The sequence below is a fragment of the Pseudopodoces humilis genome, chromosome 15 (genome assembly GCF_049639895.1).
Source record: "Pseudopodoces humilis isolate 2021_Gansu_Grassland_sample_001 chromosome 15, ASM4963989v1, whole genome shotgun sequence".
NCBI classification, from domain to species: Eukaryota; Metazoa; Chordata; class Aves; order Passeriformes; family Paridae; genus Pseudopodoces; species Pseudopodoces humilis.
The window spans coordinates 15,614,890-16,146,768 of record NC_142214.1 but is presented as its reverse complement, the minus strand read 5'-3'; the positions used below and the strand labels follow the sequence as shown (position 1 = coordinate 16,146,768).

At 41.3% G+C, this 531,879-nt stretch overlaps 5 protein-coding genes and 1 long non-coding RNA gene across 30 annotated transcripts; 4 read left to right on the top strand and 2 right to left on the bottom strand.

Annotated features, from left to right (window-relative positions):
* Window positions 1-48,964: 48,964 nt before the first annotated feature.
* HTR2C (5-hydroxytryptamine receptor 2C) lies at window positions 48,965-265,534 on the top strand. Of its 5 annotated transcripts, none has more exons than XM_005527466.3 (5): window positions 48,965-49,338; window positions 189,438-189,856; window positions 222,468-223,110; window positions 250,379-250,579; window positions 262,081-265,534. In XM_005527466.3, exons 3-5 carry the CDS (start codon window positions 222,726-222,728, stop codon window positions 262,911-262,913), a joined length of 1,419 nt encoding a protein of 472 aa, XP_005527523.1. In that variant the 5' UTR covers window positions 48,965-49,338; window positions 189,438-189,856; window positions 222,468-222,725; the 3' UTR covers window positions 262,914-265,534. The 5 variants fall into 5 exon arrangements, with proteins under 5 accessions (XP_005527523.1, XP_005527524.1, XP_087918903.1 ...); XM_088062777.1 differs by lacking the exon at window positions 48,965-49,338 and adding an exon at window positions 102,644-102,737; XM_088062778.1 differs by lacking the exon at window positions 48,965-49,338 and adding an exon at window positions 132,059-132,165.
* Window positions 265,535-267,557: 2,023 nt separating this feature from the next.
* On the bottom strand, window positions 267,558-296,381 carry IL13RA2 (interleukin 13 receptor subunit alpha 2). 3 transcript variants are annotated; one of them, XM_088062808.1, is made up of 11 exons: window positions 296,177-296,381; window positions 288,956-289,125; window positions 287,094-287,221; window positions 284,183-284,337; window positions 282,009-282,162; window positions 281,401-281,521; window positions 279,444-279,628; window positions 278,302-278,459; window positions 277,371-277,515; window positions 276,625-276,727; window positions 275,362-275,710 (listed from the first exon to the last, which is right to left on the bottom strand). In XM_088062808.1, exons 3-11 carry the CDS (start codon window positions 287,170-287,172, stop codon window positions 275,668-275,670), a joined length of 1,143 nt encoding a protein of 380 aa, XP_087918934.1. In that variant the 5' UTR covers window positions 287,173-287,221; window positions 288,956-289,125; window positions 296,177-296,381; the 3' UTR covers window positions 275,362-275,667. The 3 variants fall into 3 exon arrangements, with proteins under 3 accessions (XP_014111881.1, XP_087918934.1, XP_014111880.1); XM_014256405.2 differs by lacking the exon at window positions 288,956-289,125; XM_014256406.2 differs by lacking the exons at window positions 275,362-275,710; window positions 288,956-289,125; window positions 296,177-296,381 and adding an exon at window positions 267,558-267,863 and having other exon boundaries at window positions 287,094-287,430.
* A 6,843-nt stretch (window positions 296,382-303,224) lies between these two features.
* LOC102101352 (leucine-rich repeat and calponin homology domain-containing protein 2) lies at window positions 303,225-344,044 on the bottom strand. 2 transcript variants are annotated; one of them, XM_005527469.3, is made up of 21 exons: window positions 343,754-344,044; window positions 330,617-330,761; window positions 328,399-328,525; window positions 327,459-327,564; window positions 327,212-327,348; window positions 326,835-326,968; window positions 326,623-326,710; window positions 326,230-326,341; window positions 325,825-325,922; window positions 325,649-325,716; window positions 325,314-325,418; window positions 320,123-320,191; window positions 318,744-318,792; window positions 317,525-317,641; window positions 315,513-315,557; window positions 315,055-315,105; window positions 313,932-313,989; window positions 313,161-313,273; window positions 311,857-311,994; window positions 311,481-311,558; window positions 303,225-310,262 (listed from the first exon to the last, which is right to left on the bottom strand). In XM_005527469.3, exons 1-21 carry the CDS (start codon window positions 344,037-344,039, stop codon window positions 310,143-310,145), a joined length of 2,244 nt encoding a protein of 747 aa, XP_005527526.1. In that variant the 5' UTR covers window positions 344,040-344,044; the 3' UTR covers window positions 303,225-310,142. The 2 variants fall into 2 exon arrangements, with proteins under 2 accessions (XP_005527526.1, XP_087918708.1); XM_088062582.1 differs by lacking the exon at window positions 315,055-315,105.
* An 8,379-nt stretch (window positions 344,045-352,423) lies between these two features.
* LOC102101543 (UAP56-interacting factor-like) lies at window positions 352,424-364,610 on the top strand. 4 transcript variants are annotated; one of them, XM_088062683.1, is made up of 9 exons: window positions 352,424-352,566; window positions 354,865-355,008; window positions 358,764-358,906; window positions 360,195-360,319; window positions 361,148-361,229; window positions 361,666-361,706; window positions 361,788-361,862; window positions 362,504-362,615; window positions 363,372-364,610. In XM_088062683.1, exons 1-9 carry the CDS (start codon window positions 352,485-352,487, stop codon window positions 363,465-363,467), a joined length of 900 nt encoding a protein of 299 aa, XP_087918809.1. In that variant the 5' UTR covers window positions 352,424-352,484; the 3' UTR covers window positions 363,468-364,610. The 4 variants fall into 4 exon arrangements, with proteins under 4 accessions (XP_087918809.1, XP_005527527.2, XP_014112015.2 ...); XM_005527470.3 differs by having other exon boundaries at window positions 361,663-361,706; XM_014256540.2 differs by lacking the exon at window positions 361,666-361,706 and having other exon boundaries at window positions 361,762-361,862.
* A 1,962-nt stretch (window positions 364,611-366,572) lies between these two features.
* On the top strand, window positions 366,573-402,076 carry LOC106628393 (leucine-rich repeat and calponin homology domain-containing protein 2-like). Of its 14 annotated transcripts, XM_088062832.1 has the most exons (7): window positions 366,573-366,863; window positions 367,667-367,704; window positions 367,836-367,920; window positions 368,183-368,625; window positions 368,844-369,958; window positions 370,862-370,969; window positions 371,736-373,053. In XM_088062832.1, exons 1-3 carry the CDS (start codon window positions 366,578-366,580, stop codon window positions 367,842-367,844), a joined length of 333 nt encoding a protein of 110 aa, XP_087918958.1. In that variant the 5' UTR covers window positions 366,573-366,577; the 3' UTR covers window positions 367,845-367,920; window positions 368,183-368,625; window positions 368,844-369,958; window positions 370,862-370,969; window positions 371,736-373,053. The 14 variants fall into 14 exon arrangements, with proteins under 14 accessions (XP_087918958.1, XP_087918954.1, XP_087918955.1 ...); XM_088062828.1 differs by lacking the exons at window positions 367,836-367,920; window positions 368,183-368,625 and having other exon boundaries at window positions 368,844-368,907; window positions 369,853-369,958; XM_088062829.1 differs by lacking the exon at window positions 367,836-367,920.
* Window positions 402,077-417,840: 15,764 nt separating this feature from the next.
* LOC148183088 (uncharacterized) lies at window positions 417,841-429,561 on the top strand. 2 transcript variants are annotated; one of them, XR_015773873.1, is made up of 6 exons: window positions 417,841-417,952; window positions 421,420-421,500; window positions 423,814-423,984; window positions 425,959-426,127; window positions 428,981-429,104; window positions 429,537-429,561. It is a non-coding gene; the product is annotated as an uncharacterized LOC148183088 (long non-coding RNA). The 2 variants fall into 2 exon arrangements; XR_015773872.1 differs by having other exon boundaries at window positions 429,249-429,558.
* The last annotated feature ends 102,318 nt before the right edge of the window (window positions 429,562-531,879 follow it).

The window sequence follows — 531,879 nt, the reverse complement described above, 5'->3', positions numbered from 1 at the left end:
GTAATAGGAAGAGCAGTCAATATTTTTGCTGTGCTTGTGCAATTTTGATTAGCTTTCAGATGTGGATTGCCTGGACTTGACAATAGTAGTTTCTGCCTCTTGCCAAATTTTTGCCCAGGTTAATTTGGCTCTACTTCTGTAACCCAAAGCAAATGGAAATTTTCAAATACAAAGCATGTCAGAGATCAAATCACTGGGAAATGTGTAATTTTGCATGAAGGAAAACCTGTTGTGACAAAAATCATCAATAAAATGATATAATATGGATAAAATGGTGTCAATATGTAAAATAACAGTATTTACTAAGATGTAATGAGTTGATATCCTTGGCTTGATTGCAAACATTTTTTATAATATTTCCCTTGATTCGTTGCAATGAGGGTACATTTGACTAGGGTATACGTATTTTTATCACATTTATTTACCACTTCTGGCAGCTGAAGATATCAGTGACATTTAACTCACATGGGTAAATCAACAAGAAATATATCCTGTTCCAAGCAAATGTACACTGTATTTAGCACAGATAAAATCCTCTGAAGTATGAGTTCTTAATTCACTGTATTTGCCCCACAGCTTTGCTGCAGTTCCAGGTAAATATAAAGGTATGACATGATGGACCACTGTATAATAATAATAATAATAATAATAATAATAATAATAACTCCATTAGTCTTTATTTACGGGTTATAATTTAATTATTCTTTAATTACAGGTTTAATTTTCTGATTTGTTGTTTTCTCACATTTCTCATTCTCTGGTGTGGAATTGAGCAAGTGGCTGTGTGGGGCTGAGTTTCAGAGTGGGATTAAACCATGACACCAGTGCACAGACATCCAGGAATTCTTGTCTCTCCCAGCACAGGGAGCAACTGGAGCCAGAGAACCCCTGCACTGCCTCCTGTGAGTCTCTCTTTGCCCGGAAGCACAGTGAGGAGAGGGGTGTGACCTCAACTTTGGGAAGGATCTCTCACCCCCTGTTTTAGCCACAGCCCATAATGCTACAGAACAAACGGCCCTTTAAACATTTTGGTTTCATTGGATTGACATTTTCTTCCAAAAACCAGAATATTTCTGACTCATTGTAGTCCCTACTACAAGCTCAGTTTGCTAACTTCGTGCAAAAGAAGTAGGAAACTTGATATCTACTGCAAATTACTTACCCTGGAATGTAATACAGTGTGTAGTGACATGAATTCATCTCTTAATATGCTCTGCAGTGCTGAAAAATGCTCCAGATGCCTGAATATAGCATTGCAGCAAGTTCTGATGACAAAAACATATTGCTCTTCTCATATTTAATCTAATACTTGCTCTGTGACAGAAGGTTGCTTTTTCAAGCTGTGAATCTTCCTGGTCTGGAAGATACAAAAATAATGCTTTTACTGGTCTCCAGGACTTGCCAATAAATCAATAATAATTTGATTTTTTTTTCCTGATACATTTGATCAATGAAGTAAAAAAATTCACAAAGTTTCTGTTTAGAATAAATATTCTTTTCAGAAGCCTGATAATTCACTAAGTTTCTGTTAAGAATAACCATCTTTCCAAAAGCCTGACCTTTCTGATGAGAAGATATTTTATCCTATGAGATTTTTCTGTGTAAGTGTAGTCCAAGTGTTCTCAATCAATTGCAGTAGTTTTCTAATTTAATAGATGATTGCTGGGTCAATGGCACATTTGTAACCATTGCCTGAAGTTGTTTTTTCCTCTTGTCATCAGAGGAAGACATTAACTTCATAATATTTACATGGTTTAGTATTTTAATTTTTGTTGTAGTAACGCTGGACATTTTACTGCAGAAGAAACTGGGAATGTTATTTTCACTTCTGAGTGTGGAGGTCAGGACTGGAGTTGATGAAGTGTTTGAAAATTCTGTGCCAGTTGCTACAATGCGCCTCGGGGCTTTTTGTTTGTTCCGGCAGTCTCTTAGTTTGAATAAATTGGATAAGATCTTTTAGAGGATGAGCTAGAGTAGCTCCATCTGCAGTGGATCTTGAAACCCCATTGCCCTGGGAATCCTGTGCCTCCTAAACAACTCCCTAGCAAGCACCCTGCCATGCAGCATTGCCAGCTGCTCTGGTTTTGCTCTCCTGATTATAGGTTTGTTACACCACAGATGTTTAGGGATACTCCAGGAATTTTGTGTAGCAGTGGGAAAATTTCGAGCACTGCCTAGTACAGATCACTCGTGTCTTGCTAATATCAAGCATTTGTCCTTGGAAACAGAAACTTAATATCTATCTTTAATTTATGCTTGTGTTACTCTTCCAAATCTTCTTTTTTCCTATTTATTTTTTATCTTATTTTCATTTTTATTAAAAAAAACCAAAACAAAACCAAACCCAAACACAGAATGTGTTTAACAATGCTTGGTGTGTTTTGTGCTGTTAATTATCAGAAAAGCAATGGTTTTGCACGAGTCTCTGGAATGTTTGATTGTATTTTGTGGTTTTGCTGAGAAGGGCCCAACAAAGCATGGCCCCAGATCTCCGTGGGCATTCCTTGTGCCACAAAGCCCTGTGAACGTGGTGTTCTGACAGGAAATACTGTGGGGGTCACCAGGCAGGTTAGCTCGGGTTAGTGGGACAAAAACATCTTCTAGCTTGGGGCAGGCTCTTGTCCTGCTGACTCAGAGGATGGATGTGGCCTCAAATAACTTCAGTCTCTGTTTGCTGTCAAGAAATTTGATTGCAGATTTATCGTGGTCAGAAGATATGAGTGAAAAAGGAGGTAAAGATGTGAAACATGTAGGCAGAGGGTGTGTGAACTATTTCTACCCCAGGCAGGGCAAAGCCATATTTTGGAGCGCTTTATGGTGTAGAAGAAAATCATGGCTTTTCATTGCTACAAAAGCAGGCACTATTTGGAATTTAAACCATTTCTTCCCCTCTATTCCTCAGCCGTGCAAAAGCCACTGTCAGACGGAGACGCCTCAGGGATGTAGATGGAGAAATAAAACTGAATGAAGAGGAACAAATATTCATGTAGTTCAAGGATGTGGAGGGTCCTGACGTGTTAGAAGGAGGAGGTACATTGTGAGATAAAGTGAGGTTTGATCAATCCTTGCAGACAGAATCTGTTTAAGGCAGAGGAATCATCTGCAGCAAGCTGCCACCCAAGTAATTTGTTTCTAAAAGTCTTCCAGTTAATACAAGGTGCCAGAGTGCTTTACACTTTGGAAATGGAGAATCCTGGTTAATTTATGTTTTCTGTTTCTGAGGGCTGTGGGGTCAAAGTACATTATTTTCACAGAAGGAGAGAGGAAAAAATAGTAAAATTAATATTCAGCATGCATATCCACAGTATGTAAGAGCAGATGATAGATGCTATGCATATGTGTGAAAGCTGGTGTCAAGAACTTGTGAATTTAAACTTTAGGAGGACAAAGCTTCATTCTAGCACATGAGTTTGTTCAGCTTTTTCCTCTATACTGAAGTACTTGGGAGCAGACAACAATTACGATTAGTAAATCTCTCTTCTTACAAATTAACAAAAAGGGATGAGAGCAGCTTCCAGTGGCCACCTCTCAAGCTTGCACTGATAATTTAAATAATCTTGAAGCATTGTTGAGGAAGCACATTAAGGAAAAATGCTTTTTCCCATTGTTTTATTATTTGGCTTTACAACAGAGGGTGTTTGGTTTTGTTAGTAGTATGGATGGATTAGCTATTAATGCTAGAGTTGGATATTGTTTATAATTAATTCATAATGAATAGAGATATGAAAGTTTCAGCAGCTCTCAAAAAGAAGCAAATTGAATGCTAGGATCTATAATGAGAGAGAAAATAAAGCAGAAAGCCCTGCGGTCTTGGTGTCCCTGCATCCTGAATACTGTGCCTGGTACTGATCCCATTTCTGTAAAAAAGATATCAGAATCTTCAACAGAAATTTTTCTCTAAAGAAGGAACTAGATAATGCCTGTCAGGAATGTTATAGGCTTGGGAAATGACAGGGGAAGAGATATCATAATTAAATTTTCCCAAGGGTTTTTCTTCTACATGGATCCATAATTTATATTACCATTGCAGGGACTTCTCTTAGTCCCCTTAGTAACTGTGGGTTTGTTTACCAATTACAGAACGCAAGAATAAACCAGTTTGATTGCATTTTAAATCTTCCAGGTTTTCTTCCTACAGCAATTTACTCTGCTTCTGTTGTCCAGCCTCAGGATTCCCCTTAAAAATCTATTTCCTCTTTAGAATTTGTAATCCAATTCTGTGCTGCAGCATAAGCAAATCTCACCCAGGATCATGCCTAGAAAGAACTGAAAGGATACACCAGTGTTAAATTCAATGTCTCATGACTTGCTAATTAAGACTTCTTTCGAATTTGGTGTATTACTTTTGCCAAATGTTGAACTCTGAAACAAGTGCTTCCAAGGAAAAAATGTTACTTATTAGACACAGCATTTATTACTTTGCATCAAGTTTTGAATTTAATGTGATATGACACTAATGTTCAGAAAAGTGCTTTTATTTTATGGATTCCTTTCTTTGGATTGCTGTCCTGCATGTGAAAATTATCTGTGTATCTTTTTACTACCAAACACATAGTAAGAGCTCTATTGCCCATTTTATTGTTAGATCAATATAACCCCAAATATTGGTTTAAGGGCTTCTCCTACTGTAAAAAAGGGAGCTAAGGATATGGAAATATATGCAAGATATGCAAATACAGAGGAAGTGAAGAATGTTGGAGAGCTGTGCTAGCTCTGTGCTAGGCTATAGAATCTCGTGGAGTTGTCACTGCCAGGGAGCCCATCTTTGTTCCTGAGATCGTGTTGGCAGCTGCCTTATGGGCTGTGGCATCGGCACCTTGCAGTAACCTGAGCCTGTGTGAAGGAAGTTCTGTCTGTAAGAGCTCTGAGTAAAGTCTGGGAACTCTTTTGGGCATCTGATTTCTGAGCTGCAAACTGGGCTTCAAGGAACTGGCCAGCGCAACAAAGGCAGCGGGAGAGTTGCAGACCCTAAAATCTCTCAGCCTGGAGGCTGCAGATGTGTGATAAGCCATGTTCTGCTTCATGCACGCTGCAGTGAGGAACTGAGTGCTGTTGCTTCCGTGAAATGAAGCTGTGACACGTGTGTGATGGGAAACTTGTCCCCAGCCACTGCAGAATGCAGCCTCTCACCTCTGCCAGGTGTGCAGAGCTCTCTGCTGTCATGCTGCTTGCAGGGATGCTTCCCTCCCTTTTCTAGCCGCTGTTTTTGTGCCTGCCCCCCTATTTCTGCCTTTGATGAAGTCATTTCAGGCCTCCATTGTGTCATATTTTAGAGTAGATCCAACCACAAAGCCCTCCTAGCAACCTGGAGTTGAGGAAAGTCCATTTTCAAAGTTGTAGATACAGGGTTATTGAGTCATTTATGCTGGAAAAAACCTCCCATCTAATCAAGTCCAACCATTAACCTGGAACCACTAAACGATGAGTCTGAGTGCCACATCTACATCTCTTTTAAAGCCCTCCAGGGATGGTGACTCAACCATTTCCCTGGGCAGCCAGTGCCAGTGTTTGACAGCTCCTCTGCTGAATATGTGTGTTAGAGCAAACAAATTGCAATTTGTGATTCATTGGCAGCAGTGATAAGAAAGGAAGAAGGAGTAATAAATTGATAAAGCAGTTATAATCCTGGCTACCTCCAAAATAAGAAAAAGAAAAATGAGATTTTTTTTTCATTGTTTTATTTTGTTCCATTCTTGATGCTTTTGTGTCTGGCAGTAAATTGTCACTGCAGATCACACCTCTGACTGTATTTCAGTTGTAAGAAACCTGGAGCTGAAAGAAGTGCGATTATCCGGAGTACTGGAGTGACCTGACTGCAGAATGTGGCAGCACTCTGTTCTCACTTCTGCAGTCAGACATACTAGATTTGTGTGATGCCTTCAGCTATTACACGGACATTAAAGCCTTTTTCCACCATTTGATAACTTTCCTGATGGGCAACATAAAGGACAAGCAGAACTAGTTTTGCCTACAGGACTGCTATAAAATGTTTGGAACTTTTCTGTACTTATACTCTCTGTGCTTGAAAAATCTTGTTTGGAGACCCTTTTGCAAAATAAAGTTTCAGATTGGGCTCTGAATTCTGATTTACTTATTGTTCAGTATCCTTGCACTCACTCTTTCCTGTTAAAGGCACATGATTCATCTGCCTGGAAAAGATTTAGCCAAAATGGTTTTCTTGATTTCAAATTTTAATTAAAAATTAATTTTTTTCCAATCAGGAAAGAGCAGTTAATTTTGGTGGAAGGAATCTGGAGATGAATCTTGGATTGAATCAGAGAGGAAGAACAGAAAGGACTGGAAAGGAGCTACAACAAAAGACAAAAATCCATACAAAATGTTTGTGCTGGGGGTAGACCTGTCTGCATATATGCATATGTTATATATCTTATACAATATACATATTATATTATATCTATATATCTTATATATATGATATATAGTAGATATACACATATATAGTATATATACTATATATACTTATACTTAAAAGTAAATATATACTTTTATATAAGTAACAGTAATATACTATAAGGATAGTATTACTATACTATGCTGATAGTATAGTATGCTATACTTATAAGTATATATACTATAGTGTAAATAATAGTAATACTACATACTTATATATAAATATATACTTATATATAAATATATAGTAAGTATACTTATATAGTATTAGTATAGTATAAGTATATAGTATAAGTATACATTATACTATATATACACTTATATATGTGTTTATATATACTATATATCTTATCTGCTTATGAATATGCAGATATTTATATTTTCATAAATCCAAACAAATATCTCTTGCCTGGAAGGATTATCAGTTTCTTCAGTTAACTGTGGGGGAAAGCTGAGATGTTAGGTAAGAGCTTTTAAGTATAAGGCAGCTGAGCCTGAGAACACCTCATCTCAGGGACAAATAAAGAATATTTTCTGCTGTTCATAGAGGCCCATCCTGATAATGTGCCAGGGCTGCAAGAGGAACAACCTTATTGATTAAAGTGCAATTTTGTTGTAGTGAGTGCAAGCAAGAAGTGTCACTCTTGCAATAACAAGGTACAGAACACAAACACAGCCCTGTGGAGGAACACTGTGGACACACAGGGTAAATAGAGAGGTATTCAAGCATTGACACAAAGTGGAAAAGGGAATGAGGAATAGAAGATCACAGGGATATAGAAATGGGCTTAGTAACAGTAACAAGAAATATCCGGCTGTGCTTCTCTTCTGGACAAGAAGGGGAAGAAAGTGGAGGAAAAAGCCATTAACATTAAAAAGCTTTTAATGTTAGATTCTATTGTAGAGAGGATTGATTGCCTAGTCTTCCCAAATGGACACTGATAGATGAAAGTGTCTCTGGACAAACCTTAGAGGTTTTTGTGCAAAAAGGCACTCTGACATTCCTTGTCAGGACTGTAGCAAATGGATTTCAGTGGTAGTGGTTTGTATTTGAAAAGTTGGGATATATGCTTGGTTGGTGGCTTCCTTTAGAGAAGTTTTAGCTCTGCAGTATTTTAGAAAATCCAAAAACTTTTATTCATCAGATTTGAAAGCAAGTTTCAAATCTGAATTCTCATTAATTTCTCAAGAAAATGCTTTAAAACTTTCTTTTTCCATATTATTATTTTTATTTAAAGTTTATTCATCTCCAAAGGTCTTTTGCAAAAAAAGTCCTTTACTTACACAAGCTTCCCAAGAAACTCTGGCAGACTTATTTCAGCTTGTCTGGTGGAGCTGTGGGTCACTGTTGACACCACTCTGGTCAAGGTCCAGATCCAGTGAAATACACTCAGAGCTCTGGACACAGCAGAACTGGGAGATGAAGGATGCACCTGCTCCTGGGAGAGCAAAGTGTTTCATTTACTTGAAAAAGCACCTACAGCTTCCAGAAGATTATGACTCACAAGTTTGCTCCTGCAGGAAATAAGGCACCTTAAGGCTTTATTCTGATTTAGAAATCTTTTGAAATATCAGAATTGCTCTCAGAATAAAGGCACCAGCTTTGTCTGGAAGCCAGTGATATTTGTGTGTATGCTTTATCTCTCTGCATTTGGCACAGCTTTGAGCTGGATATATGACTTGATTTTTAATCTTACTATTATTATATACTAAACTATTGCCTTAAAAAATGGATAACTTTCCAGTAGTTCTTTCCAAGCAGTTTGCTTAGGCTGGCTTTGTGCTTGCCACAGGATAACAGCCTTGTACAAACTTATGTTGCCATAAAAAGCACGTTCCTGCTGTTTTGTCCTTGCAGAGGGAGACTGGTTAGGGTATGGTTTGTGGGAGAATCAGTGGAATAAAGGAATAGTTCAGTCTGATGTAAAATCCTTGAGAAAGGTTATAAGGGGTGATGGAAGCACAAGAGGGGCTCTGTCCTGAAAATTTTCCCTGATTTGCTTTTTAAAAGGAAAAGCTCTAAATGCAGAAAAATACAGTTCCTTGTTCTCACGAATATTTCCTTCCTTGGTAACTGTTTCCAAGCCAAATTGTTGACAAAAACCAAATCAAAACTCACTCTAGTCTTTGAAATCACTTGTCAGTTTTCCCTCTCCTGTTTTAAAGTCTGTATGGGTGGACGGGTCGGTCTGGTGAATGCTTTTTCTGGAGTGACTCCAGTGGCAAGAGGTCTCATGCTGGGGTTAGTGGCCTGAACCTGGAGGGGCTTCCAGAGCAGGGATAAACCTCTGTCAGAGACCAGGCTCCCAGGAAAATCAGGCTGTGCCCATTAATTCAAGTTTGCCTCTCGCTGCTCCCCTGTGCCGGTGTCAGCAGCCTGTGTGCAGCAGCACCACAGGAGGTGTTGCACAAATTCCCCAGCACTGAGTGCAGGGAGATTGTTTTATTTTTGCCTTGCCTGCTTCAGCTCCATCTGTGTTTCCTATTGGAGATCTGCAGCTGTATGGATGTTTGCAGAGAATTCCTTGGCAGCATGCAGTCAAACACCAGCCAGGGAAACACACTTTGGATGGAGGAATGATCCCATCTTTCTGAAATTACTTGTTTTCTTACTCTCATGGTACCGAGTCCAGAAGGACTCTCAGAAGGACAAAAATTGGAGGCTAGCAATGTTTCTGCTTTGGTTTAACTGAAGAGGTTACTAAAAAAAAATTTGTTTGGTTCTGGTGTTTTTTTTCAATTAAATATTTAAGTGCATCTTTTATTTTTCTTATTTCCCAAGCGCATGGAAAACATTTTAAATTTAGTAAGATTTTAGCAAAATTTTAATTAAATTTAGTAATTTTAGCAAAAACGTATCTTTTTTGCTAACATGCAGACATGCACCTGAAAGTGAGGTTTTTTTATATTCTGGATGGTAAGATGACAGAACATTAAACAAAGAGAAATTTGTGGATGAGTGAATTTGTCTCCAAGTTATTGTATTGTTTTTAAAACAAATTTCCCTTTACTTAAAGCTGTCTAGATTTTCAAAGGAACCTTTACCATCTTAGTCTTGTTAGCCACGTTTGCAGTCAACTCAAAATTATTCCCAAAATAGATACTGATAAAACAGTCCACAGACCTTTGCAAAAGGGAGTCAAGAACATGTTTCTGTCCAAATATTTGAATTTACTGTTATTAATGGCACAGATACGAAGTGCCAGGGTTATGCAGTAGCAGAAATCCCTGACAGTACCATGGCACAGCAGAAGTCATGAGCACCTGCTTCAAAGATGGCTTTTAACTTCTGACCAAGGGTTTCTGATGGACAGGGTGACCCCAAGTCTTGCATCTCTGGAAGTCTCCTGTAAGAAATATTTTTTTTGGAGAAATTAAATTTACAATGATGGAAAACTATAAATGATAATAAAAATAAATCTCAAACAGCAGAATTTGATTAAAAGTGAATGAGGCAAACATGTCTCAGTCTCTGTGTGCCCAGGGTCTCCTGGGTTATGTGAATTTTATTGCACACAGAGGGGAAGCTGCTGGTGTTTGAGTTGTGCTGTGACCTCAGCTTTCAAGGAATGTGGGAGCAGGACTCAGGACAAGCAGTGCCTGAGGCAGGGAATTCTGACTCTGCTCCACAAAAATTACCTGTTGCTGCTGCTGACTGCAAATTCCAGGCACTCACAATTCAAAATGCACATAAAACCCTGCAGCATGGCTGGTACCCACTCTGCAGCCCAAATGCATCCCAAACTCACTGGGAAGTGGGATGTTTGATGTGATGTTCTATTATCCCTGATAAAATCAAACATGTGGACTTCTGTATTTACTGACTGTCCAGATTCCCTGAGATTAAACAGCAGAGAAATCAGGCTTAAGAATTTGTCTCTAACTGTATTTGTCTGCTGTATAATTGTGGAGATTAATTGAGTCTTCTATAACATTGGGGACACTTCATCTGCTGCCTTTGAGCAGCAGGGATGGGTGATGGGTGCCCCCATGATTGTTTCCTATGGTAAGAGTGCATATGATGTCTGTTTTCATCTGTGAAAATCCAAAAGTCTTTGAAGTTGTAGAGAACAAAGTATTCTGGGATGTCAGCAGTGAATTCAGGACACCAGGGACATGGGGTAAATCTCTAACCAGACTGGAGTTTTGCTGAAAACTCCCCAGTGCTCCGAATTGAGGCTTAAACTAACACCAACATTTTATTGTGGTTATGCCATTTGTTTTCCTTGCTGTGGAAAATATATAAAACTGAGGAGGCAAAGCACAGAGAAACAAGTATGATACTAAATATATTAATACCTACTATAGAAACAGCTTTCCTTCTTCAGGATTAATTTTGCTGAGAAATGAATGTGAAACACTTGTGAAATGATTCATTCAATTTGTCAGTCCTAAATTATCTGGCTTAATTTAGGAAAGTACATTTTACGTTTACTAATGTAACTAGAGCTATGAAGAACGTGGCTAAAGAAGCCTCTGTGATGTTACTGATGGCTAATTTGGAAAACATTTCTACATGTGACTCCCATATGCATCTCTGCTGGGAGGGGAAGTGAAAGCCTGATCGTGCAAGCCCTTCATTGTTTTGGGACACTTTTGGATGGAATATTCTCAAGTTTGAGAGGAAAAATTTCCCAGCTGTACTGAGTAACCCATATATACTTTCAGTAGTCTTCCAAAGTGTTATTCATGGGGATTATTTAGAGGTACATCACTCATTCTTGCTTCCCAGGCACAAGGGGCTGCTTGCAGAGAAGCCAAACATAATTGTTATATATATGGTTTTATCTCTTCTGAGGTAATAATCAGTGTTGAAGAGGCCCTGGCAATAAATGCTGACCATTGCTGCAGAAGGCCAAGGTCTTCTTGCTTTTTGCGCTTTGGAACTGGAGAACTTGATAAAGAGGAAAGGGTGAAAGAGGGCAGTAATGCTGCTGTAGTTTTCTCTTTTTTCCTGCTCTGGAAGAAAGGGCATCCAGGGTGCTTTCCTTACGGCTTTGGAGTCACAGAGGAAAGGCAGTTTGAACTGGTAATTGATTTTTCTAGAGAACAGAAGGCCAAATAGTGACTCATGGGCTAAAACCTGTTTGCAAAGCAGTCTTCTGACCTGAGAAAATGACAAATGGCCAGTGGCTGTGTGACTTATAAGCTTCTGTGCACAGAGAAGTAGCACTGTTGCCAGTCCAGAGTGGTTTACAGTGCTTCTACTCCTGAAATAAGAAAGGTCCAGTCTTGGTTAAGGAACCAATCCCACTTTCTGGGATGATTGATAGCTACCATGACATGGAAATAAGCTGCTCTGGCATAATTTCAGCTTTTAGTGCAGGTCACAGGTCCTGTAAGGACCTTGTCAGTCATTGCACTCAATCGTGCAGTAAAGAACAGAATCAAAAAAAATCTATCAAAGTATTAGTATTTAAAATGGTTGCTCATAAAAATCACTTAAGCATTGAAACAGAAGCAACAAAGCTGCTTTGTTGTGGTTAAAATAAACCCCAAACCAACGTTCTGATAGCTGCAGGGATGGGCAGAGCAGGAAGCTGAAGGCTAAAAGAGGCTGCAGGCATTTCAGGTGCACCCAAAGCCAAGGAGCACGACACTGAGGGGAGGGGAATGTGCAGGCCCAGTATCAAAAGCTGCTTCAAATAAGTTGTCTGTGTGTGCCTGATTTTACAAGCTCAAGCTGTAAGTAACAAAACCAAAATAAGCTCTGTTTGTTATGAATCATTATTGACTAAATGATTTATAGTGTGAATAGCTTGTGCAAGTAACTGCAGATGCAGGTGGTTTTTATATTGCCTTTCTCGCTGATTGGAATAAGGTCACTTTGTCTCCATCTGACATTGGGTTGGATTAATTACAAATTTTCCATATAGTCCTCCATCCTTGAGATGCAGTGTGGTAAGACTTTTGGAGGTGGAATGATTGACACTAAGAATAGCAAAGTTAAAGGCAGCTTTTTAATTTCCATCGACAAAATCACACCCTTCCTTGTTCTTCTGCTTGGCTAGTGCATGTGGGTGGCCCAGAGTTTGAGAAAACAATTTTAGAATTGAACAACATCTCAAATATTGATTCTAAACCTGAGTACTGCTGTGGTTGTTGGGCAGGTGGCAGTGGCATTGCAGGGTGTAACAGGAAATGAGGGACCAGGGCAGTGGTGCACCAGGTTCCATTCCTTCTTCCATCCCAGTAGCTCCTCTTTTCTTCAGGCCATCTCATCTCCCTACCATGTCAGTATTTCAAGAGTAGTAGAACTTGTGTCCTTTTAATTTCTTTTCTTTTAAACAAGAAAGAAGGAACAGGTCCTTATTTCTATTCCTGCCAACAATAAAGAAAAACGGGAAGTTTTGAGATGACTGGAAAAATAAAACAATGCACTATCATAAAGCACTTCTTAGCAATGCTTCTGTCAAGTATTGTAGAATCACAGTATTTCATTATGTCATTTCCAAAATAAAATTGTTACTTTTTCAGATCGGGTTCATTGTTTGTTATATGAAAATTTTTTAGCATCAATGCACCAAAAAATCCTTGTAAGCCATTCAAGGTATCAGAACTTCTAGAAAGGAAAACTATTACTAATTGTGGACTTCTCCCAACCTACATAAATTCTATTTTTGAATATATTCAACATAATTGCTCATTATGTAAGTATGTTAAAATGTACAACACCCTTACCATGTCTTCCTTCATTGAATGTCATGCTGTGAATTACAAATCTGTTAATGTAGAAGTGTAACTTGCACATTCCAAATGCAAAGATCTATTTTCTGTTCCAAGTCTGTTATGAGACCATCTGTGATTGCCAGTTTGTAAGAAGTGGATAGGAGCAATACGAGCTTGCATGCAGGTTGTACATAAACTCTGTACTCTTTCTAACTACTGCAGCGTGCAGTTTGTCAGCTTTAGAGATCATCGACCAACTTTTTGTCTTAAGTTATGAAAATTTATGCAGTATTTATGTTCCAAAGCTTTTTCATAACTACTTTCTGACTAAGAAACCATTAAGAGCCAAAATTATAAAAATCATAATTAACTGGGTATGTGGTATTGCTGTCTAGCACTGATCTCTTTATGCAAGAGATGTGGTCTGCCTTACAAATGAGGATTTCTTCGTCATCTGTACCAGGTTAATACAGGGGAGGGAATCTATCACTGCAGGTTAATCAGGTGGGATGGGGTTTAGGCACTGCAGCAGTCTCAGAGGCTGCTCAGGGCTCTGCTGCTGCGAGGATCCAGCACAAACCCAGCTGTGAAGCCAAGGAGCCTTGGGGTGATGGGTCCTGTGTTCAGTCCCTTTTCTGGGTGTGCAAGGGATTTTTGGTTGTACTGGCACTGCAGCTTTCTGTAACCTATTTGTGCTGCAAGTGTAGCCAGCCAGGCACTGACATCAAACTGCTGAGCTAGCAGAACCTGCAGAGGAACTCTGGCATTTCTCCTCCTTTACAGGACAGAATTATTTTTTTCAGAGTGGTGATTCTGCAATGTATTCTCTGAGGTGATCTGTGGGTACAAATGTGTTGCTTCTTTCACCTGTTAATTTTTTTTTTTCCCCCTTTCACCAAATGACAAAGCATCAATGGTCCTATGGATTGGCTTGGATTTATGAAAGTCAAAATACACGACAAAATACGTATTTTAAAGCAAAGGATGGTGTAGGCTGGGTCACTGCTGTTGCCCAAAACCCAGCGTGTGTGTTTCTTGGGTTTAACCAATGAATTAACATCTCCAGTGCAGCTACATGGAAATATTTGAGTGAAAGTGTATTTTTGCAGAAGGATAAAGTCAGGTGACCACAGAACACTTGCCTGACCTGCCAGCTGGTAGAAGCGCTGTGTTTCTCTCCAGCATCTCCATTCAGCTGCAAGAGGTCTCTTGTTGCCTATCTGAGTTCTAATTTTGCTGGGGAAAAAAATGAAAAATGTGCGTCAGTGGTGCAATAGTCTAAACTATTATGAACTGGAGGGTTCTTTCAGCATTTCTTAGTCAGTGTGGGTTACCACAGATAATAATAGTATCCTCTGCGCTGTGCAAGATTGCTCTCAAATTTTAATGGCTGTTTTGAGCTTATTGGGGGTTAGCAAAGAATCTCAGTGTGGGCTGAGTGAAGTAAAAATGAGTTTAGGATGCATTTTATTTGAACATTTCATCAAACTTCCACTAAACTTTTTTAAGGAATAAGAAATCTGACCTACCACCCCCTAACTCATCTGTCCATCCAGCAGTAGCCCTTCTCATCTGTGGGAGAAGAATTTCCTCTGCCTGCATTTCAAAAATCCACAAATGTTTGAAATATTGCTACAGTTCCCCTGAGGTATTTATTTCTTTATTTTTTTAATAATCAAATCAACCTATGAGCTCTTCATTATAGCTTGACAGTGGCCCTATCTTCAGAAGCAACTATAAATTATGCATCTATTTTAGCCTTCTTTCCTGTGACAATTCCATTTTTTTTGGAGACATTGTCAGTCTGTCCCTCTGTGTTCACCCAATAACTTTTTAACCTGTTGTCAGATTACTGTAAAACCTGTCAGAGAGATGGATATTCAACTTACAATATCTGGAGGAATTCCATGAAAGCAGATGGCTAATTAAAGAAAAGCAACCCAGTTGGTGTCCGTTAGGGAAATGTTTCATCGTGTGCTTAGCACTTGAGTTCTTCTGGGAATTTACATGAAATATCCCAAATATAACAAAGCTTTCATTAGTGCCAGCAATGTGTTACACATTATGGAGTCACAAACCTACCAGTACTGTTAGTTCTGTAACTCATATTTTCTTTTTGCCATTAACTATTTGAAGGAAAGCAAAGAAAATTAGTTTGGAAGTTGATCCAAGATTTGTATTTCTAGACCAACTATTTATTTTATACCATTATTTCTGTATTATTATAGTAAAATATGAGGATCAGTGTGCCCTGGCAGTCAGAAGGGCCAACTGTGTCCAAGCCTATTTGTGATATGGATTATAATTTGAATATTTTAAAAACAAATCATAATTAGTATTTATAATTCCTCCCCTTTGGTTATATCTCGTTCTTTTTCTTTTCTTTTTCCCTCTCTCCTAACGAAATAAATCAGCTTGTGTTTTTATTCCACACTGCCCCAAACCAGCATCCTCCAGCACCTGTGCCTTTCCAGAACACTTCAGTGAAACTTGGGCAGCTAGGCCACTGCATTTTAAAGGCCTTTGAAGTGTCTGTAAAATGACATTTCTGATACAGCAGCAAAGATCCTTTTTGTCTGGCAGGTACTGGGTAGCAGAAAGGAGGAACACCTGTACTTGCAGTGTGTGGTTTCAGTGCTAGTGCTTGAAGAGAGTCTTGTTATGTTTCTGTGACTGCTCCCGTCCCCATCGAGCTGCCTTCAGCTGGGTCCCAGCTAAAGAAACATCAAAAATAAACCAGTTCCTGTAATTAGGATGCCCGACCTCGCTGGCAGAACGGCAGCTAATGCCTGAGGATTGTAAAAGCGTGTGCCAGTTCTAGAAACAAGTTTCTTGATAAAACTGCAAATTGTTCACGTGGCAGGGAGTGGAGCAGAGCACAGGGAGGGTGTCAGGGTGCATTTCTGGCGCAGTGCTCGCTGCTGGGATGTTTTGATGAGCCAACTACTGGAACAGGAGGAGCTTTGAAGATGCTCTGTGGTGCTGGGATTGCAGTTTTGCTGATCTGATTCATGTTTCCTTGACAATGGGTATAAAATGATACCAGAAGCCATAGTTTTCTTCAGTTGTGGAATATATAATGGTATAAGACCAAGATGATGTTCTTTATTGCCACAGAAACAAAATGAAGCCTTTTGCAGAATTTTGCTTAGCAATTAAATCTCTCCAAAGAGGTTCCAAAAACATTCACACGCATGCCATTAGTTTACTGGTGTGTTTCTTGTTGGGCAAAGGCAGTCTTCGCTTTCTGTAGAGAGCTACATCTTAGAATTATCTTTTCTTTTCAGAAGACAGAGTCCCAAAAGGTGAATTCTGGGTAGCATCAGTCCATATCTCCTGGAATTCACCTGATAAGAGTTTCTCTTTCTAGAACAACTGTAGGCAAAGAGGCCTTGAAGCCTGGGAGGTGATATTTTCCCGAATTTATCAACATTTGCTGTTTTAAATCTTGCTGTTCTGGTGATCCTTGCAGTGCCCTGTATCTCTGTTTATTTTTAAGCTTCTCATCTAAGTGCTATCTTGTGATAATGAGTTTCACAATTTAATTGCACTGTGTAAAGCCGGATTTTTGTTTATCAAGTTAATAATTCACTTTGAGTGAATGTCACATTTTTCTTGAGCCCTGGGACCTGAAGAACAGAAGATGGAAGTAAAAAAATACTTTAAATTGGCTAAGGTCATCTAGAAGTGGGGAGGGCAAATCTCCACAGGTGCAGGAATTAGTCACCTTCTGAAGTACTATTTAGGAAAATTTACTTTATTTGAAATTATGCAGCTAATGCTTTAGCCATCATCAGAATTCTTCTAATTATTTTGACTGATGGTAATCTAATGGTGCCTCTGGGATAGAATATGAAAGCATCTTCCAGCATCCGGTACCTGTCCCCAGCTTCAATAGCATCAATTGATCTTGACTCTTCTGGCATCTGTGGAATTGCAGTTTCTGTGTAAAATCAGAGAGTGGGAAGTTGAAACGCTTTGTCACCGCTTTTTTTTAAAAAATTTTCTTTTACCAGCCTGATTACTGAATGAAGCAGGGCCAGTTCTCTGCTGTTTTCATGTCCCTGTGCCAAAGGCAAAGAAAAAAAGTACGAAAGTGGAAGCTGTTCTCTTTCAATTTATAATCCCTTAATTTACACTCTTTGCTCAGTTTTGAAGACAAAAGACCTTAGTGCATGAAGTAAGTATCTTGTTGTAGGTTACTCTCCTTTTTTGGGTTTTATTAAGTATTTATGTTAATCATTGGTCTGCTGACTTCTGGTTCTGGTTCTTTCTCTTTTGCATCTAGGTAACAAGTGTGAAGGAACAAAAAATAAGCATAGATATAAATTTCTTATTCTCTTGACCCTTAACATGCCATAAATATGGGGAGATTTTTATGACAATTAGTTTTGAGTTTTTGTTTGGTGATTTTTGTTTAGGGCTTTTTTTAAGTGTCAGATATCTATTAGCACCCTTGAGTTTGATTATTTTCTAGATTTTACACTGCCTGTGAGAAGTTTTCATTCCCTTCTCTTCTGAAGTATGGTAGCATAGAAGAGTGGGTTAAACTTAATCTGAGTTATTTTTGTAGTTCGATGTGAACAGGGTCTCATGGAGCAGCAAACTGTTGGGATGCTGAGGTTCTTTCTATCAGGGTGATTACTTTAGCACAAACCATGGTGGCAGCTGGGTATCAAGCAGGTGGAGAAAGAATTTCCCATGAAGTTAAAATTGTTGTGTATTTTGCTCCTAACCTGCTGGCATAAAGTGCTTTTTTTTTGGTGATATCTGCAACATGAGCCTCATCAGCTCTGAAACTTCCTTCAGAAAGCTTGACAGACCATTTCTTCCCACCTAATTAACATTTCTATTACCTCAATCTGTGCATTTTGTTCCTAAAACTCATGTATGTTGAGAGCACACGTATGCAGAAACCAGTTTATTGTCATTGCTGTGCTGTGGCTCCCTGGAGGCACAGAGAGCTGACACCTGCACCAGAGTTCACACAACTTTAGAAGTGCAGTTCTAAGCTGTCACAGGCTGCAGTCATTGAGGGGACCCTAAAAGCAGCTTTACTGCAACTCCCCCTCCCCCAAATATACTGTGGTTAGGAGGTGTACAGAATAAGAGTTTTTAAGAAATAAGAATAATTAATAAGAATAATATGAAAAAAGAAATAAGAACTTTTGTTATGGGGGTCTATGATGGATTGTCTCTTTATGCATTTTTAAAGGTGCTTTTCTGAAGCAGTCTGGTTCTCGAGGGAGTTTGTTCAGGAGCATCATACTCTTTTTTTGCAGAGGCCAAGAGCAGGGGGTGGTTTCTGTCGGACGTGCCCTGTGAGGTGCACAGCAGCACCTGGAGCGATCCCTGAGCAGAGGCTGCTCACATGTGCTGCCATCAGGATGGGTTCAGTCCAGGGCACAGCAAATTCTGCCCTGCCTGGCTGTGCCGAGCCAGGGCTTTGGGAGTCTGGGTTTGGTTTTGGAGGTGGCTTGGCACAGCTCCTGAGCCATGTGAGACCCCGATGTGCTGCGCGCAGAGCACCGCAGTAAAGGACGAGCCTTAAGGGCCAATTCAAGCACATAAAATTTGGTCAATGCCTCCCCCTTGTGCATGTGCATTAGGATACAGCTCATGCTCTGTGGTCTCCTGCTGTGCCAGTCTCCATCCTTGATCAGGAGCGAGGAACTTCATCTGGGGCTGAACTGGGGTTTGCCAGCACCTGTGGCTCTCTCCTGTTGAGGGACTAGAAAAGTGTCAGTGACTGTGGAATTACAGAGGAAAAGGGAGAATCTTGAACACTTTAAATTGAGCTGCAATTCCACCCAATACCCCATGCTTGTGCTATTTAACTACATGTTTTCAGTGTACATGCACATGTGCCATCTGCTGTGAAGTGTCCTAAATAAACCAGAAAAGTATTTTGTGGTGTTTCTTCCACATCCTCATAAAAGCTGTTTCTCATGGTCTGCACACAGATTTTTATTCCTTACTCTTACTTAGCCTGCCACCATCACTGATTGCTGGCAACCAGTGTTTCAATGAAATGCTGAATCTCTACAGCAATTCAAAAATCCCATTGTCAATAATAACTGGCTGCATTCATGTAGCCATGTAGAAATGTGCATTGTCATTCTGACTAGCATAAAATAAGCTTATGAAACTTTAATGCAGACCTATTGCTCAGAGGAAAATCCCCCTACTTGTATCAGGATGCTGAAATGGCACAGCTGTTAGTTTATATAGTCACCTGCTCTCTCCTTTGCCTGATAGAATCGTTGAATTGTCATGGCTCTGCTCTTTATTCCCTATTTCTGCAAGTAAATCTTCTGTGACAGGGGAAAACCTAAATGTATTGTGCTGGTATAGGGAATTAGAATATTATTTTCTTTTTGTTATTGTTGTCTAGCTGGAGAAATGTCTTTCCTGTCACAGCTGTTTCCAAGGAAAAACACATTTCCATTATTTGGGTATAATTTCTATTACTATGATGTGAAATCTTTGCACTTCTAAATGCTTAAAGGACAGTTGGAGATATTTGGTCCATAATTTCTACATACCTGTCACACAAAATTTGAAACTCAGACCTGTTAATAGAAAAATATATTCTGAAATATAGATATATATTTTGCAGCAAGACTTTAATTCAAAGAGTATGCATTCAAGTGTTAAAGATACTTCATTTTAAAAATATATTTCATATACCTCTGAAACACATTTCTTTTATCTGAAACTGTCACCACATTCAAAATGAATACAATTTAAATTCCAGAGTACTTAATGTCATTCCATAAGTAGAAAGTTCCAAACATGATTGTGTTTATATTGATTCTGTTTTTCTGAGGATTGAATTCACTGCATTAAAACTTTACAGAAGAAATCAATCTTTTTTTTTTCCACTTAGAGAGTCTTTTCTAATGACTTTGGTTGGAATGAGACATTAAGAAAAGATGTACTGTCTTAGCTGCTTTGTAAAAGCTGGTTTGTTTTCTCCCTCTGATCTTTCCACAAATATCACTTTGGAAGGGCAAGAGTTAAGCTGAAGTACTGGATTTTCAGAAATACAGGGCAGACTGAACTCCATCCCTTTGAGCTGCCCCTATCCCTTGAGTGTACTGAACCCCTATTTCATGGAGTGCATAAATCCAGAAAAACACATTACTGATCCCATACTGGAGCACATGCGTGTTCTGCTGTCATTTCTAGTGATGTATCTCATAACTTAAACATGAATTTTAGCTTTATATCTAGCCCATTAAGGGGAAAATAGCATTTCATGTAGCTTCTCTAATGTGCGGTGGCACTGTGGAATTTGCAAGGCAAGATGATCAGGGGTGTTTTGCAATGGATTTTCTATTCCTATCCCCTCCACTGAACGTTTTGGGTTTTTGTTTGTTTGTTTTCGTTTTATTCTGTGGGGTATTTAGTCTGTTCAGAGGTAAAGAATTGCATAATTTAGGAAAAAGGAGGCTTGATGGGAAACTACATTTCTGAGGCAAATATCAGCTAAGATGTTGCTGTCAGGTCTTGTCATTAGATAGGAGGAACTTCAGCACAAAAAGAAATCTTTGTACCCCTTGACATCTATGTTAAGAAGTATTTACGCAAGAATTAAGTTTCTGCTGCAGTGACTGGAGCTGATGTTTGTGTTTCCATTTATTCAAAAGTGGACTTCTGGTGATGCTCAGATCCTTGAGGAGTGCAGGTGGGACTCACCAGCAGCTATTCTGTCTTTAGCATTGGATTATTGATATCCTGGGGGAAAAATGTAAATGTCATGTAAATCATTCCAGATGGAGTTCAGTCCAGTGGCAGCAAGAAGCCTGATTAGTTTGTTCTGACCTTTGGTAGTCTGAAATGTGTACATATTTCTAGTAAAATAAATGGATACCCATACAGGCTTTTGGCTGCTTAACATATATTTCCTACTTCAAAGGAACCGAAGCATTACAAGGACTCTACCCTATTTTTCAAATAAATAGAATTGTCCTTTATATTTTTTTTTGTCCTCTAGGCTGAAAACTCATTAATAAAAACCATCAGCACTGAGATTTCTTAATTCACCTTGACTGAGAACAAGAGACTCCACAGTTGTTAGAAGGTCTGTAGAAATGATGTGAGTTTACCAGAAAATTCTTTTTCTAAGTATTACAAAATTAGATTACTGTTCTCTTTGGATGAAATCTTTCAAACACATAAAATAATATCTCAGTGGTTCATGATGTAATTTGGTATCAAAATAGCAGAAATGAGTGAATGTCACTCTTCCTGGGAATTACTCTTCTAGAACTCAGTAACTCACAGCTAGAAGTACAGACTTTACAGTTTCTTTTTAATTATGGTCTACTGGCACCTTTAGCTTAGATGCTGAAAATATCTCTTTCTGCAACTAGTTCAGTGTATTTCTTAAACTGTTATCCTAAATTTTAGATGTTGTCTCTCTCTTATTTTCTCCTCATGTCTACAGCTTTATTTAGAATCACATTGTTTTCTGTGATTTTTAATGTGTTGTGGCTTCTGTCACTCATTTTGTCACTTCCAGTGTTCTGGTTCCAATATATGTGGTTTCCAGTGCTAAAATTATATGTCTTCAGCTGATTTGCATTCAACACTTGCCCACTTCCTAACTTTAATAATATCCCTGGCAGTGTTAGGTCTGCAGTTGGATTCCATGGCCTTAAGGTTTTTCCCAACCTAAATGATTCTATGATTAATTCTTCAATGTGAGTAAAACCTTGTTGCTACTATAGAAAAATGTAGTCTACAGAGTTGAAATAATTTAATTGCAGGCAAATTCTCTGATTGTTTGACCTTTTGAGTTTGCAGCTACTGTGCTTATTTAATGTTCATTGTGTAGTGCAGGACAATAAAATATCACATCTTCTTCCCTGGTATAGATACGTTATTTACCAAATAACTAGTTTTACCAAAAAAAATTTCTACAGAAATTTATGAGACTGAAATCACACAAGGAAGTCAGCAGCTACATTTTCAGCTTTTTAAAGTGAATTTTCATAATTAACTTCTAACCACATCTTTGAAGGACAGGAATTAAATAATCTTATCGTAACTGCTAGCATGTGCATTTTACCAATATTTCTGCCTTTTTGTCGACTCTCTTTGGAACAGATTCTCATTTTGGTTTCTCTGGCAGCTTCCAACACTGCAATTGTGGCAGTAACATTAGAAGTTCCCAGTGGTGTCTGTAGCACAGCTGAGCTCTGATAGCCAAGCCCTATAAGCCTCCTTGCAAGAGGCACAAACATCTTCAGGTGGGACCTGTGGAAATTAGAGGATGTTTCAGGTGAGCATCAGCTTTTCCTTGTGGAAAGCAGCTGGTGTGACCAGAAGCAGCTTGCAGAGCTTTCTGCTGTGCTTTACCAGACTGTCCAAGCTGGCATTGCTGGCAGCAGGGACAGCCTGCTTTATGTTCCCTGGGTAAGTGCTAGCAGAGATTCACTCTTTCAGACGTAACATATGTTTTGGGGGATTCAGAGGCAACCACCTGCATCCTCAGCATTGCAATGTGAGTCATAGTGTGCTAATACCTGCCTGTTGCTTGGGCATTATTAATATTTAGCTTCCTTATGTGTGGGGATTTAATTTCCTGACAAATATCCTAGTGGAGAGTGACTAAATGGGAGATCCTGCCACACTTCTCCCCAAAGCCTGACCCTTGGCAAAGCCCCTTTGCTAGCACAGTCCAGGGTCTTGTTGGGTGCCAGTCTGTGTTGGCAGATGCGAGGGCACTTGGTGGGGCTTTTTCCTTGTTTTCATTGACAGATACTACAGCTCCTGCCCTCCCTGCCCAGGGGCCTGGCCTGTCCCTGGGCATGCTGAGGTGGCTCTCTGACTGCTGACTTCCACAAGTGGGGAGCGTGCAGCCTCCAGCCCTGTGTCAGCAGAAGGTCTGCTCTGCCCCAGCCTTCCTGATGATCAGCCCATGCTGCTGAGCTTGGCCCTGCTGTGTGCTCCAGCATCTTCAGCAGCTGAGGAGAGGAAGTTATCATCAGTGCACATTAATGGTGCCATTAGCCCAGGCAGGTCTAGCCAGCATGGCCATTAAACAGCTCTGAGGTTTTCCAGGGAGCATGAGAATTTCTCCCTGATTCATAGTGGAAGTTAGAGCTTAAGGGGGGCTCCCCTAGAGAGCATGGTTTCTTTTCCTGAAGTACGTGAAGGTCATTTGGTTCCTGAGGTCTGACCCAGGTTTTCACAGAGTGGTAGGCTTGCAAATCCTGCAGTGTTTGGGGACAGACAGAGTATTTTTCATCAGAACAGTACATCCACTTTTAATGAAATTACTTTCATTTATGTGTGTGCGTAAGTGTCTGCAAGAACTGAAGGTCTTGGAGACTGCATGTGCTGCAGAATGCTTGCATCAGCATCTTGCATGTAGTCTCCATATAAAACTTGTGCCATAAAAACTGCCAAAAAAGATCTATAGTGTTTGCTTTGGGTGGGTTCCAGTTTCTGCTCTACCCTGAGAACAAAATTGCAAGAGAGGGAGGGGATTGCATAGCAAATTAGTCCTTGAAATGCAGTGAATTGTAGGTCACTTTACCACCAGGCCATTGCAATAAAAAACCAGTCCTTTTAAACTATTTGTACCAAGGGATCCAAATTGTGAGATGCATGTGATCTGCAGTACAGCTAACGAAACTGTGTTCAGTGTACTTGGCCTTTTCCATTAAAGAGTTCTCCATAGAGCATTTTGTTTTAATAATCGTCCAAGTCATAATAATAAGTAAGTAAACTTCATCTGCTTTCACTGACATTTCATTGTGGCACAAAAGAAGTGTTCAATGATAATTTATTTCTGGCTATGGACAGACAGAGATATTTAATATGTCTTGAAGAAGTTTTAAAAAAAAATCAGCTTAGATGGAAAATACAAATTTGTTAAGATACTCTTTTGGGTTTTAGATACATACCTACTGGGTATGATATTTTATTTAACTTATAAACCAGAGTAAATATTACAACTTGTTAATATTCTTACACTTCTGTTGAAACCAGCAGACTACCAGTTGTGCTTGGGGACAAGGGTGAAACTCATTTTGAGCAGCACAAAATGTTTTGTTCTGTGTGCAAATAACCCTGTACTACTTTTTGAGAAGTTTGTAGGTAGCAAAGGCCCACATCCAGGAAAACCAGAGGCAGAAACTGTCTAAGGGGACCTGGCAGTGCTCAGAGTTATACCACTGCATGGAAATCCAACCTTTAATTTTTCACCTCATTGCTGTGTTGGCTTGCTTTTATAATGTGCCATAAAAATCTCTTGGCATGTTGACTTCTCTTTTTGGTGCCCAGGACCTGTGAATCTCTGTTTTGTCTTTTCTCAGACTTCCACATATTGGATTTAGGGTGTATAGGGTTCTAAGTAATGTGACTCTGAGATGCTCAGAATTCAGACTGGCCACAGTCCATAAATGTGGTCAGACATTTCATTCCTGTGCTTAAAGCTAATCCATGGTTCTTTCCTTGCATCAGAAAGACAAATTACAGATATTTGGGAGTGCTGCAGAACAGACAGAACCTCCCCGCCTGTGTCAGAAGTGAAAGGATGTGATTTCACCACTTGCTGGTCTCAAAGGGAAGACCATCCTAGTTTTCCTTCAGATAGGGGGTTTTCAAACCTGTCAGGAGCTATAGGTTATTTGAAAATCTACATGCATATCCCAGAAAGTTGCAGTTTTTTGCCAGCACATGAAACTTCATAGAGCCAGGATGGCTGCTGCTGCCGCCAGTGCTTTTTTTTTTGTCAGCAAGGGCACCCAAGGAAGCTGAATTTGGGAATTAGTTCTGCAGAGATGTCTCCTCTGGTCCATGCCATAGCATGCTATGTCTTTGACATTGTCTTTTGACAATGGAAGTAAATTCTGACCTTATCTGTAAGTATTGCTCCTGCTGAGTGATTGAGATTGATAATAAGAGCCTGACATTTTTTCACGGTTAATTAGTTTAAAATGAGAATAGCTCTTGTATTCACTGCTGACTATCAGGGGCAATAATTACAAGAGTATTTTGTATGAACAATCCATATCCTGTTACCTTGGGCTGCTGCTGCTACCCAGCTAAATGGTTCAGGAAAGACGATTTGCTTTTCATGATGATCAGTAAAAATAGATTAATGGGAGAGTTCTTTTCAAAGGGTAAAAGGAGGGCAGGCTCCTCCATGCAGCACTTGTCATGTAAGTGCACGTGCTGAGTGGGGAACACAGACTGGGGCTCGATGCCTTTTTGGCTTTGTGATATGAAGGCTTCTTTTCCAGGAGTGTCTCAGCAATTCCTGGGTGAATCTCATGCTTGTAACTGATTAAGCCTTTTTGCTCTTAATAAGGTGAATATTAGACTTAGGGCTGCCAGATTTCAGAGTAGAAACAAACTTTATTAACTGGGCAAAATAACAGATATCAGACCCTTTACCTGCAAGGGAAAAGGAAATATACCACAAAATCTAAAACAGAGGGATGAAACTTTCTGTCCAGTCATATGTGCTTCCTGTTATTCCTAATAACTGTATAGTCCTAATTACTGAGATATTAAGGCATGCAAATTAAGTGATCTTCATTATGTACAATGATATTCTTGTGAAGGAATGCATGCCTTGGGAAGTTGCAATTAGGATCTGCATAGCAGTGTATTTTGGCCATTTAAGTGTCCCAGTATTTGCAAGAAATTAATGTAGAATTATTATTATTATTATTATTATTATTATTATTATTATTATTATTATTATTATTATTATTATTATTATTATTATTATTATTATATTTTTGGCTCCCTAAAATGCTTCCCATTTGGTTCCCGTGAGTGGTGGGTTTATATATGATGCTGTTAAAGGGCACTCTAAAATGAGGTGTTCTAGAAGAGCATGTTTTGGTGCCAAGAGTTCCTGGTCCTGGAAGTAACTTCTGATAGAAATGCCATTTTACACTGAAATAAGTCTCTTATGTAGACCAGAGAGGATCAGAAGTTTTAGTTGTATATATAATTAAAACAAAACTCATCAGCTGCTTTTTATAATAGGTATTTTTTCTTTTTTCTCTCCTAAATATCTCCTAAATGGATGAGGTGTTTTTATTGTTGAATCAGTTTCATACATCTTCTGGAATTCATGGAAGAAATGTTTCTTAAACTGCACTGTATCCTTAAAAAAACTCTGCATTTTGATTTAATCTAGCTTTGGAAAGTCTCTGAAAAAAAAGGATGACCTATTATATATCTGCATGAAATAAAGTGAGTTAGCTTGGAACCACTGACCCTTGAGAAAGGAAAAAATGGAAATATTTGCTTGTGGTTGTCTTCCATATATTGAGAGATCTGGGAAAGGGACTGAATTGTAGTCATCAGATGTGTTTTTCTCAGCACTTGTTGCCTCTCTGAAAACAGTGTCCATTTAATTAGAGTAACTTGAAAGGAGTCCAGGAGACATGAAATTGTTTTTCTCCAAATGTGAATTACATCCACTGGTTTCTCAGCTTCCCAGCTGCAGACCATTCTGGGATACAAGTTTGACATTGTTCTGTTCACAGTGATCCCATGGTTGAATTTGACCCACACTTCAGTTTTTAAAAATAAAAAAAAAAAGTTTTGACCCCATCACTGTAAACTGGTAGAGGGTGAATGAGCCTTTCAAATGTTAATAACCTAATAAATAAATATAGGAAAAATCAAGTGTTGGTGTTTGGTTTTTTGGGGGGTTTTTTTGTTGGTTTTTTCCCCTTAATCATAGTCTTAAGACAGTTCTCAATTTCTTAATATCAAGAGTTGTCAAACAGAAAATTTGTCAGAGGCATTTTTTGGAAGCGATATGAGAACACTTAAATCAGCTCGATGTATATTAAAATATACCTATTCACAGAGGGGTATCATCAAGAATGAAGGTTTATTGTAATCTTCATTTTCCAGAATTACATGTGCATTCTATGGAAGAAATGATTCAATGTGATATACCTGCTTTGGGAGGTAGGAATGGCTTAGAATTTGAACAGAACCTTGAAAAATGTGTTCTGAAAACCCATCCTCTGGTGCCCTTCCCACCTGCCAATCTTAGCTGCAGAGAGAAAGAGGAGAATCCTTTGAAAATATTTTATTTCTCAGACAGTGAAGCATCCTGTGTATATAATAAAAAAAATTCTTTAAGAGCTGAACTGCACTTCCAGATTGTGTCTCTGCTGATGAAGTTGGGATTTTTTTAAAGAAGGACAGCAGTTCATTGCATAAAGTAGCAATTTGTCCTTGTGGCCTTTTAATCAAGGTGTTTGATATCACTCCTGAAAGCCAGAGTTAAAGAACACTGACTGGTGGAGATAGGCAGTCCTTTTTCTGCACCTTCAGTTCCTTTTACACTGGGAACAGCCCAAGAATTCCTCTAAACTTTCAGTCTTGGTCATTTATATTTAGGTGTCCACTATTAGAGCTAGAAAAATTCTGATTTTATGCACCTTAGGTAGTGCTGTATTCACAGAGCAAATACCTTCAACTGGATGTGACATCACTGCTGATTCTGCTGTACTGGAGAGGAGCCTCAGTGTGCCTAACTAGGAGTAAAAGGTTAACATAAATTGCTCTTCACCTTATTGAATCCAAAATAATTATATGGCAAATCCTCTAGCCAGTGACACATCCTCTTTAAAGGCAGCTGGATGCTTGTCTTGAACACCAGGCTGCTTTCCTGGGACCTGGCTACTTTTTGAAAATGAGAACCTCCAGAATTTCTTACTCCCTTTCCTAGTGAAAAACAGAGATGACTGTAGGGAATGGGGTTTTAAAAAGCTCTTACAGTATCATCTACAGCTGTATCAACAAAAACTCATAATGTACAAATCACATGAGCCTCAGTGGAATCTGTTTATCACTCTTGGTTGTTCTGCTTCCCCTAAGCTAGCACCCTTCATAATCAGCTGCTGAGATTTCCATGGTGATTTGCATTCTGACTATCTATAAGTAGTGAGGTCACATCTTTCTCTTAGCTGTATTTTTTTAGCTGGATATATTATTGTTTCTTGACTGTAAATGCAAAACCACACAGGTGTGTCTCTGGAGGGCAAATTCAGAATTGAAGGACAGCTGTAGGGCAGTGTACATCTTTTGTAATCATTACTGGACATGGAAGGTTTTCAAGTGTGTTCTTTTTAATACAATTTAGAAATCAATAGAATGGAAAATCTCATTCCTTAGCTGGTGTCTGAAGAGGTAGGAATTTGTGGGCCATCTGATATTAGGCATGAGATGCAGAGATGGAAAGTTGTACTACATCTGCCTAATAGCACATTTTCAGGCAGGGAGAGCCAGCTCACTGTGTGTCCACTTTGGACAATGCTTTGGAAGCCACCTGGTGTGGAACTGCTCTCTGAGAAACCCCTTGGTGACACACAGTGAGCACAGAACACTTGAGCATTGCCTTAGGGCTAAGACCAACCCTTTATTTTTGCAAGCCCTTTGTTGGGAAGTCTCAAGAAGCATCACTATGTTTAGACTGGCAAATTCATCTCATGACTTTCCTTCATGCTGACCTGCTGTGTCAATGTTACTGAGGGGAACAAGGTGAGAGCCTTTGCTGCAGACACACATGGAACGAGATCATACAGCAGCTCCTTGGGTGTTGATCAGCCCCAGAGAGAGCAAGTGGGTCTGACACCTTCTGTGTTTGTGCTTGGCAAGTGTGTCCACACCTAAATGTTGCGGATGTTTACTTTTGTGGAGTTAAAACTTCCAAAATCAGAACTGCAGAGGGTTTTCCCATAGTTATTTTCAAGCTGATGCTTGTAGGGAAATATGTTGAAAATGTGGTATGACAAACAGCATTGCCTTCTAGCCACAATGTGCTTTGTGGGAATCTGAGCAACCTGGGGGACTATGGGAGATGAGATTTGGAATGGCTTTAGTGCAAAATTATTCTAATTGCTTAGTGTTTCTTAAACTAACTAATTATGAATCACTAGTAAGAAGTATTTTCACCTGCACTGAAACACTGCTGGCTTACAGAAAGACTGAAAGCACTCCCTCCATTTCTTGCATGCCTCTAGGTGTGGGAGGGTTTGGTGGTTCTGAGGAAGGTTGGCAGTCTTTCTGGCTGCAGTTCCCTGGTTCTTTGTGGCTTTGACATTCTCATGGCCTCTCCCTGAAGTGTCACTCTCAGATCTCCCAGTGCCACTTCTCACTGGGTGGACTCTTCAGCAGCACTTTCTGTCCCGTGCTTCCAGCTGGAGACTTGTGGTGTTCATTGCAGCCCTCTCTGGGAGGGTGGCTGTGCTCCTCATGTAGAGGCAAGGATGAAGTTAGGTGGGGAAAAGCCTGTCCTGGGAAAGCACTTCTCCTTATTTCAGCCACACCTGTTTAGAAGGAGCATATCTCAGAATCAATAAGCAGTGCACAGGTATATTTAGGTGCCAGACTGTCATCCTTACCATCACTGAGAATGGACAAATTTAATGTTTTTTGTTGCGGGTCTGCTTTGGAATATTGTTTGTCATTTCTCAGCCCAGACATGAGAGTATCACCTTCCCAAGTCCTGTCATTATCTCAGCCCTCTTGAATGAAGTCAGACTCAGCTTTCCTCCTTGAGGCAGAGAAGGGCATAAATGCCAGTCTTGCTCCTTTGCTTTCTGTCAGGATGTGGGATTAATGTTACCTCTCAGTGAGTATGGAACACAGACTGCTGTGCTCCAGCCATGATAGACAAGACCTTTCAAAAGTGAATATAGCCAATTCTTGATTCTTACACAGCTAAGAACATATTTGCCATGCTGGAAGTCCCTTGTCATTTTTAGCCAGCAGGTATATTAATGAATGACTGGAATAAGTATACTTACTGAGAATTCTTCTAGGGCTTTTATTTTTTTAATGGAGTAATTCTGCAAAGTCCAACCACCACTACACCACAAATATGATTGTGTTGGAGCCCAGTTTTGTACAGATTTGCAGTTTCTAGGTTGCTGTGTCCTAAAGTTGTGAGGAGTGCTCTATGCTGCCCTCCCCACAGTACTCATGTAAGACTTATGTCTGCATCTCCTGCCAATAAAAATACCTCAGCAACCTCTCTTGGCAGCTGCAGATCTGTACTTCCTCCATCACTCCTCACAAAGGCAAAGTCACTACTCATCCCCTTGGCAATAAAGGGAGTTAAGTAATGAGGTGATAAAAAGTGTTGCAAGGACTTGACTCCAGAGGCATGTCCAGACCAGGAGGGTTAACTGTGGACACTAATGCTTCAGGACAGGTTTGCATATAACACCTGCTAAGCAGTTTTAAAAATATGTATAGAAAGTTTTGTTGGTAGAATACTTTTCTAAAAGTTCTGGTTGCTCTGGAGGAAGATGACCCAGATGTTCAGCTGAGGACTCTCATTCAGGCTTTCATTCCTGGTACATGTCCTGGCTTCCTGCTGCTGCTTGGGCTGGCTGCAGATCTTCGGGAGGTTGTGTTTCCTGCAAGCCCTTTGCTGAGGTCTTGAACACTATAGGAAGTGTTCTTCAGCACTGGACAAGAGTTGACATTTGAATTTTTGCCCACAGTTTGATCCAAGCGTGTGGATCACGTTGCTGGACACCCTCAGTCCTATTTGCCAAAAAATGGCTGATGTTCTTTTATACCACTACCTGGATGATATTCTTGTAGTGGCAGAAAACCAGGCAGTGATGGAGGAAGCCTTAGCCTTTGTAATTGATGCTGTACCTCAAGCAGGACTTTGTGTTGCTCCTGAAGATATTAAGCATCAACCCCTTCGGAAATACCCTGGCTGGCACATTGGGATTCAGGCTTTCTCCTCAGCCTTTGCAAATTCAAACACATTTGTACGCTGCATGAAGCTCAGAAGCTTTTGGGGACAATTAATTGTGTTTGTCCTTTATTGTGAATTTCAAATGTAGATCTGAACCCATGGTTTGCTCAAAGGGGAAGCAGATCTTCTGTCACCTGGGCAGCTCGCATCAGAAGCTCGCCAGGCATTGCAACAAGTAGCTGATGCCATTTCAAATTGACAGGAAGCCAAATGCACTCCTGAGTTACCTTTTTTCTAATAATTCTGAGCCCAGCTAAACAGCCTCATGCTTTGATTTACCAACGGGATCCTAAAGTGCCTGTCCCTTTGTTGATTCCTGAATGGATTTTTTGCCACACCAGTGGAGCTGGTGGGCTCTGCCTTAGCTTTGGAAGCTGTTAGTGACACAGATTAGCCGGTATCAACATTGTCACCTGCTAAAAGGGCCTGGATTAAGATTGTTCCTAATACTCTTGGGTTAAATCCTGTCTAGATGATACTGCCAGGGTCTGAAATCTGCTCCCAGGCTGCACACGTTCTGCCTCTGTCACAACAAATTTTGCTTCTGCTCATCTCCTGTTCTTGTTTAACTGCACTGTGTCTCTTAAGATTTATTTGTGGTACCTTTTTTGTTCTAAGTGTGGGTGTTTTAAACCAGAATAAGTAGTTATTAAGTAGAAAAATATTTTTAACATTAGCTAGGGTAGGACTAGCACTTTCCTGTCCAGAATTTTGCAGAGCACCTATCTGCAAGGAAAGCAAGGAAAGCAGGGCCAGGGAGGTATCAGTGCCACCTGCCCAGCAACAAGGGGACAACCTTGACTGTCTCCTCCATCACCCCAGCTCTGTGGCCCCCAACAAGTTTCCTGTTCACAGCATTCCTGGCATCGTCTCAGGAATAATGTAGGATTGAAAATCTGGGCAGATCAGTGTTGAAGATAATACACATTCCTCTGCAAAGGCAACAATTTTATATGAAACACAATTATGAATAAATCTGGAAATTGATTAACACAGAAATAACTGAAAGGAAAACAGCAAGTTGGTTCATTTCTTCATTAGGCTTTGTCAGATCATTTTCAGTAAGAAAGTGGAGGAAGATCTCCGAGAAGATTTAGAAAGATGATTTCAAATTTTAGCAACTATCTAGAAAGTTAGAAGATCAGGGCTGTTATTTGAACTGCATTTACAGTGACTATACTTGTGATATGGAAAATCTTTCAGTCTTATACATGTGTCTAGAATCCTGCTATCAATTTTCAAGATGAAAAATCCTTGAAATTCATATGTGTCAGAAAGATTAGATTTTAGTTCTGACTACTTCCTCACATCATTCTTTCTGTCAATATTTGTCTCTAAATTAGGTGCTGTAGCTCCTGTTGCTTTCAAATGTGAAGGATTATCAGATGGGACGTCCAGCGATTCTGTGCTGCACTACAAAAGTTCATGTACAAAATCTTAACACAATGTATTTCTGATTAGGAAAGTTACATATCCTTGTTATCTAATCCTTCAAACTAAATAGGTTCAGCTAAAACCTGTTCTTCAATACCAGGCAACAGGACGGTCTGAGCATAAATGAAATTAGAGTTGCCTACTGCATCAGTGTAAATTTGCCTACTATGCATCATGGATCAAGTGCTCTGAAATATCATCCCCGAGAATGAATGAGCTGAAGTCACTGAGCCAAATTCATTCTGGGTACAGTGTCACATTAGGTTATTCTCATTCCTAATGTAACTGTGAATTTGGCCCAAACCAAAATCCCTGTAAATCAGGAGGAACAGAAAGGACAGATGCTGTATCTTGAAAGATACACTCCTCTGGAAACTGTAGCTCCCTCTCTTGCCTTTTCATCCCAAGGAAGCAGATGGTTTCTCACTCACCCAGCTATGATGAAAGCACAACGGGTAAAAATAAAAGCAGAGGGTTGGATTCCTTCCTTGGCTGAGCTGCGTGAGGTTCCACGAACCCCGGTGGGAATGCAGAAAATGGAAATGAGTGTGAAGCACAACCCAGAGATCTACAAGAGAATTTGTATAAGTTTTACTCCTGGAAGAGTGAGGGAATATGAATGTGCTCAAAAAGAGAGATTAATGCACTCTACTCTTACATCTTCTGGCCCTGGGAGATTGCTGGCCATGATGAACAAACTTCAGGAAGCTGTGATTCTCCAAGTGCTGTTCTTACTCCTCCTCATGAGTAAGCAGGAAGCTCACTAGCTCAGATTTTAATTAACAAGAGATTTAATTAACTTTTTTGGCTCTTTGATTTAATATTCTGGTATCTGTGTACATTCAGTTTGTAGAACAATAGGGGGGGAAAGTTGGCTTAGTCAAAAACCAAGCAGCAAAGAAGTTCTCTTATTCCTCATGTCCTTTAGTTCTGAAAAGAAATATGAAAAGCATGTGGTAACTGATAGTTCAGTGCCAACCAACACTGAATTGACCCATTTAATTTTTGTAGAATTTGGAAATAAAGATCTATGGAAACTTTCCCAAATGCTTTTTGTAAGGAAATTATTTTCTTTTTAACTCAGGTTTTTTTTGCTACATTGCAGTGAGAAGGGAAGTAAACATAAGCATCATCATAATACTAGTAAAAGTAATAATAATAATAATAATAATAATCACAATAACAATGCTACAATGATTCAAGTAAACTGCTGCTCAGTACATTTGTGTTTCCCTGTTCTTCCCCAAAGCTAATCTAATGAATTTGTCCACATGGACATTATTTATGTCATCCTATGTCACATCCTATGTGTAATCAGGTGTGACAACTCAAGGTAACACATCCATTAGGACAAGGCAGGAGCAGAGATGTGTTGATGAAAGAGGGAACATACATCCAGCTTTGGCCATGGCTGTTTGGTACCTGGGGATGACAAGAAGGCTATTTTGAAACTTCAGAGTTGAATTTGGAGATCATGTGCTGTAATTTAGATTGTCTTTCAAAACCTTCTGTTTGTAAGTATGCTAATTGACATAGCCTAGTACTCAGGCACTCATGGATGTATGACTCAAAGCCTTTTAATTATGCCATCTGCCATTAGTCCTGTTCCGAGTGTGCTTGGTCACATGTAGGTGATGGAAAGATGTGATTTGAGCTTGTGCAAGCCTTCATGCTTCTGTTGATCCAAAAAGGACCCAATTTGTTCTGAGCTGCTGGTGACAATTTATGATATAGTGCCTTGCTTTCATCCTTTTATTAGTTGGTAGTAGTGAGCAAAATGTTAAATCAATAGGTTATTGCTTCCAGCAGGCTAAAGGTTTTTGTATGGCTTTTGTAAGTTGTTAATATATGGAGCCTTGCATTAAGAGTGAAGCATGACCCTTTGTTTGGAAGATAGGGTATAAGTCTGGAGAGATTAGGGATCAAGACAAAACCCATCAATCTGTAGGAATGAGGGTTTTCTAGGGAGAGAAGCTAAATTCTGGCTGAGACCTGGAGAAACAAGAGCAGGGTAAGGAGTGGGGAGCAAGTCATCGAATGATGCGGAAGCACGAGGGCTCTGCATCTGCAGAGATTGCTGAGTGCTCCCTGGGAACAGCACCCAACGCCTCACTCCCCCACTGTCCACTTTCTTGAGAACCCATGTCCCTTTCAGAGGAAGCTGGGGGGCTTTAGGGCATGAGAGCCAGGACTCTTGCTCATCCCCAAGTTCCCTGAAGCTCTGTTGGTGCTTGGAGTACTTGCTGTCACATTTGGGTACAGCACCCTGTCACTCAGACACACCAGCAGGTGTGAGAGGAACGTGTGAATGGATAGAGATTCCTGGCTTTCACATGCCCCCAGGTAAGTCCAAAAGACTCAGCAAGGCAGCACCTGAGCAGGGTCACATGTAATTCTTTCAAAACAGAAGTTTTGCTAGCCTAAGAACCTCCAGGGGAGAAGTTTCCACAGGGTGCCTAATGGTACTTAAATATTCCTTGTGACAAAGAAGATAGAGTTTAGGTACTGGGTGAAGCTAAGGAAAAGTAGTAAAGCATCAGAATTTATTGCTCAGGGAAATTTAGAGCCTTCACTGGTGAAGGTCAAGTTAAACACCTCTGAGAAGGCAAAGGATTGCTGGGGAAGGGAGCAGCCCTTGACCCTCTGAGCATTGCCTTCCAGCCAGAATACTGTGTGCTCTCTGCACCAAGCAAGGCCATTTTAGCACCTCCTCTTCCCAGCTGTCTTCTCTCCCAGTGCAGCAGCTCATGATTTTCATTCTTCCTAGTAAGATAAATATTTTATGTTTCTGGCTGTTTCCCCTGAATTCTTTTCCATTGGTTCTGGTTCTTTCCTGAGCAGGGCAGAATGAAAGGATTGCTCAGCAGACCTGGCTTCTCTGCACATTTGACATGCTTGTTTAGGTTTTTTTAAGCAGTATTGTAACACCACTTTGTGATCTTGTGTATGGTGATCTTGTGGTCTACACCTGCACAGTATAAAATACAAATTTCAGAAATAGCAAACAGTGTACAAAAAGAATCTAGTTTGGCTTTTGTGTTTGTGGGTTTTTTTTCCTTTTTATTTATTTATTTATTTAAATGTGGCAGATGGTTTCTATGCAGGATTAAGTCTAGATAGCAAAGCAATTATACTGTATATGTCAAAATTCCTCCTGGGTATATTTATAGAGGCATTTCTGGAGCAGAATGTCTCCAGTCAGATTATTTAAAACAAACCAAACATCTTCATTGAGAACTAGCAGTAGGATTTGTGGTCTCACACGTGTGCAAGAAAATACACACAGGCTATTTTGAGAATTGTTCATATCTCATTTAGGACTGTATTAACTTCCATGGAATATCCTCTTGTTTGGCAGTAGTCAGATAAACAAGAAGTTAAATAAAACTGCAGCGTATGAAATATTCTAGTACTGATATTGAGGGTTTTATTAGATTCATAGTGCATTTAAAGATCAGTAGAAAACCTCAGGCACTTGCCAATCAAATGAACTTGTGAGACTTCCATTGCTCTGCTTTTCTCCTTGGAAAACGATGGGGACAAGCAGAGGCAGGTGAATTACTAACTCTTAGGGACACCTAAATTGATATTGTAATTCAGAGTTTGGTGCCTGAGGAGAGAAGGTATAAAATTATTTTCTTCAGGCTGGAGGAAGACAGATACAGAAGAGCAATGAAAGACATGCTCCCAGACTTTCAGGAGACGTGGCATTTGAGAGTACTGTGAACATACTGATTGGTCAATTTTAATACCAGATTCAGTATTTTTTACTATATGGTGCTGGTTTTTTTTCCCCCCTTCTCTTACTGAGCTACAGAAGCTGCCTGTGTCAGTAGTTAGGCATATGCATATTTTCCAAGACACTTTTTTGTGCACTTCTACATGTCACTGTTTGGTATTCATTTTTCTGTAAGTTTTTCTTTAGGTGTCTTGCTGTGCAGCACAGTGTCTACCTCCCAAATGCTTCTTGGCTGCTTCCATATTGTTGTTGTGTTTTTTTTCCCTGTTCCATCTTTCTTTTAGAATTGTGAACTTCTGATATGTGTTCAGCATTCCAAAAGTAGTTCCACGAGCAGGAGCTGAATGTGTTCATGGGCTTCCTTTATAAGTTGTCTTTTTTCCTTGAGGAAGGAACTTGAGGCAGCCTATGAATTTGAAGCTGTAAGTGCTCTGCCAGCCTCTTGCCTGGTGTCCAGATACAGCCTCCAGCTGTCTGTCTTGGAGAGAGGCAATGTGCAGTGACAAGCAGATCTGCCTGGTGGGCGGTGCTAATGATTTCAGTGCAGTCTCATATTTGCTCATGATTTGGAAAGAAAGTAAGATGGCAAAAAGAAAACTTTCAGCACTGGTGACAGAAGTTATTGCTGGAAATGCTCTGGTAGTTGAGGTGCCCTCGAGATTCTGCTACAGCTTTAGCAGAGGTGTGTGCCTCTTTCAAATATTAAAAAGAAAAAAATCTTTTCAAAATACTGCAAATTACTTGGTTGTTATTGCAAGAGGAAAGCACTTTTCCCCCAAATGCCGTTGTAATTTTCAATTAATTGCATATGGTACTGTCTGAGTAATAAAGTTATTAAATATTGACTGATTCCTTACTCTCCCACTGCTCTCAGTATATCTATGAAGGGTTTCCCAGAGGAGCTTTTGACAGGCTTTAAACAATCAACCATGACAGCGTGGAGGAAAAAGTATTGTTTAGCTTGCTAATCTCCTAGCTCTTGTGTTTTCAAGGCGATTTTAGTGCTTTTATCAGTGTGTCCTAGTTCCTGTTTCCCTTTTATAATCATTGTGCTAGCCTTGGATGTTGACAGGCTGTGGTACCTCGTGGCTGGATGGTCTGACTTAAAAGCCCTGAGACATCTTTTTCCCCAGACACTACTCCTGCAGAGAGGTCCCTGCCAGTTTCCCAGGGCCATCCATATGTATGTATGTTTTTGGTTTTTTCCATGATTTTGGTTGGCTGATATTTTTCATGTTCTCATTCTCCTCCTCCCAACAAAAATCTGCCCACATTTCCTTGGAGGTTTGTGAGCCTTCTGTGGGAGGATTTGAATATTAGTTCTTCATCTTTTCTGTGTCCCTCTATTTTTATTGCTCTCTCCTTTTGCTGATTTATGGCATATATGGAAGCCAAGATGCAGTAAAGGACATAAGTCATATAAAAAGAATGCACGGAGTTAACCAAGTTATTTTTACCTGTCCCCTGTCTAATATCTTGATATAAATGCAGATATTGCATTGGGTGATTGAAAGAGGAAGTATCTGTCTTATCTTTGCAAAAGGTTGCCACATCTTAGCGGAAATAATTATCTTCTGCACAGCTGTGGTGATAATTATGGTGTTACAATGAGTGCAGTTTTCTTGAAGTTATTGTGCTTAGCAACAGACCTGTTTTCTCTGTTTTCCCAGTTTCAGCTGATTCACACTGATCTATTTTTCTTACAGGGATTAACTTTGGGTGGGGAAAAAAAGAAATCTAACTTGAGATGTTCTACAAATCATGCAGTCAACTTCCGTGTGTGTGGGAAAGCTGCAAGGTCAGAACAGCTAGAGTGTAAGGGTTTGTTCTCACCCTGGGAAAAACAACTTTCTGGGCATGATGTCTGCCCTGCCAGACTGCTGCTTGAGTCAAAAAAGCAGCCATGAAAAGATGTAATTCCAGCACTGCTTGTATGCAGTATGAATGCTTTATTTTCAGTGTCTTCACTTCTTTCTGTCTGGCTTTAACAGATAAAAGCCAAAGACAAACAAACGGCACTTTTCTGTTCTTTGTTAGCTATGGCAAAATACAAGAACTTTTTCTGTAGTAAACTTTTGAAGTAGAGTGAACAGAATAGAATGTATTTTGCAGTTATTTGCTAGTAAAATGTGCTGTCATCTTTACAATAGCAAGCCTTAGAAGAAAGCTAGAGGAAGGAGCAAGCCTTGGAAAAAAAGGAGTTCTGAAATATGAACTCTGAGAGTATTAAATAAAGCACTGTATGAATGACTGAACAGTCATGTGCTGTTCATGGTCAGCTGATCTCCATTCCATCCATGCTTTTATTAAATGCCTTTTACTTTGTGCTTCTTTTGACAGTAGATGTCTGTAGATGGGATTAGGTAATTGACTGGATGCTGTGTAAACCCAGGCAGTTTAAAGCAAGCGCTGTAGAAGGTCTCCAAAGTCTATTCTACCATTTCCATTAGCCTCTGTAAAGGGTTCTGATAAGATCAAGATGCATAAGATATTATATGTTAAATTATGCAGCCAGCTGGCTGACTGTGCTGCTGGAGCCTGGGGGACTGACAAAAGCTATTGTTAGGGCCAGCCAGAGGTGCTCCTTCCTTTTTGAACTTTGCATATTAAAAGTTTTTCTGTTCAGTCTCTCCCCAAAGGATGGAATTTAATTTTTTTATCTTTTTTTTTTTTCCACAGGATGATTACATTGACAGCACGAAACCAATTTAAAATAAAAGAAGCAGAGGACTGCATTTCCAGAGAATTTTTTTTTCTTGGGATTTATGCTTTTGTGGCATCAAACAAGCTGAATTTTGAAACTCAGTCAGAAGACAATAATTAACTGGGGCACTATATGATAGAATCTTGGAGGAAAAGAGAAAAGTGCTTATTTGAAATCTGGATGTTTTAGTAATTTAAGGATAATTGAGAATCTGTAATGAAAACACCCCTTATCACAGAGCTCCAAGTGGGTATTTAAAAAGAAATTGGCAGTGGAGGAAGAGTATATTAATATGAATGCAGCAAGAAGCAGGGGAATGAGGTGCACAGTAAGGGCAACCTAACACAAATCTGTACAAGCTTTATTTTGTTCTGTGCAAACTGAGTCCTGACTGCCCTAACATACAAAGTAAACTGACCAGCTGCATCTCTTGTTTGGTGCAAGGTTCTTTGCAGCCACAGGCCAGGTATGTAGCTTTTTTTTGGCACTGCCTCTGGAGAGGAAAGCTTTTTTGTCTGGAAGCCACAGTTCCCTTTTTGCCCCAATACTTTTTTCAGTATCCCACTTGAATGAACTAGTCTAGGAAAAATAAGATTCCTTTAATGTAATTTAGTAAAGAATGAGTTTCTAAAGCAGAGTGAGCAGAGGGTATATTCAAGAATGTGATGTGGAAAAGGAAGAGCTAAAATTCTTTGAATGAATCTTACTAGTCTGCTCTCTGTGCTAAACCCAGCTCTCTTTGAAACTTTACTGGGTTTATGTTTTCTGCTCTGCTGTTGCTCTACAGGAAGCAATGAAGGTCCATTGCTCTGGGTCTTACAGTTGCAGACTGGTACTTCTTTTCCTTGAAGATCAGTGCTGTTGTTTGATGCAAATTCCTTTGTGTCCTGCCTTGCAGCACACATTTTCCTTTGTTTACTGCCTACTGGCACCTGGAAAGCAATTATCTGTTCCTGTCCCCAGTGCCCACAAGATCCATGCTTCCCTGCCTCCCATGGCTGACTGCTTTTAAAAGGAGAGTGCTGTACCCATCAACAGGTGTTAGCAGCATCTGCCATCGACATGGCATCACCCCATCAGCCCAGCAGCCTCCTGCCAAGGAGCTGGCACTCATTTCATTACACACACTCCCCATCTGCACACAGAGTCACTCACCATCTTGTGCCCCGGTGGCTCTGGCACGTGTCTTGGTGTGGGCCCAAAGCCACCCAGGCAGATGGGCTCAGGCTGCCCCAGTGTGTGCAGCAGGGATGGTGCATCTGTAAAACAGCAGCAGGATTCCCACCTAGGAGAGGTAGTGCAGCTTTCAGGCATGGACTCACCTTTTGAATCCCCATGGGTAGAGTATACTCTGATCTGTGTTTCCCTGACTCTTTTTGCTGTTATTCAGTACTGTGACTAAGGTCTATATCAGCTCTTATTCTTATCTCTGCAGAAAGCCTAGTCTTCAAAATGTTTTTTCTATTTTGTTAGTTTTCTTTGAAAATGAAAGTCTATTACAAGTCTGATTGCCAGTGTATATACAGAGGAGCCTACTTCCTGTGGATAATACACTATACTGAGGATGTGTGATGGCTTTTGTTGTGTTTCTGCCATGTCTTTGTTGCTGTGCTGTCTCCTTGTGACTGTGTAATTGTAAAAGGCAATCTGCCTTTAGGTCTTCTTTTTTACAAACCCAAGTAACTTGTGCCCATCATTCTCCCTTTGCCTACAGGTTTCTTAACAAATTATGTGTTCCTAGAAGCTCAGTGGCCCCTAACCAGAAGTGTTTGAACCCAGAATTGGCCAGGTGGGTAGTGTGGGTTTGGAGACACTCGGGATGTTCTGTGAATGCCTCTGCTCTCTCTTGGAAAAGGCCATTCCAGTCCCATCTGAAGTGCCAGGGCTGAGAGTGTGTTTATCACTCAGTGCAGAAAAAGTGTAATGATCCTCTGATGACAATGCCCATGGACTTGACGTACAAATCACTTGAATGACACAGTCCTAATTCTATTGAAGGGGTGAACCCTAAACTTGAAGTGACACCTTAAAATCTTCCCAGCCTTTTCTGACTTCAGGGAGAAGCTAAAAAAGAATATGCCCCAGACAGCACAGTCTGGCTCATAGGACCAGCCATTTGAATGGCAGTAAAATTTCTCATTAAACTTGTGACCCAAACACTGGAAAATATCCCCTGAATGATTTATTTTTTGGTTACTCACATGGTTCAGAAGGGAAGTTGTCACATCAGATGGCACAGTAATGCCTCCTGGGTTTCTGTAGGGAAGTGCATGTCTTACTTCAGTGATTGTCCTTTCTCCAAAACCTTCCTATTTTCTAAATATTGTTTGCTGATTGCTGATTACTTTTGTTAAATTTAGTGGAGAGCCAATCACAAAAAACTAGGTGGAATGTAATAGTAGCATTATGTTTGATTGTCTTCCTTTGGAATTAATATTCCAGAAATCCTGTTTTAGTGGTTTAGTGCTTAGTGACTGAGCAGAAACTTGGAATGAGACAACACTGCTCCAGCTGGGACCAGCAGGGCTTGGAAGGTATGAGTCGTTGCAAGGGGTGGCCTGAACACCTTTATTGCCCAGGCAGTTTTGGATCAGTCATTTAGATTTCTCCATCAACTTATAAAGCTTTACTTGTATTAAATGCCCATCTGAGTTCTGGTAGCTTGATAAATCTGGATGACTCTAATGGACTTTTAAAATATATGTGATGCATAGCAAAGTGTTGCCTTCCCCCTCATTTATTTGTAAAATCTTTTGCATTCTTTGTAAATGTACCCTTGAGAGATTAGCTGAAGCCCATATTTTTCCTGTGGGAGATGGTGAAAAGAACTAAATGGAAGCATTAGTCTGAATTGTAAAAAATAACCAGTTGATCAAACTGAACTAAGGTAGCCATGCTTAATCCTGAATAATTCCCCAGTGCTAGTACAAGCATTCCGTGTGCTAGGTGGAGCTAGCATGACATTTTTAAGGCAGCAATAGAGAAACCCAGTCCTGCTATAAAAGGACAATGTGTTTATATATTTTAGATCATTCACTACTAAAATTAATGATAGGTTTCACCCTTCTGCCAAAGCTCCTTTGTAATTTTCTTTTTAGCCCCGTTTCAGAACCTTTTTAGTGCTCCTGGGTTAATGTGTTCAGGCTGAGCAAGCACAGCTCACCAGTGAGTGTCCAGCAAAGGGGCTGGGACAGAGTGCTGCTCTGGCCAGCTGGAAGGTGCTGAACTGACCCCTCAGCCAAGGCTGGAGCAGCTGTGGCACCCCAGCAGCCCAGGACAGGGGAGCAGAGACAGGACAGGACAGGACAGAGGCAGGACAGGAGCAGAGAGCTCGGGACACCACGTTCTGCAGCACTGCACTGACCACTGGGCTCCTCTGCAGTGTTTCCCCCACCTCTCTCTGTTCCCCACGGGCGAAGAGAGTGTGAAAGGGAGAACAAGGATGGCCAGGGGACCCACAAGGTACCATGGGTGCAGAAGGGGATGATGTTACCTCCCTGTATTCCAGGAGGGTCCCTGGGGGCACAGGAGCTCTTGGAATTCTTGGGGAAACTGAAGAGTGTGCAGAGCTGTCCCCAGCTGTCCAGCCTAGGACAAGGCTGAGATGAAGCTTGCTGAGCCATTTCAGAACAAGGTTTTGACAGCTGCTCTATGAGAAACCTCCTCTTCAGCCCAGCATGAGCAGATCTCCCCTCTCTGCTGTGGTGTGTCAGTCTTGATATCTCACTCCTCTCTCACTTTCTCAGCTGGGGATTTTGGACCTTGCAGGTTTAAATAACTTTTTCTGTGCTCTGACTCCATCAGGTGCTGCCCAAAGCACGGATAAGCTCATGCTGCAGCTGAGACACAGAGGGACACCCCCAGCATGCAGGTTCCCAATGCAGTTTTGTGGGAAGAGAAGGCTCACTGCTTCCACAGCCCCAGGAAAGGGATGCTGCATCTGGGAGCAGCAGGGCAGGCAACAGCAAGGCAAAGGAAAGGTGGGGATTGTCCTATGGCTGCATATCAGAAATATGGTCTCTAGAGGTGGAACAGGAAGTTGGAGGTGTGAGTCTGCTGGTTCCAGTGTGGGCTTGACAGGTTTGTTCTGTGTTACTTCCTGTGGACTTCTGAACAGAAACAATATTTGTCAAATTCTGGCAAATGTATGGGGTAGCATCCTTTCAGAATTCTTCCAAAACTACGTAGTATAAACTAAAACAGATATAAATAGAAAATTGAACTTTGCTATAAAGTTTTGTGAAATTTTTGATGTAAGGAAGAATTTAATTACAAATAAAATCCTCAGAAGGAAGATGAGGTGGGGAGGGTGCCAAAAGGTGTCCAATGACTTTGGTTTGTCTCCCTGTGCCACTGGGAGCTGGGTGCTCCTCTGGGTTTCTGGGGCTGAAGCTGATAGCACATGAGTTCCTCATTTGACATTAACTAGTACAGTGCTTCTTTAAGACCTCTTCTCACAAGATTTCTCTGGTCTTTGTGTATCCCAGTTGAACACAGAGCTTGCTCATCATGGTTGCCTGTTCAGATCATCCTGTTTTTGGGGTCTTCGCTGTTGCAGGCGGAAGCTGATGGGGACTAAGCTGCATTGGTGTTTTTCAAAGCACCTCCCAAACATGTATGGAATCTTGGGGTCATTTTAAAGAATGGGTTATGAACTTGGTTAGCCCAAAATAACTCATCAGCCAGCACCAGAGGTAGAGGAGAACCCATGTTTCCCAGCTTCCCAGTAGCAATAGGCATTAGCTCCCTGTTTGCTCAGCAGAGAGACAAGGACCCTGGTGCAGGAAAGTCAAGAGATCTAAAAGTAGCATGTTCTTCCTACGACTTATCAGCTGTTCACAGCACATATGGCCAGAAAGGAAGCTTAAATAATTCAGTCTCACTCCTTTTTATCCCAGCTCAATTTAACCTAGTTGTCCTACAGTAAAGCTATTACCAGCACTCACCTTCCTAAAATACTTCTAAGATCCTCTTTGCCTGCACCAAGAAACAGAGGATCTGCTTCCTGTAGTTTGGGATCTGTATCCATGTTTAATCATTCTTGCTGCATTTGAATCTCAGGAGAATTTGTCTTTCAATAGCCAGGTGGTGACTTTGGTACAGCTTGTTTTCTCTTTGGCACCTTTCTGGTTTTTTTATTCATAGCTGCTACCTTTCTTTTGTTACTGAATAAGAAAGAAGCAGCACTAATCAGAGCCATGCCCCCCCATTTCTCAATGATAATTTGTCTTTTTTGAGAGCTTCATTTTGAATAGGTTGATTTGCACTTGTAGATACCAGAGCTGATTTTGGCCATAGGGTTTGGCCCAGATGTCTCTGACTACAGAGGACATTCAGTAGATATAAGATTATTGTCTGATGATCTATTCCTGTGCTCCTATTTTAATGTTCAATTTCTCAAACACATCTGAAAATTTCAGAGAAATCAAGGTTGACCTCTCAAAAGTAGTTCAGGTAGGAAGCCTTGATAAAGGTGAAACCAGCTAGTTTGTAAAAGGCAGCTGTGGGGGGACCTTATAATCCCCAGGCTGTCCAAACATGCTCTTTTGAGTCTTTGCCAACACATTCATTGAATTCTACAGACCTTAGTCACAGTGCAAATACTTCAATTTCTAAATCACAGGTACAAGGGCTGTGGGATTCTAATGTCTAAATACAATAGAATATTTTCAAGCACAACATAAATACTGATTATAAACAAAACAAAACAAAACAAACCTCACAAAAATCACAATATGATGCTGATATCTTAAATATTCATGATCAGAAATATCTGCTTTTAAATAAGCCAGGTCAAAAGAGTAGTTATTTTCCTTGCAAATAGTGTGTTTGAAAGGATATTTAGTCTCTGATGTGCCTAGCTTTTTCCTGCAGTGAACTCCCATTCTAATCCCCATGCATCTCCTTGGGTAAACACTGCAGACTGGTCCTATGATGTTTCCCAGTGAGGTGCTGCAGCCTGGCAGTGTGGCTTGCTTGGATGCTAATGCCTTTTTTGAACTTCTGAATTTTTTGCAATAGAAATAAACCTCAGGATTGATGGCTCACCAGGCTAATGTGTGTGTGAGTGTTCAAAATCGTAAACACTTTAGTTGCTCCTTTTATTAGTTTGGCTGGGAGGTAGTTTCTGAGCAAGGTGGGTATTAAAGCTCAGTACTGTTGCTTCCCAAGCTCCATGCTCAGGAATTTGCTATTGCACTTCTCTTCTGGCCGATGACCCCTCACTCTCAATCCAGTGGTTCTGAACTCCAGACGTCCATGGGGTCATGGTAGGTGCTCAGTAGCTGGTTATTGGTAGAGACTGATAAGAAAAACTGAAGATTGATTGGTGATACAAAACATTGGGAGCTGCTCTGTTAGGCAGCCTGGAGAACAAGTTCAGAGAACCCTAGGGTGGAAGGCTTGGCATATGCCAGAGACTCTGTAATTAATTTGTAGCCAAGAGCTTGTGGGGAGTACAGAATTGGAGCTTTTAAGAGAAGCTTTCACTATTTGCCAGATTTCTTTTTCTTGGTCAAAATTTCCAGTTCATGGTTTGTAGAGGAGCTGTTCAGTGGACTGAGGATGGCTTTTACTGCATGTAACAAAAGTGGATGCAAGGCTCTGGAGGGACAATCTCCCTGCTTGTTGCTTACCCAGGGTGTCCTGGCTTCTTCCAGTGCTGCTCTTGCCATCGTTATCTGCAGGAGTTTGGGTGCTCGCCTGTATAGTTTGGCCAATGCAGTGCTTCAGTGCATGAAGCACACAAGTGAAACTCCAGCCATCACTCTCCAGAAGGCTGAAATGATTGTGCTGATATTGCCTTTCACACTGTATGAAGCCCTTTCCTCCCACTTGTAAGGATTTTTACATGTGACCTGAAGGATGAGCTGACAATAGACATATTAATGGTTTATGCGATGTATGAATTGTTTACTTACCTGCCACAAACCAACAATGATCTTTTGCAACTTGGTTAACAGCAGAGGACAAACCATTTCTTGGAAGATGGATTAGTCTTCATGTACTATATGAGTGCAGCAAAGAATAATTATAAAGAGAGGTCAGATGTTCAATGTCAGGAGTAGAGCACGAGGATTTTGTAACATGAAGGCCGAGGTCAGTATTCTGGGGTTTCTGAGCAGAGATAGCCACAATATTTACAGGACCCATGCAAGTGGGTACAGTTTCATCCTGCCAGGCCTCCATCTCTCCTGTTCAAGTCCAAAGTAGCCATTTAAACTAGTGCTGTTATTTTTATAAATCCCAGTAGGGTCAGCATGCTGGATGCTCTTGAATGTGCCTGCTGTCTCTTGGGTAGCTGCTTGTTTTGTGTGCATGGCCACCACCTGAGAGCTCTGAGTTTCGAAAGGTTTTAGAGTTGTTATTCCTCAGGTATCACGTAGCAATACACTTGAAAACATGTTTCTGAAAATTGGGAATAGTTAGAGTCAGGTTTCTGATTTCCAAGGTTATTTTTCTTTTCTTTTTTTTTTAAACCCCCTCTGTAGTGGTGGCTGTGTTTCTTGAAGTTTACATTTATTTATTATGCATTTAAAATCTTTGAGAAAGGTTGTTCTCCAGTGCTTTTCTTTTTGTGAAGACCTGTGTACTCTAATTAGAATACATAAATTTGGTGGAATGTGCAGTTTAGTACAATTATGATGTGAATTTTGGGTCTTACAGTTCTTTGCAGACATCTTTAATGATTCAGCTTTCTGCAGTATGACACTTCACGATATGATGGCTTCCTTACACTCAAATATCTTTTAGAATGAAGTCTCACATTACAACAAATCCAAAAAATTCTACCCTTGCAAACATGTGCATAATTTTTCGTGACAGACCTGGTATCTGACAGAAAGATATGACCCTGCTGACCCGAGTTTCTCACGCCAAAACACTCTGCTGTACAAGATGGAATAACTCAAATAAGCATTTGATCTTACGAACTTAATAGGGTCGGTCATTTTCCCTGAATTTAAAGTTGGGTGGTCCATCAGGCCTCGCAGTTTAAAAAAGTAATAGTGCCTGTAAACAGACTATTTCTATTGAGTGTGTTGCAGAGGAGTGCCTTTTTTCAGGACAGGTACTTGTAGTGATGTGCTGGTAGTCACTGCTGTGTTTGCATACTAATCAATAAGCTCAGGAAGCATTAAACTCGAGAAATCCTCAGCTGTCTTCTGGAGAACAGATTTGATCTTTGATACTCAGGGGAGAAACCTCAGGAGTATAAAGCCTTAAGTGTCTCTATCTAGCATTTTGATTATACATGTTTTGTCGGTCTGGTATTTAAAAGACTTTCTCTAAGATATGCAATGCTTAATAAATCCATTTTGGACTAATGCACTGTGGTATTTTGGCACAAAGCTGCATGGCCTGGAAGCAGTGAAACATGCATTGCACTTGTCTCATCAGGGGATCATATTTTAATAGCCCCTCTGTACTAGCACTGCAGGAAAGAAAGAATTTGTTTTGCTGTGATGCATTCTTGCATCAGTGGTAAGTATTTCCTGCTTTTGTGTTAATGGTACCTTCCCTTTCAGACTATTTTTCAGGAAAGCCTGAAGTTACAGGATCCTTAACTTACTTTTCACCATAGTAATTTATTTTGGCTTTGTGTGCCCAGGCTAAAATATCCACACCGCTAATAGCTTCCCTCACGGTGATGGAGGCAGGTATTGATCAGGCTAATTTTGGTGTCTCCATGGGCTTGGAGAATCAAAGGTGATAACGGGTTGCTGTGTGACGCAAAGCGGCTTACCAAGGTTCAGGGCTTCACACTAGCTCGTCCTGCTCAGAAAAGCATGTTATCTATGGTAACAACTGCTACTGAGGAAAAAGTGAAGATTTTTAATAGGGTAAATCACCTGGTTTGCAGACTTCTGAGTTTCAGATACCAGCTGTTAGGGGGCAAGGGAGGGGAAAGCTCGATGTGGGCTGGACTTACTGGCATTGTTATTGTTGTATCTGTGCTGTGACATGGTAAAGGACAAACCAGAGTATCCCAAGGCACTCAGGAGAGGGGATGAGGAGAAGCAAAGAGAGAACATGTGGCATTCAGCTGGTGCACAGCCTGCTGGCCCCAGCCCCGGGGCAGGAGGGAAGTGGCTGTGGCCCCAGATGCTACAGCCGGTCTAAGACCTGCTGAACTCATCACAGCTTGAGGACGTGTGACACGCTGGGTTTCAGTGCCTCAGCTTGTGCCTGTGCAGAAGGGATATCCTTGCTCTGTAACGCCGAGGTGCAAAACTGCACCTGCTGCTGCTGCGGTCCTGGCCAGTGTCCCCAGCGGGAGCAGTGCCACTAACCTGAGTCTCCTGCCAAGACCAGAGAGGGACACCATGCTCCTCGGGTGTACCAGGCCCTCCCTGCCTGCTGGAGACAATAGCTGGTGCTGTGTGGGATCCGGTGGGGCCAGCGTGCCCCCTGTCTGGCTGGGATGCTGATGGAGGTGCCAGTGACAGGGGTCAGCAGCCAGGCTGGGTCACAGGGGCTTGGTTGGACTCCCAGGACAGCTGTGAAAGTGTGTCAGGCCGCACTCCCAGCCCCTGATACAGGCACTCCTGCTAGCTGCCCCTTCACTTCCCGACTCCTGGGGTGCTCTCCCTCCCCACACCCGGACAGGGCTCCTGCCTGGGCTTCTTGGCTGCCTGCAGATGGGGGAGACGCCGGCACTGAAGCTGTGGGCGTTTGCATCCTCAACAGACACATGTGAGCAATGTGCCTTTAAGACTAGCAGGAGAGCAATAGTATCTCCCTCCCTCCTGTTAATTGTAGCATGTTTTCAGCCATGCTTTCCAGTCACATTCGCAGGCTGTGAGAGGGAGCAGCGCTGCCGCTGGCCAGCCGGGTGTCCCCCGGCCAGCCTGTGCCCGCCGCGTGGGTGCCCGCAGGTGCTGGGGCAGCGCCCGGCCCCGCAGAGCCCTGTGCCAGGAGCGGAGCCCTGCGTGCCTGACTTTGGGTGACTCTGCTGGGCTCGCCACATCACTTGTGCTCCTCTCGTGTCCCTCACCTCCTCGCCCGTCCGGCCGTGGCCTCCAGCCGCAGGCTCAGACCTCTGGCCACCCCACCCTCTCCGGGGCTCCCGCGTGGGCTACGAGCGGTGCTTTGCTGGAGCCCGGGGATCTGCAGCGGGTGATGCGGTGGGAAGCGTGTGGTGCCTGCCTGGGGATGCTGTGGGCTGCTGTGGGATCGCCTGGCTCCCTGAGCACAAAGTGACTGCAACTAACACGAGGTTGGGACTACTTCTCGGAAGATGCCCTGCGTGTCTCCGGTCATTCGTCTTCGGCCTCACCGCAGAATATTTGGAGTTGATAGCTTTCTTCTGCCGAGGGGGGACAAAGGCAGAGGCCTCCAGAGGGTTAAGAGCATCTGCTTTTACGCCAAGTGTTTGAGCAGGAAATAATCTGCAGAGATACATGTGCAGCAATTCAACGGCTGCTGCTCTCTCAGGCTGCTGCTGCTGCAGTTCGGTGTGTGACAGGAGCCGCGCCGCTCACAGAAGATGCTTTCTTGGTGTGTCCGAAGCTCCAGGCATGGCAGCAGAGCCCCGGCTGTCTGAGCTGGGGTAAATGTCTCCATCCAAGAGGAATTATGTTGACTTGCTGGCTCTGTCGGCTCACGGAGGTAGGTGCTGCTGCCTGTGCAATATGCCATGATCTTTGCCGGGGGGATACAGTCCTCAGTCTGGGGTATAAAATTTTTAAAAATTTTCCATGGGAACAGGGCTTAATTTGCAATCTATAATGCCAGACAGAAAATACGTGTGTGATTTCTTTGTGTGCAGCAGGGAGGAGAGGGCAAAGGATACCTGAGCGATACCTTTTTCTGCTTGGCAATAAAGTTGTTGCACTTAATTGAAACAAACTACCCTCTGTCTCAGCGAAATGCACCTGGGAGCTTTTACTTCTTCCTGCTGTATGACCTTTCGATGAGGTTGGCTGCAGTACGCTGGGTTATGCTTTGGTTCAGAAACTGGGACACAGTGCACTCTACAGGTCCCTTCATTCTGCTCCTGTGGACGTGGGGAGGACAGAGGGCACCCACACAGAGAGGGAAAATGCTGCTGACAGGGAGCTGGTGGGTTTTTTGAGCAGTGAAATTATAGTAAGAGGAAGAAAAAAGGTGATCTTCTTCCCTGAGGAAGAGGGAATGATGAGGTCCTTGGGGGTTGATTTTGGTGTTTGGAAGTAGAGAAGGAAATTTGCTTTAGAAGCAGCATTGTATGAGTCTGGGGTTCGTGTTTAGCTTTCCCAGCCCTGTGGAGAGGAGTTTTTTCAACTCTAACTACTTTACCACCCAGAATATTTGCTTGAGAATTTTTTGCTTGAGAATTTTTTGCACCAATACCTGAGAGAAAAAGACCTGTCAGTGCCATCAAATTTACTTAGGCTTGTTTTGAAAGTTGCCTTCTTGAGAAATCCCTAACAAAATCAACAGCAGCTAATACTATTACCTTCTCGCCATCAGGGCATGTTTTTTTGGTTTGTCTTGAGACCTCCAGCGGGAGCTTTATTCTGTAAAGATTAAGCTGAACGGAAACTTTCCAGTTTTCTGGAAAAGCAGAGTGTTGGGCATTGAATATCTTTGATTTTGTTGGGCCACACATGTGGGTTTGCCTGTTGGCTCCTGAGTGCAGACCCTGCCAAGGAAACCTGGCTGTGCAGAAGAGGAAGGTGCTGCTTGGATTCCGCACCTGCATCACATGGACATGGTTTGTGTTTGTTTCTGGCATTGCAGAGCTATTGATACAGCACAGCCAACAGTGCCATTGCTGTGTAACAGTTTCAGAAGTGTTTCTGTGGCATCCTGGCAGAACAAATGTGTCATTCATGACTGCACTCTTCAGGAAAAAGAACAGCACTGTCATCTGCACTGTAAATCTCTTTAGTCACTTTTGTTTTCTTTGCTCAGGTAACAACACATTCTTAACTGGAATGTGTTGCTACCTGAGCATTTTTGTCAGAGCATTTGTAATTGCCTCCTCAGTTTCCTTGTGGCTATTGTGCTGTGTTTGACTCAGCGCTGACATATCTCATAGGGAAGTCTGGAGTAGAATCCACCTCCCCCACCCCCTTTCTTAATTTTTTTTTTCCCCTGTAATGTGGGCCCTGATGCAGTCGAGAACATGTTTCCTTCTCTTTTGCAAGAACAGGACACCTGTGTGTGTCCTCCTCTGGGATCCTGTAGAGAAGACCTCTTCTGCTCTGCAAGACCTCTGTGTTGGAGGTGGTCTGGTGGATTTCTTGTTGTGCATGAATCAAGAAACCACAATCCCTGCCAGGGATGGAGGCTGTGATGATACCTGGGGAACAGGTGCTCTTTCTGTCCTGAGAAAGAGGATCCCTTCTTACCCACTTCTTACCTAGGTGATATCCAGTGCTCCATAGCAACACTTATTTCTCCCACAAAGAGGAGAAAAATCTCCTGGCTTCACTTGGAGCAGTGAAAACACAAATGTACAAACATTCAATGGAGTGTCATCAGTGTAGAAATGATATAAAGTCATCTGAATGACTTCTTTCTAGAACAGGACTTATAAAAGATGGGGAGCATTAAGTAATACCACTGCCTGTGCAGGAAACACTAGAAAAGACTATAGATTAGTCATCCCATTTACTGCTGTTTGCACACAGACAATGGTGATTAGAACTGGCTGAATCAAAGCAAAAAGGTTCTTAAGCAAAATTTCAAAATTCAGAATTGATTTGGCCACTTGCTGGCCAGTAACTATTTTGGTCATCTTTGTGCCTCCGTTCCAGCAAGTGTCTTTTTCAAAAGGTCCTTCTACAAGAACAGCAAGATGTTGGGGCGTATTTCCATGTGTTGTGTTCTGAAGAAGTTAATGAGAATATTTTCCTTATAGCCTTACTTGTATCTGCTCAGGAAATCAAACTGGTATATTTGAACCACTGATTATTTCTGAGCAGCCTTTCTGGTCATCCATAAAGTTCTGCATTAAACTCTAACTATGTGGAAGTTGAGAGCTATTTGTTAGAGTTAATAATGGTAATTTTAAAACTTGTAATTTATTAAATGGGGACTGGCCAGCATTCTGTGTCACACACACTGCATTGGTCACCTTCCTGTGCCTGGCAGTCACACTGTGCCCATGCTGCAGACAGGGCAGGGACTCCCCGCTGTGCCCCTCTGCAACAAGGGGCTAAACCTGATGTTCTTATGGGCCCAGTGGTGACCTGGCAGCAGAGATGCTGGGATCTCTGCAGGTTTGCCCTTCTGGAGACAATGCCTGTCCTTATCCATTAGGTGCTGTGCCTGCCCAGCCATGCTGGAATAGCTGGCGAGTCGTGTGCTGCTCATCAGTCACAGGTGGCGCAGGACACGGGAAACAGAGCAAAGAAATAACTGTTGGCTAGGAAGTGACTCCCCTGGCTTCTGTAGGGATTTAAACAAAGGCCTGTCTTTAGGTACCTGCACTCTTTGAGCAACCATTGCATTTTTATGGTTTGTATGCTGCTTGTAAACCACCTACAGGTGAGTAAAGTCCAGAAACTGTTGAGTCGGAGATAAAACTGTTCCTTTCTGAGAGTGCCTGGAGTGTCTTTAAGAGATTGTGCTACTGCATTTGAAATCTATCTGGCTTTGTACCACTTATAAAATGCATTCACGGTAGGTGGTGGCATCAGTCTCCTCTTAGTGAATGCAGATATTTATATTATGCAAAAGGTTTTCTCACTTTGCTGCATTCAGATGATGACTGGAGATACCATTCTTGTTAGATAAAAAACTGAGTCTGACTTTAGAGGTGAATTCAAAGAGCAATTTCTATTTAATATATATAGCAACAAATAGGAACAAAGCTGCTTAAGGAGTACTTTAATGATGAATCATTATATTGCTCTCACCAGTCTGAAAGGCAATAAAAGTAAAAATGGAGTGCCAGGATTTAGTCACTTAGAAAATGTACAGAAAGGGACCTGTATTGTAGAGAGGGTTTTACACCACATCAAAAAAATGTTTTGAGGTGCAAAATCATCAAGTGACTTTCCACCCCAAAGATGAGGCAGCTGCTATCTATTGTTTATTATTCCAGAAGGTCAATTTCTTTGGTTGTGACTAACCCAATTTAATAATTTATTGCTTTCTTTTAAAACCCTGATTCCCCCCACCCCCGGATCAGGACAGATGCTGTCATAATGCTTCTTCAATGCTATAATTTTTATTACCAACCCTAATTAAGCGCTGTAACTTCTGAAAATCAGATTAATTTGAACCATCAGCCCAGTGTAAATGCTGCTATCATCAGAGATCATAAAATGTTCAAGGCACCATAATTCTACTACATAGCTGCAGTGGCAAGTGTCCAAGGATCTGGCTACCTTTGTTCAGCTGACATGGACTGAAATGTGTGCACTTCTGAGCAGTGCAGCATGAATAGAAATGATACGTTCCTCAGCTGTTGAATTGCACATTCCAGCCATAAGTCAACAAACATGAGAGAAATGGCATCACCCCCCCCATCACTGTAATACCCCTTCTGTGCTAAAAATACTGTATGAATTCTGTGGTTTCTGCACAATTGATAAAGGGGAAAATAGAGGTGGGAGGTTGCTGCACAGAAAAGCTGGACTTTATTGGATATGATACAGGTGAGCCCCACTGCCAACCAAGATTTTTCCATCCTTGGGCCACGGTCCATGAATTGAAGTTGCACAGTAACTACTCCAGCTAATTTGCTTTACAGCCAGGACACAGTCTGATCATCACTTTGGTCTTCTGGACAGCAGAGCATGTTCTGGTAACTTGGTTCCTTTATGACCAATTTCTGTATTTTGAATTATTTTTTTCCTCCACAGATATTAGGTAGCAAGTAATAAATTCTGATTCCAACTCAAGCAGTGGCAAAGTTGGTCTCCCTGCTCTGTCCCAGCTTTATTTGTTAGGTGTGACAGTATGGAAGATCTCACTGGTCATTACAGATGTAATTACCTGCCTCTGACAGGCAGAAGGGCATTAATCTGACACAGCAAGCATTTGTGTTGGAGCTTCATGTTTAGATTTTCTTCACAGCTGAGAAAAAAGCACTCTGAGGGAACCATTACCCTTGTCTACAGCAAGATGAGATGAATTGCAGGCTAGAAATGCCCAGTTCTCTCCAGTCCTGTGGATGGAGCCTGTGTGACTGGCTCAGGGCTGGGTGTGGGGGTGGTGGCAGCAGCACTGGGTGAGATGAGCTCCCCCCACAGCAGCAGCTGGTCTCAGTCTACATTCAGCAAACCACCAGCCCCACCTGGGCTGCTCCAAGCTCCTTTGAAGGGTTTGGTGGAGGATCTGACCCTGCAGGTTTAACTGTGCCTCTCTGAACTGAGTGCTTTTGTGAGTCCCTGTGATGGAGTGGGGCTGTGAAGCGTGTGCTGCTGCTGCCTCTGAGCATCCCCAGAGCAGGAGTTATGTTTCTGCTCGCTGGGACCTGATATTGCTACCTGATTCCATAAAGCACCTCTTTGAAAGTCATGCTTCCCCCTCCTGTTCAACAGCAGTTTTATCTACCAGAATTCTATGTTCCAGGCTTTATAGTGAAACCAAAGTAGGAAAATCTGTGTCAGTTACAGACTGATGTGGATAAAACATGTTTGTGTCAGTGGGTGTTGTGGATCTTCTGCTCCTGCCCACTTCCCAACACCTTGATTGTATGCAGGCAGTTACTGCTGCAGAAAGACCAGCAGAGTGAGATTTGTGCCATAAAGAATTTTATATTTGAGATTTACCCAGCAGGCTTGTTTCAGCCAAAATGTGGAATTTTGAGCGTGTTTTTATGCCAAGAGTTGCAGCATTTGACCACAATTTTTCTTTTTTGGCATATGTGACATTTAGAAAGCTCTGGGCGGACATATATGATTTAGAACAGCTATTGCTTGCAGAAGAAAAAAATAATAAAATGCAGAAGCATATTAATTATCCACACTTAAATATATATAGTGGTTTGCACACAGTTATTGTGGAAATTGTTATCTGGAAGACTGTAATGTTAATGTTTCTAATGGGGTCTATTGTAAGTCTCCTGAAACTCTTACAGTTATGGATTAAATTTAATATACGCTTCCTTTGAAAAAGCCTGTATTTTTATATTTTATGGTACCCAGTGCTATGAACTTGGCTTACAACAATAAAATAGCAGAATGCTGGAATAAATGTACCAAACAGCTCTCTTGTCTTGATAACGTACCTGCTTTTAAATGTTAATCATCTCATTTTCTATTTTCTAAAACTGTGTGCAAATATAAAACCTCATATAAACAAGTAGGTTTGAGCACTGTCGTGTGAATTTGGCAAATATTCTCTAGCAGTCCTCAGTTCTGCAGTGCATATGTGATCCTTGGGATCATCCTGATGACACAGGCTGTAGAAAATTTCCCCCAGCAACCTCTCCCTGCCTTTCAGAAGAATATTCAGGCTTATTTAAAGAGTGCAGATAACTGGATCTCAAAGGTATCCTCAGGGTAGTTGTTTTGGTGAGTATTTTTGGTGATTTATAAAATAATAAATCCAGTCAGTTTATTTTCTTGTTCCATAAGTTGAATCATCTTCATCCTTTGTCTGCTTAATTAGGAGCCTGTTGGTAATGCAAATCATTTCCCGTGATGTAGACAAATCATTATTCAGCCTTCTTTTTGCTGAAGAGATCAAATACTTTGAACCCTTTCCACACAATCTGTTTGCAGGCACTTAAGTTCTATGCATTTCTCTGTGCTTATCAGCATCTTTTTGAGCAGTGGACATTAGAGGTGGCTTCTCTGGGACAGCAGAATACCAGATTGTACTAATATTCTCACTAGCACCATACTCAGAAACCACATGACATTTCTAACCTTGCCTTTCTTCAAACATCTAAATGTGTCATCAGATTTTGTAGCTCCAACATGGCCCTGGGACCTTGTGTCCCATTTATCTGCTCCGACTCCCATATATATTTTTAATCCTCCAACTTTCAATGTAACAGTTCCCCCTTCTGCAAGTGGAGTAGATTCTTTCCCACTGCATTCTTTGATCCTAGACAAGTGGACTTGTGTTTTCCTCTGTTACAGTGTCAGATCTCTGATAGGGCTGGGCACACGGAGAAGACTGAGTTGTTTGACTGTGCTTGTCGGAGTCTGGCAATATTTATCACTTAAGCCAGCTCTGAGTTGCATTGGGCTATGAAAGTTGTCTCTGTAGGCCCAGTTAAAAGCACTTCCATTCACTGATGGTTCCTCATTAAAATTACATCTTGTCAATTATCAGTGATTTTTAAAGTGTGCTGTAGTAATTTCAGGTAATGATATTCTTACAGTCAGTGTGTGGTGTGTCACTGAGCTGTTTGCAAAAAACAAGTTTGCAGTGCTGGCACAGCTGCTATTCCCACCCCCTCCCCCTCCCCCCCTTTATGAAGTAGATCAAAATATTCAGAATTATTCAAAAGGCTGATTGAGGTTCCCATCACATGCAGGTACAGGAGGCTCTGCAGTCACAATGATTTCTGTTGCTTTCAGGTTCAGCTTCCTCGTGGCCACTGGGTGATGTTTTCCAGGAGAGACTGAACAGGTTGTTGTCGAGGTATTCATAAAATCCATGACAAACATAAAGCAGATTACAAAATTGGTTTTTGAGCACTCTTGTTTTGCCATACTTTTTGTTGGTTCTGAGGTTTCAGCTGGTGTTTATATATACATTTTTTTGTTGTTCCTTAAGCATTCAGCCCTCTAGCAATTGCTCTGTGATGCTGCTTTGGGTCTCATGTCCAGGTGACCATTTACAATCGCTGGACTAATATTTGTGGCCCATCCAAAATGCCCCTGTCCAGTTTCTTACCTCATCTCTGTCTTTTCCTTAGCTTGATCATCTTTTTCCATTGTTCTGCCCTTGAAGTACTTCCCTTCTAGCAGGAATACGGAGTAAAATCTTTCCCTGTCCAATCACTGTGGTGTTGCTTTCTATTTCTTATCCCCTCAGTGCTCACCCTGGTATTTATCATTTATTTAGCACCCCTTGACCTCATCTCTGAGACTCTATGATTCCACTTTGATTACTTCTTCCTCTCTCTTTTTGCCACCTTCATTTTTTTCACAGTTTTTTCTTGAGCAGTCCATTTGTTTCCTTGACACTAACAATTACTGACAGCCTGGTATCCTGTCTCCAACAGTGGCAAATAGCAGATGCTTAGAGAATAATGTAAAAAGCAGGGTGAGAATATAATAATCCTAATATATCCTGGCAGCAGTGATCAACGTCATGTCTGCCTGACTGTTGTGAATGTGTTTAAGCCCCTAGTGGGGGTGAGAAAGGACAATTTTACAAGATGGCAAATTTTCTTGTGTAACTGCCTCTTTCCAAAAGTGCTGGCCTTTTCTCATGCCACTGCTTTGCTTGGCTTAGCACAACAGCCACATACTTGTTTCTAAGCCAGTCCTGAGGTTTTTTCACAAGGCTCCTAGTACCTGATTGAGTAGGAGCTTGTGTTCTCTCCCTTCTGTCTCCTTGAGATGGTTGCAGTCTGGCAAGATGAAGGGAAAAGTCCTTGTGTTTGGTTATGAGCCCTTATTTGATTGTGCTGCTTGACAGATTCCTCTGGTGTTCAAGCTCTGACTGGTTGCAATGCAATCTGATAAGTGTGATGATGAAAATCTATGAAAATCATAGGAAAGGGAGAGACCCAAAGCAGTTAGAGATTTAGGAGAAGTTATGTGGTGGGTCTGGGGGGCTTTTCTCTCTGCATCTTCATGGTTGCTTTGGGATTCATTCTTTATTTACAAATATTTGTTTTCTCCAGTATTCCTTCAAATATGAAACAAGGTCTGAACTGTGTGAAGGAGGTAGAAAAATGTACTTCAATTTTATAAGTGCTAGGTTTGAAGTTGCATTTAAAAATACCTCTGTTAAGATGTAGAATATATTATCCAGGGTACTGAGCAGCTAAATAAGATGACTGATGCTGCATGTGTTAGACCCTTAGCTCTTACTCCTTCATCTGATGCTTCCTCTGTTTCCATCACTGCTCCAGCATCCAACACCATAGTTTGATTTATCCTTACCTGATGGCCAGCTTGACTGATATAATAATTTTCAGAGTCTTATTTTCTTCGCATATTTTCTTTTGTGGTTATTACTTTGTACATTATCCACAAAATTTTTGGAGTCCTTGGAACTTCTTTAGGAAAACATGTAAAGGACCAAAGGGAAGACAGGAGCACTTTGTTGACACGACTGGCCATCAGCACCCAGCTTTTCACTGTTTGACCTCACCAGTAAGGAGAAGGGTCCTTCTGTTCAGGTAGGTGAATCCATAAGTCCCTCCAGCTCCAGCTGCTCCAATGCTTGCCGTGTGACTGCCAAGTAAGACTGGGCATGATCCTTCCTGTCGATTTCCTCCCCTCTCCTTGCAGAAGCAGAGGAGTGCCTCTGGTGAGCTGTGCCAAGTGATGCCTGCAGTGGCTGTAGAGGATGTTCAGAACAGGGTGAGGCACACAGTGTGCCTTTCCCAGATGGAGGTTTCCAACTTTGTGCAAAGTTGTGCATTTCCAGAGCTCAGGAGTGTGCACATATGCAAATTATCTTGTTAGAAATTCAGGGCAGAAAGGCACATAGCTCCTTTGCTGCCACAGGGAACTGTATCCGGAGACTCAGGGTGGAAATATGTCTCCTAATACATGTTTTAGTTCTGTATAAATCATCTGTAAGTATAGCTCACTCTATTCATTTAGCTGGTGACACTGTTATTTAGGGGTGATACGAAACAGTCTCAAAGTAATAAGGACTGCCTGAGAAGAAAATATGTGCTAAAGCTCTTAGGTGTAATGCTAATTTAAATAAAACATGGGTTCTGTTGGGGCTGAAGAATATTTCTCCTAGGAATCCTAATAACATTTAATCCATGGATGCTTAAAAGTTGTATTTTTTTTTCCAAAATGAAGATCCTGTGATTATTTAAGAATATTTTAGACTCTTTTTTAGATTGAGTTGATTCATTCTGTTCTTAAAAGGATGTTTTATTGGTATCTTGGCAGTAGGTACACCTGTGCTCATCTAATGTATGCAAATGCAGCCCAGCAGCCTATACCCCTAAAGAGGATGGAAAGCACAAGAAGGACTGCTCATCACGCTGCCAAGTCAGACCGTGCTTCAGGTTAGGCTGATGAGCAAGGACATGTTAAACAGATATTACTTTAATGATTGTTAATGCAGATAGGGTGCACAGGTAAAGAATGTGAGTCTTTGTAAAAGCTGAATAAAAAGAAATGTTGCAAAAAGAAATCTCCAAATTCTACATTAAGCCAAATTATAAATATGCTAAAGGTAATAGATATTTTACCTAGGAGGTGTTTATTGCCCCCACTCTTTATTTCTCTGAAGGTTATTCACTGTGGGGACATTATGCTGTAAAATCCTTTGCTGAAGTGATAACCTTGTGCTACTTGCAAACAAAATTTGGTTAAATCGGAGTTATTGCTGCTATCTCACAGTGCAGATGCTTTCTAGTTGTGTAAAATTAGAACAAACAAGTCTTACTATCTTGAAGTACTCATTTTTAAATATTAAAAGATAGGTGCACATTTTTTAATGTTAGACTATTGGAATTTGTGTTGGAGCATGGTTAAGAGGTTGCTGTGTTCACTGTTGAGGAACACTCCCTGTGAGGCTGCAGTGAGAGCTGCAGGCTGTGCCCTGCGTGGGGGAATGGCCGGAGCCCAGCGCTGACTCTTCACCTGACAAAGGACACGGGGACTCTGCTGCTGCCTGTGGGTGGCCAGGAACTCCAAAACTCTGCAGGAGCTGGTGAACAGCAGCAAGACCCCAGACTAAATGTCACCTTGGAATGGGTGAACAGAGTGTGAGGGCATAAAAACCCAGGGATTCCTTTGTTGGGGTCCCTCCCTGGGGGCACCAGTTCCAGCTGTTATCATGTCCTGTGCCACGATTAAATGGTTTAAAAGAACTGGGTATTTGGGACTCTTTTACAGGACACTTGGGGTGGAGCCAGTGAGGGAAACCTGTCTGTGTGTGCGGGGTGTGCAGGGAGACAAGCAGGGACCAAGTGGGTGACTGGGACTTTGCTCTCAGCAGTGACAGTCTGGGCTGGTGCCAGTGCGACCCCAGGAGTGGCATCTGAAGGGTCAGACAGGCCCTGACTTCTTCAGGCCGTGGGAGTGCTTGATAAAGTCTTCAGCCTGAGGAACTGTATTTTTTTCCAAAGTGAGATGAAATTCTTTAGTCTGTGGTAAGCCCTGAAAGTAATAGATGCTATTAACTGGAGATTTAAACTTTGTCCCTGGCTGCTTCTGGCTGCAGATTTTATGACAGTTCTCTTTTTATTTCTCCAATTTGTGTTGTATGGTCTGTGTTGCTTTAGTCTGTCAAAGTAGGCTGGAGAGAATAGAAATTCCAACTAATTTTCTGAAGAGTTGCAATGGATAAGGTATGGCTTCCCCCAGCTCTTTCATCTGTGGCAGGGCAAATATTATGTCTGCCTGCAGCACTTGAGTGAAATCTCCTGTGGGCTGGGAAACAGAAGGTGTGAATACTGTGTTAATGATGCTAATCTGGGAGAAGAGATACCCAGGAGGGCATGTTGTCTCCCTCCTGCTGAAGCAGTAGGCACCTGTGCTTACAGGGGTCTCTTCTGTTGTGGTTTGGGCTGCCTGGACTCATGTGACTCCTTTTCTATCTATCCTCACAGCTCAGAAATCATGGTTTTAAAATTCACAGTTTTAAAAAAAGTTTATCTTAGTAGGAGAAGATGACTTACAGTGATTGTTTTATTGTTCTGCCATGTAAACTCTTCAGTAAATACATATGATCACAGAACCACAGAATTATTTAGGTCAAAAAAGACCTCCAGGATCATCAAGTCCAGTCTTTGACTGATCACCACCTTGTTGACTAGACCATGGAACTAAGTGCCAAGTCCAGTCATTTCCTGAGCACCTTCAGGGTGCTCCACCACCTCCCTGGGCAGCCCCTTCCAACAACCCCTTCCACGAAGAAATTCTTCCTGATGTCCAACCTGAACATCCCCCGACACAGCTTGAGGTCACTTCCTCTTGTCCAGTTGCCTGGGAGAAGAGGCTGACCTTCACCTGGCTGCAACTTTCAGGGGGTGGTAAAGAATGAGAGGCTCACCCTGAGTCTCCTTTTGTCCAGGCCAACCCAGCTCCCTCAGCTGTTCCTCATCAGACTTGTGCCTCAAACCCATCCCCACCTCTGTTCCCTTTGCTGGACATGCTCCAGCCCCTCAGTGTCTTTCTTGTGGTGAGGGCCCAGAGCTGGACACAGGATTTGAGGAGTGGCCTCACCAGTGCCCAGTCAGGGGGACAGTCACTGTCCTGGTCCTGCTGGCCACACCATGGCTGGGACAGGCCAGGTTCCAGTGGCCTCTTGCCCACCTGGGCACACCTGGCTGATGTTCAGCTGCTGTTGACCAGCCCAGGGCCTTTCCCACCAGACACTTTTCAACCCCTCTGCTCCAGCCTGGAGCTGCAGGGGGTTGTTGTGAACCAAGGGCAGGACCTGGCTGACCCTCACACAGTTGGCCTCAGCCCATGGACCCAGCCTGTCCAGATCCCTCTGCAGAACCTTCCTGCCCTCCAGCCAAACTCCAGCCACAACACTCCCACCCAAACTGGTGTCATCTGACTGAGGGTGCCCTCGATACCCTCTTTAAGATCTCCAGTGAAGTTGGCCCCAGTGCTGAGCCCTGGGGTACCCCACGAGCGACTGGCTGCCAGCTGAATGATGGTGTGTGTGCAGCAGGGTGGGAGGCAATTCTGCTGTTGTCCCAGGCAATGAAAAGGTGCTGGGGCACAGATAAGCAGACTGAGGGAATTCCTATTTTTTCATAAGTGGAATCATATATTTTGGATTTATTTTTTAACCAGATGTTTTTAAACCTATCCAAATTTTAGGGTGTTGTTTCTATAGTGGACTGCTTAACATTGTCATTCTTCCTGAGGTACAAAGTGTTTAACTCCCTAGGTTTTATTAAATTTCCAATTACAAATCTCTACAGGCATTTTCACATTTTTTTTTAATATTATTAATTTTATAAAATATTAGGAAAGTTCCTATTTCACTAATCAATACAAAGTTCAGCATTGACATCTAACTTGTATAGTGGCTTGCAGAGCAGTGTAAAATGACTGCATTAATCTCACGGGGTGTTTGCTGCTTCCACAGTACTGACATTTTATAGAGAAAAAGAAAGAACTGTGTCTCATGCTATGCAGCCAAGCTCATTATTCTGGTGGCAGGTCTTGGGGATTCTCTGTATTTCCTTCAGGTCTGCTGCCTGTTGGATGGCACGGGGGCGCACGTTTTGCTGAATGAACTTTCCTGACCAGTAAAACCAGTGAGGTCCATCACAAGCATCCCTTGCCTGTAGCACTGGCACAATGGAAAACTGAGCTGGTATCTGCATGTGTTTCATTCTCCTGAGCTTTCACTTTTCCTGGATTTCACTTTCCTGAGATCCCCCTGATAGGAATAAAGCCAAAAGAAATGGCATCACCTGCCTGTAAGACAAATACTTAAATTTTTGTGGAATGCTTTTCAATGGATCTCTTTTTAAAACTTTATAAGCTTGGCTAGTCACGTAGCTTTAATGCTCTGTTTGTCATCTGACTATTAGCTGTGGTTGAAGGACAAACTAACTCCAGACTCTAAATGAAAGACTCTTAGTATATCTGTCATAAACAAGCAAAGAACCAATCTCCAATCTCTTCTTAGACTCTAAGAAGTGTTGCTCTACAGCTGCATCAGTGTTTTCTTGTATATTCTATGTCCTAAGCTATTCCAGAAGATAATTTTGATCAGGAAATGACTACCAGCCACATCACTGCCCCGAGCAATGATGAATTCACAACCCTTTATAGAGTTTGCAAGTGAGTTTGCCATGTCGTCTGACATTGATGCAGAACACTGCATCTCCCAGAGATGAGGAAAAAGCTTGCTGGAAACACTTTGTGAATAATAATTATAGAGCTATATTCACCTCTGATTTCTTTTTGAGATTTCTGTGAGAAAAGTGGATACTGAGATAGAATTTTCTCTTTTGCTCTGTGTCGCTCAGGGACTTCTTTTTTGCTTCTGGCTGATTGAGGAAAAATGAGAAAATGCTGAAATTGAACACTAGACTTCCTAATAGTATGAAAAGCAACCTAAGGGGCTTGGATGCATGTCATAATGGCAGTAGTTTCTTTGATGATGGGTAGCTAAGAGGTCAAGCTTGAAAATCTTGATATAATTTTCTAAGATAGTTCAGTTTTGTCAGGATGACAGATTTTTGATTTGAGACAAAATATAAGAAATGAGAGGTTTATCTTGTAAAGATGATAGGAACAGGTAGCTCTTTTTGTACAACAGACCCTGTTATCCTTTTCTTGTTTTGCACAAATGTGGATACTGACTCCTGAGAAGATGAAGATCCAAGGACAAAATATTGCCTGGAGCAGTTGATGCCATCTTTTATAATAGCTGTACTGCACTTCTGTATAAAAATGTGTTGCAATGGCAGTGTTGGGGCATGTGTAATTCTGGAAATGCATTCAGCTTTTAGTGTCTTCTAAGGCAAAATTACCTATTTGTTAACAATTGCTTCACTGTCAGGAAAGCTTTTGAGACTACCCTGTGTTTACAGATTTCATAATCTGGATGAGTTTTCTGGAGTTTGGGGCAGTTACTGCTCAGGGTAGAGTTCTGCATAGGCAAAGCGTAGACTTTTGGGGTGATATGGTTCATTTCTGTGCAATCTCTGAGGCTTGACATAGAATATAACAACTCTAGATTTAATATTTTCCCAATTTAGTGACTTTTATGTGGATGGTCATTGCAAGCAAACAGGGAAATATATTAAAAAGAGAAGTTTTATGAGGATATTGTGAATAAAAACTACATAATATTTACATAGCATCCTGTTAAATCCTTTGAATGTCATATAACAACATCTCTCCAAATACCAATTACTGTTTCACTGTAACTGCAGTGGTTGAGGTGGACTCTGAGTCTCAAACTGCTGGAAGGTTCCTTGAATCAAGACACTGGGTCTTTCAGAATAAATATTTTACTGCTCAGGTTTGCACCAAGTGATTAGCAACAGCACTGAATAAATGTGTGAAATCCCAGAAGCTGTGTGCAGTATCATACCCAGAAAGGTCCCTGGCAGCTGTGAGAACTCTGCTGGCAACCAGCAAGGGGTTACATCCTCAGGAGCCACAGTCTCCTACGCATTATGTGAAGAGGAGGAAGGAAAGAGAGGTGCTGACCCTCAGTGCAGGAACTTCTCAAGCTTGCAGCTGAATATCTGCCAGAACTGAATGGAGGAAAATCTCCTTTGTCTCAAATCTACTGAAAATGTCCCTCCAAACAACTTTAGCCCACACTGCTCTTCCTTCAAAAGAAAGATGATAACTTTGTTTTCTGTCTTCTCATTGCACTCAGTGAAACACACAAATGCTGCCAGAATGCGAGTGGGTATCATGTTCTGAATGTACAATAGTATTTTTTTTTTCCAAGAGGCTTTATTTTATGATTTAATTATTGCATGACAAGGGTTTGTTTGAAGAAGAAGAAGAAGGCAATTTAATTGGATTTTCTTTTTTGCAGGCAGGATCCAAAGAATTACTGGAAGGTGTTTCTCATAATGTTTACAACTCTCCTTTAATAACACGTATTTACATGCAATTCATGGCTGACACAGATGTACGTAGAGAAATAGTACACATTTATAGATGAAGTCTATAGTTTAAGGCAAATAAGCAGGCCTTGCCTTTAGTAGAATATTTTCCTGCATAAGGACTGATTTTAAATAGTGTGGATAATGGTGTCTTTGCTATCCGAGGAATGTATGGTTATGACTCATGGTGTCATAAATACTACGGCTATTACAGTGAACATCCAAGTGAAATTACACAAAATTATATATTTGCCAGGGTTCTTTTCTCTAACGGCCAAACTTCAAAATAGAAAGCTTTATTATTCATTTTGATGCGTCTGAACTACTGAATGTTCTTGCTGGCCCACTAGACAGTTTAATAGGGCTCCTGAACATCATCAATAATTCATGTGTCTCTTAAACAGGGATGTGGTACTTGTTGTTCAACTATAATCTGAGTGTATTAAATTGTGAGCTACTATAGGATGGTCAGGGACATGCTCAGTGCTGGGTCTAGACCTTACAGATGTGCCAAGCTTTTTGATTTGAAGAGTGTGGTGTGTGCTCCCAAACAGGAGCTCTCCTCTTTGCCCTCCCACAACTATTCTTTTACTGAAAGGGAGGCAACTGTTAGCCAAGGATGTAGTGAACGCCCTTCAGTGCAGTTTGGATGATGCAAATAGTGTAAATCATCCCCAGCATATGCCTCTCAGTGCTGGGTGAAAAGATGGGGAAACTGGTGGTTCAGGTGGAGGGGCAGGGAGAAAGCCTGGGTTTGGGTGCATGAAGGTTCAGGTGGCATTAGCAAAAGTGAAAGCTCAGCTGGAACGGATTGTTCCAGTTCAAGACAGAACTGAAAATCCAGTGATTATTGTAGGATGTATTAGTTGATATTTATGAAGAAACCTAGTGGGATGTGATTGTTATTTTTGAAGTATGTATTTGACTTCACTGTTTTTTTTCTTATAAGTCACACACACTGTGACATTCCTTGTTGTGCTAAATGCCACATCCAGACAGGTTTTACAATCAAAGAGGATAAGAAAGGCCAAGGGTGAGTACAAGCAAGGATGTCCCCAGGGGCCTGTCACCTTGCCATTCTCAGGGAGGTCTGCTGGTAACATTGCTGTCTTTGATCTCCTTTTGCCACTGCAGAACTGAGGCATGCACAGCAATGAGACACGTGACATGTCTGGGATGAGCACCTGGCAGAGCTGAGAAATCACCGAGTTCTCTGTGTAGCAATCCAGGCTTTTCTGCAAGAACCTTCCTTCTTCAGACTTGTCACACTTGAGCCATGCTCACGTCTCAACAGGAGCTGAGTAAGAAGTTACAAAGAGCTCAGAAATTAAGGGTGTATTGCCTTGTGCAGGTATTTCTTAGAAACTGTTGGCAGTGTTATTTTCAAATAAGAATTTGTTGCACAGAGAGGAGTAACTCATCAGAGAAGTGCAAGAAAACAGTACATATAACCATTCAGGAGAAAGTTTTACTGTAGGTGGAATGAGTCTAAAGTCAAGACCTTCTTCTTCTTCCCTTTTTGAACCTTTTGTCCTTTATCAGGCTCCTAAGAAAAATTTCACGCTGACTTGTTGAGTGTGGTGGGTTTAGTGGTGGCTAAAATCACCAGTGCACTTACTCATTTCTTGCTGTGAGATATGGATTAGGAGGAGGGCAAAAAAGGCTCTGTGTTGCAATCTGGATAAGAGTCAAAGTGTGCCCCTCTTTGTTCAGGATGCAGAAGACTGTGAAGAATTCCGTGGCCATACAGCTTTCAGGAGTGAAGCTACAAACCCCAGGCAAACATGAGCTGTGCTGGTTCAAAAATGGCTTTTTTGCAGCTATTGTAGAGGCTGGTAATGCAGCACAGGGTGGGACTCTGCCAGTGTGATGTCTGTGTTGAGCTGGGGAGCAGCAGGAGGCTGTTCAGCTCTGTCCCAGCCTGACATTGCTTAAGGCTGGGGGAGATGCAATTTCACTGCACGCTGGCTCAGTGTGCCTTCTGCATAGGGTTTCTAGCAAAAATGGGCTGGAGCTCCCATTTTTCTATCCAGACTGCAATGAGATTAATCCTAACAATGTGCAGCTCCTCCTGGAAATAGTTTTATGTGGTGGGGCTGTTTGAAAAGAAAGATGATGATTCTTCACTTACTTTTGGCCATAATGGAGGCATTTAGATAGCAACATTTCTCTCTGAACTGCTGCCTTTCAGTGAGCATTTTCCTCTGTCTGGGTGAAGTGTTTGGGTCAAATGAAAATTCTGGCTCTGTGGTGAAATAGAAGATGATGGCAGTGGTGACAGTGATCATCAGTCATCTTGCACCCATGCCTGGGAAGTGATGGCTGGTGGAAAAGGGGTGGTTGTTCCACACCAAGGCTTACTGTGCCTGCTCATCTGGGACACAGCCTGAGCAAACCCAGTTTCTCAATAGGCTGCCAGCAGGGCATCTGAGAGCACAGCTCCTGTGCCACACTGGATAAGGGAAGCTGGAACTACCAGCATTTGAACATGTTTCCAAGGTGTTTCATTCTGACCCATGAGGGCTGAGTCTTGCTGATCGTGACTGAGCTCTGGTGCCTCCTTTGCCTGTTGCATGCCTGGAGCTGCTGCAGTGGTACAGGTTGTCCTGCTTCTGCCCAAACTGCTCATCACCAATAAAATAGCTCTAAAATGTGAGGGGATGAAACCATTTCATAAGGAATTATTTTATTCCTATTTTCCTCTCTCATTGCTATGACAAGCGCTGGAGTTCCTCCAGATTGTCAGTGGGCTACAGCCTGGGACCCTCTTTCCAAATGTTTTCTGCTTTATTTCTTAGTGTCATGTTTTGTTTCCATGGAAACTCTCCAGCCTAACTCAAGTTATAATACTGTCAGGTGCATGAACAATGCTGTCATTAAAGAGCATCCTCAGCTCTGGATGTTTGCTCATCCTGAGTCCTATTAGACAGTCCATACAGTGTCAGGAGAGGCTATGTGGTCACCAAAACTTGATGGGAGCCTTAAGGCCTAGGAAGAGCTGGTGAAACCAGCTGTTGCACCCCTGGAGAGGAGTTTCCTTTGGCTGGTGTTCCTTAAAGCTGTTGTGCCCACAGCAATTCTATTCAGAGGAAAGAAGGGATATTTTGCCATTTTCAAAAGAATTAGCTTGGGCTACATGTAAAAGCCTGCTTGCAAAATTCATATTGAAAAGCATAGATTTACAATAGCAGCAAAAGAAGTTAAACAGAAAATATGTTGTTTCCAAGATCAGATTAACTACAAACTGTACCTTGGAGTGAAGGGCTGACTTCTATCACTGAGCATGGAAGTATGTGAGGCAATTTTGGTGTGCTGTCATGAATCAGAGTGGCTGATTAGCATCAATATTTCTCATTCTGTTTGCACCCTGGAATCTGCTCATGGCAATATCTTCCTTCTTTCAGCCCCATCCCTACTGTTTTCATTGAAGAAGATCAGTACGAAAAAAAAAACCCCTTACTTTCATACAGGCAAAAGTACAGTACCTAAAATAACAGTTTCTCCTTTCCCCTCTGAAATTTTACAGATGCTGTTATATTGGGAACCCCATTTTCTGAGTGCCACATTAGCAGGACAAAACACAGTGCACAAGAAAATTTGCAACCCTTTAAGGAAAAGCCATTAGACTGTGAGATAAAATGTGGCTCTGCATCTCTAAAAATAATATATTTGCATCTCTATAAGAACTTCAATTTTGGTAGCCAGGAATAGTCTAGGCATCTTCATTGTAATTATTAAGAATTACTAGCTTGCACAATTACTGCTTTGAGAGAGATGTGAATGTACATGGTATTTTAGAGGACAGGGAGAAGTGAAGAATTTATTGCTATTTAAAAAGCTGAAGTTTACTTGTTTGCTGGGAAACAATATAGGAACTTAAGAACTGTCAAGGTGGAGAAGGCTGTGGGTTCATCTTGTTTGGTGTCTCTGATGGATGCTAAGATGTTCAGAGGAAGGGGGAAACCTTGTCTTAGCAGAGGTGAGAGGAGTTCTCCATCCAGTGAAAACCAGGAGTTGAAGAGAGAAGAGAAAAGAAATGCAGAATGCTTTTTTTTGTTTGTTTTTGTTTTAAATAGCTGTTACTTTACATTTGAAAAACCCTAAAAGAAAATCACCAGTTTGGAAAGAGATCAGTGTCAGGAAGTTTTTTCACAAAAATCTGCAGCTACTCTGGTTTAGGAACACAACATTTTGATGCTCGGAAACTCCTTTTTACATTGTCAATCACACAGCCATAGCCTGAGAACGTCCAAGGAGCCCCCTGAAGTCAAGGGAAGGGACTCATCATTCATTGTATCTTGCATCATGTTCAGATAGCAGGATTGGCCTCCAAGGCCAGCAGCCTGGAAAGTGGGAGCACCAGGAGTTTCTGCAGTGTGGAGTGGGGTGATCAGGCCATGGATTTGCTGATTTTCTGCTTATATGATGCTAGAATAGCAATCTTTTCTGGAACTATTGAAAATGCCCACAGCTCTGTCTCTTCAAATGGGTTTCACATACCAACATAAAACTGTTTTCCATTTTCTGTTCTGTAAAACTGTATCTGTGCGCTGTCGTTCCATAACGGGATGGAATCTTTCCATTCAGCGGTGTAGATCAGCTCTGCTGGCTTTTTGTTTCTCGTTAGCTTATTGCAATGACTAAAATAGATGAGATAGGATGTACTTTTTGCATGAACACTGCCAAAACTGGCAGCCCTCCACAAGGCTGTACTAACAGGTGCAGATGCTCCTTGTCAGCACAAAGGTGTCAGCTCACCGTTCCTGACTGCCTCTCATGGCTGGGGTGTGAATGCTCCTACTGGCTCCTGGTGCACACCAGCATTTGGATATCATTTTGATCTCCATAAGTATCTCCTGCTGCAGAATCCTGCTGGAATAAGCTCTTAACATGCCTGTCTTCTGGTCCTCGAAAAGCCCCATTTTTCACAGCACATTTTCTTTTGAAGTCTGATTCAAAGCCCATTGTAATTGGTGCAGTATCCTATGCATTCTAATGCAGCCAAATCAATGGTCATGCATTTAGGAATGAAGAAAATTGCTCGCATCTGCAGGGTGGGAGGATTCAATCTTAGAGTGCCATAATGTTTGAAAGGGTCTTGGATGTCAGGCTGAAACCCAGCCACGTGTGAGCTCCAGCTTTGTGTGGCTGAATGTGGCCCTTGGCTGTACCTGTGGGGGAGGGATTGTTGCTCACATACACCCTGATGATGACACAACTGCTTAGACATTCAGCCCCTCTCTGATGTCAACACGTTTTAAAAAAGGATTATAGAAATTCATAAAGGGCTCAGGAAAGTTCTGCAAAAATGACTGGGTGTCTGTAAAACATTCATTTTTAACGAGAGGCTCGGTCTAGTTAAAATAAGAGGATACTTATCAGAACTGTATAAACACTGTGGCAGGAGATTTATGGTTGCAGGAGGCTTTTTAAACTAATAGGCAAAAGTGGAACTATATAAATCAGTGGATGGGAACTAAAATTAAGCTAATACATGTAGGAAGAAGTGTAACCCCCCAAAAAATACTACATAAGAACAGCGTGGGTCTTTTATCACTAGAAGTCCTTAGGAATATACCCATTTTGAAGGTCAGCACATTACTGACTTCCAGGATAGCTGCAGGAGACTCTGATTAAAGATTTCTGGGTTATACTATGTGTAAGACCTCATTAAATATTTAGACTCCCTATTCTTGGCCTTAAAACCTAAGCACTTGGCAGTCACTGATATGAGGGAGCTTTGGAGAAAATCCTTCCAAAGTTTTAGATTGAATATTAGGAAAAAAAATCTCTTCACAGAAAGAGTTTTCAAGCACTTGAAAAGTTTGTCTGGGGAAGTGGTAGTGATGCCTTGAGAAGGCTGACCTAGAACAGAGGCTGGACAGAGTTAAGAACAGAGCGGGGATTTATTGAAAGGCCTTGAAGGACACACCTTGGGTGCTACAAGAGCCTGGGCCACACCAGAGCTACCCCAAAATGGACCTAAAAATGGTCACAAAATGGATGAGTGGTCACAAGGTCTCACATTTTTATAGTTTTGGTCTGTTTTCATGTCAGGGTTAATTGTCCACTGACTGCTTCAGGGTATGAAGTCCCATCCTTTGTGTTTTCTCTCTTCAGCCCAGCGTTGTTTCTGCTTTTGGGCCTGGAACTTGTAATGATTGTTCTTGGTACCAAGCTGGAAAAAGAATTGTTTTGTCCACTACTCTGTGAAGAGAGCTCACTGACACTTCATCTGAAGCTCAAAACTACAGGGAGAAGTATGAAGGCCAAAACTGAAGGCATCAGTAGAGTCACTGTCCCTGGAAGTCCTTAGATATGGCACCTGGGGGTGTGGTTCAGTGGTGGGCGTGGCAATGTTGGATTTATGTTTGGACTCGTTGATTGCAGAGGGCTCATCACACTGTCAAGTGATAACTTCCATAAGGATCCAGACTCCACAGCCAGGATTTCTCCAGGATCCAATGATTTAAAGAAATAATTCTTTTTCTTTGCTGATCTGATTTATTGTTTTTTGTTAATAACTTTAAACTGATATTTCTTAGCATATATTTTTGCTGGAGAAGCTTTTAGATGTAATGTTTTTAACTATATATAAAATTATCTCACTGATGCTTATGAATGTTTTATCCCAAATGCAAAATCTGTAGCTAAATATTCTGGGCAAGTAATGAAACTGTCTTTAAAGAAACCCTTTGAAATGTACATATTAAGTAAGTGAAGAAAGGAAGAATTGATGATTTTTTTTTTTCGCAGCTCTCAGTTCTAGCTATCTTAAATGTTGCTCCCAGATTTAATAGGTATAAAATAACAGAGAGGGTTTCTTTTTCCCAGATTTTACTCTCCTTTAAACAACTGCCATCAGAGTTTCAGTTCACTGTGTGTTGCAAATAGGATTTTACACTAAGATCACAGTTTTGAGATTACAGCTACTTTGGGGTTTTCTTATATAGCATTTACTAAGGTGAAACTGAATAAATGTCCTGTACATCAATGCCCTTTGAGAAGCATTCTCCATTTCTGAGCTCTGTCAATACCATCCTCAGCTGAAAGCACCACCCATGTAAGGGTCTCATCCCAGCTCCTCACAGACAGATTTCTACCCATGACCATGTAGCATCAGTTTGTGTCCTGCATCTTCCTTAATTGCTTATAAATGACATGCTTTAGAAAGCAGAGTGATTTTGATTTTTGAAATGCAATACTCACAGGGCAGACTTGCCTTGGAGATGTGAAATTCACTAAAAATCTTAAGCTTAAACACAAGCAAAGGATGTGGGTCATTTCAGCAGCATCACAAAATCCAAATTGATGATATTTTAATGCCAAACAGAATTGTACTTCTGGAAAATAATAATAACACTGTTCTACCCTGCTTGGTCTGCTTTAAAATGTTTCATTTTCCTTAATAAATAGCCTTGGGATGCCCTGGTGTGGCTGATGATATTAATATTGAAGACCAGTGCTTTTAACAATAGTAATGGCTCTTGAAGTGCAGCATATGGGTATTATAAGAGTAAGACTAATATAAATTTAACTAAACTGGCTTAATGTGCCCCCTCCTGCTGGGAAAAAAGAACCCAACAAGCCAGAAATGAGAAGGAATGAAGAAGCAAAGCAGCTCATCAGATAAGAAAAACACAACGTGCAATCAGCTACACCGGTCCTTGCAAAGAAAATGCCCCAGAGATGCTTCCAGAGAATGAAGCAGGTGCAAGAAATAAAGGTAAAGGGGAATAAGGGAGTCTGTGCACTTGAGAGAATATGACAAGCAGAATTAAATGTTAGCAGGTGATGGTGCTGATGAAGCTGCCCACCACACAATGTAAATCTGAAGCAGAGCCATGGGTAATGAGAGCACCCAAGCTGTGGGAGTGAACGAACCAGTGAGCAGAACTTACTGCACTTCTGTTAAGGGTGTTTGGCTGTTTCCCTTTCCAGTTTCCACCCCTAAACTTTCCACTGTGTTTGGATAAAACCTGCTCTTTCCTTGACCAGGGTTTGTTCCTTATGTTTGTTTTGCAGTGTCACTCATGCTGTTCTTTTTCAAGTGTTTGTTGCAGGTGATCTTCAGGGATTGTGTTGCTTGGGAATTCTTTTGATGCTGAAAAATTCTTTCTAATGCTTGCTTGCTCTTAATGTGCTAAAATCTTGAGAGCTGTTTTTTTCCTGAGATTTTGGGAGGTAATGGTAGCTTCTGCAAATATCAACTGCCATTTATCAGGTTGTGTTTGAAATCTGACTTTTTCAAGATTTTTATAACTTAACATTTGAAGCATCTAAAATACAGAATTTTGGTGGCTTTTTCCTTCACAAAATTGTCTTTTTTTACTTTGCAAAGCCTTCTGGGAAGGTAATGTTGGTGTGCCTAGAACTGATAATATGTGACTCCTAGCAAATTTCAGCTCCACTTCAGAAATCCCTTTGATTTGGGGTGCCTCTGAAGGGATGTATTGGTGCCTAATCTCTAGGGTTATCTGTATTGCACACACTATGCAAACATTTATTTAGTTTAGTGCTAATGTGTATATTGTTCTTTTGATGAAATTTTTGCACACATCTTATAACCAAAGCATCTCTGTGAAGTCTTTGCTGCAGGAGAGAGCAGTGTGAGGGTTTGTGCAATATCCTTCTATCGTATGTTCTGTTCTTACTGAGTCCACAGCTTTTATTTGTCCTTCATGTTTTGTTTTTACCAAAGTATGGGGCATTTCATAGCCTGCAGACTTTGTGCAGCTGCTGTTCTGCGCCTGCTGTTTTGTCCAAGGGACTGGAAGACAGAGTGAATTTCTACTCTTAAAAAATAAGTCTTCCTGCCCTCAGTCACTGATATAGTTTGCCTTGTTCCTGGAAGTAAAAAATACAGCAATTGGAGCTGTCACTTTGGGGTGAAATTAGCTGTGCTGAGTGTGCTTTAACTTCAGGCAGTGTAGTTTGCAATTGAGGAAGGAAGAGCTTCTTGATTGTGAATGTTAATACTTAAAGATATAGGACACCGCTATTTTTGAAAGCCTTTTCCTTAGACAGAGAAGCTTTTCAGTTGACAAATCTATTATGTGTGGCATTATTATCATCATACTGGGTGCGACACTGTTGACTTGAGGGTTTCTAATATTTTTTGGAAGGGTATGAGAGTCAGTGTTCAAATGGCCATTTCCTATAAATACAAATTAATTACATCTGAAGAGGGCTGTTCTAGGCAGTACAGTCTGGGCCTTAACCTCAAGTCCTTGCAAAATGAAGAAAAATGTGATTTCCCAAACCATTACTGTCTTGCTTTACCTGATAATCTCTCAAATGATTCCTTATATCGATTTGAACAAATCACCTGCTGTTGTGGGACTTAATTGCTGGATAATCAATGTGTAATACTGCTACTTGTTTTTTGTTTTGTCTTTAAACAACATAAACCCCAGCTCCTTGTGAACAGCTGAATTTCTGGCTGTCCCTGCCAGCATGGCTGGGGCACAGGGGGTGTGGTGGCCACCCTGGGAACTGGGCACTTCCTCTTGGTGCTGCTGCACTCACTGGAAACAACTTGCCAAGGATGTGGAATAACGGAAATGATTTCCGAGGTTTTGAGTCTATTTATAACTAAGGGAAAAAAGTGCTTTTTAAAGGCAAAAATCGCATGAAATGTGTCCTGTCAAAATCTCACTCATCAATGTCAAATTCTCATGACATTGACAAAATAGCTATTTCTGCATGGAAAATATGACAAAACTGAGTTTTGAATTCGCTGCTGACTTTTGTGTTTGCTGCTTTCCTTGGAATTAGCTGGTTTCTTTGGGAAGGTGTTAATTTTAAGCTAGCAACTCTAAAAATGGGTGAATTTTCTGCTCAAAGTAGTCATGATGTTGAGTTTTTTATTAAAACTGTAGTTTACTCTTTATGAAATACATGTCTGGGGAGCTGGGAGAATTGTGCATGGCAAATTGTGAGGCAGATATGGAAGCACTGCGTTTTTGGCCTGGGCTGTGACTCTGAGCTGGAGCCCCTAAAGATGTTCTCACCCCACCATGCAGCAGGAGGGCAAAGCTGTTGCCAAATGCTCTTCTGAGGGGCAAGGCTGTCAGTTTGTCATCATAATGTTGCCAAACATATGAGATGCTTGCACTTAATTGACTTATTAATTATTAGACTTACTGGACTTACTATGTACTTAAAAGTCTTATGAAAATTTTCATTTGTCTTGCTCAATGGTAGGTCAGAATAAGTGTGAAGGGCAGTGAAAACCAAGTATGTATGAATGTTCTGTGGATGTGGCCTCACTCTGAGTTTCTATTGACAAAAGAATAAAAAGTGAGCTGATAATCCTGATAGACAGTAAATTACAGGCAGGCATTTGTTTCTGAGCCCCAGTGCTTTTGCATTTCTCTCCATAGCCTAGGGGAACATCTCTGCAGCAGATAAAAAACGTTTAGGAGTTAATGGCCCCTCGTCTGTAAGATCATTTGCCTTTTAAACACACACTGAAAGCTGCCCCTTTAGGATGTGACTTCCTCAGCTTCTGTTTCAGAAGTCACTAAGTTGAGGGATCCAGGTCCAGTTTTTTGGAAAAAAGAAATATCTCACGACTCACACAATTTTCTTCTCTGCTTCCCTCTCAGGTTTGCTGGAATCAGCTGCTCCTGGCTAGTGTTCCTCCCAGGAGAGGCAGGACCTGCCAGGAAGCTGTTTGGAGGCTTTCCCATGCTCTCCCTGAGGCTGACTTTTATCCTTCCTTTGCAGATGCCTGTCCTGCTTGCTCATCTCTCAGGTCCTATTCAGAAGCCTGATTTATTTGAGTATATCTTTGGGCTTTTTTCAATGCAGTCATTGCAACCTGTATTAGTGGTGTTCTGGGTCTCTGCTTTATGCTCTCCATCTCTTGGCAGCAAGCCCCTCCTTTTGGTGAAAAGAGTGCTTCATCAATATTTGTCATGTGGATTGAGCAGGCTGGGAGGTGACACAGGTGGCTAAACACACCCTCTTCTCCCCAGGAATTGTGCTGCTCTTGGCTTTGCAGACTCAGAGCTGTGGGCTGAGGTATGAGGCTGTAGATATGGCCCTGGACCACCAAAACCTACCAAGGATCACACTCTCAGTGTAGGCGTCATAATTTTAAAATCTGTGACCCTGAACATATTGTCAGGGTGTGGTGAAAGCCAAGGGAAGTCAAGTTTTGGTGCCAGCGTTGCCAAGGTGGCTTGTCTTGTCCTCCAGACTGTGAGCAGAGTAGGATGGAGTGGGAAGGTGGTGGAGGATCATTGAAAAGACTGCTGCTAGCTTGGCATTAGGTGGTTCCAGAAGGAGATACATGGAAATTAATTCCTGGAGAGTAGGTTTGATAAGCATCTTGAATTCTCCTGGGCTTGACTGGGAGCGGGTGATATTTAAGTATACAACTGAGAGGTTCAAATAAAGGTTTGTCCCTTCCACAGCCTTGCTGTTACTCAGATATCTGTGGTTTTTGGCTGTCAGTGGGAAGAAGCAAAGCAAGCAGATGATGCTGAATTATACAGGCAGTAATGCATTATCATATTTTTCATTCATGGCGGAGGTGGATGAAATGTCTGTAGAGATATATTTGAAGTTCTCCTTAAATAATTTTAATAAAATCATGATTTGCTGGTTTCAAAGCAACCAGTTCCTCAATCCATTTGGTTACTTGTGGAAACCAGGACATTTTCAACATAAAAGACTGCATACAAGTTTTGCATTTCCAAGGTTTGTTGTAAATGGCATAAAACACCCAGGCATCTTAGTATGGGGATTAAGTGGCAATCCTTCTTTGTGCATATTATCCACTACTTTTTAATTTCATTTATATAAAGAAATCCAATCTGCTGCAGAACACTGAACCCCAGTAGTAATAATTCTGGTACACATCTGTACATCCAGCATCAGCCACAGAGCAAGCTATAGATTTTTTGTTCTATAATAAAAACAACTTGAACAAAAAGAGGAAAAGCCAAATCCTGTAATCCTTGTTCATCTTGAAGTGAAATTCTTCTGTGCTCTGTGTGTGTGAGAGACAGCTGCTCCACAATACACTAAAGCTTCGCATGCTTCAGAGGAAGAAGCACAGAGTAAACATTTGTAGCTGTCAGTGGAGTCCTGTTGTCGGTGCGCAAACATTTGATCCTGGGCCTTCCCTGCTCATTTTGAAACTTTTGGGCTGTGTGGATCACATGTGCTTGGCTTAAATATTCCCTGAGGACAATATAAGCTAACCTCTCATTTTTGAGGTCCATGGTATTTGTTATCAATGAAAGGCATTGTATTTGTAACTGTTCTAAATCTATTTTTATTGTCATCTCCAAGATAACTGTTCTTTTTGTGCTATCACTTTGGATTGCTTTGCAATATAAAGTTGTCCCCTAATTAGGGGTAATGCAGCTTCCACAACAAAGTTATACTGATTTATAAAATATGCTTCACCCCTCAGTCCCTAAACCAATTTTGTACAACCAGGGCTCCAAAATAACTTCTCTGAATGTTGTGGACATAAGCCCGTATAAGCCAATATTTTATAACTGCTAGAGCAATAAAAAACACAGCTAAAAACCCATAATAGAAGTCATCTTCATGACAGAGTGGTAAAACTTGCTAGGACTTCTCCCACTGATGGCTATATTTATCTGGTGTGCCAGTGCTGGGCACTGAAGTGCTGCCTGGCCCTGTGTGCTGCCAGGGCTAGGAACGGAGGAGTTGAGCTCTAAGTATGAAGTTTTATCCACTCTGGTATTCATTTCTCTATTAAAAATCAGATTATAATTAATCTACATTGGAACTGATTTTTAGTTGGAGTTATGTTTTTAAGAAGGGAAATAATCACATCCAATATGTATCAGTGCAGTTCATCTGTTGCTGTTTCCATTTAAGCCCTAATCTTTTCAGCACAAAAATGTTTATATGCCTAAGAATATGTCCATGCCTCCAGCACCAAAATCCTTTATTTTCCCATACTTACAGAAGATAAACATTTATAGATCCTCCTGCAGGATATTTCCATGTTGCAGAATGCTTTGTTAATGTCTGTGAAAATGTGTGTTTGGATTCTTTGTGATGACCAGTTTGAAAATGAAATTACATACCTCTTTAGGGAAGAAGCCTTGATAAATTATTTAAACCTCTTAAAAAATAGTGTATAATAAATACTGGCATATCCTTGTATGAAGTTCATTCTCTTATCTAAGGTTAAACTATAAAAGGATATAAGCCTTGAACCCTAGTAGAACTGATGCATTCATAATATCCACTTCAAATGCTAGCTCAAATTTGTTCAAGCTATTGTGAAAAATATGTTAATTTCCCATGAAAGTTGCTCTGAATTGGTAGCAGCAGCATTACAAAAGCTTGCAGATGGATAGGATTAATACCACCAGGGTAAAATGTACATTTAGCAACCAGTTTATAAGGCTAAGAAGGGCCCACTCTCTCTGTTTGTATGGTTTCTTGGAGAATTGGAGGCATTCTGCCTTTGAGGCAGGAAGCCCTGTATTTGCAAACAGCGTTAAGAGAATTTGGTGTCTGTTTGGGAGTTGGTTTCAGCGACTGGTTATCAGGTTTGTGTGGAGGGAATTCCACCAGGCTGGAGGTACATGTTTAAATCCATGCACTTGTCAATGTGCTGAGCCAGGCTCGGACTGCCCAACAACAACGAAATGAGGTCAGCTTGGGCCAAAAAATGGAAATGAGGAAATGAACACAGGCACATGGAAGAATGGGGCAGGGTTCTTCCTTCTACAGCACGTGTGGAAAACCAGGTCTGTGCCAAATCTACATTTCCAGTTGTGGATAACCAGCAAATCTGCGTAGCTGCAGGACCAGCTGGGCATGGGAAAGATGAGCCTGGGAGCACCCAGGGGCTGGGGAATGGAGCACAGCCCTGCCTTTGTCCCATGCTGGCTCCAACCATTAGATTTCAGACTGAGCATCAGACTCCCAACATGGTAAACTCGAGACTGAGGAGTAAGAGACTGCTGATTCCAGTTCATTTATGTAACTCAAGGGTTTCATTCTCCACAGATCATGTTAAAGGTTTTCCCTCCTTAAATGTCTGTGGAATAATTGTGTGCCATTCTCTGTGTACTCTTCTGCCAGGATTTGTTTTGTTCAGATAGTCCTTGCACTTTTGCTCCATAATTAAAATCTGTGTGTGGAAAATTGAAAGAAACAGATTCCAGTATGAAGGATGTATAAGAGAAAGTCTTTGCAATGGTTATGGGACCTGAATTTTATTGGTATCCCCTTTCCATCCTTCCCTTTTCTTTGTTCAGATAACGTGTAAGTGGCCTGCCAGTCTTTGGGGCATACTTGCTCCCCATGCACAGTAAAAGGAGCTGCCAGTGTGGTTTAGAATATGAGCAGGTAACTTCAGTTTTCCTGCAGCCACAGGCAGGGTCCTGCCCTCATCACACTGGGGACACCTTTTGCTTTTGCCTTAGTAGCTGTGCTGTGCCACAGTGCTGACTCTTTCTGCTTCATGTGGATGTTCTGGCAGCCATGGCTCACCTGAGATCGATCTGACTGAAATAATGAAAATCCCTGATAATCTGGGGTTGCAGTGTTTTGAATGGTTTTTGCTCCACGACTGGTGGCACCCCAACCATCAGAAAGTACAGTACAGAATCTGTATGTATTTCACTCTATTATTTTTCAGATCATTACCTTCTTATTAAATTCCTTGGTGAGGAGTTTCCTCTTCTTGATATTAATATAAATTAGTACATTAATAAAAGAAAAAAAAAAACAGCTTGGAATGTCTACTGTCTATTTTAAATTGTATTTCATTCCTCCTTTCTCCTCCCAGCATTGTAATACATTGAGAAATGCAATGAATATAAGCAACTGCATCCAGCACTACAATGAATACATCCTGATCATAGGAATGCCATTTTTAGGTGAAAAATAAAACAGTAAGCCACGTTTTGTGAGGTCATAAATTCTTGAAATGCTTTATCTTTTCTTCGTTTAAAATGTGTCACTTTCTGTGGTGTGCTGAGGAATCTCTTTCCATCTCATTCTGCAAAAAGAACTTGGGGAATAAAGTTAGCTGTTTATCAAATACTGGTTTTTATTGTTTATGTCTTTTTTTTCTAGTCTGCTACAAAAGTGTTTTGCTTTGCTTGTAAGAAAACTACATTTTGGGGAAATTCTGTCAAGTTAAAGTGATGCTGAGGCATATACCTATGCACAGCAAAAAATATTAGCTGAAGAGCTGATGATATCTTTGAAGTGGTACAATAACTTTGAAATAACTATTAAGTTTGAGGGTTTTTTTGTTTGATAACGAGGGATATATTGACATGGCCTATAACTTATTAGCATTTTGTTTAGTTGTGGTGCATCTTGTTTACTAGACAAATTATTTTCATTTCAGATTGCTCAGCAATAACTGTTTCATATTTAATTAACCTGATTTTTTTCTTGTCTTTGCTTATTGTGTTCATCTGGAAAATAGAACTGCTGAAATGTGTTAATCAGATATTCTTTGAGAGCTGAAAATGTTTTTATTTTGTCTGAAAACAAGTTTTATAAAATCTCTTAGGACTTCCTCAGAGAAATATAGAAAGTGTTCACTTTCAATTTGTCCTCATTACTCCATTTTTGAGGGATAATATTAGCACAGGAATTTGTACTTTTTGTTTTTCCTTAAAACTTCTGGCATTTCCACTCCCATCTAGACCTCAAAGCTCAGAGGTTAGGGCTCATTAGATATCCTCAATCTCTATTGTTCCTTTATTTGCTGCTGAGTTTCCTTTTGATGTTTCTGATGTATTTAGGTGGTGACTGTGCAAAATTAAGCTTCAGACCCCAGGTAAGAGCAGCCTGTCTGGTGCTGCCAGTGTAGGTGGGATCTCCACTCTGCAAGGAACAATGAGGGACATGGTAATTCTGCATAAAAGGCTTTCCTCACTGCAATTTGAGATTATTTACTGAAATAGATGCTATGCATAGATGTGGTAGCATCAGTAACTTCATCCTAACAGGTTATAGCAACCAAGTCTGCCTGTAGCATCCTCATGTAAAATCAACTCACTCATCTTCACAGTCATAGTAGCTCTAGAGGAGCCTTACAGCTCTGTGGAGAAAGAAAGAAGGTAATGTGTCAGTGTCTGGAGAAGTGTGAGTGTTCCTGTAGTTTATTTCATGCTGGATCATTAGGAATCAGTTTATCTAGTGGAATAAATAGCCCCAGTGCTTCCTGGAGTATACCCAAGGCTCCTCTCCACAGGTTATTAAAAATAAAATGAAAGGTGGGAAAATCTATTAGTGCAGCATCTTGTTTGTGAAGGCAAAGGAATTCTTTAGAGGGACCTAAATCCTGTATTGATGTGGCAGCCTTGTGGAAGACCTGGTTAAATGCAAATAAAAGGGACAATTGCCAAAAAACTAAACAACTATTGAGAGACTGATGTTATGAGCTTGGGCATGTACTGCTTTGTATTGATATTTATATATATTATATTGATATATAGTTGATATATTTCCATAAAACCTGTTTTTCTCCTTTCTTACCAGCAAAGATCCGATACCATTATAGTTTTTGTATTGGGATCAGAGTGATTGGCTCTGGCTGGGGTCAGGAGCCCACCAAAGCTGCTCTGTCATTTCTTTCCTCATGCACAGGGGAGAGAAAATATAACAAAAGGCTTGTGGGTTGAGGTAAGGACAGGGAAATCATTTAGCAGTTGCTGTCATGTGCAAACACTCAACTTGGAGACATTAGTTTATTACCAATCAAATCAGACCAGGGTAAGGAGAAATAAAACCAAATGTTACAACACCTGCCCCCACAACCCCTCCCTTCCTCACGGACTCTGCATCATTCCCATTTTCCCCACCTCCTCCTCTCTAGTGATGCTGATGGGCACAGCCTTGGTCTGTTGGAGCAGGCTGGAGTTGGGTCTGCTGGACATGGGGGAAGAAGCTTCTGGCAGCTTTTCAGAGAAGCCGAATCTATGGTCTCCTCCTGCTACCAAAACCTGACCACACAAACCCAAAACATCCCACCCCTCCTAGTTTAGTGTTAGTTTATGTGAATAATGCACATTTTCTGACACAGGACCCTTGCTTATCCTTTAAATAATGTCCCTTACAGATACCTGGATGAAGTTCTACAGTAGCTCTTGAATATTCTGATGCCTTGAACGCTGTGAGAAGTATTCCCTGAGCATTGCTTGTATTTGGTAGAATTGTTCACCTCTGAATGCTTTGTCAACAGGCAATTGCCTTTCCTTAGTTTAGGGAGGTGGCTGAGCTGTGCCTGATCCTGAGGTTTATATGGGAACAAAGGCGTGGTGCAAATGTGTTCATTTGCACTCTGTGCATGTACAAATGAGAATGCACAGCCAGCATTCCCAGGGGCAGGCAAATAATCCAGCTCTGATTCATCATCTGCAACCAGGAGAATTCCCAGTGTGGTTTATTCTAAGGAAGATACATGAAAATAGTCCAGATATCCCCCCAGATAGGCTGTTATGGCCTCATCACAAGATCATTGTCTGTTTAAGGAACTTCTGGAGAAAATATTAACACAAAATAGAAAATTTCAATATGAGCTTCTATGTACCTGCAAAAATATGTAACTTTAATATATTGTATCCCTCATTTCAGTTTTCTAGGGGAAGTAACAAGTAGATCAGCTCCTATGCAGTACAAATTTGCTTTCCTTTTCACTGAGCCTGTTATTTATTTAGCAATTTACCAGTTTTTAATAACAATGAACTCATTCTATAGTATGGATAATTTTACTGTCATTGTATTAAGTTTTAATAATACTTTAAAATGAACAATTTTTATGACATATGTAATTTCAGTGTCCCTTAAAAACAGTCAGGAGAATAGAACAAATTAATGGTGCTTACCAATAATGGATCTTGTCAAAATTAATTTTAAAATAACAGTGATCATAGTAATTAGTTACAATGCGTTTCTTGAGTCAACCACTCTCTGTGCAATTTACATTTGATAAGAATGATGATTGTTCATCAGAACCTGTCTTGTGATCCTGACTAAATTTCAGCTTTATTTACCCAGATAAACATGAATGCAAGTCCACAAAACCAATGCATAGAGCTTGCAAAGTGCAGTAGCTGAAATGCTTGTTTAACAATTAAACACACTTATTAACAAGAATACTTTTTAAAAATCAACTAAACATCATCTCAGGAGCAAAAGGCTGAGATTTCCACTTTATCGATTACTGAGCTCAGCTGAGGTTTTTACATTGATTCTCAGACTTGCTTGCTTTGCCAAAAGCCCAGTTTATGAATGTAGTGTGTATGAAACCCAATGGATACCTGCTCTTACTGTGACTGCTGCAGACACCACGGTGGGCAGAGTGCAGGGGATGAAGGACACGGATGTGCAGGGAATTAAGGACATGGATGTGCAGGGAATGAAGGACACGGATGTGCAGGGGATGCAGGACACAGATGTGCAGGGAATGCAGGATACAGACGTGCAGGGAATGAAGGACACGGATGTGCAGGGAATGAAGGACACAGATGTGCAGGGAATGAAGGACACGGATGTGCAGGGGATGCAGGACACAGATGTGCAGGGAATGCAGGATACAGACGTGCAGGGAATGAAGGACACGGATGTGCAGGGAATGCAGGACACGGATGTGCAGGGGATGCAGGACACAGATGTGCAGGGAATGCAGGACACGGATGTGCAGGGGATGCAGGACACAGATGTGCAGGGAATGCAGGACACGGATGTGCAGGGAATGCAGGATACAGACGTGCAGGGAATGCAGGACATGGATGTGCAGGGAATGCAGGATACAGACGTGCAGGGAATGCAGGATACAGACGTGCAGGGAATGCAGGACACGGATGTGCAGGGAATGAAGGACACAGATGTGCAGGGAATGCAGGACACGGATGTGCAGGGAATGCAGGATACAGACGTGCAGGGAATGCAGGACACGGATGTGCAGGGAATGCAGGATACAGACGTGCAGGGAATGAAGGACACGGATGTGCAGGGAATGAAGGACACAGATGTGCAGGGAATGCAGGACACAGATGTGCAGGGGATGCAGGACACGGATGTGCAGGGAATGAAGGACACGGATGTGCAGGGGATGCAGGACACGGATGTGCAGGGAATGAAGGACACGGATGTGCAGGGAATGCAGGACACGGATGTGCAGGGGATGCAGGACACAGATGTGCAGGGAATGAAGGACACAGATGTGCAGGGGATGCAGGACACAGATGTGCAGGGGATGCAGGACACAGATGTGCAGGGGATGCAGGACACGGATGTGCAGGGAATGCAGGACACGGATGTGCAGGATGCTGCTCCTCAAATGCTCTCGGGGCTCAGCTGCTGCAAGGTGCAGCTGACCTGGTGTAAATCTGCAGCTTGCATTTTGTTGCACCCATTTTCCATGTGCTTGCTGACCGAGGCACAGATGAAATGCAGATTGTGTTGAGGCAGTCTACCAGCCAAGCTCAGAGTGTTACGTGCTCCCCATTGCTGGGCTCTGTTTCATTGTGTGTTATTGGGCAGGGTGATTCCCAGGCTGAAAACAGGGATTTGTAAACCGGCCTTCTGGATGTCTTCTCAAAGTTCTCTAGCATCTTTTTTTCTTTTTTCATTAGCTGCCTCTAAGAAGTAAATGCCAGAATCAAACTTGCTTCCCCTGAGTCATACAATCCCCACTTGCTTTGTATTAAGGACTCTTCACTTTTTAGGGAGGAAGAGCAGTTAATATCCAGCCCACCACAGGGGCAGCTGTGCCCCATGGCACTGGAGTCTTAAATGATGCTGTCATTTAAGGGTCCTGCCTGGCTCAGGGGATTGCTCACATTTCCTCCTCCTGGGTACAGCATTGGAAGCTCAGGAGAAATTCCTCCTTCCCAGGAAATTCCTTTTATGCCAGTCAAGCAATTGTACTTTGCTTTGTACTTTGTGCTTCCCATTGAAGAAAAAGGTGTTTAAATGTCATATCTCATACAACAACTGAGTAGTAGCAAATAAACTTGCAGCATTTTCCATGTGGCATTTTGCTGTAAATAGTGGGGAAACTTCTCTACTCTTGGACCTGGAAGAGAAAAGCCTCTTGAATTAGGAATTAGGAAATACAGAGTAGTTCTGAGGGGAAGGAACTTGAGTGCTGCTCCACAGCATCTGGCATCTCAGAGGATTGCTGGTCATGTCTCCAGAGCTGGAATAGGAAACTCAGAGAGTATCAAGCACGAGTGTGTTATTGAATCTTGGATATTTTTCACAACAGAGTTACCTGGATTGTGATTTTGATTTGTAATTTTGATATGTTGAGCAGATGCTGTTGCCACCAGCATGTAGGGACTGGGCCCAGAGCTCTGCTCCTCCTGGGCACTGTGGGGAGCTCCCCTCTGGGGAAAAGGATGTGATGGGAAGCTGGAGACAAGCACTGAGTAAGGCTTGCACCTGCTGAGACTCTCACTGCTGCTAATTAGTTGCAATTATTGGGGTATTTTGCTGCAAATTAAAAATGACAGTTTTGGGTAATAGGAAACTAAATTCTTAATGTGTTTGAGCCAGTGAGAACAAGCCAACTGTATCACCTTCCAGAAATGCAGATATTTGTCCAGATGTCACTCTTTAAGACATTTTAAACTCAATGCATTCTGTCTTAAAACTTCTGGAGAACTAATCCAACCACATCATCTATTTCATAAGGCCGGTGTTTAAACTTTAAATCACTGTTTTCAGGAGTTGTTTGTTTGGCCTTATAAATTCAATTACTTGTGAAACTTGTCATGCAAAATTCAAGTCAGAAAGCAGTTCTCTGCACTGAAGTCTCAAGAAAAAAATGAGGTAAGTAATTTTCTTGTGAGATGTTTACTATGAAGAGAACAGCCTGTTGCTATAGAATCAAAAATAAGTTTTTCAGATTTGATTTTTGAATGTCTTTAGCTATTGCACTTAAAACTGTGGAATGAAATTATATTTGAGATTGGAATATGCTGCAGGAGCAATGAATCTAAGCTACCTGTTTTATTAATGAACAGGTCCTGTATTAATGCACATATTAGGTCAATCTTGTGTTCTCTGTCACAGTAATTGACACCCATTAGCTCTCCCTGAACGACACAGTTGTTTTAGTGTGCTGTGTGACACCCAGCAGCAAAATGAGCCTTCTTGCAGAGAACTGGCACATCCTGGTTGCAGGCTTGCAGTGAAAAACGAGGCTTTGGGGAAGGCTGGAGGGGGATGGAGCTCGTGGCTCAGCCTGGAGGAGCTGGTGCCTGGACTGAACCCATGGTTTGGGGGAAGCAGCAAAAGCCCCCCTGGCACAGTGGTGTCACACTGGGGCTAGGGCTGTTTCTTCTGGAAGGCACCAAAACCTGAGACCCCAGCACGGGGTAGTTATTACAGCTTTTGTGGTATTCTCTGATGGTGTTAATCAAGCTATGATTTAAACCCTGATAGTAATGTGCTAATTTGAGTACTCTTGCTAAATTCTAGACTGCTTAATTATATTCTTCTTAGCTATCTTCCCATTGATGTAGTCTTATTCTGCATTTCTTACCTTATTTTGTTGTATTGCACGAGATCTTGTAGCAGACTCTGAGTATTCAGCTTCCTTTGAGAAATATCATTTGACTGGCATGTGAGATGAATAGGGATTCTTCTCCTGTAAGGAGATGCTGGACAGAAACATAAGGTTTTGCTGTAAGAAAATTCATGCAAATTTATGACAAAGCAACATTTTACCTCCTCTGATGCTGTGAAAATTCATTGCAGCAGATGGCCTCGTGCTCAGTGATTTCTACTGTTAGCCTTGATGCTGTCTACATATATAATTACACCATGCTCAGTGACTTCTACTTCGAGATTTGTTGCTGTTTACACATGTAATCTTTAACACCTAAAGAAAACAAAAGCCCATACCTTTCTGTGCTAAGATGTAGAAGAATGAGTGAAGTATACTTATAAATGAGTTATTGGTGTGCCTGCTGACCCTAAAAACATCATCACTTACATCTTCAAAATAAAAATCACAGTAAGAAAAGAGGTGAATACTTGAGGAAATACAAAAAAAAGAGCTTAGTGATCAATGAATGCTTCCAGAGCTCTTCAGAAGGTTAATAATTTATCAAAAACACCATAAAGGAAGTTCTTTTCTAAGGAAGACTCTTTTATATCTACGTCATAATAAATGAACAAGTGGTTCATGAAATAAGTCTACAATAGACTAGTTTGTCTAGCCCTGTATTTTTTGAAAAGGTGTGAATTGTCTTAGACATAAAGAACTCTTTTAGCCCTGTTTTTGGATATCCAGGTGCTTTTCCCACTGGCTTTGCTAGGAGAGTGTGGAGTTTATAATATTTGTATGGTTCTGCAAGGATAATATTGAGTTTTTTCACCAGTTCTCCACATCAGCATTTAGGTCCTCACAGCAGTGAGCCCCTGCTGCAGTTTTCTTTCTGTGAGAGGTGGGGCAGGAGCCAAGGGCTCTCTCTGCACAGTTCCTTGGCCAGCACTGAGGGCCTCAGGTTGCCCCCCAGTCTGTCACTGATGGGAAGAACAGGGTCACCACTGTCCTGGGTAATTCTCAGAGAGAAGTCCCATGCTATCTGCACTGGAATTTTCTTGCAGAAGTGTTTAATAGAGGAGAAATTAAATAAAATAGCACTCTCTAGGTGGATTTTGATATTATAGATGCTGTTCTTGATAGTGTTTCCAACTGTAAGTGTTGCTTTCCTGTAAGTATAATTATCTCATACTGGTAAAGCTGCAAACAAGGCAAATAACCCAGTGTAATTAAAGCACTGATGAGACCTGAAATTTTGGCTCTCTTTGCAGAATCATGTTATTTTTAGAATGAAACTTTTAGACTGATTGTCTGAAATTCAGGAGGAGTTTAGCATTCCTGTGCAGGATGTCAGGGACACAGTGATCCTTCCAAGGGCAAAAGCTGCTGAGGAGCTTCACAGCTGGGCAGCTGCAGCTCTGGCTGGAAGCAGCTGGCACCTGTGAGCAGATGTTCTGTGGAGTGAGTCCAGAGCAGCCCACGAAGCTGCTCAAGGGAGCTGGAGCCCCTCTCCTGTGAGGACAGGCTGAGAGAGTTGGGACTGCTCAGCCTGGAGAAGGGAAGGCTCCAGGGAGACCTCAGAGCCCCTTCAGTGCCTAATGGGTTCTGAGAGAACTGGAGAGGATCTTTTGAGAAGGGCATGCCACTGCAGGACAAGGGAGGATGGTTTTAAACTGAAAGAGTGTAGGTCTAGATCAGATATCAGGGAAAAAAACTCCTCACTGTGAGGATGGTGAGCACAGGGACAGGCTGATAAAAGAAAATGTGGATGCCCCACCTCTGGAAGTGTTCAAGGCCGGGTTGGATGGGCTTGGAGAAATCTGGTCTACAATTGCATCCCTGCCCACAGCAGGGAAGTGGGAACAAGATGATTTTTAAGGTCCCTGCCAACCCAAGCCATGCTGTGACTCTGTGGTTCTGAGGGTTTCTACTTTTAGCTATTTATTTATTTTAACAGCAGGCAGGAACTTGAATTATGAAGTAGCAAGCTGGATTTTGATAAGCAGAGGAAGACATTTAGTGGGGACTTTGGTGCACTTTGGGCCTTTGTGGGTTCCTGACCCACTGAATTTTTCATATAGCATATCCCTCAGCTCAAAGACTCCAGAATGTCTCTGCAGGGAGCAGGTTTTGCTGTTTAAAGGAGTGGATATGAAGCTCTGTTAAGCAGCTGGGTGTCCCACGCTGTAGTGCTCCATGCCCATTGCATGGTGAGGCTCATTTGGAGGTGAAATCTGTCTGCACAGACAGAGACTGCCCTGATGCCCTGCTGCTGGATCAGGAATTCATAGAATCCTTACAGAATCCTTAAGGTTGGAAAAGACCTGTAAGATCATCAGTTCCCACTGTTGGGGTAGCACATCCATGTCCACCACTAACCCATGTCTTCATCCACACAGTCTGGAACGCTTCCAGAGATGGGGACTGCACCCCTGGAGAGTGGTGCTGAGGAGATTACGTGGAAAACTGAAGTCCTGTATTCACAGAGGATGTAGCCCTGACAGGTATTTCTTTCCCTTCCTGTTTTGGCCCAGATTAGTGTGTAGGGGTGAGCCAGCATTTAATTTCTTTCTCTGTCTGCCTCTGGCCTCCTTCTCTGGCTGGTGTGGGGAGAGTTGGAATGTGCCTTTTACCTTCAGCTGTCAGCCTAAAGTCATCTCTGCTGTCTCTGGCCTGGAGTGGCCTGGAAACAATGGGAGGGAATCGGATGAGCCACCACTTCCACCTCTGGTTTGGAAAACCTGGAGTAAAATGCTGTCTGATCATCACTTCCTCACAGAAAGACAATGAGATCATGTGGTGCTGACACTCTGGGATAGGCTTTCAAAATGGAATGATGGCTACTAACTGTGAGCTATGCAGGTTTCTATTGAATTTATTAAATTTCTTAAGGTATGAATTCTCTAGGAAAGATTATGCATTACCACAGCAAATTATCCAAATGTACAAGAGTTATTGAGGAGTTAAATGCATCTGAGTTATGAAGTGCCAAACATCCTGGGAACAGACAACTCTGATTATGTCCTTTATTGTGTTAGAGCCCTTTTATGGGTAATATGTCTGAATAAATCTGAAAATGTCAAACCTATACATTAGCAAGAGATTTGTCTTGATGGTCCACACCACTGAACAGTGTACTGCACAAAAACTGGATTTGGCAGAGTGAAGGGCTGCGAATGAAAATGAGAGATCATTTGAAGGGACAGAACTTCTCTGCATCTATTATATTACGTAAAATATTCTGCTGAAATATAATATTGTAATTCTGATGAAAACTGCTCCAAACCACACCTGTGTGGCTGGGGGTAGCTGTTGTGATCCTACTGTTTTCTGGGGGATGTTCTAGAAATGTTCCTGTTAGTCTGAGGGACTGGCAAAGTGAGTAATGTGGTCAGTCGAAATTCTCCTCTGCATTGCCTTTAAATTCCAGCTCCACCTCTCGTGGGCTCCTGTCTTATTTCTGGTGATTGGAGCATCAGAATGCCATGGAAAACAAAGCAAATGCTTCATTCTCAGTACAGATTCCTTGACAAGTGAAGGCAACGTGGTTGCTATTCATCTCTTATTTGAATAGACGTGGTCACCCCAAATACTAGCACAACTTAAAAACAAAAAACATTTAATTAAAACAAAAGATCCTATTTTATTTTGGTGGGTGTCCAGTATTTTGGAATTCTTTGGTGCTCTTTTTATTTTTGGATTTTTTTGCGTTTTGCTGGTTTTCCTTGCTTTAGTTTAATTTCAATACTGCTATACCTGAAGGAAAAATTAACCAGCTGGACTGCCAAAGCTACCTGCACCAGCAGTAAGATAGTGTTGTGAGGGGGAAGCTGCTCATTGCCTGTGGGTGAGATCTGAGGAGCTCCCTGCTCTGTGGGAGTGCTCCACCAAAGACATTACCCTTCTGAGAGGAGTGGTGTGTGTGTGCATGTCTATGAATCACGGCAGCAGAAACACTGAAAACAAACACCTGTGGTAATAACACTGAACCATTAAATGTCCCTGCTGTTAGGAACAGGCAGCCAGGAGAAAAGCTGAATGGCCTTTCCCAGAGATGCAGGGCAGCTGAGGTGACTGGAGAGTGAAGCTGTAGCCTTGCTGTGGTGGGAAGGTGTGTGAGGTCTATCCCATGTGCAGAGCAGCTCTGGACACTCCTGAGGTGTTAAGAAACTTTGCAGCACAGAGACTCTGTGATACTGTAAATTAATCTGACCCTAGCAATTATGTAGATGGCTCCTTATGAGCAATGGCCTGCCTTCACATCCTACAACAGCTTCCCTCACAGGTAGGGGTGTGCAGAAATGCTGATGATAAGAAGGAGGTGCAGGAAATACATCTCAGCAGAACTGAGACAAACTGTGTTGTGGATTTGTTGTCTCCTCCCTTATGGTGGAGAACTTTTTAAAAGGAGGAGTTATGTCTTAGGCCATTAAATAAATGACACTGCAAATCTTGCCATACCATGCTATGCTGTAGTATCAAAGGCTTTTATTGAAGTTATTTGCCACATCAGGCCCCTATTTTTTCATCATTCTAATGGGATAGTGTAAACTAAGAAAATAAATGTAAGTACTTTATTGTGCAAAACTAATACACATAGCATCATCTACTTTTGCAGCAAATGAATGGCAGATCAAATCATCAAATTCAGCTGAGCTTGATTTGTTCTGTCTACCAGCACATATTTCCTTTTACTTCTCATCTGTATAATGCAGCCAAATGCTAAAATGTACACCATACACAATCTAAATAAGAAACAGGCACTTGTGAAATTATTTACAGAGTGGTCAGCCATGAATGGCTTTACAGACTTGCATTTTAGGGCTTGAGTAATTTAGCATCTTCTGATAATGTAACTCTAGTTTCTGGGTATAGGAAAACCCAGAAAGAGGCCATAAATTCAATTGTGGGTTTCATCTGAGGTTCTGAGGCTTTACTGGTTCCAGTAACAGGGAAAAGATACAAATTGCAGAATATTTGTATTTCAAGTCCTGTTTTCAGTGCTGTTAAAATATTTAATTTCCTGCCTGTAAAACTTGCCTCCAGATAATTTTTTTGTTTATTTAAATACTTGTATTAAAAATGGGTGCCTTCTTAAAGTGTATCTCCCATAGAAATAAATGCAGAAATTATGACAAGCGTCTGCTGGAAGCGCCCTCAAACACAGGTGCAACTGCAGAGTAATCCTTTTGCAGTGAAAATGGTGAGCTACTTGCCCAATGAATTTTCAAGGAACCTCCTGCCTCAGGCTGCAGAATTCCCTCTTACCCCAAGGCGAGGTGGACGGTGAGGATGAGAGTCTGAGTAAGTGATGACACCTTGTTCTGGGGTCAGAGTCAGAAATGCCTGGCTTGAGGAGCTGTGCCAAGGGGGTAAAGCCTGCCAGAAAGGAGCTTGTGATTAGTGAACTGCAAACTGGGAGCAAGGACAGTCACTGTGGCTTGTGTTTACAAAGTGCTTAGAGTTGGAGCCCTAGTACATGTTGGTGACTTGGAGGTGCTGTGGTAGTATAGAAACATACTGAGAAACATGATGAATGTGGGAGTTCATGATTATGACTAATTATGGCAATGTAACAGCATTTCCTATGACACTTTAAATGTTCTTGGATGAGTGTTTGGTTATGTATTTTAGTTTCTCCTTGGTTAAAGGGAGTCCTTGAATAAGTAGCGATATTTAAAGCATAATTTACAAGAAGTGAAAAAACCACCATCACTCTAGGGAATTTTACCCATTTAGCCCATTTACTGATTCAATTGTGCAGCAAAAGAAGTGCCCTAAAAGCTTCAAGGTGCTGAAATGTGTGAGGAAGCTTTGCCCCTCCACTTTGTGGAGTCACAATGTGCAGAGCTGTGATCTCTCACCCGCAGGGCACCCGGGGCAAACACAATTCCATTGGAGTGTGAGTAACTTTTCCTCTTCTGAGTGAAGCTGTTGCTGGTGTTGCAGTCCTTGGTGTTTCTGGTTTTCAGACTGACACAATTCAGGTGTTTTTTGTCTTTTGGGGGCTAGAAGAATTATCTTCAGTTAGAAGCCTATTTCTGATTGAGAATCAGTCAGGACTGTTGGAGAAATTAGAAAATGGTGGAGTATATAGATGTTTTTTTCCACTTGCTCCTTTTCTAAGCCTTTCTTTCCTGCTTGTCTCCTTCCATTTAAAGGCTGATGGCATGGGGAGCACCAGCCAGTTTTCTCTGAGCAACTGAGGGGCTCTGCTGAATTCCGCTCATGGAACTTCCAATGGTTCCAGCTGCTACTGTATCCAAAGTTTCCAGAGAGATACTGCATTTTTCTGGATACTGACAAAATTCTTTCATTTGTGGTTTTATCCCCTAATGGAAAAAAACATTAAATACCTCAGTGAGACTTCATTGCTTTTAATTTAAAAAACTTTTTTCAGTATGTTATATAGGAATAAAGAAAAAAAAAAAGCCATGGAAGTACCTCAGCAATTGCTCATGATGTGCAAATGTATTTGCATGCTCTTTTTTTAACCTTGTTTTTAAGCCTATTCTTAAAACATCTGATTTCCAACAGGAATGAAAGAAAAGTTTAAAAATATTGAGAGAGGAGGTAGAAATGCAGTTGCTTTTCTTTTTTGCCAAGGCAAGATTTCATTTCTCTGAAGACAGAGAGTAGGCGATGGTGAGGACAGCTGTGAATCATTCATCGTGTAGACCTTCAGTTTTCTGAGGAGATGCACATCTCAACTCATGGCTGATCTTGTGCCCCAAATCTCCACACTCTGGAGCAGTCTGTACCTTGGGAATATGAACAAGGAGTAGGTTCTGGAGGAAAAACAGCAAAAAAATGCATCTACTTCTGGTTATCTCTGTCTGCCCTATGCCACCAAGATCTCTGAGAGAAAGATAGCATCTAGCAGATTTCTTGTCTTAAAAGGTGGAAAAGTCAGGCCAAGAAATTTATTTTTTTTTATTTTTAAAAGAGAAATTATATGAGTTGGCAGAAACATGGAGTGTCTGCCAGTTTGCACATAGCACAGAGAGTTCAGTATTTGCCAAGGTTGTGTTTTTTTGGCAGTTTTCTGACACTGGATGATTTGTATCTGAGTCTGATGTCCCTTAGTGTCTGAAATGGCAAAAATGCATCTGACTAATCAGTGACATTGGGATAACCTTCTTGTGCTCATAAGCATACCAAGGGACTTCTTCCTGGCCTTGAGATCTGCTTGTTCTCCCTGTGCTGGGAGCCTCATTGTTTCACCATATTGTGGAGTCATTTCAGTGCCCACAGGAAGCATCAGAGCTGTAAATTCTTCAGCTAGAAAGGTATCTTAGAAAATGCCACAAACCAAAAAACACCAACCAACCAACTAACCAACCAATAAACCCACAAGTATAATGATGTGGTTTTTTTTTAATCAGGACAGAAGAAATTAAAACTCTTCTCAGACCCTGAATCGGACCCTCTGACTCATTTCTTTTGCTGTTTGTGCTCTCCCCTACCACTGTAATTATCTGGACAGCTGGTTTATCCCATCCTACACTGCTTATTTTATTTTATTAGGTGGGAGAGATTAGTCCTGAGCAACTTCCCAGACAGGGGGGCTCTGAATTGTGTGCTGCTCAGAAAGTCTCCTGGATATGCCCATGTGCATCCTCCAGCTCATCCTGTGGCCAGTTCTGAGTGTCCACACTCTCCTCTGCCTCTCTCTGTGCACTCCAAAGGGCTCCTGCATGTGCAGCTACAGAGGTTTTGTGCTGCCTCCTCACTCACTGGGCTGCCCTAACATTTTGGATGGTGCTGTGCACATCAAGGCATCCTTATGGATCACGCCAGGCATCTCAGAGTGTTATTTCCCAAAGTGTGATGGCAGCATCTCTGCCTGGATGGCCCCTGCTCCTGCAGCTGCTCATGCTGCTGAGGCAGTGGGGCACTCATTGATGCAAACTCTCTGCATCTCCAGTGTGGGAAATGGAAAAATAGAAACTTCCACAGATGCTGAAGGGTTCAATCTGCAGCCTTAGAAAGAGCTTGGGTTAATGTAATGATGAAGGTACACAGACATTGGGTAGAGAAATTATAAACTTATGTTCCTATAGTTATAAGTAAGAATATGCCTAGAGTAGGTAAGAAATTATATTAAGTAAAATAGTTTGAGGTTTGAGCTGTAATAGTGTGAGCTATAGAGTAAGGTAGGGATCTAGAACCTGTAATAAAGGTGTGTGTATGAGTACGTGACCTGTCAGCTTAGTGGCTAAGAGACAGACACAGTGCAGCAAACTTAAGCAAAGGTGATGGGTTAATGAGTGAAAACGAGTTTTGCATCAACTGTCTACTGGGATAAAATGTTATGTATTGCTGTGTGAAGAAGAAACCCGTGACTACCTTGAGCTATGGCCAACTTGTTGCTCCTCTAAATCTCACACCTTCAGACTGACATCTTATCTGGCTACTTGAGCAATAAATCATCTCAAAGCAAGGTGGTCCCTTCGTTCTTCATCTCAACACTCCTGAGCCCATAATCACACTTTAAAAGCCTGACCACCTTTGTGGGAAGCCCCCACCAAAGCCAGTGATCAGTGTGTGGAGTGGGCTGACAATGGTGAGGATTAATCCAGCGCAGTGCTCCCATTGCTCGCCCTTCATGGCCTGTCTCTGCAATGGCAGCAAGCTGCCAGCTCTGCTCCTGAGAAATTCCCAGGAAATATTTCCTCTCTGAGGCAGGAGGAACCATGCAGGCTCACACGACCTGCAGCATATTTTGGGCAAACAGATAAAAACTCCCAAGGGGTTCATTCATCCAATGTTAACATTTTCCTGAGGCTGGACTAACTTAAGTTATTGTGACCGTAAAGCAGCAAAACATTACAGTGCCCTAGAAATGTGACCCTGAACATGTATAAGATTGCTGTGTGCTTGTTTTTTTTACATTTGAAAAGTCCTGTCTGTGCCAAATATGGGTGCTACAGTGCTGAAATGAAGCTCAAATGTGGCCTGATGACAGCTGTAGTTAGCTTTAAAGTATAAACCATCTATATTTTACATATTTAAAAGAAATGTATCGCAGTGGTGTTTGTGTGTATGTGGTTAAAGGCAGATTCTGCTCACGTGGTGATGTGATTCCATTGACAGGTACAGAGTCACTGTTGCTGTAACTTCAAATGTAATGAGAGGAGGGCTGGGCTCCAAGTGTTCCAGTGACTGCACAAAAGCAGACAAGTTGTGTGTGCCTGAAGCGGCAGGGAGTGATCTTCTTTAATTAATGACTGTCTCTTGTAGGCTGTGTCACCTACTACTGTAATGTGGGACAAAGCACAGCTGCAAAGGCGTGAAAAAACATAAATCCTAGTTTGTACCTGTATGGTTACACACCAGAGCAGACAAGTTAAAATATTAGATATTACTGAGTGGAATATCTGCATGTCTATGAACGGATTGGTCTCCACCAGGCACTAGTGATATTATATAAAGGAGGATGTGCAGACATGGATATAAATATAATGTTAAAAGACACATAGCATGAACTAAACTCACAGCACTACTCACAATTTGAATTTTTATGCATAGTTACCATATGGATTAAACACTTCCAAATAACTGTATGATAGATACTTGATAAAAGAAATCATGAAAAGGAGTGCATCCTATCCTGTACAAACAGAACATTTAAATGTTATAGAGAGAAAGGCTTATTTGGGTAACAATCTCAGTGGTCTTGTCTTTTCATTAGGGCAGTGCAGTTTGATATTGCCCTAACAGGAAAGTTGAAATCTGCAATGAAGGCAGCTATATATGGTGATTCTAGAACCAGGATCTTATAGAATTTAGATGAGCCACTTAAAATGAAATATCAGCAGTCACTTTGCTTCCCATCACATGAAGGCATTGCATTCTGCTACACATCACCTTTCCAGAGACCTGGGTGGGAGAGGGAAGTGCCAGCAGTCTGCTGGGGCAGAAAATCCTGTGAGTGCTGGCTGGCAGAAATCAGGGCTGCACTGGTGGTACTCCATGGTTTTGTTGGTGTATGCCATCACAAATTAATCAATTTGTATTTGTTCTTCCCCCCCACACTCCCTTCCCTTTTAAGCTCTGCCCTCATACACAATTTAAGCACTTATGGATGACTGGAGTGTGTTCTGTAAAGCGTTTGTGTATCTCAATTACTTCAGCATTCAGGTCTAGTTTCTTTTTTCTTGCATAGATCTCCAGTACTTCCTCACTGGATGTTGTTGGTATGTTTTTCACTTGAGCTGACACTGGAGAGAAAAAGCAGTTCTGGATCTCACTTGTAGCCCAACAGTTTCTTGTCTGCTGTAACCACAAATGCAAATCAGATGGTTTATCAGTAGCTCACTTGCCATTCTTAATGTCATTGGGCAGATGGCTTCAGGAAAAGGGGGTTTGTATACAAGTGGTGCCTACATCTTGATTAATTCTAGATGAGCTCAAACAAAAGCTGCTCACCCTTTAATAATGCCATGTCTTTGAGCTCACTCAGCAGCACATGCATGGCTGGGGACTATGTGTGTGCCAGATCTGTGTGCAGCAAGGGGAGGAAATGTTTCTCTTCATGGTGGGAGCATATCTGTGTCCTGTAGGACTGTGTTCAAATGCTGAGTGATGAGATAGATGGAGAGGGTGTGGCACAGAAGTCCCTGGGATAGCTTCTCATTAAAGTGCATGGGGCAGGGTACAGCAAGGAGTGGAAAAGGGCAAGATAAATCCTGGTCCTGACCTTCACTTTGTATCTCCCATCCACCTATGGAATGATGTCCCACTCTGGCCTGAGCTCATCCCTGTTACCTCAGATGTGATAGGTTTGAAGAAGGAAGACATAAAAACATCCACAGTTATTTGAAGAAAAAATGCTACTAAGAAGTTAGATTATGGCCAAGGCAATATTATGCACTGAATCTGTTGCAATCCAGAGGAGTGGTTTGAATGCCAGAAGCAACCTGCAGTTATGTTTGAGACATTTCTGCAAAATCATAAGTAAAATATAAGGAGGTGAACTCAAAACAATGTCAACTGTATCTGTGAAAACAGGCTTAAAAGAGTGAAAACATTCAAAGGAAAACAAAAACAAGTCAAAGTGCTAGCCAGTCTGGTATGTTGTGATTGACAAGAGCAGGACAGAAAACCCTACAAACATTTTTTATTTGGGATTATGCTTCATGTGTCCTAGCTGTTGCAAAGAAGAATTATTACTGTTTGACAGACTTGCCATCTAGCAAAATATTTCCCAGCATATGAATAATAGCTTAGCAATATGTTTGTGAATGAACAAATCAAGGTTGATGTGGCGGTTGTTTTCCAGTGAAAGTAAAAGGAATGTTTCTGGAAAACCTATTGAGTTCAAAAAAGCATCTTTCTATGTTTTGATCTCTTAAAAAAGCTACCTTAGCAACATGGGTCCCTCTCCTAAACAGGAAAAATGGAAATAAAAACTCGATGGCTTAAAAGGAGGAGGCAGGTTTGCTCTCAAGCAGAGGATATACAAGGGAGGGCCATGGCTTTGTGCGCAGGGACACCTGGCCAGCTCCACTTGATTCTCTCATAGGATTTCAATTTATCTGTTGGGATTGTGCTCATGCTTCTTACAGCATAAATGTTCAGGTGCTAAATAATTTATGTAATTTGTATTTGTCATTAAAACTGGAGATGAGAAAAGACCTTTTGGTTTTTCTCCTGCTGCACAAAAGGCATATCTGCATGTCAGTGGGTTTTTTCCTTTTCTGATTAGAGAGATGATTTAATCATTTCCATTGAATGGCTTTTCCTGGAATGGGAAGAGATAAACCCCTGTAGCTTGCCCGACATTCATCCCTCTATTCTTCTTTGATTAATTTTCTCCATTTTTCCCATCTCTTATATATTCTAATTCCTTTCTGCAACCCCCTTAAAACATTTAGCATCCACTGCATGACTGCTGTGTCCACATGTGTGTGTTCTGCTCTCTTTGCACAGTAATCTCTACAGCCCTGTAATCTCTACGGATGCCTAAACTAAACAACTAATTGTGTTTATCTGCAAACTGCTCTGATGACTTGGTCCACTGAAAAAGAGCATTAAGAGCAGGTGGTGAGCTGTGATTGCTGTTTCTGATTGGAGAAGAATTATGCATGTCTTTATTTTTATTATCTCTTTCCTCTGTCTTCCCACCTGCTGTTGACTCTGGTTATAACCCTGCAGCAGGGCCTGCCTTTTTTCCTTTCCCTGCACTCAGACATGGAGTTAATGCTGCTGAGGGGCCCTGGTTCCCAGCTGCTGTACTAATAGCACAATTGACATTGAGGTACCAGGGCAAAACGTTTATTGAGAACCAGGGGAAGACATAATTGAATGAATTAATGATGGAGGGAAAGATTAAGATTATGCTTCTAGCTTCCAGACACACCAGATATTTTTAAAGCAGTATTTTAACAAGGAGAATGAGAAAAATGCTAAACAACTGAGATTCCTGAAGGACTTGGTGGTTGTCTCAAGACTGGGTATGTTCCTTCCCTATGGGGAAACTCAGCTTTTTTTGGCTGGATTTCTAACACCATGTGCCCCAGGACTTGAGCAGACAGGGCTCATTGGTTCAGAGATTACTTGCTGGGATACTCTAAATCCACAGCAGAGTGAAAGGCCAGTGTTTTCCATGCTGCTGAGGTCTGGCTCAGAGGAATCTGCCACACAGAGCTGTGACCTGGCTGTGCCTGCAGCTCAAGGAAATCACAGTTATCTGTGCACCACCTACAAAGAGCAAGCTGGAATCCTCCAGAAACAGAGTTGTTAAAAGCCAAAAGTTCCTGATGTGAGCGTAATAGCTAATTGTTGTTACATTTCCTTTCTTATGGAAGTACTGCCTTGTGATCTGGCTCAGTTGGTTGGAGGAAGAGGTCAGGGCTAGTGCAGAAGGCCCAAAACATAAAACCTTTGAAAGGCTTTGTAACCTTTGTAAAGGCATCTCATTGCCTTTAGACCTTGGTAATGCTCATGTCACTTTTCTAAAGGGTCTCACCTTGCTAGAGCAACACCTCTGAGGATGTTACACTGTGTAACTGCTGTCTCTTGCCAAGTCCCTGGAAAGCCATGAGCCCCAAAACAAAATGACATTTATGGGTTGAAATCGATCTGACTTTCCTTAGGGTGGAATGTACAACATCATGCTACAGTTTTAGCTAGACTTGGGTCACCAAAATTCAGGAACGCCCAAACAGGCTGCCCTGATGTGCACTGTGTATCCACCAAAGTTGTCTGGTGTTGCTAGCCTCAAAGTTTTTCTTTGCAAACAATCCAGCTCTGCCTCTGTTCACAGTCTGAATGCCAAGGACCTAATTCTGGGTTAGTTTCAAATTTTCTCTCTTGTCTGATTTGGATGTAAGTGGAACAGTTTGGTTTTGGGCAATGAAGCCAAAAACACAGGTGACTTGACTTCATTTTCTCTGCATTCTTTTTCTGAAGTACATTTTTATCTCCAGAAAGAGGGACACGCTGCTTTAACAGAAATGCAGAACATGGAATCCTATAATAGTTTAGGTTGAAAGGGACCTTTAAAGATCATCCTGTCCAACTGCCCTGCAATGAGCTGGGCCATCAGTCCTGTCTAGCTACAGAACAGATAGCAAGCATTTCAGAGCTGTTTCTTGATTTTATTTTTTTTTTCATACAAAAAAGAGGGTAGTGATGAGGATACTTTTTTAAAGTATAGAAAAGCATTCCTCTACTGTTTTAAGATCAGTTTTTAAACTATTCAGTGAGCCCTGGGGAGAGGGAGAGCTTTCCATTCACAACCTCCTACAGCTACCTTTGAGCTTTTTTCATGAATTCAGGCAGCTGACAAAAATGCTTCAGTCCTTTCAAAGGGTGAGACAGCATCCACTACATTTTGTTATAGTCTCAGCTTATTTTAGGCCTTTTTTTTTTTTTTTTTAATAAAGACAAATGTGTTCTAAACTAACAGCCACTGTAGTAGCTTTGTTCTTTTGATGAGGGAACAATCAGAAAATTGCAGATTAAGATAAAATAAAGTGTGCCTTACATACCTTGCAAATCTAATGAAATTAGTTTTACTGGTTTCAGTTTTAAAAGGCAGTGAAAGAATAGCTGCAGCAAGGCTATGCTGTGGTGATAAATCTGAGTTTCAGAAGGGATCTGCATGTGGAAAAGCATTGGCTTGAATAGACCAGATATTTTTTAAATAGCTGTTTCTGTCTTGTACAGCCACGATGGGTAGTGATGCCTGGGGGTTGTGCCACTGCAGTGGCCCAATAAATGTCAGCTGTGACTCTTTTGAGAACAACCCAGGTAAAGGTGAGCAGTGGCAGAAGGAGGGACTGACACACAGTGGTCAAGGGACTGGCAGGTAGATTGGGCACAGACTGGGAGATGCAGGATAGCTTCTCCAGGAACTGGAGAAGTCAAAATTGCCTAGGGTCCCACTGGAGAAAATGACCAAGTAAAAAGTTCCTGGACACATGCAGCTTTTGCTGCTGCTGTGGTTTGGTTTGGTTTGGTTTGGTTTGGTTTGGTTTGGTTTGGTTTGGTTTGGTTTGGTTTGGTTTGGTTTGGTTTGGGAAGCCAGATTTTGCCACTACATGCACAGCTACTTCATAGAGCTGGGAACCAGAGAAATGGAGGGTCCCTTGTCTGGGGTGATTGTTTCAGTCATTTTTCCCACTTGCTGCCTTTGTTTCCCTCCTGTTCCCAGCTGGAGAGTGCAGAGGATGATGGGTGGATGCAGAGCAGTGGATGTGTGAGCAGGGACACTGCAGTGCCCTGGGGACACCCGCAGCCCCGGCAGCCTGGGAGCATCCCACAGCCCCCCGAGGGGAAGCCAAGGGAGCCTGCAAGTATTCAGCAGGGGGCACTCACAGAACCCAGGAATAGCAGCAGTGAAGGGTTTTCTGAGTCAGAGGATTGTGTGTAATCCCAGCTGGGGACCAAGGGTTGACATGAGTGCTCTGGGACAGAGGGGGGCCACTTCTGGGGCATGGGAGCTGCTGAGCTGCTTCAGATCTCTGCTTGGACTGAGCCTGGTCCTGCTTAGTCTCAGGGACCTTTGCTTCAAGGGGAGCAGCAAGAATCTTCCTGCAGGGAAGGATAAAACAGGCCTGAGGCTGAGATAATGGTCCTCTGCAAGGAAATCAGGGACTTGCAGTCACTGGAGAGTCTTGTTCATTTTACTGAAACATAAATGTTCTTGTCAGGTGATACCAGTGTTCCATCCTCTTTTAACTCCTGCTTCAGTCTTAACCTCTTGTGTTGGTACAAAGTTCCAGTGGTTTTCATGTCCAGTTTTAAATTGGTGGCTCTTCATTCCTCTGTTCTCTCATTTCACAGCACAAGAAGGACAAGCCTAGACATTTATGGCTTAGTGTCTGTAGGTTCCTTGCTGCTTTTGTGTTTTTATCGCTATAATTTCTGTCATGAAAGTGTCAAAAATGAGATGAACAGCCTGTGCAGATGAGAACAAGCTGAGCATGAAACTGGGCTGAGCAGCAGAATGGAAAGCTGGCACCAGAGCTACCCCAGGAAACCTTCCCAGACCACTGCATTGAGTGAGCCTGGTCCAGCCTCTGGTGTTTGGAATTTTTTCTGTCTAGAATTGATGTGAGCACGGAGGATCAGGATTCAAATGCTTGTGGTACCACCTCTGTTTCCAGAAGGATTTTTAATAAAAGGTCAGTGATGCTGGCTGTCCCATAAGCTTTTTATTAGTGACTCATAACACTAGGAATAAACAGGGAATTGAATGAAGCTGGGCCTGTCTTGGACTTTTCCCCTGAATACTATTTTTATCCACAGAAATGCAAATCAGAAGTACTTTGCTGAAACTAGGGAGGTACTTTATAATTTATTTGTCAAATTGGTGGGAAATTTCTGAAACACATGGCTCCAAAAGTATCTGTTGCTGCTAAATATCCCCTCCCTCTGGACACAGAAGGCTATTCAGATGTGCCTGAGGATGTGATGAGCTGCTGGGAAGGGAATGTCAGTCAGTGAGGCAGGCATGAATGGTCTGGGCTTTCCATGAAATGTGAAGGCAGTAAATATTTAGTATCATTAAAAGAAGAAAGTTGACATATTAAATAATCAGTTTAGTAAAATCCATTTTGCAAAGGATGTTTCTGGAAATTAGGTGTTAGTATTTGGTAAAAGAAGGCTAAATCATAAAATATTGCTGAGAATTTGATGAAAGTAAATCAAGGAGTGTCTGTAAAGTCAGATGCAGGCTTTAAGTCTGCTCTGATGCTGAAATAAAATCTTGATATTCTTAAGTTTTCACTTGTGTCTGTGCTCTACTCCATCCTGTGTACTCACACAAGCAGCAAACTGAATTGACAAGCTGTTCAAAATCAAAAGTAACTTTTTTTTCCCATGGGGGGCTTGCTTGGTTTATAGCTTACTCCTAAGGCTCAGAATGAACCTCACACACTTGGCGCATAATGCTGAGTGTTTTGAGAATGCTGTTGGCTTTACACTTTCCTGTACAGGTGTACATAATTTTTCTTAGGTGTTTGGCAGATGCCTGGCACTTGCCAGCAGTGTTTGTACCCAGTGCCCTGTGCAGTGCCTGCCTCCCCAGCTGTGATTCAGAAGCTTTCTCTGAATCTCTGATAGCTTCTCCCCTGGTAGTGAAACGCAGCTTGCTCTGGAAAGCAAATTATTCCGTGAAATAATACTTCATAGCAGTGCTCAGTACTAAGCCTTTTACGAGCTGTCAATATTTAGGATTTGTCTCTATGTAGTGGCTTAGTTTTATCTGTGAGTGAAGCCAGATAAGAAGAGAATTTGTGAGCACAAGAGAATGAGTGGGCTGGCTCTTGTGCTCAGAAAGCTCCGCCGTGTCTGTCCCTGCTCCCGCTTGCAGCATGTCACCAGGTAAGGGATGAGGTTTTCCCCCTGTCCAAGGTGTTTGGAAAGATGTTTTGAGGTGGGAGTTGACTGAAAGAGGATGCAAAGCACAGGTTAGTGTAGTGCAGAGTAGCAATCACCTGCTCAGGATGTAAATCAGTCGGGGTGTTAGCTCTCTGCCTGTGCCTGAACAGTTTTAACATGGGGAATAATTGCTTTTTGGCCTACTGATTTATCTGGGATTTTTGTGGTACAAGGTTTGGATTAGGAATGGAGAAAAGAAGACTAGACTGACACATCTCTGTTAATAATTTCTTCTCTGCAACTGTTTTTGTCCGTCACTCTGGTCTTTGAGGTCTTCCATTTTGATGTGTAACCCATGATTACCTGGGTTGAAGGGATGTGTGTAGGAACGACACCATCCTGAATTCTGCTCTGTGCAGAAACTCTGTTTCTCTGTCTCCATCCCCTGCTCCTGCAGGCTGTGGTTTCACAGCCTTATCGTGCTGTGAGGACCCTGAGTGTCACTGGGCTCGTGGGGTGGCACACTGCAGCCAGAGTGTGTAGCAGCAGCATCAGTTCTGCTTCCTTCTAAATTAGAATAAGCCTGTGAAACAAATTCTCTGTGAAAGACTGTGCTCTTAATGTAACTGTCTGAGGGCTAACACCTCTCCTTCAAAAGATCTATTTCCTTACTCTGGGTTGAGCTTTTTGATCTCTTTAAGGTCAGCCATTGTTTACTGAAGCATATTTTCACTTCATTATCTTCCATCAATTGTTCTGTATCATTTCATTCAGGTGTGTTTCTGATAGTTATTGTGCTCAGCTGATGCCCTTGAAGTTATTGACTCTGTATCTTCCAGCATTTCCCTGTTTGCTGAAATGCTGGTAATTCCCACAGCCTGTCCTGTCCTCTCCTTGCTGCACACTCAACATTATTCTTTCTACCTTTTACAATATGTATGCCAGTGGCCTTTTGCCAGGCACTGGTACTGTTGCCTGGTGAAACAGGACAATATAATTACAGTTCTTTGAAGAAGAAATAGTAATAATAATAATAATAATAATAATAATAATAATAATGCCTCTTTTATAGTTCTGAATGTAAAATACTCTTATAGGCAAACATATTAACACTTTGCCCATTTATTATAGATAGCTATACCAATTTTGGCTGGTTTTCATGTGATAGGGAGAGGTTAATTTCCTGTTTACTTCTGCAGACAGTGGGAGTTACTGGGCTTTAGGGCAAAGCCCAAAGAGGATTAAATCATACAGGGTGAAAAGTTTCCTGAGAATCTATCAAGAAGAGTAAATATGGGGGTGGGAGGGGGTGGGGAAGAGTGGAAAGATGCATAAGAAGTTTCCTGTTGATTGGTCCCTTGCATGGGTGGCACCTGCACATATCCTGCCTCCCTTTTTGGTTTGTCTGAGCTGAGATGTGGGCTAAAGAAAGGAGGTGCTGTGGCAAAGAGCTGTGGTGCTGCATCTGTAAAACTCAGGGTGGAGAGAAATCCACTTAGAAGTGTAGAGGCATGGCTGTGTAGCGCACCTCGGGGAAAGGCTGTCAGTTTTGAGGTAAAGAATCTGTCAGAAGAAAAACTGAAGCAAAACTAGAAAACTGTCCAAGGTGTCTGGATGCAGCCCTACAGAAGAAAACAAGATAAGTGTGTACTGTTGTTAACAAACCCTTTTGTGACAGAAAGGGAAGGTTGATTAACAGCAGAACATCTAGACAAAGACCACAGACAGCAGTGCTGCTTCCCATGGTTTGCAGAGGATAATTGAGGCCTGCAAATGCTTACAGAGGTCTGGAGATATGCAACAAGCTTGGCATAGTGGAGATACAAAAACAGATTAATTAATTTTCATAGTAATAAGTCTTGCTTTATTTAAAAAAGTCTGAAATGTTGTTAATTGTAAAGTTCTGTGTTGTGAGACGTGCCAATGCTACATCAGGGGTGCAGCCTCTGCATTGACAGCTTTGACAGGTGACAAGGGCTGCCTGCACTGATCTCCTGTCTGAGCAGCTTGTGTTGGAATGGGTAAAGAAGCACTGAGTGAGCTCAGTTAATGAAAAGGATATGATCAGAGCTGAGCAGGCTCATTTTTGCTGGGACAGTTTAAGGGCTAATCATATAAACACCTCAAATGCCTGGAGAGGAATATAATCTCTGGTGGGAGATGTGGTGCCAAGCTGATGAGGCAGTGCTGGGCCATGGCTTCAGGTGGGAGAGGACAGCCCTGTACCACCAGAGAAACTGGATTATTGGCTGCCCTTTCTGTGTCCACACTGCTAACAGCAGCCCTGCTGCTGTTGAGATTCCTGTTTATCATAGTGGTGGCAGTCAGTCCTGGATGCAATTCTGGAGCTCCAACAGGGATTTGAGTCTTTCTTGTATTGCACTTTTAAGCAGATACCCCTTTTAAGCCATATAACCTCATGACATTAATTTCATTGTTTTGTTAATGCTCCTTGAGGGCAGTCACTTTAATTTTGCATCATACGTTGTAGTTGGAGTATAAATATCTACATCAGTCTATGTGGTTGCAGGAAAAATTGAGCTGTAGAACCTCTGGGGGAACACAACTCCATGGGGACTCAGAGTAAATATTTCTTGAAGCCCAGTGAAGTTATTTCACTGATTTTATGCTGGTTTGTGGAAGGAGCTAAGAGTCTGCTGGTGTTGCTTGGTGATTGCTTTCCTTTTGTACAAGGGAACCCACTTTTATTTCTGTGTTGAATGAGAAGATGCTGCTGAATGTGCACAGCTGAGGGTGGATACAGTGACACAGTTTTAGTTAAACCTGCAGGTGTAAACCGGGGGCAGGCAGTGAATATGGCCACTTGTTTCAGAGCTGCCACTGAAATAGGTTTCCTTCCTGGATTTCAGCTGGATTTGCCTGGCTGCCTGCAAGTGTGTCATGTTTGAACTGTGTGGGCTATGACCACAAAACTTCATAATGCAGCTCTGTATGATTGGCTGAACTTTACATGGTTAGGATTGGCTTAACTTTATGTAGGAGTGTTTCAGCGGTATCCAAGAGGTTACTACAGGGCACAGTCTGCTGTGGAAGCATCTCCAGGATGAAGTGCAGTGTTTGTCTGAGGTTTCTATGTTGTTTTGGAATGGAAAGACTCATGCTTTGGCTTACTGTACTGCATAAGCCACAAGGGGAAAGAAATAGAACAACATGTAGGGAGCTGCAGCAGAAAGTGAGAGAATCACATACTTGAGTAATTCATTAGGTGATTCATCCTGTGATAGTTCTTTGGATCTGTTATAAGAATTAGTACTTCTCCTTATGCAGTGGAGGAAGAAATTAATTCAAACTTTCTAGAACAGCATAAGAAATGACTTTGAAGCCCTGTCAAATGTTTCTATGATTTAGGAATCCAGTATATGGGGGCAGTTTATCAGTCTGGGCCAGCTGAGGGACTGCTTTGAATGAAATCATCTTGATCAACACTGAAATCTGCTGATGAAAAGTTGTGAACAAAGCCAAATATGTGCCTGCCTGTAGTCTCTCTTTGATACTGGCTTCAGTAAGATGCTCAAAAAATATAAAATACATTGGTCTTGTCTGAATTAAAGCAATCCAAGAATGCAGGTCAACTTCAGATGGCGACCTCTTTATCTGCTGGCAAAAGGTGTTGCATTTCTTTAGTAGAACAGGCAGAAAGGCAGATCAATTGGAACAGGACTCTCTACTTCTAAAAAAGCCAAAACTGTTTTGTGCATGAGAGAAAATCTTTCCAGTTCATGAACAAAGAAAGGGTTTCCTCTTGGTTAGACTGTTGGATGACTCCAGCTAATATTGACTCTCTCAGTGGTACGGATTTGGGTATGGTGTGCTTTCCTCCCTCTAACATCAGAGCTGTACCTTCCTCTTCCATCTGAAGCCATGGTTCTAATTTCTCTCACTTTCAGGAGGTCCCAGCATAATCCTCACCATCATTACAGATACTTTTCTGACTGTACTTCTTAAACTGTGCCTCTCCTCTGTGTACATGGGGCCTTACTTCTGAGGGTATCAGTGTTCAGCGTCTTAATTTCACAGTTTGGGACTATAAGGTTTGTAGTTTTTGGAAAACTGCAAAGTGAAATAATTGAAGTAACTGTGTGCTCAAACAATCATTTGAAAATATAAGTTGTCCTCAGTCAGTAACTGTGTGCAACTTTTTGTAATATATTTGCAAACCAACTTTAAATAATGTAGCTTTAACATACTCAGAATTTTGAGTACAATAATCCTCAGTGAGTTTTGGCAGTGGCTCTATAATTTTATAGACTATTTTTCAGTCTTTTCATTTGGTTGGGTTTTATTTGTTTGGTTTTTGTTTCATTTTGTTCCTTTGTCTTATTATTTTCCTCGTTTGTTTTTTGTCCATTTGGTGGTTTACCTTCCACTTTTACTCCTACAGAGTTTTATTCCCATCTGCAGCTTCTGTAGTTGTCTCTGTTCTGTGTCTCCTCTCCATGAGCCCTCTGACCACAGCAGCCATCCCCTGTCCCTCTGGCCAGGGCAGCCCTCCTGCCTCCTGCCCACACCTCTGCCAGGCTGCTGCCTCCAGCAGGTCCCGAACCAGTCCTCAGAAAAGAGGCATTCCTTGAATCCTCCTGCTTCTTCAGACACACCGAGACTTCTGCTTGTCCTGTGGCAGGATTTGTGCTTGCTGTAATCTGATTTACTGACAGCTGGCCTGCTCTTCATCTCTTCAGTCTCTGTCATTGTTCCTCGATGCCCCTTCTGCCTCTGTGCTCACCTCTCATGCCGAGTTCCTTCATCTCTTACGGATCTTGCTCAAGGACAGCAGTGAGTTGGGCTCCTCAAATATACTGTGATTTCCTCAAAGAGTGCTGTGATTTTTATTTATTTTTGGCCAAATTTTCACTCCTCATCCTCTTTTACTTTTCGCCTTCAGCATTCCTGCTGCTCTGTCCACACCTGGCCCTGGCTCAGAGAGTGTGTCAGAGGTATCCCAATTCTCTCTCAGCCTCCCTGCCTGGATCCCAGCATATCTGTTGCACTTCCTCCCTTCCCTCACAGCTGGGCTTGCTCAGACAGAGAGCTGTGGTGCTGTCTTGTGATAGCTCTCCTTGTGCCTTTCCACTCACATCTCCTCTGGAGAGATGCTGTCTCTCTGTTGGATGATGGTTTACAGTGCATTATGTGCACCATTATGGTTTTATAATGAAGATTTTGAGATATTTAACACATTAATACTTGAAATGTGTTGTACCTGTTCAGTTTGCAACCTCAGGGAAATTTTGTGAAGATGTTAAATGTTTGCATAATAAACTTATGATGACAACAATATTTTACCAAGGAAGGAACAGATCTAATATTCGCTGTCCAAGGTTGTAACTCTGAGTGTGACTTGCATTAGAGTTTCGTGCAATTTGACAAGTTTTATGCTGATTCACTTTGCATATGGGAGAGCTGAAAGCAATTCATGTCAACCTGAGTGTGCAGGATGTGAGTCATTGCCTGATGGTCAATGCCTGGTGTGGCTAAGAAGAATATTTTGTGTGAAATGAGTCTGTGAATCCTTGAAAATTACCTTTTTACATATTCATGAAAATTTACCTAAATTCATAGCAGCTTTGCACAGAAAGTGAATTGTGTTCTAGAAAGTGCCATATGGTCTGGGCTTTTATATTTGAACAATTAGTGCATCAGAAATGTAAACCCCCAAAACATGTTCTCAGACCATTGGAAGAAAGATCATTTCACTGCCATATAAGAGTTGTGTGTGATCCCCTTCAGGTTTCTTGACATCTCAGTTCAGGAGCACATCAGCACATAGCCCTTAGCTGCTGTCTTTTTATGGTTTTGTAACCCACCTCTGATGACCCTCCTGGAACACTGGTCTGGGTGTAAGAAACAGAGTGGGTCAGCTTGGTTGCTGTGGAGAGCCAAAAGTGGGGTGTGTGTGATATTTAATGATGGGCCAACCCTTGGGATGACCCACTCTGTGGTGCTGGAGCCGGTTATTGCCCTGGAAATGGCATCTAAATCTATCCTTTCTGCTTGCTCCACACAGTTCTGCTGTCAGGAAAAGATCAATTTTAGCATGCCCAAGCCATGGGCAAGAGCCTCTCTGTTTGTACACAGCCTGTGTACAGAGCTTCTTGGAGACACAGCTGTATTAACCCTCAGAGAATATTCTGCCTCAGGGATGAAGTTGGTCTCCTCCTGATAGGAAAGCAGCAGTATTTTATGGCAGTGTGACTATAAAACATATCAGTGCTTGGCTGAAAAATCACCGTGATAGATGCTGCTTGAATTTAATCTAGGCCTTGTGGGGAAGTAAGCATCATCATCCCTAACAAGGCTAGGAAACCAATTTCTCTGAATGGTTTTAAGGGAGCTAATTTCTTGTGGAATGTCTGCCCCTTTGGGGGGCTGGCAGTGGTTAGCCACGGTGCCTTGGTTTTCAGGGAATACTGTCTTCATAGGAAGCGTGGAGCTGGAGCAGACCTGCAGCATCAGGTTCTAAAGTAGCATTCCTGTTCTCTGGTAAATAAATGAATGCTTTGTAATTGCAGATCAGCATGAGATGGTGCACTTTTTGGGTTTTTTTAACATTAAGGAAAAAAAAAAAATCACATGCCTCTGTGTTAAGAAGATTAATTAGTCACTGGATGTAAGCCATTTGTGTAAAATGCTAAATATTGTTCTTCTGGAGAGTGTATCAGCTAGAACTGGCCAAGTATTGAAGTGTATGTTTGCCTTTTCTCCCATGGACTAATTCATTAGAGTAATTACGATTAGAAATCTCCTACAGAGATGTATATGGAGGAAAAAAAGAGAGCTTTGGCTAAATATTAGCTTTGTGGAAATCTTTTTTCCAGCTGGCTCTATTTTCAGTTCTTCCTTCCACTCAGACTTGCTTCTTCCCTTCCACTACTGATACTGGTAAATTGTTCAGTAAAAGCACTAATGTTCTGTCACAGTGCAGACAGAAGGTGAGAAAAATTATGTTTCTACCTCTCCCTGTTTATTTCTGCAGTTGTGAGCTCAACAGTTACTGCCTTGCAGGCATGCAGGGAGCAAGAAGAGCAAGAAGGGGAACCACCACCAGGCATTCCCACTGTGCCCACTCAGCACAGGGCAGGTGGTTTGCAGCTCTGAGCAGGGTGTCTTGGTAATTTCTGTTCTCTGCTCTTCTGGCTGGGATGACTCACAGTCACCTCTTGCATGGCTCTCCCACCCTTCTGGAAAGCTCTTTTCCTCACCCAGGTAGCTCTTTCTCCCCTTGAATTTTGGTGGCTACTTCCTTTCTCTCCTATCCCTGCTCAGCTGTTGGAGATGTCTCCCCAGCAGCCCACTTGCTTGGGGTGGAATCCTTCCATCCACTTTGAACTGCAGCTTAAAAGGTAGAATGACTTTACCATATCCTTTAAAAAAGATACAAGAAAACTTTGAGTCATTTTTAGAGTCTAAAAACTTGCCACAAAATGAGCCTGGATGTGACAGTTGTAGCTCTCCAGAGGATGGATGGGGTGAAGTGTTGTTGTGACACCGTGATCTCTGCCACGGGAGAGCTGCTGCTGTTTTCTCCCAGGAGTGTCTCCCTGTGTGCCACTCAAAGTGGTGCAGGGGCCATACCTGTGGCACAGGCTGCGCTTATATATATTTAATAGGATCTCAGGCACCAGTTTTTGATCTGTGCTATGTTGTAGGCTCAGCTTTTTCACCATTCCTTGTCACACTCCCACTACCCTCCCCTTGCCTGCAGGCCAAGGTAGAGCAGGATCTCTGGTCCCCTCTTCCATGTTCTGATTTCAAACCATGGTAAGGGCTGGCTTCTGTACTGCAGGCTTTGCTGTGTCTATGTCTGAACAGCTTTGTGCCTCTCACTTGTCTGCCTCCCTCATCATGCAGGCACATAGGAGGCTCTCTTGGAAGAATGCTAAAAGATTATTGTTGTTTCAGCTTAAAAAAGCCCCAACAATTATTTCCTTCCTGCTTTCATCAGACTGCATCTTCTGTGGGATGCTTAAGCTGCTGCCTAGAATGCAGTTCATGTCTAGATGTTCTCCCATCCCAGCAACAGCCCGTCCTGCTAGCAGGTCACTGTGCAGCTTGTTACTAAGGATGCTCGGGTGTAAATGTTGGGGTGTGATTGGGCAGGTAACTTGTATTGGTTCACTCAAACCAGCTGCAGTCGTGCTGGAAATGCCACCGGTGTGTGAGAGGGGTAACGATGAAAAACTGCCAAGGACACCCTCTGGTTCAGAGTGCTTTGTGCGTGAGGAGCTGTTAACAACAGGCAATTTAGGAAGAAGAGACTTGCATCGAAATACCCAGCAGCCAAGATAATGGAGCAGTAAAACGGTTTTCTGAGTTGTGCATTTTATTTTATTGTGTGTGTGCATCCTTGAATATCTCTTAGAGTTTAATGTTGAGGGCTGGGGGAGGGAGAGGTTTTGAGTCTAACGTGGGTTAGTAATGATAATTGTAGTTTCTGCTCCTGCTCCAGCATTGGGCAGACACCCTATGAGCAGAGCTATGAAATAGCTCTCTTCTGTGTGAGTCCAGCTCTGCACTGGGCTCCTCTGTAAATGGTTTTCTGTTCCAAAACCATCTTTTCATTTTTTTTTCCATCTCTGTGACCATTACTTTTTGAGACCATGCACCCTAAACAAGCAAAATCTATGTCCCACACTGAATTCAGAAAGTTTAGGGCTTAATGAACTGGAATAGTGCTAAGATTAGAAAAACATTCTATTCTGTACTATTCTAGTAGTTAAAAGTTTCAGTCCCTTCTCAGGTGAGGAATTTATGTGAGCATTGATGTGGCAGCACAGCAGGGGAACAGGAAAATACACAAAGTAAATTGTCAACTTTTGCAGCAAGCCCTGGGCAAGAAGTTTTGGTGGAGTGAGCTGCTGCTACTGTAGGCACAACAGGGAGCAGCTCCACCAGAATCTGCTGCAGAAATGACCTGCCATGAGGGTTTAGTGATGGACCTTCCTTGCTCCTGACTTCCGTGCTTGCAGATCCCACAGAGTTAAAAAACTTTAATCATGCAGCTATTTTGTACCCTAATCAACTTTTCCTTGCTGCTTGGAGAACAGCAGCTGTGGGGGTTACTCATTGAATGAATCATAGGAAAAATTAGTAGTTGTCTTTATGAATTACCCCTCACCCACTTACCAGATTTCTGATTGGGGTTTTCGTGTTTGGTGGTTTGGTTTTTTTCTTTTTAAATTGTGTTTAACATTAGATTTTAGCTTAATGTGAATGTCTGGGGAAGTCCTGGTGATTTAGATACTTGTATAAATTTGCCATCCTTTGTGGTACTTCAGCATTTTGTTGAGCTATTGCCCAGTGTTTAAATGAAATGTGTTTGGGGGTTTTATATGTACAATACTTTGTTCTGTTGAAAGAAACAAGAGCACTGCAAACCATTTTCCCTTGTAACACTATTTTTTGCCAAACTATGGCTGCATTTCTCCTTCAGCTTCACTTCCTACCTGGCAGAGTTGTATTTAGACCTGGAGGGGCAGACACCTCGCTCACCCTCAGAGAAGCATCTCCAGGTGCTTCTTGTTCTGGTTGCAGATGATGAAGGTGCCAGGAAAGGACATGCCTGACACTTGGTGTGACCATTCCAAGCAAGCACTGCTGTCAGAGGAGGATTCATGTGCTCAGAGAACTTCTCAAATCAACCTGTAACAATGTACCAGCTGAAAAATTTCAGTGGCTTGCTATTGGCCTGCTGCATTTTCAAAGAGCCACCAGCCTGTAGCTCATAGTTTCCAGACCTGAGGTCTAGTGCTTGAATAAATAGATATAAAAAGAAAATCAAAGACCAATCGTGAGCTTACTTGTGCTACATAAATGTTAAAAGCAAAAAAATCCCACAAAAACCAGACCCCTTTTATTTAATTGTAAAGAACTTTGAATTGCTACTGGGATATTTTTGTTCTTTTTCTTCCTTTACATTTTTTATAAAATTATTATTTTTTCATTTGTTTAATTTTTAAAGTACATTTCAAAGTCTTGGCCTTGCATTTTTACTTCCTGTGGGTTGCTGCCCTCCCTCCCTGGATCCATTAGAGCAGTGGCATTTCTGGGTTGAGCTGAGCTGCTGCCATCCCTGTCCTCTCTCCCTGCCTTCCCCTTGCTGCCTCTCTGTCCCCTGGGATGGCTCGGGCCCTGGCAGAGCTGGGAGCCTGGATGTGCTCCGTGCTCACTGCAAGAAGATGACCTGAGGAGACAGCACACACCAGTGGGATTTCCTGTTCACTACCCACACCTTCCCTGGGTCTTGCTGCTAGTGGTTTTATCTGCTGCTGAAATGTTTTAATTTTCCAATTCTGAGATTCAGGAGGAGGAAAGATGCCTCCTGGAAGAAGCTGGAGTGTGTGATGCCAAGTACTGTTCCTGGCTGTTTTCAAGGATCAGTTTTGGTTGACCACAATCTCTCTCAGAGCAAAAGGGATTAACAAAAACTAATTTTTATTTTTTTCCACAGGATTTCAGCCAGATAAATAAACAGTTAATGTAGCTTTTCTGAGAAGTGGAAGGGATGTATTTACCTTCCCTCGCAATTTTAAAATGTCTGGGATGTGGGGCAGCTCCTTTCACTGAACCCTGAAGCACTACAAGTGCTTCAAGAAGTGTTAAAACACAGCAGTTGTGGTGAGCTTTATGTTGCAATTATCCACTCCAGGGCTTTAAAAAACTGACTGTCAGAAGTGCTTGTCTTTATTGCCAGCTGGAAAGATAAATGTAACCTCTTAAATGTTTCTTGGTTTCTTTTGGGTTGATGGATTTTTTTTTTTTATTTGCTTGTTCCATCATTATTTATTTATTTTTAGCGATGGTGCTAAACTAACTGGTGGTAAACGAATTAGCTTTTCAGGAAGAAACTCCACTGCTTTGAATCTCATAATCTTGCAGCAGGACATGGGAGTTTTGTAGATTCTGTTTCACATTGAGCAGTATGAGACAACTGGATAAAAAAAATGCCCAACTGGGACCTAATACAACACAATAACAAAGAGGGCTCCCACAAACCTCAGTGCCAGCAATTCAGATTTCCTTTCCATTCTTATACATGGGCCTGCAAACTAGAGGAGCAGAACTGTAGTCTGGGAAACTTTCCAGAATAATTTGCAAGCAAATGAGGGATGCAGCCCTGTCTCCTCTGGAGAGGCTCTGCCTGCCTTTATCCTGCTTCCAGTTCCATGTGTGTCCCAGAAGATGGGCCAGGGGAGTGCCTCTGTGGGGTTTCTCACTGCCAGTAAAGCACCAGGTCCCGTGGCAGACCTGCTGTCCTTTTTTAGGAAGATACTTTCCCCATTTGTCCAGATATTGAATACATTTTTATAAACAATGCTTTTATATTAGGGCTTCTTTTTTTCATTCAGACAAAACAGTGAAAGGTGATTTGCTGCTTCTCAGTGTCCCAGCAGATGGGTGGAAGACAGCAGTGCCACAATATGTTTTCCTGGTCTCAGAAATTGTCCTGCCACTTCTATAGATGCCACTGTGATGCACAAACCACAGACACTTGTGATAATATTTATCTTTTCCCCTCTTGTCCTGGGCTTTAGTTGAACTAAGTATATGTGAGAAAGCACTGGAAAAAGGGATAATCATTGAATCTTAATTTTTCAGGTTAGATTTCCAGACTATGAGGTGAGCAGCTAGAATTTTCTGGTTACACCATTTTCTTCTTTTTTATTTTTGAGTGCCTGCAGGCATTAAGGAAGTGTTCACTGCCCTACAAAATCCTTCTTAAGTGTGAATCACAGTTATGATTTATTTTTAAATACACTGATATACAGGTTAAGACAGAAAGGGTCTGCTGCTTTTGCCTTTAATACAATTACTTCTATACTTTCTACAATTCACAATGAATTCTAGAGTAACTTCAAATCTTTGAATATGGAATGAAATCCCATTAAGGCTTTAAGAGAAAAAAAATGTTTGATCACTTAAGTTTCAATAAAATTCAGATATTCTAAAAGTTCAGATGTTTAAAAAAAGGCAGCAGAATGTAGAGATTTTAACACTGGCTTTTCTACATTTGGTCACACTTAACTTGCTGAATGCACAAAAAGCACAGGACACATCTGCAAAGCCTCCAGTCCCGGTGTGTCAGAGGATGTCCAGTAATCTGGGAATCAGCCCTTCCCTTGAAGAGACCAGATGCAGAGAGCTCTGGATGCCTGGACAGCCTTCCTTTTTTGGTGAAAACCTATGTGCATGACCTTGAACAAGAAGCTGAGTCACCTGGTAACTCATTTCCCATCTGGAAAATGGGAATGATAAAAGCTCTGGCCACTAAACTGGGACAGATTGTAGAAGGATGAAAGCTGTTGGAGAAGGCAGGAGATCAGTATGTTCCATCAGTTTGTGTCTTTGGGAAAATGTTACTAAACATCTTTTAAAACCCAGCTGAACAGAGCTGTTGCCTGGGGACAAACAAGAAGAAAGGCAGAGAACAGCGAGGGGGGAGTGGGGGTGGGAGCTACCTTGGTGTGCCTGGGTGCTTCAACTGAAGGAGGAGCAATAAGGAGCTACCTTGGCTTCCTTCCCAAAGCTCTGGAGATCCCAAATCCAGGCCATGCCCTGTTGGCTTTGCAAACTCGTGGGGAGGTCAGGGCTGTACCCTACGTGTTCTTGTCCACGCTGTGTTAGGGACACGGGGTTGTTGCTGCACTTTCTTATCCAATTTTGGTTTTCTTTGACTTCTGTTGTACTTTTTACCCATCCTCTGTTTTGTAATGCAGTACAAGTGTAACCACTCAAAATCCATACAGACATATTTTGCAGCAATATTGGTCTTTTCTAGTGAAAAACTGGAAATCATTATTCTTTTTGACAGCCAAACTTCTCCAGAGAGTGAATAGGAAGCATTATTCTGAAGTAATGAGGGGATTAAATTAAATTTCTCAAAGCAGTAATATATTCAGCTTCAGATTTGAAATGTTCAAAACATTACTCTGTGACTGCAAAAAATTACTTTGTCCAGTGTAAAATGCCAGGGAAATTCTAGCCTGGATGGTTTGTGATCTGGGGAAAGAACAACTCATCTTATATTGGTGGTGCTCTCTCATATTTCTATATCTACATTTTTATTTATTTATTTTTTTTACAAAAGTCAAATTCAACTACTTTCAGTAACTGGGAGAGAACTGCCTTGTGATCACTCTTTTTTTCTGCAAGTAGCAGAAAAAGCAAGCACTAGAGGTTGGTGTTAAAATAGTACCTCGCACCTCTCTTTAAGAATATCAGTCTTTTCTGCTGTTCAAAAGGGAAGCAGAACAAAAACATTGTGGGCAATATTTTATAATAGAACAATGAGCCTGAATAGCTAGATTTAAAACGCCCTGTTTCATAAATATTTCAAAGAATCTTCATAGATTTAAACTTTGTTTTTTTTATTGTGGCTTTCCTTATAATGCATTAGCTTTTAAGTTCCACTGTGAGAGAAAACTTCGGAGTGAAGGATGATATTATCAGTATGCAGTGGCACTTTTATACACTGATTATAATGAAGCCTCTCCACATCACTTTCCTTCATGACTTTCATTTCTACACCTAAAATGAAAAGGAATAAATGCACCTTTTACTTGGCAAATATTTTTATAAGGTCAGCAATTGATTGCTGAGTGTCAGAGTGCTTCAGGGTTTTTCTGGACATGCCCAGTGATGCTTGGTGACCAGTGGAGAGCCCCATCCCTCTTGTTTTAAGCACATCTGTTCTCATAAGGGCATCTCTAAGGGGCTGTTTGTGATCACAGGCACGTGCTGCAATGCATGGTGGTTTTCTGTGTCACAATATTCCTCATCCTTTCCCATTTGTCTTGTACCAGCATTTGTTTCAATGCATCTACAAACTCTGCTGATGGTCTGAGGCTGCAGTGATCCTGGGAGTTCTTGAGTAGCGACAACCTCTGGCATTTGTTTAGATAATGTTGAGCAATATTAAAAAAACAAATGGCAAGAGATGAATATACTGATGTATACATAGTATATATATATATAAAATTATAAATACTGTTGAATATCTTCAAAACAGCACACAATGATCTGCCACTGAATCTTTTATGCACATCTTCACAGAGGCAATACAGACTTCTGAGTGGTCGGGGAAGACTCTGCTGTGGAAAGCTTTCCTGGGTACCCCAGGGTTTGAATAATCCCCTTTGCCGACGTGCTGTTAAGGAATGGTCTAACTTGGTCTGCCTGCAGTCTGGTTATTTCCTGTTATTTACGATGTTTTTTAAATTGAATTTTCTTATTAGTAATAAATAACAGCCATATGCTGGCTTTCACAGTTTTATTGTACAATAAGTATTAATGCAGTGTAGCTGGTCAGTGCTTTCATGCCCCATGGAATGGAGTGTGAAGCTGGGAGAGTTAAAATAGTGATAGTCCAGCTCCTTGTGAAGTCTTCTATGTTATAGAAAGATCTCTTTAAAGTGGGGTATTTCTGCAGTTTTAAAACACACCAGGTATTTTCAGTCATCCATTTTTGGTATATTGCTAAGAAACAAACTTAATAAATATAAATGAAGTTGAGCTTCATGCTTTTAGCAGATATGCTCCCTCTATGACTAAAGCTGGTGCTGCCTTCCCATATACCCTCATTAGATGGACCAGAAAGGCTGCAGAGTCATCTAGCTTTCAGATTATGACATATTGTGCTTCCCTTTGGCAGGCTGGAAATGATAGTAAGATTTGTTATTTACAGTTTTTTTCCTTGGACAGGGCTGTCCACTTGCCATCAGAACAACCAGGAGCAGTAGGTGTACACTGATATAAAAAAAATCTTACTTTTTCTCCTTTGTATAGAATTTTAATACTAGGATTGTTGGGCTGATGTGTGATATTTATTTATCTGTCTATTTTTAATTCTCCTCCTGGCCTGTCTTCTGAGTGGAAAGTGCAGTCCATCAGGCTGGCATGGAGCATGCTCACAGCACGAGGCCCTGTACTAAAACACCCCATCGCTGGGAGAGCGGGGTTATCACCTCAATCCACCTTAGATGTGCTGCTTTCTTACAGCCACTATAAATACTGCTTTGATTGGCATGGTAAAGGATTGTATTTTTGGTACTGCAGGTACACAGAGGGCTGCAGTTTAACATAATCACGTGCTGCTGATTTCCAAGTGAGCGATCCTCACCTTGACATTTCAGTGCCTCCAGCGCGACTGCAGGGGCTGGCGGATGCTGGGCAGGTGACACCGGCACGCTGTCCCCACCTGCCTGGCCATGGGCACGGGCAGCACTGAAGGTGGGTAGGCTCCAGAGGAGGTATGAACATGAGAGAGGATGAAAACCAGGCTGTGTGAGAGGTGTGTGCTGCTCCTGTGGATGGCCGCTTTCCCCGCGCCGCCCGGCAGATGAGCTCTGGGAACAGGTTCAGAAATGCTGTTTGCTCAGCTTCATCTCTGTCTCACTCTGTGCCTCCATCTCCTCCCGTTTGGTTTGCTAATCTGATTTATCAGCTGCCTTCCTGTAAAGTACAGGATTAACTTTGGTGTGGTATTTTGAGCACTATACCCATATTGAGGATACTTTGTAAGGTAAATAAGGCATACTCCAGTATCAGGGATGCATTATTAGCCCCTGGTGCTTTCGCCTGACATCTTCTGTAAAGAATGCTTGCCACTGCAGTTTCAATAAGACCCTTTATTTTGTACAGCTTTTTACTGTGATGACTTTCAAGACCATCTCCACATAGTTCTGTTTTTTATTTGTGGTCAGCAAGCAAGTAAGTCTTTGATAAGTTTATTTTGCTTACAATGGGAATGTATTTCTCCACAGACTGAGCTGACTGAAACTGTTTCACGTTTCCAGTAGTGCAGACAAATAACAGTTTGCGGATTGCTTGATAATTCTCTGGTGGGCAAAATCAGAAAATAAAAAAATTGTGAAATTAAAAGATCATTTAAATTATAGACCTTTGTTCTACCTTGTTAGTTAACATTCCAAACAATGATGTACAAACTGCATAATTTGTTTTGTGAAAATGTACCCAGTGTGGAGCCATCTGTGTACCAGTTGACACTATTTATATCAAAAGGGACATTGCAGTAGCTGGAAGAGCCCCTATTCCCAGCTAACCATTTCCAGTGTGACTCTAAATTATTGATTTACATTCATTCTCTATTAACCTATTATGAGTTCATCTGCTGCTTTCAGCTCTCATATCATGTTGATGTACTTCTAATTTTCCAAACTGAATGGTGATTTATTTCAAAGATGCTGGGATGAATTGCTCTCCAGTGAATATCTGAAAGCCTCTTATGCCCCAGATAACCTCTTTGATTTGAAATCTTCATTGAGAGTTCTGGTGCATAACAAGCCCAGCAGCAATTCCTTGGTAATCCTGGAAATGTCCCTTTCCTTTCTGTCCTTCCCTATCTCCAGAGCAAATGTTTGCATTTCCAAAAAGAGCATTTATGAGATAATGTGCTCTGTGTCTTTGGATGGAATGACCATCCCTGTTTAGTAGGGATATCCCATCTGCAAAATACTTTGAATTTACTGGATACTGTATGTGATGTTATTGCATTTGGTGGCTCTTTTGGGCTTACTCTGCTTAAGTGTGCTTTGTTTTGTCCTAAAATATGTTTGCACATTGTGCAACCACCAGGGAAACCACAGAACCATACAGGAATGAAGTTATTTCAAAAAGTACATTTTTCCAGTTAACTTACATGGTAAAATAAATTTGGAGAATGTTTGAATTGGAAGCTGTGACTTAGAAATAATTTTCGAGAAAATTATAATGCAGTAGTAGAGAGAAAGGTAAAAACTTATACTAATACTATAATGGAGGGAAATTCTATGCTCTTATATTTGACTGATTTTAAAGACATCTAGTTTGATTAGTACTGTGATACAGTATTTCACTTTTTCTCTGGAATTATAAAAGCATCACTCTAATACTTTGTGTTGTTGACTCAGTGAAGATGGTTTTACCAGCATCCATGAAGAATGCAATTAGTAACTCACAGTTATCTTGTTTTGAACAACTCTGTGTTTCTTTTTCCTGTGTCTGTATAAGCCAGTGTGCCAAGTAATTCCTTCCTTCCTATGGGATGATACCCACAGGGCTCCTGGAGAGATCCAGAGGGCGATGTGGAAGGGCTCTGGTGGCATTAATGGTGACAGCTGCCTCTCACTGCACCCACAGGGGTGGCAGCTGTAAATGGTGACAGGGGACAGTTGTGCAGCGTGCTGTACTGGCACTGCAGAGGAGGGAGAGCCTGCACTGGCAACTCTGGAGGGAGTCTGGGATTGACTGATCCTGGTGAGTCCCTGCAAGCATGACAAAAGGTTGCCAAAGCTGCTGGCTCTGTGGGAGACAGGGATTTTGGGCCCGAGCCTCCCTCTTCACGGAGAGCTCAGCAGGAGCAGGGGACCCTGCAGTCACCAAGACAATCTCTCCTGCTGGCATATGGAGGCTCTCGGTGTTCAGCCAAGAGCTGCTGGGCTCACTGGGGCATCTGCCCATGGGGCAGGGCTCCCGATGAACCTAGCCTTGTAATCCCATGTTTCTCTTCATTTCTAGCCTTAGGGGACATATTTTCCCTCTTGTGTGCGCTCACCAAGAGTTCTTCACTGCTGCTACCACTGCAGAGGCAGTGCCACTCTGCATGAAATCCCTTTTGGATGCTGCCACTGCTGAGCTGAACTTGAGGCGGGTTTAACCTGCTGGTGGTGAGGAGACTGATTCAGATTCTACTGTGCAACTGAAGCAGAACAGAAAGTGTTCAAGATAAAATGTACTCATCCTTTCCTTCCCTACTCCCCAGTCTTCACCCTGATCTCCAGCAGCACCACCTGATGTCTAGATGGTTTTATGAGTTGTTAAATTGTGAGAAAAGGATTTCTTCAAAGTACTTTAGTACCATGTAACCTAACTCAAATATGTATTGTAGCTCAGAGGCAACATCTTGGTTTATTCTATTAAAGTATAATTAATTACCATTTCAATAGGGCTACTAGGTGTATGTATTTGCCCAGTGCATTGAAAAATAATAACAAAGCTTCTTATTATCCAATGGATGATGTTATACATTGTGGATGCAACCTATTAATATGGAAATACTGGCACATTCATCCAGGATAATTTGTATGGTGTGTTTCCTGACCTAATAATGAAAAAAGTAGGTTAGCTTCCAAGTTTTCTGAGATGGGAATTAAAGTTTTATAGCAAGAAAGTCTTTGATAGCTTTACACAAATGGCTGAAACTTGCAAACCTTGCATATTTAAAATAGTTTATTCCACAATGATGACTTGGAGATATTTCTAATTAATTAGAATAGTACATCACCGCTGAATTTCCTTGGCTTTCCCATTATCTCACTGTTGTTTGCAATTTAATGGAATTAAAGAGCATCGAAAGATACATCTTGCCAAACATGGTGTAATCTGAGAAAATATGGGCTTATAAAGAGATTTTATAAAATGTAGTTTACAGAAGATTATGCAAAGCAGTTTTCTTCTTCAGGAAGCATTAAATCAAGTATTGAGCATTTTAGGTGCTTTATTGCTGCTAGAGAGTGTATAGTGTGGGGTGCCTATAAATACTGAACTGTTAGGTCTAAGCGTGGCTAGCATTTTGCCGAAGGTGTATTTGTGAAGCAGCTGTTGTATTTATGACCATCTCTAAGATGGTTGCAGTGTTTAATCAATATCTGCTCTAGCCATCAAAATGATGACCTTCCTTTCGGAGCTTGGCTTCCCTGCCAGCATCAAAGTGAGATACTGAGCTGTGTTTCAGGCATACAAAGAGTGCTGTGTTGCATTGGAGCTGGCGTCTATCAAATGTCAGGCTCTCAAGCTGCACCTGTGCTGCAGGCAAAGCTGCAACTGCATCACAAGTGGCTCCATTCACCTCAGCCAAAGGCCCCGGCAGCCCCTCCATCCCTTCTTCCTTGGCGTGTTCCACCTCTTCCTCCTTGTTGGGGGTTGAGTTTCTTTCTTTTTTACCTAAGTTTTTTTCCCATAAGTTGCTAGGAAACTAACTTCTGACTACCTATGGGTACTTAAGAAAAACAAAGTAAGTGGTCAAGGTCGGGAGAGGAGTGTAGCATCTGGCTACACTTCTTTTTCTCAGGGATTTTCTCTCTGAGGGGAGAGATACGGCGAGTTTTGGGGCTGGGGGCAGCTGTTTTCTCTCTCTCTGCCCTTCGGAGGAGAACGTGCGGCTTGGGGAAAGGAATTCGCTGCCACCGCCGTAACCCAGCCGGGACCCGCCTTTCTTTGCTGCTGGGCCCCGCGCCCCTGCCCTGCCCTGCCGGGACCTCCAGAACGGAGCTTCTGATACCTCTCGTCCGCCACCCCCGGGATTCCTGCTCATTCCTGTCCCTCACAGTTCTGCCGGGACACCGGGACCGCCTGCCCCAGGGGGGGTTTGTGAAGCAAAGCCTCTCCGCCATCCCTTCCCGTGTGGGCCAAGCCGCCATTACCGCGTGCTCCCTCAGGCCGCGCTCCGCCGGGAGCAGCAGCGCCCCTGCGGGCCGTGCCCGGAACTGCGCCGGGGGAAGGCTCGCTGGGCCTGCTTCTGTTCGTGTAAGTTCTGGAGTTATTGTTGTTTGTTTGCTTTATTGTACATACTGGTAAAGAACTGTTATTCCTACCCTCAGATCGTTGCCTGAGAGCCCCTTAATTTCAAAATTATAATAATTCGGAGGGAAGGGGTTTACATTTTCCACTCCAAGGGAGGCTCTTGCCTTCCCTAGCAGACATCCATCTTTTCAAATCAAGACACTCCTCCATCCATTATTATTATTTCTCCTCCTCCATGTATTATAAGCTTGATACAGAAAATATACTTGGATAATTACGTATGTGTCCCAGTTCCACATTGCTCTGGCTGTAGTGTGGAGGCAGATACACACTGGCAATGAGGAGGCAGAATGAGAAGACCAAACTTGGTCAGTTTTGCAGGAGGTTTTTTGACTCTCTCCCCAGCCCTTGTGATGTTTGGGAAAAGGCAGTGAATATTTGAGCCTTCATCTCTGGGTGGTGCTTTGTGCTCTGAAGAAGTTAATTTTTGATGGACTTCTCTGTGCATTGCTTACTGTCATTTTATATTGTTCAGTGAAACAACATCCTTGAGCTCTCCTGCTATGCAGGAATAAATTCTTTTAAAGACTGTGCACTTCTCTGATGCTTTCAGTATCTCTTCAGCTAAATCTCGCAGCCATCATCTCTCATGCAGCAGATATCCTGCCCCCAGATGCTCAGATAGTCACTTTTAAAATATAACACAGCTTGGTAGTAGCTGGTTGTCAGAACAGTCATGTTCTGTAAAGTGTTTTCTGAAAGAGTGGTAATTGTACATATAAAGCTTTCTTTTAGGCTTTCTTCTGTTTTGCTTCACCCATTTAATATCTGACTGTCCTCCACCTGGTGGCACATAGGTGTTCTACTTGAAGAGGAGAGACTTTGCTTTTTCTGCTCTGATCTGTTAAAACTTTTTCTCCCGTGCTAAAAATGGAGAATGTTGTATATCCTGGACCTTTTTGCTTGCCTCGTGAACACCTGTGGTCCACAAGCTGTGCAGAAACTGTCACATTTATATTTTTTGAAAGCAGTAACCTCTGACAGAGCCACAAGACAAATTCAGAGAGGGGCTGAGCATGTTCTGGTTCTGTCCTTGTGCCTGGTTGTGAAGATGGGAGAAATGTTTTATTGTGGGCCTGTTTGTAGTCACTTTTTGCAAGAAGTTCTTGGTTTTATTTTAGAATCAGAAATGTGGTTGAAGAAAATGAAATCAGGGTGTGAAGAACATGCTGTTATTGGAAGGAGTGTCAGCTTGTATTTGCTTGGTGATTTTGCGAGACTTTATAATGGTAATAGAAATGTTGGAGACTGGATACGCCTGGTATTTGAGTGTTTAAATACTTATTTATTTTTAAAAGTGGACTCAAACAAATGCTTTGTAGTATGATAAATTATTTATCCAAAGGCTACTTTGGTTTTGGTCTGATGAAATCCCAGTAAGAAGACAAAAACTGTTAGGGACTTGGCTTCTGTAGAGTTTCTAACAAGGCTTGATAATACAGGAGTTTAGGGGGAAAAAAAAAGTTATCTGAAATCCTGTTTACTCATAGTAGACTGTTCAAATTCCACTGCAGAAATGAGAATGGTTTTAGCATTCCCAGTCCTTGTTTTTTTAATGTTTGTTTGCAGAAATAAAATTAGACTGATCTTAGAATAAACAGTTAAGAAAACTTTTTAATAGGACACTATTTTCTGTGTGAAATGACATGCTTTCATAAAACGTAAATGTTGGGCTACTCTGAGCCATCCCATCTCCTGGAGAGCAGGGAAACTTGGCAGGAGTATGAGCAGGTAAGAGAGCTGCAGAGGGTGGAAGGAGAAGAGAGTGCAGGTGTGCTCTTATCCCCACTCCCAGGTGAGGGATGGAGCACTGTGGGGTGGAAGGCCACAGTGCAGCTTCAGGACATGCTAAAACCCATCTTTTACGAGGACAGCTGGCTTGCACTCTGTCTCAAAGCAGATGCCATCCGAAGATGCCCTCCAAATAAGTCTTGCACTATTTCAAAGAGGAAAAAGATGCTCCCCGAAGCTTTGGAGATGAAGCGTGTCCATTGGAGTGAGTGACAGGCTGGGCATGACCTCCTCCTCAGAGCTTTGGATTTGGGGATTTCTGTTGCCAGCATGCTTTAAAGGATAAGGAGCATTGCTGCTCATTAATTAGTAAAATTTGAGCTGACTTCAAGTGGTGCTTGGAAACATTACCAGTCAGAGTTTGGATTCATGCCCTTGAAGAAAAACGAGTTTTATGTTAGCTTTCCAGTTTTCATGAATCATTCTCCTTCTCCTAAAATAATGCTTCACCTCAGGAAGTATGACCAGCTTTGGGCAGATGGACCACTCTGAAGGCCGGTGCTATAAACCAGGAGTCTTTTGGGGACACATGACCAGCTCTGGTGGAGGTGCTGGCTCTGGCATGGCCAGTGGTAAGGGAGGGTTTGGAAAGCCCTGGGGAGCCCATGTCGCTGTCATTGCTGCACTAGGCAGAGCATCAAAGTGACCAGCTCTTGGTGGATTTCTAAATGCTGTCCTCCAGCATCCACCTCACAGTGGCCATCCCCAGCTGTGATGGCAGCACCCTTTATCATCTTTCTCCCTGCATCTCCTCTTTCACCACAGTGGAAGCTCAGTCTTTTCCTGGCTTTCTGAACCCTCACACCACCACTACCTTTTTAGGGCTGCTGGAGCTTTGACTTTCAGCTCATTGTTGAGGTGTGGATCTGAGATAGCACTTTGGACCTGTCTGCAGCCCTCGGAGCCCTCTCCAGTTGCCCTGGGTACAAGCACTCCCTGCTGTTTGGAGTCTGAACACAGGACCCTGCCAATGTGCCTCACCTCCAGTTTTGGGCTGGGAAGTCTCTGGACACATAACATGTGTTGACAGACAGAGGGCTGGAAAGCTTCCAGGATTTCTCTTATTCTGTTGAAAATCTGGTCAGTGTCCCTGTACCGTTGCTGAAGCTGTCCAGAGAAGGAAATTGTGTCAGTGCCAAATGCTGCTGTTAATCTGATCCTGTGTGATTGATGAACAGGTCTGAGAGTAACCAAATGGTTAATCTGTCCTGTAGATAGATATGCTTTATAATAAGACCTGCCTCTTTTATAAAATTAGAACATGAATGTGCACAGGCATTATATAACTGAGAAGTGAATACTGTATATGGAAACATGATGGATTAATATATATTGAAGACTTTGATTGTTCTCCTTTCTGTCCTTCTGGAAGTTTATGGAAACATATGAAAAGTTTTCAAATGACCTTTGAAATTAGCTTGTAACCTATATAGTTGATCATAATTTTCTGTTCTCTGAGCCAGCAGTGTTTAAGGATTCATAATTCAGTATTTCAAAAAATCGTCAGTGGCTTCACTATATGAAATTTTAAATATTCTGAATGTACTTCTGGCATTCAGTGGTTGTATTTGTTCATTCAAATGTAATGGATATTCAATAGCACCTATTATAAGCTTGATACAGAAAATATACTTGGGTAATTACATATGCCTACACTTGATATAAATTTAAATCTTTTTCTGCCAAGAGGTCTGGTAAAAAAAAAAACAACACGATTTTTTCACATTTTATGAAGATTCAGTTCAGAATTTTTGAATTAATGAAAGAGAGGTTTGTGGGCGAAAGAAGGATCCACCTCCCTGGTGCACAAAGCAGGGCGTCAGTTCTCTACTTCTAGCAAACCTTTCTGTGCTCTTTGAATTATCTTCTGTACTTTACTCACTTGCAGAGATTGCAACCACTGTTCATCATAAGCATCTGAGTGCTTTTCTGAAGTGGAAACAGAAACGAATGATGTTGATAGCAACATATGGTTTTTTAAATTTTAAGAGTGTATATTTCACCTACTTAGGTGATGCAATATAAAAAATTGGGTACTATTTCCTACAGGCTGGCACGTGTATGTGGGACTTTGGCGCTCTGAAGGACAGGTGCTCCCTGGTGAAAGAGCTGTGCAGTGCTGAGTGTTCCTCTGGTTCTCTCACAATGCTGACCAGGCAGGTGACTGTAAGCATCAGGAGCTGCTCAAAGGAGGCTCTGTTTGGGTTTTTCATTTAATGCACCCCCAGCCTCTGAGCCAGGAACAAGCATGGTTCACTGAGCTGGTGAAGGATATCAGCGAAGGGAACAGTTTTGCTGAGCTCACAGTATGTTTGAGATTGGTTCAAACTCCAGTGAACTTTATTTTGACAATGGCCAAGCAGTTTCTTTAGGTCAAGAAAGAAAGGAAGTGTTTGGTGTGAAAGGAAGAATTTTAATCAGACTTTATTTATCATTCTATGAATTAATACCTGGAAAGAAGAATTGCATTTTGGAAACTGACTGCATTCATAGGAACTGCTATATATCTTATGCTGCCATAGCAACATAGGAGTGCAGTGAGTTAGAAATCTCCCAGTTATTAGAAAACCTGAATTAAACCAAATATTGAAAAAATTGTGTTTGCATAACAGCTAAGGTTCTGTCTTCTCTCATGAGGTTTTGACCTTGTTTCAGGTAAAGGGATATCCTTGATTCTCAAGAGTAAGGCTTGACTGAGAGAAACAGTTTATTTTATACTGAAGAGTATGAGAATAGCTGTGCTGTGGTACTGTATGGCAAGTCAGATATGTGAACATATATTTAGGCTGCTGACTATGCTTAAAGCTGTCTTGAAGAATATTTTAAAAGGTTGTGAAGAATGGTAAAAAAACCCTCAATTCTCTACCTTACGTTCCCTTTTTGTGAAACAAAGATGCTTATATTTATTTATTTCTGCGTAATGACAGATGAAACAAAACATTTTATGCAAAAGGAGTTTTTTGAAGGGCAAGAAAATAGCAAGAATGTAATGTTAGCAAAGACTCCAATGAATTATTTGGTTTCCACCTAATATTTGAGGAGAGTACTGAGGCCGGGTTTGAAAATATTGTGAGGTCAAGAATTCTATATTGCTTTCTGTATGAAATAACTCTCCATTAGGATAAAAAAAGAACACTTCCTATGATGTGTTAATGGGAAGAAATTTCTGGAAAATATTTATTGGGATAATTTCATTTGGAAAACACCCTGCTATTACCCTAATGCCATGAAGAACAATTCTGTGAGCTCTCAGGGCATGTGGAAAAATCTCATCTTTCTTGTGTTGTCAGTGACAAAGTGAGAGATGGAAGAAGGAAATGTGTTGTGGTATTGCTTTACTTTTAATCTTATTTTTCCTGATCTTTCTTATTTTAGACTTTAATAATGTATCTGTTGTAGTTTGATCTTTTGTCAGAGATTGCTAATACGTCTCCAGACCATCTTTTCTGCTGTGATTTTATAAATACCTAGTTGCAATATCCATTAAAAACATCTGTGGACTTTAATAAAGTTTTATTTGTTATGAACTTATTTGCCTGAAGCTCTGAGTTCTGAAAGTATACTTTTAGTGCTGCTTTTCAAAAGCTTTCAAAATACTTATGGTTGAGGGGATTAGGAATTTTTTTTCCTATTTTGCAGTGTTCCTAGCAGTTGTTAATAATGTGTTTTTAAAGATCCAGGTATAGTACAAGTGCTGAAAAAGAAAAGTGCAAATGCAGCCGTTTCTGAAACTTCTGCTAAAGCACTGATAAATCTATTGGCTTCCAGGAACACTGCAGTGCCATTACACTGAAATATTGATAATTGCAATTAAACTTAGATTATTTCCCGTACACTTTCTTCTTACAGTGCCTTTTGATGTACTCCCTTTTCTTTAACTCACTAGCTCTGAAGTAGTTTCTTCCTTTCTACAATTGACTCTTGGGCATTCCAGTTGGCTGCATCACCTCTTTTTCCAGCAGAGAACTTTTCCCAGTGCTGCTGCAGGGCTTGGGCCACCAGAGGCTGATTTTCCTCTCTGAAGCAACTCGTGACCTCTCCACCCTGGCTTTATGGTGTCCTCATTGTACATGCTGTGTGTATTTGCCACATACACAGCGCATGCAATGTGGACATAATGGAGCTCAATGGCCGCCTGAGAATAGAAAAAATACCTGCAAGACATGCTGTGGGCCTGGTTATGGTCTGAATTTCATTTTTTTTTTTATATTTTTAATTTTTTTTTTGTTTTTTTTTGTCATAGGATTTTAAAGCTTACTTGGTGTGCATGTATGCTGTTCTTCTGTATGACATGGGGTCCAAAAATTGTGTTGCAGACACAGGAAAATAAGGCATTAGACCTTACAGGGTCATTGCAGTTTTCCAGATCTCCACAAAAGAAATCTTTTTGCAGGACTTAAATAATAGCAGGGATCTAATTTTGGCTCCTAATAGCAAGGTGATTCACTTTGGGTACGTGTATTCTACTGGTGCTTTTTTGTGGTGTTTCATTTTTTTGCACATTCTGTGCTTTGTACTCTCACTGAGAGTTTGGGGAAAAAACCTCTGTTTCTCATCTAACAAGAAAATGTGCAAATCTTGTATCAACATTTAAGTTTGGGCTTTTTTGTTGTTGTTATTCGTTGTTTTGTTTTTATTTTTGTTTGGTTAGTTTCTTTCAAAAACCAAAAGAGCAAAACAAAACCAAATCTTTTGGTTTGTTTTAAATAAAAAAAATCCCCAAACCCTGTCATTTGTATCCTAGCTTTTTACAATGTTATTCCATGAGAAGTTTTTTAATGTTTCTCTTGTTTTCAGGCAGTTCTACTCACTCATCTACATTAGCAAACACAGAGCCACGGTCCATGTTTTCTCTGCCATGAATTAACACTTTTGAATGGTGGGGGTTTTTTTCTAGGTGATTTAGACAAACTGAACATTTGTGTGTATAGCAGTTATCCCTAGTAAGTGCTAAAATACAAGGAATTAGATATTTAAAAGTGAAAATTATTGCAGGGAATAATATTGCACCTAAAATTACTTGTGGAGACTGCAAAAAATGAAAGTTCATTCTCAACTGGATATAGCCTGAATCTGTAGGCCAAAATCTGCTCTCAGGAGCTGAAGCACTACAGAACAGGAACTGCTGTGCTCTTTTCATTCTGCTGAGATAAAATTTTAAAAGGAGGGGTGTGTGGTGGCATGGGACACATTTTCAGAGACACTGAGGATGTGCCAACAAACAGCTCTCTTGGGGGAGCTGCACTGTGGGAATATCATCTCAGCATCCTCATCTCATTGCCTGTCCTGAGCCTACATGAATACAAATAAAGACCTGACATGAGATGATGAAAATTAGTTTCTGATGTTTAAAATAAAAGTGTACCCAGTGCAGAGAGTACCAAAGCTGTGCTTTGCTTCCAGGTATTTTTCCAAGAGGAGCTGGGATGTAACCCCCCAAATCTCAGGTGTTGGTTGTGGCTGGTGGGAGCTGATGGAGCTCCTCTGACCTCGCCCTGTGTCCCACTTTAGGGAAGGACTCCTTGAAGGCTGGGACTCTCCTCTGCCAGGGTAGTTTTGCTCTCACTGGATTATTTTTCATTCCTCCCTATAAATCACTATTTTCATTAATCCAATTGCTGGAAAAGGATTATAGCCTCAGAATAAAATCCAGTCGTAATTAAAAATGTAAAAGCTGCTTATGTTTTTAGGCCAAAGTTATTAGGAGAAGGTATCAACCTACCAATATTAATACCCCAGTCTCAGTTGGGAGGCTGTTATCATGATGAAAGTGCCTGATAATGGCCTGGTTACTGAATATTTTATTGCAGATAACTTCTGCTTGTGTTTGCCTCTCATCTATATACACCATAAGCTATCTGCAGCAGTCTGCTTCTCACATGCTTTGTGGGCATTCTTGGATTTTTTCACATTTCAGGAAAACTCTTTTTTTTAAGAGCTAATCTAGAAATATTGTAACAGCAAAAATAGTTTGTGACAGACTGTTCAGGGCACAAGGGCTGTGGGAATCACCTCTGTAAGAGGATTGAGGCATATTCCAGTCTTCAACATCTGCATCTTAAGCCATCTTTTCATAATGAATACTCCCTTATCAAATATCCTCTCTGCATTTGTAGTTTCCATCAAACCCCTATCTGGACAAAGAAAAATGGCAAATTGGAACAGCTCTCAGCCATCCCATTATTCATGCCATGTGCTCAGCTTTCAGGCATGCAGTTGTCTGGGTATTCAGTTTGCAAGCTTTCTTTGTCACTCTTTGAGTAGAGCACATTTTAATTACCTCTTTATAATTAAATCAATTGAGGGGCTAGAGTTACCTATTATTATTTTTAATCCAAAGATTGAAACTTCCTTTGACCTTTGGTTTCTTCAAATGGGAGATGTTTTATTTTGTCTCCACTGTTTGGAATTAAATGAGTTTTCTGTGAAGGAAAGGATGCTGAAAGACTTATTCCCTGATGGAGGATTTAGATGAAAAATTACGGACCTGGATGATTCTCAAACTGCATTATTCAGAATCTCCTCCACCTAGACTGTGCTCAGCTTCGCAGACTCAAACATCCTTCACCTGACAGTCCGTGCTGTTTGGTCCTCTGATGGTAAATGAGCTTTGCATCTGAAGCAGTGAATGGAATAGTTTAGAGCATCAGTGCTAAACTGCAAAAGGGATGGAAACAAATTACCTCCCAAATGTCCATTTATCAGCCTCTGAGCTTACAGTGAGTTTTCAGTGAAGAAAGCTCTTTCTGATATTCCTTTCTGGTTTAGGTATGGGTTTTTTTTGATAGTTTTTTCTTTTTCTCCTTCCTTGGTTTGCTTTCCCAGTTCCTTTTCATGACGATCTTTTGATCTTTCCTTTCAGAAACGGCATATTTGTGATCTTTGTTCTCCTCCAAGTGGCCCCATGTGGCTTGTGCTTTGTTTTTTGGGGTCTCAGAAGCAATGCTGACATTCTTCTCCATCTGATTTAGGGAAGCTCTCTGCTCTCTGTCCAGTGTTGCTGGTGTCCCAGGCAGGTGCTGAGGTCCTGATTTCCTTGGCTCCTCTTTCTCTTGCTCTGTGCTGGGGTTTGGCTGCTCGTGTTCAGCCTGGCTGTGGTGGTTGTACTCTGGGGTGCCTGATGGCAGCACCAGCTGCTAGTCCAAGTTATTTCAAAATGTTTATTTACATAAAATAAATTTAGTCTCTAGGTTGCACTGAGGAATTCTCTGTATCTCTAGTCTGTTCTAGCAAGAAAGATGTTGTGCCAGAAAGAGAGATTTCATAAGAGGCAGCATTAAAGGACTGCATGTTTTTACTGCTGTGCACAGCTGAGAAATTCCAAATTTAGTATTGTCTGCATGTGGTGGAAAAATACAAACTCGGGGAAAAAAAGGCTAAAAAAAGAGAAATGTAAAGATTCAGCAGAGTGTTCCTTTATGTGTTTCCACTGTAGAAGTCTTGAACCTCAGTGAAGTGCTGATTTTTCCGCTGCTAACACACTTGCAGGTCTACTGGGTACAGTATGAAATTTGTTTCTTGCTGTCAACAGCCTTGCTCGACTCTTGTTTTTGGGAGCAGGAGCCTTTCACATGTGCAGGACTGGTGGAGGGGAATGAGTGATGGGGACTGAAGCCTGTAATACAGAGAGAACTTGAAACTTTGCCTGTTGCCCTAAATAACCAGCAAAGAACAGCACCGCAAATCCCTGCCTTCCACATGTTCTGGTCCCCTTGCCTAAAACTGGACGTGGAGCAGGAATCTGAGCTACCAAGCACCTTTTTCTGCATAAATCACTTTTGCCAGGGAGTGAGACGTGCTGCCCTGTGCCCTGGCTCCCGGGCAGCTGCTGGGGCAGGCACAGCTCAGCCACAGCAGCAGGGTCTCACTTTCTGCCTGTGCCCTGGCTGCTCTGCTGCTGCCAGCACACCCTCTGCAGCAGGGGCTGCTTAAACCTGACTGGTTTGTGAGTGTGCACTGGTGTTGGGAGTTCTTCATTCTGCATTCTTCTAATAGTTTTCTCTTGCTGGAGATCAGCTGGATCGGGAGCACTGAGCAGAGGAAGGTGGGTGTGTGTAAGAAGAGTTTGATGCTTGTGTGGTGCTGGTCCCTGCCCTGTTGGTTTGAGAGAAGAGCAGTGGGGTGGTGTGCTGGAGGAGAGGATTCTTTTCACCTTTATAATGCTGGACCTCTTTTTTTGGCAGAGCCAAGCTCTGGAGTAGACAGAGAATCATAGAAGCATTTAGGGTGGAAAACTGCCTTCAGATCATCAAGTCCACCCGTGTGCTGTAAACCTTCATTCTGCACCACTTCCTGAGCAGTAACTCCTACCTAAGGTGCTGCAAAGCCATGCTCTGCTGCTGAGTTCTGTCTGCAGCAAATGGAACACCTGCAGATCCAGGATGAGGCCAGGATGTGCACAGGGGAATGGCCCTGGCTCTAGTTCTGCTTCCATGGACTGCAGGCTGGAAGGGTTCAGGCTGCCTTTCAGTATGAAGGGTGGAAAGAAATGAGCTGTCTCTGGGCAGCTGCTGCAGCTGACTGACCTTGTCTAGAAATTCTCATCTCCCCAGGAGTGTCTCTGGGCAATGTTGTCTCTCCTCAAAGCAGTCCTTGCTGGCCCCTTTCCTGCCCTTGTGGATTAGGAGAGACTGGGCTGCTTGTGAATGCTGAGGGACAGGGTTCAGGGAGAAGGTGGCTTCCAGGGCACATTCCTACAGCACTATGGGGGCAGAGCTCTCTTAATTTGTTTAATTCTTGTTAAATGTTTTCAGATAGTTTGTCATTATTTTCTGTATTTTTCTTACAGTCCATTTTCTTTCCTCTCTTGTCCCCTTTCTCCATAATTTCCTTCTGACTCTATAGGATTATGCTTTGCATGAGAAATGTTGTGGTAGAGCTACAAGATGTTTTTGTTTTGAGCTTTTCCCTATCCATCAATTAGGAAAGCTGTAGGGCTTTTTAATTACTCTGACAATGAGGAACAAAGTTTCTTTTGTATTTTTTTTGTCATGCTTCCTTGAACAACTTTAAAATTGTAATATTCTAACTTTCTCTGTGGGCTTTTTTGCATTATGCTGATAACGTGGATTTGAAGTTGCATAGGTATACTCCCAAAGGCTGTGCGCAAATGAATTCACTGCTATTGATGAGCATTCAAATTGACAAAAACACTGACACCGAAAGTTACATGTTAAAAAAGGACAGAACACAAATAATTTAAATATTTTTCTCATGTTTGAGTATATTTGTGGTGTCTGATTGAGCTGGTTAGCAAAATAAAGACAGATGGCAATGAATTCATTCCAACACGTTTTCATCATGGTACAGCTATTCCGACTTCTCACAGCCGCTGTGAAAATTATTTTCTTGTTTAAATTTCCCTTGCTGCTGCTGTCCATACCCTGTCCAGGGAATTTAGAAGTAGTGTGATTAGAATATGCATGGAGAATGATTTTTATTTGCAAAATAAAAATTAAAATAACTGAATGAGGTGCTGCCTTTAAGCAGATGGTCAGTAGTGCCATGAGTAAGAATTTAACTCCTTTTCCTTTAAAGTTCATATCAAAACTTTAGCAGGATTAGAGCAGAGTTTATCATAATTGAACTTCAGTCAGGCACTTTTCAAATTTTGAAGATGACACAGTAATTTCTAGTCCTGCCTTCATTAGAAAGAGTGAGAACATTGCTGTTAACTTGAGAAATGAGCGGCAAGAGCTGGACCTGGCGTGCCTGTGCATCCCCAGCAGCTCACCTGTTTGTCTGGACACTGGCAGCATGATGGGACCATCATGTCTGTGTGTGGGAATGGGCAGCAAATATGTTCTAACAGTTTATAGCAGAAAATGGGGAGGAGAGGAAATGCCCTGCAAGGACTGTAACCACTTGTAATTCATACTTTGTCCAACAACTCTGGTGTTGTTGGAGCTTCTGCCCTAAATAAATATAATATTTAATGTTTTTATCTTAATGCAATAATTGTATTATTTAGTAATTTCATCTATGGCTTTGAAGGAATACTTGAATTTTCAAGGATTGCACTAACCAGTCAGCATCTTACCTCATTCCTTTGACATATTTCAAAAGTGCCCATTATCTTGGTACTTTCCATATGCAGAAGATTCTAAAATCAGTGTATATTGCTAGAAACACAGCACTCAAGGTCTGTATGAAAAAGTGCAGAAAACACAAGAGTAAAGAAGCATTCACTGTAGTATAAATTGCTGGGGGTGGTTTTGAGACATCTGCACAATATTTGCTGAACTGCTCAATTGGTTTGGTTCTTCTATGTCAGATTTACTACAGAATTTATAGATATGAGGAAACATATGTCTTGAATATAGATTATTTTTGTTTTCCTTTGCTGTTGAGCATCCCAGCAGTGACTGGAGTGTGGATGTGCTCTGTCATTATCCCTCCCAGGCCATTTCTCTGTTTGCCTCCCTGCCTGTCATGGGTGTGTGCATGGGCAGAGTGCAGAGGGGACAGGTCAAGCTCAGCACTCCTCACCTTTCCCTCCCTCCTGTGCTCCTGGAGAATGCTGTCCAGTCTCCTGCTGACAGGAACTGCCAGCCTCTGCAAGGGAAGAATGCCCACAGGGTATAGGAGTACTGCCTTAGAAGGGCTGCTCACAACCAGTGTAGTGCCCTGTGCTTTCCGTAAAGCTTTGGAGCTGTGAGTGAGGTGTTAAAGGAGGATATTTATCTGCCTGTCCTGTCCAGCAGCCTCCTGAAGCTCAGGGAGGCTGAAATCCTGGCAGCCACTGTTGGTTTTACCTCTCTTCTGTTACTGCTTGTTCCTCCCCTGGCGGGGCTCTGGGAGTGCCTGGGATTTCTGCAGCAGCTGCCCTGTGGCCAGGTCTGGCCTGGCCTGAGCCAAAGCAGTGCTCGGACTACTCTTGAGCAAAGCTGTCTGTGGGATTGTGGTCAGAAGGCTCCAACTGAGGTAGCTGCAAAATCTAACATTTTCTGACTCTGAATTGCCACCATGTCCATTAATGGAAATGTTTTCTCCCTAGATGTAATAGACCAAACAAAAAGAAAGGCACAAATAGTGAGGTTAAATACTGCATGCTAAAAATGTAGTGCTGTTCTGTGCTGGAGGTGGTGAGAAGACCAGAAGTACTTTGATAGAAGGAAAGAGGTGGAAATTTGAGGGAGGAAAAAAAAGTAAGGGCTTGTGCATATGCATCATTCTGGGGAGAAGAGGGTAGGAGGGAATATATTGACATCTGTAGATGCAAGCTAGGATTACAAAGAGCCAAGAGAATTATGCTTAAATTCCAGCAGGTATTTTGGGAGAGAGGAACAACGTAATAGCTGTTCAGGGTAAGGCCAGTCTGTCCAGCAGCCCTGTCCATGTGGATTTCCCCAGGGTTAGTGTAGGAAAAGCCTCTAGAGGCATCCTTGGGAACAGGGACTGCTGGAAGTTCCAGCCCCACTTCTATCTCCTTTTGGTAATCTGGAAATCAACCTGGTTCTCCAAATGAAATGTTCAGGGTGGCCAGGAGTTAGAAACCACCAAAAAACCCTCATCTAAGGGAATTCCAGCCCTTGGAGAGGTGGTGAGTTTGCCATCTCTAAACATATTTTAGAGGCAAGAGCTGTTTTTTGGGAATATGAGGGTTGTCTCAAGGGCTGGTTTGTTGGCTGTGCATGGGGTCTGTCCTGAGGGCAGTTTGTCCAGCTGTGTGGCTGCAGGCAGCTCCTGACCAGGCATCCCTCCTTACCATTCATAACCAGCACTGCCAGTTCAGTGTGCAGCTCTCCAGTGCTGTGTGCTGGGAAAAGGCAGCCATGGAAGAACCAGCACGATGATGGCAGGCTGGTAATGTGCTCCCTGTTTCTCTGGAGAGCACTGCCGTGGCTCAGGGGTGCCAACACTTTGAACTCTGACAAACCTAAGGACCTGACTTCTATTACAAGTCTAGTCTATGGAAGAAGTGAGTTTTTAATTTTTATTCTTTTTTTGACTGCCACCAAAATACCATGCAGTTGAGGGGAACATGCTGTATCCTTTGTGTCTGTCACATATTTTGGTATTTGCTGTGGAGCTGTAGCACGTTCAGCGTGTGGTGTAGGCTCATTCAGTCCCATCTCTGTTGCATCTCCTACAGTGAAATGCTATCGCTCCCTATTTCTTTCTCTTTTCTCTCCCTTCCTGTGTTCCCGACTTGCTTTCCATTCCAGATACCCATTCTTAGCCTTTGAGAAAAGGCTTTCACACAGGCATGTGTCCTGCATTTTGGTTGGAATTTACTTAGCTCATCACAGCCTGATTTGTTCATGGGAAGAGATTGTGTTGCCAGGTCCTAGCACTGACAGCATGAGAGAACATTTTCACAGGATAGAGATAGAAGTATGTCTATGGCAAATTAAGCCTACATTAGACTTGTTCATGTCTTGAACAGGGTAGCAGAGTCACATTTCACCATGTGAAGATAACCAAACCACCGTGCTCAGGCAATAACACCAGCCCAGGGGATCGAGCAGCTCCCATTGCACTCTGTCACTATGGTGCTGCTGTTACCCGACATTTGCCCTCTTAAAGCTCATCTGGGGCTGCCAAAATGTGTCACATCCGTGGTTTTCTTACTGCAGGTGGTTCTGATTCCTGTGTCTCTTTGCTAATGTCATTTTTGTAAATGGAGTGAAGGCTCTCGAGTCATTTAAGCGTGACCTTTGAAATGTCACTGCTAATTTATTCTCCCACCATCACTGATCTTGGAAAGACTTGGCCATGCGTTCTTTTAACCCACTTATTATATAAGTTCACAGATCATGACATTTCCAGCTTTTTTGGAACACCATCTGCTTTTAGGGCAGTTTAGTGTTAATGTAAAGCTCCAGAACTAGTATTGCCCTGGTTCACGTGACTCTGTTGTGATATTGAGTTCCTCTGAGAAATCTTCTTCTTACTGTTCCATCTGGGGAGAAACATCAGGAATTTCTAAGTCTCTTAGCTGTGCTGCATTATTTCCCTCACAAAGGTTATGTGTGTTAGCTCAGTAGAGTGTCTCAGTGTTTACTAGGAACATGTGAAAGATTTCAGAGAAGCACGACCTTGCTGTGCAGATTTCTCAGTGGAAGTTCTTTCACATTGAGCAGCAAAGAAAGACAAGAACTTTGTCTGAGGGCCAAATGTGTGATTCATACCATTAAGGTGAAGCTGGGCACTTCATATCATCATCTCATGTCTGAGGATGAGATTATGCTTGTGCTTTAGACACATGATTTACTCTTCTTTCCTGGCCTCTTCTTTGACCTGCTGGCCAAAGATTCCTGATGCTGCTGAGGGTTGATGGGTGTGCACAGAGAAAGAAGCTTCAGAGCTGTTGTGCCATCCTTGGGTGGCTGTGGCCTTTGAGGATGGTAAGAACTACAGCCAAAATTTGTGCCTGAGAAGGTTTGCTTTTGGCTTCATTTCTTCCTCTCCCAATCTTTCTATTTTGGATTGTTTGAGGGGGTGGGCTGGAGAATGAGGGGAATTGGGAAATTTCTGATTAGAAGTGTGATTTCAGAATATTATACATGGTAAAAGTAAAGGCTGGGGGATATAAATGTAAAGGGTGCAAAAGTATGTCCTACTGAGCTGCTTGTACAGGACAAAGCCTGGAAAGGGTTGTGCTCAAGACCTTGGGTCTTCAGTCGCTTTTGAAGACATGAAATCTTCTTAAGAAAGAAAAGCAAATATTCTTGTTAGTGCCCAATTATTGGAGCTGAGTGAAGCTGTACAAAATTTGCCATCACTGGCATGTTTTCAATGAAATTTCACATTTTCATAGGTGGATGTCTCTGAGAAATCTTATTTTTCTTCATATTAATGCAATTCTGAACTAGAACAGACAAAAGAGTATTTTTGTAGAAATGCTTACAAAAATACTGCTCTGTGTCTGGACCAGATCTATGTGACAGTTGCTAGGAGCAAAAAATGAGTGTGGCACTTCAGAATCTGACTTGATGTGTGGGAACTAATTTTTATTTAGCAAAAATAATATCACATGGATGCATGGCTATTTTCTTTGCTTTTTTCCCCCAGTTCACCTTGCCAGCTTGGGCTGAAATTAGAACCATGTAAGTCACTAAATAGCTTCAAGAAACCCTGTTTTTTAATAGCTTTGACTTAGCAACCTAGAATTAGAGTTCATGTGTATCAGACGGCATCTAAATTATTGAGGATACTTTTTTTTTTCTTCAGCAAAACTAAACTTCTAATTTTCAGGGCAGCTCCCACTTGTGTGTGGTATTTTTGCTGGCTGGTGCTTGACTGGTCTAGCAGACTTCAGCACTTTGCTTTCCTGCTTCCCTGTGAAGGTAACCAGTTACTTTTGCCCCGAAGTGTGTTCATCGACTGCTCTGAATTCCAAGATTAAAATTACAGAATGTGCAAACTGTTTATTCTTTATCACCAGATGTGGTATTGAGCGCTCACTCTTTCCTTGTGCATGTCAGAACATGTAATTTTTTTATTATGGATTGTTTAATTAACCACGGTAATTGTTTCTCTGTGTTGTAAGAGATGTTGTGTTTCAAATTCTTCTGGAGAAGAGATGCTGCTTGCTTGGAAAATCATATTTTTTATGGGGATTTGTAAAGAGTGTGACTGCATGGGGGAGGCCCTGCTTTCCCCTTGATTCAGTGGGTTTTTTGCTTCCTGCCATAATGTTCAGGCTTGCCAGAGGATGTGTGGAGAGGGTGCTGGGCACAGCAACACTGAGGAATAATGTGCTAGCAGGGTTATTTGGTCTGCTCTTTCTGGAGGTAGGGGGTGCAGATCCATGTGGCAGCAAAAGTGCAGAGGTTACTGTTGTCTTAAATCCCACAGATCCACCTGAAAATGGTCACAAAGGGCTTATGTCTTCTTCCCCCAGAAGGTGGCAGGATCTGTAGCCCAACTGAAGTGCACCTGCCCCAGTGCACACAGCATGGGCAGCAAAAGGAGGGTGTGAGAGCCACTGTGGAGCAGCAAAACCGTGGAACTCAGGATAAAAAGAGAATTTATGACTTTTGGAGGAAGAGCTGTGCAAATCAGGGGACTGCACTGAGTAATGAGTTCATGAAGGGAGAAAATTAGAAGGGCCAAAACCCAACTAGAACCTGTTTCTGGAATTACATCAGTGACAAAATGAGGGCTGTGGACAATCTCCATCTTTACTGGATGCAAGAGGAAAAGTGGCAAAGGATGAGGAAAAAGCTGAGGTACTTAATACCCTCTTTGCCTCAGTCTTTATTAGTTGTCCTGTGGGTGTCCAGCCCCCGAGATGGGGAGCAGAATGGATCCCCCGTGGTCTGAGGGGTCAGTGACATACTGCACCGCTTGGATAGGGCTGGGTGGGATCCACTGCTGGAAGAGCTCTCTGAGCCCTGCCCATCCCTCACCAGCAGTGCTGGCTAGCCAGGAAGGTGCCCCTTGACTGGAAGTAAGCAACTCTACTGCCCTTCTACAGGAAGGGCTGGAAGGGCAACGTGGAGAGCTACAAGCCCTTTGTAACAGGGATTTTCTATGAGATGGTAAAGATTTTCTGTGTGATCCCAGTTTTGGTTTTCCTTCAGTAGTCATTTCTAGGTGCTGATCTTTTAGCTCCACTACTTTCTGCCTCAAGGTTTGTATTAGGGGGCTTCTCACATCTGTGCATTAAACCTCAGAGCACCTGAGATAGTTTTGAGAACTGCAGCAGTGCAGTGGGGTCCCAGAGAGGAAATTCTGACCCATTAGGATTACACTGGGACTGTTTATCCCACTACAGGATACACTACAGGATACAGTCCACTACAGGAGTGAGTGCTGAGGGCTGCATGTGTTGAACTATGCCCAAATTACAACTTTTTGGCAGTGGATCTCCTCTAGCTGGCAGTGTTGCAAGTGCAGTGAGCCCATATCCCGTCAGGACTCATTCTTCCTTCTGGACCAAGCAAGCCAAGGGCCCACAGCCTCTTGTTAGACTCAGAGTAGCACCCTTCTCTACTTAGTTCAGACTCTGCAGGAGCTCCAGAATCTCTATCATTAAAAAGGTGCTTTGAAAGCTAAAGATTTTTAGAAATGGAAATCTTCTAATGTATCCACAGGACTGAAGGATTAGAGTTTACTTTTTTAAATCAAAGATGAAAATGCAATTTTCAGAATTTTGAGATGGATTCAGTGAGCCCTTGTGCAGAAGGATTCTCATGAGTAAGATGAGAAGCCTGGCTAGGGCACCAGTGGTAATTGAAAAAGTGATTCAGTGCTTATTTCCATAATGCTTTTTGTGTACAAGAGCTGAGCAGATTCTGTTTGGCCCAAGTGGGGTATGGAAAAACCCTGTTTTGTGCATTTTATTTCACTGTATCACTGAACCCACTGAGCAGGAGTAAGGGCACAAAACGAGGTTACAGGAGTGTGCTGCAGATGCAACGACAGCCTTTAAAATCCTTGTTCCCACAAGTCTTTGTTTGTTTTTCCTCATATTGGACCGTCTGGTGGTGTCTCCTGCTATGATGCCTCAATAAAATAAAATAACTTGCTTCTGTGTATTTCAGGCATGCTCAAATATTGTGGGTTTGTATTGAAATCCTTTATAAAGCTTTCAGTTCCACAGGGACTTACACTGGTGAGACCTGTATAAGCTCACAGCTTTTGTAGCTCTAATCTTGTTAGTTAAAAGGTGGCATGCTGATAGTTTCATTTCACAGTTGAATTTTTTTAATTATCTAAGATGGATTTTGGCCTCTCAATTTTTGCCATGAGGTAGCATAACCTACAACTCAGTATGGAGAAAGAAACCTCAAATTGAATGTGCTTCAAGTCATTTTTTAGCTCTGAATCTATATTCATCTGCACAAGAAAGTTTTAACTTGACCTAAGGAAAAAAGAACAAATCAATAAATCCAATGAGGGTTTGCAATGTAGCACTGATATAAAATATGATTTATTAAGTCTGTAATCGCAAAAATCTGTTATATACTGCTGCCACTGGGGGAATGTAAGAGCTGAATAGTTAAACACCACTTGGTTTAAATGTTTTGTGTTTTGGATCCACTATAAGTAAAGGATGATATTGAAATTGATAGTGAACTAAAATATCCAAGCAAAATCTTTTGTGGATTTTAAAAATATACATCCATCAATATGCATATATATTTTCATTTAAATATGTGAGGTATATTTTACCACCCTTATACAAGTATGTATTTATTAGGCCAGTATGTATCCAGTGTTCCCTTTAAATCTATCCCTGGAGAATTCCTTAAGGATAGACCTGATCTCCTGGATATTCAAGACTCCACTCACTTTATTTGATATACTCTTACCTTCAGCCAAATGCTTTCCATTCACAGGTTAGCCCTCAGCAGGACTAAAAGGCTTTTAATTTGACTAATTAATTTTGACATCTAAGAACTAGATCATCTTGCCACATTGGAAAATTTCTGTTCTGATTTGTGTCTTCCTTAGATAGAAAATTATGTTCTTTCTCAATCCTGTCTCTTAGCCAGTTTGGTCATTCTCCAGAAATTCCTTCTTGACCCTGAAATGACCCTGGAATTAAATGCTCCCCATGACTGAAAATGATTTCTTGTGTTTCTGGGCACAATAAATACGGTGTGTGAGTGTTCTGCCTGGGAATGATCTGTTGCCAGGCACATTAGGTTATCAGAAATCATAGAAGGGAGCGTGCTTTTGGATGGCAAGCTGTGTAGGAATTTTCCACCATGTCTGTATGCTTTGAACCAAGTTTTCAAATAGTTCAATAAATGGCTTGCCATGTCATATGTTAATTTAGAAGACCACAGATTTTCCAGAGTGTGCTATGTGCTCTCTTTAGTGTTTAATGGCTGTGCACTACATGCAGTGTTTAGGGTTGAGTGTAGAGTTCACGTTGTTGAGTAAATGAGGTATTGAGAGTGCATAAGAAGATTCTGTTTGCTTTTCTGGCTGATCTGAAATGCAGAAAATGCAATCTTGTGGCTTTACATATGCTTTTAAACTCCAGGACTGAAACCCTTGCAGCTCACCAAGCTGCTTTCCACCAATTTGCCAGCATTGGGCAGGTACTTGACACCTTATCAGACAAAGGCTGTGCCTGGGTGTTTGTGTGCAGCTTTACCCCTGCCTCTCTCACTTCACTTTCAGAAGGGGTTCAGTTAAAGTCCCAGCCAAGGGTTTCAAATGTTTGGCTAAAACTGAGTGAAGAAACACTGTCATTGTGTTTCCTCCAGGATGTAAGGAAGTCTTATCCTAGCTGTTTTATATATATATATATATATATATATATATATATATATATATATATATATATATAATTTTATTTTTTTTTATATTTCTTTCTAGCTAGCTAGCTAGCTAGCTAGCTAGCTAATATTTGTATATCTATATCTATATCTAGCTAGCTATCTATCTATCTATAAAAGAGCTGTTCATGGAGGTGGTACATGCCATTCCAGAAATGACAGATCAGGCTGTGATCCCTGGAAATGGCTGGTGCCCACAATTATAGAACCATCTAATCCTGAATTTTATGAAATTTTTGAAGACACAGATCATATGGGCTAGGTTGAATGTGTGGAAGAGAACATTGCTGAATACACAATGAGAGCAAGGCCATATTTCCAAACTGTTGGTGAGAATTTTGGTTTGGTTTGGTTTTTTTGCATTTTTTTTGCCAAATTCCGGGACACTGCAGGGTTTTTGGAATATCTTCACAGAACAGCAGTGTGACTTTACAGAGATAAATGTTACTTTTAGACTTCCTTGGAAGAAAAGCTGAATAAAAAAATCAGTAGTGAAATAACAGCTTGTTCTCTTTGCTGCTCTTCTGACTGCTCTTTGTCATGTTTTTTTTTCCCCTGACTTAATGTCCCACTTATGCAGTGTGCTGCAGTGGAAGTACTTGAGCAGCAAATGAACTGGGTAGGCAGAAGCTTGATTTTTCTAGATGTTTGTTGCCTTACACCCTACTGCCACTTGACAGCTTGGACTCTCCAAACTCATGAAAGCCATGGCAGTTGCATTTTCATATCTATTTTTATTGAAATGCTATTTTGCTCCTTATTGTCGGTGTCAAGCACGCTTAGGCAAAATAGGCTGAGACCTGTGCCTGCTCTGGTTTACAGTCTGCCAAGCTTGGTACAATGAGTCAGTAAATAACATTTTCACCTATTAGTTAAACAAGCTTTTGAAGAATTGTGACTCTGCTCTGATTGGTGGGGAAATAATGAGCTGTGTAAATAATACTGAGGAAAGGGTAATGATTTTAAGATGGCCAGTAATGAGGAGAAATGAAGTAAACACCAGCACTATGTAGTGCCTGTCATTTGGGATTATGATTAAAAGAATAGCTTACTATTCAGTAGAACTAAAATCCAAAATATTTTTTAGAAAATCTGGGGAAAATGGCTTTTTGGCACTTGTTCTTGTAAAAGATGGAAGGTGAACCATGCATTCTTCTATTCCTGGTACCTTGTCTGCTGACCGAGGTGTTTAGCTCTTACCTGGTTTGTCACCAGTTGTGAAATTTTGTTTTTAGTCTTTTCTCCAGTTTTGAGGAGAGAACATAAAAATTCTTTCACATTTAGTTTGCACAAATCTGGTGGTTTCTGGAGTAGCTAGGGGGATCTGAATTTGCAGGTTAGCAACATTCAGATGCAGTTTCATAATCTGTTAATCCTCATTCTGACCAGGTGAACAATTAATATTTTTTAAGTATTTTTGAGCCGCTGTCAGTTTTCTTAGATTATTTTATGATTTTTGTGTGTGTTTGCTCCTGCCTTGGTCTATCACTGAAAATAATTTATTATCTTGTCATTCTAATACTCAGAAAGAAGTGTTCTGTTCTGTCAGTTATCTTGGACGGTTTCTTGGCTTCGGTTTTAATTTATATATTGTTTAGAGTTGCAAGATATTTTCATCTTGGATTTTTTTCAGTTATCTCTGAAAAGACATGTTTTTTCCCATCTCCTGGAGAGTCTTTTCAAAATGCACAGCACGTAAGAGCTACTGCACGTGGAACACCATCTCGTGGGGTGTGTGTCCCACTGCAGTAACTCATAACTGGTTAAATGGCAAGCCCTGGAGAATTCCTCAATTATTCCTAAGGCATTCTAAACATCATTAATATGTACAGAGTTAATGACTTATTTCTGCTCCTGAATATTTAAGAAAATACCATCTTGTGACTTACAGGACCTTGCTTTGATAACTGAAATTGAAATGTATTCAGTACAGAGTTGTTTTCAGCCCTGAGCTTACACTTTTTTTACTCTGTTTTTCTGTTACTCATCTTCTGGATCAGGGCAATTAAATGCAAAATCATATGTCTGAATTCTCTGGGAGGATTTCTGGACAGCTGCTGTGGAGTCTGTGAGCATACCTGTAGCTAGCACTGGCTGTGGCCTCCTCTAGTTTAATATCCATAAAATGCTTCAGCAGCTTGAGCTGTGTGGAAAAGAGGATGTTCTGTTCACTTGTAAGGTGATTTGAAGGGAGTTCCAAGAATTTTTTTTTTTTTTCCCTGATGCTGGTATGTCCCTTGATCTAAAAGAGTGAACAAACAGTGCTGTATCAAAAGTGGCAGATTGTAGTAAATTAGATGACTCTCTAAATGCCAAGGAAAAAAAAATTCAAAGGTATCTAGAGACATTCCAAATGCAGCCAAAAGAACTCCTTTGAGATTCAATCCATGAAAGGACAAGCTAATGAATTTAGGGCTTGTAATCCAAGATAAATAAATCGGAGCTGAGATGGGGAAGGCTAGTAAAGCTCTGGGAGATGTAAGGGTAATAAAGGACTGACAAATAGGCATGACTGTGTGACATGATGAAGCAGCAGAAATGACAGCTATAATAATGTGTCAGTGCAGAGTCCTGGAAGGAAGAAGCAGAAACCACAGCTGTCTGTGATAGCAAGGATCTGGAATAGCAATTTCATTCAGCATCAGAAAAGTACTGAGGGAGATATGGGGGTTAAGAGGAGTTGTGATTACTTTGAGACAGAGGCATTTCTGGTGTTGGTAGGCGTGGGTATACGCACAGATAAAGGCAGAGCCAAGGGAAATACCTTCAACAGAGAGGAAAAGTCAGGTTAGAGGAGGTAAAAACTATATGTTGAAAAAGAGTCAATAAAAAAAGAGTTACTCACCAGAAGGCATTCTAACATTTGGAAATCCTTTCAGAAGGTGTAAGGGCAGGTGTTCCCTGCCTCAGTACTGAGCTCTGGAAAACATGCTGCATGATAGGATACTCCATTTTGATTGTCATTTGGGAGAGGTGTTGACTGGATGCTCTCGTGGGACTCTTCAGTCCCAGCCAGTGTATCACATAAAAGGCAAGGAAGGAACAAGCATGAGTACTGTGGCAATGTGATAGAATTTGCTGTTACCATAGATACCTGTGGCTGTACATAAGCACTAAACTGCTGCGGCTTTGCTCTGTGTGAAAAGCTGCTGTGGCTTGATTTTCTCCTCGTGCAAACAGCTTGGAATATTTGGAAATTACTGTGATAACTTCTTATCCATGTATACCTCTACAATCATCTCATGAAATTAAGGATTGCAGCTGAAAGCAAAATCCCAGAAGAGACAAAGGACATTTGTGCACTAAAACTAAAAATCAGATTTGCCAGGCACACGCAAGTAAAAAATTACTAAAGTAGGCAGACCTGTATTCTTGAAATTCCCCGTGTTTTATATCCTTGTGACAGACATGTCCCTTCTTTCTCCAAACCATTGGTGTATCTTGTTGATGTGGACCTTTTTCTGTAAACCACTTTGAAATTAGCTAATGAAGAATGGTAGACAAGAGATGATGAGTTCTGTCCTAAAATGAATGTTGTAGCTCTCCTGTTACTCCTCTTCAGAGGAGCCCAAAATTACTGATTTTACTGGAGCAGTGTGAGCTGGAGAAAGGTGTCTGATTTAGACACTGAAAACCATTTTTAAAATCTAAACCTTTGTATTTCTGTATTGCTTGTAATCATGGTAGCTTGTCCTCTTGTTCAAGTATGCTTTTGAGGAAAGCGAGCTCTTTCCTTTTTATAGCCATAGCAACGAGTCATTTTTATGGGCTTTCAGACTCAGCTGTAATCTCTTTTGGTCCTAAAGATGGACCTGAACTTGCTCTGGAAGTTACCTTCCTGTCAGTCAGGCCATTTGGTGGCACCTCTGATAATATCTGTCTCTCCTCTCCATAGGTCATTGCTTTTTATTCCTTTTATGCTCTCAGAGATGGCTGCTAATGAGTGGCAACCCTGTATTATTATCCTCCTTTTCAAGGTACATACTTTGAATACTCTGCTGTTAGAAGAGAATAGAGTAGAATAGAATATCATATCCTGAGCTGGAAGGAATCCGTAAGGATGATCAAAGTCCAACTGCTGGGCCTGCACAGGACAGCCCCAGGAATTCCACCATGTGTGTCTCGGAGCATTGTCCAAATTCTTGAGCTTTGTCAGGCTGCTGCTGTGACCACTGCCCTGGGGAGCCTGTGTTCAGTGCCCAGCCACCATCTGGGGGCAGAACCTGCTCCTCATATCCAACCTAAACATCCCCTGACACAGCTTCAGGCCATGCCCTCGAGTGCTCTTTTAGCAGCAGGATGTGGGTGCTTGCGAGCATAACCTGGAGCTTCAGTCTGAGCTGGCTGAGCACAGGGCAGGTAGAAAATTTCACCTGTCCTTTATTTCATATATCTGATTCCTGGAGAAGTTATCATCTGATATAGTACACTAACTCTGCTCCAATGAAGAGAATTTAAAACAAGAATTGGATTTACTCTAAGGCTTGGTTTCTCAGAACATGACTCTTATACTCCTACTCTTCACAGGTTACACAAACAGTGCATATTCCCTGACTTTCTCATTATTTTCTATTTTGTTCTCAGTCCCCCGGGGCTTTCCTTCAGGAGTTCAGATAGATGCTGGGCTTCTTTCTTTGGTGGTCTGGTGTGAGATGGAGCTCAGAACCCCGGTTTTTCCTTTGAAAAGGCAAGCCTGGTTTGCTTTCTTTCTAAACAGCTCCTTGAAGTTTTACTCAGCAGTTAATGAACACTGATGCCTTTAACTCAGGGCATGTGGAAGAGAAAGGGGTCTGTGACTTTGTGGTTCCAAGCCCAGGCATCATGATGAATCTAATTTATGTTTGTACATAATAAATGTTGAAATATTCACTCACACTCTTTTTTTAAAAGTTTTGCTATGGACACTAATTTTAGGCTTGTCAAAAGTTTTTGTTAGTATCTCTAATGTCTTGTAAAAATAAGTTTTAAGAGGAGAAGGATGGTTATGATGCCTAATCTAATACCTACACTTAAGTAAAGAGCACCAAAGAACAAAACAAAACCTGGTGGAACTCAAACTGCAAAGTACAATCTGTTTAAAATTATCACCATTTTGACAAGCTGAAGGAAAACTGATTTGAAAGAAATACCATCTTCATGGCTGCATTTTTATTAGCTTCCACCTCATGTGAAATGTTGAAAGTTGCTTTCTCCTTCTTACCTAGATTCAGTATTAGCCCTTCTATAGCAAAAGAGTGTGGGACTCTATTCTCAATGACATTTTTGATTTTGTAATTAATTTCCCCAGGTTTATGTCAGTTCTTCAACCATTTCATTTTTGCATCTGAACACCACTTGATTTCCTCTTTTCTGTTTCTCAGTCCCAATGGGAAATAGCTGACACATCAAGGAATTTGCAGAAATTAAGGTGCAAATGGTAATTCAAAGCACGGCTTGGTGAAACAAGAAATCGGTGTTTTCATTGCCAGGAAATACATGATGACCACGTGGGTTTAGCGCTGGCTAAACTTCCTCAGCCACCAGAAATCCATGAACCCCACTGGGCTGTTTATTCTTGCTTGCTGCTGAGACCCAGGTACAATAATCATCCTTTGTATATTTGCTCAATTTGGTAGGTAAAGCTCCTTTTAGGAGTTTTTTTTACAGCTCTGAATGAAAAGTGGCTTATCCCTGCCCCCTGCCCATGGATGAGGTTGAGGTTGATGAGCTGCCCTTGATCAGTGTGTAATTGAGTTTACTGTGATGTCTGGGTGCTGACTCAGTGCTGCAGTGAAGGAAGAGCATTTCCATCCAGCCATCTCCCAGAATTATTAATCATATGCTTCAGTTGAAGGAAAAATAGGTCCAAAAGAGATGCAGAACTTGTGTCACAACACTCTTCTTGCTGGGCTCCTTGTCCTTTATGTTGTTACAATTTTCAAGAAGACCCTCTAGTCCCTTTTGTAACTTAAAAAAGGGTAGAAAAGAATGGGGTGAGATTTAAGAACTATCTAGCTAGCAGAGCAGCTACTTTTCATTTACTTCCTGCTCCACAGGCCTCAGATGTCAGCTCTGGCAGCTAAGCTTAAGAGCTTATAATTTATTTCAGCTGGAAGGTAAGTAATTATATTTTTTGACGTGCCACCTTTTACTTTGCCTTGTTCTAAGAGACACAGTTGGCAGATTAAGGGCCTTTTCTTTAATTTATGTTCATCAACAAGTCTCATCAGTTTCTCTATAATTTTCTCTCTTGCACTGATAACTCTGAGCATGCATTGCACCCTTGGTGAGCAATGAGGGGACCTAAATCTCTGCAGCATGGGCAGTGCTGGGTCCCGGAGAAGCTCCAAAACTGCTCTGCAGAAATCTGGCCTTTTCTAAACCCAGGAGGTGTGCTTGGACGAGAGCTGGCTGAAAACAGAGCTGCCTTGGAGGGCAGTACAATTTCCACTGAAATGACAGTATTTTTTCTGAAGGTGTCAAAACATGTACATGTTTTAAGTACAGGTTTAAAAGGGAGAAGATGATTAGAAATAGAAGTTACCTTAGTGTCGACTAAGGACAGGTAGCCCTGACTGCCAGGATGTTCAGCTTGCTTATTTTTTAGTCCTTGTTGGCTGCCTTCTTCCTTTGCCTCGTCCTTTGCTTCTGCTTTGCCCCTGGCAAGTTTTCAGGTGTGATTTTGCTGTACATGTATGGGTGGTGTGATCTGTGTATATTTTTTAACTGCCATATATAATCTGAGAAATACTCAATGCGTTGTTCAATTCCAGATGGTGGAATTCCTGGTGTGAAAGCCAGGTGATCCTGCCTAATTTTCTTGTTTAAAAAATATTATCTTTCAATAAAGAAAAGCTTCACAAAACTCACTTTTTGAAACCTCAGATAAAAAGAAATATTCCCAAGCATGCAAACTGCTGCCATTAATTTGTTAACATGTCAATTTTAATTTTTTTTCCCTGAAGTTGCCTGGTTTCGTAGCTGAATAATAACTCCAACTGGTTTTAAAGTGACACAGGGTCTTTCTCCATCCTAGGAATGTTTGCTTTTTACCACTGCTTCCCATTCCTTTGGATACTATGGCAACTGTGAGTGTAAATTTTGTGTGTAAACCATCAAATGAAGCTCTATATTATGTGAAATATTATGAAGCTTTATATTATGTGAAAATGGAACAGTTGTTTCACCTGGACCTCTGTGTATTTGGTGCTAGGATTTTATACCATGAAAACACCTTTTTCTGGGAAAGCAAATAAAGCTTTTTGTCATCTTCATCTACTGAGGTTGTGTTTAAGAAATGTAAAATTTGCAACATCTTTCCATTTTTGCCTAAAATTCCTTGACTTTGTTCAGTTGAGGAATGTGTGTGTGTCTTTGGAAACAACTGTGGTAAATGGGCATTTGGGGTTAGTGTGTGCAGCTTGAAGAGGAAGCCTACTTTTAACAGAGCTCTGAAATACATATATAAATTTCTTTTGTGGTACTGTAGATGGTCTTACAAATCTGTATCTTAAAATTTATTGAGGAAGAAGGTGCAGTGATGTAATTGGATTCAGTGCACCTTAGGGGAACATCTATAAAGATCTCTATTGTAGCACACAAGGCTTGGAGTGCCATGAAAATTTTGTGTGCATTAAAAGGAGCTGTAAATGCAGCAGGAACCCACAGTGGGGAATCTGCCAATGGCAAAAGTATCGACTGCCCAGCATGGGGCTCCCCTAAGCAGAGACTTCACAGAGTGAAAACCCTTTTCTTTTTTAGGTCCATTGCCATTGTAAATGGTATGCAGATATAAATAAATAAACTGCCTCATGCTGCCACTAAAAAGTTTGGAGTGGTGATGGTAAAGGTTTGGGTGTTATCCTAAAGGAGTATATTGCATGCTTCATCTTTTGGGAATCTGCGGACAAATGGAAGTTTTCAAAGGGTGGGAAGAAAGAGAGACAGAATGTGTAACTGGTGAGAACAGGCTGAGTGAAGTGTGGGTTTTTAAAAAACCCTTTATAAAAGGGTTCCTGTGACTTTGCAATATATAAAGGTTTTTTGTGAAGAAAAATTTCTTGAATTATTATCTAGCTGTTGCAGAAAATAAGAGAAGTGAATAATGAATTTTGACTTAGGAAATACTCTCAAACTACAGAGACTGTGAAACATTAGAGCTGGTTGCTTGTGGAAGTCATAAATTGTGCTTCACTGATGAATTCACTGTGGGTTAAAGCCCAGTTGGATGATTTATAGTAAATGCAGATAATATATGCTTTTTATCCTGCCTCAGAACAGGGGAAAGGGAAACAGCCACTTGAAGTCACTGTCAGCTCTTTCAACTCATCTCCATCTGCATGTTAAGATGAGGAACAGATATTTACAGAGCTGCTGCAGGTTTAACACTACAGAGGGTATCACTTTCTTGCCCATCTGTGTGAGAGCACCCAAAGATGACACCACTGCTGCTCCAGAAAAGCAAGTCAGTGTTAAATTTGGTAGTGAATACAGGACAAAATGCCATTTTGCAAACAAGTCAGCTGTAGTCTTATCAGTGATGTCCTACAAAAATAAACCTGCTTTTTGTCAATGAATGTTTTGTTCAAAATAGGTTTCAAGTATGAATACCCTGGTAAGTATATAGCGAATTTCTTATCGGAATCAAGGAAGAGGTAAATTGGGCAGAAAAATGCTAGCTGGTGTTATTCAGTTTTTGGAGAGTAATGCACAGGGTCTCATTGGAAATGTAAATGAGCAGATCAAGTTGGGAGTGGTGGAAGAAAGATTCCAGACGTAGCCTAGAAGTATCCAGATATCTTAAGACTTGATGTGTTTCCATACTTACTGAAGGAGCTAGATCCTAAAAAGAGATGAACATTTCACTGTGTTGAATTGCATGGAAATTTTGGAATCCCAGAAGAGATGCTCATTTTATCCAGTCCAGACACTGTCTGTGCTAAGCCAGGAAAGGAACTGTGGTGTTGGTCCATCTTTGTCAGAAACTGAGCTGTGCCCCAATGGGAAATGTTTTCTGAACTGATTAAAATCTTGGAAAATTACAGTTATGTATTGAACTTGTTTACAGTTTTGAAACTTCCAAACAGAAAAAGCAATTTAAATCACTGAGCACTTTAAAGATAATTATATCAACATGAAGAGAAGCTTTACTTTAGGACTTCTTGTTAGGAAAACAAACCAAAACCAACCCCCCCAAAAGATTTTTTGTTCTACAAATGCAAAATTAGTTGTGTATTGCAGCATCAGATAAAATTTAACAGCCACATTTAACGATACCAAATTATTTGTGTGTTATGTAAGATCAATACAAACCTAGTGACAGGCCTCCAACTATCCCACCAGTAAAACACTACTGGGAGAGTAAAGCACTTCTGGCAAGCTGCATAGGGAAAGGAATTTATGGAAATGTAACTCTCCAGCTTAAACATGTGATGTTGACACTTCCATTTTCATAAAATATTCATTGCACTAACATTTTCTTTGTGCTTTTACTTTTCCTGATTGGCCTGTTTGGACTGAAAAGCTAATATCAGAGATGGTGACAATGTGTTTCTTCCCCATCTGTTTTAAAAGACATTGGTTAATTTTTCTTCAGTGTTTAGGCATGTAGCATGTACTGGCCCATACCGGGGGTAATTTCAACAGAGCTGTGACAGGCACAAACCTGGTCTTGCAAATGTTGTTCCTGGGATATCTTTTCAAAACCTGAAAAAATTAATTAAATAATAGGCAGGGTCTCTTTTTAGAAAAGGACATGTAAGGTTTTATTTCATCTGGAATACCCCTTTCAATCTCACTTTCTCCTGCTAGGTTTATTTTATATTTGATTAGTTCTAGGAGATGGATTTTGACATTTAAAGTATGTGTAACAGAAAGAGAATAATGACATAGCTGGGATTACAGAAAAATATTTGCCCTTGAAAATGGTAATGCATTGTTAAATACCGGTTGCATCATATCTGAGTATAATAAAATCAAAGTGGAAAATGAGTGATTGTGTGGGGAATGAATAGTCTCGGTATGTGACAGAAGAAGGGACCTTGGCAATTCTAGCAGTGCAGCACAGCTGAAAATGGATTTTGTAGCATGGGCTCATTGGGTTTCCAAACCTATATTTTGTTTTAAGTCAAACATTGAACAAATTTAAAAATATCTGTATTAAAATTGAAAAGAAATTAAAAGTACTTGAATGAAAAATAACCAGTGATCTCCCAGTAAGTTCAGACTTCATATAAATCCTTGGATAAGCTGCCCCCAAGAGCCATGGTGTGTTGATTCCTGAAATGAGGGGTGTCTTTATCCTGTTAGTGCTGCTGAGGGGTTCAAGTTGAAGTTTTGCTGGGGTTAGGAAATTGGAAGTTATCTGCAGGGTGGACCATACCTGATTTGCAGTGTGGCTCTTGTGAGAGCTGTGTTGGCACAGCTGGGTTGAGCCGAGGGCTGGAACAGGAGTCCAGTGCACAGGAGAAAGTGGGGACATTATTTAACCTCTATTTTCCATGACTGCCATCTGCAGTGCCTGCACTTTGGGATGCATTGGAGCATACAGATTTCTCCTCAGCTCCTCTCTTTCCTGCAGAGAGGTGTGCAGATGTATTTATTTCCAGTTTTCTGGTCAGGGATCAACTGTGCTCAGACGGGAGAAATGGGTGAGGAGTCCTCTGGGGCCAGCAGGATTGGTCACAGTGTTTGGCTTTAGTCATAGGTGGTTAGGCTGTTTTATTGTTTTAATTCAAGCCATTGAAGTCAGCTCTCTGGAGAATTCCTGGCAGGGTGTTAGTTTTCAGCTCAAACCAAAGTGATGGCAGCCACCTGCTGTCGCTGGTGCCTGTGCTGGGGCAGCAGTTCAGTGGCTCATAATGCGATACTGGAGAGGTTGGTTTTGCCTGTGGTTTTACTCCCATTGGTGGTTCTCATAAGCCATGCACTGGGGCCCCAGCTGTTGTTCTGAGTGTTTATGAATGGGCTGGGTCCTTTTTTGGGCTGAGCTCTCTTCCAAATTGTCACATACCTACCTGGCAAGAAAAATTTACAATGTGAGTGCATGAAGAAAGATACAGAGTTAGAGAGCATCATGTTTGCTGATGATTTGTGTATTTTTGCTCAGTTTATTGTGGTAGACACCAGGATTAAATTATTCTGCAAATGCACCTTTTTTTTACATTTCTTTCCCTATCCTTTATGTTTTTCAGTTGCCTTTAATTCCTGTTGACAGTAACAGAACTGCGTTTTGCCCTAGTTGTGTTTAACAAGGAGTAAACGAAGGCCTGGGAGCAGGGAGTTACAGGTGATGAAGCCTCCTCCAGGTCTCCATTCCCCACAGCTCAGCTCTCTGTATTGAGGGTGGCTCTCAGAATACTGTTCTTAATAAAGTGTATTGGCTGGAAGGGATATTCAGGAGTCATATTTTAATAATCTTTCATCAAACCGGAGGAAATTTGGGCTTGATTCTTGGATCTAAGCACTTGATTAACTTATCTACCTTATTTATCTGCTCTTGCCTCTTCTCTGTCCTCTGCCATTCTGGTACCTGCACACTGCTGGAATTTGCCCAGCACCTCTGCTCTGCTGGATTTCTGCTCCTGGCAGAGACATCCCTGGGGCTCATCTGATTCCAGCTGGGGAGAGGTTTGTTGTGCCTCCGGCATGTTTAGGCTGTAACAAATGCAATGTGTTTAAAGAAATGATTCCCTGTTTGTTGTGCTGGAGGCTTCCACTCCTATTTTTAAAGATGTTCTTCCTTGTTGCTATGGTCTTCATCCTTGGAAGTCAGAGCAAGAGCTGGTTATCAGGGTATGGAACACAGCTGCCACCAGGTTGTGTGTGATGTGCTCCCCATCCCTAACTGGCAAAATATCTTAAGAATCTCCACTGTCCTCTTCCTTTGTGGCAGGATTGGGTGATTACTCATGACAGAAGTAGCCCAGTTGTGCCCCTTCCCTCTGTGGACACATCAAGCAGCTATGTCTGAATCTGTGCTCCCATCCTGTGCACTTCCCAAACATGGGGGAATTTTTCCTCAAATCCAAATGAAGTTGAGACCTTTGGTAACCCCTTCAGAAAGGGACTTTGGGAGCTCTGTTGCTGTAGGTTGCAAGTCTCAGAGAACTCTTTGTGCTGTGGTATCTGCCTTTCCCTTGTGCTCTGACTGTGCTGACATCTCTTAGGGAGACACCTATTCTCCTGGCCCCCTAGAACAGGTATCCCTCACTATGGAGTTCCCCAAATGCACACAGGCAGCTGTTTACCTTTCCCCTGACTCACAGGCATGTCTGCTCTGCAGTGTTCTTTGTGAATTCCAGGCTTGGCCTTTCAGATTTCCAAACACACTGATCTTGTGATGTGCTGTGTGCCAGCTGACTTCACTTTAAAATACAGAAGTGCCCCTTCCTATTCATCTTTCTCTCTTGTAGCACTTGTGGCTGGTGTCATTCAACTGTGGAGAATTCTTCGACAGCCTTCAGTGTTCTTTCAGTGTTCTTTCAGTTCCTGTTTGCATATGTCTGATATTGAAAAGTCTCTGTTATTTAAACAAGCAAGTCTTTGCAGGGAAACTGACTTTCCTGATTGATGCGACTACTCATTGTTCTGCAGTGGCTTTTTTTTCTTGATGAAGAGGCAAAGTCCATAATTTCAGACAAAATGAATCATTTGCTCCCTAAGTGATCCATCAAGTTGTGTGCTGTCACATGTTTCTGAGACTGATGTCTCAGAGACCCCTTCCAAGGTTGGTACTTCAGAATTCCTGGGCGTAATTGTTGGAGAACTGTAGGCACATTTGTGGAAATAGGCAGGTTAATATATACATGTATGTGTTATATGTATATCTTAGTAAATATGTACATATAATATATTTTTTTATATAAATGTGTTTATTATATACATATGTATCTCATGAATACTCAAGGTTAGCATATGGAGTCTGTGGTGGGATCTGCTCCTAGAATAGCCAAAACAATAATCTTTAGAGAATAGGGAGCTGGTTGGAAGATGCTTGAGATTGCTAGGAAATAAAGACTGAGACAAGAAATTAAATCACACATCAACTGAGTGGATGGTGAGGCCAGAGGAAAGCCTGAACACTGGAATTAAGAGACTACTCTGTGAGATGCTTCTCTCAACAGACACAATGGAAAACAAGAGTTAAAGGACATGTTTAGCATCAGGGATGGCAAGAACTCAAAGTGATAGTTACAGCTATATTGGCTAAATGTGGGCAAAAAATATTGTGCAGTAAAAGATGCCTTGTTAGACTACTAAATGAATACATGGTGTAAGGGGACACCTGGAATAGATTGAATGTGTTAAATATGAATAAGCAAAACACTGTTGGCTCTGGCTTTGTAGATGTTCCAGCTCCTCTGGACTGCTTATTTTTGTGTAAGGACTCACACTGGGATGTTAATCAGCATATCCAGCCATTAATCTATTTTATAGGTACAATATCACTGTTGTTGATACCAAAAAATACATCTCTAGGAGTGGTAGTGAGTCATAATTGAGACTATACAGTTACCAGTGGATACTTTTCCATGAGTTCAAAAGGCCTCCTGCAAAAAATTCAGATGTACTGCAAAAGTTGCTGATGATGCTGATACTGGTTTAGAATATGGTGTGGTCAAAGTGATAAAATTGACAAACTGCAGGGAAAATGCAAACAGCTTATTCCTTCCTTTCCCTCCAGCATACATTCTGTGCTGTTTCAAAAATTTCTGCAAATGTCAGTAATACAGAAAATAATCTGTCCAAAGTAGTTCTAGACTTTTTTTAGTGGGGTTGGTTACTTTTTGCCCCTTATGGATTCATTTATGCTTGAAAATTCAGGGAAATGAACCACATGTAAAATGACTATAATGTATTTTCTAGATTTGTGCTTTCTCAATGGGTCACAAAGGAGCTGTTCTGCAGAAATCTTGATCCTAGGAAGTGACTGTTTTTATAAGGCTCTTCATACAGAAGCTGTGCTTAACAGAAAGTGTTTCCATTTCATAATTCTCCCATTTCTGTCCCTTTTCATGAGTTAATTAAACTTCTATTAAACATTTAGAAAACCAAAACCATTTGACTATTTGGAAAGTATTTGTTCAAACAATAAAGAGGAACTTGGGGAAGAGAGTTTGGCACAAGCATTAAAGCTGTAGTTCCTGAAACTTGTCCCATTTGTCTTTAGCCAGTTTATGAGTTACAGTGGGTCTGTGCAAGAAGGAGAGAGAGAGAAAGCAGAATGCAAAATGACAAAAAAGGAATAAACTGGCAATAAACCAGGCTGGGTGCTCCAAGAGGGAATAGCTAATTTGGTATCATTAGTATCATTAGTAGCTCCACGTACTGTTATTCACACACCTGAAAAACATTGGCTGCCCTTTACAGCAGTCCTGGCTTGTTCTGCCTCATGTTCTGGGGAACTGGTTTCTTCTGTCTGAAGCCCAGGTTTGCTTTCAGATCCATTTACCCAACAGGGTCACCCTTGCTCAGTACTTTGCCATCAGGCACAGAGAGCCTTTGCCCTGGACAGTTTAAGTTTATAAGCAGGCTCTCTGGTTCACTCAGGTGGTTATTTAGCCCAGTTCCTTGTTGTGAAAAATGTCCTTGATATAGAAAATTAATAAAATAATCCTCCACCATACAGGAGGAATGGTGGGAGAGAGACTGGAACTAAGAGGAAGGCCTTTGAAGCCAACACTTAATTATATTTGTGGCTTTTGAATGCAATGGACTAAAGTGGGAAAGGGAAGACTGTTTCCCTCTTAGTTTTTCAATAATAAAGGAATAAAATGTCTCCTGTGTGCAGTGAGTGTGCTCGTATGGGAATCCTAGAGGCATTGCTGGAGTCCTGCCTGAATAGGAACAGCAGGATGAGAGCCCTGTGGAGCAGCACTGATGTGCACTGAAAGAGATAATGGAAGAGTGGAAAGTACCGTCATTTAAAGGACACGTCATGAAGCAGTACCAGGAGGTGTTTCTACAGATGAAGATAAATTGCCATATGCAGTCATCCCATCAGCCAAGAGGAAAAATAAATTTTACTTAAGTAAAATAATAGACCTGCCTTTGTAGGAATGGTGCAATGCAGAGTGCAAAGTGGTCCTGATGGACTTCCCCCAAACCAAAACGTCACTGAGAGTTTTGAGTTTATAGAGGCAGCCAGGAAGATGCTTTGTAATCTCAGTTTCTGTTTTGCAGTCGTTTCTCTTTACTGTCATAATTCAGACTTACCACAAGTTTTCAAAAAGGGTTGGCCTTCACCGCTGTTGTTTTTCAGCAGCTGATTAACGGGCAGTTTGGACTTGTACCACTAAGGTTATTTTAACTGTTGAATATGGCATGATTTCAGCCCTGCTACCACCACAGTGGGGCTGGAAAATGAGGCAGATTTTGGTAGTTCTAAAATCTAAAATTAGAGGTGGGAGATCTGTGTTGCAGATCTCACCCCCTTGTACTCCCTTGGTTTTGCTCTGCCATTTCTCCACCTCGGCAGGCTACACCCCACTTCTTTTACTGACACTGCACCCTTGTTCTTTAGTCAGGCCTATGGAGACGGATTTTCAGAAATGTGAAGAAAGCTCAACTTGAATTTTTACTGGGTCTTAACTCAAATGTTCTTATTATATCAATGAATGGAAATCTGGGAGCCATTAGAAAAGCAATGGCACTGAAATGGCCTCTAATTCACCCTTGATCCTGTAATTATGCTTTCCAAGACACCATCTCATTATCTAAAACTCAACTGTGTCATTAGTTATATCTCATTTTTGTAATTACAAGCTATATATTTGTCATATCCGTGGAAGCAGAAAACATTGCCATTATAAATCTATGGTTTATGCAGCTTCAGCAGGAATTGCTAATGAGCAAATCTTCCTTTCTGTCTCTTTCTAATTTTTTTTTCCAAAAAAGCTTTTCCAAACAAACTCCTGCAAATGGAAACTGAGCCTGAAAATTCAAGTGGTGAAGTGCCTCCCTTAGGCCTTCTTCTTGCTTTGCTCTTGAGCTATCTGTCTATGTTAATAGACCATGATAATAAATTCCCTGAATTTGTTTTGTTTTTCTGTTCTTAAAGATGTCATTCTTCTTTCTTCCACAAATAATAATGTGAATGCAAATCTCAGAGAAGATTAGTGCAGCTACAAAAACAATAATCTTAGCAAGCATCTGTCGTCATAGGAAATCTTTGCATTCTGGAGGAAAGCAAAGCTCAAATTCAGAATCTCTCTTCTTGTCTTACAATGTCTGTGCATTTGTAGTCACCAAACTGAACTGTCCTGGTTGAGTGGTGAGAGCAGACCATTTAGGATATGCTTTTTCCAGATCATCACCTTGAGTTTGGTGATTTGGTGTTTGTTTGTTTTTTGTTTTTTTTTCCCAACTGCATTCTTCTTTCCCATCTGAATTATACATTCTAAAATCACTGTAGGTGTCTCCATGAAACCATAACCAAACTTCAGTGCCAGGGGAGTCTTATGCATGGCCTTCCTTATCCTAAGAAGGGTTTCTCTGTGCTTCTGGTTCCCTTCTAAATTATGTTTTCCCAGTCTTTCCTCTTATCCTGTGTGCTCTATGTGGATTGTTTTCTTGTTTGGTATTTTTTCTCCCCCACCTACCCATTGATTTTTATTTCTCTGCTGCTATTTTCAGTTCAATTCAATTCTCACTGCTTGTCTGGATCTCCATGCCCACGATGTCCAGCTCTCCACTGGACATCCATGTATGAATAATCTTTGCTTTCCAACGGGTCCCAATTCTTGTTTAAGATCACTTTTTCATTCTTCCCTCTGAAATGCACAGTAGGACATTTCTTGTTTATTTGCACTTTTTTCCTTGCTCCTGTTGTTGCTAAAAAGCCAGCCAAACAAATTAATATTTGGAGTGGGGCAACTATGTGAAAGGTACAGTTTGAACTCAGGATACAGTAATGAGCTGTAATACAACACTTCTTTTGCAATGGTGTACAAACATTCAGCAAACCTACAGAATACTTTTAAACTACTGCTAAGTGTCAGTAGCATAAGAATTGAAATTCCTAATTCTTTTTCTCAAGTTCATGCTGTCTGTGAAGATTAATACTTAGATCACTTTTTGTATAAATACAGCACTGACTTTCAAGACATAGTAGGTTTGTTTTTTATGGAGGTGATGATGTGTTTCATTTTTGCTTGGCAAAACAGTGACGGCAATTTACTGGATTTGTTGCTTTTATGACCTGTAGATGCAGAGTGTGTGTGTGTGCCAGCATGCATAATTCCAATTTTATTCCTTTATGTAGTTAGAGTAAGAAAAAAGATTTAATACTCTGATGTCATTCACACTATGAAGCCTTGCAATGAATGCTAGGAAAACAGCTTGTAGTCACCTTATGAAAAAAAGAAACTTGAATGCAGCAGCAATTGCACATGACTGTAGCATTGTGCTGCTGCAGAGGAGCCCTTTGGGAATGTGCCAATGGGTATTACAGGTCCTGAAGCACAACTTGAGCAGATAGCTGTTGATTTCCTAAGGAGCCATGAAAATACATTGCATTTTTTGGTGTGTTTCCATTTTGAGTATTGCCACAGTTGGTTATTTCCCTTCCAATCAATCTTTTCTTCTGGCTGACTGAATGATGTCTTTCCATGTCATCATAATCATCAGTGCTGAAGTCATTGATTTCATGTTGAGGTAATATTTTGTCTTTTTCACAGCCTACCTTCCTATCTTATTCTACAGTGTGATTTGTATATGGAGGGAAAACCAATATTATTCCAAGGGAGTTCTAATGAAATGACAAAACATTTCAGCATTTCTGTTTGCCTGATGCAGACAGATTTTCCATATCCATAGCACTGGACTTAAGTTTGTATCTGTTGAATTGAACTTAAGTTTATATTTATTTAAAACTAAAATCCTATTCAAATAATACATTAAATTGTTCCAGATGCACAGTGTTGCTTTGTCGACAACAGATGTCTGTTCTGGAAACAACAATATTGGTGTGTAATTAGAGCTTACATTGTGAAAATTTGTGTCTAGACTTTATAGAAGATATTGTGATTCCTGCAGAAATAGAAAAAAAGACCTAGAGGATATCGGCACTGCTCCACAGGGCTGAAAAAATCCAGACATTGTTTCAATTTATAATTATTGAGATTAAGTAAAGATCTAAGAAAATCATATATCTTTGTAGTCTACTGGCCCCCACTGGGGTGTAGGTTGTTTTTAGAGTCCTGCCATGCTCACAGTCTGTCCATGGCCCTGGGAAAAACAGAGCATGAAGAGAAAGGTTTACTTTGCCAGGCTTATTCACTTTCCTATCACCCATCTTGTGTCTTCTTAGAAAGAAATCTGCTAAAATAACTGTGTAGATCTATAGGGAACAAGGTCGGTTTATGAAAATAATTTTAATTCAAATTAAATTCATATTTAAACTGTTCTGTTTAGCTAAAATGTAAATTCAGATGCTAAACTGAACCAATCTGTCTGCTGCATATGCTTTATCATCGAACTGTCTTGACAACCCTTGTTAACATTTGCATAAACTCTACAGGCTAATAATAATGATGATGATGGAATTAGCCTGTTAGTATCTTATTTTTGTTGTATAATTTTAATCTCTGTAGGAAGGAAAACCACTATATCTTTTGAATTAGTCAATGACTCTGCTTTACTATTATTAGCTATTTGTATGTATTTGTCTCCCTAGATAGCACAGCAAAGCCTGCTGGTTTCCTTGTGGGGAATCTTGAAAGCTTGTCTGTTGTGCTTGTCATCTAAATTATTATATCATTTAATAGTAATATTTTAGCATGTTTAACTGACCTTCCTATGAAATGTATTCAGTACTGAATCTGGTTGGCAGTAATTCACAAAGTAATTGTGGACAACACGATGTGCATCTCATCTGGTCTTTACAAATCCTTTAGAAGCCATGTAATGGACTTGTGCAGAGAAGTTGGTGTTGAGCTGCTGAGCAGGCAGCAGGGCAAAGGAACAGGGGTAAGAGTCATCCTACAGCCTTTGAGGTCCTGAGTTTTTTCAGTTTCACTACTTTCTGTCCTTTTATAAGATACCTAAGTTTGGTGGTTAGCATATTTCTGTATTTTTCTGTACTGCTATATAGGTTTTCCCTTCCCTCCCATTTCTTATATCAGTAATGCATCAGGACAAATACAAATAATTTTAACATTTTGTAGTTTGTGTATGAACTGTTTAAAATCCTCTAGAATGCAATTGATGAAAATTTCTAAAGAGAGATGTAGTTGTGTTTGCTGATCAATGTACAAGAAAGGAAAAATAAAGTTTAAGTGGTTATATGAAATATATACATATACTCAAGAACATAGTTTCATCATGTAAAATGATTTGTTAAGCTAATTTTAACTTCCTATTAGGATTTTCACATGAGCAAATAGCAGCATATAGTTTTGCCAAAGCGCCTTGACTGGTCTGACTTCAGTTTCCATTTCTCTTCTAAGCTGATCCTTTTTTAGATAATATAAGGGAGCAAGACATGTGACTGACTGAAGTTTGAAATATCTGCTTTATAATTAAAGCTTTTAAATTATAGGAAAAGGGAGAGCTTCCTTTTAATTTTAAACTTTATTTTGATGTGTGGGGAGCAAAAGTCAGTGGTTCCAAAGCATAGAAGTATAGCAATATATTACTGATATGGTATGGTATTGTCACAGAGGGATTTTAAAAAAGGAGAAAAAAATAAAAAGATTGAAAAACTTCACTGGCCATTTTGAATGATGTGAAAGAGACTTTCATGCTGTAAATCCTTGCCTACCAGACTGGCTGGTTTTGATCTGTGCTCTCAAGGTTGTGTTGGCCATGCTCATTCTTTTCATCCTTGCTTTTGTTGAGGACCTCCAAAGCCGTGAGCAGTGCCCCAGCTGGGAGCCTCCCAACCTGCTCCTCCTGCCCCGTGTCCCAGCCTCCAGCTGCTTCCCTTCTGCAAGCCTGCTCCCCTTTCCACACACTCTGGCACCAGCCTGGGCACCCAATCCAAAACCATTACATAAGGAGTGTGACTTGTACGGTGCACAAGTGGTGTGTGGGTGCAGGCACATCTTGGGGAGAGTGGAGTGATGGGCTGAGTGAAAATAGGCATTGCAGTACGTGCCAAAATGAGTAAGTTACATTGTCGGGTGAACAACGAAACCTAATCCCCCTTCTCCTGCCCACTTTCCTCCCCCAGCTCCTAATAACTGTAATCCAATAAAATAAACAACACAAGCTGAAAGGAAGTAGAAGCTGGCTTATTTTCTGTCACTTGTCAAAAATATTAAAGCGTTTCACCTGATGTGAAGTTTTCAAGTTTGTAAAACATTCTAATGGGCAGACAGAAAGCATTGGTCAGTTTTCTGTGAGAATGTATACATACATATATATATGCACAAAAAGCCAAATAAGAATCTACATGAAGGACAATGATTCACTGGCTTGTTTAAGGATCATGGAACTGCTTTAAAAAATATGTTAAATAGCCAACAGGGTAGAAGCTGTGTATAGATTTGTTATCTGTGATGATCTAGAGTCAGAATGTGAATTTGATGAGTCACTTTGTATTAGTTGTAATTATGGAACATTAGTGCAAATAAATCATGGACACTGGGATTTACCAAAAGGTAATGTTATTGATTGCACCTGACATTTTGATAATAAGTTCCTGTTGAAATCATACAAAAGGTAATTTTAAATCTTATATCTTTGTCAGAGTTATGGCTTTATGGTCAAAACATTAATTAGTTTTATCCTACAGCTGTGATGCAGTTTAATTTTACAATGTTGGAAAGACAGCTCTATGTATGAGAGGAAAAGTTAAAAATATTTCTCATGGGGCACTGATGTAGACAGTTGCCAAGCCAGACCTTCAGATCCTTCCAGGACTTTCAGGTGCAAATATCTGCCTCTTAATATTGCATTGATTGACAAAATGCCTTTAAAAATCCAGTGTGTAGGGACTTCCATCTTGCACCAATCTATAAACCACTGGTCTGTGCTTTGGGATTTGTGACACATTTTCTGTATGCATTTGACTTGGAGCCAAAGGAGAGCTGGAACTTTGCAAAGCGGCTCTTGTGTTACCAGCCAGCCCTGGCCCAGCCTCAGAGGTTGTACACAGGAACAGGCTCCCGTGTGTCAGAAGGTACCAGAATGAGTGAGGGTTGACTGGGAGACATTCACAGTGTTAGGAAGGTGACAAGGAGCTTGATTTTCTCCTTAAAAAGGGTTATTTCCCATTATGGGTAAAACCATCCCATTAAAGTTCCTCATGATCCTTGAGTCCAGGCAGCCCAGTGGAAATCTCTGAGAGGATCTGCAGAGAGAGCAGGTTTATTCTGTCTGGGCAGCCACTGATGGGAATTGGAGGTAGCTGGACATCAAACACCCCTTGTTTTAAAGCTCTGCTTTGCTTTGCTTGTGTGCTGCAGGGAAATGCCAGGAAACTTGGAAAAAGCAAGGGAGCTGACAGGTCTGAGCTTTCAGCAGTTTCTGAGATGTCTCCACCTAAGGAACAGCTTTGAGGCAGATGATAAAGGGATGTGTGATGTGTCCACTTTGTGAAAGCAGCTCTTTCAGGTCTGTGCAGTGCTGTTGTGCTGCCTGTTTTCCCTTGTGCTGCTGACCTGCAGGGTTGTTGCTGTGACAGGTGAGCTTTGTTTCTCTAGCAATTAGAGAAATCTGCTATTTACTAATTAGAAGTGCAATAGTGAAGGGTTTGGTGTTTTGTTGGGTTTTTTCTGAGAGATTTAGCAGTGGAGGTTAATTGTGCTCAATAGACCTGTGAGTGATTATATAAATTATAAATTATTTAAAATGATGCTTGTGATTCCATGAGCTTGACTACTGAGCATCTTGTGGGAGGGAGGAAAACTTCTAATGGTTTGTTTGGCACAAAAAAGCTTAACTTGAATGCTTTGTTGTTCATGTTTGTAATGCATTTGCCTTGGTCTCTGTTTACAAAATCAGTTAGTGGGCCAACACTTCAAATCTCTGAGATCCAGGCGAGCTGTTTTGACTTCATGAAATCTTAGCCTGGGAGGGATAAAAGGCTGCATGTAAACAAATTCAGGAGTTATTTACTGGAGTTTACAGATGGATTGGCAGCCTGGCCAGAGCCCAGCATGTACCTTAAAGGCATTAGAGAAAACGTCTCATACCAACCTGAACTTGCCAGCAGAGGAGAAAACTCACATGTGGTATTAACTCACATGTGACTTCATATTGTAAATATTGTGGTCATATTGGGATATTTTTTCTTAACTCCTCTCAATGCTGTCTCAGTTAGAAGCACACAACTGACTCATTCCTGCATCTGGGTATTGACGTCATTGTGATGCACTTTTCGTTTCTAGCATGAGTGTTCCAGTCTCTCCAGTATGGAATTTAAATGAAAGCATGATGCCCTTTATTATTGCTGAGAAGTAAATGAACTAGAAAAATTACATTCATGGGCTTTCCAGCTCATTCTCTATTGCACTGAACATATTGGACATCAGAGCCTGTCAACACAGTCATCTGAAACTGTCTCCTTCAGTGTTTCACTCCTAAGAGCCTGAATTATTCATCAGAGATTTTACTATGTTAACATATTCTTATGAACACGTTGACTTTAATTCCAGTGCATGAAAAAGGAAGTTTGCTGTTTCTCTTTGCATAACAACAGATAAATGTATTAATGCTTTATCAGACACACTTCTAAATCCTTTGTAGCAAGTCAGAGCAGAACAAAGCACAAAGTAATGTCAGATCACATCAAATTAAAGTGTTTACAACAGCCAAGGTGTGATGGTAAAGCTAGCTAGAACTAGTGAGGACATTTCTAGAGGTCTGGATGGAGAAAGTTGAAGTGTTTAATTCTTCAGCATGGGCAGTCTGCAGCAGGATGCCTTCCATGATCAGGTCCACATGTGCCATCCACGTCACAGCACTGGGACATGGAGAGTCAGAAGTGCCCTGGGCAAATTAGAATACTTTGAAGGTATGAAGGTATGAAGTTCTGATTCACTTACTGCTTGGAAAAGAGTGAAAGATTTTTTTTTTTTTTTTTGTGGTTTTTGTTGTTGTTTCATTGGGTTTATTTACCTCCTTTGGTGACAAAATAAATGTATTCTAGAGAGTTTCTCTGAGCTGATTCTCAGGGGTTTCTTTATGACCAGCTCTATGACAAGGGACAAAGCAGAAGCAAATTGATGTTTTAGGAGGAGAAATTGCGTTCCATGGTGTCAGAGAACAAAAAGGCTCTGATGACTTTTTCTGAAACTTTATCAAAAGTATGATAGTTATAGGGCTATTTAAAAGCTTGAAAATAATTTTTCAGAGTGAACCTTTACACATATACATAACATACATAATGATGTCATGGTTTTAGTTTTGCCAGTGTAAGTGAAGGTCAGCATCCTGGAGCAGAGCTCTGAGCCAGAGCCCATGCAATTCCTCTGCTTTGAGTGCTCACTTGGAGAGAAGGGCAGTTCTGGGTTTATGTGTTCAGAATGTTTGTTTTCTTGTAACCATAAAGCATCATGAGGGTCGTTTCCAGGTCAGCTCAGAATGACAGCTCTTGTCAAGGGGATGTGTGCTCCTGCTGTGGGAGCTCAAAGGGTGGTGACAGAGAACAGGAATTCCTGGCTATTCACATGCTCTTACATTTGGGGAGGGGCCCAGTGCTGTGCATAAAGCTAAATAAATTTAGTATGTTTACTAATTTTATAAATTAAATAAATAAGTAAACTAAATAAACTAAGTATGTTTACTTCAAAATGCAAAAATGCATTTTGAGCTCCAAGTGCCTTTCAAACAACTGAACATTACTGATTATGCAAAGAAGATCTCTTAAAAATACTGGCATCATTTAAATGTGGGTCAAGTATGAATTTCTTAGATACTAAATTTAAGCATAAACGTGAAGTAAGCCAAATAGCAGGATTGTGGGTTGTGGTTTTTTTTGGTTTGGGTTTTGGTTTTGAGGGGTTTCACTTGTTCCCCTGTCTGATTTCTTTCTTTTTCTTGGGTTTTGGTCTGAATCTGATTGAACCCTGTTTTTTAAAAACTTCCTTGATTTGGAATTGCTTAGAAAACTTGTTTAAGGAACCCCAGTTCTCAGACCTTGAGTAAGTTGTATCCACTGAGTTTGTCAGTTTGGAGGATGTCAGCAGAGGGAAGATGGGATGTGTTGAGCACAAGCTGTCTGATGCCATGAGGAGCTCTCGTCCACCTGTCTCTTCCCTGGACAGTTTTAAGGGCAGTGATTGTCTGGACCCCACCCTCAGATGCCATGACCTGGGTAAAGTCTGGCCATTCCCGTTCACACCCAGCAGGATTTCCTTGGCTGCTGCCTGTCCAGGAGCCCTGGGAAAGGGGTGCCTGTGTTTCCCCATCCGAAGGCAGTGGGGGAGCCCTGCCAGAGCTGCCTCCAGCAGCTGAACAAAATTGAACTGTCCATGTTCTCCAGGGGGAAAACCCTGGAAGCAGAACAGTGTCTTTTCCCACCAACTTCTGCTAGATGAAGCAAATCAGCAGTCTGGTAATTATAATCTGTCTGTTTTGAAAACTATTACTCTCAAGCACTCAGCAAGAACAGGCTTTTGATATGTATATTGACAATACATGTCTAAAGTACTGCCATTTCTTTTGGAATATTAAAGGAAAAACTGTGTTAAAATTCACTGCCTAGAGGTATGTATTTTTTGTAGCAGGCACATTTATGTAAAATCAACTTAATTTCCAATATTCATATTTTGTGAATGTGAATTCAATATCTATATTTAATTATAGTTGGGAAGAAATACTGTATTGTGCTGATTTGTATTGCATTTCATTGGTAACAAAATCATGACAGGAATGCATGCCTAAAAATTTTGTAAGCTGCATATTTTCACCTGAGGTTTGAAAATACCATTCCATCAAATATTTTGTGTAGAAATTAGTAAGTAATGCTGAATATGACACTTTTTGACTCCTACACATTTTGCAAGCAGAAAAAAATCCCCTGTATTCAGTAACAAAATATTCATTGCTAATTGCTACTTAAACCTCTGTGACCTTAGATTTTCTCTGGTGTTTAGCTTTGAATAAATTATTTTTTAAAGTCCTCCATGCATGCCTTAAGTTACTGTTTTTAGCATGTTTCCATGAAGTTTTGAGAAGCATGCACAGACCAGGAATGTATGTGGTGTAAAAGAGGTGGAGGGAAGGTTCTAGCAGGTTTCATAGGGCTGTTCTGTGAGGAAGGAATGCAGTGCTGAAGCCTTTATGGCAAATGGAAGCATCAAAGCTCTGAGTGTGGTGTGAGCACTGCCAGAAGAAATATGACAATTCTCAGAACAAAGCCAGCCCCCTCCGCCACCCCCATATGCTCTGGATGTGAATATCACCTCCCTGGTGCATGCTGATTTGTGAAGCTCACTGAGAAACACTCTTTTTCTCGTTTCATTGAATGTTTTTTGGCTTTGTATTTTCTGTTTTTGCAGTTGGAAATTGTTCAGCTCTGCCTTGTTCACGTCTGACTCGTGGTTTGCTCACAGACTTGCATAGCCTGAGCTGCCCTGCCACTCTAACCTTTCAGACAGTTTTCAGTGTGGTTTAATGGCAGTTGTTCACATTTGATCTCGTGCATGAGGAGGATTTGCTCCTTGTATCTAGAATTTCTTGTAATATGTTCTTGGAAGAGAAGGAGAACTAGCAATACCTCCCATTGAAATCTGCTCAAGTTTGCAAGGTGAGGAACTGGAGAAACCAGCACCCATCCCCTTCCCAATGGCCAGAGTTTTGCCTCAGGATGGGAAGAGCACCTAGAACAATCTACATGTGAGTGCACTCAAGGAAAAGCAAAAAATATCAAACCCAGATTCAAAATAAATTAGCAAAATGTCCCCTGTTCTTAGCTTTCTTATCAGCATTTTGCTTTCTAGGAACTTCATCTTCTGCATTTTGCTTTGTAAAAGAAATAACTAAGTCCTGCAATAGTTTTCCTCTATATATTGATTTAAACTGCAAGTTTAATATATAAGTAGAAGATAAAATATGCTTGGAATATGGTGTTATGCTAAAATAAGATTGAGAACTTTAGTTTGATGCATAACATCTATTTAAAGTAGTCACGTAATTTATTGGAGCCGAGCTTCTACTGAAATAGTTCTGCAGTTTCATTATCACTTTTGTAGGCAGACCTCTGATCTAGATAACCAGGGGAATGCTATTTTGGAGGAAAATATTCTAAATGCCTTCCTATTTCTGAATTACAAGGGAATAAAAGGAGAATACTTCCCTTGTGAATCAAAGGATGATATTTATGAAGAATTCCAGAGCTTGCTTTTCTTGAATCTTAAAATAGAACATTGAGAGTTCTTCACCTTAACGAAATTCTAGGTTTCTAAAAACTGAAAGATTTCTGATCCATATATTCTGGCAGATTTTAAAATAGGGTTATTTTTGTCCAAACTATGAGCCAGGTTTAGCAATTCTGAACAAAGTACATGTCTGTAGGCTCTGCATTTTGGTAGTCCTTCAAATCATCCTGATATCTTAAAAGCTGAGATCCATCTCTGATATACAAAATTGTTGGGTTTTTTATAGAGAGACTTTTAGAACTGATTCAAAGTAGCTATAAATCAAAGCTGCAGCCTGTGTGTTTTCCTCTCAAAGGAGGCTTTGGAAAGCACTTGCTTGTGACCCTGACCTTTCAGGCTCCTGAAACTGCATCAAATGATTGACAGTGGGAGATGGTTATGAACACCTTGTCTCTGTAGCAGTAGAGTGGTGCATGCAATGCAGGTGGGTTCTACATTAGTCTCTGGACAACTCTTGACTCTCTCTGCTCTGGGACTGTGTCTGCAGAGCTCTGAAAGTGCTGGGAAAAGGGAGCAGAAAGGTGGCAGGGAGAGACGCTGGAGATCTGCTCTATGAAACCCACCCCTGTGGTGAATGATAGAGCTCAGATCACTCTTGAAGCACACTTGAAGCCAAGTTCCTGGGTTTCAGAGAACTGCTAAAACTTCTGCAAATATATTTGTTCACGTGTTTGGGTTGTTTGCTTTATTTTGTTTTGTTTGTTTTGTTTTTTCTCAGCACTTCATACGGTGCCAGTAGCAGGAGCCAGGAAGCTGTGATCTGCAGCATGATTTTGGCAGTTTTTCTTAACACAGGTTGAAAAAGCTTGAACCCTACTAGGCCTCTCCTTCCCTTGGTAGCAAAAAGGCAGGTAACCTCTTTTGTCTGTAAATGCTTTAGTAAGAAGTAGTTGGGAATTTGCCTAAAGCTCCACACCATGAGAAAAGCCCAGACCGTGACCAAAGACTGCTGCAAGTCCACTCCTGGTTCTGACTAAAGGCAAAGCTTTCATTGCATGATTATTTTTTCCTCCAGAAAGGAAAGCCTGATTCCTCTTCTCTCTGTCATGTTTCATAAATATCCATTGCTTTTATCTCACCTGCTGATTTTGGGGACACATACTCTTAAACACCTTTTCTTTTTGCTAACAAACTTTCTGAGAAAGACTCTTCTACAGAAAGATGCTTCCTGGTAGTTTTTGTATTGGGGAAGAAGAAGGGAGTAATCACCATATATGGTATTTAAATCAACTGAGAGGGGATAACAAGATCGTTGAGAATCTTCGCTGAGAGGAATTATTATTGCAGGGACCATGGGGCACTGACCATGAAGGTTTCACAAATCATCAGACCAAACCATTGTACCTGTGAATTAAACTAAATATATGTAGGTAGTGCTAGAATTTCCTACTCCCTTTATTGGGAGTGGCTTTTTAGTTATTGTTGTTGTTGTTTGTTATGTTTGTTTCATTTGTTTTTTGTTGGTTTGGTTTTGTATTAGGCCATTTCTTGGTAGCATGGGACCATTTACTCCCCCATTTTCTTTTGAGACTCCCCAAGCAATAGATGACAATTTATCTAGGGTACTCTGTTCAGTAAACTAAATGTTCATTTTGGCTAACTGCTCCAGTGCTGCTAGCTTGCTAGCCTGAGAGAAATTGAAAAGCTAGAGAAGGCTATTCATAACAACCCAGTAGAGCTCTAAATATTTTTATTTCAATAGTAAGATGGGATCTTTTGGACAGTTTTTAGGAAATAAATCCTGTAGTTCTTAGCTGGTTAAAAAGGATCTGGAAAGGAGAGGGCAGAGAGCTGCAAGGCCATTTGATTGTGCTATAGGGCTTTAATATCTCCCTGGTCTTATTTCAGATGCTCAGCATTACTCTTTGCTTGCTCAGCTAATAGTACACAAAGTGATCATTAATCAAAGTAAATAATGTGGCTGTAGCAGGAAACATAAGGCACTGAATGCAGAGAGAGTTTGCATTGATTCCAGGGGATTTTGGACAGATGGGTATCATCACTGCAGTGTAAATAGATAAGGTTTCAGGTTCATGATAAGTTTTTCAGATCACCTGAGCTGTGGTAATGGTATATGAGCCCTTATCCTCTGGTGATGTTGCTGGTTTTTAAATGTAACTTTAAATGTCTTTTCCCTTCCCTGCAGGCCAAACTCAGGCATTCACAGAGCTGCCAATGTTCAGCCCTGGTGGGCTGCAGGATGTTGGGCTGCTGTGGCTTCAGTGCATTTGGGAAGGGTTCCCAGGAGGAATCTGCAGAGCCAAGGCTGGGAAAGGGAGGTGCTGCCACACAGAGTCTTCACCTGTCAGCTTCGCCAGATCATCATCTAGATTTGTGTCACACTTCTGGCAAAATATTAATGAAGAATCTAATGAGATGATCATACATTTAATATTTTGTACATGCTACATAGATTTTACCTGTTGTCTTTGGCAGGCTGCAGCAGAAACAGGTGATTTGAAGGAGAGGCTGTGGTAATCAGCCAGCAATATATAAATATACGTGCAGGAGGGCAAGGAGGCTTGTTGTGTGCTGGACCAGGGCACGTACTGCAGTGCCAGCCATGGGGGGAGGCAGCCCTGCTAAGCCAGCCTGTTCCACACCTGAGCTGAGAGCATTGGCACCTTCACAAAGAAATCCTGTTCTACCTCAGTAGCTGCAGTTTTCACTTACCCACAGAGAAAGAAGGCCATGAGCTAGTTGCTTTAGCACTGGAGAAGGAATTTTTTTGTTGTTATTCTGTGTCGATAATATTTTGTCATTTACTCTCTTTACAATTTTGGGGAAAATACCCCATATGAAGTGATGTAATTTTTTTTCTTTTTTTTTGATCTGGTGATGGAGTTGGTGGGAAATGGCAGCTGCCAGACACTTCTCACTCAAGACTCTGACGATTCATAAACTTGGGATAGGTGGTCACCTTGACTCTCCAGCTTCTGAGCTGTAGAGTGGGAAGAAGGTAGTGCAGTCAGACTGGCTGGGCTGGCACAGGAGCTGGCTTTGCAGTGAGGAGATGAAGGCTCTCTGCATGGATTAGAGGTAGGAAAGCTCTGCTTTGCTGCCTGGAGTGGGAAACTCTATCCCAAGCAAGTTTAGAGCATACTTGGATTTAAACCCAGGATCAATAAAGTCCAAGCTCTTGGAGCCATAAACACTCATGAAGAAGCTCACACCAGACAGGATCTCTGGAGATACCTGGTACAGCCCCCTGCTGCAAGCAGGGCATGACTAGCTGAACTCTCTCAAGGCCTAATCATTTGAATTTTAGATTATGGCCAGGCTAGAGGATCTCATCCTTCATGTTTTCATTTTTATATTGTCTAATTAAAGAACCTTCCCATCCCTAATTGTGGAAGTCACAGAATGTGATTTTACACAAACATCAAAATAACATGGGTGGGATTTGATTATTAAGTAGCATATTAATATGGGAAGCTGCCTAATTAGGAGTCATTTTACTGCCTCAGGGTTGTGCACCTGAGCCACTGACCTGGTGAAGGCCTGTGTAGGGCCCAAAGGGTTCATTGAATTGCATGGCTGGAAGAGGACATACTGAGGGCTCCCACTGCCATGGGAATTGAGCCAAGACTAGTAAGGTTATAGCCTAGAGACAAGTACTTCTGTTTCCCCCTTTCTAGTCCTGGCACTGGCCTTTTTCATTTCCCTTCTGGGTAGAAGATAATTCTTTAATCAAGATTTTTCCCCTGAAGAGTGAAGCAGGCACTCAAAGATTGGGTAGATGTGAAGAAGAATAACAGGTTTTAGATGACACACTTGGACACCAAAAAGGCCATTCACAAGTGCAAGTAAGAGGGAAACCTGGGGCTTCTTTTGTCCTCTTTTTCTAATCATCAAAACAAAATTTATTTTTAATATTTTCCTTAGTGTAGACATGTATTTTTATAAACATACATTTTAAAATAAGAGTTTGGGACATTCTCCTAACAGAAAAGCATCCTTACCATTACCCTCATAAGGGTGCATCATTACATTTGTTTTGAAGGACTTGGAGAATTTCCCTTTGTAACTTGCACTGCATTTTGTCCAAAGAGTTGTAACTTTCTGGAGCTCTGCGTTCCAGCAACTGTTATTAAAGAACATTTCTGTGAGCTTTTTGCTCAATGGAAGCATTGCAGATCTGATAATCTTTCTTGTAATACCCTACAACATAAGTTCTTGTAGACCTGATAATCAAAAGTCACCTGATAATGTGGCACCCAGCTTGAATGGGGGTTGGTGAATCTCTAACAGTTGGACTCATGCAGGACTTTCCACAGTGGATCACTGTGGTAATTTCATTATCTACAGACCCTGTCTGTGTAATGTTGTGTGGCACCTTGGTTTAGCTGAAGCTGCATCTCCTTTGCAGTTTGTCCCTGTGGTCTGGATTGTGTCCCTGTCTCTGAGGTTGGCATAGTGCAGTACTGAGCTGGATATTTAATTTTTTTTCTGGGCTGTTGTTTCCTCCCCTGTGACTCTGAAGTAAATTTCCATTGCTTGCAGAGGATTTTGAGAATGCAGATCTGTTAATGTTGGCTGGTTCAGATCCCTTTGCAGGAGAACCCAGGGAAGAATTATACAGAAGTTTTAGAAGACTGAAGCTTGTAGGACTCTGTATTGGGTTCAAAAGATCTTTTGGCACAGACCATGATCTGAATGAGAAGGGCCTGAACAGAAGGAAATGGAATCTGATCTTCTCCCTGGGCAGTACTGATGAGTGGATGAAACACTCTTGCCCTTTTCTCATGTAAATCCACAGCTGATGCACTCCTTCCTGAGCCCCAGATGCATTGAAAATCAATTTTGATAGTATGGGTGGTCAGCTGAAAAATCATTGGGTTTGTGTCTAGGATTTGCTATTACGTATTTGTTTTATGCTCTATAACACAGCCGTATTGACTGTTGAAAACAGCTTCAGACTTCAGTGCATGCAGCTGTGAGGGGTCTGTGCTCTCCAGGGCAGTGCAGAAGTGCCAGCAGGATGCTCTGGGAGCACTGTTCACATGCAGTGCTCTTGGTCTCACCACACTGGTGCACTGGAACCCGGCCCTGAGGTAGGCATTGCAAAAATTTTGGCATGCCTTATGTTATGCCAGTAGAAGTTTAAAAACTGCCTGTTTATGTAGAAGTTCAGTGTGGATTCAGAATATAATAAATGCACTGAGGAGGAATAGTTAATGACTGATTTCTATGTACCAGGCCTGAAAAAATGTAAATATGAAGCCATTCATAACACAGGCTTCCTAATGGCAAAGTACCTGTGTTAAAGCAAAGCCCTTAATTTTGAAGAGTATGAATAAATAGATAACAGAAATAGACCACTGTTATCTCTCCAAGAACAGTAAGAGCTCAGGTTCTGATGTTTGCTTTGGTTCCATAGAAATCAACAGAATAACTTGCAGAGACTTCAGAGGGACACTCTAATTTCAAAAAGACATTTTCCCTCCTCACCTGTAACTCAGAAGTCCTTTGTTTTGGGAGCTGCTGAGTGTAGGTGTGTAGCTGGCAGCGTGCTGGTGAGAGAAACTGTTGTAGTAGTAGGACAAATAGCAATAAGTAGGTAGAAATACAACAAAATCTGAGATTAAGAGGGACATTCATGTGCCAGCCTGTCAAATTCATAGCAGAGACAAAAGGTAATGCAGACAACTAAAGAGCAGATTTTGTTAAGGAGTCTGAACTGCCCTGGTTTACATATAATGCCATGCATAATGACTTTGGAAGTTATTTAATTTTTCACCGTGCACACATGGGGTCCTGAAAATAGCACAAATAAAGGAGTAGATTTGCTTAAAACCATGAATATTTTCCCTTCTGTGAGAGCTCCTTTGGTTGTTGTGGTTTAAAATAAATCACATTTGCATGCATTTTGACTTCCTTGAGCATTCTGGGAGATAATAAACTGCTTCATTTGCAGGGTGATGTTTCATATGTGGGTGTATGGGACCCTCACATCCATTTTGCAGCTATTTGCTTTATCAGTTACTTCACCTGTGCCTGACCCATCTCCATCAGTGGAGCTTGACATGTTCTGCAGAATTCCTCCTGACTCTGCTTTGCAGGGAAAATCTATTTCTTCCTTAAACTATAAATACGTGGGTGCTATCACTCAGCCTCTCTGCAGTGGCTGTTTATGCTGTGAACAGTTTTTGGGGCTCTTTGATCCCAAACTGGTTGGCAATTCTTACATGTCTGCAGTTTGAACCCACCCTCAAGCCAAAGAGATCAGATGGGATTCCCTCAGGAGCCAGAGGGCATCAAGCATGAGCCCTGCAGTGGCATCCAAGAGGTTTTTAGGGTCAGAGGTGTTTTAGCAGCTCTGGGATAGCTGAGGTTTTCCTGACCTAGGCAAACAGTGAGCTCAAAGATTTTGGGGTGCCTTTGTGGCATTGTAAGATACATTCAGTAGGGCATCCTGCTGGGTGAGGCTGGGAAAAGAGAAAAATGACCAATGGAGTAAAGCAGAAAGGCTGAAAGGGAAAAATGAGAGAATTTTCTCCTATGAGACCAGGTACCAGCTGGAGAAGGCCCTTGCTTGTGAAGTAACACCAAACACCTCCCAGCTGTGGCTCTGGCAGTGCCTGGCAGCAAGGGAGACATGTCATTATCAGAAGTTGTGTGTGTAAAGAAATGCTGAGCCCCTGCAGATGGTGCTGGCTCCAGAATGCCCCCATGTGCAGCTGGTATTTTTTGCAAATAAACCTGCTGATCCTCTAGGTAAGTCAGTCATGGAGAAATACCTGGAAATCAGTTAAATGTCACAGACACTGTGACCTGCAGCCAGGAAACCTCGGTCCAGCTCAAATCTGTGCTATGTTGGCATTGTCCTTTCCTGAGGTGGGGATAATCAGACCAAGAACACACTTTTCTCCTGTGGGAAGTGATCACAGCTATTACTCAGTCATGGAGACTTGGCCCCAAAGGCAATATTCAATATGTGTATTGATAGAATTCCAACTTCAGTGAAAAGACAAGGTGACATTCCTGTGTCTTTTCTCAAGTTTTCTCAAGTTTTACTCACCTACTATTTCTCACCAATGCAATATTGTGTAATTTTAAACAAATAATTTACTTACTGCAGTCTGGGGCTTCTTACTAAGAAGTTTTTTTTCCTCAGGGTACTGAGAGAGAGATTTTTTTGGTATCATTAACCTCAATGAACCTCTGCAAACTAGTAACTGAAAAGCTTTCTGGTACATCTAGTGAAAGATATAATTTTAAAATAAAAATTAAAATATTCACAAAAATACAGTAAAATACAGTTGAAATGATTCGGTAGCTGCATGCATACAGCATGGATCCTGTTTTCTTGTTTGAATAAGTTATTTATTTAGTCATGCACTCAAAAACAGCTCAATTATAAAAAACAAGTCCTAGCCTAACTTTTTTTCTCCAAACTGAGGAACTGCCTGAGTAATTTTCTTCCAAGTACAAGTAATTACTCGGGTTTGCACTCAGTGACTTTCCTTTTATTAAGGTTTAGAAACAATACTGTATTTTGAATCCCATTATTCTTTTATCCCTAGTATCAAGCAGAGCATTAGTGAGCCAGCTAAGGGGCATGGGGTGAACACAAAGGTATTTTCTTTGTTTGGGGAGGGAAATCATGATTGACATTTATCAGTGGTTAATAAATTCTGCGTCTAAAGTCAGTTCACAGCAAAGATTGTTTTATAATGCTATTTCCTCAGTAAATGACATTTTAAAATTTCCTTGATTATTCATCTTTTCTGCCTTTGAAAATTTCTAATTTATTTTGGAAGCTGGGTTATAATGAGCTTGCAGGCAGCTTATCACATAATTTCCAAGAGGCATCAACACTGCTCTGTGGTTGTATTTTTGCTTCTGATAGTGTGTATTTGCTTTATGCTTTGCTAAGCATTAAGATAAAAAATACATTTTATGGTAATTGGGAGCCTTGCCCGTGCTCCTCTGGAGGGAAGATGATGTCAGGGGTATCTCATCTATCACTGTGCCCCTGAGAACAGGTGTGGGTGTCTGTGAAAACTGTGTGGTGGGAGATGGCAATAGGGAAGGGACTGTGCAGCTGCTGTGCATGACTCCATGGATGAATTCCCTTTGGTGAAGAGAGAAATTCAGGTGAAGGAATCATCTTCATCCTGCACAATATTTCTTTTCCCATATCAAATGAGCTGAAAAAATGAGCACCACATACTCTGATCCTCATGAGGGTAAGACTTACTTGAAGCACTGGATTTGGGCTATGAAAATTTGTCTTCTGGGGTCCAGGGACTTTCTTTCCTGGGGCCACAGGCTGGTAAATCCAGCAAGGAAATTGTGCTGATGACCCTGAGCCTGCCCAGCAGGAAATGTGGCCAAGGGTCCCTGAGCTGCAGGAGGTTTCTTGGCTGGCCCTGGGGGTTTGCAGCCCCTATGCTGAAAGGAGCCCATGGTGTGACCATGGCCATTCCCCTGCTGCAGTTATCAACGCGTGTCTCTACAAACAAGCACTTTCAGAGGCATCTCCAGTTCCCAAATTGTATGTGCCAAATTAAATGCATTGTTTTGTTGACTTAGCTTTTATCTTACAAGTAGGGTTTTCAAATAATCATCCATCAAAAGGCATCATATTTTGGGAAACGTTACACTAAATAATATAGGCAACTGAAACATCATCTTCCAGTAGTCTCACAGAAAGTACACTTAAAATTCAGGTTGTGTTGGGGGACAACACAGCAATGAATACAAGGATACAGGATTGAAAATGGATTTTTTCCAAGTCAGAAAGATGATTCCCAACTCTCACAGAAGATTTAGCTCTTTCCATGTGGGATGCAAGCCTTGTGGCTCTGAAATAATTAGCATGCATACTGCAGACTAAGTGTGTGTTACACAAGATAAAAATGGACTTTCTTTAAAAATCATGATGTTTACAAAAAAAAATATTATTTTGAAAACTTAAAAGAAGTAGTTTAACATCTTATACCCATTTGTTTATAAACTCATAGAGGCAATCCAAAGATGACTGCACAGCTCAGCAGTTTTAGAGTTGGGTCGGTTGTTAACTTGGTTTCCTTCCAACAAAAAATTCTTTACTATCAACAGCAGATAGACAATAAATGGACTTTTTCATACACCAACCTTTTCTGGGGATGAGAGGTGCACATACAGAGTTGTATCATGCTGAGCTCCATAGCAGGTGCTTTTTCCCCCAAGTTAAAGCCTCAAGCCTGAAGATGTTGCACCATGAGGCTGTTGTGGGTTTCCTTGTGCCTTAGGTCATAGAGGAAGAAAAGTTTGATTTATCTGTTCTGGATCTCTGAAGAGTTTTTTCTATATAAATTACATTGAAATACCCACAGTAAATGGACTATTTCTCCCTTATTTCTGGCCCAGGGATTGCACCAGGACTATGGCACCTTCCAGCAGCTGTACAGGAATGGATGCAATATTTGCTTCTCCATTTCCCAATGTGATCAATTACTTCAAAATAACAGCAAAGAGATCTTTCAGTTATAAAGAGATTAAGAAAAGGAGGAATCGGTCTTTACAGAAATAGGCATCTCTATGTAATAAAATATTGAATGTGATGAAGTGAATTCAGCCTCATAAAATGAATTCAGCTTCATTTTTAGTGCTCTAAAATGATAATGTAGAGGAAAAACCTATTCCAGACATTTCTTCAGGCATTGCAGTTACTTCATTAGCCTTTATTTCTTCTCACTTCTGCTCTCTTGACAGCTTTTCAAGTCTCAGGTTCTTCCTTTTTGAAATGCTTTGATGTGCTCATCTGTTTGACAAACTGTTTAAGGTCTTGATCTTAATTTAACATTTGTAGATACCCACAGAGGGTTTTGTTAATGAAGTCTTTAAAATACTAAGTGAAGTTCTAGTTTTCTTCAGGAACAAAGTTTTATCCTTGACATTATTTTTCCTTTGGAATGGTATTCCTATTTAACATCTAGAAAATTTTTAGTCTTACAAAGCAGCAATGGGCTTGTAAGGGTAGGGATGTAATTAAATGAGGATTTTATATTTCTTTGGGGTGCCTTTCTGTAAAAGAATAGGAATACATCATAATTGAAAATGTCTTTCAATGACAGAAGCCTTTGATACCACAAAGGCATGAGAGTAAGTGGCTGCCCAACCTCAGATTAGGAGTGCTCTTATGCTTTGATGGATAATACTCTTTTCTGGACTGAAGCCATGGTTTTTGCTAGTTCGTTTGGTGTAAGGTAATTAAATTGAACCAAGGGTTACTCATAAACTATATTAATGAATTTTAGCACTACTGACAGTGGCAGCAATCTGAGTTCCTGAGTCTGGAATATGGACTGACAGGAATAATTCATTGTCCTTTGTAGCTGGTCTGGCATTTCAGATCTCCAATACCAGACACAGTGGCTATAAAAGCCTCCTTGAGGAAGAGCTGTGTATAAGAGGAAAATGTTGACGTGAAGAGAAAGAAAATGTTTCCAATAGGTCTGTGAAACTAGGAAGTTATGTGTGTTTTATGGTTAAAAATTAGGTCTATTTTGGGACCCCCTCTGTGGTGTTTAGGGATCAGCCCAGAGAGATCCAGAGGAGTGCAGCCACACTGCCCTCTGTGAGTTCACTTTCTCTGGAACTGTTTTCTACTTGAATCACACCAAATATTTCTTTGCTATAGTAGTTTGCATTTAAATAAAATTTACAAAACTGGGTAACATATTCCCAGCAGTGTGAACAGCATAAATGTACTGTTGGTTCTAAGGCATTTGCTGTGACCTTGGTCACAGCCAAGTGGTCAAAATGTGATCTCTTTTTGGAAAGACAAAACAATTTTCTTGTTTTCCAGGGGAAACTATAGGGAATACTTACTCCTGAAATGTGGAATTTGCTGTTGCTTTTAATCTGCCAACAACTAGCAGAGTTTGGGCTGGTTGGGGTTTTTTTATTTCTTCTTTTTCCTTAGTGCTTTCCCTCATAAATGAAACCATGTAAATAAATTACATACATTATCTAAAATAATGTAAAATAATTCCATTACCTAATTCCATTTGGCTAGTTTTTAAAAGAAAAATATTTTGCCTCAGGTTAAAGCTAAGGCTTAACATGCACAGCCCTGCTGCCTTTAAATGCTAATGCAGGCTCATTCTTTAGATAAGGAACAAGTGATCTTTAGAAGTGAGAAAGCTGCATCAAGAGGTTTGACAAGGCTCATTTAAGTTCAATTAGAAAATTCATTTTAACACTAGGCATCCTGCCCCTTTTATTTCCCAAGTACAAACAATAAAATTTTCATCACATCCAAGCACATACTTAAAATGTGCTATGGAAATAAATAATCTTCATATTTAATTCATCTTATATAATAATTGATGTCCATTAGGGATTTAGATTAGGCATTAGGTATACAGCTCCTCAGTGTGGCATTGGATGTGTGATTCCCAACTGTCCCTACTGGGAAGTTTGTCAAGTGAATTGGAATAAAAATTATTTTCAGAAGAGTTATGATAGATCTTTTCTAAAGAGTTCATCTGTTTACTGAGCAGTGCAGTCTTGGCACACACTCAAAAAAACTTGACTCAGCACCTTTACATTGAGGGATTTCATGATTCTTTTAACTACTTCTGTAAATTTTATTCATTTAGCATCACAATATTTTCAGTTATTGATTCTCAGCCATGGGGAATAATCCCCTCCTCCTGCCCACAGTATTACAAAAATTTAAATTTTCATTTGGCTGTTTGACTACAGGATATGAGTTTTGTGAGACTCGTGACGTGGACATTTACAACATCAGTAAATCCAGATGTGAAATTCAAGCATTAGGCAGCTCCCATGTGCTGTGGCTCTTCAGGCTGCTCTTAATTCCTTTTTTGCAGTGATAAACCTGCCAAGAATTCAGTGCTTGTTATGCCATGATGGATGTCTTGTGGAGTCAGTCCTTGTCCCCTGTGCCTGCCCTTTCCCTGCCTTTGTTTCCGCTGCAGTACTGCTTATCTGTGAGACATTGTGCAGCCTTCTGAAATGGTGCAAACCTTTAAATAAATGTGGTATTTTTGGCTGAATGTAGGCATGGGGACGGGTGTGATCACTTTCAAAAGTGCTGGGTTGTGGCTGTTCAAAGCCTGCCTTTGAGGGGCCTGTTCTGCAGAGTGGACCCTGTCTGCATGTCAAATTATTCATTAGAAAGTGATTGGGAAAAGTAAATGAGTCCTGTGATTTTTTATTTTTTTTTTATTTGCATTTATCACTTACTTGCATTAATGCAATTAATGCAAAAGTGTTTGGGGAGTCTTAAAACATAGAAAGCAAATGATATAGAAAGCAATGACTCATGTCAGGGAGAGAGGTGCCCTTTGTGCTGCCCCTGCAAATCTTGGCTATAATCAGTTTAGGAGGGTTTTTAATTCCCAGATTGGTGATCAAAACTTTGCTGGCAGTTGCAGTATTTGGTTCTTAGTCCTGTGGCACAGGTCATTAGGGACTGCAGCATTTTGGCTGCTCCACAAGACATGTATTTCCATGAGTTTTAAATACTGTTCAATGATACTGACCTTGCAGGAATAGTATGTTCCAGAGGAAACTCAAATACTAAGTCTTCATAATTTTCACTGTAAATCACTTTGTAACCCTGCATTAAAAGGGAAAAAGCCCTCTTAAGATATTTATTTCCCAACTGCAGTTATAAAAATAATGTTCTAATCTAAAAAAATTTAAAATACCAATAAATGGGAAAATCCATAGAGAACCCCTTGATGTCTAAAACTAAGCCAGCCCAGTGACTCAGATATTATTATTATTGCTCAGTGTTCTTAAAGAACATTCCATGAGTCTTTTTTGAAAGACAAATAACTAGTATAAATAAGCTGCATTTTTCCCATCCTAGGTAGGCTAGGTCTTAAAACTGACAGTGCAAAGTGTAACCTCACAACAATTAAGCATTAAATGGGCATTTTGTGAAGGCAGTGGCTGTAACAGAGGCCCTGGTGTGTGTTTCTTCACCTCCTTGTGAAGAAACTAAGCAGATTATTTTGGTGAGACCCTCCTGAAAGGAGAGAAAAAAGCACACCCCTTTTGGTAGGAACACCTTATTAAATTTTAGGTGACAAAATTAACTCGCTATGACTTCTTGGGTAAGCACCCTGTCATTCCTAAACACTTGTCCCAACTTCAACCCAAATGTTTCCTGCTGATAGAAATGCCACTTCCTTCCTTTTGCATATGTCCAGAATTAGTACCTTACATGATGTCTGCAGCTTGGCCAGTGCATGTCATTCTGTGGAGACAGCGAGCTGACACAGAATTCATTCTTCCCAGTGATACTTTCTGGAGGATCAGCTCTCTTTTTGCTGCCTGTGGTGCTGTCACCCAGGATGAAAAGCTGTAGATACCCCAGGGCTGCAGCGTGGGCTTTCAGTGACTTGGATGAGAACTGCACAGATGCATCAGAACAGCATGGGCAGCGACTTCTGGGAAGATCATGAAAAACTAAAGGCTGGCTAATGGACCCCAGTTCCTCTCCCTTCCCTTTTGGCAGCCGTTCATGATAACACAAAGTAAGTACAAAGCCTGGCGCCAAGACAAAATGCAGCGATTTGTGCTGTAAGTGTTCCTAAAGGCAAAAGGGAGCTTTGAGGGCTTCCCTGAATTGATTCCTGTTTGAACTAAAGCCAGAGCTTAAGCCAGACTTTGCAGAACGGCAGCTGCGTGCCCCATGGGCACTGAGGAACTGGGGCCTCAGAGCAGATTTCTCACAGGGTCTGGGCTGAGCTGGCACAGGGGGAGCTGCCAGAGGCTGTGTGGGGTATTTGGCCAGCTCAGCCCTGAGCAGGGGCTGTGCTTTCCTGGGTGGAAAGACAGCCTGGTGTGGGGATGGATCTTGGTGAGCATCTGGACCCTCTTGGGACCAGCATGGCTTCTGTTTGTGATGCTGAGTAAAACTGACGTGACAAAGTCACCATCACAAACAGCACGCAGAGAATTTTCCCACTTTGGCAAGGGGGTCAGTGGGGTCCAGTGAAAAACAGAGACTGAAGGAGTGGGTGTTGGAGCCTTGTGATGAGCTGAGATGATGTGCCTGACATTCTGCTCAGCCCAGGCACTCTCTCCTATTTTGGATGAGACCCTTTTGCTCCTGTGAACTGATTACGTGGGGGTGCTGGACTACACTTCCTGTCCCATCTGCTTTGCTTCTGATGAGAATTAAGTTTTGAAGCTGCCCTTTCTTGTTGATGACATCCTTCAAATCAGTTCCATCTCCAGGGAATGTGAAGTCCTGGGGGAGGAGAGGAGACTTCTTGGTGGTTTTGTTTGGGTTGGTTTTGTCTTTTTAACTTAAACCTTGTTTGTCTATTTGAAATAGAAATGTTTGAAATATACCCCTTCAGAACTAAAAAGAGATTGCATAATTTCTATATTGAGATTTAAACCCGTCATAATATCTTAAGTTCACATAAACCAAATATTTAAACCTAAGACGTTTCCTTTTAACATGTAAAGAAAGCTGCAACCCAGGGAATTCTCTGCCTAAACACATGAATTATGTTTAATTGCAAACCACTGTAGTTCATAAAAACAGCAGCTATCATCAATCTTTTCTTAGGTGAGGATGAGGTGAGGTCTTTTCTGATCTTTTGATCATAATATGATTAGGCACAATTGCCTCAAGTCACTAATTATGTAGGTAATTTTCTTCATGTGCTGACTCTTTTTTAAATGCAAACTCAATGGTTTCTTTTGTAGCCACTGCACCTATTAAAATACTTCTTTTCTGCATTGTGAATTGAATTCCAACTTTGATTCAAAAGCAGTTTGACATAAGTTGGAGGTAAAATTAATTATCTAAACAACAAGAAATATAAAAACATAGGAAAAAGTGTATTTGCTAACATGGTGTGTTATTAGCATAAAAATATTTGAAGTTTCTGTAATGCCACAACCAGCAGTAACTGTTACCAGGCAATCAGAATTAGTTTTTTTTCCTTCAGGGAAAGATTAACAGGTAACAGGAATTATACAATAGGATTAACAAGTTACTTAAATGGAAATATTTTGGCTGCAGTCAGTGGCTCCTAGGTCAAGCTCCTGTTTAGATCATCCCTCTTGTTTGCATTTTGTTCCCTCTAATGTTTTCTGCTCTTTGAATACATAATTTGGGTTCCACATACATTGTTTTGGAGGTGAAGCAGGGACTGCTGTCACCCTTCCTGGCTGCAGAGCAGCAGGACCCTGTCCCTGTGCCCACCCCAGTGCCAGGGCTGGGCTGGTGTGTGGCTCATGAGCTGAGTGTCTGCTCTGGAAGGGAGAGGACACTCCCAGCAGTGCAGCAAGGCAAACACCTTTGTCACTGGTGCATTTGGCTCCATTTTCAAGGCACAGTTTTTGCACTGTTACAGACAAGGATCTAGGCTTAGGATTCTTGGGTCCCTTCTCTGTTGGCCTCGGTACAAAAGTGTCAGGGCAGAAAGCACCTCCTGGCTTTGAAATACATGGGCAGTCCAGCAGAAGGTCAGTGATGAAGAGACATCTTCTGCTCTGAGGCATTACAGGAGAGGTTATCTCATGTTATTTAAAATCGCCTCCCTATCTTATGCAAAGCATATAGTGACAATAACAGGAAGTGTCATTAACCTTCCTCTCATTTGGGGAGGAACTGTTTGACTGCACTAAAATTATTCTGAGTGATATACTGGATATAAAACAGGAATGCTAATTGGAAATTAAGCCAGAAGAGAGGTGTCTGAGGGACAAACGAAAGGTGATGCTGACAGATATCTCATTCTCTGTGCAAAGGACTGCAGAAAAACAGAGAATAACAAAGGGCAAATCTGAAGCCCTGAATTGCTGCGGGTTTAATGTGTTTGCTGTACCCTACCTGGCTGGCAGAGACCCTACTTCTATGCACCCAGTGCCAAACTTCCATGAAATGAAAATTCTGCTATGGTGGAAAATATTACTGCTGTTTTTTTCCGGCTGTGCTTTGCTGTCTTTAATTTTCTTTCCTAAGACTGTTCTAAAATACTTAAATATCCTATATTGTCTATGCTGACTCTTTAGCAGGGAAGGAGCAATGGGCCCATGCCTTGGGGCTTTGAATGTCACCCAGATTAAAGTTGGAGGGCAGTTTTGAAAATCCTCTCTTGGACTGTGGTACTCTGAGTTGTTTGGTGTCCACTGGAGAAAACACATTTTTGTATCAAAACTGTGCTCTTTCTCATCAAGAGATCAAAATGAGATCAAAATCTTCTGCTGTCTTATGTCTGTTGCTATTGCTCTTCTGTGGGGTGCTGAGTTGGGGTTTTGTGGGGGGCTGTTTATTTCTAGATCAGAAAGTGGCTGGTGGTTCTGAATTAGAGATTTTTTAAATCAGGCTTCCAGAGATAAAGAGCTATCTTCTTGTCTTTTTACATGCCACAAAGCTGTTCAAAGGAAAACTGAAAGTTGTTCTCTGCAAAATACCAATTTCCTTTTGCTTTAGTTAGTAACATTCAGAATTACTGAAACTGGGTTTAAATATTTATTTTCTTCTGTTTTTTTTTTTTAATTTTTTTTAAATTTTTTTGTGCGTGTATTTTGTTTTTTGTTTATTTTTGCTTTTTTTGAGTTCTATTTGTTGCTTCCCAGTTCTGGGGTAAGGGGCAGACACAGCCTATCCTCCCAGCTCTGACTCTGTCCCTTAAACCAAAGAAAAATTTGTCCAATACAGTGTCTCTGTTGTGATAAAAATGCAACAATAGTCTATGCAGGCATACTTTCAGAGATTGGAGCAAATAGAAGAAATATTTTTACTTGTTTGTGGACTACAAGAGAAAAAACTAGCAGCTGACTGTGAGATTTGTAACTCGTGCAGGTTCCCTGTGCTGGGGACGTGCTCTGGGACACCCTTTGCTCTTGGATTTATTTAGTTGAGAGGAGCCCATGGATGGGATTCAGATTTTGTGACCCTCATCCAAGGAATAAACCTTTGTCTTAAGTAGGATTGTAGCACTCTTGTTTGAAAAGAATTGTGTGAAGCCAGCACAGGTGACTTTTCTTCCTAAAGCCATATAAATCTCAATGAGACTCCTTTGTCACACCCAGTGGGCTCAGGGAGGGAATCATGAAGGAACTGAACTCAAAATAGAAATAAAAATGGGGGAAAAAAATTGAGTAAAACACTTTTCTGTGCCTCAGTCACAGCAGTTCAAAATTGAATTAAGCTTTAAAATTTTTTGTATTTGTTCTGAAAGATAATTCTGAGAAGTTGTGTACCAGCATCGACTACTGTGCTAAACTCAGCCTGCAATATACTGAAAAATATATCGATAATGGTACAGTCTTAAATGTCCTAACATTATTCTCCTATTGCGCTGGCTTTAAACACTTACAGTTTTCAAGGGAACAGCAACTTAATTCTTAATTAAAATCACCAAGCAAGTGCAGATTATATTTAATTTAAATATTTATTGACTTTGTTTAAGTTTTCAAAATAGATTAGACTTTGAACAGCAAAACTGCTAATATCTGAATGATAATTTTACTTCTGAGCCAAATCAAGAAGCTACTCAGGAATACAGCTAAGAAGTTGCTATGATTGAGGAAATACTTTAATAAAGTATGTACAGAGGGCCTTTAGAAATCAGTGGTCTCCAGGAAAGAAAAATCTAGTTGCATCTGGTAGTATTTTAAAATCTTGCGTTTTCTCTTAGATTTCTGAGAGTTGCAGTTCTTCCTGTTGCCCCAAGTACAACTGCAAAAAATATACAGAGAACCAAAGATATGCCATATAAAAATACCAATATATCATAAAAAAATACCATATGAAAAATACCAGATAAAGACATACCAGCCTGCTAATCCCCTTGTTTTTTATAATGCTAGACATATTAAATTGAAGCCCATAATTATCCCAGTTGATTTAACTAGTCAACACATATAAAGTTAAGCATGTATGTAAATGTTTTCAGAGTAGAAATATAAACCTTGCACAAAGAAAATTTTCACAGTTTTAAGGGTATCCCTGGCTATAAATAAGTTATTTGCATTAAAATGTTCCCTCCAGCAGTATTTGGTGACCCAGAACATCCTTTGGCCCAGCATTTTCTCCAGTATGGCTCAGCCCCACTACCAAACCACCAAGACTTTTTCAAGGAACAGTTCAAACTCTTGGCTTCTCACTCTTGTTCTCCTCTAGGCCAGTTTTATTCCCTGCTATACCCTTTCATTTTGAGAAAATGAAATGAAAAATCTCTATTGCATTTATCTGTCACATGCCTAAAGGCCGTCAGATCCTGCAAGCTTTAGGATGACTTAATATAACTTGTAGGTTTAATTTTGCAAATATGCTCCTGTTGCCTAAATAACATGGTATCTTCTACTAAATCTTTCAGGAGTGAGTTTGTACCTTTTGGAAGTCTGTTTGGTAGTGTCTCACATTTTTCAGTGTGGCAAAAAATGCTCCTGAGATTGACAGGCTCTTTGTGCATTTCATACGGATGTTTCAGCTAGCCTTACTTCCCCTGGTTTGTTTTCTGTATTGTCAAGCCTGTAAGAGCTGCAAGAGCTTTTCTGCTTTCTCTTTATACTGCTATGAAACATTATGTGAATTGCTTTAGTTTGTGTTTCCTGTCTAATTGTACACTGCTGTTTAGGTTGGAATAGAGCATGTGTTTAATAATTTCTTGGCCTCATTACATTACATTCCCTGCTTCATGCATCGCCTGTCCTGTTAGTCCATAAATCTGATCTATTCTAATCACTGTAAATTCTCTCTTTCCCCTAGCTGTGTCACCAGCAACACTAGTCACTTTGGAAATTGCTTTCCTGAGAGGTCATTTTACAAAAGATAAAGGAGGAGGCATTGTGCAGTGCATAAGGCTGGGGGTTTCTCACTCCTTCAAGCCTCAGAGCAGCTGCTGCAGTCTGTCCTCTGCTCATAGGCTCCTCTCAGCAGCTGTCACATGCTGGGAGGGTCACCCAGATGAGTGCCTTGGGCCTCAGCCTGCAGCATGGCAAAGTCTTCACTGGGGTTTGTCCTCTGTATGCAGTATAAATTACATCACACTGGGTGGCCTGGTAAAGGAGTTACCAGTTCAGAGTCACATCTGTTGTAAAAGGGACTTTTTAAAGACAGAAATTTTGTGGTACTTGAAAACAGACAGTGATGCAGAGCCACAAACCTGCGTTGGATGGCCCGTCACAGGATCCCCTTATACAGGAACACATTGTGCAAATCTTCTGTGCCTCCTGCTTGCCTTCCTCTCCCTTTGAAGAGCAGTGACAGGCTGAAATTTGGTCTATTGATATGGCAGTAGGTCTGTGGGTGAGCTGAGATGGGTTACAACAGTAATTTTCCTGTTTTCCATGCCTACAGATGTCAGTGCCTCCCCTGAGTTCTTGTTCCTCTGCTGGCCCTGCTTTGGGGCAGGTTTGGTTGGGCAGACACTGTGCTGCAGCCAACACACATCTGCTCAAGGCCTTCCTTGTTCTGCTGCTGCTTTTCCTGCTCCTTCCCCCTCTCATTTAGCACTTCTGTGCTGTGCTATACATCACAGGACACTCCTGGGAAGAGATTTGGACTTTCTCGGATTCCTGCACAGCCTCTGCATGGAGGCTTCCCTGGTGCTGCTCCGGGCTCTGGGGTCTGTGTGAGGGTGGAGGGTGCACTGGGGAGTTTTGCCATTTTGTTTTCTTGCAGTAGAGATGTTTTGGAGCAAGAGCTGTTCAGCTCCTCAGAGTGTCAGGCTTTTCCCTGTCCTGGGCTCCCATGCTGGATGACTCCCCTTGCTAGTGATCTTCCATGATATAAGTAGTGGTTCATGGCCACAATTTACTCATGCAGAAGGATGCCATCCACTGTCTTGGATAAATGAGTTTGAGACTCATGAATGAGAAGAACATGATGAAATTTAAATACTAGTATTTATTTTTCCTGAATCCCTCCACCTTGTTTTTTATCTCCTTCTGATATTTCACTAATCAGGGAGAATAAGTGGGGATGGGAACATGCCAATTTTTGGTTGGATTATTGAAGGGCAGTTTCCACAGTCATGTGACACTACTACAGCAAAATTTAATTAGAATGTTTCATAGAGGTTTGAATTGATTAATGTATTTATTTGATTTTATGAGGTTTAGTAGCTTTTTAAATGACCTTTAGAATGCTTCTCATTTTTAAATGACTCATATTACTTGCCTTTTTAGCCCAGGGGTGTTGCAACATCATGTGTTATGCTATACTGGCTTTTTTCAGTCCACTGGTGACTGCTGAAGGTATAAATTCTCCCTGTTGCACAGAAATATGCCAATGTATTCCCTTCTGCTAATTTTTCAGATGTGCTACTTTAATTAACAAAGCTAATGCTTAGGGATCTGATTGCTGAAAAGCTCTGGTGACAGATTAAACCTTCCTATACGGAGCTGGTTTGTTGTGTTTGCTGAGGAACCATTCAAAGCAGTGCAAGTTTGCATCAGTGGAAGCTAGAGAGGAAATCTGGTGATAAATCAGACTAAATAAGTGGAGTGGAGTGGTATGAGCTCTCCTGCTTTTGTTCACGTGATGAAAGCTGCTTGCACTTGAAGATGCTAATTATGGGCAATTTTTCCTTGGTGTTGTGAGGTTTGAATTGCTCTGAACTATGTTTAATGATAAAATACTAAAACCAGAACAAATTCTGAGTAAGCCACAGCTGACCAAGGTGTCCAATTAATAGGATTTTGTCTAATGGACTAATTTAATTGAGTCGTTTGAAACATACTCTAGAAAAGCCACAGACATTTACATTTCAAGGATAAACATTGTTTTTCATTCACCTCTCTCTCTCTCCATCTCTCTTCCCCAGAGGTCTCCCTGGCATGTTTGAGTCTCCTCCCCAGCGAGCAGTTCAGCCCAGTGCCATCCATAGGTTCGGAGCGCTTTGAGAAGAGCCCACTGAATTCCTGCTAGGGGGGCCCTGAGCCGCAGCCACAGCAAACCTGCCCAGCTCATCACAGCACACACGCCTCAGATCTCCCTGGAGCAGCTGCCAGAGGGGCTGAACTTCCCTGTTTCCTGCTGTGCTGCCCAGATCCTGCTCCATGACGGCAGAGGCTGGTGGAAACCCACATCTCTGTGGTTCTGCGTGAGATCCTCATCCCGCTCGCCCACGGCCTCTCCCTGCGCCAGCCCCTGCCTGCAGCGCTGCATCACCACCCACCAGATGTGCAAGTGGTTGCAAAGAGCTCCCCTCCCTGAGCACAGGTGCTCTCTGTCAAGAAAAAAGTAAGTGTTGCTCAGCAAGTGCTGGGTAAATGGATAACTGCATGCTCAAATAAAGAAGCTGCAGCTCCTTGGGGGCAGGCAAGGGGGACAGGGCACTCCAGAGCTCTGGCAGTGGCTGGGTTGGGAAAGGGCCAGTTCCAGCACACTGCTCTTAATTTGCCTGGCAAGGCAGCTCTCCCAGATGAAGTGAGATGTGGTGAAGCCAAAATTCTCTTCAGGAAGCTTTATTTGGTTTAAAATGTTTTATCAAAATCTGCTTCTGACTTCTTCTAACTTTTAACTAGCCTCAATTCACCTCTGTCTTTATTTTAAATTCAGTGGTATTTTACACAAAGTGTTCTCATCAGCCAGGCCACTGCTGGGTTTGTACAGAATACTTTAGTGTTCATCTGTCTCATTTCTTTACTGTCCAGGATAAAGCTCTGAACCAAGTGGCCTCAGGCTATCCATCTGGAAAACAGAGCCACTTAGACCTTTGTAAAGAAAATTATTCAGTAATCAGTGCAAGAGCGCAGCCTCTAAGCCAACCCAATATGGAAAAATTGCCAGTGTAGTAACTACAGACATTTTATGACAATAATCCTGATTATGTCCTTCCATTATTGCCAGAATTTCTTCTTGTCTGCATCTTCAGGACTGAGTTTGTTTTGCACTAACTTCAATGATCCTGTGCATCAGAAATGCTCTGTAATTTGAGACTGATGATGCAGAGCTGGACATTGAGCTGCTGACCAATACAGATGAAACCATTGGGAACTACGGAAGACAGTGCTGCCTTCCCAGCTCTGTCCATCCTCCCTCAGGAGCAGGGAAGGACCCTGGTCTCTGCTCTCTTGTACAGAGGGGAAGAAGGGGCCAGTTAAGGATGTGTTTGCCTGCATCCCCTGCCTGCCCATCTACAGCACACCCCAGGCTTCAGGTGTCTCTGGGAGCTCACCAGTGCCAGTGGGATGGTGCTGGTCTCCTACCCTGCCCTCCAGGTGTGCCAATTCGGGGCATTCTCACCCAAACACAGTACATTATCACTCTCTTGTACACTATGTTCTGCTAATTAGATATGTGTGGTAAGTCTTGGAACTTTTATCTCAGAGTTCAGGCCATTACCTTAGAATTTTTCCTTATTCTCTTTGCAAATGAGAAGATACTCATGGTCCTGAACACATTTAGTAGTGTTGTTTCTGCACCTTTCAACCAGGAAGGATGTCCTCCAGTGCTGGGATCAGCCAAACAAAAAGATACTGCTTTCCATTTTGGAAAATCTTTCTGGCAAACTTAAAGTTTGGGGTGAAATACAGCATCAAATAAAGTGGAGATGGGTCTGTAGATGTAATGTTAATGAAAGGTTTTGGCTGTATGGTTTTTAGTTTTGCTTTTGTTTTGATTGACCATGGTTTATAATATTTTGAAAGCGTAAGGATTAGGGTAAAAGATCAGGTTCCTATACCTGTGCTAGTGAGAAACTCTCTGCTCCCTATCAACAGTTACATGTCATTTAGGGAAAATTTCTGCAGAGGTTTTCTGTCCTGATTTTTTTGCTGTGGGCTGATACATGGAAAAGATGAGGGGCAAAACTTCCCACCAAGTGGGAGCAGAAGGACAGGTAACATGGGCTCTTCCATTTCAAACCCAGGGAATCTCCAGGCACCACTTCCTCCAGCAGTTCACAGCAAGGCAGTCCAGACTCAGCACACAGATCAAATCTACTGCTTTGCCATCTTGGTTTCATGTGGTAAAGGTTACTGCCGAGTTCAATTAAATATATGGAAAAATAAAATGAGGAGCAGAAGTGATGTGCCTTGAGGCACAGAAGCCTTTTTGGTGCTTTTCACAGGCTCAATTACATTGCTGGCAACTATTTTCACCATTGTTTTTGAGCAATGTTAGTGAGGAGGAAGCAGAAAGAAAATAATTCTAAATTGATGTGCCCTAAAGGCTCATATCAAAGATTTTCACTAGCTTCATAAAAGCTCTGTACACTTAAACTAAAAAAATATAGCAAAATGTTTTATTTCCTCCATATGGTCTTGTGTTTCATCGTCTTGATTGTTGTACAATCCTTGTCCCTTGAAATTCAGAAAAGCGTTTTGAAGTTTACATGCTATAAAGTCAGTAGTTATGGATCTTGAAGCATGTTTTGAGCAGCACTTCAGCAGAAGGACAAGATCTGCACACAAGGTCAGGACTCCAGGGATGTCTCTCTGGTGATTGGAGACTTGTGAATGCTCAGACTGCTGCAGCACATCCTCCTCTGATGAGTGGGAATGATTTTTTGTGATTTGACCATAAATTAATGATAAAATAACTTTCTGGTGGGGAGACAGAAAAGCTTTAACATCACCAACCCATTACTGCTTATGGATTTTAACAGTGAAGCATTGTACTTTTGGAGAGGGTAACTATTTCCACAAAAAAATCCATGGTTGCTGTCCAGCAGTAAAAACACTGTGAAGAACCACACAAGCTGTTTCTGGGGGAAGCACTTCTCAGTGACAGCTGCAGAAGAATTGTTTTGTGCTTTTCTCAGGAGACAAAACACCCGTGTGCTTCACGTGATCATCTACAGGATTCACTGCCTGCCCTGCTGATCACCTGGTGGGTGGAGGTGGGGATGTCCTGCTGTCAGTGTTCAGAGACCAAGAGGAGGGGAAGCCAGCTCCAGCTGGATTTTATACAGAGCTATCTGTTTCCAAAAGTGCCAGCAGATTTAAATTACTGCTGCGGTTGTCAACAAGTTCCCCCTGCATATTCTGTAATGATTAAGGTCCTTGGAGGTTTTGGATTGCTTATGTTTCTCAGTGTAGCTGCAGATTGTGAACATAAGGGTTGCATCAAGTAATTTAAATAATTAATTGGAAGGCAGAGGTTCCTTTCCTTCTGTGCACTTTGGGTGGGAACATTCCTGCTGACTGCACATTTGAATCACAGAATATAACAAGCTGGAAGGGACCCTCAAGGATCATTGAGTCCAGCCCTTCAGTGAACAGCCATACAGGGATCAAACCCTGACCATGGTGTTATTAGCACCAGGCTCTGACCAAGTGAGCTGTGCTCCTGTCCTCTTGCTGCTGAAAAGGACAACTGGCCAGGTAGCTGGATGTTAACTCAAAACTTGTCAGGTTTTGCGCTTGACGCACAGTTGCTCTCAGAAACAGCTGGTGCCTTGCTGCTATCAGCGCCAGAGTGTTTTGTTTGATGACTTAATCAAGATGTTATGCTATTAGGAACCATTTGTGGATTCGAATACAAATGTAGGATGATAATTTTTGTCATTTAAAATAAAAAGGTAATTTCCTCAAATTCCAAACAGCCCCATGTCCCGTTCCTGGTTTGCTCTGAAGCCAAGTCTAAGCAGGTTGTGTGCCTTGTCTGAGCAATGCTGGGCAGTGACTTTGCTGTTATTTGACCAAGTCATTCAGAGCATCAGGAAGGTTCAGATTGAATACCCAGGGTTTACAGAGCTTTATTTCTGAAAAAGAGAGAAAAGTGTGAGTTCTTCTGCTCCATTACAAAGATGGTTGCTTTTTATGCTCAGCAGAGATGTGCTTGTCTTTTTGTTTCCCCTCTGGAATTAATTGAAGCTCTTTAATGCTGATTAAATTAAAAGTTTCTTCCATGTATATTTTTATGATACTGCAAGAAGCGTTGTCTGGTACATTCCAAAAGAGACTTTTCATCCAAATTTATCTTCTCCTGTTCTTGATTCTAACTGGTATTAGACATTTCAATAGATCCAGTATATTCAGGTTTTTTGGGCAATATAAAAAGGTACTTTAACATTTTGTACCTTTGATTTGGAAGTGGATGTAGGTTAGGTTACATCTTACATTTTCTTTTGAAAGGGATTGCAATTTTTTTGTTTTGCAAAAATTCATTTGCAACAAAGTGAAGGTCAGCTTTTCATGTGACATGACCTTTTATTATTTGGGTTTCCTTCTAACCTTGTTCTCTGTGGTTTTATATGGCTGCAATTTCATTGTGCTTAGAGCGCATGGGACCAAACCCAGGACTACTGTGCTTATTCTGAAGACCCCAAGCTTGCTTTGTATGTCTCAAGAGAGTTGCCAGTTGGCTTTGAATCCTGCATGTACAGTTTAAGTATTAATTTAGCTGCTAGACTAAAGCTGCTAGATTAAAGCTTCAGCATTAATCAGGAGTTAATCAGTAATCTTGTCTTTCACAACCTTTTCTAAGTTTACAGAATTGTAGAGCTTTCTCTGGCAAAGAAATTTCTTGATCTTGTTAACAAGGAAAACAAGAAGCTAAAAGCTGACATAAACACAGTGTTGTTGTTTGATTTTAATTTTGATTTCTAGGGTTTGATTTCTAGGCATGCTTACTCAGTTTGCAGGCAAGGACTTGAAATGTGTTTCATCCACAACACCATTTGCCCCAGCCTCTGCTGGGGAGACTAGATGTTCTCAGACAGTCATTCCATACTCCTTTCTTTTCTCCCTAGTATCTTCCTGACTAGGTGTGCCCAATTGCCTCTTAATTGGCTTCTTCCTTTTAAGTGACCATCTCTCCTTCTGAATGGCAGTCAGTGCTGACCTGCTTTCTCTGCTGGAGATGCATATTATTGTAGCTTGTTTGAGACAAGTTGTTAAAAAAAATAAAAAAAAAAATTCTAATTTATCTGGCTTGTGGGTAAGCAGGAACTTAAATGCTGCAATTAGCTTCACAACTCTCTTCAGTGAGCAGGAGGGGGCACCTACCTCTTTTCTTAAGCTTAGCACCTCTAATGTATCCCATATGGACAGGGATGTAAGTATTTTTCTTAATGTCTGCTTTTCTGTGCTGGTTTTAACACTTCATGGGCTGGTAAATCAGTAACTTTAAGTGCAGTGTGTGATTATCACCTGTGATCATGCAGTAGAGGTCACCTAGGGCTGTGTTTTAAGCTGAAGCCAGGGTATGCTCGCTGTACCTTGAGAGATGTTTCTTTCAGCTCACTGCTCAACAGACCTTTCCAGAGGCTTTTCCTGGTTTATTCTTAGCTTCTCCTGACACCCACAAATGACTGCAGGAAGATGGGCTCTCTGCATTGCATAACAGCTGTCAGCAAGCAGGACTCCTTCCCTTCCTTGGGCCGATCCCAGCAGCAGAACAGCCGACCCTCGCCCGCATTTATTCTGAGGGATGAGGTTGACTCACGGTGCTCTGTAAACTTGTGGGGGATTCTTCCGTAAAAGCAGCAATGTATTAATGTCATCCAAAAAAGAAAAAGCTTCTGCTCCTGTGAGTTATTTCTGTCCATTTGGCAATCTGCTCTCTTCCTCAATTAAACACCACAGTGCCCTGGTGTTGCAGCAGATTCGTTGCTGCTCAAGCCAGGTATGGAATGAAAACTACTGTATTAAAGAAGATGTGTGACACACAAAAGGACTTAGGTGCTTATGGAGATGACTGCTACAATCTTTTCTTAAGTACACTGGTTTTATAACTGGTACTTTGAACAGCCTGGAGAGGCTGGGAACATATTCTCACTGTCTAACCTCTTCCTGGGTTTAAGAGACTCTCTGACAGTCTTCAGAGTTCATGCCTTGCCACTCTACGTGGTAGGAGGAGACATTAGGAGATCCTACTTCATGCCGAAACAGCTGATAGCTTCAAGAGAAAGCAGCTTGCTGTTATAATGGGAAAGTAGTAAAGGCCCTATCTTCAGACCTTGTAAAATGTCCTTGGGTTGGCGTGTGAAAGTATGAGGTGAAATTTGCAGTGATTTTCACACTGTGATTTTGGCTTTGTATTGCCACTCAGCAGAGAAGTGCTGCTGGCCCCAAACCAGGTCAAGCATATTGTCACCTATCCTGGTCAGTGGCTGAGAGACCATCACAGACCAGAGATTTGGCTGAAATTGTGCAGATAAAATAGCAGTACTTATGTAACTATCCATCATCCACCACAATTCTTTGTCTCACTATCAGGCCAGTGAGGTTTTCTTATCAAAATCCTTGTTGCCATTGTTGTAGTAGGAATTAAGATAGGACTCCTGGGTTAGGGACAGACAACTTCCTACAACATTTGTCATGACACCACCTGTACTGGAAGTAGAGTTCTCAGTACTTAAGGCTGTGTTTAATATCCTGCCCAGTGCCCTTTTTAAGAGAGCTGAAAGTGCTAATGGACAGGGTAGTGTCTGAAAGGATATGTGCTTTTAATCAGCTTCCCAATAGTAAGATAATAAAAGCAATAATCCTTTCAGGATTCTGCTTATGTGATCTCTATCTCTAATTTCCAAGGTCACTAAAGGAGTAAGTAGAAGGGAAGATAAGGGAAGATAAGCTTTCAAGGAGTGGAACTGTAGAGAAGTGAAAAACATCGCATCCACCAGATTGTTCTGCTTCCAGCTCACAGTGAGGGAGTCAAACCATAGAGGGAACAGACTCAGTGGTTTCACAGGGCACAGGTCACAGGTCACAGCAAATTTCCAGTGCAGCATGAACTTCAGCTGGTGGTCCCAAGCACTATTTGATACTTTTAGACTGAGAATTTGGACTTTTTCTTCTTGACAAACCATTTGAAGGCTTGAAGGAGGGGAGGAAATAATTTTTAAAGTTGAAGGCTCTGATTTGGTTTGGCTTCAGTGAGTTTTTTTTTGTTTCTTTAAAATCTCTACAAAAAGCCTTTATCTTACCCTTTATCTGCTGCAGGTAGAAAGAAAACCTATCAACAACTCTTGGTGATTTTTAAAAACATAATAGGTTAGATACAGTAGCAAGACAGTGTCATTTAAATATCCAAAGTGGTTTTTGTTCTCACCTGTGGTGAGCTCTACCCCTCAGTAGCAGCCATCCACTTTCCCTTGAGTTCATCAGGCTCTATATACAAAAACCAAATCAGGCACCTTTCAGTGGTGCCCAGGGGCAGGACAAGGGCAATGGGCACGAACTGAAACAGAGGAAGATCCATCAAAATAGAAGAGAAAAGTTCTGTACTGTGAGCGTGACAGAGCACTGGAGCAGGCTGCCCAAGAGATGGTGGAATCTCCTGAGACATTCAAACCTGCCTGGTTGTGCACCCTGCTCTGTGTGAGCCAGCCTGAGCAGAGGGGCTGGACCTGATGATCTCCAGAGGTCCCTTCCAACACCAGCCAGCCTGTCATTTTGTGGCCAAGCGACAAATTTTATTCTCCTGCATAGAAAATGCACTGCATTTTTGTCTAGGCCTTGATTTTTCTTTCTTTAGTGTTGGTTTAGAAGCAAGCCTGAAACGCTAAATAATTGTTTACTGCAGATGTTTCGGTTAATGAAAAGACGTAGCCAAGTCCCAGTTTGTAGTATAAGATTTATTTTGATTGCCAAAGCACAGGACTGCCTTTACAGCAGAACTCTTTTCCACACCCAAGTTCTGTTCCTTGTCCAGTTCCAGTAGAGCTCTGCAGGCAGTTCTGCCTCTGCTGGGGAGGATTCCCTGCCATGGACAGGATGTGCAGGAGGCCAGCACTGATCCACACATATTGTGTGTGTGCAGAGGAGATGCAAAAATTAAGAGCAGTGGTAATAGATTATGGGCAGGATTAAACAATGCTTTCACATGCCAGAAGAAATCTTGGGATCTAATTGGAACTTTTCACATCAAATAAACAACAAAATTTAATCCCTTATGATTCCAACCTGGGAACCTTTTTCTTTGATTTGCTGGTCATGTACTTTTTCTCTCTAGAGCATTACTGTCTGTGTTGAAGCCTGGTTTTATTGCATACTATGGCACAGTAATGATTTTTTTTTTTTTGGTGTACCATGCTGTGAACATCCAAGCCAAATTGTTGACAGTCTTAATGTGTTTTGGAGCAAATGCATTTCCTGAGGTACAATGTGTTCCATCTTATCCTTCAGCTAATATATCAATTCTTCTGCCTCAGGCAGAGATACTTCTGCTCATGTCTCTTGGTTGTTGCTTTTAATTTGAATTCAGTTATGGACGTTGAAGAAACTGTCTCAGACATTACAATTGCTTTAAATTCACAACAGAAAGGGTCCATGAGCAATCAGACTGTTTTCAGACATTCACACTGAATGCTGAAATTCAGACATCTAGCTTAGACTATGCCAGGCAGCTGCAGAGTATTGCACAGGACAGCAGTAATATCCAAGTTACATTGTAGTTGAATAAGATGGGTTGTGCTCCTCTGCTCATTTAACTGCTGAGCATTTAGCTGCTCTTAAAAGGAAGGATCCTGTTCAGGTTTCCCCACTATGCCTTCACTCATGGCTCTATGCTACCAGCACTTCTCTTGCATTAGTTTTTGCCTGCCTTCACTGAATCCATTAGTGACTATTTCAACTCATTACTTAGCTGGGATATTTCCCAGCTGAGAAAAAAACAATTAAATAAACACACACAAAAAAAAAAAAAAAAAAAAGCCCTGGGCAAGTGAGCTGATACAGCTCATTCCAAAGTGCTGAATTTCTGGCATGATGAATAGCCAGTCCAAAACGTGTCCAAAATGATGTTTTCCCTCAGGTGTCTGATGGAACAGCACCAAAGCATGAAAGTTCTGTGAAATAGTCATGACTGTCTTCATTTTTCCATCTCCCTCTGTCTTTCTGTTACTGCTTCAAGTCTGACAAGCAAAGTGGTTATCAAAGACTTCCAGTCTGATAGAAGGGGTTGCTTTGCTCTCGTGGCTGAGCTAAAAGCTTGAAAACCTTGAGTTTCTGAGAAAACCTGAGCTCATCCCAGGCTTTCTGGAGTGAGAATCCAGGACTGAACCCAGCTGGGGGTATTGTGTCTGCACTATTGCTTCTCCCAGATTTTATTTCCAAGGTATCAGGTCTTGATTTATCTGCTTGTAAATGGAACATAAGTATGTTTATATGTTGTACAGATACTGGGTGTCTGAAAAGCTGTTTGAGAGCCTAAGATAATAGAGAAGCTCTGTAAGAACTTGTAATGAAGGAATCCTGCTAAATTTCCTGTTAGGCTTTCTGTAAAAGTTTTCCTGTGAATACACACATATATTGGTGTTATAAAGATACCCGAAATATAGTCAGGTGAATTAGTTCACCTAAAGAAAGGGCATATCTAAAATGAAGTCCCATTTCTCTCTGTATCTAACACAAGCTTATTTCTAAGATAAAAAAAAAAGCCAAAAGAAACCCAGGTTGTAGTGTTCTCCATTTTACTCTTTCCCATCCCTTTTGACAGCTTGCATGGCTCCTGCCGCTGGCCAAGTATGAAAGTAGAAAGTTGGCTGTGTTAGTCACAGGACACCTTCAAGCCTGGCTTAAAGCAAGACTGGCTGAGGATTCTGTGGGGAGGCTTCTTCCCCATGACCCTGCACCCACTGTGCAGCTCCCCAGAGTTGCCCTGGCCCTGTTGGGTCAGTCCTGGGGCTGGTGAAAATCCATCAGTGTCATTAAGAGGTGGAGCTGAGCTGATTGGTCATGTTGATTTACAACAGTGACTAAAGGCTGGTGAACTTCTGAGTGCAATCTGAATTTTGGGCAAAGCTGTTTGCTCTGTGGCACTTTCCTGGTTTTGCATATGATTGAAAGAGAGCAGCCTTTTATCTGTAGGTGAAACAATTTTGGCTGCCCTCTGACAGCTTCTCACAAGGATTCTGGGACTTGAGACAAACATGAATCAATTGGCTTCTGAGAAAAATTCTGAGAACTGGCTCTCTGCCACTCTGCCTGGAAATGGGACAAAAGTAATATCATTGCTCCATTCTCTTTCACGTTGCTGAAAAATTTTCTAGCCAAAATCCTCAAGCTAGAGAAACAGTCCACAAAAAACCAAAAAAAAACCCTCAGCAATATGGTTTTGTTGTCAATAATGACAGGATTTAGGGTGACTGAAAAACCCTAAGTACTTGGCTTTCCTTAGTGAACTGAAGCAGAGAAATATGGATTGAACAGTCAAGTGCTAATCTGTGAAGAGCAAGTGGTGTGATTTTTGCCTGGGAAAGGAATGATTGTGGGGTGTGAGTGATGCAGAGCAGGGCTGGGGACTCTGGAACCAGCGGCTCCTGCTCACGCTGAGGAGCTTCACTCCTCATCTCTCCCCCCAGAACCCCCTGACTCGGGGGTGCTTCTAGGAAGATGTTACTTCAAAGATGTGGTTTCAGGTTATTTGGTCTGCCTTTGGTCTGTGTGTGAGAAAGAGAAAAAGGTAAGGCAGGTGACGAATGCAGCAGGAGCCCCTTGGGGAAACACTCCCTGATGGGTGAAGGCTGGGACTGCACGTGTGGGTAGCTGAGGTTATTATTTGTCAGAGCAGAAGATAATTTACTTTTAATGATACAAACACACTTTTAAAAAGTTTTAATATTACATTCTCAGAACATAATTAATAAAGTGCAATCAGCAGTGGGGCAGAGCCCTTCCTGGAGCTGGCATGACACATGGTGCAGTGTCACCTGCTGGGCTCCAATGCCAGAGCTGTGACATTCCCAGCTCTGGAGTTAACCTCTGGCAGTTGAAGGTCTGTGCATCTTTCAGCACTTTAATTTTGTTTAATTTATTGAAAGGTTTAATATGTTCATATTTCATAGCATTTTTGAAGATACAAGACCAGGCTTGTTTCAGTGTTATCTCTGGAATGTAAAAATGCAATTTTTCAGGGTCTTTTATAATCAATAATGACTTTTTATTTTTTCATTCTTGCTTAATTAATTTTGGATTAAAAGGATACCTCTAGAATTAAGTATGTTATTGCCAGTTTAAGATCATTAATTTATAATATATTTGGACCTTGAACAGAGATTGAGTTTTATTGTATTATTTACTTTTAGGCAGCTTAAAATTCTTAATTGTGAGAAAATTCTGCCTCGAGTAACTAAGTCTGTAATTCTAAATGAAACTGATTTAGCTGATCTCATAAATAATTAGTGAAATTGGAAATCAGATAAATGCTGATTCATTAGCATCTGGTTTTAGTTTGTGAATGTAAGAAAATATGAATGGGAAGAGGATGCTGGAAGTTTATCTGTTGGTAAGTAATAATTAGAGAGGGTAGAAGTAATTTATTCAAGATGTAAGGTGGCATTAGCTGAAAGTATTCAAGTTTTTCCTGCAGTGAAACAGTGCTAAGGAAACATTTCCATTATTATAAAATGAAAGTGGGTGTCAAGACTGCTCTGAGGACCATGAACATATTGACTGAATGTAGATGAATCAGTAGCTTGTATTGAATCAGAAAAAATAAATTTATTGATTATTCTCTGGATTTTCATCTGGGATTTTGGGGATTGAATCGTAGAAGTGGTGAGAGCAAGATGAGGCAAATGAATTGAAACACAGCAAAAACTGAAGGAAAAGCTCATCCCAGCCACTGCAGGGAAGAAACTTCCCAGCAGCATTAATTTCTGTTAGTTTGGTATCTCAAGCACAACACGCACTGTGGTTGTGTGGCTGCTTGGTGTGAGCTGTTGTTAGATGTTATTAGATACTGCCACACTTCTTCCATATGCAGGGTTTTCCTCAGCTGGTTTGTGGGCAGCTGGTTGTCTGTGAGGGATTGGCTGGTGATGTGGCTTCTGATCCTCATTTTTAATCCTGAAAATGTATGAAGTACTTCCTTCATCTCACTCTTCTGCGCAGCAAAATTACCTCAAGGCTAAGAGCTCTCTCGGTCCTTAACTCATGACCCCTTTGTGATATTTTCTCTTTCCTTTCCAGCTGCAGAGGGGAGAGGTAGAGAGGCTCTGGAGGGTGTCTGTCATCCTGCCAGGGCCAACCCACTACAGCTTGATCTGTGAAGTGCAGGAATGACAGGATCCATGACATTGTCTGCCTGGCAGGGGTCAGTTTGTGCTACAAAAATGTCTGAGAATCTTATATGAAACACCAGAAGAAATCCCACTGCTATAATAATTTTTAAGTGTTGGATCTGCAAGAGACCCCCTGCAAACCAGCACCTCTGCTGTCCTTACAGTGCCTCTCTCCCACACATTGCTGTGCCTTAAACAGCAGAGAAGGATGTTGCTCTCATCTGTTTGGAAACTTTATTCTTCTTCCTGGCAGTGGGGTAAGTCCCCAGGTATTTCACATGGGTCCTCCCCACTCTCTGCACCCCTAAAAGGTTTTATCTGCACAGTGATTATTCTGTTCTCTGACCTGTGTTTTGGTGAGCAAGCAGCAATTGTGTGCATGTGGAAGAACTGAGCTTTAGGTGCCAAAACAGACTTTGGACAAGCTGAGATGAAAGCACTCTGAGCCCAAGCTGGAGGTGAGGCGTTGCAGGGTGTTGAGGTGAGAACTCAGTAATGCATCCTGAAAGTTCTTGAAAAAAGGTGTCAGAGATACCATTGACTTAAGATCTGTGGGAAGCTGTTTTTAGCTCTTGCTCATGATCTTGGCATAAGCTACAGATGGCTGAGTTTTTTGTCCTCTGCTTTGTATCTAGTATGCAATGAGTAGTTTCCTCAGTCTGTAGTGAGACAGTGCTGTCATTGCAATGATTCATCACCTACTATTGTTCTCTGCATGATTTGTCAACCCAAACCCAACCTTAAGAAAATTCCCAGTATGTTTACAGGGTGGGAAAAACTCAGTAAAGAAACGAGCTCTGTAGATAATTAGAGATTGTGGTCGTGGCTAATACATTACGGAAATGGCCAGTTCTATAAATAAGTGGGTAAAATTCAGAAGTACTGAGAAGTATATTAACAAATAGTAACAGTCTAACCATTCAATTGGCCCCAGTGTAGCCCCTGAATCTCTGTGAGCAAATGTTTATGAGCAGAGCTAGCCCATTTGGCTCTACAGTCTATGCATTTTGTACTTGCTTCCATTTGCAGTAAATATATACATTAATATATATATATATATATATATAAATCTATATGACAGCATTATACACACAAATCCATGCCCTGGGTCTACAGGCTGTTTGGTGATGCACAGTGCAGCTTGGTGCAGAGGCCAAACTTCAGACTAGTTCTTGAAAAGGAGGCCCAACACAAAGCTGTGCTCAAGTCCCACAGTTGTGGATTTTGAAAAGCAAATCCTGACTCCCTCCTGGTACCTACTTACTTTTTCAGTACCCTCATTGAAAAACTGGAAATGTTTGGAAAAATCCAGACTGGGCATGCTTCCCTCATTAAGGCTTTTCTTTTTTTTATTGGACCTTTTAAGAGTAACTAAATAGATCATAATATACTTTCAATAGCCCTCTGAAAGAAATCTTTCTTTTGCCCTTCTTGCAATGTAGGTGGCATCTCTCATCTTTTTCAACATACTCAAGAAAAAAAATATTCACAAAGTTTCATAAATCTGAAGCAATGTGAATTTTCATTTTGCTGCTTCCTTCCTGCTCCCATCCTATCTGAAAATCAAGAGAGAGATGAAAAAACCCACTCTTTCCGATTTCAGAAATTTATTTTGTAGATACCAGAAAAGGGACCCTACCAGGTCGTGATTTTCTTCATGTGATTCACACAAGTCAGTTTCCCTGGCTGAGTGTTCTTGAGGATGATCTCTCTGAAGCAGAAAAATCTCAATTATTGCTTTCAGCAGAGGTTAAACAAGTTGCCATCTTGAGCAGCTTGGAGGTAGTAAACTGTTCTGAACTGAGCTCAGCTCCAGGCACGCATCCCACGCGAGGTTCTGGCCCTGGATGCATGCAAACTGTGAGCTGTATTCTTTATGCTCCAGGGACTATTAAGTTAAGAAACATTTCTCTTTGTACAAAAACTTTGCGAGTGATATATGCCAAAATGACACATGGATTGTCTCATTTTTGGGGCTCTGATATGTTCTGTTTGCCAGGGAAAGCATCGCTTACAGGCACAGTGACAGCCTGTGCACCTTGGGAACCAGTGTGTGTAATCCCAGTGCCACCACAGAATGAAAGTCCCAGAAAGGCAGCCCCAAATCTGTGCAAGTTAAATAAACTTTTGGGAAGTTCAGAGGACTCTTAGTTAAGCCATAACTAACAGCAACACATTGAGAAAAAAAATTATCAGGTAATTATTAGAGAACAATAACATTGTTAGGCTGATTGGGCTATGCACCAAAGAGCTGTCAATCATGGTTGTTATGAAAAGCAGAGCATTTAGAGGCTGTCAATCATACCTGTTTGTAAAAGCCAAAGGACTTCAGAAATTGTTACGCCTGAATTTACCAACTGCAGAAATAACAAAAGTACCAGAGTCTCATGCAGACTGAAATTACCGTTTATGTAGAAGCTCTTGCGTAAGTTTATGCCTTTATTCATCTGAAAATATCTTATAGCACCGGGAATTTGGAAAGGTTTATTTTTTCAGCTAGCTCCTTTATAGCACTGATTGTTGCTTTTTTTTTTAAGGCTACTTAAGTGTGTCAAATCTCATAGCAAAAAGTAACTTGTTACACTCCTTTGCTGTGATGAAAAAATGTCCCAGTTAGTATCCAAATAGCAGAGAGCTGGTAATGGAGCCTTTCAGCTTCTTGAGGTTCACACATTACTGCATATCCAAAACACTGTAGCAAATAGCAGCTGGAGAATTTTAAAGTATTCAGAAAATCCTTAACATGGAGGTACTCACCCATAAATGTTGTGGGAAATAACAAAGACCTGTGGAACTTTTACTTTTGAAAAAAGTGTTGAATGTATATACCCACCTGATTTTAACCAAAAGCAGAAGTTGGTTGTTTATATGTGTGTGTGTGTGTATGTGTGTGTGTGTGTATGTATTGTGTTTCCCATCCCTTTCCCTTTCCCCTTCCCCTTCCCCTCCCTTCCCCGTTTAAATTCAGATTGTGGAGCTTTTGTGAGGACAGATCTTCCTGAAGGTACATTTCTGCATTTGAAAGGCTGTACTGTGCATCACCCCACTGTGCCCTGGATTTGGAAATCATCTTATTTTATAACTGAGGCCAGGTGCAAGCATGTGTCTGCATGTTCAGTGTTTACAACACTGCTTGAAAACCTGTTTCTTACTGAATAAATCATGGGTTCCTATTACTATGAAAGGTTTCCATCAAGGAATCAGTGTAGTTTGGGTTTATCTTAGAACCCCTAGGGCTTTCAGCAGGTTCCTTGCTGCTCTGGGCTCTGCGGGAGCCCCAGCATGAATAACTATGGCATTAAACACTACCTAGGCGTGAAATTTTTATTTATTTTTTCTCATATTGGGAGTTTCATGTTACCAGACCCAGCATCAGGTGCTGTGTACTGATGCCTTCTGCCCTTGCCAGAAGTTATTACTGCAATTATTACCTTGGTGTCCTTGTATTGGGCACTTTATTAATCCTGGAGAGAGTGCAGGGAGAGAATGGGGAGAAGTCCCTGCTCATGGCTTGACTGTCTTAAACAGATGTAGAAAGGAAAGGAAAAGAGGATAATCTGCCCAAAGCCATGCAGTGAGCTGATGGCAGACCCAGAGGCAGCAAATACCTCTCTGCAACATGCAGAGGAGTTTCTTAGGTGGACATGGCCCACACCCCCCCCACAGTGGAATGTTCTCAGGGCATCATCCTGCCAAAGCAGGGGCTGCACTCACACAATGGGTACTTAATTCAGTGAGTTATTAATGCAAATGTTAATAATTGAACTCAAGTGGTTAATGAGTTTCTAGAGAAAAGATCAAATTATACTCTTCAGATGCGGAGTTAGAATTTTGCCTAATTAGAAGAAATATGTTTTTCCCGTGAGGGGCAGTTGCTGAAGTGACAGTTTGGAGTCTGTTGTGACAGCATTTACAGAAATGGGTGCCAGCCAAAGAACAGAGCTTTTTTAGTATCTCTGGTAGCATAGTAGTTTCTTTTGGAGGCATAATTATGTTGCATTCTTTGCAGAGTTCATTAGGGAAAGAAAAACAAAGAACTTGTGTTCCATGTGGTTGATGTTCACACGTTTTTATCTTAGTGTGCTAGAAGAAGCTGTTGGATCCTGGGAGTAACATGGTGTCTCTCTCTTTCATTGCTAGCCTAATAATTCAACCAGTGCTAGATGGAGAGAGCTCTTCTAGCCCAGCCCACAGCTGTTTTTCAGGAGTCCATCTTTTTTTTTTTTTTTTCCTTTAGTTAAATCTCAGAATGTGTAAAAATGTTTGAAGGCTTACGTAAACTAGAAATCTCAACTGGAAAGAAATTTGTGGAACTATTCCCAAGCAGTTACAGTAATAATTATTTCCTTCCTTACATCTTAGCATTTGCAAGCAAATGTGGTGAGCAAATCTGTGAGTGAGATGCTGGAGTGGTGCTGGCACCCCTAAAACACAGCCTGTGCCAGGGCCCAGAGGAAAGTTATGTGCAAGAGCTGCTCCTTTTCTGACTCTTGTTTTATGAAATCTTCTGAACCTGGGACATATACTGCAGGGATTTTATGAGGTAATTTCTTAGAAAAGCCCAGCCAAACCTTCCTGCAACTCTCTGTTGGTTTATTCACACTTGCAGAAGCCTTTTCCTCTGCCTAGGGCAAAAAGAAACTCTTCTGGCTGCAGAAGCTGGAGAACTCACCAAAATTAGGTATAGCCCTCCAAACTGTGTAGAGAAACATAATATGGGTTTAGTCACTTGGTAGTGCTGCTCCAACCTTTTCAGGCAATTTTCAGCATCCTCTCTGCAACTGAGGAAACTTTTCCAGCATTCAGGAACACACAGTGGAAATATTCCCTTGTTAACTGTATTTTCTGTCTGTAACTCTAAGCTATGAGCTGTGAAGATAAATTATAGCATCTGTGCCACATTTGTTTTGGAAAGAACCTAGTGTTACCCCAGGATACAGCTGTCACTGGGAAAAGGAAGGGTAGAAGTTACTTTTTTAAAGGAAAATGGTGCTCAGCATTGAATTCTTCCCAAACCCTCTTCCAGGTGGAAAGGTCCTTACACAGGTAACAGGGATTTGAGGCAGAGATTGTGATAAGAAAAATGCCCCAAACCCAGAAGTCTATTGTTATTCTCATTCCTTTTGTTTGTTTGCTTTCCTTTTGCCCTTTAGATATTTTTTAGAAAAATATTACTGAGTTATTTATTAATGACAAGTGTATTTAGATCAAAATCATGCATAGATTATATATATATATATATATATATATATATATGTGCAAATATATTTACATATATGTACAGAAAACCTATTACCTTCCAGCCTGAGCTGGATGGTGATAAATTGGGAAGAAATCTTAGTCTGACATGGCAAAGTGTTCTGGTAGGGCAGGCAGGCTCTGTTCTTGGATCACAAAAAACAGTGCAGAGCTTGGTATTCTGTGAAAAACCTCAGAAGCACCAAAGGGCAAAAACACAAACCAACAAAACAGCTCATGAAATAATGGACATCCTGGCAGTAGGAATGGAGGAATTCAGGAATTCCCTGAGGGTTTGCCGCTCTCACTGTATCAGCTCTGCAAGTGAGGCATGTTGAACCATGGCAGGAGGAAAAGAAGATTGTTAAGTGCACAGCTGTTACTCAAAAATCACGCTAAAGCTAATAAAAATCAGCACACCAGGCACACAGGGGTATGTATGGCTTTGCTTTTGATGGCTCTGTGTGAGGTATACCACAGCCAATGTGCTTCTTTTTGCCTATATTGATAAAGAGATTTTCTAAATAATATTTATCTAAGAAAATATTTATTAAATTCTTTCAAGTCGTTGCGTTGTCTTGTCCAGAATAGGATGATAGCTTTGCTCATTTTGTGTACAATTTGTATCATTGAGGGCTTCCTATTTTCTATTCATTCACAAAGAATATCAGAAAAACAATCATGCAATTAATTCACCTCTGGTAAGGTGTGATTAGGGAGGTCCCTGTTGGGGTAAAATAGGGCAGTTCTGTTATTTGTCAGTGCAGCATTGGTGGTCCTAAAGTACAGGTTGGGACTTGGGGGGGGGGGTTGCCTTTTTTATCATTGTGTTTCTAATTTTTATTTTGGCTTTTTTAATTTCTGTTGTGATGCTGATAGCAGAGATTAATTTATTCTCCAAAATGCTTCTAATCTGAGGTGGTCTCACTAGTAAGGAAACCTGTTCAGCTGACTGCTGACACAACATCTGTGGGAAAAAGGCTGGTGAAAGTCAAGCACATTCCCCTTTTAGGAGCCTTGTACTCCGGCTCTATGGACTTGGGCTCATATAAGGTTTCTGTTATGCTCTGTAAATATTAAAAATAATGAAAAAAAGTGTTCTGGATGTGGAGCTTTTAAAAAATCTCTCATTGAAGTTGTTGAGTGCAAAGTCGCTGGCCTTAAGATAACTTTCAGAAACATGAGTCAAGTGCCCAAGATCAGAAAATTCTGAAGATAACACACCCTGCTTTTATATGTACTTCTGCTTTCTGTTTCTGAAGCCTTTAGGAGGTATGTTTTTCTTGTTTTGTCTGCAGCCCCGAGACCTTCTGTCTCAAAGGACTGGAATTTAAAATCCCAAGACACAAGACAAGACACTAAAAGACTTGCAAGGAAAACCTATGGCAGTTTGCAGTACTGGAAGAGTTTCATTTTTCCCAAAGTAATATGAAAGCAGTGATGGAATAACTCACACTGCTGTTACTTCTCATAGCTGGTCTGTGCTTTTGCAGCTTAAAAGAAAAGCAGTAAAAAGAATTCATTTGGTATTAAATAGCAGCAAGTGGGAGCAAGAAGTATTTTAAGTTGTTTACAAGAATTCCTTATAATCTTTTAAAAATAAATTTATGATTGAAATTCAGCCTTGTCCTGTATTTTAGTCATTCCTGTAGAAAAAGCTTATTCTGTGTTTTTCCTGTTATGTGTTAAGACTCAGATCTGTGAGGGGCAATCTCTGGTTTTCTCCTGGGAGCAAGCAGAATGGAGCATTTGGCTTTGATGTAAGCTCTTGCTTTTCCTTGGTCTTTATTCCTATGTTTTTAAAGAAGTGTATTATTTTAACAAGCAGGCCACCAAAATAGCTGTAGTTCTCAAGAACTAAGCCTTGTTTTTCCAGCTTTTTCTAGCCTGCCCTCCCAGCTGCACTCACAGGTGTTGCTGTGAAGCCTCTCAGCTCTTCTGGAGCTGGGGGAGAAGTGACCCTGTCCCCGAGCTGTCGGGCAGGGCGCTTTGTCCCGTCCTCCACAGCAGATCTCTCTGTGCTGGTGCTGGAGCCCGGGCAGGCTCTGGGTGGGGAGTGCAGCCCCAGGCTCTGAATGAACCGTGGGCTCTCATTCAGAGCTGGCTCTCGTGTTTCAGGGCTTCTGCTCTGCAACACGAGGATGATATTTTTGGCAGAATAAAGCCCTTCTGCATCCAAATGACTACAATAGTGCTTTATCTGGAAAGCACAAAGTATAATCTACTTCAGTTTTCTAAATGAGTTTAATGCTATAGAAGCATTAAAGAGAAAAACTTCTGTTTGGCATTGTTATGCCTTATGAATCCTCAATGAAGTTACAATCTCTAGGTTTTGGTAGTTGGTTTTTTTGGCTTTCGTCCTTGGTTCTGTGCTTGAACAATGTCTGTCCTCCCACACAGCTTTGCTTGGGAAGTGAAAGCAGGATTAAGTTAATGTTTCTTTACTTTCAGACATCTTCTCAGCCCAGGACAGAGCTGTCTGCAGGTTTTGTGGGGCTCAGGTCCCTGCATTTGGTGAATTTTCTGTGCCTTAGGTCAGTGTATGCAAGGGTAATATTTGCACCATCCCTTGGTCTTCAGCAAATGTAAAATCTCACAATTTGGAAATAATGAAAGAGTTTTAAGGTAATGTGTCTTAATTTGTGCTGGCCATCAGCTCAAACAGGATCCTCTTGTGTCCCATGCTTGTTTTTGATTGATACAAACTGCTGCAAGAGGATTTCTTGGTTTGCTTCAGCTGTACAGGGGTGACCTTCTTCAGTGTTTCAGAGATGTTTGGTTTCTAACATCTTCAGTTGTAGCAGCTCTCACAGCCACAGATAAACACTGAGACTGCAGCTAGGTTTGAAATTCTCAGTTTTGCTGAGAAGCTGCAAACTGGTATTTTTACCCTCTTTGTTTAATGACTGCTGTCTGCCTGATCCATCCCTGAGGTTTTTAACAGCTTGGGTGGTGCTCCCCACTTCGGTGAACATAGAATCAGAGAATCACTGGGTTGGAAGAGACATTCATGATTATCTAGTCCAACCCAGCCCTGACACCTCAACTAAGCCATGACAATGAGTGCCACATCCAGTCTGTTTTTAAACACATCCAGGGATGGTGACTCCACCACCTCCCCAGGCAGACGATTCCAAAACTTCATCACCCTTTCTGTAAAAAATTTTCCTAATATCCAACCTGTATTTCCCTTGGTGCAGCTTGAGACTGTGTCCTCTGGTTCTGTCAGCTGCTGCCTGGATAAAGAGACCAGACCCCACCTGACCACAACCACCTTTCAGGGAGTTGTAGAGGGTGATAAGGTAACCTCTGAGTCTCGTCATGTGTGCCCTCATCCAGTCCTCCTTTCTTGTACAGTGATGGGTGTTCCCAGGTTTGGTAGTGCTCTGGGATAATGTACAGGTGTCTGTTTTGCCAGATCTTGATTTCTTTGAAGCTCTTGTGAAATGTTGTTCAGTAGCACATCAGCACCAGCAGTTTATGCTACCCACCACTTGATGATCTTGCCCAAAGGGGTTTCCCATCACAGAACATCATCCTGTTTTGTGCCAGTATCTGTTCTGACCCCCTTGGTTTTCTGACAGCTCAGACTTGCAGAATAAAGTGCTTGAGTAAGATACTACTTTTAAGAACATTGAGAGGTCTGTTATAATTTGGAACAAAGCATTCTGCCTAGGGCAAACTCATGGAAACTTCAGTTCTGTAACTGGAAACCTGGCTTGTGTGACACTCCACGCAGGAGTTTTCCTGTAGTAAGGATCAGATGTTCGTGTAGCTCTGTGCTATGGGCTTCTGCATCCCACCTTCTTCATCCTTAAGGAAGGGGCACATATTAAAGGAGTGCATTTGTTTTTTCTTCTGGGAGTTCCCGAGACAGTTCACTAAAGGCCCTGTAAGCTACAGGCATGAGTTCAAAACCATGCACCTCACACATCAGCCACATGATGGTCCAGTAATTCTTCCTCTAAGTTGCAAAGGAGACAGCAAGGAGTGGTGGTGGCAGGGTGTTGTGTCATGTTCCCTTGAATGAAGGGCACAATTTCAGCCCCACAAACTGATTCCCAACATCAACAAGCTGGGACATGCTTCTGTTGACCCATGTGGATGAAGCTGATTCCAACCTCACCGAGTAGTTACTACTTCTATTTGGGCTGCTTTAGCTTGATAAAACTGGGATGTGAAAAATGTCCTGGCTACTTTTTTGCTCTTTATACCCAAATCTTCTCTGAGAGTCAGATGTGTGTGAGAGAAAACCACTGCCAGTGTAATTTTTAAATTACATGATGATATTTGTTAGGTCACCTGCACAGGTAAGTATTTTCTTGCCTGTTAATGAATGGAAGTAACATAATTATTTCGATTTTAGACTACTGCTGTTTATCAAAGCATGTTTGTAATGGTTACACTGCCTGGTGTAAAGTTGCTTAAAATATTGTTACTTACCTTTAGATATTCCCATGATCATTTGTGTTGTTTGTATTAGCAGTGGTTTTGGAAAATGCAAATGTAAGCTACAATTTACTGTCACAGAAGTCGAGAGGTGTTTGTGTTGTTGCACAAATATACCCAGGCCCTATTTCTGCAACTGTTCCAAGCTGGCTGATACTGGGGACAAGACCTCCCTTTGTCTTTAATGTACAGGAAATGGGCAAAAAAAAAATGGTAGCAATAGAGGAATCAGGGCTTTGGGATTTTGCTTCTTGGCTTTCCTGTTTGCTACTAGGTCAGCATAATTAATTAATCAATCCAGCCTGCAGAGAAGTTGTGTCCTTTTGTCACAAGGTGTGTGTGCATCTGGAATCCCAAACTCCCATTGATGCAGCTCAACACTGACAGAGCTGGCTCCCAGACACAGGCTGGCTGTGGTGGTGGTATCCTCATCCCCACACTGACCACAGAGGTAATTAATGGACTCAGTGTCCAGAGAGATTTCTCTGCTACTGATTCCGTGCCTCCCCAACCTCATTTGATGTCTCTCTGTGCAGTGCTTGCTGTGTGCTGTTGTTGCACTTATGAACTAAATCAATTTCTGTCTCAAACTGTTCCACTGTTTGAACTTTGGCAAGAAAGAGACACACTCTTTGCTCAAAGACTTCAAATGTTGCCTCCAAACACACTTTTGCTGGACTCACTGGACACAACAAAACTCTCATTCACTTATAATCAACAGTACCAGCACCCAGATTATTGTGGTGATACTGATGGTGTTGGAGATCAGAAGCCAGGAATGATGGACTTGCCCTGCTGTTTCTGATGGAGTATTTCCCTCATGTGAAGGCTTGTTGTTACCAGAGGAACAGAAGTGTTTCTCTTTCAAACATACTTTCAGTGGATGTGGATGTGTGTTGTTTTTCTCCTCTTGACAATTGGTGGTTTGTCACTTCCTTAACTCTGATCTGTTCATGGAGATATTACGTTGCTGACAAAGTGGAAGCAATTTAGTAATCACTTGCAAGAAAAAATTGACACCATTAGAGTTCAGCTGTCTTTGTTTCAGCCATTAAAATGCAGACACTACCTGATTAATACATAAATTGCTATTATAGTTTCATTATTTTTCCTCAGTAGGGTTGAATAAAAGTGTATGTGGTGCCCTCCCTTTGATATACCCATGCTGGTGTGACCCCTGGAAGGAGAACCTGGTCCCCTCTGCTTACATGGGCACAGCTCCCTTTGGGTCTGTGACCACACAGCAGCACCCACAGCCTGTCTGGAAAACACTGCTGGTACACTGGAGAGATTTCACCCACATTTTAGGTAAATGCAGGAAGAATACTCATTTTAAAAAGGAAGTGGCTGCTTTGGATCCTTTTTGAATTTCTAAATGCAAGTTTTCCTTCTTGGACTGTCACTGAGATGAGAAGTTGTCTTTTACATTTCTTTGTTAGCCTTCAGCCTTCTCAGTTGTTATGTTGCTGATTTTGTCTACAGCTTCTCTCCTATTTCCATGTTCTTCTCAGTGGTTCTAACCATTTTGTTAAACGCAACCAAGCGCCTGCCTGCTCTTCAGCACCTCAGGACTGCTCCCTCTTCTGCAGGTTCAGCACACCTCAACTGGGACAGAATCCGGATTGTACAAAATCGTTATTCCATTGTGTACGCTCAGAAGGAGAAACAGGTTAATCCAAATTACATCAGCTTTTACAGACCTCCTTTGCCTTTCATGTCGTGCTGGAAAATGAAGTATTTTCCATTATGTTTTGTCTCCTTCGTTTCATTTTCCCTGACTCATATATTGATGTCAGATGACAGTTTGTGTCAGTGCAATTTGCTCCCATGGAAATGACTCCTGCACACATGCGCACGGCGTCCGACTCCTCACTCCTCTGCTTACATAATGTGGGAGCTGTCAGAGCACTACCCCAACATTGCCCATCTGTCTATTCTCTCAAAGTTAATGAGCCTTTTTCTTCCTGCTCCAGGCATTTTACGCACCCTGACTTATTCATAGATGATGTCTATTAAAATTGTCAAATGCTTTGAAAATTAAATTATTTCCCTAAATAAAGAGCCTGCTTCTAATCATATTGAAGAGATGTTTCAACACAATTGGCCTGTTTTCTAGTGCAAATCAAGACTGACTATACTGAGCTCTGTCTGGCCCCCTGGGTGTTGTCATTTAATTGGAAATACTTGTGACTTACTATAGTGTAAGAGCTCAGATGTGTCCCCTAGCTTGGTCTGGGAGCAGCATCACAATGCAGAAGTTATCTGGAATAAGGCATCCAGATTAAAGTGGCCTCTTATGGCATGAAACAGTCAATGTGTGATGGGGGTGGAGGCAGGTATTTGTTTGCTTTTGGAGTGATGGAGCATACAGAAATCCCTTGCTTCCTATATCTATAGCTAAGAGTATATTTGTCTCTTTCATGTCCCACTTGTGCCTACATATGGCTCAGATGCTGAAGTAATTATCTTTGTTTCTGACTGATAAACTCATAGTTTACAGCCAAATTCTTTCAGTTATTCATGGCTTGTGTTATCATAATTCATTATTATTTGATTTGTTCAGTCCTCAGTCATTCTGATTTTCCTGTGTTACATTCCAACCTTTAATGACGTGGGTGCTGAATCTTGGTTTTGAATTATCAATATATTTAATTCCCAAAGTAAATGTTTTGGTTAGGCAACATTTAAAACCAATCAAAAAACCAAAAACCCCCTAATTTACTATCAAGATCAAACCTTGCCAGCCTCAACAGACACCTTACTTCCAGACCAGGGTTTGTTTTTTCAGTCTAATCCATTTTCATCTCCTTTGCAGCCAATACCGTGGCAGCTTCACAATTGCTCTATTCATCTTGTTCTCTAGAGTTTACATAATAACTTCCCTGGTGACACCATATCAAATGGTTTAATGAAGTGTGGGTTAGAGACACTGCCTTTTTTTTTTAGTTTTTATTTTTATTTTCCTAAAGAATGAGGTGTTACAGAGATGAACAAAATCCCAAGACACAAAGTCAAGACTTACAATGTACATCTGGGAAACTCATGCTGCCTTTCACAGAGCTTTCCACGCATTTTTGTGTCTCAAATTTTCCTTTCAAATCTGTTCTGAATTTTTTCCTGGTTAAGGTCAAACTAAGAGGTTTATAATTGTGTGGATCATTTTCTTTCTTTAAATGAAGGCATCACACAGACCAGTTGCTTTAACTCTTTCAGTCTTATCTTCTTTGTCCTTTTCCTGGTTTTTTTAAATACCAGTTTTTAAGAGTTTTATTTTTCACCTACTTTTATCATTAGAGTTTCCCTTAGTACATATTTATCAAAATATCCAGTTATAATATACATGCATCAGAAAAGTCTTGGCTTTTTGAATATATACTGTCAGCCATCCCCTTTTGGGTCTGTATGGGTCAGTTTTCCAAGAGGAAAGAATAAAAGAAAAGGAAATTAAAAGGAAATCCCCCATATGAGTAGCTATATTTTCTATGTAATTATTATATCAACTGTTGCTATGCATAAGATAAAGTCAATTAACTTATGAATTTTTCAATAATACTTTCTCTGACACTGCACAGGTATGTGAAAACATATATTTAATTAAGCTATTACAGTAAAAGCCCTGAGCAATTTGTCAGTTCATTAGGCACACTTTTTATTCTGCTTTGAGCTTTGTTTTCCTTTTCCTTGGCTTATTTGATGCTGCAATTTATTCTTTTTTAAGACATTCAGACAGCAATGACAACAGGAGAGGCGCTCTGTAACCTGTATTAAGAGTGCACCACCACAGCAGGGAGGAGACCTCTACTGAATAATATCTTCTTGAATTAGAGAGTTCTGCAGGCTGGGGTGCTGACAGGGAAAACAGATTTAGGGGAGAAGCTGTTTCAGCCGTATGAGCCCCATGGTGAGCAGCCACGTGCTGGTGATGTACCGGGCTGTGCAAGGGCACCAGGGCTCAGACTGCCCGGGCAGGAAAGGGGAGATTTTCCCCTGGATCTCGTGTGGGATGAGGGGCAGGGTGAGCACCATGTCACTGCATCAGAAATCTGTGTCTTGTCTGCAAGATGAGGGATCCCATGGCGTGATTTCAGAAGGCACAGAGAGCTGGAATGAAGAGAAAGCTCTGAGACAAACATCACGGGATTTCTTGCTTAAGAAGTTTGACTTAAGTAATGAGTGAGTCACCAGCGCTCCCCCAAGCAGGGGTGTGCGTGCTCTGGGTGCGCTCAGGCTCTGACTCACAGCTGCTCAGTGCTCACCTTCTCCTGTCCACGCTGACTACTGCTCTCTTACTGCTGCAAACTGTGCACAGCCATTAAAGTATGCCAGCCTCATTGACACTGGGTGTGATATTTCCCCTAAAACATGAATTGAATATAAATCACTTGATGTTTATTTTTTATTTAGAGGTGTGTACGTATTTAGGTGTGTTTTGCTGTGGTTGCGCTTACAGCTGTGAAGTTGTTCAACCACACGTGAGATAGAGCATTGTACATCAAAAACTGCTGAAAATTGTGGAGTCTTCTGGCTTTTAAACAGGTCTGGCCTTAAAACTTGCAGAAGTTAGTTAAAGAAAGCTAAGCAAGTGTTTTTGTTGCTTTGGTTAATTATGTTTAATTTTGGGTGAGTGCTCACTTGCAGACTTTATTGATATAAACAAAGAACTGCCATGCAAAACATTTGAGAGAAGAAGAAAAATTGGTTTCCTAGAGAGAAAGTTTAAAAAGAGTAATAAAAAATTTAACAGTTTACTACAAGAACCCTGAAAAGCTGAGTGTAAAAAAGCTACCACACAAGATTTTTCCACCAGTATCACTCTTGCTGTTTACCCCATAGTGCAGATGAATTTAAAAGGGACAAAGGGAATATCACGGTACACCAGAGGCAGAAGCCAGGTCCTTACAACCAAAAGAGCTGCTTTGGGAATCCTGTGGACTCTCAAATCTCCATGTGCCAGGGAGCAAATACCCACAATATTGTGGCATTAAGGGCATAAAAGTTTGGCAGAAGATAAATGTCCCTATATAAATAAATAAATAAAGATAAATTCAGGTTCTAGCCAATTCAGACTATGGGGCCTGTCAAGTTCAGTAGAACTTTCAGGAGCACAGCTGTACAAATAGTGCAGCTATGAGTCCAGGAATATGGGTTTGATTGCATTTAATAGGACTTTGCATGATCCAGGTTCATTAATAATGTGATTTATTGAAGCAATAGGAAATCAGAGTCAGGATTGCCATGACAAATGCACTAACTGCAGAGACTTAATATGTGCTTTGCATTTCAGCCACTGGGGACATGTGTATTTAAAAAAAAAAAAGGAACAAAAAAACAGAGAGGCAGGTTGGAATTATATCTACTCATAGAAAATATGAACAACAGGGGTATAATCATTCCAAGAAGTTGGGACAGTGTGTGATGAGATTCAGATTTATTCTGTTGTAGTATTTCTGCATGTCTGAGCCAAGAGAGCAAGTTTATCATTGCAGGGAGTGGCACAGTATCTACATCTTCTTGTGAGGTTCCCAGGTGCTCTTCCACAAAGGGGAAATAAAAAGGATGCTGGTCTTACTGCCAGAAGGTAGATTAAGATCTTTCTGTGTATTTGTATTGCCTTGAAATGTCTGGAAAAGAAATTAATGCCTTTCTGACTCAGTATGAGGGAAGATACAGAGAGGGAAATTGATGCTATTTGCTTTTGGACAGAATGGTAGTGATTCATTATTATGACCCTACAAAATATCACGGCTTGAGCTCGTACCTGAGAAAATCCATTTTCCCCTTGCTGTGAAAAAATGAAATACTCTTTTTTTAGTTTGCAAGTAATTAAATAGGTATTTTCTGTGTCAGAATTAAAAAATACTGGTGAAAAGCTGTGTTTGGGGAGGTTTCCCTAAGGTTTTATTAAGTGTTTTTTACACTGATTTATCTCCAATACCTGTTGGGAAAAATTCCAGAATTTCTTGCAAAACAGAAGACGAAATATCAAATTCTTCCTTGGAAAGAAAATCTCTAAACAAAGTGCTAATAATATATTCCCAAGTTCAAGAATAGCTCGGGAAAACAGTGAAAATTAGGCATAACTGCTTCTCTGGATTGCAACTTCAGTTAACTTTGCAGTGGGTATCTACAGAATAATCATTGGGTTTTCACTCCTTTCCCCACTGCAGTGACTGTGGAAACACTGCCTCTGTGTTGGCAGTGGAGGCTTTCAAAAGACAAGGAGATTTCCTGATGCTGCCAAGTGACTGAAACAAGCTGGGGCTTTCCAAAATTGCCACATTTCAGAGTGTGCTTGAACTGTAGGATCCTCAGACACGTGTGACCTCAGCAGGTGTCCCAAGGTGAGGGGCTGGCACTGGTGTGTGCCGCTCTCGGGTGTGATGGGCATGAGCTGGTGCAGCTGTAGGGCCCTGGATCCCACAGCAGGCACACTCCTCACAGCTCTGTGTTCCCTATAGAGCCCTGGATCCCACAGCAGGCACACTCCTCACAGCTCTGTGTTCCCTATAGAGCCCTGGATCCCACAGCAGGCACACTCCTCACAGCTCTGTGTTCCCTATAGAGCCCTGGATCCCACAGCAGGCACACTCCTCACAGCTCTGTGTTCCCTATAGAGCCCTGGATCCCACAGCAGGCACACTCCTCACAGCTCTGTGTTCCCTATAGAGCCCTGGATCCCACAGCAGGAACATTGGTGTCCTCACAGCTGTGTGTTCCCACGTGGCCACACACTTTTATTTCTGTCCTTGGGAAAACCAAAGGGGAGAGGATGTGCTGGTCTAATCCTGAGGTTGAGCAACAGGGACAAGCACAGGCTTGTATCCCTCAAAAGCATCCCCATGCTGGGCAGCTTTGCTCAGAAGTGCAATTCTGATCCAATTATAGAATAATTTAAACTGAAAGGGACTTTTTGAAGGTCTCTAGTCCAACCTCAAGGTGCTCAAGGAAGAACTAACTTCCAGGTTAGGTGGGGTGTTTGGGGGTAGATCTCAGCTGTGTTTTGAGCTTCTGCAAGGATGGAGATCCCACAGTCTCTGTGTCCCACTTGTCTGACTGCATGCACTGAGATTCATCTATTTTTTTTCTTACTTCATATGTTATTTCCTTAGATCTATCACTGCCACAATTGTTTCTTGTTTTGCTGCCCAGCTTTTGGAGGAGTCTCCCTGTTTCTTCTCTAAGTACCAGCAGGTAGATGTAGGCAGCAAATACATCACTGTTCCAAGCTTTTTGTCTGGCTTGAACCAAACCCAGTGTTTAACGTGCTTCCTCCCACATTGGTCATCTCCATTGGACTTGCAGCATTCTCACTCGCTGCTTAAAAATAGAACTGTACAGAAATAAGGATGTTTCCTAGTGCTGCTACAAAAAGGAGAAAGATGAGTTCCAACTGCCCAAAATACAGAATTCTCTTAATATAAAAATATGACTTTATTGAATCACTAAAATGAAAGTGGCCTTTGCAAGTTTGCCATGAAAATCTGTATTTTAAAGCAACCTTCTGTTCCAAAAAAAGTGAAAATTAAATTGGCAATGGATTAAAAAAAATAATAAAGATGCAAATAGCAAGAAATGCAGCGTTAGAGTGAAGAATGAAGCCTTAAATCTGCCTTCTTGAGCATAAATTGTGTATTCTATTATATAATTTTAAATTATTTGCCATTTTGTAAAGGCCTTCATGGAGCTATAAAAATTTATGTCATCTGACTATCTGGCTCAGATAGTTGTGAACTATCTGCAACTGTTTTCCTGTCAAAAATTGCAGTATTGCAGTTCAATTTAGTTGACTTCAGATTTATTTTTTCCCTGATGTAGGTCTACCATCAAAATCAAGGCTGAAGGAAAAACTTTTTATCTAAAAATGTTCTTTAGCAGCTTGTTGGCTTTCATCTGGTTACTGGGGAGATGTGAATGTGACTCAGGGAACTGGACACTCCCAATAGTTTGGGAGGAGAAAAACCTCTCTTGCATGTGGCCTTTGTGCTCATGATGCCATTGGATGTTTCTTGTTTTTCTTGTGGGGAGGGAATTGCTGAAAGTCATCACTTTTGATCATTAAGTACTTCTGGGGATTTTTATAGCACGACTCACCATGAATTAATGTATTATCCTCAGTTTGCCTGTAACTCAGGTTCTTTTTTTGGGCTAAACTGACAATCCTTGATTTCTTACCCAATTTCTAATGTGCATTGTTAACAAGCAGGTTGTGAGTCGCAGAGGTTCACTCAAAGATTCAGGAGAGCTCAGGAGCTCTGCAGTCTGCCCAGGAGGGGCAGGATCCTGGCTGGGGGCCAGGGAGCATCTCAAGTTCTCAGCAGGCAGCTCTCTCCAGGAAAAAGTGCTCTGAGCTTTGAAGGGTAAAACAACTAAAGATGAATGCATTTAATTCAAAGGAAAAAAATAATTCTGTTTATTCCCAGAAAGGTTTGTTGTTTATTTTTCTTTTTAGCAAATGTAATGGTGGTAAATACTCCCAAACACATGTGAGCCCCCCCTGTGCTGGTCTATTAACCATTGTAGCTTCTGTTTCCCTCCAACTTAGCCTTCTGGAATATCCAAAAACTCCAGCATGCCAACCTCTGCTTTAAATAATTCATGTATTTCTTGATAGACAAAAATGTTTTTCTACCTTCAGTTTATTTTAAACTGGACTTAAAGACTGAAGGGAAAGAATGTGCCAAAAGAAATAATTCTTTTACTTTTTTAAAAAGTAGGAGTGGCATAGAAAAGAACTTGGTTTTGTTCAATGTTTAAATTATCATTTTAAGGACTGTCAGTAGTAGATTGAACTGGAATTGATGATTGACCACAAAATTCAGTATATGTACTTTGATGTTAGCTACTGGAAAAAAAAAATATGTGATGGGCCCATGTTTCAATTTAAAATTATGGAGATGGTTCTTAAATAAATGCAGAATCCATGAATAAATTGTGATTATTTTTCTGGAACAGTGGTGTGCTTAGAAGACTGTAGCTGGAGGAATTAGTCATAAAGTTTTACCTTGAGGAGACTTGAGGGATGCAGTAAAAATGAAAACAGATGACTTCAAGCCAGGATCTGTGTAAAATAATAAGAGTATTAACAAAGGAATAGAACAGTTAATTCTGAAGGTGGAGCCCAGTCTTGAGCATTCCTTTAGTCAAATTCCCACATGATTTTTCAAACTGAATATGCGAAATGCAAGAGAGAATGACTCTACTCACCATTTCAGGATACAGACCTGAGCAGTTATAAAAATAGACACTTTTAATTCAGAAGCCTTATCTTGGAGTTGTTTTTTTGTGGTGTGGTTTTGTTTGGGGGTTGTGTTTTTGTTTTTATGACCTAGAGTTAAGTCGTGTCCTGTCCGTGATCCTTTGGCTGCCCAGCATCTCCTTCACTGTGGAAAGGTGATTTGGGAAAATTGTCATTTGGAAACATTATTTTGATTTAAAAGCTGTGTTTTGGAAAAAATATTCTGAAGTATTTAGAAACTTTCTAGAGATCTTTTTTTTTTATTATTGACACCATTTAAGTTGGAAAAAAATAAACGGTCCAGTGACCACTTGTTCATTCATCTGCATGTGCAGCTGCAAAATTATTTTCTGTGCCCATCGTGCAAAACTTCTTCCTAAATAAGAGGTTTACAGACCCTCTGGGAGTAATTAACTACAATGCAGAGGCAAATCTGGGTTCATTGTAGGAACTGCTCATTTAAGAAATATTTTTGTGCACAAAGCCCATTATCAAGGTTCCAAAACCTTCATTAATGTTAAACATTTTATTATAGGACTCTGAGCACTTCCTATTTAAATGAAATCTAATGTAATCTCATTAGTTACATCTAGCTTTTGATACCTGGACCACAGCAAATTGCTGTGTCAGATGTGTGCCACAATGCATTCAACAGCTAAAATCTGGCTTTTATTTTGATGTTTATTTAACAATGATAGCTCTTTTCCTGTGGGCTGCACAAAAAGTTGAGGATGTGTTCAAAAGAAGTTACCTGCTATTGATTTTATTCTACATACTGTTCCACTTCCATACCACTGCTCCACCAGGTGCTTTCCTCCTGTGCTTTCAGCCCTGTGCTGCACGTGGTTGTCAGGAGCTTAACTCCAGCTCAGTGGAAGTGCAAAGCAAAGCTGCTGGTTTTCACCAGTTGTACAGGATTGGCAGTTAAAATTATTGAGTTCCCAAGGACATGATTTAACCAGGACTGGGGATACATGCCCTCAGCTTCAGTGGGTGCAAGCATGTGCCTGAAGTCAAGAGTACATTTAATTTACCAAATTAGCTCAAAGCATGAGGCTGAAGGACTTCAGAAGCAGCAGCATGATGTTCTCTGGCCTGTGTTACATGGGCACTCAGGTTATAATCACACTTGCCCTCACTGTCAGCTACTTTGTGAAGTAGCACAAATCATGTGAGATGCTGTGAGGAAATCTGTCCCCCCAGTGTGTGTGGGACGAGGGTGTTGGGACAGTGGTCCTGAGCAGACTGCTGGGATTGGGCTCACTGGCCTGGCTGTGTGCTCATGGCCAGCAGGAAGCAGTGGAACAAAAACAGATGAAAAGCAGAAATAAGTGCTCAGTTTTTATGAAAGCTTGCCCTTTTTTTTCCTCTTAACTCTTTGTTGTCTGTCTTGTCCAGGAGGATCATACAACATTTACAACTCATACAACATCATACAACTAATAGATACTGTTTCTTAGCCACCATTCATTTCCCATGAGAAACCAAACTACAACATTTGTTATTGTAGGAAAGTTAATCATTTAGATCTGAGGGTTTTTACATCACCTTCATTTTAACTCAGAATATGTAAAATATATCCAAACCCTTCCATTTAAGGTGATGGATTACCCTGTGCTTGGCTGCGCTGTCTGGATTGGTTGGAATTTTTTGCAATTACTATTTTACACAGCATCAGAGTATCTGTGAAGTGGATATCAATTGAAACATATTTTGTTCTTCAGACTTGCTTTTGCAGGTTTCACAAAACATTTAATTAGTGATAATCAGCTTTTAACCAGCCAGAGCACACCGATGCCTCTCTCCCCCATGATTGTAGGCATAGTCTGTACTCCTCAGATAAATTACTTGCAGTCTGGATAATGTCCTAGCCAGCAGGAAGGGGAAGAATAAAGATGTCAGTTGCATGGGGAGTAAAGAAGGTGTTGTGTATACTGTGGTTTCAGTGAAGAATATTCTTCTCCTTTACTTTTCAGAATGGTGAACTTGGAAACCAGCTGGAGATTGCAAAGTCTCCTTTCCCTTGAGGTTGGTGGTCAATGGTCGTCATCTACCACACCTAAGGACACTAGAAGAGCTCCACGCTAACTTCTGTAAGGTCTGCTTCACTATGGAAGATCAAATGATTTTCTGGCTCAGGTTTCGTGATGTTCGGCATCTGCCTTGGACCTGGAATTTGGAAAAGGGATCGTCTCTGAGGCACGGTTAAAAGACAGAGAAACCAGCCCCAGACAATGAGCACTTTAAGTAGCACTGGAATATTACTCAGCTTAACAACAGTGTCTGTTACACTGGATTTTAGTTTGCACAGTGGTCTGATGGCTTGGTCCTTAAGCAGCAATTTGACTCTGAACCAGAGTTTGCCTACATCTGATCCTCTCAACACCTCTGAGAAGGGCGAAGTCTCTCGGATGTCCGTGAGGGAGAAGAATTGGCCAGCCCTCCTGATCTTGGTTGTCATCCTGCTGACCATTGGGGGGAACATACTGGTAATTATGGCTGTGTCCTTGGAGAAGAAGTTGCAGAATGCCACAAACTTCTTCCTGATGTCGCTGGCAGTAGCAGACATGCTGGTGGGTATCCTGGTCATGCCCGTGTCGCTCATTGCAATCCTGTACGGTAAGTGCCTTCCCTCCTAGTTTGAATATTTGCTTTTGCAGGGAGTCCCCCGACGCTGCAGCAGCCTGTTGTGCCCGATTTTCCCTGTGCTGGTAGCTTGGGGAGTGTCCGCGTGTCCTTGGTCATGTGTCTGTGCTGAGGTTTGTTCTCTGCTGGGAGCAGAGCTTGTGTCCCTGCTGCCAGGAATGACCTGTGGATAACGTCAGGCTGGGGGGTTCTGATTGCTGAGACCACCAAGAGGATCTGAGACAGCAAGTCAGCTTTTTACCTTTTGTTTGGATTGCCCCAAAACTGATCTAGGACACAAAAGCTCACAGAAAAGCTGAGGAGAGAGTTCATTGCTCATGACCTACCCAGCTCTAAGCCAGGTCAGGATCTGTCCTGGAGCTCCCACTGCTGCCATCAGTGGGATTTGAGCACAAATGGGGATCAGAAAGCAGGTTTGCACTAGTAGATTTGGCATTCAGATAAAAACCTTCACTCCTGGCGTTTGTACCTCAGCTTGCCTTGTGCCTTCCAGGGGGTTATGCCTTTCAGTGCCTCAGTTTCCCTACCTCTAACCTGAGAATATGCTCTGTTTTAAAGCACCCAGAGGCCTGCCTGTACAGGTGTAAACATTTATTTCTCCCCATATTAGGGTCAGTGTGTTTGCGATGGAGTGGGGTATCTTTCCTGTATTCAAGTGTGGAATCACTGTTAGCACTTCAAAGAAGTAAAATATCAAATACATCTAACTTTCATCTAGCTGAGACTCCAAATCCCTTTGTTCAGTATGGTACTAGGAGTCTCCATCCCTGGACATTTCAAAGGGGTATTTTGTTCTTTGTATCTCTGATCATCATGTTTGTATACTCATGTATCAATTTTATAATCTGTGTATTTCAAAGACAAAACTTGTTAATTTTTGAAGTCTCTTTTCAGATTTTCCTAGAATGGTATTTTAATATCAATATTTCTTGGAAACAAATGCTGTTTACTTACAAATTTGATTAGAAATTGGTTTACTGTCCTATAAAGTAAAACATAGGGATATTTATCTGACTTCTTCACCTGCCTAAATGAGTAAGTAAGTCTGACAGAGATTAATTTCTAAAGCACATTGATCAAGCATACATCATTCCAAAGCTTATATAACTTGTCCACAGTGAGTTAAATCAATATGTGATTTAGGTACAGGCCTAGCTATGGAGATCTTATGCACAAAAATCTTTTATTTTGAGCTGTCAGAATAGTTTCATCTCTAAATCTTGTGTGTATTACAACATGTGTATTTTATTTTTAGCATTTTACTCCAGCTCCCTGGAGCTTGAAAGGGAGCATATAAATACTGAATTATGTGACAGACCTCCACTTGCATAAATTCTGTGTTAGCCAGTGACTCTAAAAAGGTGAATTTATGGAAGTGGTCTTCCTACATTCATACTTTCAAGGTCTTTGGAAACTAATAGAAATGGATTTTCTGTTCTGCCTAGAAAATGATTACTTAAGGTAGTTTAAAGGTGTAAAGCATGCCACCCTTTTCACAGCAAGGAAATATCACTGATTTGAAGAGGCATTGTAATTATTCCCCTTTTTTGCCAGAAAACCAGTACTGGCTGTTGATAGCCCAAACATTTCCCCACAGAAAAACAGTACTACATAGATTTTTTGGCAAAAACTGTAATTTCAGGACAGGCATGGAAGATTTGTGGAAAAACTTTGAGAAATTAAGCTGCTGGGGCAGTGCTGGGTGCTGGACCAAAGCAGGCATGTTGCCTTCAGGCTTTGGGAGGGAGGGAGGAGGAAAAGTTCCATTTGGGGAAAAATGAGCCCCAGAGGAACTTGTGGCTTGATCTGAGTAGGACCCCAGTGAAATATATTTTTTAATATTATTTAAGCTAGAAGTTGTGGAAGTAAGGAGGAGGAAAATGTTCTTACATCAGCAGAATGCTTGTGAGATAACGAGGGTGCATGGCCATGGACTGAGCAGGGAGAGTGTTACTGCTTGGAAACATCACTGTGAATGTTCAGTCATTTTTAGTCTGTATATTTTACCTTGTTCATGCCATACAGTCTACATAATCTTACACTGGGCTGTTTCAAAGGCTGCCATGTGCTGTGCTGAGAAGTGTATGCAGCACATCTCTTCCAGATTTGTAGAAGTCACTTTTAATTTGTGTAATCAGAAAGGAACCTTAAAAAATACATATAACAAATAGAAGAATAAAGAAATTACTTTCAAGTTTCCACATCAGCTCTCTCAGCCCCAAAGATAAATTCTGGTTGACAGAGTAACTCATTTCAGAGCAGGATCATTTCCTTACTTTCGGGCTAATAAGGTAAATGAAGTAGATTTCACTTTGAGCATAACCAGAAAATTGAATACACACCCTCCACAAATAGTTCTGGTTTTCGGTGGTTTTCTTAATTAAAAGAAGGAGAAATCAAGTTGTAAGTTAATTCAAGAGTCTTATTATAAGGGAAGGGACAGCAAGATGAAGCATGATGGATTTTCCAGCAATTAATCAGGACTTGGATATATTTATCAATTAGTCTGTAAGTGTCTTACAGTAATCGATGAGCTGCATTTGACAACTGAGAACATTTTCCCTGGCATGCAGTTCCTAAAGAACTAAGCAAATTAGTATGCTAATTAATAAGCATGTATTGGGGAGAATAAATGAGAAATGTACACAGCATTTCATCTCAATGGAGACATGCCTGATTAATTAAGAATACTGGTATTTTTATAAAAGTACTGATAGGGCACCAGGTATCTTACACATGATGGAGCTTCAGACAGCGGGTGGGGTTGTCTCCTCACCTCTGAGCACTTTAGGGACAAGCAGCAGTGGGTTTGCATCATGTCATGTGTTATGAGCAAGAAAGAGAGGGCTGGTGAAGGAATGCAAGCTGGAAGGAATCGCCAGCTGATCTGAGTGGATATTGCAGAGGATATTAAGCTTTTTTGGTTCTTGCAGGAGGTTCACAGCTGCCAATAAGTTGCCAGAGTGTGGCCCAGAAGCAGCCAGCAGACCCCTCTGTGACTCCCAGCGCAGACTCCCTCTTCCCTTTGTGATGCTGGGGGCTGACACAGCTTCCAGGGGCTGGTGTTGGACACAGCATTCATCAGCCCCAGCTGCCAGAGTAGATTTACACCCACATTATTGTTATTATTGATAATTACCATCATTATGGTGTGGTGACAGAGATGTGCTGAGCGCTTGGGCAGACTTTGGTGCTGGTTTCCCTGCAGAGGGGGGAAGCAGTGCAGTTCAGCACGTCGCTGTGACGTTCAGGTACCTAGAAATGATCAGGCATTTTAAAGACTGTATCAAGTCATGGGTTTAAATGTCTCTTGACTACACCAAGTTCCAGCTGACAGCTGCATTACTTTCAGAAATTATTATTTATTCCTGTTAGTTTTAAATGTGCAATGTTTCTGTTTGTGCTAAGTAACCACTACAATCTATTCTTCTGCTAGGGTGTGAATGAATGGAAACTTCTACACTGCTTCCACTGTGTCATAAATTCAGAGATGGGATTATTTTTTTTCTCTCCAATGACACCTTGTACCTGGGGTGTGTGCAGTGAAATTTATATCCAACAGCAAGTGTTAGTTTATCTTTTGCCATTGGTAGGATCCATGGGCTGCTATACTGCGTGCTCACCCAGCAGCATTTGCTCTTTCCAAGTCCCTAAGCTTTCTTGTAATCTCAGCTAACCCAAATAATTCTGTGAAATCTGAAAACCTATTACATCATTATTCACCCTCTTTCCAGATTATTAGGAAACTTTAGTTGAGATATTGAGTGTCCTGTTACTGAATTTTCTCCACATGAACAACTGCCTCTTTACCTGATGTGACAAATGGGATTAACTTGTGGCATATCTGTGTTGCTGTTGGGAAAGAAAGCTCTGTATGATGTGCCTAGAACAGCTTTTCTGCTACCCAAGGTTTAAATTGTGCTTAGAGTGAGAGGAGGGGGGGAATACTAAATACATACACTCAGTATCTCATTGAATATAGGTCCCTGGTTGTAAAATAGCTTGAGGCAGCTAAATGTTAACTTGCAGAATTTTTCAGAGCCGCTGAAAATGTGCCACCCTATGATGATTCTTTGCTGGATCACGTTTGGAAACAGCATTAGGAACCTACACAGCTTTGGCTTGCAGTGTTGGAAAACTGATGGCTTCTGGTCAAGTGAGAGTCAAAGACTGAAGAGCTGAAATCAGTACAAGAGCTCAGGACTGGAGAGGGTGATGATATCTGTCAAGAGGAGGGACTGATGCTCCACACCCTTTCTCAGCAGTGATTAAATCTATTAAACCTATATTTGCATCACCCTCTTCAAAAACATTTCAATCAGAGCTTTTAATTGTCATATTGAAAGCTGGATTTGCTCCACACACATAAATTTCCTCTTGATTTAATTTCTGATTTTGTCTGAGATTATCCATCCTTTATGTATGTTGTTTTTTTTTTAATCTAGTTTATTTTAATTTTTTTTGTTAGACTTTTAATGGTGGACAACAAAGACTGGAAGCCAGATGAGTGAGGAAAGTGTTATTATCTGAGGAGTACAAAGCACTTTGAAGGAAAGACCACTTTTCTCCATGGTAGTTTAAAGTCATCTTCTCACTAGTCTTATTAAGGCAGAATTGCTTTTAAAAATTGTCAGAGCAATTTAACTTATTGTAGCCTTTTGTTTTTCTTTCTCATTATTTTGATGTGTGTTTTTAGTGACATCTTGTCTGAAAATCTCCTCAAGATTTTTATATGCTTCTGTTATGAAAGATGAGAAGTAAAATTTGATGTTTGCAGCATGGCACCAATATGAGATAGATACAGTCATTGGACTTTATATATGTTTGTTTTTTTTCCTAACTGATGAAATTTCACTTGTTCATCCGTGCAACAGCCCCATCCCCAGGACTTTCTGAACAGGCAGGCTGTGTATGGCTCTAGTGCGATATTCTCCATTGAGATAAGTGCTTCCTATGAAATTAGCAAATTAACATGAATGTTTTCTATTCCTTTCCATGTCTTTCCTTTTATCTCAATTAATTTCGTAGAAAAATCTGCTAGACACTCTTCTAGAGGCATGTTGTGGTTTTATAGTAGTTATGCTAAAAACCCGAAAACCAGGTTGTTAGCCCTGATGGTGAGTTGAGGGTTGACCAGGAATGAAGAGGAAGCAGAAATGGTGTAAAACCATGGATGCAGTTAAGCTGTTTATGTGGGCACAGGTACCCCACGATGCAGACACGGTGCTTAAAGCAGTTTTTATTTTCAGTGAAGTAAAATGTCAGCAGTAACACTTGCACCGATTGTTCCTCTTGTCTGGGAATGTTCATTTAACTGAAGTGGCTTCCTCATACACACTTTTCTAATCCCTGTTGGAGTTTTAGTCCTCACCAGGCTGACTAAGAGAAAGATCCAAAACTGAGCAGCCCATAAAACAGGAGAAGGGTTGTCCCCACCTCCTCCATGACGAGCTGCAGCTGTGCTGTGTAAAACAAGCACTGATGGTGAGGTTCTTCTCTGGGAAGGGCACAGTAAAAATTCTCCTGGTCAGGCTTACATCTTGTCTTGCTTTCTGCTGAATTCCTCCTTTTGGGAATGGATTTTGGTTACAAGACTTGAAAGCAATGGGGCAGTCCATAAATAAATTGTATAAATTCAGGAAAGCAAGTAAGGGAAGTCTCTGTTGTCTGCAAACAGACTGTTGTCAATTTGGAGGTGTATTTTAATAGCGTTAAAGTATTAAATGGATTTGTATTTGTCTTTTGAACAATGTCTCAACCTAAATTTGAGTGGAGCAAGAAGAGCTACAGAGTGTACTTGGATCTTCTGGAAAGCAGTTTTTCCTCATTTCTAACACCTGCAGGTGTTAGATCTGCCTGTCTTCTGGTAGATTAAATTATAACAGTGTTCAGCACTTGACCTGCCATCACTTCTTTGGGCAGATGGCCATGTACTTACTGGTAACTGAGCTTTTCTTCCTCCTTATGCTGTACCTGTGCAGACAGATTTAAAAATCTTGTCACTTTTAATGTAATAAGAACCAGTCCCACAAAAATTCAGATTTTAGTAAAACCTTGGCTTTCATTGAAAATTCCTCCTAAGAAATTCCGTGGGGACCTGGCATAGGTCTTCTGTATGGATGGTATGGATGCTCTTTTCTCTCCCTCAGGACAAGTCTGTCCTTCCCTTAGCCGGCCTCTGTGCTGGTAAATTTGCAGTATTATCATGGCAAGCAGGATGTGACAGCCACAATACATATCTGAGAGAAGCAGGCAGTTCACCCCAAGTGTCACCTGAATTGCATCCTCAGAGCCCTGTGCCCCACCAGAAGGGACAGCAAGGCAGCACCTGGTGGCAGCAATGCCCCAGGTTTGTCTGGCAGCATGGTTTGAGTCTTTCCTGCGCCCCATGTGAGAGCACAGCCACCCCAAACCCTGACCCAGACCAGGCTCTTTGCTGTGTCCAGGGTGTAGGGGCCAAAGTCAGAGCAAGTGTTTGGGGCTACAATTCCTGGGTGCAGCCAGCTGCAATTACCCCCTGGCCTCTGGATATTTTGGAATCCTTCCCTGCACTGCTGTGTGTTTTCTGGGGCAGCGTGAGTGCCCTGGGGTTAAGAGCTGGCCACAGAAAGTGCACATGTCCCTCCTGGCCTCTCAGCAAAGCTTTGGTATGTGCTGTCCTGCCCAGTTATGGACAGGAAGGTCACGTTCCACAAGGAGCTCTGCTCTTCACTTTCCTTCTGGGAATGGGTGCTGTTATTCTTCATTAGATGCTCTGGAAGCTGCTGCTTTCCTCAGTGCAGCCCCTCTCCCCTGTAGCTGCTCTGCTGCAGCTCGTGGGAGTCCAGGCTCTGCTTTGCCACGCACCTCTTGATGTCTTGTGGGAAAAGAAGGGTCTCTCTCTGGCTACTGCTCTGGAGGCAGCCCGAGGAGCATGTCATGGCAAATGAAGCTGTTTAGAGTGCTTTTGTCTAATTGCACTTTCGATTGAGACTGTGGAAGTGTCTCCATGTCTGCAGCACTTCTCCTGGGAAGTTGGAAGAGGGATGGGGTTATTCTCATTGCTGGTGAAGTACTTTGCAGCATATGGAGCCCAAGTCCCCATTCTGCCAGCTTTATGGTGATCTGTTGCAAAAAACTAAAAATTTAGCCAGTAGCACAATAATCACCAGGGTGTATCTGACTATATTTTAAGCCATAAACTAGAATTTCTGTGTTGACAATATGTATTTTTTCTTGCAAAAATCTGGCAACTTTCACATTTATTCTAGTGCTGAATGAAAATTTAATTTCCAACCCTGTAACACTGCTGGGAAGCTCAAATTCTATCCAGCGTGCCCAAACAGCAGAAGCCACTCCAGGGCCATGAAGCTGCGAGATCCAGACTTCAGTTTGCTGGTGTGTGGCATGAGCTGGGCAGCTCTCTGGAGCTTGTGGGGAGCAGCAGCTGCTTTCTGTGGTCAGGTTCTTTCCTCCAAGGAAAGGGCTCAGTGTGTCCATCTGACAGAGATGCCAGCAGCTCTGCCTGGGCCCCCAAGGTGCCCCATCTTATACAGGAACTGTTCCCTGCAACTTGCTGCCCATTGCTCAGGGTCATTTGCACGTGGCAAGCCTTTTCTTATTTCTAGGAGGAAAGCAGAGGACCCCTTGCCTTAGGTCTCTGATCTTGCTTCCTCTGCTGCTGGGCTCTGGATGATACAGCAGAGGGTTTGTGGTGCAAAGATAATTTTCACCAGAATAAATCAATGCCAGCTTCAGAGAGAGTTTCAATGGCACCTTGCTTACTGCTGTGGGTAGGGCCTGGCAGTTTTGTGCCAGGTCTTTGTGACTCATCTGAGCTCAGCTATTATCCAAATTTTGGAGCATTAGTTTATAGGACTCTGAAGACCAAATTCTGCTGTCAGATAAAAAGGCAGAACAGTTGCTATTTAATTTTTTTACCACCTGCCTCTTTCTTGTTATTTCTTCACCCTGTGCCACCTGTATATCATCCAGCTCTGACTTTGGCTGGCTTCTTGGAATAGGCAGAGATATTCTTTACTGCCCTCTCTGTGTTTGTTCCTGTTGACAAGAGGATCTTGTCAATCCGCCAGCATTAGGAGAGAACATGAGGGAACAATAAACATTCCACATTTGTAAACACACTTTTTTGCTCCTCCAAACCCCTTGCTGTTAAGCAACCAGCTCCTTTGCCTGCTGTGGGTTAATGGGGCTGTTAGCCTGTGATCTGCCAGGAATGAGGCTGCTGCCCATGGAGCTCAGGCTGCTCAGTCCAGCACAGATGAGCAAAGCACAAATTCTTCCAGCAGCCTCTGTTTCTGGTAGCTTCCATTGTGAGGGCTGGTCATGGAGAAAGCTGAATGGATGCTCTCTGTTGGCTGCAACAAAATGTACAGATTGCACACCCTTTGAGTCAGATTGTGTTAGATTTAGATAAATAACACCCCTCCAGAGAGGTGCAGAGGATCCCAAAGCTCCCGGTGTGCCCTCCAGAGCAGGGAATGGGGGGTCTGTGCCAGCATCCGAACCTGGCACTGGGCAGGTCAGGTGTGTGAGAGCCACAGCCTTGGCATGTGGCAGCATTGCCAGGCTGGGAGCTAATCCTGGCATTTTCCACAGAAATGTGCTTGTAGTCCAGATTTTCACAGCTTGCCAAGGGATACTGCAGAGACTCATTGCCCCAGGGGTCTGACAGGTTTTTACACAGAGGTTCTTGCAGAGAGGCCTGAACAAAACCAGTTATTCTAACGTGCATGGAAGCATGAGACCTTATTTCAGAGTTAAAGTGACACGTCCCGTACTTTCTTTTTTTTTCCCCTCCCAAATATGGAAAAATGAAAACTGGGAATGCTACAGAACACCTTAGAATTTATTTTCTAGATGGATTGCTCCTCCGTTTTGGTCAGTGGCAGCAGGCTACAGGTAAATAACTGTAAGCATAGGGGAACTGGGGAATGGCTTCCTACAAAATCCATGAGAGGAGATTCTGACTATGCTAAAGTCAGTGGGAACATTGACAGGACATGCAGAGAGGCTAGGACTTACGCCAGAGCAATTTTCTGTCTCCTCCAACCTCTACTCTCTTCCTGCCTGGTCATGACTGCAGCTCTTGGCATGACTGCAGCAGCATCCTTCATCTAGAAGGATCTGAGATGTTTTGCTGCTCTCCTCTAACTGAGGAAATCTCTTCTGCCACTGCAATGCAGCTCCTTTCATGCTGTTGCTGTTCATTAGGTTTCATTAGGTTTCAGCACCATCATCCAAAGCAGGAGCCAGTTAGAGCTTTATGGAACATACAGGTAAGAGAAATGAGCTGGCATTTATCCAGGTAAGGTGACCCAGAGTTGCACAGTGTGGAACATTCAGCTCAGTGTTGAAATGTGCTCCTGGTCTGTGCAGGGCCTGATTCTAAAGTGTGTTTCTGTGGGCATCCATTTCCTTAGTGTGGTTTGGCATGAAAAGCTTCTTGTGATTGCCTCTGCATTGATTTGGTGAGGCTGGCTCTCCCTAAGGCACTCACGTTTTCCTTTTCCTGTTGTGAAAGGAGTGAACTCCTCTCTTCTGGGTTGGCTGAGACTGTTGAGGGTCATTTCATTGGTTTTGATTAAAAACCAAGAATATTTAAAAGATAAAGGAAGCAAATTCGCCTTAGAAAAATATTGTGCTGAGCTACATAATTCAAATAAGAAAGTGAAACCACAAAGATCACAAGGGGAGTTTCCTGATCTCACAGGAATTCAGGATTCAGAAGAACTTTCTGACTTCTTGTGTCCTGTTGTTTGCTACCAAGTATCATTGAGACACTGAGCTGCTGCAGACATATCTTCCATTTTCCAGAGCCTCTTTCCTTCCAGCTACCTTCTTTTGGGATTATGAGGACAAAATATGTGTGTTTCAGTGTGTAGCAACAGAAAGCCAGGATGAATCTCTGAACAACTTATTATGGAGTCAAAACCCTTAACTTTCCTGCAAGAATCAGTTTTTAAATAGAAAATCCTAACACTAGTGTGAAAAAACAGAGCCTCCATTGAGGTAAATGCAGTCTGAAACTTTCCTTCAAAAGCTGATGAACTGGGCTGCTTTCCCTTTTCTCATTTATCCAGTGAGACCTGTTACCAGAATTTCTCCTCTTACAGCTCTGCCAGGGCTCAAGAGGTCATCACTGGGTCAGCTGGACCGGTCATCTCTACACTGTGAGAGGCTGGGCTCTGAAGCAAAGCCAGAAGCTGAGTGGCAATGAGAGCAGGTTAGGTAACAAAGCTCCACTCTTGGTAAGTGGGGGCAAGATTTTTTCAGCGCTCCCAGCTCCACAGCTCAACTGGACATGTGGTGTCACCCCAAAACACACCGTGGAAGCAGTTCTAGGTGAGCACAAGCCACATAAACTATCAGCCAGGTGTACCAGGATGTTTCCTTGGATGCTGCTTCTACAAACATGGAGAAGAAACAGGCAGAGTCCACTTTTACCCTGCCCGTTTGTGAGAGGTGAAGGGAAATGTTAAAATACTTCAGATGATTTCAATGGACTAAATCCTATTATTCTAGTTGAACATATGGCCTTATATTTTTCCAGTTTACCCACAGCTCGTATGTTGCATCCAATCAGGGAACTATTTTTCATATTTTAGACATTAAATTGGATGGGTCTGTCTTGCCTGCTTGGTGAAACTGAGAATTGCCCAACCAAAATAAATCTTTTATGTGCAAGAATGACTCATTAGAATAATTTTGAATGGCTCTCATTTAAATGTTATTTAATGCAAATAAAGTTTTAGATCCAATTACAATTTTTATTTCATCCTTTTGCTCAAAATTTTTGGAGGATGCAACAGGTTTTAAAACTCACAGGAGGGTAAGGCCCCCAAAATCTGGAGTGTACATAGTTACATTTCTGTTGTATAGATCTCTGTTTTAGTGATGTCAGTTTAAATACAGCAGCAGATTTAATGCAGTCAGTGCAATCTTCTCATGCACAATTTGCTTCTAGATCAGTGAAGTTAAATGTGCTTTAAAATGCATGAATCTTTATTTACTTTTTATGACAATAGCCTGTTAGATCCAGTGGTAGTTTTGTAAGTGCATTGCCTCATTGTAATTAACTTTTATGAGTTTAGTTGAAAAGAAATATAAACTCACATGCTTTGTAACAAACCAGAAATTGATACAAGATAATGAGAAAACCTGAATTGTTATGTATAAAAAGAAAGACCCTATGATGATAAACTGTTCCAGCAGTAAATTTGGTGCTTTATAAAAGGCACCGGGCAGATCATGGAGATACCAAATAAAATGAAGACAGGTTATGTGTTTCCCACAGACAAATTTAGCCTCATCTGAGAGGAAGAACAGAACCAACTCCAAGAACTGGAGTGATGTGAGACACACCCAGACTCCTCCTTGCGTGTGTTTCATCCCCATTCTTAAAATTTTAAGGTCAAGAGAAAGGATTTAACTAGAATTGCAAACATTTTACCAAGACTGAGTTAATTTTAGTCTGTATCATTGTGCATACAGATTCACTTGTCTCTTCCTCATATGGAGAAAGACCCAGTTAAAATGTTCACTGTCTCCCAGCCACACCAGAGCCTGGTGTCCCAGCAGCTCAATGAGCAGGGGAGCTGCCTGCACCTGAAACAGCAGCAATTCCTCCTAACCTTTACCCCAACCTTAGTTAAGCGAGAAATAAAATATTCTCCACTTAGAAGCATCATATTTGTGACCCAGATTTTAAGACACAGCTGTGATCATGGGTGAGCTGTGATGGAGGAATGCATCTCAATGGCTTCAGCCACTCTGTCCACCCTGAACACCCCATATCAGTTACTGCTTTTACTTCTGTTTTCTCTTACCCACAAACTCCTTGTTTTCCTTCCTAGAAGGTGCCTGCAGCTAAATCTAGCAACAATTCTATGCACCAAATATCTGGGACATATCTCATTCTGAGAACTTGCTCTCTCTTTTTAACCTCAGGAGAGTTGAAATTGGGCTGAGGAAATAGTCAGTAGAATGTTCCGCATTTGTCAAGGAGCAGCCACAATTTCCAGGAATGGTCTTCTTGCAGTCTGCTGTAAAGATTACCACATGGCTTCATTTTCCTGGCTGCAGATAGCAGAGAATTCAAGGGAAAGCCCAGAACCCCAAGGCTGGTCAGCTGTATTTCTGTTCTCTGTCTGGACTTAACATTGAAAAGCTCTTTCATCCTTGTTCAGTCTGTGTTCTATGTTCCCAATCATTCAGGTTGGGAAAGGCCTCTGGGATCATCAAATCAAACCATAAACCTGACACTATCAGGGGCACCACTAAATCATGAGCACCACATCCTCATATCTTCTGACCTCTGACAGGGACAGTGATTCCATCACTTCCCTGAGCATCCTTTTGCAATGCTTGACCACCCTTTCAGTGAAGAAATTTTATGTAATATCCAGCCTAAATGTCCCATGGCACAACTTGAGGCTGTTTCATCACTCAGGAAATTTGTTGCTGGATGTAGATGGATGCCTCATCAGCATTTTGATGTTTGACATATTTGTGTACATCCTAACATATCTGGTGCTTTTACTGTATTATATTATGGGGAGCACTGTGTGAAAAGAAGATTTCTTTTTAGTGTACGGTAACTTTATGTGATCAATACAATAATATCATAATTTCTTTCCTTAAGGGCTCAATCTGAATGCTGGTGAAATGCCAAGATCTGATCAATAGACTGCTGCATTTTTAGAAGAGATGGATGTGGTGGGCCAGCTCAGCCTTTGTGCTCAAAATGTGGGGAAAATCACTGCCATTAGGCAGGCCAATACATCTATAGACAGCTGCCTTACACAACATGAAAAGAAATATATAGAAGTGAGGTGAAATCTCTAAAAATCCCTTGAATATGTTATAAGACAAATATCCCAGTGTAATACATTAGTTTAAATTATGCATATTTCCAGGATTGGGTCAATTAACTCAGAATTAACTCAACTTTTTCATTCTACTTCCTTTCCCATCCATCAGTTGAATTGATATCATTAAATTCTACTCAGCAAATTATGATTTTACTGTCTCTATCCAATTCACATGACATATTCCTTGAAATTCTGGTTCTAGAATATTATTCATTAAAATACCCTCATAAGTTAGTTCACTTCCCTGAGAGCTAGCAGTAAGAGTAGCAATAAGTTCCTACTTTGTGTTTTATCAGCACATGCTGGAAAACAGGCTCTCTGTGATCCATCTGCTAGCATGGAAATTAAATGAAAATTACATAGATGGAAGAGGGGCCACATGCCAATTGTTCTGCCTTGCACTGTTTTGCACACTGTCTCATTGACAAAATACAATCTTTTCCTGAATGGACGATTTACAAGAGGAGCCAAATGGATCCTTACTGGTTATTATGCCAAAATTGTCATTAAAGATGAGGGGCATGAGGGGGATTTGTGCATAAGCTTGTCATGGAGCCTAGCCTCTGATTAAAAATATGTGCTACATCAGAATTTGTTTTTCATGCATTAATCTCAAGGATATATTCCATTTTTCCAGTCTCTGTGTTTTCTGGTTGTAACAAGTTTTCTTGTTGGAAAAGTTTACTATTCCTGCAGGCAGTCTGATAAGCACAGTGACAGCAGTGAGTGAATCTCTCATCCAGGATGCTGTCTTCCTTCCTAGATGAAAAAGGTTCAGGACTAGAAAGTTCAGTGAGTAATATACAAACATGAAGTGTTCCTCTATCAGCTCTTAGAGATTTGATGGGCAAGGCAGGAGGGTTGATAAGGCTCTGTTGATTCATGGTTGTTTTTTTGGGTGGTTTGATTTCCATTCCTGTTGACATATTGGTGGGAGCCTCAGTTCTCCAACAGCGCTGGAATTATCGGGACAGAGCAGTTGTTATTCTGACCAATTCCTCTCCATCTTCTGATGTATAATTTGTTTTTCAATGTGTTTATTTTTGGTAAGATTTGGGTGTTTTGCTTGTTTTTATAAATGTCTATTTCCATCCTCAATCAGAGGCAGCAGCTATATGGAAAGGTCTTGGTGTTGCTGAGATATGGAAATTGTATGACAGGCTTTTACCGTACCTATTTGGCACCCACTGGGATGCAGGAGACTGTAAATGCGTGTCTGACACCCATGAATATTGATGGCTGGTTCTGGGAGGCAGCACAGCTCTGCCCTTCTGTCTGTGCATTTGTTCTGAATTGGAATTACTTCTCGCTCCACTATTTAAATTTTGGATTTGTTGGGTAAAATTTTGAATTTGCTGGTTGGACTTTGTTGAATTCTTCTGATCAGTCAATGTGAAATTAACAGAAAGGGAGATTGCATTTTAACACAGGAGAAGCCAAGAGCAGTGAGTCTACTTTCTTGTTCAGATCTAGCTTGCTGTGTCCATTCAAGATACACAGCAGCAGAACAAGGTTAATTGATTGACAGAACACAGCAAGTTGATGTTGACAAGCATGAATACAAGAAAAACAACTTTCAAGATGAAGTCCTTTAAATATACTTTTTTTCACCTTACTTTATCTACTTTCCATAATGATTTTTCAAAGATTTTCTGGTTAATCTTGGGATTGGTACCTCTTGTACCTTGGCAGTAGCTAATAATACTACACCACTCATATTATTCATTTGTGTTTGTGAAAATTTAAACAATTAGAATTTTAGAACCATAGAATATCCCATGAGTTGGAAAGGACCCTCAAGGATGATTGAGTCCAACTCCTGGCATTGCATGGGAAATGCCAAAAAAACCTCCACATCCCTGAGAGCATTGTCCAAACACTCCTTGAGCTCTCTCAGGCTTGGGGCTGTGTTTCCTTCCCTGGGCAGCCCCTTCCAGTGCCCAACCACCCCCTGGTTCCTGATATCCAACCTAATCCTGCCCTGACTCGGCTTCAGGCCCTTTCCTTGGATCCTGTGGGAGAATGGATTGTAATAGAATAGAGAGAGTGCTGCAGGCAGTCTTGTCCCTGAGAAGTTGCAGCTGTACAAGGCAGGTGAGCAGCACTGAAGGGGCAGAAGCATGGAATGTTAATGTGTATTGACCAACCACAAAAGAGTAAAAGGGCACGCAGGTGTTGTGCATGTGAGAGAAAAGGTATAAAGAGTTAGGAGGAGAGAGTTGCTGTTGTTAGAGCTAGCAGGTTGTGCTGTAAGAGGAAGGAGTCTGTATTGCCTGGTGCTGCTCCTGGGATTGCAACAGAGAAAGGGCAGAAGGCTTTAGTAAACTGCTGATGCCTGCTGCCATCTTTGGCATTAATCTTCTGAGCCCACCGTCAGTCAGGGGAAGATTTTAGGTACCAAGGGACTGATGCTGGTGTCAGTTGTGTGATCACCATCAAACTGGTGCTCATTTTAGGGGCAAATGATGACAAACGTTCCTGTGTGAGGAGTGACCAGCAACAGTCACCAGAGAAGAGCTCAGTGTCTGCCCCTCCTCCTCCCCTCATGAGGAAGCTGCAGATCTCAGTGAGGTCTGTCCCTTGTGCCACCCAAAACTCTCCCTGGCACTTGAGGTGAGGCTCAATCCCCTCCCTTGACTGGCTGGAGATGCTGTGCCTGATAAATAGTACCTATTTTATTATGTTTTGCTAGATTATTATGTTAACACATTATTTTATTGTTGTAGTTATCACTGGGTTTGATTTGTAATCAAGTGCAAGATTACACTGTAATAATAGTATAACCATGATAATAAAATAATGTTGCACTTGATTACAAAGCAAAAACAAGCCTATCAAAACCCCAATGGTATAACTTAACTAAATATAATTTCTTTAGTTTCCTTTACCACCTCGTGAGACCACTATAATTTTCTGGGTAATAGTATTCTTTCTAATATATCAGTACGCCCACGCTTCATTTATCCATGTTAAATTAAACTTCTACTTCATGTTAATGGAACTTACAATAGGCCTACGATTTCTGCACAACTCAGAGGAGTACAACTGTACCTAGAGGGAGGTCACATGTTAAGTTTCACTTTCTCTGATGTTACCCACTAGGAATAGGATCCATGTGCCAAAACATTGTTATGGGAAATGGGATTTCTTGTCCTGAACTGCAGTTTTCAACATAGATCTTCTCAGGATTGAAAACTGAGTATTTGCATCATTTGTCAGAGAGAGACAGAAAGTCAGGCAGAACTGGTGTTGCTGTCCATCTGCTTTTTCTTTGGCTGAAGAATGTCACCTGAATTTCAGGATGTGAGGGTGGAGGCACATGTGTTAGCTCAGTCTGAAGTGTTTCTAAACCTCTGGATCTGTAAGAAAAGCTGTGCTTACAAGTTGATTCTTGTGTGTCCTCATCCAACAGTTTGACAACAATTGGGCATTTTATAGGCTGTAAACACTGCAGTAGGAAAACAGCATAACCTCAGGTTAAATCACATTCCAAATTCAAGTCTTTTATAGTGGACTCAGAGAAGCAAGTAGTCTTGGTTTGAAAAGACAGGTGTTTGCTAAGGAAGGCAGAAACTTTTCTTGAAATGGAAAAATGTAAACTACCTCCCCCCTCTGAATTATTATAATTTTGAAATTAAGGGGCTCTTAGGTAAACATATGGGAATAGGAATAACAGTTCTTTATTAGGAAAATTAAAATAAAAATGTAGTAGTACAAAAAAACCCCCAAAACACTGAATCGGAATATAACCTGACACTGTTTGTCAGGGTGTTGGCAGCAGTCTGATGAAGTGGTGGTTGCAGTCCTCTTGGAGTGCCAGATGTTGTTCTGTTGAAGCAGTAATCCTGTAGAAGGTAGTTTTCTTCTGAAGGTCCAGTGGTGTAGTTGGCTCCAGGCTTTCCTCTGGGAATCCAGTGGAGAATGCCTGACTGTGGTGTTCCAAACCCCAGATTATATCCAGGTAGGAATGCTTGGCTCCTCCCCCTGGGTGGAGCATCTCCCAATGAGATGATGTCATTTTATCAGTCATGCAGTGAGACTCAGTGGCCCATTAACAGAGGATATTCCTCTGGAGGGAGGATGGGTGGTGGAAGAGATAAAGAACACTGCCCCACCTGGTTTTAACAGATGGTAATAGAATACATACTTTTGGTTACATCTTGCATTGCAACCTAAAACAACGATTTTAATTAGTAGCAAGTTGTGCACAAAATGCTTATAATAATGGAAATCCTTAACATCATATTATGTGGTTTTATGAGTTGGGTTGTGACATTAAATGACAAATCTGTTGCTTGGAGTAAAGAGATGATTTGAAATCATGTTTCATTAGGCTGGTTGGGCTCTTCTGGGAGGGCACAGGATGAGCAGGGTTGCAGGAGCCCTGTTCTGGTCAAGATAGACACTGCAGCTTCATTCACAGACAGCCTTCCCAGACCCCTGCTTTCCCAGGGTTGCTTTGACACGGTGATCTGTCCTGTTCACAGAAGGGGGCATGGGACAAGCCAGCCTTCTCTGAGCACCATATCTAGGTGGGAGGTTGATTCCCATCTAGTCTGAACAGAGAATCCTACAGGAGGGCCAGGAGCTGAGCCCTCTCTCATCTGTAGCACCAGCTGCTCCTGGGCTGAAGACAGAGTTACCCTGCAGACCTTGACAGGTGCAAAGGGAAGTACTGCAACATGCCAAGGTGAAGGCTGCAGGCCTTCTTCCCTTCAAGGCTTGATGCAGAGACATCCCCAGACCATGATTCTGACCACACTCCCCACCAAGGTGTTGGATTAAACACGAGCCTTTAATGTTGGCACTTCTTTTCTAGCACAGAAGTGGGGCAGATTGCAGCAGGGGCTCTCTGCTCACACACCCATGTCCTGTGGGTGTCTGGGCTGTCTAGGAAAGCCTCCTGTGCTGCTGAGAGAAATGAGCTCCCTGGCAGGCTTATCAGCCAATAAAGCTTTCAGACCTAGTCTTCTTGTGGAAAATTATTTTCCAGGCCTGTGAAAGAAGCCTCCAGCATTTCCATGGTGGGAAAAATGAGCAAACATCTTAGAATTATGGGAAAATGGAGAAGTGGAGAAGGACTGCTAGGTAACTGATGTTAACTTCACACTTTGAAACATTGTGCTGGAAGATAAAGGCTACTGAAATATTTTTCAAGTATTGTTCAAGATTTGAGGAGAGATCAAGTAGTTAAGTAACTTGGTCTATTTTAGTGGCACTTGTTTCCTTCCTCTCATTTCTATGTCTAACTCTTCAGTTAAAAGACAGTTTATCAGCAAAATCCCTAAGTTTTTATCTAGGTCACACCACACATCAACAATCCTAGTGGATAACTGTGCATTTCTGGGTGCAAACTGGGAGTATTTTGCATACTTACACGGCTCAGCAAGTTATTCCTATAGAGTATAGAACTGATTAGAAATACATGCATTTTCTAGATTGCTGTTAGAGTTCCTTAATTAAATGTCTGTCTCTTGTTTACATTTAGGATGAACTGTCCTCCACTCCTGTTTCAGGAAATGACCATGATCCTTCATTGTGCTGCCTTTTAATTGGGGCAGGTTGCACATGGACAGATTTCTATGCTGAGTCGGTACAGCGATCAACAAACTCCTAGAGAAGTGACACTTGCTCATGTGCTCACACACTTCCTTGGAATTACTGCACATGGAACAGTGTTCAGTAGCAAATTATTCCCTCGAGAGAGTCCCTGTGCTGAGCTCCAGCCTGATGTTTCTGCTGTACTGGAAAGTGTCTGTTCCCAGTCAGGAGAGGTCTGGGCACAGGGGCAGAAACGCTTTGCAAGTGGGAGGTGTGCACCTAAGGTGTGCAGTGGCAGCAGGACAGTACGTGGCACTAAGGATGAGCAGCAGAATTTCTAGGCTTCTTAGCAACCCCCAAATAATTGCTGTTGATAGTGGCTGCTGTGGAGCACTCTCAGACTGGCATTCCTACCTGTATAATCACATAGAATCAGAGGTGCCCATCGCCTTGGAGGAAGCTAAACAGGGAATGTGCTTTGCAAATCCTAAGAAATACCAAGAATGAAAATTATTATCTCTAAACATGACCAAAATATGGCTTCTTTCCTTTGGTTGAAGTGGTTTCTTGCCAGTATCAGTATCACCAACTGCTTGTACTGGCTTTTGATCTTGTCAGACAACAAATGGTGCCTCACACTGGCATGAAGTGCAGCCAGAGCATTAACCCACTGTCCCTAATGGGAAAGCTGATTCACTGAACTCCTTCAACATCCCTAAATTCCCCAAAGCTCTTGAGTGTGGGTTACACTCTGCTTTGGCACAGGACAGATGCAGGGCTGCACTGAATAGGGGCCAAAACAAGGATCACATCCTGGGCACATCAAGCAGCATGCAGCAAGAGGGAGGCAAAAGCAATGACACTTTTCAAACAGCAGATCTCATATCATGCTCACAGCATATCCCAAGACAGGGAAAAAATACTGAGTGGACATGCCAGGCATAGCAGACCAAACATCTGCATCTGTGTGCTCAAAGCCAACACTGCTGGTTTGCAGAACATGGTTTACAGTGAGTATGCAAATTATTATCAAATTTGTCATCTTCCTGGAAGATTTATTAAAAATGTTGGCTAGTTAAAGATGACAGATCTGTGTTCTCTGAATAAGGAACCCTTTATATCCAAAGAATATTTTATCTCTTACTGATATCAGGTATTTTATCACAATTTGGAGGCCAATTTGTCCAGCTGCATTGTCAGGAGGGAGCCCGAGCTGAGAAAGAGGATTAATCCCATGTAGGCTCCCAGGCAGCTGTCAGCATAGCACAGACATCTGAATTGCCACTGAGTTATGCTGAAAGAAAACCAAATACCCAGAAAAAAAAATCCTCTTTATGGTTTTGTGTCCTCTCACTAGCCCTAGAGCCAGTCCTAGGATCAAGGCATAGTCTAAACTTGATTTGGTATTAGGAACTCTGAGCTCAAGCAGATGGCTTCGCTGTTGCAGCTAAGGTAACTCCTCAGCAGTCAGCTGTAATTGAATAATGCCACATCATTTTCAGTTCTGAGCTTTAGTTTCCTCAAATGATCTGCAGGCTTTGGCAGCTATTTCTTGTGATAATGGATCTTCCTCAATTTCATCAAAACTGGGGAAAAAACACCTGTTACTAACATGTGTTTGTGCACTTTGTTATGAGACAGATTATTTGAAAATCCTTATATTCTCATGTTTAAAAGGTATTTGTGTGAGGTCCTTGTTTGCTTGTGGGCTTACTTTCCAGTGTGGTGTCCTTTCAACTGTTGCTTTTTTAGGTGTTTAAATAACAGGTGAAGGCTGATGTGTGACCTGCGTGAAGGAAATTGAAGGAGACGACGCTGTCCTGATGCTGTGCTGACATACAGAACATCAGCAAATAGAAAATGTTTACTGCTATGAATATTTTATTAAACAGTAGTTGCATTTAGATAAATTATTATGAAGATCATGTAGCTCAGAAGTGTGCAAAGAGATCATAACTCTCTTGGAGTTAAAATGCTGGAAGGAACCCTTTATATGAACTTGCTGAAACAATTCAATTTATTGTACCATTGGTCTGTTAACTGTCCATATCACTCAATGCAAAAATTCCAGATGCCACTACAGATGCTTAAACTGAGCAGAGAACAGCATTGAGCCTAGAAATGTTTCCTCCGGCTTCAAACACAATTTTAGTCTCCACCAATAAATGAAAAAATCAATATAATACATGGATTTATGGAATGAGAAATCATACCAGAATAATTTTATATTTCCATAAGAGAAGAGATGCTGGCATTCGGATGAAAACAACATTCACTAGATTTGCTTCTTAGCAAACATCCCATTTTATTAACAGGGTTGTTTTAAGTATAGTATATGGAAAGCTGGCTCCTTGCATTTAAAATATTACTTAAATGGTATTCAAGCAACCTTTCCCTAGCTCAGATAATTATATCTGTTCTAGCTTTAATTTTCCCTCTTTCTTACATGTCCTGTCAAGACTGAAAGTCATTGCAAGTACTGGATAGAAAGGAAAATCTAACAGTTAAAATTCTCATAACAGCATAGTGAGTGCAATTGTTTAATTTGCAATAGAATACAGTCACATCAATTAATCACTGTAACTTGTCAAACAAGAACCAAAATATCTTTGGAGGCACGTTCAGCTCCTCTGGAGTTTCCCTCAGTGGTGGGGGGTTTCCAAAGGAGACCACGCTGCTCCATGCCCATTTCCTGCTGCTCCCTGCCTGGGGGCTGCTTCTGCCATGCTGACAGCTCCAGGAGTGGAAAAACAAATAGCTCAGAGGAAAACTGAAGCTCAGGAACAGTGTCACAGCCCAGCTGGATGTGATCAGTGGCACAGATCCAAATAAATCCTTTGTGTGGTGTTGCACTATGGCAAAGCAGTGCCTTCTACTCACAGATGTTCCAATCAAGAGTAGGGTGCCAGCAGTGATCTCTCCAACGCTGTGCCTGGACACAGGATCACCTGTTTTTCTTGCTTGGTGGTCTCCTCCATTCCCTTGGCCATCACATCACCTGAGAGCCCATCCTCTGCTCAGCACCTCTTGGGACACTGAAGCCTTTTTGAACTTGCAGCACTGAAGAACACAGTCCTCCTAAAAGTCACCATCATCCTTTGTGTGTAGATTGTGTGCTTGGCTGTGGTAGAACATGTGCTAGTTAAGGGATCCAGATAGCCTTTTCTTCCTCTAGAAAAATGCAGACTAGAAACTTAAACATAATTTCTCATGTAACTTGGTACCCAGGAGTTCAATATATTGGAAAAACATTAAATTCCACTCTATTGATGATAAAATCAAAAAGAGTGCAGCCCTTGAGCTGTTTCTTTAGCCAGGAGGCTGCATGTCCCTGAGCCCCTCTGTGGACATGCTGGTAAACACTGATGACTGTGGGGAATCAAGCAAGATGTTCTGCACTTCTTGGGCACGATGGAGATTTTCAGCACCCTTGGGTGTGTGACGCTCAGAGTGATATGGATGTCTCTGAGTCATTTGTCTATGTCAATCTGAGGAAAACAAACTAGCAGAAAAGAGATAACGTAGCTTTACACTTCCTGATGTGGTATTTCAGACTCAGAAATGCTTTACTTCCTAGATAAGAGAGAGAAGAGAATAATTTAAACTCTTTCCTTCCCTTGGGAATAATGCAATGCAATAATGTTAAAACTGTATGTAATTGCTTTCTATTTTTGAAAAGCCTGTGGCAGCTATGAAACTTTAAAGTGAACACTGGAAAGTCTGGTGTGTACAAAATTCTTCAGTTGCATCAGTGGTGCAGTGGGGGTAAAAAGCAGTGGGAGAGTGTAGGCTTTATTCTACAAACCACAACAGTGGGTTTCCCTGGAATGTGTGAAAGAACGTTCAAAAGCTGCAGAACCCATCAGAAGGTGACAGGTTTGGGGGATGTTCTGGGTTGCTGTCTCTATTGTCACAGCAAAGTCACAGCAAGGAAACCCAAGTGAGCCCTGTCATTGCATAGGGCACTCTGCTCATTTTGGAATTCCCAGGGAGTTATCTGAGGTGTCTCCTGGATCTGTTCCACTGACCATTCCAAGAGTCAGGGCACTGGGTTAGTGTATGGCCAGAACCAGATCTGTGCCAGCTACAGGATGATCAAAAGGTGCTTCAAACACACATGGTGTGGCCATTTTAACTGCTGGGAAATTGTGCTTTGAGCTGGGATTTATTAAAACTCCTGCCTTTTTTTTTTCGTTCAATTCATTAAAGTACTTAAAAGTTAATTGTAAATATCAGAAGCCTAAAATGAGAAATATTACATGTATTTTAGTTTTTAGCCAACCCAATGAACAATGTTAAAAGAGGCTTTTGAACACATAAACATCTTTAGTACTTATTTTGCACCTGTTAGCTGTTTCTTTTATATAAATAATATATATAATGTGCATAGATGTACATATATATATGTCAAATGTCATAATGAGACAAAATATACCTTTTTTCTTCCTGTGTCATTTTGAAGGATGGTTTTTATCCTTTTATTCATCCCAATAGATACAAGGCACTGGTTAACACAACAATGTGTGCTGAAACCTTTTCCAAATTCCTGTTCATGGCTGGAAAAGAAATTATTAATGCAGATTGTTGTGAGTTCTCATGAAAGAGTCTTGAAGAAAAAAAGATGAATTTTACATAATTCTTCACTTTATTGTTGTGAAAACAGGTATTTTGTTGCTGTTACTCCACATTTTTCCTAGGTGTTATACTAGATTTTCCCAGGAGATAGCCTGAGCAGATTGCATTGTAGAAGTACTGAATATGTACAAGAAACAGACATATTTTTATTTTTTTTTTCTGTACAACCATTCTCCTATGATCTGGAGTAATTCTCTTTTACCATTTGACATCATTAATTTTGCTTCCATTTGCTGTGGTTTGGATTATTCAGTCACCATCTTCTACAGGAGCTGGTAATTCTGACTGTCATGCACTGAACAGTACAATGCCCATAACCATGCTAATAAGCAAAACTTTTTTTTTACCCATATGCATAAAGCCTCTGACAAAAGTGACTCAGTTTCATAGCTGCCATCTTTCTTGATGGAAAACAGAAAAAATGTAAGGAGCTTTTATCTGACAGCAAAGTAACTACACACAGAGATGGTCTGTGACTTTGCCAAAATGCCTTTGAGTTTCTTTATTTTTCTGCCAACAGTTTGTGCTCATCTCAGCTGTTCAGTGACACACAGGAATTGTGGCTTGCTTTTTCTTCCTGGGGCAGGAGATGAAATCACACCTGGGGACCATGACTCCTGGTTAAATATGAGTGTTTGTCCCATGTGTCCTGTGAGGAACCACATCAACCACTGATGCCATGAGATGCTATTCAGTCCTAGAGGCTGAAGCAATATTCTGCAGAAGTTTCCTTCCTGTAAGGATTTTTTCCATTCTGGTTTTATTCTGACCGGAGCCAGAAGTTAACTTTGATCTCAGAGTAATATCACTGCAATACTTTTCTCTGTGAATTTGGCCAGTGTAAACTTCTACCACCCACAAAATATCTGGAGGCAAAAAAAATCTGTGGTTTGAATACATGCTGGGTAAAGAAATACCAGCTTTTGTTCTGATCTGCTGCATTTATTTAATTCCCTTCAGCACTCTCCTATCTGGTCTACCTGCCAGTGTATTAAATATATGATTCTAAGGGCTCAGATTAATTCAAGGTACAAAAATCAGTGTTTTGTACAAAAAATTTGGTTTTTTGCTTATGCAGGTATTTAGCACTGTTTCATTCTTGGAGCCAAATTTGGACTGAGATGAATGTTTTCCATTGGAAATGCAATTACTACATCTTAGAGGTGCTGGGGTCCAAGAATTCATTTCACTCAGTCATCTGCTCTTCTAAATATAGGGTAATTGCTATTCTTTGTAAATGAAATAAGAGAAAAAAGAACAAGTTAGAGAAATGTTACCCACTGTAATTAGAGTGTTTCTGAGGATAAAATTGTTTCAAAGGTATAACATCGTTAACAGATTCTTTTTTTTAATCCTTGTTTGCATCTTGGCACAGTCACAGGGCACATTTCCTATGTTTTGTACATTTATTCAAAACAGAATTAGAATAAAGCTGTTTTTCTTTTTTTACAAATTACTGGCTCTGTAGGCTGTGTAGGTGTTTTTCAAAGGCACACACCATGCTTACTTAAAAATAATTACATTTTGAGATAGAACATATATTATGCCCTTCCTGTCGAGCTACAGTGATGTGTACAAGCTGCCATTCTACAAATTTCCAGAGTGACATTTTGTTATTGCAGATCATTTTAGGAAACTTCCTGAGAAAGTAAAATGTCTACTTGTACAACTGGCTGTTCAGCTAGAAGCGTAATGGAGTGCCCTGGGACAGGAGAGACTAACAGGATTTGGCATTAGGAGAGCTCTCATCCCACCTTTATCTTCAAAAACATCCTGCCAGTTTGTCTGGGCAGTGGTTCTGGGCAGCATGGCTCGGATGTGTTGGTGTCTGTGGTTCCTGCAGTGCCAGGGCTGACAGCAGGTGATGTCTCCTGTCCTCACACACTTTTGCTGCTGGTAGGTTTTTGGTTGTGATGCTGTGCTAGTTCACTCCAATGGCAGAAGTTGTTCCAGGGGGAATCAGTCACTGGAAGTGTTTGGGTAGCTTGAAGGAAGAAGTGAGAGAGGTTATTCGTCATTCAACAATACTGAAAAGGTGGTTGCTGTAGAAACCTCTTCCAGGTCTAGCAAATGTCAGGCATCAGACTGTACCCACTGCAGCACCATGATCAGACTGGAGAGGCTCCCACGCACAGGAAGCCTCTTTTTCTGGAGACACTGGAGGTTTCCTGGCCACCTGCCTGATGTGGGGAGCAGCCATCAATGTCACTGTTCCCCTCTGCAGAGGCTGCTGCACAGTCGTGATCGCGCTGCACAAGCTCCCAGGGACCGCTTCCTCCATCAAGGCACACTCAGGGCCTTTGTGCTCATGGCTCATCAGCACAAAGCTGGCTCTGGCAACTCAAAGTAGTGAGGGATAAAGCGTGCTGAATGTGTTTTAGTGTGGGCTGGCAGTGAAAGCCTGGGCTGTACAGGGAGCACGGCTACCACTTGTGGGATTTCTGTCTTGTTCTTCCCCAGAGCATTCACTGAGGCATCGTTAAACACCCAGCAAATCCAAGGTGTGCTTAGCTGCAACCTGAGCTCACTTGCAGGTTGATGGCAATGATGTCCTCAGCTACTGCAAAGTGTGAAGGTGAGCAGGAGGCAGAGAGTTTGATTGTAGTGTTATAAAGGGGCTGAGTCATATTTAATTAAGCTCTATTCATTTGTACAGCAGAACTGCTGTAAAGTAAAGATGCTCCAGCCACAAAGTGCTTTACTTAGTTCCCTTTGACAGGGATCTCTTAAATGCTTGCTGCTGTGGATTTCAGTCCACTCACAGTCCATTTAATAGCCGTGATGCAAACTCCCTGAAATGAGTGGCTTATCTCCCCAGAGCTGAGGTCTGGCTGTGTGGGTTTGGTGAGTACTTAGCACTTCATCTGCTTGTTTCACACTGGTAAAATGAACTAATGTGTCCATTTCGTTCCACTGTGCTCTTTGTGAAAGGTTCCTGGGCTTCTCTGGGACATTTCATAATAATTTACTCTGGTTCAGTTAACCTCAGGTTTCTGCATGAAGGTATCCTGGGTCTCTCTTGGCTGGGTAATTTGTTTCAAACTATGATTTCTGAGACTAATGTTTCATCCTTTCCATTTGAGATCAGTTGGGATGGAGCTGCACCATTCTTAATATAACATTGATTCTGCAGTGATGATTCTGATCCTTGGGGTAAACTTCAAGATTGCTTTAGATATCCACTAAATAGTCTGAATAAAGACACAAGAATATCTCATTATTCAACTATTATGAAGTCTCTCATGTTTTCAGCTGCTGTAGATACTCTTGTTTTGATAAGAAGCCTAGAGCTTGGCAGGATGTGTTATTGATCTCATACAATCCATTCTGAGCACTGATGTGGGGGTATCATTCACGAATCAATTTTCTCTGAGCTTTGATTTAAATATCATTTAAATATCAATAAAGACCCTTGAGGATTTTTCGGGGTCACTTTTATTCTCAAGCTGTACTTCACCACTGAGTAAACAGTTTAATAAGTGCAGGCACCCAAATGAGCTGCGTGCCAGCTGCTGTCAGATGTGGCTATCCAGTCTGTTCTGTTTGCTGACATAGTTCCTGCAAAGAATAACATCCCACTCTGTCTACCTTCAAAACAGTTTTTGAATTGCGGCCACTCAGTCCCAGCAGCTCTGTAAGGAGGCAAGTATTCCTTTGATATCAAGGCACACTGCCTGGGGAGAAAAGGTGAGGTAGTGTCATTTAGCTATGTGTTAGACTGTGCACAAAAAACTGTCTGCTGCCTTTCTCCTCAGCAGACAGAAACTGAGACGGACATGTCAAGGGAGTTTTAGAAAGGATCTGAAGTTAATGCCACAAAGTGCCTTGCAATCCATGAAAAAAATGCGATGAGCAAGTTATGAAGGAATGTAATATTTGATTTTGTAAAGATATGGAAGAAAGGTTAAGAGTGGGAAACTGCTAAAATGGTCACTTGCAGGCACTGCCCTTCAGTTACTGGTCATGGAATCCAGGAGTGTGGGAACTGGCTCTGGGGTTCTGGGAGTGTCCAGAGCCAGGAACTGCCCGCAGAGAAGTCCCATGAGAGGTTTCTTCTCCACTCCTCATGCATATGCCCTTACTGGTGTCACAGAGCTAAAATATCCCAATGGTTTCTCAGAAATGATGGCCTACCTTCCCAAATTATTTCCTTTCCTTTTTTTCCTTTCATTTCTTTTCTCTCTATGTTTCAGATTATGCTTGGCCTTTGCCTAAACAGTTGTGCCCTATATGGATTTCCCTAGATGTGCTCTTTTCAACTGCATCTATCATGCATCTCTGTGCCATCTCTCTTGATCGGTACGTAGCAATTCGCAATCCCATTGAGCACAGCCGCTTCAATTCCCGCACCAAGGCCATTATGAAAATTGCTGCAGTTTGGACCATATCCATAGGTAAGCAACGTGGCTCACGGTCTTGACTGTGTCTGAATGAATAATAGCGTTACTCCAATTTTCATTTAGGATATTTTTATTTTTTTTAAGAGGATACTCAAATTAATTTACCTGGCCTGCATGCCTGAGCAGAATAACTGGAAATGGAAGCCTTTCCTTGCAGCTGGTCGCAGACCAGAGTGAGCAGTCATTTTTCAGAGCACCAGCCCTCTCCACGCCGGAGCACTGCTGCCGTGTCCCTATCAATAGCTGATAACAACAGTGACACGGACAAGTGGTGCTGTAAAACTGCTGTGCAAACAAAGCAGAGAACAGCATTAGCAGAGCTCGGCCAGCACAAACCTGCACTGCGGGCACTGCAGTTAAACTCCCTCGAGTCCTGGTAATGGGTTAAGTGCAGCAGCACACAGTTGAAGGCTATCAGTGAGGTATTTACTGCTCCTGCTCAGGTTATATAGCCTGAACCGCTCTCTGCCACAGCTGGATTGCTGCTAGTACTGAGCTAGCAAGTTTGAAGTCTTAGTAAATGAGGAGTAGGCATAGCAGAAGACACATTTGTATTACTTTGATAAAACGCAATATATAAAGCAGCAGTAAATAAGAAGAAAGCACAAAATGATAGCAAGATGACTCTAATACTGAGAATTATGTGAAGAAAAAGATTTTCTTTTGTAGAACTCTGTAAATGTGATTTTTTTTTTTTTTTAAGAGACATTTGAGGCAGGGGCAGAATTGTATGATCATTTCCATCTGTTGTATTGCCTTTTATTCTTGATTAAAATGCAGTCTTACAGGGATTTAACATTTAATTTATATTTTATAAAGTGGTTTTTGCTTTCAGTGCTGTACTGCAAGGAAAAGCATGTTCCAGGTATTTGAATTTCTCTTGAGTTTTTGGCTGCTTCAGAAGTGGAATATGATTCTGGATGTCTCGGTGCTACAGGGACTGATTTTGAAAACGCTTGCCTTGGGAAAAGGCTATGGGAAAAAAACAAAAAAAGATAAATTAGGGGAAATATACTTTCTCTCCTCGTGAGCATAGTAAGAATATCTATTAAAGCAAATTTTCATGTGTCACAGGCCTACTACATTTCTCCTAGGTAATAGTGAAAAATAGTGAATAAAACAGTTAAATTTGATTTGGTTTAATCAATTAATTTAATATTTTTAAAAATTATATTACTATTATTTTAAACTCTCTATGGTCTCTATTTGACATGGGAAAGAAAGCTGCTGAATTCAGTACATAAACAGTCACATGAGGACAAGTTCATGTGGGCTCTATTTGCAGAGGCAGCTCAGAATCAGCACAGAATTTGTGTTCCACATTGTACTGGAATGCGGATGGAGAACTGACAGACAGCACCCCCCTCGCCCCCCAGCTGAGATGTATAAATCACATTGCAAAACCTGGGCAATAAAACTGTTCTGCTTCCAGTTTTGGAGCTAACTAGCAGATCTCTGCCTGTGCTGCCTTAGATGTTGCAGACATATCCTTAGAAATTTTGGCTAGTGCTGAAGGTGGCTGCCTCCACTAGTGCCTTGAGGATCAAGCTGTGGTTTGGACTCTGGGTCCAAGGGATAAAGTAAGTACTTCATGCATGGTTCACTGATTCAGCAGACTGGTGAGAATATCTGGTGCCTGACCAAACAGATGTAAAGACACAGGCCTGTCTCTTCATGGAGCTGTTTGGTGAGGATTGGGCTCATGATGACGGAAAATAAGCAGATTGTGACCTCTGCTGTACCCCAAGGAGAGAGGTACCCAAGCCAGAACAGGTGAGGTGACTCTGTGCTGCTGTACAGTGCAAACACCTCACCCCTACCCAGCTGCCTCAGGAGATGTTTAACCACTCTGCACTTACGATATCAAACAGGTGAAATAACGAAGCTTGAAAGACACTTAAAAGGAGATGGAACGGCACATTTCCACCAGGCACGTGGTTTGTCAGCCCTCCATTAGGCAGTGGATGCTGCAGCTGTTCCCCAGCATCCCAAAGTCTTTAGGAAGAAGTTGTGAACAGTTGCTCTGTGGGATGTCTGCAGTGCACAGCACTGTCCTGGGCAGCACTTCCCTCCCCAGGCTGGACGGGACACAGGGTGCAGCTGTACCTGCGTGCCCTCCTGTGTCAGGATCACAGCTCGGATGGTGTGCAGCACATCTGGGCTTTGTTTATGTTCTGTTTGCTCTCTTTGATGCAGCTACTGATGACCCAGAAGAGTCTTTGCTTGCATCCCTTTTTTTGAAGATACAGGCAAGATCAATACTCCCCATACAGGCTGTTCAGGGCACTGAAATGCTGTTGGATTTCCACCCTCCCCAGTGCATGTGATAGGGCTTACCATTTCACTCAGGCTTTCTGCAGTAGGCTGCATTAATGGAGAAAGAAAAGTACTCTTGATATGTGTCTAGCTCATTTTAGCATAACTATTTGTACTTCATAAATGAATTTAGAAATGTGGCAGACATGGGAATAAACCGAGCATGGAACGAAAGAGAACTCACTCAAATTGTATTGTTGCTGTTTTCTGGCTCTTAACCACCTTACCTGTCACTTGGAAAGGCCTGGTGAAACCCTATGCTAATTTCAAGGGGATGAAATAGGTTAAATTAATTCATCCTCAATTTGGTGTTTATCATGAAAGAATTTGTGTATTTCTGTTTGTGACTAAGTATCAAATTCAGAGCAGCACTTAAGTGCAGGCTAGTCAGCTTGCATTTCCTAAATCTTGCTACAGATGAAGAGACTTTTAAATGCATTCATGCAAAGAATCCTGAATTCAGTTTCTGAATTAGAATTCAAAATAAGAAGTAAAAAGCATGTAATTTATCTTAATTCAGTAGCTTTTGCATTCCATTTTTCTGAAATGTTAATGCTGACAGCAAAATATAAAAAAGGTTCTTTGCTCATTGAGCTACAAATTTGTCAAGTTGCACAAGCCTAAACTTATGATTAGATTTTAAAGTAGGGGAACATAACAAAGTCCTCCTGTCTTGACAATTTCTTTGTGAATAAGTCTTTTCCAAAGTCCTCTTTGTTCCAAATTAAAGTACATCATAGGCATCTGTCCTTTGCTTTAGCAAACACAACTTGAGCAAGACTTTTGTCTTCAGCTAGAGAAAAAGTGGCTGCTGTGAAGGGCTGGGCTTGTAAAAATTAGTTTTGTGATAGATAGCACTGTGCTGAGGCTGAAAATAAAAACACAACAGAAAAACAGGCAACAGAAATATCCTCTCAATTGAAAATGAAAGTCAATTTTAGGTGTGAGCCTGCTGGCAGAATCTTAGTATTGTTTCAAGATTTCCTACTTTGTGTTGTTTCGAAGTTTTCACCAGCAGCTTGGGGACTTGACATCTGACAGCCCCCTGTGCCCTGCTGTGAGGAAGGTAGCCTTGTGCCACTCTGGCAGTGAGTGAGTGCTAAGGAACCAGTCAAACCCTGGGTGCACACTGGGTCATACAGGAGAAAGTGTTAACTGGGTGATACTAAAATAAACAAAATATCCCTTTGAAAATCAGAATGAAAGCAGTTCATTGATGTGGAGGTACACACACATTGCTTCTGATGTGAAAATAACTGAAACATTTTTGATTCTGAAGTTCCTTATGACCCAGATATATGCCTGGAAGGGCTTTTCCTCTGCTTCCTGGAGTGTTCAAGGTTTGGTCATTTGCTATAGAGTGCTGAAATTACACATGCTACCAATTTTCCAGCTCACAGTTTTACATCCTCAGAAGCAGTGTAAATTAAATTTAGTTCATAGGTGACTGAGATAAGGCCATCCTTTAAATTTTGCTCTGTGTGTCAGTGCCATAGGCAGATGCCACAGGCTGTGTGTGTGTGTCTGTGTGTGTGTGTTTGAAAACATTTTCATTCTTTCTCTGACTCACTAATGATATTATCATTTTGATTTCAGATCAGTACCTGAGGTTTGTGTATACAATAAACCATTCAAGTTTTAAAATGAAATTTAAATTTCCATTTAACTTTCATAGTACTTCATTGTTTTGTTGAGGAGATCTATTTATAGAAATATGAACGAGTATGAAAAGTATAAATGTGTGCTGCGAGGATCAGTAAACATTCATCTCAGACTAAGTGAGCTTACATCCAACAGCTTTTTGTTTTTGCCCTGAGTGTTTGCCTCTCACAGGGGCTGAGCAGCCTCATGCATATGAGCTTTTCTCATGATGTCCTTCAAGAGCCTCCAGGTACCAGCTAAGCCTTCCCCTCTCTGCCTGGAGATAATCCTCAGTCTGAGGAACGTGCCTGGAGTGGCACCAGTGATACAAAAGCAATTGTGGTCTCCTGGGGCAGGGGGATATGCTGAGGGCAGGTTGTGCATGGAGACAAAGGGGGCCTGGAATAGCTCTCATTCACAGTTTCCCTCAGGTCACAGTTTCAGAGCACATTTAGGGTTCTGGTTTGCACTTCTGCCCATCAATGTGTCTCTGGGATCAGGGCCTTTCTCAGCAAGGCATTCCCATGGCTCATATGAGACGCATTTTCTCCTGGCAGCCTTAGTTCTGTGCTGGGCTGTAGCTGCTCCTGGGAGATTATGCTTTGGGATAAGACCAAAACCCCAGGAATTTCTTTGCAGGCTTCAGGTTAGCACACAAAACTGGGCACATTTCATGGGAAAAAGGGCAAAAACACTGCTAATGAAGAAGACAGCACATTGAAGGTCAAAAGCTCAAGCCTTTCCCACTAAGCAGGCTGGCTCTGTGGCTCATCCCTTGGACACAAGGAAGCAGTGCTAAAACAACTGTTACTGGCTAAGCAAAGGTTAGACAGGCACCCTCCATCTCCTGGAAAAGCATACAGATTGCTGACTACCAGCACTGCCTTGGCAGAGGGACAGTAACAACATATATTGCTGAGAAAAATGGTTGCATACTAATAAAGCCCAAGGGAAGTAATATCTCTCCAGATCTGGGAGATTTAAAATTTACTGTATTCATGTATTTTTTTATTATTTTTATTTTTTTTTTCCTTTTTATACTTGACACTGAATGTTTGACAGTGTCTGTTTGACTAAAATTCTTCTCTTGTGAGCATGGGGGTTCTAGCTGATTGGTCTATAGGCAGAGGTGCTGTGCTGGTGGTGATCTGATAACTTTTGTTTGCCTCACCAGAGTGCAGAGGCGGCATAAGCATTGCAAGCTGGGTTGCAAGTTGCTCTGGTGGAGCAGTAGAGCTGGCTTCTGCTCATAAAACCTTTTCAGACCTGCTTGCTGGTCGTGGGTGAGACAGAAACATTTTCTTTATGACCTAGAGCAAAACACTAAGGTGTCATCTGCCCGTTTTCCACTTGAGTTGTCTACAAGAATATTTTATTTAAAGACATTTTTTGATTGAGTGTTTGTTCCATGATTCCCAAGAGGGTCATTGATCTCCCTAGCACAGTACCAAGAGTTATCAAGGTGAGGAAGAACGTATTGGCTGATAACAAGCTGAATTTGTAGCAAGGAAACAACCTTGAGATTTCAGGTGATTTCAGGGACCTTGGGTTGGTTTGATCTTGTCATTAGATGTCAGTGAAAAGTTTTGCCTGGGACAGCAGAAGATGGTGACAGTGTGTGAAGAATTTGGACAGAAATTAGACTGACCATCCCACCAGAGCTGTTCCCATGGGCAAGGGAGATGCTGGTGCCGTGTCTGAGGTTCTGCTCCTGAGCATCAGTGGAGCTTGGGGAGCAAGCCCTGCAGCAGCTATGGTGTGAGCAGGAGCCCCATCACCCTCCCCACAGTTGGAAACACTGGGCAGACCAACAGAAGTAATTCAGCAAAATAGAAGGGTGGGTGGGAAAATAATTTATTTCTTCTGTCTTAAACTGTTGTTTGCTGTTTTTCCATCTGGGCTCACATTGCTCAGTGCTCTCCCAAGGTTTGAGTAAAGGTCAGCAGCTCATCCAGGCACAGTCAGTAATGGCTTTCATCTGTTTGCAGTTGTGCTTGCTGCAGGCAGGGACATCCTTCAAAGTTCAGCCCCCTTTTATCTTTGGCTTTAAACCAATACAAGGCTGGCACAGTTGTTTTATTGGAATGGTCAGATAAAACTAGACCTAATCCAGCCCCAAAGGGGCATTGTTGCAATATTAGTACATGAAAGGCACTGCAGTTAGTCTGCTGAAATATGGGGATAATATGGAATTTTATTCATTTTGAACACTTCAGAAGCCAACATTCTTCAATTTTCCTCTGAAGAGCTTTGGTTTCTGAACTCAGTGCCTTTTCTTGCACACTGCCAGTCAGGAGACTGCTAACTGTTGGGGTTTGCTTCTCACGGTCTGAATTAGAGAAATGTGCAGGAATTTTGTAAGACATTTCAGTTAAGAAACCAAATGATTTGTTTTAGTTTAAATTTGAGGTTTATTTTTGTTTATGTTTGTTTAAATATGGGGTTAAATATATGGATTTGAACAGGTAGTGTTCAGCAGTTTTTACAGTGGTGTATTTGTGGCAGCCACACAGCTTCCTCTTTGTTTTTTTCTTTTCAATTGTCTGTAAATATCAGGAGAGCAGCAGTGAGGTCCAAAGCCACCTGCAGCAGCAGAGCTCTTCCCATGGACACAGCAGACATTGAATTCAGTGCTGACACCAGGAGAGGAGGTCCCTGGCCTTCCCAAGCTCATGTAGCTACAGCAAAATGTGACCCCTTTTTGTATTCAGCCCTGAGAATTCCACACATGGAAAGACAGAGTAAACCCATAAACAAGCCTCTGTTTTCTTTAGTTAGGTAGTTGTCCTTGGAGAAAATGTGCTCTCATAGAAGAGTGTAAATTACTCCCTTTTTTAGTGGAAATAACCATAAGACACAGCTATTCAGTAATCTCTGTAATCTCTGTCAGTCTCCTGAGCTTTCACTGAAGAAAACAAGGTATTAAACACAAAAAAATATTTTACAATGTATCTTAAATATATATTTTTAATAAATTTTTCATTTAAGTCTGAGTATCCGTGAATGTCACTTTGGACTTTTTAGCCAATTTTTTCTCTAGTAAATATTTTATAAATCTATATTTGTGGTCATTTGGGTTTTGTTTTATTAATTTGGAATCTGTGAAGAGCATCTCCACAGTATCATCTCAGCCCCATTTGGTGAACATTTCTACTGGCTTAGGGACATCTTTAAAGCTGACAGGCAGCACTTAGGACAACACTTGTATTTGGACTTGTAATCCAGAGCATCCATCTCTCTGTGGCTTCCTGCTGCTCTGTCAAACAGAAGCTAAAGGAGGGTAGAGGAGGAAAAAAAATCACATTCACCTTCTCTGCTGTGGTGTAAAGGGATGTCCTGCTCAAGCTGCTGCCTGGCAAAGGGGTACCCAGAGCTTCCAGTGTTGAGTCTAGCAGGAACCTGGTTCATGGCTTACTGCTGGTAGTGGCTGGTTGTCTTTTCTTGCTGGGGCAAAACCAGGGAGTGCCAGGGAGTGCTCAGACCTCAACCAAGAGGACTTCAGACAAGAAGACTGAAGAGCACTGTGATATGCAACACTTTTCACCTGGCAAGTTCTTGGAGCGGCACGGCCTCTTCTGGGGAATTTGTTGCCACCTTAGTAAGAAAGGGTTGTTTGACACAACTGGAAAATGTCTCTGGGGCTGGAGACTTCAGCTCACTAAGTCAGCCTGATGTTTATTGATGAAGAGTATGTCAGGGAGAAGCTCAGGAAATGCTCTGCACTGGGGCTCAGAGAGCTGCCCTGACAAAAGGCTGTGGACAGCAGTCAGCTTCAGAGCCTCTTGCCTGATTTGACACTCACCCTCCTCGCACTGCTGTGGGGAGTTTGGTATTCTCTGACAACTGACCTCAGTTCCTTAAATTATGGACAGTTAAAACTGCATTCTTAGTGCTGTGGATTGCTTGAGTCAAGTGGAGCTGAATGCCTTCTCTGTACTTGTTCAAACAGCAGAACTCATCAGGCAGGCATCCGTGTTCATCCTGTGAGAAACGAGGTTCACATTTTTTTATATAAAATTTAAAAAGTTTAATAGAAAGACAATTAGGAGATAGAAATAAAGCAAAATGTGTAAATATGGCTGGGTGCCTCAGCATTCAGCCAAGAGAACACACCTTACTAACAAAGGATTGTCCCTTAAAAACAGAACCCTATTACATATTCATAAATTCTCATACATGATTCAAACATTCCTCTTAAGTTTTAGATGTTCCTTTGTTTAGCTTCAACTCTCCCCTTCCCCAGTAGATCAATCTTCTTGGCTCCATTGAGTCTCACACTCCCTGATAACAGAGATTCAATAAATTCTTCCCTTGGAGCTGGTCACCACTGACTTCATCTGGATAAAGTAATCTAAGAGTGCAGGGGGGTTTCTGACTATCTTTTCAGTCTCTGGGTTATATAAACTAAAATAGTTTTTATTTTAATACCATGTTACAGCCTAACATATATATATATTATACTACTATTTCTAAGTTTCATCAATAACAGAAATAGAAGAAACTATATTAATACAGAAAATTTTTCTAACCTTATACGTATAATATTAATTTTAGTATTTGCAAAAAGCCAATAATTTTATATGTATCTGTAACAATGCACATCCAGGAGCCTTGGGAATGCCTAGGGGTGATCAAGGCACCCCTGCTGAAACAAGGGCCAGGCTGTGAGCTGTGTCTGCAAGCAGGTATTAGTGCATTTGGGGTTGTGGCACCAGCGATTTTGCAGGAATCCCCCATGAAGGAAGCCCCTCTGAGCTGTCTGAGACCTTTCACACTTCTCACTGTGAGTCAGTCCCTGTTGCCCAAGATATGCACAGAGTTAGTTCCCTTCCAGACTCAATTGTGCAGTGGGTTGGTGATAAATCATATATTAAAGAAGGAGTTTCAAAGGAGAGGTGTGAGGTGAAAGAAGGCATTTGAGATGAGGGTAGTGCCGCCCCCTGAGCAGTGCTGAAGCCAGCTGACAGCTGAATCAAAGCCTGTTGCCAGCTTATCTGAGGGCATCTTTCTTCCTACTGCTGTTAATGATGGACTTTTCCCAGACTGGAAGAAAGTGCAAATAAAAACTTAGTGGTCTCTTTCTTCTGTGTATTCTCAGTTTGAAATCTCACTTTGTTATGTGAGAGGTGAGGACACTTTTCCATTACAGCAGCTGTAATGCTGTAATCCTCATTCCCTGTCATTAATGCTGAGCTATCTCATGCTCATGCAGAGTTTTAGGCTGCCATCAGTGCTCTTGATTTGTATATCCATCATATCCCAGAACTAGGTTATTCTTCCCAAATGTACTTTATGTGTGTCACATAAATGTCAGTTTATGTGTGAAGATATCCTGAAACCTCATCTCATTTCCCCTGGCTAAAGCAGTAACACCAACTTAAATGACGACTACTTCATGAATGAACTTTCATTCATTTTGGAGTTTTATTTCAAAGGGCAGGTGTTATAGAGGGCACTAAAGCATAAAATTTTACATGCAAATATAATCCCAGTGTAATGCCATTGACCTAATTCAGATTTCTTCTTCATGTAAAGAGTGCTCAGTCTAACTTGCACCATTTCCCAAATGTCTGTGGTTTAATGCAGCCAAGGCATTAGGATAATGTCTTTAATGATGGATTTACAGGGTGAAGGTTATTGTGGTGGCAGGAAATTGGCACAGCAAGATAAAAGGTAACATATCAGAAAGGAGGCAGCTGCCTTGCCAAAGGTGAACTGATGAGCATTGGCATGTAGAGGGAAAGAAAAGAAAATCCTGGAACTAGTACTTGAGCTAAGAAAACACATGCTACAGTCACAGAAGGCACTTATAATCATTAATTTTCAGAAGAAATTCTGTCACACGATTTCTGCCAAATGGTAATTTTCTGGTGATGACAAATTGCAGATGAATTCCCAGAATCCTACAAAACACTTAGCTGGAGTGGAAAAAATGCCCTGGTTAATCTCTTTAACATGTAATTCTTCCTGTTTTAGAAATTCAGAGTCCCACAGGATTAGCTTTATTACCTGTGATGTTCACAGCAATTCCAAAAAAGCAATTCAGACACAACAGTGGCCTCAGTGTTGGTTATTTCTTGGGTGGAGGAGGTCAAGGAGAGCATGGCTAGCCACAGATGTGTCTGAGGAGTGGTGCTCTGTGACAGCCAGGTGCCCAGAGGGGAGCACAGAATTCATTCTGTTGCTCTCTAGCTGCTCAGATGTGCAGGGGTTTTATGTTTATTTAAAAAGGCAGAAAGGAACTTTAAAACAAATAAAAAAAGATAATCAAAGGTATAGAATGAGTTTGGTGTGATGAGAGAGAGTGAACAGAATGGTATTCTACAGCTCCAAAAGAGATGTCAGACAGGAGAGATGATAACAGGTCTATAAAATCACTAAGAAGGTGGAAAAGGTGACCAGATAGTGATTATTCACTGTTTCTCATAGTAGATGAACTGAGAGGAGTCAAAGGAAATTATCAGGCAGCAGATTTAAATAAGTAAGAAACACTTTGTTCAGATGAAAACAAATAGGTTGAGGAACTGAATGCCACTGAATATTGTGGATTTAGGAATGAGATCAAGGATTTGTAAGATTTATCATGAAGATAAATCTCTCAAAGGTTATTTTAAAAACAAGATCTGGATGCAAATTCTTGCTTTGGGATTTTCTAAGGTATAATGCTTACAGCTGCCCCATTTTGTACCATGGCCCTAAATTTGTGGTACTTGACAAAGACACAAGATGGGACTAGATGAACCCATGGTGCTCTAACTAGATCTGGCCCACCACGTGTTTTCCTGTACACACAGGTTCTAGTATTCCAAAATGTCCAATATGTCCAAAATTCCAATATGTCATTGCTTCTGGAAGTTTTTGGGTCTGTCCAGGTGTGGGACTGAACTTCACAGATCAAGGGATGAAGTTTGTATCCCGGTACACGTGAAAAATATTTGAGTGACATCTTGCAGACACCACTTTCTGTTTGCACTGAGATTGTCTACAGCAGCCCTCAGATCCAGAACTTTGCTTCCATGTGTCTTTGATGCCCTGGCAAAAGTGGCTATTTTTCTGCCAGGGTTATTTTAATTACTGTAAGAATCTTGCTGTTGAATCTTCATGGCTGTAATGCTTTCATATTTTAAAAAAATTCTCTTTTAGATTTGCTCCTTTCTACCCTATGTCAGTGATTTCAAACCTCACCCCAAACTGGCAGGAATGGAGTGGTCAGCTGGAACACAGCAGGGTGGTGGCTGCCTTTCCCACACCCACAAATTCCAATTAATGCTAGAAAAATAGGAGTAAGGCTGCATTCACTGAGTCAGCTGTGGAGTACAGTGAAGCTGGTGCTGTTCCTGGAGGAGGATGTCATACCCTGGAGCTGTGCTCCCAGGAGTGTTGTTGAATGTTTTCCCTTTCACCTGGAAGCAGCAACTTCTCTTCCAAATAGCTTTAGGCAGCGGGCTGAATGCATGCAGGACCTGCATCATCTCTGCTGCCTCTTTGGAGCCCCATCTGTCCAGGTAACAGTTTCCTTTCTGGTTTCATTTTTCTAGGGATATCTATGCCTATTCCGGTCATTGGTTTGCAGGATGACTCCCGGGTGTTTGTAAATGGGACCTGCGTCCTTAACGACGAGAACTTCATCCTCATTGGATCCTTCATGGCTTTCTTCATCCCTCTCATCATCATGGTGATCACGTACTGCCTGACTGTGCAGGTGCTGCAGAGACAGGCCACGGTGTTCATGTGTGGAGAGGTGCCCAAGCAGAGGAGGAGCAGCGTGAACTGCCTCAAGAAGGAAAACAACACAGAGAACATCTCAATGCTTCACAATCACGAGGGGGCATCCCACTTGAACTCCCCTGTAAATAAGGAGGCGGTGCTTTTCCGGAAAGGAACGATGCAGTCCATCAACAACGAGCGAAGAGCCTCCAAGGTCCTGGGCATCGTCTTCTTTTTGTTCCTCATCATGTGGTGCCCGTTTTTCATCACGAATGTCATGTCTGTCCTTTGCAAGGAAGCCTGCGATAAAGACCTGCTGAGTGAACTCCTTGACGTGTTTGTTTGGGTGGGGTACGTGTGCTCCGGCGTGAATCCCCTGGTGTACACCCTCTTCAACAAAACCTACCGCAGGGCTTTCTCCAATTACATCCGCTGCCAATACAAGCCCGGTAAAAAATCAGCACTGCAGCAGAATCAGTGTCTGAATGTGGCTTCAACAGCATTATATGGGAAAGACCTGACTTTAACTAGTTATCGAAATGGCAATGACTTCAATAGCATGGAACTAGACGAAGCTGAGGAGGGCCTTGAGATGCAACCAGGGACTTCAGAGCTCTCCATAAACAGCTGTAATGTTGTAAGTGAACGAGTGAGCTGTGTGTAAAAGTGACTCTCACAGACCTTTGCTACGGTGTATCTGTAGCCAAAATATATTGTGTAAAAATGTAAGCGTCGGTCAAAGGACAATGTAAATATTGCATTCTGAACAAAGCTTTGTTTTTTTTTTAAAGAGAAAAAAGAGTTGTCTTTCCAGTCCAGTACTTAAAATAATATATATTAATATACTGCAGTGAAGTTTAAGGTTCTATATTTACTGTTAATACTAGATCAGAACTATTAGTTACTTTGCATATGTCATGGACAAAATGTTTGAATTCTTCTTCCAGTGCATGAACAAAAATGCTGATTATTTATCTCAGGTGGAATTTGCTGGAGTCCAGAATGGCACGTTAATAGTTATATATCAAATACATGCTATTAGACTTGGTCAGTATAACTTTCTTTTTCAAGTTGACAGTAAATATATACTTTAAATCCTCACCCCTATTTGTGCCGTGTAAAGACTTTACAGAAACCTGGCAGAGAGATATCAAAACAGCGTAGTGGCCGTGCAGGCACCTGGCCAGACATGTCCTGTTATGTGTAGTGGCTTCTGCCATACTGGGTCAATCTTGCACTTCAAGGGACCTTTGTTAGGTTCTGGCTCCCTCTCCAATCCTGCTGTTTTCTTTCCATTCCTCAGGAGGCTCTGGCTCCCCTAAGAAAGGTAGGGAATGTGGTTTTGCAGTCCTGGGTAGGATCACTTTCAGACTTGGAGAAGCATGAGAAACAGAGCGATCCCCAGTTATCTATTTCAAACATTCAATAAATGGAAGGCCTAGGATTTATTAAAAGCCCTCCCTTGGTCTTGCAGGTAACCATCAGCTCTGGGATGGAGCAGGCTGTGCTCAGTGTGGCCATCACTGCCTTCACAGATTGCTGGAGGATCAGGGGCCCTGGCCTCCTGAAGGAGAGCTCTCTGGCCTTGGAAGAGCCCAAATCTCTGCTCTTCTCACTCCTCACATCTTGTTATTCTTTAGCTGGTTTAGCATTTGCTTCTATTCTCCAGCACAGTGCTGGTGGTAGAGCACTGCTGTGGGCACAGAGCAGAAGGTTCTCAGTGTGTGGTGCTGGCCAGGGTCGAGCTGTGAGGAGCAGGATGTGCCTCCCTGCAGAATGCTGGAGAGAGGTGTAAGTGAGGGTCCCTGCTCCTGTCTCAGGAGGGGGTGGGCAGAGCTGAACAGAGCATTGGAATCGTTTGCTGGTGACATGGTTCTAAAGCAAATGGTGACCAGGGACAGCAGGGAAGCAGGCCTGGAGCTAGTCTGCGTGGAATATGAATCTGGAGTAACTTTTAAATTTGATTTATTCCATTTTACTCCCAAAGTAAATTAGAGTATATCATATTAACGCCACTTACATCTCTAATGAAAGCATCCACATTGGGATTGAATGCATTTTAAGTAATCTGCTTTTAATACACACCATGTATAATTTGAATTAATTTTCCTCTGCATTCCTGTGTACACAAACCCTCCAAGGCACTGTGTCTTTCTGGCACTGTGCCTCTGGGGTGATGCCTCTCATGCAGATTTCCTTATGTGGAGTATTGTCTGATGCCAGATATCACCCATAAGGTTTTTATATCTTCATTAACTACTACACAGATGCTGCAGTGCCCATCTAACATGGATGCATTTAGCATCACTGACAGCCTCTGGCTAAGATAATTGTCAGAGAAGCTTACACTGGGCATGGATAAATTGCATTTTATTTACATGAATTGCTTGTACTCTCAGCTTGTTGTGTTTATTCCATTAAAATTAACTTGTAGAAGAACTGGAAAATTCTGCCAGTGCTTGAGGTTGCACTGGCTGTGTGCAGCTACAACCTTGCTGAGGCCAATACTAAAACACAACATTTGAGTTGTATCTGCTGCTGGGTTGATCCCAGACTGGTGCACTGAAGTTGAAGATCTTTTCTCCTTCATCCCCTCCTGGGATAAATCCATACTACTTTCCTGCAGGCAGATGAGGCATCCCAGTGCAGAGTGCAACTCACTGCTTGCAGAAGGCAGCAGAGCTGCTCCATGTGCCAGCCTGCAGATACCACCACATGCCTGAATGCTTGGGAATCCACTTGCCTCTTGAAAAAGGTCAGGTAATCTGTAGGAAAGCCTCTGTCCAGAGACACAAACTTGCACCTTCAGTGACTGCCCTTTACCCTGAGTCAGATTTTATTATTTCAAACAGTACAGAAAAATCAGAAAAATCAGTGTGTTTTAAATTTTTTTCCCCTTTGGGTGAATTTATAGCACATCTCTTCCAGACACGTGTATGTGTGTATATATATATATACACACACACATATATATCTTTAAGAACCAACCACAGACTTTGAAAGCATTTAGCAATAAGTTGAATTACAGTAGCTTCTAGCACATGTGTAAGTTGTGTGAACAGCTCATTTTCCACAGCATCCTGGAGCTCAGTGTAAGTGCTCACACAGGCATTGTCTTTGCATAGGAGCCTTCACGTCTCACCCTTGCCAGTTCTGTTGTATGGGCAAAAAGGGAACCTGCTATATTTGGATGTAAATAATGAGAATTGAACAGAGAATTTTCAGAAATTTTATAAGCATTTTTAAAAAAATTCAGCACCAGAACTGTAAATATGCCAACCTCAGCTGGACCCGTTCTGATGTCCATCCCTTGTTTGGATGAAGAGCCAAGGGGACTGCCTTACAGCACCTGTGTTCCTCCCAGCCAGCAGGGGAGAACATTTCTCTGAATGGTTAAATACTGTCATGTACCCAACTTTCTTTGGGTCATTCACATCAGGGTTTTGTGATGCTGCTATTAATTTATTAAAGAAAGTTTGTTGATTTAGTCATTCTTCATTATTTTTTTTTTCATGGTTTATCCAAAAATAAATAAGTGAACATGCCCTCTCTTTCTTTCATCTGTCCCCAGTTAAAACCAAACCAATAACAAAAAGTGAGGTAAGGACCTATCCTTGAAGCATGGTCCACAGCTGCTTTATCACAGGAATCAGTGTCAGCAGATGTACCAGCACTCCCAACCCCAAGACTGTGAAATGTGAAAGCAGTGATAGACTATTCTCCCTCTTCAAATCGCTCCCTCCAGGAACAACTGCTAAAATTTACATTTTTTAAGCTATATGAGTTTGAAGAACTGATTTAGTTCTCTGAAACTTAACCAAAGTCAGGTTGTCCCCACAGCTCTTTTGCTTCTCCTGAGATGTAACCATTAACTGTGGTGGTGCCTCCAGAAGCCCTGCCTGGGGCTGGCTTGTGGGAACACCTGCTGGAAGCTTGGTGTGAGTCCTCAAATCCCAGCTCAGGTATGGTTTTGTCTTACAAATAGTGTTTGTGGTGGTGTTTTGCTTTGATTTGGCCTGAAGAAGAGAATTCCTTGGAAATTGTTGGAGGCTGAGATGTGCTGGCTGCTTTGTTTCCCAAACCAGATGGAGCTGTGCAGACAGGCTGCCCATGGGACAGCACACACGCAGAGGCTCTGCCCCAGCAGACAGACTACCCCCTTTGACTGGAACTGGGCAGTCTGCTCCTGGGGGCAGCCCAGGTCAGAATTGGCTTCTTCCTGAGCTGTAGGGGCTTGCAGTCTTCCCTGCCCGAGGTCAGCAGCAAGGCTGGCTCTGGTGTTCAGGCACAAACCCCTGTGGCTGGGCAGCCTGGTTTCTAGACCTGAGCATCTGCATCTGTTCCGCGCTGCCACACACAGCCAGGTCTGGGGATCAGCTGTGGTGGCTTTGGGGACCTGTGTGTGCCTCACAGTCTGTGCTTTGAGGAGAAGGTCAGCTCCTCCCATCCTGTGCTTGCTGAAGATAAGAGCAGCTACCCAGAGGCTGTGGCATTTGGGAGGTGACACGGTTCAGAGCCAATGCTGAGGAGTCTTAAGGCATCCCACCTCAGCACAGCTCTTTAATGTCTGAGTAACTGTGAGTCTGCAATAGTTTTCATCAGAGTGATAATTTAAAGATGTAAATATTAGGTGATGTGTGAATAAGCACTGTGAACAGTGTGGTTCTTGCTGTTTTCTCTGCAGAGACACTCATGTCAATCCTTAGAGCCTTTCTTCTGGAGAGCCCTGTGAAAAGTTTCATTGCTGGTGTGGAGGGTGCCTGGTGCCCTTCCCAGTCAGCATCCAAGGCATTGGAACCATGAGGGCCCTGGAGAGACACAAATTCCAAAGAAGAAACATATTTTAAGGAAGAAAAGCAAACTGCAATTAGCCCTTCAGAAATACCATTTAACTTTGAGCTACTGAAGGGTGTCTGATACTGTGGCAGACAAATTGTGCATTCCAAAAGCAGAGCCCATCATGTGATAAAGGAGCAGATGTCTCTTGGATGGCTTTCCTCCCTGTGTCACAGTATCATTAGGATAGCTACGTGCCAAGAACTGCACTTGGCTTTGTTTCCATTTCAGGGCAGAAAAGGCATCAGAGGCTTTTTCCTAGGAAAAGGCACACAAAAGAGCACCAAGCCTTGTGCGGGCGAAGCAGAAGGACAGAGATAGACAGATGTGTACACACATCTGTGCAGATGAACACACACATCCCAGAGACCCCAGAGAGCCACAGATGTCATCACACTTTATTCTTCCCTCAAAAGAATGGGAGTATCTGAAAATCTGGGGAGGAAACCTGTGATGGGGACATCAAATATACCTGCTGGTGTGATTGTTAGATGGGGCTGTTCCAGATAATGTAGTTTGTGGGGGTGCATAGCAAGAAAAAAAAAGCTTTTATTTTTTTCAGTTTAAACTGTGAAGTTGTTATTGTCTGTTTTGTCTCTCCCACATTTTTCTGTAAGTCTCAGGTCTTCTGCTTGTTTGCTTTTACACACACAGGAGTCTGTGCTCTGAAGCTGTCAGAAAACATCCATGTGATGTGCCATTCCCTCTCAGCTGTGCAGGGATGCTGCAGTCCCAAAACATGGAGATGGAGCGGCTTCAGGTGAGGGATTTTAGATCTCTACAAGACAGACAAACAATGCAACAAGACACACTTGCTGATTAAAGAACCACACCAGAACATCTTTAATGAACAGTCAAGTGCATGAGCTATACACTCTTTTTACACACTGTAAAAATTTGCATAAGACTGTCCTAAATCCCAGGTTTGGTGGCAGCAGGAGGGTGTGTGGGTACATGTGGAGGGAGCGTGGCAGCAGCAGGGTTTCTGCTCCAGGCAGATCTCCCACATGGTCCCTCCACGAGGATTCCTCTCCCAGGACCCAGCACAGCGTGTCCCAGCTCACTGCCCAGTGGGGTTCACTCCACCCTTTCCAGCCCCAGAAAAGGTTGCACGAGCCCGTCCTGCTGGGCCACGGCTCCAAGGGTCTGTGGAGGGGCCTGGCAAGTGCCCTGGCAAGTTCCAGTGGTGACAAAGGCCACATAACTCTGGTGGCTCTGGGGTGGTGACAAGAGAATTTTAGAGTGCTCACAGCAGGCAATGGGTGACAGATTATTGTGGAAAATCGAGACTCTGGAGCAATCCTTCTTCTGTATTACATCTCTCATTAATGTTGTCTTATGTTCTGCTTTCTCAAAAACCAAAGGATCTCCTAGCAGATAAATGCAATTTTCCCAGCAGTTTCCTGGGACAATGGTAGCTGCTTTGTGACTCTAGTGAGTACCAACACTTAGGTGACTTGAAAAATGAATCATGCAGCACCACACAGGGGCATGTTAAATCCACTGATCTGAATTTTCCTGTGCTTGAATTGGATAAATTGGATAAATTAATGTTTTATTAAAATACAGTTGGATTATCTAATATATATTTTTAATAGGATCTAATTGTGGCATTTTGAGTGATTTAAATTTCTGATACACACACCAAAAAATCTGTAAACTAGTTCCTGTTACAAATGTAACTGCCTAGTTACATTTGTTAAAATTTAGAGCAGCTTCCCATCTGTGTGTGCTCCTGATGTTGATGTCTCCTCTTGCAAAAGGACAGGTGGGTGCCAGTGATGGATACTCATCAAAGACACTGAAGATTTTAATCTTTTTCCTGACTGACAGCTAGAGCAGATCTTCTGTGACATTTGGGGAGGAAGATTTCAGTGCCTCTCCTGTGGAGCCTGTGCTTCCCAAAGATCATGACACTGCTCAAAGCAACAGGTAAGTGCAACAGCCCAGCAGAGATCTCAGCTCTGTTGGGGGCCCCTCTCCTACAGGCACCAGGAGTTCATGTCCCACAATGCCTCCAGAGAAGATCCACAGGTCACAGTGACTCACCCATGGCAAGGTCTGGCCCCTCAGCTAAGAGGGTACTCCCCACCTTTTCTTTTTGCAGCACAGCCACAAGGCTGGAGCACAGGCAGGATAACCCTGAAGTGAGCATTTGCTCTCACTTGTACCTTCTCTAGGCGACCTGAAGAGGAAAGTGCCCGGATCCTGCACCAGGCTGTCCCATGATGGCATTTAGTAAAGTGCAGGGATGAATTACTGCCTGTGCAGCTCAGCCATACAGGGATGCAGGAGACCATGCTCAGGACTTGGGGATTTCCTTTGGCAGATCTTTGTCCCGTGAGGGTAAATGAACGTGATTCCCTGTTGGTATGTAGGCAGCTGACACTTTTGTTTTAGAGAATGGATGGGACTGTGTGTTTGGCCTGAGCAACAGCCCTGGTGGCAGCATGATGTGGGGACACATGGCCAGGCAGGGCCCGTTATGAGAAGAGAGCAGAAGCCTTGGCTTTTTCCACCTAGCAGCCAAAGATGGGTGAAAAAACTCTCCATCAGTATATCAGGGAGTGCTTGTTCTGATTAAGGAGACAGAGGAGCTATTTAAGCTAGAGGAGGAAACAGATATACAGAAAAGGTGGAAATAATGTAGGAATTAAAGCAGGTTTCTAACAGCTGGGGTCTTCAAGGTCTGGGACTGCACTTCCTGATGAGGCAGCAGTAACAGCAACTGAAATGCTTATTGAGGGCTCAGCTCTTGCGTTCACACAGGAATCTATCCCACGGGCACAGCAGGAGGGCCCAGGTTGGCCCATTGGTCCTCAGCCTCTGGTTTGGCAGAGCTCAGGCACCAAGCCAGCCATCTGTACAGCAGCACCGCCCCAGAGACACGTCCCAAAGTGTGGGAGGAACAAACATCCCCGAGAGAACACTATTTTTGGGCTACGGTCCTTCCAAGTCCTAGCAAAGCCATGAAAAATGCTACAGTTTTGGAGGAAGGCAGGAGAGGCCATGCCAAGTCAGTGCATCTCCCACACACAGGACAACATGAAGTCAAGGCATGGCAAAGGCTGCGTGTTCCCAGCCCTGAGCCAGCCCCAATTCTATGAAGCAATATTTCGCTTGCGTTCTCAGGAGCATCCAGAATCAGCCAGCCTGGCTAGCACAAGCCTGGCTGCATGCAGGCACGTAAGAGTCCTTTGTGTTATACAACAGCATTTTCACTGCCATTCACTGTTACTGGAGACTGTCTGCTCAGGAGAGCAACAACACTGAGGTAATGTCCTTTTGGGCTGCCTTCAGCTGGTGTGGTTGAGCAAACGCTGGTGAGAAGCTTTCAGGGCTGAGACTGCTTTGTGCTTGCACTGCCTGACTTTTTAAAAACACTTCTTGTTGCTGCAGCCAGGAACTTCATGCTTTTTCTTCGGTTAAGTAAATTGTGCTGTTGGCCTTTTAAGCTCTCAGTTGTTAAAAGTGAACTTTGCTGAACCTTGCAGGCAACAAGGTTATTGTCTTCTCAGTGTGAGTGTTTCTAAATAAATTGGCATCATGGGCACAAAGTTCTGGGCAGCTACCAGCCAAGATCAATATGAGAGCCCCAAAGGTTGGGATGTATTTCCATTTCAACAGTTAAGAGCTGGAACATCATCAGATAAAAGCCAAGAACTATTCTCTTCTGGGTTTCATGCATCAGGTGGGGACCTCTTGGTGGAACAGTGACTCTCTCAAGCTCCCAGGGCAGCCCTGGCACTGTAGTCAGACCTGTGAGTATCCAAAGGATGTTTGGGTACCTAGAGACAGGATGGGATCCTGTGTCTTTTGTCTCTGTTTCCTTCTCCTGTGTAAATTTTCTGTAGCCATGTCACATTACTCTTACCTACATGTTAGACCACTGCCTGCATTTGTTAAAATTTAGAGCAGCTTTACATCTGTATGTGCTGCTCAAGTTTGGGCCTTCTGCAGGACAGCTGTTGCTCTGGGTGGTTTAACACACTGTTGGCATCTGTTTGCTGTTTCTTGTGTTACAGGTACCCGTGCCTGGGGTACATGTGACCCACCCATGCAGGGTGGGTGGCATGGCCAGGAGCAGCCTTGCAGGGAGGCTCTAATGCCCAGGAAGATTAGGCTCTGCATGCTTGTTTGCTATGCATGTTTTCTCCATTACTGCATGAATTCCAGTGAAGGGTATTCTGCCACCCTTTGTTTTTAATTCACTATGATATCTAGATAACATCAAAGGAATGTGTTCCCTGGTTTGTAAAAAACCCCCATGATATTAAGTACTTTTTTTTCCCAAATGAAAATAACTCCTGCGGGTTGCTGGCGCTTTGGCGAGGTGGGACATCCAAGCACGCCAGAGGTGCGACATGGCTTTGTCACCTCCATTCACAGCTTCCCAGGCAAGGAAACAAAACCCATCACTTGTGGATGATCGCTGATGGCCATGGCTCAAATCCCCTCACTGCCGCTGCAGGAACCTTTCGCACCTCCCATCGAAGGCTGGGCAGTGCAACCTCATTTGGCATCTCAGAGAAGTCAGAGGTGCTGTGCAGGCTGTCCTCGGTGTCCGAGATGAGTGCATGCACCACGGGGACCACAGCAGCACTGCCAGGTGCTCACCCAGCCTCCCAGCTTAAGGAAGCACCCACACTCAGCTCTCCCTGGACTGAGACCCACTTAAACACTGACATTGTTTCCTGGGCAGACCCAGCGAGAAAGGAAATATTAAAGCCATGTTTAATATTTTTAAATTACTTTCCCTTTTTTTTTTTTTTAATGTGTCTGATGTTGTGAGACTTGCTGAAATGGCATTTAATTTCCTGAATGTAGCACTCCCATGTTGTGTCTGGATGCAGATCCACATAGGAGGCAAGCAGCCCAGGATGGCAGGGACATGAATCCTCGATTTTGGGCTAAGCCTTGTGGTGTCTGTCATTTTTCAGCTGGTTGTTTTATCTCTCTGTACTCTGGGAAGGGTATCTTGACACAGACAATTTGCAGAGCCATTTCAGCTGTTCAGACAGCTCAGCCACAATATGTTGCCTCGAATTGTTCTGTCAAGCACATGCATCAGCTGTATTTGCTTGCCTTGAAGCTGTGAAAACCAGAGACCCTCCTGAGAAAATTTAGCTTTTACATAAAGAGGTTAACAATGCTCTCAAATGAACAAATGCCACACAAGGCAGTGAGCTGCAAACCTGCCATGGCCTGTGAAGCTCTTTGGATTTTGGATTATATCATTAGCTACTGCAGTCCCAAAGCCTTGACATCTAGAAGCTGCAGCCAGAAGGGCTGTGCTGTCCTTCCAAGAGCTGGGCACTGCCTGGAGTTGCCATGGCTCAGGGATGAGTGCTGAGATCCACGGGGGCCCAGGGTGCCAGAGCGAGGCAGGGACACACAGCAGGGCACAGTCAAACCTCCAGTCAGGGCTGATGGGATCTTTCTGTAGCTGCTCATGGAGGAGGGCAGTGGCAGGGGTTGGTTTTGGCTGGCACATGCCCTGGGGGACACAGATCTGGTCAGTGTAGCAGCACTGGGCCGTGGTCATGATGCCAAGAGGCACAAGGTGATGTTACCCCTCCGTCTCACCAGAGCTGACGATGGAGCAAAGCTGTGACACGTCTCTGCTTCACAGTACAGAAAGAACAAGACTTCTCTTTCTTAATGTGACAGAGATATTATCTCCTCTATTTAATTTTCATGCACTAAATACTAAATTCTGGCGGCACCGATGCTGCACCTGCTTTCCATGTCCTCTGCATCCAAGCACAGATGCTGACACCCAGTGGCCATGGGATTTCTAGCGCCTGCACAAGATGGAAAATTTCAGCAGAGATGCTTCAGCTGGTAAGATACAACACCCACCTTTTCATTTCCTCAAGTGCACGAGGAGTGAAGAGTTCCTGAGAGATCACAGAGTGGGTATGTCTGGAAGGGAACACTGGAGCTCATCTTGTTCAAACCCCTCTCAAGCAGGGTCCCCGAGGGCGCTTTAGTCATGATTGTGTCCAGACAGCCTTTGAATATCTCCAGAGGAGACTCCACAACATCTCTGGGCAGCCTGTTCCAGTGCTCTCTCTCCCTTGCAGTGAAGTTTCTCCTCATATTCAGGTGGAAATTCCTATGTTCCAAGATGCCAGCCTTGCTTTGTGTCTTGCAGCCAGTGGCAAGTTATAGTGGTTGAAACACTTGTTCTGAGAGGCCACTCAGAAAAATTAAAAAATATGAGGATGGATATGTTTTTCAAATTATTCTCTTGCTGGCAGCTTGAAAATATACCTCAGTGAGAGAAGAAGGGTGATTTTTGAGTTCAGGGACCTTGGCTTTCATCTTCCCTGTTTTGCTGCTTCCCAAAAGCAGTTAGAATATGACAGACTAAATGGATTTTGCATTTCCCTGCAGCATGCACTGGATCATGCTTTTGTATGTGTGACAAGTATTGACATTCTCTAGAGAGAAAAAAGCTGTGTAGGAAAAGTTGGATTTATTCTTCAACAAATGGCTCTAAGACTTTATCAGTGAAAGACAGAAAGAAGGCTCTAAACTCATGGGTATGCAAAGACAAAGACATGTCTCACCAAACATGTGGAGCTTAGTTGGTAAAAATACGTGGAACCCAGACATGAGCTGGGAACAATAAGAGCAGAGGAGGGATTTTAAAAGTGCTTTACTAAAAATATTAATTATGGACTACAGAAAATGAATTAAAACACTCTAATGAGACTACTGTGTGAAAGAAATACATTGGTGTAATTCTAAAAACATGGGACAAAAAAAACACTAGTGAAATTTCTAGTGAGGTTCAGGATGTTAGGAAGGCAAGTGGCCATCTATTAGGGCTGAATTTTGCAAATGCTTCAGATGTGATACTGTGAGAAAGCAGGTGTTCTGCTGCTGCTGCACTGAGGACCCTGTGCAGGTGGGAGTTTGGGGAGCAGGGAGCCCTGCACAGGGGCCAAGCCCAGCTTTCCTCACCTAAATGCTCCTGTAAAGCTGCAGCGTACAGATACCATAAGTAGATGTACTTAATTTATCACTCTGTTACTAGGCAGGTTTCTAGGCAGGCTTCAGCCTAACTTTTATATTTTGTGGTTACTGAAATAGCTCTGATCTTTTTTGGGGTGAGTTCTAGCTGTGGAGGTACAACAGCCTGCCCTACTTTTTCCCTTGGGGACATTCACATTGCACTCACATGTTTTTAGTAGACATTTTAACTGTTGGAGAGTCTGGCAGAACATCAAAGGCCTGAAAATCCATGCCCAGTGCATGCTCACGGGTATTTTTCAGAGTAAAGCCATCCCATGGTGGCTGCCCAGGAGACAGTAGAGGCAGTGGTTGCGTCTCAGCAGAATTACAACAACCATGAAACTTCTTTTCTGCTTCAGTCTGTGCATTGACCATTTTTTTCCTGGTTCTTTCCTCCTTAGGTTCCTCCCCAAATGACATTGGGCTGTTGCCCATTTAGCAGTGGAAGCAGCTGATAGTGATTGAACAATTTTGCAGTTGGATGTGTGAGACAGCACTTGCTGCATTGTTTCTGATTGGATTAGTATGGCTCTTTACATGGCTGATTGACACAAACTAGATTTTCTCTCTGAGCTTCCACTGTTCATTAGAAATTCCCACTTTGAATAAATACTCCTTCAAGAAAACTCATTTTCAGGATTGTTCTGATGAAATGAAACCACACTAAACCCCTGTGTTTTCCTTGGTTAGTTCTTCAAGCTAAAGAACCCAGAATGAGCTTGGAAAAGAATAACTCAGCCAGTGACACTTCTAAATTTTTTTTTCTATCATCATCATAGAGAATGATTCCTAAAAAATCAGTCAGCAATTTCCTTACCTGACTACACATGGTGTTGAGGAACATCAGGTTGAATTCTGGTACCTATGTCTACTTCCTAGAGAAATTCCCATGTCACATTTGCTGGAGTGACCCTCACTTCTCTGAATCATCTATCCTTTGCAGTAGCTGTGGTCAGGCCCCTTTATAGCAAAAGTTTCTCTCAAGGCCTCTCCACCTGAGCTTTTCAACAGATAAGACATATCAGCTGATGAAATAAATAGCTCAGGTAGCTCCTGTTCAGCATTTAGATGCTCTCAGCAGGCTGAGCATTTGGGAACAGGGGAGACTTGGTGAGAGTAAGGTGGGGCACAGGGGCTGGATAGAAGTGTTTGCATGCACACACATTGTGTGTGAGGTGCTGCCCTTCACTGTGTGTGTCCTGCTGACAGATTTCTGGAGTCCTTACAAAAGAAAAAACCCAAACAAGCCCACAGAACAACGTGGTTATCTTTATTCAAGGAAGTTTTCACTGCCTCTTTTTTCTCCCTTGTCCTGTTACCAGAAACACCTTGCTTCAGAGTCAGTTTCGATCTCTTCTGGTTTTCCTGCAGTCAGTTTAAGCCCCTCCAGTTTTCCTAAGCCCGTTAAGGACTGGGATTGCAACACCTGCCTTCACAAGTGGCAGCAGGCAGGGAAGGCCCATCTGGGCTGCAGTAAGCTCAGGGCTCCTTGGCTGTGTTTGGGATGGTGTTCCATGAGCAGCCACCGAACACAAGCAGTGCAGCAGGCACAGGCAGAGTTAGCATCCCACAGATGCATGCAATGGCTTTCCTGCTGGGGATCTGAAAGGGACACAGACTGTTACTCCCAGCGCCGAGAGGGCTGAGGACATGCTCCAGCATCCCTGTCAGACATTGCCACATCCCAGTAGCAATGCAGGAAGCATTTGCTTTCCACAGATTTCTCTACTAGCATCTGTGTTTTGTTCAAATTTCACAAACCAAAACATTTGGAAGGTGGGTGAAAAGCAAAGATGAAGGAGTTTGTGTTTGGGACTCCATGCATTCGACTGCCAAACAGGTGTCAGCTCGTCTCTGGGGACCACACCAGGGTATTTCTAGAGACAGTTCTCCCTTATGAGTGATGCCTTAAAAAGCAGGTTAGAAAAGCTTCCTGCTTGCTTATGCTACGTAGCCATCAGGAAAAGAAAGCGGGTGTCAGTTGTGGGGGATCAGTTCTCTCCAAGTGACCCCTCACACCTGAAGAAATTATCAGTAAAAAAATTCATCCACTCATCTGCTTTCCCCTCGTGCCATCACTGGCATGAATGTAAACAGCTGGGATGTGAGTGCCAAAGGAATGAGGATTTATCCCATTAAAATGGCGCTGCTTTAACACAGCTAGGACAAATCTCTGCTCTTAAGTGGTTTGGGGCATGGTAATAGCTTTATTTATGCTGCTGTGCATGCAAGTAACTTCTGCATTTAACAGAAGCAGTCTGAGCTCTTATGAGCAGTGTTTGAGTCTCTGCAGTGAGTTCATGGGTTGCTGTAGGGGTATTTCATATCAGAAACAGACACACTCAGGAAGGTTGTTTACTGAAAATGAACTATTGTTTGGTGTCCAATCTTAAAGCACCTATTAATATTTGGCCCTTGAACATCTAATGCGATGTTTCAGTTACAACTGTAGTTATAAATAGTTACAGACATCAACAAAAAAGCACATTGCTTGGACAGGCTACCTTGGTGCTTACCTTTTCTTGTACTGGCCAATCAACATAAATATTATGAGGCTAACTGACAAAGTCAGGATGACTGGAATGAGGATAAATAGCTTCTTGTCCTCTTTTGTGGACACTGCGAAGATAAATGGCAGGAAACAAGAATATGTTAGAACAGATTAAATTACCGCCTACAAAGCTTGGGCTCGGATGCAAACTCATCTTGTCCACATTACCCTACATGTTTTTATTTGTTTATTTGTTACAGGTATATGTTACTGGGTGGGGTCACATCATCCTGCAGAGTATTACATCTCCAGCACATAGAGGCATGTGCCTCTCTCACTGCTATGTGCCTCTCCCCTGCCTTCTGCACCTTGCAGCAGAGCCAGTGCACACCAGGACAGCCCAAGAGAGCCTGCAGGGCTCAAAGGAGCTCATCTGTGGTGCAGGAGAGCCAGGAGGATGCCCTGTGGAGACACTGCAAGTACCCCGTGCCCTCTCTTGCCCAGCAGTCACTGCTCTGTGCCAGCTGTCCCCGTGCAGCAGGGAAAGGTGCTGCTGCAGAAGCAGGAATATTTTGGGGCTCACCTGCTAAGTGCACTGGAGATGCAAAGCTGTAGGAACAGCTGTGCTGGAGCAGGTTGAAGGTGAAAGAAGCCAGCACCTCATCTCCAGTGCTGGACACCAGTAGATCCCCAGGGCAGCCATCAGCACTTGCACCCAAACAGGTTTTAGAAAGGTTATTAAAGAAACACCATTTTCTTTGGGTTCCATACCAGAGAAACAATCCTGCGTCCATTCACTCCAAAAGCCTTGGTCAGCACAAAAAATGTTTGTTCTGCCCCTGACACGAACACATGAAACGTGGCTTTGATTTGCTCTGGAAATTGTTAAAGCAGTTTCCATTTGAGTCGACACAAACTGAGAAACAAAACAGAAAGAAGAAATATCAAGGAATTACGTGCCACCAACAGGATCTGTTTGGTGTAGCCTGATGTTGCTGCACACTGTCCAGGCTCTGTAAACCTTTGGATTATCTTTTGGCAGTTTTAAATGATTTCACAATAGTTTTGTACAAGCTAATGCAAATAACATGTCTATGAAGACAAATCTACTGAAAATACCTTCTGGAGGTGTCATCATGTATGTTGCAGTTTATGCCTGTTAATTTCTGGAATCTTTTAATTACCTAAGAAAACTCATGAGTGGAACATGGCAATTAAAAAAGAGATGTCCCCTATGATTAATTAGTCCTTTTTGTTTTTGCCTCCAAACTGTACCTGGATAATATACTAGGAAAAAACACCACACATAAAAGATATGTTTTGACCCATGCCACTCCTTCTGAAAGATTAGAAATATAGTTCCATTGGTCCAAGTTATGCCACCCTGTTCAGGGAAACAAACCACAGCAACCCTTATATTTCCTCGATGGCAGTTTTCTGCGATAACAGGCAGGAGATCCGAAGAAATGCTCTCTTGGAGGCTCCTGCCGGGCTCTGTTCCTGCCAGAGCACAGCTGCGGCTGGAGGTCAGGGGGTTAAGGAGGAACTCGTGCGGAGCCGCAGCCGCTCCGCGCTGTCCAGCGCCGGGGCCCGTGCCCGGGGATCTCAGCCGTGCTGCAGCCTGTGCCCCCGGGCAGGGCTCCCGACCCTTCCCCGGCCCTTCCCCGACCCTTCCCCGACCCTCCCCGGGTGCTGTCCCTACCGCCCAGGCGGCCGCGGCTTCCCCCGCATCTTCTGCCACCTGCACCTCGTACTCCAGGCAGTGCGGCGGCATTCGCCCGCCCGGGGGGCTCCAGGCCACCAGGAGCTCCTCGGCTGCAGACACGGACACCACCAGCTGCTCCGGGGCTGAGGGCTTTGCTGCGAGGGGAGAACAAAGAGAGAAGCTCAAGAGGTTCGCTCGGACAGCTCCTGGTGGAAAGGCTTCAGCCGGTCTCGGCCATCCCCCGTCCCTTTTCCCCTGAGCCTGGCGTCCAGCCGCGATGGAGGAGCGAGATGTCAGCGAGTCCGCAGGGTGGGATGTTCATTTTACCCTGACACCCGGGCGGGTCCTTGCCCTGGGTTGGGGTTTGGAAGCTCGGTGGGGCGAGCGCTGTGCCCCCAGGGCTCGCCGTGCTGTGACAGCCTCGGTCCCTGCGGTGACACCCCCAGCTCTGCTGGCCCACACTCCTGCAGCCCGCAGAGCTTCATGTCCGATGCTCAGAGCCGCACAGGAAGCACGTGGCAGCTCTAACTGAATTCAGAAATCCTGCTCATTAGCCCAGTGGCTTAGCTGGACAAGTGGCTATTTGTCCTGGCTCGTAGGCAAATGCACCAGCACGGTGAGTGCCCATAATAAACACCGAGTGCATGTAATATTTGCACATCATGCCATGCTTTTTGCTCCCTTTCCCTGTCTTTCATGGGCTTGAATTCCATCTCTGCTCTGACAGACCTCCATCACACCTCGCACTCAGCTCACCCCAGACCTTAGCTTGGTTTGAACAGCAAAGCCCAGAGATCTCTCCTGTGTTTGCAAGGAGTGCAGCAGTTTCAATTCCAGCAGGAGTAAATGAAGATATCTCTGTGTCTGTGCTGCTAGAGCCAAAAAACCCATAGCTGCTCTGCCACATGCCCAGCAGGCCATTTATGTCCCGGGTTGTCCAGCAGCACCCCCTGACCCTCCAGGGTTGTGCTGGGTGCTGTTGCTTGCCTGCAAACACTGCTGGAAACTGAAGTCCTGCTTGGCACATACCACAGCCCCTCCCCAGGGGAAAGGCATTTCATTGAGACCCCAATGCAGGACATGGGCCTGGGGCGTGTGGTGGCCACCAGGGTCCCCTGTCGCTTCCCTGCCATCATTACCGAGGTTGTGAAGGCGAAGGGTGGTGTAGAGTGGCCGTAGCAGGGTGGCTGCTGCTGACCCATTGACACAAACGTTCAGATCCTGGTATTCTGCCTGGCTGAGGTTTTGCAGCACGCAGCCGACGTTTATGCCGTGCTCCTGGAGGTAGTGATCGCACTGCACCGCCTGGTCCAGCCCCTCGTACCTAGCAGTGGGAAGGGAAACAGAAGAAGTAACCAAAGCAAATCACTACTTAGTAGGACTTCTTTTGTAAGATTGGACTGAAGTCCAAATAGGCTCAAGTATTGCCTATATCCCAGCCTTTGTCCGAAGTACAGTGCTGTGGATCAGTCACCTGGACTCCTGCTATGGCAAACGTGTGGAAAAGATAAAAAAACCCAATTAACATGTACAGACAGCTTCTCAGGTTGGTTTTAAGGTCGTTCCAGGCTCTCCCCAAGCCCATTCCTGGAGCACAAGAGGTGCCACTGTGTGACTGGAGCTGGGGAAAGGTCTGGTCTCTACTCATGAGGACAGTCCTGCTCCCCAGGGCCCCTCCTGCACCATCAGCCATGGAGACTGGAGTTGCAGAAAGGTCACCTCCCAAGTCAAAACAAAGTGTTTTTAGGCAGTTTTTAGGCAGATGACATGTGCCATGGATGTACTGAGTGCTGCTGAGCTGCTCTGGCTGACTGCAGGTAGTTCCCATGGCTCTCCATGGGCACATGGAAACCCAGGATGAGAGCTAGGAAAGGGTTTGCTGTTTGCTCTTAATGTGCAACCACAACCCTGTCCCTTCTGCCTTTGGGGGCCACTCCCCAAAGCTGAGCTGCTGGCTGTACCCTGGAAATACTGACTGGTGTTTCATACTACCTTTTAAGGCTCCTGCTGCTTTGTGCCCTCAAGGCAGGGCTGAATTTGGCCCCTGTGCTCCAGACATAATAAAAGTCTCCCTGCATAGCACATTATGTTTGGGGGAAAAACTTCATGTTCTAGTACTATAAAAATTTGCTCACAGGGATCAAAGGATGCTGTGGTGTCCACCCAATCTTGTGATAAAATGGGACCCAGATCCAAATGCCTGGCAATTAAATCAAGGTTGGATTTTTTTTTGTGTGTGTTTTCTATTTTGGCATGAATCATGCATTTCCATGGTTTCCTTCAAGCAGATCTTTGCACTTAGCAAAATGGTTTTGAGCTGCTGTTTCTCTTTGAAGACTATTTCCAAGAACTACATGGAACCTCTTTAAAATGTGTCTATGCTTTTCTCCACACAGCCCAGTGGCACAAAACCCAGTCTAAGTCATCCTTTCCATAACATCATGGGAGCTGAAGGACAAATATGGTATTTAATTTGTCCCAAACCACTAATTCTAGCTATGTTTATCCTGCAGAACCAAATTTAGGCACCAGTTTAAAAGAAACAGGTGAAAAATATGTATTATTATTACCTTGTGGCAGAATGTTCGCTTGTATGAGATGTGCTGAGGCTATGAAAATGTATTTGAACAGTAAAACTCTGAATTGCTGAGAAGCTCCATTCTGTGTCAAGGGTTCACTGAGCTTGGTAGCCTCATGCTAAATCCTGTCCAGTTGAGATATATGCACTGTGATCATAGGAAATGTGCAGCCAGAACTATCCAGGTGTGTTCAGAAAAAAAATAAAAACAAACCCAAGTCTTTATGGTGGACAACATGCAGAGAACATCATCTGGGGATGAATAAAGAGAAGGGAGGAAGTGAGAAGATATTTCCTGGCAAAGATCAGCATGGGCCTGATTTTAAGAAAGTAAGAAAGGCTTAGGTGTTTTCTTGTTAGAAGCCATGGATATTGCTAGGGATATTATTTTGGCTCATTCTGGGTGAATTGGACAATAGCACTGCCAGCTATAAAAGCATATTTACTGTGGCATTTTTGTACTCTGAGTGGTTCACTTGATTGCTGCCTGGATGTTTTCCTATTTTGCTGTTACATACCAATAATACAGCCCATAATGTACACCGTGAGGTGTGAGGAGACCTGGCTCCCAGGTGCACTTCAGGTATTCCCAGTCATGATAGATGCAGTGGAAATTCTGGACCTCTGATTCAAGTTTTCCTGTCAAATGAGAAGGAAATAACCACTATTTAACAGTGCTCCGGTAAGATGCAGCAAAAATACAGATTTATGCCTCTGAATAACCATGTGCTGCAGTTGAAAGATAGAAATGAAAAGGAAGGAAAAAGAAAGGAAAAAGAAAGGAAAAGGCAGCCAGTCAGCATTATTAGTTTTACTGCCAAGTGCTCTTTTTCTCATAAAAGCCAGTCCATCCTAGAGCAGAAGGATGCTTAACTGACCTTTTCATTCAGCAGTGGAGCTCTTGCAGGGCAGCTGAGCAGAGCTTGGACATGGGCAGAGGGACACAAGCCCCAGTTATCCAGCAACCCCAACCACAGCCTTTGATGGCAGAGCTGCTCCAGTGTCTTAAACATCAGCAAGCCCTGCAATAACTTATCCAACCAGGAACCCCCAAGCCAGCACTGGTTCATGCAACAGGCTCATGCAAAGCACAAAACTGCACCAGGTACCCCAGACTGCTCCTGACCTTGTGGTGGGATCTGAAAGGTTGCATAGATCCAGTCACTCTGCACCTCCACATCATCTGTACACCCTCCTTTGAGCAGTGTCTGCACCCTCACTTCAGCAGTCCTGCTGAGGTCAAATCCAACTCTGAATTTTAGCTTCCTAGTAAAAATAACCTGGTTGAAAGACAGACTTTTTAAGCACCTCTTCTGTCACTAAGTGGGCTGCAGAATTAGGTACCTTTGCTCTCACTCCAGCTGCAAAGCCTCGTTGGTGTGCTCTCTTTATATTTCTGTCCTGCCTCAATTGCCCAGTGCTCCTCCAGCATTAATTTACACCTGCTGTGCCCAGCCCTGCTGGCTGTGAGTCCCTTCACCCCACAGGACACAGCAAGGACGAGGCACAGCAGGCTGATTAATGGGACCCCCAGCAGCAAGGAGCACTGAGGATGACCTGAGGAGGATTCCACCACAAATCCACATAAAAGGCATTTTTTTAAATGATCAGAAACAGAACAATGAGTCTTGTATGGTTGCTGTGGGAAGCACAAGCACCCCCTGAAAGGGTGGACCAGCAGCCAGGCACTGCAGCATGGGCTCACCCACCACTGTGTACCACCCACCTTGGCCTTTGGGGGGACTTTCTGAGCACCCCCTTCAAAGGTTTTTCTATTTTTTTTTTTCCTCAGACTTACTCCCCTTCACTTTATGCAAGGAAAATTAAGTTGACAAGGTTTACAACAAATGATGAGACAAAGTGTTGTGTTAGCCCATGTAGGACAGAGGCAATGTGCCATAAAATGCATCTGTGCCATAAAATGCATCCATGTGGTGCAGTGGGAGCAGCAATGGCACAGCCCACAGTCAGGCTGGCCTCAGCACTCCCCAGGTGACAGAGCTGTGCTGAGCCAGCTATTTCTAACAGATATCAATGATGTTTGCTTCTGCTGATGTCCAAAGGATTTTCCTCAGCCCGACTGTTCTTCATGACCTTAACCGAGGTCAGGATTTTGGCAAGGTGTCAGAGGTGATTTTGCTCTAGCCTGTACATCTGCCTCATATGAAAAACTTTTGTTACTCGTGATTTCAGGAATTCTGGTGTGGTTTTTAAAACTGCTTATGTTTTTCTTTGAAATTGCAGTTAAAATCATCCTGGAGGAATTTGCACAACTGAGATCATGTCATGACCAACATCAGGTCCAAGATGCTCCCTTTGCCCTTGCAATCACAATCTGTAGCTGAAACTGGATTTTCCCCCTCTGCAGGCTCCTATGGGATGGCTGGGCTGAACCTCATTTCTGTGGGGGCTGAGCACAGCCTGGCAGCCCCAGCTTTGCTGCCTCAGGTAGGTGCAGCAGGTGAGCTGGGCTGCCCAGCACTGCCAGCCTGACTGATTGCTCCTCTCTCTTCCTGCTCTCTTAAGCTGGCAAGCCCTCTAGCTCTCCTGCCTTAGGAATGTGCAAAAAAATCCCTTTTTCTTTCAGGATTTCAATCTGTATTTTTGGTTGTTGAGGGACATCCTCAGCATATTTTTCATATGTTCCTCAGTACTTTGTGCCAACCAAACAGCCCCCACTGCTGGGTTTCTCCTCTCCCTACTCCATTTACCTTCCTAAACCCTGCAGCAGCTTTCATCTTCTAAGCACTCACAGAATACATTCCAACAACCCTTCCTGTGCTGTGCCTGCTACTGCCCTGCTACACATCAGTGAGAGATGACTGACAATTTTATCAAAGACCCAAGTCAGAGTCAACCATATCTAAAAGAGAGAAGCAAATGGTAATCAGGAACACAATTCTGGATAGAGAGTTAGGATAATTAATGAAATTTAACTTTTATTTGTTCACCACTCTGCATCCCTAAGGATCTGTTGTTTCAGTTCAAGCCCCGTAAAGATGCTTTAGAAAAATGTAATTTTTTTTTCTATTACAATGAGGAATGTTATTTGAATTATTTTGGGCAGCAAACACCCAAAAGCAAAAGCCCTGTGACAGAAAGAACCCCTTCCCTGGCTGCTGCTGCTATTACATTTCAGAACACATTCCAGTTCAAACCACTGAAACAGTCTGGTTTTTAATGGAAAACTGGAATGTCTTTGGTTCCACTCCTCATTGAACTGCAAACATAAATGTGTGCAGGAAGTAAAGGCAGAACAGTAGCTCTGGTTTGGGAGGATTAATACATGCTTTGCCCTACCTTCCAGTCTCTGTCTCCAGTGTTGTGATATTCAAACTTGTATTTTACTGTGCATTCGTTGAAGGTTTGCTCGTGGGGCGGAGGCTTCCACTCGACATCGAGAGAGCCCAGGAGTCCGGGGTCAGTGATCCGAAGGTCTCGTGGGGGAGCAACCACTTTAAAAAACAAAGCAGAGGGTAAAACAGTGTCAAAGTGAAGGAAACAAACCAAAGCAGTGATGAAATTGTTGATATGATTTGTTGAAATGCAGCTGCTGGATGTGAAGTGTTTCATGCTTTAATGCCCTCTCCTCAACAAACATACACCAGCTCTGCTCCTGCCCACCCCCAAAAACAGCTTTTGCTGGTGCTCAGAGAAAGCACTCAAGGATCATTGAAAAGGCACACAGAATGCCACTTTTTGACACTCCTTTCCAAGACGTTTTAAGCAAAATTGCTGTCTTGGAATGACCTTTCATGTCCTTTGTTTGCTTACCTTCAACCCCTGATATTTACCAACTTTCAGGACACTTACCTCTGCAAACATTGTGTTCAGCACAAACACCAACACAGGATGACAGATCAAAGCTGTCAGGAGGATTTGTATTCCTTTACCCTAACAGACACACATCACAAATATTGCTTTAAATATTCCTTTCATGTTAAAGGTATTTAGAAAAAAAACAAAACAAAACAAAAAGGGCAAAACAAAAAGGCAAAAAGCAGAGAATCAGAATAATTCTTATTTTGGACATCTATCAGCTATACAAAAATGTGCCTTTACAGTTGATCTGGCTTTTATAAAGGTATTTTAAGGTGCTGATATATGTCAATAAATAAGAACGTATGGATGAATTCCATACTAAGACATGTCCTAAAGGTCCAGCTCTATATGGATTTGTCATTCACATGAAAAAACTGTTTGGCTGCTCAGCTTTATTAGCTGAAACAAAGCCAGGTTTTGCCAACATCTAAGGTAATTTTTTTACACTGTCTAGAGGTGAGATTATCCATTTGGTTTCTACATATTCATTGCATGATACACTTATTTTACAGGAATTTGGAGCCCATGTCCTGGCAGTGTCAGTCCAGAATTACCACCATTCTCCCTTTGAATCTGGCCTGCAGATTACTGGCTTCTCTAACACCTTTTTCATGTCTTCATCAGGATTTACACCATTTTTTTCTTTTATTCTTTTAATAAATCCATTGTGAAAGCAAACCATAGGATATTTTTCAGTGGAAGATGGTGACATAAATCCAGATTTAACGTGCTCCCTGGAAAGTTTGCAGGGTACATTGCTGGAGGATTTGTTTCTTCTACAGAAATTTTTCCAAATAAAACACACTCCAGGCATCAGTTTGAAAATCCCACTTTTGCCAATACATGAAGCTCCATGGGAGATTTTTTACTACAGTAGATGGTGAACTAGGACATGTATTTAGGAGGATACTGAACCAAGTGCTTGGGAGGCTCCTCCTCAGTGTATAAATGCTGAGCCTCACAGAAGTGCAAACAAGGAAGAGAAAGTTGCTAGCCTTTGTCATGATAAGCTGTCAAGAGAGGATTACATTGGTCAGAACTGGAATTTCTGACTGGATAGGAGAATGCTCTGAAATTTATTTACATCGTGAGCTTGAGCAAAACAGCAATATTTTTTAAAACAGTTGTAATTGTAAACAGCAATTCTTGCAAAATAAATTTTGACTGGATTTCAGAGGGAAGAGAAAAGCTTCTCTTCGGGATGTTGCTTGCATTCTGGGATTTGATTGTTTTTGAAATGCCAGCACTGCCTCTTGCAGTTTCTAATTTTCACAATAATACATTCCCAGTCTCACTCACATCACTCACACAGAACTAGAAACAGAACCTACAGGACTAGAAATTTCACTTTATTTCATCATGCAGCCTTGAAGGAAGCTGCTCCTGGATGTTTCTTGGAAAAAGCCAAACTAACAGCTTCTCCCCCTGATGTTTGTGGTAGTGAGTCAGGTAATGCTGAGCTGGCTGTGAGACAGCCACAGCCCTCACAGCCACCCCTCCTGGCTCCCAGGCATGCTGCCACCACCATCACTGGTTTGGTGACAAACCCTGCTTGTCCCCAGCTGCCACCACCCCCTCTGTCCACCCCATGCCCTCTGCAGCAGGTAGGCTTTGCAACTTTCCACTTACCTTGCCAGTGGAAAACCAGCAGCCAGCCAGGTGTCCCCCCTTATGTCCCCCCTCTATGTCTGCACTTCCCTGTGCTGCTCAGAGGGGTGGAGGTGGCACTTTTGTTCTTCGGAGCCCATTTCAAAGGCAGCAGCACCAGCAGGGGCTTTGCCAGCAGCTTTCTGTGCCTGCTGGCTGGCAGGACAGGCAGTCTCACCTCAGGGGAGAACCCTGGGCAGGTTTTCACCTCTGCACCATGCACTGCTGCCATCAGGGCGGGCCAGAGCTGCTCACCATCTCTCTGGGTGCAAAGTGCCAGGTGCCAGAGGAGCCAGCAGGTGCAGTGCAGCAAAGAGGTGCTCGAGGGCTTGAAGCAAAGGGTGCTTGAAGTGCCACTGCCATGAATGATAGCTTGCAGAGCAGTATTCTCTTAGAAGCATTACTCTCCAGATACAAATGAGCCTTGTGTTTCTTACCCCTAGCACAGTCTGTCTGTCTGGGACCATGCTCAGAAGCATTTATGAGCAGTGTTTATATTTGATAACTCTCTATCAAACAAATATATTTGCTGTGCACCAAAGGCAGTCTCCTCTCCTTTCAAATTCACTCAGAAAAACAGCCACTAAACACATCACATCTTTAGACAATGGTTTGCAGGTTTACAAACCAGCCACTCACACAGCAATGCACACACAGAGAAGAAAAGCTCTGGCTGAAGGACAAACCCCCAAAGGGCCCAAGTGAACACGAAGCAGCGACACGAGAGCACGCTGGGCTTTACCTGTGCTGGGGGAGCAGGAGGCCAGCAGGCAGCCCCACAGCAGAGCCATGGGGAGCACGGGAAGCCTCCAGGGAGCCATGAGGTCAGGGCTGGTCAGGAGAGCGGTCCTGTGGCACGGGTGCGAGGGGCTGTGGAGACACAGCAGAGTCCAAAGCTGCAGCACTGCCCTGCGGCCCTGCTATTCCCTCGGCAGGCTCAGCACTGACAATAAGCCTGGCTTTCCTTGTTTACCAGGGCTGATTAATCATTTCCCAGAGGACTTCTCTTTCAGACTTTTGGTGATGGCCAAGCACAATTTCATTTGAAATGGTTTCTGGCCAGCTGAGTACACTCTCCAGAAGTGTGTCAGTACTTCAATCACCAGCCCACTGTCTCACGTCTTCTGTGGAAGTGATTCAACCCCTGCCACAGGAAGTGCCTTGGACCAATGATATTTTTCATTTAAAAAGAATGAAAACAGAATGCCTGAGCCTTATCCAATAAAGAGACACATCTTATACAACTATCCCCACCTTTTGCCTTTGATGTTTCAGGCCTTGGTAGGAATGGCAGGAATGCTTGTGAGAATCCTTCTTAGTTGTCATGGCAATATTTGAAGGGGACAAATTTCTATTCTTGTGCAAATCTGCTGGAGGGAAGATGGGGACTGAGAGGGAGAGGAGCAGTTTCCAGGGAGGGTGCTGCTCCTTCCTTCAGATTTCATGCTAAAGGTGGGTACAAATTACTGCCTACAGACAGCCCATGCTTCCCTATGCCAGAAAGCACGTGGATTCTGACAGGGTTTTAATTTTCTTCATATAGATACAGGTGTGGGTATAGATTAGATAGAGATGGAGGATGAAGACAGAGATATAGATTAGATATATATACAGATCTAGGTATATAAGTAGGTATAGATATAGACATTAATTTTCCTGAAACCTTGAGGCCACTGCTTGAGCTCCACTTGAGTAAGAACTTGGCAACCTCAATGTGAGCATGCAATTTATCACTGAAATCTATTCAGAAAATGAACTCACTTTATACCCACACACTTAACCCACACTCAACCCACACAAGCCTGGCTCAAGCAGGTGAAATCCCAGGTCAGACTCTGGCACAACTGCTTCCTCATCAGCATCCACAGCTGCCATGCAGCAATGTGAAACTGGGGCTCTGCTAAGTGACAGAACTTCAAGTCAGAGGGTTCTTTAGGAATCTGAGGACTGGAGCCAACAAAAACCCTCCATCACTGAAAGAAGTGGCTCAGGGGAGCCAGAGAAGGAGGCAGGTGGTGCTGGCCAGGGTATCTGTATGTGTTTAAAATAAACCAGAAATTCGAGCTGGCCACACATAGCAGCAACTAAAAATACACAACGATTTTAACAGCAAATTTTCAATTTAAATTAATAACAAATCCCCCCAGCCCATCCCATAATTGTAACTATTACATCACATAAATCCATCACATAAGTATAGTTATTATATAAGTATTATTATTACAGCACTAGCAGTAATCTTTCTGTTTAATTGTGAAGCGAGAATGTGTAGGCAGAAGAAATCATGGGAATTACTTCTTTAACTTATCAAACATAGGATAAAACTAGTGTCAGTACAAACCTGGCTGTAGGCAGTGAGTCTGTTTCAGAAAGTTCTGAGGATGCAGTGACAAGGAGAGCTGCTTTACAGAGCTGGGAGAAGCAGCAGCTCTAACTCAGAGCTGGTGAGCAGCAGCATCCAAGGACTGCGCGTGCATGTTAGCACAGAAAGCTTCTTTTCATTTCCAGTATAGTTATTTGAATATAGTCATATGATTTCACAAGGCAAGTAAAAATAAACAAATGCTTCCATAGAGAGGTTTAAAACCATCAAAGTGCTCTTACCTGGAGCTCTAAGTGCGTGGGAGCCCATCTATCCCTGGAGTGTGGGGCAGCAGCTTCATGGCTCAAAGCTTTGCATTTCACAGAAATCTTGTGGTGTTTTTGAAGACTCTTCTCTGTTCTCCCCAGGGATCAGATGTTGCATTGCATTGGCCACACAGTCAGAGGCTTTACTAAGCACCAGAGGGAACATTGCTGGGATTTATGAGGTGCTGGTGTTAATTGTTGCTGTTTATGTGCTCAAGTGAGTCAAAGGCGTGTTTGAAATATTGAAGTGATTCATTAAGATTAAAACTAAATGGCAAAATCAGTGCAGGATGTCTGCTGGAGGTGGTGATGCTCAGCTGTCCCCAGCTGCTGGCAGCCCCAGCCCCACTGCTCCCTGCAGCCCCACGCAAGGTCTCGGCCCACGTGGCTCCAGGGGGTGTCCCAGTGTGTGTCACACCCCCAGTGTGAGCCGCTGCAGAGCCTCCCCCAAAGCTGCTGCCTCTGGGACAAGTCCAGCCTGTCCTGGCTCATGGGGCTCTGCAGGAAATCCAGTGAATTGTTCCTCTCCTCACCCCTCTGCTGTGGCCAGGCATTCAGCCACGAGCTCTGTACAGCCTTGCTCTTCACCTTTCACTTCATCCCTCCTTTCCTGCAAGGACCCCCTTGCCCCAGCCTGGAGAACTCTGCAAGGGGCCAGTGCTTCTACCACACCTGGTTTACCCCAGGTAAGAAATCTGTCACCAAATACACCTTGCTGAAAAAGCATCTGATGGCTCCTGCTGATCCGCTGAGGATCATCCGAGGTCATGGCCAGTCCTGCAGGAGTCATTGATGGCCGTGATGCCTCATGTGAGCTGAAGGAACCTGGCTGCAGTGAGCCCCTCCAGGAGGGACAAGGGGATGTTTTCGGAAGAGCAGGGATGTGCTGTTCATTCCCTGACAAGCATCGGGCTGTGGCTCAGGCTGACTCTTCCCATGGCCAAATTTAGGCATATTGAGAAAGAGTTCAGGCATACAGAGGGCATGAGAAATGGCACCAGGAACTGTCAGGAAGAAAAGTGTCCTCCAAGCGCCTGTACAAGACTTAGGGTGTCACTCTATGATTTAAGGCCTGAAGGAATGTGTTACCACTTCTCAGTTGCTGCCAGTGGGAATGCTTTGGAGCAGCAAAGGCAGGATCAGGCCCCTTCCCAGCTGCCAGGTGTCTTCTCCATTTCTCCATGTGCGCGTGGGTAGACATGCGGAAATGTGTGGTGCTAACACTGTCACCTTGAGAGCCCTGTGAATTCTGGGGGTAAGGGGATCATGGGTGAGCTGTCCCTTCACTGAAATTACACACTGCTGGCTTTTCCTTCTTACTTCCTGCAAAGGATGGGGAAAAAAGTCCCTTACTGCTGGTATGTATGGCCCTACTTTCAGAGTTACGCAAGATTAGAATTTAGCATTCATGTATTCCCGTTGTGTAAGCTATTTAAGCAGAAAAGGTCACACTGGACACATTGTTTGAAACAAATAAGAAACATTTGCCAGTACAGTGAAGAATGCCAGCTTCCAAATGCTAGAACTGGGTCAATTCTTGAGAAAATTAGGTTGGAAAATATGCATAGCTGGGATTTGCAACAATGCACATCCTGCACACATCCTGCACTGGAGCACCCGGGAAGGAGCAGAGAGTGCAGCTCTGTGCTGAGCAATGCCCTGGTCCAGCTGCTCTGGCCATGTCCTCCCTAGGAACTACAGGTGCTTTTCCCTTCCTCTCCTTGTGTCACTGTGCTGGCACCTGCTCTCCCTGCTCTGTTCCTGCCCCTGCCAGAGCTGGTGCATCCTCCAGCTGAGGGCACACTGGAGAGGATCCATGCCCATTCCAGCAAAGCTGAGGGGAGGAACTGCCCATGGGTGGCAGAGACATCAGAGGCCCAGAGCAGAGCTCTGCACAGGCTCAGAGCTTGGCTGGTACCAGCCTCACTGACTGTGGCTGTGAGCAGGGTCCCAGCAAGCTGTGGGACAGGCAGGGACAATCCCTGCCATGTGTGCTGGAACAGAGCCTCAGGGCCCCGAGGTCATGGCAGGGACAGACAGGTGATTTGCATATTATTAACTGTTCTGTAAATGGGATTAAGTTGCAAAAAAAAAAAAAAATCCATCATAAGGTGACGACAAGCTCATGGCAGAAGACATAAATAAAACCAGACCAGCTCTGTCTCACCAGCAAGCCCTGCCAAAGCTCTGTGCAGTGAGTCAAGCCCAGTTGCATCACTGCTGGCTGGGCTCAGCCCCTCCTGTGTCCCTGTGCCCACCCCTCCTTGGAGGCCCCTGGCGTCAGCAGCAAAGCTCCCCTGAGCCCAGCAGCGAGAAAAGCCACAGGATTGTTCCCCTTTCATTGTCTGCCTTCCCTGCTGCAACAGCATTTGGAAGTTGACTCATGGGGTTTGCTCATGAATGAGATTTTTTAGGATTTGTCAGCTGGGTGACTGAGTCCTGGAGTCACTGTGTGCTCAGGAATATTTCCTCCTCCTCCCACAGCCTGGTCAGCTCCCCGAGCCCCACAGCGGCTCTGCGGGGGCAAGATCAATGAAAGCACTAAAGCTGAGGGAATGCAAGCGTGTAAAGGGACCACCATGCTGAATAAGAGATTTTAAAGAGATGAGAATCCCCTGAGCTGGGTTCCTGGACTATGACAGATATGCAGCTGCATGCAGAAATTAAAAAGCCCTTCTGTAAAAATCTGCTTCTGAGGAAATAAAGGAACAGCAGCATCATTGCTGAAATACTTCACTGCAAAATGGCAAAGCAGTTGGCAAAGATCATTAATGGAGCTAAATATAAAAAATGGGCCAAATCCTTTTGGGTTGAAATATATTTGATATATTCATGCCATTTGTGCTCAATTGGTTCTGTCAAGTAATGCATTGTAAACCTTGGTTAAAATATTGGGATGCCATATCTTCCAACAAAAATAAAAGCTTTCAACTTTGCAACCTCTGTGTTTAGAAGCAGCTTCCTAATCACCAAAATAAGAACTGAAAGGCTCCAGCTATGAACAGACCATTTGGTATAAAATAGCGTGTTTCATTTGATCCAGAAGGATAGTTTTGAAATTGCCAGTGGCATGGAAAATGGATGATTTATAAATCCTCTTAACTGCCTCATGTTTCAGGGAAATCAGTCTCTTTTACAGAACTTGCATTAAACAAGCTCTTTCTGAGGCACCGGCATGAAGGACTCGGTAATTCCGAGCAGACCCGTGGCCTCCAGCACAGGGTTATGGATTGCACTGGAGAGGGGACATCACCACAAGGACAAGTGCTAGCAAAAGGAGCACAGGGCATTGGCAAGACAGAATGTTGCAAGAAAAGAAATCCCTTCTTTGCATTCATAAATTAAACACTTATGGCTGTTATGGGATTTCAGGAAATGATGGAAGGAATCCAGACTCTCTAGCAATGCCCAGTGTCAATATTTATTTTTCTGGTGAGTGGAGAGCTCAGTTTTCCATATTTCTTTGCTGATGGCTACTATCCTGACTTAGATGACATCTTGTGAAGGGACAGCAGCTGTTTGAATGTGCCTGGATCACGTGAGCCAACAAGGCAGAGGCATGGAGCTGATGCCTCTGAAATCTTTGATTTCTGTAATCAGTGCTTTCAGTTCCAGAAAGACCCATCCAGCCCAAAGTCAAATGTCACACACCCCCTCTGCCTTTCAGATGACTCTGTGGCAGCCTCTCCATTGCCTATGAGGCACCCCTTACACAAATCCATCATCAGTTTCCTGCAATTCCTGATGGAATGGTTTCTATGTGCTGTGTCTGCTGCCTTGGGAGCACACCTTGACCCAAGTATCCACAACCTGCTGGCTCCTGTCTTTACACTTAGTCATCTTTGGCTCCTGGGGCAATTTCTTCTGCAGCCTGCATGTACCCTTTGCCCACACAAGGACTTGCTCTGCCTCTCCCTCTGATGCAGCTGGGCTTAGGTTTAGCAGAGACCATGAGAATAATGTAGTTCTTGTCATGGCACAGTGTCAGGTTTAATAAAGAACTCAGTGACTCTGCCCTGGAACAGCAGAGCACGTAAAACTTTAGTAGAAAAGAATTACAAAGCAGGCTGAGGAATTAGACAGCACTGACCAAAGTGCATAGCAGTGCCTGGGCATCAGCCTGCAGGAAAAGAAGGGCTCCAGGAGCTGGGGGTGTGCAGGGCAGGCTGGGGAGATGCTGGAAGGGGAATAGGAGCACAGCCTGGAATTCCAGGGCCCAAATTCTGCCATTAAATGCAGCAAGGCATTACAGAAAGAACTGAAGACACAAAGCTGGCAGAGCAACAACTGCAGCAGGCCATGGATACGCCCAGAGGGAGATGTAAAAGAAGGTATAAATTATCTCCAGAAGAGGAATGCTCTGCCACAGCTCCCAGAAGGAGTGGTGGGGAAAGAGCCACTGTTCCCATTCCTGCAGACAGAGCTCTGCCATGTGGCTGCTCTTGGCAGACCTGGCTGGTCCCAGCACCATCAGCACTGGCTGCAATGGGTCCTGCCAGGGGAAATGGAGTGTACAGGGAAGATCTGTGTATCCTGTCCTGAGAAAGGGACCATTTCCCTGTTGCTCCTGTTCCACCCTACCTGCAGACTCGGATCTGAGCTGCTCAGTGTCAGGGGGAGCTGCTGAACCCACGCAGGAAAGCCCAAGGCTGCTCCAGGACCACTTTCTGCTCTTCAGGCAAGAGCAGGCAGAAATAACACCTCGTATCCAATGGACTGAGCCACTCTGGAGCACAGAAATTGAAGACATCCAAAGATAGATCTTTCTCACCCACACCATCTCCCCCTGCCTGTCCTGCAGGTTGGGCAGGAGCCAACCACAGCCTCCTGGGCACCAGGCTCTGACCTTGTGGGTGTTCATTAAGAGCTAGAAAACACTCTCCATTTTCTTCCTCCCACCAAATCCACCAGCCTGCTGAGGGGGGAGTTGAATACAATGGTCCCTCACCTGGCCCAAGGCTGCCTTAGGAAAGACTAAAATCTTCCCACCACATGGCTTTGAGCCTGGCCTCAAGACTGAGTTTACCTGGAAAGGCAAAAGTGTTGAATGGTGGTGCACTCCTGAAGCAGTCTGAGGTGCAGCTACAGTGGGCAGAGCGAGCTCCCAGGCTGGCTGCCATCCTGCTGCTGAAAACCAGAGTGTGGCACCGTGCCAGGAGCCTGCTCCTTTCCAAGAGAGCAGTTTTGTCACCAGAGTGAGGTGACCGATGGCAGCCAGGTGTTCAATCTCCTTCAGTGCTAAATCCTGGAGGTGCTGACACCTCTCTCCTGCCAGGGCCACGCTCAGCCTTTTTCCTGTGATGAACACCCAGGTCTCAGCCCAGCCTCCTTCCAGCACATCCTGCTGCCAGGCAACCACCATCTCCACCGGCCATCTGCCCTCCCTTGTACCCATTTGATCCCAGCAGCATTTGCCCCCAGAAGTAATTACTTTTGTGGTAAAAGTAATTATCCCCAGTGGTAAGCACTTCCAATCTCATTTTCAGGTTGCTCCAGAATTAGACAGACATACAAAAAAACAGGTTGAGAGTAGTTATTAAGGCAGAAACATTTCACGTGAAATGCTGTCCCAGTAACTACGGAAAGAAGGCTGGCAGCACTCTGCAGGCTGGTCCTGGGAGTGTGGATGGGGAAGGCAACATGATGGGCAAAGCAGGGACCCTGACAGGCAGGGATCAGCTGCCTCTGGTGGCTCTGGCACAGGCAGCAAAGGGAGCCAATGCTCCGTTCAGGCCATCTTAAAGTGAGAATTACCTCCTGGTTTCTTCTTCTCTGCCTTGTCTTTTAAAACTGATTTGTCCTCCACAAGCCCTTGGGATAAGAAAAATAAATATCCCTTTCCTTCTCCTTTAAACTCCTTGCACCAGAGAGTTTACAGAGATGTTGGCAGAGGTGTTCTGGTGCAAACACTGTGCAATGAGACTAATAAGTGAAAAAAACAGATATTCTGTACAGTTGAATGCCCTGCCCTGGGCTGCCAGGGGAACTGGCTATTCCCAGTCTCTTCAGTTTTGCTTCCTGCCTTTGTCTCCAGTGGGGCTGGAGCGCTGCTGGGCAGGGCAGGGTCTGCCAGGGTGGAGCAGCCATCACCCCACAGTCACTGCTGAAAAAGGACATCCACAGGGCTGCCAGGACAGCCAGGCACCCTGGGGAGGATGGCTGGGAGAAGTGGCCAGCCAGGGAGCCCTGGAGCACCTTGCAGCCAGAGACTAATCCTGCCAAGAGCAGGATGTGGCAGTCCCCAGAGGGATGGGCACAGGGTCAGTGCCTGAGCAGGCACATGCAGAAGAAAGGGCAAGGTCCAGGTCATCCTCACAAACTGGTCCTAGAACCCTGAGCTACAATCCTGGGCATATAAAACAGATTTTTCCTTGGGGACAGGAGGTTTTCCTGGAGTCTGAGGGGGCAGCAGGGCTGGGCTGCTCTCCTGTGCCTTCCCTGTCCCTGATCCCAGGGATCACCAATGCAAGCAGCAGCCCAAGCCTTTATTGCTCACATCAGCAACTTACTGGTGTTGAAAGCTGCTTCGTGAAATGCTACAAGCACAGATTGGCCTGACAGTGAACAAACTGACAAGAAATTATTAAAAAAAAAATAAAAGACAGTCCAAAAATGCTGAATGGATTGTTCTTTTCAGAGGCAGATCTTTGACACCTCCCCCAGGAGAGAAGAGTTAGCCCAGAATAACTGCTTGGCTGGGACAGACAGCCCTTCCATGGTATCTGCTGACAGCTCTTATCAGCAAGCCAGTGCTGGATTAGGACAAGCCTAAAGGCTGTTCATTATATGAAAAACTGTTTAAATCTTCCCATAAAATCAAAAATGTGGGCAGCAGGTACTTAAGGAATGATCACCGGAAGAATTTCAGATCAGCCAGAATGTGGCATGAAAGGGATGGGACACATATGGGTGCAACAATGGTGTAAACACACACATACATACATAACTGTCTGAAAATCTGCAATTTTAACATCACCCTGCACTTTGAGCAGATGCAACCAAAGTTATTTCAAGAACATAAGAACATTTTCAGTGCCACTTAAAAATAAAGAGGTGCTGGAAAACTCTTTCAAATTTATATAGAAATTATGGTATGCATAAATCCATATTCTGCACTACAACTGAACAGCTATGGAGAGTTTCAAACATACACACAGACACAAAATAAAATCATAATATAAAGTAATTATAACTTACCGTCACACTTTGGGATTTTCCTTGAAGCCAGGTAATGTGTTAAGACAAAATACTTATTAGCTCTTAAAAAAAAGGGAAGCTGGAAGAGCGAAATGAAAAAACCCTCCTGCATATGTTTCTAGAGAGTGAGCTTTGATCAGCTGCATCTGACCAGGCAGCCTGGAAGTGTTCTGTGTGTAGGATGCTCGTGAAGAAATAGGGCAGGCACGGAGTGCTGCAGCTGTCCAGCTCCACATCCCCTGGCAGGCAGTGTGGGCAGGAGCACACAGCCCCTCCACCGTGTGTGAGGGACCTCCCATCACCACAGGCTGCATTGCATTGGGAAACCCTCGGCTGGTGTGGCCTGAGGAGCCCTGCCTGGCTGTGGGACAGTGCCACAAGAGACCCCAGCAGGGAGGGGCTCCTGCAGTCGGGGTCTGGGCTATGGCTGGGGGCTCTGTGTCCTGCAGGTGGGAAAATCTTGGCAATCCTGGCTGGTCTCGGAGCTCACGGGTCTCCCCGCTCCCATCTCCTGAAATGTGGTGCTGCAGCTCTGCCTGGACTGACAGCAGCAGCTCAGCTGGGCACAGGTGTCCACAGGCAGCTGGCAGCTGGACATTTCCCCATCATTCATGGGGGAAAAACCCCAAAAAACCAGTGCAAGTGTCAGAAAGCAAAACACTTTTTATCTAATCAGAATTTTTTTTCTTGGTTTTCACTGGGTCCTTTCAAATTGGATGAGGCTCCTTTCCCCAAAGAAAAGCCTTGCTCCGTTGTTATTTCATGTGAGATATGCTTTTATCATGGTCATGACCAGATGACTGCAGCTTTCAGACAGCAACTCAGCAGATGGAAAAAGCTGCCTCGAGCACTTTCAGGCGGGACGTGATGCTGGTGGGATCCAGCTGATTCACTGACAGCTCAGACTTCCCATCCTGAGGAAGATGCTGGCTCTCCAGCTATGAACCATTGTGCTGAAGGATGTGCTCACAGGACTTGTACTCTCAGAGGCAAAGCTGGGTCTTCCCAGCACCAACTGGCCAGTGACATTGGGAAGAGGTTTGATTTCACCAGGTTTGTGGATGCTCTTACATAGGTCTGTTCCGCAGCTGGAAATATGATTAGGAAATACGATGAGGGGAAAAGGGTAGACCAGGCTGTTCTGGTGGCACTGAAATCCCTGTGCAGCCCAGGAGCATGCACACATCAGGCAGCAGTGAAAGGGGGAGCAGAGGAGCAGTAATCCAGGGGGATGGATGAGCTGCTGTGCAGCTCTGCCCTCTGGAAGGCTCTGCAGGCCTGTGGTCTGCAGGGGGGCAAGGGTGGGACCCCCAGACCCTCTAGAGGGGGTGGTATGGCTAATCCCAGCTTGGAAAGGTGAGCTGTCCCTGCCCTTGGGTAGTGGGAGACACCAGCTCTGCCCAAAGCTGTCCCTGGGATGTTGGGGCCAGATGTTTTTGCCAGATAATTTACCAATGATTTATAGTACTGACAAAGGCTTGGGTCAATGTGGCCAGACCTGAAGTTAACACTGTTCAAACCTCTACAAATTTCCAGAGTCAGAGCCCTGAGAGAACCATTCCCATGTAAGTGTCCTGAGGATCCTTTTCAATAGAGGCTGTGTTGGGTTTTCCTTTTGGAGAAATTCACCAAGCAGCATTTGCATTAACTACTGCACCTTATCTTGGGTTAAAGGGATCTAAGGATTTACATTTCTGCTGTGAATCAGCACTTACAAAACAAACCCAAGCTGGGATGGTTTAATTGCAGATCAGCTGCTGGTAAGAAAGAATGAGTGCTCCAGTTTCACCTTGAAGGCAGGACTCAAATGGTTTAAAGACTGCTTTTGCTAACAAAAATATTAGCTAACACTTAATATCTGACATGTAATGCTTGAGAAATACAGAGACCCCATGGGCACAGGCTCTTCTGGGGGTGCAGAATTAAGCCCACATCCTGTTATTTTCTAGTTGTTCCCTTTTCTGACTTTCACTGGTGCATGCTCTGTTCTTGGGGCTTGCATTGCATTAGAGGTGACTTTGTGGATTTGAGTAATATGACTCAAAATATTTACAACAGGAAAAAAATATATTTTCACAGGCTTTAAGAAATATACCAATAAATCCTTCATTAATGTATTCATCAACTGCCACTTACAAGATGGATTTTAGTTGATGGGGGAAGATTTGTCTTAATAGGGAAAAGAAAAATATTTATTTTAATGAAAGGATCTCAGTAGTTTCCCTGCTTTGTGAAAGACATTCCTTAACCCTGTGGGTGCAGCAATCTGCACTCTTCTAAAATTGAGTTGTGCTCTCCTTAATTCCCCACAAGGTGACTGAGCAGTGGCTTTTTAAATCCAGCTACTACCCTTGAAACTTGAAGAGTTGCCTTCTTCTGAAGCATCTCCAGGTCCTACACCACCTGTGTGTGTACACCGCCTGAAAGCCCCTGGGAAGATGCCATGGGAACAGAGACACCCTGTGATGCTTTCTTTGTGAAGTCCTACTGCACACAAAGCTCCTGAAGGTCTGAACTCCCTTGCTCCATGCATTGTCTCAGCCCAAAATAAATAACGTGGCTCATTACAAGCCAAAATATATTTAAATAAACTCATACAATGTCAGGAAAAGGATAAGGAGGAAAAGTCTCCACAGACATTCAGCCACTGAAGTGGTAACAGCTTTGCTCCTCCAGGGCACCACCAGAGGCTGGGATTGCAGGAAGCAGAAGAGCTGGACCTGCTCTTTGTGGGGCAAGAGCTGCCAGCTCAGCCTGGTGCCCACCCTGCCCTGCCTTGGGCACAGGGTGAGCACTGGGGACCCTGTGCTGGCTGTGAGTGTGGAGATGAGAGGACAAGGGAGAGGGGAGGGCACTGCCCAGAACAAAACATTGCTCCAGTTGAAGCTAAGGGGCCACAGCCTCGGCTTGTCTTCCAGTCCACAGCATCTGTCCCTCACTGGTTTCTTATTTCCCAGTTTGGGAGTATCAAGCATAAAACAAATATTCCTATACTTGTAGGTTTTATTTCTGTGAATGTCTGGAACAGAAAACATTCATCAAAGGTCAGAAATTTGTCCCTGTGAGAAGGACTGGTCAACAGAACACAAGTTAATCACTTCTGTCTCCTTCCTGCTGAGTGGAAGGCAAGTAAATAAACTCTCCAGCCTTAATCAGTTTTGACAGCCTGATTTCAAATGCCTTATTTTGACTTGCAGTTTGTCTCCTACATTGTCTAAAACATTTCTGATCTGCAGCAGCACTTCTTATGGGTGCTTTTCATGGCACCACAGTGCATGAACTCCAGACTGAGCCCAACTAGAGAGTATAGCGTGGGGCAGGGTAAAAATGCCTTTGGATTCCTCCTTTGCTCCATCAGAATCACAGCATGCCTGACAAATTAACCAGCAATTGAGATACATTTCATGTCAATCCAGCTGTTCATTTTGAACATATCAGAGCATCTGTTGCTCTTGCTTGTGAAGAAATATCCCACCCTCTGTTCTGCCAGCTGACATGAGTACCTGTGTGCTCCCCAGCCATTTTCCTAAAAAAATTGTGGGGTTTGTCACAAACGAGAACCTTCAGCTGTCTAAAGCCTGCTGGCCAACAAGGAGTGCCCGAGGCACCATCCTGGGGAGCCCAGAGCCTGCAAGCAGGGCAGGACACTGCAGGTCAGAGCCGAGGCTGGAAGGGACTGCAGGACATTGTCTATTCCACCCTCCTGGCAGAGCTGGGTCGAACACACCAGCAGGTGGGCAATGGTTTAAAATGAAGCAGAACGGGTTTTAGCCCTGTAGGGGAGGCAGGAGTGGAGCTCACCTGATTTGGTGAGGGGTGGAGGGCTGCCAAGGCTCAGTGACACTGTTGGAAGATAACACAGAGCTGAAACTCCTGTAGGCAGCCCTGAGCACTACCCAGATGTGCATTTTTAACTCCACATGGATTTTTCATGTTTGTGAGCTTGGATGGGTAACGCTTCAGTGGCATCGAGTCTTTATTTGTATAAACAAGCTGTAAAAGTGGCAAACAGCAGAATGCTCTGCAGCTCTGGAGATCAGAGTGTTCTCAGGAGCAGTTCTCTGGCCAAAATAAAGGGACTTCACTGTCTGCAGGCAGATCACAACCTGCACTCACAAGGAACACAGGATTAATTCAAGTTGCAACATTGTCAAGCAGATGAAATCTGTCAGAAAGTGAAAAATACCTCATGTTTTTATCATTATTGAGTAAACTGTCAATTTAGACGTGAATTTATTGTGTTTTTTTAAAAAGACAATAATAAATATAGTTTTAAAAATTTGTATTTACAGAAACAAAATTTACCCTTCTGTGCATTAGGCTTTCTTGGTTTATGTGAAAGTCCAAGAGACAAAAGCCAGATGGTGGTGAGGTTTCTTTCCCCATCTGTACCTGTGGGAACAAAGGGCTAAGATCTGCTCTGTTTTCTAAGCACATTATAGCAATTCTGAGTTTGTTTTTAGTCAAAACAGAACTCCTTGCAATTTGTTGATACCTGAAAGGCCAAATAATTTAGCCAAAAAAAAAAAAAAAAAATATACCCCAGTTTGGGGGCACATAAATCCTGGAAGAATCAAGTATATTTCCTAAATAAAATGTTTGTCACTTCAATTTATGCATCAAACACAACTCCTGAATTTGCAATGAAAGCACTTTGAATGAAATGTTTCGTAAGTTATCAAAAAGAGCACACATCAGAAGCAGTCTAAAAGCTGTTTCTAAGCCAGTAGCAAAAGTAAAAATTGGGAATGGGAATTTCAAAGTTCCCAAATACTCAAATAAGGCTCAGTGATGCCATATACAGGAAATACATAAAACCTGATGATCAGAGCAGCATGGCACTGCTCACAGAAGGGCAGTACATTGAGCAATAAATCCTTGTTCATTCATTGGGGGGGTCTATCTGCTACCTCTCTTTTGTAATCCTGTTTGTATATACAGGAGGAAGAAGACTTTGGGAACTCCCTGTCATTTCACAAGACAAAAAAAAAAAGCCATCATTTAAACTAATATTCCTGGGAAATAGAAGTTTATGTTGCTTGAGCCAAAAATTGCAAAATGATCACTGTCCTTACTGGAGAAAGAACAGAGTGATCACTGTCCTTACTGGAGAAGGAACAGAATGCACTTTCTATTTCAGTACACAGTGAAAAGTGCAAGCTAGACACATCACCCAGTGGTTTGTGGAGGAGAAGAGCTTTCACATAAACATTATTTGGAACTGAATTCAGTACTAGTTATCTATTTCTAAATTAGTCCTCTGAGAGTTTTCACAGATAATCCCATTTTCTTTTGCTTCTGTTTCTTAGGGCCTGGAGAATACAGGGAGGGGTTTGTCTTTTTAAGTATTCTTCAGAAGTTCATGCACTTGGAAGCTTCTGCTAGGAAATACAGCGTTGGTTGTTGCTTTGCCCTCCTCTTTCTGAGAGCTGGAGATTTTGGAGATCAAAAGGGAGTGAATGCAATGAACAACAGCCATGGATTTATACCTATCTGGAATGTCATATTCTTATTAACACAAATTAATATTTACACTGAAGATATCAGGATTTCTCACTCAAGCTGCAAAAGGATTTCAGCCTTCACTGGCTGTGGAGAAGAAAAAGATCTGGAAATGCATTAGGAGAGAAAGCAAACATCTTTGGACTGCTGAAGAGTAGGAAATTTAACTCTTGACAGTTTTATGGGAGATAAAAATGGTAGTATGTCATTGTCTTGGTTTCAACAGGGACAGAGTTAATTTTCATCTTAGAATCATACAACCATTAAGGTTGGAAAAGACTCCTGAGACTGCTGAGTTCAACCATTAGCCCAGCACCACTGGGTTCACCATGAAACCCTTTTCCCAGTGCCACATCCACACAGCTTTTGCCCACTTCCAGGTATGGTGATCCCTCCAGTGCCTTGGGCAGCCTGTTCCAAAGCTTGACCACCCTTTCAGAGAAGAAATTTTTCCTAATATTCAATCTAACCCTCCCCTAGCACAACCTAAGGCTGTTCCCTCTCCTGCTCCTTCCCTGGGGGAAGAGACCAATCCCCAGCTTGGTCCTGGCTCCACCCTCCCCTCGTGGAGCTGTAGAGTGATAATGTCCCCCCTGAGCCTCCTTTTCTCCAGGCTGCTCCTCCTCATTCCCGAATTTCATGGGGTTCAGCTTGGAACAGAGGCTTCTGAACGTGGTATCATTGCCCTCAAACAGCCAAAAAGCCTTTTCATAAGAGGAAAGTTTTCTTCAGAGATGAAAAATGAACAACAGACTCACAGAATATTTTAACTATAAACCCCTCACTGGCAACTACAAAAAAAAAAAATTCCAGCTGCTGAGATGCTTTTGTCAAGGAATGGTGTTCACTTCCTTTGGAACTCTGTTCCTCAGTTTCTGCTTTACAGTCCTCAAATGTGCCTCAGCAGAAAACAAAAGCAGCTGGGTGTGTGCACGTGCAGAACAAGGTCTCTCAGGAAAAAATACCTCTCAAAAGAGAGTTGTTTTCAATAGTCAGGTCTAAGACTAAAATTGTCTACATTTTTAAATAATCTAAAAGAAATTAAGGTAAAAAACTTGGTCATATAAACATTCTATTAACCTACATCTAAATAACCCAATTTAACAACAGCTCCAAAACGTGGCAGTTGTGCTCCCCAATGCTGGATCAAGCAACTGATGACTGCAAAGCACACATATTATCTGTGCTATTGCCAGACACAGCCCAGGGAACAGAAGTGAAACAGATCACCTCTGTCAGGAGGAATTTCTGTGCTGGTTTAATGTTATCATTAGCAAGACTCAAAAATCTATGGTGCTCCAAATATATATGCAAGAAGACACAGTTCTCACAGGGAAGTGTTGAAATGTATAAAGATTGCTACAAGTGAGGGCATCTTGATCCTCATATATTCTCACCACTGTTGGTCAAAACTGAAATCCCAACATACTTCATATGTGGGTGTGTCCTACTTCCCTGAACCAGGAGTTAGCTTTTCTTTTGTCAGAGGATGTATTTCCTGACATAATGAGGCAGTCACTTATCTATCAAAATGACAACACAGACATTTGAGAGAACATACAACAAATTCTCATTATTTACTACAAATATATAAACTGAAATGAAATCAAACCGAGTAACTTGACTACATGAAAATTATGAAACAGTTTGTATTTTATACATAGTGTATGTACAATGGTTTTGGAAATGTAGGTTTTATCCATGCAAATTTAATACAAAACACTATTTACAAAAAAAAAAAAAAAACAACAGTAGGAACATTTTTCGAAATAAACATGTATGTTGGAAGCTCCAGCAATAATGGAAATCCTGAAAAAAGGCTTAATACAGTATAGTACAAGCAGACAATCTTCAAAAGTATGAAAGATGCACTTTACAAGAATATGAAATGCAAAATCAATTGAAATGCACTATCAAAAATTTTGCAAGTATATACACAATTTGAGCATCTATTTTTAATGATCATTCTCCTGCTGTGCCCTCAGAACTACTTTTGCCACATTCTGCACACATTTACATGTTGACCATTTGGTTACATGGCATCTTCTGAGTTTTATAACCACAAGTTACAAAATAAAATAACTGAATACCAACTGAATGATAATAGTAAAGCACATTTTCATTGTTCTAGACATTCCATAACAGTAAAAAGTATTCACATGACTCCCAATGTATTCCACCAACCCACCCTTTTTCACTACATCTGTGTGTGCTCCTCTTGGGAATCTCAGCCTTGCCTTGCTGCTGGTGCCAAGAGCAGCCGCAGGCAGGAACTCCCATGGCTGCAGGAATGCTTCAGGTACCACATCCCTTCAGCAAACACAGCTGCATCAACAGCTCCATGAGAAGAGCACAGTCCTGCACAGCTTCAGCATGTGTATCAATACTGAACACTCACTTCAAGTTCCCGTGCCTGGGATGGCACAACCAAACCCTACGCAAATGCAGTAATTTTGGAAGTATTTCACTGGTTCACTCATTTTAAAATGAAACAAAGCAAAAAAGTATCCTTGTGGCATTTCCAAATACTCTGTTTTACAATCTGACTTCATAAAACTATGATGGAAGAAGTTATGTTTGCCTTATTTCCTGTAACTTTGAATGAAGTGAGGAAACCCTCCTTAGTGCCAAGAATTTACTTTAAATGACTGAGTTTATGTAGCAACTGAGTTACAAAACTCTGGAGGGAAAATCTGGTCTCACTGAAACCTTACAATCATAGACTTATTTAGGTTGCAAAAGATTTTAAATGGATCAAATTCAATTAAAAATTCAACACTGCCAATATCAAAACTTTTCCAAAACAATTATATTTCCTGTCAGTCTGAGCTATTCTTTTCCTTTAGAATTTCCTAAGATACTAGAGTAGCCATGGAAAAAATTTTTGGTTTTTGCTTAAGTTTAGGATTCTAAAATGTAAAAAAAATTCTGAATATTCTTTTTTGAAAATGCAATTTGCTATCTATAATTTGAACTAAAAATGATTTATTAGATGTCATTTTATGATAACTGGTATTCCTTCCCTAGAAACTGACCAAGTAGCTTGCAGCAATTTTGCTGCCCTTTGCCTCTCATGCTGAAAAAATAATGATCAAACCCAATGAGGGAACAAACTCTTCATGTAAGTACAATTTTAAGATATGTTGCCAAAATTGTACCATGTTAAATATTTAAAGACAAATAAAGAAAAGGGCATTTTATTATGTAACAAACACAGAACTTCTCCTGTGCAGTGGGAAGTATAAACTGAAATCCAATTAATCACATATATTCTCTCTTTAAGCAGTGAAGATCAGCAGAATTTTTCTTCACAGGAAAAAAAAAAAATTATCTTCATATTTTACAAAACAAACCTGTACCATAACACTGCTCATTAAGAATAGACAGTTCACTTTTCCCTCTGTCTGTAAATGAATTACACATGACCCAGTGTGTTGCATATGGAACAAACCCAGCAACACTCTTTGCATTCCCCCATGGAAGTGCTCGAGGGCCACATTAATCAGTTCAGAGCCACGGTGCAATTTTCAGTCAGAAAAGGTCAGTAGTTCCCAGAGCAAAAGCTTCCTCTGCCTCACTACACCACCCACTGCTGTTGGAAGTTAAGTATTGGTGAGTATCTATTATTGAACACTCTCAAATTATCCTTTGGTGGTTCTGCTCAGGTTGCAGCATCTCTTTAAGAGCAAGGAGGTGTTTCTGCCAGCAGTTGTCCTGCACAGGTGTCACTGGCACAAAGGCAGGGGACCACGAGTGGCACATGGCAGGTCCCCTGCCCAGGGCTGGGCACGGGCAGTGCACCCTGCAAGGCCGTGCTTCCTGCAGCACTGGGACACAGCTGTCCAAACCAAACGGGCTCTGGAAACACAGATGGCAAATTCCTCCTTGTTCTAAACTCTACTGGAAGCTCCATGCACTCAAGAATCCTCATCCCTCAGCTACAAAACACACCTTTCTTTACTAAGACTGAAGGCTTTTCCTGGTGAAGCGATTCAATGTGAAATCAACTCAGAGCACTCTCTGCTTGGGCAAGGCTACATCGCCTTTCCCACTGCTGGTCTTAATGACAGGTTTTTAATTCCAAATTTGTGTGTGTTGGGGTGTGTTTATTTGGTTTTGCTTTCCGAGTAGAGATCCTCTAACAGAAACACAGACATTAGCCTGACTTGGTGAGAGAAAAGTGACATTTGACTTGCCAATACCAAACCACATCTCCTGTCTGCAGAAAAAACTCCCACAAGGTTGCTTTCAGTTGAAATCAGTGGAATCAGCCTTTCAAATAAACATTTAAGGAATCAGCAAAAGGAAGAAGTGCCAGACCTTCATCCTTCTCTTCAGTACCAACATGACATATGAAAGTTCCATTTTAGTGAAAGCAGATGTCTTCATTTTTGTTTGGATTTGGCTACAGATTTATGTCAAAATCTGAGGAGACTACCACTAAATGATTTGGTATTTGAAATACAGTTTTTAGCGCAGTAAAAACCTAACGGTTGTCCTCACCTACAATTTTATTGAGGTAACACACCTTCTCACCTCACTTCAATGTAATTTTTCCTACCATCTAAATACTGTTTGCTTATCAGAAGATTTTTATTAAATGAATCCACATTTTACATTTTACGACTTCATTTGACTTACCAGAGGTCACTATTTTAGTCAAGAATCTGACACTTACGTTTGCTAGTGTCAAACAAGTCACATTTGCTATGGTCTCCAGCTCAGGTGTCCCACAAATCAAAAATCTACTGAAGTCAAAGGTAAAACTTGCCTTGACTTCAGTAAAGGCTAGGATTAAAAAAAAAATTTAAAAAAAAAAATCGTATGATCGATGTCAGTTGTTTACTGTTTCAAATTAATTTCTCCCTATTTTATGCTCATAGTTCTTGGTTAGATTTTGAAAGGCCTCCAGCTGCAGCGGTCTGGGTGGTTTCTGCATCCCTGGCAGTGTCCTAGTGAGCACACTGGATTAGCAGTGCTGGAGAACAGATGTAAAGCATTTCTGAGAACTCTCTGGGAAGACACTACAGTTCACAACAATTATTTTCCTGTCACTGCTTTAAGACCTCACCATAGCTGGGACATTATTGCTCAAGTGAAAGATCAGTCATGTGTGACATACTGTATCCAGTGACATAAAACACAAAAAATACACAAGGCCAGAAGCCCTGCCACTATGCTGATTCACTCTAATCTACAGTTCATGCCACATTATTGCAAAGTTTATTAGGAAAACTTAATGCATCTCCCTTCATGTTGTAAGTGAAAATGGAGTAAGTGCAACAGGAACTGACCAGGCCTCTGTTTTTAACTACCCCATCAGCTGTATCAAGTACTAAGTAATGGCATCACATTCCAAACAAAATGGAAAATGGGCATCTCAAACCCTGGAAACGTCTGGAGCAGGGATTCTGGAATCACAATAGTTCACCAGTGCCACAGAACAATTTCTCGGAAAAATTAAAGAGGGAGGCAAAAAGTGACCCAAGGTAACCAACAACGTCAATCACCAGATCTGAGAATGAACAAAAATAAGTAAGATGCTGGGAAACAAAAAGAAAGAGAGAAAGGAATAGAGTATGCAAATTCTTGTACAGAGAAGACACAACTATTTCCACAGGCTACTTGGATAGGAAAACTTAAAATTCAAATCTTTTTAGCATAATTTTTGAAATTGCTCTTAAAAAAATCACAATGGGTACCAAAGCCAATGTTAGCACAGCTTTAGATTATTATTTGTAAAACCAGTTAGAGAAGACAAAGATTCATCCAAGCACAGTCAATCTTTTCTCAGACTGCTCCTAAGGGTACTTGAAGGTTTTAATCTTTGCCATGCTAAAAGGGAAGCCTTGGAAGAATCATGATTATCCTTCCCATAAGCAAGAAGGGAGCCACAATAATTTCCAAGGAATGGCAAAGCAAGACTGTTGCTGGCAAGTCTGTGGGGAAGAACTGCAGAGTACTAAAAAACCCAAAAAAGTTGTTTTAGTAGTTTTGAATTTAAAATGAGTACATAAGTTTCATATCCAGTTTTCAACTTACTAAGGAGTTTGAAAAACCCCTAAGTAGTCAGCAGCTGCCATGCTACATCAAAGGGAATTCTTAATGTTTACACTGTGATGTAACTTAATAAAATTAGTTCAAGAAGGAAAAATGTTACCTTAAGATCAGAAAATGTTTTTAAATATGACAGTGAAATAGCAGTGGAGATCAGCTTTCACTAACTGAAAGTGACAATTTATAGTCAGCACTTCCATGGCTAAGACTGAACTAGAACTTTGCTCTGGTAGTAACAACAACAGTGACATGAAAAACAAGGACTAATTCTTTTTGAGTGGCTGGATTTTTAAATGCAGCAGGCAAGCATTTTGCTTAGTGAATTATAGCTTTTTCATTAGTTTTTGCATGACTTTTCAGATAGTGCCTTTAATGAAAATAGAGATGGAAGTTGTTAAAATAACCATTAAGAAGAGATACAAGAACCAATTAGAGATAGATTTGAAATACAATATTTCAAATGTCAAAGCAATCCAGTTTCCTTAAACACATATTTATCTAACCTAAGATTTATAGCTAGGACTTTGCAAATTAATTTATACACCAGCCTCTCCATAAGGTGTGTTTTAAGACAACACCATATGAACAATAGTGGATTTAAACTATTTCATGTACACTATCTCGTTTCAATGGATTTAAAAATAAGTGGTAATTTTAAACTTATCATCAGAAAAAAGTTATTTTTCCTGTCAGCTATTGCCTATAAGGACTACAGTAGAAGGAATAGACAGTACTCCTCCCTTATTATTTTATGAGTTATCTTACATGGGGTCTTGATCAATTGGAAAGAACCCAATCAAATCTTGTCACACGCTTGGCAAACACATCCCTCAGCTGAAAATAACTTAGCCTGAAATAGAAAATCTGTGGCAGTCAAAACATTTTTTTAATTGAGCTACCTATTCATGAGGAACTAACTAATACAAACAGATTTACTACCGAAAGTATGAAATTATTTGCAACTTGTTTAGAGAAGAACTCAACTGTGTATGGTTTCAAAATGTTCTCAAAACACCAAGAATTTGTGCAGAAGCAAATAAATGAACTCGGGAGTTTCAAAAAACCACCACAGTGGAAATGTTTTGTTTTCACATTTATCAATTGATCTAATGTCTCAGCACAGTGACATTTGTACAAACTGACCCGTGTGCTAATGCCACACTCATGTAAATTACACAATAAACCCTGCAAACACTAAAAAGATAAACACTGATACTTCCAGCTAAATTATGGATATACCTGTTGTAAAAATGTAATGTGAGATCAGGAGCAATTACACAAAATCCTGAACATCACAGCGTAAACCTGAGATTTTGGCAGTTTTATCAAAATGTCCTAAATTACTCTGTACGAATCACTAGTCCTCATGTCTTATTCATCATGTGTATTTGTTTGTCCCAAACAAAGAAAAGTAGACAACTTTGTTTTTGTCCAACAGTACATTAAACCAAAAGTAATTAGGTATTATCAAATTAAATATCATAAATAAAAAGTATTTACAGTATTTTCTAATTATTAGACAACAAATAACCAATTAAATTGTGCAACAAACTTAAAACACCCAACATCAAAAATGTGAAGTATTACTTAAATCTTCACATACTGATTTTACAAAAAAACTATTAAAATATTAAAAAATTTCCATTTTATCTATTTTAAACAAATAAATTTCAAAAATGCTTAAGACTATTAAGAATTATCAATTACACAGGCACTTCACAGGTAAACAATCTACAGTAAAACTGAAAAAAAATATTTGGCACCAACCTAGAAGACTGGAAAAACTCAATAAACTGTGTCCTTTTCTCACTGTATCCTGTTCTGTGTAATCACCAGACACTCAGACTCAATACTGGCAATGTTAGAAGTGCGTAAGTTACAATCATGAGTGCAAAAAACAAAAAAACGCAAATATTAAGCTTTCAGAGAGTGAAAGGGGATTACAAGTGATCAGTTGCTCACATTTTTACCATCATACCATCGCTACATTTTTGTCTTATCTTTAAATCAAATTATTGACTCAAAAAATTAAAGTGACGGGGGGTGTGCTTTGTACTTTCCAAAGTAATTCAAACATTTTCAATGTAAAAAAAGAAATCCAGCATTTAACTCTAACACTGAGATGTTAAATGGCAGCTTTTAACTTAACTAGAAAGAGAACCTGATGCTACCACATTCTCTTTATACATCCAATTACAAGAGAAAAAAGAAAGAATAGTTAAGTTCTTTTAACTCTGAACTGACTCCAAGGTTTTCACACACAGCTCCAAAGTAAGGCTCTCTACAGCATCTGGACAGATTTTAGTTTTTGATGGCTTGGGTGTTCCTGTGTGGGAGGCTGAAGTGCCTCAGAGCAATCCATATCAACAGAGCAAATGGGAAGCTGTCTAGCTGCCAAGAAGTTGTGTCACATAGAAGAAAGCTGAGATACTTTCAACGCAGGCAACTCAAGCAGAGCTTGAACTGTGAGGCCAACCTTCACCAGACCCCTTTCCTCCAGAATGTGATGAGGCAAGCAAAGTCTCTCCTGCAAAAGAACACAGGACATTTAACCAGTTCCATGTCTTGTCCCCAGGGCAGGTAACAAACACATTCTCTGAAGTCATACACACATCAGGAAGACACTTGCAGAGAAAAGACCTTTGGCATTAAATGTCATGTGTGGCTCTCTACAGCAACAGAATGGGCAGAAACTTGTTATAGCTATAATCTGTATAAAGTGCTAAACTACAACAATGTCAGAAGATACATAAAAGACTGCTAAATTCATCAAGTAAAAACTTTTTTTTCATAAGCAGAGTACGAAAAACAAGCTGGTGGGTGCTGTTGGCTCAGTGGCCTTCTTCCCCCTTCCCCTGTTGTGCAGACTTATTACCAATCTTTCTCTTGGGATAACTTAGAAGTGCTGATAGACTCAATAATAAACCACTCTCCAAGAAAGTCATCATTCAGTCTCAAAATTCACCACAAGCTGGACAATCTTCCCAACTGCCAGCTAGTGTTACAAGTAATTTATGAGGTAAATATCAGCACCTCTAGCTTCTGAATGGCCTGTGGCTCCACATGAGACATAAGCGATGGCAGAGCAGTAAACCAGCTTCTAAATCTATCTTCTAATTTTCTTCTTGCACTAAAGAAGATCAAGGGAATTTTTTGTCTCATAATATGTAGGAAATAATTGAATTTTTAGGTTTTTTCCCCTCATCAAAGGAGGTAAGAGGATAAACTTGGGCAGCAGCAGCACAAGTAATGGGCTGCGACTACAGCCATGCTAAAAAAGACAGCTAATCATTCAGGCTACAGACTTCTGTAAGTGCAGGATGTTTCCCAGGCCAATTCATTTGGCATGAATTCATGCCAAGCAAGTTGCTAAACTCAAGACTTTCAAGTAATAAAACATCACCCTCAAGTCCATTCCTTTGTTTAGATGACAATATATTTTATAAGGAGGTCAGTGTTATTTTTACTATTAAAAAGTAAAAACTTTTATAGTAAAAGTAAAATACACTGTATAGTAAAAGCGCTATACAGTGTTATTTTACTATTAAGAACTGACTAGAAACCCATGAAGTTCCTCAAGTTCACTTCATAAGCCTGGAATGGAATTTCTCTTCAGATCTTCAAGTTCTCTGGTCAGTGTCATAATCACTGTTGCTCCCTAAATAAAGCTCCCCTAACCCCCCAAACTCACTATCTGCTGACATCTTCTGTGGTTATAAATAAATCAATAAAGCAATTAGTGTACCTGTGGAACGCCCAATTTTTTACAAGCATCAAGAAAGTTTTCAACATTTCTTCGGCACTTTGCCATGCTGAGTTTAGGCTGTGAAGACAGGATATTAGATCTTCATCAGACATTTATGAAAGAGTGCTGCATACCTCTGATATAAATTCACTTACAGTTACTAAAACACAAGACACATTCTATGAAGACTCAGTATGAGAAAAGTAGCTCAAACTAAACTTCTGAGCCTCATTTAGTGCTTCTCACAGAAAAACCAAAGTGAGTAATGTAGAAAATTAATGCGGTAAACATGAGTCACAATGTTTTAGTACTGAAATTCAAAAGCTTGTTTTCATGTAAGATGAACCAAAAATGAGGTAAATTATTTATGCCTTACCACTGCTGGCGATGGGACGTGAATGCTGGCAACAGAACGTGGCCTTATATGATTGGCTAAATGGCAAAGAACCACCCCATCCATCAACGCTGCTCCAATGTCATCTGGCAAAATTACCTTCAACCTGGATTCAAGATTCTAGGAAAAAGGCCGTAAGTAAGTTACCCTCAACATGAGCTGATTTTTCATTTTAAATCCAGGGTATTTTAAAGCATGTAGATGTTTAAAAGGAACATTTTAATACTAAAGTGAAATAAACAGAATAAATTTACACTGTACTCAGTATAAACATCCTTTTCTCCTTATAGTCTCTGTGTTCCTTTTGTTTGTATTGTTGGGGTTTTCTTGTGTTTTATGTTATTATGTGGGTTTTTTTTAAATGACACAACATACATTGAGAAAGACATTCTGTCAACAGTGACCAGAATACACAGCTCTCAAGCCCATACAATAAACTCACTGCTCATAACAGGAAAGCACAGAACTTAAGGACAGAAATGTTATGCTGAATATGTCATCAGTGTAGAATCTGGGAATTGAAACCATACAGGATTTTATGAGAAGGAGGAAAAGAAAAAGAAGGGAACACAACTGTGGGAAAGGCTATTTCATTTGTACAGATGAAAGTTAAGCTGGGGTGGCCAAGGGCCCATGCAAAACAGAGAATGCAAACAATGATTTTTTCCCACCCCAACAAGACTTCACTTCTCAGGAAGTGAACCAGACAAAACAAACGTCCTTCATAGAAATGACACCACAAATCAGCATTGCCCTGAAAAGCAGATTTTCTTTAGAAAATTTTAATTCTTTAGAGTTAACTATGATTTAGTTAACTCTAACTGCTAAATGCCTTGAAAACAGAACTACACAAAAAACAATTTACTGGAAATCTGAAATGCAGATCCCATTCAGTATTATAACATTTGTAGCAACTTCCTACAATCAAAAAGCATTTAGCCATTTAGAAAACAATAATCATTTTTCTTCAGATCTCAGGTCAAACAATACCAAACACAAGCAGATTTATTGTCTCCCTAGGAAAATTTAAAACCTTAGGAAAAAAATTAATTTCTCTTTATTTTTTAGAAAGAAAACAACCCAAACTAATTTCCAGTTGATATTTTTGTTGGACCCAAACATGTACCAGTGCAGGCTGCTGCCATAAAATTCCTTAGGAAGTAATACCACTACAGGAATGTGCTTGTACAACTGCAACAATTTGGAGCCTTTAAAATGAAAGTTTAAATTGTGGTACAGAACAAACTAAACACACTGCACCCATTTTAGTGAATGATGGTACCTACACTGCGAAGCTGTCTGATTTGCTCCCTTTCTTCCCTTAAATGTTCCATTTTCCTCCTCATAGTAAACCCAGGATCCACTGCACCATAGTCCTGGCGTGAGGCACGGCTGAAAGCTATCAAACATGAGGGAAGCCAGTCAGCAGAATTCAGATCAAGAACATTCAAAAACTAAAGATCTGTAAGTGAGGATAAAAATAGGAAAAAACTCTGGAACTTTTAAGAACAAATATATTTAAGAAAAGATGATGCCTATGAAACATCTTTCAAATAAAATGCAGAGATCATTTTACTTAAGTGTAAATGAATAATTAGAAAATATGGAGACTGAACTGACTTCAATATTGATGTATCGGTAAGGGACATACAACTCCATCTGCACTTCTTCAAGAATCTCAATCTAGCTTCAAAAACTACTTGAATTGTGTTTTACTTTCAATCAAGTATAAAGCCTTTGAGCCCTCAAACCTCAATAACAATTGTGTACCATTTCCCTGTTCCTTGACAGTGACTAAGTATGCAGAAAATAAAGGAGTGGGAAGAAAAAAAAAATCAAGTAAACAACCCCCCCCAAAAAAAAAACCCCAAACAAATCACTCTGCAACTTGAGAAGCTTCCAATTATTTACTTGCCAAAGCAGAGCTGTCTGTGCCTTTCCCAGTACTATGCAGTGATAAGTAAATTGAGTGAACTGCTGTACTGTGACATCTGCTATGCTTACTGTCTCTTGCAGCCTGGGAAATAAACACACTGTGTTAGAGAACAGCAGCTTACCTGACCTTGGTTTGAGACCAAATGGACCATGAGTGTTACTATCTGTCCTTTCATAATCCTGTTGAAAGAGATGAAGTCAGTTTTCTTCCACTCATTAGAACAAATAACTTTTGTTCCCATCAAGACACTGTTTAAATTATTGCCTAAGGAGAGTCCTTCTGCTTAACTGTAAAAGTCTTTTGAAGAGGACAATATAAAATAAATGGAATGAACATAACCTTACTACATACAGATAAAACTGTCATAATGAGAAAGAAAAGCAGCACCAGATTATCTAAAATCTACTAAGAAATATTTCAAACCACTGCAAACCATTCTGTAAACAGTTTAAGACAGCTGTAAGCAGATGCAAATATTTTCCCAATGTTTAGCATCAAAACATTTCTTAGAAGCATCTACTTCCAACTATGAAGACCAGGTTTTTCTCATTTCACCATCTGAAAAAAGAAATACACTCAATATCTTGGTATGTACATGAGATACTCTTGTTTCATTTCAGTGTATTTTGTGAGATGTTTTAAATCTGCTCTCTCGGGCTCCTTACTGACACGAGGTGGAAATGTTAATAATATTTGCTTTATTTTGAGCTAAGCAGTGCAGTGCTCTCACAGCGACACTCCATGCACAGCCACCCCTGAATGAAGCTGGAAGGCTGCACCACAAAGGTGACACCCAGGATTGAGAAGGATGAAACTCCTTGAGAAGTGTCAGCACCTTTGGGTTCCTGGTCATGTATAAAGTACTAGACCATAAACTTCAAATCCTCTCAGTGACTATGTGCCTTGAAGAACAGTCTGCCTTAGGAAGGCCTATTACATATGGCAAATCTGATTTTTGTTTCATTAGTATTTTCATCAGGAAAGATAATAGAGACAAAGCAATATACCTTTCCTCACACCAACCAAAAATATGAACTCCAGGGGAGATCAGAGTTGCAAAGGTAAAACAAGTGGTAGTATCTGTCTCTAGTTTCTACCTCTTTTTGAATTTTTATTATGATGAAATAACTTCTAATTGTAATTTCAAAGGAAACTAACAGCTTCATATCTTCATGAAAACCCAGTGACAGCAATGAACACAAAGAAATGTTTGTTGAATGAAAAACAAACCCACAAACTTGTACCTCAGACGACACAGGAGACTGTGGGGACACATTAGTATTATCACTGTCTTGCTAAAAAGAAATCAAAGAGATGAAATTATAAAAATGAAAATGATGATTTAACAATAAACATGAAATTATGAAACACACAAGACATGTACCATTTGTCAAGTATGCTACAAACTGGCAGCAACTAAATTTTAAAATATGTAAGCTAAGGAACCACTATTCGCTGTGTACGTCAAATATTAGTTTTACATCACCTCTGCTTGATAAGTGAATTAATTTTGCTATTACCAAAGCAAGCAAATGTCCTACTGTTCCCCAGCAGGTAATCATGATCTTTTTTTTTTTTTTTTTCAAATAAAGAAGTATAATAGTTATTTCTGCTATGGCTTTGGAATGCAAAGTTAATTTGTTCAAAAAGGACAAGAGAAGAAATATATTTCTTAATATTTCACACCATTACTACATCTCACCTCATCATTTTCATTTCCACTTGAACTCTTCCTGGAAGACTTATACTGCAAAACACATACAATTATTATTTTAAAATGAAAGCATGATTTTCATTTGAACTAAAAGGCTTGCTTTCACTCAGATGTTACTTATTACTGATGAAGCTGCTGAGAAAAACAAGCCATATTACAGAAAAAAAGGAGCAAAAAAGAAACAGACCAGAAAAGAACATGACATTTCTAGGTGAGACAAGATCTTCATTAGTTGAAGAGAGAAGTGCATTTTAAAACTAAACACTTTTATAATGTGAACTCTGCATGTGACAACTGATCCAAGTGAAAAGATCTTAACAACTGCTAACATGAAGCATTATTTCTTAGAAAAAATTATGCAACCTGTGAAAGCTACTTTTGTAATACATTTTATGTGACTAAGACTGCCTACACATCAGGAAACTGACCTGACATTGTAAAAAATTAAATTAAAAATTATTAAGGTTGCCTTTAAAACTTCAAAGTCTGATCATATCCTTTTATGTATTTAAGACAATGCTTTTCCCACAGGTCTGTCTGATTTGTTGTGTGTTGCCTTCATCACTGTCCCACTTCCCTGATTATGCTAAAAGTGGAGGAAATTAAAGAGGAACTGAAGGAAAAAATTTACAAAAGCGTTATTTTATTTTTTAAATACAGATCAAGTGTACTAAAAAGTAGGAAAAGTCCCATGTAGATCAAATTAAAGAGATCATCACTACAGAAGTCTAAGTCTGTGGGGTGTATGTGGCCAGGTTACTGCTCCTCATGACATGACACAAATGCAGGATAAGCAAGGGACAACTACTGGCACTGGTTTCTCACAAGAGCACTGGTACCTATTTTTTTTTTTTTCCCCTACTTTGGCATGGCAGACAGGCTCTGTTTCAGCAGCTTTTTGCCTTGGTTTTGCAAATGAGCTATGAAACAGTGTATTTTGTTACTGGTACAGGCTGTTTCATTCACTTCAGGAGACTCATCTAGAGCTGTTTGGAATGTGACTTCAGGCATCTGCTTCCACCACAGAACTCACAACTGACTGGTAAGTTACCAGGAACCACTTCTGTAATGGTAGCACAGCTCTTTAACTAGGCAAACAATTGAATTCTGTTTTACTTCAGAAGCTTTTCTCTCTTTGTCCTCCAATGCCACAGCAAAAAAATTAATTTCAGGATGAAAACCCTGGAAAGAGGATACAACCCCATAATCTCTCCAGGGGAAAAAAAAAAAAAAAAGAAAAAGGCTTCTATAATCACAACAATGTATCTGAACTGTATGGCATGCTCTGATCTCCCAAGAATTTAATTTCTTTGAAGTTCCCTGGCATTTCACAAAGATATTTGATGGCAAAGATCCAAGAAACTAATTCCATAAGTGATTAATTTAATTTTAATTCAACCTAGCATTGCTAAGAACCCTCCATTTCTCTGCATAGCCCAAAACAAATGTTACCCAATGCTGCTAGAAATTCCCCTCTGTTCTGCAGAAAGCAGACACTGGCACCTGCTGACTGCGGGTGCACACTACAGCAGCATGGGAACACTGAAAATTTTCCTTCTGTAATGCAAACTAATGCCATGAGACCCAAAAGGCATACATCATTCCTAGAACCATGCTAAAAAAAAAAAAAAAGGCAATGTATATTTTCTTTGCACTAAAAATAAGTACATAAACAGCTACATAAAAATCCCTCCAAAGAGATGGTGAAGGACCAATGATAGGATTGATTTTTGCTTTTGCCAGAAAACAATGAATTACTTTCTTTTATTTAAAGGATAAACAAAATCGTTGATCAATTTTTTTCCTCTTGATTTTTTCGCACTCTCAAATTATCCTAAATACATACATATATATATTAATCAAAGGAGACAAATAAAAAATTATATGTTACATGCAAATTTAAAAGCATCACAACCTTTGAGGCTTTACCTTTACTTGGTTTTATAGTTTCTTCTACTCATTAAAAACAAAAGCATCACCCACCCTCATTCCCCCATTACCTTGAAATACTCTTTTCTAATTTGTTTACTTCTCCTTCTTTCTTCATTCTGCCAGATTACTGGCTGTGTTTCTGGCCAATGCTGCTCATCCACTGAATCCTTCTGGTTTTCCAGTGGCTATAATGGTCAGAAACACTTTCATGTAAAATGTAAACATACCTCTTATGTATTAGCACAAATTATTATGAACTACAATTGTTAATTGTCTGCCTGGCTCAATCTAGATTTATGACCTGAATGTTTAACAGTCTTAATGGTGATTCTGGTAGAAACCACTAATTTCTTTTCAAATTCTAAAATATATTTCACAGAAGAAAAAGAATCTGTGAAATAATTCTTCAGAAAATAACACTTTTCAGCACTGAGACTGATTTTGTAGGTAGGTTAGGAAACTGGCAAATGCTGCCACAAATACACCAGTTCCAAGTGTGGTTAGCCACTATCACATCTTATTTCTCACTGTGGATACTCATCACACAGAGAAAGAATGGCTACAAGAAGACAGTTTGAGTATTTGTTGGCTTTTCCTATCTAAAAGATTATACTCCCCCACAAGCTAGAAGAGAAATCTCTCTTTTAAAGTACGATATTATACAATATGTACTGAGGAGACAGGTAAAGTAGATTGATTCTTAAATAATAAAAAATATATATGACTGTCTACTTTATGGAAACTGAAAGTAGACAATCTGAATGAACTGTTTCCTAAGGGTACCACATTTCTGTTTCTTCTTACAAGAATATGAGGGCATATTGTAGATAACTAATAGATTAAAATAATAAGGCAGTCTCTACAGTTTAATTATAATTTTGTCATATTATGCAAGCTTCTCATTGAGGTATGGGAAATGAAAACTTCAACTCATCTAGAAGTTGCATCTATAAATCAAACTAAACATTATGGTGAGGCAATACCTTTATATGGAAAGACATACTAAACCCAAGAAAATAAAATTTATGTCTTGTTAGTTTTAAGACCTTAAAGCTGGTACCACATGCTTTTAAAACAAAAGGCCTCCATTACAAACAAGTCAAACTGAGGCATAAGATCTCCAAAGGGTTTGTATTTTCCACCATAATTAAGACACTTTCAAGAACTATGTGTATAAGCAACCATATGAATGCATAAAAGTTTTCTGCCATAGAAACAAAATCAAGGAAACAGTAACAACAAAATCACTCAAATATAAAGCCACAACATTTACATTTAAATATTTACCTGCCAGCTGTATGGGGACACTGGTGAATTCACTTCATTTGTTGAGACACTAAAAAGTAAAATGAAAGGTATTATGAAGCACACTACATTTCTGTGTACTTTAAAACAAGTTATTGAAAAATATAAAAAAAAAATTAACCCTTAAAAAGTGGCCTCTCCACTGCCATCTGTATAAGATGTCACAATGTGGCTTAAAAGTATGACCACTTATCTAAAATCTGAAATCATATTTTGCTCTCCCTTAACATAACTTGACAATGGGTCTTCCACACGACACTACTTTATTCAGATAAAGCTTCTTTTGAATTTTTTAGTTTGTTTTGGACTTAAGACTCAGACCTGCCTGTTTCATTAACAAAAAAGGAAAAGGTAAATTTAATTATTCCTCTATTACCCTATGAAAAAGAAGCCCAACAGAGGTGTACACTTGAATAGGTAACAGCAACTCATAGAGAAAAACATGTGGGAAGTAAGCAAGGCCTGGAAAGTTCCAAGTAACAGCTGTAGCATGAGTCACACAACCACAGGACATGTGTGCAGCCAGCTGTGCAAAACCACAGGTACCACTGAGAGGGGAGACAGCCAAAATAGGATGTGTCACGCTGAAGGAGCTGCACTGGGTCAAGATGCTCTGCTGAGTTGTAGCTGAACACCAGAGAGCCATTCCCACCCCACTGCTATCCAGCACCACCAGCAGTTACAGCATTTTTCTCTCCAAATTGGGGAAATTAGGGAATTTCCCAAGTCCCTAAAGACAAGGCTTTGGTTATTTTTGATCATTGATGGTTTCTGGGGTTTTTTTGCTTTGTTTTGTGTGTGGGTGTTGTGTTTTCTTTTGTTTTGTTTTTTTTTCAATTCAAAGAAAAAGCCTAAGTACAGCTCCTGCAGACAGTGGATTCCTCAGTAACACACCCTCCACAAACAATAAAGGTGTTGTAGGCCAAGCTCCCAGCAACACTTTTCCAACAGCTCTTAAGAGCAGTAAAGGACTGCCAAGGAGGAAAATTTAGATGCCTAAGCACAGCTCCAGTGCCACTTTGTGTAACACAGGATAAGAGACCTGCACAGCACCGTCACTTATGGGAGAAGGTACAGCCTTCCACACTGGAATTGGAAGTCTGAAACACAGATGAATTGTTGCCATAATCTGACCTACAAATTTGTTTCTGGATGACATCAATTTTCCTAAATGCTCAGAAGAACAGATTTTTATTTTTTTAATCTGAAAGAAAGAAGCTCAAGAATATATTACTCTTGTAGCTTCAATTACATCATCAGCTAAAAGCGGTATGACATGAGATGTGACAGTAGTGACACAATAAACAAAAATGAATCCAATAAGAGACTGAAAGTTGTGATTCATTAAAGTATATCAATACCATTTTTCAGATTCCATTGGCTGCTTTGGCCTGTTCCTTGTGTTTACTGAAACGGAATGATTAAGAAGCCTAGAGAAAAAAAAAAAAACAAAAAACCATATTTAAAACAATTTTCTTAGAATATGTTACTTTCAGTGCATCACATTTCCTGTAAATGAAAAAGTTTTGAACATTAAGTGGCATCCTCCATAAAACTAAAATGTGTGTGTACACACAAAATCCAAGCCCATTCCTGCTTCCATCTGAATTAAGAGTATAATTTCCAGCTCTTGAAGTATTTCAAGTTCCTTATCTTAAGGAAGCAAAACTTCATGGTAATTCAAACCAAAATGAAATCTCCTCTTATTTTTCTTCCTAAATAGGTACTATTTCAACTGATCTTACACCTGTGTAAAGTCATGCTGCTCTCAACACAAAAGATCCCATTGTTCACTAAAATTAGAATACAAAAGATGATCTACCTAAAGCAGCCCAGAAAGGATTGAGACAGACTGAGCACAAAAAAGTCAGTCAGGAGGGGCAGATGAGAAGGTGACTGAGAAAGAAACACTGCAAGTGCAAAGGAAATGTAGGTAATAAGGTAAGGTGGAAAACTGTGAAACAGGCTAAGAACTAAACGAAAAATTTAACACAGAATTTAATGGAAATTCCATTTTTCTAAATGGTAAACAGCCAAAAAAGCCTAAACTTACAGAGATTCAGAATGGTGTTTTCATCTAGAGCAAGCACATACTGTGTGCATGTGCACAGGAAGATGATAGGAGCTACTGTGAATGTTTTAAGTGTTAATAATAACAAAATTATCGGTAACACTTAAAACAAAATGTTTTCAAGTAATCATCACCTTGAACTTAAGTGACAAATTCTGAACTCTTGAAGGTAGCAATATTACACTTTGACACAAAGTTCATGTGCAGAAGTGTGATGTCCATGTATTTACATAGAATTATGTTGAGAACTAGAATGTATTAAGAATCAGAACACAACCAACTATTCAATGGAAGAAAGTAAATCAGTAGGCCCCTTTTTATATTTCTTCACCATTACGTAGCGCAGCAGTCATTAACTTTAAATGATTGATGATTTTTCAATCAAACTTCTCTGATGACTGTGATAACTTTGAGCTCAGTAATCTCATTTGCAGTATAAACCTCTTGCTGTGTGACCCCCAGTTTAACAGGATTAAAGTTATGAGAAGTTAAGCCTGTAAACCTGTAAATGTCCACAAAAGTTAAGCCTGTAAAAGTTAAGCCTGTAAATGTCTGCTGCACTCAGTCTATAGCATCTGCTTCCTATATTTTGTGTTCAGAAACTAAGTTTTGAGGGTGCATTCCAGAATTAATTTATACTACAGCCTGAAAAAAGTTTAGCCAAAAAAAGAGGATGAGTTATCAATCCAGAATATAAACATGCTATTTTAAAGTCATTACTTTTTATAGAGAATCCCTATTTAAACTACCTTTGCCTTCAACTGAAAGCAACAAGAAATTCAGTGAGACTTTGTAGCAAGCAATGATTATAAGTTAAAAAAAAAAAAAAAAAAATTAGAGTCAGTTTGATGCAGCAATTGCACTAAAACTGACACTGGTAGTGTAAATGCTGTGATTTTATATAATCTAGGCTATTCCTTTTTTTATACTTATTATATGAAATGCAAGGAAAAACTATTCAAGCTAATTCTGACATATATATATATACACACTTTTCAGCTACTTTTCACCATTTCTGTGCAAAAAGTGTATAATTAATGACTGAGTTTGTGAACTAAAATTATCTGAACAAAGTATATTCTTATACTTTCTAAAACAAAAGCAGTAATTTTTGAAAGTTCCTGTTTAAAAACTGAAGAATATTGATGGGGAAGTAACAGCAAGTTCAGTATCTGACATGTTGCAAGCCCAGTTATAGAAATCTCAATTTCCTGAGGAATAATGACCTTGAAAGCTTTTAACTAAGGAAAATAGTGAAGAAAATTAATCTGAATTTACTAAATTGCAGGCAATTGGCAAAATAATTTGTTCAGCTGGAAGGGGATCTAGGGGGATCATTGCAGGCATGTTAATTACTGTCTTCCAGAAAATACAATTCAAAGCAGAGTATGTAACTTAAAAGTAGAAGTAGCTCAAGTTCAAAAGTTACACTCAAGTGTGGTGCTGATGGTCCAACAATTTCAGCAACCCTTGCCATTCATACTATCACTCATTAAAGCCAAAAGTTTTATTGCACAGGTCAATTATGGGGACGGATGCTGATGATCTGACTGGTGAACTAGGAACTTGCACAGCATGCCTGTGCTAGAACTGCAATTAATTTCCTACTTATGATTCCTGTAAATCACACCAATTCTGTTGTTACAGAGGTAGCACACAAACTAATCCTCTGCAAGGGTTCTAAAACTCAACACTATTTTTAAAATCTAAATTACTCAACACCACATATTTATATATTCTACTTCAATATAGTGCAAGCACAGCATCTACTCCAAACTGCTTGACCAGATGAGAGAAAAAGGCAATGGCAAGACCAAAAATGATACTGGAAAATATTCTCTCAAGTTCCAGGATTTAAAGAGCAGGATATCTTCTCAGCCACTTATACTTTCAGATTTCATGCAATGATTAATGGACACAAATGAAGTGAACAATGGTAGTGTTATTTTAAGATTAGCTAGCTTCAAGTTTAGACAAGCAAGTATGACCTTGAATCTATAAAGGGTAAAAAAGACTGTGCAGTGAAACAAAGATGATTTATTTTCAACTTGTTCCAGAGCAATCCACTGACTTCACATCTGGCTCTGCTTTGTGACTGAAGCTGTGCTCTTCTGGATTTAAACAGTTTTAGAAAATCACTGCTGACAGGTAAGAACCCAGACTTAATTTTGACACAAATTCAAACAGGCTTATTTGGAACCAATGAAAATTATTTAAACTACTCTACTGTCTTTTTCAAAAGACAAGGAATATCCAGACCAAGTTACAGAGATTAAATTTATAAGGTAACAAAGTCTGAAATCACTTCATTCAACACCTACATGCTTGAGTATAGTCTGCATTATACTCCAATTTTATGTTACTGTTGTGGTTCACGTTACAAATACTTCCACCATGGGTCAAATGCAAAACAAATTGTCAAATCTGTCAATTAACAAATTATCAAAGTAACAAAAACACCAAACAAACAAAACCCCAATAAACTAAATGCTCCACTTTGCCTGAGGTACTATATCTGAGGTTGTACAGTTAAAGAAAAATAAGTTTTATGTTTGGACTCAAAGTGTTCTTTGGATAACTGTCTAATTAAATGTTTTTTCTTAATATTTCACTGCAAACTGATTTTGATAACAAAACATCTTAGGCTAACTCAGCCAACCCCTTTAACTCTGTTTTCGTTCAAGAAATGGCCAAGAGCATTTCTTTTGTCCACATTTGAACTCTTTATACCTTGATGCACGTCCTGCCGCCCTGGTCCTCTGGAAGAGCTTTTCACTGAATGAAGTTCTATAGTTTAGTGGCCTTCGTCTGTATTCACATTTCATGCACACCAAAGCCAAAGACGGAAGGAGGAAGCAGGATAGGTTGATGGGAGAGGACAGGGAGGTCATTAGCACAGCAAGCAAAAGGAAAGGAGACTGTATAATGCTACAAAAACATAGACTGAACAAACAGAAACGTGATTAGTAAGGAATTTGTGATGCTTAACTTTCCTGAAGATTCTGATCACTGATTGACCATATTTTTCACAAATAAGCACAGAAGTATCTTCACTAAATTCTATTATTCTAAATTCAATAATATTCTTATTGCCAGTTAAAAAACCCCATGAATTCAAAATCAGGACTAAATTTCCTATTAGAGGAGATTTTGAGCTAAAATTCCTAGAGATTCAAAAGCAAACTTTAAAATATAAATGCTAAACTAAATGTAAAACTTAAGAACTATTAAGATTGCTCATCTGAGTAATTCAAGACAAAGCAGAACAATTAGCAAGACCGCATTAAGACACACCAACATATGATAAGCAAAATTCAAGTTGCAGTACTTCAGAAGAGGAGTGGCTTGGCATTTCAAATGATTAGATAACAGGGACATACGCAGTAACACAAGAGCCTCATGCAACATAAATAGCCATCATATAAAAACCTAATATAAGAAAAACACCCTCATTCTCTCTTCCTTAATAGGAGAAAATGATGCATTCTTGGCCTTATTTGCAGCACTTTTGGTACTGAGAATACACTAGCATTAAGATTTCATTCTTATTTTTCCCCTTCTTCTGAACAACAACCAATTCTTGAATGCAGGGCTTGGAGTTCTAAGCAAAACCTATTTTATCTTTCACACATGCACACTACTGTTACTATATTTACCTAATATAAAATGCTGGTGAATTTTTAAGACTCTGCAATTCATAATATTGGGGGTCTCAGTTTCTCTGAGCGCTTCATATGTATTTCGACCATCTTAAAAGCAAAGCATCAGAGTCTTACAATTACACAGAAATTTCAAAGAAAAGAAAACAGTATTTAAGCTGATATGAACTTACATCCATTTTTGTGGGATACTGAATGAATGGTATGAAATATTTTAGTTAATGAAGTACTATTAAATACAACTTTCACCTCTCAGAGGAGCTTAGTCTTGAAGTACCTTACAGCATCTGCCTTCTTGGTAAAGGAAGAGGACAGAAACTGCTCCTACACCAGCCTGGACATTTCTATGTGACTCCAGATATTCCCTCCTGTTCTTCATTTTACACAGTTGCTAATTTGTTCTACTGCATTCCTTTAATCTGCTGCTTGTTCCATGGCTCCTTTACAAGAACTTTTCTGTTGAGATGCCCATAATGAAGCAGAGAAAGGCAGGCAGTTGAAATCATGTATCTTTATACACAGATATTGTCATTTGACAAAATAATGTTCAAACCAATTTCCCCTTCAGTCCACAGGATATTGACTGAAGGAAGTGCCACCTAAATTAGCTTGTATTTTAATAAAAATAACCAGTCACAAACAACCTGTAGGGAGGTTGTGTAATTCAGACAAGAAACAAGGACAGGTGTCTTGACAGAATCTGTCACTTTAGGAGCTGGACAAAACTGTTCTCAGAATAAGATGTCAAAAGCTTTTGGGTAAAAGAGACGTTAAAGAATAAATTAATTGTAACAAAAGTTATTTTAACTAATATTGTTATACCTGTGTTTTTGTTCTTGCTGCAACAATTGAGCTGCTATTTTTCTTAAGTCAGTCACTTCTTTGAGTTCATCATCATCTTCAGCCAGCAGCTGTTCTTTCTGAAGTCTGAAAAATTAAACATTAGTGACCTGCCTGACTTCAGTGAAGCAAGACACAGAAATGGCTCATTATGGCAGTAACTAAGCAGTGCTTCCTATAAGCTTATTCTCTGTCCAAGAGGAACACCCTGTTCAATATAAGAATTATTTCCTTCATATGCAAGGAGCTTAAAAAACCCCACTATCACCCCTGCCATTACTAGTAAAACCTACTCAAAAAATACAAAGATGATCTACCTTTTTTCATCTCCCCAGTCCTCATTTTGTTCTATTTTCTGGGATTTCTCAGGATGTTTTCCCTGCTCCTTCAACAAAACAGAAAAAAAAAAAAAGAAGTTAGAATTTAATTAAGGGTAAAAAAAAGAAAAAAAATCAAGGCTACTGAACAGTTTTTCTTTTGTCAGTCTCTGTACCTTGACATAGGAGAGTAGGGGCCCAATCTGTGCATCTCCCTGGTCAGGAAGAGCTCCCTCCTCTGTGTTTGGATCAATGTAGTCAAACGCCTCCTGGTCTAGGAATGATTTACGAAGAAAAGGAAAGACATTAAAACAGTTATCTTGACCAAATGTTATTCCTGAGATAAATAAGTACTTATGAAACATGCCAGATAAAGATAAAACATAGAAATTGTGCATTAAGCTAGAAATAGTGGTTTTTTTTCTCTCAAGCCTTTTCTGCTTGTGATTACCTTGTTTTCTGAACTGATGAAAATACAATATCAACACACAATCCTGTAATTTTGTGCCATTTTCTTACATTAGATTACCTATGCAAAGTATCTCTGCTACCTAAAATGACAAATGCACAGCTGCTATTACCTTTCTGTGGATCGAGTTTACTTCCCACTATGTGATTGTCATTCCTTAATGTCTGTTCCCTTGTTGATTCTGATATCTGAGAGTGAAGGCTGATTGTATCATCATCAGATGGCTGCAAAGACACTCACATTTAGTACAGAACTGACATGCAAATGGTATTATTGTATGATTTCCTATATTCCTGTCATATCATATTAATTAGAATCAACCTTAACCAGAAAAGTTAAAGAAATATATAAATAATTTGTGTCTGACATGGCAGTCTAAGGGTTTAAACTCAACTGTACCCATTAAATGCAACTTACTGGGATACTTCTCAAATTATATAAAATACAAAGGAAAAAGTTCTAAAAAATCAGAAATTACAAGTTTAACAGTGAGAAAAATACTTACTTCTGTAGTGGACAACCTTTTATCCCCATTATCACTTCCAATGCCAGAGTCTGGTCCATGGTTTTTATTGGGATAAAAGTCCTCCATGCTACATAAGGCAAAACAAGACACAACCCACACAAGAATGAAAGAAACAGTAGTTTCACTTTCCGTAAGAAAATAAACATACTTTTCAAAATATGCTCTCTAGACTCAAAAACCTTACTACTCACCTGTCTGTGAGTGGCTGGGAGGGGATTCGTTTACCTAATGATGGAAGATCCAAAGAATCTGGTTTTTTGTCTATTCTGAGGCACGCCTGAATACTGAGGAATTTAAATATATGTACTTTGCCCTTTAAACATATCTGTTGGGAAACAGGAACAAAAAGAAGCCTTAATTACACAGCATGTCTGCTGAGAATACACCCCAAGAAATGCTGCACTGTATTTACAGCCACAACATCTCAAAAGGAGAAATACAAGAAATACAGATTAAAAAAAGCAAAAAAACCCCAAAAAACAAAACCCCAACTTGATTGGTATAACTTAGAACAGCTTCCTCTAAGATCTTAATGCCAATTTCTGTAGTTGTGTGCTTTAATACTAACCTGTGCTGGTGGTATCTGCATTGGATTGTTATCCAAAACTATAACTTGTAAGTGACGTAACTTTCTGTAACAAATGGGAATTTCTGTAATTTTATTACAAGAAAAATCCAGCTTTACCAAGGGAAGGTCTCCTAATTCTGCATTCAGGAAAAAAAACAAAGAACATTAACAACAAAAAAGAATCAGTTATCTTCTTAACATGTTACCTAATTTGCCTACATCAATGGAAAGAAGATGAGTAGCTCACCATCTGGCAACATATGGAGATTATTTCTTCTTATGTTCAATTCTCTAAGTGATTGCAATTTTCCTATTTGCTGAGGAAGAACTTGAAGTTCATTACAGCTAATATCCTAAGAAAGATATAATTAATAAATCAAATGAACATCTTAGAACATTTTAGATAAAATTACACAGAGGAATACTGTGATCAAAACTATTATAAAGCATACTATTAAAGGAAAAGAAATCCAAGAAAAGAAATCTAACTATCCTGGCTTTTCCATGGATAAGATGTACCATAACAGATCTTGCTGGTTTATGAAGTACTTAGTGATTCCAGAAATTCAATTCAAGAAGTTAAATCAATGAATGATGAAATAATGGATTTGAAACGAACACTGTAGCCTAGGAATCTGGAGTTCCTGGTGTAGTTCCCAGATCTGTCAAAAACTTCTTGTGCTATTGCTGGCAATTGACTGGCATCCTGCTCCTCTTCTAAAAATTCTTTTTCCTTAATAAACCTTGAACCAACCCATAAAACTAAAAATGTACAGACAGCAATAGCAGGCTCACCAGCTTTTTGAATACAAGCACTAGAGGGTGACAAAGCTGCATCAAGTGAACACAGGCTACAGCTATTTCTGACACTAATTTAATATTAATTTATGTAGACCAGAGTGATTAAACAATCACACAGAGTCTTTCTAGCCTTCTTATATTCTAAACAGGTATGGAATAAAACTCTCTCTACTATGTCCTTAATCATCATCAAGCATGTATTCTGGGTTTGACAAACTTGAAATATAAACCAAAAATATCAATAAAACACAGAAACTGAATTTAAATGTTGTAGTTCTATATTTCAAAAATATTAATAATTTATTATACTGAATATATAATGAATATGTTATATATATACAGTGCTTGTAAGAGAACTTACTACAAAGATTTGCAGCTGTACTTACCAACTCCATTAGATCTCTCAACTTCCCAATTTCTTCTGGAATGGAGACCAGCTTGTTATTACTGACAACCAGAACTTTCAGTGGAAGATCAAACAGGTATTTTGGCAATGTTGACAAAAGATTTCGACTTGAAAGCAAGAAAAAGGGACAAGCAAACCTGGATTATAATACCTTTTTTATGAATATTGTAACTTTTCTCCCATCCCAGATGACTTTCTCTGCCTGTAACAACTTCACCTACACTGTCCATCACAAATTCCTTACCAGATACACAGCCTATTTCAGGTACGTGAATTTTAGATCCCCATTTCACAGGACAGAATCTAATACCAAAATGTTCAGAGAAATCTGTTAAAAAAAATAATGTTTGCCACTTGCTTTTATCCTGCTGGTACCTTCAGAAGAACCACCTGATCTGACAGTCTACCAAGCCAGAATTTTATATAAAGGCCATTGCCAATCATGCCATGTTGTTGTGTCCCTCCTGAGCCACCACAAAAGACCCTAAACATTTAATAGTTTTGCTGAGCAACAGGCTGGAAAGTAAGTCTTAATTAAAATGTATTTCTTCTTTGTATACCATTTTCCAGCTGCATGCACGTATACCTGCTTTATACACAGAAAATACACTGCTATCCACTACTGGGTTTAAATCTATACTGAAAAAACTACCGATATTGATGGACTTCCACTGCCAGAAGCACATAATATGTTTCTAATAAGGTACATTTTACGAAGTCATTGGAAAACAAGCTTGTTCAGATGTGATACAGAAAAAAAATTCCTGTCACATATAAAAGTAAAATAATAAAAATCTGTAATTGCTGTTGATTTAGGTAGAGCTAGCTCTACTTCTGCAAAAAAAAATATACTTTTAAGTGCTGATACTTGGGTTCATACTACATTAAGAAAAATAGCAGAAGTTTTAGTGCCTAGCTGATATGTATTCAGAGCATTGTTTTTGTAATCGAAAAATCTTGGGGTTTTTTTAGTATTTTCTCCATGATTACAGTTTACAGAACTGCAACATTGCATCATGAAATGAAAGGAAATTTCAAACAATACCTTTATAAAAGCAATGTATTCATTCTGTTAAATTCTAAGTGAACAATACAGGTGAGTTATTTATACAGGTATGCATAAAGTCTCTTTTTATGTTGCATTTCAAGCAGATATGCCAGGCTTTTTTGGTTGAAGGCATGAGAAGCAAAAATATAACATGCAAGTAAACTTTTTTTGACCTGACTATAAGAACGTGGGAATGAAGCAGTCAGTCATGTCACTTACATAGATTTCCTCTGGCTTTTCTGGGTTTTGAGTTTTTTAGGAGCTGCCTGCTTTACTGTGAAATGCGCAATACCTTTCTTCCACCGTATGAAGCCCAAATTAGAATGTGAGACCATGTGGTTTTCTCCTGCAACAAAGCACCTGAGCTAGGAAGGCAGAATTTTTGCCTGTTCTCCAGTGCTACAGCCCACACGTTCCTGCACTGCAAAACTGGTCCTTGGCCAGAAGCACAGAAATGGGAACAAAGCACTGTTTGGCAAAGGATCATCAGGAGAGTCAGCTCTTGAAGGAAGTTAGAACTACACAGCATTTCTGGGTAAAGAAATGTATTCAGCACCTCAAATACCATCAAAAGAGAAACGGGATGTTGCTGAAGAAAGTTTGGCCATATTTCTTTTAGAAAATCCTGTGGTTTTGTATCAGATTAATCCCCTTTAAAATTGTGACAGAGCACGTTACTTATGTATTTGTACTCTAAGAACTGATACTTGCAGGTTTTGAGACACAGTAGGTTTTGGGGATTTAAATAGCTCTTAACTGAGAAAACTGTTTTGGATTTGATGCAGCCAATATCAGAAACAAGGAGTACTGTGGAAAGCAGGGTCAGGAGAGCTTCCTAGATTCTCTCTCCTTCCAAAGCTCATATCCATCTTCTGTTCTAGTGAGAAAATCCAACCACATGTTTTCCAAGTTTAAAAAGAGCAGTACAGCAGTGAATGCAAATAATGTGCAAAATGAGCAGGACTTTCTGGGCATTAATTTAGCCTCTTGATAGCAGCAAATTTTTATAGCTGTAGTTTCTGAACACTGTCTGTCAACATAACATCAGAAACAAAGAAAACTCTGCAAACACAATGACCTGATGAAGCAAAACACCAATTCCCTAAAGAGATAAGTTAAATAAAGACCAAGACCAACCATCATTACTCACCTAATGTTAAGGTAGGTAAGCATTTGCAGGTTTTTAATAGATTCTGGAATGGATTTGATGCAGTTGTGATACAAATTTAAAGTTTCCAGTGGTGCAAACAGCCAGACATCAGGAGGAATTTCAGTAAATCTGTTCTTTGAAAGATCTAGAAGCAAACAGAAAAAAAAAATCCTTTTTTAGTCAAGACTTTCCCTGCAGTAAAAGGAGATAAAAGTACCCACTGTTATTCTTGTCATGCTCCTAAAAATTAAGGTGTTGAAAGAAGTGTAAAATAATTCCGTTTTACCAGATGCTACTGCATATAATTAATACACAAAAGAGTCTTAAAATACTAAAAGATTATTGCTCAATATGCAATTACAACAGAAAGTAGAGGAGTGACAGGAATTCAAAAATACATTTCCTACTACATAGTTACAGTTACAATGACACTGAATATCAATCACGATTGTCCCTCTTCTATCAAGTCTTTGTGCAATTCTTGGCTTTCTTCCCCTTCAACTCCAGGCACAACAGTAAACCAAGGTAAAAACTCCAAGTTATTTCTCCAGTTTGACATTTTGATGTTTGTCGTGTACCAAATATGGTACAATGTTTGATACATTGTACCATGTATCTCCAATGCTAAAACCAAGCTCACAAAGCACCCTTACATAGTAACTGACATTCTCCAGCTACACATTAGTAACTTAACTAAAAAGAGGATAAAGTTGCAAAACCCAATGCCACAAGTATTTCTCTATAAAAGTCAAGATGCAATTTCGCATGGCCTAAAAGCAGAAAGAGGAGGTATCTTTAAGCATGGAAACACAATTCTTGAGCTAGAGTTATTCTGACACTGCATGACTGCATTATGCAAATCTGCATGCAAGAATTATGACAAAACAGAGCATTACCAAAATGCACAACACCTCTGACTATATGAAACCTTGAAAAAAACCAGAAAATAAAAATGAAATGTGACCCAAAATTCTTGGAAATTATCAGCTAAACTACCAAAACCTGTGCCATCGAAAGTCTACCAAACTACCTTGGAAGAAAGAGTTATTTACTTGAGAACAACTGCCTAGTCTTATGAAAGGAACTCTGCTTGCCAACCCAAGACATTTCAAAAGGATGTGGTTTCTCAGAAGTGCTGAATAAACTCTTTTAACAGAGAAGTAATACAGATCCCTTGCTATTTCAGGATTTAGTTCTCAGTTTTTAACACTCATATGGAATAAATGTTTCTGCTTAACTCCCATCAAATTATCACTGGAACAAATAGTTCTGCAAAAAGTCTAGAAAAGGGTTGGAAAATTGGCTCCAAGTCATTGTCAGGTTCAAAGAGAGCTCAACAACCTGAAGTTTAACTGACAAACCAGCTATGAGCAGCATTTCCCAGGGCCAACAGTGGAATCAATATTGCTTAGCTTCTTCATTACCAACCTGGCAAACAGGACAGAATGTGCCTTTAGGAGGTGCAGACAGCACCCAGTTGGAGTGATGGAATGAGAGCCAGGACCTCACCTGGCAGACACCCAGTTTGAATAAAGGCTGACCTGTGGAAGATCCCTGCTCACACCAGTGTGAGCTGCAGGACAGAAGGGTAGAGGGAAGCTGTGCAGAGAACACCCTGTGATGCTGCTACGCAACAGGCTGAGTGCAGGACACCAGGGTGCTGAGCAGAGGGAATGGCCTCCAGAGTGTGCTGCAGGTGATCAGCAAACAAAATGGACTGGCACAATGAAACACCATCTTCCTGTGGAGTTACTTTTGGCAGTAGCTATAACTTTACTTCTTGAAGTCTAAAATATGTGAAACTTTGTGTGCTATCTGGCTGTAACTCCATTATTTCCAAAAAACATTCTCAAGCTTAAGTATCACAAAGTCTTCCTATAAATCAGGATATCCACTGCTGATGCAGAATTCTGCAATCTCTACCTGCAAGAGGCAGAAAAATACATTCCTAGGTTGAAGGAGTGGCATTCTTAATGAACTGTGAGAAAAATGGAATAAAGTCAACTAAAACTTTTCAACAAAACCTAAAAAACTTATTAAAAAAACCTCCATGCTTGAGAAAGTTTTCACAACCAGTGAAGTTCATTTTCTGTTTTCCATGACAACAGTTTTCAAAATGTTATTGAAAAATGACAGCTTTCACATGGAAGTTTTCTGCAAAACCCTTCTTAAACAAATGCTCTTGTTCTAATATTCAGCAGAGCGCAACACCTGCATGCAGAAGAGATGCCCACAGTTTTATTCCTGGCCCAGTTCTAAAACCTCTACCACATGCTGAAGTCTTTGATACAAACCTATTCGGAAAAAAAACCAGCTTTAACCTCTTCCTGATTTAGTTTCATAAGCAGCTGGAATGGTGACTGAAGCCTGGTACAAAGGTCTAGTCCACTAAACAAGTGACAGAATCCCACCCCACAGCCACCGGTCCCAGGAGCAGCACTGTGGGTTGTACATGAATGAGAAGGCTCAAGGCACCATGAAAATTTTGCTGCTGTATTTGCTTCCAGCCACACCTTAACCACACATCTTGGAAAGTCCCAGGTTAAAAACAGCTTTGCTAGTTCTTCTGCAGAAATAAAATCCAGAGGCAAGGCCAGACAACAAGCAGAGGATGCAGCAACTCTCTGCCCCGGACAAGAGGTGTAATACTCTACAGGGAACACAAACCAGCTGTGGTTTCCAGCCTGGCCTGACACAAATCACATCAGCACAGTCTGGCTGGAGCTCCTCAGTGCACCCTCGTACAGAACCCATACAGCTGCACATCAAAATACATACCAAGGTCACTTTATTTGTGTATTACTGTAGAAACCACTTCTCTGGAGACAATGCCTTTGAAGACACTGCGGGGCAAGGATTACACCTTTTTATTGTGAAACCCAGAAATTTATTAAAATAGGAAATGACACCCACTATCTCTCAACAATAAAATAAAAAAAGGCAAATGAAGGACTTCTATTCCAAACAATTTTTCATTCCATCATTGCAAAACAGCATTAGAATAGCTCCAGGGGTTGGTTCAGATTTTTATGAAGAGAAAGATTTGAGTATCTATAGTTTTCCACAACGTTCTCATATTGTACTTATGTACTTATAGCCTTTTAAAATCAAGTAAAGACATTTTTGTCCAAAGAATGATTTCTACTCCAAAAATGTTTTCATAACAAACAAGAAGTCTATGACATAGTACTGTCTATTATGCTAAATAAAACGTAGATGTGAAACTCACACAATTTAGGTACTTTGAAGTACTTTAGGTACCTTAATGCAATGGATGACCAAGAAAATACAGTCTGAAAAAAGGACGAAACTCTAGGAATAGAGTGGTCCTCTATAAACAAGACAGCTTTAATCCCACTTGCAGTGAAAGCAGGCTGCTAGCACTTGAGAATGGCTTTGTCAGGGTTAACAGACTGGAGAAGTAAGGAAAGCTGCTAAATGCAGAACCACAGATGATTTAGGTTGACAACTCCTCTAGAAGTGATTATAGGAATCCTTTGCTTAACCAGTTTAGACTGGAAAACTCAGTGGGAGTGTTACGTGAGGACTAAAGAGAAGACGCTACCCATGCCTGCTCATGAATCAAGGGGTATTTCAAGACACTATCTCTGCAGGAACAAGGAAAGTGAGAAGTACACTTACTAAGGTTACTAAGGTTAAATTTGAAAGAGGAACTACAAAAATATGAAGAAGTCAGTTGCCCTTTAGTTTTGTTTGACAGAAAAAGTAAAGTCTTTAGTTACTATAAGATGGTGATTAAAAAAAACAATATATAGAAAGATCAAAATGAAAGAATTTTAGGAAATCAGTCTGGAAAGGAAACTATAAGAAGTGAGAAGTTATCATGTACAAATTTAAGCCATGATCAAGAGGGAAAACAATACGCTCAATCTGTCAGGTTACAGCAGTGCGCAGCCAGGTATTTAAGTAGTATTAACATCACATTTGACTTGGTTTTGCACTTTTCCCTATGGATGCAGTACTGCTTACTGTCAGGAATGTGCTGATACAACAGACTGGCATTTTATTTAAACCAGTAGAACCCCTTTTATATTCACATATTATGTACACTACATGTTGAGTTTGAAATAAAAGGCTCAGCTAGGAAACTTACACTTGAATCTCATCTTGATATTTTAATATTTTTCATAAAAATATGATGCTGATCCAGGATGTTGGTGTTAGGCTTTTGTTTGCTCCAAAATGGTATTAAGAAACCAGATCATAAAACCCCCACATTCTTCACCCCACAAAACCCAGAACCACACTCCTAACTCATCACAGATAGATTTTCCTAGCCAGCTAGGAAAAGCTACCAAGGCTTTAGCCTAAACCAACCAAAGTCTAAGAACAGTTTTGACTGTAAAATTAGTCCTACAGAAGACAACTGATGCTCAAAAACAAGTGTTCAGACCTGATCTCAAAGATACTCTTTTAGCCAATCTAAATGTGAATCTGAGATCACCCCACAGAACATGGGTAAAATTCATTTGTCTGTCAGATGCAAAATGATTCTGGAGCACAAGAAAGTAGCCTCAAATGCTACAGAAACACCTGCATGTGGCATCTCCAGGAGACACAAGCTGTCAATATCCATAAACCACTGACTGAAGAAAGCTTTGTAACACAATCAATGAAATTGGTTTGTTCATGCTAAGGGCCATATCTGTGGTTAGTCAGCAGACAGATCTCTCCTGCCTTGATTAGTTTCTCAACAAATTGGAGAAGAAGCCTCAGGAGAAAGGAACTCTTAAGCTTCCCAAGCTCACCTCAAATGGGATGTCCCTCCAGTATTTCCCTCAAACTCTACACATCTTCTTGTAGTTTCACAGTTCCAATCTTAATGAGTGTCTAGTGTTGTTAAACATAGAAATGCTTTAAAATTTTCTCTTCAAAGGAAAAACCTGGATAATTAAATAATAAATATCAGAATTCTTCAGACTTAATTATGTTGCAAAATGAAGTACTGAACAATTAAAATACATCCAGATGTAGGATGATTTCCATACTGATATAAACAGTAACCATTTCAGTTGGAAAGGAGACCAAAAATTTTGAACTTAGTGGCAAAGAATGTTCAAGAATTACAGCACCATAAATCAAAAAATCCATGTAACTGTGCATTTCACATACGAATCAACATTTGCTCTCCAACATTAAGAGCAATGGTGAAGGACAATACAGAGAAACTGAGCACCCATCTGCCAAAACCCTGTAGCACTCACAAAACTAAACTGACCACAAATTGTCAAGGAAAGTTACATACATTTGAAGTTTATTCTTAAAAGCTTATGTAGCAATATTTAACTTGATTTTTATCTGTTATGTATATTCAAGTCAAGTAGAAGCAGTTTATCTTCTGTTTAAAAGAAAGAAAAAACACTCCCAGGACTAGAGGTGGCTACAAGCAGCTTTTACTTTTTTTCCAACTGGGTGTTTGACAGCACGGAATGCCTTCTGGTTTTGTGAAAGGGTATTACAAACAGATATCAAAATGGAATTTGGATTCTAGATCAAACAACTGAACATCTACGAAATACCTGCTTTATGGTTATCCCTGCCAATAAGTTTAGTTACAGACTTGATCTGTGCAGTTAAAATGACAAACAAAGAAACTGTACAGAGCCACATAATTGAGGTTTCCCATCAAGAACAGAGGAAGGGTTGTACAGGCAACCAGAAATTCCATTTGACAGGTTCTGAGTTCTTGGCTTTTCATGCTAATCAGAACTTCTGAAGAAAAACAAAATCCTTTTTAAAAATACACTTTTACTACTTTAGAGACTTCAGTAAAAAAAGAAAACATCCTGTCAGACTGAGCCACAGTTCTTCCACATGAAGGAAATGTTTCTGTAACTGGAATAGACCAATGGTTGTCTCTCACACTTCCACTACCAGGGAGAAAGAGCTGAGATACAGCACACTGGCTCTGAAATCAAATCAGTCTTAAGGAACTTACTATTCCAGCCCACCCTCACTAAACCCAGTCTCCAAGTCTACACTAGGTGCACCTACACTGAACATGTCTAAATTGCCTGTTTGGTTCAAGCAACTCTTGTTTTTCATGTAAGCAGCCTCTGCTCATCACATGCTGGTTCAGGTACGTGAGGTTTTTCCTGAAATCTTTACCAGTAGAAAACTAAACCAAAAGCTCTGACCTAAAGGCTGGAACAAATGAGGAGCACACTGGTGCTGGTCTGCTGCACAGTAATGCCAGTGTTGTCCATACATATCAGATTTGTTACTTGAGAGAAGCACCGATTATTTATTTCAGTAGTGTAAGTCTGGGTGCTCAGGGGTATTCTGCAAGTTAAGCACACCTGCTATCAAAACTTCTTACTATTTATACATTTTAGCGAAGAAAGGACTTAGTGTTCATTGACTACAAGTTACACAGTTCTGTTAATAATCAGTATTCTATCATCTAATGACCTCTCTCGCTTCTCACACTAACTAGCCCGTGTGCTCAGTCTCTCTTCGTTTGGTCAGTGGGTTTCTTGGGTTGGTGGTCCATCAGTCATTGTTGTGATCTCCAGAATTACCTTTTATCCACTCAGAACTGATTCAGCAGAGATGCTGAGTTGGCTTTATAGGCTTCATCCTTGTCTTGGGAGTCCTGCCATCTGTCCTTGTGGCCCATAAATTTTGTTCTCCCTGTGCCCACTATTAGTGTTACATCCTTCTTCCCAAGCCTTGTTAGCCGGCTCCTGCATCTGACATCACTGAAGCCTATCAAGCCCTAAATCTTAAGAAGGCAATTCTTAAACCAGTAATTTGTTTTTTTAACACCTGGACATCGCTTAGGGCTTACCTGTTATTTGCTATTTGTTTCCCTCCTTGTCAAGCAGACTTGAAAATACACAAAGATCAAAGAACATCCTTTCTCAAGAAAATTTTACACAATCCACATTTTGCAATATGAGGATGAACTGAACAGATGAATTCAGGGAATTCTTGACCACATTGCAACATTAGAAAGATCCAGATATTTCCAACACAAGGTAACACAGTGCTCCAACTCTGAAGTGTGTTCAGCTATTTTAGCACAGCATGATTTAAATGGAAAAATAAAAACCACATCACCAGGATCCCTCCTCAGTCTGGCAAATGAAGGTGTAAATTCACATACCACATCAAAAGGACATAATCCATTACTTCATATCAAGGATTATCTTCCTTTCCATTACCGAAACTGTCTTGGCTCCGCAAATCTTGCAGAGTTTGAACTGGTAAGCAGAAAATCCCACTGGAAGCTTTTTTGTTTTGGCACTTCAGTATTTAGTCTAGAGTATAACTGTTAAAATGCTTTCCTACCAGAAAGAGTGAAATGTATTTTCTTGACAAGTCAGCAAGACTCCTTAAACTGGCATATTATACAGCACAGGGCATTTTCCTCCCTCTTAAACTCACCGTCACTTACTGATTTAATTATGACAATTTCTTTTTTGACTTCAAAATTTTTTAATTCCAAATTTCTGTTTCACAGACAAGTACTATAAGGGAAAGTAATCCTCATTTGGCAATGAAGCAAAGCCTGGGTTTGTCAAATACACACAAAATTCCCAGGACTTACATCAGCCTCTGTGTGCTTAGTAACACAAAGCTACAACCAACCTGCAGTAATCAGTGTTTACTACATGACTTATCTTTTGTACAGATAAAATGGCTTGTCACTGGATAAAACAAGCAGAAACATTTTTGAAGCAAGCTAAACTTCTGAAAGACAAAGAACACTGGAGAACAAGGCAACTGCACTAAGATGAAAGCAGAAAAAGACCTGAAGAAACTGGGTAAACCAGTAGTCCATGATCACTGAGTGAACAGGGTCTACCAACAATTCCAGCATGTTCTCCTGAGACCTGGAGGCCGCTGCTGTAGCAACTTCAGCATCTCTTCTTATTGGCTGCTTCCTCCCTCTGACTCTGTCCTACTCATGCCAGACCTCACGGCAGCATTTAAGAACGGCTGCAGTCTTTTCTATTAGCTTAAAAATAATTCCATGGTATCTCTCATTACTGCACATAACAACTTCAAGCAAACACTCTCAGAAACCTTTCAGTCAGGTCAGTCTTTAACAGAACAAGTTCTCCTCACTACATCCTGCTTCCTGTGGGAACAGCGCTGAAGGGACAAATGGCAGGAGTGCTTGGTTTAATACCCAGATGGTCAGGGATTTGCTCCCTGTGCGGTTACACCTGCTGCTCAGCTGCCAGTGAGCCTGGGCTCACAGCTCCCTCAAGCCTTTTAACTACACAAACCTTTTTTCAGAAGTCATACCTTGACACTTGGAAACACATTTGTAATAATCATGTCTACCAAGCACAAAACTATTTTAGTTCTATACTGGAGAATAAGACTTTATTTTTTACTTTCACCTGAAGTGTGCAACCTGTCCGGACATTCTCCTAACAAGTGGAAGAATGATGAACAGCAGACAGATGTGGACAGACACAGAAAATCAGAGAACACAGAAATCTCTCCACACTGTCATGTACAACTTTCATTTAAAGGAAAAAAAAAAAAAAAAAAGATGTATCAAATAACTATAACTTCGCATTTTCTGTGGAACTCCAGCCTTCAGTCCTGTTTTAGTTACTTTTTTGCTAAGGATAGATTTCAGCATTAAGTGCCAGCCTTAACTGGGACTATAAGCATGTGCTTTTAAATCCGCTCCAACCAAGCAGCACAACTAAAATGGGAAAACACACTTCACCAAAAAGAGTATCTCAAAAAGCAAAAGCTACTCCATTCTTCTTTATTGCACAAGGTTTTACAACAGAATTTGCAATCTAAATTATTTGCCACCTTTGCAAATAATAAGTAACAAGTAGAAACATGTATCAAAAGAAGTTCCTTAGTTGATCAAAGAAACATTAGAGATGTTGGATATTACAAAACACAAAAATAGTCAATGCAATGGCAAATATCATTTTGATGGATGAAGATGGTAAAAAGTCAAAAAATTATACATTCCATGTTTTTGTAGGTCAGTATTTCAGATAAGACTGTAACACTAAATTTACTGGGTTTTTTAAATATTAAATTCAGACATAAGTGGTATTCTTCATAATACAATCCTTTTAGGCAGGCAAGTAGTAATAACCAGCTCCTTGAACTTCAAGTCATTGAAGTTGCCCATCACACCAAGTATCCTTAACAAGGATCCTTTACAGGGGCCTTCAGCTTATTTCCGCTTTGCCCAGACAGGCTGTGAGAACACTGTGGAAATCTTCCATAATTGTTTATAAACTGCATCACTTCCAGATTTTGCATCAGATGCATTTCAGAGCATAAACACCAGCCCCTCTCCCCAAAAAACCAGAATCTGAGTTCCTCTTTTTGCTCAAATCCGAAGGAAATGCTGCTGAAGAACCACATTTTTTGCAATGTAATTGATTGCCAGAATGTAATCGAGATTTAGGATATACATCATATATGAATGCTAATTTCTTAGGTGAATATTGGATTTGTTGCTGCTCTTCAGTTACTGCTGTTCTCAATTTAATCAACGACTCCACCAACAGAAATAATTTTATTCAGAAAGGAAAATATAATTGGTTTAGAAATGCCTACTGTAGAGGCAGAACTACATTATAAATTAACATTCTTATGCACTTCACACTCAATATTAAACCTTGGGGGTTTAATCTGTAATCACAAGAATGACAATATACCTTAGAAGGGCCAGAGATAGGATGTAAAAAAAAGTGAAAGACATGCAAGTACTGGTGACAATGGTCTCTGTAACAACACCATGCCAAGACTGGTACTGGCCATGACAGGAGGGCTCACTCTCAAGTCATACTGGAATACACTGGTGTTACTCCTCCATGCTATGAGGAGGAAGCAGGGGTGAGAAAGCAGAAATTTCAACATTCATCCATTTACAGGCAATCACTCACTTACTTATAATTGCCTGGGAGTCCCCTTAGAATTAAAAAGTGGGAATTGAAGCTGTTGTGACAAAGCCATAAACAAATAAGCCTGATGGTACCACTGTATTTTTCTGGATCTGTCAGTCATGAACCTTTTGTATTCACTAAATTAATTTTTTAAAATGTGCTCACTAAAAACTGGGCAAATTGCTAAAGGCAGAGGTTGACTTAGGTTCCTGTGCTATATTGTCAGACTGAACTATTTTTAAAAAAATAAAACAGCAGACACACAACTCTTCAGCTAAGCAGACTGTGATTACACTGATGTGATAGACTCAATTACTTAACTGCCAGGGGGCCTAATGCTGCTCATACAGACAGAAGGAAAATTACACATAAAATTATTGGAAAATTCAAGACATCTCTTGATAACTCAAGAATTATTTTATTATTTTATTTTCTCTTCAGATGCTCATTAAAAGCAAAACAAGATCTTTTTGGGCAGCCGTAAGACAAATTCAGATAAATAATAAAATAAGGATTTTCTGGCCAAAGTGCTACAAGGACAATTCACAGTTAAAAATAAACAAACAAACAAAAAGAGCTAAACAGCCAGAAAGGGTTACTATGCTTTAGACACATAATTTAAAATACAAAAAATATGCCTCAGTATTTGCAAATCAAGTATTGGCAAGCCATTATGTAAGCTAGATGCAAAATAAAATCCCAAGCTATTTTTGATAAATCAACAGAAGTTGTGCTTCAACATAGCTCTTGCTGACTTTACTGATACAAAGATAGAATATTCTGGGTTTACAGTAATACTGCAGATCCTACTGCCTAAGGGTTGGTGATATGGAAAAGAAATTGTTTAAAACCACACTGGCCAGAGACTGGTTTCTTTTAATATTTGTTTCATGTACCACAGAATTATATTTCTGAGTCACTGACTTGAAACAGAAAGTGAAACTCTGCAAAGATTTGTGACCCAAGGCCCCATCTCCTACATCTCAGCCTCAGCCTAGAACCTTGCTCATGGGGATATTTGCATGGGAAACAGGGATAACTGCTACCGAAATACCAGTAACAACATGACTTGTCTTGAGGCAGCTGCTAATTCCCCATCCAACTCCAGGCCACACTGACACTATCGAGGATGTCCATGATTCCAGCAGAACACCGTTTACCCACTTGACAAAAATTTCTACAGATCGTGTCAAAATACAGACTACAGGTCTTTTATTTACAAGCATCTTTTGAAAGATGTTTAAAATTTGTATTTCACCAGGATTCATTCATAAACCAGGATCACATAAAATCAGGATTATCCCAAGGTGGTGCTTACATAGATGCAGATTAACTATTTCAGTACAGGATTTCAGAGCAGCAAGCAATAAAGCTATTTCTGGCAGAGACAGCCCTTAAAACATTTTCACATCACCACTCACAATAACAATTCATGCCTGATGGGAATGACTGGGCTTTACTACATCCTAAAATACAGAGACAAGATCACTGCAAACAGCTCTGACTCAAATGCTGAGATTCAAAATAAATGGACAAAAAAACCTACCAAAATGCACACAGCAATAATTAGAAGCAAACAAAAAGTACAGAACCTTGATGCTCCAACCTGAGGATACAGAAATCATTTTAGTAACAGATTGCTTATATGCCTACAATGCTTCTTTCTTTCAGAGTGTTTTGGTTATTAAATATCAACACAAAGCACTGACCGAAACATTGCTAAATACATTTTTGTACTACAAGGAAACTCCAGCTTCCATTATTTCATGGAACCTCTTTTTATTTCCAGGTACCATCATGGACAGTCTCCTATTCTAAACAATATGCCAGCTATTCATAACCCATGGGAAAAGAAAATAAAACCAACCCCCCTACAGCATTAATTTACTCAAACAACATTTTCAAAAGCCACCTGTATTTCTGAACAAAAGATCCAGGGCATCTCAGTAATCTTTTCGTCTAGCACATTATTTTAAATTATCCCTTTCTGGCGACTACCCCGGCAGCAAGAAGACCCACAAGCAAATGAAGATGAGCCACAATATGAGAGAACCTCCATGGAAAATGTAGCTTTGTTTTCTAGGAACCGTATACAAAATTACCTCCACATTTACTTCACCTAAAAGCCTGGGTAAATCCAGGCCCACACTCACGATATCCAAGCATTTACCAACACAGTGAACACATCAAGCTCTCCACACTCACTGCTGGATGCTCACACATCCCTCGCACCCGGCACTTGGAACCATACCCCAGGCGATACAGCTTTTACTGCAAGGTATCCGACATCTCAGAAGGTAAAGGCCAACCACAATACGGAGCTCTCGTTCCCCAGAGCGCGAACTCAAGCGCTCCCCTCAAGCTGCTCAGGCCACAACAGCTGCAGTTCCCCATCCTGAGGGAACGTACAGACCGACACAGGGGACAGACAGCCGATTCCCTGAGACCTCCCCTCTTCCCCGCAGGCACATAGACCGCAGCACCTTCCCTCCGCCGCGTACCGAGCCCTTCTCCTCCCCGCACAGCCCGGGCACACCGACAGCGCCAGCACGGCTCCCACGACCCCGGGGGACAGGGGCTTCCACAGCCCGGAACACCGAGCACCACGGTGCGCGGCCAGGCGGTACAGAGAGCCCTCTGCCCGCACAGCCCTGTGCCCCCGCACACACAAACACACACACGGAGCCCTGTGCCCTTCCACACTCACTCACACACACCCCTCTGCTTTCGCTCAGAGCCGCTCACACAGAGCCGCTCGTCCCCCACCTCCCCAGGCACCTCCGGGTCCCCCGCTCCGCTCGCACACAGCGGGCTCAGCGTGCCCCGCTCACAGCCCACACCTGCACGGACGCTCGCCCCACACTCGCGCGGCAGAACCGGCCCCCAGCGCGCCCAGCGGGGCAGCTCCGACACCGCAGCCCCGCATCCTCCAGAGCCCGTCCCGGTGCCTGCAACGGAGAGCCCCGCAAACGCGGAGCCTCCTCACTGCCCTCGCACAGCGCGGTCCCCGCTCCTCACCCAGAGCGGCCGCTCCCGTGTCACCCCCTCGGCTGCCCCCACAGCCCTCCCCTGACATCGCGGGGACCCCCCCGCTGCATCCCCGGGCCCCGCACCCGCCACCGCCCGGCCCCGGCGGCCACCACAGCGGCTACAAGACCCCGGCCTCAGCGCCGGCCCCGCAGCGGCCCCGCAGGACGCCCAAAGCCCCGGGCCGGCACTGCCAGGGCCCCCTCACCTGCTTGCGTGGTGTCGCTCAGGTCGCAGCCGCTGCCGGGGAAGTCGCGCAGCTTCCTCCCGCTCAGGCACAGGATGCCCGAGCTGCCCGCCTCCTCCAGGGCCCGCTCCAGGCTGCGCACCGTGTGCGACTGCGGCAGAGCTGCCGCGCCCCAGTGCGGCCCGGACGAGAAGGAGAGAGTGAGGTGCGCGGGGATCCCGAGCCCCGCCGCTCCGCTCCCGGGCGCCGTCCCGCTCCCGCTGCCGGTGCCGTTGTTGCCGCCACCGCCCCCCTGCCCGGCCGCCATCTTGACCGGCCCCTCCACAACAACGGCCGGGGCCGCTGCGCAGGCGCCGCGGGGCCCGCAGGGGGCGCCGCGGGATGGGGCGGGGCTTCGAGGCGCCCCCCGCCCGCGACAACCAATCCGCGGCGGCGACGGCGCAGGGGGGCGGGGCTTCACGGGGATGGGCGTACGGCTGCGTGCCCGAGGGCTCGTGTGCCGCTAGGGGGCGCTGCGGGGGTTGAGGGAGCGGGCTCGGGCTCGGGATCTTCTTGGCGACGGGGGCATCCCGGGAGCGGAGGGAGCCCGGGAGGGAGAGTCTCGCAGCCGGGACGGGAGCGGGCGAGGGCGCGGGGGACCCGTTCGGGAGGGCGCGGCTGCGGGGAGGCTTCGGAGCCGAAGGAACACGGGGAACATCGGCTCGGCAGCCTCGGCGCCGCTGCGAGCGCGGCTCTGCCCGCTGCCCTCCGGCACCGCTGGGCCCTGCCCGCTGCCCTCGGGCACCGCTGGGCCCTGCCCGCTGCCCTCGAGCACCGCTGGGCCCTGCCCGCTGCCCTCGGGCACCGCTGGGCTCTCTCGGCGCTGCGGTCGCTCCTGCCCGGACACCGCACTGCATCGGCCGCGCCTCAGGCCCGGAGCTCTCCTGCGCCGGGAGCATCAGAGCCTCCGTGGCCTCTGCCTTGCAAAGCCGGCACCGGCAGAGCCGGGCACGGACTCCGGATCACCGCGTGTGGCAGCCACAAAAATCACCCAGGAATCCTCCGTATCAGAACAAAGGCAACAAGAGCGAGCGAGCGGCTCACCCTGAAATGGGTGAAGGAACACTCACAAAAGCCCCAAAGACACGAATGCCCATAGCTTGGAATGCGAAAGGCCGGTGCGGAGACATGAATCAGAAGCCCATTGCAAGGTCCAGGGCTCAGTTACCTCAATGAAATGCTACAGAACTGCTGGGATACTGGATGGATGGATGGATGGATGGATGGATGGATGGATGGATGGATGGATGGATGGATGGATGGATGGATGGATAATTGTCTCCTCTACCACATAATCAGTCCTTGTTAGGTGCTGCATATTTTTCTTCTAAGAATTGCTCTGGAGTTGTGATTAGGAAATGCCAAAGAAAGTCCCATAGACCCCACATTTTAATGCAATTGCAGTGTGTTTGATGAGCAGAATCTGCTTTTAAGCCTTGAAACTCCTTAAGATCTTTGCATTCTTGAATTGGTTTGGGTTGGTTTTTTGTTTATTTTTCCATACATATGTCATGCCTAATTTGGGGATCTAAAGGAAATTCCCTCTACGTGGGGTATGGAAGAGACTGGCCGTCAGCCAGCAACACGTCACTGACAGACAGCTGAGCCATTATTGATCACAAAAGGAGCAGACCTGAAATGTGATGTGGCTGATGTCTGCGTGAAATCCAGTAGAACCAATCAGCCAGGATCAGAAAGCAGGTCCTGAAGAGTGAAGGGTTCAGTCCTGCAGGCAGTGCTGTGTGGATTTGGGGATCAGCCTGTCCTGGCACACAGACTGCCCTTCCAGCAAAGATCTCTGTGTGCAAAATGCAGCTGTGTAGGGGAAGGGGTCCCATTGTCACCTTCAAATACTGTGGCCATCTGCTTCCTCTGGCCTGAGCTGTGGGTACTTGTGGGGGGCTGTGGGATTCAAGCTTAAAGATGAATATCTATGTCAGTCTGCTTGGGCCAGAGCTTCTGCTCTTGCCCTGAAAAAGCCGATCATTCCTTGGATTCACAACAAGAAAATACAAGGCAAACCTGTATAAACACTGATGACTGCTGCCCTTGGTTGAGGTTCCACGTAGAGAGAGTGGAGGGTGAATAAAGTCAGGCTGGTGTTGGGCCAAGTGTGTAGGATGATTTTGCCTGCAGACATGGAGCAGGAGCCACGGTGGCTCTGCAGCTGGCAAGAGTGAAGCAGAGCAGGAGCCAGGACCAGCTCCAGCACATAAATTCTACTAAACGTTAGAGATAGTTGCTCTGAGTTTCCAAAGCATGTGGCTGGGCACAGGGCCATCTCAGAGATGTAGGTTGGTTGTCTTCCCTCTCAGCTACATCACTTAGCCTCTCACTGTTTAGAGCACAAGTAAGACAGAGGTTAAGCTCTCTTTGTATGAAATAGGCCTGACAAATTGCCAAAGGGTTAAAACATATTTTTGTCGCCAGAGTTCTCAGGTATGAGGGCCCTTTTTATCTTTAACTAAATACTCACTGTACACCTGCAGTTGCTCCTACAAAAAGCAAGCCAAGCTTGCTCAGTCTGCTCAGGCACACTCTCACATCTTCAAGGAACTTCAAAGAAACAGAAATTTCCCATACAGTAGGCTGGAAGCAATGGCTGAGGTTTTTCGTAACAGCTCACCAAAAATTCCCAATCTGCAAACTGTCTGGAGGAAATTGCTGCCTTCTCAGGCAAAAGTTTGAAAGCTGATTCTGTGTTCCTGTAGTAGAGCAGATTTACCTGTGGGGGTCATTTATCACCTCCAGTAGCTGCAGAACCAGAACAGATGTCTGGAATGCTAAAGTCTAATTACTTTTAATTGTAATGGATTTCACATCCTTTCAACAGTTCCTTTTCCCCATGCCCTTCTTTCTTTGTCATTTCACAAGCAAGACCTAGTTACTAGTCCAGTTGCAAAAGGCTCCCCAAACCAACCTTCCTGGCAGAATGACCAGTAAGCCATAGCTCTGCCATCCCTCAGTTTCTCCTATAAAACAGAGATTGTTGCATTTTTTAATTTATTATGGAAGTTGAGTACAGGAAGAGGTGGAAACACTCAGATGTTGTCATGAGACTGCACAAGACAAACATTTTATTGCAGCCATGCTAGACAGAACTGAGTTTCAGGAGTTTGAAAATTTCTGAAAATCCCACACTTCCATGAAGAGCTTCCACTTTGAAAGTCTTTGTGGTTACCCACATCTGCTCCAGATGAGATGAGAACTCATAAAGATACGACTTCAACAAATTTCATGTTAATGCCTTGAGGAATGGGATCTAGATCAGGCTTTGATCCATTTAACTTTCAACATGGAATGCAAGATGTGGTTACTCACAACCCTTGCAGTGAGGTAGCCCTTGGCACGGCTGGCCCAAGCCGTGCTCAGAACAAGGCAGCGAGAGCTGTGTGCCTGTCCTGCTGCTCTGCCTGCACTGCTGCACCTCCTCTCAGCCCTGCTCAGCACCATCACTCACAGAGCCGGAGTTCCCCAGGGCACCGCCTAATGCAGAGAGCCAGACGGTGCTGTGAAATTGATTGTGACAGCAGGGACAGCAAGCGCGGAGTGCTCACGTACCTTTGTCACTCTGCAGCGTGTGCTGCAGGCTGTGTCCCAGGGCAGGCCAGCGCCGCGGTGGAGACATCAAAGCACAGTGACAAAGCCGAGGGGCTGCCCAGGGCGTTGTGCAGAGTGATGCTCCCCCGACACTCCACAGTGCTGGCAGGTCTCTGCCAGGCCACACAAGCTCTGGACACCTATGGCCAAGCAACAGGGATTGTCGACAGCAGGGAGACCTCTGAAGCTTTCCATGCTCTTGAGTCAAGTACTTGAGGTAAACACAGAGCAGGGCTTTGTCAGTCTAAATTGCCATTTGCTTAGAGAAATTAAATCCTCCTGAAATGTCAGCATGGACCTTTTTTGCATCCTTTAGAGACTTCCTTTTGCTTTAAGCAATTAAATGAGAGCTTTCCTACTGTTCTTGCTGTGCTTCTTTGTAAGTACACTCAGTACTCCTCTATGGGTGAGACACTGAGGTAACACAGTCACTGTTCCTTCAACACTCCCATGATCCTGGTGCCATCTCCTTGATGCCTCTTCAAATCCTTTGTGTTTACTTTGCTTATCAGCATATGCTCTATGTGTCATGGATATTGCTTTTCTTCTTCGACACCTGCAGGTGTGCACAGCTTCCTACAGGCAGTTAAAATAATCTCCAAATACCTGAATTCAAGATTCATACTAAAGTGGCACCATCTGGCCCATTTTGAAAGTGAAGCAAGCAAATTATACATATATTCCTTCTTAGATCAAAAGGCAAATGCCATTCTATCTCTGCTAAAGGGCAGTCATTTATCTGAAACACCATTTTAAAGAGCTAGAAATAGCTCAAAATACTCCAGCATCTGATGCTTGAACAGAAAAGAAGCAAGCAGGATTCTGTCTAGCTGCCCTGGCAAGCAATATGTGTTCTTAACATCTCTTTGTACAGACCACAATAAGAGAGCCGATCCATTAATGAGAATATTCCCGATACGTTTCCCGTTGGCAGCATGTGATTCATTGCACAGATAGCAGTGCTTCATTGAGCATGAGGAAACACAGTTCTGAAGGTAGTGGGGAGGGAAGCATCCCTCCTTAAAGATGTTATTTAAATCCCCACCTATTCCAGCTACATGCACTGGAAATACCTTCTTGTGGTGCTGCCTAGGCCTTTGTCCTTCACTGATCGTTTTGGTGTGAATTCAGACAGGATTTGTCTTTTTATTCTATTTTGAGTAACTTGCTTGCTGTGCAGTAGCATACTTGCCGGGCTTGTTTCTTGGAGAGATTAGAAATGTAGCCTTTTTATTGAAGGTTTACTTTAACATTGAGAGATCCCTAAAAGCAGCCTAAACTGAAACTACTACACGACAACAAGCAGCACGGCCACGGGTGGTGTACCTGGGGATCTCCATTGCTGGAATGTTGCTTGGCTGGTTACAGATTGCACTGAGCCTTCCAGCTCCCTGTCATCCTGTACATGTGCTTTTTTATGGGATGACTGTGGGACACTCTGCATAGTCCAGAGGTACAGCTTATGGGTGTTGTAGCAGTGGTTTTGCATGTCCCAGGCTGAGATTACAATTTTAATACGTATAGAGAGAGGAGGAGAAAAAGCCAGCACCTCCTCTTTCAAAAAACTCAGTTTTGCTCTATGCAGGTTGCATCTGCTAGATTTGTAAGAAGCAAAACAAGGATTTTGTCATTATCCGTGTTTGATCTTTTTTTCCCTGAGCTCAGCCACTTTATAGCATATGGCGGCTGAAGTATACACAGCAACCTTCTGCATAAAAACTGAATTATCATCATCAATACAGCTCATTCTGGGAATGGCTAACCTAAAGAAATATTGGTGTAACTAGAATTTTCTTCAAAGAGCCTGAAGAAGTGTTTGGTTTTCTTCCATCTTCTCAAGAAGATGATTTTCAAGTGGTACCATATAGTTAAAAGGCCATGTTCAGCATCTAACAATAAAACATAAGCTCTTTCGAGTGGTGGTTCACCAATTTTGGAGCAAGGTATTGTAGCTATACTGCTACCAGTGCTCCTTGTGAAGAGCTGAGAATGGTGGTGCTGGGGTTCTCATAAATTAAAAGGCCTAAATACCCCCTTGTGAGCAAAATACAGTGTCACAAAAGTGATCAGGGTTTTGGCCCGTTGAATTAAATGATTGTTTATGCTTTGAGCAATTCTGGGAGAGGCTGGAAAGCTTCCTTACCCTCAGATAAAAAATGTGTGCATGCAGATTCCAAGCCTTTCCTTGACACATATTCCTACAACCACCTGAGCTTAGTTTCCAAGAAAAAACCCAAACATTTATTAGCAATTGAGTCATGTAGTTTTGGGTCCATTTCACTGAAAGTGAACAGTCATATATTTTGCAATTTTGTATTAAATTACTGTGATATGAGGTGCCCCTGGGAATAAAAGACAAAGTGACCAGCGTTAATTTTGAGATCACAGTGTAAGATTTGTTACAACAATAAAACATGACAAGTAATTTAACATGCAGAAGATTCACTAAATCTTCTAAGAGACCAAGGAGACATTTCAGATAATACAAGTGTTTGACTGTTGGCATGCATTCCTTTCCCTCACTGAGTTTATTTTTGTTTACTTTTAATTAAAAGACTTCTAGGGTTCCTTGAGGTTTCATTATATGACATGAAGAGAGCATCTGATAAATTGAAAGGCCCAGTGCTCCAAAGTAACACTTGCTCTTTTGGAACAAGTTGATCCTGCTTGTGCCTAACAAGGGGAAGGAATACCTGGTGCCCTTGGCAGAGGTGCTCCAGTACATAAATAATTTTCCCTCCCCTTTCTTTGTTTCTTTTTTTCATTGTTCATTTATTAATCTCACTTTCTAGTTGTGCAAGTCACATACCTGATATTCCTTTTTTAGGATGCAGGGTCAAGTCTGTCTGCCAGACACCTGCAGTCCCCTCCAGTGCAGGGGGATTGTGCTTTAGAGGAGGTTCTGGCTCTTTAGGCCTTTTCACCAGCTCCAGCATGTGTCACCTACACTGTTGATGTGAGAAATTACTCCGGACTGAGACGATGGCAGTGCTGAGACATACAAAGCAAATGGGACACTTGCCAAGATGTTAAGAGGTCACAGACTGGCAGTTGAGAGATAAGAGAACATATCAGCTCATACTTCCCAGATGAAGAAATATGGCTTGGAAAGGTTTTATCATTGCCCTTAATGCCATGCACTTGAAGGAAAGCAGCTAATTAAACCTCTCAGCTGGTGAAGTGGAATTTGCTGTAAAAGCTGTGCTGTAGTTTCATGAAAAAATGTCCTTTGAATATTTTAGAAGTTGCCATTTCTAAACTCCATCTTTGTCTTCTTTGGTCACAAATGTTTGTTTCACTAAGTGTAATCAAATAGAAACACTGCTGGAAATCTCTCAGCTGTTGCTTCCAGAGTTTCTGAAGATACAAGTGTGCAAGATTTTACAGAAAGCCAGGAAAGCTTTCATGACACTGACTTCACAGAGTGACCAACTCCAGCTGCTGCCCTGTGTGGAAACCTGGGTTATTCAGCTCACAGTGGGCCTGTACCCAAGGAGACTCCAGACCCCTGCTGCAGTCCTTCCCTTGTGTCTCTGGACACTGCCTAGAGCCCTGCTCCAGCACCCTCCTTAGGTGCTACAAAATTATACTGCTGTAAACCTCCTCTCCCAGTGTATTAGTAAAAGCTGGGCTTATATGGATACCTCCAGGCCTTTCCCAGCAGCTTCTCTGCATACTCGCTGAATTGCTGGGAAATCTCAAGGATTCTCTTCAGGGGAAAGCTCTTGGACTAGGGCAGCATTAGAGCCAGGGCTCCTCAGAGAACAGCAGAGCCCCCAGCACACCTTGTGTACCACAGGACACTGCAAACAAGGATCCTAGTTCCTTGCATCTCACATCAGTCTGTTTCCATGGTCATTCTGCAGTGTCACTGCAAAATACAGCAAAGGTTATTTGTTGCTCCCCAGCACTGTTCTATTATTTTCTTTCATGAAAGAACACCTCCCTTAAACCAACACTTTCAGAAGCACTTGATCTTTTCAAGAGCTGTACACATACCAGGAGGCAATTCTTGCCCTGATTCATCTGTGTGTAGAAATTTCTCTCCCATTTGAAGTGTAAGGTGAAATAAAAACCCTGTCCTGAAAACGCAAAACATGCAGACATTGTTCACTATTTACGTGGCCCCTATTACATAAGTCGTGAGAAAGTTTATTTCACAGTATTTATCATATGGAAACTTCAGAGAAAAGCATAGTCCTCACTTGATGCATGGCAGCCCTTTGGAAGAAACTGTTCTCCTATCTCATTTTTATTTTTTCACCTGTTTTTAAAAGTAGAGGAAGGTGGTTTAGTTTGCATTTTGTATCCAAACTGTAGAATAGTTTCGGTGCCATGACCAATGCAACAGAGACGGAAAGATCCCCTGAAGAATCTGGGTTCTGTGAGTGATCGGGATGCTGCCCCAGGACCAATGCCAAATGGATGCTTCCTCCTCCGAGCACTCACAAATAGCAGAACAGACTTCACCCACAAATACGAGCCACGAGTATCTCTGTTTGCAGTTGTCTTGTTTTTCTGGTGCTCAGAACGAAGCAATGTCATTCCGTCGTTCACATGGCTCAGAATTGACCGCTGGGTTGTTAAGATACATGTGCTGCCGGCATAAACCCCGGAGGAGGAGGATTCGGGGGGAGAAGAGGACGAGTGTCAGCCCAGAGGCTGGGGAACGGTGCTTAAGGCAGAGAGAGATGGAGGGGAGGCGCTGATGGAAGGGATCGCCGGGGAGGGTGCGGAGAGCAGGCAGGGCAGGGCTGAGCGCAGGCGGGGGAGCAGCGCTGGCTGCAGGCGGCGCAGGGGCCGCTCAGTGCGGGGACAGGGCAGCCGGGCACAGGGGGACAGGGCAGCCGGGGCAGCCAGGGCAGCCGGGGCGGGGACAGGGCAGCCGGGCACAGGGGGACAGGGCAGCCGGGGCAGCCAGGGCAGCCGGGGCAGCCGGGGCGGGGACAGGGCAGCCGGGCACAGGGGGACAGGGCAGCCGGGGCAGCCGGGGCGGGGACAGGGCAGCCGGGCACAGGGGGACAGGGCAGCCGGGGCAGCCGGGGCGGGCGGGGGCCGGTGCGGGGCCGGCACATTCCGGGCAGGCGCAGTGAGCGCACAGCGCTCCGGGCCCATGGAGGCGGCGGGGCCGCAGACCGCGCCGGGCCCCGCGGCGGGGCCGCAGCCGGTGGCCGAGGAGATCGACATGTCCCTGGGTAGGTGCGGGGCGCTGCCGGGCGGTGGGGCCGGGCCCCGCGGGGGCTCCGTGCGGGCGGGGAGCCGAGGCGGCCGAGTGCGGGATGGCTCGGGCCGTGCGGGGCCCCGCCGTGCGAGTGCCTGTGCCCGGGGGGCAGCGGCCGGCACCGGCGGGGGAGGCGTGTGCGGGGTCCCGGCCTCGGCGCTGGGCTGGCAGCAGCCCGGAGCTCTCGGGAGAGCGGCCCGGGGGCTCACGCAGAGCAGCCCCTGTGGCAAGGGAAGGCGAACCATGGCCTCGCCGTGCTGCTATTTTTAGCACTGCTCCGACGCTCGCCATTCCTTTGGCACGGGGAACGTGGACTGTGCATAAACAACCAACGACCGCCCTGTCATGAGCTCCCCAGGCCTGCATTCTGACGCATGGACGAGAGATCTTGGTGGATTATCGTGTTGGCATCTCTGCTGTGAAAGGAAAGTTCATCAGCACCTTTTATTATTGGGTCAGCTTCCTAACTGAAGCCTTGTGTCATTTCTTCCCAGCAAAGAGCCATTTGGCAGGAGCTGCGAACATTTTCCACTGCAAACTCCAACTGATCCCTTGGCATATGCACCCTTGTTTAATGTCTCTATGAGGAGCTATAGCAACAGTGGATCCCTCATTTTTGATTTATTTTTCTCCTATGGTGTTGCACACCCTTTTTCTCGTTGCTGATGTGTGACACTACCTTTGCTTTTGCTCTCCCTTAGTGCCTTCTCCCAGTCAGTCCTTCTGTGGTCCAACTCCATATTCTATCCAGAATACACCTTACTCAAGGTAGAAGAGAACTGGAAAACAAGAGACCCCTGGTCAAGAACTTTTTCTGTCAGGTGGCTTTTCTGTGCTTTCACATACATTTGTGCTTTACATGAGTTAGCAGTCACAGAAAAACTGCAGCAGTTGCTTTAAAGATGCCCTGATAGATCTAATTCTACCTCGAGGGCATAGATGTACCATAAATGACCTCTCAGTCTCCCCTTGCTGCCTTGTGTAGTAGTCCATTACATCGCTCTGTTAACCCCATCGTGTTTAGGGGCACAAAAGGCAGGGTAACAACTCATACCCAACAAAAAAGACTCTGAAAGGTGACAGATCAGGCACCTGAGCATTCAGCCCCTCTCATTTCCTCATGCTGTGGACAGCCCACCCTTGGATGAGTGTGGTCACCTCCGTGCAGAGCGTGCAAGGATGCTTCCAAAATGCTTCAAAGCATCCTGTGCTCCAAATCACACGTGTCCCAGAGGCACATTTAGCTGAGACCATCAGCAAATTCATCCCAGGAACATGGCCTAGTATCTCCCAGCCTATTCTTTTCCTGGCAGACTTGAAAGAGAAATCACAAAAGCAGCCTGTTCTTACATCTGCTCTCGTTTCTTTTCCTCGGGCTTTGTATTCATTTGGACACAGGAGTTTCTTGATAGGAAATGACAAGGGACTAGTGCTGGAGGTCTGATAATTCATGGTAAGCACCCACTGAAAGCTGATGGTACTTTTTTGTCCTTTGACTTCAGTGATACATTAAGGAGCTGGAGTAGCTGCTGCCTGGGAAAGGGCCTGTTTTGGACACTTAATTTCTTGCTGATTTGTTCAAGTTAAAACATTCTGCCTGCAGCTTCACAATGTGCCTTTATTATTTGCAAAGGATTTTCTGGAAGAATTGAGGTTAAAAGAAGAAAATGTTGGAAAATACAAATTAATGAAGAGACATCACTTTGCCTTTGCCATTCCTCTTCATCAGAGCAGCTTGAATTAAGAAGATCCCGTTGATTGCAGACCAACTGACTGAGAATGGAAGGGCCTGAGCTGTTTCTTGATTGAGCTCCAACTTTGTGCATCCAAGTAGCTCAACAGCTGTCACATCCTCCCCCCTTTGGCCGCCTTTCCTACAGCCACTCAAGTCAGACCTTCTCAAAAAAGGTCTCTGCCCAGCACTAAGCTCCTGGTGCCTCTGCAAAAACATCTTCCCTTAGGCTTGGGGGAAGCCTGCAGGATCAGATCCCTCGGTGGATGGGGTCTGAAATCTCTGGCCTGCCCGTGGTGGGAACGTGCTGGATGCTGGCACATTTGTAAATCATTTGCTGCACTCTAATCTCCAGGCCGCAGGAGCCCAGTAAATTGATCCTATACTTTCTAAGCTAAGCTTAATCTTTCATTGTCTGTCCAGCGTAGCTCACAGAACAGCGAGCTCTGTGTTTACCGCGGACAATTCTAAGCACCCAAAGAGGGAATCACTGGTGGTGGAAAGTGCAGTTTCTGTGGATTTCTCCTCATTTCATTCTAGATGACATCATAAAGCGCCACAGGAAGGAGCAGACAGATGCCAGCGCTGCGGGCGACAGCAGAAGGCAGCAGGTCAAGAACAGGAGTTCAACCTCGGGGTACGGGCGGCCCCAGTACCGTGCCTGGAAGCAGAGGAATTTGCAAGGTAGATGGGCACTTGAGACAGCAGAGGCCTCCCAGGCTGGAAAACGCATTTTTTTAGCAAAATCCAGCTCTTAAATCCTTCTCCTATCTAATTCCTGTGTGCGTATAAGATGCGCTCAGACCCTGATTAGCTCTTCTCCCTGTAACAATGGAAAATCTGGGCCCTTTCAGAGCATAATTCATCCATTTCTCTCCCTTCCACTCTCTTATGAATTACTAATTTAAAGTGACTTAATATCTATTCTCTATTCCCCTTGGCTTTGCGTATTTTAATTATGCCTCTTCCTAATCCTCGATTTCCCAGAGCAGACTTAAATTATCCAAATTACCCCTCCAGTAACTGTATTTGATAGCTCAGTTATTGAAGGTAAATTTTCACTTTTGCCAAGAATGCTATTTTTATGGTGAGGTTTTTTTATAATACCAAGTGATCACACCTTTGTTTTGTTCCACTGGTTTTTACTTACAAACCAAAGCTACCTGATGCATGAAATGCCATCTCTATGAACTTATTTTTTTTAATTACTGCTAAGTCACTCCCTTTAAATTCTAGTGATATTTTGCAGAAATATCTTTGCGGTCTTATATTGGAATGGCAGTCACACATCAGGACAGTAGGATCACTGGGAGCAATGCTGCTTGTCTCTGCTCTGCTTCCCACCTTTGTGTTTTTGGTGTCGACCACACAGTGTCTTACTGAGGATTGTTCCAGTTCAAAACATAATGATGATAAATGCCCTTAGCAAATTGATTTTTCTGTCAAAACCCACAGGCTTTGATACTCTCCCGCACTCAAGCAATTACTGCATCCAAAGGGAAATCCAATAAAATATTTTCCCTATTCCTTAGATGGGAGAACCTTTCTGTTAATTTATAGAATTATTTCTTGTAGTTTTAGTAGTTTTTCAGTGAGCCTGAATTCAGCCCTGCCAATTGCAGAGACTGCCATGCTGTGTGGTGCTGATTGTCAGTAGCAATTTGGGGAAGCTCAGCATGACTGGGAATTTAGCCCATAATTCATCAGGGGCGCCATTAACTTCGGTCCCTGTTGAAATGCAGTCCTTTCTGGGCTGAGATGTGATAACCATTATCAAAATGATGATCTGAGGAGCCCAGCACTGTAATGACAGAGGAGGGGGAAGGGTATTATGCTGATTAAACCAGCAAGAAGAGTGTTGCTAATCCCTCTTGGAATATGGCTTAAACCTTATCCCTACTGGGGGAAAGATGATTTTTAATGATGAGAAATTTGAATTTCAAATCTCCTTGGAAAAAAGAGTCTGTCAGACATGGGAACTTGTGCCCAGACTGGACTGGCTGAGCAGAGGTGCTTTTTGGCCATCCCAGGTGTGCTCAGCACCAGGCTCTGAGCACAGACCCAAACACGGGATGGGGGGGGGGGGTGGGGGGGTGTTTCTTCCCCAGCTGCTGACACCGTGGGGTTTTATTGAAATGCTCTTACATTATTAAATATCTGCCAGACCTTTTGCAGACATGAAGCCTCCCATGTGTCACACTTCAGGACACAGATGACAGAGCGAGGCCTTGGTCCCCAGCTGGTGTGATGGGGTCTCCCTTGCAGTCTGATGGCTCTGTCATGTGTTATTTGTGTTGGGTGAGCCGTGCCTGAGTGCACTGCTGAGCACAGGCTCTCTAATAGGAACAGACTGACAGGGGCTCAATTTTCTAGTCAGGACTGCCTGCTGCAGCAGTCCTTCCCATTGCCCTAATGGAGTATCCAGGAAAGGCAGCTGAGCTCAGTCTCTTGTCCTCTCCAGGGTGTAGGAGAGCTGTGTAGCAAGGCTTGGTGGCCAGCAGGAGAGCAGCCCAGCAAATAGGCAAGAGATAGGGACAGGCCTAGGGTGGGGGTTCAAGAGAAACAAGACAGGGCAAAAACAGACTGGGAGAATAGAAGCAGGAATAAAAATCAAAGGGACATTGACTACAGCAAGTCCACATCTGGTCAAATAGAAACAGTTTGCCAAAATTGAATGTTTGTCATGAGAAGAACATTTACACACCTGCATTTCTGCAATGAGAGGGCATTGTCTGCAAAGGAAATAACTGGCCCCAGAGCTTGTGAACTGCGTTGTGTTTTTGTGCACATTCCCAACCAGCACCTCTGGTCATGGGGCATGCAGCAGCCCAACATGGTGTTTGGGATCTGCTTTCCAAGGGCCCGTCCTGGTGCCCTTTTGTTTTAGAGCCAGAGCAGGTCAAATGATCCCCACACGTGTTCAGGTGTAAGCAGCTCGGGCTGGTGCTGTCTGGTGTTACACCCTGAGGCTGGAGCCTTCATTCATTGTAGCATTGGTGGCCCTCACAGCAATGCCACTGCTCAGAATGCCTCAGAACACTTCATTTCCAGTTGCTCCAAGTCAGTATAAATTGCTGCCACATAGCAGCCAATGATGCCAGATCAATATATGCAGCTCACTGCTCTGTGGTTTGTGTCAGTGAGGTTCTGCTGTGAGATCCAGGGTCTGAGTGTGCTCTCACTGCCCTCTGCCATGCACAGCTCTGTGCCTGGTTTATACACCCCCAGGGTGTGGGCACATCTCACTGCTGCAGCAGCTGTTGGTGGGAACGGGCTGAAAACAGAGGGGCCTGTGTGCCTAAGGGACCTTGCAGCTGGGGATAGCAAAGTCTGAAGTAGCAGTGAAGGACAACACACATTTACTGCTGTTTACCCTCTGTGTGCATTGCCAAGTAGAATGTCTGGGTATAGCTAATGGAGGTGTTGGGTAGGTGTGGGGGGATCCTTCTGGATGTGCTTGAGCTCCCTGCCTCGGTACAGAGATCAGAACACAGCATGGTGGTGACTCTGTGCGGGCAAACCCTTGACAAACTGGTGTGAAGGGCAGCCTGGTGATTCTTCAGCGCTGGGCCAAGCTTAATGGGGTGGTGACTGTGCCCAAGTGGCTCTGCTTAGGTGTTGCTTCAGGGATCTGCTGGTTTGTGAGGTAACAGAAATAAATTCCCTCTTGGCATTCCAGCTGTGAGTTTGTGATTGTTGTTGCTGTGCCTGTGTCAGCTCACACAGTGACTCACTCAGAAACTTGATGTCTCATTACGACTACAGGATTTTATTCTGTGGATTAATTAGATTTGGAAGCACTGTGCCTCAGTCTGACAGGGCTTTCCTCTCACTCAACACTTCAGCACTTTTCAAAATCATCAGCAGGCTTAGGGGAAAAGGTGAGATGCAAGATGGACAGCGAGTGTGCTAGTATCATGGAAGAGCAGCAGGAGATGTCCCCGAGAAGTAACGGTGTGTGAAGCTAAAAGAAAATTAAAGTGTATATATATATGTATATATATAAGTAATAATTATACTATGATGTGGGCCCTCAGAGGTATTTCAGGCTGCCATGGGGTTGGCTTTGGGATGTTCAAGTCATGTGTATATCTGTATCTCAAGGCTTTTTCTGTTTCATAGTTAATTCATAGCAGTGTGAGCTCTGACAACAGATTGACACGTGTCCTGATGTGGGTGTTCCTGCTTTTACGAGGAATCAGAATTGTGAAAGGTGTTTCTCTTCTGTATTCCTTCACATCAATAATGTGTATGGCAGTCCTATATACAATAAGAATGCAAGAGAGACATTAGAAAAATTAATTATTTAATATGAATTTGCACCACTATTTCTGTAGATACTCGTGTATCACATTGAGTTAACGTTGTAATCTCTTTACAGAACTGTAGTCATAAATTGAATTTGGAAGTATGCTAAAATAAGAGGGCTTTCTTTTTAGGACCTAACCGTTTCAGAAGAGGGTTTGGACAGCAACAATTCAATCGGAGACAATTCAGGAATACTTTGCCTGGTCGCAAGAGAAGAGCAGCTGCTGCATTCGGTGGAGTGAGCCCTTTAAATCGCCAGGCATCAGCTCAGGAGGTAGGGGAATAAGGAAGGTACAGCTTTTCCCAAGTGTCATGTAGAAATCTGCTCAATTCTATGATCCTGGATCACTCCAAAGAGCAATCTACATAGAAAACACAATCTTTTAATGCCTGTGCACAACATTTGTATGCATAGGTGAGTGCAGACATCCATGCATATGGAATAGCAATTTTCCAGTTGGTTTTATAAGCTTCTGACTTAGCATAATTTTACTGATCGGTTCCCTTGGGTTTTGCAAAAAAATATTTTTTAAAAATTGGTCTTGCAAGGTTTAAGAAATTTCCATAAAAATTAATTCCATGGCATCTCATCTTACTATTATCATTTAGAGGAGGTGTGTTAAGTCTTTGTTATCTTTGCACCCAGAGCATTTTCCAAGTTCCTGTGAAGGCAAAGGACAGACTTGGTGAATTGTCAGGTGCCTCTGGTTCAGAGACATACTTTCCACCAGAGACACTGATTCCCAGTACTGTGACAGAGGGTGAGAGGCAGCTGGGTTTTCCTGCACTGATGGAAATTCACTCAGTTAGGAGGTCATAGATATTCAGTAAGCTTTTTTTAAAAAATGCAAGTGCTGAACAAAATGGCACATTTAGTGGATGTATTGTAGGGGTATAAATAAGAAAGCCCTAAACTGAGCATGCTTGTGCAAGGAGTGAGGTTATTACTGAAAAGAAAGACCAGGATGACTCAGATATTGAATGTGGCTGGTATTTACCAAAAGTAATAAGCAGTTGCTAGGAGGCAGAATTCTACAGCTGCTTCCACTTTGTGGGAATAAACCAAGGCGGAAGAATATGGAAACACAGCTCAGTTAGTGGGTACTAACAGTGAAGGTAGCTGTACCACAGAAATCACCAGGCTGGAGCCTGGGGCACTTTGTGTGGAAGCTGCAGGACAGGGACTGCTGAGGAGTCCTCTGGTGTGTTTTATGCATCAGGGTGCAGTCCAGGCAGTGCACGTGTCCAGACAAGGAAGAGCTGATGACTGAAAGGAAACCTGTGCAGGGCTGTAATGCACGGCTTCTGTGAGATTTGCTCTGTGTGTACTGATTTATTTTCTTCTTTGATTTCTGCAGCATTAGAATAAAACATTCTCCCTGGCACTTGTAGTTCCATGTCCAGGAAGTGAGACACACCCCCTGACTGGTTGTTGACAGCAGTGTCAGCAGCAGTCAGTGGACAGCAGAGCCTTGTGTGCTGTCCCTTGCCCTCACCCCCTGTTCTTGAACCAAGATTGTGCTGCAGGTGACAACTGCTGAGGTCTCACACTGCTCTTTCAGGGCAACAAGAAGAGCAGTGCTTTTGCCAAAAGCAGCAATGGGCAGCAGGAGGAACAGCCACAGCCACCTCCAGGCCCCAAGAGATTCAGAGCAGATGCTGCCAGCGTCCGAGCCCCAGGGAGAAGGTAAAATCTTTGGTAACTCCAGGTTATTTTGGTTTTCAGTGGTTTTCACCTGTTCAACTCATGGGCTTCTGCTCTCTGTATGTGCCAGCTGGGCGTGGCTACAGCCATATGCTTGTGCGGCACCAGAAAAATATCCCTGGGCATGTTAGGAAGGCACCTGGAAAGAAAATAACCTCATGCTCATAGTTAATAATGCCAATGTTAATCTGTAATTTTATTTCAGGAAGCACAGAAAATGTGACCTTTGTATTTTTATTAAAATTCGTCGCTTTGGGAAACATTTTTGAAGGGTGAAATAGCATTTATTTTCATGCAGGAAATAGAGATTCCAGCCATAATGGATGGGCAGAGACAGGGTGTCTGTCCCAGTGAGGGGCTGCAGGAGCAGACTGTGCCCCAGGAGCTGTGAGGAAGGCAGTGTGCCAGGTGCTGGGCACTGTCTCGGTGCCTGTCTCCTCAAGATCGTTATGTTCTCCGAGCATGAAAGGAAGCGCCTTGCAATCCTTCCTCTGCTCTGAGCAGAACAGGGGCTGAATAACATTGAGAGGTCCTTTCTGACCTGATTTTTTTCTATGATTTTCCTCCCATGTTTTTTTGCTTTTAATGAGCAAAGCTCAGAACACACAAGCTGTTGCCTCATTTGAGTGGAAAATCAAGTTCCTCTGAAATCCTTTGCTGGCAGAAAAACCTGTTGGGCTGAACTCAGTAACACACAGCCTCATTTGCTTCTTACACTGCTTTTTAAGACCAGCTTGGGTTAGGTACTTTGGCATTAAATATTAGAGAGACCTGGTATCATCCTCACCTCTTTCTCTCCTTTGCCATCAGGCCTTTCCTGCTGAACAGGGGACCAGTGTTCCAGCAGAAGCGGGTGCAGCAGTGGTTCTACAAAGCCCGCTTCCAGAGAGGGGTCAGTATTCGAGACGTTTCCTCTGCAGTTTGCTGGTAGTGACAAACCTTCACATTTTATCAGCCTTTGCCCAGTCGTAGCTTTTCTTCCAAAAGTAACTGGGGGAGAGAGGTGGATGACCTGAACACTGCATGTATTGGTAGGAAAGTATTTGCACGCAATTTGTAATGCAGCTTGGTATTCTGGCAGCTGGGAAGTAAATCCTGGGAGAGTGATAAAAATAAACCTTGCAGTTTATAGAGCAGCACAAGCAGGGCAAGGTAAAGCCACCCCATACACATCACTGTGCCAGTGGGAAACCCCAAATTAGCACGTTTCTTGACAACTCGCAAGGAAGGAGGTTTTCAGATATACCAAACAAAATCCTGGAAAAGAAATCTGCGTTTCTGAGAGCTAATTCTTTTAAGTAATTGTTTTTAAATATATTTTACAGCAGATGGATTCTAGAGGAGAAGGGAAACCGCCAAGGATGAGAAGGTAATTGGTGAACAAAGGCACAATGCAAATGCGATGTGCTCTTTCTCGCTTGCAGCTGGATAAATCTCCCTGTCTCGGCAGGTGGCAAGTGAAACCCAGCCCGGGAGCAATTCTCACGGTTTCTGTGGTTAATCCCCAGGCGGGCCAGACCAGCGCGTAAGTAAATGAGGTGATTTGTTAGGGTGGGAGCCCTACAAAAGCCATTGCAAATCCCTTTAGCATTATTGCAGCTTCACTTCTGTAATGAGTGTGCAGTGAATGGTTCAGACCCAAAATGGTTAGCAAATGATGTCTGGTTCCTTTCCCAGCATATCAGAAGGAGATAAAAATCTCCTGTATTTACCTGTAATTACATGGTAATCTGTAATTACCATGCCCTCATTTGAAATGCAGAGTGAGGAGAAATGGAAGCACAGTTGTGGGAAGAGGTGACATGCTGTTTGTGGGGTGTTAGGAGAAACAGTGTGCCCCAAAGGGACACGTCGTGCTTGCTGTGTAAGAGGAGCTCAGAGGCTGGAAAGGGGCAGCTGAAGGACCTGGCACCCAGCTGGGGACAGAGAGAAGGGTGGGTGAGGGCACTGTGCATGTTCTGGGTGCAGAGAGCAGCCCCCAATAGCCTGGATACGACAGTCCCCTGTGCTAGAACTCTGCCTGCACTGCTGCTCTCCTGGCTGCCTTTCAACTCTGCTGGGGGACGAGTGTGTGAGTGTGTCTTTTACTCCGTGCTGGTTTGCAGAGAGGATGGGAGGTGAGCTGTCTTAGCATCCTGAGTGACTGCAGCTCTGTGTTTTCCCCAGGCCTGGATCCAAGCGCCCATTCCTGCGAAGCCAGAGACCCCCGGCACGGGTGGCCAAGCCCCAGCCCAAGGGGGTGCTGCTGAGATTCAACTTCCGTGCCATGGCCAACCAGGTAGAGGATTATCGACGGGACAGGAGGCACCTGGCTCCCTGCAGCAGCCCTGCCACTGAGCTGTTAATGTCACACTCAGGTTTCTGGGGCTGCCAGCTGGGTTTATCTAACACAACCTGGGAGGAATGTCCCGTAGCTGTGTTGGCCAGGTTGCTCACAAAACTGAAGGCACTTGAGAAGACTGTTCAGCAACTACAGACTCGGCCCAGTTTTTCCCACTCTGATGGCCTGTCTTGGCCTGTCCATGTGCTTGCTTGGAGCAGGGAGGTCCTGCTGATGAGTAGTCCTGGCCAGAGGGGACTGTTTCACTGTCAGTGCTTCCCATTCCTCAGAGACATGTGGCACTTTTGGGCTTTGCTCACTCTTTGCTTTGGTGCCCTTCTTGGTATCACATTTTACACTGAAGTATGGTCCAAGAGCCCTGGGGCAGCTGAGAAATCCCACTCCACCTTCTTCATTGCCGGCGTTTCTTGTCTGGACAGTTTGGTTTTACCTGATGCCTTGTGCTCAAATGCCATCTGCTTGCTCCTGTTCTTGCTGAGGATGCCCTGTGTCTTGGGGCTGGGAGCTGCTTGGAGGTTTTCCAGCCACACACAGTCTGTCGAGCTCCCTGTCTCTGTGTGCTGAGTGGTTTAATTGACTAACCAGCTGTGAAACACCAGCCTGACTGACGGGCTCTAATCAATACCCCGCTACAAGTTTGGCTGTGCTTTGCCACAAGACAAGGGACTGACTCGCTCTCGCTTTCCCCTGCAGACCAGCCTGACGCTGGATGAGAGGTTCTCTGGTCTGAGGAATAAGAGGCGCTTTACAGCAGCCAGGAGTGCCGGACGGACGGTCACCATGCCTTAGGACTGCGTGCTCGTCACAGGGACTGCCTGTGACAGTCCAGGCTCCATGACAAGGGCTCAATAAAAGTTGCTAGATTCCCTTTGAGATAGCTGATTTGGCAATGTGCTGTCTCCTTCCTTACACACAGAGTGAATGACTGATTAAGGGCAGGGATGAGGCAGGATGAGAATTTGGGCTGGAGCACAGGGCAGGTGGGGCATAGGCAGGGTGGTGGAAGGGGATGAGCAGAGATGGATTTGCTGGGAGAGCTCTCTGCTGGGAAGTTGTAGGGCTAGCACCAGCTCTGTCTCCCTGCCAGGGCACTCTGTGCTAGCCAGGGTGATGGCTGATAGTAGGAGGGTGTACCACAGAGCCTTCCCTACATCATCTGGTGGGTGGGACAGGGTTTGAGGATGCTGTGCCTGCCCACGTGGGAGACAGAGGGAAGCAGGGATGCTCCAGCTGCCTACACTCCCCAGCATCCACTTAATTGCCAAACTTGTGCTTGCAGGCATCCCTGCCCAGAGGTTTGCAGTGTAAGACCACTCCACCCTGAAAACCTGTTGCTTTGCCCTGATAGTCAGACCTGAGCACCTTGCATTTCTCTGTGGATTGCTGTGCTGTTCTGACTGCTGCTGCAGGGACGGGGTGAGACATGCCATGCTGTGCTGCTGGAGTCACTGTCCTCAGCACAGAGCACAGACAGGCTGCCCCAGCCCAGATCACATTTTCCAGTGCTGATTAGTTCTGCATTAGGGTTTTTGTAGTTGCAGCTCCACCCATGCTCAAAGCAGCAGCATAATCAAACCCGCAGCAGCATAATCAAACCCGCAGCAGCACTCTGATAAACATTGGCTGAAATGTTACTGAGCTGGGTTTAGACATTTGTTAGTGAAGCCCTGCATCAAACCTGAGTAACTGCTCCATTCTCTATCCACTGCTGGAACTCAGCACTGAACATGCTGGACATAGCCTGTTTCTGGGCTCTAATGTATACTTAAAGGAAATATTTGATAGACTGCTTTGCATTTTACACTGAACATCTTTAACAAGAGACTGGACTTGGCATTGGTTTTATAGGAATGTGTGAAATGTTGTTAGTTGACAAAGCAGTGATGTATGAGTCCAGTGCACTGAATAAAAAACTTAACTTGTCAAATGTCACCTCTGGTTATTTTCTTTCCTTCAACAGTTCTTTGGTGAGTTCAGCTTCTCAGTGTGACACTGCATGGGCTGGTGCTTTGGGGGAAACTGGTCCCCATTGGTGCCTACCTGCAGGGAGTTTACTGCTTTAAAAGCTGGCTCCAAAGCAATGTGAGGTTTTCAATAGGTATTTTGTAAAATCTTTGCTGTGATCTCTTATGCCTTGAATGTTACTGGCAAAATTATCAGAGCAGTCCTGGCTCTGAGTATGTTCAAAATTAAATGCATCCCAACGCCCAGGTTAATGAACTCTGGAGGAGACACCACCCCTTCATGCAAATAATCTGTACGTCATGGAAGTTGAAAAGTTGAGCAAGAAACACGATCACAAATAGCGGTATCCCTGATTTCAGTTGCCTCCTGGCTATAAATATGGACGGTAGATGGCAGACTCACTAGGAAAACAGCACTTCTACCAGGTTGTAAAGGGATGGAGCTATTCAGTCCTGAAAGAACGTCTGAGTGGGAAACATCCTCTTGCTGTTCAGATCACACCCTGATTCTACTTGCCAAATAAATGTTTTTTAGCAATCTGTACTTTATAATATTTTAACCACTCCTTAAATTAATATTGAGGGCTTAGGTGATAAAAACTGGGTTTTTTTCCTGAGCTCGATTCCCTTGCAGTGCTGGGTGACTTTTTATGTAGCAGGAGATAAAACAGGCCTTGCACTGAATTCACAAGTAGACAAAATGTGTAACCATTACACTAAAAATGTACAGGGTGAGGGCACAGTGTGAGCTCAGCCCAATAGGCATAAAATACCCCTTTCTGTCACTAAGTACTGAGTACTAAACCCACAGAATAATTGTCTCTAACAGAATTACTCCTGCTGTTGTGCACAGGGTGAGCTGCTGCACAGTGCTTGCCTGTCCTTTGGGGAGGGTACTTGTGTGACACAGTTCAGCTGCTTCCTGAGCCATCGCCAGGGGCACGTGTGGCCTGTGCCCATCCCGTGTCTGACAGTTCCTGTGCACTGTCCTGTGCTGGACAGGTGGCCCAGCAGTTCTGCACCTGGGGAGTGGCAGCAGCTGGCTTTGGCTGAACTCCCGGCCAGGATGGCTAAACACAGGCTGGGGCCACTGTGAAGGCACTGCTCTGTGACCTGGAAAACTTCTACTCTGTTTTAGGCCAGGCAACACTGCCTCCAGAGTAACATCTCTGACGGTGTCTGAGAAATTTAAAAATGTAGAAGCAATTGCATAGGGTTAGAAGAGAGTCCCCACAGCGCATCCCAGGGCAGGAGGAACACCAGCAAAGGTTTGTGGCCCTGCTTGGTCACTGAACTGAACCCACAGTACCACTGACCTGTGTCTTTAGCCACTTGTATCATTGGATTTCACAGCACTTCGTGGAGCCAAGGCAGGAGGGCAGCGGGCAGGGCCCAGCGGTGCCCGAGGGCAGCGGGCAGGGCCCAGCGGTGCTCGAGGGCAGCGGGCAGGGCCCAGCGGTGCCCGAGGGCAGCGGGCAGGGCCCAGCGGTGCCCGAGGGCAGCGGGCAGAGCCGCGCTCGCAGCGGCGCCGAGGCTGCCGAGCCGATGTTCCCCGTGTTCCTTCGGCTCCGAAGCCTCCCCGCAGCCGCGCCCTCCCGAACGGGTCCCCCGCGCCCTCGCCCGCTCCCGTCCCGGCTGCGGGACTCACCCTCCCGGCCTCCCTCCGCTCCCGGGATGCCCCCGTCGCCAAGAAGATCCCGAGCCCGAGCCCGCCCCCTCAACCCCCGCAGCGCCCCCTAGCGGCACACGCGCCCTCGGGCACGCAGCCGTACGCCCATCCCCGTGGGGCCCCCCCCCCCCGCGCCCTCGCCGCCGCGGAGTGGTTGTCGCGGGCGAGGGGCGCCTCGAAGCCCCGCCCCATCCCGCGGCGCCCCCTGCGGGCCCCGCGGCGCCTGCGCAGCGGCCCCGGCCGTTGTTGTGGAGGGGCCGGTCAAGATGGCGGCCGGGCAGGGGGGCGGTGGCGGCAACAACGGCACCGGCAGCGGGAGCGGGACGGCGCCCGGGAGCGGAGCGGCGGGGCTCGGGATCCCCGCGCACCTCACTCTCTCCTTCTCGTCCGGGCCGCACTGGGGCGCGGCAGCTCTGCCGCAGTCGCACACGGTGCGCAGCCTGGAGCGGGCCCTGGAGGAGGCGGGCAGCTCGGGCATCCTGTGCCTGAGCGGGAGGAAGCTGCGCGACTTCCCCGGCAGCGGCTGCGACCTGAGCGACACCACGCAAGCAGGTGAGGGGGCCCTGGCAGTGCCGGCCCGGGGCTTTGGGCGTCCTGCGGGGCCGCTGCGGGGCCGGCGCTGAGGCCGGGGTCTTGTAGCCGCTGTGGTGGCCGCCGGGGCCGGGCGGTGGCGGGTGCGGGGCCCGGGGATGCAGGGGGGGGGCCCCCGCGATGTCAGGGGAGGGCTGTGGGGGCAGCCGAGGGGGTGACACGGGAGCGGCCGCTCTGGGTGAGGAGCGGGGACCGCGCTGTGCGAGGGCAGTGAGGAGGCTCCGCGTTTGCGGGGCTCTCCGTTGCAGGCACCGGGACGGGCTCTGGAGGATGCGGGGCTGCGGTGTCGGAGCTGCCCCGCTGGGCGCGCTGGGGGCCGGTTCTGCCGCGCGAGTGTGGGGCGAGCGTCCGTGCAGGTGTGGGCTGTGAGCGGGGCACGCTGAGCCCGCTGTGTGCGAGCGGAGCGGGGGACCCGGAGGTGCCTGGGGAGGTGGGGGGCGAGCGGCTCTGTGTGAGCGGCTCTGAGCGAAAGCAGAGGGGTGTGTGTGAGTGAGTGTGGAAGGGCACAGGGCTCCGTGTGTGTGTTTGTGTGTGCGGGGGCACAGGGCTGTGCATGTCCGAGCTCACCGCGCACTGCGATGCTCCATGTATTCTGGGGGTTGCTCTCCCCGTATGCGCGGCGTCGCTTTCGATGAACGAACTCCTGCAGGGATTTTGTGAAAATAGAACCCTGTGTCTTGGGCTTGCGTTGTTGCAAGGATTTTCCTACACAGACAGTTTATCTTCCTGACAGCATCTGGTTAATTTTCCCTCTCCCATTGCAGGGCACCTCATGCATGGCTACCGAGAATCTCCTACATTGGTGAGTGGAAAGAAACCTTTGGTGTGTTGCAGTCGCATGCAGCCTGGTGGGCTGAGAGAAAGTTCCTGTCAGTCTTATTGCAGCAGCAGAAGCTGGGGGATCCCTGGCTGTTTTCTCCTTTTCTCTTGAAGAACTTTTGAACAGCTGCAAGAATGATTTTGTAGCCAGAAGACTGCGTGCTGGTTTTGGCCATTTTAGGGTATCGAATTCACAAGCGTAAGTGGCAATGTCTATTTTAGCCCACTGTTAGTTTAAACACCCCAGAATGCTATTTCTCCTTGGTGCAAATGGTCGTATAGCTGAGGATAAGTAAGGCCATAAATGTGATACAACTTCCTGTCCCTCAGTCTACTGTCTGTCCACAAAGCACAGAAGCTGTGTCTCCTCTAGCTCTGTCTTTCTCCAAAGAGGAGGCCAAAGAGGAGAAAGACAAGAAGGCTGGAGAGCAGGGACAAAGTGAAGTTCCTTCTGTTCTCAGAGACAATGGTGAGCTTCCTACAGTTCTTGAAGATGGTGGTGAATTTCCCCCCATTCTGGGAGGTGACAGCAAAGCTCCAGCAGTGTGGATCGAGGGTGGCGAATGTCTTGTGGTGTGGGATGAGGAGTGGGAACATCCTGCAGTGCAGGAAAAAGGACAGCAAGGATCTTGCAGTGTGGGAGGACGAGGTCAAACATCCAGTGGTGTGTAAAGAGGACAGCAAGCATCAAGCAATGTGGGAAGAGGAGGGACGACATCTCTCTGCACGTGAAGAGCACCGAGTGATGAACATCCCAGTGTTCGGGAAGAGGATGGTGAAGCACCACCATTTTGGGAAGAGGACAGCGAACCTTCCTCTGTTGAGGCATCATGGGCTAAGCATTCTGACAGCAGCATAGCCCTGCAGCCAGAGGGGAGAGGAGAGAAGTGCCTGATGCAGCTGAGTACGTTCCCTGTCTTGTCTGCCAGAGCAGGGTGTGGTGTGTGTGTGAGCATTGGCTGTATTCAGTATTCCTCTGCAGCTGAATGTCACAGAGTAGTTTATTGCTCTTGCCCACCTGAGTACAAGGGGCACAGAGCCCCAGAGAGTGGGGCTGCATTTTGGCTCTGCTGCAAGGTGGGATCTCCATCTTGAAGTGACTGCCTTTCCTGTTTCTTTCAGGGAGCACTGTGAGCATGGGGGAGCCTGCCAAGAAACACACTGAAGCAGAGCCAGTTGGCCAAGGGTAAGTTCAAGATACTGATGTTTACACAAGCGGGGGCCAGGTATTTTGCTGGAGGGCAGTAATATCTTTTAGAGCAGGACATACTGGTGTGATCTTAATCTCTAAAAATGTGAAATATGTCAGCTGGTGGAGACTGCCATTATTGAGGCCAAATTTATCTTAGTCCCAGGTTAGGACAGTAACACTTTAGCATTTTTTCCATCCTGCATTTCATCTTCAAAGGATACTGCAAGACCTAATTAAGGAGAAATCTTGCTTGGGATCAGTTTTGGGTTTAATTTTCAGCAAATTCATAGAGAGGGCAAGATAAATGAGAAGACCTATGTCAAGAGCAAAGCCCTCTCCTAAACCCTACAGTTGAGTTTAGGTCTGGTGTCAGTGACAGCCCACGACTCATATTAGTAACGTATGCTGCATGCTTGCTCTTTATGCAATCCCAGACAACAGCAGTGATACTTGAAATAATGACCAAACTCTTCCCAACTGTTTTGCTCTATTATCACAGGACCGGAATTGCTTCCTGCTTGCAAAATGTGCGTGAATATTAATAATAGTGGTGATAAACTAAGGCCATTTGAGAATGTAGGTGCAGAGAATGTCATTAGAGCTCTGTGGATAATGGATAAGAGATCACTTCTCCAGAGCTTCCAAGGCCAGATGTCTCTGGCTATGTGTCCTGTAAGTGGCCCCTGAATGGGGAATGTCACTGAGCTCTGGTGTGCATCCCAAGACAATTTGGCACAGCTTGGCTCTGACGTTCCAGAAAGATTTTCTGCATGTTTGTTGTGGTCTCGTGCCACAGCCTCTCCAGCTTTGCCTGGAGCTTGTCTGCACTGCACTCCTTGCTGGTCAAAGCAAAGTTGCTGGTGGTATAATTGTAAACTGTCCTTCTGTTGTATATTCAGGTTGTTAATTTTTACCCTTGTGCTTCTTTGTGTCTGCAAGCCCTGGATTTCCTTCATTTGAACCAGGTGATCCAAAGAAATCTGAAAAGCTCCAGCATCCTTCTGGGAATGGATGGCCCTGTCAAGAGCTGTAACCACTGTCAAGGGTAGGTATCCTTGGTCAGGCACAGTGTTCCCAGGATGCGGGTGTGGGGCTGTGTCCCAGTGATGACCAGTGGTGCTGGTGAGAGTGCCTGGACCCTGCTGCCAGCTGAGAGCAGCTGCAACGTGCAGAGAGGTCTGGAAAAGAGCAGGGTGTCAAGAGGGGCTTGGCTTTGTGTATGTCCCTTCCAGAGGGGAGGGAGTAAGAATCTAAAGCTTCAAGTGAATAAATAAAAGCCACTGCCTGAAACCTGAGGGTATCTTTAAGTGGCCAGTTGCATATTTCTTTGGCTCAGAGGACTTTTGCAGCTGGATTCAGTAGTAAATTCTCAGACCTATAGCTGGGAATTCTTTTGATTTTTAATTCCAGCTAACTCTTGACAGTGTTTTTGTCCTCAGCTGATTTTGGCTTCTGCACTCAGCTGACCCTTGAGCAGGATCATTAGACCTCCATGGTGGGCACTGTTCACTGAATGGCCCCAGAAGTTTTGATCAGTTCTCCTTATGGCCCCAAGGTAGACATCTGGTCCTTTGGGATAGTGACCCAACAGTGTGTGGAAGGAGAACCTCCTTACTTCAGACAAACTTGCAGATGTCCAAGTGTTTGCATAGGCCTGTGTGCCCAGGATGGCTCTGCACTGGGATGAGCCACTGGATGTTTGTGCACACGATGGAAAGAATTTCCCAGAGCACTCAATGAAATTGGCTGTCAGGGCAAGCTCGTTTGCATGCAGCTTGGCTGCATCAGGGTTTGGGTTTTATTGCTGGTACAGAAAAACGATCTCTGAGCAGCATCTCTGCCTGGGAGGACACTGCCCCTGGAGCCTGGGGCTCAGGAACTGGGGTTGCTGTGAGCAGCTGTGGGTGTGAAGGGAACTGGTGCAGCGTTGTGTTGGCTTTTCCCCCAGCTCATGCTCTGATGGGGCAGAACAGGACCCGGCGTTGTTGCAGGAATTGCTCAGCACAGCCTGGAGCCAGGTGAGGAGCGGCGCTGCTCTGCCTGGGAGCTGCTGCAGGTGAGTGCAGCGCAAACAGCGGTGCAATAGTGGGGTTTTCCTGTCCGACCCCTGTCCTGTAATCTGCAGTCTTGGTGCTTTGCAAACTGAGAGCAAGCAGAATGAATCCTAGACTGGTTTGGGTTGACAGGGGCCTTTCAAGGTCATCTGGACCAGGTGCCCTGCAGTGAGCAGGGCCATCTTCAAGCAGATCAGGTGGCTCAGAACCCTGCCTGACCTAACCTTGAGTGATTGCAGGGGTGAGGCACTTTCTGCATCTCTGAGCAACTTCTGTCAGTTACCACATTCTCCTTGTAAAAAAGTTTTTCTTTACATCTTATCTGAGTCTGCTGACCTTCCCTTTTAAAAGTTTAAAACCACTCTCCCTTGTTGCCCTATTGCAACAGGGCCTGTAAGGAGCTTGAGTTTGGAAAGGAACGCTTCATTTCTTTATATTTTATTCTTTGGGCAGCATCCATTTTTATCAGCCAAGCCTCTCTCCAGCTTGACACCTCTGATCACTGCAGCAAAGCAGTTGAGGGAGCAGCAGAGATGCAGCACTAGAAGACAGCTTTTTGTTACGCTAGTTAGGATAGTTAGGTTTGTTATGGTAGTTAGGACAACTAATTTGATATGCTAGTTACGACAACCAGTTTGTTAAGCTAGTTAGGACAGCTAGTTTGTTATGCGAGCTAGGACAATTAGTTTTTTATGCTCGTTTTTTGAATAAAAACTCTTAAACCTCAACTCCCTTGAAATATCCCTTCCTTATCACCCTATGATTCAGCTGACCGGGGCAATGTGAGGGGAGAGCTGAGCCCTGGCAGAGCCCGGAGCAGACTCAGCATCTGCAAAGCCAAGCTGGAAGGAAGCTTCCAGGAAGCTTGGCAGGGAGATGTGATCCCAGCATACACATTTGGTGGCCACCTGCGAGCCAAGAGAAGCATCGGTCTGAGGTCGCTGCCTGCCCTGCCACTCTCCGGGGGTCCCCGAGCAGGTGCTGCCGAAGCCGCCGCTCCCCAGTAGGGATCCTACTCTGTACTGCTCCTGCAGGGCTTCCTTCGGCTTCCCTGCAGCATTCGGCCTGGCTCCAGGGACGGCCCCCGACCGCCCAGGACCTGGCTTCTCTATCGGGTGCCGGCGGCCGAGCGGCGGAGCTCGGGCCGGGGACCTCGGGAGGCGCGGGAGTGTTCGCGGCTCGTGTCCCCTATGGAGCGACGGCGAGCCAGGCGAAGCCCCGGGACAATGGGCCAGCTCCAGATGTCATCAGCTCCGCTGGTGCCCGCCCAGCAGCGCCGCAGCCTGAGCGGCCAGAGCCGGGCGGAGGCGGGACCGCGGCGGGACGGCCCGGGGCGGGGAGGGAGCGGGACACCGGCAGGGACAGGACAGGAGGAGGAAGCGCAAGAGTAATAGCGGGAGCGGGGCCGGAGAGTCATTGCTAACGCCTCCGCCGTGCTGCCGGAGCCCGCGGCCGATTGTCCGCTGGTCCGAGTGTCCCTTGGTCCGTCAGTCCGTTCCCCGCTGGCTGAGCCCCGGGGCAGCACCGGCCACGCGGGGCCGCTGAGCTGGGGGGGGGCGCGCCAGGCTCGTCCGTGCATCCTTTATACATCATTTGAGCCTAATTAAAGACGCCGTGATTGATAATTGACAATGGATACCTGTCCCCCTTAGGTTTTAACTAATGGGAGGTTTTTATCTAATGGGAGGCTAGGCTAGATACCTTTATGAGGGCCTACATACGCTGATCCACATTTTCTTGAATATAAAAATCCTTAATTGATTGTAAGAATTTTAACCGTGGTAATGCACAAACTTGCCGCAAGATGGCAAGTTATGACTGCATTAGTCATAACTAATACCTCACAACTCCAGCGAGGCAGTCACCAGGAGAAACCAAACTATGATCACTGGGATGGGGAACGAATGTTTACAAGAAGCATTTTATGAAATCTAGGTTCCTTTTCTCAAGATTAAAAATAGTTTTGAATCTATTCCTTTTCTCTGCCTTTTAACTTGCTAGGGTTCTCTGACACAGGAGGGCTATTTTACACAGTAGTTTCTGGTTTGTTTGTTTTAAAAAGCAAAAATAAAAATTGAGACAAAAATTGAGATTGTGTTTCTTAAACATATGCTAAGTATTTTGGGAATTATTTCTTAAAAAGTAATGAACTTCCGTTTATTATTTCTTTTTGTGGGAGACACATGAGTCAAAAGCTGGAGACCAGTGAGTGTATTTAAGAGCAGGAATACAAGAACATTCCTACCTCTCCATTGCTATTCCCTGTCTGATTCTTACACCATCATTCTTGCCAGTGGAGGAAATCTATTCAATTTTGGCCAATGATGCCTCACAGGTAAAATTCTTTTAGAGAGAAATTACCCATCAAAATATGAGGTAATATTGTTGCAATAAAGCAGCTGGGACTCAGTTTCTTCATGCAAGAGAAACCAATTCTTTATTCACATAACTCTTTTTATACAGTTTTTACAGACTTTGTGTTCAACTCCAATTGATTAGTAGTTTTCTTACCACTTACTCTATTGGTTAGTAAAAGGCATTTTGCTTGTCCATCAAGTCTCTTGGTTCTTTCATTGTTTTACATACCTTCACTGATTCTCATGGTATAGTTTCATTGTTAAGGTGCCACTTATTTTTCTCCCTAAGAATAGATTGTTGTGCAAACAAATTCTCATTCTCAAGATTTTTTCACAGGCGAACTTAGCTAGCTGCACACAGAAGTAACAAACCAGTTGGTAATGTAGCAGAGCACTGCCTGATTTTCTAAGGCCTTTCTTTTATAACATCTTTTACCTGTCTGTAACATAATGTAATTACTGAATAAAGGCAATTATTACACATCTTACAGAGGTAACATTTCAACAGAAAGGGGGCTACATTCTACACCTTAAGTTAAGCCAAGTCTTGATCAAAACACTTGAAATCAATTTAACAATGTCAAGGCTGTTTATCAAACCAAAACTGCTGAAAGGCAGGGCAGGGGAGAATGCATGTAAAAACCTGGAACAGCAAGTGTCCAGGTTAGGAATCAAGAGTGAAACCCTGGTTACATTAAAGCCTCAGGGAATTCTGCCTTCAGTTCCATGGCTTTCCAGATCTTACTTGCATGTAGTGTGAACGACCTCTGTCAACATTTATCCCTGGCCTGTTTGTTACTTTCTCCTCAGGTAATGTCTTTGCAGTTCATCTTGTCTGTTAGGATTTATTCTACACAACAGAAATCCCCTCAAACTACTGAGACCAAGCTCCCCCAGCAAGGAATAACATTTTCTACTCTGAATCTGAGTGACAGCAAGTATCACAGTACAGTGCATCCATTCATGAACATTTACATCATTTCTATCCAGCCCTTCATCTTTCAGCATCACTTAACTGACTCAGTGACTAAGCAGCACTGCCAAACCCCCGTGACAGTGACGAGCAGTGATAACCAGCCTGCTGACAGCCTTTCTCATGTGGACTTCTGGGCTTGTTTAAAGAGCATCATAAGCAATACTACACCTTTGATACAGCTCCATTGCTGCTGGCTTATCTGAGATAAACCTTGAAGGTCAACAAAAACATAGCTCTGTTTTTGGAATAATAGGGTGTCTGTCTGGCTTTATTCCAGTCCATGATAACTGTCAAATCAACTTCAACAGAGCCAGGGTTTTATTAAGGGCTTAACTTCAAAGGCCATAAAGCATCAATTACTCACAGGAAGTTGAGGTGTTGGTGGTCTGTCTTGCTTCCTGTGAAAAGACAGGAGAAATTAGGAGAGGCTGTGCTCTAAATTGCTAGAGAAGATAAAATTATTTATGCTCTTCATTCATAAGTTCATAATTTGTCAACTCCCTGCTTCCATGTGTTCTGGTTTCTCTTTACAGCATGAAATGCTTCACTTCTGTTTGGGTACATACAATACATATTTATAGAAATCAACATATACAGGCCTTTCTTTCCACAGAGATTTGCATAAGGTGCAGTTATATCTACGCATTTTATATTTAGAACACTCTGTATTCTGCCCATTTCTGAATTATTCAGTAATAGTTCTCTTTAGTTACAAGAAAAAAACCCTTTATATTTATGTACAGATAGAATTCCATTAACTGTAGTTATATTTAAGCCTTTTGCAATTAAAGACATTTAATCCCAAATGCTAAGAAGAAGTCTTTGGAGACCATTAATTTGAAAATTTGTTTACAACTTTTGAATAGGATCTGAGGATACTAACTTCCAACCCTGAGAAAACCACCTCACTTTTTATTTGAATTAAACTTTCATGGACTTAAAATACAATTTAAATATTAATGACATATATGCTCCTTATTTAGGGAGAAATGCATGCATTAGAAGGCATATTGATTAAACTCAATGTAATTTTAATGGAAACAGGTAAACACTTGATTAGCAGCCAGTAAAAATCTGTTTTAATTTACATAAAACCTTATCTTCTCTTTGAACCCAAGGTCTAGCTCATTTAACTTTATGTTGCTTGACATAAATAATTTTAGTATTGTTATAACATTGCTAGTGACTTTCAGCAGAATCTCATCACATATTCTGACACAGGGTTTATAACTTTGATGTTAAAAGAGAAGTTAAATACTAAAGGGTGAAGAAAAAGATATATTTTTTGCTACATATTTAATTTTTAAATTGTTTGTGCTAAATTGTCAGTAATTGTTTTCTTGAACTTCTTGGTTCCGCAATATCTCTTGCTTTATCAGCAAGCCTGGTTTAGCACATAAGAATTGCAAATAACATATTTCCAGTAATAATGAATTCAATATGTTGCTCTCAGTAACAGCCATGCAGCAAGTGAACAATGTCAGCCAATGAACAATGAATGTCATTGTGTGTGAACACAGACAGTGCCAGTCACAGCTGTCACTAATTTACTGCTTGTAGCAGAAATAACCTGACACCCCAAGAAAATGATTTGGCAAAAAAAGAAAACACTTCAGAGTCATCACTCAAGGTTCCAGCAGAGTTGACTGGGAAAAGTTATTTTTGTTTGTTTGTTTTTAGACTGAGCATTTGTGCAGTGGCATCTTTCAGTTTAGGACTCTGGATATATCAAACAAAACAAAAAGTTTTAGCATCAGCTATCAAATTCTTATTTAATATGTAAGGTTCAAAATGCAGCAATGAGACAAATCTTCCTTTTTGTCAGAAATCAATATCTAATTTACCTTAGCAGTACTTCAGAAGCATTGGAAGTTATCACTAAAGCAGGTATCTGTGCTAGCTCATTCACAACTTATAACTCAAAAATCTATTTTAAAGACATGTTATGCAGTATAAAATATTACACACAAATGAGCTCAAAACAACAGGAATATTTTTCATTAGCAACTCTCATCTCAGAAAGATCATCTTGTCTATGCATTAATTCCACTGCCCTTTGTGCAAATGAATTTAGATCCTGTGTTCTCTGGGTCAGTGCAGTACCAAGGCCTGAACAACAGGCCCAAGCTAAAGCTGACCTCTAGATGAACATTCCAACTAAATGTTATATATGTAGTTGTTCATTAACAAAGTATTGTTATATGTGTTCACTTACTGGCAAAACATGTTCACCTTTATGTGTCTAGAAACAGGATAAGGCCACATCCAGCCTAATTAAGGGGTGTAGGATCAAAGACAACTCCCTTGGATCCTCCTTGAGCCCTGGCCAGGCTTTAGGAGAAAGCTGGCAGGAAAATTATATTAGAAATCATATCAGCTGGTTTGTTTAGCATTGTAAAAGCTGGACCACTGTCAGAGCAAAGTGGAGGAGCCTCGTGGCCTGCAAAGGTGGAGGCACTGCAGGAGTTGCCAGTTACTGGAGTGGTTCTCCAGCCCTTGCCTGTGACAGCTTCCCCCCACAGCTGATGTCTCTTGGACTTGGGTGATGTATCTTCACTGGTGATGTATTTTTCTTTATCACTGTAGGCATTCTTTCGTAGCAGTGATTAGCATTGCTCAGCTTATCCCTTTGGAAATCTTTGCTCATGGTTAGGTGCCTTGCTTAGCTTATCCTTTTGTGATTCTTTGCAGTTTTACTTCATAGTAAATGCCACTGTTCCTTAAGCTGGTGTCTGTCTCTGACCCTACGCACCAGCAAAACAGTCAGGGAATGCATACATGTTCCACTCAAAATAAACATTTCTGTTTGTTTCATTGAAGTGTGTTGGATTTATTACTCAGCGGTCAGCATTTTAAAGATATAATGATTTGTTACATTTTTTTTTTCACACATCCTGCAGTCATTTGACTGCATTTAACCATAGAAAAATCTATCAGTAACTTCCAAATAGATTATGAACTACTTGGGAGATTTTTGCTCTTAACTATCACCAGTGATTTCAAAAGTAAACACCAATAATGCAGTCTTGGTTAAAACAAACTAATCTTGACTCCCCAAATTAATTTTATCAATACCTGGAGAGGAACTTACAGATTTTCCATATTTGATTCTTAAGTATGTTTTCTCTTGAAGATATAAAATCATAACCAGCACAAGCCACAAGGTGACACTTTAGGACTACTGGAAATATATTATCATCATGGCAAAAGAAATAATTTTGACACTGGAGTGAACTGGGCCAATTATAAAGTACACAGCAAGTGTGAAATTGGTCTAGGTCTTTTCTGAAGGGGATTGATTGTTTGGCTGCAGAGGCAGGCAGCCAAATGCTGTATTGACCCACAAGAAGAAGAAAGGAACTCAGAAATTTTTTATTGAGGGGTCTGCTTTCCTGTGGTCAAAGCCATAAACCAGTTTTATTTATGGAGATGAAAAGCAAATCAGAACAGTGTGCATAACTGGAAAGTCTTGCATTTTCAAGGAGAGCACCCCCAAACTTGGCACTTAGAAGAGGCAATGTGAAATAAATGTGTGTGAAGCTGGAAATTAACTATACATTCAGCAAATCTATAGATCCCTGACACTTGTTTCAGCAGCTGCTCTCTAATACGCCACAAGTGAAAGAAACTGAGAGGATATCATCTTACAGTGTGCCCTGTGGACACAAGACACTGTAAGATGTCCTGTCTGCCACAAGCTACACAATCAATATTGAGCTCTAACAGCAAAGTTGTTATTACAAAAATCTTATTCAATACTAACCAATCTTTCTAGCCACCAATTCTTAGGAAATCTTTGATATAATTTCCTTGAAACCCCAACCCTTCTATAACTAACAGTGCCATAAATATTGAGCACAAAAATATACATATTTCAAAACAAAGAAACAAAAAACACCTGAGAACACATTTCCTTCATGTCTTTTCCAGACCTTTATATAGTTTCCCAAAATTATGTTCCTCAAAGATGCCAGCAAAGGCAAAATTTATACACTTGAGATAAGGTGCTCATGACATTCTAACAAAGTACCCCAGGCTCCTCAGCTGAGCAGGAACTAGAGTTCCCCTGTCAGTGCTCTGCCAAGTGATCCTAGAGCTTGTCTAAGTTGAAAAAGCCAACTGAGGTATCTTACGTAGCTTCTTGAAGAAGCGATGGACATTATTTTCCTGTTTGTTTGCTGCTTACGTTCTACCAACTTGATTGTCCTGTTGAGATAGGTAAGAGATAAAAGGACTTAAGAATTCCTTGGACATTATTTTACTGTGTTAGAAAGTGTAGCAAATCTATCGCAACTATTTTTCCTAAAGTCACAGCACCTGCAAGACTAAGGTGTGTAAAGGAAAAAGTCAAGACTTTTTAAAACTTCAAGCATTCATAAAAAAGCTAAAGTAAACAAGACTAACAATTAATTTCTTGGGTATGGATAAAAGCTTAAGAACATAGCAATACCACTTATTCTCTGTACATCTGACAAAGATTTATAGATTTGAAAACACTAATATTTTTTAATGTTAATTTTAGTACATTCTTGTCTACTAGAAAAGTTTTCTTTTCCTACTGAATTTACCATTTTTCAATCAAGAGCTACTGGTTTTCTTTTTCCTCTCATTTCCCGCAGGGAATAGGCTATCATGGCAGACTTTTGTTTATTTGTTTATGTACCTTTGCATTATTAATGAGCCCTGGGAAGTGGGTTTGTTACTTAAGCTCCCTCTGCTGGCTCTTCAGCAGCAGAAACACAACAGATGAAAGGTTTTTCACTTGCACTCCCTTTTCGTTAGTCTTAGAGCTGGGAAACTGCAGTTGCCAAAGTTAGCAATTCCTGTACAAAGGAAATACAGAAGACTTAGAATACTAATGTAATCAAGAGGCTACGGGAACTAGGGACAGTAGCTTCATGTATAAAATATTACTTAGGTAAGTCTGTAGTCATTGCCTGCAACATTCAGCTTCAAGAGAGGCACCCACAAGCTGAGAAATGCATTTCCTTCCACCTTGCACTCTCACCTGCTTAGGATTTAAATACCAGTTGTGTACTGACAGTCATTATTTGTCTTGTTCTTCTATTAGGCAAAGTTTTCTCAATTATGAATATTTCACTCCCACCATTTCAAAATATCACCATAGTGCACAATATATACTTTGACTATTTAGGTCTTCACAAAGACTTTATACAGACTTTGCAGTTTCTCAGAGTGAAATGAGTACAGCTGTTCACAATTTGAGAGTGCATCTTTAGAGAACAATCATATTTTCAGTTGCACATCTGCAAGCTTATTTTTACAGCTTGTGGCAAGATTTAACCTATGACCCCTTTTGGACTCTACACCCTATAGATATCAGAAACATGACTCCCCATATTTTCAATCATTTTAGTTATTCACAGTCCCAACAAATATAGGCACTGTCCTGCCTTGAAATCTCCAGGAACACCCTCTGTCTATGACCTTTGAGTCAGAGTCCCTCTAATTCAAGCCCACCTGTTAAATGGTCCCTGGGTGGGCACGAAGTCACATTAGGCTCAACAACAGAGGAGCTCCTCCAAAGATTGAGTTTGAATTCTTTTTTTCTCCCTAGTAATTCCAAAGGGAGCCTGACATGATAAGCCTTCCATTTTAGGTATCTCATCATACTGGGCCAATCTCATTCTACTTGTCTGTTTGGCAATGAGGAAATAAGGACTAATATCCTCTCTATTCATTCTATTCATCAAATTTGATGTAATTTCAAAAGGATCAGTATTTCACCTTAACATGTACTTTGAAATTACATTGTTCCTTTTTCTGTGCTGTTTTTTATTAATTACTGGTTCTTCATTGCAATCTCAAAAGGTATAAAATTCTTTGTCTTCATTCCTGTAAGACCCTAATGCATGAAACACTTTTCTTGGTTTGAAAGCAAAGAAAATATAAATAAAAAATATCTTATTTTTCTCTGAATTCTGCACCAGCTGTTCCATCAGGACTTCAAGGAGATTACTTCCCCCCCACACTCCTCCAGGAAAATCTAAGATTCTTTTAAAAACAAAATAATATTCTAGAAGCTGCAAAGAAAAAAAACCAAGAATACTAGCTAACATTCCTCTTGATTCACAGTTTCATCACCTGATTTATATTAGCTCTGCACCTGCACTGAAAGGATCTGGAATAATTCAAAGCATATTGTTGAAGCCTGATAACTAAGCTATGACAAAAAAGCACCTTGAAGGTCCCTGCAAAAGCCAAGAAGGATTAAACAGACATATTGAAATAAATAGGGCTGTATAAGAAGCTAAAATCCATAGGAAATAAAGAATGTGGTTATTTTGGTATTTGATTTATATTTCAGTTAAGTTCATCAAAAGGACTGCCTGAAGACTTATTCTCTTGAGGAAAAGAGAAACATTCCAAGTTTGTTTCTGCCCTCAGTAAATAGTCTTTTAAGTCTTCTATGAATATTCTTTCTCTCCAGGAATTATAAGAAATGAAAACACTCTCCCCAGTTGCTTTGCTAGAAGGATAAGGAATAGACAGAGTGTTCAAAGTGCTCTTTCCCTACTGTAGACAAATCCTGTCTCTCACCTCTTCCCTGCATCTTTTCCCCTTCTCTTCAAGGGCTATTTATACACTGTAAGCTATTTATGGCTAAACTTGTCACTTGACCAAAAGCAATGGAAGTTTTCCCATTTATTCAAAGAATGCCTAAAGGTTTATTTGGGATGGGCAAACTGGTTCCTTCCACTATGTGGAAACACCCGTTTAACCATCCAGTAGACGGGCTAGTCTTTGTACTAAACTAATACTAATTCCCAATGAGCTTCATGCTGGTCAATTTTTCATTACATGACACTTGGACCTAAGAGGTTCTTATGGATATACCTATATTTTGACACAATCACAATATAAAGATATTTTAAAAACAATAGGCATATTGTACAGATCGTCACAGAAGGCAGGGATGCATGGGGAAGAGCAAGACAGCCTTGGCTTCAGGGTCTTCTGACATCAAAGAGCTCTGATCTTACTGTATTGCTTTTTAGAATTCCCACAACCCTGTTTTTAAGCACAGTAAACAGCTGCTGAAGCCTTTATGAACCATATGTTCAGGATGGCAAATGCTTCACTCTAAGAAAAGCCATAAATTCATTTGCATTTTTCAAAACTCCACAATCAGTTCATTCTTCACTACAGATTGTCAAATGTAAACGTCTCTTTCCAAGAATACAAATGGAATTTGTGTTTTATTGTACATTTCATGCTGATGCACAGCCTTGCATCACTTAAAGGCCTGGAGTTATGAGCACCTTGAGGTTTACTCTGGCCTGGAATCATGAATGGTGGCTTAAGGCACTCCCAGATCAATGAATATACAGCTCTTTGTACTTCCAAAGTATTCCCTCCTTCATACGTGTGTGAATGTCTTATTTTTTTTCCAGCAGAAACTCAGTACTGAATTTCTTCCTAAACAAGCCCTGTTTCACTGTTGTATTTAGAAATAATGATAAGGAATATTGTTTCAAACTAAAAATTTGGAGTATTTGGCTTATCAGGATACTTACAATCATGTCCATAAGCATGGTGAATATTCATCAGTATCTTACGCAATTTCAAAGGTAGCAGTTTAAGAGCCACTGCCAATGATGACTTCTTTGATTTCATTTATATTTTCTATTTTTGTTGTATTTTCCTTTTCTATTCATCCTGTAAACTCTTCAGACTATGTGCAATCTCTTAATCCATCTGTACAGTGCTCATCACGCTGCAGATTAGTGCCTAAAGTAAAAGGAATGATGATTTCCAGTGGTTGCTATCTATCAGAAGCCATTTTAAGGCTTCCAGCAGAGGTCACAATTGCTCAGCAGTTCCCGGGAATGCTTTTCTGCACAGAAAACTAATTTCTGAAATCAAAGCTAGAAGATTTTACTGCATAGCTGAGACTTTGCTGCAACCAAACGTGCATTAGATTATTTATTGGTAAGGAAAAAAAAATTTATCTAATTAATAATTGCCTCATATTTTGGGAAGCTAATGAAGTAGCTTTGGTCTCAGAAAAATAATATGCCATTAGAGATAAAGTCTCTGAACTAAAGCAAACCATTTAATAGATTAACTGCATATCAGTAGTAATTTGCTTATGAAAAGGACACTTGTATTAGAGGGGATGGCTTTCATTTATGAAAAGTTAAGGGGTTCACTACTGACAATAAAAAAATACTTATAGTTTAAACTCTGCATTTTGCTAACAGCATTTTCTGGATTTCTCTAATATACCATAGGCCTGCTTTGATTTATACAAAGTCAAATTCTCACTATTACTGGAAGAAAATTAATTATTTCTGCATTAGAAAGAAAGAAAAGACCCCCAAAATTACAAAGTGAAATCATGAAATTTCACCAGGCTTTTTTTAAAGTTAAAAAATCAAATCAAAACAGTACAGACAAGGAGATTCTAGCTGAGTCAGTGAAAGTGTTGGGATAAAGCAAGATCAGAAAGAAAAGCATCTGGTTGAAGACTAACAGGGAGTGAAATGGGGAATTAAAATGAAGGACAACAAAAAGTGAAGTAACCTGAATTGAACTAATAGTGCAGTAAGTCATACAGATCACAAAGTATCTTCCTGCTAATTGACACCAGATTCTTAACCATGCTCAAGGCTGCTGCTCACTAAAGATTTACCCATTCATGAATCCGTTGTTAGTAGAGGCTCTGCTGTGATTTTTTCCCTCTGTTACCTGATCACCTCCCTGACCATCGTTTTTCCTCTCTGTCCTCCTGCCTTCCTCTTCTGGATAACTTCCTCACCTTATAGTTTCCACTCCAATTTACCCAGTGGCTTTGCAATTCCCATCTCACCCTCTCCCGTTTTTAACAATCTGTTCAGTCTTTAAAATTTTTTAAATTTCAGTTATGCACAGTTCTAAAGCAAACAGCAATGTGGATATTTCTGTGTGTGTCAGTCCCCATTACAGAAGCAGAAGTAAGAGAAAGAGTGGGATACAGTTCTTGAGCAAAAGGTCACTAGAAAGTAATGAGAGCTATGGAAGCATCAAAAAAATCCTGCCTCCCTGCATTTTATTTGCAAAACAGTTAAAGAATTTGAGCAATTGAAATGTGTAGAATAGCTAGGCAATGGAATTCATTACACCACAGTTAATTCCTTTCTTCATGTCATCACCAAAAGGCAAGCTTCAATTTTAACCCTGGCCACAAACAAAATGGTTTTGTTTTTGTTTTTGCTTTTTTCTTTTACATTTGCAAGGATGAGAATAATTATGTGCATACCTGCCACAGCAAAGGTAAAGTATCTACCAAGCTCTCTTTGATATTACAATACACTGGGGAAAAAGAAAGTCTAGCCACATTTTATTATGCATTTATTTATCAAGAATCTGTCATGCACACCTACCCTACCAGATTGCAGACTTGAAAGGTAAGAACAAAGCCTGTTTGTTTTGGGTAAAGTAATCTGCAGAATAACTCTATTGCTGTACTTAGCAAATGACTTGCATCCTCTGCAAGGGCAAGAAGGAAAAAACAAACCATCAACTCTGAGAGAATGAGATTTATTTAATCATTTTAAAGTTTCTTGAATGTAGTTTACAAAGTGATTCAGTCTACTATTATTTATTCAGTCCTCTCCCAAGGACTATCAGATATAATAAGCTGCATGAAGCTGTTTGAATTTTCCTTCCATTTCCTTTATGGGTTGCTGTTTGAAGTGTATACAGAAACTTCACTGTTTTTAGGTATTAATTCAGTGAAAACAGGGGTAAGCCCAAATCAAACTAACTACTAACAGGTTCCTGAGTCTGTAAAATACTATTAAAATTTTGAGAGAAAATACTGAAAACCACCCTGGTATGAACAGCTCTTGGACCAGTGTCTAATTGCAATTTCCAGGACAGTTCTTATGGAGCTGGATACTGAATGTAATAGAACAGGTAAAATTCATCAAGTTTTGAACACCTCTATTCATTTGTGCTTACATTTTTATTTTATAGAGAGCCTTATTTTCATCTTGGAAAACTTCTACTATATTAAGCCCCCTACAGTGATGACCCTAATCTTTCTTGATAGATAAACCAGAAAATCAGCCAATACTTACTTGGAGCTGATGATAAATGTTATTGTACAGATCATGAATGGCAGTCTTCATACCAGTCCTAAAATCAGCATCTTCTTTTTGGAAGAAAACATTTCTACCACAAAATCTCTTTGGCAACAGCATAGCCAGCAAAATCCAAGTTATTATTTGCTAGAGTTATTTTGCATAAAAATAGAAAAATATTGTTTTTCTTTGAAAACTCTCTTAATGCTGACTTCAAATTCTAATGTCTCAGTGTGTTCATACCTATCAGTGGAGTGAAGACAAGGGAGTCTTCACTGGAACATGAGGGTGTGTTCTGATGGTGCAACAATATTCTGACCACAGAATGATGTGTAAAAATCGAATTTTGACAAGATCTCACATCTCCCTTGAGTTCTCCCTCTCCTTGTTGCTTCCCCCAGAAGTGCAGCTTAACAGCTCTCCAGGCACTTGTTTAGACATACAAAGTAGCCTCAGGCATGAAATGCTTCAGAATGAAGTTCTTAGCCTTTGGTACAAAGCTGGTTCTTTGAGGTGTGGCCAGTACATCAGTTACTCTAGAAAAATATAAATTCTGCTTTTTTCTGCAAGTGCAAGGTTCTATCTGTGATGCAAGACCCAGGGAAATAGCTAATAAAATCAAAACCAGATATGGGAATGAGATTCCTCACACACTCCCCACTGACAGAATACACCCACACCGGGTGAATCAGATGAGTGATTCTAGCCCAGTCTCTGTGAAGCTGCATCCGAGGGAATCCAATTCTGGTCATGTTGAAAAAGCTGTAATGTGGATTCTCAAATTCAAGTAAGGAAAGAGTGCTTTATTTAGTAAGAACAGCAGCAGAGTGAGAGGAAACAACTGCACATTCACACAGCAAGTAATTCAGTGACCCTTAAACACACAGATTTTGATCTAGAAAACAATGTAAGAAAGCGAATGGATAGAATACAGGTGCTGCTTATTTCTAAAGATTAGAAGGAGCAATCTTGCTCTCAGGTAACTCCAGGCATTGCTGGCACTGCTATTTTGAGCTGCTAAAGAAAACCCAACTGAGAGAATATGACATCTCGGTGGAAGTAGTCGCTAAACCAAAAATCAGATGGAGAAGAAGAAAGAATAAACAAGCGCCTGCAGCAGTCTGGGCACAGACTAAAGGAAGTGTTACTAACATGACAGATCATTCTGCAGTGAATGTTCTTAGCAGCACATACCCCACAGAGGATGCTCATTCCCAATTGCTGTGTAATACATGGTCCCATAGGATGCAAGACAGCAGCAAGACTCCTAAAGCTCACGGTGCGCTGGGCATGGACAGCAAAGCACACAAATTCTTGGCACATTTTCTCCACAGAGCATGGCAGTAACATAAGATGGGATGAATCATGGAGCTTGTAACAGCCTGAGACCAATCACCAGTGCTGAGATGCCTTAACCTTGGACAGAGATTAAGTTTCAAAGCAGAAAATCTGATGGAAGCCAAGCACCACATTGTTCTTGTGCCCAGGGGAAGGTAACACTGCCTGAAGTCAGCTGTGTAGGAGCATCACCAGTGTAGTTTTCCCTGGAGCAGAGGGGATGTGAAGGGAAGTGTCCCCTGGGGAGTGGGGCAGCAGCCACAGGGACTGCCTGGGAGCGAGGGCTCTCACCCCTCTCTCTGCCTGTGGTGAGGGATTGTTTTTCTGCTGGATACCCCTGAGGGATTCTTTGGCCCTTTGGCTGGAACAGCCCGATCTGCCCGCGGCTCTTGAGTGGGAGGTGTCCGTGTGTGTGAGGAGCTTTGGGCCACCATTCCTGTCTGTGCAGTAACTGTATCCTGGGCACAGTGAACCTGGGAGTTCATTGGAGCACCATCATGGATACATCTTTTTTGCAAGTTTTGGCCACAGAATTTGTTTGTGAATTAAAGTTTGTCCAAGTTTTTTATCTGTGTGAAGCTGTTTTCCTGTACCTCCATGACATCAGTACATAGTTCATGTAGAGGATGACAAAACCCCTGTTTGTTTATGTTCTTTTGGCCTGAGAAGCAATTCTGACCATGTGACATTCAGGTGCAGCAAGAACTACTGATTAATCTCTCTGATAGTCTAGATAGCCGTGATTAGCCAAATTGACTACCCAAGCCTGCTGTCTGAAAACATCTATTATTGGAACTCAGATGGAACTGAGGACCTTATTTCTTGTAAGGGACTAGAATGGCAAGTGCATCTGCAAGTACGTGTTTGTGAGACAGACTAAAAAAAGGCTTGTTACTCATTGCAGAGGAACACAGCTGAGTGGAGGAAAAAGGACCATTTCATCCCAGTGCTAAAACCCACATTCCTATTGGCTTTTTCAAATGGTGACACCATTTTGATTTTTTAATTTAAAAGGAAAAAGTCCATTTAAAATAGGAGATAAATCATAGTCATTCAAGACAAATGTTGAACATTTGCTCCTAATTTTCACCTTCAGTTCCATATTCATTATCAATTATGGTGAATATGGTTGAGTGATTATACATTGAAGCCAAATTGCCAAATTCTACCCATTTCTTATGGTCAGAAGGCATGATGAGGAGCTGAAGCACTTAACCCTGAATGTTTATTATGTTTAAATACATTTATGTGCAGTGATGTCAATACACATGAAATTCGATAAATTTTGGAAAAAAAAGTTGTAAATGTGTACATACATTTGCATTTGTGTGTGTCTCTATATATAAGATATTCATACACAAAGTCACTCAGAGATGTTCTATGAAATGTCACATGTTGTACACAGGTAGAGATAAAAGAAAAGCCATATAAAATATAGTTTAGGCCCTGCAACTCTAGCTAAACAAGCATCTACCTTTTAAGTTCCCATGTGAAAAAATCAGAGGAATGAGAATCAGTTTGCATAACAATCTGTTCTTGTAGAGAAAAATAGTTTACACCTGTAATAACAAAAGATCTGTCCCATGAGAATCCATGAAGAAAAAATGTGAACACCTGTAGGAAGAGAGAGTACACACACAAGCACCTTCTAATCAATGGATTGAGTGGCAAGAAAGTTACTAACCAGTCAAACACTGTGGGAATGCAGCTGGAGAGAAGAGCACTGCTCAACTGTGACAAAAGTGCATGTGCTAACTCTAGCAGGCCACAAGCCCCTGGAAAAGAAAGCAGAACCCTGAAGCAAGAGGTAACGGTGTGCTGTGTGGTGTGCTTGCTTTGTAAGAAATCATGCAAGACCCTACATGCCTATGGGGGGTTGTGCAAAGCTATGATTAAGCAATGTTACTAGGAAACATAAATGTTGTTATCAGTGCTATTTTTAGCTATAGTTGAAAAGGTATATACTGAGCTTTTGGAATCAATAAATTGACTTCATGCATGCAAACCATGGAGTCCCCGTCTCTTTGACTGCCCAACAAAACACGATGTCTTTGAAATCTGTATAAATATGAGCTTTACGAATAAAGAATTGGCTTTTCCTGCATGAAGAAACTGAGTCCAGTCTGCTCATTATTGCGACAGTCACACACAAAGCTCTGTGCTCAGCTGTCAGTCCAATCCCACCATTCCAAGCCGACTGCTGCAGCCCTGGGCTGTGACCATCAGCTGACCTGATGTGAACATCAGTGTGCTGATGAGGAGTCAGAGATGAGGGCAGTTATCTCTCTGTTTGCATGTTCAGTTATGTGTCTGCCAAGGCTGTGTTTTGGGCTTCATTTCTTCTATTTAATCTTCCCTATTAAGGTTCAAATTGAGATCACCATCCAGATCAAGGCAGGTAATGATAAAGGGATAGCTGTGAGCATTACATGTAAAACTGGTTTTTCAGATACACGGATAAGTGAGAAAACAAAATCATTGCTTGTCTAGATAATGGATACTAATTTTAAGTTCCCAGGAGGATTCTGGAACAGCATTTGTTTTAGTAGTGCCAAAACTAAGGGTAAGCAAATTCTGAAACAAGTACATTCTTAGTAACAAATCTGCAGTGAGGAGATACCTCAGTTCTGAAGAATCCAGTAATGTGGAATGACTTGCATATAAAATCCCTTAGAAAAACTGACCCTAGAGCAAAAAATATTATTTCAGTTTACATAAATAAACAAACAAATAAATAAATAATATGAAAGAGATAAGACAGACTTAAATGGACAGTTGCATATTATTTCCACCCCCAATATAATGCTACAATTCTCTGCTGAAGAAAATATCTATCTATCTCAGGCTGGAAAACCCTGATAATCTCTTTATGAGGAAAGCTGAAGACTGTATATGTAGCAAGGCTTAACAAGGCCATGAGTATCACAGCAGGGTAGAAAGGTAGATTGGTCTAGCTGGAGCAAGACACAAAACTAATGGAAATACTGATGTGCAAAAAATTAGCTTTATTAGACTAAAATTTTAAGAATATGTAAGCAATGAAAGGATTTGAGCTGTTCTTCATAAGTGTCCTCTTTATACTGTGGCCAAACAAAAGAAAGTTTTCAATTTTAGAAGCATCTTTAACAATTCTTATTTTTAACTGCATCGAAAGATAATAATGCAAGGAAAGAAAAACATTTTAAAAACAAACATTGCATTTCACATAATGGAAAACCTTTTATTAATTTGAAGGGTATAAACTTAAAAGCAAGAGGAATCTTTTAAAAGCTTCATTTAAAATAAATATTTAGAATACTTCAGTAGTCATTCCACCTGAATGCTAATATGAGATGAAGGCTAAGAGCTTGTACAAAAAGGTATGTTTACTAAATGGATACATTGATCACTGAACTTTACATAGCATTAAATTTTAATGACCTTCAGTGATTTGAGAGGCCTTAGTTGTTTATGTAAGAACTGTAAAAAAACCTATGGATTTACATTTACAGACTGTTTATCTTTTCGTAAATGACAACATTTTAGAAAGAAATTGAACAAAACCAGAAAAAATTGCCTCTGATCAACACTAATGGCCATCTTGTGTAAGTCAGTAAATACATCAAAACTGGAGTTGTAAGCTTTTTTGTCCTGCTCATCTGAGAGGGAAGGAATCAAAACATACTTTTAACAGACTCTGTTGTTCTTGCTCTTCATTTGAAGGGCCAGCATAACTTGAAGGGCCTCATTAAGTGTCACTGGCTCAGCACTGAGTACTGAACAAACCAAGAGCATTAAAATACTCAGAGCCTCTGACTAGGACTGAGCAATCAGACAAAGCACATGGACAGAAGAGAGTGTCAATGGCCAGAATAGTCAAAATTATTCCAATTACTAACTCAAAGCCAATTCAAAGTTTGCTGTGGAGAAATATGGGTTCTTGATTTTCAGGGTGAATATTCCAAGACTTTACTAATTCAAAAGGTAGAACTATCTTTCTGACATAGTTGGATAAGGCCACATTCCTAATTCCTCAAAACCTCTCCCACAACTAAAGAACTTGTAAGCAGCTCACCTAGCCTGGGAAGAAAACTAATTTTTAGTCTGACTAATATATTGAGAAAAGAAATAATCTTACTTTGAGTATTTGCAACATTGCAGGATATTTGCACCATTCTGCTCCCCAGCTAATTTTGTTACTTATATTGTTTCTGTACATCACTTGTCCAGAGGATGTACACGTGCATATCCATTTAATGTGCCAGAGCTCCCAGCTAATTATTTGAGAAAGCCAGTTCATGAAAAAAGTTGAATAACAAAGAAAAGAAATAATGTGGGTTTTTTTTGTTTTGTTTTTCAGTTGGTTGGGGTTTTTTGGTTGTTGTTGTTTTGGGGTTTTTATAAATTAGGAGTAGTGGACAGACTAGAGACCAAAATCCTGACAATGCTGGTTTTCATTTCAGACAGTCCATACCTGAAGTGATATTAGTTCTGCCCTCTTCTACCAACACCACACTTAAGGCCACACCTTGGTCTTCTCGCTGTTTCTGGGGTGCTCCACGCAGACTGGCACTGAACAGAGCCAGCCTCTCGTACTGGCACTATTTGGTCCAGACTTGTGGGATTCTCCTTGGCTCTGGGCTGCAGATGGAAGAATGTGCTGTGTCCAAATTTATTTTTGCAATGATGTCGTTGCAGTTGAACTGCTTTTTTTGTCTTGAAGTCCTTTAGACTTTAAAGGAGTAAGACCTCTTTTGTATCTCAGGCAGTCTGCAAATTACAATTAAAATTACAGCTATTGTTGAAATTGCAGATTCCAGTTGCACATGTTTTTAAAATTACACTTCAGCTGACTGTATTTAGAAGTCTTTTCAAAAATGTAGTTTTTTTAATGTACTACAATGTAATTGCTGTTTTTCAAAAGGTAAACCATCAATATAACTTTGAAAAAATAGTCTGGGGATTTAAATGCTTTTAGACTGCAGATATGTATAAGAAAAGAATGAACAGATAAATAAACTACTAGCATACTACACGAGTTATCTGATGCCGAAAAACTTACTCAAATAAACAATTCACTGAATTCAAAGAGGTTTTTTGTGGAAAGTAGTACTCTTTATAATAACAAGGGTCCAGAGATTCCTACAGCTGCTACATGTCATTTTGCAAACATTAGCATGCCACTACCACAGACTTTAATGAGGTCCACCCACAGCAAAGCTGAATTAATGCTTTATGAAAGTGCTGTATACCCATATTTTTCTTTAATGCCCAATTTTAAGATACCGAAGTGTTATCTATATTGCTAGTATAGGCAATATAATGCAAATAAATATAAAAACTCAATGTGGAAATGAACAAGTTCTATTAGATTTTTTTTTTAAACAAATATTTCAGTAAAATGAAGTCAGTTTCTAATGAAAATAACAAAATAAAAGGCTGATGTTTGGATTAGTTTTATAATTGGACTTTAAGGCAAATATTGCAATTACTTTTCCAACAACATGCTGTGTTTTCTGGTGAAAAACTTCCCATCTTAAATACCCTTATTTAAAATCAATTCTTCTCATTTCCTCAGAGGAGGAAATTGATCTATTTAAAAATCTATGCTCAAAATGCCTTCTTGTTAATATTTCTTCTCTATTGGAAATAATACCTTTCTATCTAACCAGTAATGGAAGTTTAGATTTTACTTAAAAAAACCCAACTGTCAACTAAAATTCTTCTTCTCAATTGACCTTACCCCAGAAAACACAATTGGAATGTGAAATGTAGGCTTTCAAATCTCTAAATGGGCATTTTTGAAATTTTTGAAAGCCCCACATTGCAGAAGTGGAATGATAATTGCCATCACAGTATAGTGAATAAACAAAAGCAATATGCAATTAATTAATTGGAAAAAAATCTGCAATATTGCTGTTGCCATGAAACTTTATTCTTGAGTAAATTTTTTGTAATGCAAGGTTGTACAAAGGCTGTGTAGGAAATGTGGTTCCAGGCTACAGCCTGAGCTCTCAAGCACAGATCTTTTAAACATAGGTTCAAAGATTAACTATTTAATGTCAATATACTTCTTAAAATATCTTCTATTGCATGAAATGGCACGGCAACAAAGATGAAAATTAGCTCCATATTTCTGGAATAATATTGTTTTTTCCACCACTGCACAAACTCCTCTTTTAATAGAACAAGGATTTTAGCTAGAAGTTCACCATGACATGAACTACCTCAAATTTCAGAGCTGCTTAAATCTAAATTTAGAGGTTCTATTTTTTAAAACTATGAGATAATAATAAATTTATGAAGTCTATGAAAACATAATGCCGTACTCTTGACTGTCTTTGCAAGATTCTGATGAGATCTAGATATAGAACGAAAAAATCTCAAATTAAATGTTTGTTGTTGTAGTGGATCACGAATTCGAACAATTTCCATGGCAACCCCTTTAGTCTTCTTTCAGGAAAGATTGCAACGTTTTGTTTGCTCCTAATTTAAAATGCAATCTGTTGCCTGCTACCACATGAATAATTTCTTCAATACTTTGTGAAAAAAAACCCCAAAACTCAAACCAAACCAGTGTCTTCAATAAGTCATGCCAAAGGTGTAAAAAAGCCCAAGAATTACACAAACCCACCATATAACTAGCAGATAATATATTTACAAAATTTGTGCGTGTAGAACACGTTCTGCTTTTCATTTGGAATTTTGTTTGGGGAAGCTGGATCATGTGTGAAGAGGGAGTAACACAAGGTCCGCTAGAGCAGGTTTGGGAGCTACCTCTCATTGCAGCAATTCAGAACACCATCAAGGTCCTTGCTCCACCGCCGGGATCAGAACAGACTTTATCCCAGCGCCTTTTCTCCACACCTCGCTCGCTGCTCAAGGTCCCGCCCGTCCCCCTCAGCACGGCAGGCCCCAAGCCCCGCCCACCTCGCCAGAAGCCCCGCCAATCCCGGCCCGCCTTTCTCTGCTCTGTCCAATCACAGCCGCCCTTTCAACCGGCCCGCGGGCCCGCCAAACTCTGCCCGCTCAGCCCCGCCCCTCAGCCCGGCTCTCCTGAGGCGCAGCTCCCGCTCCCGCCGTTGCCGCTTCTGAAGCCGGCGCGACCGCGCTATGGCAGCCCCGGCAGGTGCTGCTGGGGCCCGGGAAGGACTGGCGGGGACTCCCGTTCATGCCGCGGCCCGGAGCTCTCCCGGAGGAAGGAGGGAGCGGGGCCTAAGGGGACAGCCGGATTCGGGGCGATGAGGGGGGCGGGAACCGGCGGGCCGCGATTGGCGGGGCCGGGCTGTGCCTCAGGCTGGGATTGGCTGGGCCGGCGGGGCGGGGCGGGGCTGCCCGTACCGGGGGCTATAAAGGGCGTGCGCTTGGTGGGGGTGCCGCTGTCAGTGCACCGGGTGTATGCCGCGGGGAGTGCTGCGGCTGTCCGGGAGCCGGGGCCTGGGAGCCGGGGCCTGGGAGCCGGGGCCTGGGAGCCGGGGCCTGGGAGCCGGGGCCTGGGAGCCGGGGCCTGGGAGCCGGGGCCGGGGAGCCGGGGCCGGGGAGCCGGGGCCTGGGAGCCGGGGCCTGGGAGCCGGGGCCTGGGAGCCGGGGCCTGGGAGCCGGGGCCTGGGAGCCGGGGCCTGGGCGGGCGCTGTCCCGGGGCGGTGGTGCTGGCCCTGCCCTTGCAGGACTCCAGGGGTCGCGGCCCTGACCCGCCTGCTCCGCCTTGCGGAGGAGTAGGGCAGCGGTGGCGGGGAGGCTCCTGAGTGAGAGGGCTAGGATGTGTTCCTGTGAGGGTCCGAAGGTTAAAGTAAAATTAAAAAATAAGGGTAATCACGCTGTTTCACTTTATTATTATTTTGTTCTATTTTTATTTTCTACTATTACCACCTTATAATGTTATTTTAGCCTTCTAGTTATTATTCTATTAATGTATTATGCTATGGCGTTACTGTAATTTTATTACTTATTTTTTTTCTGTTACTTGATACACGATGCCTATTAAATAAAGGTTGTAAAGATGAAGCACCAGTTTTGTTCACCAATATGCAGCCCCTGGGGCTGGAGTCAGCCCCAAAGTGATGTGGAGCTGAAATAAATCCCACGGGGAAGGGGCTGCGGGAGATACTTTGGGGCCTCCAGCCCCCAGGGTGGTACTGAGCACATGCCAGATCCCAGGGCTGTTCAGAACCAGCCCCGGGGTCCATTCTGGGTTGGGAGCCAGGGGCTGACCGGCCGCCCCAGGAGCTGATTCCCACTGGGAATGGACTGTGGCAGGTGCAGGGAGTGGGTGTGGAGGGGAAGGTGTATATTGGGGCTTTAGCTTTCATTTGCTGCCAAAGCAGGGGACCCCTTGGGGATGGGTGTAACAGCTTATAGAGATATTTGAGGGATGACAGTGACTGATTCATGGCCTTGTCAACAGCCCCGAGGTGCAGTGAAAATAAGGAGCAGCTTTTACCTGGAGGCAGTGGGAAGCTGAGGAGCTGGAGCTCAGGTAGCAGAGCTGGTGGCAGAGACACAAAGATGGTAGGGCTGCAGACAAAGCTATTTTATAACTGGGATAGGGACTGTAGGGTTGGGATAAAGATGGTAAGGGGGGGAGCTGAAGTGTTGCTGAGCTGCCACCATAAAGAAGATCCTTCACTGATAGCCAGGCACCTTTTCACCTGGTGGTGCTGGGAAAGAGCTGGAGCTGAAACATCAGAGCTGGCAGTGAACTAAAGCTTGTGGGGCTTGAGCTGAAATTGCTGTAGGACTGCTGGATGCAAAATCACTGAAGGTCTGGGACAGGGCCTGTGGGGCTGGAGCTGAAATGTCTGTAGAGTTGGGAGAGCAGCTGTGGGGCTGGAGCCATAATGAAGATCCTGCCCTGAGAACTAGCCACTTGCCTGGCAGTGGGGGGAAGATTTAGAGCTGGCCACCTGAACTGGCAGTGAAATAAAGCTTGTGGAGCTTTATAGCTGAAATCACTGTGGGGCTGGGACTGTGGGACTGTGATAGTGACTGTGGGGCAGGAATATGGACAGAAGGACTGGAGTTGGGATCACTGGTGCTGGGATGAAGACTGGAGCTGGGATGAAGCCTATAGGGCTGGGAGAGCAAGTGTGAGGCTGGAGCTGAAACAGCAGAGCTGGAGCCATAATAAAGATCCTGCTGTGGCAACCCAGGAGTAGCTTCACCTGACAGTGTTGGAAGATGAGCTGCTGGGGCTAAAACAGCAGAGCTGGCATTGAAAGCTTGTGGGGCTGGAGCCACACAGCTTGTGGGATGGTGACTGGATCTGGCATAGCTGCTGTAGGGATAGAGCTTAAGCATCACTTACACATCCCTTGGCACTGCTGGAGCCAAAATGAAGATCCTGCCCTGAGAACCTGGAGCAGCCTCAACTGACAGTGGAGGGGTGATGCAGAGCTGGGGCTGAAATGGCAGAGTTGGCATTGAAATAAAATTTGTGGGTCTGGAGCTGAAATCACTGTGGGACTGGGATAGCAGCTGTGGGACTGAAGCTGAAATCACTGGGGCTGGGATAGCAGCTTTGGGGCTTGGATAGTGACTGTGGGGCAGAAATAGGGACAGGAGGCCTGGAGCTGAAATCACCAGGATAATGATTGCTGGGATGAAGACTGGAGTTGGGATGGGATACAGCAACTGTGGGGCTGAAGTTGAAAGGTAACAGACCTGGACTGTCTGAACTGAAGATCCTGAGAACCTGGAGCAGCTCCAACTGGATGATGAAGAGCTGGAGCTGAAATGGCGGAGCTGGCATTGAAATGAAGCTTATGGCTGAGATCACTGTGGGGCTGGGTGAGAGCAGCTGGTGCTGGGGTAGCCACTGTTGAGGTGGAGCCAAAACAAAGATCCTGCCCTGAGAACCTGAAACAGTTTCACTTGGTGGGAAGATGTAGACCTGAAGATGAAACAGCAGAACTGTGATGAAATAAAGCTTGCGGGGCTGGAGCTGGAATCACTGTGGCGTTTGGATAGTGTCTGGGTCTGGGATGTAGGGATGGAGCTGAAACACCACAGAGCTGGAGCCAAAATGAAGATCCTACCCTGAGAACCTCTGGAGCAGCTTGGACTGGCAGTGTTAGGAAGATGCAGAGCTGGAGTGGAAACTGCAGAGCAGGCAGTGAAATAAAGCTTGGGGGCTGAAATCACTGTGGGACTGGGATAAGAACTGTAGGACTTGGGTAGTGAGTGTGGGGCAGGAATATGGACAGAAGGGCTGGAGCTGAAATCGTGCTAGGACAGACTCTGGAACTGGAATTATAGGGCTGGGATAGCAAATGGAATGTCACAGAGCTGGTGTTGAAATAAAACTTGTGGGACTGGAACTGAAATCACTGTGGGACAGGACAGAGACTGTGGGACTAGGATAGTGACTGTGGAACTGAAATTGCAGCTGCAGCAGTGGGGTGGAAATGTTGCAGACCTGCTGGAGCCAAACTGAAGATCCTGCCCTGACAACCTGGAGTAGCTTCACCTGACAGCATTGGGAAATGCAGAGCTGGAGCTGAAACAGCAGAGCTGGCAGTGAAATAAAGTGGAGTGGAACTAGAATTACTGTGGGGCTGGGATGAAGACTGGAGCTGGGATAGGTATGCAAGGGAAGGGGAAACAGGCAAGAGAGGTGTTGGTGAGGCAGGGCATGGGAAGGCTAGGCTAGGCTAGGTTACGCTAGGTGAGGCTAGGCTAGGCTAGGTTAGGTTAGGCTAGGTTAGGTTAGGCTAGGTTAGATTAGGCTAGGCTAGGTTAGACTAGGTTAGGTTAGGCTAGGCTAGGTTAGGCTAGGTTAGGCTAGGCTAGGTTAGGCTAGGTTAGGCTAGGTTAGGTTAGGTTAGGCTAGGTTAGGCTAGGTTAGGCTAGGCTAGGTTAGGTTAGGCTAGGTTAGGTTAGGCTAGGTTAGGTTAGGCTAGGTTAGGTTAGGTTAGGCTAGGTTAGGCTAGGCTAGGTTAGGTTAGGCTAGGCTAGGTTAGGTTATGCTAGGTTAGGATAGGTTAGGCTAGGCTAGGTTAGTCTAGGTTAGGTTAGGTTAGGTTAGGCTAGGCTAGGTTAGGCTAGGTTAGGTTAGGTTAGGCTAGGTTAGGCTAGGTTAGGTTAGGCTAGGTTAGGCTAGGCTAGGTTAGGTTAGGCTAGGCTAGGTTAGGCTAGGCTAGGCTAGGTTAGGCTAGGCTAGGTTAGGCTAGGTTAGGTTAGGTTAGGTTAGGCTAGGTTAGGTTAGGTTAGGCTAGGTTAGGCTAGGTTAGGCTAGGCTAGGTTAGGCTAGGCTAGGTTAGGTTAGGCTAGGCTAGGTTAGGTTAGGCTAGGTTAGGCTAGGCAAGGCTAGGCTAGGTTAGGTTAGGTTAGGCTAGGTTAGGTTAGGTTAGGCTAGGTTAGGCTAGGTTAGGTTAGGCTAGGTTAGGTTAGGCTAGGTTAGGTTAGGCTAGGCTAGGTTAGGTTAGGCTAGGCTAGGTTAGGTTAGGCTAGGTTAGGCTAGGCAAGGCTAGGCTAGGTTAGGTTAGGCTAGGTTAGGCTAGGTTAGGCTAGGTTAGGCTAGGTTAGGTTAGGCTAGGTTAGGTTAGGCTAGGTTAGGTTAGGCTAGGTTAGGTTAGGTTAGGCTAGGTTAGGTTAGGCTAGGTTAGGTTAGGCTAGGTTAGGTTAGGTTAGGCTTGGTTAGGCTAGGTTAGGTTAGGCTAGGTTAGGTTAGGTTAGGCTAGGTTAGGTTAGGCTAGGCTAGGTTAGGCTAGGTTAGGTTAGGTTAGGCTAGGTTAGGTTAGGTTAGGTTAGGCTAGGTTAGGCAAGCAGGTGCAGGAAGGGAAAGAGAGAGGAAGGCAAGGAAGGGACAGGGGAGGCTGGGAAACCCAAGGAAGGGTTAGGCAAGGGAAGGCAGTTCAAGGGAGGGTTAGAGAAGGCAAGGGGTTGCTAAGAAAGGCAAGGACTTCATTTGTTGAATGCGGAGGGTGGTGTGGTGACAGGGGATGAGGAAAAAAATTCAGAGGTACGTAATGCATCCCTTGCCTCAGTCCTTAATGTCAGGGCCAGGATACCCAGCCCCCAGAGCTGGGATGTGGGGTTGGGGAGTTGAGTGAAGCCCCTGTAACCAGGGGGTGGTTATTGATGTTCTCTGCCCATTGGACAAACATGAGTCTGAGGGCTCTGCTGGGATCCACCCCAGAGTAATGAGGCAGCTGGTGAGACAACTTGCCAAACTGCAGACGTAGGATGAATGCAGGAATTCGGTTTATACGTAAAGAAAATCCAAGCTCCCCATGTTACCTGATACATACTGGGTACTGAAAAACATAAGGACATAAGGAAATGTAGTTATTAACGAGATTTTAATCTTACAGCCTACCTTGTAATAATGCATTTATTACAAAGTTAAAGGAATTCACTAAAATATTATCTTGTGTTCACAGTGATCAGGAGTCTAAGGTACTATTTTTGGAGTATAATGCCATTGCCTGTTACACCAGGATAACAAAAGGATGTAAACAGTTTCAGTTTCAGTATCCATGCCTACTGCTTGAAGTAAAAACTGTACTGACTGATCTCGACATTGTCTTATTAGATGGAGACATGAGAAACTTTGCTGATATCTTACAGTTGCACAATCTCTACCAGAACACCTAAAGGCAAGGCATACACTGCTTTAAAACTACTAGTGACACAAAATCATGTTTCTCCTTAATGAAGAAAATAATATATGACTCATCCAGAATAATGGGAATATATTACAAATTCCAAAGCAAGACTTAATGCATCTCTGATCTCCAGATAATTATTTTAATTAAAGCAAGTAAAGTGAGAGCAAATAGAGCTATAAGAGATAATTATTGAGTGAGAAATATGCCAGTCAGATATTTCTGAGCAGAATTATATGGGGATAAATTTGCCATGTTGTGTTGCCTTTTATAAGATGTTAGAAAGAACCTTACCAGCACTCATACAGACTCTAAAAAGGCCTTGAGAACTTTAAGTTCTTCCCAAATTGCATTAATGATAGGAGTTTCTCAAATATACTGAACAGCAAGCAGAACTATTAATCTCAGGGGCTGACAGCATATATTTCACCCAAGATTTAACAGTGAGAGAGAAAAGGCCACCTGGACTTGTTGTGACCTTGCTGCTGCTCTGCACTTGGCTGTGGGGAAAGGGATTTCCCTTGAAGTGCAGGACTTTTCAGAAAAAAGTGCCTCCAGTTTTTTTGATAAGCAACCTCATAATAACCAGTTGGATAAAGCAGTGCAGCTTTAGGCACATCACATTACTGCTCTTCTCAGAACAACACAAAGCTCATCGTAAGGTGCCTAAATTAGAAATGTGGGCAGCTCGACACCCTCCAAGTCAAAAGGCGGCTACCAGGTTCCATAAAGGGGCTGTGTTATCTCAGGCAAAGGGATCCAGGAGTTAAATTAAAAATGTAACCCTGGGCCATTGTAGTCACACTCATCCCAGTCATGCTGCCCTTTTCCCAGAGAGGAAAAACACCATTTCTGCTGCATTACTGTCAACACCAAGCAACCTGTGACATTATGGTCCATGAACAGGACAGATTTCAGCTCATCTGCTGTTACTTTTAATTAGTTTGTTGTGCCAGTTTCAGTGTTTCCAACATTTCCCTATGCTTTAAGAACAAGCAGTATATTAACAGGGGTACGAGAGGGTCAAGTAGTGTTAAGTTCTACAAAACGAAACAGCAGTTCATTCGGAGCAGCCAGAACTTGCCTTGGTCTGTTTCAAATATCCTACTCATAAATATTGTGTTAACACTCATGACAAAACACTGCTAGGATTTCAAGTGTGATTCTGTATTACAGGTAGATGATGTTTTGCTGTGTCATAGCCAGTCACAGGCAACAACACTTCTAGCAAGCCTTCTTTTAGAACAAGGAGAACACTGCCCTGCAGTGAATCTCAGTTCTGATGTGCAGATTTCTAATGCCTAGCCAGTTCACACTGGTCAAATTTTGGGCCAGGATTTTTCTCTAAATTCTCTTACATTCCCCTCTACCCTTAAAGAATGACTATGTCTTTTGCCAAAACAAACCAACTTCTTTTTTTGTCCTTTTTAAAACAGGACAGTTTTTCTACTCCTGAAAATCTCACAAACTCTGTTTCATCCTTTATTCATCACTACTCAGCATGAGTGATTGGAATTTACACAGTATCTTAGATTAGATCAGTAATTTTCTGGTAATGTTCAGCTGTAACTCACCTGCTGCTTAAACAGTAGCAATAAATTAATACAGGATATTTCACAGAGTTCATTCCAGCTATAGGCTAGGTAGGAATAAATTAAGACTCACAACCCAAATTCTGTATTGTAACTCTTTTAATGTTAATTACTAATATCATAATAGCAGAACACTACACTCTGTTTCTGTTTGATGTAAAGAAGATACATTTCCGAATTATTCCTATGCATCAATGATATTGCTGTTATAAGACTTCCAACTGATGGGTACATTTTGTTCTCAGTAACAGCTGTGGGAATTACTGAAGAAAAGAACAGAATCTGTCCAGATAAAGCCGTCTTGTCTTTTTGCTGCACGGTGCTGAAAAGGTTTTTTTACTAAACAAATTCAAAGCAATCTATTAAATTAGCTGCACAATGAAATAAACCAATTATTTCATAAACACTTAGGACTAGTACTGATTGGGACACATGAAAAAAACGGAAAGGCTGTTGGAATATGTGGTTCAGCTGATGCCAAAATATTTCAGAGGTGGTATCTGTTCTGTTACTGGAAACATTTTTTGACAAAATAATTAGCAGTGAATGTGCCAGCAGCCTGCCAAACTCAAATTTACCCTGGTTCATGGGGTGACTGCAATGGGACTCAACAAGGGGATCTAATCCAATTGACAAAATGCTGCCCCTTAACTAAAGTCAGATATTAGCTGACTGAAATTAAAAGAACAATATAGCATTTTCCTGCATATTTGCCCTGGTTTGTAAAATGAAAGCAACAGCTTCATGAAGCTATTTAAGATGGAAGACCTCCTGCCTATGTGATGTATTATGCAATGCCTACAGGGCTTGTTTTAGAATTAAAATGTGGGTGGAGGGTCAAAGTGAATAGAACATAAAATAGAGACACTTTAATGAATCAGTGTAAAAATACAGTTTAACTTTATTCAAGGTACAGTGCATGAGACTGCTTTCTAAATTTCAATTTTTACTGGCTTCAAAAAGAGAAAATCACAGCAAGTACAAGGGCCGTGGTTCTCATACTAATGTGGAAACTGTGCTATTTTGGCTTTATGTAAAATAATTGTAAATGTGCTCCTGAATATCTGTTGCAGATTCTCTTTAAATGGAGATGTCAGCAAAAAGTTCAGAGATGAAGCAGGAGTAGCAGCATTTCCAAGCCCTAATGTGTTTGTAGAGAGCACAGGAATAATTTCTCTGGAACACAATAAAAGACCCTCAAGGTTAAGTCAACAGAGGAATGTGAGTGAATCACACATCAGGAATAATTTGAAATGTGGCTCCTATCTTAATTGTCACAAATGCAGAAGCAGGTTTATTTCTGTCTGTAATAGTTGCATTTCCTGTACAAACATCAGTTTGAAGCTCCATCTGTTGCCAAGGATCTTTTGAAAGTGTAGGTTTCTTGCCTCATTTTTATGAGTCAGACAATGTACATTGTTGGTTTAAGCCAATTATACACAGAAATGCTTCCCAGATAAATGTTTACATTTGTAAATTTAAGTTTTGCTTTTGCAAATGGTTGCTTTTATAAGCTGAAAATTCACTTTCCAAAGCATTTATACTAATAAAGCTTTCAATATTTCAAGTAGTCACCAAATGCAAACAAATAGAAATTGAGCACAATCAATGTCTGTCTGTCCATTTCATGGACACAATTATTTTGTACAGTATTTTCTAAGGTCTAAGTAGGAATGACAAAAGAAATAGCCTAAGGTACACTGTTTATTGCAATATTAAACTTAGCTGTTTCAAGAGCATATGCTGATTCCAGAAAATGTAGAGGCACACATATTCCAAAATATAAAAATGCAATATTTAAAAGCCTTCAAAAGATTAGTTAATGATCTGATTCTAGCCTCACTGGAAGATTTCACACTTGGTTAAAAGGGAATGAAATCAACAGGTTATCCAGGGCTAATAGCAATGCTACCAGAGCTGCTCCTGAAACAGGTGTTCTTAATTTCATTTAGCATTTCAGAAAATCACCTGAGTAGAGCACAGTTAAACCTAAGAATACTTCTATTTCTCACTCCCCAACCAAGCCACATGTCCCATAATAACACTACTTTACTATTTATTGTTCCTATAATTATATATATCAATTTTTATTATATGTTTTGCTATAGGTTCTGTGACCCTGGGATGGAATCAGAGGCGAGGAGCTTGGGAAGCTGTGGAAGAGGAGGCAGCAGGAGGTGTGGGAAGCAGAGGGCCCACAGCTGCCCTGTCTGGAGGGCCAGGCTGGAGGGAAGGGACCCTGGGGAAGGATCAGTCCCAAAAATGGGTGAGAGTGATTGTGAGGCTCTTGGTAGAATGATAAATTACCTGATACACTGCTGGGGAGGAAGCCTGGCTGTTGAAGCACTTTGATGTGGCTGCTGGCTGGCTCTGAGGACATGGAGACACTGGGATTTGCTGCTGTCCTGAGTTGTTTCCAGAACCATCTTGTAGGAGTGTATAAATTATGTAAAACAATTAATCTTATTTACCAGTAAAATGACGTGGATAAATAAATCCAACAGCAGCATTAGGCCCGTCTGTATTTATTTTAACATCATCTAACTATTGTTAGTCTAAGAATTGTTGCTGCTAATTATTTTGTAATCACATCTGTGAAAGGAAGCACTATGGGGAAATTCGTTTCCATAAGGTTTTTACAGAACAGATTATGAAAACTGTAGATGGAGGGCTTCCTTACAGCCAGACTGATTCTGCTGATGCACAGTGGTACTTTTCAGTCACAAGCTGGGGGTGGAAGTGCTATGTCTACATCAAATGGCATTGAAAGCCTTTTCCCTGCAGAATTCTCCTTGTTTCCTGCCTTTTAATTACAGAAAAGAGCATTCTTTTCCTCATGGCTGGTTTATTTTCCTATTTGTTCAGTTTTGTTTGGGTTTTTTTAACAAGTCAGGAAGGAGCTTTCTAAGTGTTAACTTGTACTGATACTTGTCATGTTATCCTGCTTAAGTCTGCAGAAATTGTGCATTTCTTTAATTGTGGAACTCCTTTGCCTGTGACTGAGAAAAGAACACATCTGTTAGGAAAAATCCTTCTAATTTAAGCTACCAGGCATCACACATGAAACCTGTGCCACAAGGAGAACCTGATTTTTTTAGGCAAATATGTTTTCAGGTGCTCTTTTCGGTGCTGTTTGCGTGTGCACCTGCAGGTCATGGTAAGAGTCCTTTGTTGGTAGGGCTGAAGATGGAATTCAGACTACTGTGTTTTGAAAAGTAACATGTATTTTGGATAGGACTTGCTGAAAAATAAATTTAAATTAAATGTACCAAATTTCAGATTAAAAAGCGGTGTGTGTGTCTGAAGAACAGCATGAATATACCCACTGAAGGATTTCTTTAGGAAAGGAACCACCTGCCTGTGTACTCAGGTGCCCCTCTAGATTTGTAAATGCACCACACAAAGCAGTTACCCTGCTTGTCATACACTACACTTTTTTATTTGACTAAAAGCTCTGTGTGTTGGTATTTCACTGGAAGGCTAAAAAATTGGATACAATGACAAAAATTTCAAACCACAGAACTCTTTCATGAGCTATGGGAATATAGAAAAATATAAAAGCAGGTCAGGTACCAGTCTGCATTTTGAGCCATGACTGTTTAGCTTATTTTAGTGTTTTGTGGATGTTTTTGGATAATACCTGGTCTCTGTTATTTCAAGTAACCTTCTTGCACTGCTAAAGGAAATAGACTTCACTGATACCTGACTTCAGGACCACCTTTTGAATCCCATAATCTTCTTCAATTACTCCTACTGTGTCAGGTTATAAGTGAAGCTTGTCTGGCATTGTTATTGTGAGAAAAACCAAAACAACAAATCCCCTTTCTGCTTTTTTTCAGCAGCATTATTGCTTTTTGTTTTCCTCCTCCATAACATGGCCCATGAAGTGCAGGAAGTGTGCTGGCAGTCCTTGTGAGAACTCCAGAATGGGGGTTCTGGGTCTTACGGATGGATTTTCTGATGAAATTTGCTAATACATAGGCAAATATTTCAGTGAGTATTTCTGACTCACTTGATTGCAAGGCAGGAGTTTCACATCTGTCTGGAAAAAGTTTTGTTCACTCAAGCCTCCCTGTCACCTCCTTGTTTTCCATATGCATTTATGAGGTGCTAAATCAGACTTTGGGGAACCTTAGTTGTGTTGTCTCTTGATTTCTGTTTCTGTCAGGACTATAAAGCATAGTTTTTTACTCACCTGATGCCTTCCCACCCTACAAGGGGAGCCTGCCTCTTTCCCAAGCTTAGTAATATTTCAAGGGAGCCCTGAAATTTGCTTTTAATGCCGTTAACAAAATGAATATTTCATACCAAGATGAACACAGGTTCTGAGTCTAAAATATTGTGTAGCACCAAACTTTAAATTAGGAAATTAAAATATATTTAAATTATGTTGAAGAAGGCTCTGATTAACAGCCATTAGCATTAAACTTGGCATTTTAATAAAAGCACATGACAAGCTCAGAAAAAAGTCTGTATCTTCCTAGGAGCATTATTCTGTGTACATTTGTCTTCTCCTTTATGCAGTGACATGCTGAGCACCTCACAGAGAGTTTTATAAGTACCTGCACAGTCTTCCCACTGCCAGAACTGGTTTTAAAATACATGAATTTTGTGATTCTGTGGTGAGCAATGCCAAGGTAATAGGTAATTTATGATTCACTCTCTGAATCCTATCCCTATGCAACTCATCTTGTACTTTTCTTGCTTGAAGGAAATATAATTAAGTTTTGAGTAGCCCATTGCCTTGGCAGTTTGTTTGTTAGCCTGTTTAGTGACTCTGGCTGTAGAAATAGTGCACAGCACCTCCTAAACCTTGTTGTCCTGTACCTAGACCCCAGTGAGGTAATGTGGACTGTGATCTACCCTTTAACTGTGGAATGGCACATGTTTTGTTCATTTAAGATTTATCTTTTATGTTTACAAACATGCCTTTTAAGGTAATGACCTTTAAAAGTATATGTGCCTTTGTGAAGGTACAGATGGGAAAATTAACATTCAAGAAAGAGAAAAATAATCTGCAATCTTTTGTTGCCAGGTTTACCCACTTTGTGATTGTAAAATTTTATTTATGTGTTTTTAAGAAGTTGACAAATACACTCCTTGGGTGAACAAAAAGTAATGAAACCAATTCCAGAGATATAAGCTGAAATGTTGCCTGGTTTTGCTAGTGGTGAGATAACTAAGCATTAAAACTAGAGGCAGCAAAGTAAATATTTCATATTCTAAGACATTTGGTGTCAAGGAGATAAATGAAAATTCAAATGAAATCTGTTAGCAGTGTGTCAACTTCAGAAAGTCCACAAACAATAGTAAGGTGGTGTTATTACTTTAGTTTTCTGCATATAAAATAACATCCTTTGCAGAGCAACTTGATATTCACATGGCTGGCTCATAGCTGGGACTGTTAAATGGGAACTGGCCTACTAAGTGTTGGTGGAGTATGGCTGGTGCAAATTATTCTCTAAATACATTTTCTTGTGGAATAAAATAGAGCTCTGCATATGAACTGATCAGATTTGTTGGATATTCTTTAAAAGCAGTGCATTTTTAGGAACCACATCCCAAACCAAAGCACTTTCCTTTAGGATACAATGTAGGTCTGAAAGGTAGGTTGAATCTTTAAGTTGAAAATTTTATATTCTCATGAAGACCTTTGTGTGGTGTACAAATAAAGCATACAGTATTTGATTGAACAATAATAATCATAATAGCAAACCAGATTAAGCAGAAAATCCCTCAAAATGAAAGAACGAACAGAAATGTTATTGAACACGTATTTTATTTAAAGATTACTATCATTATTTGTCTCTTATAAGTTTTACAGACAGAGCTTGTTACAGCACAGTCTCCTGCACTGCCAAACAAAGAGATGTGAGTATAATGCATTCTTTAGGAACAGCAGTTTTGTGCATCTTGATTTAGGAGGAGAAAGTCATCTGTGCCCATGAATTATGAGGCTTTGAGTTGCTTCTCTAAAAATCTGGCTGCAAATAGAACTGGCAGTTTATTGAGGCCAGAGTGGAGTTTCTGCTGGCTGGTGATAAGAGGAGCCTGGCAGCACGGGCATCTGATAGAGGGAGGACAGACTGAATGTCAGCACCGTAATGTGAGCAATGGCAGGAAGTCACTGAAAGTAATGGTTTGCAAAAATTTCACTTGGTTGCTTCCAGTGTGGTTCATTTTCTGCCATCTGCTCCAAGACATCAAAACAATAAGATGAAACATGCAATTATCTGCATACATCATTTGCATAATGAGGATATAGATGTAAGTTGTCCTGTCTAACTGTTCAGCCTGGGCCAAACCAGGCTGTTTAACTTGTCAGTGACCTGTTCACACAATCTTAACACGTGGCTGAAATATAAATCAAACTTAGATACTCAGAACTAAGTAAAGAGCTGTGCAGAGGGTAAAGAGGGACAATTTCAAACATGCCATATTTAGTTTTGGATTGATCAGATAATCCACTGTGTAACAGCTTAATTTCCCATGCTTTAAAGTAGTTGAGACTACTATGCACTATGAGCCCGTGAGAGTGAGTTAAAACATAGAGGCAGAGAATTTGCCAGAAGTCCCATGCAGCATCACCAGGAAGCAAAGATCTGGGGGAAGCTGAAACTTGTCCATCAGGGTACCTGGGGCTGGGGCTGTCAGAGGTGAGGCAGCACAGGAGATCAGCCAGGAAACACCTTCCTTGGGCCTCGGGTAGGCTTGCACACATGGTCACAAGGTGTTGAGATGAAGAATGAAGGGACCACCTTGCTTTGAGATGATTTATTGCTCAAGTAGCCAGATAAGATGTCAGTCTGAAGGTGTGAGATTTAGAGGAGCAACAAGTCGGCCATAGCTCAAGGTAGTCACGGGTTTCTTCTTCACACAGCAATACATAACATTTTATCCCAGTAGACAGTTGATGCAAAACTCGTTTTCACTCATTAACCCATCACCTTTGCTTAAGTTTGCTGCACTGTGTCTGTCTCTTAGCCACTAAGCTGACAGGTCACGTACTCATACACACACCTTTATTACAGGTTCTAGATCCCTACCTTACTCTATAGCTCACACTATTACAGCTCAAACCTCAAACTATTTTACTTAATATAATTTCTTACCTACTCTAGGCATATTCTTACTTATAACTATAGGAACATAAGTTTATAATTTCTCTACCCAATGTCTGTGTACCTTCATCATTACATTAACCCAAGCTCTTTCTAAGGCTGCAGATTGAACCCTTCAGCATCTGTGGAAGTTTCTATTTTTCCATTTCCCACATCAAGGTATTTTTATTTTGCTTGCTTGTCCACTTGCTTAAAGTGGAAAACCTCTGAGAGAACTTTATCCTTAGTGGTTGTCTAAAAAAATTACTTAAACCCCCATGGCTGCAGCTGTGGATTCAGGGAGTCAGAGAAGTGATGTTTTTAACCTTACCCTGCCTTGTTCAGGCATCACTGCGCTGTCAGCTCAGCCTCGCTGCCCGAGAGTGATGCCGAGTTTGAAATGCTAGCGGTGTAGCCAGTCGATCTATAAAGAAAACACGTGGTTTTAAGATATTTTTGCTTGTTAATCTGTTCCAAAGCCAAGCGTTGTCAGGGCAAGGCGAGCCGGGGAGCTGCACCACACGGTGGCACTGAGGGCTCGGCTGAGGCTGGGCTCAGACAGTGCCGAGCATCTCTCGGTGCCAGCGCATCCTCAGCTGGGGCGTGTGCCAGGAGCTGCGCTTCAGTGTCTGTAGTCACTCTGGAGTAATGCCTTCTCTACTGATTTTGAGGGAAAAAACCTTATATTCCACCTATTTCACCATTAGTATATTTTCTTTCTTTCTCTCCCCCTCTTTTTTTTTTTTTTCCCTTCCCTTTTAATGCTGCTTTTCTAAAAATGCTGATCAAAATAAAATGGAAAAAGTATATTTTGACCCAGTTTTCAATAAGAAGCTGATGGTCAAGGTCTTCAGACCTGTATTTCCTTTGGTCACTTCTTGACTGCAGGACTGAATAAGTTACCATCACATTTTCATAGGGAACAATGTGTTTGAATTACTTTTTCTTGTAATTTTATTTCATATTAGTGACTGGATTTCTCCCAACAAGTTCATATGGGGAACTAGAAAATAGCTTTGAATTCTTTAGTAATCTGATCTTATTTTCATCTCCAGCGTGCTTCCTTGTATTAGGATCAGAGAAGAGCTTACAACATAGCCAAGATGATCTCTTACTCTGATTGAATTGTTTGTACTTGGCCTTTAAAAATGTTTCTTTAAATAGCTGCCAGCATCCTGGGACAGCTTGTTTACAATTCTCACTTACTGAGAACTGTCTTCCCAAAATGAAAATTGTTTTTCTTGCAGTATTTTTTTGTCAGTGTTTTATTGGTGTTTTATTATTACTTCATATCTGTCATCCAAGTTACCGTCCACTTTGATACACTTAGTCTTTTCCTTGCATTTTGTGTGATATCCAGAGGACTTCCCTTTTCACCATCATCTGTACCAAAAAAACCCAGGAACCTATGGGATTCAACAATCTGCAGATTAGTAGTGCTGAGTCCCTTGCCCAAGAGCTACCCCTACAGACCTGCTGATTTAAATCTCTGGTTTTCTGATTGTAGGATCTGCTGTATACCCTCACCACTGGTTGTATCTGGGTTATTTTCCTATTTTATTCCCTAGCTGGTCATTTTCAACTCAGTCATTCTTTATAAACTGGCTCTCAGAGTAAACATAATTCCCTTTGCCATGCAGTTTTTTCTGTTGGGTGTGGAGAGGGCTCTGGAGAGACCTTATTGTGGCCTTTTAGTATAGAAAAGGGGCTTGTAAGAAAGAAAGGGATTCTACCAGGGCCTGACAGAAAAATGGGGTGGGAGAGGGTAGATGACTTGGATATAGGGATGGAATTTTTATATGATGAGGATGGGAAGACATGGGCACAGATTGCTCAGAGAAGCTGCAGCAGCCCCATCACTGGAAGCGTTCAAGACCAGGTTAGAGGGGCTTTGAAAAACATGGGATAGTGAAAGATGTTCCTGTCTGTGACAAAAAGGTTGGGCTGGAGGGGTTTTGGACTATAGTCTTTAAAAATTCCTTCCAACCCAAACCATTCTATGATACTGTTAATATATCATCTTAATATAACAGTTGAGAGAAGCATCTATGAAAGGTTAATCTGTGTTAGATCAGTAAGAGGATTACCAAAATGTTTATTTCTTTTCAGATATCAGGTCTCATATATTTACTTGCTATGCAGTAAGTGTAATTCATGTTTTATGGAAAATATGCACATGCATTTGGAAGATCTGCATATGTCACTGAAAAAATTCTAAAATTAATTGCTGCAGATCAGAGCTATATCAGTGCTATAATGTATCTTGGGTTGTAAAGTAACATCAGACTGTTTTTCTGAGCTGTTTTGGAGTAGGAGAAAGAGTGAATTCAGTAAAGGGTTCTGATTTATATGGTGATTTTACCCCAATCTGCTGTGGAGTCTTTAAAAAATGTTAATTATTTTGCTGACATGAAGGAGAGACAGGAGGTTGTTTCCCATACAGGCAGGGAAGAAGTCTGAGAATGATTTGTGTCCTTCTCCATGTGAAGCCTATACACCTGCCCTTGCCTGGGACTACTTGGGAAAAATTCTTCCAAGTGATCCTCTGGCTTGGCTACACGGAGGGGAAAAGGACAAAATAATGGTGTTGTTCCAAGCTAGATAAGATGCTACAATGGTCTTTTAGACCCATGGGAGAATGGCACGGTCCTTCTTGAATGGGGCAGCCTCAAAGGGGTCTTGCTGGCATTCTGCCTCTGTTTTCTTTTCTGAGGCATTCCTCAGAAGCTTGTAGATCTATACAGCTCTTGGATTTGGATTATGTTTGCTGTGAACTTGCAAATATTTAGAAAATACTTTTTCATAAAACACAGAGGATGTTTCTAAACATCCCAAGTTCTTACAGCTTTTACTTACCACACTTATGTTGTTTTCACATGTCAGAGGAGGGAAATGTTACTTCAGAAAAACATTAATGTTCTGATAAGATTTTTAAACCTCATAATTAATGAGGAAATTGCTAAATATTCGTGTTCTAGATACATTGTACCTGGGCATCTCACAGACAACAGTACCTCAAAGCTGGTTAACCATTATATGCTGTTTTCTTTAGTGACAGGCATATTTTCAGACTTACACAGGAGAATGTCTAAGACCTGTGTGATAAGAATTAATCAGAAAGCTGAAGATTTAAGGCTTAATTATAATTCTGTTCCAAAGCAACGGACTATGTGAACTGCTGGTACTGAACTGTACTGTGCAAACACTGCATACTGATGGAATTTGCTTGTCAACCCCAGTGGCATTTCTTTGCACTAAGCTTGTTGTTCTGTCACTCAAGTGCATCACGGGAAAAGATGAGTATCTCAGGGGAATGTGATCTGCATTTTTAAGAAGAAAGTCAACCTCAAAAGTGCCACAGAAGGACTAACACAGATTACTTTGCTCAAGAGATAGCTGGTTTATTGACTGTGAATTCTGCATGCTTCCTAGGTGATGACACATGTTTAGTTGCTAAAACTTCAGCTGAATGTCAGTTTTTGTGTTTCATTGCTGATGAAATGATTGGTTAAAGAGTGCAGTGTTACAACATAGGAAACAGTCACTAAATCCAAATGATTCTCAAGACTTGCATAGCTATTCCAATATTTGTTTTCTTTTTTTATGCTGCTCAAACCTTAAATTTGTGTATAATGTTCTCCTCCCACAGGTAGAACAAGACTCATGACAGGTATTTTAGCCCAGTGTGTACAACAGCAAACTACATAAAAACAGTCCGAGTAAATGAAGAAAGACTTGAGCAAAGTTCTACTTCCAGATTAGAACACTAAATTATCCTCAGAATAAAGAAGAAAGGGCAAGTCGAGGTCAGGTTGTGAATGAATCGTTCAGAGCTAACAGTTGATGAGGTAAAATGATACAGCAACTTCTCAACTTGGTGAGATCAATTCTTTTAAACTCCATTGGCATTAGAAGGACAAATGTATGTCCTCGGGTGTGGGCTGCAGGGATGTAATCTGTCTTTTCAATGCACTTGATGATGAATACAAGTTTTTTCTGGTTTTCTGCTAACAACTATTACTTGACTTTTCAAATTTACCTCAAGACTTTCTTCAATTATGTGTTTTGATGTTACACATTAGAGTTTCTAAAGAAGCAGTAGAGATGTTTTGCCTCTCAGCTATTTGTGCTGCAGAAGGGCAATTAAACTGAGAATACTTATGGTGAAGTTTTGTACCTTTGCTTTAATAGATACAACAGTGCCTGATTTTGCTTCTCTCCAACTTTATGGGAGATTGTAATTGATTTTGCTATTGGGAACAAAACTGGGCCAGGCATTTTGAGCTGTAAATATCATTGGCATTTTGAAAATGGAAGTACTGTTAAATTGCAGTGCTGACAATGGATTATCCCACATGAAGCACGTTTCACTAAGTTTTATGTGTAGCCTAGTCATTATAATTCAAGATTTCTATGTGTGTGAGAAGCCTAATATACTATGTTTTTTACATAGTCCTGTATATATGTAAATGGAATTGTGGAACTCCCTTAATGCTTCAATAAATATGCCAAATGTCTGTAGCAACCTGCTGTTCACTGTGCCCAGATTGCTTCTTTGTAAGTAGGTATCAATCTTCAGTACTTGCAGCATTCAGCCTCTCCTGGTCCCTGATCAGGATCCATCTGTTCCACCGCATTTGGTAGTGTGGATTCTTTTATGATAGATATAGGTTTCAAAAATGTTAATCTCCAAGTGGTGCCTGATCCCTACTGGGTTATATTTGTCAGCATAACAGCTTCAAATTGCAAAGAGAGAAAGTCATGCACTTCCAGGTAATAAAGTGTTCTGTTGCTTGGTACATTGACATAGGCAGGGCAGATATTTTTTTTTTTTGGTCACTTTTTTTTCCTCAGTTATAACTTTATAAAGCTTAAAAACTATCTCTTGTTTTCATTCTGATTCACTGGAATAAAGCTGAAATGTTCTTTCTATATGGATATGGAGTATTGGAAGACAAGAATGGAGGACTAGATGCACCCCGGGAAAATAATTTATTTGATTTTTAGACATAATATCTTTTTCTTTGGTCCCTACATTCCTCCAGAAATGCTGAACCATGTCTGTTAAAATATGAAAAGTGTGGGAAATCTAAAGTGACCATATGGATAGATTACCTTTGAGGATTTATTTTCAAATATGATTTTGCACAAATGAATTGAAGCATTGGTTCAAATTTAGAAAACATATTATAGGTGTGCAAGTGGTTAAACATACTGGTTCTGCTGGGAATAGTTTTACAAATGTATTTGTGATGTAATGCCTGCACAAAAATACAGTTTTGTTCCAGATCTGATACGCTTGTAGTAACAGAAGGCATTATCATCTGCAAATAGGCAAGTGTTATGTTTTTGTTATTATGTATTAAGTGATTGTGAGTTTGACACTGTTGGAATCTGCCTTGAGCCGAGGTTCACAGACATTAAAGTCCATTGATGCTCTGATGGCACTGGGATGGCAGGGCTGCAGCTGCCTGGCAGCCCCTGGGTGTGAGGGACACTCCATAAATGTGAGCATGACCAAAGGGAGCCCAGAAACAGCCCTGGAAAACAGTGCCTGACGTTTGGCCTGGCGTGAGAGTGGTTTGCAGGTAGAGCTTTTGTCGGCAAAATGGTATTAGGAGTTACTATGGTTTGGAATTTATATGAACAGTTTTTAAAAATGAAAAGAGGTAAAGAAATTTACATGGGTATATTTGAATGCCAGATAAGACACATGTCTAAATATTGAAGGATGCTGGAAAATAGCATTTAGTCCTTTAGTTTAAATTAAATAACCTCAAGCATTCACTTCATGCTTTGAATGGTCATATACCTGGTCTGGATGTACTTAGCAACCCTGAGGCAATAAATTTATCCTGAAGCTTTGTAATAAATTAAGCTTTCTCTTTCAATGAATTATGCAAATCAGCATAAAATTGAAATTCTAAATTGAATATATGCTTGCATATTTTAAATGTTTTCAGGTTAAAAATGAATATTTCATACTCACATATCCCTTATAAATAACATCTAAGACTTGGTTAATAGGGTACATAAAACATCTGAAAGGCACAGCAGGACTGGCATATCAATGGGAGGGACTAGCCATGAATTCTTCTGCAATTTTACAGTGCTGCACAACTTCAGAGAGGTGGAGTTGCTCCTTTGCCATTCACAGACGGGAACTTCCTTTCCTAGCAAATAGCAAGGAATCACTACAGACACACTGAGCAGAACTGGACTTTTTGTCTGTTTAATTGGGAGCTCTTTGCATCACTAATTAACTGTTTACTCAGATCTTCAGCCTGGTGGGGCCAAGGAGAAGCAATAACTCTGCTGGGTCCTTTTTCTGCCTTTGCTGGTAGGGCTGCGTGGGTGACACGGCCTGGGCTGGTCGTGCTCTTCTCTTTGGGGTTCTTGGCACTGCAACTCCTTTAGGGCTTCTAAACATTTATTTACACTCTTATTTTTCTCACCAGTCACAAAATAATCTGAGTTTCTTCATCTCCTCCACCATAAACTTGTTTCAGGGACTTAATATTTATTATAAATCTTTGTGCACCCCTGGCATTTGAAATACCTGCTTTGGCTGATAGGTTCTGCTCTTGGGAAAATATTTCCATTTTTTAAAGTTTAGTGATAAACTTGATATCTTTGTGGCTTTTTAAAATTGGCCAGAGTGGTAGCCTTATTTTAAAAAATATTAGGAATCTTTCAATATCAAAATGTTAGCTTTTATTTCTAGGAGAATACTAAATTCAGGAAGAAGATTTTTGATGTACATTTTTAGGCCTCTACAAATAGTTAAACTATCAAAAAAACCAGTAGGGCTAACCATTGTTAAAAGCAGGGAAGGATGTAATTAGAACACAAAGAAAAGGAAAGCAAAACATCAACCCTCCTCCAAACTCTAGGAGTGTTCTTTTCATGCTTTCATTTTATTATCACTTTCTCTTCTACTTCATTTGAGACTAAGAAAAGTTTTTAATGTAAATTTTCAACCCCCCATCACAACCACACACTTAGATGTAATAAACACATATAATACACATAAATAATACAGGAAAATGATTTATTTAGTGCTTTTGCTGTGATTCAGGTCAATATCTACAATCCCAGTATAGTCACACTATAGGCAAGCTGGAGGAATGCTCACTGAGACAGAAGCTGGTTGACTTTTACACCCCAGCATTGCTGTCCTGACTTGCAGGTTTGACCTCTGTCTGCCACAGCAGCATTTCTTGCACTTTCCTTTGAAGCACCTGGCTCTCAGGAGGAAAAGGATCCTTCCAATTGTGCCAATCTACTACAGCAATTCTTGCATTCCCTTTTTTACTGGGAATAGAGTCAATCTATAAATAACTTGGAAATTCTGTGTTGGTCTTAATACATGGTTAAGCATATCAAAAAAAAAGTCCAGCTAGTATGTGGAAATTAATTTTATTTACTAGATTTCCTGAAAAGGTAGAATAGGAAACACTTTTCCCCCCCCTACCTAACAGCAAACACTGATGGCAACTGAAAAGCTCCGTATCACAAACTAATAAAATATGATATTGATAAAGAAAATAAAGAGTGGCTGTTTTTAAGAATGATTTCCCCAAAGTTAAAAATTGCAGATGCCTTTTATAGTGGTGTATAAAAACCAGCTTTGAACATGTTTTAGTCCTAACATATCTCTAGGGGGAAAATGATAAAGAACCCATTAAAGATTATTCCTGAAATTCCCATGAGCTTTTTTGAAAACCTGTAATAAAGTGAGCTTGTGTGGGCTGAGTGCTTAGGTAAAGCATGCCTGAAATTTGCTTGGAACTTGGCATGGAATTCTCTTTTGATGCGGGGAATTTTCACTAATAGCACCTGGTAAAGTCACTGCACTTTGTGATGCTGGTCCTAATTTTCCCTAGCACAAAAAGAGAGAGAGAAAATCTTTTGTTTTCCTAAATACTTTGTGGGATTACAATTTTCCAAAGCAACAAACCTACTTTGTACTGCACCTGCTGCTCAGACAGGCCATCTATGATGTATGAACTGATTGGTTTTTCCTCTGCCATATTTACAGAAGCTGCTTTCTAAGCAGAAAGTTTGAAGCCAAACCATTTTCTATAGCTAAAACCAACGAGTGTAGCATGATTTGACCCTTCAAAGTTGAGTTTTGCTTTACTTAAAATATATTTATTTATGGAATGTTATGGATGTTCAGTTCTTAGCTATCACATAGCTACTTTATAGAGCTCCTTAAGTTTATAAATGTCCAGGTCTGGGGCACCCAACACAGAAAATTAACCTGCTGGAATGAGTCCAGAGGAGCCACTCAGATGCTCGGAGGGCTGAAGCACCTCTGTGGTGAAGACAGGCTGAGAGTCAGAGGAGAAGGTTCTGGGGAGACCTTAGAGCACCTTCCAGCACCTAAATGGGCCACAGCAGATATGGAGAGAGACTTTTGAAAAGGACAAGGGTGGATGGCCTTAAGCTGACAGAGAGATGATTTAGATTAGATATTAGGACAAAATTTTTCCTCTAAGGGTGGTGAGGCACTGGAAGATATTGCAAGGAAGGGTTGTGGACTCCCCATTCCTGGCAGTGTTCAGGACCAGGCTAAATGGGGCTTTGAACAACCTGGTGAAGGTGTCCTTGCCCATGGTGGGGGGTTGGAACCACATGTGAGGCTTCCAACCCCAAACCTTCTGTGATTCTGCATATCTGCTCAACAGCTGTTTGCTCCCCAGCTGTACTGATGGATTTTTCCATCCTCAACACAGGACACTGCATTTGTCTTTGTTTCAGCATGAGAGTCCTGTCAGCCTGTAGCTGCAGCTTCCCAAGGTCACCAGCTGATCAAGCACTCCTCCCAGTTTGTTCCCGTAAGCCACATCCCAGAGTCTGACAGGGTTCAACCGACAGGAAAATACAGATCCAGTGTATATTGATGTAGATCCAGCTGCTGCAACCCTATTGTTTTTCTCAGTTGCAATGAATGCTCATAGTTCAAACCTTTGTGAGTTGCTGCTTCTCTGCAGAAACTCAGAAATTCCTGAGTTACTTTGTTCAATTTCTTCTTGATTCTGCTGATGCCAGGAGCTGTAGGATGCCTCTCTTTCCCCTGGCAGCCTGATTCAGAGAGACAGGGATGATTATGAGGTTCTCTGCTCCTTAGGGTGAGTCAGTTCATACCTACTGAAAACCCTCTAAGCTGCTTCCCTGCTTCTTCTCTTTTTCCTTGGGGCCCACCAAGTGGGAGCAGCTGCTTTGCATGCCCGGTGTGCTGCTGTGTGCTCAGCAGATATCACCCACATTGCTGTGTGAGTACACATCGTTAGCAGCTCTGTGCCAGCTGATGTACATCAAAGGGAAGAATGAACTAAACCCCAGTTTCTGGTGTCACTGCAAACCTCAGCTTATCCACTCTAATATTTCCTCTTCAAAAAAAGGTGATAAAGGAGATCAGAACTTCTGTGTGATTGAAAAGTCATCGTGCACTATTCAGTTGAGCAGTGTAGTTACTGGATGTTATATCCTGGTCTTGCTGATTGAAACCACACAGCTACCCTCACTGGGCTAGTTTGTTACACTTTGGCTCTTTTAATAACAGCTTATTTATCTCTTGCATTCAGTGGTTAATGGTATTTGTACAAGAAAAACTGTTCCTTGGTCTTCAAAACAATTTTACAATACTGTGCTCATCAACACTGAAAACTCAGTGTGAGTCACTGTACTTAAAAGATACTGAGATGAAGAAGTAAAACAGTAACAAATGGAAATTAAAAGTGGTAGAAGTACACAATGTCTTTTTTAATAGCTCTGAGGGGTGATGTGGTTATGTAGTAATGAAAAGTTACAGCTTCTCATTCTTTTTTATCTGAGACAGTGAAATTGCATCTGGAACTTCAGAGCAGAGTGGAGCACCTCCACAATTCAGAGGCACTGTATTAAAACTTCCCTCCATCTCATTAGCTACTTTTTCTGTTATTTGGTAGTCTAGACAACATATTATTATATTCCTTTGGGAATTCAGGTGTGACTTCCAGAGGAATTTAAGAATTTAGGTACTGATGCTCTGAGCTCCTTTGGAAAGCTTAGGTAACTCAGAGCTCAACATTAAGAACTGGGCCATATCTTTTCCAAAGTCTAGCGCAACGCTTCAACATACCTGATGCTTGAGCTTTGTAACCATATCACAGTGGTTCAAATTCAAAACTTACATTCCTTCCAGAACCACATTTTTACCTTCTAGGAAAGTTTAAGAGAGTCTTGTTTTCTATCTGATTAAAAACAGGAACAATGAAGGAACTCGAGGGAATACAGGGAATTTTCTTGTAGTTCTGCAACTTAGAGTGCTACAAAACAGTAAACAGGATTTCAGAGTTGCAGGGTAATAAGAACTAACCCGCCTCTGCCTGACCAGGCCCTCCTCTGGAAGGCTGCACTTTATTTCCTGGGCTTAGTTCTGGTCCCCTCACTTCAGAAAAAACGCTGAGGGGCTGGAGCTTGGCCAGAGATGGGAACAGAGCTGGGGAAGGGTTTGGAGCACCAGGAACAGCTGAGGGAGCTGGGGTGGTTGACTTCTGAAAAGGAGTCTTGGGGGGACCTCCTCACTTCTACAAATCCTCAAAAGGAGGTTGTAAGCAGATTGGAGTGGAGCTCTTCTCCTGGGTAGCAAGTGCCAAGAGCAGAGGACACTGACACAGTGCAGCAGGTGCTGAGGAATGCACCCAGTACAGGTGGCTGGGGGCCCCAGAGAAGAGGCTGGGAATTGCCTTCCTTTGGAAAAGAAAGAGCACCTGTGGCTCATGTGACCGTGACACTCCCCCTGCTCCGAGGAGATAAAAGCCCAGAGGTGGCTTTATTCAGGATCCCTCCTTGGAAGCACCAGCTTGTGTTGTTATTCTATTATTTAGTTGCACCTGGAAGAAATAATTTTAAGGATCTTGATGACTGAGACTCTGCTGTGGGAACCCAGAGCTTGAGCTGGTAAGGAAACCTGGTGGCTGTGAGTGTGGGGTGGCCTCTGTCCCGGCTCAGCAAGTGCTGGCTCCTGGACAGGGAAGCTTCCTTACATGGGGGAGGTTTAGATGGGAAGTTAAGAAGAATTTCTTCTCTGAAAAGATGGTCAGTCATGGGAACAAGCTGCCCATGGTAGAGGTAGAATCACTGTGGCTGGAAGTGCTCAAAAGCTGTATGGATGTGTCTTTGGGGGATATGGTTTAACAGTGCTGCTGGGCTAATGGTTGGACTGGATGATCATAGAGGTCTTTTCCACCCTAAGAATTCTATGATTCTATGGCTCTGTACCAGCTTGCCTTTCAGATTGTGAGTAGTGATAGGCCCACAATAAAATCGGTTTTAAATTGACGAATATAAGAGGCAATATAGCACTCCATAGAAAATAATTTAAAGAGTCATCAAGAAAATAAGAGAAGGGTTTCTAGGGGTTTCAATTTTCATTGTTCTTTAGTGCCTTTCCATTGGGCCATTATTCACATCTGGTGTGAAATCCAGCTCAAGGCAATTTGAATAATTACATTTGCAATTGTCTGTTATCTCAAAGGCCTCCCCTGCAGTATTCTGTTGTCAGCTTCAGCTGAGGAACTGGTGGGTTAATGAGGGAGACTGAAATACCTTCTGATCCAGACAGGTGGTATTCTCAAATCAGACAGAGCTGGCAGGACAACACAGTGAAGCTCTAGCTGCCACTGCCTGCAGCTGGAATCCTTTGGTACCCAGAGCTGTCAGTACAGAACTGCTCATGGACTCTGAGATTAGGCTATAGAAAGGGAAGCAAGGACTTCAAAGCTACGCTGTGCTCTGAGTTTTTACAAGCAGCTTGGAGATCCTGGTATTTCTGAATATGCATGTGTTTAATCTAAACACCATATGGTTTTGCTGACCTATGCAATGTTGATATTTCTACCCTAATTTGTATGTGTTTCTCTGTGCACTGCCTGGTTTAGTTCTAGGAAAATGGTTAGAGTGCTGCTGAGTCAGTGCAGCTGGGATAATGAGTCGACCTACTTTTCCTGTCTCATTGGGACATCTATGCATTGTTGGAAGAAAAAATTAATTGCTACAGATAATCCTTTCCATGGCATAGTCAATGTGGAAAATCACTTCACCTATCACTATATTTGTCCCTGAACCCAACCATAAAAGCAGCCTACAGCAATAATACTAGGAACAGCACTAGCTGAGAAAAATATTAAAGTTGTATTCATGTCTAACAACTGTGCAGCCCAAGGTCATAAAGTGAGTGCACAAAGCACCAAAGAAAGGGTGGGCTGAAGCAAACTACTTTTTGTAAACTTTGCAAAGGAATGGTGAAGAAATAGAAAGTCTTCATTCATGCAGTATCTTTTGATACAAGCTATTCACTTTTGAAATGAGTAAGGATCAATGCAAAAAAATCTTGATTCTTGTCTACAAGTCTTTTATGTGCCAGCTTTAAGGTAAAACACTGTTCTGTTCCGTGTGTAGAAGTGTTGCAACAACTAGAATCTATTTCAGTAAAGTAGGTCTGAAATCAGGGTGACTTCCAGGTTCATGAAGTTTTATACATGTAGTTACACATTGTACCCACCATACCTGACTGGCCAGAATTTAGCACTTTATCTGAGAGTTTATCTGTCTTTGTGGAGTTTTTTCAGCCATGGAACTCACCTGTGGTAGTGCTGGTAGGAGAGAGCACTGAGATTAAGCATAGCTTTTTGATGATGATAGACACAGCATCAATTTGCTGTGTGCCTACTCAGATTCATCCCTAAAATAGCCCTGGGATATTTGCCAGGTCCAGGGAGCGATGTCCAGTTTCATGCAGAGGTACTGGCTGAGGTCCTAGCAGCCGTGCAGTGTATCCAGCACACCCAGTGTGCTACCCCAGGGTACTTGTGCAGTTATTCCAGTTCTGGAATGAGGCTTATGGTGGAGTTAGCTGAGCTGTCCCAGCATAGTTCATCCTCACACAGTCATGAAATACCCATAACGTGAGCTGTGCAGAGAGATCCCTGCATCTTGAGTACCCTGATCAGGCAAGGAAGCAACTGTGAGTTGATGTGGAACTCTAGAAGAGAATACATCAAAATGATTAAAAAAAAAAAGTGGCCAAAGCACAAGAGTTTATATGGGAATGTGGGTATGAAAATTACCTGGATAGCAGCCATTTCACTGCTGAATTCACCCTGGTACTCTGTTTTTCTAGAGCTCATAAAAAGAGTATAAATTAACAATGCCAGCTGTGTGCATGGAGCACATTTCTGGTATTTGCTACGTAACAGTGTCTTTCCTACAAAGCTACTCAATTTTCTGTGCTGTGGGCAGAGCTCTGTGTTCCTGCAAGGCTACCAGAATATCTGCTCCTCACTTGCCAGCAGTCTGGCAGTAAACCCAGTGTGCCTGGCACAGGAAGATCAGTGCAGGTTTTCTTCCCTGTGTGGAACAGATTTGCCTGCTGCTCTGAATACACCTGGGCCATGTACCTCCATCCTGGGATCTGCATGGGAGAAACAGGCTGCTGCTCATCCATTCTTCTAGCAGATGTAATTTCATGGGTTTTAGCAAGTTAAAGCATCTCTGGGGCAGTTTATGCCTGTGTGGAGTGGTCCCAGGGCTGCTCGTGTAGAATGTTGAGATACTTGTCCTTCCTGGCTCATCCCATGATCTCTGTGAGGTTGTGTCTTTCTCCTGAAAGCCTACACCTGTGTGAGGAGTCACAGCCTTCTCTGTTCCTATCAGTGATTCAATTTACCTGTTTTATCTGTGTGTTCTGTCCCCCCTCTGCTGGGAAAGGGGCAGAGATATGTTTCTTTATCTCCAAGGACTGCTTAACTGATGCTGCATTTCAGCACTGAATATTAAAGTCACAGAGATGGTTTATGCAGCAAAACAATAAAGTATTCATAATTCTGCCTCACATGAGAAATAAGACAACCGTACAGTTTAAAATAAATCTTCAGCTAACTCTAGACATATATAAAGTTGCTCAATATTATTAATTTTGCTCTCCACAGTCCAGTCATTTTCTTCATTCTCCTCTGAGATTCCTGACTGCAATTTCTCTCTAAATGCAGCAATAGATATCCTGTTTGAATGCAATTCTGAAAATTGTGCATTTCTTTATTCTAACCCAAGTTTCAGACATATTGAAAACACGCTCTTGGACACTACTTCCTTTGGAAGATTTTAAGGATCTTACAAGAGAACCCTCTTCCCATGCTAGGATTGGACAAACTATGATGGGGAAGAAAACCACTTGTTATTCATGAGAGAAACATATTTCCAATTAAAGTATGTGCATCTAGTGAATAATTTTAGATTTCAGTATTCATCTTCTGTTGATTTCCACCCTACCAAAGCAGACATGCTCTTACAATCCTGGAGATGTGAAACTGTAGAATTTAGTGTATTTGGGAAATAATGCTAATATTTTTGTTTGAATTCCGTTCAAGATGTCACTTGGGCTGCATGCTGGTGGATTAACATCATAATAGGAATGAATGCACGCACCAAGTGCATAAAGGAAATGACAGGTAGGTACACAGAAAATGCATTTTGAGTTTTCTGAATGTGAATGGTTCACATTGTCTGAAAGTGTTGATGAACTCCCACAGACCTCTCTGAGATAGCACTTTAGAAACACAGCCAAATTCTGTGTAAGGAGAAAATTCTGAAACTGAGCCAGGTTAGGGAAATTACTTGAAGTGACATTCGGTTCTTTAGGCCTGAAGGGTATTTTTATCCTATGAGGATTTAATCTATATTATGGATGCATATGAGGAAAGAAAAGATAATTTTGGATAAAGAATGTTCATGGTGTGCTCTCCATGACTTTGATTAAATTCAGTCACCCTTCATTAAGGCTAAATCTAATTAAGGTATGTTTTTCCCCCTTATACTTTCACTGGTCTGCTTATATCTTTTAAGGTCAGTGCAAGGTAGAGTTACCCTGCTTGAATGTAAAATACTTGTAATTCCTGTATTTTCATATATTTGCAAGAGAAATTCTTGTTTTCTTCGTTAGGTTTTGAACTTTGTCTTTATTTCTGTGATATTTTTTCTTATTTGCATGTTTTTCAGTGATAGTTTGTATTTGGAAGCATTTATATTTTTGAGAGCAACTGCAATGCAGTCTGTTTAAATGCATTGCAAAGCGTGTTTGCCGTGATTGCAAAGAAAACACAGTCTAATTTTAAGATATTCCACTTACTTTTAATTGGAGTACTGGCACTACAGCTATGGTGGAGTGTAACTCTGAGGTGCTCTGATGGGTAATGTGTCATAATATATGCAATGAGTTTTCTTCAGTAAAGCCACATAGAAAAGTTCCCAAACAGCTAGGGATAAATCACACCACTAGTAGTTTCTGGGCACTGTAAGACAGCATTTCCTCCTAAAGTTAGTTACTCATAATAATAATAGGAACATTAGGCTTGGGTCTGATCTATGCTTACTAAACATTATTGAAAATAACATAGAAGATTACTGCAATAGGAAGATTTTCCTTCTTTGCCTTGATTGTTAAGAAGTGCTTTTTATTTTGCTTCTTTCACTTTTCCATGTGCATCCACTTTTCACTTTGTCTTTTTTTTCCCTCAATTATGTAAAATGTTCCTTTAGGCCTTTCAATGACAGTTCTGCAAGGGGATAAAACAATGTTTAAAATCTCTCTGACATGAAACTGTCCATTTGTCCAAACAAAAGGCCAATGTATTACATTCTTTAGTGGTGCCGTCTTTTTTTTTAATGTTTTCATAAAAAACACCTGGTTAGCTAATGAAATTTAAAATGAAGACTATAAGTATTTAAATAACCTGATCTTTAACTTTCCCGTTCTAGATACATGTTATGCCCACTTCACTAGAATTCCAGTCTCATTAAAAGATGAATTTATAATGAGGCTGAAGAAAACCTGTCATATTTGCAAGACAGATCGGTTTGCAAAGCTACCAGGAATTTGATATATTTATCACAGTAGTTCTTGCAACTCATACTGCTACATGTATAAACCATTTTCCCAGCTCTTAGAGCTATTATTAGAGTAAAACATATTTGTGTTTCCTCTAGTTCTGTTTGCATCTTACTAAGGAAGAAGTTGTGGCGTCTTGTTTTCCTTCTGTCACAGGCACCCATTCTATGTGATCTCCTTCCTGTGCCACTTTAGTTCTGCAAAAGAAAGCTTTTTCTCAAGAGCTTTAGACATTTTCTTGTTTACAGAAGAGTTTATAAGAGAGTACTTCAGAAAAGTCTTCTGATCATGAATCTCTTCCTGGATGCAAACTTACGTTCCTGATTGTTGAGATACTCAGAACAGTATTACTCAAAATCAGCTTCATCCATAATTTAGGTATTGATGAGACCCAAATTCCCCCCCTGTATTTTAGTGGGCTGGGTGAAGAGTTAGTTATGGAGACTGAGAGGCAGAAAAAAATGTGGTGCTCTTATAGTGCATTGTCAAGAATAGAGAGATAATTTCCTGGGTACGGAGAATCAATTGCACTGTCTGAAGCCCCATGCTGAATGACAGTGATTCTTCCAGAGCACACAGAACTGTGCAATTATCATTTGTAATGTAGGGGATTAAACATTTTTCAGTTGATTATACAGTATCAAATCTTAAGGCCTTTATTTTATTACTTCAACAAGTTCCTAGTTTAAATTTGTCTTTAAAAATACAGATAATCAATTGTATGCACAGCTGGTCTTTGTAACAACCTGCTCCTTTAATGTGCTTTGCCTCTCATCCTACTTGTTCATCACTCTACCCCTTGCATATCTCACCTTAAATTAACTTCCAAACTCCTGAGGGGGGGTAGTGAAACAGAACTTGTATTTGTGTTTTTCAGTGCCATTCAGTAAATGTAAAACTTGAAAGGGCTGTGTGTGCCCCCTGTGAAATGAAGAGGGAGAAATGACCAGGAAATACTTGATTTAAATAGGAAGGAAGGACCTGTGAGTGAATCCAAAGAGATGTTACACTGCTTAACAAAGTGTTAGCCTGTGATGTGACTGAAGAGGTAAGTTGTGCAAGTTGTCCTGCTCAGCAGAGTAACAGGGCAGTTGATATGTTAGCTGCTGCAAGAGCTGGTATAATTTGCTGCCTGGAAGGAAAATTTTGAAGCACTAATTAAAGCTCCCTATTTTACAGTCTTTTCAATAGTTTTATTTTTAATATAAGTGTGAATGTACTAAAAACCGAAAATGCTTATCTTGACATTGTAGCTTGTGTCTTTTAGAAGAGTTACAATTTGAGACTGACTCTGATAAATCAACATCTCTGCCAGCTGAAGGGGATGAGGTGTCCTGGATGGAGTGGGAAGTGCAACTTCAGGTTATGCAGCAGCCACTGCAATAGAAGCAAAGCTGCTTCTCCCAAAAAGCTGTTGCTGCTTTTTGAAGGTGTTGACTATCACAGTCAAACTCTTTTAGTTGTTTTGGGAAGAGGTGTTGCCTCGGAGTGATGGATGTTTTTCAAATATGGCATATTTGAACGTGATTACCATGTTTACTTTCTTGCTGGAGAGGAGCTTAATCAAAATCAGCAAGTGTTTAGCATTCCACTGTTTCATAAATTGTTGGCAGGGATTCAGAGGTCTTGCAGTGCAACTGGGAAAATTGAAGGTGTTCAAGGACTAAGAGAAGAGCAAGGATAAGTGAGCTTAGCTGTCTGCTTGAAAATGCAGGGATGTACAGGAAACAGCAGTGGTGCCATATGGGCTATACCATGGAAGTATAACTGTGCTGAATTACATTCCAGAACAAAAAACCCACATCTGCTTCATGATGTTTGTAGTTTAGTGTGGCCACAGCTGCATCTAGATGTTTAGAATTCTGATATTATTTTTAACTGACTAGAGCAATCTTTAAATTGGGTAAGTATGTGAGCAGATTGAATGTACCAGTCCTGTTTTACAAGGAAAACTGCTCTTCAGCTTAAAATTTTAGGGATATGTACTAGGAATACTTTACTGAATTACTATTATGATTTATAAAACATAACAATATCCTTTTGCTGTAAAGTTTATATTAAAATATGATTTCTGTTTTCCTTCTGAAAACTTTATGTAATTAGACAATGCAACAATAGTTGGTTTCTGTTCACGCTTTTCTTATTTTTATTTTTTTAGTAAAAAATGCTACCTAATCTAGACTACTCTCATTATAATCCAGGTAGATTTTTCATTTTTTTTCAGAGTATCATCTAAAGCAAATGAAATAATGAAGGGAGCACCCTATCTGGTTGTTAAGGTCATGACTTTATACAGTGCTTTCATTAGAACAATCAGAATTTATGCTGTATTTTAAGGAACTCTTGAGTGATACGGTTTGCAATTTAGATTAGTTTACCTCTGGATTTTCCTCTGAAGTTATATACTGTCTTCAGTTATACAAAAATCTAATAAGTAATTAATCCATTTTGCACACATAAAACCTCTAGGTGAAATGCAGTAAAGTACTTGTAATAAACCCTGTATTACACTAATGAAATAATTAAATGAAAATATCTCCTTTATATATTTCATCAGAGATTTTGTAGTGTACTTCTTTTCACTGCATGCAGTTGCTAATGGGAGAGGGGATTCCATTTTGTCACTTTTTATGAGTGGATTTTTTGTTTTACATTCTGCAAGCATGGTTTTCTTAGATTTTAATTAACAAAATATTTGAAAACTCCAGGTGAATCAGGGATGAAGTGAATATCTGATAAAACTGTGGAGTGAGACAGTACAAACTGTTTCTCATGGAAATCAGGAGCAGCTCAGGGTGCCAATTGTCCTGTACAAAAAGAGAGTGCAAATATTCATGTATTAAATTCAATCATTAGCCTGGAAATTCCAGCACAAAATTGTAAAGTCCTGTTCAAGGCTGGTTATGCTCACAGGTGCCAGAGTTGTGCTGTGTGACCTCTCCCCCCTGCCCTGCTGCGTTTCTTGGACGGTGGGAGATTGTTACAGGGAGAGGGGCACTCGGGCACAAATGCCTCTCTTCAGGTCGGGGATGCCAAACTGTCTCATCAAGTGAGGATGTGGTCTGGGAGAAATGAATGCAGAGGCCTTTGGAGATGTGTCACAAAATGCACGTGAAGAAAAGTCACAGAGGAATTGTCACAGGATGGATTCTATAACCTCAATGGTTTAAATCTTCTAACTACAAGACTGAGTGAGCACTCTGGTCTTTTTTCTTTCGCTTTTCCAATGCACTAAGTGAATATTCTCCCAAGTCTGTAAAAATTACTTTTTTGAGTTGGAGCCAAAAACCAGCTGAGCAAAATATTTTGCTCCACTGCTGTCTTTAAAGCAGACACAATTCAAGTGCCTTTCAAAGCAGGAGCATCCTAATCACCTGGAGAATCTCTCAGCTGCTTGCAGGATTTCTTCTGCTGGACAGAAGCAGGTACAAAACCATCCCTGTCCCCACTGCTGCAGCTCTGGTGTGCATAACAGGGAGGTTATTTCTACATCTAATTCTTTTAACTCCTGTCCTTTCTGGGTCCTCTCAATGATTTATTTCCAAACTTTAAACCTCTAAAAACATTCTGTGGTGCTTTCCAGTTCTGTGATCTCCTTGTGACTGGTCCCTCTGTTCCCCACACTGCAAGGTGCAGCAGTGCTGCCTTTTGCTCAGCCCTATGATGTGAGCTCGGATCACTGGCTCAGGATAATGGAAGGGCAGCCACCTCCCCTGCCTCCATCCCTCAGTCAATCCACTCTCATTCAGATGTCTTTTTATTCCTGCTGTGAGCACATTCCTCCCTCACAATACTGAAGCTATCTAGGAGCTCTGTTCATTTCATCAGCATTTCCTTTTTGTTGCCCATTTGGGTTCTGCAACTCTTCTACCCTGTAAGTCCTTTTTTTTTTTTTTCCCCTTCTTTTTTTAGTTCTTTTATATTGCTCTTTCTGTTTAGAATGGGATGCACTTATCAGTCCTCAGGAATACATTTATTTTCTGTTATTCCCCCCAAGCTCAGAATTTGATGCTGATTGCTTTAGCCTTAGTACTTCATTGTGTTAAGCAGCTGTTCAGATTTAAGTATAAGAAGTTAAACTATTAAAATTTTAACACATGCTTTTCCCAATCACAATGGGTGGTACATTTAGCTTTTTCCTGAATGGGAAGCTAAAGGCCTTGATAGGAATATAAGTTGAATTAAATCTTTAGTGAATATGGAGCACATACCTATAATATATATGTATTTAAGTATAGGTATTTTACCTAAGTACCTTAGGTACTTTCCTAAGTATAGGTATTTTACCCTGATTTGAAGTTCTTCCCAACAAGAAACATATTCTTGTTTCTCTGATTAACTGCAGTTACTGACTTAAAAAAAAAATAGTGCTTTTACAGATAATTAGGGGAGGGTGTTTTGCTGGTTCACTTCTCTGTTTTCTCATTAGACAGGCATCTATTCATCATTCTCAGGTTCTGTAGACAAGATTTTTCTGCTGACTTTGTACTAATGTAACTTACACAGTTCTGGCAGCTAAGCCTTAGTTATAGCATTATTTTATTGTTGGAAGCTATTCCTGAACTGCTCTTGTTAAAGAAAGGGTGTATATATTTTTACTTACCTGTCTCTTTCAGTGATGGAAGAGAGCACTTGAAAAATAAGGGCCAGAACTGTAAAACTAATATTTAAAATTCAATTTTAAGACAGTCTTGTTGCACATTATTTTTATATGTTTTGAATATAGACAATTATTATTTCCCTCCTATCCCAAATTTTTTGGAATACTCTGCTTTACTTCCTTGAAAATATTTGTTTATGGACAGCAGAAAAATCAAAGTAAGTTCATACTATAGTGATAGACTTGATAAAAAATTCAAGTTGAAGAACTCTCTGAAGATACTTCAGCTTGATTTGCTTTGAAAAGCTTACTTGTCTGAGTAGAATGACTGGAAAAGGGTATTGTACAGGAAAAGCCCGTTTATGAATGCCTGAAATTTTTGAAGTTATTTCTGAATAGATTGATTCATATTCAGATTAGCTTCCTGCCAGATGGAGGGAATTTACAGTAAATCAGTTCTTGGCAGGAGAGAAATAAAAAACGAACAACATCTGCTTATTTATAAAAGTTGTCCTATTCTTTTTCTATTATTGGTGGAGCACAAATTACCTACCCAAAGAAAGTTTTATGACCAATAAGCTGTGGAATGTTAAAGCTCACAGGGATGAGAAAGCATTTGTGTTTACAAAAGAGGTTGACACCAGAGCATGTTTACAGATCGTACATGGCACCTTTGCGTAGCACAGCCACTGCTGCTCAGCATCTGTCTGCTGAGCTCCTGTTCCAGCACTGGCTCTTGAAAAGCCTTGTGGCTCCCAGAAGTTATTTTAGGCTGTGATCTTGCAGACGTGTTTCTGTAGGCAAACTCAAAGTCAAACATTCCACGTCCACAGAGGAGGAAGGCTCATGAGTATGCAAAAACCTTAATAGCTCCCTTTTGACCCATGCAGATGAAACTGTCCTGTGTGGTCCCATTAATATTTCTGTTCCCAAGTTCATATTTTATAAGTTGGATATTGGAGAGCTCAGATATTAGGTCAATATATTTGACTGCTCCTTTGTAATGACCTTACTGTGATGGGCGTGCCTGGGTTTTTAATAAGCAGGTTTTTTACAGTATTGACATTTTAATGTACATGTACATAAAAAGAGAAAGCTCTGGACTTCTCAGTGTCATTGATGTCCAAGTACTGGCTCAAAGCTGCCTCAGTCAGAGGTTAGATGACTGAAGCAGGAGTTAACAGCATCCTTCTGGTATGAATAGCTCACAGTGATCCTTCAGTAATTGCAGTTCATGATCAACAAAAGCTGGAAGTGACAGGCAATGACAAGGGCACAGTCATGATATTTCCCATCATAACTTTGTTCACCAAAAATACCATGCTGTTCTCTACCCACATATTTCTAAGTAGAAATAGATGCAGAACAGTGTTTTGTTGAAGTTTAGAGATAAGACATCCTTGGAATGTTGGTAATTTATTTTCTTTACCTCACTAACTGGCAGATTCCTGAAGGAACACCTGGGCAGAGGAGCAGAGTGGAGACAAAGGCACCACAGCAACTTGTCCATGCTCAAGGATCCCTGGTGGCTGTTCACACGTTTATCAAGGGTGATCCCCAGCTGCAAGGTTACTTGAGCACTTTAAAATACTCAGCATCCTCCTGCTTTCAGCCCATTTGTCCCAGCATGGCCCTCTCCCTTCTGTGTGGTCGTGGGCTGTAGGATCTGCTGGCTCTGAGTGGATCCCGGTGCTCCTTCTGTTTTTCCCCAGCTCAGGAAACCCCTGTGTGCTGCAGTTTGCTGTGGGATGCAGCTGCTCAGGATCTGGTCACCTTGGTGGATGAAGTCACAGCTCTCATGTCTTTGTGAGATTTACATGGAATTTAATCATCTATGGCAGATTTAAGATTGAAATTTTTTCTTCTCCTCTTATTTGTGAAATTCTATCATCCTGACCTAGAATACCAGACGTTTTGATTCCCTCCAGTTAAAAATGTAATTATGTCAGATATTTTATCAGCAAATCTACCAGGAGATATTATTGCTTTCTATTTTTCAGATGCTGCCTGTCAAAGGACTTAGAATTAGGACTCTTGTCCTTGGCCAAAAAAATGCCAAGGTAATAATCTCAATGATGATAGCCAGAAATGGCTGACGAATGAAGCCTGAAGTAATACAGTCATTAGATGACATTTTCTCTTTTCTGAATGTATAATACTGCTACTTCTTCTTGGGTAGCAGCAAAAATGTGCTAATGTAATTTGAAAATTATACTGGGAAAAATGCATATTTTCAAATAATTCCCACTTTATGTTGGTTGATATACAGAAATTGTAGTTTTGTTCTATAAAATGACTGTGTTTTGGAGACTAAATTTGAACTTCAAAGTGAATTAAAAGATTAGGCCATGATTAATGTTTAGCTTATTCTGTAAAATATATGCCTGAAAATATGTTAAGAAAGCAGCATTATAGAGTAGTCATTTACCATGACATTCAGTGGATTTAAATAGGTATAACACTGCAGGGTTACAGCAAGAAAAGACCATGACTATCAAAGGTGAAGCAGAAAAATTCTGTTGGGACTAAAGGCCAGTGATAATAAATAGAATATGAAAATGTTGTTACTTTAGTTTTAAATTGCTTTTTGGGCTAAGGTCCTGTGTCTTTCAAATACTTGGATAACAGGGGTGTTCCCTGTGGTGGATGCTGTAGGGAAGTGGAGCTAAGCAGGGTGTCCAGCGTTTGCAAAATTTCATTTGCAACAGAACCTGTTCTGCAATTTCTCCTCAGAGATTTAAAGCCTAATCCTGCAAGATCCCCACATACAAACCTCACAGCAACATTTTGGGGGAATTTGCTACCTTTTAGAGAGTTAACGGGAACTACTTCAAGTATGTGGGTGTTAAAGACAAAACCAGAAGGAGGTGGGCAGTACTTCTCCATCATGTATCAGTCCAGAGTTGCCAAGATTATTTACATTTTATGGCAGTGGAATGAAGGGAGTAGAATAACTACCTTGGAGCACCCACTGCACCCAGAGCTGCAAGAATGTGTCTGCTGGTTTGGATTTTTCCCTTTGTGTCCTTTTCCCATCCTGTTTCTCAGCCAGGCCTTGAACTCCTGCAGACCTCTTTGTTTTCAAGAAATGTGTTGAAACAATACTTGTACTTAAATATTAGAGGTGGTTGTTTTTGCCCTCCCTAGGGACAAGAGAGTTTCAAGAAGTTGGTGCAATCAGCTCCTAAGCACATTTTCACTTTCACAGTGTGTAGTTATGAACACAAAAGAAAAGGGGGAAAGCTGGGGACTTTTTGGTTAATAGGAATTATAATTTTGTGTGTGTTTCAGAACATTATATTTCTGCTGAAGACCAAGGCGCTGTAGACTGTGCAGTAATTATTTTGTATTCTATCTGGGAACACAAAACACATCACTGACCTTGAGTATCTTAGCAATTGTATCCAAGAAAATGAAAATTCATTTATGCAAATAATAACGGACAATAATTAGATAACATATAATTTAATGCTTGGAAGATTTCTAAAAATTAATTTGAAGTTACTAATGGTGTAAAATGTCAATTGCTTTTCACAAATGTGTGTTTTCTTACAATTCATATTTAAGAAGTTTAATGTATACATTGCATATGGTAGCTCAGATCTTCCTTCAGTAAAATGCTGGAGCACATCAGCACTTCAATTAGAGAACATCCACTGATATCAGGGCAATTACTTACCTGAAAAATCTTTTGGAAGTGTTTTATTATAAATTTTTTGCAGTGGCAAAAGCAAGGTGCAAGGTTCTGCAGTTAAGTTTGCAACTCTCTGGCATTCTAACCACTCTTTCAAACATTGTTTGCTTCTTCAGACTCTCCCTCCTTGGATTTGAAAGAGAAATAATGAGTAAAGCTGAGTAATGTTGGGCCGTGATGAGAAATGGAACAAAGCAAGCTGCTTTTTCATGGGCTTTAATAAAAGCTTTTATTTTTAAATGGCTGCTGAATAATGTTGCTGGGCACTGCTTGGCAAACACTGGGAAGGATCCTTTGTTGTCCTTTATTGACATATGGGTTGGCTAGACATGGTTATGAACCTCTGCAATTTTGTTCTCAGTCTGCAATAGTATTTTTTTAGCCATTTTATGCAATAAGTGAAGGAGCACTTGAATCCTGAGCTTTCACTACATATTCACTCACTCTCTGAAGTGTCCTGGAGGAAATTTGACTACAGGGGTATTCGGATGGGCAATGAAATTTGAACTTAAGTTAAAATAATTCTCTATTCAAAATGCAATTTTCTTAGTGCGTATTTAAAATGAAAAATGAAAGTGTTTAATTTTAAAATGGCCTGGCCCAGTGTTCAGCAGGAGTGTTCTAACTAAAGGGAAAATCAGTCAGTTCCCTTTGAAGTTTTGTTTTCTTTTAAACAGTAAGTATCACTTGCATTCACTAATGTTACAGAAATCAAATTCTGAGGATAACAACAATATTTATGCCTTAAGTAAATATACTGGAAAACTCTAAGTTCAATAAATGACACTTTTTTCTTTCCTGCTTCTTTGTTCTTAACCCTACAGGTTAATTGAGGGAATAAGCATACCATAACTGGATGTATAAATATATGGGATGCTTTTCAACAAGGTAATTTTTCCATAATCTTACTTTTCTAATTTGACCTAAGAATGGAAAAGTTTGCTCCCTGTGTTTTGTTAAAACTTATATTTAAAATAAGAATCAAGGTAGCTACTCTTTGCAGCCATAGAAAACTATTAATTAGCAATAATAGTAAAACAATATTTTGATCTTCCACATCCCAAAAGTATACTAGTACTAATTAACTTAAATTGATTATGTTTAGTAACAAGAGCAGAGTCAATAGTGCGAAACACTTCCATAAATATTCATGTGAATGTTAAGTGTGCCTATTTCAGGTGTCCTTGTGTTGCTTCCTGAGTTCTCTTGCACTGGCTGGGCTTTTGCCAGACTAAATGCTCACAGGAAAAAAGAGTCTTAAGACCACTTATTTTAGCACTTAAGTTTGTTTGCCATTAGAAATTCCTGCAGGAATCTGTGAAGACTCATATTTATCTAATACTGGGACCAGTGCCTGCTTAGGAAAGTTGACATCTATTTTGAAAAAGTCCCGCACCACCACCTGTGGTAAAAAAACCTTCCTAAGACCAGATAGGGTGTGGATGTCAGAAACGAAAGGGTCTCTCATTTCTGATGCCATCTGGGTGACTTTAAACAAGGAATTGCCTTTTTTTCCTTTTTTCTTTGTTTTTTTCCGTGTCTCACCAGCAGCAACAGCAGAGTAGCTTAATCAAGAGAAAGAAAAGCCACTATTTGAAGTAACAGAATCATAATATTATAACAGAAAACAATTCTTTTTGGTACAATTTGTAACTTAATTAATAGACACTCTCAACTGGCCTTAATATTTTCATGGTTCTGGAAGGTTTCTGTAGCCATACCAAAGTGCCATTATTGCTTTCTGCATGATCATGAGCTAGACAAGTTTCATACTCATTCTATTTTCATTTTGAAAGGATGCAGTAAAAGTGTAAAAATCACAAAATGACAGAATTGTGAATGATTCAAGTGAATTTGCTTAGGAGAAAAAGATATCAATAAAATATTTTATGTTTCTCTTTAGCAGAATTACATGCTTTTTAAATGTGAGAAGCTCTGTAGAAAGTGAACCACTGGTTTGTTTCCCTGTTCTTTTGCTATGAATACAATAGTAAATGTTTGAATGGTTCATTGAGAAGAAAAGTGTAGAAAATGTAGACAAGAGAACTAAATACCTTAGCTGATCAAAGAGATGGGAACACAGTGTTGCAGACCCTGTGCCCTTTGGTTCCTCCCGTGCCTGCATTCAGAATCCCTCTGGGCCTCGCCTCTCGGAGGGCACTGGTGAGTCAGATAAAGTGATGTTCTGGTTAACGTGAATCTCTCCATTTAGAAAGTTTCAGAGAACTTACTGATAATAGAAACCCATCATTTGTTAATAAGGGGCATACCACACCTCAAAGAGTTTAAACATGTGTTAGAAAACTTTTAAATACTATGGCAATTTCTGCTAACTTTACATCTTTGTATGGTGAAGCTATTAATGTCCAGAAGTGGCTTTGCATTCCTGGGGAATATTTTTATTACACATTAATGGTGTAGTAGAAAAAGACTGAACCTTCAGGAATAAGTCTGTAAGTCTGGTCTTTCAAGCAGCTGTCCCTCCTGTCACTGTGCAGTCTTCAGCTTCTGAACTCAGGTAGAAATCACCATGAACCTTCCATGAAAGGGACTGAAGTAGAGTCCTGAGAAGGATGTTGAAGCATTTACATCTGATTCTCACAGTGCATTTACAGAACAGCACCAGTCTTTCAACTGGAGTGAGGCTTCAAAGTTCTCTGAGAGAAACTAGTTAAACCTCAAAGGACAGTTGGCATCATTTTTTCCAGCATCTCCTAATTATATGCCATTAGCTTGGAGAGCTCATAAGTCCCTTTAAAAGAGAATCTGGTGTGGCAGTAAAACTTCTTTTTTTTCTGGTGGAAGAGATCTTTCCCACAGTATATTCAGTTCATTACTTGCTTTGAAGATAAACTTTGTGGAGTGTAAGTGGAAGAGGTTGATTTATGCCCTACCTATATCAGATTTGCAAAGAGCTTGTGCATCTGCACTCTGTAAACATTTGGAGCAACAGACAGTTTTGTTTTCTTTGTTATTGCTGTGTTACACATTGCTGCAAACACATTGCCTGTAATAAAATGTTAAAAGCTTGCCAAAATCATTAGGTTCTATACACTTATTATTAAACTGAAGAAGTGCTGCATGTTTATCACCAGCTGCTTTTCCGAATGTAGCAATGTACTAGAGAGGCAGAGTGCTGAATCCAGTAAGCCTTGAAAAGATAACATCACTTGTCTTGTAAAGAATCACAGATTGATATAAATGTTTTGAATTCAATTATGGCTTCCAACCTCAATTACTTTGAGAATTTTTCCTGTTAATTTATGGAGATGCTCAGAGACAAATATTCTTTTATGTAATTATTTTTCATTCGATGAGAAACAGAGGAAGCAAACCCAATATGGTCCAAATTTTGCATGCATAAGCCAGGTGGTAAATACACATTACTCTCAGAATACCTGCTTACCCATGAGTTTAGGAGCAGTTTATCTCTAATGACACTTCCAGACTAAGAAACACTTTCCTCTGGATGAGTAGTTTGTAATCTTGCCAGAGTGCACCTTTGGGGACCAGCCCTTTCAGGTATGATGGCTCAGTGATGGTAGCACAGTTCCTGTGTCTCTAGGTAGAATAAGGAACAGCAAAATTTCTATTTACTGCTCATCCATCCGGGCCTTATGCAAACACTGGATGATGAAGTTGCACCACTCCCTGCCTTGCTGGAGAAGAATTATAAAGTGCAAGTTTTTTGCTTTTGCATATGCTGATACAGAAGATTTTAGTGAGTAAACAAGGGGCAAAATATTTTGTTTCAGCAGTAACAGGAAGGGGCCTCTGTGTAGTTACCTTTTGAGAGCCCTTCTCAGCCCATTTGTGAATAGAGGTCGTTCTGTCTGAAACTGAATGGAATCTGGTGCTCCCTAAACATGTCTGAGGATTCTTGTGCTTTGTCACTGCCCCCAGGACTGCAGCTCCTCTTTCCAAGACTGGCAGTGTTGCTGCACTTGCTGGTTCAGAGAGGAATCTTGAACATGAAGACAAATTCTTGTGGAGATCGAAGACCTGGAAACCATGATACTGCTAGAGTTGAATATGGATAAATTTTTTCATGATGGGTTAGCTAAGTTGTGAATGTGGATAGTTTTCCATCTTTCTTCTTTATTTTTATACCTTTCAGCATTTTTGCTTTCCTTTTAAAATTTTTCTCCTTTCCATCTCATTCCCTCTGTTTTTCTGATAGCATCTGCACTTTTCTGTGGAGTTTACCCCTTGGCTGAATTTGATGTTGAAGTAACTAAGGGCAAAGTGTTCTCTAGATTATCTGAGCTAAAAACTGATAAAAATGAAATATGTGATGGCAACACCTTTCTATTGGTAAGGTTAGTTTAAAATGTGTTGTTGAGAAAAATCAAAGAAACTTCCCTGATAGTCCTTTATGAAGGAGTTGCTTTAAGAAACCAAACCTCCCCTCATAAAACACAAACAACAACAAACACTCCAAAAAAAAAGTCTTTTAAAACATTTTATATTTTCCACCTCATCAAAAATAAAAATAAATAAGAAAAATAAAGGATAAAAAGACAACTTAGAGGAACATTTCAAATAGACCATAGAATATCATAGCCCTTGTTTGGACGATATAGAATAAAAGACTAGTAAAGCATTCTGTTATGCCAAAAGACTCTCCAGGTACTTTTTGTATGCCTAATTCCATAGTTTGTATGCATTTATACTGATGTTTTAACAGAATGTCAGCTGGTGTCAGAAATAATGAAGTTTCAGAGATTGGGATTTCCAACTCTTTGCCTTCAACTTTGCTATTGTAGTGTTGTCAAGGAGCTTTTGTGTGGCATTTGTCTTTTTCTCTTTATAGTTGTTAGATTTTTCCATTTAATGCCAGCAGGAATTTAAGGTTATTGTTAAAAAGGTTCTATAGTAGACTATGTGCTGCTATGCTGCACAGTCAACATCTGCACTGAAGTCAGGTTTGTTTTTCTGTGCATCATTAAAAAGCTCCAGACTTAACACTTTTCTCCCAACTGGTTCTATGAGTTGCTGTAGTTGAATCCATGTGTAGAGTCTGCTGTGTAAAGCATCGGTCTCTTCAGAACATTTTTTTTCCGTTAATTTATTCATAAAGTATTAAATTTTTGTTAGAATAATAATTCTGATGTTTTCCTGTGTATATGTTGTCCTGCCCTCTCACTAGAAATATTCCCAAAAAGTGTTATTATCAAAAATAAACTACAAAAGGATTGTGACCACATTAGAGAGGGATAAGAGATAAACTGAGGTGTTTGGAGAGCTCTTGGTGGTTTCTGAACAGTGAAATAGAAATGCATATGGCAAACCATGTAGTTCCTGGTAGCTCATGAATTATATGTTGATATTCAGTACCCTGCCAGCCTCAGGGAAGGGCAGCACATCCAAAGTGGGGCTGATGCATTTCTGGGTTTATGACACTATAGCTCCATTATGTTGTTAGTGAAATTTTTTCTGAACTTTAGTCATGATTTAACTTCATCTGGCAGCTAAGCCCCCCATAGATGCTCACCCTTTTCCCCTCCACCCTACTCTACCTCCTACCACCCCTGGGGGAGGGGGAAGACAGTCAGAACTGGTAAAAGCTGGAAAACTTGAGGGTTGAGATAAAGACAGCTTAACAGGTAAAGCAAAAGCCATTCAGACAAGCAATGCAAATCAAGGAATTCATTCACCACTTCCCATGTGCTCAGACACCCCCAGGAAAGCTGGGCACTATCACTCATAATGTGACTTGGGAAGACAAATATCATCATTCCAAACTTACTTTTTCTCCCCAGCTCTGTGTGCTGGGCATGGTTCCATTTGATCTGGGATCCCCCCTGGGTCAGTTGGGGTCAGCTGTCCTGGCTGTGTCCCCTCCCAGCTCCTGGGGCACCCCCAGCCTCCTCGCTGGTTTGTGGGAAGCAGGGAAGGACTTGACTCCCTAACCTTTGCTCAGCAATAACAAAATCATCCCTGAATTGTCAGCACTGTTTTCAGCACAATCCAAACCACAGCCCTGTACCTGCTATTATGAGGAAAATTAATTCTGCCCCAGCTAAACCTGCCACAATTTGACTTCGTAGAAATTTGACCAGAATGAATTAGAGAGTTCTTATGTCTCTGCCCATTGCAAAAGAGTAACCTGGGATCTGTCCTGATCTGTTAAAGGGTATTTCGATGGAATTAATAAAATTTCCATTTACAGCCATGAATTGGGTCAAAGCCCTCTCAAATGAGTATCTCATTTCTGAAGTCAGTAGGAGTTAAGTGCTGCTTTTCACTGCCCTCAGAAATAATTTTCATGGAATAAATGTGTAGCCATAGTGGAGTGTCTGATATGCACCACAGGACCTGTGTAATCATTTAATTCTTGTGCAATCAAATGATCTTACTCAGAGGTTTTTCATTTATGTTCATTGCTGGACCAGAAACAAGAGTACACCTGACCTGACAAGTTCAACCTCTGAGTGGGAAATGTGGTTGGAAATTTTGCAGCACAAATTATCCTAAAAGCCATGCTCTTTTGCCTTCTCTACAAGTCCTAACCCTACAAATTACAAGCATCTTTCTCAAACAGATGAAATACCTGTGGCAGATTTGGTACTTGCTACCCAGGAAATTGAAAAGGCTGTGTGTGATGTCTCTGTGATTTTTTGGCACTCAAAAAATCACACCCCTTCCCTGGGCAGAGGAGCCTTTACCCCTCTCAGGAAAGACTCGTGGCTGTCTCAGGGGAGTTCTCAGGGCAGATGCTGTGCTGATCCTGCTCAGCATTCCCACCTGCAGGAAATGAGCTTTGCTGGAGCTCTTAAATCTCTGTGCTTCTCTACCTTTGAAAGCCAACACTGAGGAGCCACAGGGTGGATAAAGCATTCTAGGACAAGTGGCTTATCACAGCTATCATGAATAATGCATCTTGGCTGCACTGAGAATGTGTAATGACACTGCTTACATTTTAAAGATATGTTTTAAAAACAGTGTATTAATAAACATAAAAGGTATTTCTCACCTCAGTGATAAAGACTACGCTGCTGCAATGCACCTTTGTGACATAAGCCATATTTCTGCAGTTAGATTTATTAGTGTGAAGAAAATTGCTCTTCTGAAAAACAAGTAATACAGACACATTATTACTGTTGCAGAAGGTGTTATTAATCCACACCCTGCCTCTCCAGTTGCATGGACTCTGTTTATTATCTGCAAAAGGAACATGACTGTTGCTTTCTCTAGCAAATCCTGGAAGCAGCTGCTTTATCATGAGACTTTTCCTGCTTCCTCTTCATTTTCATGGGGTACTTTAACACCTTGATGCAATTTTAGAAGGGGTTGAACAGTTGCTGATGTTACTGAACAGTTGATATATGTAAATAGAGGTGTATGTTAATAAAGATGTCAGTATTTTTTCCTCTAAACTTTCTTCATGGATTTAAAGAAAATAAAACCAAAATGAGAGTGTTATTGTGCATGGTAGAGAGTTGGAGAGGAAGAATTAATGAGACATATGTAAGAGCTGCCAAAGAAATAGCTTTGAAATCTCAAACAGAGGCTTAGTGCAATCAAGAAATATAAAAAATAAGTGGGGGCAGGAGCAATAACATGAGAAAATAATCCCATTTACCAGATGGTTAGGAGAAACCATTCTGGAGCAGCCTGTTGAACAGAGATAGTCCCAAAAAGGTCTGGTAATCCATGTGTGTGGAACAGGAGATAGTGAAGCACCTCCTGCATTCCCACTGCAGTTCTCTGTAAGTTCAGTGGCAGATTCCTGTCCTGAATCCCCTTCCCTGCAGCTGAACTAATTACACTTCCCAGAATGTGCTCAGCATTAGTGAGGTCCTATTTGGGTAGCCTTTGTTTAAAATGCAAAGACCAGTGGAATTTGATGAGGTTCTGACAAAATGCATATTCCTGAGCAGCCAACAAAGTAGCCATGCTTTAATTGGGCATTAATTTCAATCTTGTGCCTCCTGTAACTCAGCATGAGAAATGATTATTACTGTCATGTCCTTTCATGGTGAGGCAAATAACACTGCACACTTCTTCCACTTTTTTTTCATTAGATCAACTTCTTCGGTCCACCTCTTTTGTATTATTTTTATTAGTAATGAGAAAGAAATAGTTTAGGGTTCAGTTCTTCTAAAGATACCTCTTGCTGCTCGTGGCCTTCTGTTTTCTGTAGCATGTGAGTGGCTCTTGCATTCCCAGTTTTCCTTCATGATTCCCACTCCAGACACCAAGTCTGCCAGAGCTTAAATTAAAATGATGGGTGAGGTTGAGCACAGGCTGGTGGGGTGCAGCTGGTCACATTTATTTAGTGCAGCTGGGAGAGAACATTTCTCCACAGCTAAATTTTGCTAAGTATAAAACAGACAGGATCAAAGTATTCCCAAACAAGATCCTAATGGATTTCTTTGAAGTGAAACTATCTGAATTATTTCTTTTTAGTCTTATGTGGCATAATTGTCTTAGAGAAGCAACAAATGTATGCAGTTGTAATTAAACTTAGTAATTAAACTAAGGTAACATTTTAATAAATAGTTTCTCTATTACTATGACATAGTGATTAAATAGGGTACAAACCTTATTAAGACTTGTTTTTGCTCAATAACAATGCATGTCTGTAATTGACTCTTCTTTGATCCAGCGTTTCTCTAAATTACAAAGAAAAAAACTATCAGATAAAAATGAGATAGCACAGAATGTATATTTCATAATCCCTTTTGAAATGCAAATGTTAAAAAACATTTCTTACATGTTCTCAAGCTATGTTTGATATTTGTGATTATTGCCCATCGTTGCCTTCAGTTACAAGTCCACTTATCAAGGATAACCTCTGTGTTCTTCATACCATAATTGATAAATCTAATTCTTTCATTAAGATGAAATGAAGCCTACCCTAGTAACAGTAACAGTGCCACATGATGTCTGTTAAAATTATAACAATCAAAACAGTCAAGAGCACTATATTTTCCCCTCAAAGACACACAAAACAAATTTGTAGCAAAAACAAATGTTACCTTTTCCCTTCCCCAAAATGTTTCATTTGTTGCATGGACCTGAGGTAAGAGTAAATTGAAAAAGTGTACAATAAAGTCAGTCAGCTGTTTCAATAGTGATAATTTTGTGTTTAGCTCAGAACATTTTTAAGAAATTTTGTTAACTTAATTTTGATATGGAAAAAGGAATACACTTCCTTCTCCCTCACTGAAATATGTGGGAATACTACCACAGCTTGAGAAGCATCTGCATTGAGATTTGTAGCTTTACTCTTGTTCTGTGTGTGTTGGAAAGAAGGAGCAGTGGACAGGCAGGCTGAGCTGTGGTGCCTGCTTGCCATGTTTGTCCCAGCAGGTCTGAGGCACACAGGTGTGTCTGCAGCCCTTGCAGGGGGAGGCTGGCTGATCAGGATCTGTTCTGCAGCTGGAAGTAAAAGCCCACAAGAGGTAAGTTTGATTTGACATTTCTGGCTCTATCTGAAACTATCAGACAGGGCGTGTAGAAAGGAGCCTGTGGGAATGTAAAACTGGTGGTAGAAAGAAAAATGATCTGAACAACAAATAGTTTGTAGTATGCCACACAACTGCTAACCCAGATGGACATATTCCCAACTCCAGAATTCCTGTCAAAAGAGAAAGAATGATCACATAGCAACCAGTATTATTATTGTTTGGTTTGTACCTGGCCAATTGTGTCACCTTTGCCAGAATCACATCCAGAAGGTAAATTATAATATTTACATAGCAGAGCAGAACACACAGACTACCTTACAAAAGTGCACAGCGTAATGGAAGATTAGCCATTGACCTTACTGAAGTGCTTTATATGTCCTAATGCCTAGTTTCCCTTTATTTTTTTATGGACACTTTCCCACTCATTAGCTATTTTGGTTCTTATGCTCTGAAGCTCCCAGCAAGGCTTCTCATTTTGTCCAAACTGTTAATATTAATATGGTTGTGCAACTGCCCAGTGACAGCCTAGTTTGGCATCTGCTGGCAGCTGCCTATGTAAGCAAACTCATTTTGCTGCTTGCATGTGAAAAATGCCTATTGTCTGCTGCTGAAATGTCCTCTATCTGCGTGCCATTCCTCTCTTTACAGATGCCATCAAATCCCTGTGGTTCTCTGAAATTCTAAGAGATGTTTTGCTCAGCTTTCCCCATCAAATCACGAGTCTGTTTTTCCCTCTGCAGTATCAGTTTTCTGTGTGATGCCTTGCTTTCTTAGAAGCTTTGGAATGAAAATGAGGGCTTTAATTCTTGTCCATTCCCCAGCACCTTCTGGTGAAAATGTGATCTTTTTGAAGGATTGGGAAATGGCAAAGTACACACATAACATTTTTTTTAGCAGTTTAAGCCAGCATTTGCTTCTCAGACTGCAGCTTCACATTGATTAGGTGGTAGATTTTCTAGATTAACTCCTGACCACTGAAGTAGTTTTGTTCTCTCCCATGCTGTTGGGAGGTTTATTGATTTAATTGAAGGTGTTCTTGAGTTTTTCAGTTGTACATGTATCTTTTCCTCCTTAAGCTGTTTACTTTACTCATTTTTATCATCCTGTGGGCTATGACTGTTTTTTTTCCCCAGAGGTTATGAGCTAAAACAAAGGCTCAACTACTTTTCAAACATCTACTTATAATTAACTTGGCTTTAAGTCACCCTTAACAATAGATCAATAACACCTATACCTGCCACCTAGGGAAATTTCCAGGGGCACTATGCAGATTAGATGCCATGAAGGTAATTTAATTTAAAGAAAACCAAAATGGGTCATTTCAACAACGCAGTGGCATCTTGGTGTCGTATTTACTTGGAAGCCTTGTATAACTGAGATATTTTTACTTTCTCTCCTTCCAGGTATTTCTGAAAATTACTAAAGCACAACTTAATAAAACCAATGAAATATAAGGATGGTGTTACACCAGTACAAGACTCTATCCTTGCTCTCTTTTTTCTGTTTTTCCAGTGGTAGTAGGGACATAGTTAAAAAAAAAACCCACTGGTTTTGTTTTAGGCCAGATAATAGAATTATCCAAAAGTTATTTGCCTTTCCTCAAAGTGATACTTCAGGTTATATAAAGGTTTGACAAATGTAATGCAGGATCTGTGGCAGCAGTCAAGAACATGTAGAAAAACACAGTTTGCTCACTGCTCTGCACTGCATTTGAAATCATACTGGCTCATTTTGAAACTCCACATTTTTGTTCTTATTATAGAAATTCTTAGCAATTTGTAGTTAGCAAAATTGCCAACTGTAATGATAAATAATAGCATATGGGAGTATGCAAATACAGCAAACACCCTTTCATTCCATATGCAGGATGATACAATTCCCATCATCTCCATTCCATTAGCATTGCAGATACAAAACTTGCTGTGCTGCCAAGAGAGTTTTGTTAAAATCAACAGAAACTGTGCAGCTGAAGTTTTAAGAAATCCTGAATTTTTCTGCTCAAACATGTTGTTTATTTTTCACATTCCAAATGAGTCAAAGGAGGACAATTTGGATCCTCATTACCAGAGCACTTTTTACCCCCTCTAATTATGTTTCAGTTAGGTGTCCAGTTTTATTCAGACTGCAAAAATGTTTTTAGAAAATCTTATCCCTTTTCCCCCAGTTGAAAGGAAAGCAGGGCAGAAACCATTTTGTTTTGTTTTGTTTTGTTTGATTTTTTTCCCTGTGGTGTTTTTATTTTTTTTCTGTGGTGTATAAGTATGAAAAAATATAAGAATCTAAGGGAACAGGTTAGCTGATGGCAATAACTGGGAGTGACAGTTGCAAACCTACCAAAGAATTCAAAATGGAAATTTCTGAGTAGCATTTCAATTTTTTAAATTCCAACTATTACAAAGAAATTTGAAAAAGTTTCCTATGATGTAAATGTATGTTATTAATATGCTTTGTTAAAGACCAAAAGTGATTCAACTGGAAAATATATTTACTTGTTGGAAACTTCTATGAAAGGAAAACTGAAGTAGAGAGAAATATGTGAAAGTTTCCAATCAATAACAGTGAAATCATCTGCCAGACAGCTTCTGGTGAATCCCAAAATGAGGTTTAAAATGCTTTCACTATGGTCTCTGCCCCACTGAGGGGCTGCTGCCCTCCCTGCAGAGCCCTGGGCTCTTTTGGCCCCTGGTCACAGGTTATGGGTTAAATCACCACAGAACAGCATGAGCCTAGACCGTGGAGATGGAGTATCTGATGGAAAAGCACCTCAATTTCCTTTCACCAGACCCAGGAATAGGGTTGGAAGGCAGGTGAAGACAATATTCTTGCGCTCACAGTGTTAAATTCTTTGGCTGTGACACGCAGCATGAAATTCCATAAATTTAGAGTCCTCTGGATGTACCTAGATCTTTTCTGTGCATGTGTGAAGTGGCTTGGAGGCCTCATTAGGAAATCTGGGAAAAATGCTTTGTTTAAAAAGATTATCTAGTATGGATTTTTCAATGCCATATTGGCCTCTGTTTAGAGAAAAACCTTATGTAAATAAATAAGGATGAATTTCACTGATCCTGCAGAGTGTTCAAATAACCCAGGATTACTCTGGGTGCTGTCAGTGCTGTGATGCACAAAGTATGGACTGATGCTCTCCCACACTACTTTTCCAGCTGCTGTGTTTGCCTCCTGTCTGACCCAGAAGCAGTGTGGTTAGAAACCATGGATTTTCTTCTATGAATTTTCTCAGCGGGTTCTTGAAGTCAAGTGAGCATTTAGCTTCCTCAGCATTGTGCAGCAGAACCTTTCCAGGCTTAAATGATGGGAAGAATGTTTTTTACGGGTGCCTGTCCCTCTGTGGTGTTTTTTTAATGCTGCATCACTTGAGTCATCCTCAAACCCTCTGCTACAGAGGCAGAATTAAGTGGTAACTACACCCTGTAGTTACAGAATATTTATTTTCTGTTAAGTTAGTTTGGATTGCTGGGTAAATACCATCTGGTTGTGGCAATTTATTACTGTTCACTTGTGCTGAAAACTCTTCACATTAATATTTCTATTTGAGGTAAATTCTTCAGTGTGTTTGTTGAAATAGTCTCAGTGTGAGTAACTCCCAGATCTCCATGGTGAACGTGGCTGTGTCTTTCATGAACATTTATATTGTGATCATCAGATCCTTCTGCATAGCTACTGGCAGGTTATCTAATGAAGTACTTCTAAGAAGTTTTTTTAGTTTTCATGCCTTCTCCAGACTGTTGTTTTATTGTGATATCATGTATAATTTGCTAGGATTTATTTCTTATATGGAGAAGACTTTAGATTTTCATGGGGTTTCTATTAATTTGGAAATATTTCATGTACCATTGTGATTAATATGTTTTCCCCCTCAGTTTTTTTCTTAGTTAGTAGTTTGTATACATGCATTTGAACTCTCACACATGCACTTTTGAAATGCCTCCTAATAGCAAGGAAAAAACAAGAAGGTAAAATTGATTCTCGATGCTGACTGCCTTGCCTTCACAGGGACTAGAGCTGTCCATAAACTTCTGATGTTTGCCCTATGCTGTTCACTTTGTTATTCACTTATTATGTGGATATCTGAGCAACATTTGCACTTCCAACTAAAATTACATCCCTATTGCCTGAGGCTGACCTTACAAATACTGCCTTGGCTAGATCATGGTGAACAGTGTTGATGAGTGCTTGCTACTGTGCCTCTCATCTTCAGCTCTGAAGGCAGAAATGAATTTAAAACTGAGACCTGAACTTAAACACTTGAAATTGTTGCTCTGTTTATAATTCAGGTGTATTTGGAAGAATAGCTTGAGGGATCATTCTTGGCTATGCCAGCAGACTGGGGGGTTATTAACCTCACATGGAGGAAATATTTATAGATAGCTGAGGAATGGGCTGGGCTTGGAATTTTATACTCCAGAGCAGCATGTGTGACCATAAACTTGTCATTTAAAGAATTTTCACTGCTGCTGGAATTCTTCCATTTGGAAAATTAGTTTAGTTTATGCTTGATACTCAAAAGAAAGCCTCCTAAAGGCACTTATGCAGTTTGTTGTTTTATTGGGCTACAAGTTGTCCATAGACTAAAGCCAAGAGACAAGAGAAAATTCCAGTTTCTACACTGCACTATAAAACTGTGTAACTCTCTTTTGAGTGGTGAGTTTATCAACAAGGTTATAGCTGAATACTTTTAGCAACTTTTCTGTAGACATCCCTGACAGCCAGAAAATTGTACACCATAGGGGGAAAAAAAAAAAAAAAAGCTTTAGATGATTTAATGTCAAGGACAGTATCCCACATATTTCTGAAGGTGTCAGCAAGTAACTGGCTACAAGTTCCTGTGAGGTTGCTGTGTTCCATATTGAGCATTAAAGTGGCTGCTAACTGACAGCAACGCTTCCCTGTGCTGTTCATCAAAAAGGATTATGCAAGGCAGTGACACCTTTAGTGCAGTCAATGAAGTTTGTGAAAACATTACCTTGAAGAAACTGTTTTTCAGTGACCATTAGTGGTGCACTGAAAGTGGTTTGTGATTTGTTTTTGTTTGGAGTAAGGAATCCAGTGTCCAGGTTCACTGACTCTTCACAAAGAGGCACTTTGTCTCAAAGACAGTAGCAATAATTTGGAGAATGTCCTGGAAATAGTTGCCAAAACCGTAAATTGAGCTGTGGTCTGAGTGCTGAGCTGCTGCCAGTTCTGGGCACTCCTTGATGAAGATCAGTCACAGTTCTTAACTTCGCTGTTCTCCAATGTCAAATGGCTTAGCAGGAACAGAGCCTGATGGGTGTGCAACATGGCTTGATGAGATAAGATATTTTAAATAAAGGCTGGAAATCATTATTAACTGAAGAAATTATAGTTTTTTTGTCAGTCTCTCTTTTACCATAGGGATATGATAATGTGTAAAGTCATCAGAAGTGTGAACTTTAGGAAAATACCCAGGGAGACATTTATATAATATCATGGTTGCCATTTTTTAGATCCTTGAGAGCTGATGATTAAACAGTCTCAAACTTTGAGTTTTATGTTGCTAGAATTTTATCAGAAAGAACTGGGAATAGTGAGACCTATCTAAAGAAGAACTCTTATTACAGTATTAGATATTTTGTGATTTTTCTCCCAAAGCCTTCAATTTTATTGAAAAATTTATATTTTGCTCAAACTGGATTAATTAATTTTTGAGAAACATCTAATATCTGAAAGGCAGAAATGAGTGTCATATCCCAAATGTGCAACTGGGTACAAATCAGTGTAAAAATGGACCCACAGAACTTTCAATGAAAGAAGATTGATTTTTCCTTCCTGTTCATGTGTTGTGAGGTGTTTTATGGTTGTCAGGCTTTACTTCTTGGGTTATTCTTTCTCTGTATATGTTTCTAAGTTCTTTCCTCGGTGTTTGACTTCATCAAACTGAGCTTTCAGAAGCATGTCAATAGCAGGCACAGAACCGAGAGTATCTATCAAAAAAGCACAGGAGATTTTTATTCAAGTAAGTCTTCAGTGAGATGTGAACAGCATGGAGAATAGTGGCTTCTGAATGTGCCAATGCCATTTTAATATTGTTATTTCAATGGTTTCTCCAAACCACAGACAAAGTTATTGCTTAGAAAGTTTATGTTCATAGTGGTAAAGGTTATCTATTTCATTTGGAAAAGATCCAAAACCTGTTTTCTAAGTGTCTGTTTTGTTCTGCACAACCTACTTCCCAGTATTTTAGCTTGAATTGGACTTGAATTCAAATTAATGGCATCATAGGTACTTTAAAAATGTAAAATATTTTCTGATGTTGCAGATTATTTTGGATTCATGAAACTCAGTATTTCACAGTGGTTGGGTATATCAGTATGTAGACCATGACATATTTCTTGCAGATGACTGCATACCACTATTTAAGAAACATAATCCAAAAGTTTATTAATTTGATAATGATTTAATAGTGGTGTTGTGAGAAGCGGCAGTTAGGCTAAAAGCAAATTATAGACAGGCATGGGTGTCTAGTAGACTTTTTTCCATCCTCTGGAATATATTTTTTTACCATACAGTTTTTTCTGAAGATGAGATGCTTGGCTTAACATGAAAGTTTGCCAACATTGCTCTCACTTATAAACAGGGAGAGGGACTGCAATTTGGCAACTATCAGGATTTTTGTGACCCACTTCTTACACTTTGTATAAATAATTAAACAGCTGGTAAATAAATATATCTGTCCTGTCTACTGTGTCTTATAATGTAATATATTCTTATTATTCTCAGCTTTGTCCAAGCAGAACTGCATCCTGAGCTCCCTGCAATAATGGTGCTGCTGTGTTCAGTCTGAAATGGCACTAGAGAGGGACTTACAAAAACAGGATTTCCTGTGTCAGCTCTGCCACTGAGTTACTGTGGACAAGCAATTTTACCTCTTCACTAATCTTCAGCCTTTGTCTCTCTTGGCACAACAACTTATTATGCTCTTAAGTTTGGAATGTATTTTGACGTTCATGATAAAGTAGGGCATGGTCTGTCTGAAAAAGGGCTAATGAGCTGATGTGAGTTAAAATAAATACTCTCACCTTGTTACAGGCATGAGTGGTATAAGGGCTGGATCAGGTATTTAAAGAGGGAAAGGCTTGACCATTCTGGGTTTGTTTAGGGTTGTGGGTTTTTTCTATTGTCTGTTTTCTTTTTTTTTTCTCCTTTTTTTAAAAAAAATAATTGCATTTTGATTCATAGTTGCTCTCCTCTGTCTTATCACCCTTTTACAGCTAAAGGTTTTCAGCTTCTCACAGCTTGTTTTTAGGAGTCCTTCCTTTTCCAAATGAACCAGAATGAGCCTGCTCAGCTGGAGGGCCGTGGTGCAGTCCAAGTGAGCTAATCTGCCATCTGCACCTTCCCTGGTGAGGAGCTGGGACTCCAGAATTCCCGGCAGAGCTGATGTGAGGCTCCAGGATCTGCTGCCCCACCTCGCTGCCTGCCTGTGCAGGGACTGCAGCTGAGAGCTCAGAATTAGCTCCTCTGGCCTTTACTCTCCTCCTGCACACATGTATCTTTTCACTAAATGTGGCTTTGGTTTTACTTATTATAATTTTAGTATATTCATTTCTTGGTCGTTGGAATGTTTGACATGGCAAAATCATCTTCCATCCAGTATTGTCAGTTGTTACCAAGTCAGTTATTTAAAGAAATGTTTGCACATGGCAATAGCACTAAACAAATTAGTTGGTGAATTTTATGGATAAAATGATAAAATAACGACAGCATATTTTAGGAACATTAACCCTGTTCTAGAAAATAATTCCAATTGCAGTCTACACTGGGAAGGCAGATCATCCCTGAAGTATTACAGTCAGTTGCAGTAAATTATTACAGTAAATATTATGTGTTCTTTACAGCCATTTAATATAATCTCTGCATGTGTAAATGGATGTTATAGTTCTATAAAACCACTGTTTTTCAGCTCACATCTTCATATCTAAAAATCTAGCCATTCTCAATTAAATGTTATGGTAAAAGAATGTATGAAGAATTCAGCTACCTTTTCTTTGGCAAGGAATTTATTACATGGGTAACCCAAATTAGTTTACTGTTTAATTAATACAAGCAATACACAAAGAAGGGAAAGATTTTTGTAATTATTATCACGGCAAAGTAAATTATGTGCAGTTGCAGTCAGCAAACAGGCTATTGTTCACACACTGTGCCCTTGAAAATAAATTCCAGATATATCCGAAACATATGAACAAATCTGAAAGCTAATGTGGACCTGATCCAAAGGCCACTGAAGCAAATGGAAAGATTCCCACTGACTCCAATGAGCTCTGGCTGAGGGCCAGTGAAAGTAACATTCAAGTTACCAAAGAGCCAAGCTGCCAAAATGCAATTGGAAATTTTTCTTGTCCCTTGCCAGGCTCCATGGGAGAGACATCAGCTGCCTGGATTCTTGCAAGGGAAAGCATATATTTGGGATGCTCATCTAGTCCTGTAGAGGCTATTTATAAGTGCTGAGGAATCAGAGGCTGATTGAGGTAGGAAGGGACCACAGTGTGTCACCTGGTGCCACCTCCCTGCTCCAGCAGGGTCATCCCAGAGCTCAGGGCACAGGATTGTGTCCAGACAGATCTTGAACATCTCCAGTGAAGGAGACTCCATACCCTCTCTGGGCAATCTGTTCCAGTGCGAGTTCACTGTACAGTAAATAAATTCTTTCTCATATTTAGGTGGAATTCCCTGTGCATCATTTTCTTCCTGTTGCCTCTTGTCCTGTTTTTTGGCACCATCTTTTTCAGAGGCCTTTTTTTTTTCAGTACCATAAAGCACATCTCCCATTGTGCTAAAGGTTGGATGTGTTGAAATTTTTTTTTTTTGTGTCATTACTCTGTCTCATTAGCTGTGTCCTGTGGCAATGATAATACCTGCAGGAGCTCACTATTAATAGGCCACAAACATGCACACCTTGCTGATGGAAATTCTATCTAGCTGGTGCCTAATCAGCTCTGTTTTGGAAGTCAGGTGGAAAAGTTTCTGATTTCATTGCTAGTTGCACTTCTTACTTGACCATCTGCCAGGTTTGGTGATTCTGTTTTAGTGATAGCTTGTTTTGAAAAATGTATTTTCTTGGTATTAGGCAGTATTTGAAGTGGTGGTTAATTTCTGGCACCCTCTGAGCTGAAGACCTTTACTGAGAATTCAGAACTGTGGCCTCTAAGTAGTGGTTAAATAAAATGAACTCTTGCTGAACCAATTTTTTGATTGGAACTGTACTTTTCAGTGAGAGATGCAACACCATGTTAAATATAAACTTTGTTTACCCTGAAGAGCAAATTTTGCTTGTTATGCTAAATTATGCTAAACAGAACTGTATGGAGAACCCCTTATTTAAGTCAAACTCAGACAAAATGCCAATCAAGTTTTATTTGGTTTTTGTTCTTTCTTGTGTTCTTGCAAAATGCTCACTTATGGCCAGCTATCATAATAAGATACATCACAAATATATTTATTTCAGAAAATGGAAGAAAACATGGAAAAATGGTTTCTTCAACCACACTAGAAGAAGATAAGCCATGACAGAAATATATAACAACGTTTTCATTAAAAACCTTTAGAATTACATTATTAAATTATAGAGGGATTTTTACAATGGTTCAAGATTGTCTATTTGTACCTTTTTTTTCTGGCAGGTTTCTTCTCTCTGCTCAGTTCCTGTATTTATTTGTCAAGGAAATCCACAATTTAGCCGGTAATATGCAGCAGTTTTCAAATCTGTGGATGACTCATGGATCACTCTTCCTTGTGACCTACAATATCACATTGCTATGCTCTTTCCAGTTAAGTTGGAAAAGAGAATCTTTAAGACTTTATTCCTCAATTCTGCCAACAGAGCAATCTCCAACTGTTAGGTGTGCTGAAAAATCAAACCTGAATACAATGCCAAGAGCAGAAACTTGTGTGGAATGTCATTATATGAGAAATAAATAATACTTTAAGGTTTGCCTAGTGCTTTGAAATAAGAAATACCCACTCCACTTACAAAAAAACTTGCTATAATTTGTATACAGGGTACATATTAAGTGAAGCCGGGGCTTTTTTGGATGTATTTGTATTAAGATTGGTGTGTTGACATCTCTGTAAAACATCCACCAAGGTGTTTTCTGTATGGGGTTTGAGAAATCAGTCATCAGCCTGGTCTAACCATGAGTGGTCCCTCTGATGAATTGGGGTCCCTGTCTACCTGCAAATGCTGCAAAGAACAACACAGGAGCAATGGTGAGAACAGGGGGAAGCAGCAATCCCAACCCTTTGCCTGTGTATACATGAACAACCTGTATACTTAATAAAATCTTTGCTGTGCCCTGGGGCAGCTGGTCGCTAAATTGTAATCATCAGGTACAATATGATGATAAAGCTGTATGTGCCCTTGATTTTATTGCAGATCTTTACTGTCACACTTGTGTGCTGATTGAGTGCATAGTTTTTATCTCAAGACACAAAATTTCCCATGCTTTGCATATTTTATTTGTGAAAACACACCAATTTTGGTCCACTGTGATACTCCACACATTGAGCTGTGTATCCTGCTGGTTTAGCTACGCTGCTCATTAGCAACCATGAATGAGTAAACAAGAATTTCATCAGCAATTGAGGGGTCCACATTACTTCCATTGCAATGCTAATTTTATTTTGTAAACACAGTGCTTTTTAAAATTCACTTTTAACACAGAATATTCTTTCAGAGCTTACGTTGGATCAGGAAGATTACATTTAAAAACAGGTCATGGAATTTAAGAGGATATATTTGTGCTATCCTAAGTTTGAATAAAGCAATTAATCAGTCATTACTGAACATCTTGCTACTTTCTTGTAATTTTTGTGTAAATTGGTCTTTGCTAGAGTAAATGCACACTGCTAAATATTTGTGTGTTATCAATTAATACAGTTCTTTTCTTTCACTGAAATGAGTTATTCCTGGAACCAGGCTTAGGCATTATTGCCTTACTGAACTTCTAACAACACTGCATTTTGACTGCTTCCATTGAGTTTAAATATATGTTTCTAGTCTATGGCAAAATCCTAATTTCATTGTTCAGATTTTAATCTGCTTTTTTTTTTAAAGTAACTGCAGTTCAGCATAACTTTTCAATAAATAGCCTTACAGTTTCTTCTTCCAAAGGTTCCTATTCCATAGTGGATTTTATCTTTGTTGGCCAGCTAAGATTCAAATGTGAAAAATGAAACAAAATTGTGAAAAGAAACTGAACTTGGGTATCAGAAATTTGTTCCTTGTCAAATTTTCAGTTTTACTGAACCCTTTGCCCAATTAATTGTTTCAGTATCTGAGGCATCTCTAGATCAAGAGTGAAGCAGCTCTAATTCTCTCCTTGTTAACAATAAAATGTTTTATCTTGACTCAAAGTGAAGGGTTTCATTTTCTCCTTTGGCTTTCTCACAGCTGGGTTAAGAGAGATGAGAGCGCATTTGTTTGTGTATTTTAGCAAAGCTGGAAACTCTCAGCTGTTCCTGGAATTGATACAACTTAAGCACTTGCAGCACAAGTATTTTGGCATCCTCCTTGTTAAAAATAGCTCATATGAGAGATGTATCTTGTGTGTGTTAACACAAAGGCATCAACACATCCCCCAAAAAGGGATTTTACCTGTTAGAACTCTGTGGTCCTTGGGATGGCTGAAAGACAGCAAAGGGCAGTAAACAGAGAATGTATTGTTAAGTTGGTAAGAATGCTGATAAGCACTGCTTCTTGCTCTTTCCCTGCCTCTTCTGCAGTCCAGTAATAATTCTGAGTGTGCACTAGAAGGATTTTGACATTTGTATTATGGTCACTGTCAAGTTATTCCTCCCTCTGCCCTGAAAACGCAGCCTCAAAAAGTCATTATGGTGAAATAAAGAGGCCAGAGCAGGCAGCTCTTGCTGTGCCTTCAGACAAACTCTTGCCATCCTCAGGCTGATTCATCTACTCTGAGTTACCCACTGTTTAAAAACCCACACAAGTTCTGGGTGACACAGAGAATAGAAAATATGCTAAGGTTGCTTTCCAACTCCTTTGATTTATTTGATCTTTTTTGGCCTTGGTAAAGCAAATGTGAAGTAATCTACCTGACAAAAAAAACTGCTTGAGATGCCAAGAGCAGAGGGTACTCTAGGGCATTGAAACTCGTGTTATCACATGTGTAATTTCCACAGGAAACCTGAAGTTAAGCCTGGCAATGTATTCAAGAATAGATTTTAATAAGGCAGGTGCTTTACTGACATGCACTAGCTCAAAGCTGACATAGGCAGAAAGACATGAGACATTGTTTCCCTCAGATTGCTTAGGTACAATATTTACTATTCCTGTATTTGATTTTGCACCACCATCAGATCTGCAATTACCACACTCAAAAACACTTGAAATGTTCTAGTGAATTCTATTGTCTAAAAATATGTCAACTTTTGTGTCAAATGTGAGGATTGAAGTTGTCATTTAAGCAACAGAAAAATGTCTCTGATAATTGCACATTTAAAGCAAAAGCAATAACTGAATTAATTTCACTCAGGTTTAAAGAGAAGATGTGATTTGATTCATATGACAACATGTTAAGTTTGGTACTAATAATTTGGTTAAGACAGAATCCTACAGTTAAATTTCACAGACCATTGAAATAGATGGTTGAGAGGACAAGTAGCTCAGCACAGTTCCTGTCACTTCTTGATTGTCAGGAGGTCTTGGTGACCTTATAAAAGGCAGAAAGTCATCCTCATTCCAAGTATTTTGGTAACTAAAACCACTTGACAATATTATGCCAGTTCCATTCCAAGAGGACCAGTGATTTCCAATGACAATAAATGAGCTGTCTTCCTGGTCAGAGTAACTGTAAAATTTTGTTTGTTTCCGTACCCATCAGAGCATGACAGTCTTTGCAATCATGCTGAGCTTTGAATGGGCAATTATTGTGCTGTATATTGATCTTGGAGTCACGATTGAATGTTGTATGAAATCAATGCCATGTGTGCAGCAGCAGCAAAACATTTGAGGATATCTGGATTAAAGTAGGATTTGATCTGTAGATGAAGTTTATGTCCATATTTACTTGTGTTTTCTCTGAAGTGAATCTTTTGAAGTAGGATTTCTCTAAGTACCCTGCAGGTGAGCATCTTTCCATCCAAGTGGATTTTGGTGCAAGAAGAGACCCTCTTAATTAGACCTTAACTCTCAGCTAAGGATTCTCAAGATGGAATACTACACCGAGGCCAACAGAACTGTCCTTGTCTAGGACAAGGGCAGTTAATTTGCTGTGACTAATTGGAAAACATATTTGCATATTAGTATGCAAAATGAAAGTTCAAGCTGTGGTTTTGCCAAGCAACGGAATCATGTAAAAGATTGATGTATAAGGTAGCACACTTGAACTCTACATTACTTTGTATACTTTGTTCTATCAAAATGAGGAAAGTTGTTGAATTAGGGATGAGAGATGCCCACATTTATCAGCATAGAAAGTGAAAGGATGAACATAGATAAATCCATAAAACTTATCTATTTCTGTATTCTAGTAGTCCAGTACGAAAGAAATGAACAATAAAAAAGTACCCTTGTATACCCAGACAGCCCAGTCAAGGCCATTATCTTTACACCAAAAGGTGGATTTGAATTGCATCCATTCCTAGATTTTTGTGCAGCACAGGTAGGCAATGGGACACTACAACCAGGATGTTTTAATAAAAACCTGAGAGGTAGAGAAGACCTTACAGTGTCTAGGCAACATTTCCTTTCCTTTTGCACTGAGGCCTCTAGAGGTAGAAAAGATGCATTTGAGAAGCACATTTTTTTCCGCTAAAGCTGCTAATTTAGGCTTAGCTGAGACTCATCTGAGATGGGCACAGTTAATGAAACAGATTTATGAAGCTGAGAAACACTATGACTTGCAATTTTCCTAAGCTCTTTTTAAGTAGGGAGAAAGAGAAGTCCTTCTGCACTTCTCATCTGGAATACTGAAATTACTTGTCCAAAGACTCTCCTTGTTGTAAGAAAGGGGTAGGGATTTGAAATCCTATTCTTTGAACTACTTCAGCAATATTTCCCTCCCAAATGTTTTGTTGGAGTAGATTGCAGTGTTTGATGCACCGTGTCCCCAGGTGCTGTTTGCTCCAGTGATGGGTGGGGATCTGTTTAAGCAGACCAAGGTGATTCCATTCAGGGAGGCATCTGCAGGTACAGAGACTGCATCAGCAGTGTGTCTCCCTTCTGCTTTGATCTGGCTTGCTCCAGTCCCTGATGTGTCTGTGGTTTCTGTGTCTTTGCTTTTCTGTACAGGTGCCTTTCTCCTTCACTTGCATGCTTAATAGAAAATGGATTCTTGAGGATTTCTTGTTCTCTCATGATGTACTGCCTGCACCAGGAGCTGTCTGTTTTGAATCAAAGGGTGGAATACACCACTCTGGTTTTCCTTTCCAGGCACCTGTCAATGTTCCTGTCATCTCTAGGAACTTCTTTCTGTCTCTTATTCTGCCGACGTTTCTGTGTGACAGCTCTGCCCCAGCTCTTCCAGCTGCTCCCATTCTCCACTGGGCTAATAACAGTCTTCACCAGAGGAGCAAAGAAAACTCCTCAGATCCCCAGCCACTGGTATTATTGCATGGTTTTTCTGTAGCTCTGTCTCCAGGACAGCTAATGGCAGCAGACTGACATTACAGCACTGCTCTGCAAGAACTTGCAGTTCTTCCTTGGTGCCACATCTCTCTCCCAGCACCCATGGTACAATTTCACCTCTGCTATCAGCAGCCACACTGGTGCTTGTTTTCTTATTTAGATAACCTGAGAGGAGAAGAGATTGTGATGGAAAGAATGGTAATACACTGAAATATTAAATAAGATACACAAGTATATGTATGTATATATATAAGAAAATTATGCTCTTCTATCTTCTCTCATTCACAACCCTCCCTGTTGAATTTGGATTTGTAATGATAGTCATTGCCTTCTCCATGTGCTTAGTGCTAAAGGGCTCAGATTTCCCCCTCAAACAACCAAGATATTTTGAAAATGTTTTGCAATCTAACATGTATCCTTCAATGTTTATATAGTCATTCAATTCATTCACCTGAAAAGTAACTTACCTATATTATTTATTTACTGGGTTTTTTTTGTCACTAAAAGAGACTTGAAACAGGACACTGCTAAGGCTAAACCACTGGGGTTTTTTCTGTATTAATAAATATTTGAGTCTTATGCTGTTATGCTTTGTTATCTTTAGGCTTCGAGTTGGTACTTATATAGTTAGATATAGAGATGTATTTAGTTTAATGAAGGCCAGTGAAAGTGGAATTGTCCAAGGCTTGTTGGACATAATCCAAGGAAATATTTTCAGCATTTCAAAAAATGCTACCAGGCTTTAATGGACAACCTGTTCTTCCTGCAGTCCTACAAGATTATTTCTGCACAGATTCTAATACTTTAGATAAATTTATGCCTGTGAAAACTTGTAATTTTCCATGTTTTGATCAATGTGCACATTCTGAACCCATCCTCGGTAAAGCATCCTTTGCTGAAAAGCCTATGAACTGGAAATTATTTCACTTTGAAAAACATCCAGTATATTATTAAAACCATTTCCTTTGTCATATTCCTACCCTGTTACTCACTGTTCTCTTCATAGGGGCTAATTAAACGTTATGCTGCTAATCAGTGTTGATAGATACAAAGTACTGTAATGTCTCTGGCTTTATGGATTATGCTAATGGCCATCTGCCTATTATTGATAATTTGTTCTTCAGTTACTGGAGGGGGAGGAAGGAGCTGTTTGGTTAACTGTAAAAGGAACTATTTGGTTTATGATGCATTCAGCTGTATCACCAGTTGTCTTTAGCTATTAAAGTTTCTATAACTGCAAAGAACATAGTTCCATCAAGGTCTGAATTTTCTCTAGTTGTTGTATATGAAATTTGGATGTTCAGGCAGCTAGAATACATCATGAGTGATAAGAGCTTGACGGCAATGAGCTTATTAAGTACTCAAAGTGTTCAACCAAAGGTGGATAGATACATGATTAAATTTCATACTGCAGTTGTCTAAAATGCTATTAACTACGAAGAGTAAAAGGCCATGAAAAAAACCCCACCTAAATTCTGTTACACAGAAATCTCTAACAAAATCTGTATGTATAGAGACTGCCTCAAATAACTGAGAATCTGAGCATACTCCATCGGCAGCTGGAAAATGTCAATTATAAAAATTTGGAAGCTCTGCTTAGAGAAGTAATGTGTTTTCATGTAGTGTGATTGACAGGATCAGATATTCTCCAGTATGAAACACATTGGATAACAGTCCTTTAGCTGCCTATTAAAATTTACAAAGCCATCTCAGGTTGCACTGAAGTTTTACTTCTCTGCTTTGACTGTTTTATTTCTCAACCAGAGCAGAGAGCTCTGACACACTGTAAGAACAGAGGGAGCTCTGATGCTGTCAGCAGCAGAGTTAGCTGGAAAATATCCACAGCTATTTCAAAACATGAAAACACAGTTCACTTTTCTGTGAATTTTTTTATTGCTTCTTGATGAGCTACTGCAACATAAGGAAAAAGTGAACTCAGAAATTTGGAATATTTTGGTAGGAATTTTAAATATAGCACACTAGAGTTTTCCAACAAAATTTTCCCTAGTACTATTTGGGAATCATGTCAACACTTAAAAATACAGGAAAGGTTCTAAGTAGTAATCACATTAAACAGGTTACACATTTGACTTTTCTTTCTTGAGGAACTATGTAAGTGCGAAGCTTTTGAGCAGATTAAATTTCACTTTCTTCCAAGACCTTAAAGTAATCTAGAATTACTCAGTGCTGAGAAAGGGGAGCCTTCCAAAAAGAACTTAAAAATTCACTGAGGGAGACAGGATTGTTCTGTGGAAGGGGATAGTCTGACTGACAGAATAGCAATTTTTGGCAAACACATTCAGTGGTAACCACTGAATGTTCTGTAGCTACTGCTTTTCATTTGACTTTACAAGCAGTGTGTGTGAGTGGCAGATATCAGTAACAACCTCAGGACTCCTTGCAGTAACCAAAACTTCACAAAACCCAGAGTTTGTATCAGGATGCCTGTCAATGAAGGGCACCACTGAGACTTCCCCCAGGCAATCTGAAGAAACTCAGCTTGAATTCTGTGAGTGCTTTGAAGAGCCATTGAAATGCTGTATCAGTAAACTGAAGCACTGAACAGTGCAGTTTTCTCTGAATACAGTTCTTATAAACCAGGAAGGTATGAATGGCCAGATCTAGCACAAAACACAATTATTGCCATATATATAATTTCTTTAAAACCAACTCTAAAAATATTCTCTCGTGCAGCAGCTTTCCTGTGTCTTGCTCACAAAATTATACTTACATTAATGAACCAACCATACAACTTTGCAGAGATTTTATGTGGATTTCCAACCCCTGGTGGCACTAACAAGCTATTGAGGGTCTAATGAGCAGCACCTGGGGCCTGATGATCCTCCAGCCCTTCTAACCCTGCCCTCACTTTTTTCCTCGGGTCCTTAGTTAAGCTCACTCTTTTTTACTTTGAAGAGTAGGCTGAAGATGCTGCTGCTTCACCCTGTAATTGTTGTTGATTTATTTTTCTTTTTTTTCTTAAATTAATTCTTAAAATTTTGTTTAGTCCTGTAGGTATCTTAGACTCCCCAGGAACTTGTAGGCAAAGTATTGTAATTTTCATTTATACCTCATATTTGTCTACAATGGCTAAAGACAAAAACACAGTCATCAGGGATTCCCCATGAATGATGACAGGTTTGTGTCCTAACAACATACCTCTTTGCTTCCCTCAGGGTCACTCCTGAATCCAGCACGTTGCTAGGACTTCCACAGAGGAAAAAACATTCTTTAGGCTACTATTCTTGTATCAACCTGCCCATTTGAAGATTACCCTGAAAGCGTTATTATATGGCTCTAGAAACTGGAAAAAAAAATTTAAAAATAAAATATAAAATCAAGAGGTATTGTTTAATCTTATTATTGAAAGAACTGACTTTGGAAAGAACTGATATTTGATTTTTTTCTTCCTATTATTTTGTCTTTTGAGTACTTTCCTGCTTGTGGAATCTTGTTTTCCTAAGCAGGTGATATTTGTTGCAGGTGGTATTTATTACGGACCTGCTCTAGGAGGTGTTAAGTGACAACAGTGTTGCAGAGGAGTCACTGACTCAGCAGTGCTGGCACTGCTTTGCTGTTTTGCTTTGAGGAACAGATGGGAGGATAACATGGACAAGAAGCATAAACCAGGATGCTGAATGCAGAGGCCAAAGGCAGTTGGGTCCTGCAGTAATGGATATTTATAAATCCAGGACAATTATGTTTGTGTGTCCAGCTCTTTACAGGAACTCTGGACTATCAGGATGCACATTCCTGAGTAAAATACCCCAGCACCTGTTAAGCCCTGTTGTAAAGGATGCTGTCTGTTTCTAGAAACTGCTAACAGGGAGGAGGGAAATAGCTCCTAATTGGAATTCCACAGGAACAGCTTCAAGAAGGGGAAATCCCTCCATTTGCTTCTTCAAGTGCTTAGATTGCAAACCTGGCCCACAGACCATGTGTCTGCTGGGGTTGGGAATACAGACACTTTTGAAAAAATGTTCTGGATAGCACCAAGGAAATCAGTGCTAAAAAGAAACAGCTCTGTGCTTGTGAAAAAGACCATTACCAGGTGTGAAAGGCTTACTGGCATGAGAAAAAGTCACTTCAGTGGATTTATTGTAGAAAGTTGTAGCAGATTATGATTAGAGGGATCAGAGCAGCCATGTTCTTGTGTGTTGACACTGGTGTAATGACCCTTTGTTATTAAATGCAGTAGTACTCTGAAAATAAGCCAAGTTGCAAAACATCCTTGTGAAGGTACCACACAGATGATGGGGCAGCTGCTGAACTACTTAATGTTTTCATGGGGGAAATAAAAAGACACATTACGCCTAGATGAATATTTTTAATTACTTATGACTGAAGTGGGCTACATCTGTTTTCTATAGCTGTATAAGGAGTGTCAAATAAAAGACTGCAAAGTTTGCAGTCCCCTGTGCAAATGAGCATCCTGGGGGATTGGGTAAGGCAGTCAAGAGAAATTCAGTGCTTAAACTAAAGGAGAGTCACAGGAGAATAGACATGAAAGCATTGTAGATAGCAAATTGATCTTGACATGCAGCAATCTTCTGTCCAAACCCAGTGCATTTCTTTGGATACTCATGAAGGAAAATAAACGTTGAGTAATTGACTTGAAAGCAATTTGTGCTGGGAATGATTTTTTTTTTTTGTGAAATGTAGCCTTGAAAGGACTTCACCACTTGTCAAGGAACAAATAATGCTTTCATTGACCAGCTGGCAGTAGAGTTTAAAAGCAGTCGAAGAAAACGGAATGTTTTTAGCAATTTGTTGGTATAGGAACCCCATGACTTGTGTTTATCACAGAAAACAAGTTGTTGGCTTTTAAATGAGGCAACACTTCATATGACAGAAGTGTGGCTTTAATGCAGTTAAGCCATAGGTTAAACATTCATGGGTTGTTTAAATCTAATGGAAACAAATACATCCATGCTGTTTTTAAGAGTATGCTCCTGTGATGCCTAATTTCTGTGCCAGCCAGCATTGTCTGTGAGAAACTGAGCAGCTCATTGGAAACACATCCCTCTGATTCACAGCTCTGTGTTTCGTCCTGCACTGTTTCTTCACAGTCATCTGCAAAGGAACCTGTTTGCCCTCTCAGGGGGTAGCAGCAGCAAACAAATCTTGTCCTGCACATTGCAGATTTGACTGCAGTTCCACAGGGCAGCCTGTGTTAGAGGAGTCTGCTTTCTTACCACTGCTCAGAATATTGTAAACCAGACCTTCAGGATACCATGGGTTTTTAAAAAGTCTTCCTTGGTGTTACAAAACGACCTTGGTGCTCTGGGCTTGTTTTCTGCTGTGGTCAGGGTAAGCTTGTGGCTGTTTGGCTTTGTGGTACTGAGCTACAGTCTTGTATGCACAAGCATTGAATTTGATAGGGGTTTTTGATGTCTGTTCTGGCTGAAGAGGAGCAAGGCTGCAGAAGCTGCAAGGAATGTGATGCTGAGGATGCCGAACCGAGGCATGTGGAGATATTTTTTGCTATGGCCAGAGCACATATCTCAGTGTAGCTCATAAGTTGACCACCAGAAGATAAATTTATTTAACTGCTGTAAACATTACATTACCAATAAGTAATAAACTTACTAGGGAATGCTGTATTTTGCTATGCCTTGTTTTGTACCAGGGGTTGAGGAAAATGTGTGTAAACCCAGAGGATGTCAGAGTGAAAAATAACAGATGACTTCTTAGACTGAAGTTTTCTGTGATGGAAAGGCTGAGGTGTCACACCTTTGCAGCAGTGAAACCTATTGATCCTGAGAGGATACAGCACTTTACCATGGTCAGCATAACAATTCCCAAATTCCTGGATTCTCCTGAAACAGAATGAGGAAGAAAATCACACTGTGCACATTTACACAACAGTACTTTAGGAGGAGAGACCCCTCATTTGGTAATCAAGACAGACACAGCTGTGTTAAACAGTGGCTACCAGAAAAAGAAATTATCCAAATACAATTTGATGGCAGACATGGAAATCTGCCAAAGTTTAAAGGATTCCTTGTGCAGAGTTAGATATTTGTCCTTTTTTCCCTGTAGCCTCCTTCTGTTTAAGAAAAGCATTTCATATGTAACGTGATCTTTTTTCCTTTATCACATTTTTTGTGTGGTAACCCAAACACATTTGTATGTGTTTAGCTCTGATTTTGATGGGAATTTGATGCGGCTTGAAATTAAGTGCATGTTCTTTACTGAGCAATGACCTTAGGGAAAGTCCTGATCATCTGCCTCGTCTGTAATCAGCCTGCTGATCCACAGAAGGCAAAACTGGTGGACAGGGTGTAGAAAGCAGAAAGCAGTGCTGGACTAAACTGGCCAAGCCTGAGGGAACATGTAGAGAGCCACCTAAGGAGTTGGAAGCAACAAAATCCCTTCCAATGCAGAGCTGGAGTATGAAGAAATGCATTACCAATTTTATCTGATATCAGCAGAAACAGACTGGAGTTGCAGGAGCAAAGGCAGCTGTGCAGCTTCCTGAAGTTTTGTAATCTGTGGCAATGCCTGAAGAGTTTTCCTCTCAGATGAGTGACCAAGTTGTACATCAGCAGCTGGTCACTAAGAACGTGTGGTCTTAGCTGCTGTGTCTGTGTGACAGCAGGGATGTGGCCACGTCACCACTGACTAGAGGAGCTCAACCTTGAAAACACTTTAATAATTTACAGTTCTTCAGGTTTCAATTAGTAATCACTCTGGCTTGGGCCTGCTCTAATAAAACATCTCACAGTTCAACCTCAGGAGACTTTTTTGAGTGGAGGACCACATCTTGGTCAATGCTAATCTATTAGCAGTGTATGAACAAAATTCAGTTAAACTTTTCTTGCTGCTCTTCCTGATCAGAGGTTTTGCTGAGGTGTTGCAGCTGAAGGCTCCAGCAGAAAATTATGTCCCTTTCAGGTCTTGTGTTGATACTTAATCTTTATTACTTTATCAGGAAATTGCATCGCTTACCACGTTGACTTTTTTAAAGATGGACCGTGTTAAAAGCTTAGGATTCAAACAGAAAATATAACGATGTCAATATGGTCTTAATTTCTAAGTAAGTCTACAGAAAGGAGAAGCTAATGCAATAAGTCTGTGTCTGACCTGAAATGACTTCCTCTTTTAAAAACCTTAAATACTGTTTTGCACAAGACAGCTGCACAAATCTTTGGGCAGAAAAGTGAAGAACAACCTGAAAACCGCAGGGGGCATGTTAGGCAGACTGAATGTAATCAGCTAAAATGGGATTTGGCTAGGACACCAGAATTAATTCAAGAATGTTGTGTGGGGGTTGAATGGGCAGAAGAGGTGAGGGTGCTGCTGGATGTCCCAGGGCAGTGAGGACAGGCAGGCAGGACACTGCACTGGGCAGGAGCACGGGCTCAGGACTGGCTCACAGGGGGAAGGGCAGTGTCTTGTCTGATTTGTGCTGAAGTGTGGTAGCTCAAAGCTACATGAGAAGCAGCTTTTGAACTGTTTTGAGAGTGATGCTTTTCTGGTCTGCTTCTTCTGCAACAGTAAGAGAGGGCAACCCACGATGAAGCAGGGAGATTCCAGTAGGTGAGATATATAACTGGAAATGAGAATACCTTGGTTGTTCTTTATTGCTAGGCCTTGGGGAAAAAAGGTGTTTAAACCTGGTGATTTACTTTGCCTGCCCAGAAAAGAGGATAACAGCATTTTCTTATTAAAAACAATCTGAGGCTTAATTCCTTGCAAGGTGGTGTGATATTTTGGAAGAAATTTTTCTAAAATGGTGAGTAAACCAGTGCTGTTGAAGATTGAGCATTTTAGCTTCACTCAAGCTGTGAAGTGGTAGTGTCCACAGGGAGCTAAAGCACACACTGGGAAACTGCTGATGTATTCATTTTGATTTCTGGAAGCATTTAATGAGGGACCTACTGGTGAAATGAAAAAGTAGTGAAGTTCAGACCTCTAGAATGTAATTTTTCCTGAACTATTGTTGGAGATAATATTAAAATACATCTCTCCATCTGCCCTATTTTTTTAACCAGCATCTCAGAGCTAGAGTTAACTTCACAAACAGAAATGTTATATTTTGTATTTTCCTTCTCCTTATTGAATCATACCTTGGTGAGAATGCATGGGCCCAACATTTGGTAAATCACAGAAAAGATTCAGAGAAATCTTATTTTTTTCTTCCAAAATTCCTCTCCAGAGGAGCAAGGCAGAAAATGAAGTCACTATAATTCCATTTATCCCGTGATTCAAATCTTTTGCAATTCCTGTGTTACATTATAAATTTTAGAATCAGGGCTACAGGGTTTTTTTTTAGCATTCTTTCTGCATATGATTGGGCATGGCTCTGCCTTAATGTAGGGATTAGGGCATGAAATTAGTGCCTTATTTCTCTTTTCTGTATGTGGGTTTCAGGCTTTTTCTGTTTTGTTCAGAGCAGTAGCTCAAAGGGATTTACTCTGCTGCTTTTGCTGGGCACCAGCAGAGCCTGTCAGAGCAGCAGAGCATCTCTGACATTCAGCACACTTTCTAGGATGCTTTAGTGGGCATGGCTAAAATGAAATAAAAATTCATGCTTTTCTAGGGAGCTCCTTCATGTTAAAGCCAAAGAAGAGAATTTTTTTTCTTTCATTCTATAGGTAATGGATCACACATTCAGCCAAATAGAATGTACCCCTGTCAAGTATGTGGTTATGGTTAAGGTACTATCATTCTGTTGAAGCATACAGCAAAGTCGATCAATTACATGTTAGCATTAAAGAAAATTTAAATCCTCTCTGTAATGCAGCTTATCTGTTTTCTCTGTTAGCCTCAGGACTTAACCACCTGGCAGGTACTTATCTATTGTGTCTGAACTTGTACCCTAACACTTATTCTAATTTCCAAAATATCATTTCATTTTATCTACTCTTGTAGTTTTCTATTTTGTAATGAGATTTTGTCAGCATATCTACAGAAGAGCTCTTTTTCCTCCCACACTAATTCTTGCCACTTCACAAGCTCTACTTCATCTGCTCCATGAACAATTGCTTCTAAATGCATTGAAGTGCTTTTTGCAGTTTCTTTGTTTATAGCACTGAAATACATGTGTTTGTCCTCCATGGAGAAGCAGGATAATGTTTGGTTTAGAAAATAAGACATACTTGACTTAATTTTTTTTTAAACAATTGACTCTGCGTTGAACTTTTGTTGTTTGATTTTAAAAGAGAGGACTTGGTGTCTTAAGGGGAATGTGTAGCTGAGAAGATGAACGTATCAGTAAGAATTTGAACACAAGTGCAATCAGATATCAGCAATTAATAAAATTATACTTTTTCCCTGTAAGATCTATTAACTGCACAGCAAATGTGAAGCAAGTAGTCACTATGGCAGGTCTTATCAATCAGATAGGAATGAAATACAAAAAGGTCATGCAGGTTGCTCAGCTGAGGCAGTGCTCTCTCGTATTGTAAACCAGAGAGGGCTGTGTCAGATTTGACATATGAGCATGTGTCAGGTGCACTTTTTTTGGCCTTAAAAAAAAGGAGAAATCAGGGTCTCCAGAAAGAGTAGAGATAGGGTATTATATGTGGGGAAATAGAAATCCTGGGTGTGGGATTGGTACATTGTGTCTCTTACTGGGTTTATTCAAGTAGCTGAGCAGCTTGAGGCAATATGGAAGAAATAAAAACTTGACAAAACAGTGCTAAAATAGGTCTAGAGGAACAGAGAAATTGACAGGTGAAGAGAGTAACCAGACTGCCAGAAAATGTTTCAAACCAAGTGTTTTTGTTTTTTGGTTTTCAAAACTGAGTTTCTTGAATACACAGGATCCAGGGCAGGTTATTGTGCAGTTACTGGGGGTAGGAGAAGGGAAAGATGAACTGAGACTTTTTGTGCATAGCTTGTGTGGGAGGAGGCCAGCCCTCTGCTGGTGTATCAGCCTGGAAATGAATCTCTGCTGGCAAAGATTTCTCTCAGTGTAGAAGCAGAGAAAATAAAATTTCATATGTCTTATCACTGAAAAAGCATTGTGAGCCAGAACAGGGGTATTCTTAAAGAATGTTAAGAATTCTTCAAAATGGTTGTTGAACTTTCTGCATACCTGGAAGATGCCTTTTTACCGAGCTTAATCCGGAATAATGTCTACATAGAAAGAAAACCACGCCAAAACAAATAATACATTATATTTTCAATCTGTCCCACCTTCCAGTAACAGCTATCCATGGACGGGCTGAGACAGAAGCCATATAATAGAACACAAAATATTACCCACAAGGGTATATAAAGTTATTTTTTGTAGGTCTGGATGCTATTTGGCTCCCAGGCAGTTGAGGTGAGTCTGTGACTAAAGGATCTCACTCATTTCTGTGCCCACCAGGCGGTACCAGAACCAGAGACTGACCTATCTGTGACAATTTTGAGTGTATTTTGAAATCTTTACAGGATTAAGGAATTTTTCAAACATATGAGGATTTATACTGAAACTTTATGAATCTATATGAAAAATAAACTGTTTTCCAAGATTTTAGTACTCCTGTTCCTAGATGCTTTTGACGAGCAGTCTGAAGTGTTTTGAGATGACATGAATAATTTTATTTTGATAAATCCCCTGTGGTAAGTGTTCTGAAGCAGAGAGAAATACAGTAGTAAAGAACTGTTGATGGAGAACACAAACAGCAGTGAGAAGATGGATGGACTGAAGTTGGAAACAAGGCTAGATAAATCTAAAGTAATTTAAAGGAATTAAGAGCATATAGTAAAATTGGCAGGTGAGTGATATGAAAACCAGATTAGAGTTCAATGCTGAGAGAAGACATGGCATTGTGAATAACTGATAATAAGGAGTGTAATATGCCTGGTGAAGCATGGCAGAAGGAAAGGTTTTATTTCTGTGATTTGATCTTGGTGTTTATTAAGACAGTGTAGTTTGACAAACTCAATTGGAGAAAGGACAATAAAAATAGAGCAGCAAGGGGCCAGAGAGGAGGAGAACACAAAGTTTATGAAAAGCAGAAGCAGCCAGAAGAAGCTTCCTGACACCTCTGGGGCTCCTAAGCTCGGAAACAGGCTGGCTGATGATGTCCCCAGGGTCTCAGGCCTGCAGGGAAGAGCTTTCCTAGAGATAGGAAAGGTAACAGTCCCTGGGGTAGAGTTGTTTTCCTCAGCCTCTCCAAGGACTTGGGCTGTTCTGAGGTGATTGGCTTGGAGCTGGTTCTGTATCTGGGCAAAAATATGTGATATTCCTTAAACTGCTGTCATGAAAGGCATGCTTTAAAAATTCAGGAGCCTGGCATGAATAGAAGCAGCTATCTGGACTGCTTGGTTCCATGATCTATTTCAAACATACTTGACAGTGAGGCACACTATGAATGTTCTCAGACTTTTCCCCTAATAATTTTTGATGCCATCACCTTATTTATATAGCTGAGGTTGGCAGCTCATATGTTTCCATGAAAATGCTGTAGGAATTGTCAGGAAAAAAATAGTATAATGCAGTTTAAAAAGGCAATTAATCAAGAGACTTGAATCTTCTGGAAATGAGGCTTCTTTAGTTCAAGAGCTCAGGAAATTTTTTCCCTACTAAATTTTAAAATATAAGGCATTTTTTGTTAAAAATGGAATAAAACAAGGAAGATAACATTGGGCTGAAATTGGTCACCCCTCTGAAAAACCCTTGACTTTTCACATGCCAAAGGCAAAGCAGGCAGAACAGAACAACTGCAGCCTGAATAAACTTGAGGTTACCCATGCTGGGTTAACAGAGACAGAGATATTCCCAGTAGGACATGGTTGTTTTCCTTCTCAACCGTCTCAGCAAGTCATGAACCTGAAAGAGAGCTCCTAGGGAGAGCTCATTTTTCAGGCATTCTGCAATTGTCATCTTTTCACTTTTATGTATGCTGTAGAAGTGTTCTACAGTAGAAAAAAACCTGAAGAGCAGCTTTTGAAGTGCAAGGACAAATCAATCAATTAAAAGCTGTTATGAAGATAAGAGCAATGCTGCCTGCCTTTCATGGTATCTTTGTTCAGCACCTAAAAGTGAAAGGTTCAGATCTAACTAGTCTCAGGCACAGTAATTTGAATTTATAGGTGTTTGTGGCTTAGCAGATGATGTGGAATCTGTCCATAGATAAAATTTGAAAGGAATCCTCTGAGGTCTTAGCACAAAAATGTGTTTGGAGAAACTGCCTTTGTACTCCATGACAAAAGTGATTGTGTGCAACCAGCTCTTAATTCCAGTTTTGACAAATTGGCTTGATTTGTCTTTCTAAGTACATTAAAAGATGGCCATTAAAGAATTTGGAAGCATAGGATGTGTTTCAATGTAAATAAACATTGCAGTTATTGTTTCTAAGTAGCTGAAAAATAAAGTAAGCACAAATAAGTGAATAGTGTACTTTTAGTATCTGGATTTACTGCCTTTACTCTGATTACCTTTCAACAGTAAATTGGAGAAGAAGAAACAAAAAACATACATGCAGAGTTCTTTTTGTACTGGCCTCCTCGGTTATTGCCAAGCATTTTCTGCACAGATTAGGAAAGGAAAAAGTTCTAAATAATTTTCTTTTCATATTTTAATGCCATAGGACATGTATTTAGTATAGTTTAAAAATGGGTTTGAAGAACAAAAGCAAAAAAATAAGTGTTCATGATCACACTTGTGAAAGTTACAAATAGGCACAAACCTGTCTCTTTGAAGCTGAGAAACCTGGCAATTAATATGCAACAAGGTTGGTTTTATTCAAAAAAACCTTTAAGTCAGGCTTCTAAGCAAATTCTAAATTTGGAATACTCAATTTTTCAAGGGGCTTCAGTTGCAGAAGCTCTATAAGAATACAGTCTGCTCTCTTCTGAGAGCACTTTTTCAGTGACATGTTTGCATGATCCAGATGTTTGCACGTGTGTATTTTGTGGAACCAGCTGATTTGCACCATTTATTTCCCATTTTTGCATCTGCTGGTGCTAATAGGTTTTTACATGTCCAGCTTGCAGGAGAGCACCTCCATTTCTCTGGGGGTGACCTAGCAGAGCAGGGGTCTGTGAAATGTGGTGACCTGAAGCTGCATCACTCCTTGGCAGTGCTGGGGCCCCGAAAGGCAGCACATTTTCATGAACTTCTCCCACACCTGTAACCATTCTTGCCAGAAAACTCATTTGCTGGCCTGTGTGCTAAGAATGAAATCCCATCAGCCCAAACCCATCCTCCTCATCTGAAAGCTTCAATAAATCCTTTTTGTGGACTTCAGGTTAATTATGATTAATTTTGGTTAATTAATGATTGATGTAGAGAATACCCAGTGTTGGTTTTCTGTGATTTTTTTTTTCAGCCACAAGTTTTCTGGAGGAAACTTCAGGATTTCTCACGTAGAGGTGTAAATATTCATTCTTCTATGGGTTTTCTGTGGCAAGGCTAGCTGTTTTTATTTTCAAACTAGCCTACAGCAGGACACACCCTGTGCAATATCACTGGGTGCCTTTTCAGCTTCTGCCTGTTGCCATTTCAAAAAGCAGGGTAGGACGGGAGTATATTAAATTTGCCTATCAAATTATCCAGGTTTGCCTCTTGCCCTTAAACAGACAATGTCCTGAGTTTGTGATGCCATCAGAGAGTTTCAATTCAAGCATCTTATTCAATTGCCTCAAAGCATTACTGTGGAATGAACAGGTTGAGAAAGAATTAGTTCAGCTGTCTCCAAAAAAAACAAACAAATTTAAGGCACCATAAATATATTGGTTCTTCAGTCAGCAGCAAGATGAAGCCCCTCATTTCTTTGCTCTGGTGTGATTTATCACATCAGGAGGGGATATATCAAATTATAAAACTATCACAGGATTTTACTATTCCATGGGGAAGAGAGGCAGAGTGGAGATGAGTCATGTACAACCCACCTTAATTCTGCATTTTGATAGTTCACACTTCACAAAACAGTAACAGATTCTAGATAATATAATTGTCATAGCCTTTCTTTCAGGAATTTTTAGGTAATTGTGGATGAGTGTACACCATAACCCCTGTTTAGGAGAAGTCACTGGCATGTGATACTTTCCCTGGCATTAGTGAGAAGGGGAATTCAAGCAGATCTTTCCCCTTGTGGAATGCCTTAGGCTGGCCAAAGCCACGGAGTGAAGATACCCAGTGAAAACAGCTGCAACCTCATCACTACAGTACCACAGCAGGCAATGATGAGGTGGGCTTTTAAACACATCGAATTTTAGAATAATTTTTTTTGCCACTCTATTAAATTTTATCTGTCTGGGACTGCTTAAAGATTAGATCAAGTAGCAAATAAATATTAGACAATAAAAGCATGCTAAAAAAAACTTGAAGTACTCTAAATATATTGAAGTTTTGAGTCACTTAAGTTTTTGGCCATACTTTTTCCTATTTTGAATAGCTAGATGACTGCATTTGATCTGATTCCCATGTTTTGCTATCATAATTTTCTGGTTACAGAATTGTGGAATTATTTGTTACAGATGGATGTCTAGAGACCAATTAGTTGCTCAAAACTGAATTGGCTTATCAATTTAATGAGAATTTTGACTTTCTTGATCCTATTTTTGACACAAATGCAGAGCAGGTTCCATATTTGTCCTTTTCTCTAACAAAACAGTGGCAAACTTCCTTATTGTTACTGAAAGCATTTAAAAAGCGCAGTAAAAACAGTTCTGTGATTTTTAAAAAAAGTTTTTCTTTATTTGTTTGGTCCCTTCAAACTTGCCTTGTTATTGTTCCTAATTTTTTTTTTTTTTCCTGTTCACCTCAAGTTTCCTTGGCTTGTGAACTAGAGCTTACAAGAAGCAAGAAAATGGGAACTTTTTCTTCTGTTAAGAGTTTTCTCAGTCCCCACTTCTGCAATAGCTGTAGAAGGAGGGTTCTCCTTTTCCTGGTAGCAAATACTGTTTCAACACTGATATTCTGAAATAAGGTAGTTATTCATGGTGACATACATAAAAAAATAAAAAAATAAATTCCATATTTCACAGACCCAACAAATGGCATATGAATATGACTCCTGAGAATAAAATCAAACTTTATATGCTTCTGAAGAAGTTCTTTTCTGTTCTGACTTAGAAACTTAGCCCTGAACTTATAATTGCTGGTTTATGTTGGCTCACATAAAAATGTACAGAAAAAGCATTCCAGGACTCAAGGGAGTAGAGAAATACCTAAAATACAAGCCTGAGATACAAAGAAAACTAGAGATAGTAGTGGCTTTAGTTATCTGCTTGTTGCAGGATATTATGGAAATGGGACAAATACTATATTCAAATGAGAGTTATTTTATTAACTAGTTAAACCAATTAAAACTTCACCAACATTAGAACACAGATCCATGGTGCCAAATGGAATTGATAATACCTCAATGACTCAAGAATTCCCCAGATTTTAGAAAAGGTGCTCAGCTGATCTGTAGGTTATGTTAAAAGCAGGTTTTCAGTTGTACCTCCATATCTTTAGCCACAGAACAATGGAGTCCTATTTCATGGGAGTATCCAGTCACAGTTTTAAATACATTTACAAAGGCTTGGATTAGAAAACCTGCCTAGGGGTGAGCACTCCATTCTTTTTGCTCACAGTGAGATTAAATCTGTCTCTTCTGACTGTTTCCATGCACGCCTTTTTTTAAACTAGTGGTTCTCTGAATATTAACACTGTTAGAAATATAATAACAGAAATATCTGTTGAGGTTTTTTAAAAATCTTTATCCAATCTGATTTCTCTGCTAAACTGCTTCTGCTTTCTCTCACTTAAGTGTGTTGGTTTAGTGGCAACTTGTTAATGAAGTTGAAATGATTCAGTGATATCAAGAGGAGAGAAAATGTCTTTATGAGGATTATATATTTTTTCACCTACTAAGGATGGATGTAGTACCCAAGTTAGACTTAAGCCCTTATTTCAATAATTTGCTACTTTGTAATAAGATGATAGCAAACAGCAAAATACAACCTAGATTCAATCTTGTCTAAACTAAATTTTTCTGACAGTGCATCTACTTGGATTGTACCTTGAACTCCATCCAGACAGGTTGAACTGACAATTTGGTATCAAGTCTTTTTAAGTGTGGGTAATCTCTGTGAACAGCATGGTAATATTGAGTCCTAGTCACTTTTTGTACTTCCCTATCTGTAGAAAGGCAGAAATAAATTATTAGTTAGAGCTAGAAAGAAGAATGAACTAATTTTGGTCATGACTTCATATTCACAAAAGATAAGACAGAATTAATGCATTAGTATTTTTTTTAAAGAATTTGTTCATCTTATTCTCTCCATTTTGTCTTTCTGGTTTCACGTCTATCTGCACATGAAAGATACACAGAACAGCACTTGAATGTGAACTACATCTTAGAACAAATACCTATTTGTTTATTCCTAATTCCTATCATTGTGTGCAATTGAAGTGCAATTCATATAACAGCTCACAGTTACAGATGTGACAGGAGAGGCACTGTAATATTTGTGATAGTGTCGGGAAAACTGCCTTTACATTCTTTAAATTTTTTTGTAAAACTATGCTTTTAAGTTTTAATTTTTCAGACTTCACTTTATTGAAAAATTGATCACCCACACATCTGGTAATGCATTTCCTTCTGTGAAACACTTGGTTTAGTGGTTGTCATGTGTGGAGGGTACTGATGTCTTTTGGTGCTGTTGCACCTGTTTTACAAAGGAGAGAAGGATGATCTCCAGTGGTCTTCTTTTTTCCTTTTTAATGTGATTGTCAAGTTTCTCCCTTGGTTTTGTAGTGGTCCATCCATTTCACTTCACCCCCTGTAACGTTCAAAAGCTTTTACCAGCTTATCCCTTGCATCAGATACAGCTGGCACACTTGAGGTGCTCTCCCAAATGGGTACAGCCAAGTTGTGGCTAAAATGTGATAGCTCTCTGCTCTGCTTGTTCTGCTTCTACAAAAATAACCCAGGTATGCTCAGCCCAGGTGCCTTCAAATGAATTTTCTTGAGTAGTTAAGTGACAGAATAACACATTAGCATTTCAGTGAGGCACTTGGTGATTCATTTTCTTCTTGAAACTTCTTAATTTGCATATATCATATTGTTCTTTTTCACTGAAATTAAAGTTGTGGAGAGACAGGAATTTATATTTCAATTGATGTGTTTATTCATACTGTATTACATGCTTGGCTCTTTTTCTTCTACTTTCTTGGTATAATAAATGGTTTATTTTCACAGTTCTGCTGTTTGTTTTTTTAAATGTTTCAAGGTGTCTGAAAAGTGATTCTGAGTTTTGATCCTTTGAGATCTCCAATTCATTCCAGGCCTGACAATCTGAATTCTGAAAATTTGGGTGTATTTCTGCATTCCCAAAACTGAGCTGCAGCACCTGTGCATGGCTTGGGATGAGAAATTCAGAGTTTAGGACAACAGAGAGAAACCTGCTGCACACAGAGGACAAAAGATTTTGACATAATTCCTCTTGAGCTCCAGCTGCATCCATAGGCTTCAAGAGAGTTGCAGTGTTTTAACTAAGGCTACTGCTGAAATAGCAAAGTAATCTACAGCTGGTACATGTTTGTTGTAGGGAGAGTTTTGTGTCTCTATAATGCACAGATTTAGAAAGAATTGCACTTACTGATCCCCTCTCCCAGTCCTCCTTCACTTCATGTTCTTTTCCTTCCCAAGTTCCAAGTTTTTGGGGGTTTTTAGGCCCTTCCCACTGGACTAGATAATGCCAATTAACTTTATGAGCATTCCCAGAGGGATTTTTGATTTGTATTTTCCCCCCAGCTATCTTCCTAGACAGTGAGCCAGTCTTCAAAGCTGCTGAGAGCTGGGAGTTCCCTGTAGAACAGGGAAACAACTGGGGAGTTTAGCACCCTTTGAAGGCAGGGCTGAGTGTTTATCTCCTCTGTTTGATCACTGGGCTCCTTCTGTCAGGATTACACTGATATTGGCTGGTAACACTGGCTTGGCTCTGAACCCAGCATAACTCAGTTAGCCAAATTTTACTTCCCTGGGTTTGCCTGCCTGCTTTCTTCTCTGAGCTTTCTCTGTAGATCAAACTCTCCTGGGCTAAAAAGCTGAGCTAGTTAATCCCCCCAGTAGTTTCATTCAGGATTTTGTTATGACTCACGGGACTTGAAAAAATGAAAAACAAACAAATAAATGAGCTTTTCCTGAAATGCTATTCCCATAGTGACCTGTTTCACCTCTCACAAAAAAGACGCAGAGATAAAGGAGATTTTAGGCTGACTATACCAAAATCTGAATTAGAGATAAAATATTTTATTCTTCTAACTCTTCTTCAAAGAGGCTGACTGACCTGCTTAAAGAAGAGGATATCCTCATCTATAGAGTAAGGAGACTGAGTAACAGAATCATTTATTACTAAATAATAAATGATGTGCTTTCTTTTCCAGCCATGTTTGGGTGTGTACTGGTTGGTACATTTAGGGGGTTGTCCTTGCTATTTTTAGAAACAGATGCAAAACATCTGCAGAAAGCCTGTGTGAAATCTCTGGTTTATTGTTGCTCCAGCCTCCTGCCTGCAGGATAGACAGTTCTCCTGGGGCTGACTGGCATCCTGGAATGCTCATTATAGAGAACCTCCACTACATCAAAACACATTTTTTTTGCCAACTTTGTGAAAAATGTGGATCAAACATATGCCTGCTAAGCCTTCTGGGGCTTCTTTCAATGCAGAGCCCCACTGGGGAAGTCCAGTCTGCTGCTTCAGTGGTGCTCAGGGTGACAGAGGCAGCGCAGCAGCTCCTCTGCCAGCTGTGGTGGATATGAACAGGCTGCCTGCTGTCCCAGAGATTCCTGTTTTTCCCAGCAGTTCCTTGGACGAATTCTCTTATTTCTCTGACAGTGACTGGGTAAACAAACATGCAGCTCTGGGATTATAGGTAAAAGAGGAGGAATCAAAAACCTGCCCTGTGCTATATATACTTTCCTCTTGAGGAGGCATAACTTGTCCTCAGCTCTCACTGGGAATTCTGTTCTTGTAGTAGGAAATGGGCAGTTTTACCTGCATGAGCCTTTGGCAAGATGGAGGAGGAACTGCAGTCATATTTTGCTTTTTGCTTTTAAAACAGCTGGCCACAAAATCTAGAAATTTCAGCTACAAGAGGTATTTTTCTTTTAAATGGCCAAATTTAGCCAGTTGCAGGACTTGGCAGGCTGCAGGAGCTGGGAGGACAGAACTGTACTCTGTGCAGTATCCTGTCTCTTGTGAAGGTACAGAGGCTCTGTGGGAAGGGGAGGTGGTCTGCTTCTGTCTGACTTCAGACATCACAAACCCAAGCACACCTGGTTTCCCATCCCTTGCTGCTCCTGCCCCAGCAAAACCCCTCTTGTCACAGTGCCCTCTCTTTTCCTTTGCATTTCCTCCTCAGCATCCCAGGTGTCCTGCTGGGAGCATCAGCATGCCCATGTGTGCTTTGCAAAATAAGAGTGGGAAAGCATTAGGGGCTCCAGACCCTCTGTAAGGTCTGGGTCTGAGCATGAACAGGCTCCACCACTGTCTTTTGTGGAACTTCTGATCAGCAATGTATAAAAATATATATAAATAAATTCATAAAAGTTGAAGCTTTCTTCCTTATTTTGCCCCACTGCCTCTTCTCCCCAGATTTAAGATGAAGAATCAGCAAAGAGAACGATGGGAGCCTTAGGCAAAGTGCTGTGGAGATGAGATTGGAAAGGAAGAAAAAGAAAGCTGGAAACTTTCAGCACAGTCTGTCAGCCTTGGGCATGGAATATGAACCTAACAGGTCTGGAAAGACTTCACCAGTGATGAATGATTGTGTCCTTCTCTGCAAACCCTTTGTAACATCTGCTGCAAATTATGTTTTTATAGTTAAATAAGTACATGGGGCAACCAAATGTGCTTTCTGAAATGTCTTTGTAGATGCCCTGCCTGTATTTTTTCCCTTGCCTGTGCTGGACAGGTTCAGCACAGCTGTTAAACTGTGGCCATGTGGGACCCACTGTAACCCAAACCTTAGATATATTTTTCTCTTTGAAGAAACCTTATAGGCAGGCCAGCCTTAGGGTGAGCTGTGAAAATATAAGTGGCTAAAGTAAGAAGTATTTCCAACTAAGGCCATAGTAATAAAATAATTATAGCTGGTATTGGTTGACTTAAATTGCTGACTAAAGCTGTGCTGCATCAAGGTGCTGTGACAGCAGAATATCAAACTCCTGCCTTTAAAATAAGCCCACTTTGGAGCTTCTGCACCATATTCACTGGTGTGTCACTTCTGCTTATACTGGTGTGAAATTAATTATAAGCAAGTATTTATTGCAGTATGGTAGAACAGGACAACTGTGTCTTCATTTATTACCATGTCACTGAGACAGCAAATAAAGCCCAATTCTTCCCTGATGGAGATGCACAGAAAATGCCCTGGAAGTCTCTGAAGGAGTTCTTACAGGTCTGAATGCATTAAAGAAGTGAGTTAGAGGACGCTATTTGCTTTTTTCCTTGGAGATCATGCTGTATAATTGCAATATGGTCCTTCTGGAAAGCTCCTATGATCTGGTTACAGCACCACTGTGGTGATCCCTGCTTAAAGAGTGTCTGACCCAATACGAGACTGACAAACTGGGGTAAGAAGTCCCATGGCTAAGCATAAGTAAAGAAATGGATCATTTTTCTTATCATATTATTTTATGTGTAAACTATTTGCCCAAAGCATAAGAAATATTTTTTTTTAGTATCTAGGTCAGATGTCTAGTGTAAAAATGAGATTTTAAAGACTGCATGTTTACTTTAGTGGTATTGTGCAATATTAATTCATTGAACATTACTTGGGCATTGTTATAGGGTAAAAAAAGGCAAATAAAGCACCATAAACTCATTGAAACATGAATATTCAACGGCTTCTTTTCACCTGAATATACTTGAGTATAAATACATAAATTCCTGAAAACAAGCTCTCCCCCCAAATTACCCTTGAAACATTGTTACCTCTTTCAAATCTATTCATTAGGTAGCCCAAGAAATATATAAGCAAGCTGCTCTGTTTCATGGTGCTTACTTTTTGTTTCTTTGGCCTTACAAACAGTTTTACTGGAGCAGAAGAGGGAAACCAGGAGGGAAACCTGTATTTTATACTGTGATAATATGATCTGGTAGGTTCTCAAATGCAATACATATGCAAATCAGAAGCTCTTGAAATCATTTCAGCCACTTTTAGAATTACATCAGGGAGAACAACATAAAGAAACTTGCCCAGATTCACTGCACTTATTAGGAAATGCCTCAGAAACCTCCCTGGTGAAATGCAAATGAGATCCATAAGTCAATACAGAGATGCAACAGAACCAGCTCTGTGAAGATCAACTTCCCAGAGACATCCTGACAGTGTTAACGTCCCTCTTTTAACTTCTTGCATTATAAATGCACGACTCTCAAATCTGTTGTATGTCATGAATTTGTAAATTGAAACCATGACCTTTTTAACTTAAAGCAGCAAAACCCACACAGGAAAGCAGATCTTTATAGGGAGAGCAACTGGGAAGTAGCACAGCGATGAAAATAAAAGTATGACATGGTTTGTCTTCTCCTTCCAGAGGAAACCCCACCATATTTTAAGCATAACTTTAGATTTTTTAGATTTTTTATTGTGTTGATTTCTAACTTTTATGACAGATGACTGTCAAATGAGGTTATGGCCAGTAACCGGCATTCTGCTGCAGGCTCAAATGAAATGTTAACAAGGCTCTGATGTGGCTCAGTCCCTCTATTTAGCAAAGAGATAGCAGCCTTTCTCTGCCTACCAAGAGCTAACAGCCAGTTGCCAAGATCAGTCTGAGCTGGTTATTAGAGCAGCAGTTTTGCTTTTGTTCCCAGGAAAATCTGTCTCTGCACAACACACTGACAACAGCAGACAAACAGGGAAGCCGATGTAGTTAGATTTAAAATCAGTGCACATCATGTATTTATAGAATCTCTGAGAGCTTTTTATCTAATTATTTACTCTATATGCACAGCCAAAGGAAGAGTAGAAAGGGATATATAATAGAATACCAGATTTTTTTTCCTACTGCAATTAAGTTGCAGAAGTAATCAGGTAAAAGGGTTTTCTTTCTCTTTGCCTGGGTAGAAAAGTTGAGGTGGGATGAAAGGTGATGTAAGATTTCTTTGTGAACCCTGTGCTCACCCTCTATGCCTGCACTTAAGCACTGAATCTTGTGTAGTGGGTTGCAGTATTTTCAATATCTTTCATGTAACTAAGAAAGAGTAATGATTATCTCATGTTTTCATCTGAAACCTTGTTGAAGAGAATTCAAGTTGTGGGTATATTGTGACTTGTAGATACTTGAATGTTTTCCAGAATGGCTGCTGCACCTTTTCTTTAACATATTTTCCTTTCTGTTTCTATCTGTTTGCTGCTTTCTCTTGACTTTAAACTGCAAATTTTTGGGGTGCAATTAATGCATTTCTGTGTGCAGATGTGACCAGTACACGGCGATCAGTCTGCTGGCTTTGGGGCTCTGAGAAACAGTCAGCTTTAGCTGATAGTAAAGCAAATAACACTAGGAGTGGAGAGATGAAGCTCCAACAAAATTGGGTTAAAGATGTGAGAAGGAAAGAAAAGAGAATTAAACTGAGAGATGAAACCCATAGGCTGGGTATGTGACCTTCTAGCATGTGCTGCAGCAGTACACAGCTGTGGAAATAATTGACACAGTTACAGGAGAGTCAGACTAATGTAATGATTAAACAAATCAGAACTCATGCTAGCCAGAGTCTGGATTGCTATGTATTATCTCACAGCCTTTCTCTGCTGCTGGGAGGGCTGAAGGATGGATGTGGAGAAAAGGACATGGCCAGACCTTTATTGGTTTAAATAACATAACATTTATTCCCTTGAGCTGTCTCAGCTCCGCTAATGCTGAGTTAATTTAATGTTGCTGTGGACACTCTGGTGTTCTGATCTTTGTTGTAGGTGACAAAAGTATTATCTTTAAACTATTTGGAAGGGTGAATGATTTCTGTGTGCTTTCTTCTAGGTAAAGTGTTTCAATACAAGGTAGCATCAAATATGGATAGTTACCCCTCTTAGAACATAATCTTTTACTTATTATTCCTCTAAAGACAGTAGAAAGGGTGCTTCATTGCTATTACTGTGCTTACTATGTATAAAATACCCACATACACTGAATTACTCAAATGTAAGCCTCTGGTTCTGGAAACAAATATTTTCTGACTAAGGAAATGGTCTTTACAATAGATTTTGATAGATAAATTAGTATCTTTGTGCCAGGGTGTTTGAATATACAAGATTTCCTTTTAAAATACCATCTTATTGTGAGGTTTTTTTTGGTTGAATAGGTCTTTTTCCTCCCCCAAAGGATTAGCTTAACTTGGACTTTAGGATAGACTTTTTCTTGGCAGGGATGCACTTTTTCCTGATTCCTAGTATCAATTATGTAGTTTTGAGATGTATTCTGGAATTAAAGGGCATTTAGCACCTCATATATTCTGTGATGTGTGTTGTTCAGTAGAGTGTAGCTTCTGGAACAATGTCACCTTGATTGCAAGAAATAGTTTGAAAATAAGATTTCTGAATGTGCAGAAATCCATAAGGAAGACTAAGAAATCCTTGTGAAATCTGAGCCAAAATGTGTATTTTAAACAGTGTACAATTACAAATACAATTATTCACACGGTGCATTTAATTTGATTTTTAGTTTTGGAGAGACCAGCTAAGTTTGGCTGATTTACTTTATGGAAAACAAATAATGACTCCTAAGAGGAAGTGCAGAACAATATTGGAGGGCACTTCAGGTTGTCTACCAGCAGACAAGCTGGAAAGCTCTGTGCCCATTTAACAAAGTGAATGTACACACTGGAAATCCTTATGGCAGAGATCCTGTCTGCTCCTGTAAAGCATTCTGTGTAGCAGTGGGTCTGTGCTACCCAAATACCAGCAGGGCCAGTAGAAACAACAAGAAAACCCCTCTTATTTTGGGTGAGAATCCATCAAGGGAATCCAAGAAGAATGAGAAGGAATGATGTGCGAACAGAGAGCTTTTGATGAGTCACTGTTCCGAGGAGTCTGCCAAGCCATTTCAAACTGTGGAAGAGGAGGAATAAAGAGCCCTTAGAGAGATGGAGCAGAGCCACAACAGGCGGGGTCTCCAAATAAACACCATAAACTGCAAGGATTCCTCCAAGTCAGGCAGGGAAAGGGGCTTTATTTGTTTAAATAACGTAACAACCTGAGAGCTGTTGATGTGCTGTGTGAGAGAGAGGTGTTGGCTGTACCAGGAGAAGCAGTGAATCCCAGCTCCTTGGAGAGGCACAGGGATGGGGTCCTGCAGCTCTCTGGGCTTGTAGCATCCAGCACAGGAGTAGAAACTGGGCTTCTTCCTTGTGTTGGACAGTGCTGTATTTTGCAATTAATTCCAGCTATGCAAAGAGCCAAAATCCTTTGGGCCTTTGAGAGCCAGAGCTGTTTGTACCCTGGTTATCAAAGTTTCCATGAGGTTCTTCTGATGAAAAAGTTAATCAGAGAAGGCAATGAGAAGCCAAGACAAGCACTGAAACTCTCCTTGTTCCAGGCCAGGTGTTGTGCCTTGCAACACTCAAAAATTTCCCCAGGCTGCCCAAGGAGGGGGGAACCTTCCCATAGCTAAAAAGGGTGGGTTTGTGCATCAGAATGGCACAAGGACTAAAGATTTTCATTCTCCCTCTTATCAATAGGCAGAATCTGAAGTAAAAGAGGTCTTGCAAAGAGTTCCACTCTCTACTGACAATAGTGCTGCATGGAATTGGCCTCTGACTGCAGATCTAGGGACTGAAATTCACATAGAGTGACTTAACAAATTTAAGAAAAAATTATCATTTCTTTTTTGAATTTCTATAGAAGAACTGGATTCTTCTTGATTAATTTAGATTTTTTCTGGCTTTTTTTTTGTTGTTGTTTTGTTGTTTTTTTTTTTTAAGGGGAAGGGGTGACTTTTTCTGGGCAGATTCAAACTCCAAATATTAAAAGTACAAATGATTTTCCTTTCTGATTAAAATTTTAAGGAAATTAGATTTATGCACACATCAGTTCTTTTAAATATAAGCTCAATAATATTAAAGGTGCAGCCTCCACATGGGGAAATCAATAATAATAATTTAAGAACACTATATTTTTCTCTTCTCTGACATGCATACTTTCTAATTACAAAAGTATGGTTTTTATGCTATAGAAGAAGAGTAATTGAAGGAACTACTAATGTATGCATGATGTTAGATAGGAGTTTTGTATCAAAGTATATAGTTTGATAAGGAGTTTTGATTAACAATGTAGTGTGCCAAGGGAGGAAAATGGATTGCCAAACGATACTCAGTAAGCAAAGTTCTGCAGTTCTAAGAACGAGGATGAACTAAGGGAATTTTTTAATAGAGCATGTGTGGATGAAGGCTTTGATTTTTGCATAAGTTGTGTGTGTTTTAGGGGTGTTAGTTGTCCCCAAAACACTGGTCCAAACAAGACTGTAGGACTGTAGCTCCTTGTGGATCTGATACAGACAGCAGAGATTTTGATTCTTCATAGGCTCAAGTGTCTCATGTCCCTGTGATTCTGAGTTGGTGAAATGGGTGTGAACATGTCTTTAAGAATTTCCTCTGAGCTCTCAGAATATTAGGAAGTCTCTGTTCATGAGACCCTTATTTCAGATGATTAATAATAATAATAATAAAAAAATAAAAATAAAAATAAAACAACTGTCAGTGCTTTCTAACACTGCCTTAGGGCAGTAGCTGTGTATGGGTTTGGAAAAGAACCCATAACAAATTATACACTTTGGTAAGAATTACTCATTGAAATTCACTCCAACTCAGGGATCCAGGAGCATCAACTGAAAATCAAGCAAACTGGCTATTGAGCAAAACAAAGCAAAACTTGAAAGAAAAGTATTTGCCTGTTGGAAGTTGGACCTTGTGCAAGCAGGTGGCTTGATGCAGAGTGAATAACTAATCAACAGAAGACTTAGTCTTTGAGGCTGTTTCCCATTAGAGCTTTTCCTGTGTAAGCACTTATTGGCTGACCTCAAATAAAGTTATTTCATCCCTTTGGAATAACAGCTTACTTGCAGGGCATTTTATCCCCAGGTGACTGGTGTAATCACAAATTAATAAATCATGTATATATCATGTAGATTTGCTTGTATTGCAGTATTAAGAGTCTTTAAAAGTATAAGAATGCTTTTATTAGTGTGCAGGAAGGGCTGTGTGGGAGAGAAACTGAGGTGGTGAGTAACTAAAAAAGATGAGAAAAGACAGAGTAAAATGGCTGCTGGATACATGGGTAGAAAAATGATCATGCTCATAATATTATCATCTACCCTTAGCAGCAGTGAGAAAGTTATTTGTGCTTACAAATGTAAAGACTGAATATAGGAAAACAAAAATAAGTAATGCAAGCTTGCATGTGATGTCACCTGGTAGTTTTGAGAGTGTCTTCTGCAACTTCTTCCAGGGAGTTGGATTACATTTATTTCAACTTTGGTGTCACTAAGAGCTAAAGCTCAGTCTATGGGTTTCAAAGTACCTCCAAGCAGAAATGTGTAATGTTTTTCAGACAACAATGTTGTCTCCTCCACCTCTGCTTTGAGCTGAAGGTAACAGATAGGAAATAAGAAATGGAGAGAAGGAAACTATAGAATTGCTTAATGTAAGAAAGGGCTTTTAACACAGTAAAAGTAAAAAATGTGTAAGGGTATGTTTTCTGGAAGCCAACACCCTTAGCTCTCTTGGGAGCTTGCACACCCACAAGCAATAAAAAGGAAACTATGCTTATGGACAAAAAAAATCTGATTTCAAAAGTCTGTTATTCCAGAGATGGACAAAATAGTTTGAGTGCTCATAAGCCAACATAATTTATATATGGATTATGAATTTGGGCACTAGGTTAAACATCAAAATTATATAAACCTTATTCTAAACCACTTCAGAAGTTCAATGCAGACTTAAACAGTTCCATTACACTTGTCTTGGAGGGAAATAGAAGAATGAAACCCTAATCTAAGATCTGATTTTAGCTAAAATAATTTCATAACCACTGGTTTTAACATTTTTGAAGGCAGTTTGATTTTTCTTTTCCCTGAACATGATCTCTTATTTTTTAAGCAGTATGACTTTTCCTCTTAAGAAAATAATAAAGCCTGCAGCAATCTAGTTTTAGAAGCTGCTATAAAGAATATAGTTGAAGAGTTTCTCTGAACTCTCTACATTATAGGTGACAAAGCTATGGGTTATATTTCTGATTACACCTTACCCTGTCTGTGGAATGGTTTAGTGCTCTTCCTACTTGGACACTGTCTCCATGCATCCCCAAACATGATACTCAGCCTTAACATACACTTGAACATCTATAATTATTTAATAGAAGCTATTACTCATCACTTTGAAATTTTTCTACCTGTAAGCCTTCTACCTCACTGAGCAGGATGTAATTATGTCAGTAAAACCAGCAGCACTATAAATCTTTTGCTTTAAAACAATTTGCTTCAAACAGGTATTTTAGTGTTTTAACAGAAATGCAAAAAGAGCCAGGTCTGTTTGTAACTTTGTTACCCAGAGCCAGCCTGACACTGCTGAGCATTAGGTAATGTTAGCAAAAAGGAGGCAGTGCCTACACATCTTATGCTATCTGCTGCACTTTATAGAAAAACAAATATCAGTTTACAAAAGCAAATATCTGCAGAACAAAGAGCAAAAGCTGTAATTCCCACTTGGCAATGCTGGTAAATAACAGCAAAAGCGTTTCAGAGCTGTTGCAATGCCAGTGCTGGTGTGCAGCAGGGCAAACAGGTCTGCAGGAGTGACACACCTGTCAGTGCACCCCTCTGGCCAGTGTGCTTCTGCATGGCACCACAAATTTCTGCAGGTGCTCACTGCTCAGCCCAGCCTTCAGTGGGTTTTCAGTACAGAAACCTCTGTTTTTGTTACCCACATACTCTTACTTTCCTTGGATAGCATTAAAGGATAGGAGAAAATCATCAGAAGTTGTCACATCTGTATGAAATAATTCTAAGCTTACTACAGGAATCTTGACTTCTCCTTTCTTTCTTTTTTCTTTTTATTTTTTTTTTAACCAGACTGTTACCATCATCTTTTCCTCATGACTCTTTTTGTGTATTTTTGCATTCTGTGAGCTTTGATATATATCTTGGATTGTTGATCATTATAATGTAATACATAGAAAAATGTAAAATTGCAGAAAAAAAAGGGAAGGACTTTGAAGTTTTTTTTCTTACCTTTTAATGTGTTCCCACTGCACATAAGATAAAAGCAGCCAAAAATATTTCTACACCCAGTTGCTTTGTAGAGTTTGCTTGATCCTCAAGAGAAAAAAAAAGCTTCTGTACTAGGTCCTTTTCTCCTTTTTAGGAAATGAAAAAAAATTTTTCTAGGATAATCAAAAAATAGACACTTTCTAATAGACTGAACATGATCTTGAGGAGTCCAGGCATTTTTTTTTTTGTTAATACAAGGCAGAATGTAAAGTTTAAGTATACAAGTGAGCTGCCCTGAATCTAATTTTCAGACTACCTTACCAGTACTTCTTCCTTTGCACATTATGATGGTCTAACAAGACTTGGATCAGCAGCTCCTACATTCCATTCTTTTGTGTCTTCTAATGTATGTGTGTACATATATATATATATATATATATATATATATTTATGCATGTTTGGTCTTTTTACTGAGATAAGGAGTTCAAAAATTACATTGATCCTGTATTTTTGCAGTGTGCTGGGGAGCAAAAGTAAAGGCATTTCTGCTGCTTCCTTCCATTCCCTGCATAAGAAAGATGGGTGATGTCAGAAGGTATAGAAAGACCATGAATAATTTGATTAAGGAACTGAATTTAAGTATGGTCTGTGAGCGTGCTGTTATGAGTATTTGGGATCTGGGTTTTTAATGCAGTAGAATGGCAGACTCTGTGGCATGTTTTATTTCTCTGCTCCCTCCAAACTGGTGATGGGAATCATTAGATTTCCTAGGATTTCTTATTAAGACTGCAAGTTTCACTGACTTTCATGAGCTGATCGATTTACCTGAAACTAACATAAAACCTTATTGGCAGCATAATGCTCTTATCTGTATTTACCAATTAAAAAAAATTTAAAAAAAATAGGTAAAGGAGTTGGCTTTGTGCCATGATCTCTTCCCTGGGGTGCTTGTTCCAACCACCACCAGAGGGTGAAGAAACTCTTTTAATGTCCAAAGTAAACCTCCCCTCACACAGCTTCAGCCATTCCCTTGGGTTCTGTCCTTGTCACCTGGGAGAAGAGATCAGTGACCGCTCCTTTGATTCCCCTCACGAGGAAGCTGCGGACTGTGGTGAGGTCTGTCTTCAATCTCCTCCTCTCCAGACTTAATAAGCCAAGTCACCTCACCCTTTCTCATATGGTCTCCTCTAGATCTTTCACTACCTTTGTAGCCTCCTTTGGATGCTCTCTAATAGCTTTATATCCTTTTATTGTGGCCCTAGGACTTGAGGTGAGGCTGCCCCAGTGGGAGCAGAGCCGGACAATCCCTCCCTTTTCTGTCAGGTGATGTTGTCCCTTCTGCACCCCAGGCCAGAGCTGTCCCCCTGGCTGCCAGGACACCTCTGGGATTTGTGTCCAACTTCACCCTGCCCAGGACCCCCAGGCCCCTTTTGCAGCTGCTCCCCAGCCTCTCGTTCCCCAGGCTGTCCGTGAGTCACTCCGTGGATGTCACCATTGGGAATGCTGTGGAGCTGGAAATTACCCTGTCCTGGTAAGTGCTTGAATTGGAAACACAGATACAGATATCTCAAGCAAACTTGCCAGTTCTATAATTGCTGTTAAATTCACAACTTAACGGACAGAAGCTCAATTTATATTTCATTATTATGCTGTGATACTCTGAATAATTTTTTTTCCTCTTACAAATATATAACTAAATCTTTCTTAACTGCATTTGTCTTAATTCCATTACTCAAGTTCCCACAATAACTGAGTTTTCAGGAAACATTCTCTGATATATTACTTAATAGTTAGTTCTTTGTAACCTTTTATATTTTTTACATTTTTCAGCCACTATTTCATTGTGCGTTAAAATAAAAGCAAAGCTTAAAACCCATGGTTTTCAGCCAGAGAGAATATTGAAATGAAAGCACATATAAGAAGGATCTAATTACAACATGCAAAAATAGAATGCTGCAAATCCTTCATTTTTAAAGAACTTTGTTTTGGATTGAAATTTAATCAAATTGCACTTTGAGTGTTTGAGTTCAAACAGAGAGGAAGGCTCAGAGCATTAACCCAGATCCTATAAACCCTTTCTCCTGTGATAAGTCCTTCTTCACCTGAGCAGTGTGACTGATGTCAGTGGCTCGAGTGCTCATCAGCCTCGAGTGATGGAGCACAGTTCCCAGGGAAATGAGCCTTTGCAGCTTTGGCAGAGCATGTTATGGCCACATAATATGCCTGCATCAGTCTTCTGCTCTCTACATGACACAGGGAAAAGTTTCCATGGCCAGTGCAGACTCTGGCAGTCTGGAAGGATTAAAAGCAGATTGATTTGTCTGGGGGATGCCCAGGCTGCAAACAGTGCAGTGAAAGGATCTGATGAGTCCCACCAGGTATTCAACCACAAAATAGGGATGGGAGTGGTTTGGGGAACATCCACTAAGAAGAGCCCACAAACCCAATAAACTAACACCTAAGGAATATGATTCCTTCAGCTTTTCACAGTCATTCCAGAGAGACTGGCAGACAGAAAAAGAGAGAAAGAAATGGGAAAAAAGTAGCTGCATAACAGAACGAGAGTCACAAATGCCAAGTGTAAATAGGGACAGATTTTTTAAGCAGTTATTGATTCTTCTGCCTTTTCCTTCTGCTTTGACTGATACCTTCTATTCCCTCATACCACACAAAATTATTAATTTCTCATTTTTCTTACAGCAATTTTTCCATTTTCTTTGGTACTTAATGCATGACCCCTCAGGTTTCAGCACAGCTTCCACTTATCCTTCAGAAGTGGCTGCTCCTGCCCTTCCTCCAAGTAATTAGTTGACTAAACCTGAGCCAATTGTGGGGAGCAGGAAGGAAACATGAACTGTGTGTTTTATTATTCAGACATTGCCTGAATCCCCTATGCATGTTGCTTGTCAATGTTCTGCACAAGGAATGAAAACAATTCAGGTAAATAATCTGGTCAGAGGTTGCTTAACTTCAGTGAGAGATGGGGGATAAAAATATGGAGCAAGAAAGCAGGGAAGATTAAATGAAAGAGTAGATTCAGGGGGAAATTCTGCAAATATGTTTTGTTCTTGTTTCTGCTTTTTATTCTTTTATTGAAATAAGAAGGATGATACATTTAAGCTCACTCTGAAGCTCCTTGTACTATATGCAGAGGGTGCATCTTGGGGTTGTTTTGCTCTTTTTTAATGTCATTCAATTAAAATACTGTTTTGAAGTGGAGAGTGTAAAGTTCAATCTGAAATGTCTCAAATTTCCTCCCCCATATGTTCAATGAAATAATTCAGGAAATTTATCTGAATTCAATTTTTTTCAAGTGTCTTTATGTTCAAAAATTATATTCAGCATCAAAATACCCAAGTATAGTAAAATATGTAGTTAGAAAACATAAATTATTTATAGCTAAGTACAATCCTAATGTTCATGCAATATTTCTAGTGTACTAGAACATAGTACAAATGCCTAAATGAGATGAATCACCCTGAAAAAACTGAACTGAAAAATTGCTTTAACCTTTTTGAAACAATGCATTTTGACATTTCCAAAATGAAACAAGAGCCAAGATTTCACGTAGACTTTTCCCACTGAAGCTGTCATAAAAATCAACAAGTTCTCATGACGCATTTTGAAGGAGAATGTATTATGTTTTCAAGTTAGAAAATGGTACTGCAGTTAACCAGTATTTTTGTTACTTGATTCTACTGCTGAAGAGATTTGGGGACTGAGAGCATGGGCCTTGCTTGTCCTTTAGCTGGGTTTTTTTGGCAAGTATTTTTTGGAACTCTTTTTCACCTTTAGTAGTTGAAATTCTGAAGTCCAAGTCTACTTTACAGCAAGGACAACTAATTTGAGACAACTGCAGCAGGTCCAAACAACCACTACCCCCCCAGAATGCAGTGGTATGATGGTTATACAGAGCAATTATACCTCAGTCTTGTAAATTTTAAATTTTATCCATGATATTCCTCTTCTATGCTCATTTGATGAGCACGGGCTAGAGAGGCATTTTTGAGAAGATGAGTGATCACCTATCAGTCTGAACTCTGAGCCAGAGACACTGGTACTGCACTTCTGCTCCACAGCTGGTTTCAGATCCCCAGATGACTTTTCATGGAGGGAAGTTGAATCAGGTTTGTTTGTTATTTTTTTTTTAATAGTAAGGGAACTTGATGAAAGATTTTGCTTTTAAGAGATTACTCTTTATGCCATTTGCAGCCATGTACTGATGTCCAAGTTACAATCGACAGTAACTTTCAACTCCCCTGTAAAAAATGGCGCTGTGGTTGTTTCCCTTTGTCTTCCTTTTTTTTTTTAAATCACAGTAACTTGCTCTTGCAGTCAGATCCAAGTCTGACAGAACACAACTGGAAATGGTTCTTTACTTGTCTAAAGCAGAAGTCCTGCCACTGCAACAAATGCAGTCACATTATGGCAAGACTGGCTGATCTGCTAAATCCCAGAGTGGTGCTGTACGGTGAGGAGAATGACATGTGGCTTTTCAGAGATGAACCTGGATAATAAATCTCATATTGGTTACATCTCAGCAGAGGAATGAAAGTGGTTACAAAGTGGGTCCTAATTGAACAGAGTGGCTGCTTTTCATCTCTGAAGAGATCAACTGCTGTTTCACACACATACATTTTATTTCTGGTGACTTTGACAAAAATAATTTAAAGAATATTTTTTTTAAGACTTCCCACAAGATTTCATTTTATGAGAAAGACCCAACAACAAAACCAAAGCCCCCATCAGCTGCATCATGTGTAATAAAGTAGCAGACCAAGGAAGGCACTCTGGATCAAATCCAAAGCCCATTTTAATGAATTCACCTTTTTCCCTTGACTTCTCTTAAGTCTCAGGAGCTCTTGCTGAAGGAAAAACTTGAGGATACTAACTATTGTATAGAAATTAAATATATATATACATTTCTTTTTTCTTATTTCTTGTTAAGTTTTCTAGTTATTTTGGATGGAGCTATGACTCTCTTACTGAAGAAGGCATTGTAGGTTGGGAAAGGACAAGGTGGTAAACTTCCAAAAGGCAGATCAATGATGTGAATGATTTTCATGCAGAAACACACTTTTGAAACCAAGAGATTAATGATTTGGTGTGGGAACTATTCATAATAGACCTCAAACCTTTCAAGGTGTGTAATTTTTGGATACGGTGTTCCTGAAAAGGAAATTAAAGGTGGCAAGTGATTCAACTGTGTCAGTGATGATTCAGGTTGGAGGAAGGTGAATGACACTGTCATGTTGAACCCTGTTTCATACACTAATTGTGAGCTGCAGGAGTGGGAGATCACCTCTGTACACAGCAGATTTGAATTTATATTGACATGCTGCATTTGCTCCCTGCATCTCTGCAAAAGGGTCACAGAAGCCTGGGCAAAGAGAAGAGCTTTTAAAATCACATGAGAGAAAATCAAAGAAGCTAGTTGCTAAATTTATTCAGATTTACCAAGCAGGTGTCTTGTCCCCCTAACCCTGCTTGTGCCAGTAGTCATGGGGGAGCAGCTGGGGCTGCCCTCCTGCCTAAAATTGTGAGATGAGACCACACTGAACTGCTGAGCTTTGACTGCAGTCAGTTCCTCTCACACATGTGCAGGCAGACAAACATTCTCCCTATTTATGCTTAGATCTTGTTACGGATCCATAATGCTGCCTCATTTGCTTGTGATGACCATTTGCTGCTGCAGTGTGTCTTTTTAAATTCAGTTTGTGTGCTGAAAAATTCCCAGACAGGTGCACAGATGTCATCCAGGTACTTCTATAGGAATTACATTTCTGTCTTTCATGTACTGTGGTGGAAAATATGCCATGAGCAGTTTTACACAGGTATTTAACTTTTTAAAGGGAACAAGCATTGCAATTGTAATAATGATAATTTTTGCTGGCATAGATTTGAAAACATTTCCCAAGGGTGTTTTAAACTGCTGACTCGACTTCTGTCAATAAGGAAAATAAGACATCGGAGAGACTGTAGGAATGGCCTAAGAGCCAACAGGAATCTGCTGTTCCAAAGAACCAAAAGAGTTAACATTCAAGAGCCTGGATGATATAAATTTTTATAACTCTGATGAAGTCATCTGTGTCCATTTCTACTGACTAGAAAGATAATATTGAGCTCCAGAGTATTGATGCAAGCTTCAGTTTGCTCTAATATTAACTCAAATATTAACTATAACACAGCCCCCTCATACCCTGTCTGTAAAATAACTAACTTTAAAACTGCTCTCAAAGTTTTTTATCGAGTTCTTTTTTAAAAATGTAACAAAAGTAAGAACTTCTGGTACTTGGTATTTTCCTTTGGTGGGAAGCTAAGTTACAGTAACCAAAGGAAGAAAAAAGTGATTAGGCCTGAAACTTTGCTTACATGATCAACCAAGGAACAAAGTGCAAGGTTTCTTAGATCCCACTTTCCTCTCCAGGTGTGCTCCAGTGTGGAGTGCCTATGCTGGACCTGTATTTGATTTTGTTATGCAAAAGACCATTGTATAGTCATAATTTCATTCCACTCTTCCCATATCAAGTATACTATAGACAATATAAATGTCTACATGTGGGACTGACTATGGAAAGCTGCTTTGTTGGGGGAAAAATAGAAGCTCCACACATGTGGAGTTTGTAAATAGGTATGATGGGCTGAGTTGCTGCTCATCCACTCTCACCCATTTGACATATGCAGTGCAAGGAAACACTCTCCACTTTGCAATACATTTAGGGAAAAGCATCCTTTAATGCTGTGGCTGTGAGATTGATTAAATCTTTTCTAGAATCCATATTAATGAATGACTTCTCTCCATGGATCGCTGTGCTGGAAGATGGGAAAGGCTGACACTTTTCCTGCTTGGCTGGTACTGTTCTATTATTGTTATTGCTTCTTAGTGTCACACTTTGCCTGGCATGTGGCATCACCTCTCTCTGCTTTGTAGAGCTGAGGCTCACTAGAGGGGAGACTGAAGATATTCAGGACTATATTATGGCTGTTCTAATCCTTTTGTTGAGAGTCTCTGCTCTGCCAGTCTTCTTCCCACTTTCACACTTACCCAGTTGGTTGCTTACCTTTTACTTTTGAGTATTTTCTTAACAGTTATCGCTTTGTGGATGATAATTGATTTTAAGTTCTTGCAGGTACCAGTACTCCCACAGCAGATGATGCAGACAGATGAGCATACCTTTCCTGGGTTTCTCCCATCAGAGAACCACATACAGAATTTATCTGAGGATGTAGAAAAATTGAAAACTTTACCTAGGAAAAGAAAAAAAAGAATGTCCTGGGCTTTTTTACTGATAGAAAACTTCCAGTCTGCTATGTGAAATGAGTTTTGTTAGACCTGTCTCTCTCAAACAGCTCAGTGCAGCAGGAGGGAACTCTTAGTTGTCAACCTGGCAGTGAAAATTCTCCTTCAGCTGCTGTCTCTCAGGTCCTCTTTCTTGCTGAAGTTCAAGGTTTATTTAAGGATCTCTGACCCTGCATCTGGGGTCTCTTTGCTCTGTGATAGTGTTTAGTTGTCTGGTCTCAGCCATAAGGAGCTGTTCAGGCAGTTTCTCCCGTTTTAATCTTTTATTAACAACCAGTGAGTCTGACTTCATCTGACCTTTCTGCTTCTTGTCTTTATTTATGTGCCAAACATCAGCCCAGCTCCCTCAGTGAGTCTTGGAGCTGTTTTGAGGAATCCTGGGAAGAGCTGGTTGGGATCACTTTCTCCTTTGGATGCCTTCCTTGGAGCTTCTCTTAAGTCTTCAGAGGAATGCCTCAACACAGGCAAACCCCTTGAAGTTACAAGTTATGGTTAATGCCTTTTGCCTTGATAATTCTGTCCATGGGGCAGGGATTTTGTCTGCTGCCATGGGCATCCTGAAGTCTACACCTGCTGAAACATTTGAGGTTTCTTAACTCATCACTCTGAAACGACGCTGTAATGAAGTATTGTTCCCCTGGCTACATTATACCCCAAAGGACAGATTTTATAAAGCTTTGCAAGAACATGGAAGGGTTAAGCTTCAGGTCTGTCCTTGTCTCACTCAGCCCAGTGCTGATCAGCTGTCTCTGTGTAACTGCAGATTTAGCTCACAAAGGCTTTGTTTTGACTCAGCTCTTTGCTGGCCCTTGGCTGTGCTGCTGGGAGCAGACAGCCCCACTCCTGCACTGGGGCCCCGGCCATGGCTCAGGATGGAAACATCCCTCTCACCTGCAGCACCCTGCTGACCTGATTTGGGTTCTGGAGGCTGGGCTGGAAGTCAGTAATTGTAGCCAGCCTCTCCACGCTGCCCTGAGCTGCAGCCACCAAACCGTGCTCATTGTCTCCCAGTGCCACTCGGTAATCGTTGGAGAATAAATCCATTAGAAGACCTTTTGGGTATGAGAATTATAATTTTGCAAAACAGCAATCACTACAAGCATTACCCTTTAGCTACTGACAGCAAAGTTCAAAAATCTCATTGTGTGCTGGTTTCGCAGCACCTGATAAAGGTTAATAAAATGGGGGTTTAAAAGGCAGTGTTTCTAAATTCTTTATGCTCAGAAAGGATGATTCTCATTTTATTGGATTGATTTAACCCATTCCATTCCTATGGTAACTTCACAACTCTCAAATTCCTTCTTGCATCACGTGGAACTGTAAAATCTAGGCTGTCACAGCCAGCAGAGAGGAGATTGCACTGTCTGAAGTGAGCTGATGTCTGTAAATATTGCAAGATAAGATTTGTGCAGTGGCCTCTGGAGAATGGCACATCTGCTTCACTGAATTATTGATGTTAATTCAGAACTGGATCCTATACAACATTTCAAGTGGGAATTCTTAATGCAGCAAAGGATTAAGATTTTGTAGTTTATTGTTCTCCCATGTCTTGAACATTCTAATCTGTGGTATAAAACAAAGTTGTGTTGCAACAGGAAGAATTTTAGAATTCTTTGATTTAAGTTGGCTCTGCTGTTCAGAGTTAGTGCTAATTTCATGTCAGTTTCTGCCTCCAGCCCCATTTCTCAGTAGTAAGGCATTATAAGACAGGCTGTGTGCATTTTTACAGGTTCCCTTAATTTTACATATTCCTCAAACGTGTACTTTAAGATTATTCTGTGCCTTTTATGTAAAAAGAGAAATGTATATATCTTGAGTTTGTGGTACTACACTGAGTTCTGCTGATTTAAGACAAAAATAATGACTTGTTAAATTGGGCCAATTATATTTAAAATTGAGTTCCTTTTTTGGCTCTGCAGTTTCTAGAGATGAGCCTGATCTGAATCACTGCTCCAGAATCAGGTTCACAGCTGATTTCTTTTGTTTTTATTGAGGGCCATACCAAAGCACCAAGGATATTTAGAATAACATTACTGAGAATCCATTTTTGGTTGCTTTGCTCATTGTATTCACAAAAGCTTCACATGTGAGACAAGACTGTAAATAAAAGCCTTTAAGCTTAAATCAATGATATAATCACAGAAGTGGTTGTTAATACTGACTTCAAAGTTGATAAGACACATGAGACCATTTAAATTTTTACATCAAGTTCCACTTGAGATGTCTTGATTAATATTTGTGTTGGAACAGAATTAGGACAGGAGTTGGGTGGCTGTGGTACCTGTGCAGTTTGTGCACCATAATTATCACCAGTTAATTATTCATGTTGTATGGCCCATCCAAATCTATCAACTTCTCCTAAAGCAAAAGATCAAAAGTGGCTGCTCTGCCTTTGAGAACCTACAGGTGTCCTGCCTTTTATTAAAAAAATATGCTCTGGCCATTGTTTGGGATGAACTCTTGCACACTGGGTTGAAATGATCAGGGCACTTCCCAAGAATTAGGATTGGGGTGGGGCTGTGGACTCGATGAAGAAACAGCTTTCAGAGGTGGTTTGACTGGCAATTTCAGTTCTCTAGAGCATTCCTAATATCATAACACACTTTTTGGGGTGGATTTAATGGCAAAACAACAACAAGGATTTGCATTGAACAATGACTTCCATCTGTGCCCTCTTAGAGTTCTGAAGATGATTCACTGTAAAGTTATTATCATGCCCCTTTACAAGATGAGTGCAGAGATGGACAGAGACATTAAGCAACTTGCACAGGGATGTAAAGTGAATGAAGAATTCCTAAGGAAGCCTATTGTACTGATTTTTGACCTGCAGTCTTACCAGTAGACTTTACTGCTCTGATGTAGCTTTGACAAAAATTAATTATTTTATTATCTATATTTATTATTATTATTGTAAGTATATATTAATATTACTATATGATGCATTATTTATTTATTCTATTTATTGTCTTTTTTGATAAAACATGAGGTACTAAGCTTCACCAAATGGAGAAGTTAATAAATACGGAAGAATTTTTTAATATACATAAACTTGATATCTGTCTTATTAAGATTAAAATAAGCAATAAACCTGTCAGACACTGTCATCAGTAGCATATGGGATTTCAGGTATAATAGCAGCAAAATATAATAATAATAATAATAAAATGCAGTCAAAGCATTCTTGCAATGAATGAATGCTCTTGCCTGTAACAATTTTCAGGAAAATTTACATTTTTAAGACCTGTTCCTTTATTATTTCAGCCTGCTTGCACTAGCATAGGAGGAGCTGACATTTCAAATAATTACTGCAGTAACAAACAATGGGAGCATTTATCAAAATATGCCAATTAATATTTGGAGGCTATTCAGCACATTTAATGAAGGCTGAAGATAATTACCCTTGTTGTATATCTCAATGTCCTCCACATCCCTGCCCCAAACACTGTTTTGATCTTTAAGATTATTTTTCTTTAATGTAATGGGTTTGGTTTTACCAAACTTGGGGACTTTTGATGCATAAATGAGGTATCTAATGGTGTAGATCAGTTCATGCTTGGAGATAAACGTGCATACAATGAGCAGGTGCCAAAAGGGAGAAGCTGTTATCACATCATTGCATAATTTGAGTGATTTGTGTGTTGAAATGATGGCATCTATACATGCTGCTTTTCTGATGCTGTTGTGTTGAGTGCACAACTTAATGGCATTTGATTCTTTCAATTTATAGTCTCTCATCTCGTTTATGTTTGCTATCAAAAGGATAATTTGTAAAGCAAATGTTCTGTTGACCTGAATTGGCAAAAGCATTTTTCAATCTGCCAATTTTTCCATTTAAATGAAAAAGAATTAAATTTATTAGCCTATAACTTTCTCTTTCCTTTAATGATGGGTTTATCATTCTATTTAGCATTTGCTCAGACAGAGGAGTAACTTTTTAAGACCAGAAGTGTGAAATATTTACATATGCTTTTAACCTGATGTCAACAAAAATTGGAGATCAGGTTGATTTCTTTTGGTTATGGCTTATCAGAGCAAGAATAAGACATGGGTGATACCACAGCAGGAATTTATCTTGTTTCAGACACATGGCAAAACCCAGCTGTGGCTGATCCAAGTAGGAATGGACCTAACTGAGCTGAGGAGTAAAGGGGAGATAAACACATCTCTCTCCTGGATGCTGCACAGGACCTGTCAAACCTTAACTGTGGTTGTTTATTTAAGCCTGACTGACGTGAATTTCCAGGTGTTCCAGTTTGTTTCCTGTGGTTTGTTTGTAGCTTCTCTACCTCTATGGTTCTGTTGAAGAGCTACAGTTCCCTGGAGTGACACTGTCATAGATTTTCTTGTATCAGTGCATTAGTGTTTGCCATGAGTTGTTTGTAGCATAAATGTTTTCTTTATGACTTTTTTCTGGCTCTAGACATCTTAAGAGCACTGCTACAGCAGTTAAAAAAAAAAAAAAAGAATGGAAAGTTTGTTGGAAATAAGGCAGATTAATAATATAATTTGGAATTAATTCATCAGAGAGGAGAATGTTTTTTAATATGGCAGGACATAAAGCATAATGCTAAGTGGTGAAAAGATGTATTTTTCTTGACTTTAATTGCTAATATTATTGAAAGAAAGCCAACAGATGCATCAAAGACTTTATCCAGACAGACAAGTCCTGCACAAAAGTACTTTTATATATGAAGATGCCATCTTTTTTGTTTTAAATGAAATATGAGAGATGTTTTGGGTCATGAATAATAATTCCAAGGAATAAAAGCCAGTGGGGGAAGTATTAACATGAAAAAATGAAGAGGTGCTGAGTGCTCCTGAATGATGATAGATTGTGCTGTCTCTTCCTGCATCACTATCTGCTTCCCACTGTCCTGAAAAACACTTATCTGATTTTGCTCATGTAGACTCTTACCTGAACTTCTTTATTCCCGGAGGAAGCAATCAGTGAAACTGCACACACATTTCTGCTTCTCTTCCCTTCCATCTCCTATGATATTTTCATGGGTTTATGCTTCTGTATTTCTGCTTCAGACTGAGCTGATATACTGCTTAGGTTTTTCCAAATCCATTCAGACATTCCAAGTGATCTTTTTCAGTCATGCTTTGCAAGTTCCCACAGTGGATGAATTCCAGGCAATGTCTGCTTAGCACAGTGTCCAACTGCTGCTGCAAAGTCATCCAACAAGGGTTCGTGTGTCACTGACCTGATAAATGTTTCTGCAACTTCCCTGAAAACTTTTTTCTTCTCCTTTTCAGTGATTTTTCTCCCTTCTGACTTTCTGTAATTTACAGATGATAAACAAATGTTATAATATCAGGCTTTGTTTACATATTCTTAAATTAGAATTAGCCTATGGATTCTGAGGTGTTGAATTAAACAAAGCTCTGTTGAAAATTGTTGTTCTAACAAAGTAAATTTAAATTGCGGTTGTATTTCATGTGCTCCTGACAGAAGCCTGAATTTGATATGATACCCAATCCAAATAGGAATGACTGGCATTGGTGGTGCAAATACAAGACAGAAGCAGGTCTGGTTCCCTCTGGCTGTGACAGGGCTACATCCACAGTGCTGGTTTTTTGTCAAGTGACTGGAAGATGGATGGGACACTAAGTGTTAATAACAGAACCTCTGTAGACTGCAAAGAACTGCAAACTTCAGCTTTCAAAAGCAATGTTTGAAATTGTTTTTAAAAGGACAAGAAGGCTGTAAATTTCAAACTGGAATATGAGGTCTTGCTGAAATGTAATTGTGGGTAACTGCAAACACCTATAGGAAAATATGAATAAATCTGCAATAGAAACAGGTTACACATTTCAGGTTTGTGGTATAACTCAAATAATAACCTGTTTTTGTTAGAAAGGGTAAGAGAGGACAGGTCCCTGTTTAAATTTTATTCTGTTGAATCTGAAACTCTCTGGAATACACTGCCCCAGAAAGTCTAGCATTTAAATACATAAATCCATGGAGTACTTTCAGAGAGGTTGCTTGACAACCAGAAGGCAGAAGCTGGTGCCCACAGGGGCTGTAAGAGAAGATTCTGTGCTGGCTCAGCTCCCTTTTCACTGCTAGTGTTTAGATAAATAAAAACATTTATAGCCAGAAATATTATCACCCTAAAGAGGCCCACAGTCAAATGCTCTGACTACAGCAATCACAATAACATGATAAAGAAGTACCAGAAGTTACACTTTTCCAGTAAAATACTGGGTTGTAGTCACTTTATACAGAAGATTCTGTTTTAAAGATTGTTATATGAATTTCTAGGAGATCATACCTTAAATCAAACACTCAGATTTTTTTCATTTATTTAGTCTAACCTGTCACAAGATTAGAAACAAAATATTAATATCTTTGCATTTAACATTCAGTGTGGAAACACCATACACTTCTGAAATAGGTTGCATTCAAGAGACACGATGCTGTTAGAGAGCTGGCAGGTTAACCCTGTGCTTCTGTGTTCTGTGTTTTAGGCTCAGCCATGAGCCTAAATTCCTTTCGGAATCTTTCAGATTCCTTTCAGAATTTTCAGTTCTAATCACTCAAGTCACTAATAAAATAGCATAAATTCAGAATAATTTATTTTCAAAATGTGGCTATATGAAGAAACTAATGCTAAACACATTTCATGCTAAGAATTAAAACAGCCTAGGTTTTTTCCTTTTGCTTTTGCTTTTTTTTTTTTTTTTTACACTTGGGAGCCTGTCTCCTCTTGTTCAGGTAGATGTGTGATCTCTCAAAGGAGTTTCTGTTCTGGAGCTGCTTTCCATGAAGTGTGGGTGTAAAAGCCTACCAGATCCCAAGTCAAGGTTGGAGATGAAAGCTGTCCATAATTAAGTCACTATTTGTTTAACTTATCTGCTCAGCCCTCCAAATTTGGTCTGAGCTGCACATTTGAAACTTATTGTAAAACATAAAAAATAATGGATTCCCTTGAAGCAGAGCAGTATGTAATGGAATATTTTTATACAAAATCTCTTTCAATGTACTTTTCTCTGTCCCTAGGAAAAGAACACTGGAATTGTGGGTTTTTAAAAACCTTTGTGCATAGGTGCCCAGGGTCTCAATTAATTTGACCATATAACCATATCAAGGAATGAATAGGGAAAAATATCCTTAAAAAGTGTCAGTAGAAGGCAACACAATGAGAAAAGGCTCTGTTTTAATGGTTTCTGCATAGGATATAGATAGCTTCCTCTAAATGCCTGTTTCCCTCACATGAGGCACAGAAGTATATTCCTGACTTGAGGGACTTTTTGGGTGCACAGAACCCATGGGGAGAATCTGGGTCTTTGCACTCTTTTCTTTTAGGGCTTTGTGGCAAATATTGGCTCATTTCCCCTGTCATTAGGTATGCAGGGTCAGTAAAAATGATACATGTGTGCCTTGAAATTTCATTCCATTCCCCTATTTGCTGCCATCATTGAGAGAACACTCAGATGCTGTTCCCTGTTCCCTTAGGCTGCTACATTTGTTCACCCTGGAACACAATTTTTTTCCCGTTCCTGTTTGGTTATCAGCCTAAACTCCCAGCCTGTGGTAATGAAAAGTTATGGGGAGAGAAAGATGTGCATAAAGAAATGTAGGACTGGAGATTAAACTCCCTATTGTAATTCATGTTATGCTAATGAGGCACATAAGATCATTCAGAGCAGGGTAATGTGGTGATAATACCAAGGAACCAACATAATTTACTATGGGGAGCCTTTACTTAATACATCATATTTCAGCAAGAAACTTAATAAAAGGAAGCTTAACACATAAATACCACCAAGAAGCGTAGAAGATAATGCAGCATTTGATCAGACTAATACATAAACACTAGTGTGATACCTAATTTCCAACAAGTTACCCAGGAATCAAAACACATTGTCTATTGTTGCTGCTGAAGCAGTAGCTTAATAACTAAGGATACCAGAAGAGGCACAATAAGCATTTCCTACTATTTATATTCCCCAGTTGCCTATAATGACCATATAACTTAATATTTGATTGAATGGTCTGGATATGAAAGCTGTTTCCCTTGCAAATTAATCCTAGCCCTCAGCTGCAGTACAGCAAGGAGTGTTACCATGGTATTGTCATGAGGCTTATCCCATGACATTTTTCCCTCAGTTTTATCGATGCTTCCCTTTTAAAGCCATTCAGTTTCATTGACTAATAAATATATTTTGTGCCATCACGTGTTTTGACTTCTATTCCATCAAAGGTCAAAAAACATCGTTGTTGGCTTGTTATTTGTTATAATTACCATTATGAGAGTGTTTAATATCTCTTTGAAAACCTGCAATGTCCATTTGAATGAGATTTCATCATATTGGTATGGTTCCTGCAGAAGTCTTTCAAACCTGTGGCAGAGAAAGGGTGGGAAAAGAAAGTGAAAAGACGTAATGAGGTGATAGTGACATGATTTAAGAGTTCTGACTCACTGGCTGGGGTCCATGTTTCTCTTCTGCCTTATGTCTGGAAGCTGTGACCTTGCATGTGGGAATAGCGTTGATCTGGAGGTGTCACCTGTGTAAATTGTTGCAGAGAAGTGCCAGAATTGATTGATCCTTTTTTTCCCTTTTTCTCCTCTAGGTGTTTTCATTTTGGTGACTTTCCAAAACCAAATTAAATGAAGATTAAAAACCTTGCCAGGTTGTTTGCAGTCTCACAAGTGAGAATCCTGACCTCTGAAGCTGATGGACTCAGGCCTGGTGGGACAATGTCTCCCAGCTAAAGACAGGAGGGCTCTCTAACAAATCCTGGCTTTACAGCAGTTTACCCTGAAAACTCTAAAAACCTGACTATAATTCAGGGATCACAATCATTTAGATTCTGCTAAGATCTGGAAACTTCTGGGAGTTTTGTTTTGGGATTTCTTACATCCATATATAAACTTGATGATTAACTCCATCCTCTGGGACTCTTAATTCAGCTACTGATTCCAAAGCTTGTACATTTTTAAATCCAACCAAAGCCAAATTTGGTCTGTCAGGGAGCCAGAGCACACAGCTTCTAGTGCTGTCATGGGGTCAGATGAATCTCATTCTTTGTCTTAAGGCCTTCTAACCATCCTAAGGTCATTTATTCCAACCAAATCAGCGTCTTTTCAGAAATCCCCTATTTCAGGAACATTTCCCAGAATAGGTGATCAGGACTTAAGTGGGCTGAATCCAAGATGTGTCCTGCATGGAGGGAGGTCAGGTGGAGAGGCTGGAAAGGAGATGTGACACTGAATTCATACTGTGTGTAACATAAAGCATTGCAGCCTGAGCTGGTAATTTTTAACTTCTCCACATGTCTCTAGAGCTGGTGGAGTGTTGTCTGTTCATGTCACAGCTGCTCTCCTCACACACTTCGGTCTCAGCCCAGTCTCCAATCTGCCCACACGTTTTAGAGGGGAGACCCAGGGGACTCCTGATGTGGCCAGCATTGGACTGGCTGCCTGAAGCTCAAGGTGTGCATGTCAGAGATGTAATTTCTGTTGTCTTGCTGTCTCGGTTCTAGAAGACAGGTGTTTGCTAGGGAGAGCTTCCCTTGGGATGAAAGAATGTAGACCCCCTCCCTCCGAGTTATTATAATTTCGAAATCAAGGGGCTTTCAGGCAGAGATCTGGGGACAGGAATAACAGTTCTTTACTAGTATAACCAGGCAAACAAACAACAATAACTACAGCAATAACAAGAAAACAGAACCAGGGACCCCGGGACAGCCTTCTCGGCTGAGATGGGATGGAGGAGAGGTTTTGTTTTCACAAACCCCTCGGGCAGTCAGTCCCGGTGCTCCTGCAGGGCTCCGAGGAACAGTCGGCTGGAAACAGCAGGGATGAGCTGAGATCCTGGGTCGGTGGCTGAGGTGAATCAGCAGCTCCGCGGTGGTGCCTGGCACTGCCACACGTCCCGGCAGGACAGGGGGTGCGAGGCCACCAACGAAGAGGGGAGAAGGAGAAGAAGCAGCAGCTCTGTCTGAGTGATGGTGAATTCCCTTCTCCCCACCGCAGCAGCTCCGCGACCCAGCAAACGAAATGTCTTTTCCCGAAGCCGAAGAAAGCCAGCCAAAAACTGTCCCCACCCTCCTTTCCTGCCCCTTCCCCACCCTGGGCCCGGCCACTCTTTGTCCTTTATCAATCACCCACTAAATACCCACAGTTAGGTTGTCTCCGCAGCTAATGGGTAAAAATTCCACGGGCAGGCCAGAAAGACAAAACCAAAAAAGAAAAAGAACACCTAGCCCTCAACACTTGCCCTCATTAAATATCATTCCAGGTGAAGACAGTCCAATGTATTCATGCATTATCTAGACTATCAAAAAATCATTTTGGGGATTTTTTTTTTTTGGCCTGATTTCCAGTCAGTTGTGGAAAAATAAAAACAGTTGGTCAATATTCAATATTTAAATGTGATTAATTATGTCAACTTATATCCCAGTATCAGTAAAACACTAATAACACAATCATTAATCTATTTCTAGTTCCTTGTGTGAGAAATGTAACACCCAATGACTTTTTTTGAGCATCCCTATTTTTCCAAATCACAGGAATTTTTATTTTTTTCTGGGACTGTGTACATATAACATTTTTTTACTTTCACATTTGTAAGTAAAAATTGATTCAGGGAAAAAAGGTCTGTTTTCAACAATCTGCCAGTTGAAGTCTCTGTGTATACCTTGCAGTGGGTAACATGAAATGACACTGAACTAATTTATGCTAGGTTAATCCATCAGTTATCATCTCAGGGAACTGTGATAGGTCTGATTTTGATCCCTAATTATACTAGATTAAGCAAAAATGATACATTGAAGGTTATTTTTGTGAAAGAACTATCAGCCACAATGTACAGCATCTGTTATAAAACAGAAGGTAAAATTCAGAGCTGCTAATGACATCTGCAAACTAACCTGCCATTTCAAGGTCCTTTATATTCATAAGTTTGTAAAAATAACATGTTCAGTTTTTGAGTACATAGTGTTACACAGTCCTGAAAACTCATTTGTATTTACTCCATGCTATTTATTAATGCATGTAAGTAAAAAAATGTAATTGGCATTTCATATGATGCATACTAAATATTATAGACAACATTACACCAAAATAGGATTTTTAGGAAAATTATCAACATTAAACTGAGAATCAAGGCAAATATTTTCATGCCTTTTTAAAAAAAATAAAAGACATCGTATGTCTAAATTTATTATTTCTGTGGTGATAGCTATTTGCATGGGACAAGCAGACAGCAGATAATATTTATGAAATATTTCTCTCAGTGTCCATAAAATCTGGATTTTAATGGTAAAAAATAACAACAAAAAAACCTCCAACAAAACCAAACACAACCGCTCCCCAAAAAAAGTTACAGAGAAAAGAGTTTCTCATGAGTATAATTTATTTTCCAGTGCAGATTTTCTCTGATTCTGGTTCCATGATTATTCCTCACAGAGCTTGTCTTTATAGAGCAGGAAAGCCAGCATTCTGGCTCTGCAGTGGGAATGTCAGGTTTGGCTGTGGCTGCCTCCCTCACCTGCCCCGAGTCCCTCCAGCCAGGGGGCTCAGGCAGCTGCTGGAGTGCCTCTGGTGCCCCACAGCTCATCACTGCCAGCCCGTGCCATGGCTCTCTCCAGCTCCCACTCCCCTGTCCTGCCCCATCCCCTGGCCCTGGAGCAGCTGCTCCCACCTCCCTGTGCTCCAAAGTACCTTCTCCATCCTCACTCAGCCCTGTTTTGGGATGTGCTCCTCTGCAGGATATCCTGGACCCTGCAAGAGAAGGAATTCGATGCCTCTGGCAAAATCTTTTGGGGAGAGTTCCAAACCTATTGAAGTGAATGGAAAAAATCTCTGACTCACTGGGTTTGAATCACATCCATACACTCCTGCTGACAAATGTTTTAAAATCTGACTGTGGGGACTTAGCTATCCAACTGAGATAGTTTCAAAACTATATTTAAATTTACTCTCTTAGTGCAGAGAAGAGTCTTATCCTTCACAGCTTCCTAAGGCTTTGCACAGACAAGGGACCTGACAGATTGGTTTGTGCCCAGGCCCTCAGCTTTGCTTGGCTGCCACATTCCCACAAGAGTCTACTTGGAAATTAAAGCTCAGGCCTGAACAAAATCAGAGGGTCATCCAGGAGAGAAGTGGCAGAAGGTTGGGATGTGGTGATGCCCCAGTGTGTGAAACAATAACTACTATCAGTAAAAAGGCTTTCTCCTGCCAAAGGCGTCTCTTCACTCAAGTAGATGGATTTTAATGTGTTGCTGTAAATGAAATAAATCAGTAGCCTCAGCTGGACAGAATTTGGCCCATTGGCAATGTTAAACAATATTTTTTGGCATGTAAGTACCAGGCATTTTGTAATATCTCCTTTAATTAGTTTTGTAAGTTTGGTTCTGCTTCAGCTTTCACTGATGTAAAGGTTTTCTTTCTTCTTCCTATACATTTTTCCTCGATCTTAACACAGGGTTCTTCTTGTCTTTTCATTGTTTCCCCTTGGCACACTAACCAGGCTGCCAGGCCACTCTGTCTCAGCAGGGCCAGCCCCCCGTGCTGCACTCCAGTGCTTTGCCCTGTGCCTGTCCCAGTGCTCTTTAGATGTTTTGCTTTGACTTTGTGTTAAGGCGTCTTCAAGAAACCTGTTTGACTATGGAGAAAAAGGCATGCAATGAGGCATCAATAAAGGGACAAAGATCAGGTACCCTGAGGAGGTAGAACATCAATAAAAAAGAAGGAATGAATGCCTCTGAGGAAGATAAAGCAGTGTGATTCACAGCTCTGGAGAATGCTAGACAGGCATGAAATGTTTGTAAGGTAAATAATAGCCTAAGATCAAAAAAAGTAAACAAAAGCAGATTAAGCACAGTATCAAACAAAATTTAAATAAATCATTAGAAGAAAAACCTATTTCTTGAACCATAGGATACTAAACAGCATTTAATTAAAATTGTCTGTTTGATCTTCTCATGTGATTAGTTTTGCATTACCCTGCCATTTATTTTGGTGATATTGAGACCAAAGGGGCTCGTGTCCTGGGCTGAACAAGATTTAAATAACAGGGCTTGTGCTGAGGTTAGTGAAAAAAACTTTGATTTACTTCAGTGGAACCATCAACTTTGTCTATTCTTAGACCCAGAAAGCAACTTTTACTTGACACCTGCTGTTTTATATCTCACTTTCTCTCTCACTTAACGCTGTAGCTGCAAACACAGGGACTGGAGCTGTGCCTAATGCCCTGCTGGGGGAATCCTTGACCCCTTTTGTAGGCAGGGCTGCCTCTGGATGGACAGATAAAATCTAGTCCAGAGGACTGTGCAAAAAAATATTCAGAGAAAACCTTGGCCATTGGTCATCTTTCCTCAGGCTTCATAAGGAACAAAATTAAAGTAGCCCATGTTAGTATACAGCTGGAAAAATAACAGCTTAATAGCTTTTGATCTTTTCAGTAATATGTGGTGATTTTTTAGAAAGAGAAGTATCTAGAGAATTTTTTTCACATTTGCTTTTCAGGTTACATCTGAAATGGGCAGTATTAAGTAGGCCAAAGACCTTTACATAAGTCATTTTTTGTCCACATTAAAACAGAAGACTATCCACTTCATACTACCTATAGGTTGATCTTCATTTGTATTATCAAAACATTCAGATGATTTCTTAGGTAACAAGTGCAGGAATTGCTTTTTATGTAGCAAATGTTTTACAAATATTGACAGTGTTTTAGCCCTAGGGCTTAGCTAGCACGTTATAGATGAGAAGAAAAAAGCAACTAAAAGGAAAAACATAGTAATGTTTATTCTACAAAGTCAAATAAGTGATTTAGTGATTGGTAAGACCCCTATAAATCACTGCAGACTGTGTTTTCAGCAAGCTTCTGAAAATGAATCTGCTCTCCTGTTTAACATAGCCAGGCCTGCCCAGAGCACTGGCCTGACATAAATCAGCTCTGTTCATACCCTGACTGCTGTGAAATGCAAGTCTTGATTCTCAGATTGCCAGATCCATCCCTTAGGGAAGAAAGCTGAGTGCTGTGGAGAAGATATTCCAAAAAAGCAGCTCAGATCTGATTTGTAAAACCCTTGCAGGAGAGAACAGGTCTATCACCAACCTTTCTATGTGTTATACAGCATACTTGGTGCTGATGATATCATGAAAAAAGGTGGTGTTAGGTCCCAAGGGAGTCATGGGCATGTTTTTATGAGGATTTTTATTAATTTAGTACCTAATTAAAAAAAAAAAGAAGCAAAACAGAAAGCCTATATGTAGACAAGCAACACTGGAACTCTTGAAACAGAAGATACAAATTGCATTTTTATGACACAGCTCCCATCTTTTCATTTTCTTGTAGATTTGTAAACCACAGGCCTTGTCCCAGCTAGGAGTGTCAGGAGGTAAAGGGCAGAAAGCTCGAGCTGCTTTTTGATCAGTGAAATCAGTCAGGTGCCTCTGGGTACCACAGCAGTGCAGTGCCAGGTGACAGACAATACTCTCTTGGATTAAACACCATTTTTGTAACTGCAACCAAGTATCTGTTTCTCAGTTTCTCTAACACTTGCTCGAGGTACACTACCCATATAATTAAGCATGATTAAGTGATAATTACAGTCTTTTTGCAAAGTAATTCCATGGCTGTTTATGCTTTGCAGAAAGTACATGGCATTTCTTTTGCACGTGTGAAGGAAAAACGCTAAATGTTGAAGAAGTAGCTAAGGAATAATTGCCATAAATTTACGAAGGAATTACTAGGTAGCATGATAATGCCTGAGATTGAATATGGTACTACACAAATTTCTGTCAAGATGCAATTGTATTTTCAAAATGGCATTACTTCTGTATTATTTCAGAAAAAGAAAAAAAGAAGTCATGGTAAATGGAAACATCTGTATTTGGTTATGGGTGATAAATTATTTAAGTAAGCTACTATGTTCTTTTATTTATAAAAGCCCTTCTGTCAGTGCTACAGAAACCCCTTTTTACACCTAATTCTGGAGACACACAAAGGACACACCGAGGCTCTTTTGCTTTGCTATTTCTTCTTTTGGGCAAGGATTATACAGCAAGCAAAGGGGAAGAAGGTCTGTACCACACGGTGTCACTTTTTATGTTAGAAAAAAATCATCATAAACACTGGCTTCATCTGCATTAATTTCTTAGTTTGGATCCAGGGTGCACCTGTCAAGTAAATTTTCCCAGCTGCTGCTGAGGAACCTCCTGGCCTCTTCATGTGAGGTTTGGAGTGAAACTGTGCTGGTGCTTCCTAAAATCTCATTCCTTTCTGGAGGGCATTTCAAAGGAAAACGTATCTCTTTTAAGTCTGAGGGAAACAATCACAAAGTAAACTTAGAAGCAGAATTTCTTTGATGTAGATTTGGATATTTATCACTGTGATTGATATTCTCTTTGGGATAATGGCAGTTTTTGGGTAAAGGATTGTTTGCTTCATGAACATGCTGCTCTCTGCTAGTAGTTTGTATTTAGGGCATCCTTGTGCCTTATTTCACAAGTATTTAAATGTAGGCTTGATTAGGCTGATAATTTATTTTAATTTAATCAACTATAAATAGTTTTGGTCATAAAGCATCTTAGCATAGGGCTGAGACCTGGGGTTGTATGGCCTGGAGAAGTCTCAGTGCAGATCTTATCGATGTTGGTATCTATTTCATGGGGACTGCAAGGAAGAAGGGCTCAGGCTCCTCACAGACAGGACAAGAGGCAATGGGCACAGACTGAAACACGTAAAATTCTTTGTGAATCTGAGAAAATTATTCTTTTATTGTGAGGGAAGTCAAACACTGGAATGAGTTGGCAAGAGAGGCTTCAGTCTCTGTCCTCACACCAAACTATGCTTTGGGGTGTCTTGTTGCAAAATCTTACTGGAAAATGGTGCAGAATGCACAGGTAGGTGCTCTCCTATTCTGCATATTTCCTTTTAGGTTTCTTTTGCAATGAAGGAGGCTCAGACTCTTTCTTCTCTCGTGCTTCTGTCTACTGATATCACTTTTCCCTGTAACATTTCTTTGCTTGGAAGGGATGTCAAAAAAATTTACAGAAACCAAGACGAGTATTAAATACAAAAAGTCTCTGGAGGTGAGATATTCTGTGCATATCCTGCCACAGTCAAACGAAACATTGCCACTCAGGTGCCTAAATCAACTAATTAATCCATACTACATTAATTATGATGATGAAAAGGTAATAATAGCTTATTGGCCTAAAAACAAATGCAAGTGAATGAGAGAGATTTTCAAGGCTGGCTGGTGGCCCCAATGCAACATACTCCAAAAATCTGCTGAAAGTACCAAGCAGTGCCCACCTGAGCTGTGGCTGCAGGCAAAAACAAATCCATTAATTTTTGGGGCCATTTTCAAAGGCAATGAAAAAAATTGTCAGCATTCTCTTTGTAACTAAAGGTTGTGTTAGTCTTGAAATGAAACATTTATACAAGAGTTTCACCATTTTTGTCTTTGTGTGACATTTATGAGTTCCTCAAATGTTCTTATAAACATGTACTTTTATAAACATATTTCATAGAAGAAAAATTACAGTATTGGACAATGCACATTTGTCTGGAACATTTACAAATTTCAGTCTCTGGTGAACTCCATGTTTATAGCTTTAGACAAGACTGACAATGTTGTAGTGATTAAGAGAGATTTCTGTGTTGGATTTGATTACTGTGGCAGCAAAGCATATCTGCAAGTGACAGAGTCAAATGTATCTCAGCCAGAACAGAAGGGATGTTAAATCTGGGATGCCCCTGTTGGTTTGCCTTTCCTTCTTTCTGTTTATCTCAGCAAATTATAGTCCTGCAGAGACTAGTTTGGATCTGAAGGTTAACCTACATTCCCTTAACATCTGTTCCTAAGGAGTAAAAACATATGAATTTGTATATGCTGATTCATTTTCAAAGGGAGACACTTCCCATGAAAAGCATTTCCACTGAAACATAATCCAAACACTTGCTAAAAGACAAAAATGAATAAATAAACAAGGCTGAGATAAAAAAAAAAGAAAAAGAAAAAGAAGTGGTGCAGGGATTTTCACAGTAATTTTTCTTTTCAAAGCCATTTCAGGTAAACAAACACAAAGGTAACCAATGTAATGGATAAAAAAGGAACAAAAGAAATTCTTGAAAATAAAACTCCAGTGGGAGAAGAAACTGAGTGGAGAAGCATAGGATTTGTCTTGTCACAATCAAAAATAATAAACTGGGAAGGGAATAATGGCAAAATGTAAATTCTGAAAGTTAAAGTGACTCTATAGGAAGAGAGTATTGCCATGGTGGAAAGTAATCAGCCTAAGGGCATAAGAAAATCATCCTCGATTTAAATAAATTTTATAAATAATACTGACATACTTCATATAGGTTGTGACAAGACTAGATAGGCTTACAGAGAAGCAAATTTGTCTAGGATAATAAAAATAAAAGCATTATGACAAATTTTCATCCTGGGACAATTTAAACTCTTGTGCTGCAGGGCATCAGACTGATAACCCAATGATAGAGAATCCAGCCTAGGAACAAAACAGCCACTATAATAAATGAAAAATTGGATATTCTGTACCATTATGGGTTATATCTTTGTTGTCACCGTAATGTAGAAGCAAGCGGCAAATATTTGTACTTTTGTTTATTTGAATGTTTGTCCAAAATCTCTGTACACAGGGGAGACCATCTTACGTCATTGGGGAGGTGGGGACTTGCTTTCTCTTTCAGCTGGGGATGTGGCTTCTGTTTTTAAGAACTGCATTTTCCTTCACATCTGCTGTCTTTATGTTCGAGTTTCTGGTAGCTGGGAAGAGCTCTTTCTGCACGTCACAGCTGGCAAGAGAGAGACAGTGTTCAAAGTTGCTTTTTTCCTTTTGAATGTGAAAAGAAAATGATATCTCTCTGCCAAGTGGGAGGTGGAGAGCAGGCTGCAGGAGGGGCTGTGCTGCTGCTGCTGCAGGGAGCACTTTGTTAAGCAGCTCCAGATGCAGGGCAGCAGTGTTGAGTGTTGTAGAGACCCCTCAAGTGCCACACGCTCACAGCCACGGGAATAATGTGCTGCTCTTCCCAGGACATCCATTAATGCTTGCTACTGCCAAGCTTTCTTAGACTTTCTTAGCCTGGGAAGAAGGAAGGGATGGAGAGAAGGTGTTTTAACATTTGGTTTTATTTATTATCCTGCTCTGATTTGATTGGTAATAAATGAATTTTCCCCAAAGAAACCAGTTTTACTCCTGGTGGTGATGGCTGAGTGATCTCTCCCTGTCCTCATCTCAACCCATAAGTCTTTAATTGCATTTGCTCTGTCCCCATCCAGCTGAGGGGAGATGGAGAGGCTCAGTGGGCACTGGGCATCCAGCCTTGGTCAACCAAGTGGGAGAAGGACATCATTAATTTCCTGAGATGTCTTCCAATCAGAATTGTTCTGTGATTCTAAAACTGAAATTACTGAAAAATTAACTTATCTCTGTTTGTAAGTACTGGGCCACAGACTTGAGTTCACTGGCTTTGTACCAATGTAACTGCTTTAAACATCTTATTGCAAAACCAGTGTCACAAAATGGACAACCTGGCATCTTTTCCAGACTTTAGTTTGTCTCCAGATCACTGAGGATGTATAACTAGAATGCACAATTATACCTGTCCAGGCAGCCTGGGTCCATGCAGACAGCAGGATTTTCTGTTTCCTGGAGTATTTCAGTTTCTTAAGGGCAACTAATGGTTCTGGCAATGTATCTGACCTGCCCTGAATGCTGACACAGACAGAAGTGAAACGTTTGCTGTTAGCAGCCAGAGACATTATCTTAATTCAAGTGAATTTCTCTTTGGCTTCCTAGTGATTCCCAGTCAATATTTTTTTGGCAAGTTACTTTATTTACTGTATGTGTATTTAATACTTCACCTTGTTTATGGAGGTATTTTTCAGTGCCTTTTGATAAAGCTCTACTTTTTCTTAAATATGTGTAATTCCTCTTAAATTCCCACTTTTATGATAAATTGAAAGTTTTATTATGGAGCAGGGTTCTTGCTTTTCTACATAACATTGAGCAAATCTGTGGAGAGGTTCCAGTAAAATGAGAATATAATCCCTTTCTTTCTGAAAGTAATTCAGGTTTTCTGGTGAACACCACATAAGAAATAGGCAGAGTTTGTTGTCAGAGTTCATGTGAGGGAAGATGCCCCATCTGTGCCCCTCTGCAGCACCAGGGCAGTCTGCTGATGCCACTCATTTCTCTAATCTGTAAATGTGCTTCTGTTGGCTGGACCTTTCTCAAATATATTTATGCATACTGTAAATAGAACTGGAATCTCCTTGTTGAGCTCTTCCCTCACTATTCTGTATTCTCTTTCATTCATATTGCTTGAGCAAGTAAATTTAGCCTTGCATGTCTTCTCTAGCAGACACAAAAGATAGGATTTTTCACTTTTTTGTAGATACAAAGCATACCCATGGAATTTGAAATTTTATTTATTTTTCCATTGTCCCTTTCCTCCTTTAAAATGTACCTAGTAGTTCCTTTTTCTTCCTTTTACTTTCATCTAACGAATATGAATATCCTGATGTTGCATGTTAATTTATCCTGGCATGTAATGATTGCTGTAATATAATCCACTGAAAGCTCAGATATGTGTATTTGTACCTAGTGTGGTGCTATACTGGATGTCCAGAGAATTTATCCTAGCAGCTGCAAGTAGTGTAGCTCTTTGCCAAACTTGTCTCCTACAGTAAAAAAAATAATGAGCATGAAAATTCCTTCATTGTCTGGGAACTTACTTCTGTTCAAGGAACTGCTTTTTACAGTGAAATTAATGGAATATTAAAGGCTCCTCCAGCTTCATAGCACATCAGTTGAATGAGCTAGCACAAAGTTATTATCATTTTGATGTTTTACAAGCCATTTCATGCCTTAGTTCAAAGAAGTTAAGATGCCTTTTCCTCACAGGAAGTGAGAAAAATATTACAATTTTGCAGTGAGTTATATTAAGGTCAGCTTGTGGAAAACTAAATGAACTGGCAGTTGCAGATCCCAACAGATGGCAGATAAAGTGACTAAGATTGGAAGATCTGCTTTAAGGATTCTGTTCATGTTTCCATTGTTTTGCAGATGGTTTGTGAAACACCCGACAGCTTCACTTAAAACAACAGTATTAATCAAAGTTGCAAAGTTTTCTCTCTGAAATTTCTCCTTGTTTGGGTGCTAAATAATACCAACAAAACACGAAACATTCTGTACCCTTTCTCCCTCTCCACCACACTCTGCCATGTCCCAGGTTTGTGCTGCCTTGTTGAGGTCCCCAGCTCTGCCTTTGGCCACAGCTCCTGTGCTCCTGTGCTTGATTTCTGAGACGCTAATTGCTCTCTGTTGTAATATCTTGCTTTTCTCTCATATTCTTATTGCTGACTTCCTCTCCTGCATTTTTTAATGGGTTTCTTTTTGCAACTACACGTCTAACTTGGCAGATGTGGGGAGACCTCATTTTCTCCAGAAGTATTGCCCTCTTCTCTTTCTTCACCACATGTCCAATATTACAAGTTACCCTGTTAGGAGTAGTTATTGATTCCCTCCTGCCCATTTATGTTGTCTGCAATTGTGTTGACCCTCAATTCCTTTATATTTTTCTTCCTCTCTTTGGAAACTCTTCCATTGGTTATGCCCATTCTTGTTGATTTTATGGTCTTATCCTTTGTTAGAAAGTGTGTTTTATCATAAATAACAGAGAAACAAAAATATAATATTACACAGGTTCTCTCAAATTCAGTCCTTCCACTGCTCATTTTGCTTTCCTAGCAATGCCTCAAAGTCTTGCCTATTCCTGTCAGACCTTCTCTCTTTGCATCTATTTTACCATTTCCCTGCTAAAATTAAAAATTAAAATGAAATCCTCTTTGTGCATATATTACTTTTTATTCATAGTTAAATTTATTTTTTTAGCAATTAAGTTGACATATGTAGGCAAAACTTGTCTGGTTTTGGACAGAGATGTTTCCTTGACAAGGAAGTTCTTTTTGGTAATTTCTTATGAGGCTGAAAGTAGCTGTTTATTAACAGGATTGATTTCTTGTAGCTAAAATAAATAGTCTGTTACTGTTTGGTCACCTCCCAAACCATAATATTTCCAAAATACATGAGCAGGCTCTGAGTTTTGGCAGTTCCTGCTACTTATCCATAATGGACTATTAGATTGAAAGCTAAGCCAAGTAAATTTCCTCTCAGCTTAACTTTTCTGCTGGCAAATGCTTAATGTGTATGGCGTTTGCATTATAGCAATAAAGTCACAATATTCACTTAGGTTTAATGATTTATAGCAGAAGCTTATTTTTTATTTACTCAAAACAAAATTCCTCACTGCAGAGAGAATACAAGTGGAAATTCACCTACCTTAACTGCTTTTCAGCTCGATAAAAGATCTGTGAGAATTCCATATGAAGAGTTTTTGAGATGTGAATGAGACTGAGAAATGTAAATGAAGGAGGATGAAAAGCAGCTCAGATGAAATGAGGTGAAAGAAGAGAAAGAAAAGTGAGAAAGTAAAAAAAAAATGCAAACCCAAATGTGACTGAGACTGGCAAAGAGGAAGAAGGGAAGCCCATGAGAATTCATTCAAGATTAATTGGAGAAACTGTTAAAACTTGGAGTACGATTTTTGCAGCATGTGTTAATCTGTCAACAGGTGGGGAGAGAGCCAGCAGGAAGGAGGTCCTGGGAAACTCAAAGTAAAGCTTGAGCTGACATTGAAAGAGGAATGACTTGCAGGCTCAATCTGCTCCCTGTTCCAGAACAGGTGAACTTCAAGGTGGAAGTTCAGTCAAAACAACACTTGGAATGGATGAAAAAAATCCAAATATGGTTCTTTGACTTAGGAGTCAAACTCATGAAAATGATATTAAAAGAATACTAGCTAAATGTTCAGCTTTCCTTAACAGTCTTCAGAAGAAAAGGAGCATTTATGAGACTTCTCATCAGCTTTACAGAAAGTGAAGCTGAGCACTCATTCAAATGTCCTGGGAGGAGCAGAAAGTGATAGGAACGTGCCCAGAGGCTTGTTAGGAATGGCTGGCAGAGCTGATGCTTATATAGAAAAGGAAGGGTTTGGGTCTGAACAGGTTTAAGATGATAAACAGAAATTTAATGGATATTAACAGCTAATATCCTCAGTGAGTGCAGCCAGGGTAAGCTGAAGGTTTACGCTGAGATTTCTTAGAAGAGAGTGTGGCTCTTAAGTAAGGATGGACACTTCCTATTCTTTGAGAAACAAGCAGTGAAACAAGTGAAGATAAAGCAGACATAAATTATATTGGTTTGCTTTGCTCTTCTAAACACTGATTTAAACAGTTACCCATAAAAGGGTTATCAAGGCTGGAAAGAGCCTTCCAAGTGGCCAGTGCCAGAGCAAGCAGTGGAATGGGAACACAAAGGTACCAATGGCTGAAGAGGATACATCCTGAAATCTTGTCTGAAGATTGTGAACTAGAAGCAAAGTTTTCACAAATTCAAACAACTTGAAATGCACTTTTTCGCCTAAATAAAGTTAATTCTGCTAAAAGTCTGAATAGAAGGAGCCAAGACTGGTGCCAGTGGAGATAACTTAAACTGTGTGGCACATAATTGTGTTATGTGGGTGAATGAAATCGAGCTCTTGAAATTTCAAGCAGGTGCTGCTTGCAAGCTGCAGCTGGTGAAGGCCATGTGTGGGTTTGGAAACACCTGGGCTAAACAAAAGTGCCATGTCCTGAAACCTCCAGGTAATGAAGAGGTGGGACACAAAAGTGGCAGTTAGGAAGCTGATGACTTGTGCTTCTGCTTTTGAACTGGTTGGGACGTTCAGGGGCTTGGAGCTTGGGAAAGAAGTTGAAGGTCTGGACTGGAGGAAAGATCTTGGGAGTGGGGGAGGATCCTGGACATCTGAGAGATTTGTGGAGATGAATGTTGGAGGATGTCCAGAGACCTTGGCTGGTAATGCCTTGTCTGGGAATTTCCCATTCCTAATACATAGAATGTTAGTAACTACATACATAACTTTTCCAAATAATTAAGAATAAACAAAAGAGAAGATACTTTCAAAACATGGATGTCATGAAATGTACTGACATCCTGAAGCACATTACATTGTGAAACCCAATAACAAATAACAGAAAACCAAGAGGAAAGTCTGGATTTGGAGAGATGTGGTTTTTTTAATGTCATTTGGATTTTTTTTTTTTCATTTAGCTCTATAGATGTGAATTTGAAAGGGGCGTGAAATGGTAAAGAAGTGCTGGTGAAAACATGTAGAGTATTTAAATGGAGAAGCTAACTATTGAAAATAACTCTTCTGGTAATAGGGGAAAAGTGGCTTGCAGTTCACATCTTTGTGCTTGGCAGGTCATGTTACCCAGGAGAAGCCTTTTGCTTTAGAGAATCTGTGGGTGGAATCATGTGGCTTAGAATTTGCTGCTGTAATCTTCTCCTCAACCCTTCCTGTGGTTTTTGGATTTTCATGGAATAAATTAATATTCCTTTATCAAAGTTATTATTTTAATTTTGGAGAATTCAAGATAGGTTTTTAGAAAATGTAAACAAGACAACAAAGGCCCAACCAAAGTGTGATATATATGCTGCAAAAACATTCTGTATGAGAGTAAATGAAGAACAGAAGGGGAACTTGTGCTGTTCTTATGAGTCACTACGGGGGGACTGAATAGTTAATGAAATACTGGTAAATTGGTATATTAATAAATATTATTATTAATAAATATTGTTAGTATATCAAAAAAATACATTTTGATTTCCTTTGGGGGATAAAATTTCTGTATGAACCTGACCTTTTTCTCACTGCTGTTACTTTCTTAGCTTTGTAGCAGCAAAAAAGGAGGAAACGGTTGGACAACAGACATGAGATGTTGCATTAATATGTGAATATGGTAGCCATTTGAAACAGATTAATGAGGAAAGTACTGTGTACAAATAACGTTCCACAAAGGGGTTTATGTTTAGATCTGACCTTGTCTGTCTTTGCTCCTTTGCAGTGAAACACCCAGAAGGGTTTGAGCAATGAGTACAAATGCTGCTGCTGTCTTGTTCTTGCTGCCTGAGATTTGTTGCTAATGGCCTGACTCATTAGAACCCACTCCTACAAAGATGGACTCAGAAAGTCTGCAAAATAAAATAGGCTGCCAAAAGCTACCCAGGTGTAAATACATCAAAATATTAAGTGCCAAATTGCCGCTACAGTTTGTTTTACCCACCTGCCTTTATATTTTCCCAAGGTCTCTTGAAGCTGATTTTGGAAAATACTGAAGTAATTTGAGCTAAAATGCTTACATCAAAGGATCTCCCTTATTTCCTGCTCTCTTATTTCCCTAATTGATATTGCTGCAATAACAGAGCTTTATATTTAATAAGAAGCAAACTCTGCTTTCCTAGGTCTTCATTCTCTGTATTTTCTATTATTCTATATTCATATTCTATGTATATTCTACAGGATATTTCATGTATCCTTAGCACAACCTTTCCCCTCATCAGAGAGCCAGGCTTCAGCTCCCACCTCTGTATGGATGTGTGTACATGTAACCCACCAAGGCAACAAAAATTTTTGTAATTGCAATCACCATGACCTGATATTTTTACAGAATCGTTAGGAAAATGGAGCTTTTTGGTAACTAAAGGTGCATATTGATTTGAAAATTCAAGACTCTTCTTTAGGATGATATGCCTGGAAGTGGAAGGACCATGTACTTGTTAATTTATAATGCCTCTGACAGTTTTCTCTGTGGATTAGGCTCAGAATTGTCAGTCTGAGTCACAAATGGAAGGTGGAATAAAGCTTATTTGCCCACAGAGTATCTGTATGCATAAAGAGAGATTCCTGTGATCATTCAGGAACTTAAAATTAGGTAAAGCATTAAACTAAATAAAAATTCTCAACACTGTGTGCTAGCCATCATGAAATAAGAACCCAGGATCTCTTGCTGTGCAGCCTCTGCAGGAATCTGCTGAAAGGCACACACAGAATGCAACAACTACTAAACAAGTCTCATTTTTTTTTTAGTTCAGATAAGGAGTTAATCTCCTTAAACTCTTAAAAAATCACAAGGAATTAAATTACTGTTTTGCACCTGACATGCAGCCCCTCCTGTCTCTCTTGCAGTTAAGCTCAGGAACAAATGTCCAGGCTCCATCTAGAGCTGATGTGTGTTTAAGTGCCAGTCTACCATGGAACCTTTAGGAAAAGAGAGCTTGGTAATACAAAAAAAAAAACCAAAAAAAAATGTTTGTTTGCTTGAATTAATTGTGGGGAAATTTGATTAATTTTTATGCCTTTAAATATGCTGGTAGAACATGAATAGTAGAAGATTCCTTGAAAAGTTCAGAGAGCATTGATTAGCCTTTATACATTATGCAAAATTAATCCAAAAAACAGAGAGGAAGAAAGCATAAAAAAAAATCCCCTCACTAAACAAACTATATTGAAAGAAGAGTTCACTTGCTTGAGACATTTATTATAGGGAAGTTTTCTGACCTGAAGATGAAGAATCAGGATGGAAAAACTGAAAAAAACCAACAACTTGAGAGTCAGTGAAACTTTCCCTTTGAAACCAGAAATGCAACAAAGAAGAGGTGACAACAAGGGACACTCAGAGAAATTAAAATTTGTAGAAAAACCACACAACCAACAAACCACTTATTTAAGCAATAGAAATTATTGGTAGTCACTGGACTATTTAATCCAATGACATAATCAAATCTTCTTAATTTAGAGGCTGTAAAATATTAATAAACTATAAGTTCAGATTGGTTAAAACTTATAATTTATGTGGTATAAAATCATCAGAAAATTGGTGAGACCAACGCATAAATATTTCCCACAAAATATTTCTGTGGGAAAACCTTTCCACTTCAATATTGAAAGTTAAAGCAACTTTTTTTTTTTTAATGACAGATAACATAACCCCAAATCTGCCTTCTAAGTGGATTTCATGAGAGTTTACTGCAAAGTACTGTCCCTTCTCAGAAATCAATGAAAACCTGTTCACAAAACTCTGCTAAAAAATGGAAATGTTGGGTCATTCTTTCTTCATTATTTTATGAGGACAAGTAAATGAGAGAAGTGCATTATTAGCCACAATAATAATGTTTAAAGGAGTAAAATATTCATCACATCTCTATTTTTGATTCAATGGAGAATGTAATACTAAATTAGGATAAGTGTGGGAAGGGTGGTGCACCATTTGCAAGTGCAAATGCAGTAGAATGAGAGGAATTGATATATATAAAAAAGCATTTAGTTGATTTAACTGAGTGTTTCCCAAAGCTTGCAAATTGGGAGATTTTACATTCCAAACTTAAGACAGGAGTCAGCAAAGCATTGTTCAGCCTTTAAGGATAATCTGCCACATGAATCAGGAAAGCCCTTGAGCAGATAATATTGCCATTTTTCCTTTTGACAGTACTAAAGCAGATTATGAATTTCCCTGACCATTCACTTAATCCTTCCCTGAAATCATTAACTCTCTGTAACATCCCAGTATGGTGCCTTAAAACAGAATATGTAGAAAAATGTATAAGCTCACCATACTGACAGAGGCTGAAGAAGAAAATTTTGATCCACTTCACTGAGGGTTTCTTTTTAAATTCATTTGTTTTTCATGTGACGGAAATGTTGCAAATGAATGAAGCAGGATTGCATTTCCAAAGATTCCATATTGCCCATCTTGCATTCACAATAAATAGGTTCACAGAGGGCGTAGGATGGGAGGAAATTTAGCCCCAAATATAGGTTAAACCCCCCTATTGTTTGTGCAAGGTGTTTTTTATTCTTTTTAATCCAAAAGATTTTCTTATGGTTGCATAAACAGAAAATTCTAGATCTTCAGGCACTGAAGGGCAGAGACATCTTGGACAGAAACCCATGCCAAATCCAAAAGCCACCCAACTACTGCCTCATTTATACCCACACAGAGTAAAGGAATTAGAAAGTTTGAGTTACATTGTACTGAAATATCAGGAATCTGGAAGGACAACTGTAAAATTTGCTCTGAAATTCATCAGTAGCTTTTTAACTTTCAGTAAGAACCACCAAGTGAAGGCTGTACCTCAGAACTTTATTCTGCAGCCAACAGGTTCACTGAGCTCCATGAGCTGCTTCTATGAAAAGGGAGCTGGGAAATGGGAGTGTATTTTACCAGATTATCCCAATTAATAATTTATAGTTACCTTGGAGCTGAATGAAGTATCACAATAGAAATGATGGATATATTTGTAACTAAAGACAGACAGTAGTGGGATTACCAGCCTGTGTTAAAGTCACAGCCCAGATCAGGTTGTGTCCAGGCCCTGTATTGTTCAAGTTGGTTATGACAGCGTGGTTCTGTGACCCAGAGTGCTGCACAGCTCTCCTGGCCTCAGCACTCCCTAAAAAAGCTGCCTTATCTTTGGATTGCACTTGGTCTTGTTTAAAAAGACCTAAATCTACGTTCAGTGCTTGGAAATTAAACAATATTACCGCAGCACTTTGTGTTTGTTTAAGCACTGAGATTTTTGGCATTTTTTTGCCAAATGTTTGTGGGATTTAGCTGTATAAAATCCATTAGTATTGATAGTAATTGGAGGCTGTGTAGCTGGATCTCTTAATCATCTTTCACTTAATTTAAGCATAGAATCATAGAATATACAGAGTTGGAAGGGACCTTGTTCTCCCCTCTTCTGATGCAAAATAATTACTTGGGAAAAAGAAGTGATAAATAGCAGATAACAGCCTCTCTATACTGATGAGTGCAGCAGGTGGTAGTATATTTTCATAATGGCCTGTTCAGGTTTCATATCCATAAACAGATCTTTAAATTACCAAACAAAATTTCATAACATAGGAAGGCTATCAGCACCCACATTCAAATCAGTAATTAGATAGGGCTTGCTTTTCTTTACCTCTCTCAGCAGCATTGTTGCAAAGAATGCACACCAAAAAGAAAAAAAAATAAAGAAAAAAAAGGTATAAGAAAACGACATACAGTTACTATGGTTATCACAGTTTTAATGGAACTATTTGAAGGATATTTATCCTTGACATTTTGAAAGTGAAGTTCAGTCAATTGTGCAGAAGGGAATACAAATGTATGCATTCATCCTGACTTAAAAGAATCTTTTGCCTCATTTTTTTTTAAACTATGCATAGCCATGAATTCCAGTCTTGGGGTTTTTTAAAGAATTTGTTTACCCATCCATGCTGCTTTTCAAAATAAACATGAAATTCATCATCAAAAAAAGCTATTTTGTTGCCCAAGTTTGTATTGCTGATAATGACAAAGAAAGAAAGAATCCCCACAGAACTCTAGAGAAGCCAATTTCTCTAGCTCTGCTTTTCATTTAATGCTTCTTTAATAGGATATAAGTTTTACAAAATGGGTTGTTTTTTCACTGGTGATAAATCATCTTAGAAGTTCACAACCACTTATCCAAACTGCTATTAAGCTTCCTTCAATGCATCTGCAACCAAGAGCATCTGTATTTTATAAATGTTGTTTACAGACTCTTCTGTGAGAACTCACTGTTGAAAAACACTATATGCTGATCAGGCAGATGTTGCAGTATCAAACACTTCATAAATCAGAAATCAGACTCAGTTTCTGCAGACCTGGAAACCACTGCAGCAATTATTGCAATTGCTGCATCAGTGTAGCAGCTATTGTAATAATTTAATACATCACAGCACTGAAACTTGATGTGTGTTATTGGGTTTGTGTGGCAAGATTTTGGTACATTGGGGGAGTTACCTGGGGTGGCTTCTGTGAGAAGATGCCAGAGATAATCCCCAAACCTGACAGCTCCAGTGCCAGCCAGCTCCAGGATGGACCTGCCCTGGCCAAGGCTGAGCCCAGCAGTGCTGGCAGCTCCTCGGAAAGTGTTTGGGAAGGAAGAACAGTCAAAACAGCAGCTGCAGCCAGAGAAGTGAGCGAGAATACGTGAGAGAAACAGCGCTGCAGACTCAGGTCATTGCAGGAGGAGGGGCAGGAGATGCTCCAGATGCCAGAGCAGAGGTTCCCCTGCAGCCCCTGGTGCTGCCCTTGGAGAGGCAGGTGTGCCCCTGCAGCACCTGGGGGTCCATGGGGAGCAGGGATCCAGCTGCAGCCCAGGGAGGAGCAGGGATGTGCCCAGGGGAGGCTCCATGGGGAGCCCAGCCTGGAGCAGGGTCCTGGCAGGACCTGTGAGGCCGTGCAGAGAGGAGCCCAGCCTGGAGCAGAGTCCTGGCAGGACCTGTGAGGCCGTGCAGAGAGGAGCCCAGCCTGGAGCAGGGTCCTGGCAGGACCTGTGACCCGTGGGAGACTCTTGCTGAGGCTGCCTGTGCCCAAAAAGCTGCAGCCCTTGGTGAATGAAGTTCATGAAGGCGTGCAGGCCATTGGAAGGACTCAGGGAAGCTCATGGAAGCCTGTCTCCCATCACAGTGACCCCATGCTGGCCACAGGAGGAGTGTGAGGAGTCCCCAGAGCAGAAACAACGTGTGACAAGCTGATCACAGTCCCCTGAGCCACCGAGGGAGAGGAGTGAGGGAAAACTGGGAGTGAAATTGAGTCTGGGAAGAAGGGAGGGATGAGGGGGAGGTATACTAAGGTTTGTTTTCATTTTTTATTATCCTACTGTGATTAGATTGGTAATAAATTAAATGAATTTTTTCCCAAGTTGCTTCTCATGCCAGTAGTTGGTGATTGCACTCCCTGACCTTATCTCAACCCTTGAGCCTTCCCTCACAATTTTCTCTCGCCTGTCCAGATGAGGAGTGATGGAAGAGCTTAGTCCAATGATAGAGCACAGCCCAGCCAAGGTCAACTCCCCACAGTGTGAGGATAAGAAAAACATTCCCAGCGGGAATTGTTCCCTCCCTGTGCAAATAGGATAGTTCCAAGTTAATATTCTCTGTGTGTTAGTGGTGTGGTCAAGGAAAGAGTTTGTAGCATTTAAACAGGTTGTGACAAAGAATCTTCTTATTGGAATAACTGGGCCAGATTGAGACAAAATTGGGAGACCTGACAAGTTACAGTAGGAGAGTACCAGTTAGATGGAAAAATGTCTCAAAATCTGTCACAGAAATTAGGCTTTGGATGCCCAAGACATTTGACATTATTTTTATTTCATCTGATATTTGTGCAGTGACTTGGTATCATGCTTTGGGGTATTCATAGGTTATTAATAGATAATAATGAAATAAAGTCTAAAGATCTGAACTGCTATGTATTGTCTCAAGTAGAAAATAGAGTAATTTCTCATGCATTCTTTATTACTTAGCATTGTCCACTAAAATTTAGAAGTAGACTGATAGGACTATGTGCTTTGCACCCTCAGAGCACATTAATGATACACAATCTCACTCTGAATTGGATCCTCCACAATGTAGTTTTCTTCACAGATGGAAAACTACTCAAGAGTATTTTGAAGGTGTCCCAATGGCAGAGTGGGGAGAAAAAGCCTGTCTTTTCTTGAAAAGATGTATCTGCATATTCTGCCTCATGTTCTGGTTTGTACTTTAATTCTTTCTTTTAAAATAACTATTTATTTATGTACTTCTGCCCAGGGGAGGTGTAGAAGAATGGAAGCAAAATCCAAAGGTCCTGTCCCACAGACATCTGCTTTATATAAGTCAATTCAGAATTTAAAACCAGTTAAATTTTTCTCCACTGTCATGTCTGAAGACACTTCCAGAACTCATTTCTGTTAGAAACTGATTTCCAGCACACAGTTACTTGTGGTGAGCTCATTTGCCTTTTTTTTTTCTGGTGCAAAGATTGCCCTTAAGCTTAAATAGACCTTTTCTCCTGACTCCCTTTCCTGTCACTTACACTTCAGTGAGTGATCACAGCTTCTCTCAAGGTTCATCACAAACCAGCAAGTTGCTTGTCATGGCTTTTTACAGAGAGTATATTTTTACTTTCAGTCCATGAAGGATTATTTAATTCCTTCAGTACCAAGCTCTCAAACACATGTGACTTTCTTTCCTGACAGCATTTTGCAGTGGTCAGAGAGTAGATCTGGGAGAAAAACTATCTGACTGCACTTGGCTTTTTTTCCTTTAAATGCTGAAAGTCCCTTATCAGTATTAACTAGAACCACCATTATTTTATAAAGAGGGCTTGGCTTTGTGCTTGCAATCTGTGGGCCCCCTCACAAAGGACTGAAAACCAACGTTCTTGAGCTGCTTTTTGCAAAATTCTTTTGCAGAAACCCATCCTCTGGGCCACAAATAGAAGTGCAAACATGTGAAGGACAGGACATGGGAGCGAGAAAGGATTCCAGAGGTCCTGCAGAAGATCCAGAAGATCTGCCCACAGCTAAATTAGTCTGTTTTCTCCTGTCTTTGTCAGGCCTCAGGGGAGATGTCAGACCTAAGAGAAATGAAATACTGGATTCCTTTTTTTTTTTCCCCAGTTACCTTGTATTCCTGTCTGCTGGCCTGGTGTAGGAGTTCCAGTGTCTTGTTTCAGTCAGCATCAGTGAGGTGTCTGAAGCTGGGTAAACTCTCATGTTTTTTGAGCTGTACAAGCAGAAATGCTGGGGCTCTGTACAACTTCTATTGCTTGAGGGTTGCAGTGAATTTGGCATATACCAAAAATATTTAAATTTCTTAGATGTTTGACTGATTTAACCCCTGAAAAGAAAATTAAAAGCTATTTATAAATTTCATAAAAACTTGTTGGATGGTTCAAAGTCTGTCATTAGCTTATTAATTATTATATCCAGTAATAGGTTCTGCTGTGCTGAGGGAGATGCAGGCGTGTGGTCTTTGTCTGGTTTGCTAAATGCTTCATTATTCCTCCCAGCTGGAGTTTTACTGTGCATGTGTTTGTTTCCTGTACTGCATTATAAAAGAATATGCTGCTATGGAGTTATGGCAGCAAGTGGGCAGCACACATGCTCTATGTGTGAGTCATTTTTGTCCAGAGACAAAACGTGTGGACAACAGATTCAGACTGAATATATAATCTTCATTAACTTTTATTTGTAATAGATTATGCTTGTGGTACATTGCAACAGCAGAAGGTGCATACATCAGACTGGCATAAACCAGCTCTAAAATGAGTATTGCATTCATCTGTGCTCACCTGTGGCACATAACTCATGCAGTGTCTTGACAGGAGTATAAAAATCCATGATTTCACCACCTGTGTGTAAGGACTGTCTGCATGACGAAAGGGGCGGAGATTTAGGCATGGGAGTTGTTTTTCAAAGGCTTTTGGGAAGCAAAGGTTACAAGTAGATACTGAGTTTTTCAAGTAGATCTGAAAAGGCTACATAAATAGCCTCCTCTCATTTCCCAGACAACACAACGTGATCTTCACTAGTGCTTGTAGGACTGGAAATGCCTTTGTCCGAGGATGCTTGAATACTTTATGAAGTATATCTCATGGTAATTAATGTGTAAATTCTACCCTGTCTCTGAAAATAAATGCTGATGGCCTTGATCTTCAATTACTGCAGAAATTTTTTGAGTCAGAGACCTAAATAATGTTACTCAGTTTGTTTTTTTTCCTTGTTTACCTGTTGTAGATCTCTCTTGCTTTTCTTTAGGGCTCCTTTTCATTGCTGAAGCTAAATTAATTATGCAATATCCTATAGTAAATCTGCAAGATTTGAGAAGTCCCTAGCTTCCCCACATTTAGTCCCTCTTTATCACCATTGTTCCTGTTTTGGATGGTCTTTGAGTGTGTTTATCTTTCCAGAGATTAAGGCCAGAGCCCAGGTGCCTGTGTTGAGCCCGGCCCAGATGAGCCTGGCTCTGTTTAAGTGGAGCTGGTGGAAGTCAATTGTGGCAGGGCATGTGTTTGCAGCTGGAAAAGGGCTTTGTAAGGCTTCAGGGCCTGAGAAAAACCTGTTTCCATGGGAGCTGGTGCAAGGGCCAGAAGAGCACAAAACCACAGACCTGTGTTGCAAAGCAGAGGGGCTGCTGAGCATTCTCCCAGTTGGAGCTTCTATGGGGCAGTGTAACTTGGTACCTGATGTAATAATTCATCCCCAAACCTGCAAATATGTGCGAGCCTGTTAGTCCAATGGCATCAATCTCATACATTAGTTGGTGCTCCTGGGGGTAGACAGAAGTACAAAAGCTGCACTGGTTTTGGCTGGGATGGAGTTAACATTTACTATGGGGCTGTTTTGGGTTTGTGTTGAAAACAGCGCTGATAATGCAGGGATGTTTTATTTCCTGCTAAGCAGTGCTTGCACAGGGAAAAAGCCTTTCTGCCTCTCACAGTGCACCAGCATCGAGGAGGCTGGGGCATAAAAAGCTGAGAGGTGACAGCAGCCAGGACAGCTGACCCCAGCTGACCAAAGGGATACCCAGACCATATGGCATCATGCTTAGCATATAAAGGTGGGGAAAATAGAAGGAAGGTGGGGTGGGGGATGATTGGAGTGATGGTATTTGTCTTGCTGAGTCACTCTTACACATGCTGGAGCCCTGCTGAACACCTGCCTGCCCATGGGAAGTAATGAATTAATTGCTTGCTTTACTTTGCTTGAGTGAAAGGCTCTTGTTTTACCTATCAAACTGTCTTTATCTCAAGTTTTCCTACTTTTACCCTTTCAATTCTCTCCCCCATCTCACTGGTGGGGGAGTGAGAGAATGGCTGTGTGGGGCTGAGCTGCCATGATAAAATTCTACATACCTATGGATTAATGTGGTGGATTTACAGATCACTGTGTCTGTTTGAGGACTGACAGTAAATCTCACAGGCAGTTGACCTGACAGCCACAAATATATCAGATGAAAGATTTACTGTAAATCAAAGTAACAATTTCACATTTTGCAGTTGCTTAAGGCTGGTAACTCAACTGATAGTCACGGTAGGAATGAGAAAAAGAGAATATCTCTCTGGGTAGCACTGTTGAGGAGTACACCTGGTGCAGGTGAGCAGCTGCAGGGAGAGCTCCTGGTGGAGCTCTGGGCTGGGGGAAAGGGCTGGAGCCCCAGGCAGGGGCCAGGAACTGCTGGCATTTTGCAGAAGAAAGGACACCTGTGGTGCTGGCCAGGTGAGCACATCACACAGGCCAGGAGCAGAGGGCTCAGCAGGAAGAGCTCAGACTATGTGGGAAGATGGATTATGAGGGTGCAAGAGCCCAAGGATTCAGGGTCTCTCCCTGGAGGCACCAGCTGGAGATGGTTTTGTGTTTCTGCTCAGTGAACAAATTGCTTTAAGGACGCCGGGGTCTGGCACTCAGCTATGGCAAGCCTGAGGTCGAGCTGGTAGGGAAAACTTACAGCATTCACACTGATCTCAGTTATTTCTGAGAGTTTTAGTCCTGTGCTGCAGTCCTGGACTGAGTATCCTAAACTCCAGGTTTAATTGGATCCAGCTTGGAAAAGACACTATTATTTAATGTACACTTTGCAATGTGTACATGTTTCACCCAATAAATCATTAAGGGAGTCTAAGCTAAAAATAGCACTTATTAAATGTAAAAATACATTATTTATGGTTTCTGTTACTTATCTAGCAGGTGTGAAGAGCTGTGACTTTTAGGTTAGTAGTCAGTGTTGCTGGTGTGAAAGAATCCTTTGTATCAAAGGGCCAGCTGTTGGACTAGCCATGATTTGAGTATCATGCTTGGTATAATTATATGTATCAGAAAATCAGTGTAGCTAATATTTTGCCTTCTATTTAAAAGAAGTATTTTTCATGAAATACAATTACACCCAGACTATTCTAGATGTAAATTAGTTTTGCTGGAACATGCACAAAGGATGACATTCACTCTCAGATCTGTGGTTCCCTGATGGCTCATTGTATGTAGACATTAACACCAATAAAGGCCACAGTCACTACCTTAGATCAGACACCCTCTGAGGTGGAAATCCCCTCCTGCAGAGGGTATGGTTCTGAGCTTGGAAACTGCAACATTTTGGTAACTTTTTATCTGACTCCAGCACATATGTGGCAAAACAAATTGTAATTTCTCAGAAGCAAGAATTTCTATGGTGATCATAACAAACAGGCTCAAGACATGTGCCTTCTCTTTCAATAGAGTTCTTAGATGAAATGAGTTTCAGAAATCCCAGGAAATGGAATACCCACTTAAAAGTGTTATAACTTTTTTTATATATGTATAAAACTTCTGAATTGGCATCCACAAGGCTTCTATTTAATTTCAGCCTTTTTGTGAAACCACACAAAATTTCTTATTAAAACAGAATCAATGCTTGAATTTATTCTAAATTATATCCACACTAGGTAAACTGACATAGCAAGTGCTTGTGAATTTAAAAGCTTAACAAAAAATATCACAAGCATGTAATTTGGCTTCTCCCTGAGTGCATCTTGCTAGAAGGAGACAAGAGAAAAAGAAGCTTGGGGCTTCCTGAGGAAATATAGCCTTTAGTTTGGTATAGGTTGCTGTAAATAGTACATTAGAAGTATTAGGGACTCTAAGAGTACTCTAGAATGCTGTAAGCCCTAGGCTTGAAATAAAGGCATAAGATGTGAAACTGTTTGGTATATGAATAATTTTTACTGCAGAATCCAAGAAAGAGATGGCAATGTATGATGCCTTCAGTCATTCTCCAGTGCATTCATTTATTCTTATTACTCCAAGGTGGAAGACAGCAGATATACAGTGCAGGATGCACAGATGAGGAGCCCTGCTGCTGCAGAGGATTTACAATGCCACTGCAATGTATTGGCTTGTGCTGCCTGCACTGCAGCACCTCTTTCAATCAGCAGTGCTGGGATCAGACTTCAAAAAAATACTTGTGCAGAGAGCTGGAGATTTAACTTTCTGCCTCTTGGGAAGATAGAAGGTGCAGGAAGCCTTTGACCCTTTTCTTAAAGGAGGAACTCACAGGTATCATTCCTCAGTGTAAGAAATTCTGTGTTGGAGAGAGGCTGCTTTAAAAAGCACCTACTGTGTCAAGTATTGAATGTGTCACTCCCAGCTCCTGCTGAGGGTGTTTACATAACCTCATGTCTATGAAAGCAGATTTCTATTTAAGCACCTTTGCATTCTTCTCTTCCTGGGCCAGGAATGGATTTATGCCTTAAAGGCTGCTCCCTCATGGGCAGGCTGCCAGCATCTTTGAGGGACTCCTAAAGCAGTGAAGAGATGTGGTCACTCAAACAGACGTTTGGTCACCCTCCTGACATTCACATTTCTTAAGTTACTCAAAAAGAAACTGCAGTTCAGCACAGAGGCTTCTACAGGGTGGTCTTACCCAAACTAGCACCATGGTTATGGAAGATTTTATCAAAATTTTAAGAAGTAGGCAAAGTGTGCAAGTTTTCTTCCCCTGAAGGAGAATATCTCCTGATAATTGATGAAGAGAAATTTCCTTTAAGGTGAAAATGAACTAAGTAGGGGAAAAAAGCTTACAGAACTTAAAGGAAAACATATTACTCATTCTTTCTAATTTTCTGCAATAACCTAGGTGCTTTTAATAAAATTTCTGAAACCATAATTCATCATAAGCTGGTTTATGTTGCTAGCCTTGGTAGAGTGAACCTGATTTTTCTAGGAGTGTGATTAATAATTTTACTTCTTCTGCCTATTTATGGTTTACCATGAGGTCAATCAATTCCTTAGCTTTCTCCTCTAAGTTCATACCAGATGTATGATTAAAGATGTAAATGTGCTTTCACTTATAATCCTTGTTTTAAATCTCTGGTATAATATGTATTTGGGCTCTTGTTCAAATGGAATCACTTGCAAAACCTGGAAACAATAATTTTAATAATTTAAAATTAGCCAGTCCTGCAGTTAGAAATTCTGATCACACCAAATTTGGGCACCTTATGAAAAATGTAACAGCATGGAAATTGTACTTTCTGTCCTGGTGGCTGACTGTCCTTTGCTAGTGCCTTTGTTAAACACAAATTAATTTCACCTGTAGGCAGCAAAAGTTCAGAAATGCAGCAGGTGGAAAACATCTGTTTTTTATGGGAAGGAGCGCAGAAGGGAGTTCTGTGCAGTTTGCTGTTCTTTAGCATGATTGAGGAATTCCAGCACTGTTTCCAATTTGCCAATTTCTGTCCTGCCAATTTGTTCTGATCATCTCTTTACCCCCTGAGGCACTTCCATGGCAGTTTTGGCTAAATCCCACCAGAATTCACCAGCCTCTCCTAAAATGTTGGAATTCCCTTTGCAGGCAATCTTTCAGTGACAAAGTGGCTTTAGTTCAGTGTTTAGTTAGTGTTTGTGTGCAGTCATCTTGTGTTTGAAGCTAATATGGCTCCAAAGTATTTAAAGTTGGCTCTAAAGCATTTAAGTTGGGATTAGGACAAATATGGAGCAAAGTGGGAGCAGCAAAACAGGCAGACCCTTTACAGGTTATATGTGTGACAGCTGCATTGGTCAGTTTAGAGGAACAACCTTGTGAATAAAGGTAAAAAGGAGATAAAATATCAGAGCACAGTTGGTAGTACATTCATGTCTGTAATGGTGTCACTGTAGTTTGGTGATAATATTTTCACTCTGTCTTTTTCAAAATAAGGAAAAGAAAAAACTCTGCATATATTATTTTTTTTTTTTTTTAATTTATGAAGAATACTCTTGATGTAAATTGCAGTAGCTTTAGTGATCTCTGTCTTTCATCAGCATTACCACAGTGTATAATGTAATAATGTTTTTAAGGCTCAATCATTTTTTTTTCTAGTTTTTCTTGCCACAATAAGGTCCATATCACCTCCTCCTGCCCACAGTCTGAACATCTCAGTGCCTGAATGAATAGGAAAATGGAAGTTATTAGTCATGGAAAAATAAAACCACCTGTAGTCCTTGCTTGAAGAAGCAATTACAATAATCTATTTCTATTGTCATAGTTTTGCTGCAAACATGAAAACAAATGGGGCTACTTGAAATTGAATAATGTTCTTAGTAATTTATGGTGACAGTCATTGTTATTACAAAGCCAATGCAGACTAAGAAAAAAAATATCAGCTAGAAATGGAATGGGTGCTTTGCAAATAAATTATACAATATGAAATTGACAGTTTTCACTGGTTTTGATCACCACAAATGTTTTTCCCCTACATTCTATTTTGCTCCTAAGTACCGTAGAAATCTCAAATTAACCATGTTGTTTATGCCATTGAAGATAATTTGGTATATGTATGTATATGTGTCTAGATATACATGCAGCCGTATGTTAAAAGCCCTGGCTATTCAACAGATTATTATCTTTCATCAGTAAATCATCCCTGTGTTTTGCAGGGCTGTGCAGCCTGAATATATTTTCAACACAGTGTTTATTTGCATTATACCCCAGAATCCATTTCAGGGAGATTGAAACTGTAAAAGTGAGCTACGCATTTCTCTGAATGCAGCTTCACTGTAGAATGAACTTTAAAGATAATTTTCCCAACTTGGCATGTATTCAAATGCTTTATTTACTTGTTTTACATCAGACTGCTTAGAATAATGGTTTCTAAAAGTAAATTCTTACTTTTTTTAAAGAGGACTACACTTCAACATCTAAGGGAATGTAAGAGCAAGATTTTCTTAAAAACTCCATCAAAACCTAACAGATACTGCAAGCTGCATCCCTTGGTATTTCTATTAGAAGTGTGATGTTTTCAATATTTTGTTTTAAATGGAAAACAATTTGAAAACATTGGTCCTCAGGTAGCATTTGTGTTTCTGACAATGCATGATTTGCTGCATTCCCTTCCTGCTCAAACACAGTTTATGATATTGTGAGCAATTTCCAAAACTGAAAATCTGATGGCTGCTGGGCCTTGTTGCCAGATGTGACGTTTCAGATATATTAAAGGCAAGGCAAAAATGTCTGCACAGTTTTCATGGCTTCAGCAAAAGAATTTTAGCTGTACAGGCATACTCAACACTTCAAAACCATTTGCATATTTTTTGGCCAGAGGACTGAGGATGTGGAGGAGCTGGATTAGTGTAATAAACCACTGTGCTCCAAGTTCCCAGTCAACAGTAAATTGTTTTATAAAAAATGAAGTGCAGTAAAAGAACATTCAAGAGAAATGTGTTTCAAGAGATTCTGCTTCAGAGTCTTTAGAGAAGATTAAGGGACTCTGCTCTCTGTGCTTTAAGGAGGAAATGTGTGTTTATTAACACTAAACAGAGCTCTGGGTCTCGGAGTGTACCTGGCTGCTCGTGTCCCACACCTGCTGCTCAGTCAACAGAAGTGCAGCGTTTGAACCATTTTGCTTTTCCTAGAGGCTGTAGGTGCTTGTGAGACCTCCAAAATTCTGCTGTTGGCTTGAGCCTTGCTGAGGCTGCAGCAGTGCAGAATGACAGCTCAGACACTGCAAGGAGAGAAAAGGGCTCCCTGCAGGTGGCTGAGACACTTGCAGAGTCCTGTGTGCTGCCTGTCCACCCAGCTGGGGTGGCCCGAGGTGTAGGATGGCACTCCCCACCTCCAAACCCTTGCCATGGTGTTTCAGTGCTCTAGACCTGCTCCTGGATGCATGGCACCAGGGAAAGAGCCAGCTGATGCTGAATCTGGCCCCAGCATGGTCTCACAGCCATGCCATGGGCAGTGCAGATGTTGCTGCTGTGCCCAATTCCAATATTGTTTCATAAGATTCCTTAAAAAAAAAAAAAAAAGGGAATAGCTGTGGAAGAGTGAAATATTCTTTCTCAAAATTGCACAAAATTACTGAAAGGAAACATGCTGCCCCTGCAGTTTTTCTGTTCTGTCATTAAACTCAGTTTATTGCTTCCACATCACAACACTGGGAAATCAGTTCCCACATTTGGTAAAGAACAAGCCACGGGCTGTAACAGCCCAGGGAGGAGACACTAAGAATAGTTCTCTCAATAGGCAATTTTCTTTCATATGTGTTGCATCTACAGAGGCTTTCATTAACAAAACCCATTTCCTTATGGTTTCACAGCCATCCCTGATATTTTTAGCACTGAGTGTTTGGTAAAAGGTCCATAAAGGCTATTTTAGACTCCAGAAACTTGCAGTACTGTGCATTTGATGTTTGTGAGGTAATGGCTCTAGCAAAGTATTCTAACATATCTGAAGATTTCTTCTTTGGGTTTTAACTGTTTTTATAATGTGGTAACTAAGTAATAATGTCTATAATCCCTGGACATTGTTCCTTCAGCAGTGTATTACAGCACAGAACATAACTGAGAGAAGTTGTGGGTAAATGAGACTGAAGAAAACATGAAAAGATTTACTGAAAGCCAATTCCAAATGCCTCTAATGTGTGAGCAAAGTATAAAAGTGCCCAAGCTGCATTTACTCATTCCTAATTTAATAGGCTAATTCCATTTTGTTTGCTAACAAATGGGATTGGATATTCAAAACTCCAGCAGCAATTTCGACAACTATTAATTTTGGGGCTCTGAAATAAAATTGCAAAGGATCTAAGAATCATGACCTGAGGATATATGTATCTTTTCTGATTTGCTTTTACGTGAACATTTATTACTAACAACTATACATTTACTTTTAAATTAGTCTTACAAGGAATTTTACAGGGTATTTGCTGTGGGAAGGTGTCATTACTACATTAACTGCAGCGTCAGTTAATTCCAGGCTGGAAGTTGCTTAATTTTTTTCCCATTTGATTTCTATAGAGTGCTTTGCCTTACACTAAGTGCACCTTGGCTTGTGTAAGCAAAGTTAGAAAAATGAATAATAAATTTATTTGGTGTATTTATTCATTCTCTTTAAGTGCCTTTCCATCAGCTCACACCTAATAAAGGTAATGAAGTTGGTTTAGATGGGCAGTATCATTCCATTCAAGGCACTGACATTTCAAATTCAAATCTTATTTTTACGAAACTTGCTGCACAGGGATCGCTTGAACATGAGTTTGGTGCCTCGTTGAGTTCATTTTATGTTAATGCACAGAAATTTCTTTTTGATCATCTGATTTTCTAAAATCATGTATTATTGCTTTTCCTTATCTGCAGCCTTTCTTTCCTCACTATGATGCCTGATGTTGAGCAGAGCCGGCTCTTGCGAAAACAATTAAAAAACTCTGGGATTTTTGTTGTTGCAGCTGGAGTTTTTTGTTTCCCTGGTCAAATGTTTTTGCAGAGCAGATGTAACAATCAGCCTCTTGCTGTTTGGTTACCAGCACAGCTGCCCCTGCAGGTCTCTAGTCAGACAAGTTATAATATTAATATGCACTTATGGACCTTTTTGTCACCAGGCTTGCACTGTGCTGTAAGGGAAGTTGGCCCTTCTTGGCTCTCCTGGTGCTGTGGATCCCAAAGCCTTCTCTTTTATTTAGCCACTAATCTATGAAAATTTAACAGATCCAG

Coding starts and splice junctions, on each gene's coding strand:
- HTR2C (XM_005527466.3), top strand. CDS start 222,726: ATGAGCACTTTAAGTAGCACTGGAATATTACTCAGCTTAACAACAGTG. Junction 223,111..250,378: donor GCTCATTGCAATCCTGTACG/GTAAGTGCCTTC, acceptor TCTATGTTTCAG/ATTATGCTTGGCCTTTGCCT. Junction 250,580..262,080: donor AGTTTGGACCATATCCATAG/GTAAGCAACGTG, acceptor TCATTTTTCTAG/GGATATCTATGCCTATTCCG.
- LOC106628393 (XM_088062825.1), top strand. CDS start 366,578: ATGGCGGCCGGGCAGGGGGGCGGTGGCGGCAACAACGGCACCGGCAGC. Junction 366,864..367,666: donor GAGCGACACCACGCAAGCAG/GTGAGGGGGCCC, acceptor CTCCCATTGCAG/GGCACCTCATGCATGGCTAC.
- LOC102101352 (XM_005527469.3), bottom strand. CDS start 344,039: ATGGCGGCCGGGCAGGGGGGCGGTGGCGGCAACAACGGCACCGGCAGC. Junction 313,274..313,931: donor TGGTCTCAAACCAAGGTCAG/GTAAGCTGCTGT, acceptor CATGTTTGATAG/CTTTCAGCCGTGCCTCACGC. Junction 310,263..311,480: donor AAAAATTGGGCGTTCCACAG/GTACACTAATTG, acceptor GTTCTTTTGCAG/GAGAGACTTTGCTTGCCTCA.
- LOC102101543 (XM_005527470.3), top strand. CDS start 352,485: ATGGAGGCGGCGGGGCCGCAGACCGCGCCGGGCCCCGCGGCGGGGCCG. Junction 352,567..354,864: donor GGAGATCGACATGTCCCTGG/GTAGGTGCGGGG, acceptor ATTTCATTCTAG/ATGACATCATAAAGCGCCAC. Junction 355,009..358,763: donor GAAGCAGAGGAATTTGCAAG/GTAGATGGGCAC, acceptor CTTTCTTTTTAG/GACCTAACCGTTTCAGAAGA.
- IL13RA2 (XM_088062808.1), bottom strand. CDS start 287,172: ATGGCTCCCTGGAGGCTTCCCGTGCTCCCCATGGCTCTGCTGTGGGGC. Junction 284,338..287,093: donor CTCCTGCTCCCCCAGCACAG/GTAAAGCCCAGC, acceptor TGTTTTTTAAAG/TGGTTGCTCCCCCACGAGAC. Junction 279,629..281,400: donor CATTATGGGCTGTATTATTG/GTATGTAACAGC, acceptor TCCCACTGCTAG/GTACGAGGGGCTGGACCAGG.